Source organism: Perissodus microlepis, chromosome 7 (genome assembly GCF_051167445.1).
Source record: "Perissodus microlepis isolate ML-2025 ecotype Zambia chromosome 7, ASM5116744v1, whole genome shotgun sequence".
Lineage (NCBI taxonomy): Eukaryota > Metazoa > Chordata > Actinopteri > Cichliformes > Cichlidae > Perissodus > Perissodus microlepis.
Window position 1 is genome coordinate 21,294,850 of NC_140467.1, and position 576,716 is coordinate 21,871,565.

Genomic DNA, 576,716 nt, shown 5'->3' on the forward strand with positions numbered 1-576,716 from the left:
AATGCCAAATGGGATGAACAGGTTTGTGAGTGAAAAGGTGGTGGGGCAGAAAGAATGGAAGGAGGAGAATTCAATAAGCTTGGAAAAGGTTTCAAACTGTGATTCAAGTTGTGCTCTGATAAAAATCTGAAGATTTAGGGTGGAGGTGTTTTGTGTTATCCTGATGCGATACCAAATTTGCAGTCTGACAACAAATACAACAAAACCTTATAGTTCATACTTCCATACAAGTTTATCATAAAAATCCAATGAAACTACTTCATTGATTCATACAAAGTAGCACAATCAGCCAATTGAAATTAAACTCAAATAAAAAAAAAAAGAAAACCAAGATTAAATAAAACAGTAGAAACAAAAAGCATTCATTAACATGTTGCAAAACAAGAGGATCATCATCATCATCTTTTTCTACTACAATCTGACAAAAATATTTATCGGTTACAACTTGGCAGTCTTTTGTTCCACAAAAATACACAGAATAATGTTTAAAACTCGAGGGGCAAAAACACATTTACTTTTTTTTTTATGACCACACATGAGAAGAATACAGGAAGTAAATGCTGAAGTGGCAAGTAGAAAAGTCTGTTTTCTGATGTTCTGAAGGCAGAATTCCCCTCCCCTCCCAAAACAAAGCAAATAAAAATCCTCCGTACAAGTGAAAGTTAAAAAAAAAAAAAAAAAAAAGTTAAGTAGATGAAAAATAGTCCGTGGTGGTGTGGGAAAAAAATCCTGATGTGATGCAGTTCTATGAGCAATATGTACTCTGCGTTTGTGTGTCCGCCTCAGTAGATCCGGCCTCGGCTCCTGTTGCCTCTGCCTCCGAAACCTCTTCCTCGGCCTCCTCTGAAGCCACCACGCTGCTCTAGAGTGAAAAATGTCGAAAACAAGCAGGTTAGTGTCATATTGGACTTCAATCACGTTGTAAAAATGTCTTAACATGAGTGTGGCAATGATCTGATGGGGAGTTGTGTGTCACAAACACATTTAAAATGTGCAGTTTTTCTCCAGTAACCCATCCTTTTACCTAAATGAGATCCTGTTGCCCAACATTGATACGTAAACTGATATTTATTGTCAATGTACTATGAACTTATTTGTACAGTAGTGTAGGTATCTGTAGACAAAGGGCAGGATATTTGGTGGTGGAAATGTTCTGGCTTACATTAGACTGTAGTCAGAGCAGTACTAAGCACTGTCATTGAGCAGTCTTTGGCTACATGAACTTCAGATGCAGTATATCTTTTAACTGTATACTTTCTCCGAGTGGTAGTGTACAATCAATATCATGGGGCTACACAGTTTTGTTTTGGAGGAGTGTCTGGGTAAGTTGCATACTAGTAATTCTTCACTAGCCAAAGATGTCCACAAAATGACCCACATGTGAATTCCACTCAAGTTAAGGGTTCCAAGATTAACCCAGTCTGGGCAGTTATCCAAAGTTATACTGCAGATTCCAGATACAGAAAGGAAATTCTATTTGTTTCCTCTACTATAGCTGTCTGACATAAAATAAATAATGTCAACATGTGACACAACAGTGTAAAAACCCCAAAGTGCCACCAAACACTCACCATAGTTAAAGTTTCCAATGGAGGCGCTGTACTTGCCACTGGGAGGATTGTAGATCTGTCGTGCGTCCCTCCGGGACTGAGGAGAAATCTGTTTTTTTGTGCTGCCTCCTGATCCCATCTCCTCAGTTGATGGACGCTTAGGCCTAAAAACAAGAAGAAAGGTATATGAAGCTCCAATTCAGATTCCACACATCAAGCCTCACTGCTACATTACAAGTATTTCTAACATCTCTGACTAGAAGTAACATTAACAAGAAGGAGGAGCTGACTTACGCTACAGCCTCTGCCTTCTGTACAGGTTTCCAGGACAGAGTGACTGTGCTCTTGTATGATGGAGGGTTGTGGAAGAGATCCTGCAATGGAGAAAAAAAAAGAAAACAAACCCAACCAATTAGAAGACAGAACACAGCAATCAGCAAATTACATTTTATTCATTTGGTTTATTAACTGACCACAAAATATAAGCAACCTAGTGTGGTTTATTAAATTAGACAGGCTCACGCCTTACCTTGATGAGGACGTTGATGTTGTTTGTGATCTTGAGGGCCACCACTTTGATCTTGTTCTGATTACATAAACACAACTTAGTCAATGATACTTTACAGCAGGGCTGTTGAAAGAACAAAATTACCCTTTTCTGATCTGTCATTGATTGCTTAGTTAACTAGCTCCTAGTATATTAAACAATTACATGTCAGCTGACAGATGTTACCTCTTCAGTCTTTAGAGCATCTCCCGTCTTTCCTTGCAGTGCTACTCGCAGCTGTCTGATGTAAACTTGCAGGCCTCTGGCAAAATACTGTAACCTGTTGAACAGAAAGTACATTTAAATTAATAGTGACTCTATTAATTTAGTCAAAAGTGTGCTGATGATCTACGTCAAACACAACAGACTTGCTAAAATTCACACTTTGTGTAAACCATTTGATTTTATCAACAAACTGAGTTGATTCCTCACCTGATCTTGAAGTCTTTAAGGCGCTCAGCGTCCACTTTGTCAAGAAGGAAGTCTGGCAGCTTCTTGCCCAGCTGGTGGAAGCTGTACAGGAGACACTCTACATAGCTGAACTGTAGTTTGGGTTCCTCGCTTGCCGAATTTTCACCATTCTCCACTTCTTCTGGAGGCAGCGGCATGAACTCCTAAATAAACAAAAAGTATGAAAAATAATGAAAATATTATTTGGATTAGCGCAGCATTTGTCTGAGAAAGTTCAAACTTTCATGGTGACTTGAAATAAATGAATACAATATTAGACTGTTCCCCATTCAGACACTGGAAACATCTGTTAAAACAACAACTAATGATGCGTATGTATGTATCCATTGTTGCAGCTGAGATTTATACAGTGGTGAAATTCAGAAATGTTACTCAGTCTAAGAGAAGTGAGAATTTTAGGAAAAAAGCAAACACGGTATTGATTCAGACATGAAGCAGTGGTGGAAATTATGACACATGCGAACATAATGTGAACGCAACATTAGTGGGGCAAACATCCAAACATTTCAGTGAACAAAATCTAACACTAACATTTCAAACAAATGATGTGCCAGCATGTCAGTGTTTTCAGACAACTTTTTAATAAAAGGAGTTTATTTTTTATTGTTATTTAAGTACGTGGGAAGATCATTCCTTTTTTTATATTAAACTGGGTATTGAGAATGGTTTAATTCTATTGATATTGGTACTGACGACTACATTTTGGGGATCGTGTCGTCACTAAAACAGACCATATCCTTCTGAGAACCAAGGAGAAAAAAAAAAGAATTTTCCCACTTTTTTGTGATTTCCTTCCTCTTTGGAGCTTAAAGAGGCCACCCAAACACATGCGATATCAATGGAAAGCCCAGGATGTCCTCTATTTAGTACATCAGGACTAAGCAGGGTAGCTCAAATGAGTCAAAAGATACAGACCAAAAGCAAATGTCCAGAGGACATAACTGAATAGGCTGATTATCAGGAGGATATGGAACAATGTAATCATGGAAAAGGAAAGAGCAAAAACTGACTGACCAGCCTGCATAAATGTTAACATAAAACAAAAATTAAAAATAAATAAATAAATAAATAAATAAATAAATAAGAACAACGTTTCAGAATCTGAGCGATACTGGTGGACTTGGATGAATCTGGTGCATTTCCACGTATTCCTTATTCAGTCCAAGTAAAACAGGACAAGTCTTTCTTACCAGCAGCTTGGTAAACAGCATGTTGAGGTTGGCCTCCAGCTTTTCCATATCTCCACAGAACGGACTCATCTCAGCCAACAGCTTTAGCACCTACACAGAGACAGAGAGAGCTTAGCAGATCTCAGTGTAATATGCATCGCTAATGAGAAGCATTGTTACACGGTGCAGACTAATGACCCATTAGCAACATGCATTTGGCTAACACCCCTAACAGGTGGCTGTCATGCTGCCTTTGTTTACTACTACAACCACTCACCAAATGTCAAAAGTTATGAATCTTGACCTCACACCAGTCACCATATTTGTCATGCCAGTCATTGCTGGGCTGAGCTGAATAAATACAACCTAGAAAACTATACTTTGTGTGCACCGCTACTGACCAGCAGAATTTTGGGGGTAGAATTACAGGTTTTCCACCAGAAAAGTCTGAGAGGGTGTGATCTGAATGTGGTTGAGGAAGTTTGTTGTACTCAACATAGTGATATCAATTTGCGCTTGATAGGTGCTCTGTCATCTTTAGAGATCACTGAGAGAGGGACACCCAGCAGGTTGATTTCCTCTTACAAGATATAAATACTGACAATAAACAACTTTATCAATATTAAACTAATTTCACAACATCCACATACAACTACATAAGAGTGAGCGTGATACACTAACCAGTATTACACAACTCACTTCAGGATCACTCATTTACAGTTAAAGGTACTCACTTCCAACTGAATGTCCAACTCAGCCACAGGACTTGTCAGGGCGCTGAGGTTTGGCAGGACGTGTTCACAGAAGTAGGTTACAAAACGTGTGGAATGGACATTTTTCTACAAGAGACAAAAAAAAGAAAAACATGACTAATTATATAAAGTAACATAACTCAAAGTAAAAGTACATTTTAACTGAATAGACCAGTAAAACAAAAGCTTCTTATACGAGATGATTTGATTTTAACACCTGTGCTTTAAAGTGCATAAGTTGTACTTACAGAGAACAGTGGTAGGGCCTGGCGTGTGCACTGCAGCAGGCGGTCCACAGTGTCAGGGTCAGCTGGGTTGAGGGCCTGCTCCAGGAAAGCTTGCTCCACCACCAGCTCCACCAGCTGCTGCCTCCCATTTACAGTCTGCAGTACCCGTAGACCCGACACTACACGCATCAACAGCACAAACTCCTCTCCTGTCACATCCTCCATCACCTGCAGAGAAGAGAAACAACTGCTCAAAATGTTCATTTGTGACTTGTTGCAACAATTTTTTTCCCTACAGCCAACCAAAATTTGGTCAACAAAGATTTTTTTTGCAATGCTAAATGTATGGTCCAATACCTACTGGACAGCTATACATGCCAACGAAGGACTAGGGCTGGGCCATATCATACCGTTCACGGTAATACCGGTATAATGTTGGGCAACGATAAGAAAATGAAATATTGCGATAGAATATGGATAAAACGCGCATGAGCAGTGCCTTTGTTTTCATACGCACATGGCGGAAAAAGCATGGCGGCGATGGAGAATGAGAAGGGCGAAAGCGGATTGTTGAATGAAACTGATGAACCAGAATTGGTTTGTAAAAATGCTGCAACTTCAGTGGTGTGGAACTGGTTTAGCTTTCGTCCATCAGATACACGACAAAGCACTATTTTTGGTAGAGCATGTTAGCGGGCCGTCGTTATTACCGTGTTTTTTGGAAAATACGGCGCACTCAAAATCGGTCCTTTGATTTACATAAAAAACAGCTGCTTGTTTACGTGTTTACTCGCCCTTCTCTACGAAGGACCACTAAGGGTAGCTCAGTTTCGATGAAAGTAGCCAATAGGCAAGTGAGAGAGACTCACCTCTGCTTTTTAAGGTCATACCCAAAACAACTGCACTTAAATAGATTAAACAAGGGTTGAGGGATTCACATCGTCACAGGTTAGTCGATGTCAGTAATTAACAAAACAAAGACAAGATCATCAGGCACACCCAAAACAATCAGCACTCTATACACACCCCTAGTCTGGACAGCCATGTGTCTTCTCATGTAAATTACCCTTGTTACATTTAGGCACAGAGCAACTCACACCTAAACGATCACTCGTTAATCAGTTCTACACTATCTACAAACCTTCTTTGTTTCTGCAAAGACGTACTCCTCCACCTCCTTTGTCATGACATCCTCTGGCAGGGTCTTCAGTTTAGTTGACAGAAACTTGATGGCCCTTTCTCGCACTATATCCTCTCCCTGCAGGATCTGAGAGAAGAGTCCCCCAAGGGTTCCTGAATGACAAAAAAGAAAAATTAAAAAAATGTTGTGATATATATGGAGTGTCCTTTCTGAATAAACATTTAATACATGTGTTACAACATGATATTACGCACAAGTAAATAAGTAAATATATTCTCAGGTAAATGTTTGCACTCCAATATCCCAGGGTTATAAGCAGAAAAAAAGCTGGCAGGGTGAACAACGTCCATTTTAATAATTAAAACAGGCCTAGCTGCATTTCAGTTTTCCCCCAGGGGAAAGAGAAACTCACCCCTGGCATCCATTTTGAAGATAGAAATAAGTGCTGCATTCACTTGGTTAAACTCAGCCGTATCATCTGAAAGCATAAAAACGTCAATAAACATTAGCAGAGATAAACAATACTGGTGGGGTCTGAGTAGCTTTGTGAAATCTGAAAAATTGTTACCCGTCTGAAGAAGCTGAGTGAGAATATCTGCAACTCTGGGGATGTTGTCACCAGTTGCAAAGCGCGGGAGCTCTTTGATGGCCTGACGTCGGATCTGGTCAATGAAAAGTACACAGAAAAATAAATGAATAAAATAAAAATGAATATTGGGAACACATTCAGTCCCTGAAAGATCCCCAATATCAATCTGGAAACAGACAAATCAAAATTTGTAGCTACTGTTGGAGGTATTTAGATTCATGGCTACATATGTTAGTTAATACTCACCGAAACATCCTCATCTTCACAGAGATCTAGTTGGGCATTAATAGCTGCATCTGCAAGTTCAGGAAAGCTGCTGAAGAACTTGGGAATAAACTGTGCTGCCAGACGCTTCTCCTTGGGGCCACCCTTCACACCATCCACTATTACCTGGTAGGCATCTTTGTGCTGCAGAATGATGGCACATCACAGTCGTTACTTGGGACAATAAATATACCCCAAGGTTAAGTATAGATCGAGTTAAACTCTGGGGACATGGGGATTCGAGAAAAACTAAAGGTAAGAAATAAAGAAATAAAAATGGCATACATGTAGAAGGAGCACAGAATACTAGTTTTATGTCACTTTCTTTGTTGTTCTACCAACAAAAATCGGTTAACTAATTTTCAAAAGTCAATCTAATGATGGGCCTGGAAGAAAGAAAAAAAAAAAAAAAAAAAAAAAAAAAAAAATCACAAAAAGTGATTACAGTTCTGTAGTTTTCAGTTTATTTGCAAAATGGGTTTGCTTATTTTTTAAGTTTACCTCACTTTAGGAAATCTTTTCAGCTTATTATATGAATAGTTATTACAATGAAATCACTTTGTAAATAAATCTAGCTCACAGTCACAATAAACATATGCACCCCAGAAATATCCAACGTATTTTTTTAAGATGTCAAAATGTTTAATAACGCTTTTATTTAGCTTTTGTTAATTTCTAAAACCTGAGCTTTATCATGGTTTCTGTATATGACCAAAATGTCCACGTATAGGATAACATCCTAAATGAGATAGATCGCGGTGAAATTTGAATAAAACTATCGCCGCTTCCTATGTGTGGCCTAAGTGAAAAAAGTGTTTTGCGAGTGGACAAGTTTAAAACTTCATCTTGAAAATAATGAATGTAGTAGTAAACTTGGTTTGGCTTATGGAGCGCCACGGCGAAGCTATTAACATTAGCCCGGTCATTACTATAACTAGCTACAGTTAGCTTAGCACACACAAACAAATGTTATGTAAACCAGAAAAGTTATCAACGTTGAAAGTAAAAGAATACACTGCTGCAAGGCAACATGAATATGTTCAGTTTAAAACGTACAAGGTGATGTTTATTTACCTGACTGAGGTTGTCCTTGGCATCAGCAAGGATCCCGTAGCTACGATAGAGATCCTCAATTGTGACCGCCATCAGCGTGATTTCAAGTGACTGCTACTCACAGATAAGACCTCTGAAAAATCCACAAAGTAAAACCCGTCGCAGGTTGCTTTTGCTCCGCGCCGGACGACTGCGAAACAAACAACGCCGTAATGTGGAGAGCTACCTTGTCAGGAAACGGGACGGAAAGATGAAATTTCGAGAAGCCCGTGAATGAATACCCCCTACTGCCTGTCTTCTTCGCGCTACTCTCTGGCGTGCTGGCTAAAAAAGCTACGGAATACCGAGTGCAGCGCATGCGCGGGTTTGGCCAATCGCATAGCGTCAGCAGGCACGTGACACGAGTGTGCGCTAAATCGATGCGCAGTTAAACTACTCATGTCAATAAGTTGTGTGGTCTGTGGCCCTAAACTAAGCGTAAACAGATAATACATTAACTAATAAGTACGGGTAAAGTAATGCTATTTTTATTGGTATAATGCCCCTTATATATACATATTTTTTTGTTTTACACTGCTTGTATAGGCAGTGTAAACACGTTTATGTTTCTTTTAAAAAATATATTTCTAATCAGCCACACAAAAGTTCTAGTTGCACAAAAGGAAGGAGACATTGGTTTAAGGCTGAATGCCCATCGGTTTGTAGCATGTATTTGTATATGCCCACATGGCAAAGTTACAGGTCTTAATTTAGTCTTTGGAAATAAAGACCTAGATTCATAGAGCTTTCTTTGTCCATCCGTAGCTAGTTTTGTGGCATACTCAAGGTCAGGTCTGTTGACCAGTTGTTTCATTTCTCACTAATGTAATGATAAGAAAACACAGATCACAACAGAAAGTCAGTGCAAATAGTTTTATTGAACTAAACTGGTTGCAACAATTATGTACAAGCAATTATCCGGCAGGAAAGAAATGCAGTTTTATAAGAATCTGATTCCCGCTCCAAACTGGACCCCGTCACATATCCTGCAAAGACAATAAAGAATCATTGAAATGTAATTGAAAGACAATTATTAGCTTATTTCTGTTGCACATCATTACAACTGCAATGTAATACAGATTTTTTTTAAGTAATCCATTTCTTAATTTTCCCATAGCAATGTTCTGACACTGTTTCATACTTGCCAAACTTAGAGTAATAAGTTCTTTAGTGTCACATTTAAACAGATCTGTAATGTACAGTAAATTAATTAGTGACGTTAAAGAAACCACCACTATACTTAATTTGATTGCGGTCAGTTAGAATGTGTTGTTCTTTTCAGACTAAAATTCATCATTCATCATCTATTTACAGTGATTCTATTGGCCTAATATTTCTTTAAAGAAACCGTAAATAAGTCCCAATCAGCTTAGCTTAGACTAGCTGATAAAATTAGCATTACCTGTCTCCACTTTGGACTCCCATGGGAATGCAGTAATTCAGCTCAAGCCTGGCAATGTTCCCCAAGCGCAGCACAATGCCCAGTCCATATGACCAACGTATACATTCAGCCAGTTTCTTCAAATGTGCTTGTGGCCCCTCACCTGAACAAAAATGTACATATGAACCCAACCATATAGGCAAATGCATGTATTCATAATCTGAGCAATACTTGTCCTAACAACATAAAATCCTAATCCGTTCTTGGTAAAAATAAGCATAAGAGAGAGATAAGATAAGATAAACCTTTATTAGTCCCACACGTGGGGAAATTTGTTGCAGAAAGTGGACAGTGCAAAGTTACAGTAGCAAAAATTAAGAAAAACAATGGAATAGGATAGGATAATAAGAATAAGATACTATATACAATAGAATAAAACACTACGTTGTAAGAAGAACTACACATAGTGTTATTGCACATTAACCAAGTTCAAAGTGAGTTAAACTGAATTCACAAGTTCAGTCACAAATCTCAAGGTCTGACCAAGCCCTAGCATGATTAAGTAACAGGTGCTCATCTGTTTTAAAAGCTCACCATAGTTGAGGTTACAAAGGTTCCCGGCATTGAGGAAGAAGTGGGTTCGGAAGAGGTCACCAAAGCCTCCCATGCCTGGTCTGAAGGGTAGAGGGGTGTAGAGGTGGAGGCCTCCAGCCCAGTAGACTTCTCCCCCCAGGTAGTCACCTGCCATACCAGTAAAGCCAGCACATAACCTTTCAATTAATCATCAAACTTCATTCTGGTTACCAAGCAGCTTATCTGAGGTAATGCCTCACCTTCACTCTGTGGGCCCATACTGTACATACTGAAACCCCTGATACTGGTGGGGCCGCCAAGATAGAACCTAGAATATCAACAAAGTACAAAACACACAACAAATTTAAATTAAACTGAACTTTATATGTCTTTCGCTACAGCAATTGGAACAGGCTCCAGCCCACCCGCAACCCTGAACTGGATAAGTGGAAGAAAACGATTGATAGATGGTTTTAGGGATAAGACTAGACAGTTTAAATTTTTGAGCCACACCAGAGTCAGACAGTCATTAAGGGAGGCAGATAAATCTGCTTTGAATTAGTAGAAAAAGATCCTATTTGTAACTACAGACACCGCCCAAGTTTCCCATTATAAAAAGTGGTCTTTTAAAGATTTAAATGCTAACCATTATAGATGTTGGACAGCAACATCACTTTCAACAGCCTAATTTACAAAGCTCTAGGACCATCAAACCTCTGGTTAGTAATGCCAGTGTGCTGTGAGTTTTTACCTGTCTGCTATACTTGTCAGCTTATCACCAATGGGTAGAAGCAAACCACCCCACAATGAGGCAGAAAGGACCTGAGGGAAAATTCAGTGTTTAGTCAAGCTGAATCAGCAAAAAGAGGCCAGCTGTTAACAGGCCATTTTTTCATTACTTTATTATTGCACATCAATAATCATTAATCATATATAGTCAATGAATTGGCTAGTAAAGCTATCTAATCAGCATAACAGCCTTTTTAACAGGCTAATTTTAGGGAAGATTTTGTGGCAACTGACTGAAATGTAAAATGAAAAATCTCACTGAGTCCCAGAAGAGTGTTTTGTTGAGCTGGATCTCAAAGTCTTCCTTTAAGAAACTGGCATCTCCCCCAGTGTAACCAGCAAGTTCCTACACAACCACCAAACAAAATGTCAAACTTGTGTATGATAATAGTCACTAACTTTCTACATAGCATTTAAAATAGATCTAATTTAGTGGTGAACAACAAACCTGATGGATCTTCAACAGACCACCCTTCCTGGGAAGGATGGAGGAGTTTCTGGTGTCAATCACCATAGCATGCTGCAATTCAAAACATCATATTTGCAGGTTTATTTCCATGGAGCCTTTGAGAAAATTCAGGCTTTTTCCACTTTTCAAAATAAGCATTTAACTTCACTGTAACCTCACTGTAAAACAAATAAATTTTAATTTAAAAACAAAAAACAAACAGACAAATACCGAGAGTGAGGACTTCAGAGAATGGCCGCTCTCCTCCCGTATAGGAAAAGAGGCAGTGCGGGCCAGACAGCCAAGCTCTCTCCATACTCCTTCCCACTTCAGAGTTTGGCTGGTCTTCCACACAGGAAACTATGGGTATTGATAATCAGATGTCATTTAATAACTGTTGTTTGTATAGAATTCAATTCTGTATAACCACAGTCTATACATAAAAGATGGCCAATTTGATATCAGCGATTGATTAATGAAAACCCATTGTGAAAGCATTTTTAGTGTTGATTCCTGATTGTTTAGGAACTGGATGAAATGAACGATGGGTGGATCTGATTGAGAAACAAAAGAACAATGACGTCTGAAACGGTAACGACTGTCAATCACGCGATGACTGAGACACACCCTAAAGCAGTTAATAGGGGCTGTAATTTACAAAATGAAAGTCTTGTTGTTTAAAATAAAGACTTCAACCATGTGACTGAGCCTTTGAATTTATCAGGAAATTGTTTACCGAGTGAGCTAAATGGCCCTTTTTCCACTTCTACACAATCTAATCAAACTTCTTTTGGCAAGCAGAGGAGGCGCCTGCTGCTGGTGATCAGGTTTATGGCTCTTCAGAATTAGCTTGACTTTCCAGAGTTTCCAGAAGCTACATTCATTTTTTTATTAGTGCTGTCAATAGATTAAAAAAATTATCTAATTAATCTCACAATTTTCTGTAATTAATCGTGATTAATCGCAATTACTTGATTGATAGCTGTAATTACACTTTTTCAACTTTATATTTAAGCTTGTAACAGACATTTATGCAATATAATGAAGTCAATGGAGAATAAACACAAAGAATGTATGCTTACACTCAAAGAGAATTTTAATAGTTTTCTTTTAGCACAGGTTCTCTCCTGTGAAATACAACTTTTTAAAAAACCTACATACTAATAGGTAAGTATACACTAATATATATATATATATATATATATATATATATATATATTAGTGCTCTCAAACAATTAAAATTTTTAAGCGGATTCATCACAGGGTTACTGTGGATTAATTTTGATTAATGACAATTAAATATCATTCATTTCTAATCTATATTAATTGCAATTCATTTTGCATGAGCAAACAGACTCGGAAAAAAAGGTAAAATATATGCACTTAACATGTTTACTGAACATCTTGAACTTTCATGTTAAAAAAAACATTTATCCACTCTCTGTCTGTGTAACACTTGGGGAGGCACTTCAAGTCCTTGAAATGAGGAACCAAAGTGCGTGTTCTCAACGACATTAACAGGTCTGCAGTTTGTTGTAATTCACTTGGCAATTGTTTTAGTCAATATGTCCGAGGTAGACTTACTGAGCCCCCGATGCTCCGTGAGTTGTTTGTCGCAAGCTGGATGACGTGTTAGCCAAAGTCCTAGCAGCATCCCTGACTAGCGTATGCTTCGCGTCAATGTGATATTTTAAGCTGCAAGTGCTTCGGTGAAAAGAAAATTCCTTCTTGCACAATGTGATTGGTTCAGCTGCCCGTCACTACCAGATCTACTGCCCATTTGCGCGTGTGCGAACGTAACTACTTGGACAAACTGCTAGAAATGTGTGGACAGAAACATTTCAGGGATTTTGAGTCATTCTGCACTCCATACTCCAGATGCGTTAATAGCGTTAAAATTTTTTTATCGTGTTAATCGTGACGGCGGCTTAATCTACGTTAACACGTTAATTTTGACAGCACTATTTTTTATATATGTCTACATTTATAATATAGCAGTTTCCTTACAAGTAATAAAGAATAATGATTAAATAAAGGCCTATGAAATGCTAGGGACAACATATTATCCAAGATATATATACATTTATTTTAGATTATGCAAGAAAAGTCCAAACTATGTCTTTGGAGCAATATTGCAACTCAGAAATGAACTTTATGGCTCTTAAAACATTCTTATACTTTCTGGTATTTTTCTTAAACTCATCTAACTTAAAATATTACTCAAATGTGTTAATTCATCAAAACCATGTTCAAGAATGTTCCAGTTTAAATAGGTTTAGTTGTACAAAACAGAAATAGGCAGGTATTTACGCTCAGTTCTGCAGATATGCCTCGATCCGTCTCCCGCAGTGAACTCCATGGGAACTGACCTGTGACTTTGTAGACATTCAAAGTGATACTGAAAATGATATGAAAAGTGGAAAACATCAGTACAATAATGCTTTGCAATTACAAAATACACCCACTGAAAGTTACGGCAAAGAGTGCTCAAACATTTACCTACTTAATCCTCAATGCCAACAACAGCATAGTGAGGGTACTTACAGCAAGTAGAGAAACACGTATAACATTATGATTTAATACATTTTAAAATATTTCATTTTCTAGACTGAAAAAATGTAAATTCTACTGTTTAACTTGTTTCTACATTGATATTGGGTGACTCAATACAGGTAATGCCTATGTGCACATCATTTTCATGTCTTACTTGCGTTCAAAGTTTCCTGGTTGGGGTTTGAAGAAAGACAGACCGTATGATGTCTCTTTGGTACCATAGGAGAACTGGAATGTCAGTTTTTCTGCCCGACCCAATACATTGGGTAATTTTAGGCCTAGTACCTGAAATGAAGGAGAATCAACAAACTGATCAGCATTTCCCTAATATTTATAATATTCAAAATACACTGAACTAAACAGCTGCATTAACACACACAGAGAAAAATGTACAACACTGCATTACTTTCAGAGAGTGGAAGATGACATAAGCTCTTTTTGGCACTAACCATACTGCCTTCATTGTTTCCAACCATTGTGTTGTAGCTGCCTGTCATACGTCTCAGCTCTGTGACCTCGAAGGTCACATCAAGGCCATTAGGAAGAGCATCCTCCCCTGAAGAGAAAACAAATCAAAATATCTAACTGCTATACATTTACTCAGAAGCAATTACATCAATGCAGTACCAGTAAGGAAGTAGTAGAGTTCTTTCCAGTTACCCGGGTTTGTTTATAAACTTGTATAAACTGATGTGGAGTGTGTGTGAGCAAACTGCAGAAGTGCAACAATTTTTTTAAACAGCTTTTTCTGTTGTGTGTCAACATGGTAACCTGCATATTGTAGAGACATGCATTAGCACATTAACCAGCTCCTATAACTCATTTAAACCTTTAGCTGAATCTAGAGACCTGAACCTGAGATCAATGTTGTTTCACTTCATGGACTAAAGGTTTGCTAACTCTAGTTTCCACTTTAAATGTCAGTAGTCTTGGTATTCATATTCTGAATCCAGACAAGCGACAAGGTCAACTTTGGGCCACTGGATGTAAACTGTGAACGTTGCAGGGTGGTAAAACACTGTTTTCATGTTTGTTACTACACAAACATGAAAATGTATGTAGAATTAAAAGTATTTCTAGTTCTATACAAGTTAGTTGTGCCTTTTCCAATATGATCTGTAAATTTGTGTGTATATCTAGTAACAGCAGAAAATGAACATACAAAAACAGAGCTCTATTGCACAGATTTTGGGGACTAAGCTGTCTTTAACTTTGCTTTAAATATGATGAGATTATCTGTCCTAAGAATAAACTTATTTTGCATTTACAGAAAGGTGAAAACTGAAGGAAAAACATTGTAATTATGTAGTTATTATGCATTGGTTTTATTTCTCCAGCCCACTTGAGAGCAAATTGGCATGTATATGGCCCATGACCTAAAAGTGAGTTTGAATAATGTATTCAGCATGAACAATAAGATCAATTGTCTGCTATTAGTCAAAACTAACTTGTGTTTATACATTACTGTGACTCAGAAAATTGGCTGGCCATATTTTAAGACAACTGTATTCATAAATACAACATTTCAAAAAGGTTCAGTTACTTTTTCTTGCCACTATATCTCACATGAATAAGCCTGCAATTGGACAGTCATAACTTTTAGATTTATGTGTGGACAACAAGGAAGAGCATGTGAATAGCTGTCTATGGAGTAAATCTGTGGAATAGTATGGAGAAGAATTTGAACAGATGCACAAAATCTGTGTGTTAATCAGTTAAAAGAATATATTAAAAACACTTACAAAGAAGTATTTAGATGAGACAGGGTGTTAAATACTTAAACTCTACATTTTGATTGCAATGGTCAAAGTTTAGTGTCATAACTATTAACATTTAAAGCTTGTGTGCATGTATATATTACACTCTATAACAAAAAGAAATATGATGAGTTAAATAGAGATATGAATGAACAAGCATTTGCTTCCTCCTATGTCTTTTTGAGCAGGACATGGTCAACATTTTTCATCACATGAATAGGTTGGCTTTCTTCCATTTCTTCTTATACGTTTGAGATAAAGACTTCATTGTAATATGTCTGATATGTAATCATAACAAAGTCATTTTTGAAGACCACACAGTGACTGCCCGTACCTCGTGAGGTGTCGATAACAACTTCAACTTTTCTGAAGATCCCGAGACGCAGAAGCTTCTGTCGCGCTTCATGGGACTTTCGCATAACCTGCACAACAGTTTGAACCATGTGTTACAACTACTCACAACCATAAGCTGAACAGGAAACAATCATTTCACACATATTAATATGTACCTACATCAATCAAGTTCTTTGCCTGGAAAACATCTGAGATTTCATAAGTCAGCAGGTCCTCTTTGGTTCTTCCAAGCCCGTCTATATGCACTTGTTGAACCACAACCTGAAAAACAGAGAAGACAGACGCACAAAAAAATGGTAAAGATCCCAAAGAGAAAAAAATATACATTTATTTATATATTTGTATTTACATAAATGTTATTATTTAGATAAATTGGCTAATTGTAAAATATATATAAATAATACTAAATAATATTAAAACAATGATATTGTCAAGAAAACACCTTTTTTAAGAGTTATCAAGCAGAGTGTAATTATAGTGTAAAGATAGGTATTGCAATGTGACAGTGGTAATCAGAGTACGTCCCATTTACGATCTGGCACAGAATAAATCTTACATCTTTATTTTCAAGAACTTCTTGTTTCGGCTCTTGGTCCATCTCCGGAGCATCAATGTCGTCAGCTTGAACTCCTAACTCTGGCCCATGCATGGGCAGAGGGTCTAGGCTCTGCAGGACATAGTAAAATGGATATATTGGATAATTGGATATATAATCACTTCACAGAGTGTTTTACTGAACAAACAAAAATGACTGTGAATATGTGCATAGAATCTATTTTATTTTTACAGGGTGATTCAGGCTTGGGGCTCTATATACTGTTGGGGACATTGAGGTCAGGTCTGTGGAAATACTTCTAAAAGGTTAAGGTTTCATAACGGGAGTTACAATAATTTACTTCTTTTTTTTTTAAATTTTTGAAATTAAAAAACGTTCTCCATCATTTCCAAAATTCAGATGAAAAAAATCAAAACAACTATTTAAACTACTTACAACCAAAACTGTAAAAATTTTTTTTACAGTTTTGTTGTTGTTATTACTTATTAGAGCAAGTCAGTAAACTGCATCTATCTGGCCCTGGATGTGATCCCAACTTCCCAGTTCTGTCATTAGTAAAACTAAGTTTGATTTAGGGCTATACTTCATTTTCACAATACATTTCAACAAAAAATAACATTAAAAATAACATTAATGTAAGTATGTAGTTATATTTTTAACTACACAGTTCACATCTCAATAAACTGAGTATTGGGTAAACAGCATGTTTGTGTGGGGCACATTACCAATGCTTACAAGAAGTCTCAGTTTTAAAGATATGGTATCATCGATAAAACATGTGAGACACTGCCTGAATATGCGGGGGACAAGGGATAAAATTTTGTTGTGCAGTCCCACACAAACTGGGACACTTCGTTATCCTATTCACATATGACCCATTTATTAATAAACCCATACCCACAGCCCTGTACTAGATAAATACATAAACATAATAAGTACAGCAGTGGGGGAAAAAAACAACCCTCACTTAAGTTCATTAAGCACACCAAAGCCTTTCAAACTGCAGCAAAAGGAAAGACACCACTAGCATGCTATGAGTCTAAAACACACAGTTGGAATAGCTTCTTAGCATTTTACCGTGGTTAATAAAAAAATACAACTTGTGGCCTGAATGAATCCAGTCTCTGTACAGTGAGCTGAATGCCTGAGCCTTGTTTGTATCTTGTTGAATTACAGTGCAGAGGGCCTCTCACTCCAGCAGCCGCTCTGTCAGATAACTCACTTAAACACAGACACGGAGGTCAAAGTCCCAGCTCGCGCGTTTAGCGGAGTTTTGCTTACCCTGGCATGGACGGTACCCATGCTGAGCTCCGCAGGGCGCTGTCCCAGCAAAAACTGACGAAACTTTGAGACGAAAAAGATAAACTAATTTAACCTACAAGTCACCGGAGAAAGGCGAGGGTCCTCCGTATAAGGACGCGGACATGTCACTTCCTGACCACGCCTTCTACCAGTGCGCGTTCAAGACAACCACGATGGATAAAGGGAAAGCAGTCAAACTGCAATAAATACAGTCGTTATTCCACAAATACTGTTTTACTGCGGTTCTAGTGCTAGCAGAAGTACTAACAATCGTGAATATAATGTTAAACATGAACGTAGATGTGGATAATGACAGACAGAGGTCATTTCAACAGGCTGTATTGACTACAAACAAAGGCAAAAACAAACCATTAATGCTGTGCCTTTTTTGGTTTGAATTTATTGGTAGATAAAGATACACATTTTAACATTTCAAACTAAACAGTTCAAGGCTGGGCTGGGCAGTAGCTTCAACACTTCACAGCTGTACATAAGTTGCTGAGCACCTCTCCAGACCTTGTGTCCTGTAACAGAAAAATAAGTTAACAATCGCCCTCGCAAAACGCTGAGTATTAAAATTCTGGTAAACACTGTGTTTGTACCACTGCTAAGCTCTACTTACGCTTCTGTTTTGAACGTCTCATGGGATATCCGATCTTCATTTACACCATCGGGACATTCATTGATGTATTTTATGCCCATCATTGTCAAAGCTGTGGGGATGAATGGTTATTATTATTACAATAACATTTTGCTATATAAAGAATGAATACATTTGCTACATAATTTTGAGGTCTGTGAAGAGAAACAATAAGGGGAGGACGTTCAAACTCGTCACAGAAAGGCCCCAGACTAGATTTGAACCCAGTATCTTTAGGTTGTAAAGCAACAGTGCTTCATTGTTGATTCCTTCATTTTACGTCTCATTCAGCTCCATCCCAAGTATTTAAGGTGTCTCTTCCTGTCCCTGTAGTTCAGCACTCACCTTGTTTGTACTGGACAAAAGTGATGTATTGTTTATTATCAGGGTCCATAATCCTAAAGACTACATCCAGGTTAGAGTCATTGAACAGATTTGGCCCAATCACACCACTCTGTTGAGACAGCTTTAGCTGCTCCAGTTTTTCAATAAGAAACTCTCTGGGTTTCTCTGAAAAAATACACAAGAAACAATGTAAAACAAAACAATCATGGTGGACATATGGTGATGAAAATTAAAAGCAAAATGTTAGTAACATGTTAGAGTAACACAAAACAGATATTTCTCTCAAGAGAAAGAGCAGTTAACCAATGAATATTTTATCTAGCACAAAATAAGTCTGTAGTGCAACAAAGGCTATGTCTGCAATATTTTACAGCTGGATTTCAGTTCATTATAATCCCCTGCTCAAAAACTGTTCTGGGTAAACAAAAAGGTGTTTTAGTCCTTTAGTTTCCCAGTAAGTACATATGAGCTAACTTTCCAGCTTTTGCAGTAGCTTTTTGTTTTTAGCACAACCGGATGCAGTGTCTGTATAAGAAAAGACCAAATAAGCTCTAACCGGGTCTGTAAAAGAAGAGCATGCTAGTCAGGTTGTCCATAAGCTCGATGAGTTTGTGTTTCTCCAGATAAACAGCTGCGTCTTCCTCCCTCCGCGCCGCCATCTTTTCCCCTTTTGTTTGAACCTGTTGCTATGATACGCAGGTCGGGGTCAGGGCTGTGTCCAGGATGTTTTCACTGGGTTGGCACACCGAAACCATGAACAGGGAAGAAATGATCTGTCTATAAACTATCGAACCTACAGTTTAAAAATGTACGGCATGGAGTACAAAGCACGACATCTGCATCCATATAGCGGAGCAGAAGCAGAACGTAGCACAACACAGAAATACGTAAATAAAGTATGAAGTACTGTTTTTCAGTAAAGTACTTGAGTAAACGTACTAAGTTACATTCCTTCTGTCTTAGCCATATTCTTATCCAACAGTGCTGAGCAATGCAAGTACTGGTGACTGTGCTTTTGTTGTGACCACCAGGTTTTTACCACTTTGTAAAGTACTTTATTGTGAAGTTTGTTCTTGGAAAGTGCTACATAAATAAACCTTACTTGCTTATTAACAGGTCAGAAGAGAAGCAGGGCAATAATATTTGATGGGAAGCCATTTAAACAGCATTTATATAACTATCAACTGAACACGATTAATAAATGTGTAAAAGCTAGGCCCAAATTTCTCCTCTGGAAATTATAACACCATCTTGGCTTATGTGTAACCCTCTCAGTTATAATGTCAGTTTGTATTGATAGACAGGAGCTCCCTCAAACAATCAGTGTTGGGGTCTTATTACTTTACTCATGTACTCTTCGTAAAAAATAATTTGACACTCTACTTCTCTGTAGCACTTATCACTTGAAAGGCACTATTTCCATTGTTATTTAACCTTAACTTAAACCTTACGCCTGCCAACATGTAGGAGTTTAGACTTGTGATCTTAAAAAAAAGGACTGTCAAAAGCTATTTTGATGAAAAGCACTTCAAGCTTGAATACAACAAAAAATGTGATCAAATTAATGCATTGCATGCCACACTATACTAAGAACACTTCATATCCCCCTCCCTAGCCAATTACAGTCAACATTAAAAATCATAAGTCTCATGTTGTCATCCAATGAGTGGAACAACTCCCCCGCCCAAAAAAATATCTATTAAATTTTTTTGTTCCAAAAAAGGAAATTGTATGCATTTCAGTTTAAATCACTGTCATGTACCACAAAGTGCTGCCAAAATTCTTGTTTGATGTCTTTTTTTAATTTAAAACATTTTTATCTCCATGGTGGAGGCCATAAACTCTTTCATGACTCCAACTCCCGTTATATGTTTTCATGATTAAAACCTCAGAGTATTTTGCACTTCAACAATGCAAACACATTCAAGAAGGAAGAAGAAATGCAATAACAGCGGGGGGGGGAATAATCCGGATAAGATCCTTAAGATCCCTGATAGCCAATGGTATGGTACTTTATTCTTCTCCTGTTTGTCCCATTAGAAGAAAACACAGAAAATATTTATGTGCAGACATCCCACACATGACATAGTGGGGCTAGTGCTATCTGCTTCTTTCAGTGTCTGTCACACAGAGGATGTAGATCCACATCAGCCGGTATCTTGTTCAGATTTAACCTTCTTTAAGGCTTCTTCTCTGACTTTGTAGCCCTGCAGCTCCGTTCGAAGCTCACCAGGCTTTGGTGGGACATCTGGTATACTCTGAAAGAGAACAGCAAGCACGTTTAACTCAGCCTGACAGGTGAAAGCTCATTGGTTGGATGCATCTGTGAATAAACTGCTCACAAATTCCAACCACAATTTCCCTGCATAATATGTCAACTCTAACCAAAGAATCGGACATCAACATACTTCCAGCTGAAAAACAGTGACAGCAGCTTGAGGTGTCTGGGTTGGCAGTGATGCCATTTTTGATGTGATGCTCAGCAGAATGGCTGAGTTAATGGATTTTGAGTGACCACCACAACAGGTAGTAAACACAAACTTCTCTCACCCCAACCGGTCACAGCAGATGGCCGCCCCTCCCTGAGCCTGGTTCTGCCGGAGGTTTCTTCCTGTTAAAAGGGAGTTTTTCCTTCCCACTGTCGCCAAAGTGCTTGCTCATAGGGGGTCATATGATTGTTGGGTTTTTCTCTGTATCTATTATTGTACGATCTACTGTACAATATAAAGCGCCTTGAGGCGACTGTTGTTGTGATTTGGCGCTGTATAAATAAAATTGAATTGAATTGGAAATACGACCACAGTGCAGCATCACTATAGCGCATGTAAACGTCAGCTACACAAAAACATATTCGACTGTACACAGCAACACTACATCACTGGTGCCAAACTCATTTTGGTTTGTGGACCGCATAAAAGACAAATATGATCTTATGTGGGCTGGACCACTAAAACTAGATTACTGCCAAATTGTTCCACTTCATTTTGAACATGTAAATACATTTTAAAAATATTCACATTTAATAAACCACTGTAGATGAGTATACTGAGATGAATTTAAAAATAAGTGCTATTTCAACATTATCTTTTTTTCCCACGTTAAGGCAACATCAATACAATGAAAGGCTGCAGTCTGAAATCAAAGGAAACAATAAAGATGTACTTTCATATAGTATGGTGGGCCAATGGTAATGTCTTTGTCAGTAAGGAGGCTGTAAAACTGGTCATAACACTGCTCTACAAAAAATATTTTTTGTTTGCTACTTTAACTTCACAACGTCAGCCCTTTATCAATCCGATATAAGCTTACTGATCAGATTTCTGAGATACACGTCACTGACATTCTGAAACTTTTCAATATCAGTGTAATATAATAATAAAACATCTGGAATTTAAAGAACGTCCCACCAAAATTGTTTTAAAGATTATTTCTGTTAATTTCTTTTAATTAAATTCCAAATAAAAAGAAGTCGGTGTGCTCCAAAAAGGTTTAAGGCACTTGCTTATACGCTTGGACCGCACACCCGTCTCTCTCTGCAAGAACAAGCAGTTTATGCTCAGATTAAATTTTCACTGCTATTGGTTTTCTTTTACTTTGATATTTCTACAAAATCATTTCCCGTGTTCATTGCTGACATCATCAAGATTTCCAGATAAAAAGGAGAGATGAGAATGTAAAAAACTCTGTTAGCCTGCACAAATGCTTCCCATGCTGCTTACTCACTTTCTTTTTGAACTCATCGTCATGCACCAGTTCAGGGACTTCAGGACCAAAGAAAACAACTCCCTGAATTTTGGCTTCACTTTTCTGGTGACCAGAAAACCTAAATCTTGGCATCCTTGATGAAGGTCTCTGCATAGGATAGACTGAAGTCTTTGTTCGACCAGGCCAATGTTTGACAATGTTTTCCCATACTAGACAGTATAGTACAATCCTGGGTCGATTTGGCAAATAGAAGCTTCCAGTTTTGGCCTTTGTTTACTTTTGTTGATACCTAAGGCTTAATTTTGTCCCTCACCAGATCAGGCAGGTAGTATTGATGGACAGCCTGTGCTCCTGCAAACATGGCCAAAACACTGGCTCCTAACATCCGGATGTACCGAGCCCAAGACACCCCAGCTGGCATCTTCACAGACTGATCTGACTCAACCTGGAGGAAAAGATAAGTGACCAGGTTCAAAACACTGGTCAAAAACAGCACACAATATATGAAAAGATAGAAATTAGTATAGATAAACAATACATTTTCAGCTCTCCTTTTCAATCTGGTGCTAAAAATATAAGCATCCCCTTTTCTTCTTAAATAAAACTATAGCTGTCTACTAAAATTAGCACCACTGCCATTTAGTTGAACATGTTTAAAAACTCAATACAACACCGGGACGCTGTGCATGCAGCACTTTCAAAGTACTACCATGTAGCTAAAGTATCCCTTTTCATATTACAAATGTATGGCAGACTGCACATATTGTACAGATGCACTGTATATGAATAATTCACACATCCACAGCCGCTATCCATTCACAGGATGCTACTGATTAGCCATAAAACACGCTGTTTAAAAACATCCAAACACGGAGACTGTTAACACAGAACTACACTTTAAAACCTTACCTTAATTGTTCCCGTCACAAATAAGTAAATGTCCACAGTCTAAAGCTCATTCTTACTAGCTTAAAGTCAAGTGTCTGTCATTGAGGACCAGAAGCAGATCGTGACGTTTAGCTAACTACTGGAAATTCTTTGATAGAGAGTCCTCACTCTGTCTTTTTTTCCATGGACTCTTATTTCCTCTCAATTGTACGATAAATCCGCCTCTGATTTTATGGAGAAGTAATGAACTATCCGGAAATAAACCATCTTCGGTTGCAGTACTCTTCTACAGCATAAACTCGTATTGACACACGGCGATAAGTGCCGTCTGTCGCCGCTTAGCGGTAGCTTGCGTTATCTCGCAAAGTTTTAGTACAAGGCTCTATAATAAGTGTTATGTGTCAGATTTCACGAATACAGTTCTAAATGATCTGCAATGTTCTTTTTGTTTTCTATCGATTATATGACGTCACCGATGCATTTAAAATACTCGTCGAAATCCGATCCCTGCAGTACGCACAGTGACCACAAGGCGGCGGTAAGCATTTCAGCCAACCGGATCAAATCGAAATGTTGAGCGTTTAAATGGTCTTTGTTTTGGGAAGACTCCCAGTCCCTATTTCCTTATTTGAAAGCTAAAGAAATGTATGACAGGTATGTTACTTTACCCATTTACATTTATGTTTGTTAATATTAAATTGCGTTTTTAAAACAACTGTAGAACTTCGAAATCTCGTCAGTTTGCTGTTAGCTAAACCTTCCTGTAGCATCTGCCTTTGTGCCAACAAGCTACTGTGTGCGCTTTACCGCTTACATTTCTCATGTTTATCCATGAGTTTGGCAGCAGAATAAATGTTAATGTATTCAAATAAGTCAACAGTTAAGATGGAAGAAAACCAGTTTACTTCACTGACGGTTCCCTCGGATTATTTTCAGCAGTGGTGAGTTGGTGTTGGAGGTGGCAGGAGGTCTGGGGAAACTTGTCATGTTATCTCCTCGACTCGTTTTCATTTTCATGCATGATGGAGGAAAATAAATGTCATTTGACACTCGACATCATAGCCTACACATTTGTATACTTTATATTTAGGATTGTAGCAACTGATAAGTGTAATTGTGAAGGATAATTGACTACCGTAATCCATGATTCCTGATTAAAGGGAAGTAGGGGTAATTATGTAGGAATAATATGAAACAGAAATATTCTGGGTTTAAATTTAGGCATGCAAAAGAAAAACAATACTTGTACAATCTGAATATCTTGATATATTCTGTTATGTTTGTCTGACTAATTTAAAATATTTTTCTTACATTTTTAACATGCCAGTGCATTATCCAGCATTTATTACACCTTTGTTTGCTACAGGCCTTTTTTTAAACTGCACTTGTAAACTTTGTCACCTGTAGAGAGTCACGTCAGTTCACGCAAGGTTAAAATGAATAGTTTACATATTTGGCCTCTGTTTGTCTTTGTATCGTCATATTCTGCAAAAGTATCTTCATTCCATTCTGGTCAACCTTGTGATTATTGTAAAAATACACAATTAGAGGTGCAAAAAGGTTAGTTTTGTAGGTTGCATCATCAGAAATGGTCAGTAAACTAGATAAAAGCAATGAACAATAATTGGGGTGCCTGTTTTACATAGAAAACAGTAAATGAAATGCAGAAAATATGAACTAGTGGATGTCAGCGCATGTGTTTTTGCAAGTATTGTGTCCTGTGTTTAAGTTTTATTCACCCACTTCTCCACACACCACATTTTCCTGATGTACCTGGATCCTGTTTCATGTCCTTTTTTTTTTTCTTTTCTTTTTTTGCTTAACTTCTTCACGCCCTCATCTCTACTAGGTACCAGTCCAGCCAGCAGTACCCTGAGGTACAGCATGTGGCACCCTATCCCAGCATGGACCATTACACTGAAGGTCCCGTGGATGAGCCTGTCATGGCCGAGCTATCTGTTCACCGGGATCCAAATTTTTATCAGGAACCTTTTTACCCGAACTACCTTCCAGCCCCAAATCATTACCCGGAGCAGGTGTCTCAGCAGAACATCAGAGAGCACCAGCAGCACCCAGATCTTGCACTCCTGCACCACCCACGGCATCAACATACACAACACATACAGCATGCTCAACACACACAGCATACACAGCAGCACGGGCCAAGTATTCAGCACCAGCCTTCAGGTCCACCTAAAGGTAATGGAAGACGCTACAATCACAGTAGTTCTTCCCAAGAAGTTTCAGATCTGATGTATTTTAAATATGTGTGCTGCCATTTGTACAAAAAACTACTTTTGCCTTCTGTTTCCCATAGAATAATTTGGAGACATTTAACTACAGTTTAAAGGAATGAGCTGCATATGAACCAGACAAAAGACATCATAAAATACAAATCAAAATTCCTCAATAGGTTGTTCAATATACGTTCTCTGAGATCCTGTCGCCTGTATTTTAATTGTCTTTTTTTTTATTTGTTTGTTTTTGATTCAGTACTCAATAAATTCCTCTTCTTTCTTAGATGTGACACCAGTGAAGAAGAAGAGAGGTCGACCTCCGAAACAGCAAGCGGAGGATGGTGAGACACGTGAGGAGGACGATGAGGTTGAGGCTGCCAAAAAAGCCAAGAGGGCTCTCAACCGCTTCAACGGCATGTCAGTGGCTGAAGTTATGGCTAAAACACTGCCAGATGTGATTACCTACAATCTCGACATTTTGATAGTGAGTTATTTTGTATTTCCAGTTTTGTTCTCTGTGTTTTTGTTTTTTGTTCTAATTGTGATTTAGGTTTGTGACATGGCCAACTTGCAGTCTTTAGGTCTTTAATTATTTTGTGTCTCTCCTCAGATTGGAATTAATCCAGGCCTATTGTCAGCTTACAAAGGACATCATTACCCAAACCCAGGGAACCATTTCTGTACGTTTAAATTCGGTTTCATTACCGACTATAATAAATATGAGCCCACCCACTCTGGGTGCATTGTCACTATTGTTTTATAGCTAAGACTTGTTCTAAGAGACCTTAAAGGTGGCCAAGATGCCAATATGATGATGAAATGCAGCTGAATGTTGTAACTTGTCAGGTTTGAATGCAGGCAACAGAATACATCAAATTTTAAAGAGCTTTTCAAAGGTGAATATTGATGTTTAAAGAGTCAGCAAAACATTTATGCAACACTATTTCTGATTTATCCCCCATAGAGTATTAGGATTTGCTAGGTAGGTTTTTCAGAATAAGGGAGTGTCCTTGAAGTTTTTAGATGTATCCCCAAAAGTTGATTCTGGACGTTCATCTGGATGTTGCGTTTTCAGTGAAAGAGACGTTTTACCACTCATCTAGGTGACTTCTTCAGTCTCAGCTGACTGCAGGTTTCAACAATCTTATAAAAAGTACATTTGCATAATGACTGAAACTAGCACCACTGAATGAACAATGGGCTGGGAGGTTGGTTCCTTGATCATTAATATGCGAATTCTCATGACCACTGATCAACAACCATTGATCAAAGCTCAGTGATCAAAGACCAGTGATCAATGGTCATGAGTACCATTCACAAAGAGTTGGGGAATGGCTGCAATCACAGCATTGTAAATTGGCGAAAGATGTACCCTTAGGACCCCTCCTCGATTCAGAGATGGTCTTTCCCTTTTCACGTAAATGGCCTCCTTGACTCTGCGCTCAAACCAGCGTTCCTCCCTGTTCAGGATGTGTACATCCTCATCATTGAAAGAGCGTCCACTGGCCTGTAGGTGTAAATAGACTGCAGAGTCCTGGCCTGACGAGTTAGCTCTTCTGTGCTGTGCCATCCACTTGCCAGAGGTTGTTTGGTTTCCCTGATGTATAAATCCTGGCAATCCTCCTGGCACTTAACAGCGTACACTTTGTTACTCTGTTTGTGTCGGGGGACCCGATCCTTGGGGTGGACCAATTTTTGGCACAGCATGTTTTGGGGTTAAAAGCCACAGAAACTCGGTGTTTAGAAAAAATGCGTCTCAGCTGTTCCGATACTCCTGACACATACGAGATCACTACAGGTTTTTGCTTAGGCAGCGGTTGTCCTTCTCTCCTAGATCAGCTGGAGCTTTCTTTAGGTGCCTTCTCAGCTTTGACAAATGTCCAGCTGGGACAACCACATTTACTCAGGGCCTTCTTGATGTGATGTTCTTCTGCTTCCCTGGCCGCTGTGTCAGTGGGGATGGTGTTTGTTCTATGTTGCAGTGTCGTGATGACACCCAGTTTATGCTCCAGTGGATGATGAGAGTCAAACCTTAAATACTGATCCATGTGCGTAGGTTTACAGTACACATCAGCTTTTAGATGTCCCCCATTACTGATGGAAATAGAATAGAATAGAATTCAACTTTATTCTCATTGCACACGTCACAAGTACAAGGCAACGAAATGCAGTCTCACAGTCTAAGAAGAAAATTGCCACTTTTCATATCCTCCCTGGTGAATTTGATGTGTTGGTCCCCTGAATTAATGTGATCCGTGAATTGTGGTACGTCCTGAGATTTGATTTTCACCCAGGTGTCATCCACATATCTGAACCAATGACTTGGTGGTGTTCCAGGGTAGGATAGCAAAGCCCTCTTTTCCACTTCTTCCATGTACAAATTGGCCACGATGGGTGAAACTGGGGAGCCCATCGCACACCCATGTTTCTGCCAGTAGAACTGACCCTTGTATGTAAAATAGGTGGAATTAAGACAAAGTTCCAAAAGCAAACACACTTGGTCGATGCCGAGAGTGGTTTTGTTGCTGAGGTTGGGGGCATCCTGTAATCTCATACAGATTACATCCAACGCTTCCGTGACTGGGATGCACTTTCTCCCACTGAAAACGCTACGTCCAGATGAACAGAATCAACTTTTGCCGATTTACTTACCTTGATGATTGAGCATGCATCAAGACGTTTTTAGATGTAGTTACTTAGAAATATTAGCTATAAAATTTTCTGTTGCTTATTTCAACTTCAGGATGTAAAATATCAACATGGATCATTACTTTAAAATAAATATATTTTACTCTGGAACAGCATCTCACCTGAAGTAGCTCCATGCTTGTTCTGCAGGCTTATTGCCTTACAAAGTAGTGTTGATCAGCTATGATCATATGGTATAAAAACAAACAAACAAACAAAAACAAAAAAAAGTAGCAATGTCTGCTGATAACAGTTCTGTAAATTTAGAGCTTCTACAACTGGAACACATGATTAATCAGGAGGAAAAAAGCTGGTTTGAGTCCAGTGTTGTGCTAGACGGCCACTTGGTTGATTTTATACTCAGCTCCTCTTTTCTGTCCAGGGAAATGTCTGTTTCTGTCGGGTCTAACTGACCAGCAACTTAACTACATGCATGACCAGAGCCTGCCAGAGAAATACAGCATCGGCTTCACCAACATGGTAGAAAGGACCACACCTGGCAGCAAGGATCTCTCCAGGTAAAGTTAACTAAAGCGACTACAACTAAATGCAAAACAGACAGTTTGTAACTTAAAATAAAATTTGTCCTCTTTTTTTTTTTTTTTTTTTTTTTTGGTCCTAGTAAGGAGATCCGTGAAGGAGGCCGACAGTTACTTGAGAAGCTACAAAAATACAAGCCATTAATAGCAGCGTTTAATGGAAAAGGTAAAATGATGCAAACAATTTTCTTTTTTCCATTTTTGTTGAAGTGTTTTGATACTAGCACTAGCTGATTGAGTTTATTTTTTGAAGGTATTTTTGTGTAAATTTTACAGGTATTTATGAAATCTTCTGCAAAGAAACCTTTGGTGTGAAGGCCAAGAACCTTGAGTTTGGACTACAGCCGTACAAAATTCCTGAAACTGAAACGGTAGGTGGAAACAGGAAATGATTTCAACATAAATCTGCTCAGCTATACAAACAACAGTCTTCATAGCATTTGACGTTCTTTTCAGGTGTGCTACTTGATGCCGTCATCGAGCCCCCGCTGTGCTCAGTTTCCTCGTGCACAAGATAAGGTGCATTTTTACATCAAGCTGAAGGAACTGAGAGACCAGATGAAAGGCCTGGCACCGAGCCATGAGGTGGAAGAGACAGAGTACTCTTTTGACCTGCAGCTAGCTAAAGGTAGATATCACAGCTGCACAGTACAGCTGAAACATGAGGCATTAGATTGCTGTTCCGTCTTTATCTCAGTCAAATTCAGAAAGGGACCTGCTTAAAAAGATGTGCGTCTTTTCAATTTTCACAGATTTATTTGTCTTAAATAAATCATTAACTTGCTGCTGATGTTTTTGTTCTGCAGAGGATGCTAAAAGGATTGCAATCAAAGAGGAGCAGCTGGATCCAGAGTATGAAAGCTGTAGTGTGCTGCATGAAGAAACCAGGCACAGCAACAACTCCTCGAACTAAAAGAGATTCAGGGGAGGAGAAAAAACAAGCCTGCCTACTGGAGCACTCAGGTAGTGTAGTTATCATGTAGTCAGAAGTTGATGAAATGGGACAACTAAACAACTTTTATATAAAAATCTAAGGAGATTTTTATGTACTTCTTCTGGCACTTCCTTTCAGAAAAAGAAAAAAAATCCAAGTGTGAATTTTAGTAAAATAAAGGTTGGCACATTAGCATTAGTGAACTTTTGTTTGTTTCTTTTACCTAAAGAGAATAATACTCATACAGTGTAGTTTCCTTTCATGGTTTTACTCTGGAACCACATCACACCTGCAGTAGCTCTGTGCTCCATCAGTGGGGTCTGCCCCACAGCTTGAGAACCACTGGATTAAACAGTTTGGAGCAAATGACATAAAACACATGAAACTTGACAACTTGAGATTGTTTAATTTGTGTGTTTATTCAATCAAAAGTAGCTTACGTGTCCATCCATCCATTGGTTGTTTTTTTTTTTTTTCTGCTTATCCAATTTAGGGTTGGAAGGGGGCTGGAGTCTATCCCAGTCACAGCGAAAAAGGCGGGGTACACCTCGGACAGGTCGCCAGTAAATCACAGGGCTAGAGACAGACAAACTTTCATGCTCAAATTCCCACCTAGGGCCAAATAAGAGTTTTCTTTTAACCTAACCGTTGTCTGTGTTTGGACTGTGAAAGGAAGCTGGAGTACCATAAGAGAACCCAATGCGAGCATGGCGAAAACATGTAAACCCCACACATAAAGGCCCATCCACATTATATGCTCATCAGCTTATAATGATGTGTAACACCTCGGGACATTTGCTCAACAAATACCAGCTGACCTAGTAGCCTCACCAAGGATGAGAAGTAACACTGTGAGAGAAGAAGACCTCTGTTCCCCAGACATCATAGTGTCACGCACAAAACAGAAAAGCCCCCACAGCACTCAGACATGTGCATGTTTTTGGTGTTATTGTTTTTTTAAATACTATTTATTGAATTTTTATTAAACATGTTTCCAGTGACTTATTTTGTATTTTCATAGACTCGTATTTTTTTGATTTATTGACTGTATACTCTGAAATTTCTAATGTGTAAGTGCAGAGTTATTAAATCTGTAAATTAACGCTGGCGTGTTTCTATTCTCCGATTGTTTGAGTTATCATGAGAAGCTATAAATGTGTTATAACCTATAAGAAAAGAAACACAGTCAAGCATTCATAAAGACTGAATAATGCTTATTTTTGAGTTAAAACACATATTTTCAAAGCTTGATGAGAACAGGAGCATTTCATTATTTAGAGTTTCTCTCATGCTTATTGAAAGCCTTGAATGAAATACTTGCATCAAAATACCTGATTCATGATTTTGTGAGAATTATTTTGCACTGGTCTTTAAAAACACTTGAGTGTGAAAATGTTTAGGCTTCTAAAGGGAATAATGAATCTCATTTTGAAAAGCGGGATAGTCGCTGTTAATTTGCATACAAGTCTCCTAAAAACAAGGTCTTAGCAGGCTAGATTTACTGATTTTTGCATAACTCTTGCATCCAGCATGAATTTAATAATGGAGATAATTAATAACTAATAGTAAACAAGAAATGTATGTCAATGTAGTCTTTAAGCCTGTAAGATGTAATAAGATGCTGCAATAGTGGTAGCTGAGCTGTTACTACTTTATTGTTATGAATCATCTTATCATTTCTAATTAATTCTGTAAAAACAATGAAACTGTCCTCTTATTTTTCCTTGTTTTGTCATAGCTGTGGGACTGTTAGTTGTAAATAAAACATTTAAATACAGAAATGCTGCACCTAATTGCAAAATTAGGGACTGATGTCAACCAATAGACAGCAACCTCACGGAGTTTAAACCGAGCAGCTCATACCAATCCGAAAATAGGGGCGTGTCGTTTTCATTTCTAACGATTTATACCGTCAAATTTGCATTAAAAACACTATTCTCCGATATGCTTGTAAAAATAACATATCAAAAAATATTTTATGATGCAAAAATATTCAATAGGGCTATTTTTCCCTATTACAATAACGAACAGTTTTCCTATTCATCCCTACATCTTAGCCTTAAGATGTTCCGGTGTCAAAGTTGAGTAGCAGGATTGTCATGTCTTTGTTGCATCTGTTCCACCTCAAATGTTATGAATAGAAGTGTGTGAATATATGGAAAAATAATAACCATCTTACCTTAAAAGAAGTGTTTCATCAGTGCCCTCAACAGGTATGTTTTACGTGTAATAATATTAAGAAATTGTTTACAATTTCATGGGGAGAAGTCTTAGTGGAAGCGAAGCCATTCATCCATGCTAAGTTAACTGCCCGGCTAGCTGTTGGCTAACATTAGCTGTACTTGTGGCACGGCTACTGAATAGCATTAAATCTTAGCATTTATATTACCACAAACAGTCATCATTATCTGAATTGATAGCCACAAACGCGAACTTTTACCTCATTGCACCGTATTCTAAACCTGTTTTAAAACAGGAAATGTATAACCGTTTTAATTCATGTTAGCTTGTTAGTTAGCATAGCCATGGAAGGAAAGGGTAAACATTTTAGCAGGTGTATACTGTATGCTCTATTTAAAATATCCACTGTTATAAATACTAAATCTATTCGGCTATTAGTAATTTGACTTTACTTTAATGTATCACGGCCATTTAAGTTATCTTTTGTTGGTGTTTGTGTTTTGGTTTATGTCTTGTACAACTCCACAGCCTGACTAAAGTATGCTGTCACATGCGTTCAATTTCATGTACTGCCAAACTCTTATATGTTAAACCACATGTACATCACCTAGCTGTGTTTCTTCAACATCCGTATTGATTTATTTAATAAAGTCAAACCACCCAAAAGATGGAAGAAAAGCTGAATGGATCACTGCCTGTTGTATCTCCGGAGTACCTTCAACAGTGGTGAGTCTTCCTCCTCACCACAGTGTGGCCAGACTGGACCCAGATTATGTCAGCAGCCCTCTAACTGGCAAAGTGTGATACTATGAAATGAAAGCATGTGCACATAGTTGCCTGTTTGACATTTTGTTTTGTTTTTTACATCATTATTTTAACAATATGCCATTTGGGATCATGAACAATTGTTATAAAGGTGTATATTTTCTTTAATCAGAGCTCAGTGTTCTTATGATGTGATCTGATACGTGGAACACAATTGGGGGGAAAAATGTGGTTGTGTTTGATTTGCTAACCCAGAGATGTCAAAATCATTTCAGTTCATTTACAGGATTTTTTAATATTCAAGCTGTTGCTTTTCTTCAGGCACAAGAATCAAGAGGTTTTTGGGTTTGTTTGTTTTTTTGTTTTGTTTTTTGGGGGGGGAGTTTAAGAAAAAACCATAAGTTCAGTTGAATCGGACATATATATTAAATGTTTTGAAAAGAGTATAGAGTCAGGTGCCAGTTTTTCTGCTCTACCTACTATATTTAGAAGTAATTTAATTCACAGTAAACCTGCTTTATAGCAGAACCACTAAGGCTGTTGATGTTTTTGTTTAGTTTTAATTAGATTTAATCTGTTTGTGCTATACTAAATAGTTTATGAAGTTGCACTACTGTCAGAAATGCTTGAAATTAAACATGTGGGATCTTGTAATTAGTAGAGATGGACCGATCCGATATTAGGTATCGGTCAGATACTGACGTAAATTACTGGATCGGATATCGGAGAGAAATAAAAAATGTAATCCGATCCATTAAATATCAAAAAAAGCTCCTCACAAAACTTGCGACACGGTGTAACTCGGCTCATAACCGTAGCACGTCGGAGCAGTATGCATCACGTAATAGAGCGGCTATGTGTATTTGTAGCCTCACTACCAAACCGGCATTTCATCTCCGATGAAGTTATCCCAGAGAGAAGTAAAGCAAGTGTGTAAGTTCATCTCTGAATGTTTGTAAAGCATTCCCACGTTAAGCTTAACAACCGATATATGGAGCGACTGCCTCTTCTCTCTCCCTCCCTCTCCTGATGCTACTTCAATCGTGAAACTGATTAATGATCAGCTGATCGGCTTTTCTGTCACGAGTCCGTCTCTCTTCTTTGTTTTTGGCCCACTTCGCGCCAGAAAGAGGAAACCAGCGGCTGAACAACAGCAGCACGTTTAAGTTTGATAAGCTGTTGTTAGAATTTATTTAATATTACTTTCTACACCAGGATCCTTTTTTATGTAGCTGACGGCTGGTAACTGTGCAGGGGCGGATCTAGCAAAGTTTAGCCAGGGGGGCCGATAGGGCATTAACAGGGAAAAGGGGGCACAAAGACATACTTTTCTTTCTTACTCTCATTTAAAATGTCTAGCTTTTAATAAAAAATTATCCAAATCTTACACCCAAAGTTTTAATCTGATGTAAAATGTATAGAAGTCCATTACTGTATATAGTAACTGTTAAGTCTAATATACCCTAGTAAGCTATACTACTTTTTCCTTTGGGAAGATACCATCTGTGCAGTCTGCAATTCTGTTGAAGAAAGATGTTGAATCTATTTAATATTTCTTGAAAAATAATTTATTTCTGTGCATTTTTTTCCCACACTGTATCAAATTAAAGTTGATTACGTCGATTAAGCATCATGAGGTGGAGGGTGGGGGGTGGTTCCCTATTTTTTTTTGCTGGGAGTTTGCAACCCTATGAGTTAGGTTGCTTAATATTTCTGCTAAGTACTCTTTAAAATACCAGAATAGGGAGGATGGAGTAGGTTTAAGTTTATTTGATTGATCAGTGTTGCTGAACTATGAAATATTTTGTGGGCAGTGTATTTTTTACATACAGGTATAACAGAATAGCTTTAGTGTTGTTGTTTATTTAAACTTGAGTATGAACTTATACAAAATGCAGCAATATATTAAAAAAACAGTTTTATTGATTAAAAAACACACTATATCGGATTCATATCGGTATCGGCAGATATCCAAATTTATGATATCGGTATCGGACATAAAAAAGTGGTATCGTGCCATCTCTAGTAATTAGATGATTAAAATCAATGTGTTTGCTCTTTTATCACCACTCAGCTAAATACGAAAAGACCTAAACAAAAAGCACATAGTTTATGTAATCCAGCTAACATCTGTTTTAACTCCACAGTGCATCTCACACAGCTAACTTGATTGTTGTAAAAATACTTACCCATTTTGTGCTTTTGTTTTGTTTTTCTAAATTCCCTCCACCTCAGGGTTCGGTCTGCCCAGCAGTTTCAAGCTCTCCAGGCTCAATATTCAGACGTCATTCCTGAACATCAGTTTCACTATACAGAGCATCAAGCTGGAGAGCCAGCTATGGCAAACATGGTTAATCCGGAACCCATGAGGGATCAGCTGGAACCTACCAACTTGACAAAACGTACTTTGATATATTTATTGTGTTAACACCTAGTTATAAGATAGGATCAGGGTTTAAAATGGGCTGGAATGATATTCCTTCAGTTAATCGGTAATTTAGTCTGATAGGGGTCATCAAAACATTATGAGTTAAATTGCCTATCTGGGCACTAGGCCTTTATGTTTTGTTTTCTGCTGCATGATGTTCAGCAGGAGCAGGTAAATTGGCTGGAGCTACACCTAAGCATGATGTGCTCAGCTTTAAAGAGTTCCTTTTGCTCATAGACAGTGACAAGGGAAGTAAGTTTATTAACCAAAGCATGAATATTGTGTAGTCAGTAACTCAGTTGTGTAAAGTATGTATTGATAAGTTGGAGGAAGGAGGAAGCTTTGCTAGGGCAGCTGACCGCAGCCTGTTCACAAAGAAAAATCTACTGCGGGTTATAAACTTTTTCCCCTTGTTGCACTTTATCCTCAGTTTAGGATCTAATGTTAGTTTAGTGTGACAGTCTTACCATTATATATGGTGTTTTTTTTTAATATAATTTATTTGCTGTATATTAGGGCATGATGATATATAGAAATAGTCTGCCAAAACTGCAGTTTAACACCACACAAGAGCAAATGACTTCCAACAGTACTTACATCATGGTCTCTTATCTTTTTTTTATTTTTGTTTTCTCAATTCTTGTAGCTCCAGCTAAAAAGAGAGGCAGACCAGCTCAACCCAAGGAACCAGGGGCACCCACACCACCAAAAGTCCCAAAGGCACGAAAGCCACCAAAAGACCCAAATGCACCTAAAGCAAAACCAGGTCCAAAGCCCAAAAAGGCAGCTCAGGCTGATGGGAAACAGGAGAAGATTGATGAAACTTTCAAGAAGGTAAAGAGGAAAGTAGACCGCTTCAAGGGCATGTCAGAGGAGGAGGTCATGAAAAAGACTCTACCAGACCTGCTGGACTACAACCTAGACTATGTCATTGTAAGATTCACTTTTTAGTTGGATAATTATATATTATGTCTAGTTCACTGCTAGACCATAATGTGAACATAAGCTTGGCTAACCTCACCGGTTTGCTTTCAGATTGGTATCAATCCAGGTCTGATGGCAGCTTTCATTGGAAGATGGTTTCCAGGTCCTGGAAATCATTTCTGTAAGTTATGATACTGTAATTATTTTGAGTTGTCTTGTGGTAACATAAAAATGGATCTTAGGCTTCAGAAAGGTTATTGATTTGCTGACACAGTGGTGCAGATTTTTACCTTACAGAATAAAGCATGTCCTGGTCCTTTCTCTGTGAAGTTTGTAAATTCTCTTCCTGTATGGAATTCTTCTGGGTACACGGGTTCAATAAAATGTCCGTATTTATTAGCCTTTGGTGCTGAATCACCTGGTCACTTTTTGATTTCAGGGAAGTGTTTGTTTCTGTCTGGATTTACTGATGAGCAGCTCAACCACATGCATGACACCGTCCTACCTGTTAAGTATAAAATGGGCTTCACCAACATGGTGGCCAGGGCAACACCAGGGAGCAAAGATCTTACAAGGTATGTGACTGTAAAAGATTTCAGTCATCATATTAGAAAAAAAATATTTTATAGGTTTCATAAACCTTTTTCTTTCATTTCATCTCACCAGTAAAGAGTTGCGTGAAGGAGGCAAAATTCTTGTGGAGAAGCTGAAAAAATACAAGCCGCTTATTGCTGTGTTCAATGGAAAATGTAAGCCCACCTACTAACAAAAAGCAATAGTTGCCATAAAACAGTTTGCTTAAGTCAGTTAAGCTAATAGTTATCTTCTTTTGTCCACAGGCATCTATGAAATGTTCTGCAGAGAACTGTTTGGTAAAAAACCACAAAAACTCGAATTTGGTTTGCAGCCACACAAGATCCCCGACTGTGACGTGGTGAGAACTCAGTTTTCAGTCAGGTTTTTAAAGGTTTCTTCAGATATTGGTGGAAATGATACAGATACATGCTGTTCTTCAAGAATATTTAAGAAATATTTTCACCTGTTATTTGTATTTATTCAATAAATTTAATAGACAATGTTCAAAGTGTGAAAATAATATTAAGAATAAAATGTCAAAAATGTAGGATTTTTCTAGTATTTTGTTCATAAAGGCTTAAGTTTGTAATTATAGGAACTGACCCGAAATTGAATGTGCAAGTCTTTATATTTTGTGATAGAAGTGATATGATCAACATATTGATATCAGAGGAAATCAATATAGACAACTAGAAAATTAAGAACTGCAAGTGTGATACTTAAAAGTAACTGATACTTCATTCTGAAGACTTTACTTAAGAGTTTATTTCTTCTTTGCAGGCTTTGTTTCTGATGCCTTCATCCAGTGCTCGTTGCGCCCAATTCCCTCGTGCTCAGGACAAAGTCCACTTCTACATCAAACTGAGAGAACTCAGAGACCAACTGAAGGGTGTCCAAAGAAGCACAGAGATCCAAGAGGTCAACTACATGTTTGACCTTCAGCTGGCCAAGGGTAAGCATGACCAGGGCTGGGTGGGTGGGTGTGTGCATGCGTATGCGTGTTTGGGTTTTGTTTTGTTTTTTTCTTTTTAAAAAATGTGTAACTTGGCTGTCTAACCTGAATTTCACCACTAAGTACCTTTACAGCGGCTTTAATTAGAAATTTTAATTAAAATTCAATTTTTAAAAAGTAAAACTACTACGCTGTTATTTACCATAGATACTTTCCCTACTTTTAATATTGTAGAAATGCCTCAAAGCCACTAAAATTAGTGAAGTCATTAATTTAATATCCTGTCCATTTTATTAATTTTTTAAAGCATTTTGTTATTTCTTCCCCTTTTATATCAACAGAGGATGCCAAGAGGCTGGCAATAAAGGAAGAACAATACGACCCTGGTTATGAAGATGCCTATGGCGGAGCATATGTCGAGAGAGGACCTGAAGGAAGCCAAGCTGAAAGCCAGAGCAACGGTCACTGCACGTTTTCATCTGCTGAAAATACAGGTAAGTCGTTCAGATAGGGTGAGCCTGAGGGCGAGCTCGGATGCACCCAACATTCATCTACAGTCCTCGGCGCTTATGGTTCCTAGTTTCAGGTAGTTGTATTCTCCACCTGTTGAGACACTTGAGTTTGTATAATTTGCATAAATCTGTGTAGTTTGTATAAATTTGAGTTTTTATAAGTCCATCTGTTACTCAGATGTGAATGTAGCGTTATGTAATTGCACGGACATGTGTAATTTGTCTTAAAGTGATGGCACAATCCTGGCCAGGAGCTGGAGTAACCATGAGCATGAACTTTGCTACAGACATCATTCGTTCACATCTTACATGCATAGAAAAATGCTTCTGTTTCTGTGTTCTCCACCCCCAGAAGGAGCACAGGAGGCGACTGTATCACAAACAGCTGATGGCCAGCTCCCAGACGGACAGTGGATGACCCAGTCCTTTGCAGATCAGATTCCAGACATAGGCAGCGGACCAAAAGATGGTAGCATATGAGGAAAAGGGCTTGCCTGTGCTACACACAGAGACTTGAGCAAACTTAGCTCTTACCTCTTTTTTTGTCAGGTTTTAGAATTCCTTTTTAATTAGTGTCTGAGTGGAATATTAAAAAAAAAACATATAGTGGACTTTTTAGAAAATTTGCAGAATATATTTTCTGCACCTTTTTAATTCTTTGTGATCTTGTAAACATATACAGCATGATCGTCTTCACTGCAGTCTTTTTAAATATGTGAAATCAGGGACTTGACAGTAGCCTCTTTCAGACACAGTGCGTTCAACATCGATAGTGCTCTGTCCTGACATAAGTGATGGTAATGTTCCTCAGAGCTTTTTTCACACATACCATTATTCCAGAGAAATTTTTTTGACAACCACATGAATCATTATGCTGGCCTTTGGTTTAAGGCGCTTCAGCACCAGTTTTTATACTGTCTGTTTCTTAAAGTGATTCGTAAATATTACTAGGTTTGGCCCAATAAGATTGCCCTTCTGACTTTTAGAACAGAGTGACCAGGGGTGCCCATTGATAAGATGCTGTAAGATGAATACAAATTAATACTTGTCTGAAAGTGGCTAATGATGTGTGACTGTCTTTTTGAAGACTGTCACACATCATTTAAACCTTTGTTTTGCCTTTTTACTGTACTGTACTGCACTGCACTGCAATGCAGTAAATGAGAACTTTCACATCTGCTGTTTAAACAGCAGATAAGTTCCAGAAATTTTATTTTATAAACTTGACTGATCAGTGTGAGCTTGTGTGATCCTCTGTTTGCAGGGAGGACTTGGTTAGCATTAAAATGTTACATTCATGGTGCTATGAACTGATGAGATGCAAAGTGATGACTCGATGTCAGAGGTCCTGCAGAGGCATCATCTCACCAGCCTTTAAATGTGTTACGAAACATATAATGGGTTTTATTTTATTTTTATTTTGCTTTAGGAATTGTAGAATTATGTTATGTTTATGATTATATGGTTCACACGGAATGACTCATTTGTCCATTAAAATTTACTGATGATGCTTTTTCTATACTTTTGTTTTACCTTTGTTTCAATATCACATGGTAGCTATTGTTCAATCTTTGCGAAGAAAAAGGCTTTCTTTTTATTTTCCTGTTGTACATTACAATTAGACTCATGGTGTTGATAAGATGTCAACAAGTTCAGCAAATGCTGAAGTTTTTTTGTTTGTTTGTTTGTTTGTTTTCCTTTGTTGGTTTCCTTTAATCAATCTTTTTTCCACTTTCTTTATGGTTGATTACACGTCCCTTCCCTGGTGTGTTTAACATCACCTGGCCAGATGCAGTTCTAGTTGAGACTAGGGGCATAAGGTCCATGTTGCCATTGGTGTCCCAGCAGAGATTCATTTTAGAATTTGAGGTCATCTTTGATTTCAGAGTTTGTGTATTTATGTCTCGTCCTCTCTGATTCCTGCTGTCTGAACCAGATGACCTGCAGATGCAGTTATTCTCTTGAGATGCGCTGAAGAATATGAAGAGGAAAAAACTAAAAATCACACAAAGGATGAGCTTTTCATTAATGTTACCTCCTTATAATATTAGCAACAGATACAGTTTGTTGGAGTGACAAAGACACGGCATATGTAAAGAAAGCCAAAAATGAGATTTAATAATCCTAAGGTTAAATCAGTTTTTTTTAAAGAGGTAAAATTGTGAATTTTTATGTACACATACCTGTTGATGCTATCATTGCTAATACTCCATTTCTGCCTGTAGAAATCTGCAGACCACAGTAACAATCTGCAAAGTGCTGTACAGCTGAATGACACCATGCTGTCACAGTAAAACACAGAAAAAAAAGAAAGAAATTGAAGTACTAATTGCTGTTGTTAACCCAAGTTCATTCCAAAGCCCAGTAGAGAATAGGATATTAGGGAACTTTTAGATCAAACAGTTCACACTTTACCTTTTGGTAAAAAAGATGGTCAGCTCAACAGGTAAGATGAGGAAGGTAAGTAGATAGGTAAACAAATTCATTGTCAGGAAGTCCCTGTAATGCGGCCTCCAGCTGCTACTGTCATGACTATCCCTGCATGCCTCACATAGCACTAACACAGACACACAAAGGGTGGAAATTACATAAAATTATGTGTCATGCTACCTGTGAGAGACCTGGTGTGTGGTATAAATGACACTGTTCATTCATTTAAACCTCAATTTAATACATTTTACATAAAATGGGAAATTTAAATCACTAGTTTAAAATCTTAAGATTACATCATATTCTGCTGCTCAGTGGACAGACCTGGCAGTCTATAAATCCACCGAATAGATCAGAAAGACTGTTACAGCCTACCTTTTTACTGAAAGCAGAGAGGATTTTGTAAGTTGAAAGTTAATCTTTAATCTTTAGATTATTTATCTGATTAACAGTTAATGTAAAGAAATATTTTATGATTATTTAAATATGAGCTACATTAGATTCCTCTATCTTCTTACCTTGAAGAATACAGCAGTATCAAGATGGTGGATGCAAGTAATGCCCTCCTAATGTAATACTTTTTCAATTTGTTAGCATTAACATATAATCATTTAACTAAATGTCATTAACTGTCAGAAGTTAATCTTTGAAAAGGCTTTCAGGACCCCTTGTTTAGGTTTGTACACCACAACTGATGTTTTGTGAGTCAATGCAACCACCTCCACTGGGGTTTATCCAGGACCAATGGCCATGAAAGGCGAAGATAAAGATGATTGTTTTATGTTCATGCCAAATCATTACACTCTTCCTGTTCCAGTTCCGTGTCCTCTTTACCATTTGAACCAGCGCACTTACAAGGACAATTTTTTTTCAATTAAAATAAAGTCTTACAATAACTCTTTTGAAAAACTTCTGTATATCTGATGATCAGCTCGTCTCACTTGACCTCCTTACCTTTCTTGATAGCCACTGGGAGGTTCTCAATGACTCTGTGGTCCAGATGATTTTCCTTGTGACACTTCATCATCCTCTCTTCTGCACGACCCACTTCCTTCGTCTGCTCACAGCAAGGAGATTTGGCTTCTACCACTGCACTGCTGTGAATATTTTGTGCTGTAAGCAGATCTGAGACAGTTGGTTGATAACATGTTTTGATGTAACTTTATGGTGTAAACCAGAAATGCTAAAGAAAATGAAGGTGGAAAAATCTCACCTTTCTCTCTCAGGAAACAAAGAGCATCCATGTAGCCGTTGTGGCATATCTCAGCCAGCTTCTGCCTCACAAAAAAAAAAAACTGTTAAACATTACTGTACACTCTACTGCTTTAAAGTCGTGAGCTCTGAACATGAACCCACCTCAAGTCTGGGGGGGAGGAAGGATGTACAGACTCGATATACATTCCCTGTGTTGACCTGAATGCTGACGTTTCCATAGTGGACTTCAAAGAAATTGTATGACCCTTCTCTGGGGCAAATGTCACTCTCTCCTGAGAACGGGGCCATGGTGATGGTGTTTCTCTGCTCGGACAACGGCATCATGTTGCTCAGTGCTCCATCCACGTAGCGCTTAGAAGAAAGAAAAACTGATCAAAATTGATGGCAAGCTGAGATGACGAAGTAGATCTAGTGTGACAAAAACATGTCACGAACTGTCCTCGTATACAAAGCAGCCATAGCATTTATAAAGTAAAGGTGGATTACTACTCTCAAATAAAGATCACACGTATGCTGTGTGCTCTGTTTGTATGCTCAATCATAATTTTCAGTGTGCTTGCCTCTTTACCTGTGTGCTCTATACCACTTACCTTGTGTAAACCTTGAATAAGTTTAAAATTAACATGTGAGCAGAGGAAAAATTAAAAGCTTTGGCTGTAACAAAGCCTCCAGATATTGCGCCTTTTAGCCAAGAAAGCCATAGACTGTATAAGATGGCCATGCCCACCATAACATCACCAACCGATTAGTAAGGTTATGTTATGAAACTTGCTGAGACTGCTGAGATGGTTGTCTTCGCTCAACTGCAACAGGGCGTGATGAGAAAGGATTTGATATGATATATGAATGATATCCCGTTCCACTTCTATGATTCCTAAATTTACCTGCCTCTGAAATCTGGCAATAAAATGCTCCTGTAGCTTTGAAGCGGTTTTTCTTTCCCATTCTCTATGGTCTATGGCACAGAAATCTCTACTCATTTATTTCAATAATAAGACCAGTAAAAGCAAAGAAAGCATACAAAAAAAAGTTAAGCTCGACTGACCATGCCATGGTATGAAGGTGGAATGAAACCACAGTAAACAGGGAAAAAACAGCTGCACATGAGAACCTGCAAAGGTAAAGAGGTTAGATCACTAGAACAGAGAAGCCTAAAAGATCCCAACAATTTTTCTGTAAAGTCACCAATCTGATCAACCTGAATGAGCTCCTCTCTGCTGGCAAACTCGGACACCAAAACATTTTTCCCATCAGCTATTCGGGTGAGAGACACGCAGAGCCTTCCAGAAGCCCGGAGGTGGGCATCTTCTGGAAGCTTTTTCAGCAGGGAGTCCCTGACTGTCCGGAGCAGGCTGAAGGTCGGGTGGAAAACTCCAAAGGTGTGTTTTCTTGCCTCCTTCGCTGTGGTTAAAATATCAGCACACAACTGTTCTGAGGGAGAAAATGCAGCAGAACCAGATGTTCAGGCTAATGTAGAGAACCAGTGACATTATGATGTATCATTGCATTATCCACATGTCTGTTTTTTATTGCGCAGCAGTTGTTTTCCCTACAGTCCCCTCACTTGACCTTGAATTCTGTGCGACCTATGGAATTTGCTCTCACTGTTGTATCAGCTGTTTGTGTGTCAGGAACTTATGAAATACACCGCCTAGTGTCAGATACAACACCATGTGTTTTGAGATATGCCTGAACTTCATGAATGGACGGGTACTTCAAGTGCAAATGAAAAAAGGACAAAAATTTCATACAAAAATACAACGCATTGCAATAAACATGAATTATGTCACACAAAATGTTTTCATATATTCAACAAGGCATGTAGAAATAAAATAAACTTGCATATTTTTATTGGTCAATTTTGTGTTATATATGAGAATGATACCAAGAGTTACATTTTATTTATGAATTCCTCTTTAATTTCTCTTTAAGAAACAAACTGTTGAAGAGCTGGACAAACTGTAATCTGCAGTGTACATTAAATGTGACTCACCAATGGGAATGCCAACAGTGAGAGCTGCAGCCACGAGACACCCAGAGGAAGATCCACAAATTTTAGAAGCACCATGAACCAGCTGTGGAGCCCACTCCAGGATACAGCTCAAAGCTCCCACGTAGTAAATGCTCCTGAATCCACAGCCTGCAAAAGAGATGTTCCACTCCTCGACCCAGTTAAACATCTTACCTGGTTTCTCCATTGACTGTAAGATTAATTAAAACTCAGAACGATATCTATAATATTGTCATTTTGTCAGTCGTGTCTCAGAGTTCAGCTGGTGCATTTAGGAGCCTCCCAGGGTTGAATTGACCTGCGTTATCTGCACTACAGTCAGATGTAGGAGTGTTTTAGCTGGCTATGGTGTGGTATTGCACAACTTACTAGGCTCAAACTGTAATTTGGCCCGCTGTATGACATGTGATACAGTTTTCATTAGTTACACAACTCCGCACTGTGTACAAAAATATGGGAGGCACAAGTGGGAAAACGCCATGACCATTCTGACTGGTTAGTAGGTGTTTGTGAAGGGCTATAATTTATGAGATACAAAAAACCCCAAGAAACACGTGTGTGTTATATCATATTAGCAAATGAGCATTGTATTAGGTGAAATAAATAAACAAAGTGATTCTATTTATTTGCCCCAATGTTGAACTTAAATTGTGACTTTGTTCAAATCAAATATTTGGCTTATTTGTATTGTTTATATCTGAAAAATATTTATGTGGTTACAAGAGCTATAATAGATATTAAAAAAAGAAAACATCAAAATCCAAAATACCACGAGATACATATTTACTTTTACAGCTCCAGTAATACACCCCAGCTCACACACACACACACACCTTTCCATTTATTTACTTGACACTTGGACCTTACATCAAACTGGTTTGTTCATTTGTTTGTTAATGCTCAAAAGCTCCAATTTGAGCATTATGGCTGTGTGTGAGAAGAATGGATCCAAATGAAAGCCAAGTAAACATTAAATACTCATATGTAAGTAAAATATTAGGAGTTTATTGATAAAACACTTATACAGCTATGTAGTCACAAAGAGCCATACAAGTTTACAGAATAAACAAAATAAAAACTTGGAAGAATCACAATAGAAAATAGCAGGAATATATACATATGAAAGACAAGTTTGCAAATGCATTTTAAAGGAGTCCACAGAGTCAGGTATGTATAGTTGTAGTAGGAGACCATCTCAAGCCCTTAGTGCCAGTGTCTGAAAGGCTCTGTCCACTCTTAGTGTTCAGTGATGTGTGAGGAACAACTGACTGAGCCTGTGATCAAAGACAGCCAATAGCAGTGTGTTTAAGGAGAAGATGGGGTAAATAGACTACAGCCTCTCTATTTAGCGTAAATACAATACTTTTAAATTTAAAAAATGAGCAATGTGAGCTTGCTTACTAGAACATGGTAATCCGGCCATGCCATTTTGCATAGTTTGTAGGCAAGAAAGAGATGATTTAACTAAGCTTGTAAACAGGGCATTGAAGTAATCTAGGCATGATGACACAAATAAATGATTTTCTTTTTCATTATATCCTATTACAGTGGCAAAAAAGATTATTGTAAGTCATTATTTGTTTATTTATTTGTTTTCTTTGTTTAGCTGATGTTGCCAGCTGCTGCCAAAAAGATAATATGTCTTGCAGTTTCTCAGACTGGGCTACACACAATCACAGTTGTTTTTGCTTGTTATGGGTTTTTTTCTTGAGATTTCAAGTTTGTTTGGTTGAATTTCCCAGCCATCCCGTAACTCTGCCCAAACCCCAGCCTCTACCTGCACTTGGTTTTAGGGTGGTTTCATTAAACCCAGACGTGCCACTGCCAGTGGGTGGTATCAGAAGCATGTGAGCCAATGTACTGTGTGTGTTGCACGTAAAGGTACGGCTAGAGGCAGAAGTGGCTTCTGGGGTCACTGAGGAATTGTTTATATCTCCTTCTCCTTCACTGCACAGGTTCAGGCCTAACGGCAGGCTTTTAGATCTGCGCAGAGGTGGTTCACTGGAAAAACAAACATTGAAATTAATATGTGTGTGGAAAATCTTCTGAATCCACTGTCAGAACATCTCATGGCCATTGTTCCAAGAAATAAATCTAATGATAGATTTTTCAACAATTATCTTATCTAGATTTTAATCACGTTATCCAAATCTTTGGTTCAGGACATCTATAAAACTAAGGACTACATTTATCTCATTTGTACTTTGACATATGATATCATGTCTGCACCAGTGAAATCACATTACAACCTGCTCATTTATCAAGAGTGGACGAATGCACAGCATATCTTCATTTCACTGTCTACCTATCACTCTCCTCCTTGTTGTCCTTCAATGCTTGTTTGTATATGTCTCCAACCATGCTATAGAGCCAGCTCATGTCCCTCTGTAGATCTGGAATCCAGTAAACTAATCTGAAAGAAGCAATCAAAGAGAGAGAAACACATTAATCCATAATGGCTGTGAAAGGTCAAAGCACTTGGCACTTTGATGTAAAATTGGCATTATCACTAAAGGGGAAATAATCTGTATAAAATCCTACATTAAAGGTTAGACTGAAATATTGGTCCAGAATGGAAATCCCTTTTAAATTTTTACTTCTGCCAAAAATAACTGACAGTAAAAACTAAATAATGTTTGCCCGGTTTAGTAGTTGAGAATGAAAAATACATTTTTGGCATCAACAACAAAAGAACAGTTTTTGATTTTAAGATCACAGGGAAGAAAAGGGCTCAGTGTAAGCATAAATCATTTGAATGTGGTGGATCCAACATAAAGAATAGTAAGTAAGTACCTCTGGGATAGAGAGCTGACCAACTCAACAGGCAGAAAATAGGGGATCTGTATGTAAGAAGTCACTTTCTTTGGCAGGTACCCAGTCATGTAGGAGAACAGACCATCAGCAGTACGTGTCTCTCTGCAGGCCACGCATAGCACTGACACAAATACAATAAAAAACATATTTACTTTGACTGCATTAAAAAAAATGATTGCACTGGCTCAATGGTATATTATTTGTCTGCTGTATTTTCCCTGCTGATCTCATCACAGGCGAACTGTCCTTACCCCTTTGAATTTCAATCGGGAGATTTTCTACGAGGTGTGGATCCAACCACCAGTGATCTTCCCGAAGTGTGTTCAATCCATCCTGCTGTGCCTTCACGCTGGACTCCTTCACCACTTCACAGCAGACATATTTAAATGAATCGATCGCCAGATTTCTTATGGGACACTCACTGCTGATCAGATCTGTGATAAGCAAAGAAGTCCAATGTGATAAGGAGTAAAGAAAAACAAATCTGACAAATGCTTCTATGGAATGGTCTATTTTGTGTCTTTTGTTTTATTTTGAGTTGAATCTTTTGGAGCCAGTTTATTCTCATGAATATTTAGCCGCCATTACCAACGTCCTTACTGTTTTCTTGTAGGAAACGAAAAGCATCCCTGTAGCCATTGTGACAAATTTCAGCCATTGCCTGTAAAAATTCAAACTGATGAAAACTGATGAAAATAACAGAAATCTACACAAATCTACACAAATCTGTAACACACCTCAGGCTCTGGAGGGAAGAAGGTGCTGGTCACTCTGTAGAGGTTCTCTGAGTTGACCTGGATGCTGACATTGTTGAAGCGTACCTCAGGGAGGTTTAGTGTGCTTGCCCGGGGGCAGATATCACTCTTGCCAGCATATGGCGAGAACGTGATTGTCTGTTTCAGTTGACAACCGGGCAGGTTGTCAGTGACGGCACCGTCCACATAGTGCTGAGTGGAAAAGTAAGCTGTTTGTCATTAGGTATAATCTTGGTCCATGTCACAACCACATAGAACCAGATATTCCGATTATTTAATACTGAAAAAACTGTACACAGTTTCTGATGAAGGCTCAATCACTTTTAGCATATCTGTCATCCAGATAACATTTACTTTAACCTTAATTCAACTTGGTTTCACAAATCAGGATAAGACACAAGCAGAGTTTTGAGATGTCTCCATATGCTGCCAGCTGCACAGATAGAAACCAGAATACTGTTACACAACTAAGTGTAACTCTGTTTATGTGCTGTAATGTCAACTTGGTTGTCATTTCAACCTTTCTAATATACTTACCACTCCACGGTATCTGGGTGGAATGACACCACAGTAAAACGGGACGAAGCAGCTGCATATGAGGGCCTAGGAAAGGTCAGATATTATGTCACATTGGATGTAGAAACACAAACTCATCCATGCCAGAGAGGACAACAGAATTATTCCTCTACCTAGTTTCTCAAAAATTCTCTTCTACTTGTCCTGCCTTGTCTCTTGTCTTTCTGGTCAGCCTTTAACAGTACAGTAGGTACTTTGTTTAAGTTATTTAACAGAAGAAAATGTACTCATAAACAGAAATTAATTATTGTGTAAATACATCTTCCAGAAAATTGATGCGTTCTTGAACTTGAATTTATCCTTTAAAATCCTTTAAGAATAAATAAGAGCCATGTTGCTCTCCCATCTTGAATACAGTGGCTGAGACAGACGTCACTGATCCACCTAATAGATGCAGCTAGAGATCAAGCACATATAGGAGGGTCGGCCTGATGGTATCAGGCTTTCAATACCATCAGGCCGACCCTCCTGGGTGATAAGTTAGCAGCGATGCAGGTGGATGCTTCTCTGGTGTCCTGGATTGTTGATTACCTGACAGGAAGACCACAATATGTACGTCTCCCACAGTGTGTGTCTGACAAGGTGATCAGCAACACAGGGCACCACAGGGGACTGTCCTCTCCCCCCTTCCTCTTCACCCTCTACACCACAGACTTCAGCCACTGCACAGAGACCTGCCATCTTCAGAAGTTTTCTGATGACTCTGCGGTGGTTGGATGCATCAGCAGGGATGATGAGACAGAGTACCGGGCTGTGGTTGACTCCTTTGTCACGTGGTGTGAGCAGAATCATCTGCAGCTCAACGTGGCAAAGACCAAGGAACTGATCGTGGACTTCAGGAAGACCAGGAAACACTTGACCCCTGTTTCAATCCAGGGGGTCAGTGTTGACATTGTGGAGGACTATAAATACCTTGGAGTACACATTGACAATAAACTGGACTGGGCTAAAAACACCACAGCACTTTACAGGAAGAGCCAGAGTCGTCTCTATTTTTTGAGGTGACTGAGGTCCTTCAACATCTGCCAGAAAATGCTCAGGATTTTCTATGAGTCTGTTGTGGCCAGTGCGATCCTCTATGCTGTTGCATGCTGGGGGAGCAGGCTGAGGGTCGCAGATGCCAACAGACTTAATAAACTAATCCGTAAGGTCAGTAATGTTGTGGGGATGGAGCTGGACTCCCTCAAGGTGGTGTCGGAGAGGCGGATGCTGTCCAAGATAAAGACAATGTTGGATAACACCTCCCACCCACTCCATGACATGCTGGTCAGTCACAGGAGCTCGTTCAGTGAGAGACTGAGATTACCGAAAAGCACCACTGAACGACACAGGAAATCTTTCCTGCCTGTGGCCATCTCCCTGTACAACTCATCCACTTAACACACTGGTTACTGCTACAACTACACATGTTTCTTTTCCAGCTATTTATTTATGAGTGACTTATGTATGTATATATATATGTATATATTGTACTATTCTTAGTTAGCGTATTGTCTGTCTTGTCTTAATGTTGGTTTATAATGGAGCACTGTAACAAAAAATAATTTCCCCCAGGGATTAATAAAGTATTCTGATTCTGATTCTGATTCTGATGATATACCTTATGAGTATGTATATTGCCATCATGTCTTTCTCCTCCTCCACCACTGCTCTCTCCTCCCTCATTTCTACCTCAGCCGCTTTCTTCTCACCTCAGGCCTCATCTCCTGAACTGAAGTCAAGTTTCTATCACATGAAAACATGTATAAACATGCTTATTTATTCCTAGTTGCAGTTACTTATTGTCAGAAGATTAAATATGTGACCCTCCTGTCTGTGCACAGCTGACAATGAGTTGGCCAAACAACAACAATAGCTGGTTGTAAGCTGACATTATGCCAACTAATGTGAGGTTCGAGTATCCTAAAAATCACACTTTCCGTCTAATAAACAGTTTGATTACATTCTCACATCATATGAGAGTTTATTCATTGTTCAAGTCCAACTATGTTAGATCCACTTTAAAGAAAGTTTCATTAACAGCAGCTAACAGCAGCAAGCTGACTTCTGTAACAAAGTTTTATAGCTTCCTGCAGTGTAAATAGAAAACAGAAATTCAGGAAAGGAGTAATAAAACAGAGTTCGAGTGACTGCTATCTACTGACATCTAGTGTTGAGATTTTACACACTGTGCCTTTAAATCCATTTTAGCAATGAGGAAAACAGTGATAGCTGTATAATCAATAGTCATATCTGATCCTTTTTTTTTGTATACTTATAAAGTTGGGAATTCTGACAATAAATTGTATCTTGAACCTTGAAGAGTTTTGCTGGATGAAAATGGCTCCAAGCTGTAAAATATACCTGAATGAGCTCTTCTCTGCTGTCAAACTCTGACACTAGTACGTTCTTCACATCAGACACTCTGGTCAGGGACACGCTGAGCTTCCCAGAGGCTCGAACATGGGCATCTTCTGGTAGATGCTTCAGCAGAGTGTCCTGCACTCTCTGAAGCAGTTTGAAAGATGGATGCAAGGGTCCCAGTTTGTGCTTCCTAGCCTCTTTGGCTATTGACATCAAGTCGGCACAGCACTTCTCTGCATAAAGAAAAGTAACTCAATATCACATGCACTGGAATGGTTATTTGTTGTAAAAAAAAAAAAAGGAAAAAAAGTGTTTTTTGTTTAATTAATCTCTCAGGACTTCTTTTTCAAAGATGGCGCCGATGTGTATGGCAAGCCGTCCTCGTCCGCGTCTGTGCCTCTGCTTTTTACCTTCCCTACCCCTTTTACTGGACCTTGGCATAGTACTCCTTATTTTTTTTTTGTTTTATGCTCAGCAGGTGGTTGTGCACTAATAACCTACGACAGACAAACACTTCTAAATCTCAGATTCTCTTACTCACATCGCCCGGATCCATATTGGAACCAGGGTGACGGATATCCATATGCTCCTCTATCCTTGACGCTGTTGCACCTAGTAAATTGAAGCACCCTAGAACCTTTTCCCAATACTGGTTAAACGTCTGCCGCCGTGATGAGAGGAGGTGGAAAAAAGATAAACTCCAGGTATCCTATAAAAATCCTACGTGCCAGCCGCTCGAAATTTCAAACTGCTGCTAAAATGGCTAAAGTGGCTTTCTTATCAAAAATTATCCTGGCTCATGGTCACAACATTTGAACGCTATTTAAAATTTGTAATTCTGTGGTCAATCCCCGTCCTTATATGCCGCTGGTGTGCTCTCCGGCTCTTTGTGAACAATTTTTAATTCACTTCTTAGATAAAGTTTCTTCTCTTAAGTCCTCGCTCCCTTTAGTGTCGAGCCCTGTTTCTACTCCTGGTTGTTCATCAACCTTCCATCAGTTTGAGCCCGTGTCACTCCTTACTCTCAAGCGATTAGTTGAGCAACTGAAGAATACTAATCCTATATGTGATATCCTCCCATCTCGCATAGTCAAGGACTGCTTCAACGTAATTGGATCCAGTATTTTATCTTTAATGAATTCTTCTTTACTCTCTGGCTGTGTCCCGTCAGCTCTTAAACATGCTGTAGTCCAGCTGCAGTCTTAAAAAAAGAAACCTTGATTATAATGATTATGCGAATTACAGACCGATCTCTAAGCTCCTGTTCCTGTCTAAAATTCTCGAGAGGATAGTTCTTTCACAACTCCAGTCGTATTTGGATGCGAATGATATTATTGATAAATTCCAGCCTGCCTTTAAACCACGTCACAGCACTGAAACAGCTTTGCTTTGAGTCCTAAATGATCTTCTTCTAATTGCTGATACTGGACGCTCTGCGGTCCTAGTTCTATTGGATTTATCCTCGGCTTCTGACATGGTGGATCACAGCATCTTGTTAGCGAGGCTTGAGCATACTGTAGGCATTAGAGGTGTTGCCCTTGATTGGTTTAAATCATACCTCTTCAATAGGTCCTTCTCGGTCAACCTGGGCACCTGCTCTTCCTCCGCTGCACCTGTCTACTGTGGCGTGCCTCAAGGATCTGTGCTGGGCCCTATTCTATTCTCGCTATATATGCTCCCTATAGGCGCAATCTTTGAGAAATACAATATCGCTTATCATTGTTATGCTGACAGATCTACTTTGAACTTGCTGATGATCCTGCTCGGTCTCTGCACTGCTTTCAAGAGTGCATGTGTGAGGTCAAAGAGTGGCTCTTAGGAAACTCTCTTATCTTAAATGATAAGAAAACTGAAATCATGGTATTTGATAGCAATATTCTTCACAGACAATTTCGTGATGCCTTTGGTTCCCTTGCCAGCTCCCTCTCTGACACTGTTAGCAATTTGGGCGTGTTGCTGGATAGCTCTTTTAAATTTGATAAACAAGTGTCCGCTGTAGTTAGATCTAGTTTCTACCAACTGCGTGTCATTTCCAAGGCTAGGCATTATGTTCTGTATAAGGACCTGGAAAAGCTTATTCACGCCTTTGTGACCTCTAGGCTGGATTACTGCAACTCCCTTTATTTCGGTTTTCATTCTGCCCTTCTTCATAGACTGTAAACTGTTCAAAATGCAGCAGCACGCCTTCTGACCGGAACTGGGAGGTATACCTCTATTACCCCTGTTCTAGCTGACCTGCACTGGCTACCCATTAAATACCGCATCCAATTTAAACTACTGCTGCTTATTTTTAAAATTGTCAACAAGGCAGCCCCGAGCTACCTTATCGAGCTCCTTAGTTCGTACATTCCCGCTCGAGCACTGAGATCATCTACTCAGTTACTCCTGGTGCAGCCAAGATCTCGTCTGAAGTCTAGAGGTGACCGTGCAATTGCCTTGGCTGCCCCAGATTTATGGAATAACCTTCCTATTGCTATCCGCGCGTCTGATTCTATCCAATCATTTAAATCACGGTTAAAAACCCATTTATTTAACCTTGCCTTTCCTGCTAGTTAATGCCTGTATCTAATCCCTGGACTTCGTCTATTTTACCTTTTATACATTTTTTTAATGGCTTTGTCATTTTAACATGTTTTAGTTGATATGCATTTTATGCTATTCCTGTGTATTAGTGACACTGACCTGTTAGCATACTTGGTACTTTGTTATGGTCGTATAATATTTAATAATATTTAATTTTTATAATATTTTTGTCTTATTTTCTGTCTTTTATGTGAAGCACTTCGGCATACCGTTGGTTTTTAAATGTGCTCTATCAATAAAGTTGTATTGTATTGTATAATTTGCTTTTTTTTTTTTGTTTACTTTTTTTTCTTTCTACATCCACACTATAAATGATAACATTTTTATACAAATTGGGGAAGGTTTAACAGTAAATATTCTACAATTGGATAACTTAAAATCTTGAAAATAAAATAAATTAAAAACTCCAGATTTTTGTTTGAATTGGATGAAACTATCTTCTGATATTTTTCTTTTTGTGGTACACCTTGTCACATTTGGTCAATCCAGCATGAAAGCTGAATAAAAAGGGATTTTTTTTCATGCTTGTGGCTAAGAGTCTCAGGCAAAAAAAGAAGTCTTCATACTTTATTTTGCAGTATTGTAAAATTCAGCTACATTCATTCAAAAACTGTCACTAATTGCCTTTTTAATTTTTTTTTATTAATGAGTGATCAAATATGGGACTTTGCAGGAGCACTGACTTTTTTCATATTTTAACTAGCAAGTTATCACACATTTTAATGTCCGTCTCAAACTTCAGAACCTGGTTCATTGTGATGTTAAGAAACTTTGTACCAGCAGGAAAGATTTTAAGAATTGGCTGATTTGAGATAAAGTGACCTATTATGACTGTGTAACACATGAGTGATTCTGTATCTAGCTAAAGGAAAAATCTGAACCCTTGATCCTTGGGTCCACTTGGGCCTTAAGACATAAGGGTTGCTGTAAATGAATGCAAAGTTTTTCTGAATGATTACCTTTATCCTGTGATAAAACATTTATAGCTTAAACACACATAGTGATTAAACACATTTGTAGCAGTGTTTTCCAGGCTTGGAAAAGACCTCACCCTATTGGCTAGACAATTCCCTATCCAGAGGGTGTTAGGGGTCACTGAACGGTTAGATAAGTCTTAATGATGTGAATCCAATATCAAATAGACTCACCAGATTCAAAACATCACCAGATTTTAAAAAATAAATAAATAAAAAATACAGAACAAGATATTAGAAAAATCATAGCCAATAACTGTTACAGAGACACAGAGAGCCAAATCTTCAGTCACTGTACTAAAGTTGTTTTCCTTTCCCTTGTCACCAATCAGAGATACTGAGTAAGCTCACTAGGCTAATGTACTTTACTTTTCCTGTGTATGTGTTTTTCTTTAAATCAAATAAGATGCAGCAACACCAGAGGGGACTAGAACCATCTCTGGCAAAGTGCAGACAATCAAAGATGGGAGAGAGGAAAAACGTGAGAATTAAAACAATAACTTAGGGGTGCCAAAGTCATTTTTGTTCAAGGGCCAACATCTGCATATAAATTATTCTCTTTTTTAATAATATCAGACAAATACAAGTACATTGCATATCATTGCACATAGTTTCCCACAAATGTTTGTTTGTGCTCAGTTTTCCACCATCGGAACAGCAATACATTTTATCATAAAAAAAGTAATTTATGACTTAACTGCAGTTTTGCAAAGACTATATATATATTATGCTGATAGCGGCATTGCCTCTTTCTTCACTATTGTTATATCTGCCTATTAGATAATCAAAGTAGATACTATGTTTTGTCTACATAGTAGATAATCACATAAATGGAGGTTGTGAAGGTATAGAAGAAGCTAAAAACTCACCTAGGGGTATTCCCAAAGTAAGAACAGCAGCCGTCAAAGCCCCTGCAGAGGCTCCATAGATTTTAGAGGCGTCTTGTATGAACCGAGGGAACCGTTCAAGGATACAACTGGTGGCACCAACATAGTAAATCCCCATGAACCCGCATCCTGCAAAGGAGATGCTCCACTCTTTCTTCAAATCAAACATTTGAGATATTAATGTTCTGATCAACACGAGAAGGAAAATGTACGGCAGAAGCTAATTTTTTTTAGCTCAGTTATTGCCCGCTGCCACATTTACAACAACACACCTGAGGACATCCAAAGGTGAGAAGATGGTCCGCTATTGCACAATTTGGTATTATTAAGATAATTTTTCCTATTGGCTAGACAATGTCATGTGACCGAAAGCCTAGCTACTATAGGAGATACTAGTGGTGGACATTTGCGATTTATTTTTACTGTTCGCGTTCAGCTCAGGCTGTCTTTTAACCCGACGCTGTTTTTACTGAAGAAACTTTAGCTTTTTTTTTTTTTTTTTTTACAATGAACATCCCAGTTGTGGATTTCGGCGCCTACAGGCTGAGCGAGAAGGATGTCGCTGACGAGCAGTTGCAGAGTTTAAGCACAGAGTTGGAATCAGCATTTAGAGATGTTGGTTTTGCATTTCTGAGGAACACGGGGATTACTCAGGAGGAGGTGAGGTCAGTTAGATAGAATCAAATTATTATCGAGGAACTTACACTGGAATCCGTCTTTTTCTTCTGGTGTGTTTGGATAGGTGGACTGTGTTATGGACATATCCAAGAAATTCTTCCTGCAGCCAGATGAACTGAAGCAACCCTTCAGCAGGAAAAGTTTCGTGAACAACCCTAACCACGGTTGGGTGTCATTGGAGACGGAGAGGTAAGAAGCATACGTTTTATACTTTAATGTGTATCTGCGGAAGAGTTTAAATTCGGATAATTTCTTTATAGGTTGAATCCACGTCGACCTGGGGACCTGAAGGAGTCTTTCAACACTGCCTCCCTTCATCCTGATATAGTAATAACTCGGAGGCAAAAGCCTTGATTGTTTGTTTTCATCAATGTATTTATTTTATGATTAACCTTAAGAGTTTGGGCTCAGACACAACAACTGCATGGTGCCACAAGGTTATCAGTCAGGGGGTTAAAGTACAAGTTACTCAGTATCTGTTACTTTAGAGAAAGCTCTGTTAAGTTTGGAGAGGAATCAGGAAAGTAAATGTTGAACTCTGTGCAGTACTGTGAAAAACTATGTATACCCCTATTAAGAGGGAAGTAGCAGCAGGGGTGCTGCTTATTGAATACACTTGATTGCATCAAATGCACATAATTAGCTGATAATCAGCAAGTGTAACCAACTCTATATGAGCAGAGGTTTTGGCAGTTTGCTGATCTGGGGGAGACTTTCTCCAGAGGCAGTTCCATAATCTTAACACAATTACACAGTCATCCCTGGAATGGACATCCTACAAGTTCACTCCAAGGTCAGAGCATGCAGTTCTTAGTGAAATAAAGTTACATCTCCATAGGCCTCAGTTGGAAGTTAAATGTTAAAGTTCATGAAGTTCCAGTTAGGAAAAGACTGAACAAATATGGCTTCTTGTTCATAAGGGTTGCCAGCACAAAGACTCTTCTGTCCAAGACTCCTCAATCTCTTCTTTGGACAAACGTGAGCAAAGTGGAGATGTTTGGCTACAGTGTACAGCACCTTGTTTATCAGGGACCAAAAACAGCATATTAGCACATATACCTCATCCTAACTCTCAAGCACACTGGTGGACAGGTGATAAATTGGGCTTGTTTTGCAGCTACAGGATCTGGGCCCTTAGTCACTGGTTGGCCATGAACGCCTCTGCATGCCAAAGTATTTTAGAGTCAAATGTGAGGCCATCTGTCCAACAGGTATAGGTTGACCAGAATAGGGTCATGCAAAAGGACAAAGATCCCAGGTGATCTACAACTGAATGAATGAAAAAGAAGAGAATGAGAGTGTTGCAACGGCATGGTCAAAGTACAGACTTCAACCTGTTTGAAATTATGTGGTGGGACATTAACAGAACTGTGCATAAGCAAAACAACTACACACCTCGATGAACTGGAGCAACATTATAATGAAGAGTGTGAACAGTAACACAATCTGAAAGAGTGACACAGAAGGCAGTACTTTAAATATTACTACCACAGGTGGTCGTACAAGGTGCTGAAACATGGGTGGTTTTTCTCTGGACTCCAGAGTGTCCTTGTTTCTTGGATTTTGAAGTTAAAAGCCAAAATCCACATCAAGTCACTGACATGTCCTGCATCTTAATATCACAAAATTCCAGATAAACTTGTTCTTTTTACATATTTAATTTTTTGTTATTTGACAGCAAAACAAACATTAAAATAGTGACACAAACACACCCCATTGAGAGTAATACAAACAAGCCATCGGAATTGGAATCCGTTTTCAGCTGCTATGCACTTTTAATAGTACCAGCAAGGTTACAGACTCATTCTCTACATTAAATACACATTATAACAAAACAACACAAGCTGGTATAGTAAAGTCCAGGATACCAAAAATTTTGATGTATTGAACATTAAAGCATAAACCTATCCTATTATACCACTGAAACTATAAGTAGGTCAATGAGCATACTATGGGTACTTTAACATATCAATATCAGTATTATCATTAGACAGACTCTGATGTGGTTCTGTTGTTTTCTGTTGTAGAAATGGCCATCGTCAGGCAGTTTGAAAAGTTTTCAGGAGTTCCAGACATCCTTTTTTCTGCGCTGCAAAGAGCTGAGTCTTCGGTTGCTGAGGGTGATGGCCCACAGTCTGGGACTCAACCCAGAAGTCTTCTTGCGTGCACACCGTTTAATAGGAAGTATGTTTACCCCATACACTGTACCCAGTGTACAGTGGCATACGATCAGTTTTACTAAGTGTTCAAGCTACATGTCATGAGGGGCGGTCACTGATCCCAGATTGTATGGACCTTGTGAGAAGGTTTTATTCACACACACACACACACACACACACAAAAACTGGCAGTATCTAATTCTACAAAATTAGGGAGAATACTAATAAGGGCAAAATGTTCAACCAAGACATGTTAGCTTAATTTATGTACTATATATTGTATTCATTTAGTACTTTATATAGCTCTTCTCCTTAATTAAAAAATAACAAAAGTACAGCACAAAATAAAAGAAAAATGAATATAAATACAAGACACATGTAAATGTGAGTAACAAACAAGGGAAATGACTGAAAATCTAACAAAAATTAATCCTGGGAAAGACTTTTTTTTTCTTTTTTGTAAAGTGTAACCTCAAGGCAAACCAGATTACAGTTTTGGAGGATTGGTCCATAAATTGGTACAAACAAACAAGAGATACACTGCATTGACAACACTGCTGTGTCTCCTCTAGCTGACAAAAATGGCACTACGATGCGATCTCTCTACTACCCACCAGTGAATTGTGAGAAAGCAAAGGAGGGCCAGCTGCGATGTGGAGAGCATTCAGACTATGGCAGCATTACTCTGCTGTTCCAGAGCTCAGAAGGTCTACAGGTAAGGCCTTATATCCACCTGTACCACTGGGACACACAAGCACATAAGTTGCTTGGTAACATACTGAAAAAAGGTCTGATTAATTTACAAACTCACTTAAGCTGGAATTCCTGTGGTGTGCCACTTTAAACAGCTGTCATCACTGTTTCTTCAATTGTCAGTCATGTGTTTTGCTTAGTTAGTAACACATGTGTTAAAGTCAAGCAAAGCATCAAATAATCCTGTTATCCTCCTGACACTTTTTGACCGTCAGGTGCGTACACGCTCAGGTGAATTCATCCCTGTTCCCTGTATCCCCGGAGCCATCCTCATCAATATCGCTGACCTGATGCAGCGCTGGACGAGCGATCAGTTCGTCTCTGTGGTGAGTGAAGGGGATATTTCCGCCCCAAAGTTTTATGACAAGGTTATAAAAATGCACTGTAACTAGAAAAGTATATGCGACTACATATGTCAGATTGGGTCATTCATAGGAAATAAGAGAGGTTTCACCTACTTTAACTTTAGATATGTTTTTGTGACCCATGATCTTTTTTGAAGCCAACAGAGTTAAAATGCTTCCCAAAAAAGTTTTTGCATATGCCATGGCATTAGGATTATAGTTTAGTGTTGCTTGTTGTTTCTTAGCTCCACAGGGTTTTGCTGCCCCCTGTCGGAGACTCCAGCACACGGCAGTCTCTGGCTTACTTTGTCCAGCCAGATGACGAGGCTCTGATCACCTGCTGTGATGGCTCCAACAAATATCCGCCAGTTACAGCAGGCGCCTATCTCACTGAGCGATTCAATGAATCATATGGAAGAAGCTGAATTTGAACCCACCATTCTGACCATTTGATTAAGAAAGTTTTTTTGTTTGTTTTTTTAAATCATGTTCAGTGAGTTATTGTGAGAAGTATGATTATGTCACTTCAGATTCTACAGTAATTATAAAACTGAATGTTAACTTATGACTGTGTTCATAAGATGAGTTGAACTTGAGGTTTGTGATGAAAATAAGAGACAGAAACATTGTATCTGCAAGCTCATTCACCTTAATTTTAGACATTGAACCTTGTACATCATTTTCATGATTTTTTTTTTTCACAGGACATTGGTTGGACATTTAAGTACTTTTTTAAAAAGTCAAATAAACATAAACTGTTCGGCACATATACCAGGTTGCAGAGAGGTTGTTGTTTGAAAATAAAGTAACCAGTGTATTTTACTTTAACTCTTCAAAGTATTTTGTGTTCATCTTTGCTTTGCTATTAGTCTGTAGTGAAAAAAAATAAGTTGTTGTTTTTTACCTTGTGCTTCCTTCTGGAGTTTAATTCTGATTTTTACAAGGCAAATTTCAACCTACTGCATTCATTTCATTTACAGTGGTTCGAGAATAAATAAACACAAATTCACAGACACTCCTGAGCACTGACATCCAGGCAACTACTTCATAATCCATACAATTGTCACAATCACAAACACAATTATTAAAAATTATAACATTTAAATACATATTGTATATATTTAACTTCATCTCTTATTCTGCACTAATCTGATCCAGAGGTCACAACAGCTTGAAAAGACATTGAAGGAAACACTTTTTCTATAAAACTTCATTTCGGCTCTAATCTTACTTTTCTGGCATTTATTTTTTCCAAAATAATTCACAATTTACCATAAAAATAAATAATATTTTGAAAGGATTTCCTTAAGGAAAAAGTGGCAGTGAAACTACAGTGTGAACAAAACTAAACATTCAGTTATCAGGCCAGCTGCCCTCCCCATTTCACCCCAAAGAACTTCCAATAGAGAACAGAGTCCTTTTGTGATACAAGATTAAAAAAAAAACAACAAAAAAAAACAAAAACAAAAGGGTTGATTGTCCACATAGAAAACTGGAGCAGCTCCACATTTCCAGGCTGGCTCATTCAGTTGATTTAACCAGCAGAAGGAAGGGTATCATTGGCACTAAGAGATCTTTTTCCCCCCCTATGTGTTGCTGTGAGTTTTGAAAATTCTAAACGATAACCCAAAATTGAAATCATGAAAACACAAGCACACTTGCATGCTCACTCATATCGCACACAGGGTGGCGAGGCCTGCTAAGAATGTCCAGGCACGGGTACATCTTGCTGCTGGTGACCAGGCGGAGGTGGCTGACTGTTTCCTGGTACAACTGGTGCATGTTCACCTGCAGTTAGAGGAGCTGCAGGCTCTGTAACAAAGATTCATATGTGCATACAATCATGAGATGTATTTAAATGATTATTAGGATATGATAAAAAGCTTTTAATCTCGTCTTATTAAAAAGGATAACAATGCTTTTCCCTCACTGCATCTTTTTAAGTGTATTTTGATTGGGGATGCACAAGTAAATAACTGTTTTGGCTGTTCTGTGGATCTGGATGCAGGTTTTCGACTGGGTGGTTAATTTTCACTTGATTTTAAAAAATGTTAAAATGGAAGTAGAGTGCAATTAAGAGACCTTTAACATCATGTGATTTGTTGTTTCCAGCATTATTTATCATAAATTTCATACTCACGTTTTACATCAGCATTTAAGCTTTGGGATTTAACCCTTTCCATTTCTTCCATTGCCTGAGCAGCAAGAGAAGGACAAAAAAAATGTTAAGAGCATAAAAATGGTTTAAGACTTTGTTTGCTATTGCCTGCATGTTTCAGGTCTACAAGTCTCTAAAACAAGATTTAAGTGCAATTCAGCATGTTTCACACTGTAAGCCAGATTCTTACATCTGTAGAAAGGGTCAAGCAACTGTATAGAAAAATCCTATTTTCAGATTGTATTTCATCTGCTATGGATAGTTGACAGATAATTCACCTGTTTCAGCCCCAGCTTCTGAGCATCAAGTTCTTCCTGTTTTCTTTCAAGTTCCTCTCTCTCTTTCTGCAGCTCAGCCGACTTCTTGTTGATGTCATTCTCCTCATTGGCCAGTTGCTGTTCAAAATCTCTCAGCTCCTCTTCGGTGTACAATGGGTTCTGATCTAAAGTCTGCAGAGGGCACATAAATAAATGATGTGATAAGAAATCATATACATTTCTGATTTCATGATATAATATCAGCTGTTAAATCTCTTGGGGAGTTTAATGATTTGGAATCTCACCCTTTGTAGACAATTTCTGAAAACAGCTGTTTATTGTGTTGCACTTACGCGAGTCTAAGCTCATAGTTTCATAGCTCATATTGATGAATAATTGAATTGAATTTTAATACACTAACATAACATTGGGTTCACATTAATTTTTAATACTACTCTGTACACAAAAATGCCAGGAGGGAAGCCAAACCTTACTAGCTCTTACCTCCCATTCGTCTTTTTCATAGAACTCTTCCTTCTTTGTGGCTGCCATGAACTCGCTCAGTGATACAAGCCTGTCTTTATTGGTGTCCACCTGAATGTCAATACATGAAGCAATTTTGATCAAAAACTGTCATCGAGATAAATCACTCACCAGATACGTCCCAAAGGCCCTGACCTTTAGCTCCTTGCTAAAATAGCTACTCCACACACAGATGTTTAAATTCATTCATTAGATTTCAGGCAGCAATGCCACAAGTTTGTTATGAATTATACATTATGATTGTATTCTGACAACAGGGAATGCCTTCATAACATACTAATCAATACTTTAGAAATGCTAATAAACATGACAATGATCTGTACATTTTATAGTTTTGTGGTGGCTCACCTCGTTCATAACATGCTCTCTCATTCGCAGTCTCTCTTCCTCCATCTCAACCATGTCATCCTCTTCATTTTCTGGGTTGTAAACCTTCTCCAGCTTAATGAAATGCACAAATTTTACCTCAGAGACTTGTTAATTTGCAGATTACATTATCGCAGATTATGCAGAACCAGAGTTAGACATAAAACATATACCTCTTTAGTAAAGAGAGCTTCAAGCTCACTCTCATCAAAGAAGCCGTCTCCGTTGCTGTCTGCAACACAAAACAAACAACGGAAATCTGTGTCTGATTTTAACCATCCATAGTTTTGGCACACTAGCAAATAAGACAACATCTGAATGCTATATTCATTCTTTGCTCTTAAAGGACCTTCAGTGTATGGTCTATGGTTACCGTGCATTTTGAAGAAAGTTTTTGGATCAAAATCTTCTGGGTCTAAACCATCTGCCTCCTGCCACACCTCTTTTAGCTGGTCCTCACTGCCCTGCACACACAGAGGTACACATCAAGGTTTCTCCTTTTTCTTGTTTTGTATTTAGCACTATTTAGCATCTTTATTCTATGGCTTGCATATAAATCTAAATAGAATTGGCCCAACTAAATGAGTTAATTTTATCATTAAAAAAATCATTCATGTTTTCCAAATAATATCATTCAGCTTAAATGTCATTTGTTCCCCCGCATGGGCTATAATCTTAGCATTCGTAATGAACTGCTTTATAGCTGGCGTCTTACAGGGTGGTTGACTTTAGGGTGGCTGGCGTGTTTCTTCTTCATTTCCTCGTAGTGTTCCTCTTCCTTCTTGCGATCCTCCTCATTCAAGTTCTTCAGGCGTTGCCGTCGCTCATGCTCTTTCATCATCTCGTATTGCTTGAACTCATCATGGCGGTCCTTGTCAAAGTTCTCCAGGTCATTAGTCGCCTAGACGTAAAAACAAAAAGTTGGGAAGGGGAATTCACCTCTTAATTCTGCAGATTTATGCACCTCGTTGAAACAGATGGACTCTATTCAACATCCAGATGCCTGATCAGAGTTGTTCCATAGAGGATGAAGCAAACTGTTGAGCTGAATAATTACTAGCCATGTCACAGTCTTAGCATCACTCAGCATTGAATGCAGAGACAACCCAGGCAGATATAGCATGCTTTTTGTGTTTAGCTCATGCGGTGAAATTTATTCATCCATTTAGTGCTAGCATGCTTACTAGTGGATACTAGTGAGTGCTAACTGGGTATGAATAAACAGTACCTCTGACTTCCTAAACCTGAGAGCTGCAGTAACAATAAGTTGATTTATAAAAAAACATATTTGGACAAATGGTTTGATTGAAAAAGTATTCTGGTGTGTGTATCTAGAATCTAAAAGCCCTTTGTATTGGTAGGGCTTAATAACAGACAATGCCCCACAGTGGTGCAATGCTTAGCACTGCCACCTCACAGCATGAGGGCGTTTCTGTTTGAAGTTCTCCCGGTACCTCTTTGTTTACTATGTGTTAGCCAACAGACTGGCAACCTGTTCCAGGTGGACCCTATCGCTCTCCTTATGACAACTGTGGTATGCTTCAGCCCCTCAAAACCATGAATAAGTGGAAGAAAAGGGATGTATGGATATATGGATGGATGGATTTCTGATAGTGACTGTACCTTTTGCTGAGTACTATAAATACACTGTTGTCATAGTTCAAAATCTGGATCTGTGAATTTAAAATTATTATTTTGGCCTGATTTTATTAGAACCTCTGGGTGGCTCTTTATTCTAGAACCCTGCAAGGACTTGCTCAGCATAAAGTACATGAAAATGCTATGGTAATACAAAACAAAGCAAATGCTCATTTATCACCATTCTTTGCATTTCTCAAGCAGTGCCAAGGCAAAATAGTAGGTCAATGATTATAGAGCAAAGCTAAATGCTACAGAAAAGTAAAACTTATATAAAATATTTTTAGGATTTACATCTGCATGACTGGAAGCTTTGTTGTAAAACTACAGAGGCATGCAAACTCATTAAGCCGACCTCCCCATTACTATTCTTTTATACTCATTTCACACACAGGAAACATGTTGGTCTCGCAAAACTTACACATTCACCTCTAATGAGTCAGCACTCTCCAACAAAGGCAACAAAGCTGTGAATGCCTCCAACTTATTACATCTAAAATTTAAAAAAAAAGCCAGACCAGTTAAACATCCTTCACTGAAATTCCCTATACGCTATTCTAAGTATGGCAATATTTCTGCATGAGCAACTGTCATTATAAATGTGACTGTGCCATACCAGTGCAGAGAAACAGGGTCAGTATTAACCTTCAAGTAGCTGCGCTAATGACTAGGTGTATGTGTACCGATTTGATGAGACGGTCCAGGTCATCCACCTCGAAAGTGTGTGGATTCTTGTGGTTCAGGTGCTCAAACTGTTTCAGCAGGGCCTGGTGGTCCACTGTTTGGCCTGCAAGAAAAGGAATAATGATTAGATTTATTCAACTGTAAAACAAAGACGCTTGGTTTTTTGGAGTTGTGTCATGGTTATTCTTTTCCGCTGGGTTTTACAAACACATTTTGTACCAAAACTTAATACATTTATTCTAGAAAGCGTTAAAGGATTACATAAATATCAATGCATTTTTGTTTTTTAAGAAATTGACCTATGACTTCTATCTTTACTTCTTTTCTCTACCTACACTTGTGTTAATCTATTCTGTATGAACATTTATACAGCTTCCTCTATTAATGATCAAAATTTAAATTTGAACAATAATTTTCTTTCAAGAGTTAAGTTCTGCATTCAATGACACAACTAATGGACTGACTTAAACTGCAGAAGTTGTTGTGCAACTTTCTCAGTGACACGTCATTCCCCCCCCCCCCCCCCCCCCCCCCTTTCTTTAAGATACTTACCATTTCCTTCCTTGATGTCGTGTTTAGCTTTTATGAGCATTCGCAGCCTGTTCATCTCCTCCCTCTTTAGCTCATCCAGCTTGGTCCGAAAATTGTGCTGAACAAAGTTCAGCTCTTTGGAAAGTTTGCCTTGCTGCAAGCAGACAGTCAACATACCATAGTTCAATAAAAAATGTCCACGTCAACAACCAGCTTACAAAATATTGGGCTGTTTTTGCAAGTGTGCACCTTGATGTCATCCATATTGGCATTTTTGAGCTTTTCTCTAAAGTGGGGGTCCTTCTCAAGATACTCAATGACCTCCCTGAGGTAGCGGTCGTAGTGCAGCCCAGTGTCCTGAGAAATAGACCACATTTAGCTGGTCAATGCATAACATTATTCAGTCCAATTATGGGTATTTTTTCCCAGTCAATTAATTCTTCTAATGAACAGTTACACCTAATTTAACAGACACTGCTTTTGTTTGTTTTTCAATCAATCTTTAGCCAGTAAGCATTTCTGAAAGGTGTCTGAAACAGCTGACTTCATGTCTGGATCACCCTGAGCTTTATCTACTTAGCTGTAAGACCCCATTTTAATAGGATATCCCTTTATTTCACACTGCCCGTGTGACTCACAGCACTCTCGGGTGGACCCAGTTCCTCCTCTTTAGCCTTTTCTTTGGTCTTGTCCACACTGATAGGCACTGACTGGATACACAGCCACAAACTGAGCAGAACAAGGCCACAGCGGGCCAAGGCTTTACTCCTCACCATCTGGTCAGGCAAAGCATACATAAAATAGATAAGAAAAAAGATAGGAGTTAGTTTCAGGTTAGGTGAAGATCGTACATCTTTTAGAAAGCTCTGCAGTCAGAACAAAATGAGCACTTGCCGTATCTTTATAATATATATATATATATATATATATATAATTTTAAAAAGTGGTGCAAGTCAACACTTCAAATAGAGACAGAACACTGATAAGGTTATGCAAATAACTCTGAAAAGCAATTCCCATAAGAAAGGGCCCGTGCAGCACACGTGTTTGGTGGCTTACTTTAGAATATTTTCTTAGAGATTTCTAAGTTGAACGCTGTGAACCTGTTAGTCACAGTGAAAAAAATCAGACTGAGTGTGTAGTTTAAGGAACAGGTTGTTCAGTAGGGATCATGCAGTGAGGATGCCAGCTAATTCATTATCTACATGGATGTAGAAAATGCTCTAAACTAAGCCTCAGCAGACAGAGAGAACAGCGTTAGTAAACGTCACCTCGCGTGAAATAATACTTACTTGTAACGTGGAGCTTATTTTGCTCTCCTCTTTTTTTATTCTTCACCTGGCTTTCACGGTTTAGTGTTCCTCAAAGTGCCTGAGCTTCACCGGAGCTTGTTTACAGCGGTCATCTGTTAACCACCAATACAAGCCTCCCTTGACTACAACCTACATAAAAAGGTTGTGTTCACCATGGCAACGCACCGCCTCTGGCTTCTCTTATTGGCCTAAGAAAGTATACTTTCTTTCACAAAACAGTCGCGTTGAGAGGCGATTGGTCAATACACCTGTCACTCATAGTGTATCAACAACCGCCCCCCGTTGGCTTAAGGTGCGTTGAGCCAAACTGTACGTGGCGTTCGGTCAACCCCAGACGAGGGCGGAGTTAGTGTGCAACACTGGATAGAGCAACACTACTCATATTATAAAACTGTTTAACAATGATATTTAATACTAGCCCATAGTCCAGACGGCGTAGGGATACACAACATAAATGTTTTATTTCATCTTATATTTCATTTAGATATTCTAATTAAATATAGATTACACTTGGACATGCTGCAGACCAACATAGAGCTGAAAATACACTCGTTCGAAAACATAGCAGGAAGCCTTAAGCCTTAAGAATTAGTATTGTTATTAAAATGATGGCCAAAAAAGCAATGAGACTGCATAGAAAAACCCTTAAACGCCCTGCATTTAAATATTATATTAAGTCAACTATTATTTATTTATTTATTTATTTATTTATTTCAGCAAAAAGCTGGCAAGAAAAATGAGAGAGTGAGTTTAAGAAAGTCGAAATGGGTACTTATAATTAAGGTGTTCAGCAAAAAGAGAGGGGGCAAAAGCGAAGGAAAACTCTTATTGTGATTTGTATGTGAGGCTGAACAATAAGGAAGGAGAAAAGCACAGACTGAGAGAGAGGTTATAGTGATTAAGGATAGAGATGGAAATGTACTAATGAGTGAAGAGAGTGTGCTGAGAAGATGGAAGGATTACTGTGAGAAGGTGATGAATGAAGAAAATGAGAGGAAGTGCAGAGGATTAGTAAGGAGGAAATGAGGGGAGCTATGCAGAGGATGAAGAGTGGAAAGCCAGTTGCTCCAAATGACATACCTGTGAAGGGTCAAGGCTTTGGGGAGAGAGAGCAGTTTAAAATAATCTTAGAGTCGGAGAGGATGCTTGAGGAATGGAGAATAAGTATACTGGTAACAGTTTTCAAGAACAAGGGTGATGCGCAGAGCTGTAGTAACTACAGAGTGGTAGAGCTGCTGAGCCATGAAGCTATGGGGAACAGTTGTTGAAGCTAGGTTGAGAAGAAAGGTGATGATCAAAGAGCAGCCGGCTTCAAACCAAGAAAGAGAACCACAGTTGTTTGCTCTGAGAGTGTTGATAAAGAAGTCTAGGGAAGGTCAGAAGGAGTTTTACTGTTTCTTTGTGGATGCAGGGAAAGCATAGGTGCCAGGAGAGGAACTGTGGTACTGCATGAGGAAGTCAGCAGTAGCAAAGAAGTGGTGAGGGTGGTGCAGGGCATACATGAGGACAGCAGCACAGAGGTGAGGTGTGAGGTAGGAGTGACAGATGGGTTCAAGGTGGGGGTGGGGTTGCATCTGCTCAGAACTACTTCTTGTTTGTGATTGTAATGGACAGGCTGTCAGATGAGGTCAGGCAAGAGTTACCACAGACGATCATGTGTGCAGACGACATTGTGATCTCTAGTGATAGTAAGGAGCAAGTGAAAGAGAGTCTGGAGAGATGAATGTATGTACTGGAGAGATGAGACATGAAAGTCAGTAAAAGCTAGATATACCTGTGTAAATTAAAGAGAGACAGATGGAAAAGTGAAGCTGCAACAAAAGAGGTAGTGAAGGTGGACAAGTCTAAATAATAGTCTAAAGAGGGAAATACAAGAGGGAAACTGAAAGTTAACAAGATGGTAGTGGCACCTGCTATGATGTATGATTTGGAGATGGTGCCACTAGCAAAAAGAAAGGAAGACAAGCTGAAAGTAGAAGAGCAGAAAATGTTAAGAAAGGCCAAGATTAGAAATGAGTACATCAGAGGCACAGATTAGCTTGAGCAGTTTGAAGACAAAATCAATCAGTCATGGTTTGGACAGGTGCAGAGGAGGGTTAGTGGACATAGTGGGAAGGGATACTGAATATGGATCTGCCAAGCAAGGAGAAGTGGAAAGACCACACATAAGGTCACGGATGTAGTGAAGGAGGACATGCAGTGGGTCAGTGTTACAGAGGAGGATGCTATGGACAAGGTGAGTTGAAAGTAAATGATCTGTTGAATGATGATCCCTAAGAGGAGCAGCTAAAGTACTTCTACTACTACTGCTACTTTTACTAATAAAAAGTAGTAAGAGTAGATAATAATAATTTGAGTAAAGAGTGAATTGTAGTTCACAGTAAGAAATGACTTACTGGAACAGTAAAGTAAACCAAAACACGATTCTCCATTTAATATTCAAATGTATCTTGTAAAAATTAAATGCATTTTATGCATTAATCAAGTCTGAATTTATTTAGCATTTTCTTTAATCCTCACAGGGTGAAAAGCATACATACACCTCCACTAATATTTGGCTGTTAGCTAGCTACAGCTCGACCAGGCACTTTTGGTACCCATCAACAACCTTCTGGCAAAATTGGCAGTTCATTTAAATTGGTTGGTTTCCTGGCATGGATCCATGTCCTCAATTTTTCAACAGGTTGAATTTTAGGCTTTGGGAAGACTATTTCAAATGGTTAATGTTAGCCTACTTTATCAATGTTTACATGTCCAACTATCTAGCTGTTGATCTGAGGTAAAGATGAAGAATTTGGAGGTAGTTCTCCTCCTTCATTATTCCACCACTTTGTGCAATGTACCAGTACCACTACAACCAATTAAGACCCGTAGCATGATGCTTCCCCCACCATGCCTGACAACTGGTACAGTCTTTTAGGCTAGAATCTTCACTTGTGCTCCTCTAAACATATTTCTTGTCATCATAGCCAAATAGCTCATGCTTTGTCTTATTTGAACATAAAACTTTTCTTGAGAAAGCATTTGGGGTGTTCATGTGGCCAGCTAAAATTTTCATTTTAAAAGTAGGTGTTGATTTTGGAGCAGGGGCTTCTTTTTTGGTCAGCATCCGATTAGGAGGGTAATCCATCTTCATGGATATTGAAGATGGATCAGTGATGCTGTTTGGATAGTGATGCTGGTCTTCCAGCAGTTTCCAGTTCATGGCAGGCTTAACACTTGGTGGTTCCAGGGTTGAAACCTGAAAATCCTTACTAATTTCTATTCATTTATGGGTGATAGTTGGGTTTTCTTCCAGACCTTTGCAAAGTGATCGTGACATATCTGAATAACATGTACTTATGTCAGTGGCCTATGGTTACAGAAAGGCAAATGTACCAAAAGTTACCAAATAAACATTTATTCAAACCACTTCTTTAGGAAAAGAAGCAATAAAATGTTTAAACTGTTGATCTTCTCTACATAAAACACACTGGCCAAGGTGGTTAGTAAAACGAATGTGTTATGATGATAAATCACTGAAGCTCATTTCTCAGTGCTAGATGGGGAATCCCACTATTATCTGCCAAGAAGAGTGCTCAGATATCCAGCCAGAATTATGCCAGAAGCTTGTTGATAGCTACCAAAAGCACCTCATAAAAGTGGAACTCGCTAAGGGACATTAAACAAACATTAGTCAGGGAGTATATCCACATTCATATATACTCCACATTAACATTCTCTTTTTTCTATGCTTAAGTGCTTTCTATCTAACATTCGCATACATTTATACTCTGATAGATGCAGACTGGAGCAACCAGGAGTCAAACCCCCAACCTTCTGAATAGTGGAGAACTTGCTTTATCTCCTGAGCTTCAGCCATCCCATGCATTGAAACAATAAGAACACAGAATGAATTAATTAAATGTGTGCTTTATTTACTTGACTTTTACTGTATTAAATAAGAATTGCATTGAATTACACATAAAAAGGTATTAAAAATGTCTTTAAAAACAATTTGTTGGGTAACAATAGGCCAACAGGCCAGGATGTGAATTAACAGAAATCAGCAACAACAAACTTTTTCAAAGCTTGTGTTTTGCTCTGTTTGTTGTTTGTGTTCCTGCTATGCTCCTCTTTTGGCTCTTCATTTCCCTCATTTCCTAAGGAGCTACTAACTCCCTTAGTCTGGTTCTCATGGCACTCTTTTCCTGTCAAATGGTAGTTCTTTCTCTCCACCTTTGCCAAGCACTTGCTCATAGATTATCTGATTGTTGTCTCTCTTATACAATAAGACCTTAATCTTAAAACAGCTGTTATGAACTGAACTAAAAAAAAAATCTCAAGTGTTCATGCACCACAGAATATAACTTTCTTAAAGTGCATTGCTAAAGTATTGGGGCCAGGAGGTACAGTAGGTCATGTAATTATCGGAAGGCTGGCTGCTCCAGTCAGCATACCTAAGTATCTTTGGGCAGGATACTGAACCCCAAGTTGCTCCCAGCAGATGTCTTCATTAAAGTATGAGTCTTGGGTAGTAAGCACTTTGGTGTAGAAAATAGGTGCTTGTATGATTAAAGCAGGTTTTATAAAGCACTTTGAAGGCTCAAGCAGAGTAGAAAAGTTATATATAATAGTTATGATCCAATAACATAATGTATATGATTCTGCATAATGTATTTTTTACTTAGGAACTTTACAAATTCCAAAACTTTACTTAATTAAAGTATCTGAATACTTGTTTAACTTTGAAAAACAGCTTTTTAATGCAAAATAAATATCATTCTTAATCAGAACCAGATTTCAAGTACTATGTTTTTATTATGGTCTGGAGCATAACTGTGCAAATGTGAAAAACCTTTATAAACAGTTACTGGCCAGTACTGAGTTAGTTTGCAAGACAACTGTTATTATTTCCTAAAGGTCACTATTACCACAAGATAGATCGTATTTCGACATCTGGAAAATTGTACACAATGTTTTCTTTATTACTTTTCTAAACTCTTTTTGTTTCTGGTCAATTATTCTTATTTACTGTGCCCTCCCTGCCTTGTTCTTGGTCTCACACGTTCCAGTTCATTTAAAAGACCCCCAAAGCACCCCTCAGAAATGATAGAATTTCTATAAATAATAGAAATATGAAAACTTTTCGACACCGACCACTTTAGTCCACACAGTGGTGCTGTTGTCACAAAATGAAAACAAGACCCAGCCAGGCAGAAAAGCTACCCAACTGTGTCCAACCAAAAGTCCACTAACGACCTCAACAGGAACTGACGTTCCCTCTGTGCAAGTGGATGGAAAAATGCAGCTGCAGGAAAAATGGCTCCAAACGCCGCACCGCTAAAAGGTGAGGAATAAAGCTTTTTACAGCCCATGTCTGCCTGTAAAAGTTTGATCTTGTGGTTGACTGCAGTCAGCGGTTGTGTCTGAGTCGCGTTCGACCGTTTCCCGTTTGAGGAAATCAGCATTTCTTCATTACTGTGGGTACTTGGCAGGACCAGAGCAGTTGCCCGGTTACTTTTAAAATATTAAATCATTGTCTCTCACGGAACAGTCCTGTAAGTTGTCCTTGTATGGCTAAATTCAAATGTGTTTTATGTTTACTCTCAATTCCGTTATTTTTGGTTGTTGTGTTCGCGCATTTAGCAGGTTTAGCGGCTAACTTAGCATCCAGCACAGGCAAAAGTTATAGTTAAAAAAAACAACTAATAAAACAGCCATTAAAAGTATCAAGGAGTGGAGTTAAACCGAGCTAACCGGATGTTTGCAAGAGAAGTTTGTTATTATTGGTTAAAAGTCACTGTTCTCGTTTGTTTATCACAAGCTGGCTTTTATTTTAAGATGTGTACAATGGGAAACTACTAAATGTTCGTGATTTATTGACAGTACACATCATGTTGGTGTCAGGTGAGCATCAGCAGACGTGTTAGCTAGCTGTCAAAATAAGCTGTAAATAATATATGTGTGTTTGTTAACGCCAGAAATTGCTCGATATTGTTCTGTTAACGTACAGATCATGCTTTATCAAACGCGTCGTATTTACAATCTTTTTCTAAGTGTTACGTAATACTACATTTCTTGGCTAGCCACAGAGCTAAGCTTCTAACAACAGATCTAAGCTACAAACACAGGGGATGGGACCAGACTGTGTCTTCCTTGAAGTTATTCCCAAAAAGATGATTACGACAACACGATCTTAATAGTATCAGAAAAACTACTCAGCACTCTGGTCTTATAAGACGATTATCAATTGAGGGTCATACCTTCTTTGAACATATCATCAATTCAAACTGAATATGAACTGCTTGTGGAGCAGGGGCGCTTCCAGAATTTTTAAATAGGTGCTATAAAATAAATCGTTTAATATACAATGTATAAATCCTAATAGAAAGTTTAACTATGAAAATATACTCAAAGTACTCAATATTAAATCAATAATTATATTAAAAAGTATATATTAATGTATATACTACTTATAATATTATATAATGAGATCAAAATGGTTGGCTTTTTATATTTTTAAGTCTGCAAAATAGTAAGTAACTTAAGCTTTAAAATACATGGTATGATGTGCAAAGTACATTATTTGCACCCAAAGCATAGAGATGGCATAGAATAGAACTAGTTAGAAGTTTAACACCTGGTTATACAGCATAATCCTGTCAGCTTTTGTTTTAGTTTACAGGCTTGGATTCCTGCCTTGGCAATAAAGTGACTAGTACCGAAAACAGAAAATAAAAACTTGTTACTTATTTTACTATTTAAAAACAACTTGAACTTTGAACAGCTCCACAATGTGTTGCTTACTTCTGCACTTTTTCTTAGTTATTGGATGCGTAGACTGCCTGTCACTCATTAGGGCTGAACTCAAAGTGTGAGTTCAACCTCATCGTGCTATGTTGTGCAGCCAAATGTTGCTCAAAACAATACAACTTTTTTTAAAACTGATAAATGTGTATATCTCAGTATGTAAATCTACTTCCATGAAAACAAGCTAATAAACAATATAAATGCACATAATAGTGACAGGTAAAGCTTCTTAAAAGGTAAATTAAAATTAAGGAAGACAGTTAAAATCATGATTGAGGCTTTCTGAAATCACCGTTTCCAGAAGTTCTTACTGTGGATTTTTTTTGTCCATAAACCTTTTCACTTAAGCAATAATTTTTACTGGATGTGACTCAGCAAACTGATTCTCTTCTGAATAATTTAACAGTAGTGAAGTAATGCTCAGATGTTGAATTAAGGTTAAGCACATCCTGGTATCTGCCATCAGTTGCCACAGAGAGATGGCACAATTTGCAGTGCTTGACTTGGCTCTAGTTGTTTTTTTTTTTTCTTTCTTGGCTTCTTCTCTAGAATCTTTTTTTCCCCTTGTATGTTTAATGATAACGCACATTCCTATATTCCTATCTTAATTCAGCGTCTCCTGAATGCAGTCGTTGTTATAATTCTTATAGTGTAGCATCAGTGTAGTGTTGGATCATTCTAGTAAAAAGAAATTAGGTTAATCTATTCTTTATTTTCCTTAGTCTTTTCCCTATGTTGGGTTCATCGGCTCAGTCTGCGGTGCAAAACAGTTAAGTAAACCAGAATAGCATTTTTGAACATGCTTTCTCAGATTAAGCTAGTGTTTACATTCAGAATCAGGAAGTAGCTACTATTTAGTGATCAGTGCCCAGTGTGCTAGCAGTTAACAGGCTCAGACCTTTTTGATTTATGACTTCATAAACAAACACTAAGCTGCATTCTACACTCTTATTCAGTGCAAAATCAGTTATATCTAAATCGTCTGGCATGTCTGCAGGGAGTTATGACATCAATGGCAGCATGGACCAAAAGATTGTGACACTTTTCATGCATTTAATGTCTCTGAGCTGTTTTCTTGGTAACGTTGGCACCAACCTATCTAAGTCATTTGCTCAGTGACTGCAGCCACATTGTCACTGCGTGCTGGGGTTTGCACAGCTGAATAAGACAGTCTTGGGCCATGGTGCTAACATAATGCTAACAGATTCAGACAGAGCCAGAGGAAGCGAGAGAGAGAGAGAGCCATTGGGCTGTTTAGCATGCCAAATTCCTCAGCTGCACAATAGTGTTAGGCTAGACTGAGCTCCAGCACAGCCAGCCTTCTCCACCACAATGGGAGGGGAAGCTCAGGAGAGGTTGGTGACGCCTGGGGAGAGAAGGAACTCACTCAACCCCAGGGCTGTGATCGTTCGATGAATGGTTGCTTTGAGTAGGCGCTGTGTCATTTTGGAATCACAAAGCACTCTTTGCAGCAATGTTTTTCACATGTTATAGACGTGGGATACTCTTGGCCGTTTCCTGTTGTGGAAGGTTAGCCATAAATAGTTTGGATTTGGGGGGAAAAAGTAAAATGCAAATATTGTTTAGATTTTTGGTTATGATCATTTACAAATATTTGTAATGTACACCACATAGAAGTGTATAAAAATATGATTTCTGGCTATGAGTGAGTGAATCAGGTTCATTGTCAGTGTGACAGGCCTATGATGTAGCCCAGGCTAGTTATGTGACTTAATTGATGCCCCTAGCTTCAAAACACACATAAGTAATTATTGGCTCTGCGTATGTGAAACTAGGAGTTGATCAATACAAAAAAAGCATGGTGGGCACACAGTCTCCATTCTATGCAACTACTTGTGGCCCCTGGATATCTGTAGCTTAATGGGTAGGATTATTCAATAATTTTATAGGTTAATATTTCAATTCCTTCTTCCTTGCTTTGATTCTGTTTGACCTCATCCTGTTGTCATAAATAGCTTTTCTCTCTCTTTTTTCTTTTAGGTGTTTAAAACCTTGTTCCTCAACCCTTTGGGCCACGCTGACTTAAAAGCCATCATATTCATGGCACCTTCCACTTGACAGAATGGCCCAGATATCAAGTGGTAATGGGTTCAAGCTGGATGTCCCCCAGCCAAAGGGGGTTGTGGGTAAAGAGGAAGCCCTTCGTATGGAAGAAGAGGCTTTAGCAAAATTGCAAAGGGAGAAGAAACACACTCTTACAGCTACAGCCTCCTCATCTTCCTCTGGAGCAGCATCCTCATCTTCCTCTAAGCCAAAACCATCTAAATCTACCACTACTGTTCCTCAGCCTTCAACTTATACTAGTAGACCAGACAAGGACCTCATTGTTTTCCCAGAGACCAAGAAACAGGCAGAACAGGATACGTTCAGGGATATTGATGTTGAAAAACTGACCAATGAGGAACTCGAAAAGCTCCTACTTGATGAAAACTTTGGAGCTAACAGCTCCAAAGTGTCCCGCCCCTCGTCACTTCTGGGGTTTAACCTCAGTGCCTCCTATCCTGGAGGCCATGCTTGTAGCTCATCTCCTTTCCAGAGCAGCCAGTGGACATCTGCTCTGTCCAATCCATCTAGCTCTGGTGTGTCCACTCCCACCCTTCAGCCCACACCAATGTTCCCATCAGCTCCATTTCCCAAACCAGGAACATTTCAAAATGGATTCACTCCAGCCATGACGCCTTTCATGGCCTTGCCGACCATGGCTTTCACTCCCATCCAGCCTGCTGCTGCCATGGTCTTCCCACAGCCAACTGTAGACCCAGAGATGGCTAAGTTGTTTGACAAGATTGCTAGCACCTCAGAATACTTGAAGAATGGTAGATTGGCCAGCACTGATGTAAATTCCTCTCAAGCAGGTATAGCCTCTTTGGCACCAAACCCACCACCACAACAGCCGGCAGCTATGGAATCTTCTTCCATCAGCCGTTTTGAATGGCTGGATCTGGACCCACTTACAAAACGAAAGTCTGAGAATGAGGAAGCACCTCTGGAATCTGTAGATAGTTCACAGACTGTGTCAGGAGCTTCTGCGGGCGATCCCTGGGATGCAGTGCTTGAGACTAAAGGCAACAGTAGTAATAGTAGCAGCAGCCCCAAACTGGAAGGCAGAGTTTCTCACACAGGTCGGTCACAACATAGGCGGGCATCAACAGGAGCGCCCGTCGCTAGGAGTCACTCACTCAACATCCCCGAGACCTCGTCACAGCACAAAACAATCAATCAGGTGAGAACACAGTAAAATTGAAAAGTTTGAATTTTTAATTCACACTAATCATCTTTTTAGTGTTTACACAATTTTATAAAGGAGGAGAAATTTTTATCATTTTATGTCTCAACATTGGTTTAGTTGTTTGCCTGTTTAGTCAGGTCACCATCAATTAAATATCAGCAGTTATACTAAGCACTGCTACTCGTCACTTCCAACCATTTACCTTATCCAGACCTTATTTATCATCCACTGTTAGAGTGCTCACAGCATAATTGCAAACGTGCATTTTAGAATGAATGAGGGTATAAAACAAGTGGTCTTGAAACATTGGTGAGTGAGTGGGCTTAAATATTTTGTTTTAGAGCAGATGATAGCAGATTATCTTGTTCAACCAAAACACCCATGAACATGTTGCTTACAACTGCATCTATATTCCTTATTCATTCACAAGCAAAACATCCTCCTTACTTCTGCTCCCTGTAATTAAGTATTTCATTGTGGTTAGCTGCCCACCGTTTCACCTCACAATTTCCTCACAGCTCCATTTTCTGAATAATTTTGCCGTGCTGGATGGGAGTGATCTAATTTCTCAAAATGATTATTTAGATCATTCATTTGGGACAGCGCTGTGGGCAAGTGGCATGGGTTTTCTCAATTTTTTTTTTTTTTTTCGTTAAAACTGAACAACCATCTGTCATCATTTGGCTTTAGCTCTGAGTTGTGGTTGTGAGACAAGTATTTCTGTACAGAGTAGCATAGCCATACTGAGGCCTACTAGCAAAAATATACATGTGTCATTATATGTTCCTCTTTCTACTCTGAAACTCTCCTACTTTGAAATGAAAACGTTTAATCGGCAGTGCTTTTCAGACATACTGGAATATGAAAAGGTGCTATGGTATGTTTAGTTACTACTGTCTACAGCTGGTAAAAACGAGTAATGTAAATGCAGACAATACACCGATCCTTTTACTGAAATATTGCATTGCTTTACTCACAGTGGTCAAAACCACCTGCAAATCTTGATTCTTAAAAAAAAATATATTTATTTAGACAAAGCTCCCACTTCCTGGTCATTGTGTTTCAGTGTGTCAGTACCAAACAATGGGTCTTGGGTGCCTTTGTCACACCAGGATATATATAGAGTATCATAACCCCCCCCCCCTTTTTTTTTTTTTTTAAGGATTTCACACAAAATTTGGCATGGTTAAATGTTTTTTTAAGTGTGTACTTAGGACATACAGACATACCTTGCCTTTTATCAAAGGCAGCTTGTATACAGTTCATTCCACAGTTGATCTCTTTTTGCTCAGGAGGATAAAACGGTGGTTGCTTGCTTACTCTTGCATGTATATTAGGCCTAGGGTCAAGCATGTGGTGAGTCTACTGTGCCGTGTAACTTGAGCCTTTAAAGCTTAGCCTACTACAGATATGTCCCTCTACACTCTGTTTTTATCTGCTTCAATCTTGTCTGCTCTCTTTGTGTATGTGAGGCGATGATGATGTGTGTACTTGCTATCTCTCCTTGTTCAATCTGCTTGCTTGCTTGTTGGTGCCCGTGCTGTTATAAACAGGAACAAGTCTTCACAGATCCCCAGTGCCCTACAGCAGCAACAGAATGACCTAACAGATTGCCCTCTTGGCTTGCTATGCCAGCTCCACTCGTTTACACTCACTAGGGAGAACTGCTTAGCTACTGTGTTCTGAGCATGTAATGAAAACAAATTGGCTTACATTTCCCATCTTCCAGTTTTGTTTTGTTTTTTCATTTACTTTTTTTCTTTTTCTTTAAATGTATTTTGACACAGAAAGTGGCTAGCTAGCTTTTTTTTTTGACTCCTCCTTTATTCACAAGATAACACCACAGCAGGTGACTCTTGGTTTAGGTATTTGTGTCTTCTCACATGTCAGGTGAATGTATAAACCTCTTTATTATTGAGCCACCAATAAAGAAAGTAGCTAGAAGACAAACAGAAAACAGTGAGGCTATAGTCTGTAAGACATGAACAAGAACTTAGTAGTGAAACTAGACTTCAAACCACATTGTGCAGGAATTGCTAAACCATGTCTGAGACTGCACACTAGGGTGTGAATTTCCTCCACACCATGCATGCAAATCCTGTCTAAGACTTTTTCATTTTTTTTAAAGTTAGTAATAATATTTTTTAAGTCAGTGATGATAATAATGGGGGTTTATTTGTATAGCACTTATCAAACCAGTATCACAAAATGACAAAAATGCAGTACAAAGAATAAAAGGCAATAAAAATAATGTTACAAGATCAAAAACCCTATAAGAATAAAATATAGAAAGAATGCAAGAATTTTGCATTTCTTTTTAAATTATAAATGTTAATAACACCATACCTTATTAAAAAGAAACAAGTGGAACTATAACAATAAAATGCAGTCTGGATCAGTAGTAATAACTTTTTTTTTTATGATGTGATTTAAAAGTAACAAGTAAAATCTTAATACAAAAGCATACCTGGAGTCAGTGAAATTCATGTAACTTTTCTTTCTTCTTTCCTTTCTTACTTTATGTAAAAGTCTTACTGCTGCTTTTTGAACGTTTTGAGTATACAGCGGTCCCTCGTTTATCACGGTTCCAAAAATAGCCCGCAATAGGTGAAATCCGCAAAGTAGCCAGCTTTATTTTTTACAATTATTATAGGTATTTTAAGGCTGCAAAACCCCTCACTACACACTTTATACACTTTTCTCAGACAGGCATGAACATTTTCACACTTTTCTGTCTTCTTTAAATACTCTGGAAGTTCAAACTTTTGTAGAAAAATAAGTCCAGTATTATAGAATGAAACCAAAGATAGGTACCTTTGAAGGTGCAAAATGTTTCGTCGACATTGTTATGTTTGTTGGGGAGAAAACTTACAAACATACAGTACAGCACTTCAGAGTCACACTGCTAGCGATCGAAGATTTATGCAAGTTTGACAAGCTGAATGCATTCTGTACTGTATAGGAGACACGGTAGGCGTTTTATTGACAATGGTCTACAGCCAATCAGGATGCAGAACACAATGCACTGTAAAAAAAAAACAAAAAAAACCCGGAAAATTGCACCAAAAGAAGTCAGCAAAACAGCGAGGTTGTGAAAGGTGAACCGCGTTATAGCGAGGGACCACTGTAAACTCATTTTTTATTGGGAGTGGTTGACCTTGTTTATATTGTTCATTTGGACAACTGGATGCTAGATAACTTACCGACAAATGGACAATAATATGATGTAATGAACTTCCCATCAATAAGTATCTGTTATGACAGAAAACATCTACAGTAGAGCCCGTACACAGTACACATATTAAACACAGCCCTACCTCTAAAGCTTCAATAGCACAGCAACATATTTTGAAATATATGGTTTCACTTGCTTTGTGATTGTCGGTGCTCTGTTTTAATGTTGTTTATGAGCTGAATTTATACCAGCAAATGTCAGAAATCACAAGGCATTCCCAAGATTATTGTTTGGATGTCTTTAAGTTAGCCTGTGGTTGCCAGCCCTTGTTATATCTGGCAAGAATGTATTATAAGATGCGGTCGTGTGGGCAGATGGGGTGTAAGATGGAACAAATGTGCTTGAACTTGAAGACTTTGAGTCAGAATCAAGCGATCGGCTGTTGTGTCTGCCCGTTTCCTTTTCTACTACACTGCCCCTACCCTTTGTCTTGTGTTGTCTTCTGTCTTTCCTTTTTCATTCTGTCATTTTTATTTGTCTCTTGCTTGTTGTGTCCTTGCATTCTTTCAGTATGTTACTTCTTACTGGTGTCAATTTCATTCCTTTCAATTTCTTATAGTTTTCAGTCTGTTAAATAACTGATGGCTTACAGTGCTCAGCTATGATTTCTTAGTTTAGCTTTTTAGGATCAAATGTGTAAATTAATGGTAATCAGCAAAGTAAGTTCTCTTTCTTTAGAACAGGTGATACACCCTAAAGCATCAGTGTCTGTTCAGGCCTTGCATTTGCTTTTTGCAAAGGGGCCCTGAAATGCATCATTCTTCAAGGGTATTGAGGCCATATACATTTTCATTAGCTGTATGCATAAATTGTCTGAAATGAGGCTAACTCATAACTCTACAGAGAATTGAAAGATGTATGAAAGATTTGTTTTAAAAAATCATTAGCCTGTATGTTGCCTAAATAACTCATAGTTTTCAGTATTATAACTGATAATGAACAGTATGACTATTGTTAGTAGATAATATTAAATTTAGGGGAGTAGTGTTAAATTACACAAACACTTCTGGCCTTTCAGTGCAGGTTAGTTAAGCATGTGTGCGGCTGTTTGCTCATGCTCTTGTTATTAAAAAGACTTGCAGGGAGATTTTTATCTCCACTGGCCATTTTTATCTGAATGTGAGTTGTGAAAGAAGATCGCAATGCGTGGTGTGTATTGAAGCCTACACTGTACTTTTTTTTTCTCTTTTTGTTAAATCTATCACACAGACAAATCTTTTCTTCCCCCACATATCTAAAGGCTCACACAACCTATTTTACTTCTCTCACACCTCCACACTGCCACATTTTCTCTTATTATTGTCTAATTATACATTGTGAATAAGTGTAGTGAAGTGCTAAAGTGCATTTAAGACTTAATTTTCTTTTCCAACCAAATGCAGTATTAGAAGATGTTGCAGTGCTGGGATGTGACGTGCATTCCAGTTAAATATCTGAGTCACTGGGAAACAGCTGTCTGTCTTCTAACCTTTGAACTTCCTTACTGGTACAAAAGAAGAGTATTGTGGAAGAGTAATTAAGCAATTAGAAGGGAGATACTAATGCACACAATAATAATCCTGCTAACAGGTGTAAGAGAAATTAGGAAATGTTTTGGAGAAAGTCCTTTTTCCAGTTACGAATATGTCACAGTCTCTGCTTCATGAACACTTTGTTCATTAAGATACTGTTTGTTTGGGGTTTTTAAGCTAGGTGTTTCAGTTTATTACAGGAAGTATGACTTCGATAGACACTGGTCACTTCCTTATTGAAAGAAGAAGTAGATTTGTGTTCTCGAAGCCATTTGTTCCTCTGATGTAAAGCTCAGCATTTCTTGTTGAAACAGCCTCCAAATTGTTAAAGACTTTCTTGTATGTGAAGCTCAAACATTTTAGCTTAATGGAAGCTGCTTGTATACACAACCCATTAAAAGGAAGCAATATCCTATCAGTAATTGCTCGAACTCTGTGAAAGCCTCACTTACCCTTTCCTATGTTAATTTATATTGGAATATAAAACCTAGACAATACCAAGAACTAGAGAGTTTGGAATATTGGTGGCACTTGGTTTAAAGTATGTAAATATGTGTTTGTTTGCCAGAGGAATTATATCGTATCTCCCACAGCTCAGAGGATGGGATCTGTGTGCCACGTTACTCACTACCTTCCTCCTAGTTCCATCTTTAAAAACTTGGGTGTGGGTTTGCCAATTGATTTTCTTGGCATTGGCAAGAAAGTTTATCCTTAGATCTACACTTCAGGTAAATACCAGGAAGAGAGGTGAAGGGGTAAAATAGTGTTAAAGATATTTTTTTACACCTCACCTCAACTCAAACTCAGGGCAATAAGTCTTCTAGGAAGACAAACTTTCTGTGAGCATCTCTTGAGTGTATTTCCAGACAAGCACACCTGGGAGTCTAGAATGGTTTTCCATGTTTCAACATGTTGGCAGTAAGTCAGACTGTCTCTGTTTTTACACCTTGGCCTTTGCCGATGACTAATGTAGTTCTATTTTGCCCTCCATGTTGAATCACGGTCATTTGCAGGTTAAATATTAATTATTCAATATTTTTTCTATTCTGACACAATCTGAAGTTTGAATTGGCCAGCCTTTTTTTTGCTAAGCAGTTTCAAGTTACTCTGTAACTTCTCAAAACTTTATGGCTGGTCAGATATCCATATTTGCCAAATACTATTTGTGTGCAGGTTTCATGTTGACAGTCTAGGGTAATTCTCATTTGGCTTGCACATAGAGGTAAGGACTTATCTGGTGTCTAGATACACACTGTAACTCAATGCTGATGCTGGGCATGGAATTACTGCCAGCCACCAGCTGAAACTGTGCTTTGCTTTCCTGTACTGCCACTTTGTTCAGTTAGAAACAAGCATGAACAGACTGCATATGTAGTATACACGCACATGGTCCTTCATTCATGCACTTAAGAAATTAGCTTTTCCTTTCTTAGTTATTTATTGCTCATGGTTGAATGATAATATAATTTAATTTATTTATTTTTTATTTTATTTTGCTTGTGCTACATTTCAGCTCATTTCTGTATCGGATCAGCATGCCAAATTAAATTTTGAAGGGAAGGGCAAGTCCTACAGTCATTCCACAAATGAAAGTGTGAATAGTTGCTCTCAGCAGCTGGACAAAAAAGAAAAAAAAAAAATATGTGAGGGTTGCATCAATTGTGAAATTCTGGGCCAATACCACTCCAGTTGGACACTTAACACTCTCCTGGCTACTCTGTCAGAACTATCAAAATGCAGATCAGATTATTAGAAATGGCTAAACATATACAAATGTTAGGGATTTTTTTTGTTTTATTTTTTCCTGAGCCTTTTCACACTCTTTATGTTTGTCACTAAACATCTTTCAAATGCTAATATCTGTGGCACTTTGCTGCACAAAAACACGATGCCAGATTAGTATACGGAGTATGGCAAATGTTAGCAGTGCTAGCACAATCTGTTCTCTTTTCTGGTAGGTTAGCATCTGTTCAGGATGTGGTTATGTCATTTTAATGTGACACGGCCTCTAGACAGCTGACATACTTTTCTAAGTGCTGTAAGGCCGCACTATTCTGCAGAGGGTTTTGTCTGTCTTACTCTAAACATCACAATGGTGCAACAGGGGGCTGTCATTTGTTGCATATATCACACCTCAACTACACCACCTGGTTATATGTTAACCAGCGGTATCCCATTGGTGCTGGCTTTTATCACTGCATAACTTGGTAACCAGTTATTTCATCTGTCAACACTACACATCACATTTGTCGTTGACATGCTATGGTTTCTAATTGTCAGATCCATGCTAGTCTTTTTCTGTCTGTCCACCCTTGAGAATGAATTGTTCTAAAAGTGTTTCAGCATTTCACATGTTCATTGAACATTCAACCAGTGTGAAATCAATGTGGTACAGCACATAAATATGGGTCATCTTATTTGCCATTTGCCTGAATGCTAATATTAGTCAGCTAGGCCAGAAGTAGTCGGTACTGTTTATCAAGTTTATTTTTATCCTAAAAAAAAAAAAAAAAATTAGTAAATGTAAGTAAATGTTTGATTGTGACTCAAGGCAGACTTTCAAGTACTCTTTTCCTGAAGGCATTCGTCAACATCACCTAAACTACAAATTGTGACAGCGGAAAGGTGTGGATGTTGGAGGTAAAGCTGCTTTTTGACCGTCTGACAAGAACTTAGTTGAAGTGCTCTGATACATTTAGGCCATGTGTCTCGCATGCCTTAGATGGCTGCTCATCTTCAGAAATAACTCTGGTCAGTCACTGTCTTAATGTTGGTAAAACGTGGATAGATTCAAACCCTTAGGTCACAGTTGTCGAACTCCAGGCCTCGAGGGCCGGTGTCCTGCAGGTTTTAGATGCGTCCTTGATCCATCGCACCTGATTTAAATGGCTAAATTACCTTCTCAACATGTCTTGAAGTTCTCCAGAGGCCTGGTAATGAGCTAATCATTTGTTTCAGGTGTGCTGATCCAGGGTGAGATCTAAAACTTGCAGGACACCGGCCCTCGAGGCCTGGAGTTCGACACCCCTGCCTTAGGTGTTCTCTTTAAACAATTGCTGAGGAAGATATTACTGAAATTTTATGTCTTTCAGTGTTATTTAGTATGCCTGTGTTGTATAACTGTTGTATATAACCCCAGGAAAAACGACAGATAATTTTACATCTATGTCATTTTGATTAAGCAGGAGTCTTGTGTTTTATAATTGATGTGTCTCAGTCTGAAGCGGAATGTGGCCAACTAACTGATGCGTGACATCAAGGACAAACAAGCCTGTCTCCCCGAACTGAATCGAGCCAATAGGGACATTTTTCAGGATGGTTATATGGTTATATTTTCTACCTTTTCCAAACCTCTCAGCAGGTTTGGAAAGTTATGAGAAATAATTTGTGACAACTTTCAGTCTTTTTGTCTGTTAGCTGGAAGAAGTTCTCACCAAAGTTGGGTTTCAGAAAAAAACACATTCATGTAATTTTTCAGCCTTTGTGCACCAAAATAAAGATCTGTCCTGCAAGTCTGTAAAGTGGTAAGCTTGACAACAGTTAGTAGTGCCTTTCTGAGAGTGTTTGAGTGTTACCTGTGACCACATTTGTGACTTTATGATAGTTAGGCTATGTTGGCACCCCTCAAGCACAGGCAGACATCGCAGTAGCCCTTGTTTTTGAATGCAGTACTTTTTCTGTTCTTTGGCTTAGTTGGTCAATCCTTAACTATATCTTGTCATGAGTACATGTAAACAAATTGCCAGAAATAAAATAACATTACAAAGATGTCTTTTATCTTTTATTAAAAACACACACAATAAGAGGGATGAGAGAATGAGAAGGGCGTTGACTGAGAGGGAAAGCCAAAGAAAGCTCCCGAATTACGAATGGCTGATGAAGAGAGTAAAAGTGTAGGTGGGAAAATAACAACTGAACCAGTAGAAAAGAAAAAAGACTGCTTCTTTCAACTGCAGTGGTTAATGCAGTACTTGTGATTGCATTGTGATGAAAAGGGAATGCTTTGTGTGTTGTAGAAAACTCTCTAAACTAGAGACACATTACAATGAAACAAAGTATTGGATAACAGAGAATGTTGCTGTTAGAATTTCTCCGTCCATGAGTGTGCTAGGGAATGAGCAGGAAGGTTCTTTCAGACAGAGACACTAAATTGTAGTGCAGCATCTATGGTTATGCCATTCAGGTGGACTTCGAAGAAGTCATTATTCATGGTGTTCATGTACACAGCAGAGTATAATCCCAAATTCAGCAGAAGCTGGCTGTCATCTTGCTTGTACTTTGACTTTTCCTCTCTTTGAAAGCAACAGTGAAGGTCAGCAGTTTCAAAGGGAGTGGTCCACATAAGCTACTTAAGTGGCTAACACCGCAGATCACAACATTCTCTGTGGATACCATTGCTCCCCTGTACTATTGGATATATATCACTTTTCTAGTCACCAGTTAGCCTAAAATGACTGTCCTGGAATATGTGTGAGGAAGTCAGTTGCCAGAAAAATCCCATATGGGCACTTGAAAAACATAGAAATTATGCTCTGAAAAGTCTGACCTGATGAAGGTATTTGAACTTCTCGCTGTGAGACAACGCTGGTAACCAATGTTGTTGAAAATCTCCTTTTGAAGCTGGAGAAAACTCGACTTATCCCAGCTCCTTTTCAGCTGGCAAAAACAAACATGCCTTTCTTTTCTTTTTTTGTTCTTAAGACATTACCTATATTGTCAGCCATTGTTTATGGCGAAGGGTCATGGGATCCATGACCTTTTAATATTAAAGTTTTTTTCATTTTTATCTAGTATCCACTCACCATCAATGCATACATCATTCAAAACTAGGTTATGCAAATAAAGCTAGCATGCAAGGTTGAATAATACCATGCTGTACCAGAAGGAAAGGGTGTTTGACTAGTTTGTGTACTGGTGCGTTCATTGGAGAAATTTGGTAACACCAGTATACTTGTGGAAAATTTGGTCTTTAGTAAGAATCTGAGATGAAAGTAATTGTTCAAGACATGACTGACAGGTTTGATGTGACCAGTCCCACAGCATACTCTCTATGTCCCTTAAGGCCAGCCACCATGACGATCATAATCTGTTGTACTCTGACTGTAAAACCAGAAACACAATGTCATCACACATCACAGTAAACGGAGGCGGAGCATTAAAGATTAATCAGCTCGTGAAGCATACGAAGCCATTCCCATGACTCTGGACACCAGGATCTCTCAGTCTGGGTCTAACAAAATTGATCAACCAAAACAAAGACTGGCCTGTCTCACTGTACAGCCCGCTGTGTGTTTGTGTGTGTGACGTACTATGCCTATCAGCTCACACGACCTCATTGGATTATCTGCCCATGTTTGTTTTTGGTGCAGCAATCCTGCTCCAAACATAAACACTTCAAATATCCTCTACTGGTCTCATTCTTTGCTGGGTTTCTGAGGGTTACTTTGTTCCTTTCCTCGCATTTTCTTCCTTTTGCGATTTTGATCCTGTTTTTTGGGTTTATTTTGTTTTTTAGTTTCATTCTCTTTTTTTGTTTGATACCTTTCTCTCTCTCACTCTGTTTGTCCTGTATGTATTTATTGATTTTTTTTTTTTTTTTGTTTGCTGTTTAAATCTTTTTTCCCCCTTCGAACCGAGATTCCTTCATGTATGCGGAAAGTAAAACATATGAAAATGTGATCACTCAGTACTTTTCGGGTTACAGAATTGACCCTTATTTATTTATTTATTTAGTCAACCTTGATAATTATGTTTTGTTCAGACATACCATGTTGACAGATTTGCTACTATTCTCCAGTAGAGTAATGTGTAGATGATAATATTTAAGACAAAGTTTGACACCAAAAAAACTGCAGGGCAGAAACCCACTCTACTTCATCCCTGCAGGGATTTTTGGTCCCAAATTTTGGCCTTGGGTCCTCTACCCGAGACCTGGGAGTTTGATGGTCCTGCACAGTATCTTTACAGAGGTCTCAGAGGTTGTTCCTGGGATCTGTTGGAGGCACTTGCCTATCTTGGGAGTCACTGCACCGAGTGCTCCGATTACCACTGGGAGCACTGTTGCCTTCCCCCTCCACATCTTCTCGAGCTCTTCTCTAAGCCCTTCATACTTCTCCAACTTCTCGTGTTCCTTCTTCCTGATGTTGGTGTCATTCGGTATCGCTTCGCTCTATCACTACAGCCATCTTCCTCTGTTTGTAACCATCACCAATTTTCCGTCTGTATCTGGAAGTCCCACAGGATCTTAGCTGGGTCATTTTGGACCACCTTAGGGGGCGTATCCCATTTTGACCTCAGTCCTTCCAGGCCATATTCAGCACAGATGTCTCTGTATACTATGCCGGCCACTTGCATTCCATGTATGTCCTGCCAGCTAGCATCTTGCACCTTGCTGTTATGTGCAGGATTCTCTCAGGGGCAACTTTACACAGCCTGCACCTGGGGTCTTGCCGTGTGTGGTAGTAGCTTGTTCCTGTATTGCCATGATTAGTGCCTCTGTGCTGTCTTTCAGTCCAGCTTTGTCCAGCCACTGGTAGGATTTCTGGATGTCAGCTACCTCCTCTATCTGCCGGTGGTACATACCGTGCAGGGGCCTGTCCTTCCATGATGGTTCCTCCCCTTGCTCCTCTTCTTTCTTGGGTTTCTGCTGCCTGTATTCACTAAGCACATGGTCAGTTGTGACAATCTTCCTGATGTACTCCTGGATGTTTGTAGTCTCATCCTAGACAATGATTGTGATACTCACAAGTCCCCAACCCCTCTCTCCTTCCACTTAGTGTACAGCCTCAGGGTGCTGGATTTGGGGTGGAAACCCTCTGTGCATGGTCAGGAGCTTCCTTGTCTTGATGTCAGTGGTTTCCATCTCCTCCTTTGGCCAGCCTATTATCCCAGCAGCATACCTGATCACCGGCAGGGTGTAGGTGTTGGTGATCTTGTTCTTACCATTCAGCTGACTCCTCAGGACTTGCCTGACCCACTGCAGGTACTTGGTGGTTGCAGCTTGTCTAGCGGCCTCTTAGTGGTTCTCATTTGCATGTGGGATCCCCAGGTACTTGTAGCTGTCCTCAATGTTTGCAATGTTGCCTTCCGGTAGTGCAATCCAGTCAGTTCTGACTACGTTCCATCTCTTTGTTACCGTATGTTTGTTTGTTTGTTATTATTTTTGTTCATTTATATGTTCATTAATTTTTTTAATTTGCATTGTTTAATTATTCAGTCATTACACAAGTCTTGTGTGATGACTTCCATAAAACCCACAAGACTTGATCCAGGAGCAGCTCAAGAAAATCTGAAAAAAAAAAAAAAATTCCCATAAAAGGAATTGTGTGGGTTAAATTAGCAGGACATTACAAGCTGTAAAGAAAAAAGAAAAAAAAAGCTAATTGTCCAGTTTTATTGTCATCAAAACATAGAAGCTCAGCTCCATACTCCCCACCAAGCTCCTCAAAAAACTGGATTCAGAATTCCTCAGAAGTCTCTGAGGGGAGAACCAAACTCTTATTATGGTATTTAAGATATTTCTTTCATCCCTTTTCTTCCTTTCCCTTCCCACAGTCCTCAGACTTCTTTGGGAATGATGTCAGAGTCACAGATTTCCAACGCATGACTGAGCACTTTATTTAGACCGCCTAGAGCCTAGCACCGGAAGGGGCAGGACCCTTTCACTTCTCATTTCCTGTACCACAGGAAGTGCATTCCTCAGCTGCTGGCAGTCGAACCACAGTTAAGAGCACAGTGTAACTGTGAGTTCCCGGCACTGGGCCAGCCTCCAGGAATCTTGGAGTAACTCCCAGTGGGCTGTCTCAGGATTTGGGCTGTGAGTGACAGAGCTGGATCAAGACAAATTTAGAACTCTCACTTCTTAAAATAATTTTGAGATTAAAAAAGAAAAAAAATTGTGTGTAAGAAATATCCAGTTCAGCTGTTGTCATGTTTATTTTGACTTGAATCAAACTACTGCTTGACCATAGATTAAGAGGCAGCAGCATAAAATAGCTGGGAAACTATATAGGTGTCAAGCTTTTGCCATTGCTGACATGTTCATTCCCTGTAGGATTCATAGCTCTGAGCTGTCTTTAATCAAACTGCCCTTTCAATAGTCCACCACCAACAATCAACACAAATTACCGTGAAGACCTTTAGCATTGCTAAACCTTAGCACCTTTACACTGATATATGGAGATTTTAATTGAACGTACTAAAAGCGAATGCCACTGAAGCCATACCCCCGCTGCTTTATTTGTGCCCTGCTTGTGTTTTGAAATATGTAGGTAGGTTATTCATGTTTTATTCTAGTTCTCTGACTCTGTATCTACATGTTTGACTGTGCTCCTGTAGGAGAAGGGAAAAGGAAACGCTCTGGTAAAGAATGACGCCCTGGAAGAACAGGATGCACAGAACCTGGAGATCGTTGCCTTCTGTGAAGACATAGCATCGTAAGAACCCTCTGCTTGCCATTGCCTTTTTTATATGCTTAAATATAAACATGAAACAATTTATTAAACCGCTCACAAAGTCACGTTTCACATACCACAGGATCTTCACAAGTTGGAGCCATTAGTTCTACTGATAAGTTAAAACAGTGTAAATGATGGATGTAGGGAAATGTATGGATGTAGGGAGATGTTACTCGTTTGCAGTCTCAGTTCTTCGCCATATTGGTTTTCAGAGCAGAAGAATCACCATCTTTGGATGAAAGAGTGGAGTCACAAGTCAATAGTTAAGTTTAAGGGGAGTCCTTGTAGGCTACTGCTACCTTTGTCGAGACACCTGTACGTTGAAGGATCCATTCACCCTCCTCAGAGTTTTTATAAAGGAAACAATCCACAGTGGCCAAGGCTTCTTTTTTTTTGTTCCAGGCTATAAATAAACATTTTTAGTTAGGCATGTGGGATTCTGTCAATTTTAAGATAGTTTTAAGTGACATTTACACTAACTGCAGTTTTTTGCACTTGGATGTTGGTTTCATTTTTTTGATCCAAAGGCTGCCCCTTTAGTGCGGCCTGTAGGCAGTGAAGCACACAGCCACAGAAATTACTTTTAGTTGGTTGTGACTGCCTAAAAAGATGCTTTTACCAAATATAGAATTTCATGCATGCATTTGCTTAATTGCATGGTTTCAATTCTCTTCATTGCTTGAGGCTGTACAGAATTTCTCACTCCGGTAGTTATTTTGGGTGGAGTAAAGATGACGCTCTGCTTGGAGAATCCATTTTCATTGTGTTAATAAAGTCAACACCCACTGTCGTTTGCCCAATGACTTCCCTGCATGTTTGTGGGTCAACAAATGGTTTGCATGGATTCTGTTGAGAGAACATGGTGGGGGGGTGGGGGGGGCATTTTCATAACATTGTCGGTCAACATCAGACACTTACAGATGACTAATTTGAGGCCTTATGGAAGCTTCTTGGGACTGGAGAGTAATTGGTTTTCAGTGATTTTATAGGATCTTTTCCATGTGTGTAATCATAATGTGCTATTCAGATTTGCTCTCCTTTCTCCCCTCCATCCATTTTTCCTGTTACGCTGCCCATCCTGCATTTAGTAGTCTCATCCAAGCCAGCTGATTCATATGCTTGGCTTGCCTTGGCTTCCCCTAATGTATTTTCACTGGCCAAGTAGACCAAAATATGAACAGCAGAAAGTGCTGTACGTTTGTATTCTGATTTTTTTTTTCTTTATTAACATTTTTGTTCTCCCCCTACCAGCCTACGTTCCAAATTCTCTCATGATGACATTGCAACCAACCCTGGCTTCGTCCTTAGCCCTGTCATTACCCAGAGAAATGGTGGTGGTGATAATAGCTGTTCTGTCAAGGTTTCTATCGAAATCTCTGATTCTCAGCAGCCTGTAACCTTCACCTGTGACGGTAAGCATCTGAACAGAAATTGTCTGTTGTATGAGCCGTGTTTCAATCAGTTCTTTACAGGATGAAAGGACAGAATATGTGCTTGATACGTCACGTGATACAAATGCCACTATGAAGGAACCAAAGAGGTGTCAAGTTTGTTTTAGCTTATTTGCTGGATGCACCCCTATTTGATCTCAAACTGTTCTAAAATTGTTGCATAATAACCTGTTAAGAAGCCCAAAGAGTTTGCTGTTGGTGCAAAAGAACAAAAACAAAAAAACTACTGTCATAAATCCAATTTATACACTCGCACATCTCCTTACTGCAGGGGGTCCATAGGCAATGTCTTTGTTAGTCAGAAAGCTGAAAAACTGATGATGATTCTGTGAACCTGTGGTTCAGACTCTTCAGACAATCGCTTGATCCATTCTTAGCGACTTTCAAAACAGTGCTTCCTGGTGCAAAATGCCAAATTCCTGTACGGATGGGACACCACGTGAATCGGCTAAAAAGGAAACTTGTGCCTCTTTGCCTTTAAGAGCGAGCAGCTCCAATTTCAGATAAGAGAGCTCTGAAGGAGGAAACAACATTCACAGTTGCCAAACTCTTCGCACACACATTTTTCTTTTCATTTTTTTTCTGTCGTGGGAATTATATTATGTTCCTTTTCCACACAGATAAAAGTTTGTGCCCTCACCATTCAGTAGCCATGTTGGGCAAAAGGAAGTGGAGTTAGTTTTTGTTGTGTTTTTTTCCCTCCTCAAGGTCCTATTAAGGATTTTGGTTTAGTTCCCTGTTTATTTGGGGAGCTGTAATTGGCTAACCCCTCCTTATTCACATACAAATCTACAACCACTCTGACTGACATGTCTTTAAGGATCTGAAGCCAAACACACTGGAGGCTGTCAGGCAGTCCACTGCGCTCTTTTGTTGGACATGTTATTCCAACTGCGTGACCAAGTTCACCACTGTCTGGGTCCTTGAGGATCAGTGTGTCTGTGTGTGAGTGTATATCTAGATTATTTTGCATCTTACTGTCTGTGTCCATACCCGAAAAAAAAAACATGATGCTTGTTTCGTTTTAACACCAAACGTATTTTCTTAGACATAGACGTTCTCAGGCCTTAGTGTGTACATATATATTACTTATGACCTAGAACTTATGACATAGGCACCACTCTGAAAAGCCCAGTTCAAAATCAAAAAACCTATGAGAAATGTATTTAATACTTTTTTGCTTTTTGTAGGTTCCTGCTTCTTATCATAGTTTACATTGTCTTCCCAGTCACTTTCTAAATAGGGTTCTTTTGTCCATGAGTGATGTCTTTTTCATTAGTTCAACTCAAAGCTAACCCTAAATCTTTCTCAGTGTTGCTCTTCATTCACCCACTTTTTGGTCTTGTCCTTTTTTCAGAAACTACAAATTAAAAATGCCACATGAGAAATTTTTCCCATCTACTCTGCACCTTCTTGTCTCCATCTTTTTCAGTTTTTTCTTTTCTTCACACGTTCTATTTGATCTTCATCTTCTCTTATTTATCACCCAGTAGCTCATCTTCTTTTATCTGTTGTGGAAGCCTCAAAATTTTGTGACTTTGTTAGTGGTGCATCCACTTGCAGCTGATTTTCTTATTATAAATGAAAGTGTATTTTATTAAAAACAATGTTTGTGCCCTTCTGAAATCTTTGACTGTGCTCATATTGTAGAGAACAGACCGACAGAGAAATAACTGATTGTTGTAAAGTTTGGCTGTGAACTGCTGCTGCCTTCTCAGGGATTCCTTACATACTGTGGCTGAAGAGGGAAGATAGAAGAGAGTGAGAAGGGGAGGAAGCAATACATTTAAGAATTACAAAAGAGGATGGAGCAAAAAATGTGACAAGCTAAAGGGAGTAAAGAGATGATTTATAAAGGAGAGAAACCAAAGAATGATATTTATGAAGAAACTCTGTGCCAAAGGTACAGACTTCGCGTAAGAGAATGAGAATTGCTTGAAGTGAGAAGTAAATGTGTAGAGAATGACAGAAGTGAAATTCTAAGAGACCCGGGTTGTCGTCTGCTGCTGGGAGGGTGTTGGAGAGACGACAACACCATGTTTCTTAAATCTTTCACCTACAAAAAAAAACCTCTGTCAGAAAGAACTTTTAATAGGTAACGTCTAACTAAACTAAAATGCAGAAATCAAACTGGCTGTGGCTGGAATGGGAATTGGCACCTAGAAGTCTAAGCCCATAGTACTCAACCGGAAAAGGGTGGAGTACCCACTTGGAGAATAAGTTGCCAAGTGTAGTTTAAGTATCTCAGGGTCTTGTTCAAGAGGAAGGGAAGAAGGAGCAAGAGATTTACAGATCGATTGGTGCAGCATCTGCAGTAATGAGTGCGATGTACCGGTCTGCTGTGGTGAATTGATGCTATAGATGTACTCTTCAATCTGCATTCCCACCCTCACTTTTGGCCACGGCCCGTGGATAGTGACTGAAAGAATAAGAGCGTGGATACAAGCAACGGAAACTGGTTTCCTCTGAAAGCTGTCAGGGCTCTCCAGTTGAGGTTGTTTGGCCCTCTGCCTAGGATGCCTCCTAGGTCAGGTGTGTTAGGCATGTCCCACTGAAATGAGGCCCTGGGTTAGACCCAGGACACACTGGTGACATTACATTTCTCAGCTGGCTTGAGAATGCCATGGTGTTCGCCCCATAATAGCTACAGGAGGTGGCTGTGGAGATGGGCAGTCTGGAGGTCTTCTTAGGCTGCTGCCCCCATGGGACGGATGGATGGCCTGAAATTCTTAGTATCATAGAATCGCTAATACAGTATGCTTTAATTATCAACCTTAAACTCTTCCACTTTCTGTTATGTTTTAGCATGGTACTTTTCTTCTTATTGTGGTTTTCCCTTTGCCGTTGTGGGCCTCTTTTTCTTTTTCTTCTTCTTCTTTTTTTCCCCCTCTTTGATTCTCTCTGACAATTGGACTTGTTACAAAAATATAAATCTCTATTTCCTCTCTTCACACCTTTCCGATCTTTGCCTTGTAGATTTAACAAGTGTAGAGTGACTTCTGAGCCTCTTACTTGGATTCTACATAAAAGGGATTTGACATGCACTGTAACAAAAAGTAACTTTTGTTGGTCTCACTTTGTTTTCAGTTCTGTGTGCGTGCGTGCACGTGCACTAAATCAACCATTAATATTTTTGTTCAAGTGTGACTCCACCAACACCATTCCCCAGTCATGTGTGAAATGGTTAACAGTATGTGATTTCGGAATGTTCTCCTCTTGTAACTGGTGCCCTCAAATATGCCCGCTGGCAATTCCATTACCAGTTCAGAATACTTCCAAAAGGAGAGGTATAGTCTGTGTAATTGCATTGTTATAAAATGCTCTTGTAGCACATATATGACCACCATTGCCACACAGGCATTACAGTGCTTGCTTAAGCAGCAAGAAAAGCCTCACCATTCCTCCAAAGGGTGGAGGGTGGTGTGTTATTGCTTTAGGCAGGGGTGGTCCAGCTCTGTGTGTGTCAATATGAACTTCTTTTAAGTAACCTGAGCATGTGTGCTTAGTCCAACGTCTAGATGTTTCTGTGTGTGAAGAGTCTGTGTCTGTCTTTTTATCTGTCAGCCTGTGTTTATGTATATTCAGTGTGCTTAAAAACTCAGTTGAAGAAGGTAAACAGCAGAATAATCTGCTGTGTGTCAAGTTACGCTCTCCACCTAAGCTTCGCTTGGCCTGATACATCAGGTATCGTAGGACACGCAAATGCCTAGAATCCCCCTTACTTAATATCATTTCACAGCGTTCTGCGGTAATGCCTTTGATTCGAGAACTGGTTTGATTTGAAATATGAAACACGAGCTGTTCAGAACCCGGGAGGATGTGTTTTGTGGTTAGAAAGGAATTTTGATCACTATAAGATTTAGAGTTCAGTTCCCACACCTGCAAAAACAGCTTTTTAACAGCCTCAGAAACTTATTGTGGTCAAGTCTCACAAAAAAAGCAACATTGGAACTGGCTATTTACCTTTTAATCTTTCTAATTCAAATTAGTCTTTTTTTTGTTTGTCAGGTATTTAGTATGTTGTGGTAAATTGTTTTGAGAATGCTCCAAATGTATTTTTTAATGCTAACCCAGTAGGTCGTGTGCTCAGCTTTGTTCCATAATTACCTTTTCCTCTCCATCTGTTGATCTTTCCATCTTTTGCCTCTGCTCCACGTTTACCTCTCTTTCATGATTACCTTCTTCTCTTTTCTTCATTATTGTCTCTGGATAATTCTCATACCTTTTTTTTCTCCTTAAGTGAGTTCTCCAGTGGAGCTGTTGATCAGTCAGACTCTGTGCTGGGTCCATGATGACTTGGACAAGGTAGACTTCTCCAGCTACTTGCTCAAAGTCTGTGGCCGGGAGGAGGTGCTACAAAAGTGAGTATTTCTAATACACTGGCATGTGAGAAGCCACTTCTCCCAGGAGTTTCTAATAAGTTTATTTTCTCATCCATTTTTTTACTCTCTTTCTCAGTTTCTCTCTTTCATCTCTTTGTCTGTGAGTCTCCTATCTTGGCAACGTGTTTAATCTGTCATCATCAGTTGCTGGCTAAATTAATGCTGTGTTTGTTGCACGACCGTTTGCTGGAATAAAGCTTAATAATCTTGCACTGGCTACACTCAGAACTACAATACCATTTACTGTAAAATCATTATGTATGTAACCATCACTTTATACTTTTAAACATATGTTGTTTAAGTGCTTGTATTTTTATTATGGATTACATCTTTGAATTATTGGAATTTATAGTAAGCTAGCAAGGAAAACTTTTACTGTATTAGAAAAAATATGAGTCTGGTATCAACATGTGTTTTAAGACCTTTAAGGAGAACGGTAACTTGTTTTGACCAGCACCATATCCCACTTGATAATATGATCCTACAGAGTTTACCAAAAATACAGTTTTCAGAGTTTTCATCAAAAATGGATAAAAATATGTGAGGTACCAGTGCTTGTTTTTGTCACACAGACACAGTTTTGTTATTGAAACAGAGATTTGGATTCTTTAAATATAAAAGGAATCTTTTTTTTTTTTCCCCCTTTAGAATCTGACACTGCGAGTATAAAAATACTGATTTATTTATTTTGTTTTTAACAGAGCATACAAATGTTTTTTAGCCCTGAACATTAAATATGTCTATCTTCTGTAGTTAGGAAGTTATCATGGTTAAAAAATGCTGGAAAAAATAAGTGCAAAATTTCATCCCACCTCTGGGATGAAATTTTTCTTCGAGGGTCTGTAACTCTGTCACTGGCATTGATTGATTTTGTTTTCATTGAATGGCCCATTTGCTAAAAATAGGCACAAATATAAGCAAATATTATTTTGTCTTTTAGAGAAATGTATACACCATCAGTGGGTTAACCCCTTTCTGTTAAAACCTTCCTTTAAAATGTTTTCAACAACTGCTCTATAATATTAACATATAATTGTTTGTTTTTTCTTTTCTTTTTTGATTTAAACCCTTTTTATCTGTCACTACGTGCCACAGTAAACACAGCCTGGGCAGCCATGAGTACGTTCAGAACTGCAGGAAGTGGGAGAATGAGATCACATTACAACTGCTCTCTCACTCAACTATGAGAAGGGACTTGGCACGCACTGTGAGTTACTCTGTCATCCTATCATATGGGCTCCTTACCCACTCCTGAAAACCAACAACATGCAGCCTTCATATGGTAAAATCGTGTTTTGACTGATATACTTTTGGTTGATAGACTGTTGCTGTTTTCCTTCTTTTACTTAGGCAGAAGATGACAAGTCTACCATAGACTTAGAGAAGCACCTGGGCCTGGTGGAGAGGCCTTTTAAGGAGAATGTCACAAGGTCTGAGCATCCTACATTAGTTAGAAATGTCACAAACAACTTCAGAACAAGCAGACTTAGTATTCCATTTTCAGTTGATGATTAGTCCTATATTTTCACTCCTACTGTTATTTTACTTATTTTAAATCCTCTCTTGGCTCTTTCCAGAAAAGTTAGATGTGATTAAAAAATAATTGAAGCCAGCCTTAAAAAAAACCCCAGAAGAAACATAAACTCTACCTGATATTAATTTGGCTTTCTTTCAAAGTCTACTTCTCCTCTGGATGGCTTCTACTGCTGCTGCTATTTTTAGACTGCTCCCTGGGAGTCTCTTTCTCACCCCTTTTTTACTGTGCACTCTGCCATTCTGCACTCTGGTTCTCAAATGTATGCCAAGAGCAAATATACATTCATCAAATGGTGTTGAAAATTGAGTCCCCAGCTCTGAATGGAGCACTTTTCAGCAGCTTTCATTCAAAGAGAAGAAGGCAGCACTGTGTCGATATTGCCTATGTAATTTCCTGAGGTGTCTAAGGGAGAAGAACTATAGCACTTGTCAAACACGACTCATTGAAAACAAATATGATTTTTGTTTTGTTTTTTTCTTGTTTTTTTGCCACATAAGCACAGTTGTCCCGTCTTGCTCACCAGACTTGTATCCCTACTACTTCATCACGTTCCCCAAAATGGAAATTAAGTTGAAAGGTAATAGTTTTAAAACAATGGAGGGACACACAAGCAGAATGTTCACAGAGCGATCTAGAAATGGCAGCTGCACTAAAAGCAAAAGTCAGCAAGAAGATTGTCTGGATGGAGGGATTCGCCAAATTTAAATCACATGAGGTTCATCTGTTTTTGGAGGGGGATTTTTTGTGTCTTTTTCAATGTCTCTGATTCAAGAACTGTTTGATCACACCTAATATCTGTGTCTCTTCATGAAGACAAGGCCTGGCTGATTATTTGGAAGGCTATCACAATCAAGTCAACATCTGCCTACAGAATGAGGTACGTGGGATTAGAGAAAATATTGTTAAATGATTAGGATGGTAGTTTGTTTAAAAAAAAAAAAAAAATTCAAAGTTTAGTCTAATAAAAACTAATAGTGTCGTAAAATACCCCAAACATTGTTTTCAAATTCCCTGCCCGTTTTTGTGTCTGTTGAAATGCGTGTTAGTAAACCAGGTCATTCTTGGAAGGCAGTTTTCTAGAAAAATGTTTTTCAGCCATTGCTTGTTGTTGTGAGTTAATTGAATGCAGCCTGAATGGGGGAGTGAGACAATACAACCCTAAAACTGGCATGTTGCTGATGAGTGCTTCAAGATGTGTTTGAGCTACCTTCTCCAGAACGAAATAATGTTTACTAAATGATGCAATTTTAGCATGCAGAAGTTTGTTGCTGTACTAACCTGCTCTGTGTCTCTGTTTAGAGTACCCAGTATAAGACAGTGGATCGGCTGGTGCAGACTGTAAAGAACATGTGCTGTGCTTTAGATGAGGTGGAGACCCAAGCCATCACAGAGGCAGTCAAAAGACTAAGACACTCTGTCAATTTACCCAGGACACGCTCACCCATGGTTCGTTCTTCATATATACTTCACACACATGCTAGCTCATTCATACCATTGCTTAGTTTCATTTGCCTTTCTAAGACCAACATGGTTTCCTTTCTAGATGGGATTGACATCATCTGGCCAGTCATCAAATGGTAAGTTCTATAAATAATATACAGTGAGACTCAAACAGCTCAGCTCAAAGTTCTTTGTCACCCCTTACGATGAAACAGCTTTTGTTGAAAAGTGTTACAATTTTGGCAAATTATTTGCAGTCTAAGGAAAATGAAGTTAAAATCATGTACTGTGTTTGCTCTCCCATCTACAATACACTGCGACAGTGAGCTGTAGATGCATTGTTAATAACATATTGACCTAACATGGATCCACAGGTCTCACCAGTCCTGTGGAGGAAAGCATGGCGTTGCTAACACAGGCCATCTATGACCTGGCCAAGCTCTACCTGCGCTCCTTCTCCTCTCCATCCTCCTCCTTCCACTCCCCTCCATTGCCCCAGGTTACCGATGGAGACGCTGTGGAAGCGAGGAGAAGCAAAGAAGCTTCTGGCACCACAGACCACCTTCAGTTCACACTGTTTGCCTTGCACGGCATACCAGCCAACTGGGTCAGCAGGTAAGCAGTCAGTGGATGAATGCAGATCTGAATATAAACATACTGGGTGGGGTGATTATATTTATGCGGGACACCTATTAAATCTACATGTGTTGGGTGTTTGTAACAAACTAACTCCTGCTTGTTGATATAGTAGGTCACACTTTACAAAGTACAGATCTCTCATTTTCATCTGCATTTTCTTTGTTATAATCCAGTTGCTGGTCATTTGTGCATACAGCTGAAAACCACATGAAACCTGAAGTTGAAAGTTTGTTGCAACAAAACATTTTATTTTCTGCCAAACCTTATCAAGGCTGCTGTTTTGAACAACTTTATTCTTTCCTGTAGGATAATTAAAACTTTTAGGTAAGAACAAATGGATGAACAATCACCCACTTGCTTGGTATTATTAGTACCACCCACACTTCACCCAGTTTTACTTATGCAAGATAAGATCAAAGAAAGACAGAAGGTGGTGGAAAGCAGTTTGAAGTTATAATTGCTTCATTTTGCAGGCGCATGCAATGCTTACAAGAACAAAGAAGCGATAAAATCTCTTTTAGCAAATAGCAATATAAGATTCAACAAATGTGGTGTTATAGAGTAACAATTTGTTTAGCAGCTAGGAATGAGGAGCATATTTCATTGGTGCCAGAATAAGCAGTAGTCACTTAAACTGTACTGTCACAGAATGTCTTGTTTTCTTCTACTAAACAAATGGCACTGGTGTTGCTCCCCGTGTCTTATTTTTCCATGCCAGTGTCCAGTTTCAGTGCGTCTGGAACACAGTTGAACCGAATTTTCTGTTCCCAGCTCTGTCACGCATTGGTGAACAGCATCAGGGCATTTCTGACAAACCCCCTCCACGTTAGGATCTCTAAACATCTGAAAATAATTTGTATGCTCTTGTCAAAGAAAAAAGGAGCTGTAACCCTGACTGTAAGACGGGAAGAGTTTTTAATCTCTCATTTTGGATTGTTGCAGTGTGCCTTCAATAGTAATTTTCTGGTCATCCGTTTAGGCCTTTTATAAAGAGAGGGACTGTCTAATAACAGGCCTGTTTACTCTGGTTTGGCCTCTTCCAGCAGCTGTTTTAAGCCAGCACCAAACATTGCTGCAGTGACAGTTATTCCGAGGATCCTTCCAAAAATATTTATAGCAGAGGGACACAGTGATTCCAATATTTCTGGTCCCAGATTAGTGGCTAAGTATGTTTGTGTTGTGGTGTTATACCAGTGCTGCCTTACTGAAGCTGAGCGTTTGGCATTGTTGTTGCTAGCATGTCCTCCATCTGGAGTGTCAGTAGAAGCCAGCATATTGAGACACCACGGCTAGTGGTAGAGCTGCCAGCACAGATGGCTCTGAGCAGCAGATCAGGCTGATTGTAGTGAAAATACATTATCAGTTTGCTTTTATTTACATGTATATTTTATTTATTTAGTATACAACAGAATATGGTCTGCATCAGACTCAAGGTCATTACTGAAAACGCCAACTAGATTGTGCTGGAGACAGGACATGTGACATCCACTCGACACCTTCAATTTCAACCATTGCCGTTCAAATTTACATTCTCTCTGTTAGGTAGAAAAGACATGCTCTGGTGCACGTGTGGAAATCACTTTTTGAAAACAGATCTGTGTGAAAAATTAAATACTGGATGACTTTTTTTTTTTTTTTATGCATCAAAGATGCAGTATGTTGAAGATGCCGTTTATTTTTTTGCTGTTAGTTTATATCAAGAGAACGGAAGCCTTACTTAAATTAGAGTGTTGTATATAGTCACAGGCTCAGTCACAAAGGTGTGAGATGATTAGACCTTATCTCTGGTCTACTGGTGTGCAAGCATTGACAGCACTGTACTTGTCGATGGTTTTTTGGTTTTTGATAGTTTTTTCCAGATAGTTTTGCTCTATCCAAGCACAGGTACAACCGGCGCCAGTTTCAGGGCCTGGTATTTCATAGCTTGGCTTAATCATGGGTTTCTGGGACTCTTCGTTAGAATTAAGGCAGCAAGAATGTAATCATATATACCTGTTTTGTTTTGTTTTGTTTTGGGGTTTGTCCTTCTCCTCTTCTTTCTTCCCTGTCATAACAAACAATGTTTTCTAGAGCCTGATCTTAGCAAACCTCTGCTTGACACAAGTTGACACAGTGATAGTGGGTTGAATCTACGATATGAATATCACTGAGGTGCCTTTGAGAAAGTCTGGGAAAGGTTTTTAGTTTTTTTAGTTCTGTGTGAGCAGGTACTAAATATGTTCCTTGAATACATGCTCTTGTTGTAATTAAGGTAATCAGGCTGACTCGCATAACCTGTGATGGATGTTCATGGCTTAATAATAGCAGTATGTATATATGCACTACTGTCAGTATTTTTATCAGTAAACTTGTTGGAAGGTTCGAAGAAGTCGCCCCCCTGTCCCTACACACTTACATGTACCTTTGAAGAAGACAGCCTCATTTGTTCATATTTGTAAGGGTTTTTTTTAACTGTATACCTGTGATACAGTGCATTACTAAAAATAGGCAAACATTTTCAGTGTATTCTGGTCTTAAAAAAAGAAACAGATTAAATTAAGCTGCAACATAGCTTCACATAGGCTGAAATGATTTGTTATAGTTTTGTGTCTGCCTGTTTTCTTATAAAGCTATTTACAATTAAACAAACACACAAGTGAAGAGAAATATAAAATACAACTGCAACATTATCATCTGTCAGTATATGAGACTAATCAAGGTTTACACACTGTGAGGACACAACACAAGTAACATTTAAGTGTTGTCGTGAACAGTTTACCCATCTTCTGCATTTTGCTTGGGCCTTGTGCCTTCTTCCGCAGCCTGTTTGTGATGGATGGAAAGGGTTGCAGCCTCTCAGCGCAACCAAGTAATGCCGAGTGCCCCTCTGTTCCCATATGGACATATCTCAACTGTATTATTCTTAAATATACCTTTATTCTAGCAACATGCCATCAACAGACTACTAGAGTTCTACTAGATAGAACTCCGTGTTTTGCCCAATGTTTTCTGTGTTCAGTAGAACATGCAATTAGTTGTGGACAAATAACCACACATGTTTTCTGGGGTTGTTTCAGTTACGAGAAGTACTTCCTGGTGTGTTCCCTCACCCACAATGGCAAGAACTTGTTTAAACCAGTCCAGTCCAAGAGAGTGGGCACGTATAAGAGCTTCTTCTACCACATCAAATGGGATGAACTGTAAGTCTTTCCTTTTCAGTGTACTCAATTCACTTTCTTTCTCTGTTTTTTCAAACAATAATGTAATATTTGTATTGTCTGTCCATGCTGCTGACACTGCTTTTTGTCTGTCCAAGGATCAATTTCCCCATAGCAGTAGCTGTGCTCCCACTGGAGTCCATACTGAGCCTGGCTCTGTTTGGGGTGCTGAATCAGAATGCCAGTGGCTCCCCAGACTCAAACAAGCAAAGGAAAGCCCCAGAAGTGCTGGGCAAGGTCTCAATGCCACTCTTTGATTTCAGACGGTGAGGAAAGAAGAGCAGCCGGTAATGGCTGTACCTATGTTTTAATGTTTTTCACTTATTTTACCTAGTATGTTCATATTAGTTATCACACGTTCTGTATTATTACATGTTATTTTAATCACTAAAAGTAATCGATGAAAGTAAAGGAACTTTTACTTTTTTGAATCTCTAAAACAAAAAATATAAAAAAAAATTAGCAAGCCAGAAATTAACATTAAAGGATCATAAAACTTTATATTCTTGCCATTCTTCTTAGGATTGCTTGCTCTTGTTGTTTATTGCCGACTGTTTTTGCAGAGTGCTTGCGAGGGGCACCCGACTGTTGTGTCTGTGGACGTCTGCCCAGGGAGCGGCCGCTGCTGCCAGCTCTGCAGGCAGCCGCAAGAGGGTACCAACAGAAAGAATCGTACTGCAGGTTGGCAACAACATTAGTGCAGACTTCTTCCCAACTATCTTTTTTCTTTTCTTTTTAAGTTTCCATTTTTGATGTATTTTCTTTGTAGTGCAAATCATTACATCTTATTTATTTTATCTTTTTTTATCACAAATGTTCTTTGGAAACATGATTGCATATGATTGGTATTAGCACTGCTGTTCATGATGCTGAACTAAGTCATTTTACATCAAATACAAAGAACAGTGTGTTGGATTAACACATAGTACATCTGTAGTTGTTTACAACCAACTGGACACATTTTAAGTCAAACAGGATCATCACGTTTAGTAGAAAATCTGTTGCCGGCAATGACTGCCTAAAGTATTGGACCCCTAAACATCAACAGACACTTTGTAGCTTTCCTGGTGATTGCAGACATCTTCAGCTTTTGCTTGTTGAGAATATCTTTAAAAGACAAGTAGATACCGGTGTGCAAGTTCCTCTGCAGAAATATGTGAGGTTACTGTACACCTTGATTCAAAATTTCTTCCCGATTAAAAATTTAGTCCTATTAATAAACTGAGCCCTGCTCTGGTGTTTTTTTGTTACCTTCAGGTGAACTTCCCCAACTCACCAGTGGATGTTTTGTATGTTGGACCCAAAGAAGCCCCCAGCCCTGAGCCCCACACACTGGAGGAGCTGGACCCTGACCTCCGACGAAAACTGGAGAAAATTTGCAGCCGAGCTTCCAATTTTGGGTAGGAGATTATTCCCTGTGTTTTTCTAAAGTATAAGGGAAAGATTGTAATGCATAATTCAGAAGTATTTAACAGTTAATGTATCAGCATTTTGCGGTGTCAAATAAAAGCACTGATATCAGTTAAAACCACTAGAGAGCGAGTCTTGGAGTTACTCAGCCTGATGCACGTAACAGATGTTATTCAAGAGGCTCGAAGCAACTGCTGCATTTAATAACTTCTCAATTTTTGTAATTATTTTGTCTTCATATGTCCAAAATCCAACAAAACCCGATATTCTTTTTATTAATTTTTTTCCTTGTTTTTTTTTTTTCTTTTCATGCAAATGGATAAATGACTCTAAAGCTTATAAATAGGATGTGTAAGGCAGTCTTTGTAATAGAATTCACCTCATCAAATTTAATGTATACGCTTTCAAATTCTAATCGTTGCCCTTTTGATGCCAGTTTGGCTTGTACTAGACTTACAGCGCTTGGGGTTATGAGAGTTTAAAAAGATATGCACAGAAAGAGTATTTCTAGTTAAGTCTCCCATTAAGCCGGCAGCTTTTTGGCTTTCTTTCAGGCCACCCAAAATCCATTAGACTTAATAGATTTAAGAAGGGATTTTAAAAAGATGCTGCTGACTTTGCCAGCCACAGTTCCCAGTACATGCCTCTCTGTTGTCTGCTCCAGCGTGTCTGTGTTCATCCAGCTGCTACGGGCCCAGTTAAATGCTCTCTTATGCCTGCTGCCGGCCAAATCTCCTCTCCACGCTGCCAACATCCGCGAGACTCAACCAGCACTTTAACGCAGAGCTCTCTCTCACTGGGCTCTCACCGCCTGTTTGCTGTCCTGTCCATTCATTTCTGTAGCCTCTGTGGACACAGGGCTTGTGGAGCCACATCAGTGCTGATGTAGCGGGAGCTGTCTTTTTTGTGTGTGCAACACTCCTTTACTCCCTGAAGCAGGCAGTTTAATTGTTATTACTACTGGAAGGTCGGGGTCAGGTACAAGTTGGAGTTTTTTATTTGAGGGGTCGGGGGGGGGGGGAGTAATCTCCAGGATTTGGGTTTAAAGCAGAGCATCAAAAAGTGATTTAGTTGTCTTTCAGGGACTAGCAGTCGACCTTAGTGAAACATGCGACAGATATGTAACCATAAAAGGAGGAAGTTCTTCCAATTTGTGTTCAGTTTCCTGTTTAAACGTGCATTGCAACTATAGAGATTTTATTGCTCGCTTTGCATTATGTAGGATTCTGCTGAAAGGGCCCAGTCTCTGTTTTAAATATCACTTTTGAGTCTTTTTAATAATTTTGAGATTTCTGAGTTTTGAGATGTCATGACCAAATCAAAACTTTTGAGTTGAAGTCCTTCTTTTAATTTTATGTAAACAGCATTTAGACATATCTCCCCCCCCCCCTCCTTTGTCCCCAGGCTGAAGCGAGCAGACCACCAGCTGCTGTGGGACCATAGGCTCCACTGTCGGAGGGACCACCCCAGCAGCCTCCCTAAGGTACTGGCCAGTGCGCCCAGCTGGGACTGGGCCAGCATGGCTCATATTCACTCCCTGCTGCACCACTGGCCCACCCTGCCCCCCGTAACAGCGCTGGAGCTACTTGACTCAAAGTACGGTGTGAGCTCAGTACTTAGACACACACAGATTTTTACAAATACAGAAATTCCTTACTTATATAAAGGAGGATAGAATGTGTGCGTTGTCTCCCATCTCTCATTGTAATGTATGTTTGTGTAGGTTTGCAGATACTGAGGTGAGAAGCGTGGCTGTTAGTTGGATTGAGAAGAGCAGCGATGATCAGCTGGCTGACTACCTGCCACAGCTCGTACAGGTATAGCTATATGTACAAAGGTCTGCACTAAAATATGTGCTTTACATCCACTTTAAATCTATTTATTCCCTCTTTATTAAAATTCTTTTTCTCATGTGCTCAATCACAATTCCTTCAGTTAAAATTCAAAGTCTGTTTTTTGTTTCCTCATATGCCCACCAGGCAATAAAGTTTGAGTGTCACCTAAAAAACGCCCTCGTCATGTTCTTGCTGTCCAGAGCACAAGGCAACATAAACATAGCACACTACCTCTATTGGTAAGTGTACAGCAAAAAAATAAATAAAAATTACAATCCTAAAGGCTTTAAGAACATGTATATGAGAAATCATGTGATAGATGTGAAGAAAATGTATTTTAAAAAGTGGTCATCACCATATCTACAATGGTTGCAGGCTGCTAAAGGATGCTGTGCAAGATTCCACCTGGGGACAGCGCTATGAGCGGGTGCTGGGTGCCCTGCTGTGTCTGTGCGGAGCCAAGCTGAGGGCAGAGCTGGAGAAGCAGACTCACTTGGTCACGCTGCTGGGAGCCGTTGCTGAGAGGGTCCGACAGGCTGGTGGATCTACACGACAGGTTAGCATGTGCACATGTGTGTTCGTGCGTGTGTTAAAGGCCATGTAGAATGCCCTTTCTAAACGTGTATGTGTATTTACCTATCTGCATGTTTGCGTTTGTTAGGTTGCACTCCAGGAGGGCCTTGAAAACATTCAGAACTTCTTTCAGAGGAACAGCTGCCGACTGCCCCTCAGCCCCAGTCTGGTGGCAAAGGAGCTAAACATTAAGGTAACACACACAAACACAGTTAAATAATTATCTGAAACCATTAGCTGTACCTGAAGAAAAAGGATTGCGCTCTATGCATTAACTATGTGTTGTTTAAAATTGTATCCAGCTCAGCAGACCTTTTACACTATACTGACTATATCTGATGACAAAATTATCAAGTGTAGAGAATAAATACAATAATCGTTTAATGGAACCAACCACAGAGCAGGAATAGAAGAAAACCTCAGCTGAATTTTGCTGCTGTAAATGTTTCAGTTCAAACAATTGAGGAAATGAGCTTCTTAAGTTACAACTTCAACAAAATATAAAGCATGTGAACAAATATTCCCAAATATTACAGAGATGGTTATCATGGTTAATGAGATCCCCTAAATGATGTATTTATACTTCTGTAAATGCTGTACTCTTCTAAGTAAGAGGAGGATCACTGCTTGGCACAATGGGAATTGTGAGAGATGAGACACAAAGGATTACATTTGGTGACTCATGCTGCCTGCCTCCGTCTGCACATTTTAGCTTTCACAGAGCCAGCTATAAGTTAATTTGCAATTAAATATAAATTTATATTAAGTTTTACATCCATGGCTCTCAAAGTTTGGTCTTTGTTAACATTTTCTGTCCTCTTGAATGCAAAAAGGACAAAATGTACTACTGTGCACATTATGATTTGATGAAGAAGTCCTGAACCGGACTAATTGTAGCCACTCTCTTCCACCAACCACTGCACAATAAAGCTTTCTAGCACTGGTAAATGTATTAAGAAATGTTACAGCTACTTCTCTAATGGTATCAACTACAAACCAGGACAAAAATGACAGCTGCCAGTGTGAGCCCCCATCCTGTGAGCCTTAATCAAAACCTTGCTGTACCTTTTATATAGCTCGTATGATTTATGCAGGCATGATTTTTTGCAATTTAAAAAAATATATATATATAATTGTCTTTACATTATTCAAAGTCATTACTTTGTTTATCCTGCTGAAGTTACTGGATGATAACATTTCAGAAAATGCTAAATGTTCACAGGCTGTCTTTTCTGAGTAACATGCAGGTTTAAAAACATCCTCGAATAAATCAAAACCGTAGAGAAATCACTAATCACTAAATCACTTTGGGATGTGTCTCGGAAGACAACATAACAGTGTGATGTAATGCAGAGGATATTGCTGTTTGTGTGTAGGCCTGTTCCTTCTTCAACTCCAACGCTGTTCCCCTCAAACTGGCATTGGTCAACGCCGACCCCTTGGGAGAAGAGATCAATGTTATGTTCAAGGTAGTGTATGCGCAGACACACAATCACACACGCCCAATGTAAAATGCTGAAAATGAGTACACTGATCAGTAAGTCAAACAACGCCTGAGAACAGGTTCGAGTGTATCTTTCATGCATGTTTGCATGTTTTATGAGTGGAGCCCACAGTAGCACACAAACATGTTGTAACTGTTTACATAGTCTTGATCTGAACACTGCACCCCCTGGTGGCTGAAGTTTAAACCAACCAGTAATTGATAGATACAGTTTACTCAAACAACAAATGCAAAATGAAGTGGCTTAATAAAACAACAAATATTTCCATAAATAATGTATTTTAATAAAATTAAATATCTCAACAGAAAAAGAATAACAAAACAAATGACTTGATAATTAAAGTGCCTCAATAAAATAAAAATGGGTGAAAATAATATGTAATTATTCTTGTGTATAGTGTGCTTACTGTAAGAAACAGTGCAAGGTATTTAAATAAATACTATACTGAACTAAAAAGATGTAGTGCTAAGGATTCTCTGATTGACAAATTTTGTAAAGACTTATTGCACAGAGTAGAAAAGATTTCCTATGTGTGTATAAACTAGCTCTCTCTTGATCTACCTGCATGCATCAGGTCGGAGAAGACCTGAGGCAGGACATGCTGGCTCTGCAGATGATTCGCATCATGGACCGAATCTGGCTGCAGGAGGGTCTAGACCTCCGCATTGTAAATTTCAAATGCATCTCCACTGGCAAGGACAAAGGTAACAGACAAGCACATAAAGACACACTCCCGTCAGTCGGCTTTAAATATCCATTTACAAACCAAGCACACATGTGTACTAAAAATACTCCTACACCTTTTTGTCTGTTTAATCTGAAATTGCTCCTAGCATTAATAGAAAGCATTCCTGCCATGTAGCTAATTTGTTGAGTAAACCAATTGCCACATTTACAGTTAAATATACTATATGGCCAGTGTAGTGTTAATAAAAGATTTGCTGTTGTGTAGGTATGGTAGAGTTGGTGCCTTCTTCTGACACCCTCAGAAAGATCCAGGTGGAGTACGGCGTGACAGGATCCTTTAAGGACAAACCACTGGCAGAATGGCTTCGCAAGTACAACCCCGCTGAGGATGAGTATGAGAAGGTGATACATATTCTCATGAAATTTAAAGCACTTGTTAGTCTGTTTGACCTTTGACCCTTATAAATGTGAATCCTTAATCCAAACATGCAACCTTTTTTTTTTTTTTTTTCATTGCAGTACTCGCTTTATTTAGCCATGCTTAAAATACCCTTTTCTCCTCTCCTTTAGGCTTCGGAGAACTTCATCTACTCTTGTGCTGGATGCTGTGTTGCAACCTACGTGCTTGGCATCTGTGATCGCCATAATGATAATATCATGCTGCGCTCCACTGGTCACATGTTTCACATCGACTTTGGCAAATTCCTGGGCCATGCCCAGATGTTTGGCAGCTTCAAGAGGTGATGATCAAATCTCACATGTATCATGGATGCAAGTGTGAAATTGCTTGTCAGATAAAGTCTGCTTTGTCGCGCTATCAAGTTTTGAAGGTGTGCCGTAGTGATATGATTGATTTACAACCCTCGTAGTTCCCAGGGGACTCCCACAGCACACAGGTGTTTTTTGGTTGTTGTTTGTTTTGAGTGCCTTTAGAACCAATGTGTTAAGTTGTCACAAACAATTTAAAAAGTGTGATCTTCACTTTTATGGATAAAAGGTATGTCAAGCACCCAAGATGAGGTGAAAAAACAAAACAAATCCCGAAAAATTATATACCTACCCCACCGAAGACTTTGTGCATAGTAAAATATTAGAGTACATCCCTGTGCTCAAAGGCCCCACAATTCCTTTGTGGGTGACTGTATTTCAGGAGCAGAGGATAATGACTTTGAGCACAGTAAGATTAATGTGTGTTTTCAGTCATGACCTGATTCTTAACTGAGATTTTCACACAGTGTACAGGTTGGCTCTGTTACAACTACACTCTTCTATTTTTGGCCTTGGAACATTTTCTTGCTGAAATGTTTATACATTCATTTATTTATTTATTTATTCATACATACTCCTTTTTTAGTGTTTACGTGAGGGAGGATGTCAATTTAGGCCATGTTTTACCAGAGGTTTAAACAAGTGATGAAAAACTTTTTGCTCTTTTATGAGAAGCTGATGTCAAATCTTGTCTCCACCCTTTTTTCCCATCAGAGACCGAGCTCCGTTTGTTCTGACCTCTGACATGGCGTACGTCATTAACGGAGGCGAGCGGCCCACCAGCCGTTTCCAGCTGTTTGTGGACCTGTGTTGCCAAGCCTACAACCTCATCCGCAAGAACTCCGGGCTTTTCCTTAACTTGTTGTCACTGGTGAGAGAGAAAACAAAAAAAACAAACAAACCCGAGTACACACTTGTGCATAGTACATAGCACTCTAGCTGTTCATACACACATAGATGGTAAAACGAGTTTTGTTCTTGTACTTTTGTACTGCTGACTGTGTCATTTAACATCTTCATCTGTCCCTATTACTGGTATTGGCCTCCTTTTTGTCACCTTGTTTTCTTTTACACCTGCAAGAGCCAAAATAACAAGATATGCAAACCAAGAACATTCATAATAAATCAGCGCCTCTCTGTCCTAGAAATTTGTGTGCAATAAACTTAGAGGCTCTGCTTAAGTGAAAAGACCTCTGTTTATTGCATTTCTAAAGGAGACAGTCTTGGTGTCACTGAACTGAACTGAATTATACTGATTCTTTGCCTGACCTCGCTGATTATACATTGGACAAACAAAATAGTAGACACACCTGTCGGTGCAATTAAGCAGCACCAGTAAGCACATATTCCAAACTGAACACACAGCAGAGTTAGAAAGTTCTGAGTAATAAGTGGGCCAACATGCAGAAAACTACTTCAGATAACTCAAAAAAAGTCACCAAGTGGTATTCACCTCAAATATCAGGCATGTGTTTCTCTGTCTGTTGTAGATGATGTCATCAGGTCTCCCAGAGCTGACCGGCTCTCAAGATTTAAAGTATGTGTTTGATGCACTGCAGCCGCACAACACAGATGCTGAAGCCACCATCTTCTTTACCAGGTAAATGTATTAACATCTGTCTCCTCCAGTCCAAAAAACAAAACTAAAAACATTTTTGACATGTTTATTGTTTGTTTTTTTAGCACATTTTTGTTCAACTTTAATACTTTTCTCTGATTCATTCCACTGTACGTGGCAGGTTTTGTAGCCAGATATACTTTTGTGTACGGTTTAAGATGTCAGATACTAAAAGTCCACCAGGTGGCAGTACATGCTTAGGAGCAAAACAGGAATAGCTGCTATCTCACTATGCAACAACACAACAAAAGTACAACCAGAACAAGGCATGCTTGTTTTTTGAAAGACCAGTCAGACTGGATTAAAACTGGAAATGTGCTTTGAATGTTTATTTCTTCACATAGCCAAAGGTCAAGGGAGCATAGTTAAAAATTGTGTCTTTGGCATGTTAAATATTTTGTTTCATTTTCACCTGATCTAATGCAGATTTCCTCCCCTTATTTTCTAACTGTCCCAGGCTCATAGAGTCCAGTCTAGGAAGTGTGGCCACCAAGTTCAACTTCTTCATCCACAACCTTGCCCAGCTACGATTCTCTGGTCTGCCGGCCAATGACGAGCCAATCCTCTCTTTCTCCCCGAAGACATATACTCTGAAACAAGAGGGACGCATCGTCCACGCCTCCATCTTCTCCTTTCAGAAGAGATATAACCCAGACAAGCACTATGTGAGTACCAGTGAAGTCTCATTTTGTTTTCCATTTTCCTTTTTCGTCTCATACTGGATTTTGCCCAAACTATAAACTGGCTGTTTCTCCTCTCTGTGCAGATCTATGTGGTGAGACTCCTGAGGGAAGGTCAGAATGAGCCACAGTTTGTCTTCCGCACTTTTGACGAGTTTCAAGAGCTCCACAATAAACTGACTATCCTCTTCCCTCTCTGGAAGCTGCCAAGGTAGTTTTGTCACCACCCGCTCACTCCCTTATCATCCAACAATGTCATCAATCTAATTAAAACCTGTAAGATAGTGAACTGGCCAGTTAATTATCATGTTTTGGAGATGATGCAATCTTCGCTAACACTCCCAAAATGCCATCCTGCTGTAAGCCTAATAATGAATTGGTGTTTTGTTTTGTTTTTGTAATCAGTGTTGTGACTGCCGGTCTAAGTGTTACATCAGATTCTGTAAAGTAGATCAGCTAATCATACCTTGCTTCTCTTTTTCTCTAGTTTCCCCAGCAAAATGGTGCTTGGCCGAAGCCAAATTAAAGAAGTAGCAGCCAAGAGGAAGCTGGAGCTCAATAACTATGTCCACAACCTGATGAGAAGCTCCACAGAGGTTACCCAGGTATACGCACACACAAACAAACACATTCCGTTTACTGGAATGATAGTAATCAGGAATAGATTTTCAGTCTTTCTGGTCTTCTTCTAGTGTGACCTGATCTACACATTCTTTCATCCAATTGCGCGGGATGACAAGACAGAAGGTGTGGATGCCATGGCCAAGGCACCTGGTAAATACCATCACTTTTCATTTCCATTTACTGTTTGTCATTTTCTTGACACTGTTTGTGCTTTTGCTTTCATTACTGTGCTATCATTAAGCCATGTACTGTTTATAAATATTGACAAGTAATTTACCAGTTTGTCAAGTTACTCTGTTGAGTTTGTAGGCAAAAATATTTAATGGTTCATTGAATAAAAATTTAAAATGCATTTCTCACAAAAGATCAAAGGAACACTTTTTAATCCGTATACTATCAAGTCAGTTAAACCTCTGGGATATTGATCTGGTCAGGTAAGTATCCAAGGGGGTTGTTAATTTTGTTAAGAGCAAAGCAGCACAAACTTATTAACAACAGATGCACTAGATGAGCAAGGATGTGACAACCCACAAAACAGGAATGTTTTCACAGTTAGAGGCCACTGACATTTTTGCATCCTCATCTTTTCTGGGTTTTTTTTGTTTTGTTTTTTTTAACTAGTTTTGCATTTGGCTACGGTCACTGTCACTGCTGGTGATATGAGCCTATACCAGGACCCTAGAGATGTTTCACTAGTAGTCCAACTCCTATTGATGGCACATCAATACGTGCCACTGCCGGCAGGTTTGTTTTGTTTCCCAGCAAAGCCCTAAGAGTATGGTGGAGATTTGAGGAAAAAGGCAAGTGAGGAGAGCTAAACATGGCTGTAGAAGGTCCTTAACCCATCAGCACTGCTAGAGCTACATAATGACCTCCAGATCAACACTGGTGTGAATGTCTTTTACCATTCAGAAATAGACTTCATGACAGTGGTCTGAGGACCCAGGTCTGGGGTGGCGTATCCTTCGAGGGATGCAAAGAACTCTACAGGCTAGGCGGCAGCACACTGACTGCCTTTAGGTATTGGGATGAGATCTTTGGACCCGTTGTCAGAGCCTATGCTGGTGCAGTGGGTTCTGGGTTTCTCCTGGTGCACTACAATGCCTCGCTCATGTAGTGAGAATATGCAGGCAGTTCCTTGAGGTTGAAGAAATTGATACCACTGGCCCCCACGATCGATCCAATTCCAACATCTCTGTTCGGTCCATCCTACGCCATGATGCCCTGGTCCAGATCTGTATGGAGGTCACCCAGGACACCATCCATCTTCTCAATAGAACCATGCCCCGTTGTTGTCCAACATCTATAAAAGCACATGGGGGGCATACAAAACTAATAGGTGCGATTTTTGAGTTGCTGCAGTGAAGGTTTGGCAAGGTGGGCTAGCCTGCCACATCATTTTCACACATTTTTGGACTGTCTTTGGATTCAACCCTCTGTAGGTGTGACACATTACACATGATACATTATCCAGTTCATATTAGTATAGATAGCAGCATGATTGTTGAAGACCTTGTGTTAGCATGCTATTCCAGATTCATGAGAGTTATGTGTGGCGTGTGACTGTTGCAGAGCCTCCACTGAGTCCCACTTCTGGTCGGGTGGAAGGAGAAGTGAAGCTGTCAATCTCCTACAGGAATAGTACTCTATTCATCATGGTCATGCACATCAGAGACCTGGTAGGCTTCAAGAATTAAATATATATTTTAAAATATTGTTTTGATCAGTTCATGTCATTTCATTCTTTTTCTATTTCTCTCTGTTGTCATACAATTAATCCGTCTCTTTCCTGTCAGGTTTCTGAAGATGGAACAGATCCCAACCCGTATGTGAAGACTTACCTGCTTCCAGATCCACACAAGACTTCCAAACGCAAGACAAAGATCTCAAGGAAAACCAGGAATCCTACCTTCAATGAGATGGTTAGGAAATACTATAAGCTATATTTATTATCTAGTATGGCATTGTTAAGAACCATGATGTTAGACTATTTTGATATTTAGAGATTTATTTTTGATATGAAAATGTTCTACTGAGGTACTGAAATCCAAGAACTTCATGGTCAGCTGCCTAAAGACACTCACTTTGCTAACTTTTCCATTCTCTTCTTCCACAGCTGGTGTACAGTGGCTACAGCAAAGAAACTCTGGGCCTTCGGGAGCTGCAGCTGAGCGTGCTCAGTGCTGAGTCGCTGCGTGAGAACTACTTCCTGGGTGGCATTACGCTCAGGCTCAAAGACTTTGACCTCAGCAACGAGACGGTCAAGTGGTACAAACTAACGGCCGTTCCATACTTCTAACCCCTGCCCACCTCCCTCTGCCGAAGCAACAGTTCTGACTCTGCCTCTTCAAGCAAAAAACAAACAAAAAACAGCGCTGCATTCAAATCATATGGGAAATGCAACAGATGCTTACTTGAAAATGGTGGTCACCTCAGCTTTCAGTTCACTTCAGCACTACTCTTTCTTTTCCTTCTTTTCTTTTATGGATGAATTTCCTGCCATTCCGATCATTCAGTAATAATCAGCAATATTTTACTTTCAAATCTATTAAACCAAATTAACAATTTCTTCCACATGAATCGTGTTGTAATTAGTATTCTTAAGATTTCATAAGAAGAATACTTATGTTCTCATTGCTGACAAACATATACCACGAGCAACAACATTCTGCTGAATTTTACCATGAGGTTGCATGTAATTATGTTGCCGCGGAGGTTATTCCCATATGACGTGAATGTGTGAAAAACTCCTTCAGACGTGCCCTCAAAGGGCGATCGTTCGGGCTAATTCACAAATCTTCAAACGGGGGAGCCTGGTCTTCATTCTTCACCATTTCTTTTTTTTCTTCCCTCTACAGCTAATCAAGATTGTTTTTGTGACAAACAATCTCCTCCTTTTGTCTCAGTTTTCCTAAAGTGTAACAAAGAGCTGTAACGTTTTGTACATTTTGATATTAGAGGACCAAAACGGCTTACTTTCAGAAGAGTATATATAGGCTGACACATTTATTTTTTAAGTAATAGAAAAGGGGCTCGTTTTGACATTTTCCTTGTTTATTTTCTATATAGACAAATAGGAGGCATCAGGGTTTCCTGCTTTGTAGCAGATACCTCTGGCTTAGAGCAGAGCTCCAGGAAATCAACCATGACCTTAATATTCCCCAAAAATGTGCCAAAAGTAATGAAAAGGACAGTAAATCAAACCACACTTTCATCAAGGTGCCTTTGTTTGTGCTCACGCTCAACATGGCCTTATTACAGGATATATTTTATTAACAATGTGATGTCCTTATTAAAGAAAAATCTATATTCTATAAAGCTATATCAGTAGTTCTTCCACAGCAGGTCTAAGTGTGGGAGTGCAACCTTTTTTGTGACAGTGGAATGCCACTAAATGCACAATACTAGGTCTTTCACTCGTGGTATTACTTGACTGTTTTCACACAGCACACCTTAAAAGGGGAATTTGTATAATAAGCTTCAGAACATGCTTTTGTACATGCTCGGGTTGAAGATTATGATTGTTTGAAGACACTGATTGGTAGTCTGTTCGGTGCTTCCTTCAAGTGGTTCAAAACCACAAGTCAGGAACTGAGTTACTTCTGGAGTCTGGACCTGAGGCTGTTTCACCTTTGGGCAGCAATGCCACACTCACTCCTAGTGCCTAATACTGGTGTAACAATGCCATGAGTCACTGGATGGTAATAGCTGCCAGTGAAGTCCAGAACTGCCAGTGAAGTCAGGTTTTGTGACATTTAGTTGAGGGAATGCTTTGGCAAAACGACACAAATCAGATACTGAAAGGACAACTTTACCTTAAAACGTCTTCACAAAAAAGGGAACAGGAATTTGGAGCATGAGATTAGCTGCTTTCTTCTCTACTTGCCTAACTATGAATCTAAAGTTGTTGTTAATGTTTAATAAAGAAATTAAGATAAATGTTTCTAAAAAGTTTTTTAGAGATCCACAAGACAATGTCATGTTATGATTATTAGTGGCTTCATTTGTTCTTTTAGCAGCTGTACAAAGAAAGGAAGCATAGTTTGTATTAACATGGCCAGTTATTTATTCCTAATTGGTGACCTCTTGCCTGAATGGATCAGTGTGTACTGTAATCCTTCTTTCTTAAAGCAAATTAAATGTTTTTGGAACGTATGTGTCAAAATTGTGGTCTTTGTGTGAAATTTGTTTAAAGGTAGATTACACAAACTTGCTTACTGATTCTATTGTTACAATTTCTTTGCCTGCAAGTTAGGTACAGTACTGTGCAAATGTCTTGAGCTACCCCTAATTTCTTTTATATTTTGCTTCCAAGAGACCTTTCTATTATATATTTTTCTTTAATTGTTCTTGAACAATAATTCTTCAGGCTTCCTGAGTGGCTTTTTCAAGTTTTTATTTGGACGTTGCCTGCTCTTTCCCTCAATTTGAATCCAGTCTTTGTACCCAACCATCTTCTGAGAATGTTTTTGTTTAAGCTACTCTGACCTGTGAGTCATTCAAGCATAAAAATGGAAACCAGTATGGTATCTACATATTGAACAAGAACCAATTTTCCATTGTCTTATTTGCATGTATTTTGCTCACATTACTTCATTTGAATGTATGCAAATTGCCAAAGATCACTCAGTTTGACAGGCGTAAAATAGTATTTTTCCTCCAACAAGCTGATTCCTAAAGGACTATTAACCAGAAACTTGGCATATCTTGTCATGGTTATGGATACTTTGAGAAAACCTGGAAACGTGCAGATAAACATCTGTAAACGGTATTCTTTAAACTGAAAAAAAGGAGATAATCTAATAACTGATAAAGAATCTGGGGGGTACATCTGTTTTCTTGAGAAATAGTTTCAACGTAAGGGTTTACAGCTATTACTATTAAGAGAAATGAAGGAACAGTATTGCATATTACAAACTGCACTGAGAATCAGTGGCAAAAGATCTTTGTGTATTGAATCTAAATTCAAATGACTGGTTTAAGTCATTGTCATTATTTATGGAGAAGGTCAGAAAAGAGTTAAAACAGTGACCCATTTCTAAAACATTGTGGGGGCTTTCATCCACCGTGTAATACCAGCTGAAAATCATCTGATTGGCAACAGCATCATTTTCAACATAATAATGATCCCTAACACACTTCCAATCCATTGGTCATGGACTGGCATTCGCATTTCCACAGCACTCAGACTTCAATGTTATTGAAGCAGTGTGGGATCATCTTCACAGAGAACAGAACAAAAGGCAGTTAAATTCCAAAGGATGTGTCCTTCAAGAGGCCTGGAGTTATTTCTGAAGATATTTGAATTTACAAGAAAGCTTGCTCAAGAGTTCAGGCTGCCGTGAAGAATAAAGGTGATCAACAAATACTCTTTGAAATTGTATACTCTATTTCAGCCTTATATTCTGGATTCCCATGTGTGTTCCCTCGTTTCATTAAATTACTGCTCCCATTTCCCGTTTTATCGGGAGTCGATGAAGACCATTGCACAGTACTACATAACTACAGCTTGATGAGAAATACCTTCATTTCTGCAGATATGAAGAGAAGCTATTTTACGAAAAATTCGTATGTTGTGGTGGACCACTGTCTGTGTTTACCTCCACAATGTATACTGAGCTTGGTGTCCCACAAATTCCGCTCACATGTCAGCAGCCAGTTTCTTCAAGGTTTTGTTTGCATTGAGAAAAAAATGGCGCCAACTAAAGCGGTTTCAGTGTGACAAAAATTAGCGTCCTTTACAAGGTATCGTTGTTCAGCTATTGCAAACTCAAGTATTCAGTCGGACTGAAGAAGAATGAGGGAGATACTAAAAGCTGAGCTAGGGTAGTTTTGTTGACGTCAGGTAGCGTCAACAAAACTCCGGTCTACGTCATTGCGTCATTTCCGACGCAGGCGCAAAATACCATTTTCTGTCGCGTGTGCGGCCTCTCTTCCTCTACCGCCATCATGGGTCGCATGCACGCTCCCGGGTGAGCTCTCTTTTTGTCTTTTAAAGTTGGTATTTTCCTTCCGTAGACAGGTTTTGTTTCCAGGAGATAGCTTCTAAACATGTTGTGGCTGACTGGGGTAAAAAAATGAAATCTGGGATTCAACCTAAAAGTGAGAAATTGACTTACATGTACACAGTCAGTCGACATTCTCCGTTTGCTAGCTTGTGATAGCCAAGTTAGCACATTTGCGCATCGAAGCGATTTTAACTCCCTGAGTTGTACATCATGTTGCATATAAATGTATAACTTGCAAAGTTTAAGCCACGCGTGTTTCTTCTTACTGATAGCAAAGTTAATTTACTGTAAACTGATCATTTAGTTAAGATTCATGATCGGTAAGCCAGCACTAGTATGAAGCGAGCATAACCCGGCCTTTTTTCCCCGTTGCCTGTTGACTTGCCGATAGTTTTTGCGTTGTTCTGACCAAACTGTCAAGTTATCACTACTAACGGGATTTTGTTTCTCGCTTACAGAAAGGGCTTGTCCCAGTCAGCTCTGCCTTACAGGCGCAGTGTTCCCACTGTGAGTACACATTCATTATATTTCGCTAAAGCGAAGTGATTATTGCACATTTTTTTGAACACACGTCCTTTATTTTAATACCGTCCCCCATTTTTGTAGTGGCTGAAGCTCACATCTGATGATGTCAAAGAGCAGATCTTCAAGCTGGCCAAGAAGGGTCTGACTCCTTCTCAGATTGGTAAGTGCTACCATTCACTCATGTAGTTTTTCTTCCCTGCAACATGCAGATGTTGAGATTAATTACATGGCATGACTATAATAATTGAAGAGCACCACAGTTCAGTTCACAACTTTTGGCAGACTCAGATATTGCTGAGCAGTTTAAAAACGTTTGGCTGTACATTACTTGTGCTAGATGCCCTTCCAGATATTTGGCTGACCATGATGTTGATACCATTATACTTAATTTCTGCAGTAATTTTTAATTCAGAATTTCCTCATAATTGTAAATTTTGGGGTTGCTGTTATCATCTTCTTGTTGTTCTTTGTCCTCCGAGCTTCAGTGCAATGTAAACCAGATGTATTACACACCGTCTAGTCTCAAGTTTTTACACTAAGTCATTCTAAGCCATTATAATACAATAAGAAGTGTATGTTGTTTTTTCTGATATTTACAAATTAGGATAGATTGTCTGTATTGTGAGTAAAGACAAGATGGAGCAGGTATACATTTTCCTATTGACTGATAGCTACAGGCCTCAAGGCTCCACAGAAACTCATGTCAAATCAAAACGTTTGGAAAAGTCCTACAAAGATTATTGCCAACTTATCTTACAGTGCAAACAATCATTGAATAAAATGAGTTGTCATCAGTGACAAAAAAAATGTGATGCCATTCAGAGAAAACTTCAACTCTTTCTCTGTTTAGGAAAATTACATTAGCCAGATGCCACTTGTGTTACATAAATCCAGGAAACACAATTTATTCACTTTGAATTTTTTTTTAGTTTTGCTTTTGAATCAATATGCAGTCTCAATTTCTCTGGAATTTTTTTAAATCTGTTTTAAGACTGTTTTGGCAGATTTATGCAAAACTTCATTTGTTGGCAAAATCCCATGCCTGTTTCAGTTTTATCATGTCTTTAAACCTTTCTAGGTGTGATTCTGAGGGACTCCCACGGTGTTGCCCAAGTACGTTTTGTCACTGGCAACAAAATTCTGAGGATCCTCAAGTCCAAGGGTCTGGCCCCTGACCTGCCAGAGGATCTGTACCACCTCATCAAGAAGGCTGTGGCGGTCAGGAAGCACCTGGAGAGAAACAGAAAGGTACAGCAAAGCTAGGCCAATGACCTGGAACAAGATCCTATAGCATAACTTGGAAGATGAGTTTGTTTTCCATGTAAAATTAAAAATGTAATTTTGATGTTGTCATCAACAGTTTAAAGGATTTTTATTCTTTGGAATGCAAGAAATTTGAAATATAATGGGAATTGAATGCAACACGTTGTTGTTATATTTGCAGGACAAGGATGCCAAGTTCCGCCTGATTCTTATTGAGAGCAGGATCCACAGGCTGGCCCGTTACTACAAGACCAAGAGAGTACTGGCCCCCAACTGGAAGTAGTATGTATCTGTGATGCTTTTGAGATGCTTTTCTTCTTATTTGGATCGGAAAATTAAATTTTTGCAAGTCGGTTATTACAACACTAATTGTTTAACTGTATTGTAATGTAACACTAAGTGTATACATGGAAGTGCACAATTCATTGTCATGCTCCTCATTGTTTATTAGGAGTATTGATATTTCTGTTGTGCTAGAGAAAAACTGGAGGTAAATTAGCAGAGCAGCTACTTGGTGCAGTCTCTGCCAGTCCCCTTCACACAATGAAACTATTTGTGTACATGTGTGGTTTAGTGTGGATGGACACATTGATGTTCTAAAAAGACAACTTGGTCCTTTTTATTCAGCTATAGTTTTGTAGGTTTGCACATGTGGCGTTTTAAGCAGGTTATAATTTATGTGGCCAACATGAACTTAATTTTGAATATAAAGAAATAATTACAACAAAGTAAAAATCATGAGTGAGTAATAGGAAAGAGATGGTTATACGTTTCCCCTAAAAAAAAATATATATATATATATATATGAAGATTTAATGGGTTTTTGTTTTTAAGTCAAAAGTTTTTGTTTACTAATGTTTTTTCCCCTTTCTGTTTACAGTGAGTCCTCTACAGCTTCTGCTCTGGTGGCATAAATTCTACACTTTTGGATTAATAAAACAGTTTAAATTGGGAGTTGTTTGTTTGTCTTTTTGTGTGTTAAGATTTAGGGATGCACTTGAAATACAGGCCAAACACCGAATACAAAAAAGAATATATTTAAATGGACCGGTACTTTTACAGTGCTTTTCTACTCTGAGCGCTCAAAGCGCTTTACACAACTTGCCTCATTCACACAAGCAATGTTTTTTAATGCTCTTTCTACATAAGTGCTTTGTAACACACACACATTCATACTCTAGTTGATTCATGGAAGAGCAACTTGGGGTTAGAATCTTGCCCACTGATATTTAGCACACAGACAGGGGTCTAGCCACCAACCTTCCGAATAGTAGGTGACCTACTCTACCACCTAGGGGAAAACGAATGTAGCAATACATGCCCATTGAGAGCAGGGCCCTATAATACAGGGAAAGTTCAACATTTTCTGTAAATGTAATTTTTCCCCACAGTGGCTGTTTCTGTTTATTTAACGTAATATAAAGTGGAGTAGCTTTTCTTTAAGCAAAGGCCAAATTCCACCCTGGCTCAGACTGATTTCAGAGAAGTTATTTGGGTCTTTGCGCATTTTACTAACCAGTATGTCCTAATTTATTTGATTGTGGGGAATTTAAACTGAAGAAAGGAACACCGTAAGCACTACTTTTATTAGACTTTTATAAGTTCAGATGGCCACAAATTTTGAGACCTACCCGAAACACTGCCGACGTGCTCATGGTTGTGTTTGGGAAGGTAGGATCCCTTCAGGGTTGGCACAAAAAGTCAATATTTGGAAGGTAATCGTTACTAAGAAAATTACTTTTGAATTAGATACTCATCGCAATAGTATCTATACCAACAGTGCTGTTTTTGGGTCCTCTTTGAGATCATAGGTACTTCACAGGGTACCATTGAAAACAGGCAGGCATACAGCTCCTTCTAACTAGCAGCTGAATACATGAAGAGTAGTTTGCATTCACAGCATTTTATGAGGAATTTCAGGATCTATTTTTAAAGCTTGTGTCTTTAAACAAAAATGAAGTACTAAATAATCTAAGATGCAACTATATAATTTTAACTATTAAAATTTACCCAGCAGTTAGAGCAAAACAGTTGAAGTATTGAGGTTTCATTCTATTTGTGGCATCAGTGTGCAAAGCGTGATATGTGGAAGATACTAAAAGACTATTGATTCTAGAAGTGACATTGAATTTCCTCAGGCCATGTGTCAAGGCCTTCGCATGTATTTTTTAAGAATTACAAACAACATTTAGTTCATATTGGTTTATTCATCGTGACATAAGACAGTAAGTTGTATTTAAATTGCCTGTGTTAACGTGGTGTAGCAAAGACTGATGAAGCTATGCAATGGTAAGATGTCCGCCCATTGATCCCTCCATAATCCACATTGCTGCTCCTCTTATAACAGTGAAACTTGAACACAGTGATTACTTACTGGGCTTACATCCAGGTTGTGCCCAAGTTCAAAATCATATAGGGTTTTTTCAGGGTTGGGGGGTTCCCCTTATAGCAGGGGCTCCCAAAGTGTGAGGTGCAAATCTGCCGTTTGAAATTACAAGTATGTACAATTTCATATTTATATACATTCATTGATTTATATAAAAAGTGAATTAAAACTGCTAATAGGAGGATGTTACTTTAAGTTAAATTTACTTTTGTGTCCCATTGGCTAGTGGGTCACACATTGCTCTTATCACTTAGCATATGATTGGGTTGCTTTAGCAATTTATAACCAACAGCCTATGATGTTGATGTTTTTCTAATTAAATTCTCAAGGAAATGCATCACTTTATCTTGTATTTTGATCAAAGTGAAGATTTAAGATTCGGTGGGCCTCAGGGTTTTTTTTGTTTTTTTGATTTTTTTCAAGTGGACTGCAGTATTCTTTGGCAATGGCTGCTCTGAAGTATTGGCCATCCCAACAAGCAGACGATTCCCTATGACCAAGCACTTAGTGGGGCAATACTTGGGAGGAAAACCTCCCTTTTAACAGGAAGAAACCTCCGGTTTTGAAATATTAAGCTGTTGTAATCAGAATTAAATAAGTATTTGGTTTTACAGATTTAGTGTGTATAATTTAACCAAATTTGATCAAAATGGATAGGTAAGCAGAAGGAGCAGTAATTTTGCTGCTGAATTAACCTACCCAACCCCATTTGTGGTTTCAAACTGAATGTCGATCACTGGTCTCACTCAAAGAAGGGATGGAGAACCTCCACAGGTGTGATGCATTTGTTGACATCTAAGTATAACATCAGTTTAATTAGGCTCAGCCAGTAATAAATGCTGGGTTTTTGTGGTATTATCCTGTCTCATATTCAGTGTTCATCTGTTTGAAATTAGCGCTGCAGCTTTCTTCTATAAAATAATTATTACTCATACTATAGTCTAGGACATAGTCTGGTGGCTGGCTCTGAGTGTATATGATGAACATTAGGACATTGTAATCCATAGTGAAGCAGATGGGCTACACTAGCAAAGGTATCAACATTTCTAACTGCCCATAGACAAAATTTTAAAAGGAAGAATCCAAAAGAAAAACATCCTTCAAACATGTTATGAGTGTTGACATTGTATAGTTTGTCCACCAGACGGCATTCTGCAACTTTCCTTTTGAGAAAACATGTTTGGAATGCTGCAAGCACAACAAACAGCTAAGAGTGAAAGTGACGATAATACAACAAAATTCTTCAGATGTAACATGAAATTGTCTTGTTATGACGGCTCTGAATGCCCTTTTAGGTTGAGGGAGCAAATATCCCTAGAGTCTGAAATTATTCTAGTCATATTGTCTAGTGTGAGAACATTGTTACCTTTTCAGGCTTTTTACCCCAAATTGTACCTGGGGTCACATCATTTTCTTTACATATATTTAATCTTGAGGTTATATACTCTGCTAGTTGATTGTGCACCTCGGCCTGTACAGCTGACCCAGTGAGGAAAAATGAAAGGGAGGGGACAGTATCGCACGTCAGTCCGGTAAATCACAATCTCTCCACCACACAGTCCTCATTTATAAAGTGCTCTACAAACCCAAACATCATGGCTAACAGGTGGATTCTACTGTTTCAGTGCAGCAAGCCAGCAATGAACAATCACTTAGGGCTAAAGAAACAGAGTGAAAACATGTCCTTGTTTTATTTTTAACTCAAAAATCATTTCAAAAGTGATCCCCTTAGACTGCTTTTTAGTGCATCCAATAGCATAGCAACTATCTGGCATTTTGGCTAAGTTAAACTCGGAAGGTGGTCAAAGATTGGTTGTAAGGCAAAGGGCCACAATACTGTTTTTGCTCGCCAGGTGGGCGTGTCCCAGTAGCTCTGACATCACGTGTAAAGGGAAAATGGATTAGCAGCAACTAACCAACCTAGTACATTCTGTACTGTCACAAGATGGTGCTACACATTTCCTAGAAACTTCAAACAGAGCAATTATTTCTTAAATCCAGCTTAGAGACAGATTTAAATCTATGACCGATTTTTTGAAGGTGGGCTCCATAGTTTAATTGGCCTCAATACATGTAGTGTTTCATGTCCACTTTAAAACATGCTGTGAATAAAAGGATCAATCAGCGTGCGCTGCTTATTATAAACCTAACCTGCTCCCAACAGTTTTTATTTTTTCTTTTCTCAGCTGCAAACTCTGTGCTGAATAAGGGTTTGAGAGTAAAGATGATATATAACATACATAATTCAAACATAGGTTTAGTTTACATACACAATTTTATATGAAGTCAACAAGTACAGTGTAGGTGTTTTTCTTTTTAAATTAAATTAAATTATTGGAATATCGCTTGCTGCCAAGAGAAAGAAGAAATTGAGAACTAAATTTGTCTAAACATCTATATGTATATATGAAGCTCATCTGGGAAACTGTCTACTGTTACATATAATTTGCAGTGTCTAAATGTTCACAGATTAATTCCAAAGTTAACTCTTCTTCCATTTCAAAGGAGAGAAAAATGTGGGATAAATGACATAGAAAGTAAACTCTAGCAAAAATACATTTATTGAGTACATTGCCATTTATGCACTGATCTCCCTGCTTTGATATCTGCATTACATTATGCCAAACAATAGGCTTTTGTTTATGTACATGGGTTTGAAAAAGAAATTATTCAACCAAGAAAGTGTCACAAAAGGAAAGTTAAACTGCATTCGATGAATGACGTTCCCTCCTTCTTTCCCTGCAGAGGTCCAAGGGATCTTCTAGGAATGATGATGCTATTTTCTGGAGTATTGATTGGTCAATAGGCAGTGGATGTAAACACAAAACATAAAGAGCTAGCGCACTCCAGTGTTGCCTGTTTATAACAGCATGACAACTCTTTTGAGCACAACTGCTACTCATCAGATGTTTCTACTCTAAAACATAATTTGCGCCTAATGTTTCAATATTAATTCCAAAGTTAACTCTTTTTCCACTTCCCTGGGACAAAAGGTGGAATAAGTGAGAGTAAAATCTAACAAAAATACATTTCTTCTCTGCATCACTTTATGCTAACCAATAGGCTTTTGTTTTTATACATAGGTTTGTATAGGAAAACAACCAAAAAACGTGTCACGCAAGGAAAGTGAAAGTCCATTCATGAATGAAATGCTGCAATCTCTATACATTTTGTTTTTATCTCTGGGAAACTCTATAAGTTTTCGTTATTATCTAAATTCACTTTTAAACCCGGGTTTTCCGGGAAGCTGAGGAAATTACGGGCACTTTCTATGCGTCACACGTTACGTTACCTGTGGGAGGAGTTAGCAGACGAGTAGGGATCTAAGCGAATACAGTTACTCTGTCCAATCACGGTGCCGCGTGACGTCAGTATGTTTATATTAACGGGAGTGTTGCAACCTCGCGACATTCAACTCCTTCTACTACAACGACGAAAATACAGCTGAAGAACATGGAGAAAATACATGAGAACATTTGACGAAGGAGACCAAAAAATGGCACAGTCTTGCCGAAAAATGAAGCGACAAAACATCGACGCATATCTGTCACCGACGAATACGCGAAATCTCTTGGTTTTCGACGAGGAATACCAGAATACGTGAGGAGTTGTGTTCAACACAGTCGCCGAAACTCGAGAAGAAAGACGTGAAAATGGCTACGGTTGTTGGTTCCCAGACTAGCTCTGAGCGGACGGCGATGGAAAGGTTTGGCAGCGGAGGGATGGCTATTCTGCCGTGGACTAAACAGATGCTCACCGTGCTGTGGGAACAGCTTCGGTTGCTGGTTCAAGTCATTTACTACACTTTCCTGTCAGGTAAGAGTGAGACAAAATCAAAAGTTTTTTCCTTGCGTCTTACGCCCACTTTATAGCTGCTAAGGTTAACCTTTGGTGTGTTTACTGATGTTGGAAATTATAAGACCACTGTGTAGGTGTAAGATATGTTTAGTTTTTTTAATATAGTAACTGTCATTAAACGACATACCTTTTAGCAAACTTAATATTCTATGGGGCTGACACTATGCTGTGTTTTACTGTCTGAATAGTTCCTCGATTTTATTTTTGTAGATGGTATTTCTTTTCCAACTTCCGCAATGTTTACGTGCGTTTTCAGCATTCGAACATTGTTTAGCCACCACAGTAACATTTCCCGTAAAACACTTGAAGTACAACACACGGACTTGTATGTTACACTCCGTAAACCTTCTTTGAAATAATACGTAAAACTGCAATACAAACACAAACCTTGTCTTGGCGTCATAGCATGAATGGAATAATTATTTCTTCAGAAAATGTAACTTGATTACATTTTATTGTACTTAAAAGCTTTTTTTGTTTTCTTCTTCCAGTTTTCCAAATGTTCAGGTTTGAGGTTCACGTGAGAATCACAGACGAGACTGGTCAGCATATCCAGCACATGACCACAGCCACAAACCCAACAGAATCATTCCTCTTCACCTCTTTGTTTGAGGGAGACAACGGCGTCATGGTTGGTGGTTCAAATCCCCTCTCCAACTTCTGTGCAGACGTTGGTGACCCCTTTGCTGGGAAATCCACTGCTGAGGCCTTGCTGTCCAGTCTCCGTGCTGACGACCTGTGTTGCGGGCTTGTGGATGAGTTTGTGTCCAGAACAGCTGGCAACGAAGAGGGCATCTTTCTGGGACACCAATCTGGCTGGAAAATGGGCTTCCCTGGCGACTGGAACTTCTTTGTGTCGAGCGGCGAGGACTCGGGTTCAAACGACACCTGCCAAAAAAATAGTGAGGAAGACCTCAAATGGGATATTTCCAAGGAAAAAGTTTTCAAGCAGGACACATCAGAAGAAGATAGAAACTCTCACTGGAGCAGTGAGGAAGACCAGAACACAGTAGAATTTGAGAGTGACGAAAGTAAAGCACTTTGGGAATCTCTGTCAAAATCCAGTGATCCTTACAACCCTTTCTTTTTCTCCGCCTGCATTTCAACTAACACAGATATGGGCAAAAGAAAAAGTGAAGTAAAAGACTGTAGCGACACCGACCTCATGTCCGTAAGCAAGGCCAGTGAGGAAATGATGGGGTCTCAGGGCCTAAAGAACTGGGTCTGTCGCTCCGACAGCGAAAGCAGTTGGAGCAGTTGGGCCAGTTCGGATGGTTCGAGCCCTGACATTGACAAGGAGGAAAGTGAGAGGCTGTGGGACTTCTTCAGCAGTCCTGAAGACCCTTACAATCCCATGTGTTTCACTGCATGCACAATCAGCAGCACAGCTCCCCAAGTCACCATGTTATCTAATTGCGAAACCCCAAAATCTGACACAGACACAGAGGAGAAGGAGAGCACCATCCCCCCTTCATCCGAAGAGGATGAAGAATCACTGTGGAAATCTCTCTGCCTAAAGGATGACCCTTACCACCCTTTGAACTTCCAGGCACCCCTTCAGAGCTCTCCAAAACTAACACTCCTGCAAGACAATGATTCAGATATTCTTGATGTTCACCACACACCAAATTCATCCACAAAAGCAAAGAAATGGGCAAAAGCACCCCAGAAGCCTGTGCTGCCAGAGAGACAGACAAAGCATCACTCCCATCCAGAGACTATACTAGTGCCCTGGAAAAGATCTGGACAAACACCCACACCAACTTCAGAGACGAAAGAAAGCAAGGCTGACACCACCCAGAAGAAGGTAATTGTCTGATAATTTCTTCTTATTTTTTCACTTTTTCCACATGGAGATGTTAAAGGAACCCAAATACAAAAGTTTGGTGTATTTATTATTGTTTTTTAGCTGTGGGCTAAATATATTAAACCAAATGAGTGTGTAAACATATTGTCAGAAATCACACTCAGTTCATTGACCCAAACCAGGGGTAGGCAACTCAAGGCCTCGAGTGCCAGTGTCCTGTAGGTTTTAGATATCACCCTGTGTCAACGCACCTGAATCAAATGATTAGTTCATTCCCAGGCCTCTGGAGAACTTCAAGACATGTTGATTTGGTCATTTAGCCATTTGAATCAGCTGTGTTGGATCGAGGACACATCTAAAACCTGCAGGACACCGGCACTCGAGGCCTGGAGTTGCCCATCCCCGACCCAGACAAATATAGAAGAGGAGGTGATCTCACGTTTAAAGTTAGAATGTTAATATCATGAAGAGGAGGGCCTACTGCTGACTCATGTACTGCGTGTGTGTGAAACAGAGATAAAGATAACAGTTTATTCCTTCCTCCAGACTGAGTGTCTTAAGCCGAGTTGTTTGTTTTCGCTTAGCAACACTGGTCGTCATGACTAAGCCAGTCATGTGACACCAGCGAGTCAGGAGAGACTGACTTCCATGTGTATTGAGTTGCAGCAGTATTGCAAAGTTAGCACAAAGGTCTTATGATTAGACAAAGTCACGTCATATTAGAAAAATTAGTACTTGGAGTTGGAAAGAGTTGACTCAAACGTAGCTTTTTAGATATTTAGATCTGTGAAGGTTCTCAGTCATCCAGGTCATCGTAGTCAAAGGAGCTTGCAAAGAAAAGCGTCTGGACTTCTTACTTACTTAAAGAACTTAAACTTAAAGAAGTCCAGACGCTTTTCTTTGCAAGCTCCTTTGACTTAGATATTTAGAGTTTATGATCCCTAAATATGACTTAAACGTCATATGACTTCCAGTATTGTTCAATAAACTATAATATAATTCTTCTGAATTTCAGGTTCGATTTTCTCCTGTTGTCAAACTCCATGTCCTGCGGACCTGGCCGTTTGCGCGGCAGGCGTCTCGTAAAGGACACTGGGAAGAGATGGCACGAGACCGTGACCGCTTCCGGAGGCGAATTGATAAATTGGAGCAGGTCATTGGTCACTGTTTCACCCAGACCCACAGAGAGAACATGCGGGCCTACCTGGACAGTGCCTTGAAAAAAACAAAAGGGTCCTGAACACTGATTGTTTCATTTCCTTTTAGGATGAGAACTTGTGATTGGTTGCAATGCAACAGTGATTTTTGATTTAGGCCAATTAGAATTTTGATGTTAGGCCAACGTAAAATGTTTGGTGTCGAGTTGAACAACTTTGTACCTCAGAAGGTTTTATACATTGTGTAACTGTTGCACTGACTGACACTTTCTCATTTTAAGCTCAGCATTACTGTGTGGAATGTTGTTTTTGTATGCCTTATATAATGACCTAGTAATGTAACTTATTGGTGAAGTTTGCCATTTATTTTTACCTTTGTTTTCAGCAGTTTTTATGTGTGAAGAAACCACAGTCGTGACTCTAGAAAAAAGTAGAAAAGGATATCACAAAAAAAGAAGAGCTTTATATTGCAAAGTGTTTTGAGAAGTTTTGTTAAGCATGATGGATACGCGTCAGGTTCTGGTGCAATTCTTGTCTTACTGTCTTACAACTTTAGGATTTGATATTTAAGTTTTTGTCTTGTATTTTCTTATATTCCTGCACATAAATGGCAGCTTTTTAGTGCTGATTGTGAAGATGGGCGTTTATCTGATTGTATTTGCTGCATAACACTTTGTCCTCTGTGACTCACTCAGCTTGTCACAATAACATCGTGTAGCCAGACTGTCCCGAGCAAATTAATCATTAGGTGCTCTGAATCAATAAAATTTGTTACATTGTAACTTTTTTTTTTCTGTTTGGCTTTTTTCACAACCTGACAAATGATTGGACAAAAAAGAAATGAGTTCATGTGTGAGAAATTGGTGAAGTAAAGGTGGCCCTGAGGTCCCAGAAATTTGCAAACAACATAATGCTGAAAAATAAGTAAATCACTGGAAAAGTGATGAGATTCAAAGCGTGTATGACACAAACATGGTGTGGGGTTGTGTAAACATGCAGAGAAAGAAGAGTTTCTCTACATTCTGAAAAGAAAGTGTGGATATCAGCACCTCCAGCCTGACTCTGACCAAACTGGTTTAACCTTTTGACCCCATCTGGACACACCCAGTGTGGTCATCCGGGGTGTGAAATTTCCAACAAAGCATGTGCCTTTGTGGGACTTCAACCTCTGAAGAGATAAAGGTAAGTGCTTTTCTGATAAGGTGATTTACAGGTCAAAAGGGTTGCTTGGTAACTGGAGGTCTGCAAGACAATTTTATTGTATACAAGGTGATGAATTTGGCCTGCTCCCTATCTGAATATGAATATATATTTATATATATGTACATATTTTTTTTTTTTTTTTTATACTTATGTGTTTTCCCTTACATGTTACCACACACATGCACACAGGAGCTAATAATTTCCCACTGGGACGTGAGTCTCCGCGCAGAGTGGCTGCCGTAAGGCTGTCGTAAGACAAGGGTTAAAAACACAAAGTATGATGAAATGACTTTCCTGAGGGATGAAATCAATTAGCAGGTCTCCCCACCCCATCCCGTCCCCTCCCACATGTGCACACACCATGGTGCAAAGGTGAGCAATCACTGACATTGTTGCTGTGTCAACGCAGCGGTAAGCCTACTGCTGATCTCCCACCACCTCCTCCCCTTGCAGCATGTTGTGTATGTTATTCACCATCTGCTTCAGTCTTGCACCCACCCTTGAGTGGAGTTCATTATACTTTAATATCACTAACTTGGGTTATTTCATACATTTAACCGCACCAAAAATAGTTCAAGCCAGAACTTAATTTTAACTCAGTCTAAAAATCTGAAAAAGAGTATGAAATCAATTTATCAGAAATTCAAACAACCCAGACACACACACAGAGCTTTTATGGGAACAAGAACTCTGTACTGCTTGTGACGGCCTTTCATCTAAATATGATCTGCTATTAAATTTATTCTTTTAGCCCTAAAAACATGTGAAAGTCTTTTACACGATGTGCTCAGACCGTCCTTGCGTGTATGTTCTTTACAGACATCAAAACATGCTTGTTATTCAGAGTGCAAGGCTGTGGAATGAATTTTGTTAAGAGAGTACATTTTCTGGATGCTTTGCTTTTGTTCTCAGAGGCTGGCCTGATAACGTCGTCTGTAAGCTGAAAAACAAGTTTTCACATCTATGGGGTTTTCTTTTGTTTTTTTTGGTGTTTGCATGCAGGGTGGTGAAGGTGGGGGAGGTACATCTGTCCCTCTAATTTCCTTTAGCCTGCCTGTCTGATTTTACAGTCAGACATGACTTGACTGGCTTAACACTGAATAACCAACCAAGGATTCTATGCCCTGCTCAAGGGCACTACAAGAAGACAGACACTTATGAGGGCCAAATGAAGCTCATCACTTCACCATTCCGGGATGAATATAGCAGCTTCTCCTTCGTCGATCCCTTCCTTTCTTCCCATTTTCTTCTTTAACCCACTCCCCTTTCTTTGTATCTCTGTCTCCATCTTTCTCCTCCTCATCTGCTCCCAGTACCATTAGCTCAGTGGCCTAGGCGACCCCGTCTCCAGGCAACCGGCAGGAGTGGCGAGGCGCTGAAAGGATTGCAGGTGATTGCAGCAGTGGTGGAAGCAGCAGCAACAGCAGAGGCAGTGGGCTTTCAGTCAAACACACACACGCACATGTACACACACACACAAACATTCGGTTGCCCCCTCTTACTCGCCTGCCAGAGAAGGGTATCTCCTGGGTCACAATTAGCTGATGATGCAACCTACCAGCAGCTATTGTGTCTGACACCACCTCATACAGACAGAGTGCATGAAATGCAAAACGCAACAAGTCTGTTTGTCCTGCCCGTTACATGGATTACACGATCCAGGCTGTCTGTGTAATAAGATGAGGTGTTTGGTTAATCTATACTCTCTCTTTGAGACACATGTTCCCTTTTAAACTTGCTGTTTGTGATTCAAATTATTTCACAACCCTTTTGTTCAATATTGAAATTGAATGCGCCAGGGAGAATACTCTTTGTCTCACTCACCGATCAACAAAATCAACTAAAAGGTCCTTTCTGGGCCCTTCAACTGGCTCCAGAGAGAGCAACATAAGGAGTGGTTCACAACCAATTTAAGTGCATGGACGAAAACAGTAATAGAAGAAATGCTTACTGTTATTATCTTTCTCCCTATTATTTTCTCCCTAAGATCCACCTCCTTAAGTAAGTGGGAAGTATTGCATAGTCAGACATGAAGCTATGTGGTAAACAGTGATCCATGGCAGTATATAGCCCATTTATGTGGATTAGTGCGTCTGAACAACACCCAGACGATAGACAGATGGTTCAAGCTGGAGCTGAATTTAGATGTCGTGTTTAAATTTAACCACTAGGGGACATTGCCTTCTTCAACCGTCTTCTGGTACGTGACATAGCACACATAGACACCATGGTTACTAATTGATGACAGCAAGAAACGGCTACAAGATGTGCTGCAGACCCCTGTCACGTTTTTTAAGAGTCACGTGAATGCATCAGTTATTCATGTTATTTACATTCAAGGGCTCGCTGTTTAAAACCGACAACAGCATATTTATAACGTGACTTCTTGTTTTGTTTTTTTTATTAGCTTCCAGCCTTCTCTGAAAATAGTCAAAATAGTCTCTTTCCTGTAATGGCATGTATATTTGGTGCTTACTTCCGCAACTAGATGACCGTATCTGGACATCCAGTATGGTCATTAGTCATCTCTTTGAGACACAAGGCTATGTGGACACAAAGAAATGATGTAGGTCTGCTGCCCTCATGTGGTGAAGCTGGTAACATCACGGCAAAAGGGTTTTGTTGTTGATGTTGTTGTTGTTTTTTCTATGACTTGCTGTTGATTTAACTCAAAAGAGAACCCAGTGTTAGGCCAATGTTAGGCCTGAGTCTAAAATTAGATTAAGGTATCTGCAGAGTTTTAATCTGTTTGGACCTGCATACAAAAGGGAACAGCTGTTTGTGCAAGGCAAATAAACAGAAAGGCATGCACAGTTCACAACTTTTAAGGAACTAGACTCTGGCTTAATTTTTAACAGGAAATGAATGGGGCGAGAGAGAGAGAGAGAGAGAGAGAGAGAGAGGTAATGAAATGCAACAAAATTCCCTGCTGGATACAAAACAAGGAAGTTCATTTTTTTGGTCAAATATTCAATCCCCGTAGCACAAAATGACATTTACAATACTTTACTGCAATGCTTTAGGGTTTTGTTTTGTTTGTTTTTTTAAATTTTTATTATTATTATGATCATGATTTTTCCAACTTGCAAAACCAACTAATCCACTGGTGTTTGAGAAGGTGATGGTTACAGTAGTGACAGTAGTGCTCAGCATGATTTTTAGGCACTAAGACTGCATTAGTCTCTCTTATGTGTTCACCAGTTTTCAATGCTGTCAAAGGGAAAACAGAACTAATTACCCTTTAATCCAATCTAGTCTGGTTTTTGTGAGATCCTGCACTGACCCAGCTGATGGAAAGGCTTCTGATTGACCAGGATCACTAGAAGTGTTGTCTTATTAAAAAGGTGAACTCTTGTCCATAAAGCCTCACATTTAAGTATGTGATGTCTGTGAAGATTCTCAGTCATCCAGGTCATGGTAAACTAAGGAGCTTGGAGAGAAAAGTGACTTTAGTTTCTTGAAGATATTTCACCTCTCATCCGAAAAGCTCCTTCAGATCTAAGGGCAAATGGTAGAGCGTGTCACATTTTTAAGACCTATTGGGAGCATTCCTAAGAGGGTCGTGGACCCACTATTGATCATCTGCCTAATCACATGAGCCAAGGTGTGAAAACCAGTGTGGATCTCCATCAGCCAAGGTTTCAGGTGAGACCTTGCCCCACCCTATCATGTAACTTACTGATCCTTGAGGCGACTGCTGTTGTTATTTTATGCAGTATAAATTAAACTGAACTGAATTATTTTGATGTTTATCCTACAGCTAACTCAATCAATACAATTTTTTTCAGTAAAGGCCTTTAGAGATATATTAAAGTCATTGTTTTTTTACATTTATTCCAGGCTTTCCCAGTATCCTTTTATATCATGTGTATCATTACAGGGAGTGCAGAATTATTAGGCAAGTTGTATTTTTGAGGAATAATTTTATTATTGAACAACAACCATGTTCTCAATGAACCCAAAAAACTCATTAATATCAAAGCTGAATGTTTTTGGAAGTAGTTTTTAGTTTGTTTTCAGTTTTAGCTATTTTAGGGGGATATCTGTGTGTGCAGGTGACTATTACTGTGCATAATTATTAGGCAACTTAACAAAAAACAAATATATACCCATTTCAATCATTTATTTTTACCAGTGAAACCAATATAACATCTCCACATTCACAAATATACATTTCTGACATTCAAAAACAAAACAAAAACAAATCAGCGACCAATATAGCCACCTTTCTTTGCAAGGACACTCAAAAGCCTGCCATCCATGGATTCTGTCAGTGTTGTGATCTGTTCACCATCAACATTGCGTGCAGCAGCAACCACAGCCTCCCAGACACTGTTCAGAGAGGTGTACTGTTTTCCCTCCTTGTAAATCTCACATTTGATGATGGACCACAGGTTCTCAATGGGGTTCAGATCAGGTGAACAAGGAGGCCATGTCATTAGTTTTTCTTCTTTTATACCCTTTCTTGCCAGCCACGCTGTGGAGTACTTGGACGCGTGTGATGGAGCATTGTCCTGCATGAAAATCATGTTTTTCTTGAAGGATGCAGACTTCTTCCTGTACCACTGCTTGAAGAAGGTGTCTTCCAGAAACTGGCAGTAGGACTGGGAGTTGAGCTTGACTCCATCCTCAACCCGAAAAGGCCCCACAAGCTCATCTTTGATGATACCAGCCCAAACCAGTACTCCACCTCCACCTTGCTGGCGTCTGAGTCGGACTGGAGCTGGTGCCCTTTACCAATCCAGCCACGGGACCATCCATCTGGCCCATCAAGACTCACTCTCATTTCATCAGTCCATAAAACCTTAGAAAAATCAGTCTTGAGATATTTCTTGGCCCAGTCTTGACGTTTCAGCTTGTGTGTCTTGTTCAGTGGTGGTCGTCTTTCAGCCTTTCTTACCTTGGCCATGTCTCTGGGTATTGCACACCTTGTGCTTTTGGGCTCTCCAGTGATGTTGCAGCTCTGAAATATGGCCAAACTGGTGGCAAGTGGCATCTTGGCAGCTGCACGCTTGACTTTTCTCAGTTCATGGGCAGTTATTTTGCGCCTTGGTTTTTCCACACGCTTCTTGCGACCCTGTTGACTATTTTGAATGAAACGCTTGATTGTTCGATGATCACGCTTCAGAAGCTTTGCAATTTTGAGACTGCTGCATCCCTCTGCAAGATATCTCACTATTTTTGACTTTTCTGAGCCTGTCAAGTCCTTCTTTTGACCCATTTTGCCAAAGGAAAGGACGTTGCCTAATAATTATGCACACCTGATATAGGGTGTTGATGTCATTAGACCACACCCCTTCTCATTACAGCGATGCACATCACCTAATATGCTTAATTGGTAGTAGGCTTTCGAGCCTATACAGCTTGGAGTAAGACAACATGCATGAAGAGGATGATGTGGACAAAATACTCATTTGCCTAATAATTCTGTACTCCCTTGTATATGTCATGTATCAGTAATAACTAATGATACCTGTATTTTTGCCCTAACTTTGAAAGAGCTTTTCTTTATTAGAAAAACTAGTTGTGTGGGCAAATATGTGCTTTTATAATAATAACCAACATTTGGGATTAGGTCACGCCTGACTGTTATTGAATGCCACAATTGGGGCAACCTTACTGGGATCGTGCCATTGAAATGGTCGAGGCAGGGCAGGCAACCAGGCATGTTGCCTGCCCTGCAACATGTAGAGTCGCTTGAGTGACAGAGCTTCTCCTCCACAGACTCAGCAGCAACTCCAGGCAGCAGTGATTGAAGAGTGGGAGCCACCCCACTGGATGACATCCAGAGGTTAAGCCTGTCCATGGGGCATATTAGTGCAATGATCAATGCAGATGGGGGGCACTCTAATTAATGATTGTGTGTGTGTGTTTTATTGTAACCTGCAACGTACAGTGCATATGTTAATTGGGATTTTTTTTTTTTAGCTCTTTTTCCTTATAAAAAGGTAATGATAGTCTCTCCTGGTCATTGCCAGAATGGCTGTATTTACTGCCTGTCTGTCATGTGTTGTGCTGCTCATGAAGACTTTTTGACTCAGCTGTGCTGCCTTAAGATTCCTACATTTGAGCTCTGGATCTGACACACAAACACGCATACAGATGTAAAAGGAAGCTACATGCCAATATTTTCATGTAAATTAACTTATTTGTTTGTAGAATTTATATGACAATTTTTACACATTTTTGCATATCCTTTTAAATTCGGACATATGCTACAGGGAAAATGGATACTAGATCAGCTAAAAAAAGACAATTATGATAAGCTTAATATGCTTTCTGCTCTACAGCCAGCTTGAAGATGCCCTCTGAACTCCACCAGAGGGAGACAGAGTAACGCTGAAAATGTCCCAGATGGTCCGGTAGGCATCAGCAAGTCTTCTGAAGAAACTGACTGGATAATTTCTCATAACTCAAATGGAAATATGAGCAGCATAGTGGAGAGAATTCACACTTATAGTGAAATTGTTTCAGAAATATTGACCTTTTCACTTCAGGCAGATTTCTTTCTAAGGAGAAAACCTTTTTTGTCTTTTTTGACAGAGAAAGACAAATTTATAGGTTTTGACCACATTTAACAGCCTTGGTGAAGGGAACACATTTCATGAGTCATCGGGTGATGGTCATGATTTGCAGAAAGGTTAAAAAAAAACAAAACAAAACTAAAAAGTTAACTATGACTTATATAACACAGACAGCAAAGAAAGCACAATTAACTGTGATGATTATATGACTTTTTTCATTAAACTGACAGTAAACTTTGTATTTACATGTTTTCACTAATACTGCCAGAACATCCACATTTTCAGCAGCTGAACGCTGGAAAGACTGAAATTAACAGAACAGTGACTTTACTTTTTTTCTGTGTTGTTGGAGTCTAAAAGTTAAGCTCCAAATTTGGTTTTCCAGGTGATGTTTTTAACATTTAGGAAGTCCACACAGGATGGGTGAGGCTCTGCCAGGCCTGCGGGCTGTTCCACAAGTTACAAACCCTCGTATGGAGCAGAGCCATGCATTATTCAGCCCACATTTACATAAGACACAATAGTGAGAACGGTGCCAAAAAAGTGTACGGCTGAACTGTGTGTTTGTGTGTGTTTATCTGGCGTATCAAGAGTGCTTCTGAACATTCCCGTGAATCTCTTTGCCACCTGAGGTTTTTGCTGTTTTGCCAACAATTGTTGACGCAATCTAGACGAGGGCACAGACCCCAAGGCTCATCCTCGAATCCCTGAAAGCTTTGGTTCCCATTACAAGAAGAGAGAGCAAAGGAGGGAGCGGGCAGATAAAGGCTGATAGTTTCTGTGCACATTTATCTTTCTGTCTGAAAGCCCTGTTTACTGAGGACTTAAAGCTAAACCAGGTTCTCTGGCATTTTTGAAAAAACACAGGTTAGAGTGATCATGACTTACTTCAGAATTCCTTCACGGTGACGAATGATGTAATATGATGCTCAAACAATCACACAGTAATACTGTTATGTTCCTGTGATGGCATGCCTTTGTGTTGAGTCAGAAAGAAATCAGATAAGCGCTCAAGTGTTGATATTAGCGTTGCTATTTTGAACACATTAACCGAGTTTAGCAGTTTCACCAGAGTGAATGAGCAAGTTGAAGATTTAAAACAAAACTACAAAATAGTCCCAGAAGCACCAGAATAAGTGTCGGAGAAAGCTGGACAGGAAACAGATTCTCCACAAAACAATGCTCACTGTGCGACAAGGTGATCACTGGGCAAGCTATCTTTCAGGAGGGCCCTAGCAGCTTCAATATACCCTAAATATGTTTCCTCCTCCAGTCAAGGGTACTTTGCATCTGTTGTTACAACAATTTGAACTCTTGCGCTACCTTCAGGCAATTAGATACGGATAATTTTTAACATGGTGGAGATTGTGTTTTTCTGTTAGCATTTGCTGGCGTGCCTTCTGTCATTGCGTCTGTAAACACAACAGCACAAAAGGTTTTGAATGAATTTTGGTCCAACTTTGCAGGGGTTCAGAATGGGGTCATGTTAACAATCCATTAAAATTTGCCTCAGATCCACCAAGGTCTTCGAGGTCAACTTAATGATTTAGTAGTTGAAAATGAACAAAAAGCCTTAAAACTGAGCTGAGAAACTAATATTCTTACAATTGTTAACATATAGAAAGTATCACATAAAGATTTAAAATATCATGTCACATTTGACTTCTGACCTCTCCTTCAAGGTCAATAGATAAGTCAAAGTGATAATAATGCTATATAGAGCTATTCATAACTATGTTTCTTACTGCCATTGTTTGTATTGACTGCATATAGAGAATTACATACAGGCAGTGTTGGTCAAGTTACTTGAAAAAAGTAATCAGTAACTAATTACTGATTACTTCCCAAAAAAAGTAATCCCGTTACTTTACTGATTACTTATTTTCAAAATTAATTAATTACTTAGTTACTTTTTAAAAACATGATTTACAACCTGAATAGGTGATAAAGCGATAGATCTTTCAGCCCAATTCTACTTTTTCTGCATAATCCAAATCAAATTCAAATTCAAATTTTATTTGTCACGTACACAGTCATACACAGTACGATATGCAGTGAAATGCTTAGACAACTGCTCGTGACCTAAAGAAAAAAAGAAAAGGCTATGAATGAGAGAGGAAATAAATATGAAAATTAAAAAGTTTAACTAGGAAGGAATAAAATAAAATATATAAATTAAAGTTGAAAAATAAAATAACTGTACAACAAATACACAATACACAGTATAGAACTATATAAGAATGTATGAAGAAATATAAATATATATATATACAATAACAGCAGCTGTACAAGTATTAACTGGAAATGAAGAATATAATGACCAGTGTTGTGCAATCCACATTATTTAGTGTCTTGTGCAGTGCAAATATGCTTAAAGTGATTAAGTGATGAAGTGAAAAACAATGTCCAGAATGTCCAGTGTGTGTGTAAGAACTATATGTGTGGGTCAGTACTGTGTGGTGGTGTGATTGAGAGACCGTATCGCCTGCGGGAAGAAGCTCCTCCTCAGTCTCTCTGTGTTGGTCTTCAGGGAGCGGAATCGCTTTCCTGACCTCAACAGAGAGAACAGTCCGTTGTTGGGATGGCTGAGGTCCTTCACAATCTTCCTGGCCTTGGTCCAGCACCGCCTGCTGTAGATTGAGTGCAGGTCAGGGAGCTCGGAGCGGATGGTGCGCTCAGCTGACCGCACAACCCTCTGTAGAGCTCGTCTGTCCTGCATGGTGCTGTTCCCGAACCAGGTTAAGATGTTTCCCGTCAGGATGCTCTCTATGGTGCACGAATAAAAGTTCCTGAGCACCTTGGAGGGCAGTTGGAAGTCTCTCAAGCGTCTGAGGTGGTAGAGACGCTGACGGGCCTTTTTCACCACGGTGTTGATGTGACAGGACCACGACAGGTCCTGCGTGATGTGAACTCCGAGGTATTTGAAGCTGTCCACTCTCTCCACTGGGCACTCGTTGATGACGGGGGTCTGGTAGTTCCTCTCCTGCTTAGTGCTGAAGTCCACTATCAGCTCCTTTGTCTTACTGACGTTTAGAAGGAGGTTGTTCCTCTGGCACCAGTTCTCCAGATTCCTAATCTCCTTCAGGTAGGCCGTCTCGTTGTTATCAGAGATCAGGCCCACCACGACGGTGTTGTCAGCAAACTTGATGATGGTGGTGGAGCTGGTAGTGGCCACACAGTCATATGTGTACAGAGAGTACAGCAGGGGGCTCAGAACACACCCCTGGGGGGCTCCAGTGCTGAGAGTGGTGGAGGCTGAGATATGTCCGCTCATCCTTACTGCCTGTGGTCTGCCAGTTAGGAAGTTGGAGATCCACTGACACATAGATGAGCTGAGTCCCAGATGCTCCAGCTTGGTGGTGAGTGTGGAGGGAATTATGGTATTAATCCATCATACAAAATGTAATCAAATGGAAAAGTCTCTTTTTAAAACTTGTTTTATTAATTTTAAACTTTTAACTTTATGCATCAAGCAAAAATTTAATTATATGCAACATTCTCTGACTTGAAGAAATTAGTTTAGCATTTAAACCTATTTTCTGCACATTCCAGCACATAAAATATTTTTTTGTGTTTACACTCACTCTTTCAAATAAATGCAAGTGAAACACAGCAGAAAATAAATAAAATCAAAGACTAGTGGTCCTGTTGCTCTATTTTCACCTGTAAAGCAGGAGTGGGGTAGGCGGAGGAGGTTTACCCTGGTGCAGGTGTGCCGCAGCGGTCAGTTGAAGAATCCGCGAGTTTCTCTGTGAGTTTCCCATTACGTGGTAGCGCACTCGGTGCTTGCTTGGAAGTTTAGGGGTTTTTTTCGCTGTAAAAAGAAGTTTTCTTCCCACGCAGTGAACAGCGGACGCTAATGTTTTTGTCACTTTTTATGGAATCAAACTCAAAGTAAGGTCAGTACTTCCACGCTTTAAACGCTGCACGCTCATACTCTCTCCCGCACTCGATATATTATCCATTGTTGATCTGCACACAGCAGTTGTCACGAACGTCGCACTCGCTTACGTCACTGTCATGAGACATTCTCGCAAGAAAATCACGGTTTTAGTAACGCAGTAACGCAGCGTGCTTACGGGAAAGTAACGGTAATCTAATTACCGTTTTTGCAATAGTAATCCCTTACTTTACTCGTTACTCGCGTTACTGGTCATCTCTGCATACAGGTGTTCTAAATATCATTTTATTATGACTTTGTTATGTTCATTACAGTAATAATGGTTAAAACCATTTAAATACATTCAAACAGTTACAATACAAATATTTAAATACATGTACAATGTTCCTGAGGTTTTTTTATTTTGGAAAACATAAACCTTTGATCAAAAACGTTTTCCACTTAGCTTTCATGTAAACTTTTAAACAAAGTTTACCAAACTGTGAAATGAATGCTACACATGTATTATGCCCACATAAATCCACATGAAAAATAATTATAGTCGAAATCATGTCAGGTATATAAAAATGGGTTTCAACAGGGCAAACAACAACTGCTTGCACTTTGCACTTTTTTTTTTTACTGCACTAACATTTCTTAAATTATTTTTAAAAAGCTCAAAGAAAACAAAATGAATACAGAGAAAACACTGTGATATTTCCTTAAAGGTAAGTGAGCTGCCATGTCGGAGGTTTGTGCTCTCAGAGTGCTTCTTGATCATTTGTTATTCTAACTTTCCAAATGATCACGAAGACATTCGTGACCCTCAAAAAATGTCCTGTTTCCCCCAAAAATCTTGGGTTAAACTTAAAGTGACGACTCAGACCTCACAGATGAAACCTGAAATAAAGCCTCAAATACCAAAACGTACAAAACTGTCAAATTCAATTAATTTTTGCATCTGTTTGGTTCTTCTTTCAACCTGGAGACTGGATCTGTTATTATTTATTTCGCATTATTAAAAGCACTGAAGTTGACATTAAACTAAGGCTTTTCAGGCAATTACCAAGATACATTCTTCTGGGGAAACAGCTACACTTCTACACTGAAAAATCATTTACTGGCCTCAGTGAATTGCAACTACTCATGTTTAGATTTCTGTTGTTCAGCCTTCTGACAAAAACAGCCAGCAGCCGTCTGTAGGTGGCACAGCTGTCAAAATCCTGCAGCTGTTGCCTTCCTTACCTGCAGATGGCACACATCAAGAGTTTTACATCTCTAATGTAAAACTGCTGCTGCAGTTTCTCTTCTGGATTGGAACAGCGAGTCCTTCATTGAAAGTCAGCAGAGTGGCGTTTGCTTAGTGTGGTTCTTTGTTGTGTGTGTGTGTGTGTGTGTGTGTGTGTGTGTGTGTGTGTGTGTGTGTGTGTGTTTCGCTACTTTCACATTGATCTGTTTCTTGAGGCAGGTTTTATTGCTTGAGAATTTTGAAAACTATTCTTTACCCCACTGGCCTGCTATTTTCAGAGACAACTTTTTGATATGACAGATGCATCAAGAAAATAATTTCTAAAAAAAGAGATAGATAGATAAGTATTTATTGTCATTGTCAGAGAACAATGAAATTGCGTTTGGAGCTTCCGTACAACCCATAAATACAATAATAAAGAAAATAATAAATACCCCTTAAAACCCAAGTGTAAATATTTAACCCAGTGTGACTCCAGTGCAATAAGACAATCCTTAGCAACAACATGAGAACATGACAAGTAATGTTCATAAGAAATTCAGACAAAGACCTGAGAAACATGACAAAGTACAACAATGCAACCCATTCAATATTATTATTGTACTGTGAGATATGATGTCAGATATGATAGTTATCTATTTAAGAAAGAGGGGGGGGGACAGGAGGGGGAAAGAGAATAAAGATATGATGCACCAATGCAGACCAGTTCAGTGCTATTAAAGAGTTGGATATGGTTATTGTCCGTGAGAGGGGGGCAGAGAGTTCAGAAGCCTCACAGCCTGTGGATACTGTGAGACTGTTTCTTTAAGTGAGGTGGATGATTTTAGAGGTTCAAAAATTAAATATGAGTCATTTTATTCAAGCATACTTCCCATTTAAAATCTCCACAGATGGTCACTCATTTCAGTCTTTGAATTTCATGTGTATAAAAATATACTTTTCTATGTGAGGTATCGTCACAATTGTCAAAATTTGGTCCACAACAGTTCCGCTTCTTTGACACACATCTGCATTTTTGTTGCCTCGCTGGCAGCTCTGTGTACACACAGATCCACAGTGTTCCCATCCTGCATCCAGATCCGGGTGTCTTGTTTCTCTGTGTTTGCTTTCTTTGTTTTCTCTTGTGTCTTTCAGCGCTTCACACACTACTGGCGATAATGGATGTCCTGGTGACTGCTGCTTTTGTGCAGTATAAATAAAAGAAGGGGAGCAACAGGCACAGGCTGATAAACACCTCAGCTGGCTGCTGTCTGCTTTGTAAAAAAAACAACAAACAAACAAAAAAAAAAAAAACCCCACAGTATTCTCTAGTCAAACTGCATAAGATGAGACTACTTTTTTCACATAGTAGATATTTTCCTCCAGATGATAGCATAATGTTTGAATGGGCCAAAAACCAGTAGGAATTAAACTGCATTCTCTAGAATGCGTTGGAGTGGAGAAGCAACAAATTACAGTGAGTGAACACAAGATGACAAGGACAAGCACAGTAAAATAAAAATGTCAGCATGATGACAAAATGCTGCAATAAAATGCATGAAAGAAAATTCAAAATAATTGAGTCTCCCTAATCCAGGAAATGGAGTCATCAGGGAAGTGAGTGTGGCAGTCGGTGAGCAGATGTATCTTTTTATGTGTGTGTCACTGTGTATTAGACATTGTGTGCACTCATGTTAAAGAAGGATGCAGGAAGAGAAAGAAAGAGGAAGATTATGCAGGATCCAGGGCCTCCTTCTAGGTGGTTTATCAGTAAGGATATGCACAGATTCAACAGCAGTGTGCAAAATCATTGTACCGTGTAATCTGCATATTGACAGATGTTAAGCTGCAGTAATACATATTTTATATTTATAACTGAAAAACAAAATATTTCAAAGACCCAACAAAGAACTGGCATCTGATTCTATTTAGTGATGACAGTTAAACACTGACTGGGTTTCCATGAAAAACATTCCACTGGGATAATTATGTTGCTTTGTGTCTGCAATATGTGTAAAACAGAGAAATCACTTACTAACAGGTTCAGCAACAACTGTCAAGTGATGATAGGCGACTGTTGTTTTTACAGCTCGATGTACTACGCCCCCCAAGAGGAAAAAAAAAAGTTCATTATAACAACAACAGTTGCCTCAAGGTGCTTTATATTGTTAGGTAAAGATGCTACAATGATAAAGAACCCCCCCCCCCCCCCCCCCCGCAAGCACTTGGTGACAGTGGGAAGGAAAAACTCCCTATTAACACAAACAAACATCCAGCACAACAAGGCTTAAGGAGGGGTCATCCATCTGTCATGACTGGTTGGGGGCCGGTACCATGTTGCTGCAGTCATGCTAAATGGAGTTACCATGCTTATCATGCTTGTTTGATTGCATGTAAGTAGCTTTGCATGATTGAAAAATTCAAAACGAATGATTATTTATATGCTTCTGTGCGCTCACCCAGAAACTCCACCCATGTGTATAATGAAGAATATCCACTCTCAATGACATCATAAGACCTTAAGGAGAAAAAAAACTGTATGAAACCAAGGTTTAGGGCATTTTGAGTACATATTCGAGTACATATGCAGACCTCAAAAGCCATTTAAGCTCTACTTTTAAGCGTTTTGGGGCCATGTATATTGCTTCTAATGCATTTTTGTAAATTCAATCATTCATTTTAATAAGTGAAAGCTGACAGCTAGTATCACACAAACATTATTCGTATATTTAAAAAAAAAAAAAAAAGCCTTAAAGACAAAAACCTCTCAAATATTGAATTTTAGTGGGGCTGTGCCTTTTTTAATGTTCTGGTATGCAAATCTGCAGTATGTGTATACTGTAAGTTCAGGGTTAGGTGGGCCAGCACCTCAACACATACATATAGTGCTGCAGAGCTGTTAGCGTCAATTTCCTGACGTGTGAGCCTGTGATATCATGACTTGGCTGGAAAAGTCTCTCATTGTTTTTTTCATATGCGAGCACTTTATCTTTCCACACAAATACACTCTAAATGGTAGAAAAATCCCCTGGGATTTCAGTGGCTGAGGCTGTGCGTGCCGACCTCTACCTGCCCTTCAGCTCATTCTGCCTTGTCAGGAGTTTCTGTTGTTGATTTGGCGGTGCCTCCACAAAGCAAGTGCTGGCAACTGAAACCAGACAGGGGAGAGGGTACCAAACACATGTACTCGAAAATCCCCAGATGTGAAAAATGTACAAAATTAAACCAGCAGATTATTTGGCCATGCTTCCCTGCTGGAAACAAGTGTTGAAATTGGAAAATTGTTATAACTCGACAACAAAATCAAAATCAAAATGGAGTTTAACATGCTCTAGTGTTTGGAAATCAATGGAAAACATTTGTGTTTTTAGAATACGCTCCAGGGAGCGGTAAATGAAGACCACTGTGACAAATATCAACAAAGGCTTTGTGTTCTTCACACTGCCTTGTACCCTTTAGGAAATGACTGTTTTTGGTGAGAAGATTTCTCCTGACTGTGAACTTAACAACAGCTCACACGGAACGCTTTGTTTTGTTTTCTCCCAAATGTGGACTTCAAAATAACAGGTCTTCATGGAAAGTGTGTCAGAATGTTGCCATAAGCATGCCATCACATGTCTCATGGATGTGGAGTCACTTCGGAAAATGAAATTCCAGTGAGCTCAGAGTTCCTGATGAGTGACTCAGAACAACAGCGTCTGACAGCTGATGGAGGCTCGTATTTATCTTAATGAGCCACCGAGGAAAACCAACGATAACATGTTTGCTGCAAGTAAACATTACAGTCTCAAACTACAAGTCTAGACAGTCATCTTATTATGAAACATATTTTGAATCTTTATATAGTACTTTCTCTATGTACAGTACACACCACACTTGAAAGAATCATAGTTTGTAAGTTATTCTAAATTTTATTTGCCAATTTTCAACCAATAAATCATTAAGTTAACCTTGAAGTGCTCAGTGGATGCAAGGCAAATTTACAAAAAAATTAACATGACCCCACTCTACACCCCTACAAAGTTTGTTTAGAATCAATGTAAAACCTTTTCGAGCTTACAGACAGAAAGAGAAGAGAAGATAATAATAAATAAAAACTAAACCCATTTTGGGGGAGTTTAATTGGACATTTCTTTGGTAAATGGATGGTTCTTGGCAGCATTTTATACTTTATACAAGCGCTTTATACAACATGTCTCATTCACCCTTTCATACAAGCTCTTGTTTTCTACAATGAAACTGTATGGTAAGCTCAAAGAAACGTAAGCAAAGTTAAATATGTAAATGTAGACATAATCAAAGTCCCCCTCCCATGTTTCATGATAATACTAAACTTTATTTTTAAACCAAAGTTACAACGGCGTTTCACCTTATGAAACTAATTTGCAAAAATAGCAGCATTAAGGCTTAACTACAATGAAAAAGCCCTACTTAAAGACCGTGTAAAAAAGAAGAGGGCAACAAGTGTCTGACATGGCTGGGAATCAAGCTGTGTGCAGCATTTATAAAATCAAATCAGACCTTTCCTAGTTAAATCACCTACTTACTAAGTGGCAAATATTCAAAAGAGCCCACAATCAGCACATTTTTCATGCCCTCTGCCCATTACCTTCAGAAACAGCACTGGCAAAGCACCACTCTTGCTTTGCTGTTTTTTCACTGTGGAAGCCCGCTAGTGTGGTGCCTTTAAGTACTGGCTAAAATTTTGTAATCATGAAAACACTAGTAACACTGGTAACGGGTAACAGAAATGACCACAAATCTCTTCACCTTAATGACTTCTTGGGGTTTGTTATATCATAATAGCGTTCACTGAGGTCAGTGTACCAACTGACAACAATAGTTACATGAAGAAATTCTGTGGAATTCTGTGTTTACATTATATTCAATTTCTATGTGCTTTGTTAATATTCCTCCTACACGTACACTGGCAGAGTGTCAGGAGAAATTTGGGTTTCTGTATCGTCATAGAACCACCAAACCCATCATTGGTGGCTTCATACTTTTAAGGTTTGGGTGCAAACAGGAATACAGCAGTAAATCAGAATGAGATTGATTTGATTTCCAGTATCACCTTAATCATTCTCTCACCTATTAAAAGCATTTCTGTGTGCATACAGAGATTAAGGACAGTAATGAAGCATTTGTACTTCGTTACTTCCCACCTCTGCCTAGTGGTGGCTCAGGTTCACAGTATCAGTTTCTCAATGACAAGATCTCCACTCAGTTAAAAAAAAACCCAAAACATCTGCACACTAGGGATGTTCCTGGTAATTAATTTCTTAGTCGACTAAACAAGGGGGAAAAAAGCAGACTAACCAGCTAGTCTAAAACTAAGAAACACTCAAATATTAAGTTAAATTTGATAATTGTTTAATGAAAAATGTCAAAAACTGATAAGAAAATAGTTTTAAACCATTTATGACATTCTTCAATAATGAATCATGCCACTTGACTGCAGCACCTTGCATTGTGCATTATCAAGGTTACACGTCCAGACAGTGTAGAAGAAAAACACTTAAACTGAAGTTACATATGACACGAAAACATGTAACTATAACAGATGTTCACGTATTACTAAAACATGATTAATACGTTAACATCTGGAAAACAAATAAATTGCGACCCTAAGCTGTGGCGTGAATGACAACGGAACAATATTGGCTTTCAGTGAAGTAAGAAGCAACAACTTTTAGTCCATTATTTGCAGCATTCAATCGTTTGCCAGAGAAGCATTCTGAAACATTCGGATCCTTTTCAAAGTCACTGTATCCAGACTCCAGCATGTCTCAGAGAGAAGATCCAAAAAGACAAGCTGACCTCAGCTCTCTTCCCTGGGGTGAACAAGTAGCGCTTGGAAAAAATGCAGAATGAAAATCTCATGAACAGAGAGAAGATTATGTTCCTCATGGAAGAAAATGAGAGAAAGAGCGCTGAATTAAAAAAAACTGTCCGACCAACTTCAAGAAAAGGAAGGTATTATTGAGGAGAAACAATGGGATCTCCAAGACACAGACAAAAAGCTCCAGGAGCTCCAAGGAAAGCTTGATGAAGAAATCCTCCAAGAGAAGAAACAACAGAACATAAAACAGAGAGAGATGCAGTGTGAACTCCAAAACATGGAGAGAAAATACAGTGGGGTGCAGGTAAGCCTTGATAAAACCCTGCACAAAAATCAAGAGTTGCTTCAAGAGAAAACGCAACATGACATAAAACAGAAAGAAATGGACTGCAAGCTTGAAGACACGGAAGAAAAATACTCTAAATAACGCTTGATGAAACAAAATAAAGAGTTTCTTCAAGATAAAGAGCAATAGAATATAACACAGAAAGAAGAAAAACTTCCTCTTCTCCAGGACTTTGAGAGGAAAAATCAAAAAATACAAGAATTTTATAATAACATGAAGTACAAAGCAACTGAACTGGAAGAAGAAAAGGACAAACTGTAAAAACAATGCTCAGAGATGCAGAGTAAGAAATGCTGAGAAAAAACAGACAACTTGAGGAACTTTCTAACAACTTGAAGTCCCAAAACACAATAAACACAATTGGCTACATTTTACTTGTGTCAGATCAATGTCCCCATTCAACAATAATTCATCTTAAGTATGAAAACAAAAAATGCGTAATAGCTGAATGTGTGTGTGTGTGTGTGCATAATATGCATACTTTACTTGTTGGAATTGAATGAATTTGATTGCTAAACATGAAATCGACTGTTACAAGAAAATCATTTGAATTCACAATCCAGCGTGTAATCACTTCATGGCTTAAGTCATCTGCACGCTGCAGTAACAGAAAATATTGCATAGGCATGCTGGGTGGTAGGTGGAGAGCAGATCCAAAATGCAGGAACCCTCAGACAAAAGTAAACTCAAAGTGCAGCTTTATTAGGTAGAAACAGCAAGGCTAACAAAAACATTAGCTGAGCACACAACATGGAGGAGTACGGCAATGACATGATGAAGACAACAGGGAAACTGAGGACTTTAATGCACACATGAGGTAATTAGGAAGATGCAACACGGCTGGGCAAAACAAGACACAGGTGAACTAAGTCAGACAAAGCTGAACATAACACAAGCAGGACAAGAGACTATCAAAATAAAACAGGAAACTACCACTGAGAGTGCGACATACAGACATGACAAACACAAAGGGAGACAATAAACAGAGACATGACTGGGGAAACAGACAATGAATACAAAGAAAACAAACACTCAAAACCACTATGAGAAAACTAGAAGACTTCAAACATATTGTGCTCATATTGTGTTGGGCTAGCTATATGCTGAAGTACTGCTACCACGACCTGCAGTCGTTCCGATGTTGTGCAAAATAAATAAATAAATAAAAACACCGGCCTACTTTAACCCCTGACTATTCCACACCATTTTGGCTCTTTTATCTATTTTTATGTGACATTCCCTGGTGACTAATAGGTGAACAGGACTTCCTTTCCTGTGTTGCTGTTCAGACTCAGATCAGTTTGATGTTTAATGGCCTGCATTGACGAAATAATAACTTCCCTCAAATGACTTAAAGCAAAAGTAACAAGGCCATTTTCAAAATGTAAGAAGTAAAAGTACACAGTTGTCTCAAGTACTACTGAAGTAAAGTACAGAGACCTGAACACTCTACTTAAAGCACAGCACTTGAATGTATGGCTATTGAAGGGCAACAAATCAGGCTTTTTTTCTTTATAAACGTTTCCTGTGGAAAATGTATATTTTATACAGATTTATGGGACCATTTAGTAAAAGACACAAAGATGTCATTGCAAAGATGACTGATGGTTTCTGACTGGACTAAAAAGTCACAATTTTGAGCCCAGGCTGATTGCTTCTCATACAAGCTTGCAGCACATAAACAGAGCCACAGCCAGGACTATAGACATTAAGTCCAGATTGCTTTGGCAGAGTCTCAACACTCAAAGAAATGGACAAGAATAAACTGTGGTGGAAAATTCCTTTCACTGTAATGTTTTTTTTTTTCAATTAAATTTAGTCTAAAATCTGTTTAAACACTGGGTGATATGTTTTGTGACTGTAAATCTAAATGTGTGTCTATGTGAATACACAGACTGAAGTTAACAGGTTTAGAGGTAATGTTTGGGCATCTGGTCATAATAAATGAAAGGAATAAGCTATCAAATGACAATTCAGGGTTTAAAGCTTTTCTATCTTTGAATTAATTGGAGCTATGAGAGTAAAAGGAGACAAGACGGACTGCTGAGTCTGAAAAGCAAACAAAGATATGATTAAGCTTTGAGCTGCCATTTAAATTTAAATTTGTATAATAGGCAATAAAGTAATTGGTTAGAAAGTAACAACCATGAGATAAGAGATAACGAGAAATAACTTGTGTCAGCATAATGTGAAGGTGAGAAAGATTAACAGGGAGTAAGACTTAAAAAATGTGTTAGAGGAGTCTTTACTGAGGTGACAAAAGAGTACAAGGGCAAACTAGTTATAAGAAAAAAGAAGGCAAGAAGCGAGGCGGAGAAACTGAGAAAAACTAAAAAACAAACAAACCCTACAATCTTCACTATATATACACAAACTCAATACATATACATATAAGCCTGGATGCGTTCCATATATAATACTTCAGCTTCTGTCCGTTTTATATTCAGTTTTATTGCCCCTATATTGGTAATGTTCAAAACACCAATGCATAAAAAAATCGTTAAACCTGCTTTCCAGAAATTTTGGAGTTAATCTTCATCTGCTTAAAGCCCTGTGCTGTAACTGCCTGATCATGTTGATGCTCGGATGTACGGGCTTCCGATGAGTCCCTGAAGGCAGCGCTGGCCCTAGCAGTGATTATTGAGCTCCCGGGAGACTTCATGGAGAGGGAATGAGATGAAATAGGACTTGAAGTCGGATCATGGCGGCGCCTCTCGGGCGGGACACCTTACCTGAACACTGGTCTTACGGTGTCTGCGGGGACGGCAGGGTCTTCTTCATCAAGTGAGTGGGATAACAAGCGCTTTATCGCGCCGTCTCTCCCGGTTTAACGGGAGTTGGCGGGGTCTGCCCGGTGTTTTCTTCTCGGCGGTGTAACAGGTGTTTTTCCCTCCTCTCTCTGTCTGTGCTGCAGCGATGAGACACGGACCACTACCTGGCTCCATCCCCGCTCCGGTCAACCTGTAAACTCTGGACACATGATACGCTCAGGTAGCTAGCTAAGCTAGGTCTCCAGGGCAGTTTCACCTGTGCTTATTTCGCATTTTTGCTTATTTAACGGTGTTTGTCGCTGCTAACTTCACTATACGGTCCGGGCCCGACAAAGTTTCAAGTGTTACGAACAAGTCTGTTGTCTGGTTTTATTTTAGACCTGCCTTGCGGATGGGAGGAAGGTTTTACGGACGAAGGGGCCAGTTACTTCATAAAGTAAGTTCCTTACAGACCATATACTGCTGCCGTCTCTGTTACTGCTACCTGCGCGTTACTGGAAGTTGCCGTGCAGCTTAATATGGCTCCTGGCTCGAACTCCCTGCTACTAGCAGGAATAATTACCGCTGGGACAGTGTGGATTTAAATGGGGTGTGCCTGGGGCTAACCTGCTGAACCTCTAATGACCTCACTGCTTTCATTTGTGCTGTGTGTGAGAAGCGGCTATCAGGTGTTTGTCATGTTCTCGCGTTCTGCCTTTTGGTACAGACCCACACTCACGTGTGTTTGCGAGCTTTTACGAGAGTTAATTTGTCATATAGTGACAAGAGATGATCTCTTGTTAACTTCCTCATATCCCAGAAGTAGTTTGAATTTTTTTTTTTTGCATATTTTAGCTCCTGGATAACCTACAGAGTTTATTGTGTACTACAGGGCAGCAGATAGTTGTTTAGGCTGATAACCATGTAATAAAGAAATCCTGATGGACATGTGACCTCTTTCAAGATTACCAGTAAGCAGACTTGCAGCTTCTTAATACTAACCCTCTATGATCAGGTTCTACTAACCATTGTATAGATCTGTATGGTTTGGTTGTTGGGCTCACAATATACTATAGATGTGTTATAGAAGGTTTTCCACCATATATCTTTAACTTGAGATTTAAATGTAAAGGCATTTAAAATTGGCAGGTTAATGACTCTGGTAATTAGGTCAGTGTTTAATTGACTTGTTAAAGCTATGGGCCAGTGATAGGCTCTGCCCAAGATAAGTACTGTTGTTGTTGTTTGAATGCATTGTTTTGTAAATGCATTCATATCATATTAAAGTTGGATTATAAGTTTAACATAGTCAAATAAAAAGACTCCTACAAACAGCTGTAGGAAAGAAACACAACTTTCATTGCTTACGTAACAATTAAACCCTTCTGGCAGACTGACTCCTATGTAACACAAGCTGAAGACACACATGCATACCTACACCCATGACATAATCTGTATTATCAAGAATTTTACAGTGTAAATATTATACTATGGTTTGCAGGTAATCTTAGTAACCTGATTACTGACAATTGATTCTTAATCAGCGGTCTTTTAATAAGCTTTTCCGACCCTACAAATTAATTGTAGGGTCGGAAAAGCTTATTAAAAGTCAGATTATGTGAGAGTCAGGCCCCCTGCTGAGACACAGTCTGTAGTCTTCTCTCGGTATCCGCTGTTCACTGCAGTGTGAGGTATGGTTTCTTTCTTTCTTTTGAGTTTTTGCTGAAACTGCTTGAGTGAGATTAAAGTTTATTGTCATATGCTGACAATGCTGATAAATTGCACAGTAATACTGAAAGGTGTTTCTTAATCAATAAATGTGTGAATTATGGTGGGAGTGTGGATATAAACTCAGTGCATTAGCTGCTAAACATTATTTCTTTACTGTCCTGTGTAATTGTATCCTTATAGAAAAGTGCCAAAAATTGACTGCAGTGAAAACAACAATGAAACTGTTTTACAAAACCCCACAAAAGATGCTCACTGTTTTTTTTTTGTTTTTTTAGTTGATATCTGATAAGTGAAAAAGATGAATGTCTTGGGGCTGTGTTGTGTTCTGCCTCGTTATCCCTGATGCAGGAGCTTATCTCTGCATCTTCAGTGATGTATGAAATGAAAGCAAAATTCTCACTAGAAAAAAAAATGCTCTTTGACCGTCCTTTGTCCTCTCAGTGAGGTAAAACTTTAAGATGCAGTCATTTGGCGACTTTAAACTTTAAAAAGATCTTTTTATGAAAAAAAGAGTCATAAAAAGAGTTTGGAAATTCAGACCATATCTTTGTTGTAAAGACTCCAGATCGGTTGAGCAGAATAGTTTTGTGTGTATGGCAGTGTAATCCAGCAGACAGAGAAGGAAAAACACTTGTTTAGTGCCTGAACAGAAAAGTTTGGGACTTTGGTGGTATTGACTCGGAATTTCACTCTGGGTTTCATTCAAAACGTGAGACTTCAGATTGCAAATGTGAAGACACGCTGAGACCTACAAGGACTGGATAAATTGTCATGTAAAGGCTTTTTTTCCTACCAACTTTGAGAGGATTGAAAGTCAGGAGGGAATTCAATAAACAGCTGGAACTAGCTGGAATTTTAGCAGTAGACAGAGTTATTGTATGCACTGAGTTTGAGATTGCGTAATTTGAAGATAAAGTTAGAGAAGCAAGACAAAGATGGTTTGGACACGTGCAGAGGAGGGATAGTGCAAATATTGGCTATACGATGTGAAATATGGAGCTGTCATGCAGGAGGAAAAGAGGAAGACCACAGAGAAGATTCATGGATGGAGCAAAGGAGGACATGTAGAGGGTTGGTGCAAAAGCAAAACAATAAAAATGTTTTATTTATCCATCCAGCCATCCCTTTCCCTTCACTTATTCAATTCAGGGTCATGCGGGGTGCGAGCCTATCCCAGCTGCCATAAAGAGAGCAGGGGTAACCCTAAAGAGGTCTCCAGTCTGTTGAATGGCTAACCACCATTTATTACTGATTGTTTATATCTTTGGAAACCTAGTTAGCATTCATGTTTTTTTTCCTCTGTGTAGGTATTTACATAAGCTTCTGTAGGAAGGAAGGTTAGCACCTGTTAGAGTGCTCATGGGCCACTCAGTTGTTCAGTAATCAGTGTTTTTAAGGTCCTGAAATGTCCTTAAAACGCCCTCAGGCAGATTTAGTGCTTTACAGTTTCTCTGTGCTGAGAGAATTAAGTGGCATTGCAGATAACAGAGAGCAACGGTTGGTTATGTCGCACTTTATTCTTTTTTTTTTTTTTTTTTCCTTTTTTTTTTTTTTGCTTATGTTTAAATACTGTCTGCTTCATTGCAGATCACTATTTGTGGGGTAATTAAAAATCTTGTAAGCCGTGTCCGGGGATATACATTTTTTTCTGGGATTGTCTAAAAATAATCCTGAATGGGGATATTGAAAATACTTAAAATCTGCAGTTACTGTCTTTTTAAAAATATCTAGTCTAGTGTATGTTTTGGTTTTTAAATAAAACCTTTCATTTTTGCGACACTTCGCTTTAGCTTGGCATAGCGCTCAATCCGTGATGTAATTGGCCATCAAGCTGTTGGCACGCAGTTGCTATGTTTGAGATGCATATGGCTTCAAAGTATGTGGTGCAACCACCACCACCAAAGCCTTGATGCTTTGCGTCGTCTTGATTGTGATGCACCCTCGCATTGCGCCACATATTCTTCAGGAGCCATCTCTGTCTCAACAGTTCAGCAAAGCTCTCTGCGAGCCTGATGAAGATGCCACGTATAACTCACACTTGGGACGTGGGACTCATGTGGTCGCATGCTCTCCTGTGCACATATACATGTTCGCACTTGCATCTCTGAACTCTCTGAAATGAATGTGAGGAGTGGCTTCACTGGTCCGTCATCACAAAACAAAACAAAAAAAAATAGGAGGGTGTCTCTGGGCTTAGTGCGACTGTGCATTTGTAGAAATGCTAGTTCATTTTTCTGTTGTAGTGGGGATTTGTTGACCTGTTTGATGGTTAAAGACTGCATGATCTTTAGTGTCATTATACAGAGCACAATGAAATTGGGTTTGGATCAGAGATACAAAACAAAACAAAACAAAACAAAACAAAACAAAAAAAACCAATCCCCAAACTAAACATCAACCTAAAAGACAAAAATAGACTTAGCCAGTGTAAAGTGTCAAAGCTGGCAATATCTTAAGGAGTACGCATCCCTCTGATGTTTGATTCATTCAGACTGATGGCAACCTGTTGGCAGTCTATCTGTATTTGTCTATTAAACAGCAATTATTTGCAAACCTTTGACAAGTCGAACTCCAGCTATTTAGTTTCTGGACAGGTTCCAGAATGTTCTCCAGTCCAGCTTGGAATTGGATATAAATATATAAATTGTAGTACATACAGTCCTGTGAAAAAGTATTTGTTACATTGTTTCAGTTAAAACAAATTTTCTTTAGATAAAGATAACTCATAAAAATGAAAGAAAATACAATTTTAAACATACCTGGAAAAATATGCAAATACAAATGTGGATTAAAAAAACAACAACCAGATTTTAACTCTTGAAAACAAGAAGCCTCCTGCTTTGCTGAAAACTATGTGAACATGTATCTGTAATGTATTTTTTTTAAACTCATTATACCTCGATTGGGATTCAAAGTAGATACGATGCTTTCAGCTCTTTAGGTTAACCGCAGTAGAAATAGTAATTTATAGCATTACATGCACATCATTCTTCAGTGACGCTCAAGCGTTCAAGTGAAATAACAATAAGCACATTCCTGAGTCTTTGGGAGGGTCAAGCTTCAGGTATTTCAGGTATTCTTAAGATGATAGAGATACGTCTGGAACAGGAACAAACATTTTAGCTTGTTATTAATTCAGCATGGGGTTTTTTTCTGTTCAAAAAAATATCATCCATAAGCCAATTAAAACAAGGACACTCTTGACATCTAATATCCTTTCCACGTCAAAGCCATACTATTTATCTACAGGCCGAATTTATGTAACAGCCCCCCAGGACTCCACTGTTGGAGCCTCATCTGTCTGGAAAAATGCTTTTCATGTTTTTATTACTCGCAAAAAGGACGATGCAGCTCCCTCTGTGTATCTGTGCGGATTTTGTTTGGCCACTCCGTGACACTGCTAACAGCTTGTTTTTAAGAAAAACAGCTCAATTTTATTCCTTTCCCCATTACAGCACCTATTATTGATGTCCTGTTTTAAGGTGGACTGGATGTACTGACCAGTTGATTGAATCACATGTAATCTCAAGTCTGCTTGCAGATTTGTGGAGGTGAGGAAATGGGCAGGGTTTGAACATCTTTTTCCAGCTCTGTTCCTGCATTATTTAGATATTTCTGACAGTTTTAACCAAATGCAGTGCTATGAATTCTCTCTTTGGAGAGACTGCGTGAAAGTGTACTCTGTAACCTCTTATAAACCAGTTCTTTTTCATTCATTGTTGTCTATGTGCATAACCTGCGTCTAGCTTGGTGACTGGAGTCACAGTGTGAGCATAGTCACAGGTGAAAATGTTAAATTTTTTTTGTCACAGAGACACAAGAACGTGATCGTCTTCAACATATCTGTGCGGCTCCCAGAACTGTTGATGAGCTCACTGTAGACAACAATCAAGAGCCAGATCGTTTGTCTGCCCCTGGCTGTTTTCTTGGTTACTTCATTTCCGTCTGTCTCCAAACTCGGATACAGTTGTTCTTTGCCTGGACTTGCTTTAATAATCCTCTCTTATACTCTCCCCTGGACAAGGGGGATGTAAGTATAACTTGGGTTTGTTTGACGACTTCCTCTGCTGCAGACAAGACCCTCTCACGTAACCTCTCTTCGGAAGTTGTCCCGAGGCTGTTTGTTTAAGCATGTTTGAAATAGTTCCCTGGTTGTACCCCTGTTTTGTGATTTTTCGCCCTCGTAGCTATGTGCATGCACACAGACATGATGTCTGATTCTGTCTTCCCCCGAAGGGCCTACAAACAGATTTTCTTCCCCCTTATTCTGCAGCTACACCCAGCAGGGGGCTCCTGGTACAGGGAGGTGGGGAGCATTGCCAGTCAGGTCCAATAAGGGATAAAATTCTTGCAGGAAAGGCTGCATGACTATAGCTTCACTGGAGGGGATTGAAAGAAGGCAGGGGGGCAGTGAGGGAAACTGAAACCAATGCCATACACACACACAGTGAAACAAAGAAGTAAGTGAGCAGATCTGAGAGATGTCAGATTCCTGTTGGGTAGATCAGCTAGCCCAGTCCTGCAGGCTTCAGTCTTGTCTTTTGCCATTATCCTGGATTTTACTTTATCCGGAAGTAGCTTTTTTCCAACTTGTTAATGTTTTATGTGTTTTTTTTTCTATCAAACAAAAATACCAAATGTTTTAGGATTCTTAGATGTAAAGTTTGCAGTCATGGTTTAAAAAAAAAAAAAAGTTTTACTCATCGGTGCTTCATAATAAATCATGTGGTCCTTAGGAGCTCCTTAAATGACTTGAATCTAATTTTAGACATAGAACAAAACACAACAGGTTTTACCATTTCTTTCTTTATCTAGGAAGTACAAAGCTAAAATGCTGAAACAGTATGCGAAAAAACTAAGTATACCCATGATACCATAGCTTGTAGACCCATCTTCAGGAGCAATAATTGGAATGATTCTGTATAACTTTTAGTCTCACACATCATTTTGGAGGAACTGTGGCCCACTCTACGGAGTTGCTTCAGTTCATTCAGGTTTGCAAAATTAGATTCTGGGGTAAATTTGCTTGGAAATCCACCTTGGGAAGACTGGCAGCTGTGTTAAATGTTTCCTTGTTTGTGAATAATCTGACCATAGATTGATATTGTTTGGAAGTGGGCTTATAACACTTCCTACATTGATAGGAACCAACAATTCCTTCTCTAAGATCATTGCTTACCTCCTGGATACCTGATTGTTTCCTGATTGCTGCCAACACCTCTGCTTTTATAGGGGTAGGTACACTTTGTCAGTTATCGAGTACATTTGTATTAGCAGCACCTGGCTCCCACTTTCTCTCAATTCTCATGGAAGCAGTAAATGTGGACTTAGTTTTTCACATACTGCTTCTGCATCTTTGCTCAGTTTTGAAATAATGACCTGGTATAATATGTCATCTTGTTGTTGTTCATCTGAGATTGTATTTACTTAATTTCTAGACCTGCTAAGGACCAGACGATTTATTATCGTTATTTAGATATAACTATATTTTGATATGTAAAATCTGTAAAATCTGCTACAAATATAAACACTCGAGCTTTGCCTGAACGACCGTGACACTGACACTGAAAAACTAAGGATGCAGGTTGTGATGAGATGATGATCTTCAAAATTGTGTTTGGTTCCTCTGTCATTTGAATTCGGCGTGATTGGCGGGGTAAGCACAATGATAGTATCACGAAGCCGTGACAAAGAGGCTTATCTCAAAGCAGCTTACAATAATGTCGGGAGTATGGATGGCCTTGCAAGACTTAAACACTTTAAGGCTCCGAGTTACATTGGCTGTAGATAGCATCGGCACTGCTGCTGAGTAGTTTTTGTCCTGTAATGTTGACTTTGTTAAACCTTCAAACGGTTTGCTGAACAGGTATGCTTTTTTTTTTTTTTTTTTTTTTTTGTCAGCAGTGTGTGGGTTCCAGTTTTTATCAGTGTCACACATTCAGACCTTCAACCCACCCAGCATGACTGTAGTCTTGATGGAAAAAGGGAAAAGAGCATTTCCATTAAGAGAATACAGTGCTCCTACTCTCTCTCTGCATTGTAAAATAGCCTTGAATTATTATGTTTCAAACCTTGCAAACAATGAACAGGAAGCAATGACAAGATTAGTAATGAGTCACAGCAAAAAAGGTATTTTTGCCTGGAAAGATGGTGTATTATGGATGTAAGCTGGGTGATGTATTAACAAGTATTTTTCATTTCTCAGACCCTGGGTTTCTGATGAGTGCTTGCACCCTAGGTGAACACGAAGCTGAATGGACCTAAATATAGATGTTATGTACAGAGAAGGCTTTGCTGCATTAAATCTGAATCCACATGAAAGACCGTTTTGATGTGACTTGAAACGGGTAGTAATATACAGGAAAAGCATGTTTTTCCTCATTTTGATGGAAAATCTTTTTCGAGTTTTTAATAAAACTGAAGAACATAGGGCTGGTTTGTGCTCGCCATCTAGAGCCCTTTGTTCTTAAGTGAAAAAGAGGCTTTGTTTTGCTGTGGAGCCCTGGCTAAACCAAAGAATCAACAGTTCTCTGGCAGACAAATAAAGCCTGGAAGAGAAAGCTTTGACAACAGCAGATTTTTTTTTTTTTTTTTTTTGGTAATTTTATTGTTTTCATTGGTTGAGAGTGCTGAGCGATTTCTGCTTTTCTTCCTAGAACAGCAGGAAAGTTAAAGATTATTTCATGCAAATGTCAGCCCAAGGACAACATTTATATCTAATGTGGTCTTCACTGGCTTTTTTTTCCTGTTCTTAATAGCGTTCCCTATAGATATTTACTTCTAACACCTGCTTCTCTACAAAGGACTATTTCTTAACATGTGCCAGGATTATATTGGTTTTCTGACATGCTTTTGCCTCTCAGACTGTCATCTAACACACCTAATATAGACTTAATGTAAATTAGTAACTTCCCAAGGTGTCGAAAGGTAAATAATTCTCTCACCTGCTCTGGGCTTTAGCTTATTTGCTTCTAAATAGCTAAAAGCTGTAGAGGTCACAGTGTTTTTTCTTCTATTTGACTAGAACAATGCCAGTTTTATGTATATGACAGTTTTAAGCAGCACCTAGTTCATTTTGACCATGCTTTTTTTATGCATTAAAAAATCCCAAATCTCCCTGTGCAAGAATGTTGGCTCTGGAGTGGAGCAAATATTTGATGTTTGCTCGCCTCATAAGGTGGGAGAGATTTTTATAGGATGAGGATGTTTGTAGTGAATGACTTTGGAAACAAGACGAGTGCATTTTCATCAGAATTTAGAAGCCTTCCCATGAGATGGCATCTGCTCAGGCTGCTCCTATTACCTTTTCCTTTTCTTTCATGGTTTCCCCCAGGCTCTGCTTTTCACATACACGGTATCTTGATGTTTCAGTAGCTGATTTTGGTCAGTGTCTTACCTATTCTCTGTTTCTCTTACCTTCAGTTGCTGATCACCACTCTTTGTTATCAATGTGAGAATTGTGAAGAGTTATTTCAGTCCTGAAAGCCTTGCCAAGGGATCTAATACACTGCTTTTTGTCATGACTATAGTATAAAAAAGTAAATGTTCTGATAAGCAAGTCTTCACAGAAGTCCACCTGATGAAAATACTTTTCTGGTATTGTTGTACGAATTTTATATAAATTGGATGAGTCGAGCACTCATCCAGTCATCACTTATTCAGTATTGCTAATATTGCACCAGGTTTTGACAATTACGCCTCATTTCATTTTGGACATTTTTAGCTAATGCGCCCAAAAAAACCGATGAGCCATTCCCTTAAATTCTTCCTTCAACCAAGGTTTTAGGGACTGTGGGTGGAAAAATGCACCCATCTAAATAATGTTTCTCAAATGATTCCAATTTAGTTATTTGAAGTAATTTGGTAATGAAAGATTAAGTTAAAATAAAGACGTTTCTGATCAAAAAAAGTAAGATCAAAAAATGAGATATAAAACTTTGAACTGCAGATGGAGGTATCAATGAAAAGACGCAAGATGAGTCAGTGTTTATGTCTGACTCACTTTATTCATACTGAAAACCCACAGGGATTCAGACAGCATCTCCACTGGCTAATGATTTGAAAAAAAGCTCTCTGTGTGTTTGTGTGCTTAATCACATTCTTTCACTGGTTCGTAATACTGGAGAAACTCTTAACTCTGACCAACTTGAAAGGCTTCTTTGATCCTTTTAGACTCATTTTATACTTATTGCAACCTGCACTTTGATAAAAGTGTTTGCATGTCTTTGCACTCACAAAGCACTGTTTTCAAATGTCGGTGTTACAGGATGTTAAGTGTACATGACCTGCAAAGATGAGATTGGCATATTACTCTGTGCAACACTGAATAAAGACAATAGCACAACAAAATTTAACAGATATTTGTGACCTTTAATTTGCATGGTACACTTGTTTCTCTGCAGTTTCTTCTGGAATTACATTTTCACATTATGAATAAATTCCTTTGTATCAAACCATACCTAAAACTTATTTTAAATACCTTTTGTAAAAGGTTGTTATCTTATGTGTATGGATGAACATATATGAAAACTGATTTATTTCCTTTGTATCTAATGAGCTTTAAATCATGAGAATAGTACAGCATCTACAGAAAAGAGACGTGTGCTGCTTTATATAGAGATTAGAGGGATAACTGCCCAGCTCACTGTTTTTTACCCATTGGTTTTTAGTGTGGATTAAACAAGTGAAACCCAATATGTTAATTACTGGGCTTTAAATGTGGTAGTGATAGGCCCTCATCAAACTCACAGCATTTTAGATTTTTGCTCTTAACTATAATTTATGCGTTTCCTCAACCCATTGTTGTGTCAAACAGACTCCACAATCCACATACTGGCACTTTCTTCAAGGAGTAGTTTTCCTGACAGTGCACCTTCATTATTCTTAGGGGACTCTTCTCTTCTTTTCCTCTTGTTTTGTCTTTCTCTTTGGGAAAGACCTTAGTCTTTAGGGTCATTTCAGTATGCAAACGTGTGTGTGTGTGTGTGTGTGTGTGTGTGTGTGTGTGTGTGTGTGTGTGTGTGTGTGTGTGTGTGTGTGTGTGTGTGTGTGTGTGTGTGTGTGTGTTTTTTTTTTTTTTTTTGTTTTTTTTTTAAACACCATCTTTGGAGTTGGTCTGAAAATGTATCTCTTGAATATTTAACCTTGCCCTGAGGCTGTGGTATTAATCCACAGACTCTTACAGAGTATCTGAGTACAGCACTGATCTGGCAGGCTGATATGTGCTTTATTGTGACATTTAATGGGAATATGATGGATAAGATGTGAAAACAAAGCAGGATGACAAGCTGCACATAAAATTTCTGTGCAGCTTTTTGTGTGCTTTTCATTTCATACATATACTGACAAACAGAGAAAGGGGTCTGGTATTGGATAAACACCCAAAAAAGTTATTAAAATGGTTAAGAGGCTTACAGCCGTAAAATGATTATGTGCATGTGAACAATTTTAAAATGACTGCTCCAAATGGTCCTCCATTTTAAAAGGGATTGTGATCCAAAACATGACTACACATTATAATACTTTTGGTAATTGCAGATCTTCTCTGAACTCTTAATGACAAAGTGTCGAAACATAGCTGGTCCTATCAAAAAAAAGAAAAAAGTGTCATGTTGTGATCATTTACAAAGTCCAGAATGTTCTGAACACACTTGACTTTTGACTGGTGCCTTTTTCATTTGTCTTAATCAGTGTGTAGGGGTACAAAGTTCAAAATGAGTTTTTTTTTTTTTTTTTCTATTATGAAAAGGAAATACAAAAAAAGAATCATTTAAACATTCATAAACTCACATACCATCTATTGAAATGTCAGCCACGTCTGATTTCCTGCATGTTGAAAGATGAGAGCGCAGTTATGTCTGTCATTTCCCGCCACTGTACTCAACAGCTATTTTTCATATCAGAGAACATTAACCTCTTAACCTCTTGCTGCTTCCCCTTTTGCACAGACAATCTAAATTTTTATTTGAGCTTGAAAAATGAACTTTAATACTGTTAACAGTAGGGATGGGACTCCAGAACCGGTTCTTGTAGAAAACCGGTGTCTGGTAGTCTAGTTTGTTTGAATTGTTAGTCTGCCTGCGCATCGATCCAGCTTATTGGTTCTTGCGTTTGCGCTGCAGTCAGCTAATTTCAGTTGACGTGTCAGAGGAGGGAAATGGCGATGGAGTCTGTGGCATGGATATGGACGTTTATTTTTATTGCATAAAAGGATGAGATAAATGGTAAAGTGCAAATTGCATCCAGAAAACAAACTACTGCATTATTCTGGTAACACAGCTTCGGTTCCGTTTTAAAGTAACAACTCCAACAGTGATCACAACTAGGGCTGGGCTATATCATACCGTTCACGGTAATACCGGTGTAATTTTGGGCAACGATAGAAAAATGAAATATCGCGATAGAATATGGGTAAAACGCGCATGCGCAGTGCCTTTGTGTACATACGCACATGGCGGCGACGCAGAATGAGAAGGGCGAAAGTGGATCGTTAAATGAAACTGATGAACCAGAATTGGTTTGTAAAAATGCTGCAACTTCAGTGGTGTGGAACTGGTTTAGCTTTCGTCCGTCAGATATACAACAAAGCACTATTTTTGGTAGCGCATGCTAGTGGGCCGTCGTTATTACCGTGTTGTTTGGAAAATACGGTACACTTAAAATCAATCCTTTGATTTTTCTGAAAATCGACAGTGCCCCTTATAATCCCGTGTGCCTTATGTATGAATTCTGGTTGTGTTTACTGACCTCGAAGCGATTTTTGTGGTACACGGCGCTCGAAAATCTGTCAAATGTTTTAGTACGACTTTGCTAAGCTATGAACCTGCACTGCTTGATGGATTGTTGGAGCGTTACGGCTATATTAGGCAGACGCCTCGCGGAGTGATACGTACTGTGCTTCAACATAATATTACCATATTGTGTGTGTGTATAACCTCTTTTTAAGTTTTGTGGATATTATGCTGAGGATATGTCGGCCAATTTCCACTGGAAATGCCTTTTAGTTAAACTGTCAGCAAGGAATTTGCACTGTTACATTTTTATACAACTTTAATGCACATAAAAAACAGCTGCTTGTTTAAGTGAAAATGCATTGATGGGGTTTTTTGCACTAATAAAGTTGTGGAGTTGTAAAGTATTTTGTCTAGTGTCAATTATATTGTCAGTTATATCGTTATCGCAAATTTTCAGATGTATATCGTGATAAATATTTTTGGTCATATCGCCCTGCTCTAATCATAACAAACAGGGGAAATACCACAACAAACATGCCATCATGATCTTGGTTCGAGGGGTGGCTCAGTCTATGAAATCAACCATTCAATACCAATACCCTTAAACATACTATGCTTTGTCTTTGTATTCTAAATGAGACTGTAATTTATAGAATGAACAACAAGTTGTGCTAAAGTCAGTATTTTAGCAGTCAGTATAAAACTATATATTGAGGTCATATGTTAGTTTGTGTATAGATAATTTTCTATACACAATCTTTTTGCTGTCATACTTCGCTGGCTCTAAGAAGAATGCAGCATCAGGGCATCATTTTTCATGTCTGGAGGCTACACCCATCGTCTATACAAAGTATATGGTTTGCTTTGTATCAGGTTGCGTTATTTTAAAAAGCAACTTAAAAAGACAGGGTCTTTGATTTGGTTACTTTCCTTTGGCTGTGTAGTACATCAGCCTTGGCTATTTCTGTTACAGAGCTGCTTTACCAATAGTAGACTTCATGAAATAAATCCTTTGATTTTACACTACCTGAATTTTAAGATGTGCTAATTATTGTTTACATCAGTGAAGTGTTCTTGGGCCTGTGGCCTTGAATGATTGTTGGAACCTCTCCTAATCCCAGGATCTTCATAAATTGAAGTCACCTTGGCTTTGCGTAACATTGATTTTTCCCTTCTTTTCCCTTGTATTTTTTTTTCTGTATCCTTTGATTTTTTTTTCCCCATTTAATTTTTCTGTTTTGCCTGCTCCTGAAAATAGCAGGTGTGGAACACTAGCAAGCCACACTATGACAAACGATAGATAACGCAGTCATGGCAGTGAACAACAAGTCAACATGATCTCTCTTAGGCAGGTGATTCTAGGTGAGGAAACCAAAAAACAACAATAATTTTTATGTCTTGACTGTATTTGCTTCTCTTACACATGCGAGTAACTTCACTTATTTACTCACATGTGTATTGATTTGCACGGCAGTGATCCAAGTCAAGTCAAGTCAACTTTATTTGTCAATTCTGCCACATGTACAGGACATACAGAGAATAGAAATTTCGTTACTCTCAAACCCTAGATTAAAAAATGCAAATAAAATAATTAAAAATAAAAATTTAAATAAATACAATACAATTTTACATATAACAAGAAAGCTATGCAATATACAATATACAATATTCAAGTAAGGATAAATGACCATGAGTGTAAACCAGGCAGAGTAGTGCAAATAAGCAAATAGTGCAAATGGAGATTAGTAATATACGGTAAGAGATGGTATGACAACAAAGTCTTATGAGATACTGGCAGTCCAACGCTCCACAAAGTGACTGGTAACTGGTGCAGGCCAGTGAGTGAAGTCAGAGAGTGTGTGTGTGTGTGTGTGAGTGTGTGTGACAGAGTTCAGTGAGACCATGAAGGAGAAGAGGGGAGAGGAGGCAGAATCGGAAGGGAGTTAAGCTTCCTGACAGCCTGATGGATGAAGCTGTCCTTCAGTCTGCTGGTCCTGGCCTGGAGACTCCGCAGTCTCCTCCCTGACGGCAGCAGCTTGAAGAAGCTTTGCATCGGGTGCGTGGGATCAGCCGCTATGCAAAGGGCTTTTTTAGTGAGACGGGTGCTGTAAATGTCCTGGAGGGAAGGGAGAGAGACACCAATGATCCTCTCTGCAGCCCTCACTATGCGTTGGAGGGTTCTATGACAGGACGCATTGCAGGCTCCAAACCACACAGTGATGCAGCTCGACAGGATGCTCTCGATGGTGCCTCTGTAGAAAGTGTACATGATGGGGGCTGGTGCTCCTGCTCTTCTTAGTTTGCGGAGAAAGAAGAGACGCTGCTGTGATTTCTTGGCCAGTGCTGTGGTGTTGTGCGTCCAGGAGAGATCCTCTGTGATATGCACACCCAAGAACTTGGTGCTGCTCACTCTCTCCACAGACGCTCCGTCGATGGTCAGAGGAGCATGTTGGGTGTGCATTCTCCTGAAGTCCACGACAATCTCCTTCGTCTTCTCCACATTCAGAGAGAGATTGTTGTCAACACACCACGTGGCCAGGCGTCTCACCTCACTTCTGTAGTCGGTCTCATCCCTGTTGCTAATGAGACCCACCACCGTTGTGTCGTCCGCAAACTTGATGAAGAGGTTGGAGCTATATGATGGAGTGCAGTCATGGGTCAGCAGAGTGAAGAGGAGGGGGCTCAGCACACATCCCTGCGGGGCCCCCGTGTTTAAAATGATGGTGCTGGATGTATTACTGCCGACCCGTACTGCTTGAGGTCTTCCGGTGAGGAAATCCAACAGCCAGTTGCACAGTGAGATGTTGAGCCCCAGCTGGACCAGTTTTTGAGTGAGCTGTTGGGGGATTATAGTGTTAAATGCTGAACTGAAATCTATGAACAGCATTCGAACATATGAGTCTTTTTTTTCCAGGTGTGTGAGTGCTGAGTGGAGTGCAGTGGAGATGGCATCATCGGTTGAGCGGTTGGGCCGATACGCAAACTGGAAGGGATCCAGGGAGGGGGGCAGGACAGTCTTGATGTGTTGCATGACTAGTCGTTCGAAGCACTTCATCAGGATGGGAGTGAGTGCAACAGGACGGTAGTCATTAAAGCAGGAGGGAGATGACTTTTTTGGAACCGGAATGATTGTGGTGGCTTTAAAACATGTGGGGACGACAGCCTGGATGAGTGATATGTTGAAGATGTCTGTGAAGACATCAGTGAGTTCCACTGCACAGTCTCTCAGTACACGACCAGGAATGTTGTCAGGACCCGGAGCTTTACGTGCATTGATCCTGCTGAGGGATCTCCTCACGCTGTCCGGGGACAGAGTCATCACCTGGTCACCAGGAGGGGGTGGGGTCTTCTGTGCAGTGGTGCTGTTTTGGGCTTCAAAGCGAGCAAAGAAAGTATTCAGCTCGTTCAGCAGGGGGATAGTGCTATCACAGGTCTGTGGTGGGGGCTTGTAATCTGTGATGGTCTGAATGCCCCGCCACAGGCTCCGTGAGTCTCTGCTGTCTTTGAAGTGAAAGGCATTGTTGCTGTATAGAAATATTTTATTTATTTATTTATTTTTTGTCATAATTTAATAAACAATAATGTCCATTATCTTTGAGTAAATAAACCCAGTTAACTAGGAAAGGTATTTTTTGTTACAACACTAAAAAGGATGTTGTTGGGGTGTTTGTAGGAGGAAGGATGAGTTTGAAGGACAGACATGTATTTTAAGAAGTTTTGGAAGAGAGGGGAGTTGACTGCACAAAGAGTATTTTGTGGTTGTTTAACAGCTGTTTGGTGAATTGCTACAAATATGTAGCAATATATATAAATACATTGTGAGCTAAAATTTTGCACTCAATGGCATAGCAAAGCAGATCTATTGTCCATAAGAAGAAACGGCAAAAGATCCTCAGCTTTTAGAGTCTGAAAGTGGCAAATAAAGGACAAGAAAGATGTGTTGTTGTTTTTTTTTTTTTTAAAAAAAAGGCAGAATTCTAATACCTTGTACTCAACACAGACTAGAAAGAGTCTGTTTTTATTTTCTCTAAAGGTCTACAGAAGATTGTGCTATAATAAACTGATAAACTTCAGACATGGAAAAAATGCATGAAATGTAGAGCCTACAAATGGAAACATGGAGCCAAATCTTATTGCAACTGTTGAATTTCTCCGCATGACAAGCCCACACATCGCTGCAGCGTAGGACCGACTTGTCTCACTCTTTTCTACATGACTGTTGTCTATGAAGAAAAAGCAAAGCTCGGGACTGGAAAGTGTGGGGCGTCCATCTGTGTTCCTCACTGAGCAAACGAGGACAGACACAAAGGAGGGATTGAAGGCCTCAGATGGAAACAGTGAGAGAGAGTAACAACAAGATGCTTGATACAATGTTGTGGCCCTTAAAGTCTGGCTAGCTGTGGGAGACAGTAACACTTCTGTCAGAATAAGGAGGAGGGCAAAGTTGCCTGGGGCAGGCCACCAAAACATTTGCAATGTAGCCTGGAGAGAGAAATCATCTGACGCGTACTAGGGTGGTCAGAGATGGGGAGTGGACAGAGAGAGGACTGGTGACACTGGACAGGACAATAGGAGTAAGATGCTTACAGCTGACATGGTGGGAAGCAAATCAGGAACCCGTAGGAGATACCAGTAAGAGTTGAACCACCGAATCATTAAACAAAGAAGTGTTTTGCTGTTGAAGGATGGGTGCCTGCTGCAGTCGTGACCCCACACGGGAGATCGGTCAAGAGCTGGTTCCTATCAAACGTCACGCCGTCTGGCCAAGGGCAGCCAAGGTAGTCACTAACCTCGATGACCATGAATTCTCCACGTGGGATCTCACGTGTCACACAAGGTAAGCCTTTGTACATTATTGTTTCTCAACACACCAGAGTGAGGCACTGACCTCTGCAGAGGTGCTGTTACTGTGGTCCCATATTAAAGTTCTTTCTTGTGCCAGTTTTTGTTTTCTTTGCTATTCCTCAGGAACATGAAGTGCATTATAGCTCATTAACGTCTTTGTTTCTGGAAAACAACAGTTCCCTTCGGTACAGTATATCGCCCTGCTGGCACATAATGAAACACGTTGAGTGTGGTGGTGGTTGTCAGTTTTATGGGATTGTAATGTTATACAAGAGGCATAAAAGAAGGCACAGACGCACTGAGCAAGTTGTGGGTGTGTCTACTGGCAAGCTTTAATGTGGCTTCAAACTGACAAACAGCTGAAGATGCACACAATCCTGCATGAGTGTAGTCATAACGCACAAGTTGTTGCTGTGTCTGGCGTGACAGTGTTTTACTGTATGCACACAAACAGACAGATTGTCAGCTGAATGTTAACATAAGATTAATTCAGCTTAAGGTGTGTGAGAGCTTTAGTGGGATACTCAGTACTTTCCTTACTCTCAGTCAGCTGGTAGATCATAAAGAGGCAGGATTGGGTTGTGCCTTGGCACAAGGACAAGGCTGAGGAAACAAGGATGACACGGGAGGGTGATTTGTCCTAGAGATCATTGACTGTATCTTTATCAATCTCCCATTGTCTTTCACATACCTAAATCAAGACAGAACCTGTCACCAGTTTGGCAAAAAACCAAGGAGGGTGTTGGCTAAATCTGCTTCACTCTTTTCAATGGGAAAGAAATGCCTTCAGTTAGAAATGGAGTTGTGCTTTACAGCATAGCAGCTAGAAAAGAAGATATGAAAAGTAGATTCATGTAGATTTCTTTCTATTTAAACATGCTACGATGTATTCACTAGTCACAAGTCAAAATACAGATTTCTGAATTCAAGTCAAGTCAGCAGTAAATTGAGTAAATAATGTCCAGTGTAAACACTGGAGTGCCTATAGACATGCAAAAGAAAAATGAATGAATAAAATGAAACTGGGGTTTTAATTTAAAACTTTGAGGTTAGTGGAGAAGACATCACCCCATCTTTAAAGCTGGAACAAAATTCAACATTATAAGGTTCATCAAGTTATAGTTTAAGCCATCTGTGAAGTTTTCAAGCTGTTTTTTACATTTTAAATCCAGCTTGCAATACCATGAAACACAGAAACAAACGTCTTGTGTAGAAGAGGGAGAAAGTTGCCTCATTTTATCCTGGAGGCATTCAGAAGATGAACCTACCCACAGAAACCCAGAGCATAACCAACAAGAAGTGCACAAGACCGAATACTTGTATATGAAGGATTCATATAAGCTCTAGAAATGCTGTAAACCTACTGCCCTAACCATATGGTAATGGGGGCAACTCTTAAAATTGCCAAAAACAGATATACATGTGTAGACGTTTGAGAAAGTGGCCATAGTGATCACTTGATTTATGTTTGTTGTCTTAGTTGCTAGATTCAGGTCCTAATCAGATGATAATTTTGTAAATTATGGTCCAGTTTCAAGTAAATAGACAAAGCAGTGTATGGTTTAGAGGGTTATTACACTGCGACTGACAAATGGCCACAATGGAACCAGTGTATGACATTGTCCATATTTTATAGAAACAATATAGAAATATTTAGGGAAAACTCTTTATAGAACTACAAAAGTGCTTTACATCAGCTATCTGCCAGGCGCTGTTCTTTAATTCTCTGATTTCGTAGTTAAAATGTACAAATATGAATATGAAATATCCGTGCATATATGGAAATCAGCAGCACTGAGTGTATTATCAGTCAGCCACAGCTGACAGCACAGAACATGAGTGTTTCGTGTTTGACATTGGAAACACTTTGTTCTCTGTGTGTTTCTCCCTGCACTGGTAGTGGGAGTAGCTCTCTGGAGGCATTTAATGCTTTTAGCTTTAATGTCTGTTATGGGTGGAGAGCTGTTGCTTTTGTATCTGGAGATGTAGTCAATTATTCAGGAGGAGGATTTAGTTATTAAATGCTCTCTTAAGGTGACACATTTGATTATCACTAAAAACAACTAATAATGGGAAGGACTTGCTTTACTATTTCTCCCATTCTCCACACCTTTAAAAAAGGTCTCTGACTCACTCGCTGTATTAATATTGATCCAATCATGAGAGTAATGGCAAGTGGCTGCCACCAAGTTTCCCTGAAGAGTTTCGCCTGGTTAGATGTCAGATTTGTTTGTGCACCCACTCCAAGGACTGAACAAAGTCCCTTCTGTAGTCTGTTTCAAGGATGGGTGGTGGTAAGATCCTGTGGTAGATAAAGACTGAAGAGATTAAAGAGTAATAAAAAGATGACTCAACAGTTTAAAAAAAAGAAAAGACGGTTCAGAGTTTGCGGAATAATGGATGTGTTTCAGACTTACTTAAAAATTAATAGAGTACATAAATATTTTTATCCCGCTTTAAAAGGTTATCAATTTATCTTTTAGATATTTGTACCAGCTCTGTCTCGCTGTGGCTTTTTCAGTTATGATAGAAAGAAAAGTGCTGATGGTTTTGTTATTGCTAATGCTTGATGCTTTTTCCCTGACTGAAATATCTTAACAGCTGTCAGATGAATTGCCTTGAAATTTTATACAGGCATCAGATGTCTGAATGACATTCCCATTAGCCCCAATGTTTTCTTTCTTCTGTTTTTTTCTACAAATGCTAGCAAGCTAAAATACATCAATATGAAACCATTTTATAGCTATGTTTTTATGCCTCTGAGCCAGCAACAGCTGTACATAGAGGAAATATATTAGGTTGTCCTTCCATTTCTCATTAACATGATATCCAGGTTGCACACTGTAAATTTTACTTTTGAGTGTATATACATGTTTAACTTTCAACATTTTAATAGTAATCAGTAATAAATGCATAGGAAATATCAGAAAACTTTACATTAGCTGACTCGCAATCAACCATATAAGCCCAGGGCTCGCAAAATTTCAAAATCCCTGGTAGCCCTTCGGGCAGGGACTCTTCAGTTTTTGGTAGCCCAAAATAAATTTAAGTAGCCCGAATAAAAAAAGAGAGCAATTTTTTGATTGATGTTTTGTTTCCTGTTTTGTTTCCTTTACAATATTATACATTAAAGTATAATATTGTAACGGAAACAAAACATTAATCAAAAAATTGTTGAAACACAAATTACAACATTGTATAAAAATTACAATCATCAACTCAAATACTTGGTTCTAATTGAACAGAAATTTCTATGAACTTGTAAGAACTGTGTAGAACATGAATCAGCCTGTGTCAGATCCTGAATTTGAAATTTCCACTGAAGTCACGGGTAAGAGGCAAGTGGAACCAAGATCTAGGCCATTTGCTTTTTGAAGTTTGCAAAGACTGCTAAATTGTGCCAGTGGTAGTTCACTCTTTGCAACATAGTACGCTGCTCTAAACAGATTTTTCAGGTTTATTTTTAGTATGTTATTTGCAATTGGTGTTTGTTCTGGGAAAGATATTGCAGACTGAGCAATAATGCATTTCTTGCATTTCTCATGGGTTCTAATGGGGGTCTTTCTTAAAATTACTGGTCCCAGTAACAAAGGCGCTTGTCGACTCAGAAATCGAGGGAAAACCAACAACACACCCGGCAGAACATTATGTTATTTACACGGGTGCACATAAGTGGTCCACATGTGCGCATTTGCTGTCAAAATAAAAGACGCGCACCAGATAAGAAGTTGCAACGCGTGTTTGCGTCCTTATAAAATGCACTGTTTTTGTCCGCTAGAGTGGGATTTTCACGGCACATTCTGCACCACATCTCTGTGTGTTCATCATTTGTTTGAAGCCAGCTCACCTCCTGCAACTACTTTTCCGAGAATACGCGCTTCTTTTGTGGTTCGGACTCCTTCTGACATTTCTTTGGAGGTGGAGGAACACCAAAGTAATTGCTTAAAGGAGCTTCTTCGACATCTTTAAGAGTTCTAAACAAATGTCTGTCCTCCTCCAGAAAATCTTATGTACGCAAACACGCGTTGCAACTTCTTATCTTGTGCGCCTTTTTTTTATTTTGACAGCGAATGCACCTGCGGACCACTTATGTGCACCCCTGTTTATTATTTAGCTTGTCATATTGCAGCCACAGAAATTCTTTTGTCCATGAAACCATAAAGCTGCACTTTATTTTTTGCCTTATAGTCTGATTTGTCATAACTTTTCCGTTTTGTGGTAACCTTTTCTTTGGCTGTCACTTCTTCACCCTGACCTGTCTTATTTGGCTCAGCAGAACTAAAATATATATCCTGCTGCTTTTACACACGCACTCACTTAACGCTCAGCGATTCTCTGCGCGATCAACCTCTCACATGTTTAAGCTTGCTGCGGGAGATTTCACTTGTCATGTTTGCATAGTAAGCTAACGATTGATAAGACGATGTCAGAGGAATTGGTGCGCAAATTATCGTCACTCACCAATCAGTACTGTCGCTCTCTATACACAGTTCGCGCGATTGCAAAGTGAAAGCAAAAAAAACAAGCAAATTCTAACGAAATTTCCGAAAGAATGCAAAAGCATTGACATATATTTTCCCTTCCTACGATAGCCCGACGGGCAGGGCAGAGATAGATTTTGGTAGCCCGACTGGAAAAATCGCTAGCCCCGGGACGTCGGGCTAGCGATTTTGCGAGCCCTGAAGCCCTATAACTCTAGAACTGTATACCTCTTCTTTGTTAACTCCACGAAATCCAGTTCCCAAACGCACCCCTGAAAATGTATTGAATTTATTCCTGTCAAAAAAAAGTTCCTGTTTAGTAGTCACTCATCATTAATAACTTGAGTTAGAGTAAACATTATGATTTAACAAACTATGACAATTGGAAACCAACTTAATTAATATCAAAACAAATTTCAAGACACAGTCTTCAGATCCCCGTATCCATCCATTATTAGCTTCCTTGTGAAAGGGTAGCAGTCTCATGAATGCAGGCTTTTGCTTCTTTTGGTATGCCAAAAATCTGTGCTCTGTCTTTGTGGGTCTTTAGTAGTGTAGTAGGGATGAGAATGCTGCATGGCATTGAGCTTCCATCTGAGATTTGTGCTTTTTGTGCACTCCTGCCACCATGATGAGGTAGAAATATGCTGGTTGACCCCTGCAGATAATTTGTTTTTCCAGCTCTGGCTGCTCTTAACACAGCCACATCGTCTTTGTTTTTCAAAATCTTAATCCTTGTCCTTGGGGCTGCATTGGGCTCTTGTTTCTGTCCAAACAACTGGCTATTCATATTATAAAGTTATATTTTGTAAGACTCAGCAACTTCCAAGTCCTTTTTTAAAGAAGCTGAAATCTCAATTTTCTTACTCTGGCATGTCAACCAGCCTCTAGCACTTAGTTCTAATATTTCTATATTTCTATATATTTGATTGCAGACTCTTTATGCAAACTTTTGGACAATAAAAAGTCCTCATGGCTTGTGTGTCACAATCAGTAGAGGTGCTCTTACTATGGGCCACTTTATTCTCAGGCAGTATTTCTGCTCTGCATCTACTTTGACCCCGTACCTGAAAATATTTTGCAACTTTATAGATGAACTTTATGGCTTGAAAACCTCTATAATTAGCAACATTTAAGTATCTGTCTGCTTCTGTATGCTCTAAACTATTGACCTTCACAGTATGACTCTGTGACATTTCCAAACAATGGGAAGGCAATGACAGAAAGTTTAGCAAGTTGACAATTTACCCATTTCTTTTCTTTTTCTTTTTTAAGGCTTAGTTTAGCCTTTGTTCATGCATAACTCTCCACACTCGGTCTTACAAAATTGCATTTTGAATGCCTCATTTAAACCACCACCATATATTACACAGGTTCATTATAGCGAACACTGAGTGGTGGTTAAAAAAGAACACCTTATGCTAGATGTATTTTAATGAACAGAGAATAAAACAATTGTTTTAGATACCTTTGATTTGCCAACATATGGGTATACCTTTTTTATATAATATATAAAAAGTCCCCATCTAACCCCTGTGGGTGGTCTTTATCCTTCAAGCTTGGGTAGTCTTCCAGAGGCCTGGGAGCTTTTGAAACGGTGCCGGTGCTTAAACGGTGCTTAAAGAATGGAGAACACAAAATTGGTCCAAAAACCTCTCATGTTCAGCTGTTTTGTTTTTTTTTTTTGTAAAAAGATAACAATGTTAGCCTTTTCTGCAGCTATGGGGCATATATGGTATCATGCAGAAGGACTGCGCTCTTTTGGACAAAGATCTTGGATGTTGATTCTGTGATCTACTGGAACCACTGTTCTAGCTTGTGGGTCACCGAGAGCTCCGAATACCACTGGGGCAACTGTTGCCTTCATCCTCCACATCTTCTCCTCTCTCAGCCTTTGGTACTTCTCTAGCTTCTTGTATTCCTTCTTCCTGATGTTGATATCACTCGGTATAGCTACATCTATCACTGTGGCTGTCTTCCTCTGCTTGTCCATCACTACTATGTCTATCTCCAGTTTTTCTTTATCTGAAAGCCTCACAGGATCTTAGCTCGGTCATGTTCAACCACCCACCCATTTTGACCTCGGGACTTCTAGGCCATACTCGGCACACATGTTCCTGTATATTATGCCGGCCACTTGGTTATGGCGTTTTTGCACCTGGCTGTCATGTGCTGAATTGTCTCAGGAGCATCTTTCTGCAGCCTGCACCTGGGGTCTTGCCTCGAGTGTAGACCCCTGCCTCTATGGATCTCGTACTTACGGCTTGTTCCTGTGCTGCCATGATTAGTGCTGACTTTCAGTCCAGCTTTTTCCTGTCAGTGGTAGGATTTCTGGATGTCAGTCACTTCTTCTGTCTGCTGGTGGTACATACCACACATGGGCCTGGGTCCATGATGGTTCCTTCTTAATTCAGGTGATGTCCGAGCCAGTATGGCTTAAGCTATCTCTCTCTTGCTCATATCTAAGGTAGGCTTGGTTAACATGGGGAGGTCTATCCTAGAGACTCTTACTAGATACAGATACAGACAAGTTTAGAAGTTCCAAAGTTGTGTAGTAAACTGAACTTCAAAGATGACCTTGAATATCCCTTTGTGTCACCATTGTCAGTAATTTTTAAAAACATTTGTTTTATTATTATTAGTCCTTTATTTCTCCAGGTAAAACAATCATTGAGATTAAAAATCTCATTTCCAAGAGAGACCTGGCATCATGGCAGCAAAAGTCATGCCAGGTCTCTGTGATGGTCAGACAGTGAGCTTTTCTTCTACTCTTGGCACTAACTGGCTTTTACTTACAAGACTCTTTGAAGGCTAACTGAACTGCGTCACGTTTGGGTGAGGAGACTCAGTGAGGGACTAGTCATTACCATTTCAGTCAGAAGTCAAAGTGATTGAGTCCAGATCAAAAATTAGGATAAAGGACATAAAGTACATGCAATATGATATCTTCTGTGTTTGGAGGCAAAGTTAATAGGCTGCAATTTATATCAATTTTAAATGCGCCTATCTTAAGCAGATCCAATGCACTGTAGGGCATGATTTCCAGTTAGCACTGCAGAGTCAATATGCATTGTGAGAACTAATGAATCTTTATTTTTTATTTGTCTCTATTGCCCTACAGAAAAAATATTCAGCATGCAATCACTGAGAAGCAGCTGGAGGGATCCTAATTTAGAAAGCTTGATTTAAATGTCTATTCCTTGTTGTTTTTTTGTTTTGTTTTTTTCAGAAATAAAAGCAACCATTACATAAAATTTATAAATTGATTTGCATGTCAGTAAATGAAAGAAGTATTTGAGCCGCATGCAAAACATGACTTGGTATTTGGAGACTTTATTACTTTCTTAAGTGGAGAAACCCTTTTTGGGAAGTACGGCAGTAAGATGTTTCTTGTAGTTTGCAGGAGAGTGTGAGGGAGGGAGTTCGGCCGACTCATTTTTACAGAATTTTGTCCCTGAGGTCCTTTGACAGCTCTTTGGTCTTGCCCACGGTGGTGGAGAGGTTGGAATGGAAGAAATATACTTTGTGGACAGGTGCGCTTTATACACATTTCAAGTTGAAATTAGGAGTCTCTGTGATTGATTGGTTTGTTGGTTGTGTCAAATTCCAATCTGTGGGAGCAGGGATTCTGGCGGGTTGTAGGGGATAAGATTTTTATTTCATTAACGACATGCAAATCAATTCATAACTTTTATGTAATATGTTTTTTTCCTGGATTTTTGGTTGTTGTTCTGTCTCTGTCCATTAAAATGAGACTACCATAAAAATTAGAGACTGTTCATTTCTTTGTGAGCAAACATATACATTCAGCAGTGGATCTAATATAATTATTTCCCCACAGAAGTTCAATGGAGTAAGATTAATTTCTGTTTATGTAATATCACTAGAATTACAAGCTAAATTGCCTTGCCAGTATGACTGTAATCATTATGCAAGTCAAATGTTGGCAAAACAAAGTTTAGAAATATGTTCTGTGATGTAGTAGGTAGTGATAGTTATTTTTTTCTCCAAGATGAACTAATACTAGAGATGACAGAGGAGGGAAATAGGGGAAATTAAATTATTTAGGAAGCACAGGATGATGTGATGTGCTATAAGAGGTGATTGAAGATTCGTCCCTTGTTGTCACCTAAGGCATATAAATCTCTAGTTTCATTAGCTTCACTGTCACATTACAGCAAGCATAGTAAAGCTAGCAGAGGTGGGACATAACGAAGTACAGCTACTTTGTTATTGTACATATCTGTACAATAACAAAGTAGCTGTACTGGATCTTTTTTTTTTTAAAAAACACAGGTATCTGTACTTCTACTTCAGTAAAGAATGTCTGTACTTCCCCCCCTTCTGAAAACAATTAAAACTGATAATAAAGATTGAACTTGATTGATTGAACCAGGATCAGATGGATAAGCTCCATAACCCCCACTACTAGGGATGGGTATCGTTTAGGTTTTATCCGATACCGGTGCCAAACCGGTACTTTTGAAACGGTGCCGGTGCTTAAACGGTGCTCAAACCGGTGCTTAAAGAATGGAGAACACAAAATTGGTCCAGAAACCTCTCATGTTCAGCTGTTTTTTTTTGTAAAAAGATAACAATGTTAGCCTTTTCTGCAGCTATGGGGCATATATGGTATCATTCTTGGCTGGAAGCAGTGCTTAAACAATGGAAAAAACACAAACTTTGTCCAAAAACCTCTCATGTTTAACTGTTTTCCACTTTTTCTTTGGTCATTTTAGCCTTTTTGGCCAGGGTGAAGGGAGTATCTGCCATCAAACAAGAAGACAGCCGCATGTAGCTATGATGATGTTTGCTAGTTCACCTTACATGCATTAATGTAATAATGCGGTTAGCCTACTCAACGTAAATTACACACGAACAACATTAAGCTACTGACCCAGAGAAGAACAGCTGCTGCTGCCATCATCATCCGTCATCATTTCTGCTACGCTGGCAGGGCTAGGGGCCAGGACTCTAATCTTCGGGTTTTTGGGGGATGTTGCAAACTCCGGGTCCGATAACAGGCAACCCACCCGCAGTAGATGTGCACGGTGTGAGGTCTCGCAGCAAGCTATCAAATACGGCGCATTTCTCGGCTTTTAAAAAAAACGCTATGCGTCGCCAGGTGTTTCATCGGATTTGAGGTGTTACCTCCTTTGACAGTATCACAGTATCAGCTTAAAGCACTTGTTGCAGGCTGCTGAGTTTGCATATTTTGCTGTGAAGTACAGCCAGACTTTTGACCGCTTCGCCTTGGGCATTTTTAATCTGTAGCTCTGCTCTAAAAGAACGTACGTACCTGGACCCGCCTACTATCCTCGGAAACGTAAAATGATTGGCTAGAATCTAAAGTGTATCACAGCTCAGGAAAAAAAAAAAGCACCGAAATGTGCGCTGCTTTTCGGTCTGGTTACTACCGTTTATGACAGAACCGGTGCCATCATGGCACCGGATACCGGTACCCATCCCTACCCACTACCCTAAACTGGATAGGCGATTAAGAAAATGGATGGCTTTTTTTCATAAACTTGGTGCCCAGTTTTAACATAATGTGATAGAAACAGTACCACATTCTTTATGTGTGTTCAAAGGTGGTATGATCAGGTTTTTCTATGTCATCCATTGCATGCTAAATGTTATTATCAGCACCATACAATCTTTGAAATTTTCATATGAGGATCATTTTAGTGTTGTTATACTGAACTGATGGTGGATGTAGTCTGATGATAGTGATCTTATGATTAGCATTATATGCTGCCCAGTTAGTGGTCAGCACACAGATTATTTTCAGAGGAGAGAAAGAGGATCAAGACCTTTTTAAAGTTTTTGTACTGTGTTACTCAAGTGTATGTTTTGAAAAGCCTAAAAGAAAAGTGTTTTTTGGAATTGCAAGAAGGAATTGTACCAGCTTGTCTGTATAGCTGCAAAAACTGCTTGACATGGATATCTTTGAAGACTGAGAATGAGCTTATGTGCTTTGATCTACAAGGAAGGCAGTCATGCTGCTTCTTTCCTTTGTGTATTAAATTCTCACTGAATAAAGAGAAGGGTGTGGGTTTTTTTTTTTTTCTGTTTGAATCATGTACTTTATGTTGAAGTGGATAAGTATGACGCACATGAGACTGCTGTTGTGCCGGCAGCTTGCTATTGTCCATGTTTAATAACCTTTACCTTTTCACACACATTCTGTTTTTACATTTGCAAGAACATTAATACAAGCATTATGTAAATGTTATTACTAATATGATGCTTTCTGTATTGTCTTTCTCCGCATTACTGTATCAGAATCTCATTATTGTCAACATAATGTTACAATTTGTTTGTCATGCATGACATGCATATTTCTAGGCTTTTATATTGTGAGAATTTTAGAAGGTTTTAGTTCTGGCATTCAGAAATAACCCAGTAACACTGGATTATTAGGCTAATGGAATCAGACAAGCTTTAAAAATAGCTAAATAGTTGCTGCAGTAGACAGAAATGTGGAAGAGTCAAAAAGAAGCCAGTATTTGAAATTGGAGCCTCTCCTACAGCTGTCCCCTCGTTTTCTGTGCGTATCCCTTAAACCCATTTTACATCGTGGGCTAGATACAGCCCAGTTTGAGCTGAAGAGGGCCAGACCAGTGAAACTCCATGCGTAAAATGACAAGAAGTCATGATGGTTTATTGAGCCACGTTATTTTAGATTTTTTTTTTCTTGATTTATTAAACTATGTTGATGAATTTCGACACATCGACACTACATGAATTTGAAATATCAAATTGAACCTGCCACATCTGGAATAGCCTTTGGCTACAGTGAGCAGAAGACTAAACCAGAGCACCATTTAACTTTGAATCTCTTCCTGGTTTAACACCAAGTAGGGCTGGGCTATATCATACCGTTCACGGTAATACCGGTGTAATTTTGGGCAACGATAGGAAAATGAAATATCGCGATAGAATATGGGTAAAACGCGCATGCGCAGTGCCTATGTTTACATACGCACATGGCGGCGACGCAGAATAAGAAGGGCGAAAGCGGTTCGTTGAATGTAACGGATGAACCAGAATTGGTTTGTAAAAATGCTGCAACTTCAGTGGTGTGGCACTGATTTAGCTTTCGTCCGTCAGATACACAACAAAGCACTATTTATGGTAGAGCATGCTAGCGGGCCGTCGTTATTACCGTGTTGTTTGGAAAATACGGCACACTTAAAATCAATCCTTTAATTTTTCTGAAAATCGACAGTGCCCCTTATAATCCCGTGTGCCATATGTATGAATTCTGGTTGTGTTTACTGACCTCGAAACGATGTTATGTGGTACACGGCGCTCGAAAATCTGTCAAATGTTTTAGTACGACTTTGCTAAGCTACGAAGCCGCACCGCTTGATGGATTGTCGCAGCATTACGGCTATTGTAGGCAGGCGCCTCGCGGAGTGATACGTACTGTGCTTCAACATAATATTACCATATTGTGTGTGTATAACCTCTTTTTAAGTTTTGTGGATATTAAACATGGTTATGCTGAGGATATGTCGGCCAGTTTCCACTGGAAATGTCTTTTGGTTAAACTGTCAGCAAGGAATTTGCACTGTTACATTTTTATACAACTTTAATGCACATAAAAAACAGCTGCTTGTTTAAGTGAAAATGCATTGATGGGGTTTTTTGCACTAATAAAGTTGTGGAGTTGTAAAGTATTTTGTCTAGTGTCAATTATATTGTCAGTTATATCGTTATTGCAAATTTTCAGATGTATATCGTGATAAATATTTTTGGTCATATCACCCTGCTCTAACACCAAGTCTACTGATAAAGGCAAATCAATCACAAAGACATTTCAGATGATAAATCAAAAAAGAGGTAAATAAAGAGTGATCCTATGTGACTAGTGTGACATTGTATTAAATTGCTAAATATGTGACCACATGAGTTTCTGTTAATAGTACCGGCCAATGGACTGTGGTCTGCTGCAACTTTCGTCTTTTCAAACCAAGCATTTTAAGATTGACTCTTTAGAACAGCCAATAACAGTTGGTGTGTGTGTGTAAAATAAATATATATATATATATATATATATATATATATATATATTACACACACACACTTATAACAACTAATTGCAGTTGTATTGTTTCAAATACACTTATATAAGCACACATTTTATGGACCATTAATCTAGGTCCTATATTTTAGGTTGCTAAAATATTGTTACTGGCAAATATTCCAACTACTTGTTAATATTCTTCCACTGTAGGTAAAGCCAAGAGATGTGCTTTATACTGTGTAAACCTCTTGTTGTTCAGCACCAAAACATGCTGTACTAATCAGGTACACAGAGATCATTATATCCAGTACATTCAAGCATTTTGAAGAAATGTCTTTGCTTAGTCCTTGCTTATTTTAACTCTGGATCAGAACCTCAATTTCTTCTAATTGTAGTGTCAGATTACAGCTTGTGAGATCAAGAGATGCGAGGCTTCAAGGCATGATGAAAGTAAGGAATTCGGGGGAGGTGTATTAATAGTATGACTGTGTCTTCTGAGTGTGTATGTGACTAAAGATTGAAGAATCTGGATCAAAAGATCCCTGGGGGTATTGATACACTCACAGACACAGCAAAGTTATTGCATCATTCGAGCTCACAAAGCTTCTCCCAAGACAGTTGAGCACATCGTTCAGATATATGAACCAGATAGCAGTATACCCACTAGCAATTTATCCAGTTTTTATCGTTCCTAACAAGTCAGTCCAACCCTTGCATACACAACTGGGCATTAATACTCTTCTGTTTGTATGGAGAGAGTTTTTGCAATCTGCCTGTATTTCATCCAGACACGTGGAGCTGAGTCCCCATGAGTACTGGCCAGCGGTATGATTGATCTAGTCCCCCTGAGAAGGGTAATAGTCCCACCGGGCAGTATCTGAACACAGGTGAGGTGGAAAAAATGTAGAAGAGAAGAGAGATTGTGTCTTATTTCAGAATGAGAGCAAGCGTTTGCGTGGGAGAAAGTGCCGGAAAAAGGCCAAAATTAAACTTGCATTTGTTAACATTTTAAGACGGCAGTGGGAGTAATGGTTTAAATTTTGCAGGAGCTGCTGGTGAGGGGACAGTAGTGCAGGGATTATGAGTGCATATCTTGTTAGATGGACTATTTACTACAATTGTCTTTTTATATTTGCTGTTTCATGGGAATAGATTTGATTTTTCTATTTTTTTTTCGTGTGTGTGTGTGTGTGTGTGTGTGTGTGTGTGTGTGTGTGTGTGTAAAAATAAAGCATCATTTCTGAGGTGGAAATGTGCAGCGGTGTTGCATTTTAAAGGTAGAAAACTGAATCAAGGGTATTGACCACCAACTAAGTTTATTATGTTTGTGCTCCTGGGCAGTTTGCACTTAGAAAAAGATGAAAAGTGTGTAGCTGAGTGTTGTTTTTAAGAATTTTTCAGGAATATGGGCTCAGCTGTGACCTTGACAAGAGGCATAAAAAGGCGGAGGTGTTTTGGGAGATTGTGTGTGCGCGTGTGTGTGTGTGTGTGTGTGTGTGTATATGTGTTTTAAAGTAATAGAGGGGTTTTGGCTGTGAAAGCCAGATAAGCCAAACCACAGGCACAATCACGCTCCTGCCATCTCACCCACTGACATAATGATTCAACACAGCTGTCAAATGTCTGCCAGACAGCATCCTCTGTATGCGTGCTGTATGTGCATGCACTGCATTTCCTATAGACTTCTCTATTTGTCTATTTTTGTGAGGCATCAGTGTGTATTTATCCACACACGCGTATATGCACAAATGTGTACCGTAATGTCTTTTTTTTTTTATTTTTTTTTTTAAGTTTATCGTACATCTGTGCTGAAGATGTGCACCACCTTTCATGGTTGTCTGCGTTTGTGTGTGGGAGGAACAAAACCAGTCCACCTGCACCTTCAAACAAGAGGAAAAAACGGAGACGGAGGAGGACAGAGAAAAGGAAGGATCAGGGTCCCCTGTGTTTCCCTAGCTTGATTAGATTCTGCCAGAATTAAATTTTATGCTAAAAACAAACAGCAGGAGACAGCCTGGCCCACCCCCTCTGTTGTTTTCACTCTTCACAGTCCCTCCCTGCCCAGATCTTTTCTTCCCTCCCTCCCTCACTTCCGCTACTTTACCTCCTTCCAAAGCTTTGTTGCTTCTTCCTATCTGCATTCTCACTTCAGCAAAGAGACATGACATAACCAGCAAATTACTCCACAGATTACGTTGCTCCTTCAGGCTGTGTGAATAAATTTAAGGCTAAATGATGTCAGAGGTCACCATGCAGCAAATACTGTGTAACCTGTCACATTACTTGGCAAAATTTGCCAGATTTAGAGCAGTTTCCAGGCGTTAACACTGTTACTGAAGTTAAATGTCATCATATGAATTGCTTAGACATTGACCAGCATGAGTTTCGGTATCTACAAAAGCTGAATAGGTTTGTTTTTATTGATTTAAATTAATAAAATTCTTCTTAGACATATTAAATCATGCATTTTGATAGCACTGTAAAGTTGCTTTGTTTGTGATAAATGCTTATAACACAGGTGACTGAAAAACTTGTGGTTTTTCCCTGTAATTGGAAACTATTTCCTGCAACGTGAATCCCAAAAGTTTCTAAAACAGCTCATTATGCTGATGGATTGTTACAAAGGATAGTGACGCAACATGATAGTAAGATTCTTAAGGCAGGGTGTGAGATTCCATAAATGAATGACTATGGATGTGAAAACATGAATTTCATTACATAACAAACAGATTTCAGGTATTATTATCTGTTTATTATTAAGAGTTCATGTCATGCTTTTGCACCAGTTAACAACTTCTGTCATCAAATTATCAGGGCTTGAAGGGAGGGGTGAGAATGCCTGATTGAAAACAAATATTCACAAGGGTATCCTGTTGCTACGGTGTTTAGCTTTTAAGATCCACTACCTCACTTTACAAACTCTCTTTTCATATCAGATTACATGTCTGGACTTTGACCTGCAGTGAATGAAACTGCCTTTTTGCCAGCTACGCGCCTGTGTCACCAGCTTTTCCCTCGGTGCAGCCGAGTTGTCCTTGCACGAGGGTCGTGGCAGTGCTCTGCTTAGTAGGGCACTGGAGTAGTCCACCTCTCCGGGGAGACAGCACATCCCTGTTTAGCTCCACAGGGGTGACCTCTCACCCTCAGGCTTCATTTTCTGATTGGCTTGTTTGAGTCAGGTTGCGAGCTGCTGTGAATAACCTGCTGTGGACTACAACAGACCTCTGTGTCCACTTTTAACTCGCATATTTGTCTGGCTTCTCCTCCAGTTTGTACTCTCTGTATAATCTCACACCTTTTTTTTTTTTTTTTTTTTTTTTTTTTTTTTTTTTTTTTTTTTTTTTTTTTTTTGGTGCCTCAGTAGATTTTTTTTTTTTTTTTTTTTTTTTTTACTTTTTTTTTTAGATGGGATACATATAAATGCAACATTAATATCATGGCATTATAACAAGTAGTTTGTGGATCTATATAGCAATATATTAAAATGTGTAAAAATAACAATAGTTTTTTTAAATAGTGCCAGAAGAAACACAGAAGTTGTACACATTTTTGTTACCTCCTACCAAGTAGGAGAAAGTACTGTTTAAAAATTTGACCTCTGACCTAACCTTCAAAATCAATAAATTTCTCTGAAGGTCAAAGTGATATTAATGCTATATAAGGCTGTTTAAAGCTATGTTTCTTACTGCCTTTGCATGTATTTACAACATATAGGAATATAGGAAATCATATTTGGGGATTCTAAATATCACATTACAGTTTGCATCCAAAGATCATGCCACATTTGCCCTCTGACCTCACTTTTACGTTTCACATCTGCCATTCTTTCAACCAAAGAAACACGAAAGTTGGCCCCAGAAGGTGTTTTATCTTTACAGGATTTGTTGTTAGGAGAACGAGCTGTATATTATATAAGCTCAAGTTATTCATGTCCAGTTATCTAAAAATCGCACTACAAACCTTTTAAAGTATGTTTAAAAAGAAAAGCAGAGAAAATGAATATATGCAAAATACAATATTATTTCCTTAAAAGTAAATCCTGCACATAGAGTCAGCTGCCTTGTCAGAAGTGCTTCTTTTGGCCTGAGTTTTCAAATCCAGTGTACGGTACTTTATTGTAAGTATGCACATTGAAATTGACCATAATCACAATTCCCTGGCAAAGGCAGGGCGATAGGTGAAAGGTTTTTACATTTTACATTCAGGCTTTCACTTTTTTTTTTTTTTTTTTTGGCTTGTTTGTATGTGTACAGTGTCACGATCTCTCATTCTTCCCTCCCTTTAACATTTCCTCTTGTCCTTTCTTTCACACAGATTCTTTAGTTTCCTTTCTGTTCCTCGGCAGTGTGTATCCTGCCAGATGAACATGAGGCGGGAAAAGGAATGCAGCTCCGCTCTGTTTACCTCTTCCTCGCTCTCTCGCTCTCTCACTCATTATAGATTCACACACTCTCACTACGACATCTCCTCCTCTCTCTCTCTCTTGCGCTCCCTGTCTCTCTCTCTCTCTCCTTTTCTCTGTGAGTATGCTCAGTCATTCAGCTCTGTGCACTGCTGTTGTTTCGTGAGGCTGGAGAGCCGGTGGGAAGCCTGTGATTGGGGAAATAAGCACTTGTGTCTACGCCAGCTGCCTCCGAGACAAACTAGATACAGAGAAGGGACGCTGGTGCTGCGGATTTTAAGCCGCTCATATCAAGAAGAAATGGATTTGTGGCACGTGTGAACTTTGGAGAGGCATGTGTAAACGACATGAACTGCTCCCATTTGGCATCAGCGTCTGCTGGAAGAAGAGATGTCTCTGAAATCTGCTGCTTACCTTAACTGTCTCATGTCGATCTGCGCCCGAGAGGTCGAAAACTCTGGCGGTACGTTACTAATCATTGAGATGTAAGGTGGTGACACATGGTTTATCGCATGATTTAACAGGATACAACTCAGAAAGGTTAACCTCACAGACATCTGTTATACCTGATTACACCTGAGACGAGAGGGAAAATGACTGGCTAGAGGCAGGATTAAAGGAGTAACCTGTGATGTCAGACTCCACCTGGGGCAGTCGTTGTACATTCTGCTGAGTAGTTACAGCTTTGTCAAAGGAGGTTGGGGGCAGCAGGCGCAGACTTCATTTCCAGGTGTGTAAACCACACAGACCTGACTCACCTGACATCATCACATCCCTGTCTGGGGTCCCTTCTTTTACTGATTTTCCTCACCTCATCTTCTCAGTATTCTCAGCTATCAGACCTGCCAGCACCTCTCCTTCTCTCCCCATGGAGCCACTAAAATGACAAGAGAAGTGACACTAATTAATGTGACTCCCAGCAGCCTAAGTCTGATTCCACAGCACTAAAGTAGAAGTGGGAAAGAAAAAGCTTTGTGAACACTTGTGAACTGTCATCACGTGGAACAAGAGAAGCACCATGTGGAATCAGTCGGGATACTGCAATCACATACCTCATCCTGGATATCCTTTTTACCATGCACCATGCAGGTATGGTATCACTACCCTAATGTGTATGTTGGGTTGGCTTTTGCTATCTTTTGCTCTAAAATGGCAGTTTTATTGGTTTGAACTTACATCTTAAGTTTTCATTGTTTCTCATGTTTGGTGACCCCCAGGGTTCAGTGCTAGGCCCACTGTTTTAATACAGGGACTGGCTTTGGCCCAGTATGTTTAATGGTTTTGTGGTTTAATCCATCCTTGTGCAATGTTGATTAAGTCAAGCTGTAAGTGAGTTTATGATATTGTAAAGCAGTTTGTAGCCACACTGGTTTGTCTGGAATGTTGTTTTAAAAGAACAAAGAAACTGGTTCTGCCTGTGTGGACTAATAGAGGTTAGTTAGGCTTGTTGGTCAGTGTGACAGAAGCTGAAGTGGTATTTTCAAGCACTGAGCTATTCAAGGTTCCCAAGATCACTCTTAAAGTAAGGTTAATGTTAGAAGCACTGGTGTATTTAAACAATCAGTTTTGTGTGCCTCAAATTCACACAATGGTTATGTAAGATTGTGCTGTGTCTCTTTCCACGCTTCCTGGAGCAGGAATGAGATCATTACATTTATCACCAGGTTTCAGACGTGACCGACTCTCAAATGAACACCATCAGTCCCAATTCCCCGAGGGCAGAACAGATCCCCTACACCTCTTTTTCTGTCAGATACTGTAATAGTGTCTAACATCTGAAGGCTGCTGGAGCTCAACTACCAAAATACTGATTCTCCATGAGTCTGTAAGAATCTCTGTGATTGAACAGGATGAGAACATATTTTAAATATTAAATAAAATGATTAACATTGAATGTATAACATGTTCTTAGTTCTAGGTTAGTGTGTATCTGAGCAAGTGTACATGCACTATAAAAAGTTTGTGCTTGTGTAATTCTTACATCTTTATCTTTATTTATAATATACACATAGTGGATGTAAAATTGCCAGTGTTGGTTCACAAGCAGCAGGCGAGGTCTGCGTTGGGGGGCAGGGGGATTTAGCTGATGAGTGACTCATACCTCAGACCACTGGGCAGGTCAATGACCTGTCAGATCATCCAGCTCATGGCAAAGAGAGAGAGAAAGGGAGAGAGTACACGGGAATTCAGGAAATAGCCATGAGCTCCAAAAACAAACTAACCATCGCTATTCACTCCCACTCTGGTCTCTTATGGTAAAGTACTCTGAGTCACTCTCTGAGTGTTGCACCTGTAGCCTAATCACCTCATGTATTCAAGTTAAATTTGACATTTTTCTGCATAAATGCATTCCAGCATGCTTATAATGCCATACAAACAAACTGGATAGCTGCAGGAAATAAACTATTTACAGTTTTATTTCTCCCTCTTTTGCACTGATTACAAATCTGTGTCCGCCATCTTGGGTCATGTTTTCTATCTTCTCACTTATATTTAAGTTCTTCGTTTAGATTTCTAGTCCTCTGAGGGTTTATTTTGTACAGCTGAAAATGCCTGAAAACTGACCACTGAGTAAAATGATGAAATTCCTCTCAAAAGGAGATAAAAGGAGAAAATGCTTTTAAATTTAAAGTTAAGTTGTAAAGGGGGATATTTTACAGGTTAGGAGGAAGAGCACTGAATACAGGCTTGTTCTCCACAGAGGAAAAAGTGATACGGAGTGAATCATGCATTTTCACTCCCGTAAAATTATACAGCACAAACACGTATTTTTATGAGCTCCTCTACAATTGTCAAATGTTTGCTTTAGCAATTCAGAGTGCTTAAATGACATCTGCTAAACATAAGATAATACTAATGTATGAGTGAAATAGAAGAATTTATAATATGTTTGTTTTTGAAAAAAGATGCTTCAGTGAAAGTTTACTGTGCCCTTGCTTACACTGCTCTAGTTAATGATTCTCTCACCTGCCAACAGGCGAGCCATTGACTCTGTCAGACTACACCCCTTTCTGTTGCCTAATCCGGTGTGTTTACATTCAAATGACAAGGTGTTCATTTGGTGTTTGAGGAAGTCCTTAGCAACACTCTGTTGTTTGGTCCACTAATCCAGCATAAGCTAGCAACTTCAGTCAGCCATGGAGGCTTGAGGTGAGCGTGAAAGCTTATGACGACCTGTCTGTGTTTGCCTCAGAGTATTGATGTGTGTTTGTGCATTTCTATATGTGTGTGTGTGTGTGTGTGTTTTCTGCGGGTATATCATCTATGGGGGTAAAGTTCGATGCGTTAACCAGTTGTCATTTAAGTAACATCACATTTTGCAGCATTTACAGAAAGGGTTCTTTGGATAGAAGCAAAAAAACAACAGAGAAGCAAAGAACAATAGAGAAACAGTGCTGACGTGATAAAGGTCATGACACAGATTGTCGGTCACAAGTCTGTATGTGGTGAATTACCCAGACACAAGACTATATGCAGCCGTGGCCACTTAACCTGCATAGGAGGATTTTCTGTATACTTGTGCGCACGTGTCTATGTCTACAGCCCTGTAAGTCTCACAACGGCTCAGGGATATAAATGGATTTGGGCTGGTAGCCCAGCAGGGGGTGAATGGAGCAGATCATCTGAAAGCCTTTTCCTCAGTGCTACACACTTGCGCGCACACACACACACACACACACACACACACACGTAGACAAAGTGCTCTACCATACTTGCACTTACACGTGTATATACATACAGAGTCATTTCATAAAACAACTTCCAACAGCCCATAATTGACTTTGGTTTCATTCGAGAGTGACCCTCTAACCTCTCTCAAGTATTTAGAGAGCAAAGTCTGTGCGATTGTCTTTTAATCTTGAAACGTGGAATGAATATTGCGTATCATAAATGAATCTCAGCAAAAAGGCAATCTATTAAGGTGGTGCTAACCCCATCATCTTTAGTTTAGCTCATAAAAACATTGGCATGAAAGGATTCCTCGCTGGTAAAGGAATAAAAGCTTTACCAGCTTTTAGTGTTAAACTTTATCTGAAGTCAAAGCAGCAATAACTGTAGGGAGAGTTTGATGGGTAAAATAAGGAACAGATATAGCAGATATAACAGATATAACCACTGATAATATCAGAGAGAAGGGCAGCACGGTGGTTAGCACTGTTGCCGCACAGCAAGAAGGTCCTGAGCCGGGGTCTTTCTGTGTGGAGTTTGCATGTTCTCCCCGTGTTTGCGTGGGTTCCCTCCGGGTACTCCGGCTTCCTCCCACCGTCCAAAGACATGCAGCTTGTGGGGATAGGTTAATTGGATAATCCAAATTGCCACTAGGTGTGAATGTGCGAGTGAATGTGAGTGTGAATGGTTGTCTGTCCCTATGTGTTAGCCCTGCGACAGACTGGCGACCTGTCCAGGGTGTACCCCGCCTTTCGCCCTATGACAGCTGGGATAGGCTCCAGCGCCCCCCGCGACCCTGAAAAGGATAAGTGGAAGCGAATGGCTGGATGGAATATCACAGAGACTTGCTGGTTTCCTTACTGCTGTCTTAGGAGAAGTGGCCAGCCGTTCCAAGAAACCCAAGAGCATACAAATAAATAAACAAAAATAATATCCATCCATCATTATTTCCGTTTATGTGTTTCATTTCAGCGCTAATGCACTAATGTAGTCTCTTATGACTGTGTTTATTTCATAACCTAGGGGACCTTGGGTGACGCAGATGACACTTTATAGACACTTTCTAGACTAATTGAAATATTAAATGAATGTCCCTGATGATGCAGTGCTGCTAATATATGTAATAGTTTGGATTTCTGCCTCTTCACACTCACAGAAGATATAGAACTGCTCTATTCAACAGATGATTGTAGCGACGCAGTGTGACAAATAAAGTTGTCCTTAACTGGGCAAGAAAGGTGGCTCAGTTGTCACTCAAACTTTTGAGCACATAAAAGAAATTTCAGATAAGATGAACCTGAAAGCAGATTAAATGTGTACAAAAGTTGATTTATCATCCAGGCACACACACACAGACACACACACTTTTCTCTGGTACAGTATAGTACCATACTGACTGAGCCCCCACCCCCATCTGAGGATTCTCCAGGAGAATGTGTCATTCGTGTCTCTAGCTGTCCTCTCCTCCTGAGTCCTGACACACTGCTGTGGCTGGATGTTTGACGCGAATGACACTTTGACAAAATGAATTTCCCACAAGCCTCTCTCAGGGAGGATGCCCTTATGTCACAAAGTGTCGGGCTGTCACAACAGCAGACTGGGGTGGGACTGCACCAAAGAGGGAGAGAGAACTGTCATTGCTGTGGTTTCTTTGACACTGTGGTTTGATGATGTAGTAAAGGATCATGTGTTAACTGTTGATGCCAGCTATTTTTCACAACAAAGGCAAAAAACCACAGGAAAGTAATAATCCTGATTTCAAATGTACATAGGAAAACAAAAGTGACAGTCTGTCACCACCAGAATTCACCAAGATCTTACATGCCCTGCAGACAAGACGAAGATATCACTGTTTTTTTTTCTTTTGTATTGAAAAGAGCAAATAAGTTCTGTTTGTCTTTTATTTGACTCTCATCACAGGAACATCAGGATTATTTGAATCGACTCTAGGGCTGGGCGATATATCAAAAATTTATCGTTACCGAAATTTATGACTCTCATCGACGTCATTTTGCCCATGTCGGTAAATTCGGTATTTAAAAAAAAAAGAAAAGGCATGTGCAGGTTGGCGATGTTCATGTCCCTTTAAGACGCTGTGCTACGTTACAGACTTGACGGGGTGGAGTCACATGACTCTACTACCTGTAAGAAGACGAGACACGGGTGAACAAATGGAGGACGATTTAAATGTTGAAGCAGCAGCGACGGAGGTAGAGCTGGTGGAGGAGGAAGAGGAGACGCTTGTTAACAAAAAAAATGCATCATCAATCGTTTGGCAACATTTTGGATTCAACAAGGATGATATTGATCAAAAAATTGTTAAATGTAAACTCTGCAAAAAGACTGTTGCGTCAAGTCAAGGTAACACAACCAACCTCTTCCACCACCTGCAGCACAACCATGTGATTCAATTCGAAGACATAAAAAAAAGCTCAAAGCGAGAAGAGATTAGGAGGACCAGCAAAAACGTCTTCCTCCACCAGGCAGCGGTCAATAACCGAAGCATTTGCTAGTACTCAACTATATGAGCGAACTTCAAAAAGATGGCAAGAAATCACAAATGCTATAGGCTACCACATAGCAAAAGACATGGCTCCTATTGCTACAGTGGAACGCAACGGGTTCAGACACTTCATGAAAATAATTGACAAGAGATACGAACTCCCATCACGAAAATATTTTTCAAAAACTATCATTCCCTTTGCACAATCATTGTTTACTTTGTGAATAGCCAATGTGAAACATATTTATTATTAAACTATTGTGGCGAGCTCAGACAAGGAGGAGACGGAGGTATCGTTTGGTCTTGCTTCCGTGAGCTAGCCAGGGAGCACAGCCGTTTATTTACATTTGCAGAAGAACACTGCCACTAGCTAACTGCTCAGCGCGGCAACAACAACAACAACACAGGGCGCCCTCTGACCCCGGCAGGACACACCGTCGCAGCGAGAGGGCGTCACCTGTCACTATGGCAACATAAACAAAACATAACTGTACAAACAGAACCCCGAACAGCCCTGACCCACTACATAGCCCCCACCTAAGGGGTCAGTTGTCCCCGACGACCCCATTACCCCACACAAAGTCCTGCAAATGTCCAGGTGCCTTCTTTTGGCGCACCGGCCGGTCACGACCGGCGGGGGAAAAGTCACTTGGGTCAGAACATGGGGTGCCACCATCATCCCCTGCTCCGGCGTCTGCTGGAGCGAGCGGTCGGTACGGTGAGAGCCTGTCCCAGTGCAACACCACCATGCGCCCCGGGCCCGGCATGCGGATACAGTACACCACGTCTGTTAGCCCCTCCACGACCTCTGCCGGCCCTTGCCAGTGACTGCAGAGTTTGGGGGACACTCCTCTCTTGCGAACCGGGCAGTACACCCAAACCTTGTCGCCAGGCATGAAAACCCCCCCTCGGCACTTGGTGTCGTAGGCTCTGTTCTGTCGTACTCCGGCGCTGGCCTGGGCCTGGCGGGTGTAGCCATGAACCACCTGCAGCCGCTCCCTGAGCCTCCTGTAGTAGTCCATCTCTGGCCCACCATCAATCTCCGGCTCGGGGGGGGACCCGAACACCAGATCCACAGGCGTCCGGAGCTCCCGTCCAAACATCAGAGCGGCAGGTGTGCACTGGCTGGACTCCTGCACCGCAGTCCGATACGACCAAAGGACCAGGGGCAGATGTCGGTCCCAATCTCGCTGGTGGCGGCTGGTGAGAATGGCGAGCTGGGTGGCCAGCGTGCGGTTGAAGCGCTCAACCAAGCCATCGCTTTGTGGGTGGAGCGGTGTGGTTCTCGTCTTCTCCACCCCCAGTCGCCGGCAGATCTCCCCGAAGACCTTCGATTCAAAGTTACGCCCCTGGTCACTGTGGAGCTCAGCCGGGACCCCAAAACGGGTGAACATCTCCTCCACCAGCTTCTCGGCCGTCGTCGTTGCGCTCTGGTCCGGCACCGCGTAGGCCTCTGGCCACTTCGTGAAATAGTCCATAGCCACCAACACATACCGGTTCCCTGACTCGGTGACGGGGAAAGGCCCTAGGACGTCCACTCCCACTTTTTCCATTGGGGCCCCCACCAGGTACTGCTGAAGGGGGGCAGTGGAGCGTTGAGTTGGGCCCTTCTGTGCCGTGCAGGTGTCACAGCAGTGTACATGAAGTTCCACATCCCGTCGACAGCCAGGCCAGTAGAACCGTCCCCGGAGGCGGCGGAGAGTTTTGGCGTTCCCATAGTGTCCTGCCCCCACCGAGCCATGGACCAGCTCAAGCACCTGCGACCGCAGCGACCGAGGCACCAACAGCTGCAGGAGATCTCTGCCCTGACCGGGGGCCCGCCATCTCCGGTACAGGAGGCCGTCGTGGGTCTCCAGATTGTTGTGCTGGGAGTAGTAGGCCTTCACCTCGGGCTCCTGTCCCGACACCCCCGTCCAGGCGGGGCGTTGCGCCGTTGTCAATGGGAGCCACCCCCCTCCGCCGGCTGTGGCCTGAGCAGTAGCCACCCCCAGCACCTCCTGGGCCCGCTCTTCCTGTCGCAGGCAGTAGCGGCACTCGACGGCTACGCAGGGCCGTCTGGAGAGGGCATCAGCGTTGCCATGCTGTCGACCTGGCCGATGCTGGATCTCGAAGTCATAGCCCTGAAGGACCTCCAGCCAGCGGGCCACCTGCCCTTCTGGGTGTTTGAAGTTCAGGAGCCAAGTCAGAGATGCATGGTCAGTGCGCAGGAGGAACCGGCAGCCGTGCAGATATGGCTGGAAGTGCCGCACCGCTAGCACTACGGCCAGCAGCTCCCGCCGGGTCACGCAGTAGTTCCTCTCGGCTCGCCCCAAGGCACGACTGAAGTACGCCACCACCCGTTCTCCAGCCTCGTCCTGCTGGGAAAGGACCGCCCCGACCCCTACATTGCTAGCATCAGTGTCCACAATGAAAGGTTGCCGGGCGTCGGGGTAGGCCAGGACTGGGGCTCTGGTGAGGGCCTCCTTCAGCTGTTCAAAAGCCGCAGCACAGGCATCCCCCCAGCCAAACAGCTGTCCCTTGTCAGTCAGGCGGTGGAGGGGGCTGGCCATTGTCGTGAACCCTTTGATGAACCGACGGTAGTAGGAGGCTAGGCCCAGGAAGCTCCGCAGTTCTTGGACGTTCGAGGGAGTCGGCCAGTCCCGGACCGCAGCCACTTTTGCGGGGTCAGTGACGACACCTCGAGCGCTGATCACATGGCCCAAGAACGTGGTCTCTCTCGCCAACAGGCGGCATTTCGCGGGGTTGAGCCGCAGCCCAGCTCGTCGGATGGCACTCAAGACCTCGCTCAGGTGAGACAGTGCACTGTTGAAGTCGCCACCGTGCACCAACAGGTCATCCAGGTACACAACGCAGCAGCTACGAGGGATATCCACGAGCACCCTCTCCATCAGCCTCTCAAACGTCGCTGGCGCATTGCAGAGCCCAAATGGCATGACCCTGAACTGCCACAGCCCCTGTCCAATGGTGAATGCAGTCTTAGGCCTTGCGTCGGGGGCTAGCTCCACCTGCCAGTAACCGCTGCGTAGGTCGAGGGAGCTGAACCAACTGGAGCCGGTAACGTAATCTAGGGCCTCGTCGATCCGCGGCAGCGGGTACGAGTCCTTCTTGGTGACTGCATTGAGACGGCGAAAGTCCACGCAGAACCTCGGACTGCCATCCTTCTTCCCCACCAGAACCACGGGTGCCGCCCATGGGCTATTGGACGGCTTGATCACCCCAGCCGCAGCCATCTCACGGATCTTCTCTTCCGCTACCTGCCGTTTCGAGAGGGGCAGCCGGTGTGGGCGCAGACGGATGGGCTGAGCAGAGCCGGTGTCGATGGTGTGCTGGACCAGACTCGTCTGCCTGCAGTCTTTGTCACTGGCGGCAAAGATGTCCACATTCTCGTCCAGGAGGCACCTCAACCGCTGGCGCTGGTCGATGTTGAGGCCTACGCTGCTGCGCTGCCAAAGGTCATCAACAGCCTCGATGGTCTCGGTCGAAGGAGGTTTTTTCAGGCTGAGAGGCTGAGGCGAGTGGAGATGACCCGGAGCCACCGGCATCCGAAATCTGCTGAGCAGCAGCTGCCCGACGCCTGTCTCGTCTGGTCCCCGCTCCCTGCTTTTGGCCGCGCTGGAGAGCAAAAGTCTCTGCGCCAAGAGTGACAGCCAGCTTTGCGGTGTCGACGCAGGCCCCCCAGCGGCTCAGCAGATCCAGGCCAATGATGCACTGGTCTTGAATGTCGGCGAGCCAGAAGTCGTGCACCAGCTCTAGATCCTTCATTCGGATCCGCAACGGTTTCTTCCCCCGCATAACAGTTTTCTCCCCCGTCACTGTCATCAGCTGGGTGTCTGTGGGCAACCAACCCTTCACCAGTGGCCCGGATGTTTCAGGGAGCACGCCAGGTCGTATCAGGGAAATGGTAGACCCCGTGTCCACCAGGGCCTGGCATGGCTGGTCCTCAACACAGCAGCTCAGGTGGAGTCCCTTGAGGTGCCCAACTCGGCCCACCACTGTGCATCGTCCTTGGAGGGGGGCAGGAAGCTGGAGCGGTGGTCCCCGCGCTACACCGCTCCCTCCTCGTTTCCCTGAGGCTGCGTAGTTCCGGTCTTCGGGGCTGGTGCTGGGCAGTCACGCGCCACGTGGCCAGGCTCATCGCACCGGTAGCAGCGGTCGGTTGGTCGACGAGGACGCCTCCGGGGCACCGAGGGTTGCAGCTGGGACATCTCGGCGACCTCCCCCTCCCCGTCGCAGTCTGCGGCTCTGATTTGGGGGTAGTTTGGGGGGGGCACCTGCTGGTTAGGTCGCGAGGTGAGCACCAGCTCGGCCCTTTCAGCCTCAAGGAGCGCCTCACGGAGGGTCTGAGGCATGGCCAGGCGGACGTGTTGGCGTAGTCGCTCTGGGAAAAGTCCTCGCAGAAAAGCATGCAGGCTAAGCTCCTCACGGGCCGCTGCTGGAAACTCCGGGTAGCCACGACGAGCATACAGCAACACGTCTGCTGCAAAGGTGCCCAGGCTCTCCCCTGGTCGACGGCTCCGGTTGGTTAGCTGCTCTCTGCTCTGATCAGTGGAGTGCCGCTGCCCGAATCGCCTCTCGAGTGCCGCGGTGAGGGCCTGGAGCTCATGCTGCTCTGCCGGGGCTAGGTCAAGGAGTATCTGCAGTGCATCTCCCTCTAATGCTAGTGCTAGGTGTGTAGCAGTCTCCTCTTCGCTCCAGCCACTATGTCTGGCGGCTAGCCGCACTTGTGAGAGGTAGGGCCCTAACGGGGTTAGCCCGTTGTATTTCGGTACCTTAACTGGCGTGGTAGGCATAACTGCTCGCGGTTGGGGGCTCGGCGTGTGGGTCGACAGAGGTAGCCCATGAAGCATTGCCCTAGCATCTGTCGCGACGGGCCGCCGCCGCGGTGCGCTCGCACCATCGGGACCCGTCAGGGGACTTACATGGCCGCTCACATCCTCTCTCTTCCATCGCCAGTTTCCCAAGCGGGGAATGTTCTCCTCGACGGCTTGCTCCAGCCTCTGAATGTCTCTCTCCATTACGGCGAGGGTGAGCTATCCCACTTCTGACACCAATGTGGCGAGCTCAGACAAGGAGGAGACGGAGGTATCGTTTGATCTTGCTTCCGTGAGCTAGCCAGGGAGCACAGCCGTTTATTTACATTTGCAGAAGAACACTGCCGCTAGCTAACTGCTCGGCGCGGCAACAACAACAACAACACAGGGCGCCCTCTGACCCCGGCAGGACACACCGTCGCAGCGAGAGGGCGTCACCTGTCACTATGGCAACATAAACAAAACATAACTGTACAAACAGAACCCCGAACAGCCCTGACCCACTACACTATTTTGTTTACAAGGGATACACATTTTTTTAGAGAGCATGGTTACATATTGTATCCTACACTTTTTATTTTGTTCAGTTAATAAATCTTAACCACTAAAAGTACTTACTACTATTGTCTTCATTTATTTTCAGTGACATTTTACAGTCCTTTAAAGCGGTAATAATATAATTGCAATGAATAGGTCTAGGGGGAATAATATTATCAAAATAACTGGAGGAACTATGCTGCCTGCCACAGCCCCATCAAATGAAAAAAAAAAAAAACGTTTGTTTTTTTGGCACTTGGGGTGGTTATCGTCCATTTATCGTTATCGAGGTTAACTGCTCAATTTATCGTGATATTGATTTTAGGCCATATCGCCCAGCCCTAATCGACTCTGTTTGTTGTTTACAGATGCAGGGAGAACATGCATGGCATGGCTTCCTCCTATGTGCTTTGGGTTAATTGGTGATTTGAATTTGACTGTAGGTGTGAGTGTTAGCACAAATTATTGTCTGACTGTTGGCCCGTTCACAGACTGGCAGCCTGTCTAGAGTGTACCCCTGCCTTTTTCCCCATGACAACTAGCACAGTGTCTAGCTATCCAGCCAGTAGAAAAGAAACAATATCACTTTTTTTATTTTAATTTTTCTTCACTGCATATCACATTCTTGTTGGTAGGTAAAAAGCGTGCTTCTCATATTAACATATTAGCAACAACCCTTAACACACAGGCTTAATGCAAAACTCAGAAGTAAAAAGACATCACCATCACTTTTATTATGATAGTAATGTTTCTGAGCTAATTGACCAAATTAACTCTGCTCACTTGCAGTATATTCTGCTTTAGTCTGGATCAAAAATTGTGCATAATATTAAAACTGGCAGGGTAATTTCACATTCTTAGATGGAAACCTGTGTCCAAATGTCAAGCTGCTTATAATTCCTAATTTCTTCTTGTTTCAGCCTGCTTAATTCATGAGAGGCGGGAGTAAATGAGGGGACAAAAATAAGACTAAGTCTTATTATGTAGCAGGGACACAGAGAGTGCACTCAAGGTTTGATGGCTGAACCTGTTTGAGAAAGCGACGGATGGTGGGCTTTTGTACACTGCATTCATTCAGGTGTAGCTTGTGCTGTGAAAGGATCAGCTGTGAAGAGTATAGACAGTAGAGTTACAGTGAGATGGGTTTTGTGCAGCATCCTTTAAAATTTCTCCTAACATCTTGGTGGATATGGGTTTATTAGAGTCAGATGGTAATATACAGAGGAATGGACTCCAGCCCAAAGCACCTCTCAAAGGCCACTGACTTCAAAGGCTTCTTCTTTGTTGATTTTTCACTGGAGAAGAGCAAAGATGTTGACCACTTGATAGCGAAGAATGGGTTTAGCCCTGGCCTCCGAAGGTAGTATGACTTGTATGACTGAGCAACCTACGACCATCAGGGGTTTGTTCTTTTGTAAAGATGCATGGTAAATTAATCACACAGTTACAAAGGGAATACTGGTAAGATAATATTGCCTATGGGAAAAACTGGCAAATATTTATTAGTGGCACAAAGACGTATAAGAAGTAGACAGTTATAATAAATGATGAGATGCCTAATGTGGGCTTTGAATGTAATAAAAAGGCAGGTGCATTTCGCTTCAGACATTTTTGATTTATTTGATCCATTTAGCTGCTGCAGCTATTCTGTTGGATGTAATAGAAGTACAATAAAACATAAATATTTCATGAAGGAAAACTAACATCTTTGACAAATGCCATTTAACCTTTATTGCTCTGACTTTTTGTATTTACAGTGTGGACACAATAACAGCGCTGCTGTTGCTGTTGACTTCATGTCTGAGCATAACCTGAAACTTTTAGTAAGGCCATTAAATTGATGCGGAAAACGCATCGAGTTAATTTTCTCCACTATTAGAATACTGTTCGTGGATTCACGTTTTTCTGTTTGTTGTTCTTTTGTTTGTTTGGTAACTCAAGTGGAGAAGGCTAAGAATTAGTTGCACAGGACAGAGTGTATAATCTCTTTAGGTTTCAAACAGCAGTTTGAGCCCACACTTCCATTCCAGAGCTGATATGTAGGTTTTCACTACTAGCCTGCTCTCCATTCTCCATCTGTGTGTCACTGAAACCCTTTGAGCATGCCAGTCTCTCAGGTCTCACATGACTCCCCAGCTGGCTCAGTCCATGTGAGCAGCGTGGCTGTAATCCCACCTAATCTGAGACAGCTTTGTGTGTAATGAAAGAATCCACTGTAAATCCATGACGAGGTTGATTTGTGTGGGAAACATGCTAAAAGGTTACAGTTTATGTTTCATTTCGGACAGATTTAAAAACAAATTGTTTACTCAGATATGATTAATCTTTATATTTCTATATGATTTTAGCATCATGTTTGTGGTTGTATGGTAAGATCACTGGGCTCTCCATGAACTATGCTGATTGTGGATATACCACAGTTTTCACTTTTCTATTATATCCACCGCTATAAGAGTTGGCTTTGATAGAACAGATTATTATCAATCTAATGTATCTGTGTCAAGCAGAGAGTTAGAGTCATGAGTGCATTTCATTACCCCAAAAACACCCAGTGAGGTGCATATGTCTTGCAAAATAATTACTTTCAGTGGCACTTTGTGTGACTGTTTGAAGCCAAATATAGTGTGGCGTAAACGGCAGTGCAAGGCACTGAGTACAGTCTGTGGTGGAAGAAAACAGTTAAATAGGACAAATGGGAGAACCACAACACATTTCCTTTTCACGTTTTTTACTTCCCACATTGGCAAATCCAAACAAGAAGAAACTCTGTCTCACTAGAGTCTCAGTGGACTCAGCAAGGGAAGCGTAGGCTGGAGCAGAAGTGGAGTGATTCTGCTTAGTGGCAGTGGGTAGACTAGCTTTCTCTCTCCACCTAGTGATGAGACATAAAGTGCCATTGTATACCTGCGTTTTGCCAAGAGGTCCATGCTCTCAGTATGTCATCAGCAGTTGCTCTTAAAATTAGATATGGGCTATAGTGTATGTAGTAAATTAAAATGGCCACATGTGAAACTTGAGATTCAAAACCAGGGTCGACATTATTTTTAGGGCCTGAATTTCTCTGCTGTGCTGTGAAAGGTTTTTTTTTAGTTCACAGTGTTCCATTAATAAAGCTGGAATATAGCTGCAGAGCAGTGTACCTCTTGTGGAGGAAGATGTGTACTTAATGTGTTTTTAGATCTGGTCTTGTGTGAATAATCTGATTTGGATTGTAGAATGTAATCTACTGATTACAGTGTTAGTGGGTCTTGTTTTGTTTTTTTTAAAGACCATTTTTAACTTCTTCTTTGGTTTTCATTGACTCAAGATAACTGAACAATATTTTAAAAATTCAGGCCCGTTGTTCAATAACATGTTGGCAATAATTAATTCTTTCGGGGTGCATGCTAAAAAATAGCTGAAGTAGCAGAAATTTAGCTGTATTCTCTGCTAAGACAGGGCTTGATTTAGCCTTTGCCTGCTAATACATCATTGTCATTGCTAACCTAAGCACCACCTGCAGGCTCTGATAGTGTTGAATGGCTTGGGATTATTATCATTATACAGAGTTAACTTTGTGCTGCTGAAAGTGGCTAGGCCAGAGCTGCGGCCCCACATGTTAACTCTATACTCTAAGACTGTGTTGACATGTATTCGTTCTTGCTCAGAGATGCGGGTCTACCACTTTAAATAGCCTGGATTAACACAATATAGTACCTAAATTAAACGTGGGAGACCATGGCTTTTATTTAGTCCTGTTAAATGTCAGAGGGTCCTGTGATGTCAGATCTGGGAGCAATTTGGTATTACTGTGTGGCATTTCGAGGCATTATTTCAAGTGAATTAATCAAATGCACCTCAGTCGGCCTCAAGCCTACAACATTTGTGTGGGTGTGGTTTTGTCTGTCTCTGTGTAAGTGTGCAGTTTCTCTTTTATACCTTTTATGCCCCTCTACCACATTGTGTGTGTATCTTAAACTGTGAAATCTATGCATCTCTCCCCTTAATGATTTATAGGTTACCCGGGGAAACATGAACACTTTCAAAACCTCCCTTTCTTAAATAGATGTGAATGAGAAGCTCGCTGCATGTCTCCTGCTGTAAAATCTTAGAACTGGTCAGAAGCGTTATTTGTTCAACATGTTGCGGATATCACTTGCAGGGGTTAAAGTGGGATTTGACAGGTGGGTGTAGCATTGCGGCAGGAGGGGAAAATGGCTTGCCTCAGAATAACACCAAAATTGATTTGTTCTGTGAGCTCCTATGGACTTGTTTTCTCTGCGGCTGGGCAAAGTAACCAGCTTGACCTATGCTGCTACCATGGCTCTTTGTGGATTTGGTCAGCAGCAGTCTGCAGTATGTTAGCAGATGTTACATGGATTGTCACGCTGTCATAGTTGCTTTCCAGCCTCTACCTTTAGTAGTCTTGCAAGCTTAAATGAATCTCATCATTTAAGTTATTGGTAAATGAACTGGTTCTTATGCTTTTCTGTTCTGAATGTGCATTCAAAGTGCTTTATACAACATACCCCATTCATACATTCATAGAAGCACTTTTTTTCTGCATCTAAGTGCTTTCTAGCATTTGATGAATGCATTAGGAGCAACTCCGGGTTCAGTATTACCTAAAGATACTTTGGCATGCAGACTTGAACTACCAACCTTCCCGATTGGTTAGATGACCTGGTCTATCACTGAGCCACACACCTCCTTTTGTCAAAGATTTTACAAACCAGAGAGCATCTACTGCACTGCAGGTACAGATCGACTGTTGGTTTAAAAAAAAAATAAATCTATAATTAATGATTTTACTTATGGAAATGTCATTTGCAGAAGAGGCCTTACTCATCATCATCTCTCATCTTTGTCATTTTTCTTCCATCTTTTGTCTCCAAAAGTCATCTCACATTAACGTCAATAATGTACTTTCTTAGAAGAAAATAACCATGGGGTGACATTAAATATATGGAGTAAGAGTGAGTGAAAAGGTACGCCAGGCTACCGCATGCCAAATGTGAACTCATTTAATGTTATTGTGTATAATGTGCCTATCAGATTTATTTACTTGCAGCAGGATCGTTCCAGCGTACTTTAACCCTGGCTGTTTGGTGCAGCCACTTGGTACTTGACTCTACTAGATGAGGGTTGTTAAATGTACTAGATACTAAACCTCTGCAGCTGAGGCCAGCTCATGGGGCAAGGGGTGGAATTTAATTCTTGCACTCGATTAATATCGTAATGTTTACCTGATTTCGTTAATTGTGTGCCGCAGATGTGAAGGGAAAGCTGCGCACACACACAGTGGATGTTATTTCCCAGACCCTGAATGAAGACAATGATGAGAGGGAAAGAGGGTGATGAATGATTTAGTCGATTGTGATCCATAATTCTTGGACATAAGTGGAAGCATATCAGCTGTCATAACATTTGCCTGGTTCTTTATTCCTTTTTTGACATTTTTATGGTTTTTCTGTGCAATTTTATTTGTGAAAGGGGCTGATGGAAAGACGAGGGTAATAAGATACATCAGCTAACCGGGTTTGTTATAAGTGAAAGCTGGCAGTTACCAAAATAGTGTTTTAGTGCCATGCTTTACATCAGACACAATTTTGGAAAAACCTAAACTTAACTTGTTTGTTTTTGTTGTTGTTTTTTTTAATCTCAAAAAATGCATGAAATTATTATTTTGGATAGCTGTATTTAATAAAATCACAATGTAGCAGTACAACACATAAGTTATATGTGTTATAACTGAGAATACCAGAGTAATCTCAGTTGAAAAATAAAGGATGTTTGCCATATCTCAGTGCTCAAGAACACCAACAGTTAGCTGCATTTTGCGTGAGCCTTTACAGCGGTGTATTTCAATGGAAAATCCCCATTTTCTGTCTTCTCTCCGTGCAGCTGCAACTCCTTCTTGAAAATTACAGATATTTTATTTAGTTTTGGGCTAGTTAAATGTTTAAACCCTTGGCTGTTTTCTTTTGTTCTTACTTGGCCGTTTTGATTAAATCGAAACTTTCGCACACACTCACATTTTCACACACATCCAAAATCCCTTTGCCTCCCTTAGACAGACCCGTCAGGACCCTGTGAAGTGTTTTGAATGTGAATGTAGTGCAGAAATTTTGTCCATTAGCATGCCAGGCTGTCAGTCTCCACGTCGACTATCTTGCTATCCGGCTAAAAGCTGCTCTCCACTTTCAGAATTGGTGTTTTCTTGCAGTAAACACAAATCTCCTCTTTTTTCAAAATCCCACTGCTATATAGCAGTATTTATGCAATGCATCACAGTGGGGCCTTATTTGAAGCTAACGATGGGCTCGTCTCAATGTTGCCATAGCAACAAAATGTCCTGAAGCAGTCACTTAAGGGCTGGGGAGGGGTGGGGCTGGCCCTTCCTTGTGGGATTACCAGCAGCAAAAGAGTTGGATGCCACTCTGTCTGCTGTCTGTGATTGGTTGTGATGGACATCTCTATTAAAGCACAATTCACTCCCCACCATCACTACACCCTTCCAAATACAGCCACAATCAAGATAGAATGGCTCATCAGGGCTGAAGAATCTCAATCCTGCTACTTGATGGAGCTGCAATTAAGTGTTAGGGCCACTTTTATAACCTCTGTGGCCCTCTGGGGAGGCAGATGGTTGCTTCGTGTCATTCGGAATCAAAACATCTAGCTCGGTAGTGAAGAGGAAGTGAAGCAAAATGAAATTTGTACTATTCATGTCTTGTAAAAGCTGGATGTTAAAAAGTATATCAATCAATCAGAGCTGTGAGGGAGACTTAATAGACATGATTGTGTATGACATGATTGGCACTAATAAAAAAATGGCTGAAGAGCAGAAATAAAATTGTGTTTTTAAAATCGAGTTGACCAGATTGATGACGGAGAACGTAAAAGGGCATGAGGTACGTCATGGTTTTGAAGTTATGCATAGCTTTTTCCTGCCAAGGCAACCAGGTGCTCTATAAATAAACCTGTGCATGTGCTTTTGAGGGGCAAGAGGGTTGATTTCCACTGAATCAATGAAAATATGATCAAGTGAAAGTGAAGAGCCTTTCCTGGCTGACCCAGTGTAAGAGGTGGTGCTAAAACAGAGAGACAGACAGGCAAGCATTCACACTCAAATTTACACAAATTTAGAAATACCAGATAACCTAATGAGCATGTGTTTGGGTCAGAGCACCCGCAGGCACAGCAAGCACGTACAAATTCCACAGAAAGGCCAAGCAAGTTTAAACCCTGAACCTTCTTGTTGTTTGGAATATATACTATCCACTGCACCACCATAGCACCAAAATAATAACTTCATCATAAATTGAAATATCAAAACATGAATACATGCACACAATGCCTTAGTGTGTACAAACAAAAACCCCCAAACTGTTTTGGAATAGCTCTACAATGAAGATGCAGTTAGCCAGTGATTCCAGGCTTTCTTTGAGCTGCTGTCATGTTAACCACAAAGTTGATCTTGCCCTTAATATTAAAACATGTAAAGTGTCCAAATCTGTTAGTTGTAAGTGCCCAGTTCTAAAAGTATTCCTTAGACACTTCTTAACAAATATTAATATTTAGTTTACATTTTGTGTCTCTGTGGCAGTTCTCATTTTTCTTCTTTATGCTATTATAAATATTATATTCTCCATGTAAAATTGTTGATCTATTCAGTGTGTAATTTTAGTTTGTAAAAGTTAATGACACTAGCTTTTTGTGATGATCATCGGTGTGATGTTGTTCAGTTATTCATGCCGTCTTCTCTACAGTTGTTGTTGTTGTTGTCATTGGCATATTTGTATTCACCGGCTGAACCAGTCCTGCTGCGTTTAGTCACAGCCCTCATATTTGTTTGAACAGGGAAAGTCTCCCATGTCCACATGATGTCAGGACAGACAGGATAAGAGATGGTGGAATCAGATACTACAAACCAAAACCAAAGCAAATGTTACCCATCACTCTGCTGTTACATTGTCAAGGAGACTGACAATGTAACATCACAAACTCACCCTGGAGTGTAGGACTAGTACTGGTCCATCATTAGAAGTTATAAAATCATTTGTTTTGAGATAATCTATCACCTTTTATGAATTTGCTTTTATATTAGGATTAACATGAACATTATTTTGGACACAGAATTTTTCCTATAACTTGTTCAAATGAAAACGTGTTCGTCTTACACACAAGTTTGAGCTTAATTAAATTTTTGGATGCATTAAACTCTTCAACAAACCACTGAATCCCAAACCCACTGCAGCAGAGCCAATGTGTAGGAGTCCAAACAAAAGTAGAATTTGCCAACTGGGTTTAATAAAGTATTGCATTATATTATTAACCTTGTGTACTGCAGGCAGTTTTTTCTGGTGCTTTGAGGGTTGGAATAACTGCTTGCGTTATGGATTCGGCACCAGTGACACATTTTCCTTCCACTTTACCTCTTGATTTTGACCTTCGCCCACGTAGCACAGCTACAGCTGAAGAGCACCTAGTAGATGGGCCTTGTTTCCATGCTGATTATGTTCACTTGGCACTTGATGTCTGTCCTACGTTTGTTTCCTCTTACTGTGTGAGAACGAGAATTATAAAGTAAGTTGTGGCTTTATTGTCTATAAAACACAAAAAGAGTTTAGAGAATGCTTTACTCATGCAGCAGTCCATGTTTAATTATAAAATCCATGTAAGTCTTTTTTTTTTTTTTTTTTTTTTTTTTTTGCAACATATTTTTGCCCCCTAAATAGCCTCCTAAAATCCTCCCTTTCTCAAGCAGCTTTTCAATTAGCTTACAGTGAATCTTATTTGCTGTGATGGCACAAACTGGGGTATTGAGGCAAATTTTTAGTCGGTGCAGGCGCTTTTACAATGAGCATGAGCATTGTTCACTTTTCCACAAGCTCTTAGCAGTGACAGGGCTCAATTCCAGTGCCATTCCTGTTTATGCTAATGCATAATATTTTCATTATCTCTGCAATAAGACATTTAATAGGCACTCTGCTCCTCAGCCTGGTGAAAAGTGGCTATAATTAGTGAGTCAGGAGCAGAGGCAGGGGGCCAAAACGTCATAGCTGATTTGAATGTGGACAAGTGTCAAACAAGAAGTGATCTGTTTTGTGCAGTGCTGTCAGGAAATGTTCCTGCAGATGACCCAGATAATAACAGTGGCTTCATTCTCAAAGTATAATGAATGTTGAATTGATATACATGTACTAACAGCAGATGTCGTGACAGGATGCCCGCTGCACTTTTCTAGTCATTGTAGATGTCAACGTGCTGTCATTTATCCCGCTGAAGTTTTTCATCCACATTTTTGAATATGAAATGAGTGTGTTTTAATGTAAAACCTGATAACGAGAGGCCTTGCAGTGGCCTCAGTCCTTTTCACTGGCAGCTGAAATATCTGGACCAGCGTGTTGATGCCATTCCTGGATATCCTGAATACGGTCAGCTCCAGAAATGATCAAATATCTGTTTTTGATGTTTACTTAACCTTACTATGAACACCAGCTGCATGTCATGTGTTTTTCTACTAGAATAAAAAACAACAACTTACGTTTTAAGTAGGAATGTTCCTGGCGACTCATTTATTAGTCGACTAAATGAAGAGAAAATTAGCCTAACTGACTGTCTTGATGCATGTTCAGGTTCCGCTCAGCTGGACGTACCGTTTTCAGTGGGAGAAACATTTCATCACTCACCCATGTGACTTCTTCAGTCTCAGCTGAAGAAGCTGGCTCGATGGATGTGGACATCTCCACTGGTGGCATTCTTTTGGCTCTTTGGCTTACTTCTAATGTACAGTGCATACAGTTTCATAATATTATAGCTTCATTAATAGCTCAGTCCATAGAAAGATCAAGGATTTCTGCTCATCCCACAATCCTCACTGAACAAATGTCATATTTATTCCCAGTCCAGATAAAATAAGCTAAGAAACTGTTAAAATTCCACATACCTACATCTTCACTACTATAAGAAGGATAGATTGGCTCTTAAGTAGACAGTGTCTGGTTAATCATCAGAGGTTTAGAATTCTCCCAACGATTTCTCTTCCTTACTCTTTCAGTGTCATCTCTCCTCCTTTTATGTTTCTGGTATCTCAGCTGGCTTCTATGTCTGTGTGATAAACCCATATAATTTATGGATGTGCTAAGTGTGTTAGGATTAGCTGATAACTTAAAATTAGCACTCTCTACACTTGTCCAAATGTGGTCCTGGGAAAAACAAACAGACATGGTGGCTTTGACGCTTCAAAACAAGAAAATAAGACTTCATAAACCAGTGGATGACGTCGCAGTAGCTTTGCCAATCTTTGATATACTGGGCCAGCACTGCAAGATTGTGTGCAGTCACAGTAGTTCTCTAGCTGCATGTTACAAAGCTAAAAATGACTGTACTAACTAGGTGATGATAGGCAGAATCCAATGGGGAGTGCTAAAAACACCCAATTACTTTTTAATATGTGAAAAGTCAGATTATTCAGTAAAGTTGTCAGTCAACAAAATTTCTGCAGCAACAGATTTCATGGCAGTCCATCCATGTTGGCGTTTCTGACATTTCTCTGCAAACTGTAAATGTCAATCTGCTGGTTTTGCTGCAGGAAAATGTCTGCACTAAATGTCAATCCATGCAGCAGCTGTTGAGATATTTTAGTCTGGACTAAAGCGGTGGCTCAGTTGACAAGATTTAAGCAACAATGAATTTCACTACAACGTCAACAGATTTCTGGAACAAAACACCCGAGCACTCCAATGAATACACAAAATAACAACCAGTGAAACAGCTTTGACTGCACTGATATTTTACATCGTAGGCATATATTTCTGCAGTAGCCATCTGCAGCCATGTGGGAAGAATTCAACTGAATTATTACTTTTCATTGAAAGTAATGAAGGCTGCTTGCGCTAACCTTGTTCGCTGCAGATTGAAAGGTTTTTAAAAATAAATGCAGATCATTTTCGAGGCTGCTAGAGGGAAAATGGAAATATTTTCTGCATGTATTTATCAAAGCATTCAAGCTATCATTAAGTGTTATTTCTCTGCTAAGACTCTGCTGATGTTTTTAACTTGTCTAAAATATTCAACAGAGTGAGTTTAAATGTAATAAAATATTTTGGAGGAACTTAAAACAAACGCCAATTTAATTTAGGTACCAAAATAATGTTCGCATAGCAGCACTATAAACACACCTATCTCGCATCTAATGGCTCCAGGAGTCATTTTGTCAGCTTACGTTGTGTTAGAGTTGCATATGTGGAATAGCTGAAAGTTTTGCTGAGGTTCTTTTTCAGCAGCATTGTGAAATATTTACCTTGTGGGTAGAAAATGATGCATTGGTGAAGTGTTTATGTTGTGAGACAAGTGGTACAGGTACAGCTGTGAGAGTGGTTCAGGGGAGCCTGAGTGTTTTTCTGCCACTTTGACTGTGGATATTGTCAAGTTTAGAGATTTTAGGGAGGGATAATATTTTCTGACAGTGTTATTGGTAGTGAAGATGTTTGCTTCTGTTATAGATGTTCAATTTTAGGTCTAACTGAGGTTTTATGGAATATTTTATTTTGTGAATAAACAGTATGTTGAACTAACCAACATAATTGTTTATGACAAATTTCTTTTGAAGCTTAATAAATTTAACCCCCCCCCCCCCCAAAAAAAAAACAGGTCTAATTCCATTAATTATTACTTCAAATGTGATGTTTTGCTTGTTAGTTGTGTAAATACAGTCACGTTTTCTGACCATTTTACAAGCATTTTCCCCCCAACAACTTTGGGAGAACTACTATGTTCCAAAGTACCGCCGATGGCGGAATCAAGTAACAGTCAGACATTTTCAGAGCTTAAGCGTAAGATGACGATTTTGCTCATTTGTTTAGGCTTTCAGCTTTATGAAAGAAAAGTGAAATCATAAATCAAAATGTTTACTTCACACTTGGTCCGGACATACCCTTGAATCCACATTGCATGCTATGTAAGTAAAATTAACAAAAATATTGTAGAATAGGGTTGCAGCTATCAATTATTCAATTGATTAATCAATTAATTGAATAAAAAAAGATACTTCTGTTTTTTTTAATAATAAATATTCTAAATGGAAAAACAGAGGTCTGCTTAAATGAACTGCTTGTTTGTTTTTAAAAAAAATTGAAATGTTTTTTGTAGTTTAACTGTGTTCAGTATCTAAAAAGAAAAACTTATGTTATTTACATGCCATATTAAATCACATTCTTTTAAAAAAGGAAAACATGCAAAATTTAAAAAATAATCACAAAAACAGTAATATCAAATACATTAAGGTATACAACCTAAACTAATGCATAACATGAAATACTGTTTACTCTGTCTTCTTGGAAGGCTTGCTTACATTAGTAGGAGGCAAAAATAGACTTTTGGTAGTAATGAGGTGGATTTGGTGTCTGTTTATGTGTGTGTTTTTGTGCATGTATGTGTATTATATTTTATATTAACTGAATCTGCAAAATAATGTTACAAAAACCTTTAAATAACTATGGTCTTGTACACCCCATGCCCCTCTTTAGACTCAGTCCTGCTTGCTGTGGGTACTACTCTGATAAAAAGTTGGCCTTATGTAAAACTAATTTAACAGTTCATCTGCATACATATGATTTAATCTAAATTGTATATCTTTACTGTTGTAAAGATATACTGTTGTTACTCTTTACTGTTGTACTTTTGCTGTGTAAATAAACAGCTGTGAATGGGAGCAGCTATAAAGTTTGGCTTTCTTTACGTTGTAGATTGCTGAACAGGTGGTTTGATGAAGGACTCCTAACTTTTTCTATGGCAATTATAATAACAAGTGCTGTTGTTTTGGACACTAGAAAAATGTTTCTCTACCTGAGCTCGCCGTCTTAGTAACATCTCCGTGTCTTTACTGTTTGTGTATAGACAGACTCCGGACCCATATTAAAATACTACAGTTGTGGATTAAACTAAGCATTGAAGCAAAAACATTTGCATCAAGGATTTTTTTTAAATAATCAAGTTGTTCAAGTTACTTCATGAATCATTGAAGCTCTACTGCCAAATACCGAATACCTCTAAAGACATGAGCTAACTACCCTCCAGCTTAAAGCTTGCTTAAAGACTGGATTTAAAATTGTCAAGTTCCAACAACAGCACTGCTTAACAACAGATTTCATGTGGCTGTAAAACCAATTCAGATACTTCCTGTGTAGCTGTTTTGTAGTCAGGGCTGTAAACGAAGTGCTGGGCATATTTACATTTGGGTCTCGGCAGCAGGTTGTTCATGCCAGTAATGTCAGTGATGCTCACGTCTTCCTCACTTATTTTTTGGCACCATGTTGTCTTCAGTCTGCCAGCGCTGCTGAGCAACTGTGTTGGCTCTGCCAGTTTCACCTTATCCCTCTGTGGTGCTGGAGAAGTTCTTTATTTTACTGGGTCACGCTGAAACCAAAGACAGGAAAGCTGCCTGGCAACATAAAAGAGCTATGATATAATAAACAAAATGATGCTTTGTGCATCAGCTGAGGGAGTCTTGAAGTCATACACCAGGCTCTGCATATTTGTCCTGTCTGAAACTAAACAATGAGTGTGACAAAGATGGCTAGATGGATGAGACAAGAGGCAGGAAGTTAAAGCGTTGATGAGATAAAGGATTAGCTAGATTATGAAAGGTGCATCTCTAAGTAATAATCTCCGAATTTAAAGACTGAATAATGTAATAAATTATTCATTCAAAAATGAAAGAAAATCAGCATGGTACATCATAACCCCTGATATAGCAGCAATTTCATATAACTCAAAAGCTCACCAATGTAAATTATGCGTCCAACACATTTAAAAGATTAGCATTACAAGTACTGAAACACTTCTTGCTAGTCAGCCACATAGTCTGTCATGTGAAATAAGAGATTTGTAATAACCCCCATTAGAGTGATTTTCATGCCAGTGTGCACTCTGGTAACATTCAGCTCAGACTTGTGCATCAAGGATACGTCTGTGTTCACCAAACACACCGACGTAGACTTTAAAGTACCTTCATTTAATCAAACAAGAAGGCAATTCTGAATGCTTTTCAGCCTGAGTGGGAGTGAGAAATGGAGCAAAGGGGAAAGTGGGAGAGAGATGGACTGTGAGGAAATCAAATGAAAGAGGGTGTTTGTGATGTGTGCTGGATGTGTGGGTGGGTAGGTGGTAGTGGATGGCTGTGAAACCTGAACAAGAGAGGGTGGCAGCAGCATGAAGCTGAACCAAATGTGTCACTGCGTCATGCTCACCCGGCCAAGGAAGGAATTTACTGGCAGCACAGTGGCCTGCTAGGAATTCACCAGGGTGAGCCTGTGTGTGTGTGTGCGTGCGCATGTGAGCAGTGATTTTGTGTGTTTGTAGTGGATTGTGTTCCAGCTCTTTACCCCTTGACCATTTATAAGACCATGCTGGCACTCCCACCTCCTTCTGTCACGCAGGAAGAGTATGCAGCACATGCAGCATTCGCTCACATTCACATACTTGGATGGAACAAAATTAATGAAGCCAAACCTCGTCCACAGGTAAATAAGTAAAATCAAGTTTTGTTTTTTGTTTTTTTAAAAAAAGCAGTGTTAGATTTAGCATTTGCTGCTTTTCATAATATTTCTGCTGCTGTGGAAGTTTCTTCTTTTCATAGTTTTATTTTTGCTGTGCCAGTGGGAGAACAAGGTGGAAGTGGGGTCTAATGTTACAGCAGCAGCACAGAGCTGCTGGCAGAGCTGCTTGTTTCTACTGCCAGTCATCAGCAGAGCAGCACAAGGTGTCTCGTGGATGTTACGTGAACTGCTTCAACCAGAAGCTCTGATGATATAAGTTTATATCTCAGACTGTGGATCATTTGCTGATGGAGAGGGTAGTGGGCTCGTGAAACAATGTTGCGTTCAAGTGAAAACTATTGAAGTCATTTCAACATATTACTTTCTGTAGCTTAATTTTTTTTCATCGTTTATGATAGGTACAGTAGTCATCACATTACTTTCCCATAAAATTTGTATTTAAAACAGCTGTAACTCATTGTATTAGTTTGGATGAAATGTTTCAGTGTGGTATAGTACTACATAAAAACTTAAACTCATTAGCCAATTTGTGCTGATTAAGTCAAGCTGATGGAGATCGAGAGCTTTCGGTCATTAAGGTCAGTCTAGAGGATTTAACATTTGCATTTTCCTGTCAGTGAGCCTGTGGAAGAATTATTAATAGCTGCCTTTTTCTCTGGATCACAAAGAGTCTCACCTGATTTGGTTTCTGTAGCATGAAGCATTGTCAGCTTTGTCTGTCTACTGATCACCCTCACTGCTCTGAGTTTACGTAATTCCTCTGCCACCTGTATTGTCTTTGCCCTGTCTGCGCTTGCAGACATCGCTCGGCACAGACAGGCTGACAGGGGCCTGAGAATTGTTCGTGTAAGATGGGATTGCATGTAAAAAGCACCCCCAGTATGGGATTACCACCCTGCTGGACAACGCTGTCTCCCCTGGCTGTCTTTCTTTTCGTTTGTTCATTTATTTCATATGAATTAAACTTAAAGTTCAAGAATATCCCCTGTAGAAGGACACGATTTTACATTCGGGAACAGCATGAAATATTTCTGTTAATAATCTACTGACCAAAATGTTTTTTGTAAGGGGCGGGGGGTCTCTACTGGAGCAGATTTTGTTTCAAAGCAGGCAAATTTGGCTTTGGCTTTCTATGTGTAAAGCTGAATAGGGATTACATTTGCTGAAATGCAATTTGCACAATATTGATAAGGTCTAGAATGAATTTGATAAAAGAAAACATATATGGGGTCTTAAATTTGATACATGACTTCAATATTCTTTGACAGCCAAAATGGTGATTTATTCCCTTCTTTGATTTAAACAAACCAGTCAATAAATGTCAGTTTTCTTGTTTTTGAAAAATATTCCCATGTGACTGAGACTGGAAGGACATCGTTATCACAGACCTCTTTGGACTTGGATGTTTTGTGACCTACTTTTGTGCACTGGCCAAACCAGGACCCATTTTGCAGCTGTGGCGTTATGCAACTCAATTACGTTATGTTTAATTAAAGATCAGGCAGTGCACGAATGTGGCGTTCAGTTTTTTGGCAAAAGTGTGTTCATGCACGTTCCAATGTGTAAATGCATTTTTAAATATGTGAAATGAGTGTTGTTGGCTAATTTGTGTCCTCAATATGTTCAAAACCTTATTAGTGTGCGTTTGTATATGATATTACTTGTAGCTATCGGCAGGTCATACTTACAAAAATTACAGTAATCGCAATCAGCCAAGAAAATTGGTGAATTCTTATGATAACACACACACACACACACACACACACACACACACACACACAGGTGTGCGTGTTTAACATGCACATTGTGCACTGAATGGGGAATGACCTTGCTGTGTTTCCCCATATTGCACTGCCAACACTCCGACTAGCTCTCTCTTGCGGCACTTCAAACACATTTCATCTAGAAAATCCCTTTAAATAGATATGACCTTTGACTGAGAGAACACCTACTCGTGTACTCATCATTTTCAGAACACTCAGTCTGCTACATGTCTATTAAAACACAGGCACGGTGTGCAGCGGCAAATGATATATAAAAAATTGCTGCTATTTATCAGACATAAAAGTCAAGTCAATGCCAACAGCTTTGCTTTTTCAAACATCAATCAAGTCAAATGGAGGCGTGGCTTATTGATGATGCTGACAAATTTGATTACAGTTTCGTCAACAAAAAGAAATGCTGAAGCGCGTTAGGGTTTGAACTTGAGTAAATCATTGCTCAAGTAAATTTAACACAGCTCTTGAGACTCTTGAAGCTTTTTTCACATGGTTGCATCTTGGGCCGCCACGATTAGTCGACTAGTCACGATTACGTCGACTATCAAAAACGTCGACGACTAATTTAATAGTCGACGCGTCGTTTGAAGCTTTGTAAGATCCCAAAAGACGCAGGAATAAGTAGTAGGATTTAAGAGTGTAATAACGGACTGAAACAGAAGATGGCAGCACTGCATGTACAAGGATGCCAGCTGCCGTTAAACTACGAAGAAGAAGAAGTAGCTCTGTCCCAGAATTCATAGCGCAGCCCATCTCAGTTTCCAACAATGGTGGCAGCTACTTAGTTTTAATATTTCTCTTATTATTCTTTCTGGGTCACAAAATAAACATTTAACATATGTTCAGGTGAGAATGTAGCTGTGTAAACCTCAAATATGTGCTCAGTTTATCAAGACACCACATATTTTCAAAAGCGCTCCGACGTTTTCGGAGACGTCTGTTACCCACTAGCACGATAGCTAGCCGGGGGCAAGTCTCACTAGAGCCGGTGAGAACACCGGACTCCCTGCAAACTCCCGTTTTCAAACCCACCGTGGTCTTTCCCTACTCAGGTTAAACATGATATATAAATCACTTAGATAACTTAAAAATGATATTATTTGGCTTTTTTTAGTATTTTATTTGTTCCTGAGTAAATCGGTTTGGCTGAGATTAAAGTTATAGTTTTTACACAGCTGAATAAACTTCAAGCAGACAACTGATTATCAGAAGTGTGAGATGCTCGAGAATATACTCCGGTGTCCTGTTATATTTTAGATAGCAAGGAGTTTATTAAACTGCACCGAAACAATCTGCAGATTTCATTAAACTTTAATAAACTATCATCTTGTCTTTATTTTTAGTTAGCACATACCTTAAACACTTAAAGCTGTAAGCTAATGATAGTTATATAAGAGCAGATGCTGCTGGTGCAATAAGCTGTACGTTTTACGTCCAATGGATGCACAATCTGATTAGTCGACTAATCGCAAAATTAATCGGTGACTAGTCGACTATCAAAATAATCGTTTGTGGCAGCCCTAGTTGCATCTTGCATAAGCAATAGTTATGTTTTACAGACTGGTTTTGAATTAATAATGTGTCTTTTGACTGGTAATTGTGGCCAGATTCAAAGTAGTCACACACCTGAGAGCTGAGAACTGAGAGCATGACTCCCCCAGCTCAGGGGAGATGCTCGCAGATAAGAAGAATGCTCTACGCACCATCCCCATTACCAGTATCACTGGAATCAATAAGCAGCTGTGTCTACACACACACATGCTTGCACACACTTCACTGTCCTCAGAAGAATATACTGACGTAAACAACAAATAATTATTGTGCCCATTAAATGTGCACGTACAGAGAACTCAAATAACAAAAGAGAAATATTAGAGGCACCGCAGAAATCGGATAGTTTAATGATAATAAAATATCACTCCAGGTAATGCTGCTTTGGTCTGTCACCACTTAAAACCTTGTATTGTTCAATTAGTAATCATTTATCAATATTCAGTAACTAATATAATTTTTCAGCCAGTCTTGGCCTAATGTCCAAATAAGAGGAGTAAATGTCAAGAAAAAAAATGATTTGACTACAAAGACATCGACACAGTTTCACAGTTTAGCTCAGAGAGTATCACTTAGATACGTTTGGCAGGAAGACACAGAGGAATGAGTCAATATAAACTTTGATTAAACTTAAAAAGCTGTGAGAAAATATAATTTGTGATTATTACACCTGATTTGTGGAATGTTTTTCCTCTAACTATAAAATCTATAAAAGCTCAAAATAGCTGTTTGTGTCTGTTACATTTATAAAGAATCCTTCTTACTTCAGCAGTATTAATGTGAGTGTTTTATGATACATTCTCCATAAACTACTAAAATAATAATTTGTCGTATGTTTTTATAATTAACTGCTTAATTTCAGCACTACTTGTTATCCGTGCTGGAGAAAGAGCAGCGGAAAAGTGGTTGGAAATCCCGTGACACCCAAGTCATATGATATAGCAGGTGCGAAGTGTGCAGTCTCTTACTGAGGGGCATCATGTTTGGCATGTGTAATGGTGTGTTTGCATGAGAACTGCATTGTGCAAGTGCTGTAATGGACAGTCGAGTGTTTATGTAACCCTGGAGGTTTACCACCCGTCCTTCATAAATGCCATGTGGTCAGCGACTGGGGCAGAAAAGTCAAACACAGAGGCACTGAGTGTGTCAGCTGACAGCAGCTCAATGGGCAAGAATGTCTTGTAAGAAAAAAGGTTGTTTAATTCCCTAAAGCCTCACTTGGCTTGAACTGAGAAGCAAAATGTGCTTGAGCTGCAGTGGAGCTGCTCTGATAAATGAAAATCAATAAGGGCATAAATAGATAAATAAATGACAAAATTAAGGAAAAGAAAAGTGGTCTTTGAATTTGTGCCTTTTCTCTGATGACAAAGAAAAGAGCCATTTTCTCTGAACAGCTTCTTTGGGTTTCTGTGTTTGGTCAAAAATTACATTGCACAGACCCATTAGTGGGGTTTTTTTTTATGTTGCTTTAGATGTGTCAGCCTCATGTCACAAAACCCCAAATTAATGTCTGACAGTGATGACTGTAGTGTAGGGAGATATTTCAGCAGTTATTGGACACTTTGTCTCAATTATGACTGGAATACGATGAGCTGTTTTTTAAAGGCATAACTCTAGCTCTGTTTTGTCAACAGAAATTATGTTCTGATTTTAAAATGTGCATCTCAGAAGGTACAAAAGAGTAATGAAGTTAATGGTTTGACTGAGACATATGTTCCCTCCAATGCTCAAAAGTTTCCGCAAACAAAAACTGTCTCAAAATGTATATACAGTATTTCTATTTTTTTTATACATCTAAGTCTAATGGTGAGAGAAAGACCTTGTATTTATAGAGTATATGTTATCCTGTTGCAGATAGTCTGAGGAAGTCTTTAACACTATCATAGTTAAATGTATCAAATCTGACATCTTTCTGACATCTTGCGGGTGAATGGCACACCTTATATGGAAAGTTACAGGGACACTGTGAGCATTAATCGAGCTATTTTCATCTGTGGGTGTTGAGCTTTTTTAAGAGGTAGCTCTTTAATGATATGGTTGTTACATAAGACACTCATGGCTGGAGAGCTGCTATAGCAGGAGAAGGTGAGATTGTGCGTCCTTAGTTTGTTAATGTAGATAAAAGTTTATGGGACAACAGAAAATGTCTGTGTGCTTTTATCAGTTGAATATTATTAGTAAAGGATGATGGTATGCTTTTAGTGGATGCCCAGTTTTAAAGCAAAATAATGGGAGATCTAACAAAAATGAAGAACTCGGTGAAAATCTTAGTAGTGACTTTGATTTGATTCAAACCTCTCAAGCATGCTTATTCTTACCTGGCTACATTTCAAATCTTCTCACAAGGTTTTTTATTTAAGTGTAATGAGTTTATACTTGAACTCCCACTTTGTAAAATGTGATAATATACCACATTAGCACTTTGGATCCAGAAACTGCATATCTTTACACAAAACATACAGAAACAAGGACAATATCTTTAATGATAACTTTTAATAAGTTATGTAATTAAGAAGAAGTAAACCTTTATCCTTCTATATACATAGATAATCTTGTTTTTTAAAAATTGTATGTGACTGTATTTTGACAAAAGTATGGAGCCCCGCAAGGGACATGGGAGAAAAAAAATTACGATGAACTTTTGTGAGATCTCGCAAAACTAACTCGGGATCTCGCAAAACTTTTGCGAGATCTCGCAAAAGTTGAATTCCAACAATGGCGGCAGCTACTTAGTTGTAATATTACTCTTTCTGGGTCACAAAATAAACTTTTAAGATATTTTGAGGCGTGAATGTAGTTGTGTAAACGTCAAATATCTGCTCTGTTTACAAGACATCACATATTTGCAAAAGTGCTGCGACGTTTTCGGAGGTCTGACACCCACCATCTCGAAGCTAACGGGAGGCATCGTGCCTCGACCTCCCGGTCGGCTTCGAGCTGGCGGCCTCCGAAGAATGCGGCTAAAACTTTTGTGAGATCCCGAGTTTGTTTTGCGAGATCTCGCAAAAGTCCGTCTTAATTTTTTATTTTTTTTCTCCCGTGTCCCTTGCGGGGCTCCATACAAAAGAGTAGAGTGAGGGGGTTGTTATCACTTAATGCCAGTGCTGGCTGTTTAGCTTTGTTAGCAGTGTGCATCCATATTAGGTATGATGGATAGATGGTGTTAAACTGAGCTATGCATAACTTTTAAACAGTGAATTATAGAAATAGTAACCCTAGCTCCCCCTGTTGAGAACAAGGAAACTGGTTCTAGAGACCCAAAATGTTATTCCTATCTGTTTTGTATTACTTCTGCCAGTAATAAAGTTCTGGCAGTAATAAAGAGATCTTGCTTATATAAGGAACTGAAGTTTGAAGCACCTCCCTGCTAGCATTATTTTTTGAGTTCTGGAGGCTATTGCTTAGCATTGGTGAGTCACAGATGCTAGCTAATGATGGCTAATGTAGTAAACAAAACTGTAAAGTTAGCTGTCACTTAGGATTAGGATTTAACAAAATTAACCATTTACTACTAGAGTATCGATACTTATCTATAGCAAACAACTATAACACTAAGTATGAAGCACTATTTTTAATCTGTGAGGGTCACCAAAAATTTAAAAATAAACTTATAGGCCTCAGTTCGCATTAATTTCTCACGGATTTCCTGCTGACCATTGCTCCCACCGACACCCATACGAGAAGCTTCTCCTGAAGGGAAAACTGAAGCAGCTGCACGGACAAAACAAACTACACCTCATACGGGCTGCCTCAGAAATCTCATCTGTAGCTCCCATTAGATCTACATTAGATCTAATCATCTTTTCTGAAATGAGTGCTACGCGTTTTTAGTGCCAGAAGCAACAGAATACTACAAATACCTTTCACCTGCCGATATCACCCAGGCATAAAAATAAGCTTTGTACTTGTCAATAAATCTGTTGCACTCGTGTCCTGTAAGCTTCGATTGTTGATGCTCAAAAGGCATATTTCTGAATTGTAGCCTTTATGTTTAAAAACTCAGGTCTCTGTCAGGTCTCTCTTGGAAATTAGATTTTTAATCTCAATGACATTTTTTTACCTGGAAAAATGAAGAACTAATAATAATAATAAAACGGCTGTGTTAAGATTTCAAATTTTTTTATGTCAAATTGGTGTCTGTAAGACAACCACAACTCTATATGATATTAACTATTTACATTTCATGCCATTTTTGTGATATTTTGTTATTTAGGTCTACTAAAGCTCCCCATGACAAACATTGCAATGAGTGAAAGAGGAAAGGAAATACACAAAATACACTTAGCAGCAAAAGAACCCAGAGATGTCAGGTGCATTGCGAAAATGTCTTTCATTTTCAGTGTGAAAGGACATTATTAAAAGCTTGCTATATAAAGCTGTTAGCACTGGATTCAGCAGTTTTCGTTTACAGCTCAGGTCATCATTGCCTACGTTTTTCTGAAGTGACACTATCACACCTATTATATCTTGTACTATTTTGAACCTCGCTGCTGAATGAAATCACCGCCGCTGATAAACAGCCTCCAGGACACTTACACGCTGTTCTTCTTCATATTCTGTGAATAGTCCGACATGGCTTTATCAGTTTCCCCTGGAGAAGTGCTCCGAATCAGCTCGACCAAATCAGCTCCGAAGTAAACAAGCCTTTGTTTGTATGTGTGCAATCAATATATATAATCAAATTTACTTATCCATCCACTGAAAGGATTTGAGGTGACTGTGACCTCAGCATTCAAAAACACCTCTTGACCTTTTAATGGTGAGCTAAAACGAGAGTGTTAATAGATTTAGCACGCTGCATTTAATTTCATAAGATTGCTTTGAATTCTGCATGTACCTATTAGGTTTTGCACTTTTGTGCTAATGACATATAGTCCTACACCTCTCATCACTGCAAATAAAATCATTTTGTAAATCATGCATTTATAGTTTGGCAAATGTAAATTGCTTAAATGCACTGCTTTTACATAATGCTTTAAACCATTAATGATGTTAATGGTATATTTATCCCGTTAGCCCCGTTAATCTTGCAGCCATTATACTACAGATTTTTGTGAAATCCATTTACACAATTTGTCACAGCTCATGCATTTTCATACCTTTTCAGAAATTACCACCATGACCAAATCATGTTGACAGTTTTGTTTCATTATGATGAGAAAACCAAAAAAACGGATCTACTTCCTGCAGCCTGCAAAACATTGTCACTTGTGTCCCTCGGTAAACTCGGATGACACTCTGTTGTCGAATTTGTTGCCTGGAGAGAGTTTCAGGCATAACTTACACACTCACAGGCCTGTCAGAACAGTCTGTTTCTCTATACTCACCACAGCTGATCGATTAGCATTCCTTGCTGATCAGACAATTATTAATTCAGAGCTTCTCCCTGCAACACAGTAGACAAAAAAATGGATCCTAGTTATGGTAAAACTATGGTCATAGTTCCTTATCTATCTGCTATCTAGAGCACTGTCCCATCTTTTTGTCCCGTGGATGCATTTGTGTGGCACGATGACTAACCCCATCTTTGGATTAGGAGTAAAAGGTCTTTATGTTTTTAGCATATTAGTATGGATTTACTCTGTAGGTATTTTTTGTGGCCATGTGCATGTGTAAATGTTAGCAGGTCCTCTGTAGGCCACTGTAGAATGTAATTAATTGTGTTGAGGTGCTGTTCTCATTGCACTACATGCTATTGTTTTACACACACAAGGCCAAATTCCACGACACTATAGCAGACACAAAACTTAATCTTACCAGTTATGACTAGGTAGTGTATTTAATTCATTTGATTAGTGAAAGTATTTTTCAAACAGTACCTGTGCGTGGTGAAAAATGACTGCAATAACAGCATAAACTGTTACCTTACTTTTGGGAAACTTGGATCATTCTGTTAGTCTGAGTTAGAGTTTGAATAACTTTTCCTATTTTTTTTCAATTTTTCATTTCTGCAGAAAAACAACAACAACGACATCATGGCCAAATTTTTAAGCAGTATGAGTGAGAGCTGGCTGTAAAAAAACAAAATCAAAATAAACCAAAAAAACAACACCTTGGATGTGTTTCTTTTTTTAGCAATAGTAGATGCAGTGGTGGAAGTAATTCACATGACATAAAGGGAAACTGTAACAGCAGTCAATAGCCAAGGTGAGCTGAAGAGAAGCTGCTGCATTCAGATGTGAGAACTTTCTTTGTGTTAGTCTTGTAAGTGTTGTTCTGTGAGTCGATAATGACATTGTAGGTCCCTGTTAGGGAGCATGCTGCTGCCGTGTCATCTATTCCCCTGGGAAGCCTTATACTCCCGTAGGATTTGATCTTCCACTACATCAAGCAGGATTCTTTACAGCATGAGTTACTGGAGCTGCTGTGGAATGGAAAACTGTGCCATGTCCCACTGATTGTATTTGGAGAAGACTTTTGTACTTTACCCTGTCAGCTCCTTCATTGTTGTTTGATTTTGAAAATTGGACTTTTAATTACAACACTGCAACTTTTAACTTCTCTCACTGAGCTGTTCCTTTTTTTCTTGTCTTATTTTTAATAAATGTCATTTTATTAGCGGCATGGTGGTTAGCACTTTTGCCTCACAGCAAGAAGGTCCTGAGTTCAACTCCACCATCTGTGTAGGGTTTGCATGTTCTCCCTAGGTACTCCGACTTCCTCCCACAGTCTAAAGACATGCAGTTAGTGGGGTTATGTTAACTGGTAAATCTAAATTGCCCATAGGTGTAAATGTGAGTGTGGTTGTCTATATCTCTGTGTTAGCCCTGTGACAGACTGGTGACCTGTACAGGGTGTACCCCGACTCTCGCCCTATGGTAGCTGGAATAGACTCAAGGATCATCAAAAATACAAATAGAGGGCTGTGCCTTTATGATTATGTAATTATTAATTATTAATTTAATTATTAATAAATCTTCCCTTTTTTGCCAATTTATGAGGCATGAAACAATAAACTGATTATTAATTTGTTGCAATAGTTCCTGTGATTTATTTTCTGTCAGCTTACAAATTGATTAGTCATTGTGGGTCTAAATATATGTAGAGTAAGGCTTTCTGTCAGTGTTTTCTCAATGCAAAAAACATTCTGAAAAAGTGCCATCACACACATGTACGCACACAAACTCGCACAGGCTTTGATCGTCATGCCATCCTGTGTTGTTTACATAGTCGAATGCTTTTAGCCTCTAGCTGAGGGTTAGAAAGACTGAGTCTATAACTGATGGAGGCCCATGCCTGCCTGTGCTGTTTGACATTTGTGCTGAGCCCAACACTTTACTCCACACAGGCTGTACAGGATGGTTGGGTGGGGTGAGTGGGTGGGGATGGGTCCTGCATTCACCCGTCACATTCTACACTGAGCTTGGAAAGTCAGAGACGAACGCCTGTCAGGGTGGAGATGTTGGACAGAGCTGTTAAGTGTACTCCTCCGAGGAATTTTCGGCTTGTGTGGAAATTGTAAACAAAGTAGGGTGAAAATCCAGGATAATGCACTAACACGGTTTGTATTGCAGCCAAAGTTGCTAATTTTGTCTCCTCTCTCGTTTTCTCTCTTGTCCTTCTGTCACTTCAGTCACAACCAGAGGACCACCACATTTCGACATCCTGTGACTGGACAGATTTCCCCAGAGAACATGGATTTTATCCTGCAGTGAGTAACTAATGCGTGCATACACACACACGCACGCACACACACACACACACACGTAAAATAAATAAGTAATAATGGTTTAACTTATACTTCACGCTACATTTACTTGACCATTTACTTAGGTCCATAAACATTTGGACAGAGACTTTTTTTTCTAATTTTGGTTGTGTACATCACCATAATGAATTGTAAATGAAACAACTCGGATGCCATCGAAGTGCAGACTTTTAGTTTTAATTCAGTGAGCTGAACAAAAAGATTGCCTAAAAATGTGAGGAACTAAAGTATTTTTTTACACAATCCCTTCATTTCAGGCGCTCAAAGGTAATTGGACAAATTAAGTATCTGAAAATAAACTGTTAATTTCTAATACTTGGTTGTAAACCCTTTGCTGGCAATGACAGCCTGAAGTCTTGCCCTCATGGATATCACCAGATGCTGGGTTTCCTCCTTTTCAATGCTCTGCCAGCCTCTGCAACAGCTTTCAGTTGCTGTCTGTTTGTGGGCTTTTCTGTCCAAAGTCAAGGCTTCAACAAGTGAAATGCATGCTCAATTGGGTTAAGATCAGGTGACTGACTTGGCCATTCAAGAGTATTCCACTTCTTTGCTTTAGTAAACTCCCGGGTTCCTTTGGCTATATGTTTTGGGTCATTGTCCATCTGTATTATGAAACGCCACGCAATCAGTTTGACTGCATTTAGCTGAATTTGAGCAGACAGTATGTCTCCGTACACCTCAGAATTCATTCAGCTGCTTTCGTCCACTTGTTGTGGAGGGGTTTCTCTTCACCATGGAAATAATTCTGTGATCATCCACCACTGTGGTCTTCGGTGGTCGTGGACGAGTTCATCAGTGCTTTCTTTCTTTCTCGGGATGTACCAAACTGTAACTTTAGTTTCTATTAGAGTGTTTCTTCCTGACAGTGACTTTGGAAGCATCTTGGAAACCTGAATTGTATAAAAGTTAAGTTGGATATGCTTTCTTCTGAAGTGGGTAGATGACAAGCTCTTAGAAATCTACTGCTATGAACTTCTTTTATACAAAGGAATGAAAGTGTTAGTGGACTTGCCAAGGACAAGCAATTTTACTGAAGTGTTCCCACTATCTGTACAATAGCAAGAATGAGTAAAATATTTCTTTCTTCCTGTGTGAAATATTCTTTTAGCTCCAACTGTTTTCCTTGCTGAAAGTTAGATGAGCCTTTGAATATTAACTCAACCAGCACAAAAACTGTAGGCAGGGAGAGATGGATAACCCGGGTGAACCCAAAGATTTAAAAAAAATTGACTTGACAGATGCTGATCTGGAATCCATAAGCGAGTTGTAAGAGTTGTATTGATCTTATTGATCTCTTTACTAAAAGTCAATAAGCATATTTCTTAAAATACTAAATATAAATTTATATACAAACTCAACGGTGTTTCTATTTGAAGTTTCCTGGATTCTACAGTTCAACCCATGTGCATGATATAAAAGGGAAAATACAGTTTGTATTTTTTATTCAGAATATCTTTCACAGTTCTGATACCACAGGTAGCAATTTTACATGTTTTTATATTGAAGTATCAAATTAAATACACAGATATCACAGTATACATGATCAATTATCTGCTTTTAGGACATTAATGTATAGCTTTACGGTCTGTCAGTGGGTTTTCAGGTATGTCACTGGTGAACTGTCAGGGGCTGTTGATTACATCAGTTCTCTAGATATCTAAACAGTGCTATTTGTAACCATGTTTCATAACATCATGAGCGTTTCCCACAAATGACAGAAAAAGGTCAGCAAGTACAAGTAATATAGTCCCCAGCATTCCCACAACCATCAAAACGTAAGAGAAGACACTTATTTTGTAAAACCGATGATAAAACTGATTTAAAATGATATACTGCATAGATAAAGCTAGGCTATGATGCACAAAATAGAAATAAGATTTGGTGGAACTTGGAATTTGAAATGCCAAATATGTGCAAATATGTGTGCAATGAGGAGGGAGAGCCCAGTTTGATAGTCTTGTTCGCTGGGCTTTTTTTACCCTCTCGAGCCTGTTGCACTGCTCTGGCTGCCCTGTTGAACGTTATGCTTTTGGGTCAGTGCTGAGCGAGATGGATCATGTCATGTACAAACCTGAGATGAGCACAGCAACTACAGCTACCATAGCAGTACCCTGATTTCAATTTCAGGTTAAATATCCAAATATTAGATTATTACATCCCTGAATGCGTTCAGACTTTAAAAGCTCTGATTTGTGTGGGTCTCCCCGAAATAAAGAAGTCGCAGTGCCTACTCAAAACTGTTAAGGAGACATTTTGCATTGCACTCTAATGCCTTTTGTTTGGGGGCAGGACTCCCTGCCAATGAGTGAACCTGACACCAGACTTTCACCACAGAGCAGGGAAACTCTATGGTCTCTGTTACAAGAGACTAGATTTTCTTTTCCACAGCACAATTTGTACTGTATAGCTCAACAGGATAACCACATCATGGATTTATCTGTAAATAATCTGTAAATAAATATAGCTGGAATTTAATTATATTCTGCAGCCTATAGATAGTTTGTATTTATTTTTTAAAGATTAAATTATTTTTGCAGTAAAATAAACATTTTCAAGCCCCAAAAAATTAATAACAATATAACGCCACATCATTGATCCATCATACGAATCAAGGTGTTATTTGTGCATTTTAGGTGCTCTATAAGTGAAACGCCATGAACCTCCGTCGAGGGTATGGACACAGACAGTAACAGTATGTAAGGATGTGTCCCAAAAGTGTGTTTAAGAGCGTGAAAATGGTTTATAGGAGTGTGGGGCAGGTTTTTATGGCTTAAAATATATAAACACTGTTTTTATAATTTTTGCTATGTAACTTTGCACTGTCCACTTTCTGCTGTAATAAAACAAATTTCCCACGTGTGGGACTAATAAAGGTTATCGTATCTTAACATAATAAAATAAACATATGGTTTCTACTTAGTGGATTTTCACCTCTCTGGAATATGTCTGAAGGTTTTCAGTCATCCAAGTCATCGTAGTCTGAAGAGCTTGGAAAGAAAAGCGTCTGGACTTCTTTAAGTTGCCTGAAAACGTTTCACCTCTCATCTGAGAAGCTTCTTCAGTTCAGAACTAGAACTGAAGAAGCTTCTAGTTCTGAAACTAGAATTAATATAAAATTAATATAACAGTGTTAAAAATATTGATGCATTTTCTGATAGTGAGTGTAATGGAGACCAGGGGTTCCATTACCTTGTTGGCACTGTTAGTGATTAATTGATGGATTGGGAATTTAAAATAGTATAATAAAGAAAAACACATTAGTTCTTATGAATTCTTTATTAGGTTTATTTGACATATGATTAAAATGACAGCTTGTAAAGGTGAAGAGACAGGGGGACTGGCCATCCTACCTGTGTCAGAGAAGAGCCAAAGTTAGAGCTGCTTGTGAAATGAGAACTTATAAAGGTACTCACCTGTCCTGGTTGCTTCTTGCAGGATGTGGAGCAAAAGAGTGAAAGCGGCTCAATCACCTGCTTAAGAGCTCCTGGAGCAGACCAGTGTGCCAGGTTAAGGAGTTGGTTAAAGAGGGTTTTAATTTAGATAGTAATGGGTGAAGCTTATGTTATTGGTTTGTTTATAGTACGTGTTGGAAATATGTATATGTTTGTGATGTGCTTTAATGTTATTGTATGCTTGTTTGTGTGGAGGGTTATGTTTTCATGTTGATTAGTTAACCCCCATACTTGGGCTATTCCAGATGCTCACCTGAAAAGGTAGAGTATAAAAAGAAGCCATTTTATTTAGTTGGAGTGAGTGTTTTTGTGCTGTTAACATGTGCCTTCTTTAATAAAGTGCCAATCCATGGATGTATTTTACTCCAGTCTTGCGTCATATTATTGGACAGAACCTATGACCGCCGGCCAAAACTGACAGCGAGTAACATCTCTGTCAAAACTTTAAAATTCACATACACTGTATCCTCACAGCGGTGTCATTTACTGCGGTGCAGTTTTGCTTCCTGGTATTTAAGCGATATCTGTAATCCTTTAATTAGTATCTCTGGGTGTGTGGTGAATGCATTTGTGTGGCTCACCTATCTTGCTGTAGTGTTTTGTATATGTAATTTGCTCTCGGGCACTATGGATATTAATGCAGCTTAGACTGAATATGCATGTTTTTGCTGATTAGTATGTGTGGGCATGTACACACATCATGACAACTTATGAGTTATGGGTCTTGTTGTTGGTGAACATCAAAGCTGAAATCTGGTTCGTCAACAAAATCTCTGTAATTATGAAATACCTTTAAATACCAGATGGCATATCCAAGACAAAATGGCTCTTAAGAATAAAGCTGGAAGAGAATTTTGTGTGATTTTAAGTTAAAAACTCACAGCACAAGAGGGGGGATCATGAACCTCAGGCTTTCTTTGGGTGGGGGGTGTAAGGGACCTGAGATCAGTGCTTTGTATACTTTGGGCTTTTTTATCAAAAGCTGAATTCTTTACACAGTCTGGAACTTCAGCAGTTAAAAGGTAATATTTCTAACGTGACTAAATTAAACCCTGCTACAAATCTCTTCACAAAACATCCATCATCATTTAGACAATTACAGTCAGTGTTTTTCAAATTTCATACACTGGTTAACAGATTACCACCACTATTTGGCATTTTCTTTGCGAATTCTTTTTGCATAGGCGGATTTTTGTTTTTGTAACATTAATATGTCAATAATACTAAAATAGTGTTCATTCTAAAACCAAGATGTTAAGTTGAATTAGTTAAACATCGTCTCATGAAATACTTTAACTTTTTCTGCACACAAAAACCCTATTAAGGTACCTTTGCTACTGTTTGATTGGATTAATAGAAAAATCTACCTCATGTGCTTGGTTATTGGTTGCATTTTTGTTGAATTTTTTATTAGGTTTAATTCTTCCTAAATGCATCAGAGCCAAATCCAGTCACTGATTTGGTGAAGAACAATTAATAGAGATTTTGTGGCAGCTAATCTAATGAGAGAACACATTAAAATGTAATCAAGTTTCAGGGCACAAGCGCAATTTCTATCAGCCTATTTTCTTTCCATTTTTTCCCTTTCTGCCATCATCTCATTGGTTTCAATTTCCTGTTTCCTCTATTTCTGTGTCCCACCCAATCAATGTTTCTGTTATTTCACTTTCCGTTGTTCCCCATACATCCTGTCATAGCTTTTTGCTGAGAACTCTAGCTTCCCACCCGTTGGAGAGTCTGATTTACCTGGCTGCTAGAGAAGCAATATTGGTATGAGCAGTGCTTCCTTTTAGCACTGAAAGTGAAGTGAAGATTGCTTTTTGTTTTGCGTGGGCAAGAAGTGCTTTTCTGCCCACCTGACTTGTCTGGCATGGACCACACTGCAAAGCGCACTATAGCTCCATTCACCGATCCTTCCACTTGCCACTGTGGCTCCCTTCGCCATGTGATTTGCTTTCTCTTTGCACCACTTGCCCCATCTGTCTTGCTCACTTGTCTTTTCCTGTCCCTCCAATGCTACCCAACCCATTCCTATGCATCATCTCTCTCTCCTCTTCTCTTTCCTCCATACGTCCCAAATGATGAAGGACCTGGTTCCATATTTCCTCACCATGTTCTGGTGGATCTGTCTTATTAGCAGCTGTGTAGGCGTGAAGCAGGTCTGTACAAACCACTATGATAATGTGTCAGTCCAACCCACACACATTTTACCAATATGTGTGTGTATATGTGTCACTATGAAAACAGTAATTTTTCTACAAGGTTTTAAAGAGGGAGGCAGTAGAAATTAAATCGGTTTAGCTGCTAAACAGGAAATACTTCATAGTTCGGTGTAATCAGTGTATTAAAACAGCAAAGGAGGTTATTTGCTGTGCTTATTTAGGGCACAGCTGAGCAGCATCGATTGCCATCTTCATAATGGCTGTAAAGAAGAACCTTGAGGGTAATGTATTGAAGCATTCAAAGACCAATTAAACCTTAGTTGACTGAAGTCAATTCCAGAAAGGACAATAAAATAAAAGCAACTCATAAAGCAATTTATATCATGAAATTGTCCCTTTATTATTGTTGTTATTGTTTTTTGTTTGCATTCACATACATATTGTATTAGGAAATTTTAAACTAAGATATTCTTCAAATAGTCATGGAGCAGATTTTAAACTTGTAAAACATTTTTAAAAGTTTTGTCTTGTTACCTAAATGTTATTAGGTATCCAGGTTGGTTGATGAATCCAAAAATGTACTTTCCAAATTGGTTGACGTTGTTTTAAGGGGTGTATACACGGGAAGATACTAGTGTTGAGGTGGCCACAAAGGACCATGGAAAGAGTGAATTTGGAGACTTCTAGCAATGACCAGTGGGAAAATAAGTAATCAACACAAAGCGGGTGTGTACTCACTTTAATTGCTTTGAACGTTTGCAACGGATAAACAATGGGAACAAAGGATGTCTTTTATTCGGAATTTAAATATAGGTTTGTCACAATACTAGAATTTCAAGCTTGGTACTGACACCTGGGGGGGGGGGCTACCTTAAAGAATCTTAAAATCTATTTTAAGATTCACACTGTCATTGTAGTGTTACAGATGTACAGGACTGATAACGTTTTCGAACCACATTAACATTATCTATTTATTATTAGCCATAGCTGCTAGCTGCTACCTTAACGATAGCTTAACGGATGGCTAATGTGGCTCTCAAATAAATCACCTTAATTGTTTCCTTATTTCTGCAGGGTGTTGCCAAAGCAGATGGCAATTATCCTAGACTGCCACTAGGAGTACACTAGCTGTGGTCCCCTGAGGTTGTGATTATGTCTATTTGGTAACTGCTAATACTTAGGCGGCTAACATTAACATGTGTGTTGGCCAGGTTAACATTTGTGATAACTGTTTAACACTTCAGTGTTGCTGAAACAGCAGCTTTACTTGCCTTAAATGGTAAGTAAAGCTGCAGTGTTGTGAATATCACAAACTGTTAGTGAGGAGTAGGGCTGCCACAAACGATTATTTTGATAGTCGACTAGTCACCGATTATTTTTGCGATTAGTCGACTAATCAGATCATGAACGTAAAACGTACAGCTTATTGCACCAGCAGCATCTGCTCTTATATAACTATAATTAGCTTACAGCTTTAAGTGTTTCAGGTATGTGCTAACTAAAAATAAAGACAAGATGATAGTTTATTAAAGTTTAATGAAATCTGCAGATTGTTTTTAATAAACTCAGCCGTCTGCTCCTTGCTATCTAAAATATAACAGGACACCGGAGTAAATTCTCGAGCATCTCACACTTCTGATAATCAGTTGTCTGCTTGACGTTTATTCAGCTGTGTAAAAACCATAACTTTATTTCTCAGCCAAACCGATTTACTCAGGAACAAATAAAATACTAAAAAAAGGCCAAACAATAACATTTTTAAGTTATCTAAGTGACTTATATATGTTTAACCTGAGTAGCGAAAGATGGTGGTGGGTTTGAAAACGATTTCCCCGGCTAGCTATCGAGCTAGTGGGTAACAGACGTCTCCGAAAACGTCGGAGCGCTTTTGAAAATATGTGGTGTCTTGATAAACTGAGCAGATATTTGAGGTTTACACAGCTACATTCTCGCCTGAAAATATGTTAAACGTGTATTTTGTGACCCAGAAAGAATAATAAGAGTAATATTAAAACTAACTAGCTGCCGCCATTGTTGGAAACTGAGCTTGGCTGCGCTATGAGTTCTGGGACAGAGCTACTTCTTCTTCTTCGTAGTTTAACGGCAGCTGGCATCCTTGTACCTGCCATCTTCTGTTTCAGTCCGTTATTACACTCTTAAATCCTACTACTTATTCCTGCGTCTTTTGGGATCTTACAAAGCTTCAAACGACACGTCGACTATTAAATTAGTCTTCGACGATTTTAATGATCGACGTAATCGTGACTAGTCGACTAATCGTGGCAGCCCTAGTGAGGAGAGGGTCGGTGTGCTTGCTTGTCTGCAGCAGTGCTCTGTGAAGTCAATTGTTTGTGTTGATAGTGTTGCAAAGGAGTATCTGATCCAATAGTACTTTTTAGTCAATTAGAATCTGTAGCATTAGTGTCTTTTGGCACCCCTAATTAGCTTCGTACTTGACAGTTAGGGCTTTTTAAAGGTTCATTTTTGAACACACGTCATACGTATATTGATATGATTAAGATAATTACTGATGTATTGAGTTTAATATTAAGACATCTGTAGTTTTTTATGACCCAAACCACAGCTTTGCACTGAAATACATTTTTGAATGCAAATAAAAAAAAAAACACTATCTGTATACATAAATGAAAAGTATCCAAGATATCAGTAGTGACTGAATACTGGCCAATCTGCTATTAAGCATGTTCAGTATCACAAACACGGTCATTTCTTAACTCTCATATGAAATTATATTGTGTATATATAGATATATTTTGGTAATCTCCCCAGTTCTATTGTTAACTCAGTGGGGCCATTCCAAACCAATTTGAGCCATTTCCCTTTATGCCTTTCAGAATATTTGCAGTGCTGTTGTAGGACATATTTGCAAAACCCCCCCCCCCCCACACACACACACACACACACACACACACACACACACACACACACACACACACACACACACACACACACACACACACACACACACACACTAATATTTTTTACCATTAATAAGTTAGGCACTCAGATGGAGCAGAGGTAACCTTTAGGTTACAGCCACCATGTTGCTGCCTCAAGCTAGCACACTGCCTGTGGAATACACTGGAGCTCATATTACTGTGTATATCTGTCATCATCAGCTGCAGCTCCACCCACACCAGCCAGGCTTCTTTTTTTGGTTTGATGTCAACATGATCTGTGATGGCGGCATCAGCTCAGAGACCATCAAAGCAGAGTCAAAGCTCAACCTGAGAGTGATATTAGCAGCAGGGTGTGGTGCGTGCGTGTGTGTGTGTACAGAGGCTGGCGTCAGCGGGCCTGCTCACTAGGGGTTATCGTGGATTAAAGGGGCTAAAGTGTCAGGACTTTACAGGTTCCAGGAGTACCTTATCAGCTCTTATTTTGGCAGCAGGAGAGACAAAATAACTTCCCATGGCTGCTGCTGTCGAGGTCTCAGTATCTGAAGTGTGTCTAAGTCTATTTGCACCACATCTATCTGTCTGTCTTCTTGTTACTGGGTGTAAGGTCTTGGAATGCACTGAAATTTCTATCTCGGAAGCTAGTAGAACATTCAAGCTGTTTGCAGATAGACTGAAGAACTGTCAGTTTCAGTTTCCCTAACTTTGTTTTGTATTATTCTGGGATGCATGGTTAATCCCAAGACTTGCACAGCTTGTTGCATGGAATAAAATAAATCTCCTAACTCCTGTTTGTCATGCACAAGCATCAGTTGTAAGACCAGTTTTGGTCCCAAAAAATATTTTCTCATGAATTTTTATATTTCTTAATATATGCACGGTAGTGTTGTTGTTTTCTTCTGCGTAAATGTTATGAAATTTTGAACGCTCCTGATTTGTTAAAATGTGGGGAACCAAACATTTAAATGTAATTATCAAGCAGATTCTGAAAAAACAAGCTTGTTTTTACTAAATTAGAGCATGTACGCCAGATGAAAAAATGTCCCTCTACAAATGGAGATAAAAAAGAACTGCTGTCTCTTGGCATGTCTTTCTCATTGTCACACTTGCTTTTCTAAAACCTTTCTCCATGCCATGTAATTTCCCTCTGTCCCTCTCAGTGAATGTTTCCTGTTCTCGCTCTACTTAGACACATATTTTTGTGTCTTTGACCCATCCTCTGTGTATTGATCTTGGATTTGGTGATTAAAGTGAAGCTATGCCAGTAATGTGATGAGTGCTCACATGGTGCTTCGCTGAGGGCACAGCAACGTTTTGGTTGAGTGTTGCCATAGCAGCTTTGTGGAGCTGAAGCGGAAGGGAGCAGGGAGGCGGGCGGGCGGGGACATTGTAGATGAAATGTGTTGTTGGGCAAATCTCAGACCTGCATCAGTATTCAAAACATAATTGGTACATTTAAGCTTGATTAATTAAGCTGATTGCTTTTGTGAAAACCTTATAGACGATTCAAGGTTTCCTAAAATGGCACAATAAATTGACGTTCTTTCAGAAAAAAGATGCTCTTTTAATTCGTTTTAGAAATTGTGATGAGAATATTAATTTCATCTTTGAGCATAGTGAATGCTTTGCATCTCTAAACCAGTTTTGAACATTTTGAGCCTTAGAAGCACCAAGTGGTCACACAGAGTTTCAAAATAGCCTTCATATTATCTGACATGCTGTCAGTTCCTCTGATTATTATATATCATAAGAATGAGCCCTGTTATTTTATAGATTTTTTGTAACAGTGCCTCATCCTATACCTTGCTTTCGTCACCTTATTAGACATCTTCACACAAACCACAAATCGTCTTGCTGACTACAGTTAAGATCCAGCACATTTTTTTTCTTTTGGTTCCCAAGTGCCACTTCAGCTCTCTTTCAACCATGTTAGCACCAGGAAGCTTCTCCCCGACAGATGACTGAGGCCAGCTGAAGCTATGGTGCAAGACAGCTTTCACGATACTGTGTTCAGAAGGTTTTTTTCCTTTTTCTCTACATGGTAGGTTGCACTGGTGTTTAATTGCAGTTTGCTCCACACAGGAAAACGGTTCATTTCTTCCATCCCAGAATTTGTTTTTCTCTTTGCTGTCAGTCAGGGGCTTTGGATTTGTCATGCTCTCATAATTTCCAGAGTTTGGCAACTGTGGAAATGCACTTAGGTTCTCTTTAGCAGAACTTTTTAAGGACTTTTTAAGGTACATAATTATTAGTTGCCTGACAACAGAGTGTTAGGGAGCCACTTATTGAGCTCAAGATAGTATCACTCTATTCACAGTTATGATGTTTAACTAAATGAAGCATTTTGTGACTCCACCTCCATATTTTATCCCTATTTTAGGGTGGAAAATATATATTACCTAGTGTGAAGTGTTAGCTTTTCCTTGAGTAAGTACAGCAAACTTTGAACCTCAAACAGATTTTCCATTTCAAGCCAGTATTTAATAATATGAGAAAAAAAGGAGTGTCTAGTGTAAGGCAATTTAGTGCCATGAACATCAAAAAAGAACATCACATCGGACAATTTGTTAAGACAGAAATGCCAAGGAAACAAAATTCAAAGTAAAAAATGAATGTGCAGTGGAGACACGGGCTGTCCTTTCCAGCATCATTAGAAGAAAGCTTTTTGTCCTTACTGTTTATCCAGATGTGTGTGTTTTTTTAATTTTTTATTTTATAGGGATAGTTTGGTCTAACAATGTGGACATACAAAAAACAAACCAGAGAAAGACAGTGACTGAGTTTAATTGGGTAATTGATTGAAGTATTTCTGACTGCCTTGGTCTTCAGGATGCAAACTGAAGCATGAATGTATGATTGTGTTTAAATGTCAGCCGTCTCTGTGTGGGATGCCATTGCTTTTCATTTTCCCCATATTTCATTTCCTGCTTTTTGCATCTTATGTGTGAATGTGGGAGTTTGCAGTATCTTGCAGTAAAAAATGACTTTTTTCCTGTTTTTTCACGAGTGGTACAATTAAATTATAAAAAGTCATATGGTCAAATGTCAGTCTTTATGACAATTACCTTTCCTGTGTGATTAAATCTCCATTGTGACCTCTCTATCGGGCTCTCAACAAGTGGAGGGAAGGCGATTCTCTCAGCAGACGATAAATGTTCTCCAACACATATTTTAGTTTCAATGTCAACTCATGGCCTGTATTGCACAGTGAGATTAGTATGTGCTATTTCTAAGGTTGTGATTCATGTGCTGTCATGCTTTGACCATACAGTTTGCTCTTTAATACTCACTTTTAATAGGTACATCTGTTCAACTGCTCGTTAATGCGGATATCTATTTGGGCAATTACATGGCAGCAGCTCACTGCATTTCGGTATGTTGACAATGTAATGGCAACCTGCTGATGTTCAACCTAGCTTCAGAAGTGGGGGAAAGAAGGTGCCACTGATGCCAGAGGTGAGAGAACAATGGCCAGGCTGCTTCAATCTGCTAAGAAGACAACCAAGCTATGCAGAAGACCACAACCTGTCAGCTAAGAACATGAAACTGATGCTAAAGTTTCCATGGACTCACCAAAATTGGACAATTAAAGATTGGAGAATTGTTGTGTACCTGAGTCTTGATTTCTGTTGCAGCATTCACATGGTAAGGTGAGAAACTGGTGTAAACTACATGAAAGCATGGATCCATTTATCAACTGTTCAGGCTGCTCCTCGTGATGTGATTGTTTCGGGGATATTTCCTTGGCACACTTTGGGGCCAGTTGTGTACCAGCTGAGTATTGGTGAACCACCACAGCCTACTTCAAAATTGTTGGTGACCATGACCATCCCTTTAAGACCACATTATCTTCTGATGGCTGCCTCCATTATTATAATGGGCCATGTCACAAAGCTCAAATCATCTTAAACTGGTTGAGGAATGAGTTTATTATACTGGCCTGCACAGTCACCAGATCTTAAGCCAATAGAGCACATGTGGAATGTGGTGAAACTGGCAACAGGGTGATGCTATCATGTTAATATAGATCTCTGGGGGTGCATTTCCAGCATCATGTTGACTCTATGCCATAAGGAATTAAGGGAGTTCTGAAGGCAACATGGGATCCCACCATCTACTAGCAAAGTTCAGAAAGTAACCAGTGAGTCTGCCTTTTCTTCTTTTTCTTCTGTAGAATAATTTGTTCACATCAGAGAGAAAGAATTCCATGTATATTTCCACCAAGACCGTAGGGAAAATGTCATATTTCCTTCCACTGAAAGATTTCACAGAAGACAACACATCGTCCTTTCTCTGTTGAAGTCTCCTTTAAGTCGTCATTAGTGATAGCTAGTCCCTTATTTCCATGTTTGTTTTTTATTATTTTAATTACGAGCTGTGATTATGAGATTTATCCTTTGTTTCTAAACCTTCAGCTTTTGAAGTCACTTCAAAGAATCGTCTTGTGTAGATGAGTTGATTTCTCTGAAGGTATCACCCCATTAGGTTGCATCCCTTCACCACATCATTTTGGTTGTGAAACTTATTTGTCAGAAATTCTCTTGAGATTTAGTCTTCCGTTACAATCAATTTGTAGAATTACAGGACATGGGATTTGTCAAATTTGAAACCGAATCAGTGTGCTGTCTTGTTTGTCTCCGGTATGGTTCCAGTTTGAGAATATGGTATGCAAGCAAAAGAGAACCCATTAGCACTTTTTATTATGACCCCTTCAAACCCCTTGTGATGAGCAAACTAACTTCAAGTGTGAAATCACTGCCGTGCCTTTTACATTTTAAAAAGGCAACAAGTATTTTGAGATCAGGTAACAGGAATATGAAGCAAAAGCAATGCTGGATATTTGACTTGCAGTTTTTCTTCCTGCACTCATCAGTCATGAATCAGAGCTCGAATACTTCAGTGACGCTTTCTTCACAAATCACATTTTCTCCATGTTGGGTAGTCTAAACAACTTGATGCTCTAGTTGTACTCTTGACCTGATGCACTACTTTCTAAAACTGATGCTTGGTCTCGGGTCATTGCCCGAGATTCGGCACTTATCGCTAGAGATGATCCTCAACATTAAAGTTAAGTAAATTTGATGCCGAGGTTGACTTTTATTCTCTGCAGCAGTTGGAGGTCCATGGAGACAGATCATAGTCATCATCTTACATCATTGCAGACACACTAAGCAGATTTTGATGTATCAGAAGACTGTTTTAGCACTAGTCTGTGAAAGCAGGTAACAGTAGTAAGCTAAGGCACTTATTGTTTCTCATAGCCACCTCTAATAGCCACATTACAGTAAAATTGTAATGATTATAGTTATGTAACTTTCATTGCAGAGAAATATATAGTGTTGAAGTGCTTTAGCTTAACTTCATAAAAATGCAGTAAAAATAGTGGCCTAAAACTAAGATTTGGGTATTTGATTTACCACGTTATCACGATACCAAACCTTTTGATCCTCCAGTAAATAAAATTATGAATGAATCTAAGTGATTGTTGATATGCTAATAACATCATTGTTGTGATGTGATTTTATGTCCTTGATAATCATGCAGTGAACATATACTTTTGTGACAACTGAAGACTTATTTCAATAATCAAGTGGGGATGTTTAGTAATCTAACATAACCTTGAAGTCTTTACCCTGTGGTACAAGTGTTGTGCCAGAAAGAACACAAAGAAACATGTATTATTCTACATGAACAGAAATGTCCAGTGACAGATATTAATCTCGTGTCATAGAATAAAGTCACATTTAATAAGTCAGATATCAAAGGAAAATATTCATTTTCTTTCAATTCAGTTTCATTCATATAGTGCCAAATCACACCAACAGGTGCCTCAAGGCGCTTCATATTGTAAGGTAGAGACTCAACAATAATAAAGAGAGAACTCAAACAATCAAGCCACCACGTATGAGCAAGGATTTGGCAATAGTGGGAAAGAAAAACTCCCTTTTAACAGGAAGAAACCTGCAGGGGAACCAGGCTCAGGGAGGGGCAGCCATATGCTGCGACAGGCTGGGGTGATGGAAGGAAAACAGGACAAAAGACACACTGTGGAAGAGCAACTGAGATTAATATCTAATAATTAAACACAGAGTGATGTGTAAGCACATAGTAAGTGAAAAGGGTGAGTGAACACAAAACACTCATGGGAAGCAGCCTAAAAATATGAAATCATTACCAAAAATTAATAGTTCATAGTAAAACTGCTCCATGAACTACATTGATACTATACAATATCAGTATTGTACTGCACAGCACACTACGGCAGTGTGCCTTTTCATCTTGTTTACTCAAACTTTTTCCTCTTCTCTCTTTTTTTCTTAATCATTTCAGCTAGATTATTTTGGTTGCCTGAACCAATCAGTTAAACAGAAATGATCATACAATAGAATACAGTAAAATAGAATGTATTGCACTGCACCTCTACGAGCTGTGTTACATGTATAATAAGACGGAAAAGCCAGAGAGATTGTACTTCTGAGTTTCAGGTGCTCATTTCTGATCTTTGTGTTTTTTTCTATCTTCAGAGTAGTTAGCTATCGTGTTACTGTCTGTTGAGATGCCATGCTCCACGTTACTTCCTTCTTGAATCGTTGCATTTGACAGATAATTAATAAGTCATAATAACAGCTTGAATAAAAGCTACATGGTATTCAGTAGGCTGGAAAACCTATATCTTTCTTTATGACATCATTGTGGAAGCTGGTAATAATCTTAAATTACATGGTAGTCAATGTAAAAGAAACATGCTTTTTAAATGTGTGTTTATGAAAAAAAGAACTGAAAAAATATAAAATACTCAAGATGTATTAATAATTCAAATTCCAGCAGAAATAGACCTTGAGTTTCAGGTGCTCATTTCTGATCTTTGTGTTTTTTTTCTATCTTCAGAGTAGTACAGGTCACAGATGCTAAAATCTGTTCTTTATGACACAGAAAGGAAGTAAAGTTGTGCTCTAATTAGTCTGGTCTTTTATTTCATCTTACCATCTGGCTTTGCGTGTTTTCCAACCCTCCGCTGATCTTCCTTCTGTTTCAGAAAAACAGAATTAAATCTGACAAAATTTGACAATATCACTCTGAAGTATTATGTGTGATTTCAAAATACACACAGACACACACACACACACACGTTGTGAACCTGCAAGTATAAATAAACAAGAAAACTCTTGTTTAGATGCAAATATGATGGTTTAATTTTACTGCACAAAAATCAGTTCGTGCTTTTATCACGTGAGCTTTTCAATTCTGCCCAGTATTAGCTTTTAATTAAAGAACAGTGACTTCCCCACATGTTTTATAATTTCAGTTGCTTACAATTACTCCACTGAATACTTTTTTTTCTCACTTGAATTCAGATGAAAATGCAACTCATTTTTATTTTAGGGTTCGTGACCTTTAAAAAGTTTCCATGAAATTCTCTTGACAGGAGAATAAAAACAGATTCTGTGAACCCACCGACACAACATTCAAATCCATTATGCATATGTGGGAAAGAAATTTAGTGATGTTCAGAAACTGTTGGCAGTGTTGGTGTGTTACAGCTCAGCCTGTAATGTGGAGAGCAGAGCTGGGAGCGAGATCAGTGTTTTTATTGGGGAAAAAAAAGAAAAGTGAAATACAGAGAAGATGAGCACAACAGATAAAATATACTTTAGATAAACAACAAAAATAACGTATTATCAAAACCAATATTTGTTTCATTCTGGAAATATTTTCAAATCAGACATAATCAAAGCATTTTTTTCCTTTAATAAGTCTTTTACCAAGAGGGATGCTTCCAAGACACGAAAATGTGCTCAGAGGAATAAAACTATGGATTTATTTGAGAAAGATGGAGTCGGAAAGAAATTTAACACTTAGTAATTTTCTTGGATGAAAGAATGTATTATATTACCATTGTTCTCTCTTTTGAAACTAATCAGACAGATACAGACACTTACTGTGCCTGGTGTTATTCCACTGAATATAAAAAATACAGCACAGAAAGTCTCATCTGTCTCGCCACAAAAAGACAGCAGCAATAGCGATTGTGCCATCATGCAAATAGATACTCGGTGAAGACCACATGCAGGGAGGCTCATTTTGTTTCCTCAGTTGTTTGTGTGTACTCTGGTTTTAAAAGTATACACACACAAATGTTGGTAGCCTACAAGGTTACATGTGGAATATGTAAAATCGTAGACAAACAGCTGCGACTGAGGACAGCAGAAGGTCTGTAGGCAGTAAAAAGTGTCTGTAGCAGATCATTTAGAGGATAAATCTTTAAGGGGACTGCAGTGAGTCTTGAGTGACTGTAAAAATGATTTTAGAATTTGTATTGAGCACCACTTGGCTTCCCCAAAAATGTGAGGGAAGAGAGGGAATCTTTCTACAGGCAGGCACATAATTAGCTCTGTGGAACAATCACTGGTCCTCATAAATCACTTTAAAATCAGGAACATCTAAATATCAGAAGCAGTCACAACTCCAATTTGATGGACATTTAGCCTGATAACATGTTTGAGGCTCATATAAACAAATGTGGACGATAGGCACTCACAACATTTCTAATTCGTCAGTGCCTCAGGCTTCTAACAGGAACACAGTGAAGGTGATATGTCTAAAACTGCCAAAACATTCTTAGATTCAGTCATTTTAAAGCGTCCAAGGTTGCTTTAAAAATAGTTAAAGTACAAGTGTAAAGTACAAGTGAAATGAGATGGCCAAAAAACACACAAGCAAGCAAACAAACAAATAAATAAATAAAATGTATACATCAGGCTGCTTATCTAAAAAAACAAATAAGAACACGACTCCAGTAATTCCTGCTCTGGCTCTTCCTGAAGGTTCAGGTGAAATAAAAGAAAAAAGTAGCACGAAAAAAGACTGCAGACAAAGAGACGTTTTAAAATGCTATTATTGCAGGTTATTACATCTGTTTGCGATGGAGTCGGGTGGATATCACTGTGAGCTGTGTGATTAAATCAATCTACAACTCTTACAAGCAGAAGCTTGTGAAATAAGGTTTGAAAACCTGAACTCACAGCGGTTTCTGAACCATTTTTGCAGAGTTTTTCAAAGTCTGTAGATTGCTATGTTTTGTTTTGTTTTCCTGTTCTTCAAGGTAGAGTGTGCTTCCTGAAACCAAAGTGCTGTAATGTGAAAAAGACTTTACCAAACCCTGAGTACTTTGTTGTGTGTACTTTGAGTCTCATTCACAGCTGCCAAAGGATTATCCAGTTCTTGGCCGTCCGTTAGCTATCGTGTTACTGTCTGTTGAGATGCCATGCTCCACGTTACTTCCTTCTTGCACCGTTGCGTTTGACAGATAATTAATAAGCCATAATAACAGCTTGAATAAAAGCTACATGGTATTCAGTAGGCTGGAAAACCTATATCTTTCTTTATGACATCATTATGGAAGCTGGTAATAATCTTAAATTACATGGTAGTCAATGTAAAAGAAACATGCTTTTTAAATGTGTGTTTATGAAAAAAAGAACTGAAAAAATATAAAATACTCAAGATGTATTAATAATTCAAATTCCAGCATTCACTAACTTCCCTCGCATATTTTATAAATAGAAAAAGCTTAATGTCATTAACTTAATATTGTGTCATCCACAAATATCTGAAAATGTCAAAACAGTTTCAAAAACAAAAAAGATCCTGAACCGAAAAATTGTTCTTGGATATAAAACATCAGAACAATGAAAAAAAGTTTGCTATTTTTGTTTGATGTGACATAATAGTCCTCAGTCGCAAATTTGGGACTGCTGTGTCTGACATCCTTTTGGAATAAGGCGAGACAATAAGTAATGGTGCCAATTTACATTCAGTAAACAGTTACACAACCCAGTGCTTTGTGCACACTTTTCTGTTCTGTCTGCATTGCGAGTTTGGTAACCGCTTTCTCTTCTGAAAAGGTCATGTAAGGAAATAGGTCCTGGCTGACCTGAAGGTACAAAAGGAAAATGGATCTTGTGTGAACACGCACACACTGTGGAAGGAGTTTTATTCATTTCCCTCCAAGGTGTGTATGGTGAGAATAATGAAAAATTTAGGACGGTCTGTCTTCAGGTCATTGAGCTGCCTTCGTCAGATGTTTGGTGTTTTCTTTACACACACGCGCACACATGCATGCTCTCAATCTGTCACTGGCCTGTATGACAACCTGAAACAGTCCCCAAGCACACTTTTCCAGTTCACAGAATCCACCCTTGCCTCCTTAACGCGTTATGTGTTTTACATACTTGCATACTTGAGTCTTTCCAAAGCAGCTCTGATAGACTCCAAATCACACACTGGGAAAATCGGAACGTCAAGAATAGCAGGATGCCATAAGGCGTAAGACATCAGATTTAATTATTTTCCTCAACAAAAACCCTGCAGGTGCTCTTGAAACTGAACCTAATTTAGAGTCCCATATAAACACATTAATAACAATTATGTATTTATGTGCTCCATATTTTTTTATCCAGATCTTCTCTCTGCTCTTTGCAAATAGAATGTTTGAACCACAAGTGTGGGGTGCTTCCACTAATGATATCCCTCAAAATCTAAGAGTCGAAAAAAACAACTGGAAAACAGGCACTTTGGGCAGTCTCAATCCTGAGTTCAGGTGAACGAAACTCCAGCAACACTTTTAGTATAAACACGATGTTTATTTTCTCCCTAACAGTCTGCCTTATACGTCAGCCCATAATAGAAAAATGTGAGACAATGTACAGATGTCAGTGCTGCAGTAACAACTTGGGAATTATGTAACGGCTAAATCAGAGGTGTGGTTACACGTCACTACTTCTTCGAGTCCTCCCGGTTATGTATAGTGACGTTTTCTGTATGTGTGTGTGCGTGCAGGCCGCAGGGTACTCGAATGATGTCAAAACCTGCGGGTGAGCAGCTCTCCAGTACCACCGTCAGCGAAGCCTCCACTGCCATCACCTCTTCCACTGTGGACACGTCAGCCTCCAAGGTTAGTTTGTAGTTTCAGTATTTACCTGTATATATGTGTGTGTTTGTGTGTTAGTTCCACATTTGTCGCTTTCAAACATTGTCCTTTCTTGATTCGTTCTGGACTGGTTTTATGCTATTAAAGGGTGACCATCCAGGCTTTTTGGTCTTTGAATTTTGTCTCCTACATTTTTGTGAGGTAGTTAGAATATTTTCAAGCAGCAACAGAGAGGATTGACTTGTGAAATTTGCCGGTTCGAGCCCCGGCTTGGACAGTCTCGGTCGTTGTGTCCTTGGGCAAGACACTTCACCCGTTTGCCTACTGGTGGTGGTCAGAGGGCCTGGTGGCGCCAGTGTCTGGCAGCCTCGCCTCTGTCAGTGCGCCCCAGGGTGGCTGTGGCTACAATGTAGCTTGCCATCACCAGTGTGTGAATGTGTGTGTGAATGGGTGGATGACTGGATGTGTAAAGCGCTTTGGGGTCCTTAGGGACTAGTAAAGCGCTATACAAATACAGGCCATTTACCATTTTAACATCCACAGTCAGTTTTGTGTTAAATGCACTGCACTGAAAAGCCAAGTAGTACGTGAGCCATCAATAAAGCTCTGTTAGCTCTGTAATAAACCTACGATGTTCTCTGCAGCTTGTTAATGAAGAAAATCACTCCATTAATTCACCAGTGCAAAGGCTTAAAATGATCATTAACAAGAAAACGATGCTAATATCTGAATATACCAACAAACACAGGTACAACCACTGAACACAGTGAGGCATGACAAACAGACAGAGATGTCTTTTTAGTCTGTGGTACAGGAGAAATCCATTCTTTAGAATCAGTCAAGAGATGAGCGCTGGTTATCCATGGCTAGCCCCGAGAATGATCACAGCAGCCTGGGCTAGTGGGGGAAAAACATTATTTGTGGCCAGTGACTGACCTGATTAGCAGCAATTTTCAGCTGACTCACAGCAAAACGGAATGATGGATGAGGATGAGAAAATGGAAATTAAAAGCTTTTTGCAGCTGATCAAACTCTATTATGGCCATGCAGGGATATAGACCTGAGGTGTAGTTTGAAATGGAGGTAGAGGTTGTAGGTTTGCACCATGATTAAGTGCAAAGTTGTCTGCTGGTTAGCAAGATTAGGTATGTTTCTATGTAACATAGAAGTTGAATGCTAGAATTACACTTAATAAAACTGGATGCAAGGTGCAAAGATGCAAATGTGTTTTGTTCTCCTGTAAATGTGCATATTTAAACATTGAAGTCTATGGAGATGTAATATCAGCCTTCACAACCTTATTTTTATGCTAAAAATTGACTGTGTAGATTCAGACATTTGATTTAGTGAACTCAGTATTACAGTAGGCTTCATTGTGATTAGGATTACTCCTTTTGTAAGTTATTTATGGTATATAGTTGATTCCACATTCCTTCCAGTATATTGTATTACCACTATACTACATCAATGAAAAATAGATTTGATCTGTTTTCATATCCTCCCTCTTCCCCTTTTTCTTCTATTGGAGCTTATTTGGGGTTTTTCTTTTGGCAACATTTAAACTCCAGGTCTTCAGGTTAAATTTCTAGAATGCACACTAGTATTATTGCACAGTGATCGTATCTATGAAACAAAACTGAATTATGTTTGTAGTGGAGAAAGCACTTTTCTTTTGACTGTTTAACCTTGTTTTTTGGTCGTCCTTGGCTCAGGCAATTTGCTTGCAAAATTACAAAATACTTGAAGCAAATCAGCACAGACAGTGCTAATGAATTCCAATTTGAGCTTCCAAATGCAGATCTCATGCAGGATACATCCCTTGTCATCAGGTTTAGTACACCATAAAGATGTCCATGCCACTTTTTTCAGTATAAATCTTACACTTGGTTTATACTCACACATGTATGCAGCTCCACGGTGGCGTGAAATCTCATCCTGCCCTATCAACAGGTGCCTCGGGACCAAGATTGAACATGTGTCATCGTGTACGGTACAGAGATGACAGGATATCCATCACAACGCCCCATCACCATTCCCACACCCAGTGTTTTTCTGGTCTGCAGCTCTCCCAGGTGCTCTGGCTCATCACCCCTGCCACTAAGCAGCCAGGAAATGGCACAGGAGCCTTATTCTTAAAAGAAAAACTCTTAACAAAAGAATCTTTTTCTCAGAGGAAGAATGAGTCATTCCTACCCCCCTTGCTTTGCGCACAATCTTAAAATGAATCCGTATTTTGAGTAAGTCACATGTCTTCCGCCTCTGACAAAACATCAGAGAAGCAGTGAGACGTCCCACTTTCCCCATGAGCTGTGTCTCGCCGTTCTCCTGTAAGCACTTGTGTTCACTGGCTGCATATTTAGTGATGTTGTGTTCACAACTAACTTCTTTGGGATTTATCAAAGTCCGTGTCATTTAGACATTTCTGTTGGCTCCCAGTATCCTCTTATGAATTGTTTTGCCTTTATGTGCCTCATTAATTCGCTGCCTCACTTTTGAAAGTAACTCTGCTCTTCAGGTGCTTCTTTGAGCATTAAAACCAACACATAATAGAACAGAGAACGCTGCAGAGTAAAGAGCTGTTCTGTTACAGACTAAACACATATTTGAGTTCCTGCATTAAGGGGGAAACAACAAGAAAAAAGGAAAAAGTCAAAGTAATTGGTGGCATGACTGTAGTGTTAGCAACACTGATTGTCCTGATTGTAAAATAGATGTAAATTACTTTAGGTAATCTTTAGGTCTTTAGGTTTGACAGGAGAGTTTGGCAGTCACAGATCTGCTTCGACCAAAATGGTTGACTAATGTAGGATAGTTTAGAGGGCTATCACCTGGGAGACGTTGTTCAAATTCCATGTGAAGCTAAAAGTCAAGATGATTTATTTTTAGATGAATAGGCGTATGACAGCACTCATTGTGTGCAAGGGTCTTAGAACAGAGCTGCATTTTCCAGATTGAAGCTTAGTGCAATTTTAAGACTATATTTTTAATTTGGGTATAAAGAAAATTCTTGAAATTAGAAAAAATCATTTTATATCTTACTGTGATGGAAGTGCAGCTAACAGACCTGATGATTACATTGAGATGCAGGAAACACATTATGTCCTCTGAAGCCGAACTATATAGCTTTTGTCAAGCTAATATGTGACTCAAAGGTAAAATTTGTATTTTCATTATGTTTTAATTGCTGCCTAATTTATAAACACAGAGAGATTGGCAACAGATTGCAGGCAGTTTAAGTCAGGCTGTGCTGATGGCTCACAACTTCTCTGCAACGTGTCTCTTTTCAGTAGGGAACTCAACTCAGCTGCTGAAGTGTGCGTGTGCGTGTGTGTGTCAAAGATGTCTCAGTAACAAGAATCAAAATAAAATTGGACTTCATTTTGGTTCTTGCTTAAGTAGTTTATGCAGCTGCACTGCAGCCATGGTTAGAAGTATGAGCAGTCATTTTGGAGGCTCTGGAAATGATCGTGCACTATGAGTGTGAAGATGGTGCCTCATCCTCCTCAGAGGACTTGGAGGCTGACATAAAGGAGGCCTCAGACCAGCTCTGACTCATCTGAAGGTGAGAGTGGAGAGGAGATGGTTGAAGCAGTGACAGGATGAACTTCTCCATCTCCATATTTTGGTCTCCCACAAAGTCTGCAACGGAGCCACCAGCTATGCACTGCTGCTGATGGATGAAATCCTCCAGCAAATTGTGGCCATGACAGACATGCATGGGAAACACTTGGTGGCTTATGTGGACAAAGAGGAACTGCAGGCTTATATAGAGATGCTTATTTTGGACAGTGTTTACAGGTCAAAAAAATTAAAATTGATTAATTTTTTAAAGATCATCTAAGGGTTAAGTTAACCCGGCTTGACTCTTGTTTGTTATTCTTTACCACTGATTTGATTCATCGTACTGGTATTGCTCAGGCATCTTTCTAAAGGGAGGAGGAATCACAACCCATGTTTAATTACCTTACCCTCCCAGATATTTCTCATCTGGCTAGGGAATGGAGCCGGTAGCCCTCGGGTCTCAGAGGGGCGTCTCCTGGCATTTTGGTTGTCTGATTGTGTACCATTAAAATAGCAAATAGCTGGTTTGACTCTCAGTCACACACCTACAAGACAGAGTGCTACTGTGCAGCAGGGACCACAGTCTGTTCCACAAAATTACATTTGGCCTAAAAATAGACCACTGCATCGTACACACACACACACACACACACACACACACACACACACACACACACACACACACACACACACACGTAACAGAGAAAGAAATATCTCTGAAATACACACATAGTATATTTACAGATATGGGACTCTAGTGTGACAGGATTGGACTGTGTCATCCTCTGTCAACCAATCCTCTCACTAATTACTGAGTGCATTTGTTTTTGTTTTCCAGCTGCTGATGCCTCCCAGTGCTGCTCCCAGTCCATTCACACGCTTATGCAGCCGTCATGCCAAATCTTTTATTATACCAGCAGGGGAGGTGACAGGGTGTACATGTCTTACTTTATGTGTATGTGTATATGTGGTGCCGGGGGAACAGGCCTTCTTCTGAGGATTTGAGAGTAGAGGATGGTCTAATGAGATTTCTTGAATATTTGCACAGTGCACAAGTATGTTATCCAGCAGGCCGGCACAAACAAGAATAGCCAAAGAAACTCCAGCATCCAGTATTACTGTATTACTTACTTATTACACTTATTATAGGTCAGTGGGCTGAAATGGCACTGAATACTAACAAAATGTTAAATACGTCTAAGAACTGGCCTGTCAGGGTATTCCTTACATTAAAATCTACCTGCTTTCAAGGCATTTTTTCTTGCCGTTATCTGACATAATGATCTTCTGTCTTCTGTCAAAGTCCTTTCCTGTTTTAACAGTGTTCCCCTCACTTTTAAATACTGCACTACCCTCCAGCACCCCAAATCTGCAGAATTTAATGTGCTAGTGTCCTGTAATTACCACCTGCACTGCAGCGGCTGAGCCAAAGTTAAAATGTCTTAAGTCAGTACCTCTGTTATTACATATCCAAAATATTATTTCAGTTTATTTCAGGCATGCTTGATGTCTTCCAGTTAGTAAAACTTTTCTAAATATATGTAAATAAACAAAACAAGAATCAAGAAAAAAACAAAATCACACAGTGGAAACATGGAGGTCACCTGGGTCCACATCAAAAGTTTTGCCCATGGCCACCTAAATCTTATTAATCTGCCCCTGGTTTCACCCAGTGGAAGCTGGTATAAAATCTCCTTGGCTCTGAATGAGAATGACAGTTAATAGTAATATATTTACATAAATTAATTAAAAAGAATTTATGCAATAACCTTGGTTTAAAAAAACTTTAATATTGCACCTTCCAGTATTATAACCCAAAATGCAATATTACAGCTGCATAAGTTAGTTATGATATTCAAGGTCATCTTAACCTCCTAGGACCTGGCGTCCACATATGTGGACATCACATTTTGGGTTATTTAGCCCAAAATACTAAATTTTGCTCTACAAGGGCCTGATATCCACTTACGAGGACATTATGCTGCTACTGTTCTATCAAAATTTTAAACGAATATCCTCATATGTGGCTCTTATTTGTCTTAGAAACAAAAATAAGGTAAAAAAAAAAAAAAATCTGGTAATTCTTTGTTTTTACATTCATTGGGTCCCAGTCAGCCCAAATCTCAAAGAGGAATTAAAAATGCATGTCGTGGAAGAGTTTGGGTCTTAGGAGGTTAAAGTAAATGAGGATACAGAGGTTTTACCTTGTTTTAAGGAACTTTAATTTACTCTGGTCATTTTAAAAAAGAATCTTTGGATTTTCTTCCTAAGCCTTACAAAGATAATGCACATCGACACAGGCTTTTAATACTCCCAGTGTTCTTGCAGTTATTCCCTCACTTTTTTTGATGGTAGTCAGTCAGATTCAAAGGCCAGACTTTCCTGTGTCTGGCAGTTGAAATATTGACCTGCAGGTTACAAGCCCACGTGCCTAACCTTCTGCCTGCCAGTCTAAAGAGGCTTTGTCAATGTCAGACAAATGTCATAGCAAGAGTGACTGTCACAGAGATCTGGTGGAAAATTGTCTGTGCTCATATAATGGCTGTAATTATATCACAACTAGGGCAGAAAAAGAAGGGTAGCCGAAAAGAGAAAATCATGGTGTGGGTGAAAGTTTGTTCAGTGATATAAGTAAGATTGAATGGTCTGATGAGACACAGACAGCCTATTTCCAAATATAACCTACTGTAACACAGTAAACTGTCCCGCTTTTGCTTGCTGCCTTTTTGACCACAGTTGTGTTAAGGAGAAGAAATATGCCAAGGTGCCTTTAGTGCAGTCATATAGGTAATTAACCAAGCTAATTTAGCACAGTAGATGAATGGTACCGATGAGCTGCAGCAGCTAAGATACAGCCACTTAAAATGGCCACCTCATCAGCAACAGGGCCATGATGGATTCCTGGTTGAATCCTGACCGACTGCCGAATGATGGGTGATCGTATTGGTATCCCCCGTCTAGGATGCCTGGATGATGCAATCATGAATAGTAACGCCCCTACGCGGCATTTAAGAAAACCAGGAGTAATGGGAAAGCAGCGTGGAGATGCATTCATTTACAGGCTTGCTACACTATATATATGAGTTTGCATCAAATAAGGTACAGGTTGTGCACACCAAAAAAGCCAGACAGAAATTGATGCTTGCATTCTTGCTGACTTCAAAGCATGAAAAACATGATTTCATTGCACTGCTAATGTTCTTATATAAAATGCAAAATTGAAATTTAAATGCGCCCTAATTGGGGATGTGGCACTTTGTTGTGAACATTTCTGATGATTAATAAGGTCAGTGAAATGCTGCTGTAGGAGTGAACTCCACAGCTCAGGCACTGTGCTTAAAACTGTTGGTAATTCTCGCCATTTACGTTTTCCCAATAAATTAACAGTAATGGCTAATGATCACATTCAAGCTTGCTTACTCAAGTTGTCTGCTGCTAAACTTAGTCTGTGTCCAAAGAGCAGCTTTGAAACGCCTTCATAAAACCAGAGAGCAAAAAAACAAGCTAGGTGAAAGTCTGGGCGCTATTATGTAAAATCTAGAGAAATTATGGATCGCGCAAGACTTTTGCACAATATAAGATTTTAACGTAATCTAAAGAATAAATTAAAATATTAAGTTAACCCTCAGGTCAGTGGCTCAGAGTTTAATGGCCAGTGAACATTTTTACTGGCTTATGAAAAAAGCTTTTATTCTTATATTTTTAAATGTTAATTTAATTAACACAATATTGTATTTTTTTTTCACATTTACTTTGAAAAAATATTACAAAAGCCTTGAAATTAATGTGGTCATTGCCCCCTTTAGACTCACCCCTGTTTGCTGCAGTTATCGCTTCCTGTAAAATAGGCTGTCAGCCTTCAGCAAGTGGTTTTACACAGAGAAAAATCTGCAGTAAGGCTCCAGAAGTTGTATTAAAATATACCGATGAACTGTTAACTTAACGCATGTCACATAAAATCTCTCTATATTCTTTCTGTCTTTTACAGGGCTCCCGGTCCAGTGGCAAGGTGCACAGCTTTGGGAAGAGAGAGCAGTCCATCAAGAGGAATCCCAACGTCCCTGTGGTGGTCCGCGGATGGCTGTACAAACAGGTTGGGACACTCAAACGGAAACACCAATTGTAACTTACATACAGTCACATCAAGACTAATGTTGATAAAGTTTGAACTGGGTTTGCTTGATTTGCTTTTTTACGCCTGAATATGACAACTTTGTGATAGTTTAAGATTTAAAAATGAAAATAAATGTGAAAAGTGTACATAATAGTGTAAAAAGGTGTTTAGCACATTAGATAATACTTTTGTTCACTTATTCGGCAATTATTATTTTAAAGTAACCAAATACGTTTTATATAAAATGTCTTTCTTTTTTCTCTGAAATCTAAATTCAGCTATAGATATATAGCTTTTAACTTTTATGTCTATAAATATATAAAACATATAGCTTTTTGGCTAGTTTCTTAAACAGCCTGCAGACATTTAATGAAATACTGTCATGCTGAAAAAAGTTGCAATTAGCCTGATAATAGTAGTTATGGAGCAAATAATTGTCGTATACTTATATATAGGGATGGGTATCGTTTAGGTTTTATCCGATACCGGTGCCAAACCGGTACTTTTGAAACGGTGCCGGTGCTTAAACGGTGCTCAAACCGGTGCTTAAAGAATGGAGAACACACACTTTGTCCAAAAACCTCTCATGTTCAGCTGTTTTTTTGTAAAAAGATAACAATGTTAGCCTTTTCTGCAGCTATGGGGCATATATGGTATCACTCTTGGCTGGAAGCAGTGCTTAAACAATGGAAAAAACACAAACTTTATCCAAAAACCTCTCATGTTTAACTGCTTTCCACTTTTTCTTTGGTCATTTTAGCCTTTTTGGCCAGGGTGAAGGGAGTATCTGCCATCAAACAAGAAGACAGCCGCACGTAGCTATGATGATGTTTGCTAGTTCACCTTACATGCATTAATGTAATAACGTGGTTAGCTTACTCAACGTAAATTACACACGAACAACATTACGCTACTCACGCAGAGAAGACCGGCTGCTGCTGCCATCATCATCCGTCATCATTTCTGCTACACTGGCAGGGCTAGGGGCCAGGACTCTATTCTTCGGGTTTTTGGGGGATGTTGCTCCGGGTCCGATAACTGGCAACCCACCCGCAGTAGATGTGCACGGAGTGAGGTCTCGCAGCAAGCTATCGAATACGGCGCATTTCTCGGCTTTTAAAAAAAACGCTATGCGTCGCCAGGTGTTTCATCGGATTTGAGGTGTTACCTCCTTTGACAGTATCACAGTATCAGCTTAAAGCACTTGTTGCAGGCTGCTGAGTTTGCATATTTTGCTGTGAAGTACAGCCATACATTTGACCGGTCCTCCTTGGGCATTTTTAATCTGTAGCTCTGCTCTAAAAGAACGTACGTACCTGGACCCGCCTACTATCCTCGGAAACGTAAAATGATTGGCTAGAATCTAAAGTGTATCACAGCTCAGGAAAAAAAAGCACCGAAATAAAGCACCGAAATGTGCGCTGCTTTTCGGTCTGGTTACTACCGTTTATGTCAGAACCGGTGCCATCATGGCACCGGATACCGGTACCCATCCCTACTTATATACGTATAAGTATTTATGAGACTACTGGTACTGTGCTTTCTTTTAGTCAGCAATCCCTTAATCCAGCATGATTCTCTAACATTTCCTTCAGTAACCCAGTTTGATATTTTTCTTGATTTATTTCCTTTGCTTTGGCAATGTAGAACGCCTGCTGTTAATCACAGACAGCCTGTTACTAGAGACTACTTGTTTATTTGAAGTTATACTTAAAATATCTGTTGTTGGCATCATCCCACTGGGAGATTCTTGGACTCCATACAAGACAAACAGTGAGTGATGTTACTATGAAGCAATATTTTAATGACCACACAAAGAGGCATGCCCACACAGTCACACAGACAGTAGCACACTCGCAACTGTGCACACGATCTATTTACTGCAATTACATTATATTTTAATTAGAAAGAAACCCTTTAAAATGCTCTGGGGTGCATGAATGCACACAATTTGAATCCTATTTTGGTGCACATAAATATTAGCACATTGCTATAAATAATTATACACACTGATGCACAGATGTCCACTATCATGGCCAGACTGACATAATGCAGTTTATGGCTTTCATCCACTCACATGCTTGTATTATATGGTCGTAGCATCATACATCTTCAGCCACTGCTGTATCTGCTCAGCTCTTCAAATGGACCTATTTTCAGCCAAAGGACATAAAAGACAAAATGGGCAGTAAAGCACTCATGGCAGACTCAGTGAGCCAGCGAATGAGGACAAATGATCACTCCCTTCCCCCTCTGTCTTCTCTCTTTTCCTTTGCATGTACCCACCTTACTACTGTCCCTCACTTCCCCTTTCTGCATCCTTATTCCTCAGGCTCTTCCTTCCTTTCTCATTACCTCCTCTCTCTTCTTATTTAAGAGCTCTCTAGTCTTGCTTGTTATCTTCTCCAGTTAGTGGTACTTCTCGTCTTATTATTTATGCATTCTTCACTTAAACTCTTTACCTCTCTTTCTTTTTCAGGACAGCTCTGGGATGCGTCTTTGGAAGAGGAAATGGTTTGTCTTGGCTGATTTCTGTCTGTTTTACTACAAAGGTAAGTCTTTGTGGAATGTTAAGTGAAAGTAGTGTGGGATCTGAATGCCCTGTTGTGCCAATAATATTTGATTTGTCAAGAGAGCTACAGGTTCGTCTTGCTAGTCAATTTCTTTTTGTTTTATATTTGTTTTTTTTAATTATTATTCACATTAATATGTGTTTTGCATAACAATGCCAGAACTGACATTTATGAAGAAAGGAGAAGAGCAAGCCAAAAAATTCCATCCTATCCCAACCCGATGTACTTTGACACTGCACAGCCAGCCCAAGCAGGGTGTAAGAAGGAGCAGTTTAAATGAAAAGTTATAATCTGTTAATCCTCAAAAATTCCTTTTAAGACAAAATAATTGAAACATCATTAAAGGAAATCACACATCATAACTGGCATGCCTCTGCAGCCTTCATGAAGTAGCTTATCATTGATTCAGTAGCTCGCAGTGTCTCATCCAAACTTTGTAGAACTTGATGCAGATGAGAAAATGGCCATTGCATTAGGCTGTATTATACTCTGCATGTTTCTCTTTGGTATTGATTGAAAAATTAAATGCATAAAATGATACAATTCCGGTGAGGGGAGTTTATTATGAGAGGATGGAAAGATCCACAATCAATGCAAAAGGTTAAAGGACAAAGATCAAAGTAGACTATGACAGTTTTCGGTAAACTGCAGCTGACAAAGCAGCCAGAAATTCACTTTAGGTGAGCAGTAATCTCTATATCTGTTATGTGGTTCCAACCAGTGAACATGTACACACTGCTTACACCGATGCTCTACATCACACACACCATCACAATTGGTCTACCATTCCCTGCTTGTTGCTATCTATCTCTCCACACCATTTTTATCTCCGCGGTTGTAGCCAAACATTTGGGACACGCTCCTCTGCTTGCTCACCTCGACAGGAGGGTGAAATCAATTCTGTTGTTTTTGTTTTTTCCCTTTTTTCTGTCTTCTCGCTCAGTTCAAAGGTTTCTCCTCCCAACATGAGCACACTTGATCTCTCTCTTCAACACGACTTATCTCCTCCCTTCCCTACCCAAACAGTCAAATACGCCTTTGCTATCTTTGTTTTTTATTAGGACTTTTCTTGTTTTGATGATAAATGTCAGAGCTTTTACAGTAAGTTTTTTTTAATACCAACATTATATTTGCATAAAAATACTGAATCCTTAAAACAACATTACGCAATTAAATGCATATATAAATATGAATTAGCAGTTGCTGAAAATGATTCTCACATCTTTTCTTTGTCATTTTCTTTCTGGGTTTTGATCCGATGGTTATGGGAAAACAAGAATTTGAAAATGCCAAGCTGAGTTCTAGAAATTCAGATTATAATTAGAATAAAATAAAATATTAAAACTTCTCAGTATTTTTAACCCTTACCCATCTATGGAAGCTGACTTTACTTTAATAGACTTGTTGCTGCTTACATGAAAAGAAAAGAAAATAGTGGTATTTGTGGGAACGACCTATGAACAACTCTTACAAGACTGAAATGCACAATTTTATTCAGACCCATCTGAGAGTGCAGAAAATCCAGAATCAGTAAGTCTTATGTTTGCACCTGCATGGCCTTTGTCCTTCTTTAATATTGGAGTAAGCTGATGGCACTTGGGATGAAGGAGTGGCTGCAGCAAACTGAATCTAGTGATTGCACACCAGTCTCTGGAGGGCTTTGCTGTCACTAAAAATGTGCTCTCCAATAAAGTTCTCAGATTAGAGATGATTATTTAGTTGGTATTGTGCTTTTGCGTTTCCAGCAGTTTTATTGTGTGAGCTGCGTTTGCATTTTGTAAGTAGTCCTTCTTGGGAGCAATCTACACACACATGGTGCTGAGTGCTTCGAAATTTATGCACACTCACACACAAGATAATATTTGTACGCACTGTTTTCACAAATGACTGTGACTGTGTGCAGGGATCATTGATGAACGAGCCCCCTTTGTTTCTTCCTCTTTTTTTCCCCTCATATGTCTTCTGTGGTCTGTTTTCAGTCAAGTCAGTTTTATTTTTAAAGCCCAATATCGCATCTCAAATTTGCCTCAAGGGGCTGTACACTGTATGTCATACCCCGCAAAGTGTGTGAGACAGACGTGGCAGAGCAGATAAAAAGACCACTATCTTGCCCACCATTTAGGGAATGTCCCCTTCAAAGGTCCTTGAATTATTTTTAACCAATTACCCCTTTAGCTACAGCGCCGTCTTATCACCTCTCAGCCAAACCGCCCACATACGCAGGTGCTGCATGCACACGCACACATTTTCATGCTATTGCTAAATTTTACGATGTGGTAATCGTCGCACATAGAGACACTGTCCTTACCATACACATTCTAGCATGCTATTACAATATTCAGTGGAAAACAAATATGTGATGAATTTTTGTTTATAAAACACTGTGAAGTGTTTTGGGGGACTTTTTTTTCTTTGAAGGGTAAAAGTTGAAGGCCGTATTGCATCAGTGATGGTTCTTACAAAGGACAAATCTGTGTGTGTGTGTGTGCATGTGCTGACTGTGATCCCAACGTGTAAACTGGACGGGGCTGAGGACAGGCGGCCAGCTGCCAGCTGGAGCAGAGGAGCTTTAACTCTGTGACACTGGCATACCAGAGTGGTCATTTACTGTTTGGCATACACTGTGGTATGAGTGATGTCATACGAGTGCGTGTTTGTCAGTGTTGTGATACTGGTGGCTGGCAGTGAGGAAATTAGTGGGCTGATGAGTGATATTTATTCTGTCGCTCCTTCCTTTCCTCTATATCTCTTGCCTGTCTTTTTTTTCCCCCTCCACCTTACCCCGCTGACCTCCCCTCTCTCGTTCTTTTCTCTCTCTTTCTCGCTATATCTCCAGACAGCAGAGAGGAGTCAGTCCTGGGCAGTATTCCTCTGCCCAGCTATGTCATTTCACCAGTGGGACTCGAGGATCACATCAACCGCAAGTATGCCTTTAAGGTACGCCTCTTTTTGTTATACAGAGTATTTATCAGATTTTGATTGCTGTTTATCTTTTTTCTGTCTTATAGTTGCACTTTTTCTTGGTTAAAAACAAAACTTGGAATGATTCCCTCTGGGCGTTTCTCATATACTGATGTCCCGTTAGCCAATTAAACCACCAGAACGATCTGAACATTAAAATTTAAGGTGTGTCAGGAAGAGAAATTTATTAGACTATTTTTTCAGCTCCGCCGTGACAGTGTTAAACATGGCCACAAATTGAAAGAGGCATCATGTATAAGGTATTCCAGCTTTAGAAGACATAGATAATGGGTTTTATTCCCACAGGAGCCACTTGAGATAAAACAACCCCTGCTATTTAAAGCACTTTCCAAGAAGTGGTCTATATCATCACCGACAGCAGTTTGAAATAACAACACAAAAACTGCTTTACTGCAGAAGGCCTGTGTAACACCTGCTGTATGAAAACATACAACATAACTTTATAAACATATTTATTCATGTGTTTGTGATCTATGTGTGCAGACACTGTTTTTTGTCTGATTGTAAACTTCATAGCAGTAACACGTCTTTGGGTTGAAAACAGAAAGTCAGAGTTTAAATTTGTGTACAGTTAAAATGTTTATTAGATTTTAAATCATGACCTTCTCAAATTGAAATGAAATGAAAATGAAATGAAATACAATTCTGTCTCTTTCACAGACTGTTATCTTCCTACAGTAATAACCTGCTAGTGAAGCCACCACTCGGCTTCATTGTGCAGCACTTAACCAGCTGTTGTAGTAATGTCTATTACCACTGATTGTCTGTCTTTATTGAGACAGACAAGCATGTCTGGAATGGCATGAAGTTTTTCTGTTCCCCGAGGCAGAAGTTTCTGAGTTAAACCCAACATGTGTAAAATGAAGAGGCTGGATTACTGTACAGCACGCACTGTCCTATACTGCAGGAGGGATTTCATTGCACATTTGCAAGAAGATACAGTATATGCTCAGGGTTTTTATTTGCTTTTTGTGAACATGGTTAATTGAACTTTTGGTTTATTCTGGGAAGGAACATGTTTTCTTGGCTGTTAAAGACACATTCCTGTGACCAGAGATTAGCAAAAGATCCATAAATTGTTCTTTAGCGAGATATATTTTTAGTCTTTATGCACTGAAATATAGTCATTGAGGTGGCTAATGGTCCATTTTATAATTTGTAAACTGGACTGAAGTTAAGCACCTTCTAGTTGAATGTTGAATTGACAGCTGAATTGAATCCTACTAAATGTAATTTACACCCCCCCCCCCCAAAAAAAAAAATAAAAAATAAAAAATAGATAGATAAATAAAATTAAATAAATCATGCATGATTTAAATTTGGCAGATTTCGTCTTTCCTCTTTGAGTAAATCTGCATCTCTTCCGGTTTGGCTGCAGTATGAAGATACTCTGAAGGTTTTTTGTTTTATTTTGGCTTTTTTTACACGATGATCTTGAACTTGTGTGGAGATCAAACAGAATTTTCTCTGTCAAATGAATGAAACTGATGCAGCTCAAATGAAGGACCATTGCTTTGAAAAGAGTTGGAGACCAAACAGGAGGTTTTCTCTGGAAAGCACCACAATGTCCAAGCCCAGAGGCTGTGTATAAGCGCAGAATTTATCCCCTAGGGTCAGACTGTCAGTGCCGAGCTCTGCAAAGACCGAGGGAGGATATTTGCTGCTGAAATGATGCCACACACTGTTGTGCGCTGTTTCACAGCAGTGCCTAAAACCATGTGAGTTTTTTGGCTTTTTCAACACAGTCTTTGCTGACCACCTGCATCGTTTGCTAGATTTGGCTCCCTGCACCTGTGCCCCATTTCTCCAAAATAAAGTTGAAGTTAAATTTCATTTTGACAAAGTAGAGGAGCCTACATTGCAGATTTTCAAGCTCAGATGTTCAGAGCAGGACATCGCAGGAACAATCTAAAAATGGCATTTCTGGAAGCAGCGTTAGGCGCGCATGGAGATGAACTCGGAAACAAGACTGCGAAGTTTGAATCAACATTTTTGTTTTATTTTTTATTTTTTATTTAACGAATAGATCCATAAAACGTATGATTGCATTGCACATGCTAAAACTCAGACAGACTAGATGAGTAAAAAAGATGTATACAATACTTTATCCCAAAAGTTTACTGTACTGGAGTTTACTGTAGCACTGCAGCTTAAAAACATTAAAAACAACATAGCCTGATAAAAATAAATACAATATCACAAAACAAAATAGTCCCAAAATGTAAAAGGTTACACAAAAAGAAATCAATAAAAACAGAAAATGGAAACAAGAGAAGAGTTCAGTAGATCCAAACCTAAATATAATACACTGAGGAAAGATTTTCTGCATTTGTCCTTGTGATAGAAGAGCCCAAACAGATGTAAGACTAAGTGCTCCACTGCCCGTCCAGTAGGCAGTGGGCAGAACAAGTCGCTTGTTATTTATCCGAAGGCATTCACTGTAGTCAGTCGTTTTGGAGGAATCCAAACATACCGGTCTCACCTTAACCAACAGGTGCTGTAGTGGGGGGATAAACCCAGTAAAACCACATTTTACTGTAACTTTTTCTCCATCTTTACAATATTTTCTTGACAAACTGAATCAGTGCATGAGTTAGATGTTAAAAAGACATATCAGGAGCCATTTAGTCATTTTGTTTCTCTGCAATTTAAATTTTTTTAGACATGCCATAAGGTGTGAAAAAACAGTTTCTCGGGGACACTTGCTAATTGTAATGCACCGTTGCTCATTCTGACATTATTATCAGAATTTAGGATACTGTGGAACATATAATTTGCTTCCTCGTGACAGTTATTTCAGCAAACCTAGATTTTAGATGCCAAAGTGAATATTTTTTAATAAAACAGGCTCTTGTGTGTCTGTTGACATCAGTGATACCGTAACCATTTCACACTTTGCCTCTCAAACAGTGAAAGGTACAGAGTAATAATTATATAGTTAAATAATAATCAATAATAATATATTTAAAACCAAGAAGTCAGTAGTGAGCAAAAACAAAAAGCATATGAAGTACATTGCAGGGTTCTTAATCACCAGAAACGATTAAGATAGGTAGCTAATATGGATTTACATGAAAATGTGTTAAGTTTGTGGTTCAATGCTTTCTCGTGATTATTTTCTGGTTGCCTTGAAATAAAATATTACTTGATACTACTTACTTACAACTTACTGTCTAAAATGAACAAAAATATTGTCTTATATGTCGTCCTTTTAAAACACCTAATATCTGTCCTGATATAGGTTTGAGAACCTTCACAGACATGTCCTGATATTGGTCTTAAAACTCCCTTATCAGTTTGGCTCACAGATGAAATATTTTTACCATGATCTGGAAACCCTAAAGGAAGCGGTGAAGTTCTCTTGCTTTTTTATTTATTCATGATGTTTTCAGCAACCTTAAATCGGCTTATAATATTCTAGTGATGATTTCCAATAGTTCCTTGATGCAGTGATGTGGAAGTGCACCCCAGGTACAGTGTGACGTCACTCTGGCGTATATACAGTTATTCACCCTTTTGAAAACATTGAACTATGCACATAACTTGTTCTGGATGCTGATGAGGTTAAACCGACGCACTGATACTCAACCTGGTATTAAGTTGGTCTTTAGCACCACTGTCAGTATGTACGGTCATATGCAGAGTGCCCCACTTCATTAAACACTGCATGCATCACAACATCAAAACAACAACTTTAAAGCAAAAAGAAGACCGCTACCTTCCTGTGCTAGATAATGGTGGGTATTTGATTTGGACTACAGTTTTTGAACGGTGCATCTGCTGACTACTAAATCAACGTATACCCATTGGGACTGCACAAATTGTGCCTTCGGGTTCCCACGACAAGTTCCCACCCTACTTTCCCCTCCTTCCCCTATTCACTGAATGCTCTTCCCTCTCTTGTTCCCATTGGCTGGCTGCCTGACTGGGACTTCCCTCCCGCCCTGAGAGTGTCGCACCATCCAGTGACAGTCCTCCCATAAATAGGTACTCTATGCTCTCATGTTCTCTCACTTTGCCAGATGTAAGCCTTATATATCCATGTTGTCTGCCTTTGGTGTGGCCTTTTGATTCAGACTGGGCAGAATATACAGCAACCTTGTATATTCTTTTGATTTCTGATGCATGTCTTGGTAGTAACATCTTCTTTTGGCTGAAGTTGTTGTGTCTTTTTCATTTTTTTTCCATCAGTGTTCTCTTATTTAAATTCCCCTCTGTTGTTTTTCCTGTTTCACTTTTGCCTACTTCTTATCGCAGTGTGAATCTTTGTATTTGCCTTATCTGGTTTTGAGCTTATCATTCATCTTTGCGCCCTTCTTGCTTTCTGCCCCATCTGTTACATCGACTGTACCAGCATGCAATCTTTTTTGATGGCAAGGAGAAAAGCTTTATTTGGAAGTCATGTCACCTCAAGTTGCTGTTCCAGTGAGAAAAAGCGGAAAAAGTCATTTTAAAAAGCTGCAAGAAATCTCTTGCTTTAGATGCAGTTTATGTAACCTCTCAGTCACCTAAACGTTGCAATTTTTTCTCTCTTCTCTTTAAAACAGCTGCTGTTTAGGGAATCTTTAAAGTAAAGAATAATGTAATAATTTGGCATGCTGCTTGCAGAAACAGTGACATTTCGGAGCCACCACAAGTTCTTGTTTTTTCATTTGGATTTTTTCTTTGTGTAGATTCAATTTCTGCTGTAGCAAGTTTCGCAGAATGTGCCTTATCAGGAGCTTTGTGGTGCTCTGGCTGATGCTGAGGCTTATCTTTATGAGCACAATGACTCTCTAAATAGTGCCAGAGAGAGAGAGAGACAAAGAGAGAGTGCATGTGTGCGTGTTTTTGGGGGTTTTTTTTTTTTTTTGGTTTTTTTTTTTGTGGGGGGCTGTCCACAGGAATGGGGCAGGCACTATTGTAAGCTTATGTTAGTGCAAGTGGTAAGTGATATTTTCAAGCTGAAGGAGAGAGAAAACAGGAAGGGATAGGAAATGTTTCAAACTGGAAACTATAATAAAGAGAGGAAAGGAATGGATAAGATATGGAGAGGAAGGAAGTGATAGCAGCTATTGGTGGCTGTGAATTGGAAGCAGAAACAAGTAGTGAGAAAATGGTGCTCTATTTATTTAATTTTTTAAAAATTAATAAAGCACAATTGAACAACATAGTGAAGGAAATAAATTGCCAGAAACACCCTAAACTGAAACCAACTCTCACACAGACACAAGCAACAGAGAGAAAAAGAGGCTGAGCTGTGTATGAACTCGGTGTGTAGGCGTATCGGTCATGCGCTCAGTGCTGAATGACCCACTCAGCATTCCCGTTAAAGGCAGAGACTCCCAGTGTTAATTTAGACTGCTGGTGATGTGCGTTGCATTGTGTCATTATTTGTCATCAGTACTGATGTATCAATAAATGAGGAAAAATTTGAGGCTGGCGATTTGAGACGGGAGTTCTCTCTCCTTTTAAATGTGTACGGTCGGGTAGAAGTTGTGTGCAGAGGATGAACAAAATTAAGCCTTTTTAGTTTCTATCATTTATGTTAGAGGCTGAATTTGCTTTCTCCAACATACTGCCATACAAATGTGTGCCTAAACCTCTGGTCTGCATCTGTGCTCTCTGCATTCCTGCACGTGGCTAAACATCTGACTAGTAGCACAGTCCCCTCTCTCTCATCAAGCAGCCTGTCCCATTGTAGCTGTAAGAGGCCATCTGTCAGAGTGCTGACGGTGAGTGAACAGGCGTGTTTTGACAGCTGCTTCCCGAGGATGCTGTGTTGCTTTCATCAAGATATTTAGCATGTTCTTTGGACATATCTAGAGTTCACATTTATGATGAGTAGTTGTTAAGTAGTTTCCCTGACTGTTTCCTGGCCCCTGAAATGCCTTAACACATCTCCAGTCCTGACAGTGAAAGGCCAGCTGAGCCCTTCACAGTTTACATCTGTGGTTTTCTTCTGGGTAACATCATGGCAAACGTACATATTTTTTTAACCAAACACCGCAGCAAACAAGTGCAAAGTCATCTTCGAAACAAGCAAACATAATTTGAAATGTTATAAAAAGCTTGATAAAAGCAAAAACATTACTTGATTAAAATTTGTCTGGGCCACTTCCAGGACTCCTGCTAATTTTGGATCAATTTGTTAAAGTGTTGTTTAGACCACTTGCAGATACACATTTGCAGTTTCACCTTGGACATGAAACTTATGCAGAGAGAAAACATTGACTTCTGTGTTAAAGGGACTTTTACTTTTATGCCAAGAATATCAAACGTAGTTGGACCTGAGGCCCTGCTAAGGTAAGATCCAGAGGCCAGGGTAGAAGTGTGAACAGAAGCATGCTCTTTTTTTTTTCTCCCACCTTCCACCACTTCTTTGTTGAGTCGTGTGTAGTTACTGTAATGCCCTGAGGAATATGAAGGTTCACTACAAATCATCAAACCAAGTGTCCCGTCATACTGAAAAGGCAAAATCCTTTTGGCTGAACCAATACACTATATAGTTACTCTCCATAGTTGGCACCATGAGCCTCTCCACCCCTTTTGTTGAATAGAGGAAATCTAGCAGCCATTTCGGATTCATGAGTTCAAGTGGTCACAGCCACACTTCCAGGGAGCAATCTAAAAATAGTTGGAGCACTAGAAGCTGTGAAGAGACACACAATGACCTTAAAAGAAAAATATTTTCAATCTGGTGTGCTTTTTATTTTTTAATGAGTAGAGACATGAAAATTTTTTGATGGCACATTTTAAATGAATGATGTGACCTGTGGTGAAAGGGTGGCAGGATTGTTTTTGTAGTCTGCATCTTTTAATTGTTTCTTTACATATAGATCAGCTGTACTGAATACAAATGCTTGGATATAGCACATTTATATTGTTTTATACAGTTTACTGTTTTACACTATGGTCTGAGATGTTTGTACTAGTTACAAGGAGCTTACTAAAGATGAGCTAAGGTGGCCATTTAATTTTTTCTTTATTGGTTAATCTGATTATTTTTCCATTCGTTGATATACTATTTGGTCTCAGAAATGTCAGTGACATACAAAAACATTACCATTCAAAGAGTAATGGACAGTGTTGGGAAGGTTACTTTTAAAATGTATTCCATTACAGAATACAGAATACATGCCCCAAAATGTATTCTGTAACGTATTCCGTTACGTTACTCAATGACAGTAACGTATTCTGAATACTTTGGAATACTTAATATATTATCATGCTTTTTACAACAACGTGAATGTACTATTGCTGTGTGATTTATTACTATTACTGAAGGTCCGCGACTCCGAACTGTAGTAAAGGGACCTCTGACTAATACGGCGGGGTCCCTGTCGGCTCGTAGCCGAAAAATAGCTTTACTTTGTTGTGTGGGTCAACTTTTCTTGCGAGAGACAGAGAGAGGCGTTGAAAGACTGCTGCAACGGAACTTATTGTTTTCGGAGGAAAACACGAACACAGTGTACAGTCGAGTCTTAATAGCTTACTTACAGCTGGGCTCGTCAGGCTCTCTTCTTGGCTACAGTGGTTATTATTATATTTACATGCTTCCAGCTCCCGTTTTTGCTCGATGACAACTCGTACCTTTCCACTCCCCTTTTTCTCCCTCCTCGCGCTCACAGACCCATAACGTGTATGGCAGTCCATTCTCCCTGCAACACGGACTACACTGCCCATGATGCTACATTCTTTAGAGCTATGCTTGTAGCATTCTGCCTGTTAGCTTAGCACAACAACAACAACAACAACGAAAAGGCGCTCTCTCACCCAGGAAACACACAGTCGCAGAGAGAGAGAGAGAGAGCGTCGCCCTGTAACCATGGCAACCGTAACGCTGCTGCCTGGAACAACAGAACGTAGCTGTCAAACAAAACCCAAACAGTCCTGACCCGCGACAAAATGAAACAGGAAAGTACCGCAGTGTAATCCATTTATTTCAACAAAGTAACTGTATTCTGAATACCACCTTTTTAAACGGTAACTGTAACGGAATACAGTTACTCATATTTTGTATTTTAAATACGTAACGGCGGTACATGTATTCCGTTACTCCCCAACACTGGTAATGGATAATATTATTTTTTATTTTAGCTTTTGGAGACTTTTGAGTCTTGTTATGATAGGACAGGATAGCTGTCCTAGATGATCCAGTCTGGGGGAAATCATAGTATTTTTCGGACCATAAGGCGCACCAGATTATGAGGTGCACTGCTGATGAACGGGTCTGTTTTCATACATAAGGCGGACCAGATTATAAGGCGCATTAAGCGAAACAAAACAGTCAGATAAGTCAAACGTTACTCAACTCATTCTTCTTGCTTCCTCCACTTCCGTACCATTGATTCATTAATGTTGAATTCTCTTGCAGCTGCTCTATTCCAATGTTGTTGCAGTACTTTAATTAATAACCTCGTATCATGGATAGATTATCTCAGTTGTTCTCCTGACTGAAGTTTGGTCCGTTTACAGCATCCTGCCATGCGATTGCATTTGTCCCTAACCATCGGGAACCCTCAGGTTAACTTTTATTGAGTGGAAAAAAAGTTGGCGTTCATCCTCCAGCTTCAGTTTATGTTATGCTAACATAGCTGTGTCGCTAGCGATCACGTATCACATCATTATGTACCAGCTAGCCCAACTTCAATAACCCTACAAACGTCACTGCTGTTTAGTTTTCTGTCTTCATTTATGTTGGAAGTGATAGCAGAGCTGTACGGTTTAATCTTTTCAGAAATCTCTCAGTCAGAACATGCTATATCATGTTTAGGTGGAAGCTAACGAGCTAACTTCCTGCTAACTTCTAACTCCGTTAAATTTAATAAATCCTGTTTTCATGGATGCCTGGATATTAAACTTAATTGTTACACCTGGTAAAGCAGCAACACTGATCATTTTATTAAAGATGAAAGAATTTAGACAGTTTTTAACTCTCAGTGATGCCGCAGTGTTCGTTTGACTTTGGGACCTGAAACGGAATTTGAAACCTGATCACTCCGCAAGGCTCCTGACTACGGTAGCCTTACTGCTCCGACAATCCATCAAGCAGTGCGGCTTCATAGCTTGCCAAAGTCATACTAAAACATTTTTGACAGACTTTTGAGTGCCGTGTACAACATAAAATCAGTTCGAGGTCAGTAAGCACAACCAGAATTCATACATAAGGCACACCGAATTATAACGTGCGCGGTCGATTTTTAAAGGATTAATTAAAGGATTTTAAGTGCACTTTATAGTGCGGAAAATAGTACTTTTTTTTAGTTCTTGTCACAATGAGAAAAAGTCACCCACAAAATCATCTATCACATGTTTTACTTAATTGATCATCCCATATGTCAAAGGATAATATGTATTAGCTCAGCAACCATAATCTGTAACCTTCATGATGAGGCCATTATCAGCCTCTCACCTCCATACAGTCCAAATAAGGTTTCCTCAATGCGTAGCCCATCCATACCCCTCCCTTGTTTCCATCTGCCTAAAGCTCACAAAAGTGTTTGCTTAGCTGCCAGGTTATTGATTCCTGTGTGCATCAGGTGAGGGATGCAGTTACCTCCCCGGTCTTCAAATATGTAGCAGCATCAGGGTCAAGCCCACACTTTAGCATAGTGACTAGAATTATATTCCAAGTTATTTTTGTCGTGCTTTGCTGCAGCCGCCGAAATGAGCTTGTTTAAGCTGCAGTGCAGAGGGGAGGTGAGTTCACATGTTGTGTGTGTGCATGTGTGCGTCTGTTTGCCAGGGTTTATTTAGAGTTTATATTAACAGGGATATAACAGCAGGACTGACAGTCTGTTTTATTCATGAGCGTGTTAAGTGTGTACATTAAACAGCCGGCGTGGGAGCGATGCTTTGTGTGTTCCCGACTGTCACGCTGTAATACAAGAATGCAAGAATCATATTCATTTTATCACATTATAAACAGAGTAAGAAAATCTCTGAGAAATTCTGTGGATCCCACAACAACACACCGTACACACTGCTCTATCCTGCCTTCATTATTCAGACAGTGGATTGGGACAGGGAGGACTGGCTAATTACTTTAAATTAAAATGCATCTGTTGTTGAGTGGGTGCTCTCATTTGTCTTCCAGTCCCAACTACTGAAACACTGCAGGAAGGAAAAAAGGAAGGAAAGGGAAAAGTAGGACATTTATAGAGCTGTGCTCAATGGAGTGCAGCTCACTTAAAAGGAGCTCTAATAACCCCACATTTACACGGACATCTTTATTGAACATACTAAACACTTAGACTTCTTTAATTAAAAACTGCCTTACGGATACACTGTTCATTGAATTTAAGGCCGGTCTGCTTCTTTGATGCTATATTATCCCATTGCTGACGATTGCTGGCAAATTACAGTATCAGTGACATAATGTTTAGTTATTTAGCAAAAATATTCTCTGAGTGTGTATTATAGATGAATTATCAAACAGTACTTGGCTTAAGCATCTCCAGGCTTTCCTTGGGTTTCATAGTTCAGCAAAACTTTGGAATTTGGCAGGAGAGGCAGAGATGCTAACTTCCATTCTGATGGTATTCTCAGTAGACCTCAGTGCAGTGCAGCCAAGAACATGTTGATTTTTGAGTAAAGAAAAAAAAAATCATTTTTACTTTGACTAAAAAAAAAAAAAATCCTCCCTTTTATGCACTTACTGTGGTAGTGCTGGTATTACTGCTGTCTCCTCCTACACAAACAGAAAGACCTGCTGAACATAACTATTCTGCATGTGTTTTCTAGGGCGCAGTAAAGGGGAAATGTAGGCGATATCTGCAGACAAATTATTTAGAGATGCATTAAATGATTTTAGGGCAATTTGGGGAAGTGGAACAAGCTGAGATATCACCAAGTTTGGAGTTACTATAGTGTAGGTTGAGGCACGGAGCAGCACTCATGCTTACAGCTGTGCTTTTAGCTGCTTTTTTTTTTTTTTTTTTTTTTTTTTTTTTTTTTTAAAGAGGCCAATTATTCATTCACCTTTGGTTCTATTTCTGTCCTGTGTAATTTTTGAGAGAAATATCAAACTCTCTAGCTGTTAAATGCTCACCTACATTTGAACAACTGCAGACTTCATTGTTTGGTCTTTAGACTGAAGCTACATTAATCTAATCTAATAATTAAGTGAATGTGAACTAATATCCTTTTAAATTTTAAAGGTATATAAAGATATATTCATTTTAAATTTTTCAGTGCTAAATATAATAACTGAGTAGACAACTGCTTTTTCTTTGCAGACCACTGTGATTTATGGACCTGTCTTGTCAAGCACCTTATAAAAGCTGTTGTATTTTTACTGTTGTGGAAATGGAAGTAGGAAGAAAAAAAAAGGTTCAAATGGGGACAATTTCATGAAGAAAATTTGGGGTTAGGGATCTTTGCCCTGACACTAACTTTTTGTTTTTTTGTCTTCCATCATAGTACAGTATCTTTCCTCTCATTGCTTGAAGGTTGTGCCTTTGTGGGTTGTAACTGGCTGGCGTTATTGTCTCTGTATTTCTGCTGTGTGATTGCCTTCATTCGCTCTTTCTGTACTGGTCAGTGCTTATGTTGCCCTTGATGTTGTTTCTCTTGTTGGACAGCATGATATCACCCTGTCTCTCGGACTTGAAACCCATCTGGCGCTCTGTCTCTCAAGTAATGTCTGTGCCTCTCTGACCACTACTTGACCCAGCCTCCTTTCTCTTCCTACAGGCTAGCCACACTGGTATGCGCTCGTACATTTACAAGCAGACCTCTGTGATTGGCTCGCAGGCGGAGCACACTGGGATGCGAACCTATTACTTCAGTGCCGACACCCAAGAAGACATGAACACCTGGCTTAGGGCCATGAACCAGGCCACACTGATGCAGAACCACAGCGATGCAATGATCAGGTCATTATTAACATTATTCATCTCATTTTTTTTCTTTTCCTGTGTAACACAGCTGAATACAGTCCTATAGTTTAAATAGGAATGTTGTCATTCGCAATTTGAGACATGCTGTTTTTGCACTGTATCGTCTTATATCATACCTAAAGAGTCACAGAATAATTTAAAAAAATGTCCTGCTCCACTCTTGCTTCTCCAAAATATGATTGCAGTGAATTTGTTTGTAATATTAGTATCATTCAAAAAAATACATTCTGATTACTGATGTGGGTGCTTTTTTTTTTAACAAACAGCAGCTTCCTTCATGAATTATTAATATGTTTACGAGGGGCAGAGATCAAATCAGTCCATCATTCACAAGCAACCTCAGATACCCGCTGCTGGCACCTCTTTATTTTCATTATCTTGTTTTTTACTTTGGGGGCAGTCCCACAAGACTACACTAGTTGTTTGTGAATAACGGAAGGGAAACGTAGCTGAAGACAGCTTCCAGATGGGAATTTCTTTAACCTCTTTTTCACCCGTTTCCAGTGTTTTTAGAAGCTAAACTAAAAGTACTGTGACTGCATGCTTAAAGTACTTTTTAAAGGCTTTCATCTACAGTATGCAAAAAAAATTATTATCATTGCAAATGGATGGAATGCACATCTAGCAACACTATATTTAGCACAGTCCACAGTAATGAGGAGAAACCACTCACTGTAGTGCTAATTCATTCTGATATTTTTAGATGTGAGCCATTGACGGGGACAGTATCACCTGGGCTTGTCTGAACACCTCTTTAAAACTAAACTAACTATGATTTGGTGTGCCAGAGACTGGCCTATTTCTTCTGACTGAGCGCCTTTTTTTTTTTACATGGGATTTCATTAATGTGGTTGAAATAGAGATATGGTTACCAGGCTTTGAGTGTCATCTGTTTGCTTTGTGACTTCTTTGGTCTTTGCCTGCTCATAAAGCTAAGGATGCTGAGGAAAAGTTTCCCTTTCATGTGATAGTCACCATCTAGTACAAATTGAGTTCACTACAACAGAAAAGAAGATTAAAATGCTAGAACTTTGGCTTATAACGTGTACGGGGTATCCGTGAAATGAAATGAAACAGACTTGGTTGTTATTGAGGAGGAGCCACTGCAATCCTTCGAAAAGCCTGAGGAACAAAACTGCTATTCGAATTACAGATATTGTTAATTACATTGTTAAGGGTATAAGAGTGTAAAACGACAGCATTCATTGATTTTTGCCATCTCCACTCTCCACAGACCAGCTGATAAGTTGGAGAAGTTGTCGCAGCAGGCTGTCCCACAGACAAACCATGTAAGCCACCACAAGACCAAGACTTTCGATTCTGAGACAACAAGACAGATGATTCATGAGGTTCTCCTGGAGCCCATACACCGTGACGCAGAGGAACGTTGCAGCTTTCACAAAGACTCTCCTGCCACCATCATGTTGGATCCCCCCATAGGAAGCACTGGCCTAGAAATGGACACGCACACTTCCCTCCCATCTAATCCCGCACCCTCTGCCGTACCACAGCCAGATCACATTTCGGCTTCAGCGCCTGTGTCCAGGGTGCCGTCCCGTGCTCCGTCACGAGCCGCTTCGACTTTGCCCTCCAGCATTTGCACAAGAAATGGCCTGGTCTCCACACCCAGCCCCATACTGGAACCCAACGGCATCGCAGCAGGGACGTATCAAAGGGCCCCAGAGCCACCTGCTAATAACACACAAAAGCACGCTCAGAGGAGAAGTACCCTTGAGCAGGTGGAGCAGTGGGTCAAAGTACAGAAGGCTGAGTACAAAGGGTAGGTCATTGCAATATACAAAAATGTTTTTTTTTCTTTTCGAACAAAGTTACAAAGTGCTTCACAGAACAACATAGGAAACAAACAACAAATAAAAAATTTAAGAACAGATAAAAGTGAAACTTTATAAGGTATTGGAATGCTGGCAGCACAAGGAGATGAAAGTGAGAGATAAAGCCAATTTAAAAAAAAAAAACAAAAAAAACCCAGGTGAATTAGCAACAGATATGAAAAATTAAAGTACATTAAAAATTATCACTAGGAGAAGATGACAAAACAGTTATGAAGGTGAAAGTGGAGGCACAGAAAAAGCCTGCTTATGAAGAATATGTCTTTAAGAGGGATTTAAAAGATGATAGTGAGCTCCCCTTGAAACCGTCTCCTCAGATTGTTCCAAAGAGTGGGTGCCCTGATCGAAAAAGCCTGATTACCCTTGGTGCTCAGCCAAGGTTGTGTGATGGGCAGCAGAGCTTTAGGTAAGGGCTTAAGGCTATGACCAGGAGCATATGGTGTCAGAAGATCTGAAATGTACTTTGGTGTGAGCCCAGAGCGAACCGTAAAAATCAACACTAAATTCTCATAATTAAAACCTTAATTCTAAGATTAATGGGTAACCAATGAAGAGAAACTAAAACTGGAGTGACATGTTCTCTTTTTTTGGTTTAGTAAGAAGTCTGGCTGCATTTTGGAACAGCTATAAGTTGGTGTAGTCTTTGTAGCTTAAACGTGTAGAATAAATTGCAATAATCTAACAAAGAGGAGATAGAACCATGTATGACCATCTTTCCAATTGTTTTAGATGAAATCGAGCTGATCTTACGTCTCCTAATCTGCATAAAACAAGACTGGACAACTAAAATAACAAGCTTGTTTGACCTGAAGTCGTTGTTAAAAGTCACCCCAAGGTTTTTACAGTATTGGCCAAACTTTACAGATATAGAGCTCAGGTGTAAGGAGGCAGTGTGCCAGTAACATTTACTTCTGTATGTATAGTTGTCTGGCATCTGCATAGGAGATAAAACTCACACTATGCCTTCAAATGACGAACCTCAGGAGTAACGAATAAAGTATAAGTTTATATCAAATTAAGTGCTAATGATGTGTCAATGTTGCCTTTTTGCCCTTAGAAGTATCCTAATGTTTTCTTGCTGTTTCTACTTAACAGTGCCCCATCCAGAGAGAACACCCTCCCGCGTCGCACACCACCAACACAACACAAGTACACCTCCATGGACGCCTACCAAACCCTGCCAAAAACTCCTCGCCAAAGTCCCCCACCTGGCCGACTCGGCGAGTACAAGTACGCCCAGGACCGCCTGAGTCACTTCCGCCTGACCCCAGATCAGGGGGGTCCGGCGTCCAACACTGTCTGGCAACTGTATGAGTGGCAGCAGCGCCACCAGTACCGTCACGGCAGCCCTACCGCACCGCTTTACACCCCGGCCCCAGAGTATCCATTTGGCCCCCGCCCACCATCTACTGTGCCTCCCTCCTCTTCAGCACCTAGGTCAGAGGGCTCTCCTCGCTGTGTCTCAGTACCACCATCATCAGCAGACATACCTCCACCAGGCCCTCCTCCTGGCATCAGCCGAACCCTGTCCCCCGCACGGAGGCCACACACGCCGGCTGAGCGGGTGACAGTCAAGCCTGTGAGTGATATATCCGTGTTGAACATCCCCTTCACTGTTTCCCCTCGTAGGACCAAATCTCAGCTGTTTAAGGTAAGATAACCCAGCTACCATACTGTTCGTTATAGTGCTTCAGTGTTGTTATAGTTTTTAGGTTTCAGCTTTCATGTTTACAGTGCAGATTGTCCAGATTGTCATGCCTTATTCCAAAAAATAATTAAATTATTTTCTACATACAATACCCTAAAGTTTGCTTGATATTCTTGTAAAAAAATCTTTTGCCATGACACTCAAACATAAGCTTAGGTGCATTTTGTTTCGACTCATCATCAGTCAGATGTTTCTACAACTTGACTGGAGTCCACCTGTGATAAATTCAGTTGATTGGACATGATTAGGAAAACAATATAAGGTGCAATACTTAACAGTTAATGTCAGACCACAAACCAGCCCATGAAGTCCAAAGAATTGTCTGTAGACATCTGAGACAGGATTGTATCGAAGCACAGATGTGGGGAACATTACTGAAACATTTCTGCAGCATTGAAGGCTCAATGAGCACAGAGGCCTCCATCGTCTGTAATTGGAAGAAGTCTGGAACTACCAGTATTGTACTACCAGCCTGGCCAGTCTGAACGATCAAGGCAGAAAAGCTTAGACAGTGAAATAAACAAGAACCTGATGGTCACTCTGCAAAGCTTCAGTGTTGCTCTGTGGAGAAAAAAGAACCTTTCAGAACGGCAGCCATTTTTGCAGGACTCCGCAATCAGGCTTTTATGGCAGTGTGGCCAGACTGTAGCCACTCCTTAGTAAAAGCCACCTAACAGACTCTCAGACAATGAGAAACAAAATTTCTGGTGTGATGAAACAGAGATTGAACTCTATATCCTCAATACCAAGTATCGCATTGGGAGGAAATCGGGCCCAGCTTATCATAATAATCATCCCTAGAGTGAAGCATGGTGGTGGCAGCGTCATGATGTAAGGATGTTTTGATGTGGGAGAGTAGTCAGGATGAAATGCAGATAAATGATGAATGCAGCATTTCATAGAGGCGTCCTTGATGATGACCTGCTCCAGAGTGTGCTGGATCTGACTGGGGTGAAGGTTCATTTTCCAGCAGGACAATAAACCAAGCTAGCCAAGCCAAGATAACAAAGGAGTGTCTTAGAGAGCAGTCTGTGAATGTCCTTGAGTGGCCTAGCCAGAGCCCAGCCCTGGAGATATGTGAAAATGGCTGTGCACTTGACAAGAGAAACTGCCCAAAAATAGGTGTGTCAACTTTGTAGCATCACACTCAAAAAGACTTTAGGCTGTAATTGTGGCTGTAGTTTCCAGATACAGTATAATTAATGCATGAAAGAGAAAAGATAACATTAATAACGTCCAGGTTCCTGTAGGCAAAGTGGTGATACTGTGCACAGAGAAGTGTCCACACACACTGTGAAAATTACAGGCAGTTTTAATCAACGGAATGAGATTAAAACTTTACATAACGGGGGAAGAAGCACCGTTTTTTGGCATCATAATTACATTTTAGGCAGTTAGCTTACACTCTCTGAATCATCTTATGATGCCCAAATCCCCAGATGCACAAGATTTAATCACATAATAATAATACAAGAAAATGGGGGAAAAAAAAGAGAAGTATTCCAAAGAAATGTTGTGATGTACGAGGGTTATGTTCTGTAATGATAGCTTGTGTAGATGTTCTTGATTAGGATGACAGTACACAAACTACTGTCACAGATTCTGTTGCAGATATTGATAAATGTATTTCATCTAATTCTTACTTCCAAGATTGCACCATTGTCTGATTTCCCCCCTGTTAAATGCAATATCAGTTAGTTTTGTATTCAGAAAAGTGTTAGTCATTCTGAACATCGTAGGCACATGTTGGAACTTGCCTCATTGTATCCTCGCTCACTATTCTCACCCAAGCAGACGTATACATTATACATTGTTGACAACACATTTTCTCACTTATTCAAAGCATGTAAATAAACATCTGCCCATTTGTGTGTGAGTACACCACTTTTAATATGGAGAGAAAAATGATGGATAATTACATCCACACACATTTTGCCCTGAGATTTAATAAGATGTTAAGATGTTAAGATCCCATCAAACATTGCATCTTCTAAAACAAGACTTGTGGCATGCTGCATTCACTCGTTCTAGAAAATAGTGTCTAGAGTAAGACTGGATTGAATCTGTAATAAATATTTAATATGAATGAAGTCTAATATGAAATTTTAATCTTACTTCTTCAAACAGTCTGCATGAATGCGTTGTCTGTGTGTTATAGGCTGCTACTGTTGAGAGACGATCAATGCCTCCGTCCGGCTACATCACTCACACAGTCAGTGCACCCAGCCTTCATGGCAAAACGGTAAGTTTCTCAAATAAACATATGAAATGTGAATGTGAATGTGAATTTTAAAGGTTGTATAAACTTGTTGTTTATACATAGCTTTTCCATCTCAATAAGTCAGTGACTCGGGGAATATTTCTCTGCTATGAGTGAATTTTGATTGCTATAAACCAGTCATTAATAAGTCTTTTTTTGTTGTTGTTCTTGACCAGTTGGCAGTAGCCTATGTTGTTGTCCTCCTGCCTTTTGTTTCAGCACCATTCATCCTCCTTATTTTAGCTGCAAATTAGCCATTGACTAAACAATTTGCCAATTAGTTGTGTGAAGTGACCTATAGTATTTAAAGAAGAGCAGTCTGAGCGAAGCTTTTGTGGTTAGTATTAAGATTTGCTAGATTGAATCTCTTGTGATGCATGTGACAGCCCGAGGAGCTCACTCTGCTCCTTATTCAGCTGCGTCGCCATCAGGCCAAGATGGCTTCCGCACGTCAGCAAACGTTAGCCCAGCTCCAGCGGCTCAATGGTCCCAAAGATCCTTTCCAACACAACCACCTCTTCAGTGCTACCACCACTAGCACCAGTCCCCTCCTCAGCACCGGCCCCTCTCCCGTGTCCCATGTTGGACACATGGGCCTCTCGGCATCACTTGGCCCTTGCAACACCCAGGTGGGGGCTAATGCGGCACGCCTGCCTGTCTGCCCCTCATTTTACCAGGGACTCATAGAGGTTGCCACTAAAAATTGTGCAGGGCTGCATTAGTCTTAAATCATAAATACCATTTCAGTTTTATAGCTTATTTTATACACATAACTCTTTAATTTGTTCCTAATGTAATGCATTATTAGCATTTTCTGGCTCAATATTTATGCACATTATTTATACCACTGTGGAAGGTAGGGTTAGTCAGTTTGTCTGTGGGAGGAAGCTGAGGTATCCAGAGAGAACCTGCACAGGTACAAAAAGGTTCTGGGTTTGAAATTCAAATCCAGAACTGCTTTTTTGTGTGTGCTAGGAGTCAGACCACAGTGTTGCCCTGTAGAAAACAATCCTAATTAAGATAAGTGGTTACAGTACTGGTTTACAAAAACAAAAATATTGTGTGTGATTTCTTTGGTCAGTGTAAAGTCTCTTTTAGAGTGTTGAAAACCTTTGATCTTTAACAAGATTTTGTGAAAATAACCTTTTGATTTTGCATTCAAATTTCTGTAAGTAATCTTAGTCACCAGTTCATCCTGGCATTTTCTCTTGAGACACCACAAGGTCAGGTGGTAATTTTCAGAAAATCTGTTTTTAAAGTGCCTATGGGTTTCTATTATGTAACTTCAAGTGAAGTTCTCTATAGTGAAAGCAGCTGCATTTCTCCAATCCTAAGTAATTTTTGTAACCCTCCTCGTCCTGCGATCATGCAACACCAAGTCTGGAGTGAGTGTGCTTTTCACACTAGAAACCCAAAAACATTAATACACAGTTTATACAGTATCGCATCAGCTTATAGTCTCAAACACGGCATCTTCTCAAGGGTATTATACTGCCTAAAAATACTTTTATTGAACTGAGGCTTTCAGTGTTCACCGATACTGATATCGCCTACTTCCATTCACGTCTAAACAGTCTTTATACTGTATTGAAAAGTTACCAACTGTAAAAACATATAAAATCTGAAATGGTGATCAAGAAAACTCAGATGATGAATGAAGCCCAACCAAACGACTCAATAAGATCCTAGTATCCTTATATTAGTGGCAACTTCTACTTTAAAGTTCCTTTGCTTAGCATCGAGAACCATCTGCCTCTTGTCCATGTGCTGTTCTTGGCTGGTCAGTTTCCATGTCGTGCTTCTACTGATACTGTTCATGGCATGTTGTGTTGCTCTCTTTTCGACGTCCACAAAGCCATCCCATGCTTTAGCAAACTGGCAACCTGTGGATGTGTTGTTCAGCTTGGTCCTCTGATGCGTGAGTCTTATTTTCGGCTGTATAGAAGTTTGCTTCTTCTACTTCTTTCTTCTATTTTACTTTTGAGTGACACGTACGGGCTGAATTCAAAGTTGAATTCAACAATATCTCAAGATCTTCTACTTCTTCTAAGAGATCTGGTTTCTGCTCGTCCTGTGATGCAACTTCTCTGATCATGAAATAAATGAACACATTTTTACTGTGTGTCTCAGTGTATTGTGGTGCATGTGTGCGTAGACATATAACAGCAAGTCACACACATCATATTTGATACCAAAATCTCCCGGGATTCAAAATTAATAGTTTCTGTTGCTTCTATAAATTGATGTTTCAGTGGATTGTTTAGTTCCTGTTGGCACAAATCGGTAATCCAAGCTCGCATATTTGTCATCTTCTAGGCTGATGACACCTATATGCAGCTGAAGAAGGACTTGGAGTATCTGGACCTAAAGGTGAGAAGTTGCTATTTTAGCTATTTTAATGAATCTTTTCCTTTACTTTAAGTGTTTTTTTTCCTTCAGCTGCGCCTTTCTGATTTGAAATGTCTCTAGTGTAATCTAACACGCGTGGTGATTCTTACTGACAGCCACTTCCTTCACCCTTGTTGATCTGTTGAGCGGAGACAGCTACAAATGTTGTAGCTACAAAAGGAGATGTTCAAGCATCTGTGTGGGACCAAACATCCCTAAATCCTTGCAGTGATCTTCTAACTCTTTGAGTGGTTTTAGAAGCATCTCACAAAAGCAGCCGCCATTTTGTGATTGCGGCTCTGTGTCTTTGTGATTTTTGACTCCCAGATCAGAGCTCTAGAGCCCCTGATCCTCGCAGTTCACAGTTTACTACTGCACTGCACTGCTGGGCCTCTCAGGCCTCTAATGAACGTAAGCTCTGTGTATGCGCGCATGTATGTCCAATATGTGCACTATATTAAAAGATGTGGAGCTGTGTGTAGTATGGCTGTGTTTGTGGGTGTGATTCCTGCTCGTGCATGTTTTCTTAGTGTTCAGAGGGACACAAGCTCAGTAGTCTGTGTGTATGGGGTGTGTGTATGTTTAGACGTTTAGAGAGTGTGTGTTCTAGAAAGACCATCCCATTGCCTACAGCACTGCATCTACAGCTTGAACTGAATATGATGTCTTCTGTCCATGTTCACACAACCCCCTCCCACCATGTGGCGATGTTGATGGCGCTGTTAAATAATGGGCATGGGATGGCTCGGCAGTGCATGTGTTGTGGCTGTGGCTGTGGCCCGGTGGTTGAAAAGCCAGCTGCTTCTACCATCGTCTCTGAAACGCTGCACCTCCTTGACAATGATGCAAGGCTCTACTGTGTCTTGTTTATTTATTTGTTTGTTTTATTTAAAAAAAGGGAACACACTCCTAAAATAAAATGAGCAAAACAAAAAAACGTCTAAACATGAATAAAAAAGAGCTGTCATCAGTGACTTTTAGTGTTAAACATGGTGCACATGTGCTATATTCTGAGATTTGTAAAGCTAGCGAGCGTAACGCCAGTAAACTTCACAGTGGGCACCTGAAATTCGCTCCACGGCGCATTCTTCAAAGATCTGTTTTTTCACGAAAAAAAAAAAAAACAGCAAGTGGAAACCGATAAGTCATTTTGTGCAGAGCTTCAAAGTCTCCATAGCCATTGTGTTGTTCATGGCAAGAGCTGATTTTGTGTGGCAAAAGTCTCGTACTGTTATGTACACAAGGCTTAGGGAATGTGTCATAGATAGCCTGTCGCAGCCCATAATAGTTTGTAGCCGGTCTCTGTGTTTTGCATTTCCCTTACTTCAGCACAGATGTACCATGGAGTCGTACACTTTTTTACCACAACACTAATATCTTAAAATATTAATTTTGGAATTTCCAGGTAGCTGGAAATCAGGCACTGAAGGAGTCAGGAAAACCTGTCAAGGTTGCAGAAAGTGATGTGGATGTAAGTACGAGCTTGTTGACTGCACTAGAAAAAAAACATAAACAAAGATACACTTTAGACTCTGTGATGAGGTTGTGTTTGGTAATATTCAGTTGTTACTTTGATGTCTCGAGAACCTTTTAACCAATCGGTGAAAAGCGTGTTGGTTATGAAAATGTTTGTTTCAAAGAATTTGTTGACATTTCAGGATGCTGTAGGGTTTTTTTGTTATATGTTTCTATTACAAACTGCATTTACCTGAATGAACAAAGATATACATATGTTCAAGGACTTTTCTATTTGATGCATATTCAGAATATTCATAAACAGGTTTAATGTTTTTATGTAATAGGTGAAACAGTCAAACACTCATTCGCTGCCTTTCAGCCAAGAGAACACTTAATTCTAGTTTCTTCTGACTGTTGTGGTTCAGTTGGGAGAAAAGCGAGGGCAATTTAGGCAAAACAAAATATGGATCCTGTGAAAAAAGTGTGGGTGGACACTTAGATTTAAGGAGAAAAAAATCTTGCGGAGAATGTTAATAGTTAAAAGCTTTGAGTCTTTCAGTCTTATAATTTCCTGCAGCTTTTCAAACTGTCTTTGTTTTCTCTTATGAAAGTATTTCTCACAATTTGCTTCTCACACACTGTTTATTTAAAATTTATGAGCATGTTGTCTGCAATGAATATTTGAGGAGCTCCAACAACAACATCGCCATGGAGACAACTTGTAGATTAATAATTTATTCAGTGGAATATAAAAACCAGTGTAAAAGAAAAAACAATATATACAGAGAGGTACTTTGTTCACATTAAGATTTTAACTTTGAACCTTTTTACATGCATGATGTGTTGCTGTTTTAAAGCAGGATGATGAAGTGATCCCACCTTTGCTTTCAGTTCAATCAGAGATTAATTAACAAGGCTCTGAGAGTCTGACACTGTAATTAAACATGTCAGGTGGGTTGCACCCACTTTGTTTAATTGCTTCACTCACAGTAATTTTAAGTACACCAAAACGAGACAGCGGAGTTGTAGGGCTGCAAATCTCAAGTGTGCTAAACCCGTATGCATTAAAATGGACGTACGTATACACAAGTATGTGTGCCCTCATGTTACTATAATGCTCACACATGCTTACGCTCAGAGACGTTTTCATTCACTGCACCTACACAAACAAGAGGAAGTTGTAAATTAAGCAAATGGGCCACTTAATTACCAGAGGTCAAGACGCACATACACGCACACACTTTGGTGAGCACTTGAGGCATTTTATCTGTGAGTGTACAAAGGACCCCCCTTCCATTCCTTTCCCTGCCCACTCGACTCTTTGTCTCCATCTGCAGGTGAAGTTGAGTCGGTTATGTGAACAGGACAACATACTAAAGGATCTGGAGGCGAGGATCAGCTCCCTGAAGGACGACAAGGTACACAGTAGTAGTTAGAAAGACTTTAAGCCAGCCATGCCAGGACATTCTACCCGCTGTAGTCAGTCAGATGAGTCAGCCTGATTCTGGCTTATCAGTCTGAATGGAAAGTGTTACAAAATTCTAGGAAATATTACATAAAGTGCCCCATACTGTGATTAGTTGAAATATATTTGAGTTTAATAGCTTAAAGCAGCTGTCAAAGTATGTGGCAGCACACATCAGAGTCAAAACAAGTTTCCTGCTAAATGTAACCTTCACTGTCATAATTAGGAAAGTCGACTGAAGTAGAGACAGACGCTTTATTTACCTCAGCTTTTACTGTTACAACCCCACATGAAAGTACACATTCCTCATCAGATTCTGAATACAACAAAGTGTTAGTTGCAAAATAATGTAGGTACCGTAAGGCGTGCAGTTAAAGTCTGACCATATACAGCTCAGGATCTACTTTAATGAAAGTCAGTCGGTATCTCATGGCAGCGCAGCTCTGTGGAAACATGCTGCCCCCTGGAGGTATTTTAAAATAGTCATCTGCTGAATAGTAAGTGTCCATTTATAGAACAGCATTCTACAAACAAGCCAGGGGTCGGTTGCTCTCTGTTCATCTCATGCTGATCTCAACCTTGTCTCTTCAGGACAAGCTGGAGAGTGTATTAGATTTGTCCCATCAGCAGATGGAGCAGTACCAGGAACAACCAGCTCATGCCCACAAAATCGCCTACCAGCAGAGGCTGCTGCAGGAAGATCTGGTGACGATCAGGGCGCAAATATCCCGCGTTTCCACGGTATCTATGACTGAGTGTTATTGTATAAACACTCATTTCACAGTCCACACATAATTCTACAAATGCATTTGTTTCAATGCTTGCAGCTGCTTGTTATTATGTGCCATATGGTTAACAGTGTGCCTCTAATACACTTTGTGTGTGTATACAAACTGTGTGTATACAAACTGTGTGTATACAACTTAACAGGAAAAAGCTCATGGCCTTTATATCTTACATGATACCGTGTAGATTAATTATTTATTTATTCATCATGTTATAATGTGCTCCATTATTGACTTATGGGTTTTTGGTTTGTATTGTTTTTTTTATGTGGGGAGGCTGAAATGGGCATGTGGGGATGGATGACTGCAGATCAAACCTCCCTACAGGCACAAATAAGAGAACCTGAACCTGTTTACCGTGGGACTATGTATTAAGTCTTTCTGCATGTGTGTGTTTGTTTAATGCAGGAGATGGCACATGCCTGGGAGGAGTACAGCAGGCTTGAGAATTCAGTAGAGCAGTTGAGGCTAGCACTGCAGGCACAGATGAACCACAGCTCCACCTCTCAGGTAAAACGTGTTACTGCATGTTAGAGCGGAGCCAATCTAGTTCTGGATTTTCAGTTAAAACAGGCATTTACTCATAGCCTGGATTTTATATGGCGCTTCTTTGTTTTTGAAGACTATTTTTATTTTTATTTATTTATTTTTTTGTATTTTGTCATCACTATATTGCTCGAGTGCAGACTCTCACACTCGGAATAAAATAGAAACATTGCATCAGCAATTTTAGAATTGCAGCAACTTTTACATAGTGTGTGTCCCTCTGTGTAAAAATAGTTTAATAATATGCTCAAACATAAGTGAACAACTGAAGAGCAAGCAGTTTCATAGCCGGGCCTGTTTAATAGTCTTTCTTTTTAGTATTAATCAATAGGTCAGTTGTGGTCTAGAGAATTGTTGATGCAAGTAGAAGAGGGCATCATTCGCCTGAAAAATCATCAGTTGGTAAATTCTTAGAAGGGAATGCACAGACAACACAACACCACCAAAAGACCTGCACAATCAAATAGAGAGCTAAAGTGGAAGACAGTAGAACATTTTCCTTGGTAATAAAAAAAATAAGCCCTTTACTAGATGTAGCCAAGTATGAAAAGCCCTTGAGGAGATGCATATATGTACTAGAGATGGACCGATCCGATATTACGTATCGGTATCGGTCCGATACTGACCTAAATTACTGGATCGGATATTGGAGAGAAATAAAAAATGTAATCCGATCCATTAAATATCAAAAAAGCACCTCACAAAACTTGCAACATGGCGTAACTCGGCTCATAACCTTAGCACGTCGGAGCAGTATGCATCACGGGATATAGCGGCTGTGGCGTGCGAGACCTGTCGACGGTCTGGTTGAGCATTTGGAGCCTCGCTACAAAACCGGCATTTCATCTCCGATGAAGTTATCCCAGAGAGAAGTAAAGCAAGTGTGTAAGTTCATCTCTGAATGTTTGTAAAGCATTCCCGCGTTAAGCTTAACAACAGATATATGGAGTGACCGCCTCTCTCTCTCTCTCTCTCTCTCCTGCTGCTACTTCAATCATGAAACTGATCAATGATCAGCTGATCGGCTTTTCTGTCGCGAGTCCGTTTCTCTTGTTTGTTTTTGGCCCACTTCGCGCCAGAAAGAGGAAACCAGCGGCTGAACAACAGCAGCACGTTTAACCTTGATAATCTGTTGTTAGAATTTATTCAATATTACTTTGTACACCACGATCCTTTTCTACGTAGCTGACGGCTGGTAACTGTGCAGTGGCGGATCTAGCAAAGTTTAGCCAGGGGGGACCGATAGGACATTAACAGGGAAAAGGGGGCACAAAGACATACATTTCTTTCTTATTCTCATTTAAAATGTCTAGCTTTTAATAATTAATTATCTGAATCTTACACCCAAAGTTTTAATCTGATGTAAAATGTATAGAAGTCCATTACTGTATATAGTAACTGTTAAGTCTAATATACCCTAGTAAGCTATACTACTTTTTCCTTTGGGAAGATACCATCTGTGCAGTCTGTAATTCTGTTGAAGAAAAATGTTGAATTTATTTAATTATTCTTGAAAAATAATTGATTTCTGTGTATTTTTTTTCACACTGCATCAAATTAAAGTTGATTACGTTGATTAAGCATCATGAGGTGGAGGGTGGGGGGTGGTTCCCTATTTTTTTTTTTTTTTTTTGCTGGGAGTTTGCAACCCTATTAGTTAGGTTGGTAACTCTTTAAAATACCAGAATAGGGAGGATGGAGAAGGTTTAAGTTTATTAGATTGATCAGTGTTGCTGAACTATGAAATATTTTGGGTGCAGTGTATTTTTTACATACAGGGATAACAGAATAGCTTTAGTGTTGTTGTTTTTTTTAAACTTGAGTTTGAACTTATACAAAATGCAGCAAGATATTTAAAAAAAAAACAGTTTTATTTATTAATAAACACACTATATCGGATTCATATCTGTATCGGCCGATATCCAAATTTATGATATCGGTGGTGGTATCATGCCATCTCTAATATGTACACATGTCATATGTATGAGCAAGAAACTTTCAAGAACAGAAATATGCCCTTTTATTTTTCTTTGAAGTGCTGGGGCACCGGTTCAACATTTACTGGTTTTAGACATTTATACAGCTAAAACTACAAGAAGTAGCTCATCTCATTCGTTTATTTTCCAGTCCAGTGCAAATTAGAAGGAAAACATCCCAACAATAACCTAACTACAGTTACAGGCCCGATTTTGTAAATGAAGATGAGGCCAAAATGAAACCACATCAAATATGAGGTGAACTGAGTCAGATTCCTTCTGCTGATTTTGTCTTTATGTTGTTATACAGCAAGAGAAAGCTGAGATGAAGCGTGAGCTGTGGAGGATTGAAGATGTGATGGCCGGACTGAGTGCCAGCAAAGCCAACTACAAGATTACCATCGACTCTGTCCAGAACCCAGGTAGAGAGCCCAAAACCAGAGCACTCAGTGCAGGGACTGGTAATGATAACCAGATAGGAAGAGAGTCGTTAAGATCCAATAAAGGCCTTGATCTCAACACACCTTGTAGGTGTATAGCTAAAAATGGCCACATGGTCTGATATTTAGTATTTTATATTCTGTGCATATTGTGCTGTAATTACTATTACAGTGAGTCTGACTATGTCACTGACTTTCATTCCCTGTTCTTCTGCTTTCCAGTCAAACTTGGATTGAAACTGTATTTCTCTTACTCCTTCTCTCAGTGTAAATGAATAAGAATGTCTTCCTGTGCCTGGGTGTAAACCTCAGTGTAAAACGTCTTATATTTAAAATCTAAATTCTGATTTCTCTGCATTCACACATCCCACCAGAGAGGAAATTAGTGCCTTCAGTGTCAGAACCAGCAGTGCCTTCTCCCAGTGCAGAGATTCAGCCTCCTCCTCGCAGCTCCATCCCAAACATCCACTCTTATACTTTGCCTCACAGCACTGTGCCAAAGTGGGTGAGTGCCACAGCTCTGCTGGTAAAAACGTCAGAGTCAGCTGAAAGTTAACTTTCACGAAGTTGCTGGATTTAGTCTATTTTACAAATGAAATGTTATCAGCAAAATAACGGTGCTTTCTTGTCCTCGTTGTTGCACAGGCAGAGGACAGTGCCCCACCCAGGCCACCACTGCCTCGCCAGTACGACTATGAGGATATACCTCCTGTGGTTCCGCCCCTCCCCAAAGAGGCCTCAGTTATCCGCCACACATCGGTGCGTGGGCTGAAGCGCCAGTCAGATGAGAGGAAGAGGGACAGAGAAAGTGGGCAATATGTTGTCAATGGAGACTATAAGGTACGCCGCCATTTACTCCCTGTTGTTGTGTTAATTCTCTGTGTGTATTTTCTCTACAGGTTAGGTCAGTTAAATATCTCATTTTATATTGTTCGCTGCAGCCAAAGAAGTCTATCCAGTCCAACTTCCTGTTTAATCTTTTCTGGTTTCAGACTGACTTGCGTTCATACCTGAGTGAACCAGAGCTGCCAGGAGTAAACCACCACAACATTGGGTCTGACACTGACTATCAGTATTTCTCAAGTAAAGGTATCTGAAAAGTAATGTGTAAATGATATATGGTATCTGACTGGAAAAGGTTTCCTGTTGAACTTGATTACACAATTTTAAAGCAGCCAGTGATTTCCCATCAGCATTGTGTAGTCTAGTTACAGTATATTTTAAATACCATAAAAAGTCCTGGCTACATACATATTTAAAAATACAGAATAGAGTTGTGTTATGATGGGATGGAGATGTAAAAGATGGAGGTGTAATCATAAAAAGATTCAAAGAGGAAGTGTGTAGTGGAAAATACTTATTTTAATAAGAAGCTAAGATGAAGTCTCTTTAGACTTGAGTATTCATCAGTTAAAATTTGAAACATGCTCTTATTAAATGGTACATGGACTGGTACTTACACAGGGCTTTTCTACTCTGACTACTCAAAGCTGCTTATCTCGCTAATAAGCCTTCCTTTAGTTATAGAATTGTCATCATTTGGAGGCTGATGTTTGACAGTGGATGATTATCTGGAATTTAATTAACATTTTTAAAATCTAAAATGTAACATTTTTTAAAATAAAGAATCTGATTTTGTAAACAGTTTTTACATTTGGCAATTACATGAAGGCATCTTTTAATGTTGATTCTTTTTATAACACCTGACCCCTCAGACAGCACAACATTCAGCGCAACATTTGTATATTAATTCAAGTCCATATTCCTAGTACATATTCCATAAGAGATTTCAATGTTTTCATTAAATTAATTTACTGCTCTTGTTATTTTCTTGGTCTGTCAGGCTCCTCCTCTCGACAGAACCAGTCCAACTCATCTCATCTCATCTCATCCTACGTCACCCTAAGGAGAGGACTTGGGAGCTCTGCAGCAAAGGTGAGTAAAGACAATAAACTGTACAAACTCAGGGTTTGTCTGTTTTTAAAAGCCTGTTTTTTTTTGTGAGTCCTGTTTTAATCTTATGTTCAATTACGTGTTTGTTTTTAATATGATATGTTTGAAAACTGACACCACTGAAAAATCTCTCACTACAACTTTCTCCCAGTTTTGTCACTCGGTTTGTGGACCATCTGTGTGAGCAGTAGAAACAGATTTTTTGCATCTGTATCCAGGCAAATAGATTTTTCTTTTGCATTTACTACTTCTGCTATTTTACTGTTCTGTTTGGTTTTGTGTCCATTTTGTTTTCTGCCACTTTTGATCTGTCTTATTGGCTGAGTCCAGATCTTCGAATGTGTCCAGTCTAACTGATATATTTGGCAGTGTGGATGAAAAAAAGCTTTCTTGATTAGGTCCAGTTAGCACCGTGTGAGGACTAATGATTAGCCAGTCAATGATTCTGGTGGGATAGAAACCACTGTAAAGCTGTAAGATGGATATTTTAAAGAGCCAGTGTTTGCTTTCTTTCAGCAGCTGTCAGCCATGGCTACAGTTTTTACTTTGCTCTACTTCACTCTTACAATCTCAATAAAAAGCAGCATGTTGGCATGGCTATGCATCTAATTGGCTTCATAGTAAGGTGGATAGTTGATCTCTAATGATTGGTTAGGGTGGAACTGTATCCTCTCCCAGGTGGAAACTGTTAGAGTGGACATGTGGTCTGAGTGAAGATAGAAACTGGGATTTAAGGTTGAGAATTCAGACTTCTTCTCTTATAGCACAAACCAAATATTCCCATGTCATACCAAAGCTTTCCTTGTTCTGTTTTTCCCTGCCTTTACTCACTAGGAAAGACCTAAGAGTGCCTTGGAGTGTCTGTCATCAACTTCCGAAGTCCTGCAGCCCTCGAGCAGCCAGGCCAGAGGCCGAATGACTGCGGAGGAGCAGCTGGAACGAATGAAGCGCCACCAGAAAGCGTTAGTTCGGGAGCGCAAGAGGAACCTCAGCCAGGGCGAGCGTTCCAGCACGGGCCTGTCTGCCTCCAGCGTCACCGCCCAACGCTCATCGTCCTCCTCAAGGCTGCCCTCGAGCACCTCTGACCCTCCAGCCTCCGTACGTTACTCCCAACCCCACCGCAGCAGCAGCAGGCACAGGGAGCACCACCTCCACCACCAGAGCTGCTATGCCACGCTCCCACCCCCAGCCACATAATATACTAGTGGAAATGCTAACACACTAGCACTGCCTGCCTTGTGTAACCACTAGCCACTGATGGTAGCCAAAAACACTAACAAGCTAAAGGGCGGGACTGACTACAGCTGGCTAGCTAGCGTGGATAATACTTTAAGAAGAGTTGGAGAGAAAAGGAGCGCAGGGGATTGTGGGTAATGCTTGGCTAGTTTCAGACCAGAAAAAAAGATGCCCTGTCTATTTTATTTTATTATTTAAAGGTTCAGGTGAAAGTGAACTTTATTTCCACTGCTCCCTGGTGGGACCTCACTGACACAGTTCTGAATGTAAATCCATTGAGAAGAGGAGTGAGCTGAAGGCATCAATCTGCCTTCCTGTCTCAGTTTTAGTCACCACAAAGTAGAGAAAAGAATCCATTTATGTACATCTACATACTGTGTACTTGTACACTTTTATTTATTTACTGAGTGATATTTTCAGTATACAGCTGTACAGTTATATTTTGTAGAGATTTGGTATTTAGAGCATATAAAAGAGTGAGGGAAAATGTCCGAAAAAGAAAATATACATTTTCAGGTTGATGAAATGAAGACAGATGCAATGCTACAAGAAAAATCATGATCCCACCTCCCTGCTTTCTTTTCTTCAATCAAAATCCAAGTGCCTTGTTATGTTGACGATCTTTTTTGCCTTTGTCCTAAATGTACCTCCTTAATCAGCATTTTAGCTAATCATGGTGTGTTTACAGCATGCGTCCCCACTTCAGAATCATAGATTATGTGCAATAGCAGAGTTTAGTCAGGAAGTTGTGGGGACAGTGCTGGTTTTTATCCCTAAAGGAAAACTTTGACATTTGACACTTAGAGTAAATCTAGCTTACAGCTAGCTGTGCCCCTTGGTCTCAGTGAAGAATACCGTAGATGCTAATGTGCTTGGATGGAAAAAAAATATTGAAGCTTAAAATGTCAAAGTCTTCCAGTAAGGTTACATGACACACGATAACTGCCGTACTGGTGTTATGATAGCAGACTAACCAAATGTTTAACCACACGGCTGTGAGAGCTGCCTGTAAATCAACTACATTTCCCATAAACCCTTGAAATCAAATTTTCCTATAACAGTAAGCAATACATAGCTTGTCACCTTCTGCTAATCAGTTTCACCCATTTCAGTGCACATGATGATGATGATAATGATATCGATAACAATAATGATAATGCCAGAGTATATTTTATTTTTATGTACTTCACCAGCATTAGACATGTTTATTTATACATCATTTTTTAACTACATAATTACTTTTTAGCTTTTGACTGTGTTTCATAATTACACTGACATATTTAATGTTGGAAAAGAAAGATGGCCTGTTTTGTTTTTTTATAGAGCATAATAATACATGACAGGATAAAGCAACTGGGCTGAAATGCAATAAAAAAATATGTGTGTGTGAACAAAAAGTGGACAACTTTGTCACAGGAGATCTGTGGGAAAATTAAAAATTTTTAGTGATCTGAGGCATTAATGTCCTTAAGAGAGAGAAAAAAAAAAGAAATTTGTCAGATTTACAAAGATGTATTAAAGAGAAAATCATCAATCATTTTTACTCCGTGTATTGTTGACACATTTCCTGCTAACATTTGAAATAAATAACCCCTGTTATTGTTGTTCTAGTTATGTTCCTTCGAATGGCACAGCTGTCCACTCCTTGTTTTCAGTCAGATATTCACCCCGAAAGCTCTTCTGCCATATTGTCTTTATCTTTTCACACCTACATAAAGCCTATCAGATCAAAGTGTGGAGTAGTAACACGAGGATGCTCAGTTGGAGAGTAGAAATATAGTAGAGAACTAAAAGAAGTGAATTGCTAATCGCCACCTAATTCTGTGTAATCGAGAAGCAATGCACAACTCTTTCCCCTTTTCTTTTCTATCATGTAGAGATTTGCACTTGACAATAAAGAGTTTCTTGCTTCTGAATCTGTTCTTTGCTGTGTTCTTCCTAATCCGGTGGGGGTTTGAGGAATCTGTGCCTGCATGGTCTTCTCTTTTTATCTCTGTCCTTCTGTGTGCGGTTGATTCTCCTGAGCACAACAAGGCATGGGATGCAGTGTTTCTCAGAGCATGTGAAAGCACCAGCAGCTCAGACCCTGCTGCAGGCTACTGGAGTGGGAAGGATGCATGCATGGCTTTGATGCTCCTTGGATGATTACTCTCAAGTACCTCTCACCACACACACACACACACACACAGAAAGATGAAAGGGCAGATCCAGAAACACATACGAATCATTTGGCTGTCTTGTAGTTGCTTGTGGTTACAATACTAAGAACAGTCTTTTCAAATTCTTGGGTGAACTTGCTGTAATTACTCCTGGTTACACGAGTGATGTGTTTATGTTTGCCTCTCTGTCTGAACCACAGCTTAATGCAGTAACATTACACATGCACACAGGTAGAGTTTCTTTGTGTAGTCAGCCTAATTATTTTTTTGTGGAACCAGTACTTTTAGCAGTGTTGCTTAAAAACACATTTCAGTGACCCAGATATTTAATGTATTGTTAATTAATTTATACATTTTTGTAATTTTAAAAATTTTAATCTGTCAAGTTACTTTTTTACTAATGCCTTCATCTCTGAAAAAAACCATTACAGCCTAAAAGAACTTCTAATATGTACAACAGCTGATGCTTTAACTTTAATCTTGCAGTTACTGCAGGAAATCTGACCTGGAATCATTATTTATAAACACTGTGTACATCAGATTTGGCTAATCTGTCATTCTGATAATAATGGTGTTAATATTTAACATGCAAGACTGTTCCTTAACTTAACTAAATGATTCAAGATTCTATTAATGATAAGAATAGGGTCCCCCCCCCCCCCCCCCCACAGTGTGGTAAGCTTTTAATTCTGACTCATCCCCCTTGCAGGTGTTTGACTGGCAGGAGGAGCGACCTGTGGCAGAAGGTCAAAGCGATGAAGGGTGGAATCCAGTCAAAGAGAGGGGCAGGATCCAGTCAGATGAGTGGGTGACCGTAACAGCTACACGGATAAGAGAGGTGGATGTGGAACCTCTCGACTATGACCTGGATATCAGCCGAGAGGTACACACACATGTGACTTCAGTTAGAAGCAGCTCAGTGAGAAAGTCGCAGCATCACTAATACAGAGGTTTCTTCCTGTCAAAGAGTTTGAGGCTTGGTCCTGAAAGTACCCTGACATGATTTTTGCTGTGATTTGGTGTTTAATGAAAGAAAAATTCATTTGAAATAAAAATCTCTACCTTTCAAACCACAGACCAATGTGTGTGACTAACTGTTTGCCCAACATGCAGCTGTCCAAACCAGAAAAAGTTCTCATCCCTGAGCGCTACATTGAGTCTGACACCGATGAGCCTCTTAGTCCAGAGGAGCTGGAGGAACGTGCCCGTCGGGCTGAGCGAATCAAGACCCTGCTGGCCAAATCCAGGTAGATGGTGCTCATAACGAAGTTATACCAGTTGAAGGAATTTAGGGGTAAAGATGTAGTTTTTTTGCACTTGGATATATACCAGGTGGGAGGTAAGGCCTTAGTGGTAATACATCAGATACATTAACACTTGTTTGTGTGTGTGCGCCTGTCATTCTGTCTGTAAATATGGTAGAAGGAAAGGTTCAGTGTAGTTAGGAGTGCTTGTTATTAATAATCCCACAATCATTATACTTATTTAAAAGGGAAATTAAGTACTGTAAATGTACCAAATATCTCCTGTGTGCTTTCTGAATAATTTCCATAACTGTTTTCATGGTCGATAGGTCCATAAAGCTTCTTAGTTCAAGTGTGCTGTTCAAATCAACGCTATATAGTCAGTCCCGTTTGTGTCCTTTTATGCAGTGTCCAGAACATACAGCCGTCTGCACCGCTGGACTTCACTGAGCTGGATTCAGCTCTGCAGCAGCAGGAGAGGATCATGAATGTGTCCCAGATGCTGGCTTCAGAGGCCTCGCGCAAGAGCAAGCTTGTTGCAGGTTAGTTAGACAAACATCCACAGCAAAGTTTTTCTCGACAGCACTTCTGAGCCTTCATTAACACATTTTAAATACCTTAACTTTTACTAGAAGCGCAAGTCATGCCTAAAATGAGACCACTGCAAAGTAAAGGCCAACCAGAAAGTCCTTGCTTTGCCGAACTATCCAATGAACCTCAGTTATCAAATGTGAACCTGATAACAATTCTCACAGAAAGTACAAAACAAAATCCTTTTTCTCGAGTCTCTCATCTGATTTCGTTTGTGGCTGCCACTGTAGTTGCCTATGGTTACAATCAATTCTTGTTTTACTCATGGTTTAGTGGTAGTGGTAGACTTTTAGCAGGAAAAATCTTAGATCAACATCTCAGTCTGGCAAAGTGTGATTTTTTTTTTCCATTGTGTGTCCTGGTGTGTAGGGACTGAAAGACTGGAGAGCTGGTGAGCATATCTGGTCCGGGTACACCTGCCCTGATCTCCAGTTCATGTTGTGTGAATTTATTGCGTCTGTTGTGTGTATGTCTGAGTATATGTTGTTTTGTCAGGGTAAGGAATGTGCACAGATTGGTGACAAAAGTTCTTGGGTTTTTAAAAAAAATCTTTTTCTCTCCATTTAATACATTTTCCCTAGAACATCTGTGGACAGTCCTGGTTTCTTTATTTCCGGGTGATATTCTATCCAAAGAGCCCCAGGAAGCAGGTTTCACACTGATATATTTGACTTCTATAATAAAATGTGTCTACTAACCAAAATAAAATGACCCATTTTGAGCCTAAAAAAAGCCACCGTAGCCCCAATGAACTCAAAGCTTGGATTTCCCTTTAACACAGTGAGAGCTCAGTGACAGCTGCTGACAAAACATGGCTCATAATTTATAAGTTATTCATATTTTATTGTAAATTTCTTGGCTGAATCCTCCTTTTAACTTTGACCTCTGCTGGAGTGAAGGGAAGCAAGCAGTTCATGTGAAATTCAAGGGAAATTTTTCCAGAAGACCAATTCGTTGTTCAGTTGGAGCTCATCTCTAGTCAAAATCCGACTTTGTGAAACCTGCCAGATATTCCCCATTGGGAGTCATTTCGAATGAAGTGGAGATGCTGCTTTGGTGAAACCATTGTGGCCTTTCTGATTCCAGTGGTGTTTTGGTACAGGTGGGCTGTTGATATTTAAAAGCAGTTGATTGAACTGTTTGACCTGCATCAAACAGTTTTATCAAATGATGTCTTTTGTTTGGTTTTATGTTCAAAGTAATGCTGATAGGCACCTGATTCAGGGCTCCTCCACGTATGCATAAACTGTTTACAAGGGACATATTTTTTGAGGGTAAAATAATCCTACATCTTGTTTGCTGGAAATATGTTTGTATTCTGCACAGAATAATCTGCTGTGTAGACCTTAGGATAGTCCTGTGGCCTACTGCACTGGGACATTGGAGACTTTGAGTCGTGAGGGTTGCTGGGTGGGTCCTCTGTGGATTGAGCATATTCAGGTGCCTCCCACTGACACTCAGATTGGGATTTAGGAAGTGTTGATGTTGGGTCAGCGCCTTTGGTTGTTTTGTGTAATCTTTGAAATGTTCCTGAACAGTTTTGTGGATTTATCACTGTTAAAATCTGTCAGTGTTTATATATATATATATATGTATATGTGTGTGTTGTGGTAATGAAATATGAGTGCAGTAAAATCTACTTTTTTTTTCTTTCCTCCAGCAAGAGCTACTGCAGACCACTGATCCACAGGAACGACCGGTGCAACAAAACTGAGTCTTTGTGAAAGGAGCTTGAACTGGAAGGATCTAATCATTGGAAGTGGACTAATTTACATATAACAAATGCCTTTTTTTTTAATGATTGAGGACTAAACACATTTTTTCAAGAGTTTTTCATTCATATTTCTGAAGTGGTATCAGGTTTTCTTGCTTCTGCAATTACACTGCACATTTAAGTAATTATTTTTAACACAAGTTAGTTGCTTTTTTAAACTCTACATTTACTTATCTGTACTGTTGACATGAAATTAAGTTTTAGCTGGATTTCATTTCAGCTGGATTTCAGTTTTAAATTGCAGCGAGATCACTTTGACCATTATTTATTGCAGCGTTTAGCTTCATGGGCTTCGTATACTTTCCCAGCACTGTCACTTGATGATCCAGAACCCGTCAGTCATCACAAAAGCATTAAAAAATAATACAGTTTAACACATTAAAAGAAGTTATTACAAAAATAAATATTAAGATTGAAAATGTTTACTTGTCTTTGTTTTCATTTTTAAAAAATATTATTTTCTGGATATATATTCATCAACTTAAGTTGAATAAAGCATATTACAGAATACATATAAACATAATCGAATTTATTTTCCAACAATATTAAGCCTTCGTGGCAGATGGGCGCCCCTCGCTGAGCCTGGTTCTGCTGGAGGTTTCTTCCTGTTAATAGGGAGTTTTTCCTTCCCACTGTTGCCAAATGCTTGCTCATAGGGTGTCATATGATTGTTGTGGTTTTCTCTGTATTACTATAGCGTCTTTACCTTACAAAATTAAGGCTTTGGCGTGTAGTTCTGATTTTACACTATACAGGGAGTGCAGAATTATTAGGCAAGTTGTATTTTTGAGGAATAATTTTATTATTGAACAACAACCATGTTCTCAATGAACCCAAAAAACTCATTAATATCAAAGCTGAATGTTTCTGGAAGTAGTTTTTAGTTTGTTTTTAGTTTTAGCTATTTTAGGGGGATATCTGTGTGTGCAGGTGACTATTACTGTGCATAATTATTAGGCAACTTAACAAAAAACAAATATATACCCATTCCAATTATTTATTTTTACCAGTGAAACCAATATAACATCTCCACATTCACAAATATACATTTCTGACATTCAAAAACAAAATAAAAACAAATCAGCGAACCAATATAGCCACCTGTCTTTGCAAGGACACTCAAAAGCCTGCCATCCATGGATTCTGTCAGTGTTGTGATCTGTTCACCATCAACATTGCGTGCAGCAGCAACCACAGCCTCCCAGACACTGTTCAGAGAGGTGTACTGTTTTCCCTCCTTGTAAATCTCACATTTGATGATGGACCACAGGTTCTTAATGGGGTTCAGATCAGGTGAACAAGGAGGCCATGTCATTAGTTTTTCTTCTTTTATACCCTTTCTTGCCAGCCACGCTGTGGAGTACTTGGACGCGTGTGATGGAGCATTGTCCTGCATGAAAATCATGTTTTTCCTGAAGGATGCAGACTTCTTCCTGTACCACTGCTTGAAGAAGGTGTCTTCCAGAAACTGGCAGTAGGACTGGGAGTTGAGCTTGACTCCATCCTCAACCCGAAAAGGCCCCACAAGCTCATCTTTGATGATACCAGCCCAAACCAGTACTCCACCTCCACCTTGCTGGCGTCTGAGTCGGACTGGAGCTCTCTGCCCTTTACCAATCCAGCCACGGGCCCATCCATCTGGCCCATCAAGACTCACTCTCATTTCATCAGTCCATAAAACCTTAGAAAAACCAGTCTTGAGATATTTCTTGGCCCAGTCTTGACGTTTCAGCTTGTGTGTCTTGTTCAGTGGTGGTCGTCTTTCAGCCTTTCTTACCTTGGCCATGTCTCTGAGTATTGCACACCTTGTGCTTTTGGGCACTCCAGTGATGTTGCAGCTCTGAAATATGGCCAAACTGGTGGCAAGTGGCATCTTGGCAGCTGCACGCTTGACTTTTCTCAGTTCATGGGCAGTTATTTTGCACCTTGGTTTTTCCACACTCTTCTTGCGACCCTGTTGACTATTTTGAATGAAACGCTTGATTGTTCGATGATCACGCTTCAGAAGCTTTGCAATTTTGAGACTGCTGCATCCCTCTGCAAGATATCTCACTATTTTTGACTTTTCTGAGCCTGTCAAGTCCTTCTTTTGACCCATTTTGCCAAAGGAAAGGACGTTGCCTAATAATTATGCACACCTGATATAGGGTGTTGATGTCATTAGACCACACCCCTTCTCATTACAGAGATGCGCATCACCTAATATGCTTAATTGGTAGTAGGCTTTCGAGCCTATACAGCTTGGAGTAAGACAACATGCATGAAGAGGATGATGTGGACAAAATACTCATTTGCCTAATAATTCTGCACTCCCTGTATAAATAAAATTGAATTGCTTGGTGAATAGTGCAGTAGACCAGAACTCTAAGACCAGACAAGCCAACCTGAGCACTGCCTGGATTGACTAAAAGAAAGCTTACAACTCACTACCCCACACATGGATCCTGGAGTGCTTGGCACTGTAAAAGGCTAATAGTATGCCGATAACATTCATCAGGAACTTGCTGGGACAGTGGGAGACCAACTCCAAGGCAATCACAGAAGTTACTATGAAGTGCAGAATACACCGAGGTGATGCACTGTCCCTACTGTTCTGCACAGGTCTCAACCCCTGAAGCTAGCTCGTCACTAAAAGTGGATATGGATATAGATTCAGAAGTGGAAGGACCATCAGACACTTTCTGTACATGGATGACATCGAGCTGCATTCCAGGGAGACATAAACTCACTGATCTATATCACCAGCTTCTACAGTGAGGACATCAGAATCTAATTTGGACTGAATAAGTGTAGACAAATTGTTGCAAAGGGAGGGAAGGTAATGCGGAATGAATGCATGCTAGAAGGGAGTATACCAGATATACGGGACAGCTACAAGTACCTGAGTATCCCACAGGCCAACAGGAATTATAATGAAGATGCATGAAGGTCAGCCACAGCCACATATAACCAGAAGGTAAGTCAGTTGCTGGGAATCCAGCTCAATGGTAGGAACAAGATCCAAACCATCTGTGCAGCCCTACCAGTCATCAGATACTAGCTGGAATAATAAGCTGGCCACATGACGAGATGGATGCCACTGATGCCAAGATATGAAAACTCCCGACAATGCACAGAACTCCAGCACCCTGAGGCTCTAACAGCAACAGAAGGAGGGAATATGTGGTGAGTGTCAGAGTCACAATACAAGATGAAACGGAGCATCTACGAATACATCAGAAAGATGAGCTGCAGACAGATGGTGATAAGGAACAAGAGGAGGAACTCTTGTGGAAGCCTAGCCCTGCATGGAATGTACCATCGACAGACAGAGGAAGTGGGTGACATCGAGAAATGCTACCGGTGGCTAATAATTTATTTAAATGTAAATAAACTTAGCTCAAAAGTAAGGGGGGTTGTGCCCATGAAATATTTTCCAAATCTTCTCAGCCAAACTATTTATTCTGCTATTGACTCTTTTGGTGGGATGACTAAAGTCTGAAGCAACAAGACATATTGGTTTGTGGTTGACTGAATATGTAAAATGACTCTACTGGTAATCTTTTAATCTGAATTTTTTTTTTTCCTGAAGTAGTCTTTCCTCTGTGGATCCTTAAATCCTGGTACCTCATACAACACAGTCACCTAGAATGCAATTTGCAGTTGTGGGACTGGTGGTAATCCAGATGTGCACAGAGCAACAGGTTCCCCTCCAACAGATTTGTCAGAAGAACATCCACCAAAACTTGCTCTGAAATACGAGACCAGACAGTCCCCACTCATCCAGGCCATCAAATATCAGCACAAGTTTATTTGCCAAAATCTGAAATTCTTGTTTGTTTTGAGGAAGCTATAAGGAGTTGGATATCCTGGTTAACCCGCCCCTCCACCCATGCAAGAGCAAACTTTTACACAGAGAGCTTTTGCAATGCCTGCAAGTAAATATGTTTTCACCATCACATTTGTTCATCTTATGTCATCACTCTCCTTGATGCAGCCTCAATATGCCCGTCCTCGTGTTCACTGTTAACCGTTTCACCAACTGCATGTGTGATGTACAGCTTGGTATACACTTTGTTAGAAATAGAGACCAGCTTTAACCTGATAGTCTTTGCTGTTTGGAGTCTACTTTAGCTGAGACTGGGTGAGAGGCACAGTACATTCTAGATAAATTTCCAGTTATGAGTCATCAATGAGTGGAAATTTTGACCTCTTGGTGGCAAAACTGCAAGAATCTCCTGTATCACCAGTGTATTTCCCTTGGGACTAACATTTTCCACCATCCAATTGGTTATTATCTATAACTGAATAATTACCGTGGCATGAATTGAAGAAACACCCCGGTTAAGGTTTCATTAAAGGGCATTTACAGTTATAAGACTGTGCCTGAAAATCACAGGAACCATGAAGATTTATTCATACAGAACAATGAGAAGGTATCTATATCATCCGACATGTTTCTCTATTTCATTTGGAAGAAACCATCACAAGATGGGTACACTGGTCCCTTTATGAAGAATGTGATTAGCAAGGATACTCAGGCAGCCTATGCTGTTTTAAAGATGCTCAGTTGGTGCCAAGGAGCCCCGGAGTGCCAAGTCAATATTTCCAACACCATCACCCTGAACCACTGACACAAGGAAAGATGGATCCATACATCCATGCAGTGTGTGCTGAATTCTGACTCTACCATCCAGATCTCGCAACAGAAAGCAAGATTCATCCAGAAATCCTCCTTCTGTCGTCCAACTTTGGTGAGCCCGTGCTAGAATGTAGCCTGTGTTTCCTGTTGTTAGCTGACACAGTGTGGTCTGCTGCTGCTGTAGCCCATCTGCTTCAAGGGAGGGTTTGACATTTACCTCCAGAGATGCTCTACTGCATCCAGCACAAAACGTTATCGTAATAACTCTGCATTAGGACACAAGCCTGCACGTGGGCCTGAAAATCACAACCAGTATTTTCTACACCATTCTCTTCACTGATTTTGCGGACTTCTTTGCGATCCACTCCGACACCAGATTTCTTCACTTTTTAGTCACATTGTGACTTTTCATTATTCCATAATAGATCAACCAAATCTGAAAAGAATGAAAATTTAAATCTTTACCCAAAATGGAAATTTTAAAGTTTTCTCAAATGAATTATTGGAAAACAAATACTTACTTCTGTTACTTTGTGACAGACATTATGTGGTGCAGTTTTGCTGTTCAAGCTTTAATACTGACAAAACTGTTGATAGAAAAAAAAAATCGTGCTGAAGAGAGACAATATTTTGGTTTTACATTGAGACACTTAAAGTGAGTGTAAAATTGACTTGGCTGCAGTTTTGAACAGAATGTTCAGTCCTATAAATCTCATATTCCACCACGGTTTTAACTGAAAATGATTTTTATTGGTTTTCAAGAAAGCACAAAATTCTCCATTTGTATACCAATCAAAACTAATGCCAGGTAATCCTGTTTCATTCAGCACAATTCATGGCAAATGCAGTGACTGTTAAAATGTCCAAACGAAATAAAAACTTGATCATGTGGTACTGCCACTCCGCCTGCAGACTTCATTCTTTGACGACATGCACACCAGAGTGTAGTCTAACGATTGGCTCTATGATGGATGACGGCCTACCGTTCAACATTTAACACCAAAACTTACAAACGTAATATTACAAAAACTAATTCCTCCCTGCCGGTCTCATCAGCATTACGAGGATTTCACAAAAGCTGCTTTGTAGTCATGTTTCAGTTCCTCGTTCCTACTGTCCGGGCTGGTTTCAGACTCCTCTGAAGTTTTTTCTTCCGGCTCAGGATCGCTGCCTTTGTCCTGAGCTTCTGTGGGCTCTTTCTCACTGGTGGACTTCTCTGGCTCAGCTTCTTTTGTCTGTCCATCCACTGGTGGTGAAGGGATCAACTCTGGCTGGGTTTCAGACTGAGGATAAGAGAGCCAAAAGATGATTTACTTATAATTAGTATTAGTATGATATTACTTCTGTTCACATGGAAGCAGGTTGCCTGGTAACAGAATATCCTAAAAGTCCAGAGTGTAAACAGATGTGCCTGCAATTTGGCAGATATTTCTGCCAAATTGTTTTGTCACAAATTATTATCAGCAATGCAATATGGATGCAAAATATGGTTTCCCAATTAAAATGGAGAGTTGTAGTTCAAAAACTTTAAATACAATTTAGGAATGTAAACATTTACATGAAAAGAAATACAGAGTTACCTCCAAATCTGTCAAATCTTAAAGTCTAAAGTATTTAAAGTATTACAATTTGGATGCTCGGTATCTTCATCAAGCTGCAGTTTTAAACCAAACATGAATGACAAATCATTTGATTTCATGTCCCTTAAAAATGATTTGAGTCATCCAAAGCATTGCCTGTTTTGTCATCTGAGATTCAGAAGAATAGCAAACTAACCAGTTTGAAAACTGAGACAAGATGCTTCTGATATGCAGCTGTATTGTATTTTAACACAGCTTACTACACCAGTCATCCACATCATAATAACCACTGACTACTGACGTGAATAACACTGAGCATCTCCTTCGAGTGCAAATTAGGGCTGGGACTCATTGGGTATTGGCACTGAAGTAATAACAGTAACATACTAACTGCATCCCTCTGTGGCTCTAAGGTTGGTTTCAATACGTTTTTATGCTTAGACAGTGAAAAAAAAGATATGTAGATTTTACAGGATGCGCACATAATAAATTAAAGGATTTAGCATAACATCCAGTTATAATTAAAAGTAAGTGTTCCTGGATCTACTGCACCTTTGTTTTCTGCATTTTTTTCTATATAGTCTAGCATGGATGACCCCTCACCTCACTGAAACCCAGACCACAATGTCTCCGGTTGCGTCCTGACAACTTCCCATCCATTCCCTGCTGGTACTGCAGCTCCAGCTGCTCATTGATCTTCTGATCTTCCTGACCTGCAGAGGAGACACCAGTCACAGCAGGCACAACCAGCCAGTACAGCTCTATCCAAGAATGGATAGACCTGTGCGGCGGATGTGTGGTAGCAAAGCCGATTTAATTGTTTTGGGCATAAGGATGACACAGCATGTGTGAGAGGTGCAGGATGACAGTTTGCGAAAGCAGAGCAAATACCACATTTTCCAAAAACTAAATAACAAGCTTACCACTGCGGAAGTGAGATGTTGACTTGTGGTCACCAATGACAAGACGCCCAGTGTGTTCTTTCTGTAAAACAGCAACAGTCCCACTTTACCTTAACTGTCACAACTTCAGGCAGTGAAGCATGAAGTAACAGGGCCTATTTTTACTTTGCCTGTGAGTCTCCAATAAAATGAATCAAAACACAAACAAACCTTGCCCGCGCCCATCAGCCGTAAAAACTTTTGTTTCCTCTCATCGCTTCCCAAATCAGCAGAGGCCCACTGTGTACCCCCATCCTGCAAAGGCAAACACTCATCATGTTGATGTTCAAACAAGAGCATCAAGAGCCAGACTGAATCAAAAACATGATTCTGATATCATTACCTCTAAAAAAAAAAGAAAAGAAAAGAAAAGAAAAAAATAAAGATTATTTTGAAACAGTCATAAATGTTTCTGATCAGCAGGGCTAGACTTCCCTTTTTCTGATCACACCTCAACTCACCTGTTTGTTTGTTTTTTGTTCATTAATTATGAGTTAAGTTGTGCATTATCTGCAATCCTGCTTTCAGTCCTGTTTTCATTAGTTTAGTTTATTAGCATGACGCCTGAAGCATTTTCCTGTTTGTTGCAATTTAAGCCACTTTTCAAGAAAAGATGCAAAGCATTTGATGGCTGAAGGTTGTTACTCATAGACAATAAACATGGCCTTATATCACTACAGCGTCATTATTTTGGGATTTTGCAGCCTTTTTATAAAATGCTCTTGCTGCACCACTGAGGTTTCTGTGAACCTAAACTCATCTCTGTTCACTCAGACATTTCTGTAAGACGCTTTGTACCAGTGAAAGGGGAAATTCTAATGTTTCATTCTTTTTATTTTATATTCTATTATCGTCTCGTCTTTTGCATGTTTCATCTTTTAAAATTTATTTTTTGTAAGGGATTTATTCTGTAAAACAGCGCAATATGAAACAAACAATGCATGTGTTATTTATCAATAATAGTAATTAAAATCAGGTTCAAATAGTGGTGATTTACACGTATCTCCATCGACAGCAATAAATGTGTCATAACTTCTTTTTTTTATATATATATGCACAAAATGATAATTACCCAACACTTACACCACAGTGACTTTAATATCTAAATAAAATACATAAGTAAATATCTGCTTACATTCGGGCCAAAACAAAGAGAAAACATAGTAAATATTATATCGTAGTTCATGTAATATAGTTTTGAGTCATCCTAAAAAGGGGAATGAGTTCAATAAACTTTCCTATTCTAACAATCACGCTCTGAATCCCAACGTTAGCAAACCTGCTACAGCGACGCTAGCCGTTCCCTGGTGGTTCGTAGCTCTCGCCCAGGGCTAGTTTCGTTTTTAAGCGTTTTACTCACTTGACTGGGAGACGCCGATCGTTTTGTTCCATGCCTGTCCTCTGGAGAGCTCATTGTGAACGAAAACTTTAGAAAAATATCGACAAAATATCATGCCACCTAGCAAAAGCTAGCAGGCTATGTCAACAATCCTGCTATCCCCACTTCCTGTGCAGTCTTCTTCGTTTGTGTTGCTGCTGGTTGTGTCGACTCTGTGCCGCCACACTGCGGAGAGTTCTCCTCACAACAAAAACTCGTCATCAAATCTACTTAGCGGTTATTTCATGCTCTCTCTCTCTCTCTCTCTCTCTCTCTGTGTGTGTTTAGATATAAACTTAGCACAAAAAGTGAGGCATTGTTGTAACAATGCTTCTTGACAATAAATCTTATACTCCTGAAAAGCCTGTTTATCCCCCCCTTAAATGGTGCTATCACCTCTGTCAATTGTCATACACATTCACAACAGTCAGCCACTTCCTCCTCATGTTGGTCACCAGCTTGGTCACACTGCTGTGGTGTGGCATCCCATTCTTCAACTAGCATTTGTCACAAGTCAGCCAATGTGCTTGGTCACTCTGGAATAAACAGCACACCCAAACTGCTCCCACGAGTGTTCAGTAGGGTTGAGGTCAGGACTGTAGGCAGGTCATTCCATCTTCTTCACTCCCAAACTCTGGGGGTAGCCTCTGGTAAACCCCGCTCTTTGGGGACAAGTATTGTCATCTTGGAGGATAGCATTTGGCCCAATACTGCAGAGACTATATCTTTGCAGTATTGGGCCAAATGATTGCCTCTGGTTGCAGAATCTAATCTCAATGCATTGAGATTGCCTCCTGTTATGACAAGCTTAGTTTTTCAAGTGAGGGAGATGACGCCCTACACCATCATACTGCCTCCATCAAAAGTTGTTATGAGCCTTGACCTGTAGAAGACTTCCTGCGGTTCCTAAGTGCTCACAGATTGAGGGAACAGTCTTTTTGTCATGTCATTTTCTTGGGATGCCCACTCGATGGCCTGTTTCTGTCATCCCTGCTTACATGGAACTTGTCCTTTAATCTGGAGATGGTACTAGGGCTCCCCCCCCCCCAGAAGTTGGCCTATGGCAAGGTTTTCAGGGGCACAACCCACCTACTCAACTCTGCTGCTCAACCCACAAATGCAGTGGAAATAAACAGGCTTTCCAACTGTATTTGATTATTTAATGCCAAGGAACATTGAAATAATAATAATAATAATAATAATAATAATAATAATAATAATAATTTTAAAAAAATCCGCTCAACATAAAGTTTTTGTTGTATTATAATTACATTTGGACAAGCTGGACTTACCTCTGAAGTCAGAAATTAAATAAACATTCAAAAACTGGAACAATTTTTTTCTATTCATCAATGAAAGTAAATACCTGTATTTTGCGATCTTAACAATAAATAAAAACCCCAAAGTGTTCTGCTATTTTTCTGCTTTTTGAAATTTCGAACTTTGAAATTTCATGGACTACAACAGCAATAGTTATATTTTAACATTAAACATATCGTTTTGATTAAAGGGCATACTATTGGATTAACTATCCACTAACATAAAAAAAAACCTATTTTGGTAATTACCAATGCTGTTAGTTTTAGGCCAGATATAAAATAAAGCTCACACTGAGTGATTTCTAACATATTTGTGTTTTTTATCCGATTAGTCATTTCCCTTGGAATCTCGTTAAACTAAAGCTTGAAAGATATTTTTATACCGTCACATATTTATATGTAGCTGTTTTCAAAGCCGCCTTTGTGGGGGCACGTTTGGTTTAAAATTAAGTTTAGGATGACCTTCACTAAACCCGCCAAAAGGTGGCGCGAGAGTAAATATTATGAAGACCCAGCCCAGAGGCGCTCACACCTCTGACAGGACCTCACACTTCATTTTTGCGAAGGACAATCAACGAGGTATTAAACGGGAAACTCGTTCATGTAAATGGGCTTAAAACGCTGCATCCACCAATCTCATCTCCTTCATGTATTAATTTACATCAAATATTTTTTTTCTTTAGGAAAATGAAGAATAGGCCGGATCCTGATTTACAGATCTCTTTTATTATTTAAAAAAACAAAACAACTAAACAAAAAACAAACACACAAGAGAGAAGTATTAATATGCACAATTTGATGTTCAAATTGATTTTATATATAATATATAAAATAATGTATACATTGATTTTGAAAATATTATATATGTTCATGTTATTGCCAAACAGAGTAAAAAAACTTTCATTGGTATTTATTTACTAAAATGTCCCCCATCCCATTTTTTGATCAATATATTTTTTCAATCCATATAAAACAAGCAGCTTAGCCTAATCACTGCGTGAGTTTTAGTTCTGGGTGATTTCTGATACAAAAAAGGAAAAAGAAAGTTTGCAAGGGGAATAAAATCACGGAGGAATCAAAGAAATCAAAACGCAATTTTATTCCTTTTTTAATCGCGCGGGTGATCGTGAGGTGACCGGCAGCCTGGTGCGAGCATGCACACACGTGCGCTCAAAGGCTGCACACACACACTGAGAGGAAAGGCTGGGACACGGGTGACAAGAAAAGTCAGGGGGAAAAAGTACCTGTACAGGAGTGAACAAGAAAAATATAGAATGGTTTGCGTTTCATCAAACATAAACAAAGAAAGTGACACAGGCGGACAGAGACGGATAAATAGCCGAGGGAGAGAGAGGAAAGGAGAGAGAGAGCCAGAGGGAGAGAGAGGAGGGGTTATCCAGCCTCTGCCTCTTCACCCGACAGTGCCCCGCACTCTCACTTAAGCCGCCACACAGCGCCGGCCGGGAAATAACCTGAAATACTTTTGATTTAAAAAAAATCCTCCGGGTGACCTCCGGTGTGACTCAGCGCAACTTCTGACGACGACGCCGAAGTGTCCCGGTGTACTTTCTGATCCTCGGCGGAGCGCAAACACGGAGTTACCAAAGTCCGCGACAGGCTCCAGCGATGGTGACTTTACGCACGGGATTTGGAAGCTGTTTGCACTGACTCCTGTTCTCGCCGCCGAAAACTCTGTCAGCGTCGCTCCCCCCGAAGAGTCGTCAAGTTTGCAAGAAGCACACAGCGCATGACGAACGACTGAATCCAGGTAAGACCCGTCCTGCTGCATCTGCGTGGAGGCGCCGGGACGGTCAGCCCGCGCCACCACCTGGGCTGCTCGTTTTAAAAAGTCCGTGCGCACTCCGCTTATTTCTTCTCCACAACAAACCACGATGACAGCCGCAGACCCGGGCTGCAGGACTGTGCTTAAACCCCACAGCAGGGCTGTGATTGGACCGCATCACCTGAAAAAGTAACTCCGGGCAATTCTTTTAGAAAAGTTTGGAGCTGTAGAGCTTATAGGGAAAAAGTTCCGTAGTCATTTTTATTTGTCATAAATGACTCAGATTTAGATCCAGTCACAGAATTAGATTGCAATAGGTTTGTAATTAAGTGATAGTAAGCTTTGTCAGGAGCTCGCCGTCTGCTACAGTTGTTTTCACACTCTTTGTATTATGATAATACTGCAAATCGTTTTCACCTGTAATTATATTTATAACAGCCACGGTAAAACCGCGTGCTTGTGAGGAGAGCCTAAATGGAACATACATATTTAGATATTATATAAAATTAACAATAAAGAAAAAAAATCTTTAAAAAATACAAAAACACACATTTTCCAATATTTTTCAGCGCATTTCCACCTTCTTCCTTTAGTTTGTGTAATCCAGATTCAAGGTTATTTCCAGACATAAAGGATGCAATCGTGCAAGAAAAGCAGGCTAAACTTCACCCTCCACTACATCCCTGTCACGCACCATTAACAGAAACGGATTAGCGGTTCTGTAGCACCAGAAAATTGTTCTATAGGCTTAGAGCTCATTAAAAGACATTTAGAAAGAGGTCGAGAGTTCAAAAACTTTGCATAAAAGTTTTTGAGCTCATTATCTTGAGTGATAATTCTCAAGAGCCCCAAACTTGAACTTGAAAGCAGCATTTTCAGAGCACTTCACAGAAATAAAGCCGCTCTTAAAGTCAGCTCATCGCTCAGGTCGGCTGGAGGATGCGGGCTGCTGCAGTTTCAGCATTTTCCTCTCCGGCCACAGCGGTGGCCCTCTCGTCTGTCAACGCGAACGCGTCGGGTACTACTGCCGGACCTCTGTGGTCCTCGTGCGCGTTCACGGGTTCGCCGCACATCCACAGTGTACAGTTCCGTCCGTGGCCGAGACTGTGGTGGTGCCCCTGCGTTTCCCCACTCGCTCTGGAATACAACCGATAGAAAAACAGACCACAGAGGCGAGAAACCCCGTCCTCAGGGCCTGAGCTGTTCCGGGGTCACGCAGACTGATCCTAGAAAAACCCGTGAGCCATAAATGAAAATAGACCCGCAGCACCAACACACAGATCCACCGAGACAATACAACCGGACAGGACAGCGTCCCGGGACGGCCCACGAGATAAGAAGTTAGTCCGTAAGTCTCCTTCCACCCCCTTCATCTTTTTCTTTACGCGGCTTTTTGCGTTTTTTCCTTTCGTACAGTGCATCTGAACTTTCTGGGAGAACACGAGTTTCAGTTTCACCTGACACTCGGACAGAGTGACGACGCCGGTTATGTGTGAAGTTAATTGCGTGGGTGCATGAACTTGAGCCACGCGGAGAGGGGGCAAGTTTCTTATTCAGAGCGGGGAGAGAGACCCGCTTCTCGGGCAGATCAGCGTGGGACCTTGTGTACCGTGTGAAAGCTTTTGGCCCCGAGTTCACGGTGGGGATGTGACAGAGGGTACAGGAGGACAAGGCGCACGACAACGGCGGGCACCGACTGATAAAGTCACTTCAGGGTGTTCCCCGTATTTAGAGACACGCTACACCTCCGAGATAAGCCTCTGCTGGCCGGCAGATAAGGAGCTTTCAGAGAGAGAGAGAGAGAGAGAGAGAGATCGATCACACGCGTGACAGAACGAGTTTAAAAACCACTGGAGAAGGAAGCCAAGTGTCCGGCTAACGGTTTTACTCATTCCGAAATAGCTGAAACCACTTTTTCATCGCTTGTTGTTACGGGAGTTGTAGTAATAACGCGCGATTTCCCACTATCTGCTGTAATTGTTAATTGTTTCACCCCTTCTTCTTTTTGTTTTTGTTTGCTCATCAAATCACTCCTCTATTCACGCTTAGAATCGCCCCAGCTTGACAGATCCTCAGGTTGCCAGTTTGGGCCTGCCCACGCGCAATAATGACAATTTCCAACAGGTTGTTTAATTGTTTGGACTTTGGCAGAACTATTTATACCCCCCCCCCCCCACGCACACACACACACACACACACACACACACACACACACACGACACACACCGCCACCAGCCCTCCTCCTTAACTCTCTCGTAAGTGAGAGTGTCTGTCTGAAAAACAATCCGAGGAAGGGGGGGTCCGCTGGAGTCGATCTCCTGTGGTATTTTGTTTTGAGCAGGTGGTGCGAGTTGAAGTTCCCTCATAAGGTAAAGTGGCATTAGAGGGTCCAAATGGCAGACTTATATATAGGCTGCCAATTCAGCACATTGTTCAGGACTGCATGGCTGCGCTTTCTCCGCTGTCTGACGGAAGACCTGCGGCTTTTTTTTTCTCCTCCCCCTCTTCCTCTGTGGGGATCAGCATTGACAACAGGCGGACAAGCGTGAACACAGCGGCCGGTCACTGTGTGGACCGGCCGCTGAACAATGTGAAATGTCCATCGGATCTCGAGCAAGTGGGAAATAATCGTCCCCCGCCTTATAAAATATATAAAAAAAAAACAATTTGATTTAGTCTGTATAATATTTTTACAGATTTAAAATATAAAACAAATGTTTTCATTCCGTCCTTGTTTTTTCACAGCTATTTTTAAAAATTTAGTTCTATTTTAATTACATCACACCATCATTTGATGTGGACAGTCACATTTTCTGATTACATCTTCCTCTGTTCACTTCATCGGCATGCTCCTTGTTTTAGCTGTGATTCAAAAATCATCACATGACATTTATTTCCAACTGAATCCTGAAATGTTTGAAAATTTCAGGTTTCACTTCTTTTTATTTGTCTCACTGTGAAGCGTTGAAAAATGGGCTTACTTAGAAATCCAGCATTAATTTGATGTGCCACATATACCTCTCTTCTTCTTTTTTTTAGGATGCTGGGAGGCCTTTTTCCTGTGGTGTGATTCAGAGACTCTTTTGTGGCAGACAGAGGGCACAGTCGGAGGGGCAAAAGATTAAGAGATGTTACAGCTGTTAGAAAAAAGAGGGACAGAATAGAGTCAGAATTTCGGCACCAATCAGACACTCGCTGCAGAAGAGACCCAATTGTGATTTTTAGAATCTACTATAAGTTAACTCTCTTTGGCATTACTGTTGTTTTAGTTGCATATTGAGCTTAACATCTATCTAACATCTGACCGCACTGTAGCAGATCTGAACGTTTCCATATGTTGTTTTTTTGGAGGATGTCAGTCACCTTCATCGGAGACCCATCTCTTCACAATTTTAAGCCTGTGGCCAATCTGGAGAGTCCTAATTATTTGTTTTCAGGCTCTTTGAAAAAGACACCAGCCCCCAAATTGGACATGTGTTGTACAAACACAAATTAAACATTTAGCCGTAAGTATTTCTCCCTGAGTCCTAAGTGCATATTAGTCAGCCTATACTTATCTCTGGCCCAACGGCACACCCAAATTGCAGTGTTGCTGCTGAAAAAGAAAGGTTGGGGCCCCAGAGAATGAGCGCTTGAAACATGCTGGCAGATGCCCATAAGTTTCCCAACCAAAGTGGAAGCTTAGGTGTGTTTGTGCGCACAGTGCATGTATGTGTATGCTTGTTTAGTGCACTTTCACATCTTTTGTGTTTTTTGCGCTTGTCCAGAAAGAAATCAGACAAATGTGTGACTAATTGTTCTCACGCGTATTTTCACTGATTACATTGTGTTTTTGCACATGAGCGTGCACCACGGCAGTGTGTGTGTTCTTGTGGCACAGTTAGGTGTGTATCCTATAAAAGGATTTTCGGTGTGTTTTATGGTGCGTCCTTGTCATGAATTTCTATATTTATAACAAGGCTTTCTGCCCGCACGCATGTACGTGCCTTCATTGCGAGTGTGTGAATGTGGGCCTGACTGGATGGACATCCTGCTCTATGGATTTGTCCCCATGTTTCCACCATGATATAACCCTGGAAATAGCTTCTTAATTTTTCCCCTGAGCAGAGAATAACGGGGTGCCATTTTCATTCTTCTCTCTCCTCCCTTTCGGTGGTCTCGGGGTAACCTTTTCTTTCTGCCGGTGAATCTCCAGCACCTGCTCCCAGCCTTCCAATTTTAAAAGCTCAAAATAAGAGCTTACCTGACACATACACTTCTTAATGACAATCTCCTCCATGCAAGCACACAAGACACACTCTCTCGTCCATGTCACATTTTTGCATACAGTATGTAGTCTTTGCTCGGCATTATGGCATCTTCTCAGATTCACTGCGTCTCTTATTTTGGGGTTTCTTGATGCACAGAGGAGCTCAAGCTTTCTCCATCTTCATCAGCTGTTTTCTGCCTGTTCTTTCTTTATGCATCATGTGGCCAACCTTTGATGTCTGCAACATTAACATTAGCTCTTGAATACATGCAAAGGATAGAGAAAGATTTCTAAATATGTGGTTTACACGAGCGCTTTGACAAATGGTTGTTGCACTGTTAACACGGACACAGACTAGGCCTTCTGCCTGAAGAGGAAAACTTCTAAAAGGTGGCTTCAATCCACCTTAAACCTCTTACTGTTTTTTTTTAAACAAAAGCTCTTTTTAATCATATGATATGAATTCGTAAAACAAAAAACATTTGTAATTTTTTTGGTTCATTTTGAGATTTGAATGACTTGGCAGTGGAAATGGCAGCATCGTTCTTGCTGCTCTCTTGCTTTTTCTCGTGTGGAAAAACTTACCATCACTGCTGACACGAAACAGAGAGCTGCCTTTTCTCCACGCTGCAAAAAGTCATTTTTGGAAATGTAAGAACTAAATTATTGAGGCAACATAAATCACCAAGAAAATCCAGCCTATGGTATATGCAGTGCAGGGTGGTATTTTACTTTAATGCTGAGACACTTTGTGCCCAGTTAAGGTATGTTTATGCATCCTTAGATGAAGCAGCTGTCATTCTGATTCCCCTGTGGAGACATATGTGTGAAAAAAAAAGTGGGATTTTATTTACTTTGCATTGTAGTCATGTTGCAAATTACTAATTAAATTGTGGCATCTGAAACAACCAACTAACATTTTTACATTTACGTGATGACTACGATGTTAGGTAGTGAAAAGTGACTTGATGATGTTTTCATTAGGACAAAAAAGGGAAGAAAAGCACATGAACTTAAATTTGTTTCCCAGAATTATGTTATTTATTTTGTGAAAAAAAATCAACACAATTACATTACAAATCAGTAAATGCAAAAACCCAAAGGAGCAGAAAAAAACAAAAAATTAAAAAAACAGGAAGATATAGCATTTGATTTCTTTTATATTCTGTAATGTTGCAGCAGAAGAGATTCGTCTCAGTAGTTTTTCAGTGTTGCTTATGTAAAACCCATCACTGTAACTTTATTGTTTCTTAAAACAGGCTGACTCATTGTGAAAAAGACATGGCTGTTTTTTTTCCTGAAGTTGACCAACCCTCTAAACTTCAGCACACGCTGGTGCCAGAAGTAAATGTCAAAAACAAAGAGTACATCGGGATAAGTTAGATGATTGTGGTTAGCCTTTATTTTTGGTCAGGCCTATCTGATCGCCGGCTTTTTGACTTTCTAATAAGGCTAGAGGGCTACCAGGTGACTGACACAAGTGCTCTAGTGGCTCTTTATCTGTCAGTCAGCAGTCGTGGCCTTGGACTGTAGCAGCAGAGGCAGCAGATGCTTTGGCAATTACACTCCTGATGATTTTACAGAAGAAGGAAATCACACAGAGAAGCACGTTTTTCAATTCCAGGAGGTTTTTAAGTCCTTCCTGATCCATCGGCTTTGCTTTTGCATTCCCACTTTCTCTTTCAGCCTTTCAGTCTTCCTCTTTCTCTCCTTTCCTTTTGGGTTACATTGAACACTCCAAACTAAAGGTATCTGAAGTGGCTGGCAGTAAAGATGATCAGCCATGACCCAGAGATTGGAACTTTTGTGTTAAAAATGTAAAGAAAAAGAACTTACTTTCTTCTTTCTGTAAACCAAAAACACTGTCATACCAAAAAAAAACCCTCTGGCGCTCTACTTTGTCATGACATGAGTCGTATGATTGGTGGGAAACAGAGTCTTTGCTATTGTCTACACTAGGGCCATGGTAATTGTGTTGGTGTTTGTTATACTTGTTGTGATGGTGATATAAAAGTTCTGCAGATTGAAGTTGTGCAGTGCACAACTGATACTCTTATGTTTGTCCTGTTATTTTTTTGTGTTTGCAAGAATTAAATGCCCTGTGTGGAAGATACAAACCCTCAGATGTTAATTTATCTGTGGTTCATTTTTATAATTTAACAGTAAAGCTGATCAAGAAAGATTTCAACGTTAATGATTAGTACTGGCTCACATCTTAAAAAAAGCAGTGAGTCTTGGGTGGATTGTACTGTTGTAGGACTGAATAAAGGCGAGTGTCACTGGCAAACATCTCCTGTGTAGTTTATGCTGCTTCAAAATCAGAAGGGTGGGGTTTCATATGTAATTACTAATTATCTCTAATAACAATTGCTGGAAAGTTTTATCAAGCCAATGAAAGTGTTTGAATATCTGTTTACGCTTACACTTTTGTGTAATTAACAGCAAAGCTTGCTGTTTGTGGATTGTCATGCAACATAGGCCCCACCCCTCTGGCACACCCAACAGGTTAAAACAAACAAAAGAATTTATTTGCACTACCTTTTGATGAAACTCTGCTGTTGATGTTGCACAAATCGTTCCCAGGTGCTCTGTATTTATTTGCTTTCTTTCTTTCTTTCTTTCTTTCTTTTTTTTTAAAAAAAAAATCTGCTGATTTTTAATACAAATTGCTTCCAGGGCCACTTTAATACAACACGGCAAGTTTCATATTGAACTTGCTTTGCAAGTCTGTCTGTCCAAGGATGGGGGAAAAAAAGAAATGTGTTGAAGTGTTTGTGGCAAGAGGAAAGTCCTCTTGTGCTGTCCATGAACCTTTCTGAGAGCATTTTGATGAACAGCTGAAAGTGGCAAATGATGCTCATACTGACAAAATAGAACCACACGCTACTGTGCATGTGTACTTTGGCTATAGGACAGTGCCCCACACACATTCATACTCAAACGCACATATGCATCCTTGGGCATACAACGCGTTTATCAAAACATTCAGGGAGTGCTGTCACAACTTCATTGCTCTATTTGGCTCAGACCTTAAGCAAAGAATTTACTTTAGTTCAATACTTTGAAGTTGAATTTACTTTAGTGTAAAAAACTAATTACAAACTATAATAATAAAACAAATAAACTGGAAACAAATTTACATAGTAATTAGGTCTATTTTGAAGAAATAGAGACATGGATAGGAAAAAGGTCTGTAGGATAGACAGTGTAAAATATGGATGTAGCCACTGTGACACGAAAGTTTGAGATGAATATTTTTTTTGTCTTTTGGAGTTTTGAAACCAATTGTGACAAGCAGGGGGGTGGGACAGTTGAAATCCATGCTCACTGGCTAACGTTCAGTGAACTGGATAATCCTCGTTTCTGACACTTAGAATGACCAGAATTGAAGTTTTATCCATATGACCCAAAGCTTTATCCATCTTTTATATCATCTATGGTTTGTAGCCTGTTTTGTAAACACGTATCATGATCTGATTGGATAAAGAAATGGACAAGAAAAACTTGCACAAGTTCTTTTTAAAATAACTGGGTTATTTCCATAATGGAGAAAGTGTAAAAACTGTCCAAACTGAAGCAACAGAAGCTCAGATGTGTTGAGCTTAAGTTGATGATTTGGGTCAAGTTTGAAAAATAAGGGAAACTACGTTTCCCACAGAAGTGTATCCTTATTAAACCCTTTTTAACTTTCACGACAACTGATGTAAAGATCGCACAGTGTCCCTTTAAATGTTCACTTATATTTGAGGTCATTTGTATTCTGACCATAGTTATGGTTTATGTTGCACATTCGTTTTTTGTTTCATATTTTTTAAAAAAAGATAATTTACGGCACAACACAGTAAATTCCACTGAGATGTCATTTCCGTGCATACGTGGTCACGAGTTATTAAATGTGAAATCTGAATCTACATTTTTGGTGACTCCGGGTCTGATCTGTTCCACTCTGCTCGTAATTTGCCCTCGGTGCTGTTCACGCTGATTAACAACAGAACTCCTTTTTGAAAATTACTGTCAGTTATAGTTTCACTCTTAACAGCATATATCACAGTTTCCTTGGAAGCCAGTTGGGACGTGCCTTTTCAGGAATCTGTAGTTTTTTGCTGCATAGCCAGTGTCACTCTATTTTCCCTCTCCTGGCCACACGACCTGAGAGAGATTAATAACCTCTTTAAAGTTAAAGAACAAAAAAAAAAAAGAAGAAGAAAGAAACAGCTGCAAACAAACCCAGGGAGGCTGGATTCTGGGTTCATGTTTACATTGCTTTTATGATTTGGTCCTTTCCTGCTCCTCCCATCTGCAGAAGCGTCACGCTGTTCTAAATGCAGGCTGGGTAACCTCCACTTTTACCACTAGTAGTGGTTTGGAGTAATGGGGCGTGGAAGCAGGGTTCGGGGTGCGAGGCCTCTGAAATGATCCTGTGGTAAAGTAGTGAGGGCCAGGATGACATGGTCCCACCCGCTGAGCCCAGGACCGAATCCAATTGGTCATCAGCCAGCTTGTCTACACAGGGCGTTGCCATGGTTTCTGAGCCATAAAGAAGTCTTTAATCGAGCCGTTGTCATCATAGGATGGTGGTGACCACTTGGGCTCAAAGTGGAGAGATATAGGCAGCAGTAAAGAAAAAAAGAGAGAAAACAAGATATCAGCTGTGAGGCTCAGAATAGAAAAGGCAGAGCCCTGTCTTCATAACATACACACATAAGGATCATCCTTTTTTAATGTGTGTATTTATTAACGACATGCTCCTGACAAGCTCTGCTGGCTCATGCCTGTTTGTATATGGCATGCTATGTTCTGTACATACTGTTGGATTAGCAGAAATGGGGTGTGTGGTGTTCAGCGATGACGAGATGCAGAGGAGTGGCGCTGGCTCGGGTATCAAGCTGACCGAGCTCAGACATCAGGTTTCCTCCACTCGGGCCAACGCATTTTAGATGGCTGGATGGACAGCAGTATCACCTGCTGACATTTACGCTGGACGGTTTCACACACAAGAATACACAAGATATGGTGACTGGTGTTAGCAGCGCTGTGTGTGTTTACTCTGCTGTGAGCCATCAGGGTCTTCAGGAGTTGATACCACCTGTTGATGGTATCTAACATGAATGGCACATTTTGAGAGGAACTTAAATTAAATGATTAAACATGGCAAAGAAGCGCTCAGGGCAGCCGCACTGGCTCACAAGCCGGTGTGTGACAAAATGAAATGGCCTTTTGCCTCAGTCCTTCAAGTTGATGGTGCCTGCCACTGCAAGAGGGAAACATGCTGCCTCAGCAAGCTGTTTAGTATCATTCTGGAGGAGCTAACGCTGTTTCTCCCTGTTAAATATGGGAAACATACATAGACGGGCCTGTGATGTCACTTGTTATTGCTGGAGGGCCACTGTAGGAAAAATCTCATTTGCCTTTGTTGAGCACTGTAGTGAAAAGGAGCTTATGTTGTAAAGATGTTACTGTAGCTGCTGCGCCGCCCGCCACGTCTGTGTGTGTGTGTGTGCGCATGCCTGTGTCTTTAGCTGTCTCTGCACTACATTGTGCATCTAATGTTTGTTTTTCCTCACATTTGTGCAACTTTGACCAGACAATGGTTCCTGTACCTGTTTGTTTATGGCCCAAACAAAAGAAGTTAAGAGGCGGCCCTTTGTGCAGGAGATTTATGCATGACATTGTAATTTTCATACATGTTTCCTCTGCCTGCCCCCTCTTTGATTTTTCATGTGCTTTGTGAACATGCTTCACCAATCTTTGTGCCAGAGAATAAGATCTAACTTAGGGACGGTGACGATGGAGTGAGTCATGCCGCTGAGAGAATGAAATATTCAGCAAAATCTTATGGAACATAACGGTTACATGTTGGGATAATGATTTGTCAGAGGTCGCATCAAGTTGCTAAAGTTCCACCTCTAAAGTTCGTTGTGATGCCCACAAGATGTTCCTGGGACAGTGCAACCCAAATGCAAACGTGTGCACGTGTGTTAACCCGTGATTATTTTTTTTAGGCTGAAAAGGAAATTTTAAGTCTAAGAGAGGTAAACTGAAAGGTCAAAAAAATTTACAGAACTGTGGAGAAATAAAGTAATAAATGTTGACATCATGGTTTAGAATTCTATAAAATAAAATGTGTGCATGAAAAAAGAAAAAAGAAAGAAACATTTTACCACAAAGTAGCACTCAGGAGCAGTGTGAGATGGTGTTTTTTTTTTGTTCTGGTGATGAGATAAACCGTATGTTTGAAGCGGACGTATGGAGAAAAGACAACTGGAATAAAACGGTTGATATTTATTGCCACCGCAGTTATTCCCGTTGTTTTTTCTACCAATCCTGACGACCACCTCCTCCATCTCAACAAGTCTCCCCTCACATTCAGCTTCTTCGTGTTTTACGGAGCAGCAGATTTGTGTGCTGTCCTCTAAATCATTTCCCTCTCTAGCAGATTGCTCCCCACTGGAATATTGGCCTGACAGCCCTTTCCCCCCCCCCTCCTTCTACTTCCCCAGTGGACTCATTTACATTTATGCACGCAGCAATTAATTACAGACTGGCGCTGGCCTTGTAAATTAGAGGGAGCTGAGGTCGCCCTCATTAATTGCCCCTGACAGTTAAAGCCTTGTTTGGGTCGTGACAAGGTTGACTTTAGGCCGGGACACTGGAAGCTTTGCAAAGACTGGCGTGTCTTCATGCATCTGATATCATTTTGGGGTAAATTAACATGTTTCTTGATGACTATGTTATTGTGTGCTAGTTTTTTTTCTCTTCTCTTGGACACAGAAGCATTTTGCAGTCTCTGTGTTCTTGGCATCCAGAGGTCACCATTCCATTCTTTGTGTTTTGTCTTCAGAGTAATGCCTTGTGTATTCTGGGGGTCTTTCATCCAAATGCTTGCGTATGGGAGTTTTCAATAGGCCCAGGAGTCAAGCAGGCAACTTCTCACGGTTTTGGCCTTTTCATGCGAAGACGCTCCAACTTCTTCCAGCTCCTTCCTTCACAAGGCCCTCCTTTCTTCTCTGTCACGCAGCGATGTGTTTGTGCATACCTCACCAGCTCGACAAAAGAAGGGAGAGATCCTATTCACTTTTGCCTTTGACATTCACCTCTTGTTTTTACAATCTTTCCAAGGCGCGCTGTTTGCACAGTGGAACAGGCTTTGTCTTGAAGAAGCGGGACAATGGTGAGCACCATAATGTAATCTCCTAAGGGTGGTGAGCAGAGGGGTGAGGTTTAGACAAATGTGCTGGCGCTTGCCCCTACCGTCCTCTGTCTCCCTCCCACCTTTAACTTTAGCAATACTTCATGTTAACAGCGACTTGGGAGAGAAATGTTGTCACTTAAGCTTCTGTAATGTTCGCCCAGGTATTCCGTGAAGGGAACACAAAGGCTTTTCACTCATGCAAACATCCCCTTCCCTTGTTGCACCTTTAAAAAAAAAAATGTAAAAAAAATTCTGTTGCAGTTTGGCCACCCACGTGCAAGACTTCAATCCTTTCTTCTCCTGCTGACATAATAAGGAAACATTATCCATTCCTCGACCTAACTAAGTGTTTTAGCAGTCTAAAGCCGGCCGCAGAAGAGCTGCTGGATGCAAATGTCAACCTCCAAAAGTCAAAGTCCTGTGCTTTGGGGTTTTTAAAAAAAAAAAAAAAAAAAAAAAAAAAAAATCTATCTATCTATCTATCTATCTATCTATCTATCTATCTATCTATACATATTCACTTTATTGCTTGAATATCTAGGTGTGTATAGTTTAGCAAAAGGCAGGAATAGCAGCACATTGTTTTGCTTTAGGGCTTGTTGTACAAGCTACGTTGTTTCATTTAGAATGTCACGCTTCAAGGACAGAGTAAAGAAAGCAGCAGTATTCTTAAAAATTGAAATTCATAGAACAAATAATTTGTGTAAAAGTTTTTTTGTCAAACTAATATTTGTAAACTGTGATGAATGAATCATACAACCTCAGAAGCACTGTCTATATGTCTGTCACAGTTTCATAGTGCACAGATTTAAAGTTCAGTGCTAATAGTTGCACACAGCAGGTTTCCCTTCTTACGGACCCGGAGTGAAAATACTAAAAAAATAATCTCTGAAACATTACAAGGCCTGGATGACATGGCCAGAAAGGCAGTGTGCGCTATAAGCTCATCATTTATGGGTCAAGTGAACCTCATTTTGGTTTAATTGCCCATATGATTAGCTGGAACCATGCACTGTTTCCTACGGTGCAGACATGGAAGTGGCAGCACAGAGCCTCATGCAGCGCCACGCTCATTGAGAGCGCTTCCGCCTAATAGAGTTCCATTGTTCTTTCTCCAGTGTGTCCACGATTGCACAAGTGGCATTGACAGCTGCAACAAGACAACATTTGGGACTGCGCATATTTTGTTGCGTGAATGCGTGCATTCATTGTGCAGGTGCTGGCCTCGCTGTGAACATAACACAGGGTATCTTCGTGCACGGTATTGCTCACCTCTTTTTCTTAAAAAACAGTTCCCTAATGCAATGATGTCACAGCTTTGGTTTTTGTCTTTTGTCTCAGGCCTTTTGTTTTGCTGCTTTCAGTATCTATTCCAAATATCAGACACTTTTTCACCCCTGCAGCTGGCTCAACTGTAGGGTGACATGTGCCATTTTACAGCTGTTGGACAGTGGGCCAAAAAGGTAGCTGTTACTTCCTGCAGTTGTCAGGAGAAGCCTGGAATGGCTCTATAGCTTGGATCTCCTATGTCAGGTCCTCCCTGAGATGAGGATCTGACAAAGTGGTGAAGAGCAGCAACTGAGCATGAGTGTGCAAGCAGCGAAGAACTGGGTAAATAATTCCTGCATTAATTTACTTCAGATGACTAGCTCTCTTTTTGTTCTTTTATATTTCAGGCTCTACAGTACACACATTTATAGCAGATCTGTTGGGTATAAGCACTGTTTACACTTTGCATATGCACATGTGGACATGTGCAGAAATCCTGCAGAAAACACGCACACCAGCATAAGCGAGTGGGTCCTTGCACACAGGATTTTTGCTGAGTCTGTGTATGTTTTGCGGCAGTGCTCCTCTACTGGACAGCCAGCTGTCTCTCCGATTACCCAGCATCCTCCAGGTGTCAGATCTGCCATCTGCAGATGAGTGGCAGGGTGTGTGGACGGAGGAATGACGGGGGAAAAGAGGGAGAGGGGGGGTTAAAAAGAAAGAGAGGAAACAGAATAACTGGTTCTGCAGACATCTGGAACGTGTTCAGACGGGTCAGCGAGAGCTGCGGAGTGTGAACGCTGCTCAGGGGAATCCAACTCGCAGTCACTTGATTGAGAAAGTGGCTTTTTGAGTCAATGACTGCTCAAGGCAAAGACAGAGAGACACACAAAGAGAGTTGCATCTTACAGAAATGTTTGCAGGGATGTTTCACCAAAATGTGTTTTTACCCATTATTTGTTATCGATTTTATTATCAGAACTTCTTTGATTTTCTCCGTTCAGAATAAGATTCAGATTTAATTGTGCCCTGAGAGAAAAATGCTTCTACGAGAGAATCATTTGGGTGATTAAAGACATGAATAAAAGATCATATAAGTCCAGTGTTTGCTTTTTTCTTCGTTGTTCTCAATTAGGCTCAAATGGTAGAATCAAAGGGGTGTTTGTATGGCCCCCTTTGTAGCACTTAGATGCTGTGTTTGGGTGACTTGATGATGAGCGGCATCAGAAATATGCTGCTTTGGTGTGTTTAATTGCTTTGTCTGTCTCTGTCTGCACAGACTCTCTCTTTAAGAGCCTCCTTATCCTGGTCAGTTCTTTCTTTCATAAATTAATGACCTTCCTCTCTTAATTATGACTATCTCTCTCTCATCCTGGGGCTCCCTCAGAGTGATGACTCACTCCATCCTGATCACAGTACCTTCAAAGTGTTGTCATTATTTGTTATTATCCGGTTTAGCAAATGACTGCTTGTGGTTTGCACTTGTGTGTGTGTGTGTGTGTGTGAGTGAGGCTATAATGAGGCTGACCCCCGGTTAGCTTTGGGAGTGAGAGTGGTTTATTTTAGGAATGGTGAGCTCTCCACCTGATGAGAGACTTCTTTTCCGTGCTCTCGCTGGAATCAGCTTTTAAAAGAAAATATCAGACATCACTAACCACATTAAGACAGATTTCAGCCAATTTCTTCTTCTTTTTTTTTAAACTTCAAAGCTGCGTACAAGAATCATGTTGTTTGTCATTTGTTGGGCTTTGCGTGGCTCAGTGTGCGCCGCTGTTTGTGCAGGGGAAAGTGCTGCGAAAGAAATACACTGATCCTCTGTTGGGTCTGCCGTGGACTTGATACAGGAGCTCTGTTCTGTCATGAACATCCGCTACAGAGAGCTCCCAGGTGGGGTGAGAGTGTTCACTGTGCTCCAAGAACAGATCCCAATTCAAATTTTCATAGTTTGTCAAACCATTGCTGGCGTGATGCAAAAAATTTTGCACTGAAAAATATTTCCTGATTTGCATGGCAAGGCTGTCGCCCCGGAGGGTCACATAAAATGTCAGTTTTCATCTCATCATAGATGTTATCTGACAAAATATTCCTTGTTTTTGTCTATTTTGCTCTATTCTAGGTGATGTTCATGAATTTTAAAGTGCACCCTTAAGTGTGAAGAGGGTGTTGGAGCTGAAGCCTCTTATTTCTGTACGTTTTCCTCATCCACTGACATGACAAGTACTTTCTTGCACTGTATCACCGCCAGCTTCTTTGTGATTTTGTGCCACTGCTTGGCACCTCGGATAACAGCTTCAGTAACAAGGCAGATGATAAGCTGTTGCAGAGAAAACACTATTGTTTTGGCAGAGCAGCACAGAGCGGCTCTTGCTGGTGTTTGAACATGCCAGGTTTTGCACCAGTGGTTGTGTTACCTGAGTTGCGCGCGTGTGTGTGTGAATGCTAGCCCATGTTAACAAAACTGTATCCAGCTATTTGCTTGTCAGCCACCTCTCACTCCTCCGTTGCTACAGACAGACTGCTTTTGATTTTGTTTCACAGCAAATGCAGACCTCCACTTCTGGTAGTGTTCTGCTCTGTGTGCCCTCAATTGCCGCTTTCACTTGGGTGAAGAAAGGGGTCTTTTAAAGGCTCCCACAGGCATCACTCCAGGAACCTCTCGCTGCTGGGACCTACAGTGTGCCTTTTAATGGACTTTCTCTCTGTGAGCAATAAAGATTATATCTGGAGTCAAATAGTGCTGCAGGTAACACTAGCCTAAATTAATCGGGTGAAGTCGCTGGGGCTGATCTCAGTGGTTTCAGCAGAGACATATGAAATGTACAGATGGCAGAGGTTGAAGAAAAGAGTGATCTGACCATCTGGCTAATCCTCCTGTTTAAGAATACCTATTAAGGCCCTGTCTAGTGCCCCTTGTGTCACTGGTAGGTCAGATCATCTTTTATTACAAACTAGAACTGCGGTTTGCTACCTGGGTATGGGACCAGTGCAAGAGGTCACAAGATAAATAAGCCAGGTTACAGATGGAAAGAAAGATAAAGAGAGAAGAAAGTGGTTAAGAAGATGGATGGATTGATTACTGAGTGTACTTACCCCTTCATCCCTCTGAAGTATGAGTAAAAATCTAAGAAAGCACCACTTTGGTTAAACTAAAAAGAATGATCAACTAGAGCAATTTAGGGAGCAATATTGTGGCTCTGTGGAATCCTTTCACAGATTTTTTTTTTTTTTATCATAGATAAAAGTGCTGAAGTAAGGAACTGTATAAAGATTGGGAAAAAAAACCCAGGTGACTTAGGCTCGCTTATAATTCTATCAAACATCCTTAATTTCATCAGCTGATTTGCAAACTCAAAATCAAATTATTGTGTCTTTTAACATGCAATTGCTTTTCAAATCCAATAACATAATGGTAAGATGACAAGTGGACCCTCATAACAAAATCACAGTCTTTATTGGGTACCAATCCTGTCGTGACAGCGATGATTTATGGCATCTTTGTTTCACAGGACTTTGGAAGGAAGAGGATGTTGTGTGCTTGAGTTACAAAAATTGAAGCCTTAACTTGCTATAAATATCCAGCGAGTGATCAGAAGAGCAGTTATGTGTCTGTGGCGTCACTGGGCAGTGCTCCAAATGTGAAACAGGATAATGTCGATTATCACGTGTTCACATTTAGTGTGTGGAAAACTACATTTTTCTTCTTCCTTTTTTCAGTGAATCCAAAATGTTTAAATGCTCCATGAGGGAATTAGGATCAGAGATTATATACCCATAAACTGACACACCATGTCCACGGCACGGGATTTCAAACTGTAGGCAATATTAGTGTTGTCTTCTGAAAATCTCAATCAGAGCTGTAATGAGCAGTAAGGAAGACCACTTTATGCAGAATGATAGCGCTGTGTTCAGAGCTCTGTTGTTACACATAGCTGCTGTAATAGAAGTCATTTGCAAAGAGTTAGACAAGTTACCAGACAGCAAGCAGCTGTTGGGATGATTCGTAGTAAACAAATGAGCTAATAAGCTAATGAACCCACTGAGGTTACCTGTTTGGCCTCCCCCAGGAAAATGTCCTTATCTGCTCCACGACATTTGACTTTAGCTTTGTGTGAGAACTCAGCTGCATTACTGCTAATGGGCAGCATCTAACAACATTTAGTGTTGCTTAGTTAACATTACGCAGTTAACCTCATGTTAATTTAATATGTTAATATGTTAGCAGAACTCTGTTGTGTCCTCTTCAAGTTGAACAATTAGTTTACTGTTCTGATTTATCCACACATATGACTTTTCTGTGGTGGACAGGATACCTTAAAAGGACATTTTCAGGGATGGGAAAAGAGAAGTGAACTTCTAGAGTACATATGCGTGAGTGTTATGTATGTTGTTGTTTCCTATATGTGTTTGTGCTTGCATGTGCGTTGGTGTTTTGCACACTCATGCCTCATCAACATCCCATCAGAGGCCCATCTGGTTTTCTTTGAAGAGGCTCGTGGAGCTGCAGCAGCCCTGGCTTTAAGGCAGGGCCAAGCCAGCAGCAGTTCCTCCCCACTTACACATAAGTCCATGGTGCAAGGCCCTCTGCCAGTAACATTATAGACCGACCCTTGTGGCTACTTCCCAAACCACCCAAGCTCATACCCCACTTTCTCTCTTCTATTGCCCTTGAAATGGGGCCTGCTCTAAATATTATCTCCCCCTGTGCTTTATCCCTCCGTTTATCCCTAAGTCTGCAGAGAGAAGAAAGGAGCCGTGGGGCTTAGTCACTTTTTCCCTTCTCTTCTCCTCTCTCCAAAACCACAGGCAGCGGCAGCGGCTTCCTGGAGATGAGCGCTTTTGTCTGTTGTGTGACCGCTGTGGCTTTAGGCAGATCCTCCTCTGATGAGGTAATGCGCAAGCTGGATGATCAGGCAGAGGGAGAAAGCAGGGAGGTGTAGGAGAGGGACCTCAGTTTGGATCTATATTTTAACCTTTGATTTATCGAGCTGGTTCTTACATCCACATCCTGCTTCACATGGAAGGCTGTTGACTTTAATCCCTGGATCAGAGACACAGTTGGCAAAGTTGAACTGCAGACTACTGATGAGTGGCGAGTGTCTGTGAAAAAAGGTTTAGCACACGGGAATATTTCTTGCATTTCCTCTGCTATTGGCTCCATTAGTAATCAGTAACTCTTTATCATTTTGGGAGTTTGTTTCCGGAGTTGCAGCAAAAAATATTCATAAATATTTGTTGCTGCAAAAGTTACAAAATCATTTTGCATCGATATACAGAAACATTTCAGTATTTGCAGATATCCAGATCTTGTCTTGAACTGTTGTGAAATGAAGCAACACTTTCATTATTCCCATTATTCACTTTGTGTTTCAGCTGCTACTTAAGAATTTCTTCATAGATTCAAAAATGTGTCAAAGGTTTTGTGTGATTTTTATGTGCAAATTTCCACTAAAAAAAAAAAAAAAATACTGGACAGGAACCTGCTCATGGTTATTTGTATATGTGGACTGTAAGTGTTTCCAATGCGTGTTTGCCCATTTTATCTTTTTTTTTGGTAACTGCTGCTACACTCAGACCTCGGGCCTCCTGTTAAGGAGTGCCGGCAAACTCACTGACATTAAGAATGATTGGTTCCTGTTTTACCTGCCATGGGTCATGGAGGTCTGAGGCCAGGGTCAGCCTCTCTGTTGTGGTTTGTGCTACAGGAGATGTCACCGGGTCCTTAGATCACAGTGATCCAGCGTATTATTCTCTCCAGACAATATGCTTCTATACCTCTTTGCATTCTTGAACATGCCGTAGCTGGAATGAGGTTTTTTTCTTCAGCTGTTTGGTTTCCTTCAACACTTCATTAAAAACAGTGGGTTTTAAATACCTTGTGTTTGAATGTTGTGTTGACTGTGTAGGTGGAAAGAAGGAAGGTCAAAAAGCAAACAGCACATCCGCAACAATGGCTCTCCTGCAGTGCAAGCACTTGCTGTTAAAAGACTTGTCTCAGCTTTATATTTACGATCAAAATTTAAGCAACCATGAATACAGTTCACTGCAGCATCACACAACAGCATAGCAGCCTCATAATTACAGTATTCTCATTAAAGTAAAATCCTGCATCTCATTTGAAAGCTGCCATCAGCTAAAATTAACTTGCCCTAATGGCTGCTGATTGCATTCCTGCAGTGGCCAACCCCCTCCTCCAAATTTAGTGATCTGATCATTTAAGTACATGCTAGCATAATTGAGGTCTCTCCCTTGATTAGATTTGCGCCAGCTTTTAACAAAGCCTGCTCGAACTTAATCCAATGACCCCCATTGTAGCAGGAGAGGATGGATGACATCGCTCCTGGTTAGCGTCAACATCAACCGTGCCGTCGAGCAATTAGAGGCCACGCTGATAAAGTAGCTGGACGACTACAGCTAATGATACAAATATTCTCAAAGCTCGTGAGACAACAAGCTGAAAACTGAGCCACGTATCATAATCCATTCATCTGACTTTATACACAGAAAGTTTTCAGAAAGGACTTTGAAATGAGAATTTAGGTTCAAGGAATCACTTTGGTTTTACAAATAACAAGCTTGTTATTCATATTATATTAGGCATGCAGTAGTAAGACAGTGCCTTTCACTGTAATAAAAGAGTCCTTGGAGTAAATTTGAATGTTTATTTAGTACCAAACAAAGGCTTACACTGACTGGAGCTGTCAGAGTCAAGCAGTGTCAGTGGTTTAAGTAATGTCTCTGAGTTTTACCCAGCTACACAACATTCTTGTGTTGCAGGCCTGACCCACTGGGACTGAAACAAGCAGTTCAGCAGGGCATAGATGCGCTGTCTTTGGCTACTTCTTCTGATGACACCTGCTTGCCCATAATCACAGTTAGAGACTAAACCTCCTGCTGACCTGTGGCTGTGTGTCACACGTTAAATCCTCTAATCTTCTCCTTTGTTCTCTGTCACCCTCGATTAGTTATGTAGCAAGAGTCAGCGAGAAGAAAGTATGTGCTGAGTTTCCAAGTACATGCCTGTGCTCAGATTAGTAACCTTTAAATGCTGCATGCATTTATGAGTCTTAGGAGCTTAACGTTGGTGTTGAAAAACAATTTTTTTTAAACCAAAGGGGCTCAATATACACAGGTTCCATCTAACGTTGTAAACTTGATGGTGAGAAATTATGACTGGCTGATGTTACAGGTTTTTTTTATATTTTGAAAACAACAATAATAATTAGCATTTTAATCATGAAAAAAGTTAGAAACTGACACAACCAAAATGCTACAAATGCTACATAAAATTAAAGCCTTCATGAGTGACTCCATCACACACATTCACCCGACACAGAATCGTAGCTGATGTTTAGCTTTATTTTATCCTGCATGTCCGACTGATCTTATGATATAAGCGTCTTTTTAAGTACTGTGAGGGTTTTGAGGGAATCAAGACTTTGTTTATTGCTTCTTCCCATCTATTCTGTGTCTGTAAACCCTCTTCTATTCTTAACAATAGGATTTCACTATAAGTAGGTCTGAACAAGTTGAAGCTCACCTGTTCAAGCTGTAACTAATCAAAGGACTATCTTGGTCTATAAGGTGACACGGGATGAGCAGGCATGCTGGTATGTAAGGAGGAAGAAGAAATAACACAAGCAATTTTTGGATAGCAGCCCAAGTTTGTGAAAGGCTGTTTTCGAAATCAAAAGTTGCTTGATTAGCAGTTTCAGGATGTTTTTGCAATGCTTTTCTGATGTACTTTACTAAGTTTAGGCATCCAGTACAGGCAGACGAAGCATAGCAGGCCGGAACATTTAAATTGAAATAACTCAGAGTATGTACACCACCTTATCGAGGTTTGTGTTTTCAGGCAATTGACAAAAGCTGACACACAATGCGATAATTTACGGGGGTAACAATGCTGTATTATGTATACCAGAGACACTTAAGACTGAAGTAACTGGGAAATGAATGCTGGCCAAATTTATGTGCTTGTGTTTAAGAGGGCGAGCAGCTCTAAAGCATGTTTGTTAAAGCCTTTGGATAAGGCTCCAAAATGCTTGGCTCCTTTTCAAATGCCGGTTTGCTTGCTGATAATAGAGACAGATTTTGATGCTGCTGCCAGTTTGTTGTTATATAAAAAAGATACACGCTCAGATATGCAGAAAAAAAGCGTGCCACACAGGCGTCGCTGAAGAAAAATACACAAATCCAAATGATTCATCGCCTGGATGCTATTAATTTAACCTATGGAGTCTTACTCAATAATTAATGTCTATTGGCATATGACCCTATATGCCATACAGTAAACAGCATGTCTCATAACTATGTATGAGATCTTTAGTTAGCTAATATATGGCTGAAAGGCTCAGAGACAAGCCCTGGGTCTTAATAAATCAGCCATATCTAATGAACCCCCTAATTGTGATTTACAGCCTGCATGCCCAGTGCTGTGATGGAGAGTAAAACAGCTGTACAGAGAGAGAGCAAGCGTACAGAGGACGAGAATCATCCAGTGGCACCAGGCAGAAAAGAAACTCTGCCGTATTAAAAACATTGCTCCCTTCCAGCAACTGTGAAATTCTTGTGCGGGTCCCGTGAGACCTTTGTCCAGATATGTTACTTAATGCGATAAAAATCAAGCAGCTGGACGAGTAACCGTCGCACTCAAGTCCAACCACGAACTGAGAGCAAACAGAGAGGGATATTTACACACTCGCATAAAGCGCTCCACCCAATCCAAGTTCTTTTTGTAAATTATTTTGATTCATTGCCCGTGGTTATTTTGCTTTCCAGTGGAAGACGTGCTATAGCTCCTTCTTCTTCTCTGTGTCTTACTGCTATACTTGCCTTTTCCTGTCCATTCCAAACTAACTGAAAACACGCCTCGTGTTGCTTGTGTGCCAGAATGTTCATATCATCCACTAGTCAGATAAACAAATGTAAGATGGATTTCATTATATTATGCACAATCGATAGACTGTCCATGGCTGACATCAGTCTTTCTGGAACGACCAACTCCACCTTAGTATTAAATATTTGCCCTGTTTCAGGGACTTAAGTCATTGTGAACATCGACTGCTGTGATTGGCTAGATTAACAACCTAGTTTGAAGTTAGGCCTTGTGCACCATGAACAATGTATATTCTCTGCAAGGTAGGACAATGGATACTTTGTGTGGTTTAAAGAGGCTCTGATCTTGGAGCACGCACGCACACCTCTCGACACCCAAGGCTGTGGCTGTGTATAGTTTTATATGTGTTTTTACATTCTTCATATTCCAGACAAAAAAATGCACTGTGACCTATTCTGGTTTTTACTGCCTGTTTTCTTCTAAACCAGCTACAGGGCTGTCTCTTCAGTATTTCATTTCTCTCTGCTACAGTATACAAGTGTTTATTGGCTCATCCAAGGTATCAAATATTAACTATTACTTCATGCATAACTGTCATTTAAATAATTTCCCCCACACACACAATACACACATTGAAATATATATTTATATATATGTATCACCAATAATTTCCCTTCTTGACCTCTACAGTTACTGTTAAGTTTTGAATGTTCAATTTAACCATGAGGTTTTGCATATGTAGACAAAGTAGCCTTTCTTATGAAAAAACAGATGGCAAGCAAGTTTGAAAATGAATTTAGTAATTAAAAAAGTACATTTGAAAAATTTGCTTTTTTAAAATTTCCCTTTTAATTTAAAAAGTGTTAATGTAAATAACTGAGGAAATGTTTTTTTGTTATTGCTGCTTTTTATTGTAAAATAAGCCACATTGTAAATTCAGTGTAAAAATGACACAATTGGACAAAGAAAAAAAAAGGAATGAAACATTTAAAATATTCAAAAAGCAGCACTGAAAACTTCCCTGCTGGTAACTTCAGGGTTAATGTGAGGGAACACAAATACACATAGAACAGACATCTGCAACAATGTTGCTGTAAAGGATGAGGAAGACACACAATGTATGCTTTAATCGGAAAGATAATTTCATAATATTAACTTCACTTTAGGGAAATGTAAAGATTTTATATTCTTGGATTTGCAGTTTCGGCTACATGCATCTATAAGCATCTGATACATTAAAAATGCAATCACATTCCCACCATCTTTACTCCTTGCATGTTGCGTACATGTTAGCCACTATCAAAATGAATTGAAGCAAAGCCCCATGTTCTTAGCAAAGATGACTTGGTAGGGCCATCTGTACACATTATGCATTTAAAATGGTTAATAATTGAATAAAACTATGTTTTTATTGACTGACTGAAAGTAGCATGCGCCTGAATAATGCATTCATTTCATGCTAACAAATCGTCAAAGCTCTTTCTCAGATAGGGAACAAAGCTTATTGTCAGCGGATAGAGTGGCAACTGGGATTACAATGGGGACATGCAGTGAAACGACTTGTCAGTCCTAATCTAGGATTAGCAGGCTTTCGCGCCTCCCGGGTGCTCTAAAAGCCACCTGTTTGGACACTCCTGCAGATGATGTGACACACTAGAGCTGCTTGTTTGATTCTAATTCTTTTGTTTGCATCAAAGTTTTAAAGGATTTTGGTTTTCCATTACAATGGCACGATCTAAGCATTTAAAGCATTGGAAGCATTTAAAAAAATACTATCGCTGAAAATCTGCTTAAACGGAATTTGTCACTAATTGAGATCGTACGGTCCTTTTTCAGAGCATTGTATCTGGGTATTAGCGCTGATTATGTCTTTAAACCCTTGTGTTCAAAGTTGCTATAAACATTTACTGTTTTTTAGGATTGCTGTGTCTTTTTTTCCTAACGAAGAGCATTTTTCAGCGTGTTTTTTCGGCACGTCATATCAGTGATGCGTTTCTGAGACCTGAATTCTTCTGGACCATTATATCCTCTTAAGTCAACAATTTATGAATTATAACTTTGAACAGGGTAAGCCAATGCAGTAAATTAGGACTGAAGAACACTGAACATGTCTGAGCGTGTCTGATGATTGTTCTCAAATTTAGCGAGACCCTCGAGTCCTAAAATTACTTATTAAAGTTTTTTTCTGCTGCTTGCCTCTGGGCTAATGTGATCACTCATGTGTGAGGGCAGCTGTTGTATCGCCACAAGCTTCTGTGATAACTTTGTACTGCCGCTGTCACTCTGAAATATACTTTTGAAACTTAATCCTCTGGAAAAGGAACCCAATTTGATTGGTTAATCTCCTTGATGTATTTGATTTAGTAAATATATTTGCATTCTTCTGAGATATTTTAACCGCACCCAGTTGCATCTGTGCAGAGTGAAACACTTCAATATTGACTCAGTTCTTAAGGATGAGTTCAAGTACAGTTAATGTCTTTCTTCCTGAAAAAGAAGGACTTTATGGTTTTGTCTTTATTCTTAAGATAATTGGATTCACCCTTCTTTACAGCTACTCAGTGACTATACGGGAGGTCAAAGCACAGCAAGGCTTAAAACTTGTGCAACAAGCTTATTTGTGCATCACAGTGGAGTTATGTTCATTCCCAAAGGGGTCAAAGGTTTCCGGTGCCTTCCAGAGGTCAAAGGTAATTGGTAGCTTCAATTAGTGCCATCAGCTCTCACAGATATATACTGTAGCATAATACCTCACATATGGTGTTTGTCATATGGCAAGCTGTGTGTGCTTTAAGCTGATACAAATCAAAGGTGTAAAGAGGTCAGCAGAAAGCGAGATCATAGACGAGCACATGCTGGTGTAGACATTTAAATGAACGAGCAGAACAGAAACAAATGTGTGTTGGTTTTCAAGGGTCCTCAAGTAATTGCCATTATAATGTAAGCCTTGTTTCCATCCGACTATAAAATATTTCAATACCTGATAGGTTTGCTCGTTTATGAATGTTCAGTTTTATTAAAAGTTACATAATACTCAGACTCATAGTTTTGATTCAACTTTTGGATGTGGCCTTATATTTATAATGCATTTGCATATGCATGCATATATTCACAAGAAATTACACCTTTGAGCACGATTAGCAATTAAAAACATACTTTACTTTGTATTCCTCACTTTGTGCTTCATTAAACAGTCTGTTTCTTAATAGTTTTTGGAAGCTTCCAACTTATACAGATACCTTGTACTTCTATAATCCTTCAGTATTTGTTACTATAAATTTTTAGGTATAATTACGTCCGCTGTTTGACTTTGTCTGTTAATGCGACATATTATGAGGCATACCTTAGAACAGAAAATATTCACACTGACCAGGGCTTCTAACTACTGTGAGCGAGGGGCTGCAGACAAACAGTCCCTTTGAGCCACTGAGTGTTGACTTTGGTTTTCAATGGTCTCTTCATTGGTTTACGCTGTATCGTTGCCATGAAGTAGATAAATGCATATGTGTACTGTATTTGTGTTACCTAGGGGTGTGTTCACATGCCAGGAAAAATAAAAAGCACAAGGGAGAGTGTTGGTCACTAAGGCCACTTCTGGATTTCTGGGGGTCTGCGGTTTTAGTCCGGCATCATCGAGGTACAGAGGCTGAACACACAGCCCCAGAGCATAATGAAGTGTGTTTACGCCCACTTGACAAACGATGCATTCATAATTTGGTAACCGTTCCACCGTTGGCTTTGATTAAGATTTTTACATCAGCAGGACTAATGGAGACATCAAACCCTGTGTTTGCTCCAGGTGTCCGTATGATGACAGATGAAATCCTTAAACTGCATTTTTTTCATGCTGGGGAGTATAAAAATATTTTCTTTCCACATTCTCATAAAGTAGGAAGGATTTATTGTTTTATTTTTTTGTTTTGTAAATTGATACTTGGAAACATTTTTTTAACATTACATTACATGGTTAAAATTTTATATCATTAACATGATTTTAAAATATAAACATATTGCACCTGATATGGCATGTTAATGCTAATTAAATGATAGAAATCCACCAAATCTTCTTTTTCTGTCTTTGTTTTACTAATTTTCAGTGGCTCATCTGACCGACTGAACATTTTATAGTTCTGATCTCACTGTGTGGAACCATATTACTGAAGGTAAAAACTACAAACTCCACCTTATAACCAATCAGCAGTTAATAAGGCTGTCTCTCATGTAGAGAAATATGTTTGTTTGATCTATTTCCAGACGTGATAGAAATAAAATGTTTTCTATGTAAGTTAGTTGGGCAGCATTATCCCCTGTGCCTGTGTGGGTTTTCCCTGTGTTCTTTGTGTTCATTTGTGAAAGTGTGGAAATTCTGTGTTGACACTGTTAAAAAAACATTTATAACATTGCCTCCAAACTATTGCATATCTGGTATGTAAACTGTATACCAACATCTTCACCACTTGTGTTACACCAAGTTGTTAAACCAATTATATGAAAAAACAGGCAACATGTTGTGTCTGTTGCAGACAAAAATTGACGTCATCTGCCCTCACAGAGGCAAATGGCATTGTTTAAATAAAGTTTGAAATTTAAAAAAGCTTTCTTTCAACTATTAGATTATATTCTTACAGTTTAGAATCACACCAGTCTGTTAAATAAGAGCTAAACTTGTACTTTGTACCTTGCCTAAATGCTTCTTCTACCCTTCCCCTCTGAGTGCCTTGTGGTTGTAAATATTTTCTGACGTGGTAAATACACAGAGCCGCTCAGTGTAACATACTCGCACAATAAGTTCTATTTACCTGAGATTTGTGGAAGGATTTGGCTGTGATGGCTGATTGATGCAGACACTGCTGGGACCCAACAGTCATGCACAGCATCCGCCCACTGTATACCTTCTTTCATTGTTTCACCTAAGTCATGAAAAGGTCAGAGAATACCTGCCTTTGCGTGTGATACGAAACTACAGCAGTGAAATAGAACAGCTACTTGTTGGCTGCACAGCTACAGAGCTGCCTCTGTAAGTGAAATCCAATGATCTGGAGTTTCAGAAAACAAAACTGCTTTTCTTGCTATTAAGCCAGTGATGAAATTGGCTGGTTTGGGGGGGGGGGGTAACTGCTGCTGCTATTGAACTTTTCTATTTTGGGCAAAAGACCCATGATGAGAAATCTCTGGGAGAAAACAGGGCAGCATGTGTGTGTTCACATTCCACATGTCTGACCTATGACAGTGCCCTCTGTTTGCAGCGCTCTGCGATGATCTAATGAGAGTCCAGACAGACATAAGATTTAGGAGTTGGGGGAGCTGCTCTCATCAAGTCCAGTTCTCCCTCTTTTTCTTTATTTATCCATTGAAAGAAACCACATTACCCATTCACACCTGTGAATTCTCAATAAACTTCATTGATGGTCACTAAACAATTCCTTACGTTTTCAACAAAGCGAACGAACAAAATCAAGTATGTTTGGATATTGTTTGTTGTTCATGAATTTTAAGAAATATTTCTGGTTCATATCAGCTCATTTTATATTACATCTACTTTTAATTTCATTATGAGAATGTTCTATTGGAAAGCCAATGCAGAATTTCATGTTGCCGTATGACAGATCAAAGACACTGGAACTTAAGAAAACATCGGTGTGGCGGGGCGTGGCCTGCGGTGCAGGTGCGTCCGCCTCCTCTGCACGGCACCGCAGGCCACGCCCCGCCACAATCGGAAAATGGGAAAAAACGCTGCACAAGTGCACAAAAACCTCACGAAATACGACCTAAGTATTTCTGGAGAGACAAAAATGTGACGAAAAAGTTGCAGAAATGACAAACTAACAGTAAACGGCTGATAAAAAACATGTATCTACAGTCTTATACGAAACACACATTACTGATATGCTTTAGTTTCTGTCCCATTAACGTCTCCTCCAAAACACTTCTGCTGTGTTTTGTGAGGCTTTGTTGTGTTCTTGTATTTATTGTTGTAAACACCAGTCATAATGTACAACTTTTGAGAAACTTGAAATGCATGGCTTCTACAGTTTTCCATGCATAATGGAGAACTTTTAATGACAGTGGCAGTGTGGTTTAATGCTCCAATAAAATGCTAAACATCATGGCTAAACTAGCCCACTGCTCTGCTCTTAGCATCAAGCACTTTTTTCTGCAAACGTCTCCCTGCGTTACTTTGTTGAGTTTAAAAGTGGCATATAATGTGTAGACATGCAAAATGGTATTGTGAGAATGCCATTGATAATGTCATCTTTCTTGCAGAGAAAGACTCAGAGAAGGGCCTCAGTGTTCCATTTAAAATCTTCGGTTCGGTCTCTTTCACCTATTTTCTTGTTGGGCCTGTCCAAAAGACAAACAATTCCAAGAAAGTCCTTATTTTCTTTCTCCTGATTTTTTTCTCCCTTTCTTCTTATTCTCTGTCTCTTTGGTATTTCCCACTTCCTTAGTTCTGTAAAGCTGGGACGGCTGGAGATTTTACACCCAATTGGTCGAGTTGGGGGCCTTTGTCGGAGCCCTTCTCCAGCTCCACAAGTGGCAGAAGGGACCTGGGTTCTGAATGGCGCTTTGTGTACTGTTTTTCTAAGAGGGGGCCCTCTCTCCCGCTCTCATCTGTCACAGGTCCCTCTCCGTCCACGCTCCACAATGCCTGATTGTTTCTGCCAAGTCGCCAGGTTCCAGGCCAGATCTGAACAACGCTTTCTTGCCAAATACCGACCCTGGTTTTCGTTTTTCTTCCACACACAAAGGGATTCTAAGTTACTGTCCACGTTTTAGAAGGAGACTTAGATAGCTGTCCACCACCAGCACTTTATTTGCTGAGTGCGTTTGAGAGCTAAAGGTTGTAAAAATTTCCATCGACAGCAAAGGAAAGAAAGGACCATAAACCAAAAAGGAAAAATTGCTGGGCATACATTTATTGTGATTACTAAAGACAGTAGGTGAAAAACGTGCATATTACATAGATTTAATAATGATGCTATTAACAGCTTGTTGGATTCCTGGAGTCACATTAAAAAACAAAAACAACAACCAAAGCAAGCAAGGAAAACAAAGCAGAAAAACTATAAATGCACGCGGATGAAAAATTAAGACTTCTCATTCAACAGTGCATGCTCTGTTCAGTTATCAAACAGACAATCTAACCAGTATCACTTTCCAAGAAACATCTTAGACAGGAGAACCGTTTCCAGGGGAAAGTCTTGATGTTTTTCTAGATATCTGACAATATGAAAAGGCTTTGGGAGAGCCTCGGAGTGATGCATGTGAAAATGAATTTGTTTTTCAGGTACTGGTGTAACATTACCATCACATTAGTGTTTCCTGAGGCGGCCTGGGCATAGGAAGACTTTCTTTTTTGTCCGTCTCACTGGGGGAAGGTTGTTTCTTTTCAGCCATAATAACTCAGTTTCTGCCTGCATGTCAGGCGACATTTTGTTAATGAGTCGTGTCGAGACCCAAAAAAAAAGCGTCTTCTTTAAATTAGGACACATAAATGTGCAGTTTCATATTTTTTGAGAATCTCAGACGACTATGACCATACAGCTCAAAGACAACAAGGATTGGTTATTAGTTATAGAGCATAATTGATTTTTAACATATACTATCATGTCCAGCTGTCTAACATGCCAAAAAAATACACCTAACTCACTAAGTCTCTTATTGTCTTTAGAAAACAGTGACACAAAGAAAATGATCACGTTTTTCTTTTATTCTGGCTTCATTATTCAACACTTTTCTTTCACTGTGATGTTTTTTTTGCAAATATAAAAATGTGTTCATAGTTTCATAGTGTAGCTTTAGAAGGTAATGTAAAAAATGTAAAAAATCTGCCACATTTCTATCATGCACTAAAGTAATCAGCATTTTTTTTTGGTATAGCATGCTACTCTGTCTAATGATCAGGTCATGAAATACACCGTTTTCTTGCTCTAATCACAAAAGACCTGCTTGCCGTGCTTACCAATAAACCCCTGTACTGTTGCATGGAGAAACCCAATCACTGGCAGTTAAGAGTCTGGGCATTCCTGGCCATATGAGACACCAGTTCCAAGAAACTAAGTCTTAAGCTCCCTCATAAACACAGCACCAGCAATATTGTCAGCTAAATATAGGCTGTCTTCTGTATTCTCCCTCCCCAGTTGCCCATCGCTCTCTCATCGCTCCAGTTTGGATAACCTGAGTTGATCGTGGATTATGGTTTGCTGTTTGTTGGTTGTCTGGGCTCTTACACTCATATCGCTGTGTAAAACAACGAAGGCCTGAGAAATTCAAACCCCGCACTATTCTACTAAATTTAAATCTGGCTGTGAATGGATGGCACTGCTGGCCAGTTGTAAAAATGAATAAAAACCTGTACTTTGAAACTTGGATGATTTGTAAAGAAGGCTCATCAGACTTACTTAAAATTGGGTTTGAAAGCTTGAAAAAAAAAAAAATCATTTGGATTAACCTACATGCATCAAATAAACTGCATTTCATTACTGCAGTAAAAACTGCAATAATAAGGTTCAGTAAAGTAAAAAGTAACAAGAAAAAGGGAACATAAATGAGAACAGGTATAGAATTTCTCAGTAAAATTAGTTACATTGTATTTCTGATGGTTTTCAGTCTATAGGACTATCATGGACTATTGATGGTTGTTAACGTTTTCAGGTTTCACTTTTCACAGCATGCCACTATCCACCCTCCTCTAATTTTTCCTGCATCGCAGAGTTGGTGGAAGCTGCGTTCCACCAGAGGTAGTAGGAGACAACATGCACTGAACATTACGACCCTCGCATTCACTGAGCAAATCACTCAGCTATACTGTACACACAAATGGACGCACAACAGTTCTCAAATAATCAGTCTGGACCTGCGCTGGAACTGAGCTTCCCATTCCTGTCCTCTCCATCCTTTTTCCGGTCTTTGCATTTTTATTTTTTATTTTTTTGCTCCCTCGATTCATTTCACTCTTTATTAACTGCTTCTATCTATTAAATACTTTTTCATCTTCTTCTCCCTCCTCATGCATTCAGACTGCACCCCCGCTCCGCCCTTTCAGACATTTGACTGAGGGTCAGATGTAACACTTAAGCGCACCCAGGAGGCTGCGTATATCAGAGAGACAGCCTGCTTTGACTTACTGAGCAGCCGATGCTGAAGTAGTAATCAGTTTTTCACTGAAGCTGTGCGTATGCATTTGCGTGCATGTGTGTGGAAGGGTGGGTGGCACCGGCTATAGTAATCACAGCAAAAGCAGCTCAGAGCAGGCTGATCCATCAGTTGTCACCTAACAGTTTAGCTTAGATTTGTGTTTATTAATGTAGAATTGTTTATGTATTTAGTGTATTTGCGTTTGTGTGTACTCGTATATATGTTGAGGACAAGTGAGCCCGTGTTTAGATTAGACCTCCTTTCGTCTAAGCCCATAGGAAGGCAGGGTTTAGCTGTGGTCAGCAAATGTCCTCACAAGTACAGTCAAATGGAAGGAAATCATTACAGAAAATGATGCATTAGCCTGGCGACTCAGTCTGAGACTAATATTAGAAAAAAGTGAGATTTTTCCACTTAAACTCGGCAGCCTATAGCGTCTGCTTTTGTAACAGCTCCGAGGTGATGAGAGGCCTTGATGCTGCATAATAGATTAATAGATTATCCCCACGAGAGTGGATTTGTGTGTGTTTGCACGCTTGATGTACATTCAGGATGAAAACATGTGAGTCGCGCTGCATGAGTGCCCGAGTAAATACCAAAAATATGATATGTACTTTAAATTGTTTGTGTGTGACTAAACCATAATTACATGTTTCACATTCATGTCTCTGCATTTAAATAAAGTTGTGGCTTTGAATTATCGATTCAAATGCATGGTTGTGAAATCATCCAACAGTGTTTTGTGGCTTTTTTTGTGCAGTCAGTGGTGGAAAAAAATAAAATCTAAAATTATTTAACACACTAAAAGTAGAAAACTGCATTTTTGGCACAGTTTGATACTGATGATACTGCTAATTTACACTAACTAACCTCCAGCACTTAAGAAGAGTCCAATCGTGATAATATTGTTATGAAAAGAATGTCTGTCAAAACAAAATGTAACAAAACACTTTGTGTCTTTTGTTTTGGAGCATTGCTCTATTTTCCCGTGCTGGTGTGTCATTGTTTGCAGTTTTCCACAGAAAATGCATCACGGTTTCCAGGAAGGTTTTGGCTTTAGTCTGGCTGGTGACAAATATCTTTTAGTCTTTATCGTTGTGAGAACAGCAGCACTAGTCGGCAGATGTTCATGTGTCACTTCAGTGAGCATCCATCCTGGTAGACATAACTGTAGTTCATAAACCAAAGTTAAACCCTTAATTTTTTTTCCTTCCCAGAATGATGTCTTCCATGCGAGCAACGCCTCCCTTTCATCCACCGCCCGAGGAAGCAGAAGTGATTGGTCAGGACAGTGCAGGCTGGGTTGGTGATGAGCACGACGGCCCAAAGGAGACGGTGTCGCCTTCCTTGCATGACCAGTCCCACCCAGATGAACTGCAGCCAATCAGAGAGAAACCAACAGACGCTGAGTGGGAGAGTGTCAGTCCTGCTGTGATGGTGAGAAGTGAATTAGGCCAAGAGCTTAGAAACTGAATATTACTATAACTCAGATTCACACAAATGTGTGTGTGTGCACAGAGTACACACTCGGGGCTCACAAATCATAAAACACCTGTGAGAATATATGCAGGAATACATAGGGTGTGCAAATTCTCATGCATAATGATATTTTTGCACTATTGAGTGAGCACAAGGTGTAGTGGACACACACACACACAGACACGCATGCATGCACCGGTAGTTCTTTCTGACCTGTGTGCTACAGGCAGTGCTGTAGGCAGCCCAGTGAGGGATCTCGTTTAGAGAGTTATACCCCTGGCCTCCTCTCATCTCCACAGCCTGCTTTGGTGTGTGTGTTTGTATGTGTGTTTGAGTGTGTCTGTTAAGGTGTTAGTTACTTGGCTTCAGGTTCTGTGGGTCCCTAATGGACAAAATGTGTTTGGCTTCACCCTCTGAGGAAAGGGGAAAGTTTCCTTTGGTATCATTGTTGTGGTAGAGTTGAATATTTTGGTGAAAAATGTCCCATTTTTTTAAAATTACTTGTGTTACTGAAGCATGATTATGGCTCTTTAGATTTTGAAAATTGTTACTCAGTTATACTGACCCATGCCCAGTGCATAATAAGAGCTGTAAATGCAGTAATTCATTAATAACAATATTCAAAAACTTGACTCAGTATCAGACTTCAAAGTTGCCTGAAGGCAAAATTTTTCATGAATATTTGAATTTTCACTCCATATTTTTTCCTTTTTTCTCTCTATTTTTTATCTCCAACTTACACACTCACATGTGTAACCATTGTCCCTCATGGACCAGCACAGGACACTGGTGAGAACCTATAATGAAATAATCTTTTCAAGTGTTCAGAAAGAGGACAGGTAGTGCTAGGTCAGAAAGTAACAAAGTGCAATGTTTCAAACTGTAAAAAGTCATAAGGTAAAGCTGCAATACTGCCCAAAACAGCCACTGACCAGTGAAACATGGGAGGTCCCCGTGCTGTGGACAGAGAAGGGTAAACGACTCTTCTTCGCTTCATTGCTTCACCAGCCTCCAACAGTGAGGGTCAACTTAAAACAAAACTTTGTGATTCAAGTTTCTGATCTGAGAATCAAACATTACAGCTTGCACCACCCTGCTTGTATAACTCTTGAGCAGACCTGGAAAAAAAAGCCAACACACCTGAACAATCCGTGAGTGACACACTATCTCGTAATCCTCATTACAGAGGCATCTTCCGCTTAAAGACAAAGTGCACAACAGAGCCTCCTGGAGCCATTTCAAGGGCATCTTAAGATCCCGCTGTTAGCCAAAGCCCCTTGTCTTTGAAACATAAGCCTCCTAAAGTTCTTGGAGATCCCCCCACTCTGTAAGGGGAGGAGAAAGTATCCAGAAATAACCCCAGTGTTAGAGCACCTGTGCTAAAGTGTCGGATGTTGTGTGGGACAATGTGGTCATCCTGAAGGGCTTATCTTTAGATAATTATAGACTCCTTGTGCCTCTTGCTTAACTCATAACCCTGCAGAGCAGACAACAGTGGGACACACACGCTGGGGTCATGCACCATAAACGACAAAAACCCATCAGATATAACGTTAGCTCAGCACTCAGTCACCTCCGACTTATTATCAGTAAACAGCAGAGAGAGCACCCGGAGGGTGTCCATATTGTTGCTGGGGACTTCAATAAGGCATGTTTGAAATCTGTGCTCTCCAAATTCCACCAAAATGTTAAGTGTCCTACCAGGGGGGACAGTACACTGGACCATGTGTACAGTAATATCAAGCATGGCTACAGAGTGACAGCCTAGGACAGTCTGACCACCTCTTTCTGCTCCGCACCCCTGCCTACATCCCCCTCAGGAAATAAACTCCTCCAAGCACCCAGGTCATTAAAACATTGCCAGATGATGCTCTTCTCCAGCTACGGGACTGTTTTGATCTGGTCCATGGTCAATCTTAGACCAGCAGGACCTAGAGACCTTCACTCAGTCTGTCCCTTTCTACATTAAGTGCTATGTAGAGAATGTGACACTGGACAGGAGGGACATCAAACAGGCCAAGAAGGCCTACAGGAGGAGGATAGAGGGCTTCCTCCAAGTGTGGAGAGGCATCCATGCCCTCACCAACTACAAAGGCCAGAGCCCCCAACCCCCTGACAGCAGCCTCAAATTTGCAAAGGAGCTCAGCACCTTTGCTCAGTTTGAGGCCACCCCTTCCTCGCACCCCCTGTGCTCCACGAAGGATGCCATCACCATCACCCTTCACAGAGCACTGAGCTATCTGGAGAACAGGAAGAGCTAGATGAGGATACTCTTTGTGGACTACAGTTATGTGTTCAACACCATAATACCAGACATCCTCACTACCAAACTGGACCACCTAAAGGTCCCCCCTGCATACATATGACTGTACACCAACCTACCCAACCAGCATCAAGTATGTCGATGAAACCACAATGGTAAAGTAGGCCCAACAGTGGCTGCGCTTCCTCTGTGTCCTGAGGAAGAATAACCTGGACCAGAAGCTGCTGCTGGCCTTCTACCGCTCTTCAGTGGAGCGTGTGCTCTCCTACTGGTGCTGGGTATGCAGGGGCCACTACTAAGAACAGGAAGCCTTCTCAGAGGGTAATCAACACCACCCAAAAAAATAATTGGCTGTCCTCTGCCACCCCTGGAGGCCATCGCCAGCTCCTCCTGTCTCAGGAAAACCAGGGTCCTGCACCCTGCCCACGACCTCTTTGACCCGCTGCCCTCTGGTCGGCACCTCAATTCAATCAGGTCCCACATTTCCAGACTCACAAACAGCTTCTTCCCCTGAAACCATTCGGACTGTCAATAAACACTATCCCCCTCACACCCCACCCCTGCCCACCCCATCACTCAGGCCACTCACACATGAACTGTATGCTCAGACCAACTCTTTTTTTTGCACTGCTTCCAAGCACATTGTTCTCCAATGTGTGCTTTTCTCTTGTGTTTATATATTTCTCCTGATTATTATTTATTCCTGGTGACTTACTTTTTATGTTTTATTCCTGCACATTTGATGTCCAGCACCCACCATGTTATTGTACATGTACAATTACAATAAAGATTTATTCTATTCTATTCTATTCTATTCTATTCTATTCTATTCTATTCTATTCATTATCAAAAGGTCTGATTTTTGTCACCTTGACCAAAACAGGAATTAATTCCTATTCTAAAGAGAGGTATATAAAAATCATATGCATCACCCGAGATGTCTGTGTATGACTGTAGGGTTAAACCTCGACGTGTAATTAATGAATATATTATGAATCTATTAAAGACACAAATCAAGGTTTTTCTCAGACTACTATAACACTTTACTGGCTTTAAATTATTCCACAAATCCACTTCCACCAGCACCAGATTGCATGTCTCTGCGGTCATGCTGCCCCTTACGTGTAAGCACCCTCAACTGAAAAAAACACTTGCCAGGCTTGGCCTTCTCACAGTGTGTCTCAGTGGATTATACACACGTGACCCTGGCAGTATAAAGATATGTAATGGAGTATCACCATGTTGTTTTTGATGACAGATAGATCAAGTACTGTGCTTGTCATGTTCTGTCAGTTGCAAAATGCAATCCTAAGTCTGATATTTGGCATGTAGCACCAGCTGACCCGTGCCCAGGCAAAGCGCAGTAGAGCAAATAAAGTACAGGCTCACTCCCAAATAGTACTACAGGGATACATTAAAGAGCTTTGGGATGCATTTGTCTGAGCTGTGTTAAAAATAAACTGTTGCATGAATTGAAATGCTCTCTCACAGATATGGAGTACTTAATTACTTTCTATGGCTCGTGGGTTTGAACTCTCATTTTCTATTTCTTCCAAGGACAATGAAAGCAGTAAAGGTGGCTCAGTCTACTCTTACCGGACTACCTCTACCTCTCCAACCAAGCCAGAGGACTGTCCAAGGGATCGCGGGGAGCCTGTGATTGGCCTCGCCTTTGGGACGCCAGAGCGCCGCAAAGGGAGCCTGGCAGACGTGGTGGACACACTGAAACAGAAGAAGCTCGTGGAGCTGACCAAGACAGAGCAAGACGGTAAGAAAAAGGTCTTCAGTGTATATGTGTGTTTATGTGCGTGTGTATGTTTTATCACCAGTGGACCTGAATCTTTACATTTCAGCCTAGCCTTTTATTCGAAGCTGCAGGCTGTGGAGTAACACTGCTCTTCCACTTATAAACATTCAGTTTAGCTAACTTGAAGATAACTTTATACATCTAAGAAACAGCGCTGCTTTGGGTGGGTTTTTTGGTTTCACCTGAAGGACTTTGGGGGAGTTTTAGTAGCTTAAATGAGTTAGAGAAATGGTCTAAACACATAGTGGAACATTTTTTTATTTATTTCAAACAAATTTTCCATATTGTCCATTTTCTAGTCCTACAATTGGTGAACTGTTTGTCTTCCATTAATATAGATTTTAAAACTTTAGCAAAGGTCCTCATTTGTTGCAGGGTTAAGAGCTATCTAGATGAGTGAATATATCACAGTGATACATTAACACACTGCAGGACTGCATCTTCATTCTAGCTTTTCACAGAAGTGGTGCAGTTTTTACTCAGTTTCCCTTCCACATAAAGCAACAACAACCTTTGCTCACCATTTTGTTCTCTTTTTTTCTGAAAACTTCCTCTCCAGAAGATCTTTGAACGTCTAAAATTACAACTGACAGATCCCTCACTCGTTAGATCACAGTATCAATCAGTGAAAACACAGGTTTCCCTTTCTCCGCTGCTCCTCTGATCTACACCTCCAACGCGGGAAAGGGTTGGAGTCTCCCAGCGTGCCTCAGCTTGCCCTTTTCCTCCCCAAAGCAAACCAGATCTAAAATCATCTAACACCCCTCTTTACTATTATGTGCACATAGTAATCGCGATAATATCAGAGGAGTGCTTGATCTCTCTCATTTAGAGGTTTCACTTTGTTATTGATACAGTAAAATGGGCCAGAATTGGATGGCCTGAGGCGTTATACAGTCCACGGTGTCTTAAGCTCCAAGACAGGAAGCTTTGCCTCTCATATTCAGCAGGGAAACTGGTTTAAAAGAAAAACAAACACACACACACACACACACACACACACACACACACACACACACACACACACACACACACACACACACACACACACACATCTGTGAGTTTGTGTTTTCAAAAGTGTTGTGACACCTTCCTTTCAAATCAAAGAGGACATAAGTGGATAAAAATGCTAGGTGCCCACCTTTAAATATGGCTCTTTTTAATTTCAGAACCACATGTATACTTCTGATCAACAATACCCGACCTTGCTTACTGTACAATGACGTTGGCCATTTTTAATTCGTTTTGAAGTTTTCTAAACTTATTTTCCTGTTTACTGCGTGTAGTGATTGTGCAGCAACACAACAGACTGAAGTAATCACTTTCAGTAAACATAGGTCTTCATTGAGTTTGCTTAGGTTCCCTTTTTTTCCTCTTAATTACTTTTCATATCCCTTGTATGAGAGGAATATGAGCATGGTGTGCCGCATTCTAAAGCCGATATTCTTGATATTGTGATCAAGTGGCTCTTGGCCCCTCTTGAAGTGTTTTTGTATGTTTAATTGCAACCTCTTCCACCCCTTTTCAGCTTAGAGAAATATAACAATATTAAAAAAAAGTGAAGTCTGTTTGATCTGATATTAGTAGTATACAAAGAGACCTTTTACTACAGATGAGTGATTCAGGGCGACAGCTAATAATAGCATGATTAAATGATAAATTATTTAGAATGTTTTTTAGTTAGCAATAAATGAAATGGTGATTAATTGACAATAATTGGTTTGGAAACTATCTTGTAAAGGTGAAACTGCTGCTTTTTAAACTTTATACATGGTTGTTTACTACTGTGCAGATCATCTGTAAAAACATTGGGATGACTAGTATCATGATGAAAGGCATGTCTAAAATGATGTTTAAAGTATGCAGTTGGTGTGATGAAACTTACAAGACGGATCCTGGAGCTCACAGTCCACTTCCTGTTCATGAACTGTGTAGCTTTGTTACTCGTTTGCTTTCTCTCAGTGTTTGGGTTGGTTTAAACACCAGGACTGCTGACGTACATTTACAAGATCAGGATCTGAGTTAGTCTTGCTTTCACAACAATAGTCTTGCATGTTGAAAAATGAAACTCCCAGTGTGTTAAAATGTGAAAAACAAAATGGGTCCTGGCCAAGTGTCCATATGTGATGAGATGATGTAATAGGTGATAAGAGCACCATTGTGTGTATCTCTGATAGACCAGGCACTTCAACAAAACAGCAGTATGGACTTTTTGATGTTGCGACTGAGGACAAGTTTACTGATTGGTAAAAAAACCCAAAAACTTTATCACAAAACAAAAATAACATTTCCTCATCATTAAGAAATACATATTGCGGTTTAGTGTAATTATTTCTACCTCTATGATGCAATTCCATCCATTCGTCCATCATTTTCCTAACTACTTATTCAGTTCAGGGTTGTGGGGCAGCTGGATCTCTCATATGGCGAGGAGAAGGATACATCCTGGGCAGGTCAGCAGCATCATCACAGGGTCATGATGCGATGCATAATATACTGTTGATAAATTCAATACTTTATGCTCCATGAAATATGACAAAGAAATGTAATTATTTATGATTATTAAACATTGCTAATAATTATATCATTGTTTGTAACATAAAAAGGCTAGTTTAATTAACATCATCAACAATGATGGTTAACTATGGAAGCAATGCTTATGCTAAAAGATACAGTAATACTAGTAACAGTAAGAATAGCAGTGATGTTTCAAAATGACTTTGATATTAAGCATCTCGTTCTTTGCTAATTATCCGCAGTACTAGCACTGATCATGCTGCACACACTTACACAAAAACAAACAAGGTAAACATGTGCAGTATAACCAGGCACACTGAATCATACAGGGCTTGCTTGAATAGTAATTGTGTTTCAGGGCCTTGTAATCATTCATGCGAATTGCTGTGATCCTTGTAGAAGCATTGTAAAAATGTCTTTCATCCAGCGCTTTGGTAATGCTTAGCTGCGGAGACTGACGGGTACTTCTGCTTTTTTTTTCTTAATGAATTTAGTCAAAAATGAGGTGATTGATAGAGGCTGAATGCTTCATCGAGTGAGCTTTCAAACCTGATGAGCAATAACGCTCCACATCCTTTTTCTTTTTTTCCCCTCATTTGTTAATTTGCTTGAATACTGCCTCCTATTTTAATTGCCTCTTTCTCTTCTCTAGTTGATTATTGTCTTTTTCCATTTATCTTTTCAGTTCATCTTCTTTCTATCCTTCAACTCCTGGAGCCTTTCAAATCGCTTCTAGCACATTTTTTAAAAATCCTTTTGCAACAGGCAACCTTGCTCACATCCTAAAATAAATCTTTGTTTGTGTTACTGGTGAGGATAAGGATTCCAAATGCATAAGCTGTCTGATTTGTTTGTTCTGTTAAAAGAATGTAAAGCAGAAAGGAGTGCAAGGCCATTGTGGTGAATAGACCTATATACTGAGGTCTTGTGTGGAGTAGATCAGAGATAATTTTTTGCGTTATTGTATAATTCAAATATTCAGGAATTCTGCATTTGAGCCAAGTCTTTTTTTTCCTGGCTCTTTAGTCGCGCGTGTTAACTTTGACTCACACTTAAAATGGAGTTTGTTCAGAATGCTCTTACGGCACCAGCAGATTCGATCATCGCCACTCAAATGGGAAGCACATTAAGCTCTGAACAATACTGCCCCTCACCTTGTCCTCTGCCTCCTGCTGCTAAGGGCTCAGTCAGCTGAGCTCTCCCAAGTTAGATTGGCTGTGTGATCAAATGGAACAGACCCTATCCAACCACCGAGCACTCACTTAGCCTAACGTGGCTGACCCCTATGCACTGTGGCCTGGAGCTAAAGTGTGGATGATGTCGCTGTTAGCCCTCGTGCTGCGCTTACCCCCTGTCGGCACGCTGTTAGCAGTCTGCTTCTCAGAGGTGCCCTAAGTGCCTGTGACAGCTCTACTGAATAGACATGGCCTCGCTTTGCTATGCGTGACTTTATTTATTTATTTATTTATTTATATCTTCACACAAAGACAGCCTCAGCTTTTAAAAGCTTTATCAAGAAGTCTTTAAGACTGTGTCAGGTAGCAGTATTTCCACACAGCTAAGTTGCTGAAAATGCATCATTTTCAACTAGACTCTCACAACATGGGAGCCAAGAGGGTGAAGGTCTGGTGTTTTCTGGAGAATTTTGTATTTATGCTGAATTGTGTCTGTCTTATGTGAAGATTTAGCTACAAAAGCTTTCTGCATACAAAAGGGTTTCTCTATACCGTTAGAGCACTTATTAGACTAGTAGGCTGGTTGCTGAATAAAATGTTCAAGGCCAGGGTGACGGAAGATCAGAATTAAACAAACAAATAGAAAAAAGCAGGTCCTAGATTTGTTGTTGAATGGAAATACTCCATCCTCAGTCGCTTTGCAGCTAAAAATAAGAGATGGAGAGGTTGGGAAATAAAAGCTTGGAATAAACAATTACGGTAATAACCCAGACAATTCTCTGTCTCTGAACACTGATATATCCTTTCTTCTTAGCCATCTTTAATCTGAATTCACCTCATCTCCTTGAGGCCTCTTTACAAAAAGGGAAACAACACTCAGAAGTGGACACATTTAATTGAATGCCAAACCCAGCCATTCTGGGCTACTGCCTGGCGGACATTAAACCCATTCAAGTGTGCAATCAAGCTCCCTTCGTTTTGATGAGTGAATTATGATTATCTGTATTGTCATGCCTCCCGGGGGCTGACCTGCAGTGTTGGAGTCTGGCATGGGGAAAGTGCCCTGGTGCCAACTTAGTCAGCCATCTAAATGTGCCTACTGCAGCTTTGGTGCCTGGCAAACACTTAACATCACTCTAATCCCTGCTTACACTTGAGCCTGTATGAATTACTGTACAATCCATGTCTTTCATTTGCAAATGAGATCAGGTCCAATTACGGCAACACTGCACTACTCCGGAGCGGTTACAAAACAGACACCTGTGTGACTAATTTATTACCCAACCCGAACTGGAGTTGAATTTAGCAACAAAAGATTCAATTCAATTCAGTTGTATTTATATAGTGCCAAATGACAACAGCAGTCGCCTCAAGGTGCTTTATATTGTAAGGTAAAGACCCTATAATAATACAGAGACAAGTCCAACAATCAAATGACCCCCGATGAGCAAGAACGTGGCAACAGTGGGAAGGAAAAACTCCCTTTTAACAGGAAGAAATCTCTGGCAGAACCAGGTTCAGGGAGGGGCGGCCATCTGCTGTGAAAATGCATTTAACATGCTCCATTAGGGCAGCATGTCCATACTATATTTGCATCCATCCAGTTTAACAAAGAAAAACACCAGATGTAGCCAATACCTCAAGGTACACATTTAGCTTTCATGTAAACTCTGAGCCTGTTTGGTACTGACTGGTGGTGCAGTTTCAGATTTGCCACTAACTGCCCCTCACATCATATGGAAATGGGCAAAAGCATAACATCCAAACTAACATTAGTGGTAAGATGATGATGCATTTCTACGATCCAACAAATCTGTCTTTCTTTTTGTGAGTCACTGTGACTGCCTCCATTGATTTATTTCTGTGGAGCCGGAACTTCCTCGAGTCTTTTTTTCTGGTTCGTTGTCCTGTTTCGGCTTTGAATGTGTTATATGACTTGCTTCATCAGAGAGTACATTTGTGCATGCACTCGTCTCTCTCCGGTTTGAAATGACAGCAGCGTAATGGGAAAAATGTGATGTCACAGAGTGCACCAATCAAAGCTTTGCACTATCAGTCAAATTATGAATAAACCGCAACCACACATTCCTGATAAAGCAGGACAGCTGTGGTTTTTACGTGTTAAACTTCTAAAAATGACAGCAAATTGGATAAAGAACTCAGTGTTGCTAATTTCATGTGAAAAACTGGTTTAAACCCAAGTTTACAGAAGGGCTTAAAACCTTTTACACAAAAATAAATAGTCAAAGCCACTGTATGTTAATTAGACATAGTACAAACAGCAAACTCTGACCTACATGCAAAGTGTAATCAGTACACAAAAAAACATTACTTTATCTTCCACGCATACACAGTGACATCAACATTTGCAGCTCTTTTGAATCTGCACTTTTATTAGCCTTGTTCTGTGTGCTTAAGCCTATGTTGTCCATTTTGGAGGTGTCTGCACTATGTCTTGTGCTGAGGCCAGTCCAGAGCTGGACACTCAATCACCAATATAATGGCATCCCCAGCTGGAAGAGGAGGTCAGAGCAAGGTCAAACCTTCACTTAACCCCGTTTTTCTGTGACAATAGAAACATTCTGCTTTGGTTCTTTCTGACTGCTGAAAGATGTTTCAACATCTCTGTTGTTACAGCTACTCGAACTGTGCAGCACGCACTCCTCCACCCGAGGGAGAGTGTGCGCTCTGACTATTGGGCATTTTGGGAGTGCTATAATGTTCAATAAAACATTCCCTCTGAGATTTCACTTGTAACTATAATGAATGAATCTTTGATCTTATTAGCAGTTTAGGCGCTACCCTTGCTCGTCAGCAATACTGTGTGAAGGTTAAATACTCTGTATGTTCTGTCAGCTAAGCTGCAGAAGAAGCAATGGTGACTGAACTTTGAGCATGAGCCCTGTGAGCCAGTGCCCCATGTGCCTGATCTGTGTGTGTGTGTGTGTGTGTGTGTGTGTGTGTGTGTGTGTTTGTGTGTGAAGGCTTATGGATTCATACACTCAGGTGGAAGTAGTGATGACAGCTTAACAAGCAAGCTGGGCTGGCCCTGAGAGTTAAGCTTATTAGCTAATTAACAAAGCCTTGGCTCTGGCACCATGTTTGCCTTCCTCTATGGGATTGGCAGCTTGAGATGTGATTGTGTGCAGGTAGAAGCTTTGTTTGTGCATATGTGCATGTAGCTCAGCTTTCCACACCAATAAACATCTCATCTGAACTCGCCATATTATAGCCAATGGCCAGCATTTGTGAAAAGGCTAGATTTGATTGAAAATTCAGTAAACGTCATTCTTTAATCTTAAACTTGATCTCCTTTTACATATCGCTGTGTTTCCTGGTCAGTACTTCCTTGTTTCTGGCAACAGGCTGACTCCCCCTGGACTTCTTGTGGTTGGGTTAAATCTATTCGTCTGTAATTGATAGGGATCTCTTTACTAATGATCAGGCACAGCCTGTGAGTCTTGAGTGCAAATACAGTCAGTGGGATATGCCCAGTAGCCCTCTCCTGCTCACTTTGGCTGTAGGCCAGCCAACATATGGTATGAGCGCATGCAATGTGGTTTGTCGGAACAGTTTTGAACGTTGTCCAAAGAATCAGGTTAAATTGCAATTTTCTCAAGTCCTCCTTTTTTACTAGGATTTCAGCAAAGTGCCAATTTGATCCTGATAATTTGGTGAAGGCCAGCATGATATAACCGTAATGGAAAAAAATACCGACTGTGTCACAGCCAAGATAAATTCTGCTTGAGGCCTGTGGAGCATGTTTGACGTGGCTTCTCAAAGATGTGGACTTTAATGCACTGCGTTACAAACTGCGATGGAAATTGTTTGTCTTGACTAAACCGTCACACACACGGCATTAATATGCGGGATACTGCGTTTCCAGTCTGATTTGTATTTGAATGCTATTTTCCTCTTAAACAAAAATGATCTAATCTATTAATTTCGCTCGTTTATAACACAGTTTTTGGAGAAAAGTTAGTGGTAATCACTTGTTGTTTTCACTAAATACTCATGTGATTTGCAGGACTAATTTTTGGTAGATAATCAGACCGACTTTAAAAAAAAATTTAATTTCAATTTCTGTAATTTTCCTTAGAATGAATTCATATTCTGAACTCTGCGCTCTGCTTTAAACTACAGACATATTAGACATTTTCCAAAGAACATTTATGGAAAAGGAATTCAAACAAGGCTGACTATGAAATTAAATGTTTTTAATTATTTTAATGCAGAGGGATTCATCACTCTTAGAAACCAGCCGCTATTTTCACAGCAAATTTTTGTGGCAGTGTCAACCCTGAATGTGTGTTAAAACTGCGTGCTGATAGTACCTCTTAAGAGGTATGTCTGATCATTTCTCCTGTCGTTGATGTTTTGAGGAGCAGCTGCATTACATGCATATGCAGTCCTTACCCCCCCTTTTTTTTACTGTTTTTGTGATGCGAGAGTATCTGCTTGGGCAGGTGGGTATGGTTTGGAGTTCTGACGGCTCTGTTGGATTCACTTGCCTTTTCTTCTCTTTGGTTTGCTGTGAAATAAATGAGGACGTAGCCCAGACTCAGTGTCAGCTCCCGGAGCCCCCTCTCCCTCCACCAAAACCACAGGCCCCACCCAAACCAGCTCCCGTGGGGGCCCGACCCAAAACAGCACTTCTATTGTGCCTGAACAACACATATTTCTGTGTGTATACATTTGTTCATGTCCGTGTGTGTGTGTGCTAGCAGGGATAAGATTTCATATATTAAATCTGAAGTGGAGCCAGAAGCTTGGGCCTTGAACTGATCTTTTGGGACTGTGTGTTTGACAAAGAAGCAATTTTGTTGCCTGGATATAAGTGCCCTCATTTTCAAATTTCTTTTATTTATTTAAAAAAATACAGATCTAAATTTCTTGTTAACCAAAGTCCTATTAAGTGTGGTCAAGCCCAGCTATTTTGTTTATAACTCATTCTTTTTCTTTCTTTTAGCCGCAGAACTTGATGTTACAAACTTTTCAGTCAGTGCAGTTTAAATTAAAGCAGGTCAGATTTATTTAAATGTACAAAATTGTGTAGTTAAATCCAAAGCTGTGGCGTATGTGGTGGTTTTTAAACACTTGCCAGCGAGACCTGCTTAATTATTCTCCATCACTCAGATAAAGAGTGGAGATAAATAAATAAAGTGTATTTTATTACTTTTTAAAATAACTGAAAGTTAAATAATAAAATCATCCACAAGTAAGATGTGACATCTGTCCAAGTCTTTTCCAAAAGTGGCTAAGCTCTACCACCTTTACTTTTATCTTCAAATCCTGCTGTCACATCAGTGTGCAGCAGGCTGTAGAAAGCAGTACCTTTGCTTCGAGGACAAATTTTCACCTTGTTGTTTCCTCACGGTCAGGCGGCAGCGGCTGTTGATATCAGTGTAGTAATTCAGAGCAGGCCTGACCTCTCTGACTGCACCGCCGGGATCAACAGCTGGGTTTTTCTAGTATTAAAGTCACACCTTCAGTAGAAACACTATCCTTTATCTAATTCAGTGCCCGGTTTCAGCCCACAGTCTTCAGCAGTACGCCCCTCTTATATCATATAAAGTGCTTTACACTGCTGGGGGGAGTAGTTTATGAGTATTTTTAGCATGTGACTCAAAGCCCCACCCGAGCAATGTTGGAAGCTGACGTTGTCTAAGCTGCAGGTAAAGTAAATGAATAAAAACTTTGTTGTTAGCTGTCAAAGGACAAATTTCATACCAATTAAATGCCAAGTAGATTTACGACACATTACTAAAGTGGTGTCTTCAGGTGGCCTCTTAAATTTTGCGTTGCAATCGATGTTTTATTTAGACTGCAGCTTAGTCAGCTGATTTGTTCATACAAGATCTGCTTCATACCATATGAATTTGTAGACATAAAGGGGTCTAGGTAATCTACAGGCTCTTGCAACATCACAGGTTTACACCAGACAGGGAGCAAAATGCATTTCTTGATGATGACGTAGGGTAATAAAAATTCTTTAGCATGAGTTTTGACACTCGCTGGATGTGGAGTGTCAAATAAATTTTTCAGTTTCTATGGTTGTTTCTAAATACTGAATTTAGGTCTCTCAATTGTGAATTTTCATTTTCACAGTGTTCTGACATTTGATAGACAAGCTGGTAAAAGCAATAAGCAAGCAATTTAAATGATATCCGCAATATATGCGGTTCCTCCTACAAGTGGCCCTCTGCAAGCATATTGCTGGACGGCAAAAGAATGCGTGTGTGTGTCTGTGTTTTTGAAGGAGGGTGATGTATGTGAAGAGGGTTGCACAGGGCTACTTGCAGACCCCCCCCCCCCCCCCCCGGTCAGGATCAATGGCTGCTTTCTCAGGCCATGTTCTTTGACAAGAGAGTCCGGGTGTCATCTGACAGATGAAAATAGTGTGTGTGAAATGGACACCGTGCTAACACGCAGCCAGGCTAACCACGCTGCAGTTTAATGGTTTTACAACACTGAGCGAGAAGTGCTAGGTCATTGAACATGTGTGTGTGTGTGTACATGCGTCTGTTATCTACGCGCCCCCCTCTGTGCAATTAAATGTCTCAGCAGTGTACTGGCATTCTTTAATCAGTGTGTGTGGTGTGGATGTATGTTTGAGCGCTTCAGTGTTCTCATATCAGTGTGTGTATGCTTGCGTTTGTGTGTTTTTGCGTATATGTGGGTGTGTGTGTGTCTCTTTCCTCCTCCTGGCTAGCCCGTCTCCTCGTGTTTGGACATATGTTGAGTTTTATTTCACTCAGACATCAATCCTGCTGGCCAGCTGTTAGGACAGCTGCTCTCTCTGTGCCTCTCCTGCTCTGTTTCTCTCTTTTACTCTATCATTCGCTCCGTCTTGCGCTCGAGCTCTCTGTTTCTCTTGGTCTGCCTCTCACTCTGGTTTTTTCTTCAACATTAATGCTTCTTTAACATCAAAATGTTATGCTTTTTTTTCTCTTTGCTTCTTCTAAACAGTATTTTTTTTAAATTTTGTGTCTCTTCAAATTCTTTCTTTCTTTCTTTCTTGTCCTCTCTCTCTGATCCTGTGGGGTCTGCAGTTGAAGTCATAGCACTGGCATAAATTTGGAAGTGCAAAGTGTAGCTGTCAGCTTCCATTTGCACACATTCAGTAGTGAAGTGAAGACACAAAATGTTTTTTTTTCTTTTTCTTTTTTTAACTGTGGGTGTGTTACACAAACACCAGGCACCGGTAAGAACACTGGATTTTGTTATTTTTTACATTAAGTAATTTTTCAGATTAATGCTTTTTTTTCTCTTTACATTGGCCTTAGACTGGACACTCCTGGGCTCCGAGTTCCCGAGCTCTCTCACTAAGCATAATGTGTTTGTTTGAGAGACTGAAAGAGACGATGTATGTGGACAATTTAAAGGAGCTTTTTTTAAGCTTTCACACTAAAATCTGCTCAGCGTGAGCGAACTAAACTTTCAAAAAAGATGTATTTCCTAAACATATTTGTTAGAAAACAAACTTCATTGGAATATGTTGCACACCTGTTGTAAGCATGTTTAAGATAAATATTGCACTAATGAAGGATTTGGCAGGATAGATTATTCCACGGCTTCATACTGAGCTCTCTTGTTAGAAAACCATGAATCACAAAGGTAAAGTTTAGTAAAAGTGGTGGTTTTTCCGACACAGCCATTCTTCTAGGTTGAGAGAAATAGCTCTCTACTCCTATTCATACGTATCTGTTACTTACCAACATTTTGCTGAAAAGTTCATTTCATGAGCAACTTTTAAAAACAAGTAGGCTAAAAGAAAGAGTGAGAAGAGAGTGACACAGTCATATAGTAGAAGCCTGTGGCACACTGTGTATTTCTTGGCAGTCGCTCTTTTGGACTGTTGATGCTTGCCTGCCACATACCCACACATACACTAAGTAAAACACACACAGCAAAGCACACAGTAAGTTGCCTGTGGCTCATGTAAAACACCCAAAACATTGTCTCTTGGCAGGTTGGCGTGGGGACAGGTGATAAAAGTGTGTTTACCCTAAACACTCGCCAGCTTGCTAGCTGCCTCAGCGCTGATTTACTACGACTCCGTCTCTTCAGCCGCTTCTTCTCCTCATCGCCTTCCTTCTGGCTCGCTTTCACTTGATCTTATCGCTCATTCAGCCTACCTGTCTGTCTCTTCTCCATACTTGTTCCTGCTTGTGACAAAGTCTTTTTTGAAAATATTTTTTATTTTACAACAAATAAAAAGGGAATTTCCAGATTTGGAATGTCTGAAGTGTTTTGATTTGGGAGAATAAGTTTTTATTACTTCCAGCATGGAGGTTATGTTTTTGGTAGTGTTTGTGTGTCGTTCTGTCTGTAAACACAGTAGCTCGAAAAGTTTTGAATGAATTCTGGTTAAACTGTGTAGGGGTGTAGAGCGGGGTCATGTTAACGGTCCATTAAAATTTGACTAACATATATTGAGGTCTTCAAGTTCAACTCAAGAAGGATTTATTGGTCAAAAATTGAAAAAAAGACGTATAACTTGTGCTTGTACTTACAAGTGTTTTTTGACCTTTGACCTCTCTGTCATGGACAATAGACTAACCTGAAGGTGAAAGGGATAATGTTGGCATGGGATACTTTTTGAGTATAGTTGATTAATAGTATAATGTAATGTTATGTACATTACACTAACAGTTTATAACAACTTAAATACGTTTTATTTTTGGGGTGGCGGTTAATATAAACTTGTGCTCTTTTTTCACTCTATATTTATTACTAAACATTTAAAGCAGTTTTGCTAACAGTGACATACATGGTGCACATGTATTATATCCACATAAATAATAATAATAACAAATATTTGTACTTAAAATTAGAAGCCTGCATGCTGCACTTTTACCATACAACAGACGTCTTAAAGTATGTTTGTTTAAAGAACAAAGAAAATAAAAGAATGTATGCAAAATCCAATACCGTTAAACCCTTAAAAGTAAATACCTCCCAGAGAGTGAGCTGACTTGCTGGAGGTATGCGCTCTCGGAGTGCTTCTAGCATCAAGAACACATCAGCAACTATTTGATATTGTTTACAAAGTTTTTCCTTATTCTTACTTTTTCTATGTCATCCTTCCCATTTGTTTTTACCCACTTCAGTTTATAATTCTTCCAAATTGCTGAAACAGTCATCTTCATCATTCCCTCCTCAACATTGTCTCCGCCTGCCCTACTTTCCACCTTTCCCCTTCGTTCTTTTAATGTAACCTTACTTCCCTCACCAACGAAACATCCACCCGCTCCCTTGTCTTTTTAACCCATCCAATTTCCGTATTATCCTTCGTTTGATAAAGAGGCCTGTTTCTGGACAGCAAGGAATTTTTATCCACCCACCAATCTAAACAGCACTTGAACCCTGACTCAGTTGCTGTGACGGATAAAGAGCCATCTAGGGTAAAACATCTCCCTCCATCCTCTCTCATCCCTCTCTTCTTGTCCTCTTCCTCGTCCCCTCTTTCTTCGTACCACACCGCCCTCATCCCCCCACAGTCTCCTCATCTGATCTGTTTATCAGTACGAGGAGTGTAAATTGTGCAATAGAGTACACATACAGTTGACTTATGCAGATGTGTCTTGGAGTTATAGGTTGTATTTTCTTCACTAAGTGCTCTCATAAATTGGGTTCCTTGATATTGTTTGATACAAGGCACACTGCACAAGTGCACATTGGCGTCTTCAGGTCTTGTGATTAGAAGAAAAGCCCCTCATCCTGCCTCTGTCCCACAGCCTTCCTCCTTTACCAGCCATAAATATCACCCCTTGAACCAAATGTACACACATACTTATCTTGTGGAGCCACTTGTACAGTAAATCTGCGGGAAAAAAAATCAGGTGGATTCCATTGTCCGGAGGGGTTGGAAGCTATGTTCATTACATTACTTTACTTCAATGTGGTCCGCCTGCCTGGAAATACCCGCTGTTTATTGCCTAATTTGGGAAATCACCACAAGAAATTTCTGTCATTTTTAAATTGTTTCTTTGTTCTGTATATATCTGCCACCCTACGTCGGTGCCATTGCCCCCCACCCCCCTCTTTGTTTACATTGAACCCATGTGACGAGGACGGCTGCATCAGCTTATTTACAACAATCATAATCCGACTGTAAACATGCAAGGTTTTAATGGACCTAATAAGGAAGCTGTGCTCGGCTGGTGGACGGCATCTCATGACCGCACAATGGGCCCATACGCACAAACTAAACATTAAGCCATTCACAATAGACCATGTGCCCTTATGAATGCCTATCGCGCCTTTTGTCAGGATAAAGGCACCACAAATAAGCTATTGTCTGACTTAACCATTCTAAATCAGGCAATCCCTTAGGGGCATGTTTTCCACACTGCACCCAAGAATGTCTCCTTTTTTTGTACGAGTGTGTGTGTGCGCTTTTTGATGTCCTTGGTGACTGAGGCCTCCTCATGGGTCCGTGCATGACCATGACACCATCTATGACACACCTGCCGGCAGATAAACAAGAGTGTATACACAAATGAAGGACCTTAAAGATTTGTGTCGTAACGTGTGCAGAAATTGGACATACAGAGTAAGTAATGCAGTTGCTGTATTTCTGAATGTAGTGCTTATGCTTAAAGGTATAATCCTTAAGATTTCAGGCTTTTCTGGTGTCACCTTTGGTTTGTGGTGGTGACTGAAACAGAAGAACAACTCGTATTTATGTGTTTCTAGCACACGCTGGAAAAATTTGCTACACTGAGGGCTGAGAGCTGTCAGCAGTGTTTTCTGACAAAGTCATCTTCTGAATATTACAAAAGTTGTGTTTGCACTGGGTTTCATGCTCTCCCATCCTCACAGGTACCCTTTAAACAGAGGATGATATAGCAACTATATTTTTGCCTCCATTTGGAAACAAATACTGACAATGTGCACACTTTATTGTTTCTTCATTCGCAGGTCGCACACACAGACAGAGGCACACAAACAATCCCGCTTGCACATGTGCAGATATCTGTCTCTACCAAGTTTGTCTCTCTACTGTTTGCCTGGTGAAGAATTGAAAAGTTCCCATTGTTTAAGTAAAGTTCACAGCAGGACTCCAGTTGAACAAATGGGACCTTATGAATCTTATGAGACCACGTGTCTCTGATGTCTATTATCCTGAGGCTATGAGACACATTGTGAGAAAAAAACAGACAACCATCTCTAAACAATGCAGACATTCTCATTTGGTCAGCTGCTGCATTTTTTTTATTTTTATTTTTTTTTAGATAAAGTAGGAGGAAATTGTTTTTTTCTTCTCCTTGATGGGAAATGTACTCATTCTTAATTTTTTTTCTTGTGTCTTGTCCTTTTCATACTTTTTATTATCATCACTCAATTTTCTCCTCTTTCTACTACTTCCCCAGTTTTATGTTTATGGGCGACAGTCAGGCCACCTGTGAGACCTCAGCATTAGTATCTGAACAGGTGGACTGTTGTAAAATGCATATTTCATTTTAAATATGATGCTATTGTCTGAAAGTTACAAATTGAAACAGACTTGATAAAAGGAAACTAATTGTTTTGTTTGTTTGTTTGTTTTTGTAGAACCCTCTTGCATGGAAAGACTCCTCTCTAAAGACTGGAAGGAGCGTGTGGATCGCTTGAACGCCACTGAACTCTTGGGGGAGGTTAAAGGTAAGAGTGAGAAAGATAGCAGCTACTACTATATCTACATTCTCTTTCAGGGAGATGCTAAGTGTATGCTGATAAATACTGTTCCTGCTTTAACTGTGCCCTTTGCCACAGTTGGCAAAACAAGAGAAAGACAGCAAGCGTGTTCCCCCCCCCCCACAATAAGTAGTGCCTTTTTCAAAACCTGCAGCATCTGCGGAATCTCTCATTTTTCTTTTTGGTTCACCCAAATATGAAGAGTGTTATAACTAAAAGCTAATGGTACATGCGCATAAAAGACACTGTTGTGCAACGCTAAATTCAAGGGTAAGAAACGGTTAGATACGCTGCAATTCTCTGCTCTGTGTGTATACTTGCTGCATGTTTCTGCATATGAAAGCAGCACAGTAAACGGTAGCCAGGCTTACCTGTCGAGCAGTGAGGGTGGCACTAAGTACTCCAAATTGTACCTTTGATTAAAGGGTGTGTATGAGAGGAGAGGTTGCACATGGTCCTATATTTTTTTAGTCCACATCAGCAAATAGCATTTACGAAGGCATAAATCACCAAGACCAATGAATTCTCGACCTGCTCTGGTGTTCAGAAGTGAAAATAGCAGCATATATATATGTATATATATATATATGCGCATCTTATCATTTTGCTTTAGAACTGCAATATAATATGCAATTTAGAATTAATAAAGCTATAAGATCATGTATAGGTGATCGGTGTGAATAGCAATTCTTTACACATTAAATACTATAAGTAAAATATGAAATTACAAGTATTACCTCTCTTGACATCACTGTATATCACACACTTCTGACACAGGATTTTGGGGGCTGACACCTAAACAGGTTTTTAGGGAGTAAAAACAGAAAGGTTACATGTTGGCTAAAAGTCAATGAAGAAACCACCCTCTGCCCGTCTGTGGTGCTGCTCTACCACTTGTGATGCAGACAGCGCTTATTAAAAGGAATGAAGTCAAAGCCACTTAGAAAAATAGTGCTTGTTCTCAACGCTGAAATGCAGATCCGATATTATTGATGGTTTTCTACTTTTACAATTATCTTCCCCGGCATGTTTTACATCTCCTGACTTTGTAAAGTTCATGCATATTTTGAGCTGTCGTAAGAAGGAGGCCTGTAATATATTAGAGCCGTGTGGAGCCTCAATTGCAGGCAGTGAGGCTGACTGGTTAGTACAACAAGTAATAGAACAATAAAAAACAATGAGAGTCTTTACTCTGAATTTACAGAACTGTGTAGTTTTTGTGTGTGTGTGTGTGTGTGTGTGTGTGTGACCGCGTCTGACTAAATTACTCACACGTAAGACGAAAAATTGCTTTCTTAAATTTCTAAAATGTGCTTATGGTAGTTAAATAATAAAAATAGAATGAGGTAGAAAAACAAATGACTTTTAAAAACTGATATATTAAGACAGGGAAATGCTTTCTGTCTCGAGGGCTACAGCATTTTCTGTTTGTGTGCCGTAACACAAGTTGTTAACGGCAGAGCAGTCGAGCTGCCTTCAGTGAGAGGAACCGTTTGTGATCGTCTCCGGCTGAAATGGCAAGTATTTCCTCTGTGGAAAGTGGAAAAAGGGGACTACAGAGAACCTTCTTCAGCAGAACAGCGCAGACATTGACTTTTATTGTAGGACACATATCAGACGCTTTTTCTCTGTCGTCATACTGACTACCTCCATCTACACAAGCACCCTACTTATTCAGATAAAATAAACACCCTTAATCACCCTTTGCATAGTAATAATTTAGCATAGGTTACACAACTCATTGAGAGTGCTCTTGTGTCAGATAAGTGCAGGGATACAGTACAGTTATTCAAACTAGAAGAAACAAGTAAGATGAAATTCAAGTAAGAGTGAAGTGAAGGTAATTTCCATCAGTAGAAATGATCTTTACCTTTGGATTCTTTCTGTTTTCACTGCGAAATATTAAAATGAGACATTCAATTCATTCACAGTGTAGTTGCTATAGTGTGGCACATTTTTTACATGAAGACAAAAACAGCTGTCCTCTTTGATTGCTTAAAATGAGAAATTATAAGAAGAAGCCAAAAGTCGTGCTCTGCTTCCCTCAAATGCTTTTATCTTTCTTATATAAAAAGGTGGTTAATTGAAAGTTACATACGCACTCTTGTCTGCACAGATTTTCCAATTTTTTTTAATCTCAAACCAAAGTCCAAGTCCAAGGCCAATCAGCATTTAGCGATTCTTTTCACCTTTCTTAATCAACCTTTTTATAAATATTTGTTACTTACTTTTTTATTGGTATTACTATCAGTCCCATTGTTGCCATATCAAATAGGTTCAGGTCATTGTGTGAGGAGACACACAGGATAGAAAACTTAAATTAGGAATAAAAAATGAATAAATCAGTTCATTTTAATTAAATTTAAACATTTTTGACAGCTACAAAAGGTACAAAAAAGTATTTTCAAGGGCACGTTCCTGCTCAGATTTAAGCCTCTCATGCTCCACTTGTTTTGATGTGCTTTGCAGATTTAGTGCCTGTCACATGTGTCTTAATCTATTAAACGTACCACTTTTACTGGTAAAGGATATGCAGAAGCATCTCGGCCTCTTTGAAAGTGACTATATTTCTGCATGAAAAGCAGCATTCAGATGGAATTTTTTTATGACACAGAGGAGGAAATATTATTATTAAGATAAAGATGTATGCAAATATTCTAATTGTCTAATACTGCATGAACTAGCAGAACGTTAGCTGACATATTTTTTTTTCATTTGCTTTAAATGATATCCACCTGGAGTCATGACAGCATTATTACACTTTTGATGATTAGGCAAAGTTTCTTGTAACTTGAACAGTTAAATAGCATTTAACTGATCATTCAGTAGCCTCAATTAAAGTGCTTGTGTGTTCCTCAATAAACTTACTCTTTTTTAAAAGCACAGTGCTTTATATCACTACTTTACACCTATTTGATAGATTTGGATTAAACTTTTTTCTTTTTTTAGTTTGTTTGTTGGAGCGGACACAACATACAAATACGTTTTCCTGGGGAAGAAAGACACTAGCGTGCAATCTATTGTCATGATATTGATGGCCAACAGTAATACCATCCAATAAAGGTTAACAGTTTACAGGATGCTCTATGTTTGAAAAATACAAGTTAATCTTATAATGACAAATAAAAGCTTTATGGATCTGTGTTTCATGCGATTCAGTTTTGGTGAGTTTTAAAAGTTATTTCTGTCATTTCTGTGATAGAAACCCTCCTTTACCATCTCTTTAAATATTTGATAGCACTTCAGTGGAGACAAGACAAGAGTATGCTTGTCTAATCCACAAAGTTGGACTCAATTCTTATGTGTTAGTTGAAGACACCAATAAATATAGCATGTACCAGCACGCACGCACACAAATGATCACACAAACACGGCACACAGATGTCTCTGTTCATCCAGCTGTGTCCTCACTAAAGAAAATACTCTCGCTGAATTCAAGCGTTTTATTTCTCGATGGTTGAAAAGAAGCCTGGTCTGGCTGACCTAAATACGCAAACACAACTGTTGCTCTGTGTCTCCTCACACAGCGACCTGGACCTATTTGTTCAGTCGCAGTTATTTTTAGGGTAAAAAAAGCCCATTGACCTCCTTTTATTTACTGGAATGTTCATTACTGGTCAGGTATGGCTTCAGTTTGCCTGTGTACAATACATTTATGTTTATGTGTGAGTAAATACTTTTTAGCTACACTACACCATGTCTCACAGCAAAACAACTGGAAATGTGCCCAGGATTAATATATAAACACTATGAAGCTCTAGAAGGAGGTGCGTGACATTTCGTCTAATTATTTGCTCTTAGTTGCTCTTCATTACCGTGTCCTGATATCCTCCTTAATAATATTCTAGCACTAAGCTTTAAATACTACTCTTCTCCACTCTCTTATTCTTCTTCCTATCACAAAAAAATGTTGTTTTAGTCACAGAGGGCAGCAGTTCAATGGTATTTTGCCCCATTTACAACCTATAGCTTTGCTTTTAATTAGTTTTTAATAGAAAAAGAGAAAAAAGATGAACGGATCAAGCAGAGCTGTGCAATTCTGTTAGATGATGCTAGCGAATCTTGTGCAACTCTGAAAAATTATAAAACTGTAACGATTTATTTTGAAGGATTTTTAAAAAAAAGATTTTCTCCTGTAATTGTCGTTGCTTTGAATACAGCAGTTATGATTTACACTATTATCAAAACATGATCAATTAAAATGAGAAGAAGGATTTTATTTCTTTTATATATTCTTAACCTTCATGAGACTACACTACAACAAATTAAGAAGATGCTGGCTAGAAAATAACTGCAATGGAAAAAGAATAAAACCTGGACACCTCTCAGCTCAGCAGTGTCACCAAAGTTTCAGATGATGAATTAGCTGTTTGCAATGGGGATATGTATGTGGACATTTTCATCTTTCTTTCTTTTCCAGCTTTACCTCGTCTCTATTTTTTGACATTTGGGTATTCTTAGGATTCCTGGTTTTGACATTTCCATGTTTTTTTTTCCTGCAAAGTCAGAGAGCTCATATTAACAGATGGATGGAAAGTGTCTGATTCTACTGTCAGATGCATGAGCAGGCACATCTGGCAGCAATAATCACACTCAAATTCAGCAGTCAGTTAAATAAGGCATCTTTCTCACATTGCAATTTTGTTCTTTTTTTTTTTATATATATATATATTTTCATATGCAACCATCTGTCTGAAGAAGCGAGCTGTTTGTCTACAATAAACCTTAAAATTTGGCAGACTGGATGTGAGATCTTTACACGCCGTTGGCTTGCAGAGAGCACGAGCATGTCTCTGGACAACATGGAGTGACTGTGTTTGTCTTGGGGTCAAGAGTCAGAGTGTTTGTTGTGGTGTAAGTTTGAGGAGACTGTTTAGTCTTGTAGAGAGCAACGTTGGGAGTCTGGCACATAGATCCCGTGGTAAAACATGATGGTTTGGCAGAAGCTCAGCACAGTCAGAGACATCAATATGTTAGTCAGAGGTGTGAGCCTGTGAGTGGGTGATGGTTTGTGTGTATTTTTATGTGTGGCTTTTGTGTTCAAATGTGTTTGTTGGTGCATTTGTGTGTTTAAAAAAAAGTGGCCTGAGACATAACTGTGTCATATGGTTTGGGGATTCACAGACAGCCGTTATGTTACTGAATATATAATAATAAAAGAAAGAATTTTATTCAGCTGAATAGTTATTTGGGCATGTTCTGATGTAGCAGTGCCTTCATATTTATTGTGATGTAATGAAACATCATATGATAATCAGATGAAATCTTGAAGCTTGGGATGCGATTCCAGTGAATGAAAACATCACGTAAGCGATTAACAGACACCTCATACAGAAGTAAGAGAGTTCTGGTTCATCAACACATCATCCCAATCATCTAAACATAGTGAGAAAACAGTTAATGGCTTTCTGTTTTGGCTGGGCCCCTCGGCAGGTGTCAGGAATAATCCTGACGGATGGAAAACGGAAACATCTGAGATGATTATCGGTGCCAGAAGTGTTGGAGGAACGCAAGGCGTTGCGTGTGGAATGCACAACCCATAATCCACATGAATCATGGAGCTGTAATCGCAGTTGTTGCTGTTACACAATAAGCTGTACTTGACTGTAAAGAATGCCAGGGAATAGGAAGGAATCTGTGTTAAGCGTGTAAGTTTGAAGACATGACAAGATTATAAAGTACCTATCAGTGTTGCCAGACTGAATCGCCAGAGATTCTTGGTGAAGGGTGAAAAGGGAAAAATAAACTTTAAAGAAAGGTGGAGAAAAGTGGTGATAACAACAAAAATGATGTGAGGAATGAGATAAAGAGAGGAAAAAAAGTCGGGGATCTGATGAGAAAAGAGGGGAGGAGAATAAGAATTAGGAAGCTGGCGAGTAAGGAGCAGGATGCAACAAGAGAGTTGGAAAAAGAGAAGAGGGGATAAAAGGAGGGTGGAGCTGATGATAGGAGGAGGTTTGATAACGTAAGAGGAGAAGATAGAAAAAAAAGGTGGGAAAAGAAAACAATGAAAAGAAACAAGAGGAAAATGATGAGTGGCGAGAATACACCATAGGGAGGATCAGGACTTGGAAGCGGAGTAACTGATGGGAAGGTCTTTTGGGGGAAACCCGAAAAGAAAATAGAAAAAATAGACAGAATGAAAGCATGAAGAAAAGAGACAAGAAGAGGAGAATGTTGCCTTTGATACAGGGGTGCTGAGGGGTAATTTCTCTGTGTGTGTGTGTGTGTGCGCGTGTGTGTGTTGGGGGGCACTCTGTGGTACAATAGGGGCCTGACAGGACTACAATGAAGACTGTTAGTATGCAGGTAGTGTTGGGGCCACCCTGCAATATCCCTACATGGCCCCAGGGCAAGACCTTACACACACACACACACACACACACACACACACACACACACACACACACACACACACACACACACACACACACACACACAAGAGCAAGAACTTCTAAACAAGATATAAACAAGATATACTTCAGTGTGGTTGTGCTTTAGTTTACGCTTCAAATTTGCCTGCTTTTTCCTAATTAAATCTTCAAGAAGTCTGTCTCTTCCATAAAACAAATTCCTGGAGATGGTTTAAGCACTCTTTGTTCTTGTGGCAACTCCCAACAAATAGAGCCCAACCAACTAAAGACAAATTGTATGTACCCATCCTTTTTTCTATTAATGTCACCCCAAAGATGTTATTAATGGGATGTCTGAGAGGCATTGTTTTGTGTTGCTCCTTGAGAAACTCTTGCTAGTTTTTGAGGTACTGTGAAAGACTGGGAACCACATGAGAGCTTGGTGTCATGAGCAGTAGGTTAAAAGTAGAGTTGAAAGTCAGACAAACTTTGAAGTGGAGGACAGGGTGTTCCAAAGTTTGGAAAAAGGTTTAAAATATGCCAGCAGTTATAAAGAAACTTATACTTATGTAAAAAAAAAGAAAAAAAAAAAGAAGCAGTTATAGCATCCGATATACTGGTTAACAGACAGTAGGTCAGTTGATCAATGTGATTTTTTTTTACATAACTTATCGGGATTTTGAAAATAAAACACATGAGGAAATGCCAGTGAAAAATTAAAAGTGGATTTCGTTTGCTTCATTCGTGTGGTTCTAAGATAAGAGTTCAAATCATCAGTTTCTTTTGTTTAAAAAAAGATCTGAGGAATGTGGAAAACAAAAAGCATTCTCATTGGAGTAGGCCCAAAAAACCTCCCATGAGTATCAAACTCATAAACCCGACAAAGAGCTGTAACAGCTACTTATTTTAAAAAGGTTAAATCAAAGTAATTTAATTGTTCTCAGGAGCAGATGCTAAGTGGTGGCATGCAGTGACAAGACAGAAGATAATAAGTAGTAAGATGTAACTGCAAGCCTGCTAATTTGCAGGAGTTTTAGGAATGAGAGTTTGTAAAGGGCTTGTGTTAGCCAAACAACGGCTGAGTGATTGAGGGTAGGCTATGCTTTAGTTTGGACATTTTGTATAAATGAAAAATGTTCAAGGTGCTTTCAGCCAGAGAAGAAAACTTCTTTTCAGTCATGGCTCTTTGGTTAACACTACATGAAACATTGTCATGACCTTCATGAGCTGTTTTGTACTCGTTAAATTTCCCCCCAGTCTTTTTTATATTAACTGATCACTTGAGATTTTGTATTAATTTTTCTGCCTCAGCTGAGCAGGATCTGAACACCTCTTATGAACATCCAGCCAGTTTGCAGTGTTATCAACTTTGAATTGCTACTCTTGCTAATTTCCTGCCCAGGTACGCCAGAGTCGCTGGAAGAGAAGGAGCGCCAGCTTTCCACCATGATCGGTCAGCTGATCAGCCTGAGGGAGCAGCTTCTTGCCGCCCATGATGAGCAAAAAAAGATGGCCGCCTCGCAGCTGGAGAAGCAGAGACAACAGATGGAGCTGGCCAGGCAGCAGCAGGAGCAGGTAGGGAGGGTCCTTGGATGTGTTGGATTTGGGGCTGTACAATGAGATGTAGTTGGGTAAAAAGAAAGAAGAAAAAGACATTAATGTTAATAGTGTACATGTGTTGGTCTATGTGCAGGATAATGAATGGGGTTTGGTGATATGAATCACACATAGTTCATTCTTGTATGTTTATGCAGGGGTGCATCTAGAAGGGGGGTGGGGGTGGAGTTTCACCAGGGCCCCAGAACCCTTACTCAAGTACTCTAATGTACTTAAGTATTTCCACATACTTAATGCACTTTGTAGTAAGCAATATATAATTAATTAAAATGATCCACAGCTGGAACATTAAAGAGATGCGCCTGCCCCCCTCGTGCCACCCCATTTTTAAAAAAAATATTGGAAACGGCCCTGGTTGTGCGTACATCATATTTAGAAGCAAACTAATGACTAAATGAAAACTATCAATCAATAAATAAAGACATACATAAATAAATACAAAATTGAGTATATGATTGGCAGGGCTTTAAACTGTCAACAGTTCAATTTTAATATTCTGTAATTCCTTTTTTTTTTTTAAATTTCTTTCAGGTATTATATTATTTTATTCATTCAACTAAATACTGAAATTTGAGGTTATCATTATTAAAAAATAACAGAAAATTAGTCCAACAGGGCGAACAGCACATCTAAATGAATACAAATGTTAAACTTTACCAGGTTACATTAACCCATAGCAACTATTGGATACACTCAAATTACAGAGGTTAGAAAGCCAACAGGACTTAACACAAAGCATTGTCTTCTTGTGAATGCCTTCCTCTTAAACTGTTTGATCTATTGAATGTGAAGGTCCTAAACCTATGAAAGTGTACAATATCCGACACAAAACCCCCTGATATTTAATAATTTTCCAGTAATAAGTTAGTAATTTTTTGCTGTAATTCCTCGAATTCCAAAGCTTTTCTTTTTTCCAAAGCCACATTGTAAAAATGTTATCATAACTGACATAATGGCCACAAAGGAGACCCAACTTGTAAAGGAAAAACAAAATGTCCCTAACAAAACGCGCGTAAGTGTATCTGTATGTCTTTTGACTGCACCTTCAAAAGTTGTAACAAAAGCGTCTCTTAGGGTGCCAGATGGCGATTTCAAAAAAAACGAAAACATTGTGTGACAGAGAAAGAAAGCGAGAGCCTACGCAGAGAAGTGTTTAGGTGAGCTGCTCTTTGTTTTCAATGTTTGCCGACACGTTACTGTAGGTTGGCATATGACAGGCTCTGTTTGGACAAGTCCACACCTCCCATCACAACACATTCCACCTTTCACAGCTTTACAAAGGAAACAAGCAAAGTGGAGAGCACGAAGAGAAAGACAGATTCCAATATCAGCCAGTCATTTGGCTGTTGAGACTTGATAGGATAATGCCCTACAGACAAACCCGAGAAATCTGCCTTTAATGAAATATGACATGTGTGCAAATGGGGCGCCGCCTCCCATTCAGCAGCCTGTAATTACATTTCGGAATAAATATACTAAATGACTTCTCAAGGAAAAAAAAAGACGGGCAGCTGTTTTACTTTTCTGGTTCAGAATGGGCGGGATCACGTCGAGGACGTACTGTCCCTTTTAGGACTTTAACCTCTCACGAGTGGCCGCTCCCAGATGTCAATCACTAGATGATGCTTGGCCTTTTAACATCTGACATTGAATGTTTTTCATTAGAGAATTTTACATCAAAACAACAACAGAGAAAATTATCACCCCTCCTGTTTATGTGTGTGTGTGTGTGTGTGTGTGGGAGGGGGGAGGCTTCCACAGGCACATTGGGTGTTGTTGGCTGATGTAGTAAACATGCCAATCTCACAGATTCAGTGTCAGTTAAGAGAATTGTTCATAAACCTTCTGCACTGCTAATTGCTTGGATTGGATGCAACATCCATCACACCAGCCGAGGCTTTTTAGAGATAATAATCTGAGGTCAAACTGACACATAACTCAGAGTCTCTCTACCTGTTTTTGATTTACTGTACTGCATTTGAGACATGATTGACCTCACTGAGAGTTTTCAAGAGCAAATCACTTTGTCTGCCACCTGTCGAGGACAGATACATCCTCGTCATCATCTTGAGTACCAGATGACAATTTTGCCTTTTAGTATTGTAAGGCACTTACCTTAAAATGTAAAATGGCACGAGAAGACGGTGTAAATCGACATGATATAACATAAAAGGGAAGAGATTTGGATTCATTTTTCATCATCACCATCGTGAACCTTGTATTTTTTATTTTTTACTTCCATGACTTCTTAGAGCAACATACCATTTCTGACAAGCCATTTATGGACATTTTCCTGTATTGCTTTTCTTTTATTCCCAATTAAAACACACACACACACACACACACACACACACACACACACACACACACACACACACACACACACACACACACACACACACACCCTGTATGCATACTGTTTGTTCTTTAATATTTTAGAAACATGAACACGGTACAGAAATACAGATTATCCTTCTTCTCTTATCATCATTTTCACTCTTCCGCTCTGTGTGTGTGTGTGTGTGTGTGTGTGTGTGTGTGTGTGTGTGTGTGCAGATTGCCAGACAGCAGCAGCAGCTGTTGCAGCAGCAGCACAAGATAAACATTCTTCAGCAACAGATCCAGGTTAGTAGCCAAACACACTTTAAACATCTACGTATATACAACCAGACACACACACTTCCTTTTTTCAGTCTTGACCTTTCTTTGCGTTTACTCCTCCTGCCCTCTGCAGATCCTCTTGTTTTGTTTCTTGTCCATCTCTGTGAGGATGCCAAGAACTTCTTATCTTTTGTCCTTTGTGCAGATGATCTAATTATTGTCTGTCCAAGCAGTTCCGTGATCATCTTATCATGTGTAATTGGAAAGCGGAAATAATACAAGAGGTTATGGCCTTTACTTTTGTGCTCTGCCTGCTGTTAAGAAAGCAACACCAAAAGCCTTCAGATACACACATAAAACACACAGTGGTGACTCAGTGATTGCCCTGGTTATAGCTGGATCATTCACTGTTGCATTGATTACTCAGCAATTGATACCCAAAGGTGCTCAAGGCTTATCCTCTTCCTCTTTTCTCTTTCTCTGCAGCATTTCCTGATAACTGTAATGTTTTTTAACCATTAAGCACATAAATGGATAAACATCTGTGGAGCGTGTACAGAAACCTGCAGGGAGATGCGTGAACTCACTTTTCTGGCTTCTGCTTCTTTTTCAGTTTTTCAGTTTTCTCCTTCTCCTCTTATTCCTACATCTGTTTCAGTGAGCCATCTGATGCACTGAGATTTGTGAAGTGTTCACTGTTTACCTACATACCCACCAAGAAATTACCACCAGCTGTGCACCAAATGCTGATCAATTTGCTCAGCATGGCTGACTGTCACATGGGAATTTAACAGGTTTATTTCTTTTAAGTGGTTGGCTCACAATCTGAATCCTCTGCCATCCATCCATCCCGTACTACTTTTGACCCCCCGTTGGTCCCAAGCTTTGGATCTCCCTACTCTCCTGAGGTGTGATATAGTTAATGAGGGCTTACTTTCCCCCCTGCTCGTCTTCTTCTTCATCTTTTTATTATGAGGCCTCACCCTTGGATCTTAATAAAGCTCGGATTGGACTTCATTAGCCCTCTTAGCCCCAAGGGAGAGCGAGACCATAAAAAACAGCTCCTACTCTGATCCTGTTCAACACTGTGAAGCATGGATACTGTGTCATGTTTGGTTTTTTTTAGAATGAAGAGATATGCAGAAGATGGCTCTTGAGAGCAGAGTGTTATCATGTGGAGCTTTGCAACCATCTGTTGTAAAGGGCATAATGTGTATTTCACTTTTATTTTCTTTGTTGAATTGAATTTGAAAAGGCCAGAATTACTGCAGTCTGCTGTTTCATAAATATACAAAAATGAATGCAACAAAAAAACATTTGTTTTCACTGAGAAAAATGTGCTGCATCTTATTGTTATTTAAGTTATCTTTAAGGCAATAGCATTTGTCAGCAAACAAACCAAGCGCAGTAAGCAGCACATGGTGCATCTACTGTACAGAGAGTTAGAATTATTATGGCTAAGCTCCAGGGTTTAGTCACTGGGGTATGGGCTGTTTACGCTGTGTCGGATGTGTGTTGGCCTTAAACACACAGGCGGCGGTGCACTGGTCTGTTTCCACTTATCAAATCCAGACCTGAGCTCCTCTCAGGCCAATACTCTGAGGAGCTGACCAAATGCTACTGTTTCAGCTGAAAGAATAGGGCTCAGTGTGGTAAAACCACTTTTTAGAAGTGCCAGTTGTTGTTCATATCTTAATTTGAAACACTAGATGCCGTCCAGATGGAAAAAATAAGGAACCTAAACAAAGTTTCTGCTAGAAAAGTGCAAAAGTTGAAACTGCATGGGGTTTACTTTCAGACAGCTCATGCTATCTATTGCTTCATCCAACCAACCATCGGTCATTAATTAGCATTTATTTTTTGGACGCCTAATAGATTCTGAAAGTTTTATAGATCAGCGCTGACTTGTGAAAAACTGTGACTTATGTGTATCTGGTTTCTAAATGGAAGACAATGAAAAGTCAGTGGGAGCTGTTTTCCACTGCTTTTTTTTCCCTCTTCCATTTCTGCAACTTGTTGTTGCTTCTCTGGCTTCTGTTCCAGGATGGTGTCAGTGTGTTTGTCAGCTAGTGTGGTGGGGGAGCATAGTTCAAAGTGACCCAGGTTTCCTGTCATGTGGTTTTAAATGGTGTGGAGGGCCAGCGGGGGATGTCCACGGGTTAAAGAAACGTTTCCGAAGGCCCCATTCTGATATGGTTGCACACGCCGAGTCATGTACATATACACAAGTATGAAGAAATATGTTACACAGCAGATGTTATTAGATAAAATGCTTGCACGTGCATAACAACTCACACATGGTACTTATGCAATAACAATATTATAGCCATTTGATATCAAATTATCTACATTAGGACATACACAGTCAAACATACATACATGTGCACATACACACATGTGCAAAAACTCACACACGCACACACACTCACATGTGCGCGTGCTCACACCAACACACAAACAGTGGTGGCGGGCTCTTTGTGTGCCGTGGGCAGAGTGGCCCAGCCCAGCCTGGTGGCTGACAGGCATGTGTCTTTGTTAAGTCGGTTCCTATAATGGCTCTCATATGTGGCCCATTTCCTTCAGGCCCACAAAGGCACAGGCCCTAACTGCACCGCCTGGGCCCTAGCTAACGGGCTAATTAATGACTGCAAAGCCGCACTCCTCCTCCTCCTCCTCCCTCTCTCTCTGTTCTTCATTTATAACTCTTGTCTCCTCCTTCGCCTCCCCTCCTCCTCCTTTTCTTTCTTTGAGATCTTGTCTCCGAGTGTTGCTTTCTTATTGTTTTTGCTTCATATTTTCAACTCTGTTCTATCCTGTGCCGTGATTTCTGTGTGCTGCCCTCTGCTGAAATGTGGCTTCTATTTACACAGTGATGAACTACAAGCTACGATATGGTTTTGATCGCCGTTCATAATTTAGGATTTTGACACAGTACTGGCAGTCTGTGACAGCTAAATAAGTTTCAGATGTAATTATTTATGCATCACAATAGATTTGTCTTCCCCTCTCTACATTCATCACTGCTGCTCTTAATCACCTAAAGCTTTTCCCTTGTCGATAAAGTGCTGATGTAAGGTGAGATCGCAAATAGCTGGGGTGTTAAACCTGCCTTAACACAAACAGGCACAAACACAATAATCCACACACTCACACACATGCATAAGAACTAATGGAGCAAGGAAATGGCTTAGATAGACAGGCAGCTCCTACATCAGCAAATACAGCTTCAGACACAATGACTCGGAAAGCCATGGAAAGCCCATAACGTCGATTGGACTCACCAGCTATGGAAAATGCCTAATTCCCGATTTTACAGTGGCCCTCCCTCCAATCTATTAACCTGTGTGTTCACCTAAATAAAATTCCTATAAGCAGCATACAGTAATTCTGTGTCCTTTAATTATAGTGTGTTTTCATTATGCTCACGTGGGTGTAACAAGATAGTGAAAGAAAAAAAAATCTGCTCTCGTGGTGATTTTGGCTTGGAGGCCAAACTGTGTTAGCCCCGCTTCTGCATTTATCACGTGATGCACCCTGCCTCAAAAAGGCAGTTTATGGACAGCTTTAAAACTGTTGTGTATACCCTAACTTTTTTAAGCATGCACAACAACCAGGTGGTAATGAAAAGACCTTGGGAAACTCTATCATGCGGTGGCCCTGAGAGGCCAGACGGACTGCAACTTAAGAAAACACCAGCAATAAGAAAAAGGCTGCAAAAGCACACAAAACACAATGGAAATAGGAAAAAACAAAACAGAAATAGAAAAATGAAAACAGAAATGCGAAAACACAGATTTCCATAAGCACAAGGGAAGTGTTTCTGGGGAGACAATAACCCGACGGACCAGTTGCAGGAACCCAAAACATGGTAGGTGTGTTTTATCATGATTCATATGATACTGATGACGGATTTTTATGCTAATAGTTAGGTTAACACACTTACCGCTCATCTTTTCTTTCCTCACAAAACCGATAGACCCTCCACTTCTTTTAAGTGTCTCCCAGCGCAATTCTTAGCATATTTTGGTTCCTGCAACTGGTCCGTCGGGTTATTGTCTCCCCAGAAACACTTCCCTTGTGCTTTTGGAAATCTGTTTTTTCCTATTTCTGTTGTCGTTTTTTCCTATTTGGGTTGTGTTTTGTGTGCTTTTGCAGCGTTTTTCTTATTGCTGGTGTTTTCTTAAATTGCAGTCCGTTTGGCCTCTCAGGGCCACCGTAGGTCTTAGCTACTGATCAGCTTTCATTTTAAGGAGTGATGCACCACGTTGTGATCTGATATTTGGTCCTTTGTAATACACCATTAGCTCCTCAAGTATCTATAGCTAACAAATCAACAACAAAATTGCTACTTTTCGTAATATATAAATCATAATATATAATCTTAACTTGAGTTTGTATATAAACTGGATAATCCAAATGAAGCACAACATTGTCCAAAACCAGCTATAGCCACTGATGAGCTTCACACTTGGTTAGCTCTCAGTTATGTTAGTGAAACTTTTGTTACACTAAATCATTTGATTAAAACTGCATTCATTATAAATCTGGATTTTTAAAGTCCAGCCTTTACCCCCACAGTTATCTGTCCTATACGACACAGAAGTGAATTAGCCAGAACCACAGTGTGACACTGTTAGTTGGCTGAAAACGGAACTATTAGAAATATTCGACATAGTCACTAACTACTTGCTTTCATAGTAAATATACCTATAACCTATTCAGCTGGTGCAACACGTTCAGATGTTACAGGAAAATTAGGTTAGGAGCTTGTCCATGAGAAGACCGGCAAGCTTGGAATATATAGTAGTGCCCAGAATTAGACCCAAGTCTGGTTAGGGTGCTTTCACTTTACTGTGGTCCTGCTCTCTGAAGGGAGCTGTGTGCTGATTTGAGGTCCGTCACAACTGTTTCCACATTCTAAATCAAACTCAAAAACTTTCCTATTCTTCGAGGCCTATGGTTTACTGTGTGCGTGTGTGTGTGTGTACATGTGCTGTAGCACTTGCTTCTTGTAGAGTTTGTTATATGTGTGGTTATGTGTTTCAACGAGTATTTTTTTCCCAGTTTTTTTATAGTTTTATTCTCTATGTAAGCTATTTTGCATCTCTAAACCCATATTTGCTGGCTGTAACTGTAAGTGTTGTCTTTCTTTAAGCGTGCCTTTTTGATAAGTCGATCCTCTTTTAATTTAATTTGTAGGCAGTTGTTGGCAGTGCTGGAATAGCAGCTTTTGTTGCAGGAAATTTCCCCAAATGATGCCAAAAATTACAGTAATTGCAGTAACCTGCAGTTATTGTATTATGCAGTAACATCAGTGTGCAATTTTCTACACATTAGGCCTGTTTTGGGAATGCACCGGACAGTGGTGGAAATATTTTTGCAATATTTATAAGATAAGATTAAATATTGTAAATATAAATACTAGAACGGTAGTGAGATGATGTGCAGTATGTTAAACCTAAGTTTAAAAATAACAATAAAAACATATTGATCTATTTGGCTCTCCCTTGTTCATTTTAAAGTTGACTCAAAGAGCAACATCACCAAAATCTTCAGGGCTTAATGTTTTTCAGTTGGTTACATACTTTACATGCATACTTTGCAGCGGTGGATGATGCTGTGAATGTCAAGTTTAGTGTCGCACTGGTTCAAATCCACTTGTGCATACCTGCTGCAATCAGGCAACTATGTTTCTTTGTCTTCTCTGTTTCTCAAACAGATCAGCGTACAGACAGACCACATACGTACTCATTGCCCCCTAACCTTGCTGCCCTTACACAGGAGGACCATTAATTCTGTGTGTGTCTGCGTGTGTACACATGTTCCTTGTTGCCTAGGTGTGTATGTCGATGTGTCTGGTGGGCAGTTAGAGGAAGGGGACCTTGTGTTTTCTTAGTGGCTGAGCAGAGGGGGGCCCCTGCAGCACCACCTTCCCCAGTCCATTCATCCAACCTCCCCCCCTCCCCTTGGTAAAAGGAGATCTTTGTGTGTTTGCGCTAGTGAAGCAGCCCCAGTCAGTCCCAGTGTTCCCAGAGGAATACAATGAATGGGGGCATTTTGTCCCACTCTATAACCTACACCCCCCAACTTCACTATTTTTCTTCTTTTTTTAGCCATTCGGACACACAGACTTGTTTTTCTTCTCTCTTCATTCTCTTTTGTCCGTGTCACAAGACGTCGGCCCTCTTGTCTGCCTGCATGTGTTTATAGGAATGCCTCAAAAGTACACTGACCTACAAGTGTGTTTGCTTGTGTGTGTGATGACTTCCTCCTGAGATATCAGGCTTTTTATCTGTGTGACCTATCAGTGCTGTCAGAGGAGCTGCTCAGGTGGCACTTGTAGCTCCACACATACCAGACCAAGCATGCAAGTTGGTGGCTCATGCTCTGTTTTGGCAGAGCTATGTGTGGAGACACACACATTTGAGCATTTTTATCTTTATTATACAGTGTAGTGGTGAAGATAGACAGGACAGTGATGAGAGAAGGGGAAGACACACAGAAAAGGGCCACGGATCAGACTTGAACCAGGGCTGCTGCACTACGGCTCTGTTCCATGTAGTTGTCTGAAGTGGTGCGCAGAAGCCTGCTCTTAAACCAATTATATACTTTTAAACCAACTGGTGATTCTAAATTGACCGTAGGTGAAAATGTGAGTGCAAATTGTTGCCTGTCTGTCTGTGTTAGCCCTGCGACAGACTGGTGACCGGTCCGCAGTCTAGCTTGCATCTTTTCCTGTGGCACCTGAGATAGGCTCCAGTCGCCCATGTGGCTCTGAATTGGATAAGGGGAAGAGGATGGATGGAATGGACAAATCAGTGCATTTCTATTTGGTTTACTCAATAGCCCAAAGCCAGTTGATATCCAATTAACAATGATTAAACAGAGTTTTGAACAAAAGTAGAAAATTCTCATGAATTCTGAGAAGCCATTTCTTTTTTTCTGAATGCAAAATGCTCTTCAGCATTAATCAGGTATATAAAAAAAAAAATCAGTCCATGTACTTCCTGTTGATCAATTAATCGCCTCAGCAAACACAGTAAGTTCAGAAATAATTCCTTCCTTCTCTCTCTTTCCTTCTCTCTCTATTTAATTATGCTCTTTGAACCTTTCTACCTCAAGCCTTTCAATCCATCCACACACTAACCACGAACAGCGCATAAGACGGTCATCTTATTCAACTAATTCAGCAAGGCAATCCCGCTGCACATATGCACAGTAATCATGCAACATGCTGCTTGTGTATGCTTGAGCTCCAGCGATGAACCTTCCCTGGGAGGTCAGTGGGAGGGGAGAGGGCAGCGTTGTCAATGAATTGGTAGTAAAGGAGACGAATGGAGGTAGATGGCATTGAAGTGAGGAGGGAAATGGAAGGAGGAGGGAAGTGTCTAAAAACATTTATCTGAAAGCGTAACATAGTCACAAAAGAAAAGTTGAAAACAGAGATAAAGCCAGAATAATGAAGAGCAGACATGAAATGACAAGAAGTTTTGAGATTTTTTTCACTCACAAGTTGATTAATTGAGGAATCAAACACAGAGAAGAAAATATAGTAATATTAATAGTAAAGTTAGTTATTATCAGACATTTATTTGATTGACTTTGATTTTTGACCTCCCTAATATGGACTTTTTGGCTCTTTGACATTGCCTTCTTTTTTTTCTTTCTCTTTTTCAAGGGTTTTTGTTTTTATTTTTATTTTTCAAACTTGAAACATTAGTTATCCAGTAACTTCTAGAGCTCTATTAATGATATAAAACGACAAATTATAATTCTTAATAAGCCATTTGAACAAACAATCCTTGGGGGCATTTTTTTAAGAAAAAGAAGAGGCAACCAGAGGGAAAAAAATGCAAAAAGAGAAAAGACTGCGATAAAGGGAAGAGATAGAAGGAAAGAAAGTGGGGTCGTCCGGTGGTTTAACACAGTCAGCCCTAATAGATTCCCGCAGGCTCATCTTTGATTTGTTTCTTTTCAGTTCAAGCCCTTGGCGTCTTGACTTAGTCGAACCCACAGATTTTAAGAGCCTTTCAAGCTGACATGAAAGGCAGCTGTTAACCTCTCTCTTGTTTTAAAGGCCTTTTCTTGGCATCTTTACACTTGTCTCTTAAGAGTATACGTCTTAATTTGTTGTTTGGCTTCTGTTCTTCAACTCGATGCATCAGTTGATCATGTCATTGCCTGTATTGTTTTTCCCTTCTCCCTGTCTTCCCGTTCCTTTCATCCTGATCTTTATCGTTCCTCACTTTAACCTTCCTTTGTGATTTCTCATTTTAAACCATTCTTTCTTTCTCTCTGCTGACTTTCTGTTTTATTTTATTGCTTTTGTTTCTACCTCTTTACCTTGTTTATTTGCGATTTTCTCGTTTCTCATCTGCCTTTTTTATCATTGCTCATGATTTTTATTCTTCTTTAAAAATCTTTGAGTTTTTTGGTAAATCTTGGAGCTTTTTTTTGCTGTTGTTGTCTGTGAATCTGTGTCTGTGAGTCAGTATTATTTAATGGATACAGCAGTTGGCAGATATCTCTCATCTCTTGTCTCTCTCTCCCAGGTCCAGGGTCATATGCCTCCTCTGATGATACCAGTGTTTCCTCACGACCAGCGGTCTCTGGCTGCAGCTGCCGCAGCACAGCAAGGCTTCCTTTTCCCACCAGGCATGTCCTATAAGCCAGGTATAACCCCACCCCCACCACACACACACACACACACACACACACACACACACACACACAGTGGAATCCCAGTCTATGTTAATGAAATGTGTCAGGTGAGGAAGGTTCTGAAAATTAGCGCAGAGATCCAGTGTATTGCAACATGGAATTTCACGCTTTCCCTCTCTGTCTCTTTCTCCCAAGAGTTTTCACCTTTTGCACACCAACCCAACAATATAGAGATAAGGGCGACGCACTCAGAAAAATCACGTACGTTGCACTTAAATAAGGGCATGCATACTGCATGTTTCGGCAGACCGTAAGGATTTTGCACAAACAGGCTCAAGAAAAAACACTTAAAGTCACCCACAGAAAGAAATGCACCGCACTTCATTGGATTGTCTGCACCACCTGCTTTCATCAAGTCTTTTGCACATTCCTTTCTTGCAAACATCCCTCCAGGTGCTTGCCTGACACAGTACAGCACTGACCCGTCATACGAATATTACTCCTACTGCATGAGCATTCACTCCCGTGAGGCCGCAAAGAGAGGAAGAAATGAAAAAAGGGATTAAAAAGCTATTATTGTATACTCTCCTTTGACATTGGTCTGTTTTCAACAAAGGCTTGGACATGGAAAGCCTTTTAAGGACAAACAGTAGGGGTTATACACATACTCATATATGAATTTATGAGTGCATCACAATGAGGAAGCTCTGGACTTGAACTCTGCTCGCTCTGGTCTCAAGCACTCGAGTGTGCCGACAGTAAGCGTTAATAACCTTTGAATAAAATTTCTGTGACCCTTCATGTTTCATTTGGCATGAATAAAAACATGAGAAGAGTAAGGAAGGAGACAAAGAGCGAGACAGAGCGAAAGAGACAGAGAGGCCTGACTGAAGGTAAAGAGCAGGTTAGTTCTTGTGCAGTACACCCCCCACGACCTCGCTCTACAATATGTGTTGTTTTGGTTATTCAACAGGTGAGAATTACCCAATGCAGTTCATTCCATCTGCAATGGCAGCTGCAGCAGCGTCTGGACTCAGCCCGTTACAACTACAGGTAAGACACAAACAAATTTATCAAAACAAACAAGCAAAAATGTGTGTGTGTGATTTAATACTACTTGGAATATAGAGAGATATTTTTCCTCTAAATTAAAACTGTGTAAAACACGTGAGTAATGGCTTACCAGAACAAAATGATCACATACTTGAAACAAGACCAGAAACAGGCTGTCTGACAATGAAGTGATGAAAAGTGAGGGTGTGGAAGTTGGTGGGTGTGACTGTTTTTCTGTAAGATATGCTTCATTTTCACCTGGATTCAGTTAATAATAGTATTATTATGTGAAACCTCCCGCACACTTGGCGATGACTCAAACATCTTATTGCCTTTGTTGTCAAAGGTTTGACTTTACGTGACATGACCTGATTAAAATGTGTTGTCCAACTTGTGCTGTATACTTTTTCATAGTGCCACTAATAATTCTTTTAATTCAGTCACTGAACAGAGTCTGTGTCTATTCTTTAAGTGAATGCGTTAAAAATCAGTTAAACAACTGCAGCAGAAGTGTGACGTCTGGAAAAAAAGACAAAGAAAAAAAGGGTGACTATTTGTTCGCCATTTAGGGGAACATACCAGAGTGCTGACTGACAGGTACATAAAAGCAGCAGCTGAGATGAAAGTAGTTTAGATGAATCTATTTGCTGTTATTTAGGATGGGTTAGAAATGGGGCTGGTGGCATTCAGATGGTTTTTTGAGTGAAATATGTAAATCATTTACGCACTTTTGATGTGTATTGAATGACCCTCTGCCTTGTTTATGTGTGTTTCCTCTTTTACCCCAGGAGAGGGTCTAGTGAGAAGGAATAAAGAACAGAAAGAAAAACACCAAAAGTTTAAGATAAATTTAAAAAAGACTCCAAATGAGAAAAAAATATAACATGACATGTTGATTAAAATAAAAATTTTTTAATACTTCCCATCAATTGCGGTCTTAGAGAACACAGCAGTCTATTAATCTATATCTAGCTTGAAGTCTTTTCTGTTTTGAACGTCATGAGTAAGAAGCCAAGGCTATTGTGCAACTTGTTGAGTGTCTGGTAGACCTAACCTTGGAAGAGCCTCTGGCAAAAGCTACAATATAGAAAAGAACTAGATGCTTTGCATGTGAAGTGATAACTTCACGTACAATGGCTGCATAGTTAAATAAGCAGACAGAAGGTCTACTGTTATCAAAAGAACTGAGAGAAAGAGAGAAATGCCACACTTGGAGGTGTCCTCTGTGCACCTTGTAGGTCCTGACCTTAAAAAAAAATGAAGCAAACGAATTACCTGCAATCACAGTAATTTGTCTGCTGCCATTATTTGTTTTCTGATTTTGCTTTTTCATGAACCTAACCATTATTCCCACCTTTTTTATTCTCTAAAATATTCGCAACTACCTCAAAAAAATTCCATACAAGCTCAAATCATTATTCTAAAAGAACTTGAAATACAAACAGAAGCTGGAACAGAAGCTTTCTTCATACTTTTAATAGAGTTACTGTACATTTGATTTTTTTTGTCAACAAAGCAACGTGACACATTGGTTGAAGATGATGCTCCATAGGTTGCCAAAATGCTAGCCCTCTTATCCGCTGTTTGTCAGCTGTGTCAGACAAAAGCTGTTATGATGAATCACAGAGGAATTCCAACCCAACAGCACAACACCTGGCCCACACAATTCATCAAATATTTTATTGCTTGACACATGTGCTTTGAGAATAGCACTTATCCATAATGGTTATCACAGAGCACATTTCCAGGGGATGGGGCAAATCAGTGAAATAAACGCGAAGAAAACCTCGACTCCCTAAAGATGCTTTGGAATTTCACAACATAACATCACACATCATCAACACTTCCTGCTTTACCTACCGTCAGCTGAAAAAACAAAAGCCCTCACGAGCTTTTTCACTGACAAACAATACTGCTTCATCATGTCAGTTGTTACCATAGCGTGCCTTTTGGATATAACAAGAATCCTTATCTCAGTTTATTCAATTTGTATTGTGGTTTTCGCTTATCGAGGCCCTCATTAGCCGCTATTGACTTAGCAAAGCGCCGTGCTGCGCTGAGGGGATCGGAGCCTCCTGGCTCCACTCCTGGCTTTGAAATTATCAAAAGAGCTGTACGGTGAGTGAGAGGTAAGAGGATGAGTGATGTCAGAGACGCAAACTCATTCACGTTTAGACACTGCCTGAGACACAGAGAATAAGAGGCAGAGAGAGCAACCTGAATGAAAGAGGAAGTTTCTCATCAAGGCATCGGTTGAAAACAAGTCAGAGACTGCCAAGAAAAAAAGCAAAAAAGCAGCGAGACTGAGGAAGTATTTAGGCTGGGAAAAAACAATTATTTGAGGGATTTTTTTAGGAGGTGGAGTGCTGGTTTCCAGCATATTTGAATATTGTTTTGACAATAATGTCAAAAGAAATCCTGATGATGAGATTTAATAATGGTACTTGTCCTGTTAGTTAGTCCATTTGCATCAATAAAATGTTTAAGGTGCACCTTTTGTGACACGGGGCAGTAACGTGGGCTGCAGAATGTACAAAAAGACCTGCGTAGTGTTATGATATCAGTTAGTATTTTTACAAGACCTGGGTGTATTTGCAGTATTAGCGTTCAGTATATAAGCTGCAGCTTTCTGATGCTCTTCCCAACATTGCAGCATATTGCTTTCAATATTTCAATATGCAGTGAACATATGATCATCCAGCAGTGACAGCTGACACATTTTGTTGCTCATCTGTCCTGTTGTGATCGATCCGTATTTGCATTTGAGCAGCTGTTACTGCTACCATCACCTATGATGATGATGATGATGATGATGCATACATAAAAAATCTGTATGGATATAAAAATATGAATCTATCTTTGGTTACAGTAGTTACTTTTACTGTTTCACATCACATCAATTTTACATTTGCTGTAAGATTGATGTGATGTCTTGACAGGCCACAAACTGAGGCCTTACCCATTCTATTAATTTTAGATAGTCTCAGTAAAGTTACAGGAGTGACGTAGCAACCAGAGACTATACAAACCGAATGGCACTTCTCTACAATGGCTACAGATAACTACTGGCACAGCGAAGTGAGCGGGACCACAGATAAACTTTTCTCAACTTGCAGGCGAGCGACTGAAGCGACCACCACTGAAAATGCAGGATACCACTAATTAACATGTGACCTTGTAGTAAATACATTAGAGGGTTACCTGGGTAGCCAGATACCAGCTGTCAGGTTTAAAGTACTGCACGACAGGCAAATCAGTTCTAGTCTGGATGCAGCTTTAACTGTGAAAAAGGGAAACTGTGCATTATCGTGTTAGCACTATAAACAGACAATTATATTGTATTTGTTCTGTGTTATCAACCTCCTCTGCTACATACTGTAGTCGAAACACACCAGCTGGCATCAAACATTTGTAATGCCAAATCAATGCTCAGTTCAGGATAGACAGATGTTGTAGTCAGACTGCTCCAGATGTTTCAAAGTTGAACCCTGTAGCCCTCATTCAAACAGCTGGCTGGCACTGAAGGTCAGAAAGAATAATTTCACACAGGAAAAGTCACCATCAGAAAGTGCCGTCTGAAAAGTTTTATATTGTTTATCTATACACCTTTATAAATCATCTAAATCTGCATTAATAAGCTGTCTGGTAAAGGCTGTTAAGCAAGCCTTGACCCATCATGAACTGACCTACCAATTCTGATAGCACAAATGTTCCACTATTGGCGTGGGAACTTGATCCATCCAATTGTTTCCAGAGCATTGCAATAGACCCTTCACAACAGTAGATTTCTGCTGAAGAAAGGCCCTCTTTGTGTGCCGCTAATGCGAGGGAAATACAGTTGCTTAGCAGACATTCTTGCTGAAATCATAAGACATCTCTCACTTTGTGTCTCCATGCTTAGTGAGTGTTAGGCACGGACACAAAGGTGAGGAAACTTAATGTGGCCCCTGGTAATGATTTCTGCCCGACTGCCAACACACTGTACATAAAGCGTGAATGACCTTCTCTGTCATACACCGAGAAACATGTTTGATACAGACTGATAAAAGCGAGAACCAGTCTCTCTTTCCATCTGTTTCACCATCTTTTTAACACAAAAGTGCAATATTTAGAGTCTGCCCTCTGTCCGGGCCGACTCAGTGACAGTCAATGCAGTTCATGAACCCCCCCCCCCCCTAAACGAACCTGCTGAAAAAAAGACAAAACCTCATTTGTTTTTTGCACTCCTGAGATCAATAGCAGCTGGACACTAAAAGAGGCCAGCTGAAGGGAGTCTCCACCTAGCCCTAATGGGACAGAGCAGTCTGAGCATGGAGGAGGCTGCTGGTGGACTATGATCTGATAGTCCAAACAGAGGTGCAGACACCCACAACATCATCACCTTCTCTTTGTTTTCTAAAGAATTACAGTGATGTAGCCCCCCCCTCCAAAAAAAGAGAAAGCAAAAATGCTAATAATCACGTGTGTCAAAAATGACAGACTAATTATTTGGATTTTAGTCAAATGGGCACTGATATCCAAAGAGTCAAATAGTCTGGACAGCTGAGACACACTTCGAGGCCCTCTTTGTCAATTTGCAATTTAGGAAATTGCAGCATTGTCTTCCCTCGGGAGTTGGCTGAATGGCAGGAACTCTGGTTGGTGTTGTTTACGCTGCAGATTGGTTTCCCCAGTACACAATCAATCTCTGAGTGTCTTGAAGAAGCAGAGAAAAAAAATTAGGTAAAAGCTCTTATTGTCAGTCTGTTGTTTGTTCAACAGTTCCCTCCTCATATTTGTAACCGTTGACAGAATCGCTGCTCGCAGCACAAAAGCTGTGGGTGTGTTTGCGGAAAAAAAAAGCACTGCGTGTGTGTGTTTGTGCAGACATGGGTGTGAGATCCTAACTGTGTGTTTTACCTCAAGGACTCATGTGTCTGCCCCAGCCCCTGCTCCCCTTAGAGCTGTAAGAATATCAGGCATCACCAGAAGTAACTCTGTGGTTGGCTTGATTGACGCGAGAGGCCTCACCACCAGTCATTCAAGGCACATTCTTACAGGGATCTCATATCGCCAGGGGTTGGACCGAGCACTCCCGGTACCTTCCAAGGAAAATAAGCGGCGTGACATCAGGGCTTTGTTTCAGCGGCGAGGCCCCTTCTGTTTGTGTTTAATATCGCTCTGAGAGAAGTGGAGAGAGGGCCAGCCAATTTCTCTGGCCCCAACTGCTGAGCCTGGCGCTTTGGCGGTGAAGCGACGGTGGTCTCGTGTGTCTGCGGTGCAAAACTCTGTCCTTCTCTCTCTTTCTCCATTGTGCTTTCTTTACTTTGGATCTCTGGTCCCGGGAGGCTTTGCAGTTTTGACTGAAGGGAAATCAGATCTCACAACACTGGGGGTCATTTAGGCTGAGGGGGCAGAAGGTAAAAACAGAGAAAGAAAGGGGAAAAAAACAGAGCTGGAGATGGGGTTGAAAGATATGAGAAATGATTTCTGGACCTAAACTAAGAGTCAGAAGACAAGTGGAGAGAGTCAAAGGGAGATCAAAAGAAAGCGGGACAAAATAAAGACAGAACTGTAGATGGAGGGAGGAGTACAGATGAGGTGAGAGTAATGAAAAATGAGAGGAGAGCAAAAAAGAGGAAAAAAGTCAGAAAGAAAAGAGGGAATCTACTGAAGGCCAGCCACGTCTGGGTGGTTTTCCTGAGGACAGGCTCTTTGATACTACAGCACTCACACTCCAATGCATTTAGACAGGGGCTGACAGTGGTTTCAGGCAGTGGTTTGTCTGGCCAGTTAGCTTTGATTTAGAAGACCCTGGACTGTGGGCTGAGTATTTGACTCTTTGATTTTTGCTAAGTACCTTGGATGAAAAGTCAGTTCTCCTTTTTTCCCCTTTGTCATTTAATGTTTTCATCCAACACTAAAGGCTTTTACTTTGAGGGTTTTCTTTTTTATTTCTCTGCTATTTTCAAGGATTTTTTCAACTGAAACACTGGTCCAAGGTGTAAACTATGAACACCTGCTTAAATCTGATTAGCCACTGTCGTCTTGCTTTGGATTAAAGTAAGTAAAGAAATTGCCGGAAGCATTAATGCAAGAACAAACCAGAGGTGACAAGATTAGTTAGAGACCCATGAAGCAGTTCCTAATATAATATTCCTAATCTAATTTTACATTATTTGACTTATACCATTTAAAATTATTCCTCTGTTAAGAAAGCCAAGACTAAGCATTAAAACATCAGGACAATACCAACCTTTTATTACAAGTAATACTGAAGCAAGGCTATTAAACCTAACTTCAGAATAGGTACCATTTGTTTCCTACTCAAAAGCTCAAAGATGCTGATCTATGTGCAAGCTGCTCCAAGCATCTGTTGAAAAAATAACTGTTAGAAAAGTTCTGTAGATAATCTAGCATAAAAAAATAATTTGCTGGAATCCCTCCTTGATAAATAATACCTCAAACAAATCTTACATTTGTGTGGGATGCTCTTGTCAACTTCAGATGTAGATGTGTGTGTGTGGGTGTGTGTGCCTGTTTCCATCTAACTACAGTGTGTCTTTGGCTCAAAGGATGCAGCCAGTACCAGGGAAAGGATAAACCAAAATAAATAAATAAATAAAATTGACAGGATCAAGGGTGTGCGTGTGTGTGTGTGTGCGCGCGCCTGTGTGTGTGTGTGCATGAAAAAGAAAAGAGGAGAGAGAATGAAAGAGGAAAGCCACTGACTAGCTGCTGGCGCGCGATGTTAATAGCCTGTCGGTTTTGCTGGTTTCTTCCCTTTTTTTGCAGCAGCTGTATGCCGCCCAGCTGGCAAGCATGCAGATCTCACCAGGAGCCAAGATGGCTCCCCTCCCACAAGCTCCCAACTCCTCCAGTCCTCTTTCTCCCTCCACCCTCAAGAGCGAGAAGCGAGCATCCAGCCCTGTCTCTCAGATTAAGGTAGGTACTTTGTTCAAATGTTGTTAAATGAGTGCGCCCTGCCAAGAGAATAGAGCCAGTCTAGATGTACCGAGAGCTTCTTGTGTGTTCTCTTGATGATGTTATATTTAAATGTGTGTAAATGGCTTTGCTGACTTTTGCTACAATAGTGAATTAGACTTTTCATGTTATGGGTATGTGCAGGGAAATATGGTGATAAATTCGGAGACAACATAATAGAAGAAGTAAAAAGTGGGCTCCAAATGTTGTAATAATAATGTTGATGGTCACTACAAGTAAAAGTGAAAGATGGAAATATGGAATTTGTTGAAACAATGAGCTGTGCATTGGCCCCTGTGTTCTTCACTGTCAATTAGAAACAGCTTATTTAAATGTCACAGGCTGATGCACACACAAACACATGCGCACTCACAAGCTGACACTGGCGCTGGCTGCTGTTTGGCAGCGTACGCCTGATCTTTACTCGGTGACGAGGCAGTAATGGAAGCCATGTGTGTGTGTGGGGCACAGCTGCAACCGGCGTCACAATAGACCGGCGTCGGAGCTCACCGCACTCAAACAGTAGTGCCGTGCCCTCCAAACTCCTCATCCTCCACAGTAAACCCCACGCATACTCATCCCACCCTCAGCACGCCACCCGCATCCCAACTTATCCCCTTTCCCCACGCGAAAGCTCGTTCTGTGCTCCTTCCCTTCTCAAAACTTCCTCAGCTGCGGCTCAACTCCAAATTAGAGCCACGTTCATTAAATGTTTTCTGCCAACACAACAGCCGCAGTCAGACTGTGCTGGCGTGCTGAAGTTTACTTTATGCTACTATTTTTCCTTTTCCAAGAATTCTTTATGTGGATTAGTGTGGTCATGAAGATCTGATCAGAAATAAGACATCACACAAACAAATGTACCATTGTTTATATGCAGTAAGGAGGCTTAAAGAGCTGATCGGTCGAATTCATTTATTAAAGGCCAAAAACTTAAGGATCACCAAAGGCTCTCCAAGTAACACTGCAGAACATCAGCAGGTTTGCTCAGCTTTATATCAGCTTCTAACGCTTACTTTACAGCCTTTTTATTAACCCTAATTTAGTAATTTAGCTCCTGTTGAAAGGACTTTGTGTAAATGGATGCTGCACCTGTTTCATTAACAGGAGGAAGGATCCACACAGCCACTGAACCTCTCAGCTAGACCCAAGACAGCTGAACCTCTTCGCTCCCCGACATCCCCAACACAGAGTCTGTTCTCTGGAAACAAGACCAGCCCCACAGGCATGGGCAAAGGCCGCATCCCCAGCCCAATTCCCAGCATGGGCCGGAACACCTCCCTGGGTAGGTAACAACACCACGGGCTAGCTGGGGTGGGCCACCCAGTCTACTAGCACTGCTACATTTCATTAACACTATCCTTACACTCATCTACAATTACAATGACACAGAGTAAATGCTGCAAAGAAAAAACACTGAGGCGAAACACTGATGTACTTTTGCTCATGGATTCTCTTTCACACACAAACCAACACTAATATGCATTTGTGCACGCTCACATCTGCAGTGTACATCCGCCCAAAGCAAACACGTCGAGCAAAAAAAAAAACCTTGCCTTCAACTTAGCCGGAAAAACAAAAACATCACCCACCCAAACACCTCCCACTCCCACAGCCACCCACAGACAAACCAAGAAGCGTCGCATGTGCCTGATAGGCTGCAGACACCTAAACCCCATGAGGAGACCTGTGTATGTGTGTGTGTTTTGTGTGTGTGTTTGTATTTTACAGGAGTCCAAAGCCCTGTATTTAGCCCCAATGAAAACCCTGGCAGCGGAAGCAGTGAAACCCAGCACACGTTATTTGGTTTTTAAGAGCTTCCTCACATCATTGTCTGCCCGCGCTAGACCTTTTATGCCCCTACCTCTGCTATCTGTTATTAAGGCCAATCTAAAGCCTCTCATTATATCCCCCCAGAAAACAATTTCACCAGCTTGTCTGGAGTGGCTTTGAGGACGCGACGCTTGTGTTCCTGCAAAGTTATTTTTTGCCCATTTTAACGGCCACCCAAGCATACAGTGCTTCCTACTTGTCTGCTAATTAAATGAGGAGGGCGATGGAAACTTTGCATCCTTTTATTTATTTATTTCCCCTTATTCTTCAAATGTGCATCGGCTTCAAAAGTGTGAAGCGTGGTGCTTAAACAAGGGGGAGGAGGCTCAGTCATGTTTTGACACAAATGGCCTGGAACAAAACTTGAACAACATTTGGAGCTGAAATAAGATTGGAAATCTCATGTTTATACAGTTGAAATGTTATTTAATGGGAGTTTGTATTCAGCCTTTCTGAACGTTTGACTATAAGGACTTACACTTTCTATTCTAGTATCAGTAGAATCTTACGAAGTAAAGTAAAAGCACTAAACTGAGTTCTAAAAAGTTTGGAGTCTGGTTTGTTCAAATAGAAATTTGTAGCACTGGGTAATAGCACAGATCAAGTATGAGCGCACTATATGGACAAAAGTCTTGGGTCACACCTCTTAATCTTTGAATTCAGGTCTTTTCAGTCCTATTTCCACAGGTGTATAAAGTCAAGCTCCTAGCCACATGTGGTAATGTGTGTAAGATGCCACCATTGCAACAAGCCAGTTTGTGAATTTTTTTAAGTCCTAGATACTCGACGATCAACTATAAGTGGTATGATTGCAAAGTGCTAGTGTTTAGGAACCACAGTAACTCAGCCACAAAGTGGCAGACCACGTAAAATTACAGATCTGGGTTTTTGGGTCCCTGTTCAATAACTGCAGAGCTCCAAACCTCCTCTGACATTAATGTCAGCACAAAATCTGTGAGCTGGGAACTTCACGGCATGGATTTCCATGACTGAGCAGCTCTTGTTGGCAATTTGTAGGTAGGCCAGTACATTTGTACGTATGGTATATTCATAAAAGTTATCTGTTTATTTATGTATGCTTGATTGCAAATCCCTTTCCCTACACAAAGTGTCAAAAAAGGACATAACCTTTTCTTTTCAGTGGTTATTCACATCAGAGCCAGAATAGTATTAAATGTGTGCAATTCATTTTTATGCTACCCGAACATGTCCCCGATGCTGTATTGCCAGTCAAAGTGACATACGACTGTCTCTCGTCTGTTCTCCACCTGCAGACATATTGTCCAGTCTCAACTCCACAGCACTGTTTGGGGACCAGGATGCAGTGATGAAGGCCATCCAAGAGGCCAGGAGCATGAGGGAGCAGATCCAGAGGGAGCAGCTCCACCAACAGCAGCAGCAGCCAGGACACCAGAGTCTGGAAGCAAAGCTATCTGCCCTCAGCAGCATGAACCTGAACAACGGCAACAAGGTTAGAAGGACATGCAGGTCACATCTGGATGCATAATAGGATGCACACACACGTTTTACTGATAAGGTCTGAAAGAGTTACATGAACTGAATGCAGTTTCATAGCAATTACTTTTCTTCTAAAGAAGGAATTTTGGCTCTGATCCTAAAACACTGTCGAATAAATAATATAAAGATTTGCTAAATAACTAAATAAACTTTTCAGTTCTTTTTCAATACTCAATACTTTTGGCTACAATTCCAGTCATACCTTTTCAGATTTTGAGGTTATAAAATCAGCACTGTTAATTCAACACAAATATAAATTAAAAAAAACAAAAACAAAAAAAACAAAGTGGTCTTTGGCTAATGCAATAAATGAAGCAAACAAAATAGGAATCCAGAGTACAAACAAACTGGAAACAAGGACCGCACAGAAACCACAAGCAGCATAACTACAAGCATCAACAAATGATTTAGCAGAGACAAAGAGGAAGATGGGACTCCATCTCTCTGACATCCTCTTCTGTCACACCAACTCTCATTACCTCCTTCATGAATTCATGAATCTTCTCTGTGGTCTTCCTCTTTCCTCCTGTATGACCGCTCCATATTCAACATCCTTTGTCCAATATACCCACGATCCCTTGTCTACACATGTTGAAACAATCTCAGCCTTGCCTCTCTAACTTTATCTTCCAACCTGAATTGTCCCTCTGATTTACTCATTTCTAAATCCTTTCCATCCTGTTCAGTCCCAGTGAAAATCTTAGGATCTTAAGCCTCCTGCTTGGCCTCGTGGCTTTTTGTCAGTGCCACTGTCTCCAAATCGTACATCATAGCAGGCCTCACTACCATCTTTTAAATCTTACTTGTCACTCTTGCTGCTATCCTTCTTTCACAAATCACCCCTGACAGTCGTCTCCGCCCACTCCACCCTGCCTGGGTGGTTGACCTCAGGTATTTAAACTCATCTACCTTCACTATCTGCACTCCTTGCATAATCACCTTATCACTTTGTGTTTCTCCATTTCATTCATTAATATATTCTGTTTCGCTTCTAATGACTTTCAGTCCTCTCCTCTTCTAAGGCTCTTCCACCTGCTCCCTATTCTCACTACAGATCACACTATCATCTGCAAACATCATATTCCACCCTTCCACCCCTTACATCATCTGTCAAGTACACTTCTTCTCTATTTCCAAGGCATCTTCTGACTCTTCAAGATTGTGTTAAGCTGGGTGCTGTTTTAACTCAGTTGGATGAGCAGGTGACCATATGCTGGATGCCTGAGACTGACCGGCCCGGGTTCGAATCTGACCTGCAGCCCTTTGCCGCATGTCTTTCCCTCCTCTTTCCTGTCAGTCTTCACTGTATCTGTCCAAAAGGGCCAACTAAGTATATTTAAAAGATTGTGTTGAGCAGTCTGGTTAAAAATTCCTTCCATTTCTTGATTTCCAAAGTAATCCTGCAAACTACCATCCAACGGTGTCTAGCTACATTCTACCCTGCCAACACATTGCATTCTGCTATCTCTTGCATCTCTTCTGCATAGCATGTTGTCCCACCTGTGTGCACATTCCTCCACTCTTGTAATGCTCTGCCCTCTTCTCGATATACATGTTCACCAGAGCCACTTCCATTCCATTGGTTAAATCCACTGCCAGCTATCCTTACACCTCCTGCTTTTCCTTGTCTCTCACTGCCTTCCCCCTTTTCTCTTTCTTTGTCTTGGGCCAGCAGCAGCAGTTTCCTCTGGCACCCTGTTGGCGACCAGCACTTGAGGCGCTTGTTGTTAACCAGGCCCTGACCGATCCAGTATGGAAATCTCATTCTTAATCATCTGCATGTTTGATTTGGCAAAGATTTTACGCCGGATCTCCTGCCTGACACAACCCTCACCATGTATCCGGGCTTAGGACCAGCCCTAGGAATACATTGGCTTAGAATTAAAATAGGACTCAAAAACTCTACAACATCATAAACTAAAATTCAAAAATGATTAGAAAAAGGGCAATTTGTGAGTTAATTTATGTTCAAATACAATTAAAGCTTAGTAGTCTTGTTAAATCATATTGGAAGAATCTAGGAGTTATTTTCCTAGAACAGTGACTCTGGGGTCAAATACTGTTTGCTAACTATGCAGAACACGTGAACAACATACTGATACCTTGCCACCAATGGAGATTACTAACAATGCACATAACATCACTCATGGTGCAACACGAACAGACAAACTTTTAAATTTGTTGTATTTTTTCATTCACTAAAAGATGTGAATCTGTCTTCATAAACTGCCAGCAACAGCCTGAAGGACAAGGTGGTAAGGAGAGAGGGAACTGGACAATATTTTTTTTATTGCTCCCTACTAGCTATTAGGATCCATTAAGTATTCTCTTCTGCTCCTTAACACAAACTTGAAAACACAGACACACACCTCTGTGGGTCTACAAACTCTTTGCTCCTGTGTCACATTTTCTCTACTATTTCATTGGCTCAGAGTTCAAGGTTTCTTCTCAGCTCGTACATGAGTCTGAAGAATATTCATGGATGATATTTGGTGTCATTTGGCTCGGGCTGCAGCTCTTGAGAACTTCTTTTCTCTCCTCTCATCTCCACGGCCACCCAGAAGCCAACAGCTTTGAAGAGGGAGCAGCTGGGCCAATGACAAGTGATGGTTTTGGCGTGTTAGTGTGCCTGCCTTGACTGAGTGGGTGTTTTTTTTAAGAGAAGAGATGATTAGTGTGTATGTGTAAGTGTGTGCGTTCATGCGTGCGTGTATATGTGTGTTTAATGGAGTTCAGCTCTCCACTTGCCCTGGAGGGGCGATCCCGGCCTCAGGGTTTTAGCCCAATTAAAGGCCCTTTCTCAGGGAATTCCCCTGTCCACACTCACCTCTTGCCCAGCTTATGTCTTTCCCTTGGGCGAAAGGAGACAGGGTCTTTGTACCAAGATCCAGGGGGAATTTCATATTCCAAAACATCTTCAATCGGCCTGATCAACCAATCATAAATTCTGAGGATCAAACATTAAGTAAAATACGGAACATGATTAGACCAATTCTGCTGTGCAATTGATCCCATGTTGCTTACAAGGAGAACGAGGAGGAGCAGAACTCATTAATATTTTAGGGGGGGAGACTTTGAACCCACCAACCCCAAGTAGGTCATGATTGGTGCACTCCAAGGATAGGTTGTTTTGATTCTTTTTTTTCTTTTTGGACTTGTTTGCCTTGCATCTTCAGGAAGAAAACATTCAAAATCTGGCAAAATATATCTCCGCTTTACTTATCCTCAGTCCCAAGTTGTTGTTTTTTTATAAGTCATTATACTAGTAAACACTGAGAAACTCATAAATATAAATTAGACAACAGCCTATACTGATAAATTGTTTATTAAGATTTAATATGAGTTGCCTGCTGTAGGTCCAGCGAAATAAACCACCAGTGTTCTGAAATAAGTTTATGCTTTTAACTTTTTTGTTTTTGCACAAATTTCACTTTGAAGCACTCAACAGATTGAGGTGAGTGCGCTGCAAGGAGAACCCTCCGTGTTTCTAAAGCGCTATATTTTCCAACTTTAGAAGAACAAAACCAAAGCAATGCAGTAATTTGGTTTATAGCTGCATGCCTCCTAATAAAAAGCTCACTTGGAAACTCTCAAAGTAATTGTTTCCGGTTCGAGGACGACAGCAAGCCTCGCTGTTTGTTGTCAGTTTGTTATTCGTTACCTAACAACAGGAGCTCAAAGACTCTTTCTCTTTGCTTTGAATGCATCATTTTTTTCATTGGGACGTAACATTTTTTTCGTCTGTGTGTGTGCTTTTTTTTCTCCTGAAGTGCTCAAAAGCTTCGCTCTGTCTTAAACAATTCATGGATGGAACTTGCTGGATACTGAAAGTGTGACTCAACCGTTCCACCTCAGGAGGCAGCGAGACCAGCTCTTTTTCTTTACCTTGGATTTGTTGGTAGTTTTCAGTTCAATGGATAAATTTGTTACTCAAATCCTCCCCTTCGAAACTTTGAAGCGCTTCCCAAATCTTTTTTGTTTTATGACACTGTACTAACACAACATATTCAGCTTCCTTGGAGGGAATGAGGCATATGCTGTGAATGGTATCTCAGTGTAATGTTGAATGTTGAGCTATTTATTGCCTGCACTGATTCCACTCAAAAGGGAGTCGCGGTGACGTCTAAGTGTGTGTGTTGTGTCTGTATTTCACTTTTTGTTTGTGTATTTTTGTCCCACAGTATTCATTTCAAACATAAGCGACACAGACATTTTGCTATGAGCTGAAAGTGATCCTAGACTCCTTTTTGTGTGCGTGTGTGTGTGTGTGCGTGCATGCGTGTCCTGGCTCTGCACTGGCCTTGGCCATGTTAATGTCATTATAGCTGGTGTACAGACGAGAGGCCTGGCCAGTTAGTGGCATTGTTGAGTATCACCTTACGCTTACGTTGCTTCCAGCTGGCCTGCGGCTGCCAGAGCTCACTGAAATAGCCACTGTGTATAACCATGTGTGTGTGTGCGCGTGTGTTTGTGTGTGTGTGTGAGACGCTTAAGACTTAAATATATATATATTTTTTTTCATTAGAATAGGCACAAAACATGCCGTTAAGAAAAACAGTAATAGATTAGCAAATTATTTAGCCTACATATTACATGATGAACCCCCAAATCATGTATCTGTCTCTTTGCAATATGTAGGAAAACATGTAGAAGCTCTACACAGTTACATTAGTTACAGTATTGCTCAGTTGGCTTAAAAAAACCCTCAGAGTAACGTTCACAAGATACACAGTACAAAAAACACACTGAATTCTGAGCAGTTCCTTTTCTATGTTTCCAATGGAGGTGAAGGAAATGGTAAATGTACAGGTCACATCAAGAAGAAGCACAAATAGCCTTTTTACTCTGTTTGGATGATGCTGTGGAGAGATAATGATGTAAATAATGTGGACACATGAACTCTTCTAGTGTCTCTGGTGCTAGTATAATTTAACTGCTACATTGGCTGATGGGCTAAGGGGCATCAGTCTGTGCTGTACTCCAACAGAGTCATATGCTGTAAGATGATCTTTGAGCAGTTATGCAAAGGTGGGCTTGGAGACTGGACAATCTAGAATATCCAGTACTCAAAAATAAATATACACACATTTCAGTGAACAAAAACAACATCAGTCAAATTGAGTTTCATTCATTTCTAGCATGCTAATTTGAAAATACTTTATATCAATCATACACTCTTTATGCATATTTTTCTACAAATGGTTCAGAACCCTTTAACTTATTGCACACATTCCTCGTAGGTTTGGACACTTTCACATAGCATTTATACAGTTTTGAAATGGACCAGAAATCTAAATTTTGGAGACTATAATTTAACAGTATCCCATTATAGAAGAATACCCTTTGTCTACACAAAGTTAAAGTTGGTCAGCATGCTTTCTGTCATTGAATAAGTCTGGAAGAAAGAAAAAGAGAGGAGAGAAATGGTTGTATAGAAGTTTATATTGGCTCCGCTGTTGGTTAGTTTGGTCTTTGAAGGAAGTGAGCCTGTGAAACCAGAAGCTTAGATGGTTCCAAGTTTTGATTAAACGTCGACATAATCTTGGTGCAATTATAGTCTGAGTGATATACATTATAATAAATACTATAAAGCTGAGTGTCTACTTCTTTTGGGGGTTGAAGGCTCAAGTTGTAGAGGTCTGGCGGAGTGGTGTTAAGGGCTATGAATAGGAGGCATGGTTGAAAAAAACAGAACAGGGGGCTGACTGACAGCTCTATCGGCATGGAGAAGGAAAGAGAGGAAGAAAGATGAAGAAAATTGGAGTAGAGAGGAAACCCCAGGAGGGGGGTTGGTGGGCGGTGGGGAGGGTTACTGAGGAGTTTGCCAAACTTGATTGGTCCGGGAGGAGACAGTAAACGGTTGCGGGTCAGCTGGAGGCAGGCCATCCTGGCAGCAGGCGAGTTGTAACTGTGGTAATGAGCTCAATACGGTATGGATTAAAAAATAAAATGTTTGGAGTGTTACCTTAGCAACAGTGAAGGGACGCGAGGAGTCGGATGCCAAGAAGAGAACAGACCAAGCAGAACAAAAAGAGTCGGGTGTCTCTTAAATTTAGAAGCATACATCCAGCAGCAACACTTTGAGAGACCAGCAAAAGCAAACGTGCGTTAAAAGTACTGTGGCAGCACTAATGTGATTTGTTTTTAAGGTAGTTGTTTGCACAGCTTTAATGTTTAAAAGTGATTGTTGCCTATTTTCTGCTATTTTTTTTTTTCAGTTTAATTCTACAAAGTACAAATGGAGTCCAATTAAAGAGAGGGGGAAAGAAAGTCTGTAATATTGCTCCAAAAGGCAGTAGTCCAGTTTGAAACCAGCAGGTACACAGGCCAAACCTATTTCAATCTTGACTAAACAAAGGAAAGACAGCTCCTTATTGCATTTGCCACAAGAACTTTTAAGAAGACCAAAAGTAGACCAACCACAGGGAATATTTGCAAATTGTGACCCAGATCTGCTGTTAATCTGTAGTTTGGATCATTCTGCCTCTATTGATGCTGTCCCACTCCATTTTCCAAATCCCTGACTCTATTCTGCATTACTTTTCCATTTGGTCTCATCTAATCACCGGGAACATTTCAAACATCTTCACTTCGATTGCAGAGGAATTATGTACTGTAGGACATTGGCCTTCAAATAACAGAAAGTCAAACTGTGACTCATTTTGACTTTTGGGCTCACAGGATGGCTCTCAGGGGACTTGAGATCTTATTCTTGTCTCTGCACTCGTTTTCCATCTCCGCCTTTCTATTTTTCTCTGACTCTCTCTCTATCTCCGTCCTTCCCTCCTTCTTTCTTTTCTTTAGTCCTTTGTTAGGCGGTTGCTTCCTGCGGTGAGCATGGCACTGCCCAGGCACATGTTCTGTGGTAGGCCTGATTACAGCCCTGCTGTAGTGCTGACATTGGCCCGCACTGACTCTTGTCTATAAACACACACACACATGCACACGCACACATACACACGGCCCCTAAGTTCCACCACTGCTGCCAGCGGCTACCGCGGCATGACTTCACCCGGCAACCATTCCTTGCGTCAAACAAAATGCCTCTGTCACCAGAAAAAGGAGGAGAACTGAGAGGGAGGAAGGGAGGGAGGGAAGGAGGAGAAGAGGAGGAGTGTGGATGTATGGTAGCTGTGCGGAGCGTACCATGTTTTCCACTGCAGTTTGAGAGCGTGGTGGGGTAATTTTAGCTGTAAGACTCCAAGGCAAGCTGCTTGTAGGAGTTTTTTGTCTTAGAGGTGGTGACAGATGAGGAGCGTATGATAACGGAAGGTGGGCAAGTCACTGAGGATAAGTGCAGCCTTCGAGGTGTTCTGCCTTGCCTATTAGTTTATTACATGAATTAAACCTCATCATCACTTATTTCGTTCAGGTTCCATTAAAAAAAGTAAAGCTAAAAGTGCTGGACGTTTCCTTTATGCTAGCTGAACCCAGCAATTAATTTTACTGTCATTACCATCAAAGCCATCGATGGCTGCCCAATTCAAAAGATGGCAGGAAACTTGATCTAGTGGTTAAATCAGGGGTCGGCAACCTTTCTGATGACGAGTGCCATTTAAAATTTCCTCAGAAGTCACTGTGCCATATGACTGCATTAGCAATAAATTTAATAACTCTCTATATTAACGGTTACACACTATATAGAACCACTTTATAGAATTATATTTGTTCACAGATGTTGGCAGCTATCAGTGAATAGTTATCAGCTATTTTGAAACAAACAGAAAAAAAAAAGACACTTTTTATCCATAACAAGAACTCCATAACAGCAAATGAATTGTACAGCAGAAAATGCAAATGCTATTTATGGTCTCCTCAATGATACGAAACAATGATAAGAAAAATAAACTGGGCCAATATGGCATGTTTGATAATACACATGTTAATCTGATCTCTGGTCTCCCACTCAGAGACACAGGTCTCCGAGTGTCCAGCATTCAGATGGCTACCTGAGGACACTCATGTGAGAGAAAATCTGCTCACACAGATATGTAGAACCAGATACTGTCAATAAGGCCTCTGCAATGTTCTGACGACAGTTAAATTTGTCAGGTAGTGATGTCCAGCAGGTGAAAATGCAAGCTCTATGAACACGCACAGCTGTGGATTACAGCTGCTTCGATGTCACATTAACTGGCATTAACTCAGCCAGTTAATGCGAGACAAATCTAGCTGTTCATTAAAGCTTTCTGGTTTGATCAGAAAAGAAAACATTGGTCCATACACCTGAAAGTCCTGAAAACGCATTGTGAATTCTGTCTCGAGTCTACAGATGTATCCGTGTATTTCCGTGGTGCTGATGCTGTGCTGAGCGGAAAGCTCCTGAAGCTTCTGAAGTGTTGGAATGTGGAAAGCTAACAACGTCCCTCTCACCGATAGGCTAAGTCATTTTTAGCCAATTACAAGTTGAATCTGGTACTCTGGGTTGTTAGCTAAGATACCATCATTAAGAAGCGGCACAACTAATGTGTCTATGTGAGCTAATTTGCAATGTGCACCGCTGGCGCGGCCATTTATTTTTTAATGCACCTTCTCAGATTGTCGTGCCCAGGGCTGGACTGGGACAAAAAATCGGCCCAGGCATTTTGACTAGAGACCGGCCCACCAGGTATTAAAGCCATAAAGCCTTTGAATGAAAACAAATGCTGTTGTGACAGTGATGTACAGTCTTGTCGGTATATGTATGATTTCTATACATTTTATGTCAGATAAAAACTTTGGTTGTAAGCTTCAGATAATTATTTAATAAAAGCGAGACATTTTAAATGAGAATAAGACAGTATTTCTTTGTGCCCCCCTCTCCCTGTTAATGCCCTACCTGGCCCCCTGGCAAAACTTTGCTAGACCCGCCCCTGCACAGTTACCAGCTATCAGCTACATTAAAAAAAAGGATCCTGGTGTTATTTGTCTCTCAGAAACAGTTCATCACTTCCCTTCAACTCATTCATGTCACCTAAAAGGTAAACCTGTTTCTCCATCACCTGTTCAGATCTGATGATTCAGTAAGGACATCTCCTGGTTTCATCTTCATGTTTCCCTCTCACCAGATATCCAAACCGATATCATGACCAGCAGCTTTTACAGCTGTGGCTCCAGCAAACATCAGCTGATACTAGAAAGTAATATTAAATTAATTCTAACAACAGCTGATCAAGCTTAAACGTGCTGCTGTTGTTTAGCGCGACATCCGCTGGTTTCCTCTTTCTGGCGCAAAGTGGGCGATAAACAAACAAGAGAGAAAAGCCGATCAGCTGATCATTGATCAGTTTCATGATTGAAGTAGCAACAGGAGAGGGAGGGGAGAGAATGAAAGAAGAAGAGGCAGCTGTGCAGCGTAACGACAGAATAACTCCAGCTTTGTGTCTCTTTCCATTCTAGCTGAAGTCCGGGACAAACTGTCCCTTTTCACCTCAACACGAAACGCGTAAAATTTTCTCTGAATACGACACGATTCCTTCTTTTTAGGGGACGGTTGGCAACTCTACTAACTAACCTTATGAATAAAATAAAGTTCACTATCAGTAACATCAAAGCACCCACCCAGCAGTATATAAACTCCATCATGCTAGCTAGCACGCAGTACGAGTTATTGTCACTGACTGTAAAAAGTCAGCATAACGAAAATAAACTTCCTCCTAAACTTGGTTTATATCTGACCCGGACAGACTGCAGGTCTTAACTTCTTACCTGAAGTTCAGTTCACCTGACACTCGGCGGCTGCCTCGGGGCTCTCCTCCTGCCTCCCCTTTCTCTCATCCACCTGCTGGCCTCCACCACTTGCTAATGTTACTGAATCTGTGGAAGCTCCGCCACAGCCACCACCAAACAACTGAGTTATTTTTACACACCGGCCAGCATTTGGCCAATCCACCACCTTTCATTGTTTATACCGTTACAAAAAACAACAACAACAACAAAAAATCATCGGCCCATAAAAACGAAAAATCACCACCAGCCCACCGAGCAAATGCTCGGTATGCCCGATGGCCAGTCCAGCTATGGTCGTGCCATCAGTTAACCCTGGCATGCATGCCTAGGGTTGCCGACCCCTGGGTTAAATAATAATAACTGAATGCAGAGTAAAGATTTGCAGCTTTTAAAGTATTCCTCAGACTTCAGCAGTTCTGCATTTTTTTTCTACTGTAGGAGCGGCTGCACTATGAGACACTGAGCCAGCACCTGGGGAAGCTCGGAGAGGATGCTGGGAAGATGGTCCATCGAGTCATTGACCTGACAAGACCAGAAGATTTAGATGGTACGTTCCTCTGTCTCTTACCCCATTGCCACTCTTTTACCTACATTTCTGACTACTGGCATGCAAAATGGCATGTTTTTTTTTTTTTTTTTTTTTTCAAAAATAGAGTGCGAGTCACATCCTGTTCAGATAAAACTGATACCAGTGACAGTAACTCACATGGTTAAATTTAGAAGAGGCCCTACCTCTGTGGGCCTTCCTACTAAGACTAATACTCAATAAGTCATCTACCAGAAAGCTCACAAATGCAGGTATTCAGAAAATACAAATATTTATTTTGGACGTCAGGACACTACGGTGAACATTCTGCTCACTTGAAAATGTCAAATATCAATATTACTGCAAGTGTAGGAAAAGAGGATGAATTGTCTTCATGTTTTTCACTAGTTTTTGTGACCCGGTCCTAGTATGCAAACCAAAAATGGGCAGTAAGTTTTCTGTAGCAAATGGTCACAGAGATAATTATGAATAGGTCACAAGAGCTGATTTTTACGTACTATGAATTAAATGTAGTCATTAAACGCGCTCTTTTAAAGTACTTCCTTGTAATGTTGTCTTTCCGATTTTTTTCAAGCCCACCTGTTTGTCATAAAGCAATTCTGTTTACAGGCACCAAGGAGTGCTCATCGTGGTTTAGTTTAGAGTCAGAGGAGTAAACACAGGAGCTTAAGCACTGAGATAATATCACGAGGAAGCAAACTAAGCATAATGTGCAAAGTTCACATGTGTTTGTGTGTAGGAATGATATGAAGGACACTATGCCCACAATACTCCACCAAACCTTTGCTACGCTTTCCAAGAAGACAGAAAAGTGCCTCAGTCAAAGAAGCAGGCACCTTGTTATACACTGCATTTGAAGTGTGAAAGTATGAACAGCTAACTCGTTAATGGTGAACATACAGCAAAAGTGATCTCTTTTTTTTTAGGGAGTAACATCGCAGAGGCACGGGTGTTCAGAGAGGCACGAGGCAGGAACAACAGCGAGCCCCACATTAAGAGGCCCATGAACGCCTTCATGGTGTGGGCCAAAGATGAGAGGAGGAAGATCCTGCAGACCTTCCCCGACATGCACAACTCCAACATCAGCAAGATCCTTGGTGAGATTTTGCGGGTTTATGTTTGATGAGTGAGAAAGCTAAACCTCAATGTTGTGGCGATATGTTGTTCTGGTGTTGTAAGGGTGAAGTACTTTTGCTTTCCTTTAAATTTTGTACAAAAGAATACGCCAGTGTTTGCTTTAATTTTTATTTTCTTTTTCTAAGTGACTGTAAAGTGACACGGCAGATTTGTTTAAGGTCAGCTTGTCTGCTCATTAGGTTACCCTACCGCTATATGCAGTTCACAGGGTTTCTTACCGTCAAGTGGGTACTATAAGAATGACTAGTGTGTTTTTCAGCCTGGAACACTCCATACACAGAGCTCCACTGTGTCAGCCTGACTAGTGTGATGGATGCATTCAGTTAAAATACCTCCTCAACACAGATATCCATTCACATGATGCTGAGCATAACGGTTGTTCCTGAAATGTTCTTAAGACTTCTACCATACAATGCAGAGTTCAAGTGAGCTTGAGGCTTGCTGAATGCCGTAAATGCTACTTCTGAGAATTGTGAATGAATTGCTTTTTCTAAGGTGGATCTGTGTTATTGACTCAGGTCTCTGAAAGGGGTCCTATAAATGGATGTTTTGTGCTCTTAACATGCATCCTGAATTTAGACGATTAATCTTTTTGCTTTCAAAAGTGCTTTTTTTTTTTCTTTGTTTTTGTTATTACAGTGGAAACATATTACAGGGGAAAATCATTTGATTAAGTACATTGCCTAATCGCGCGCTCCTGCTGGATTTTTATTAGGGTTCAGTGACAAGACGAGAAGGAAAAGTGGAATTATGAGTGTGTATATGACTGTATGTATACAATGCATCCATCTCTAAAATAATAACACAGCTGGACTTAAGGGAGTAGGTGGGTGGCAAGTTTAAAAAAAAGAAAGAAAAACGTTTCTGTGTTTCCTGTGTCACAAAAGTACAAGAAGAGTTTGTGATAAACCTTGATAAACAGAAGAGCAAGGAAGAGTGTGTATAATCAGCTGTCAAAGTGCTTCACAGATGTGCTGCGTTCCCGCAGTAATGGCCCTGTTCACTTGCTCAGAAGGTCCTCTTACTGAGGAAAACAAGCCATACACAATGTATCATTCTTCCTGAGTGAAGCAGAGTGTAATCCACTCCTGGTTTTAAACAGCCTTCTAGGCTAAACACTCAATGGAGCCTGCTCACAGGAAGGCATCCAACCTCGGGAAGAAACCAGAATTGTCAAAGCGGTGCTTCTTTTGTGTGACTGAATAATGTAGCTGTGATAGTATGTTTGCTTTGCAGGAATTTTATGAAAAACTTTGATTCACCACACACTGAAACTATTTTGAAAAAACTCACTGAAACCATGTTAGTCACTCACTAAAATTTGGTAATGTACAGATATTTAAATTCAGTCACCCTCTTAACTAGTAACACTAAAATATTTAAATATAACCTAAGTTAAAGTGTCAATTGCTTTTTAAATTTTTTTTCGCTCTAGGCTCTCGCTGGAAAGCCATGACAAACCAGGAAAAGCAGCCATATTACGAGGAGCAGGCCCGCTTAAGCAAGATTCACTTGGAGAAATATCCCAACTACAAGTACAAGCCACGGCCCAAGAGAACCTGCATCATTGATGGCAAGAAGCTACGCATCGGGGAGTACAAGCAGATGATGCGTTCACGACGTCAGGAAATGAGGCAGTTCTTTGTGGGGTGAGTACAAAGCTAAAAAAGTGAGTGATCGCACGAGTTTGAAGGAAAGCTGCAGCGTGTCGGCGAGTTACGTGGTTTTAGAACTGAATTTCAAATTAGTTTTTTTCTTCATGGAAGGACCTTCAGACGGCAGTACTGTGTAATTGTGATTTAAATTCCAGAAATACTTAAACATGTCAAAAGTAAACCTTCTCTCACTGAAGAGAGTTTCTTCTTTCTGAGTGACTGGTATGAGTCGAGGTGGTGAAAAGGTTTCTAGCATTGTTGGCACCCTCAGGGTCATGCAGCATTCAGTGCTGCTCAGAGGAGAGCTGTGTGGATCACACTTTATTTTATGGAGCACTAGTAAGATGTAACAAACCATATTTTGAGAGACATTTAATAAAACAGCACACAAATGCACTCGTACTCTAATTAAACGATGTGTGAATTATGGCTTGACTAGGAAATGCAATTAGTGTCATTTGATCCAAAATATATTAGACAGCATTATACCAAATTATGGTGAACTAAGATTTTATAACAGTGATAGTATAATTTGACATAACTTTGCTTTATAACAGTGTGATTTGATGCTTATTTGAAGAAAATTGCCCTGTAAACTGAAGTTAAACCACATAATTTAACATGGTGGTGTTTCTCATAGACTGATCGTTGTTTGAAGCCCTGTGGACTTTGTCGGTGGTACTTCTTCAGTCCTATAATCCCAAATAGGATAAGCCATGTCATGTCACTATTTAGCTTGGCCTCGTGACGTAATACTGGGCCATTATTTGGACAGGAATGCTGGCATGGTTGCAGGGTTATTTCACACTGTTACATCTTCATTACAGTGTATATTATGACCAGAGATGGGCAGTAACGCGTTACTTGTAACGCGTTACTGTAATCTGATTACTTTTTTCAAGTAACGAGTAAAGGGATTACTATTGCAAAAACGGTAATTAGATTACCTTTACTTTCCCGTAGAAACGCTGCATTACTGCGTTACTAAAACCGTGATTTTTTTGCGAGAATGTCTCATGACAGTGACGTAAGCAAGTGCGACGTTCGTGACAACAGCTGTCTGCAGATCAACAATGGATCATATATCGAGTGCGAAGAGAGTATGAGCGTGCAGCGTTTAAAGCGTGGAAGTACTGACCTTACTTTGAGTTTGATTCCATAAAAAGTGACAAAAACATTAGTGTCCGTTGTGCGTGGGAAGAAAACTTCTTTTTACACCGAAAAAAAACCCTAAACAAGCTCCGAGTGCGCTACGACGTAATGGGAAATTCACAGAGAAACTCGCGGATTCTTCCACTGACCGCTGCGCCACACCTGCACCAGAGCACACCTCCGCCTACCCCACTCCTGCTTTACAGGTGAAAATAGAGCAACAGGACCGCTAGTCTTTGATTTTATTTACTTTCTGCTGTGTTTTACTTGCATCTATTTGAAAGACTGAGTATAAACACAAAAAATATTTTATTTTATGTGCTGGAATGTGCAGAAAATAGGTTTAAATGTTAAACTAATTTCTTCAAGTCAGAGAATGGTGCATATAATTTAATTTTTACTTGATGCATAAAGTTAAAAGATTAAAACGGATAAAACAAGTTTAAAAAAAAGAGACTTTTCCATTTGATTACATTTTGTATGATGGATTATGCAGAAAAAGTAGAATTGGGTTGACAGATCTATCGCTTTATTACCTATTCAGGTTGTAAATCGTGTTTTTAAAAAGTAACTAAGTAATTAATTACTTTTGAAAATAAGTAATCAGTAAAGTAACGGGATTACTTTTTTGGGGAAGTAATCAGTAATTAGTTACTGATTACTTTTTTCAAGTAACTTGACCAACACTGATTATGACTGATTAAAACTGAGAGATTAAAAGTTTAAAGTGGTCCATTTGCATCAAGAACCACAAGGCATTGACGATATTAAGCTTTGGATAACAGACAGTCTTTGTGTCTCACTCTAGATGGATTTGAGTCATTTACAATGGACCTGTGGCCTTCGATAAAGTCGTCTCTCAATCCAGCAGACATCTCTCCCCAAATATGTCCAAGTAAAAAGGAAAAAAAAGATAATTTATCATTTTGTAATTTTATCTATCTTCTTTGAGTTTATTTGATTGTATAGAAATATATTAAAACCAACTTTGCATTTCACGAGAGGTCTTTTTTTCCTCCTTAATATGTCTCAGTTTGAATAGAAAAGAATTCTTAGCCGCGTCCATTTGTTTAACGTTAGTGGAGTGATCATCAAGGTTTATGGGCCCTTTATGAAAGGTTGGGAACCTCTTGTGGTTCTATCTGCTAAAGCTCTTAAACATTTGCTGAAGAGCTTGATATATTTTTTTCAACTGCAGCCGGTGCAGCAAGGGGAAAAACAGTGGCATTGTCTTAATGGGAACCAGTCATGGATGTGTTTAAAGCCATCACAGTGGCCTATGAGTGAGATGGATTTACCAGAGGCCACAGCTTTGAATAGGAGCGATTTTTAATAGCTTGTCATTTATTAAATTAGGACAATGCTGGGCGCTTGCGGGCAGTGAAATTGGACACAGACAGACACAGTGGAATATGAAATGTAAGCACATGCTCGAGAGGGAATGAGCGCAAGGCACACGTCACAGGATGAATGCCACATTTACTGTGTGTGGTCAAGTACGCTAAGCAGGAAAGCTTAGATTCTCCAGGCCTGGGTTTTCAATTGTTGCTAAATCAAACATCTACAGGAGCCAGTACACAACTAGTTTCTGGCACATTCCAGATTGCTAAACCAGTGTTATTTTAAAATGCTTAATGTGAAAATAAGTCTGTCAGAGCACACGGCAGCAATTGTTTCAGGAGACAGAGGAGAGAAAACTGTTAGGTGAAAAAGGTGACAGTAATTTTCCCACTTTATGCGGTTCATTTGAGGAGCCTGAGGGGCCAGTTTGAATGATGTGCATTTACCCCCATTCCATCTACAATGCTAATGCTGCTGTGATATGGCAGGTAGAGCTCTATGTTAGGACATGCTCAGCCAGATGAAAAGCGTTGTGGTTGAACTTAAATGGCTTAAGAATAAATGTTTTGTTCACAGATGTTGTTCAAAGGCTAACGAATCAGTGTCTGATCTGTCTAGCTTGTACCAAAACACAACTGTGCAAAGGTCTTGAGCCATCCCGTTTCTTTATGCTTTGCAGGGAAAATGGAGAAATAGGTTCAGAAATATATTCGTATGAGCAAACATGCATGCATACAGATGAGCCTTTGTCTAAAATGCTTAACAGATACATATCCCAAGTTCTGTGTCAGGCCTTTGGCTGATTTTTTTCCCCATTTCTTAAATCTTTCAGACTTGCAGATACTGCCCATCTGCTGCCTGTTTTTGTTCTTCACTTGTCCATTTTATTTTTAAAGAGCATACTGTGGAGTATATCGTTACTTTGGGAATCACCTTATTGGTACAAAAATACTATTTTATGCCAGTCTAACAAATTGTGTGTTTTTAAAAGCTGGTTCTTTCCTAAGTTTTTGTTCTGAACACTGAGTTAGGTCAGTTTTTATTGGTTTAAGGATTCATTGCCATATTTGACCTCCCAGAAGAATACAAATGGATCTCTATCAGTCAGCTAGAAGTTTTATCATTTACAAGTAGTCCTTCTTGTGATGTTCAGCAGCTCGGGGACGTAGTGTCTTTTCTTTAACTTTAACTAATCATTCATTACGAAGTGACAATCATTTCTAACATTCTTCAATGTTGTAATTTTTGGATCATGCTTGCTGAGACTTAAATGAATAAATAAAAAAAAATTTATTGAACTAATCTCCCCTTCAAGGTCATCTCCTTGTGCACCTTTCGACTGCGTCCAGCATTGCTGCTAGACTTAAATCACACTGTAAAAGTTACAAAGCTTTTCGATCATTTTATGTTGTGTAAATAATATAATTCTTCCTTATCTTCTTTCCTTCATACTCAGGCCTCAGCCACCCATTTCTCTGGGCAACAGTCCTGGAAGTGTAGGAGTTTACCCGGGTGCCATAAGTATGGCAACAGCAGCTACACCATCCCCACATCTGACCTCAGACTGCTCCAGCAACTCGGCCAGTCCTGATCCTGCCATCCCCGTCATTCAGAGCACGTACGGTGTAAAGTCTGAGCCTGGCAGTGGAGGAGGCAGCAATGGCAGTGTGATCGGAGCCTTGGATCTGCCCAGCGACCCCAATAATGGAGACAATGACATGGACATGTATGAGGACTTTGAGGATGAGCCCAAGTCAGACTATAGCAGCGACCACGAGACACATGAGGCTGTCAGTGCCAACTGAGTAAGCTCAGGGTGTCAGATGTAAAAAAAGAAAAAAAGAGAACAACTCCCATTATAGTCAGAGACATTTCTTAAAAAGACATTTTATTACTGAGACCTTCAGTTTAACTTTTCAGGACATGTTGCGTCATGCACTGAGCATGCCCCAACAGGATTTCAAATCAGCTCAGACATGCTCAGAAAGTTCTGGGATAGTATCTTTGATGGACGCCCATTTGAAGAAATGGAAAAACGAAGGAATAGGAAAAACGTGACCCAAGAACACAGTCTGATCAATCTTCAGATGTCCAGCTGACAGTGAACTTCAGTTTCCTCTACTTTGACAATCTTAACAGGAGCGAGAAAAAAAAGAGTTAGACAACAGAGGATGAGAGAGAATGGGACAAAGAACAAACGAGCGACGAACACATTGCTGTGTAGTTTGTAAAAGGGCATGCATGGATTTCGAAGAATTAGGAATCGGTCTTCAACAGCTATTTGGTCTTAAATGTTTAAGGAGTGATTTAGTTTTCATTGTTATGTATTTACTTTTTGTCTTTTTTTTCCTTTTTGCTTTTTTGTTCTATAGACTTTTTTTCTGACAGGTCACTGCCTGTACAAACTCTAGACTGTCGGAACTTGAAATTTGGAAAGTTTTTAATATAAATCCTAGCTCTTGTAACCTTATAGTCTTACTTTTGTTTCTTACGATTTCTTTGCTACACACTTTTTTTTCTGACAAACTGCTTACCTTACATTATTGTTTCTTTTTTTTAAATATCCCAGCTCAGGTATGATGTGCCAGCTTGTGAATGTGTTATTTGTTTTGTTTGTTTTCATACAAAAAGAGTGGTAGGACTTTTCAGACTGTCAATGAAATAAAGGGAGCAAATTCCCTTACATTATTATTATTATTATTATTATTATTATTATTATTATTAAATAAGTAAGTAAGTACCCATAAATTGTACAGATTTTCTTCAGATGTGCCAAACATTCACATTCACTTGGGATGTTGTAGTCTTAATTTCCAATGCTGCAAAAGTCTTATACAATCAATTTTTTCTATTTGATGAAGTGGGTTCCTACTCATCAACTGCTGGCTCCCCTCCTGGCCCAAACACAAACAGTGCTCAGGGAGGTTATTTTTTCATCACACTTGCTTAGTCACACACACACACAGAATGTCATTCTCTGGCAGACCCTATGGCTCTGAGACGTAGTTAGAAGAGCAGCATCGAAGGCGCCTATTCCTTTATTCCACTGCACTAGTGCTTCCATAAACCACACTGCCCAATGTTCTTTGAGGCCAAATGCATTAAGTGCAGTGCAGTATTAGAAATGTTTCTGTCCCTTTAAATCAGGCTAAAGGTAAAGGTAGCCTTTAGCTTAATTTCACTTTAGGAATCCCCCTAGTCTTAAAAGTGAACCTTTGAATCTGTTCATTCAGTTGGAATAGGAAGATGAAGGTGCACCCCTGGATGACCCTACTGTAGGATAAGAAATTGTAATATCATAAATCCCTTCACTGTATTGTGTGTAGCATTGGTACAAAAATGTAACAAATATTACTTCTTTCATTAGCTTGTTAATTTTTAAATGTCTTCTTAGCATTATGTTGGAAATATATGCCAAACTTGTGTTTTAAAAAATTATTTATATAGTTACAAAGAAAATGGGTTTAATAGGTCCGCTGTTTCAAAAGGGTACCTTTTTTTCTACACTGCATTTGTATTTTGAACATGAGCAAATTATTAAGAGAACATTAGCGAAGGGGAAAGGTGCTTAACCAGTCTGCCTCTCAGTAACCACCGCCCCAGTCAGAGCACACAAGTTTTTCCACTCATCTGAAGCGAGATGTTTCTCTATTGTCTCGATGCAGCACAGCAGTCAGCAGTCTCTGTTTTACTCAAATGTCTCTGCAGACAAATCTTAGTTTTACTCTTTTCAAAGCATTCTCTGAAATTTTTAATGTTTCCATTCTTAAAACGTGTGACCTCGGGTGGTTTCTGGGTGCTCTGTTCAGCTGCTTCGGTCATCTTGATCCCAAATTTCTCTTCACGACCATATCTGGCGGTTTTTACTTGGAAAATGCTTCACAAGCTGGGACTGAACACTGATTTTGCTTGTGTTACATAAAAAAAAGCCTCGTGCATAGACATTTCTGTTAGTCTCATACACATCCTAAGCACTGGATATGAATCTGTTTTTTTGTTTGTTTTTGTTTTTTAGTATTGACTAATGTGAAGTTGTTGTTTGATTTTTAAACATGATATATTAGTCAGTTAAAAGTCACATTTTTGAAGCCTGGTACATGCGAGGCACCAGTAAATTGCCATTTCTTTGGAAGCATTTCATTTATTTAAGCAGATCTTGTTGCCGCAGCTCTAGTATCACCTGAAGGGGTCTCATCGCCTCTGATCTCTTTGGAAAGGTAACCTCATGCTCTTGTCAGTTGTGACCCGCAGAGGAAGAACATAGCATTTCCTGGTCACACACATTTTTTTTTTTTTTTGTGATGAGTATTGTATTTGAAATCCAATTGTGCGTTTTAACATTTCATTGTATTTATTAGCCAGCTTTGGCTCTAAAAAGTGTCAGTACAACTTGGTGAGAAAGACAATCAAAAAATATATATAAATAAAAAAAAGTAAAGACTTGAGATTTTTGCTTTTATTTTTTTCATGTATTTAGTTTTGGGGGGGGGAAATATTTTGAATGCTTTGTAAAATTGTTCATTTGCAGAAAACCCCCCACCAACATATTGTGTTCTGTGTATGAAAGCGATGCGCACAACTTTACAGGTAGTGCTGCATGAATTTTTATTTCCATTGCTCTAAATAGTACCCTTACTTTCCAGGGATCTAATAATTTCCAACACAAGGCTGTCTGTTTCCAAAGTTGAGCTATTCCACTCGCTCTTTATATTTTGGTGGCCCATTACGGTAAATGTGGCCTATTGTTCCATTGTGCGTGTGTGTGTGAGGTAACGCCACACATTCTGACTGTGCTGTGGTGTATACGGCACGGCGCCGGTGCTCGCTGCAGCCAATCCCAGCATTTCAGAGAGAGAAACAGAGAGCTTAGCCATATGCAGCCACATCATAAATCTAATTGTAATTCCCAAATCAACTGTAGCGTCACCCAGCGAGGGGCGCCGGCAAGTTTGTCACACACTCCTTTGTGAGCATGTGTGTGTGTGTGTGTGCTATGCTATAGCGTTTAGTTGGGAGGGGTGTTTGAAATCATACTTGCACTGTTGCCATGCTAAGCTTTTTAAACGAGTCATCATAACTTACATTTCCTTTTTCCTTTCTTCAAGATGAACATTTAGTTGTTTTCAAGTTGACAGGTTTTTTTTTTGGGCGTATGTGCACAGTTGGTGTGAGCATAAGCGAAGCTTTCAGCACCTCAACAAAGGTTAGTGTAGCTTGTTACAGCACAGTTATAATTTCAAGTACATTCCTGCAGTAATGTATACAAACTTATTTATCCGTTAACATTTCATCCCTGAAGGAAAATGATGTAATCCTCTGTTTCCATTAACTTTTCCCAGTTGTTGTAGCTACTGGTAGCTAAATGCACAACTAGCAACAGTGGGTTGCAGTGATATATTTTTTATGGTCATTTACACAAACTGTGTCATCCATAAAAGGATCAGGTGTACTATATCAATCAAAGAACTTTATGGACATAATTAAAATGACTTGACAGCCACACACCAAAAGAAAACTAAATGTTTTGCAGTAAAGCTCTACACCTTGGCTAATAACGTTGGCAACCGTTTCTTTCATATAAGGCAGAAATGTACTTATTAGTAAACTTAAAGTGTGTGATTATAGACTTTGAATTTACCTTTCTTTTCTCATAGGTTTCGTGTGTGGGGGATGATGAGACATATTGAGATGCTTTCTTCATGGAAACCTGGTCTTGCTTGGGCCCTCTAGGCAAATTCACTTTTTGAGTTTTAAAAACCGTCTTGAAGACTAGAAAGAACCACATCCTTTCTTTTTCCCCTCTCCCCACCAATTGGGCATTTAGATCAAGAGAATTATAAATTGTTATTACAAAGGAGGAGGCTCCCTTCAGACGTGTTGGAGAGGCTCTTTCAATGAGGCATCAAAGCCAGCCCGTTTATGATCATTGAGGCTCCACAACTCATTAAAGCACAGAGAATGGTCATGGTGCTGCAGCACACTACATCCTCTTTGAGCTTATGATGCTTAATCATTGAAATGCTTTTGATTTAAAGGAGACTAATTGACCCTTTCACTCCTGTCGAGTTGATCATGTTTCACAACGGGTGCCACTTGTGTGATGTATCAGGTAAAAAGTCGTCTAGAAGTCTACGTATGATTTAGAGGTTGTTTTTTCCTAACTGTTCTTTTAACTACATTGTGAAATTAGGCAGCAGCGTTTTCCCTGCAAAAACTTTCCTCATGGACTACAAGTATTTGTAGCAACTCGGTATATTTCCACTGCACTTTTTGGCAAAAAGAGGACGCCCCCCCAAGAAAAATTCCTTGTCAGGGGGAAAGTTGTTTTCTCTGAAAGTTCAGGTGCACTCGGGTTTGGTTTGCAGCCATGAACATTTCCGAGTCGAGTATTTTATCTCTCTCATGTTATTTCTCTGCTGTAGCTTGTAAAAAGCTGTTGAAGTGTTTAGATTTAAGAAGCTCCTTTCTTTAAATAACTCAAGAATAGCATAAAAAAAAAATTACAATCAACAAGAGCACAGCTTGAATCTTCTCCGTGCTCACTGTTTTTGTGATATTGCCTGGCTTTTGATCTCCTGCATTTCCGCCACCTAATGCAGCGCAGTGGTGTAGTTAGTTGTATGGTCACGTGAATATGATATCTAAAACAAGCCTTTGCTTTTGCATACACCAGAGGTTTTATTTTCCCAACTGAAAAACAATACAAAACAAAAACAGTTTAAAGTTTTTTTTGTTTTTTGTTTTTAATCTCTTAATAAAGTTAAATATTTCTGGGTATCTGGGGCAGAAACACGGCTTCCTCCCCTAAATTTGACACAAATGAAAGTTTATAGTCTATATATGTTTGCACTTTTCCGTTACATTTAAATTATTTCCACATGCACAAAACACACAAATTCCACACTTTTTCAGACATCTGCTGTCTTGTAGGTCTTGATGGAAAACCACAGACTGTATAAAGAAGATGGTCATACCCTTCATGAGATTATCTCTTTTTGAAGCTTATCATGGTCAGCTATGGTTCTTCACTGAGAAACTGAGGTATAGTTACTCATCAAACCCAATGCCTTGTGTTATACTTCTTTTGGATCCTAATTGGGGCCCTAATATACAAATGGACATAAGGCGGTATTTAACAACACTTCAAATGAGCAACTGAGCTGATAAACTAACTGGGAAAGTGGAAGTCATAGATGAAGGAGCAATAAGATTTTCATACTTTTCTCACATTACTCTTTAAAACATAACTTTTTGTGAACAAGGGAGCTGCAACCTAATTGATTAAATAATGAGGGTTTCTAAACGCTAAGAGACATCTTTTCGAGTTAGCCTGTTAGCACACAGTTTGCAAACTGGTAGAAAAAATAAAAGAACAGCTGGGGTTGATGGAAATGTCCTTAGTTTTGAACTTGCTATACTGAATAGTTGGTGACGTGGCTCATGTGTTTTGAAAAAAACAGGAGAAGGTTTGACTTCCTTTGTGAATTTAGAAATGGAACTGAGAAAGTGACAGCACTCTATATAATATAGGAACAAAAAGCATGCATTGTGCATTGTATGTAACATGTATAACAAGTGAATTTATAGTAAAACCTTCCCTTGAGTATATTGTTGCTAATGTAAGTTGATTACAATTGCAAACTGGGTACTTATTAGAATTCCAAGGGTCAACAGCCTTGTCAGTCCTTTAACAATAACTAAAAAGCTAAATGCAATGTCTGAATAAAAGAGAATCATACAAAAAAGCCCTTTGAAAGGAATTGCTTTCACAGGTTTTTTTTTTCCTGGTTTCTATGTCTTTGAAACATTGCATAAAGGCATATACTTCTTTTTTTAATGCAATTAAAAGTGAAAGAAAAAATCTACAGCACTTTTTCAGGAAAATAGGCAATGGACAAAAGGCCAATTTTTTTTCTTTTTGATCCAAAGTCCTTGGGTCTTTTTAAGTGCATTAGTCCGCTAATTAAATATTATATGTTTAACGAAAAATGCCAGCATGAAGGCAGCTGGATTGTTTGACTCAAAGACACGGCTGCAGCCTTGATGAGTGGAACTGTGCGCGACCATGAGGAGGTAAAGAACGCCATTGTAGCTAGTCCTCCCCTCATTTGACCCGCCATAATCCTTTCTACTGATTTTACAATCACATTCCCTTTTGTGCTCCCTTCACAGATAAAGACAGTAGAAGCAGTTATAGAGTGGAAGGACTCATTGACATTTCTGAGCATGTCACATGTACTTTGTAAAGACCAATGTGTTTGATTGTGAGTACACACAAACATATCATTTACCAATCAAAACTGTTTGAAGGACAAGTTACCAACCATTTATCCTACAAGGAACCAACATTGGAAAAGAAAAGTCTTATGGATATATCTCTCACTTAACATAACATTTCCAGTTATTATAGTCATATTTTAAATCTCTTCCATTGTAGATTCCATATTTGCCTCCTGCTTTTGATTTTCTCACTCAGTCTCAAGAGTTTTGACCCCTCAACCTTTTTTTGTTCTCTGCTGCAAAGCTTTTCATCTCAAGCGTTTATATGCGTATACTGGCCAATGCCTGTTGCGTTACATTTAGGCCCAATGCCATCATTCAATACTGCAGGATGTACTCTTCTTTTTATGTAATAATGCACATTACAAGGGTGTGGAAGCTGGGGTGGTGTACAGACCAACTTTAATACAGGAGTTTGGTATCACTTAGCTTCACAGTTTCACGATTTTATCAATCATATTGTGATGTCTCTCTCAAACCTTCTGTGTCTGGAGAGAATACATACAGCAGGTATCACAGTAGCTTCATCTGTTTCTACACTGCTTACAGGTCACTCACTTTTTGGGTACCTTGAAACTAAATAACATGTAAGACCACAGAGCCAAAGCATAAAAACCAGCCTTGACTTACCTAAGCCTAACTATTCCCTAATGATATTTTATGTGCCATAACTTCAAGCTATCTCTACCCTCAAGTTATTCCGCAGATGCTGTTACAGAATCCAAGCAATGACATTACAAATGTTAGAAAACAAAATAGTCTGAGGTTCTGGTGAATCATCCAAATGCAGACATTCTACTCTAGAGTTGCCTTTAAGTGCTTAGAAAAATCGATAATTCCATGACATCTAAGCTGCTCCATCCACTGAAGATACAGTGATAGGATCAAAAACTTCAGAACAGCCATTAAATGGAGTTTGTGGTGAAACTGTTTTGACAATTGTGAAAATACTGTGGCAGTGGGAGATATATCACAAGGCCATAAGCACTTGGTGAACATTTGAGAAAAATAAACTGTGGTTTTGGTAGAATACTGAAAAAGTATTTGCTGATTTTAAGAATCAGACAGTTGTACTAATGAGCTATGGAGCCTCTGCCATCCACCCTGCCTTAGCCTAAACAAGTATTCACAACATAATTACATCACTCTGCTCAGTTTTGCTGTTGTTACTCAACAAAGGTAATGTGTTACACATAACCAATTACTTTTCTTAAAAGTAATCAGTATGTTATTTCATTTCACAGAATGACTTTAACATCCTAGGTTATTTTTGCTACTTTTGTATTAGCGTGCTGTCTGTGCAGAAGGCTACAAAGAGCTGAAGTTGTCTTATTAGCATGTAACTATTTCTGTTCTTGCGAGTTCTTGCACGCTCTACTTAGGCTGTATTCTCACTAAACCAATATTTTTAGTAGTGAGGAAAAATCCGCTGCTTTATGCTGCACATAAGAAGCATCTTCCTGATATTGGCCAGAGTTATTGTTTTAATGGCCGTTACTCAGTTTTCTACTACAATTGAAGTTCTATTTCATGTGATCATAAACATGTGGTACAACACTGAATTACATTACCTATATGAACAATCAGTGTAGCACTTTTGATCAATACCAGATTCTTTTAAACAGTGAAATAAAGAAACCTTTCATTTGAAAAGCTCTTACAGTTACAAAGTTGAATCTGGATCACACTGCTCATTTCTGTCTCTTTATATCATTATGTTCTGTTATTTATATACTTTGGAAGAATAAAAATGTGAGCGATCTGCCTCATAATTACAGTTTAAGTGCACTTAAATGCATGATAGAACGTATTTTTACAATAATATGTCCTCAGCTAGTAGCTTTAGTGTACCTGTTAACACCTCTTATTTATTTTCAAATATATTGTTGTAGGGTCTATACTTTACAATATAAAGCACCTTGAGGCGAGTGTTGTTCTGATTTGGAGCTATATAAGTGCATTTGAATTGAGCCGAAAAGCAAACAGCAAAGTATTTCAATCAAATTCCCTGATGTTGGTCAATCATAACCATTTCATTGTTTATGTATATACATGGCACATGACATTTAAATCTAAGTAAAAGGGTGAATGGTTAGTTATTCCTACAAGTCTCTATGACAAAAAAAGCAATAATTACAGCTGTGCCTGTTATGCTATGACAATTTTAAATTGCTTATTTACAGATTTGCCCTAGTGTGTGCTCCCTTAATCTGCTTTTTGTTTAGTAAACCATTATACATTACATTGTTTTTTTAACATCCTGTGAGACATAATCAAGGAGATTACACCAAGATCATACAATGTTTGTGGGCCTAAATTTTGATGAATATTTTTAAAAAACAGATCACTACTAGGAGTTAAAGTACATTTCTACCTCATTAAATGAACAGAGTAAGTAAAATCCACTTGTTAAAGCACTGATATCAGTCAGCATTGCATTTTGGTTCATGTACATACCGTGCAACTCCTGATTCGGTTTTGCCTGTCTTCACACAGTGACAGCTTCAATAATGTTGGTCAACACAAAAGATTTTCTCTTAAATTTTCATTTTATGGCAACATTAACAAACACCCTGTAAGTCACACATGATATTTTTATAGCAAGTCATTCTGAAAGAGAAACATTAAAATAATGCCCTTGGTACAGTAAATAAGTTGAAATGAAAGCTTGTTTTCCACCAGAACTGTGGTACACACTGAATAAGCCTGCAAATAACTCTCTTATGTGTTTTATGATCAAGCTCAATTTTTGTGGCTTTATGTGACTCGGCTGAATGTGGGAACAATTAATTCATTTCTGGCACGAGCCTCTTCTCAATTTGCCAAATAGGCTTATCGGCATACTGACTGTGGTAAAACAAATATTTTAAAAATCACAGTGATAGCAAAACATATTAACTCACACTATACAGCCTGAAATAACAAACTATGGGGAGCACTTTTATAAGGTTATTCTATGCTTTTCCATTTCCACCATCTGACATATGGTCCACATCACTGTTTGACACAAGAAACACATAATTGTTCTGCAAAAGTAGAGGGATTAATTAGTTCACTGCCAGTCCAAAGTATTCCTCTTTTTTCTCAAAATAGAAGTTCAGTCGTGCAGTGGCATATCTGATAAAACAGCAGGAGACAGAAAACACATGATTAGATAACAGAATCTTATACACTATACAAAAACTAAATGGGCCTTAAAGACTGTACAGCTGTACATTGATCTGTTGGCTGGAAAGTCACATTGCCCAAGGGTGGCATGTGTCAACCTTAGATCAAATGTGCTCAGGCAAGTATGTCAAATAACTGAGACTGTCTTGTCCGTTTCTATATATGACGAGTCAAGCATATATGACTCATGGCAAATTTTGTCTTAAGATCACTCTTTACCGTAACTGTACGTTTTACTTAAGTAACTTATGAAGTGGTGTTTCACAAAAAATAAATTTAAATCTAGTCTCACCACTTGTAATGGTTTACATGAGAAGAAAAATGTACCCATTTGTACAGTGCTTTAATATTACACACAGTACTTTCCAATTACAGACACACCCATGAAACATCAGGGACAATTTTGAATTTATATTGACAAACTGGGAGTGAAAAGACTCGTCGTACTATTGACAATACCCATCATGGCATCATGGAAACTTTGTGTATACCTGTGAGCCACTGGCTTTGACAGAAAAACAGCATCTAAAAGGTGTCTGAATGGCTACAATTCCACAATTCAATTCAACAACACAGAGTTTTATTTGACCCTACTTGCCTGTAGTAAACATATAATATTTATAATATTATTAACATTCTTTGGTTGAAGCCTCTTTGACATATTGGCAACTTACAAACTGTTTAATCACTTGAAACATACTTGTAATGTCAAAATATTCACGTCTTTTCAGGCTCCGTTTTTATATGAGAATAATAGAAATTAGTACCTAAAATTATTATTCAAGATGCATTGTATATGTCCAGAGGTGGCAAAACTACAGACATTTTCCACGTATTTATATAAATGTGTAATATAATTATTATATAATTATTACATTTATATAATATATGATATATTAAATATAATATTCTAATGCAGATTATAATAAATACAATTATATACTAAATATAATTATAGATTCTTTTAAAAAAATTATCTGGTAAAAGCTGAATAACTGATTCAACTTCTTACTAAACTGAAAAAGTACAGTCCGTGAAATGTGCTCCAAACATAAAAGTAAAAAGTACATGACAATACAAACAGTATTTACAAGCCTTTGCTAAATACTTTGTATTGAAGTCTTTTTGAGTTTGATGCTACAAGCTTGGCAGAACCTCTGAAACTCCATCAGGTTGAATGGGTTGCATCAGTGAACACCCATTTTCATATTTTTTCAGCATTGGGTTCAAGTCTGGGCTCTGGCTAGGTAACTCGAGGGCATTTGCCGAGTGGTCCTGAGGTCACACACTTGTTATCATGGCAGTGTGCTTAGGGTCATTGTCCTGTTGGAAGATAAACTTTCACCCCTGCCACAGGTCTAAAGCACTGTGGACCAGGTCATCATCAAATGTACAGACACATCTTTGATGATATATATATTTATCTTTCCCTTGACCCTGACTAGACAGTGTCCCTGTTGGCATTCAGGACAAAGAGTCCAATATTTGTTTCTTATTCTGATGAATATCTCAAACATCTGTTATGTAGAACAGAAAAGAGGAAGTTCTAATTGTGGTTACCTACATTGTAAATGGCAGGTTCTGCCTCTACATTTAAACAGAAAAATGAATATAATCAGGGGTTAAAGTGGGATTCAGCAGGAGTGGGGATCCTGAGATTAGTTGGGCTGAGTGAATCTAGTCAGCATCATCAGACTAAGCTGTCTTTGATATCTGCTACTCCTTATGTAACCTAACATTGACCATGAACATGGCAGCCAACTGCATTAGTCCATCTCTTGAGACCTCTCCACAGCACTGCAAACTAACCTGTTTGGCCTGCCTAGCATGTTCACTGAACCTTTGAATAACAGACAGTTATTCAAACATTTTACAATTTGTGTTGTAAAAAGTTTCACAGTGTGAAAAAACATAACTTGAAATGATGTACAGCTCAGATATTAACTTTTAAATTTCCAGTTTATCAGGTTTCACTGACTTAGCTTTAATAGAAATCTGTCTTCTACTCTCTTGTCCTGTCTTTGTCAGTCTTGTCTTTCTCCATCTCTGACTTAACTTCTCACATTCTTTTCTCTCCCAGTGAAATACAGCAGCTGCACCTTTAGCTAGCAGACATGCTCTGTGACAAATTGCATGATATTAGCTCAGCTGAAATTAGCTGACACTTTACTCACTTTATGCTCACTTTATGCTCATTTCTCTTCTATAGTCTAGCTAGAAGCTGTAGTGATCACATCTACATTGAAGATGCTGTTCTCCATCATTTGAAAATATATGAGTAAAAAGTAGAGGTATTTCTGTTAAATTGTAGGGAGTAAAACTCAAAAGTAGGTAAAGTACACATACCTAGAAGTTCTACAGAAGTCCAAAAACAAAGTAGTTGTACTTTGTTGCTTCCCTCCTCTGTATATATCTGTGGCCATAATGTATCTTTCACTGTTCGCTACAGGCTGCTCTTTCTGTCTGGTTTATAGGTGGGTACTGTGTTTTTGTTTGTCAATCTTGCATAACAATAGCATCAAGACTCTCAAATGAAGCAATGAGTCTGAAAGCTGTGCCAAAGCTTCAGCGCATCTCAGAACTTAACGGCAAGAGAAGTGGTTTTGTGTTTGTTCAAACCATATTATTGAACGCCTCAATAAATCTGATGTCTGAGTACGCTGTTGCCCTTGGCCATTATACTATACCCTTTGAAATAAAGTGAAGTTTCAAAAGCACAGAAAATGGAGGCACAGAGAGGAGCTTGTCCTTTAATCAGTGCTTTCACTGAACTCCTCAATGCCAAATCAGTTTTCAAGCGCTTGTGTTGTGAGACAAAACGATAATTTAGTCACATGCCTTTTAGTTATTCTTTCCCACCTGCATCTCTGGGTAAAGCTACACTCTAATTATTGTGTCAAAGCCTGGCTTTTTTTGTCTGCTTTTGTTCATCATTTTCTCCTTTCTTTTAGTTTTTGCTTTGCTGAAGGCTGACCTTTAGATTTACCAGTACATGTTTGATAGAGATAGGTGGTACACTGTGTGTATAACCTTTGCCACTGCAAAAAAAGAAAAAAATAAAAAGAAAGAAAAAAGTTCATAATAAAATTTTGGGGAGTAGAAATCATTGGTGGAGGCCAGCAGACACTTTTCACTTCGCTCGCTGTGGTTTGGCGAGCCTCAACAGGCGTTTTCTCTGGACAGACTTAATTTCAAGCAAGTCATGTGCTACAGTTGATAACTGACACTTCTTTCATTTACTCAGACAGCAAAATGAAGCCTCCCTTATCCTTACTGGTCCAGAAAACTAAAGTGTTTGCTCATCATTTTCATTTTCATATTTTCATAATGACCCACTAGAATCAGATTCTGCTGACTGCTACAATAGCATGTATACAGGAGGTGGGGAAGTAGAGCTGTTGTACAGCTATGAACAAGTTGCTTTCCACACAAATATGGATGCTGTATAAATTGTGAATTGACTCAGAACATGACTTTCATATATTATATGATGAAATACAGCTAATTTAGAATTAGCAGTTAACATGCTCCCTGTGGGGTGGCACCACTAAACCCTGCTGCCCAGTGTTTGTTAATGACTAGATTATGTTTTGGATGCCAGCAAAACAAATGCTGGAACATGCTCAAGTTGTAACGTGGGCATGTTCATCACTACTTTTAGCAAAGCTGTTGGAAACCCACGAGACATGTAGTTTCGATAACCTAATGTTTCCCCCATTCGTACTTGATGTTTCATATGACACAAAAAGTTTTCAGTGGGTAACAGGTAACTGCACAGCACTCAGACCTCTTTACTACAGAGCCATGCTGCTGTAATTCGTGAATGTGGTTTGACATTGTCTTGCTGAGATAAGCAAGGTTTTCTTCGGGGGGGGGGGGGGGATTCCCATTCATTTCCTATAGCAGTCCTGAACTTGTTTTTTGTAAAAAGGATTGGGAAACAAATCCAATCAATGTCGGCCTTGTTTTTTTCTCTGCTATGTCCACTGTATGCACTGCTCTTCTTTGAATGCACTCATTCCACTGCATGTGCGTAAATGAAAATTGTGTGAATCTGAAAAATCCGGCGGGTTCAGACATATAGACTGACAGAATACTTAAACAGTAATTGCTCACTTATTGAATCGCTTACCATTCCTATACAAAACATTCCTCAATAAAGAATTCCAGGCAGCAGTTTCTTGTTTTTTCCCCAACAAAATTCAGTAAAGAAAAAGCAACTTAATAAAAAATCAGTGTTATTCTTCAGTTTAGTACAGAGTTTGATAGATTCCTACCAAGTAATGTAAAAAGTCAAAATAACTTCACTATCAGCTAATTTAACACGCACACACCTCAACCCCACCCTGTAGTTTCTTCTATTAATGTAATTGCCTATTACACCCTCCCTCCTATAAGAACAGCAAGCTTCACAGACAATCCCATTTATCCCTATTTTTATTAAGGGTGACACCTAAGACTAGCATACTTAATGTTTATCTTCATCAGAAATGAATGGAGGCTTTTTTATATTTAGCAAGAGTAGGGGAAAATGATCTCCTGCCAATGCAGGTATTCCATTTCACAATGTACTTTTGTGCACAATTCCCTCAATTTTGTAGTCAAGCTATTCCAAACAGTGGGCCTCCTCCTTGTTCATTTCCTTATAATAATGTCTTTGTCAAATAACAGCTCGCCTTGCCAGCACGTCCACAAATCTAGACTGCTGACTTGCAGACACTTTCAACACATGAAAAAAACCATATAAGAAAAGTAAATATGGATGGTAAAAGGAGGGCGGGTTTGCGTTCCCCTTGTGGCTCCCTATTGTCACATCTACATCTGGCTCTGGTTAGAGCACAAGGCCTGGGTGACGCCTGTCACTCGTTGGGAAGTTATTGGAGATTTGGCTCAGGGGGATAGCAGTGGGAGAAATTACACACACACAACACAGACAAGTATGCACACCCATGCAACAACTCAAGGTTTAAATAGTTTCTTATCTTTTTCTTCTTGAAGAGCAAAACTCATTTGCATGTATTGTACAAAAATTGCACAATTACTGATGTTGCCTGTTGTATGTATGTCTGCACTAAGCCAAAGGTTACCTATGTCTGAATGTAATAATATTGTCACTTTAACAGATCGATGAAGCCAGCGATGTTATGTATCTCTTGCCTGAAAGGGAGGCTTAAGTGCATGAATGTGTCTTGCATGACAGGGATGGGCGTGGGGCAGAGGTTAGCTAGATAGTAGCCTCCCGCTTTTAAACATTAGACTTGGTTCTCCATTGTTGTTGTTGCTCTCAGAGCTCATTTCAGTTTAACCCTCCAGTTAAAGAAAGGTAATCCAACCCTCACCATCCACTTTAGGACAACCTCAGCCGGTAGCTTAAAGGAGTAGACGTTCAGCAGGCACATGTGGCCCAGCCAGGGATGAGAGATGTATATGTAAGGCAGGAACGACGGCACTGGAACAATAGTGCCTCTGTGCCTCAGCACCCCTCTGGATCACATTTCCTCCAAGGTCCAGATTGAAATGAGGTGGGGGCCCTGTCGCTGATCTTGCAAGCGAGTAGAAAAAGCCACACAGAGGGGAGGGTGCCGTGTGTCAATAGTGATTAGGATCATGATCACAACTGTTGTGGGTGTGGGGCATGCAGAAAAAGGAGAAAGGCAGAAAAAAAGTGGGGGTTGAGGGAAACATTTTGCCTTCCTGAACTGTCTGAGTGCTGCTGCTGGTGAGGAATGTCTCCTGGACTTGTTTAAGATAACTAGTCCTCAATGGTGATCACTGTTAAAAATAAAAGACGTTAGTTTTGATCTCCTTTGAAAGTCTTTGTGAAAACCGAGGCTTTCATCTTATGATGTTGCAGTTTATCAGTGAAGAAAAGCAGAGAATTTCATGTGTAAATATTTTGTCTGTGACATGAAGAGTAGAAGAAGTGTGTTTGTCTCGCCTGTTTTTTATGCCAGATTTTAAATACACAAAGACTTGAAGCATTGGGGGGAGAATGAAACCGTTTTTTGTTTTTTTTTGCAGTTTGTCTGCCAACAAATTCTTTGTCATTCCTTTCTAATAAAGATCCTGCTTGTCTAAACATTGCACTAATATACCGAGAGCCTAAATTCAATGTCCTATAAATATTTTTCTTTTTCAGAGTATTTCAAGTGATGGATGATGACATTTACAGCTGAAAAAAAACTGCAGAGAAGTAATAATTCTTATTTGCGGTTACATGGGTTCCTTTATTAAACATTTACTGAGAGCGTTTTAATGTGAAGGTGTCACTTAACATAATTAGAACATCAATTTAAATACTAATGAACTCAACATGTTTTTGATGGATGGGACATCTCACCCAGGACATTTTAGGAAACTTGAGCATTGTTTATGCAGAGTGACACTTTGAGTTGTGGGAGTTTTAAATGTCTTTGTCAGACGTTGGACAAACCTTTGGAAGTCAAAGTCAATCGAGGAGAAACGTGATTGCAGGATGGCCCAAAGACCCCAGAGGAAGCTGGATGCCTGGTGGAAGTAAAAAAATAAAATAAAATTTAAGTTTCAAAAAGCGTAACACTGATTCATATTTGTGTCTGAGCTGATTTGGAGCTACTTTTCAGGTATTTTACAAAACTGTAGAATTTAAATTGATTTTGCAGGGAGCTAGTATATAAAAAATAAAGATTGAATACTGAAAAAAAGAAGAACATTACAATATCATAGGAAAATGGAAAAATAACTGAAGGATTGTACTGTTTAACAAAATACAGTTATATGTTGTACTGCCTACCTGTGGTATTAAAGATCACACAGTCAGTACAATATTAGACTCTGTCATCAAAGGAATGACAACATGACAGCATTATGTGACCACAATGAGATTCTCAAACGCCCTTTTGAAACAACGAAGTTTCAAAAGCATAATTCTTTGCCTCCTACACAGAGGCCACAGTGAGGTCAAATGTTATGCCTTGCTCAGGAACACTTCAGCAGGGATAATGTGTGCTCGCAGAGACAATGAACCGAAGGAATCTCTTTGAATGACAGGCTCATTAAGAACACACAGCCAGTCCCAGGAGAAGTGTAAAACTGTGCATTGTGTTTGCAGTGCAGAATCGCAGGTGCTGTATTTTTATGCTCTTGCAACATTCCCCTTTGCCATAGCGCACAACTGTGAAAACACACTTCAGTGACCTCCGGTTGTCATGTTGTAACTGCTCCCAGAACTGCTGCTGCTGCTCCCGCTGCATGCCAGTTGCGCGCTGCTTAGTCAGAATGACAAACCTCTGTATTGAATGGTTCCCTCCTTAATGGTTTTGCTCACTTAGTCTTGCAGACCTCCATACCTCCATAAATTTCTGTTGTTCTCCACCCTTATTGTAAATCTTCATGGTAAGGCCACTAATAGCAAGTCTTAATAAGATCCAGAAGGGCCTCTGTTCTGTGGCCCAGTGATATAATCACATTTTTATTTGATAATCAAATAAAGGGTGGAATGAAATACTTGAAGAGCAATGTGCGGTTTCCCTTGGCTTTTCTCCTTCTCCCTGGCAGATTTTCATCTCTAATCTCTGTCCTTAGTTGGAGATGGAGATTGAGCATGTTTCCATTATGATTAATAACTGCTCTCCATTAAGAAAGCATTAATCTAACACTAAGCAGAGACTATCGGTGACAGGGAGCCATTGAGAAAAACGGAGATGATAAATGTGTGGGAAGAGTGACATCATCAAGCCACAGGCTACAGCTTCAGCATCATGGGGGATCCCTGCGGAGGAGAGGACGGATTGTAAGGACCCCACTGCGTCTTGGCACAGTTTGCCAAGGATTAAGATGGGAAGGAGGCAGCTCCACGCCGCAGAGCTCTGGCAACTGGCCAGGCCTCCTCGATGCCACACAGTACAGGATGGCTTCCCTCAGTTCCTACAGTGTCACTTTTTGTCTATATTATAAACTACGGAGCATGGTATTATATTAACATACTTTTATTTCACAAATGTACCAAGTGATACTAAGGAGATACAAACCGATAAACTTGTACTTAATTGATTTCATTAAAAGCAGATGTAATCAATTTATTTAATCGTGATGCAGGTATTTGTAAATATTTTTAAGCAGAAACATATCAGTATTCTGCCCCGTATGCTTCATTTTGACACACAGCTTGTCAAAGCGAGTTGAGCTGGAAACTTGGCTTGTTAAGCGTCAGTGATCAATTTCTCCTACTACCCTCAAGAGTCCGCCTCGGTTTGTTGCAGAAAATCTGATTTCAATCAACGTGATATTATCACTTCTATCACTCAGTTTCAGGCTATATTCTACCCCTTATACACATGCACGCATTTCCCTTTCGGTTTTTTTGGCTGAAGCACAAGTTATTTTAAAAAGTAATATGCCTTCTCATCAATTCTGTGCTATTTCAAGAGACATTTACACCACCCCAAAATTGGTTGGACAATTCTGCATATTGTGTTGAGCTATGAAAGCACTTTTAGACAGATAGTCCAGCACCACTTGAGACACCAAAGAATGAAAATTGTGGTCATAAGAAAAATAATTTTGGCTGCTGTGTTTCATTTTTCCCTGCGGTAGTTTCTAATCAACTCAGATGGAGTCCATCAAAGTTTGAACAGTGGTGGGTCAGCTGTGGATGGTTTGGTTTTCTTTGGGTTGGGGGGGCGAGCTGGAAAAGTAAATTGTTAAAATATGATGGTGAGATGTTGCCACCCCGCCATTCCAGAGCTCTGCACACATATGGATGTTGTTGAAATGCATACGCTAATCTCATAATATTGAGATATTCGAGTCCCTCCAAGAGCAAAACCTAAGAAAAGGAAATAACTGTTGAGAGATTTGTCACTTTCCAAAGTCTTTCCAAAGAGCTGAGGCACTACATAATGATATATTTCAACAAAGTCAGTGGGAGCAGACACTTACAAGAGAGAATTTGCAGACTTGAATGTAGAGCTGCATAACTTCTGCCTCCGTGACTGTGACCTCACGTCCAGTGCTGTGCTTGTAACTCTCCAGATAGGCCGTCAGCCAGTCCCTCTGCAGCTCCCAGCTCGGGTAGAGGTCGTAGTTAACATCATTCACACCTGAAATGCGACACATATACGTGCACATTAGTGGAACTACCGTCGGTGCTAAAATTCAACACAATGCCTAAAATAACTGTTTGTTTTGAAGACGTGCCAGTGAACTATATCTACTTTGAGTGGAGCAACAGCTCTTTGGTCAACACTTGTCAGACCCACTCAGGCAGTGAGAAACGTTTGCTCCAAATGGACAAGTTATAAGAAAGCAGCATAGAAACTGGGTGACAACATGCTGACAACAATATGGTGAAATTTAGTGGATAACATGTTATCCACTAAATTTCAGAGAAAGTATTGTGCTTTTTGCTGCACTGCATTTATTAGACAAGTCTACTTTAAATTAAAAAATAAAATTTTGTGAAATATAAAAATATAAAATGTAATAAAATGTTGTGAAGTGTAAATAAGCACCCTGGCAATTAGACACATCTGTTGACTTCTACATACATCAGCAATAGTATAACATCTGGGTTACATTGTACAGATAATAGTGAAACGCTTTATTTAAGCTAGACTGGTTTTTCATGTTGCCCGTGTAAAAGCTTCCCTACATAAACAATTATGTTCAAATGTCTGCAAGACAGTTGTATCATTCAAGACCATGCCATCGGCTAATTTTCAAATTTTGTTTGAGGTATAATCAGGATAAAAAAAAGAACACAATAAAAAGTTGTAATATTTGTTTCTTTGAATAAAAGGTGCAGTAGCTTTCATTCCAGCATGTGATTCGTGTGGAGAATGTCTGCCCCTTCCAGTCGGCCCCTTCTTGCATAAGACTATCAGACATAACTTCAGCTACTGTCATTGGGAATTGTGGATAATTTGCAAGCTACGACTTGAAAGCTGAATAATCTAAAACGACTGCATTGATGATTGTTCGGACAGTCCTTGTTGTGGTTTGCTCTTACACAGCTGGTCCATCAAAGCCACTTTTATCACTGTGCAGAATACATACTGAATGCAGCAATTTTTCTGAGCAGTGTCACAAGAAGGAGATCGTTTCACGGCACATTATATCATAACATGATGTAGTCAGAGAAAACACAACGTTGAAAATATCACATCCTGTATTTACAATATTTACTGCAGTCATATATTCCACATTAAGGAATCTTATATGTCCTGGCTGTGAAAAAGATTTGGAGGTAAATTGATGCTATTTTGAAAGACCCACCGGCAAATTCGTTGAAGTGATTGCCGATATCGAAGGCCTGGTAGTTATAATCGGCGTACTCGTAGTCAATGAATTTCACCATTCCTGATGGATGTAGGGGGAAAAAAAGCAACAGCAGTTACTAGGACAACATGATAAACACATGTGTTTTTATGGAAAGTACAGGAACCTTGTGAGAGTCAAAGGAACAGGGAGTCTCTTTTGCTGAACATTACCCTGGGCAATTTTGTTTTTTTAAATGTTTAAAAAATTTATGACAGAATAACTTCAAATAAGGTAAGATATTAAATAAGGGACAATGCATTTTCAGTAATGTGAATATTGCCACACATTCATCTATTTTAGCATTAGCTTCAGAAGCACTGCCACTCTTCAGCTAGAATTAAGTTAGTTTAGCATTAGGCCTTCTTTTGTTTGTTACTGCTTTCAGGTTGATGAAATTCTAAAAACCAAAGAATTTTCCTCACCCTCTTTTTCGTTGTAGATGATGTTGTTTGTCAGGAGGTCGTTGTGGCAGAGGACAGTTGGCGAGTCAATCTGAGAGAGGTGTCTCTTCAGTGACTCCATTTCCTGTGACAAAGTCTTAAAGCTGGGCACCTTTTGTAGATCTGCAGAACTGCAAGAGGTAAAACGTTCAAATTATTTATTTTTTATGATGGAAAAGGGCTCTTTTTTCCCCATGAATGAGTGATGTCTTTAACTCGCAGCTGCACCTGGCAGGTAGGTAAAGAAGCATAGTAAGTTGAACAGCCAAAGTCATAAATGCTGTGTGATGTTTAACACCAAAGACTGTAAAAAAGAACTTTGGCATTTAGTTTTAATCACTGAAGCTGAAAAATACATTGATTTCCATTTAGAAGTACAACCCTCCTAATTTAGCTGATGTCTAATTGGGTAAAAATGCTCACGGTCTGACAATAACAAACTTTTATTCAACTCACTTTAGCACATGTCCTTGTACACTCTGCCACTGGGATAGTCTAGCATGGGAGGAGTCTTTCTTCTTAAAAAATGCAATCGAGTGAAAATCAGAGAAAAGACATGCTTAGCTATTATATGAGATGTTTTAAGTGCTTTGTCTGCCTTTATAAAGGGCTACTGTTATTCATTTTTTTGTTAGAGCTAAGTCAATGGTTCTCTAGTGTTTTAGGTTTACTCATTTGCTTGATAAGCAAATGAGCCCCAGTTTAACACTGGGAGGAGACGCAAAATTAACTTGGGGTTGTATCAAGAAGGACATCCGGTTTATAAAAATAAATCTGCCTTATCAAACATGAAGAAAGCATGCATCGAGCTAGGTTAAGTAGTGATTCTAAATTGACCATAGGTGTGAATATGAGTGCGAATGGTTGCCTGTTTCTATGTGTTAGCACTGCAACAGGCTGGCGTCCAGGCTGCAACCTTGCATCTCACCCCACGATGGCTCTTGCAGGCCTGACTTAAATAGCGGAAGAAAATGGATAGATGGATGTTGTCTATGGGATTGTTTTTTCCCAATGAAAATCTGAACTAAACTTGTATAAGAGTCTTCCGTACACTTGGTAAGAGGAGCAAGAGAGTTTGAGACAAGAAAGTAGAACTTGTTTGTAAACTGACACGGTTCAGCAAGCCTCGCTGAGAGGTCACATGCCTTGTTTTCACTCTCTTGATTATTCAATCTATCAAAGACGGCACTAATGTCCTTGGACGTCAGTGCAAAATGCACCTGGAAGAAATGCTGTGCAAGCATCCGTCTCCTAATTAATTTTTGTGTTTCCTTTCCAGTCCCCACGACTGCCACGGCAAGAGGGTACTTTAAACAGTGTAATTTAAACACTACCTATTTATTCGAAAAGGGAACAAACAGATGCTCCGGTATTATACACACTTGGAGACATAATTTAGTGAGGCCTGCAAGGAACGCACAATAAAAGCAGAGGAGGATGAGCCTTGTTTATAGTGTTTATAGCCGTGGCACAGAGGCTCTGCTGTCTACATGTCCTCCACTACACAACAAGTCACTTTGTATGTTATCTTCTCTGCTCTGTTCAGTCAGTCTTGCTTCCCTCTGAGATAAATACATGGATTGAATAAAAAGAGATAAGCAAGTATTGCACATGCAGTATTTTAAAATACCAACTTCCTGGTTACAAGATCTTTGATAAAATAACTAAGATTTATTTTACTTTATTTTCAAGCATCAGTGTACAAATGATTAACATTTTAACACCAAACTGCCTTTTTAAAAAAAAAAAATATAGGCCCAGAATAGAGCGCTCGATTCACAGCTACTTGCCGGTGACAGCTTTATTTAAAATCGACCCCCTCTGACATGCATAATTTATCTATCTCCTCTCTAATATGAAATAAAACATGCAGTTGAATGGTGAATCACCCTGATTCCTTTTCAACCAACCCATTCCTTTAACCTAACAACTCGACGTTCACATAGGAACCCACGATTACTTGGAATCAAAAGCTAAATGAAAGACTTACATTGACTTTAAATGGAAACCTGTCGTCTTGCCATCAGATCTTTTCCTCTCTCTTTTCTGTCCTTTTCATGAAAAACAGTGCGTCAAGTACATTCGCCTCCTGCTCCCTGTCAAGTCTCTGTAAGGTAATTAGTGGAATTTCCTCCTCTGGCGCTTCATTATCAATGTGCCTTATTTACATATGATTTCAAACACCAGCCGAGCACTGCAGATTTTTTTTTTATTTTTCGTCTTTTTTTCACCACCACTCTTTCCCTTTTTTGCAGTTTTATGCAATTTGTAAGAGTGCAAACGGGAGACATAGCAGGGGGGCTTTGGAAGAAAAAGAGGTTGCACTCTTGCTTTCCATTGCCTTTCTTTCTTTTCTCTCCCAGCTCTGACTTCTACTGTGCTCCCTCTCTCTGAACCTTGCAGCTGCTGCAGCCTCTTTTGCGCTCCCCCTTCCCTCGTCTCTTTCGCTTCTCCTTCTGTCGATCTGTCTCTCTCCCCCTCTCTCCCTCTGCACAGCGGGTGGCTTGAGAGCTGAAGACCTCCTCTGCAGGTGCAGCCTCTTCCTGCTCTCTCTCTTTCTCTGCCTTTCTTTTGCCATTTCCTCTGAATATCACATTCATATCAGCACTCATACAGTCTCAAGTACAAAAGTTTCTCTGATGCTTGTTTAAAACCTGTTTTTTTTGGTCTTTTCTTTTTCTGTCTCTGTGCCATGTTTTGCACGCAGTTTTCACACTCAAGAGACCAGTTAACGTGCAAACACACACACACACACACAGAGAAGACATTAGGTAAGATTAAAATAACCCAATTTCTAATTTCTAGTATTGACACCTCAGAGTCATTTGTAGTGTTTCTTCCATTATATTCTCATAGCTTTCCCACATTGTTATGATACATTTCCTAAATACTGATCATTTCCAGGTTATTTTAAATTGCTCTGTATCTACTTGAGCGCGAGCTGCACAGGGCTGTCAAGTCTCAAAAATGTTTCACAATATAGCACCATCTATTGGGCCTTGAAATGTGGTGCAGTCTCCTATTGTATATTGTAGAGTGATCCACATTCAGACATGCATTCACTGCTTTTAGTGGGTAAAATGAAAGAGCTCACAATGTTCTCAGTGTTCTCTTTAAAACTGAAGTTTAGCAGGATATGCATGCAACTTTAGCAAAAGTGAACTTGTTTTGCTGTGTGGAGCTGCGGGACTTAAATAGTAGGTTAATACTCCTCTGTGGCCTTAATTTTCAGTAGCAGAGAACCCATCCATGCATAATTTGGTGTCTTGTGTTAACACATTTTTGTTATCTGTGCAGTGTGTTATAAAATAAATAAATACATTTCAGCTTGTCCGAGGTAGTTTATCACAATTTAGATTGTCATATTAGCTTAGCTAATATGACAGCTAGCTAGCTAGCTAGCTAGCTAGCAAAAAAAAAAAAACCAGACCCCCAAATTAAGTTTTTTAATTACGGAGATTTTCTCTTATATCCCTATGAGACCATGTTAAAAGTACCTCTTATCATAAAAGGCCCTCTGCTTCCAAGCCTCTACTTTATGGATGACTCATTCAGTTCCTACCTGCCTTGCACGCTAAAAGAAAAGTGACTAGAAACCTTGGGGCCTTCCAGCTTCTGTTTGCATGGACTTCCGACCCCTTTGCTGCAAACACAAATAAGGTTCAGCGTTTGACCGATAAGGGAGAGCCAAGAGTCTGTTTCTCTGTAGTGTCTTTCCCTGTAACCCGGCTTACCTCTCACCCCTTCACCCATGAGAGCTCTCAGTGTCAATGAGGCCACTCCCCCGCCTCATCTCTCTGACCAATGACAGCTCACAGTGATGGCTTCCATACATGTAAGGAGGGGTAAATGCCTGTTGCCCGTTAAGCCAGGCAAGATTTGGATGGACAAGAGCATTTTAGGCTGGTTTGAGCAATGTGAGAAAATGATAAGACATCAGTGAAAGAGCTGCTGCCTAAAAGATAAAACAGTTGAAAATGAAGCTGGTTTCTATCAAAGAGGACAGCACAATTAAACATCGGGGTGCCCTCCTGTCTCAAAGTCATCAGGTATTTTGTTTTTTAAACATTGTATTTTCAGTATAGTAGATAATTGACAGCCTCTCTCTCTCTCCCTCACACACACACACACACACACACACACACACACACACACACACATTAGTCTGAAACCTTCCTGACAGGATGACTGACTAATCACTAAGCCCCACCCCCATAGTCACTGTTGTTACAGCTGTCAAGCTCTCAGCCCTTGTACTTTATACAGTTTATTATTATGATTACAGCAGTAGATTAATCCCCGTCAGATATTGTTGTAATAGTGGATGTCACATAAGCAACTAATTAAACTAACCAAGTCATCTCTGATTTACACCTCTCTTGATTTTTTTACAAGAAATATAGAATTGCATATTAACGGTCCATTTAGTGCTGGACACATCATGCCATGCTACATTTCTTAGCCTAACTAATAACTGTTAATGACATTTTGGTGACCTCAAGTAGTTGTGTGCATAATGTCACTAATAATGTCCATATGGGAATGATACCTGTTGTCACCTGATGCCAAAGGACTGCTTGAGCTTATCTGTGAGATCTGATGTCATTTGGGGATTTTTCGTTTTCTCTAGCATCACAACAATACTTTGAATGACCCCAACAGGTGATCAACAGCCAAGCAGTTCTCCAAGCATATTTCTTTGGCAAAACAAAAAGTGTAGTTAGTGTTTTTTCTAGCAAAGCTACCGCCCATATGTTATTGCGTAGTGCAAATCTTCCTGTCTTTTTCCAGTGCAGCTGCTTAATGGGTCAATCACAAGTTGATGTACTGTAAATATTATGCATTATATATTGTATTGTGCTCTGTGGCTATCATGACTTGTACCTGCCTATGTACCACTGCCCAGCTGGACTGCTGCTGACACTGCTCTGCACTAGTTTGAGGAAATGAGACATTTTTGTCCACAGCACAGGTTTGACTGGCCGACCGGATTTTGGCTGGATCGAATGGATTTTCCCCATCTCTGCGGCGATCAATCTGCAGAGAGAAAACATTTTCTCAGATGAGCCTGGCTGACGCTGTTATTGCACAAACAATCATTATCAGAGCAGAAACACAACTCCCTCTACATTTAGTGCTCTTATCTTGTTCTTCTTTTCAAAAAATGGACCTTGTTGTGGTTATGACCTTTTGACCATTTGAGCGCTCATTCTCAAGGCATCTTAATGGTGACATAAAGTTTTCTGGGTATCCCCCACACAGGGTATCAGGCAGAGCAAGTTGATTGATGTCTATTGTGGCCCTGGATGTGAAACCTTGGCTGGCTATGTTGAGTTCTACTGTCCCGAGTTGTGAATAATGATGACAGGTTGTTATCATGGGAATGATGAATGTAATGGGGGCATGAACAAACATCATTGCTCAACATGAAACATGACTCAAATTATTAATTAGAAACTCCCACATTGGCACAAATTAAATGAACTGTTTGGTTTGCATGTACACACCTGAACTCAAAAAATGATGATGATGTACAATGATGACTTCAAATGAATTTCAATTAAAAATAAAAAAGAAATTGAGTTACAAGTTTTCTGAAATTTATGATATGATGTGCAAATGATGTCCTATAAATAAATATTCACTTTCTCAGAAAGAAAAGTTAAAGTTGCATAAAATAATGTAAAAAAAATGTGCATACTACATTTAATTCAGGAGATTTAGGAAATCTCTATTTATCACTCCACAAGTGCTGCCCAGAAATGTGTTGTTGGATTTTTTTTGTTTGTTTTTTGTGCTAAATGTTGTCTTGATGCATGTTTAATCATCCAATTAAGTTAATCAAAAAAAGTTGATTCTGTTCATCTGGACGTGGCATTCACTGATGATAGACTCCACTTGTGCTAAATGTTATACAAATCAGGCTCCAGATTATTAACAGTGAAGTTTTGTGGATGTAAGTGCTGCTGAAGTTCAGACTGCTGTTTTTTTTTGTTTGTTTTTTGTTTGTTTTTTTTGGCGTGTTTATTGAACCTTCTAACAAAATAATAATTTAAAAAAATAATATTATTTGCAGATTTTACTTTGGATTTCTGTCATATATGCCACATCTGCCATTTTTTTGTTATTTATTGTCTCAAAATCTAGTATGCAAAGTATCATATTTGATACACTTAGCTTTAAAGGGATAACAAATATCAACATTGATTATTTACAGTGGATAATTTTGAAAACCTTTTTGTACTAGTTTGAGAAAAAGATTTGAAAAGAACACGTTGAGGCAAAAAAAAGCCAAAAATCTTCTATTCATATAAACTAATAAATAAACAAATAAACCTCCTGCCCTTACGCTTTGATATTAAATAATTACAAACCTACACAGTAGTTATACTCAGGATATGAACTTTGCATACCAGACAATAATCAGAATTGTCATTATTTTCTTTCATGTTTCTTAAATTAGGGCAGGTTTATTGTCAACTTGAATATACAGATTGTAAAGTTGTGAAATAATTTAGCTAATTTTTGCTATTTTAATGTATTCACATACATTAAAATAGCAAAGAAATTCTCACAATTATATAAATTTAATTAGATGATGTTTATCTATATGTGTGTGTGTGTGTGTATGTGTGAAATGCGAACGCTGTTATTGCAGAGACCTGTAGATAGACGGCTGCCGAAGCAGTTTATCATCCAGCACAGTTCCTCTTACAAACTCGTAGCAGATGCCATTCTGGAAGCTGCAGTAAATTTCAGGACCACATCTGTGTGCGTGGAGGATCTGAAACATCTCCACCTCATGGTCCCTGTTCACGTAGAGCTCTGTCATTTTGCCATATAGTCGCACCAAGACACAACCAGGCTCCAGGAGAGAGCCCACGTAGCAGCCAATAAGCTGGTTGGTGATGCCTTCTGTGAATGTCTGGAATGAAAGGAAACCCAAAGGGCCATGAGCATGAAAAATGCAGTTTTGGACAGATAGTATACAGCAAATGAAACATTTTGCTATACCATATTTTAGCATTCTGTATTGTCAAAAGAGCCCATAAAACCCAGGATGCTGGTTATCATAATTATACCCGCACAAAAAATCCTACTGTAAAAAAAAAAAGATAATAACATTTCACTACCATCTGTCAATAAAGCAGGCAGTCATATAATTATTCTGTAACTATAACTTTAATTGGTTACTTTCCTTAAAACATTTATAACAATCTTGGAAAATCATACTATTCTACATTAATTACAGCAGGCAGGTAAATAGCAGGCAACTCGCAGACCCCAGTTTGGTTTCAGGATTCTGGATCACATTTTCAGTACCATATCGATTTACAGGCCACTAATTTACCACTGTTATAGCTCATTTAAAAATTTCACTAACCTTCCATTAAATGCACATTATTGGAGAAAAAGGAAAAATAAAACCACAGAAACAGAGCAAATTCACATCAGTACACTCAAAAAGAAACTAGAGAAAATACCTGTGTAATACAAAATTTAGAATGCATGTGGAAATCCCCTGCGACGTTAGCGTGTTGCCACATGAATACTTGCATTTTCAAATAGGTTACTTAAGTAGCAGCTTTTTGTTAAAATAATTTTATCATAGAATACAAGTTTAGACAACCAACAGGTAGCAGCTAGATGAGACATATAAGTCAAAGAATAATTTTGCAGAAGTCTTTTATGGGTAATTTTTCAGACGCTTATTTGCAATATAATTCATGCTGGGTTCTGAATTAATCTGTATCATGAGCATCTACTGTAAAAGGACCCTGTGTCAAAGTTTTCAGTTTCTGTTTAGTTTTTTGTTTCAGCTTGTTCTTGTCTTTGAGTAGAAGAGTATCTTAGAAAATATCATAAAGATTCATAAAATCTTGCTGATCAACTACAGGTTTATTGGTTGGTCTTTGCTATTTTGTCTATACAGTGAACATGGCACATGTACTGTATGTTGTTGAGAAATGTATATATTTACTGTATTACAGATATTGTCACGGTCCTGTTTTTTTTAAATTCATGTGAGTTTTTTTAATGTTTGAGTTAAGGCCTTTGTTTTCCCAAGAGTTTTGATTGTTATCTGATAGGTTGAGTTTTGAATGATTATTATTATTATTATTATTATATACTGAGTCTTAATGAGACTTTGATTTCTATTCTACATGATACCAGAAATGGCCAGCACTGCGGTATGGTGATTATCCCTATTGCCTCACAGCAATAAGGTCCTGAGTTCATCTGGCCAGATGGTGGATTTGAACTCAGTACCTTGAGATCTGGAGTTTGAAATCCTCCCGGAGTTTGTCTGGGTTCATTCAAGCTTCCTCCCACAGTCCAAAGACTTGAAGTTAGTGGGGTTAGGTAAAATGGTGATTCTAAAGTGTGTTTGGATTTTCCCAGTACAAAGTTTCTGTGTTGTGTTCTGATTTGTTTATTAATGTGGAATATTGGTTACCATTTTATCCAATGTAAAAAAAAAAAAACATTTGATATGGAAAGATTTGGCACTCCTTTTAATGTACTTTATGGAAAAACAAATATGAAATCATTTTGAAATTAAACTGGTATGCATACATCTTTGTTGTGTAGAGTCAATGCAACAACAGGTAGATGAATACATAGTTACAGACACAGCTGTAGAAAGTATGGTGACATTGAAAATCCCACTTCTGGAACAGCTTCTATTCCTCAGTATGTGTACACAACAACACCGCAGAGACCACTGTCTGCAAAGACTTTTTCTGACATTTGTTGTCATTCTGTGGTTTCTCAGTCTCTCAATTTCTGTCAAAGTCCCCAAGGCACTTTCTGAGCATCAGATGGGACCTGCACACAACACATTTTTTCATCTAAATGAAAAATGAACAAACATGCCCACCTTGACATCTGACCCAGTATTTATATGGATGCAGGGCTGGTTTCATTAAATTATTTCTGCCTCTGTATCTTACATTTTCTTTTTGTGCTGAATTTTTACAATTTATTAATTGTCATTTGAAAATCCACCAAAATGTATCAAAAACACACAAGATAAATATGCATGCTTTGATCTGCACTTCTTTTTGACATGAAATTTGCGTTCACTTTAACATGTTTGTTTGTTGGAACTTTTGTAGAATTTTAAAGGGATGCCTTTAAAATTCTACAAATGTTCTCTTGTTCCATCTTTGAAACAAATTTTAATCACACTGTCTACAAAAAATATGATGTAAATCATTCAATGTGTATTTATCAGCCTTTATCTTGTTCTGTTAGTTTGTTATAAAATAGAAATGATGAAGTTTTTTGGAATCATGGAATCATCAATAAAACCCAAAACAATGACTGTCATTTGAAAGGAATGCTATGTATACTGGGTTAAAGCTCAATGTAACAGCAGAACTTGTCTATCTATCCATTCCTTGCTGAACACAATACACCATTAAAGGAGCCGCTGCAGTGCGAGAGCTGAAGAGAAACATCTACTCTTGTGTACATTACTGGACCTGGTGAGGATTGAGAGGTCATCCATCCAATGTTGGGTCACCTAACAAACATAAACCCTATTTCTCTGAAATATTGGACCTTGTGTTTGCACATGGGACCAGAATGGGATTATCCTGTTGTGAATAGACCCTCTGACAGCCCTACTAAAAGAAATTTCCTAAAAGTCTACTTTTGTTGTCTAGTTACCTTGGGTTTTTTTTTTCCATTTTGATGTGTGAAATGTGTCTTTCTACAGTTTACAGTACAGTGGAATATGGAGCCCAACCAAAACACGACAAAACTTTATTACTATGTGTGAATTTAATTTCGATACTGCATTTATACTGCAGTCTTTATTTTTTTTTTTTTCATTCATCTGTCCATTTTCTTAACCTGTTCAGTTTTGGGCCATGGGGTTTCAGAAGTCGATCTCAGCTGTTGTAGGGTGAAGGACAGGGTACATGCCGGTCATGCCATTTTATCAAACAGTTAGACAGACACTGATATTAACCAATTTAGAATCTCCAATTAACCCAACATGTATGTCTTTGGGCTGTGTATTTTCGAATCCTGTCCTGTCCAGGTCACTCCCGAATGGGATGAAAATCTTTGGATCTTCAATTCTACCACCTCCACCTCTGCCTCCTGTCTTTCTGCCAAAATATACATCAGAGAAGGCCTCACTACTGTCTAGTAAATCTACCTTTTCACTCTTGCTGCTATCCTTCTCTCACAAAAAAACCCTGACACTTGTCTCCACCCACCCCCTCCTGCCTTTACTCTCTTCTCTACCTCACTGTCTGTTGCTTTGGGGGGGATTGACCCCAAATATTTAAACTCATCTACCTTCAATATCTGTGCTCCTTGCAGCTTCACCTTCCCACTTGACTCCATCTTATTCACACACATGTATTCTGTCTTGCGTCTACTCACTTTCATACCAGCACTGCTCCAGGTTCTCTTCCACCTGCTCCCTATTCTTATAAGATGTGTCAAGTTTTGCCATATACAGGCAATACATTTAGATATAAATCATAGTTTATGCATTCACTTTAACACATGAATACAGGTTAAACAGTCATGTGAAATTCAAAAGCTTTCCCAGGGCTATTAAACTACTATAAAAGCAGATATGTTTTCATTTTGTTGGTCTGGTGTATTTAGAAGTACAGTGGAACCCCGACTTACAAATAGCTAGTTTCACGAAAAATTCAAGTTACGAAGGCACTGAACGGCAATATTTTTGCCCGTGTTATGGCAAAATGCCCGAGTAACGAAATCCGCTGGCTCTGATTGGCTAAGCCTACAATGTCCACAATGCCTTCCAAATCATGTGACAACCCCTTGGCTTCCATACTTGCGCTTCGCTGTTCCACTTGAACAACGTATTGTTGTTCTAGTTAGCAATTAGCCTATAGCCTATCGTTCAGCATCGCCTCAGTCAAAACGCGCGATGGGTGCTTCGACTTACGAAAATTTTCGACTTACAAAAGACCCTCGGGAACTAATTAATTTCGTAAGTTGGGGTTCCACTGTATGTTAATGCAATGCCACAATCTTCCCAGGAGTGGATTTCCCAGCCAATTCATCCCAAGGTCAGACCATGCAACGCCCTGAGAAACTTTACAAAAAACAAAAGCTACATCTCAGATGTTGCAAGCCCCAGTCAGCATGTTACATTTGAAAGTTCATGAGAGTAAGATTAGAAATACAAATGAAAATGTGTGAATTTCATGCTTTCTTACAAATGATAGTCAGTCTTTGGTAATCCATACATTTAGAGATACAAACATTCACTTGCCTTCATTTGAATGTCTTGTGCCTTCCAGTTGGGACGAAGTCTGCTCAAAAGAGCCAGGATTCCTCTAGAAGGTTGGTGTTCATCTATATAGATGTCCACATGGAGAAGCTGTTTTCCAGCACAAACAAGTCCACTGTCCATTTTCACCAATGTAAACTGATTATACTTTGAAAACCGATAAGGATTAAAGTAGTAAATATGAGTTTGTGTCTAGACTTGGGCCAGTTTTAGACAGTGTTAGAGAGTGTTAGCAGAGTCAAAGTTAAATCTAAACCATCAAAAAGAAAAAGAAAAAAAAGGGTGAAAAAGCAAAAGAAAGCAAAAAGAAAAAAAATTGATGTCCACGCAAATTTCTTGATGATTATGATGTAAAACTATCGAGTCAAGAGCAGTCACTGGTATTTGCCAGTCACTGAAGCTGTCTACTTACGTGTCCAGTTATTCAGCACTTTATCAGGGTCCAATGTTCCTGTGGGCATCTTCCTCCCTTCTGCTGCAGTTTACATATTAACCACAGGTAGCTCCTGCTCTGCAGTATGCATTTGTTAAACACACGTCAATAAACCAAAGGCACGTTTTTAAATATCAAATTCAGATTGATCAAATAAGGCTCGAATAAGATTTACTGTAACATGTAAGATGTAAAATAACCACTGCATGTAAAACTGTAAAAAACACTTGAATTGAAAACTTTTAAAACATTTTTTATTTGTGACATTTCTGTCCAAATTAAGCCCAGCATATACCAAATTTAGCTCTGCTTGCAGCCAGTTTCAGCACAACTTTTGATAACCAACCTGTTTTAACATTAAAATTGAACACACAGTAAACATGGTTGCAAAATTTCCCCTGCACAATTATTTTATTGAGCTCCATACAAGCTAAGAAATAGCCAAATGCCCAAGAATAGGCAAATAATATTGCATTTGATTGTCTAAATACTTTGCAGATGTAGTACTTTTAGTTCATGTGCACCAGCAAAGACTTTAAAAGGGTTGGCTCTATTGTCTGACTGAGGTAATCATGCAATCTAGACAAGCTATGTTAAATTTCATACAATTAGTCCATTCAAACATGACCTCTCATGCTAGCTCAATGCCATGGAACATTTCAGTATGATCACTCTGTAAACACAAAATGAATTTAATAAACATTGGAGCAGCGTGTTTTCAGTCTGTTAAATTATTTAGATGTTGGGCCAATGTTTACCATTTAGCATCATTACAGTAATTGCCTAGAAGTCACGAATGTGGTGATCATCTTGAACCGAATACTTTGCAGCTTTTAGATACAAATGAAATTCGCTTGCCATCAAAGCACATCTCATCATCAAAGATGTTATGTATTGAAAGAGAGATGAGTGACTTGATTAAAAATGTAAGGCTCAGGCTGTAGAACAGAGTAGTAGAGCCGGTGTTTCTTTTACTGGCTGTACCTCTCAAACGCAGTACAAATATGCTTTTTTTTTAACGTCACAAAAAAGGTGACGTGAGTAATAACCCATACAGATACAATTATGACATTTTGTAGAAAAGTTTCTTTGACTATGTGTCTAGCTTCATTATCTTGCTGTTCCTCGCCATTAAGCCTTGATAACTAATTATTTATGAAAGATTCAAAAAAGAATCGGGAGTTGAAATCTTTTGACATCTTGGCATCATAAACAGTTTCACTTAAGCGATTAAAGCAATAGAACCACAGACTACTTTTTAAAATCTGGAAATAAGCAGAAGGTGAACAGTAAAACCGACTGTCACTAAAACTGTGAAAAAAACATAACCAATAATTTGTCAGCCTTTTGACTTTTATTTACATTAGATTCATTTTGTGAAAACAAACAAAAAAGGTACACAAAAAACTCCCTGTTAGCAGCATTTAGAATTAACAACAATACAAAAACAAGGATTACAAAGAGCTGATCATGAAAATGAAAGGGACAGCTTTTCTTGCTGATCAGATTATTCATAACTGCTAATTTCAGAATATTATGTAGTTATATATGAAAAATAATGAGTGCTTTAAGTTAATTGATAAAAATGATATGCTAAATTGCTAATGCTAAGAAGGTGTATGCTTGCTATATTTCCCATCTTGGCTAGGCTAACATGGCTACATTTGCTAATTAGCTTTACATACAAAGTACAGCTGAGGAAAGCTGAGGAAAGCATGAATGCTGCGAATATTAGCTCAATCCATGGCGTTATTGTGGGGGGGCACTGAAAAAGACATCTTCTCAGACACAATCACTATTATCTTTATTTTGGATTTTAAAAAATTGAATATAACAGAATAACAATGGTATGCTGGCCTCAGCTTCTTTTCAAGTTCCTATCTTAGATGTTTCATCTTCCTTAAGAACTTCGTTGACTGGTATTTATGTGTCTCTAGTATATCCCAACTGAAAGGATCTGTACAATAAGAGGGATTTGTTCTTGAAACTTCTCCATGTTACTGTTTTTTGTTTTTTTTACAGTGTTTCAATCAGTAGCATGACAAATGTGATGAATACCAAACATCTTATTAACGTTAAGACCTGTAATTAAAGGAGAAGGAAGTGATTGTCATGTTGCATCAAAGTAATATAAAGAATTAGCAGAAAAAATGCATAACCAAGAAAACTTGGTACACATTTGTAAAAATTTTACACAAACCTGGACCCATGCTTTATGTGTGTCCTACACATGGTAATCACGGGCATGCTTTTACAGTGTGGAGAATATGTTTTGATTTTTATACATACCAAAAAATTTATTAACATTGATCAAAATGACTTATTGTGATAGGGGAAAAAATCTTATTTAAGTGTTCAAGAGAAGTTGATTTTAAGATGAACTTAATAGGGAAAATCATCATAGTGTAGTAAACATTTTTAACATACTGGATTGCAAATAGGCAACAAATGCTTTATAAATGTATAAATTGTGTTTTTGTTGAATGTGGTAAAATATTATAAAGTTAAAAAAGCATGCAAATATCTTGTATATGTAATATTTTTGTACTACAGCTGGAACACAAGTTTTGGTTGTCCCTCTGCAGTAACGCTGGCAGTTAGCATTAATAATATCTTGCAGAGTACAGGGATTTTTTTTCTTGTTGAAATAATGTTTACTCTGTTTTTTCTATTTTCCTTTGTTAAAATTTTCCCAAACATACCACAACATGTGCATGAGATTGCACTGTATTTAGTAATACTACACACTGTCTACTGAAAATAAAATGTAGATGAATAAAACAAATGAAACATGTAAATATCATTATATTACTATATCTGCATTTCAGATGTCTCCAATATTAGAAAAAAAGGTGTGTTTGTTTCTTCCACCAAGAGCACATATCAGTACATGTGTGCATCAGAGCACTTCACCAGCCATCTTAATATTTTCAAATGAATTGTCAAGCGCAGCACAAGACTTCGCGCAACACTAAATGTATCGTCTCCTTTCTTCCCTGGGCTTCTTCAGGTCAGAGAAAATTCTCTTTTATTACAAGGCAAACAGTTGTTGGTTTCCTTTATCAAACAGCTCTTTGGAGAGAAAGAGAGAGAGAGCGTTGTGCAGATATTTAACCTTTTTATATAGTCTTACAATTGGGGCTCTCAAGGCCTTTCATTTGTGAAGATCCTGTGGAAAAATCAGGGAGCTTGGACTCATTTCACTACCGGTACAGTATATTTATATTTCAGCTCCAATCAAAGCTAGCCAATATGCCATCACTATGTATTTTCCCCTCTGAGCCCTGCCTCCCCACTATAATTTCCACCGACATTTTGTGTGCAAATGCAGTAATAGACACATTTATCACATCAAAAGAGATTCAATTTTCTTTTCAATCATCCACCGGTATGAATAGCGCCACATCCTCTGTGGCCAACAATGAAGGGCCATTACCGTGAGCCAAAGGATGGCTTCGCCTTCTCTATGCATTCAAGGGGAAAAGTGTGTCAAACTGTTTTCCAACGCCAACATTTGTTCTAGGCAAATGGAGACAGCTTTCAGACAGGTTAGTATCCAATTTTATTGTCAGACAAATGTCATTTTTGTTTGGGGCCATGGTAATCACTGGGCTCAGACACCGGTGTTCCTCTGCGGTAAAGCCGGCAGTTAGTCCATTTAATACTCTAACTCTCATGTCAGTAGCAGATTGCCAAGTCCAGACATGACACCCGCTGTCTCTTCATTATGTGAAGAGGGTGACATGCAGAATTCATGCCTCAGTCCTCAGGGGGAGGAGGGTGATGGGCTAATTGCCTAAGACATTGTTGACTTTGCAAGTGCAGTTAATTGTTGTCAAATCTTGCTGACAAATCAGAGATGTCGACGGGACACTTTATGTTAAGTTTTCTTTGCAGTAGCATGTATATATGCAGGAGAGTTGCGCTTGCAGACATACATAAATTTGTTGATTTTTACTGCCGTACTTTGGACCTTCTCTAAATGTTGCTGCAGTTTTGTGAAGTTAAAAATCACCACTGCTGTCAGCACCGCATAATAGGTGCTGCAGCTTTTTTATAGTTTTGGGGAGTTTTGCCTTTAAATCACTAATACTGCATAGTTTCCATTTTGAAGATGAAACTTTAATTTTAGGTTAGTTTACTGACCACATCCTAATCTATTCAGGAACACATCATGCATTCACAGTATCAGACTCTGTCCAGGGGAGAATAATAAAGTCCCGTCTTAGTTTCATTTCCTGATATATTTGAGTGAAAATGTCCTTCTTGATTTTACTCATTGTTTTTTAACCTTCAAAAATAGTCCAGACAGCACACAAAAATAAGGTTTGCTATTCTCACACTTTCTATATTTCTGTAAATAAATACAGAAATCGATTTGGAAGTTGTGTCAAAGGTTGCTTGTGTGTTTTGGTCAACAGCTGGATAGCTAATAGATTGCTTTGTTATTTAAGGACTATACAAGTCTGACCACTACTCTACTGAAACTATTCTATTTAATGTATTTCATGTGCTGTCTTCAGAAGCATTACTTTTGCCTTAATTTGACCAAATAAGTGCATCCACACTCCGTCCCTTTTCACAGAAAGTGTCTCTGCTGTATTTTCTGTCATCTCCTGCCATACCTTATACACGCTCCATCGTTGCCAAACCACCCAAGCCGCAGCTGATGAGGTCATTCATGCAGCTAGTACCGGTCCCTGAAAGCTTTGCTTAATCTGATATCATTGGCAGCAAGATACTTAACCAGCTCCATTTCTGGCCACACTATTTTGGGGTGCTCACCATCCAACAATGCTGTCTTGTCTCAGCCTTCGTGGATCCTTAGATCTACTCGTAAAGCTAAATTATTCTCAGTTTATACCTTTGAAGTCTGTAGAAAGCTTGTTCTTGTGATGCCATTTCCAAAGAGCTGTATGGTGGTTGGTTTATTGAGCGTGGTGGAATGGCATAAGCAATATAGAAAAAGAGAAGGAGCCACCAAAACACGTCAGCGCATGAGGCAAAGATAGCCCATTTACTTTTATGTTGAGTAGAGTGTGTTCTAGTTGTGGTCTGGCTACTGAATTATGTTGGAAGTGGAGGAAATGAACAATCCATCTTTGGATTTCGACTAAAGCAAACTGAAAAAAGTCATGTTATTGACACAGAAAATAAATAATGCAGTGTAAGAATGCTATGCAATAATTTATTAAACATAATTTGTTTCACAACCCAAAATGAGCAACAGCAGCTGTGAATAATATTTAAGATTAACCCATGTATCCGGCCACACATCTTCACATTCTGTCTTTCTCCATTAAATATGTATTACTTGGGCTTGGGCCTCTGACCTTGGCTCAGGAAAAAGCTTGCATCATTTCATGTTGAAATAAAAAGAGAGACTGCCCGCAAATCTAGCATGTTAATTACACATTCACTTTCATCTGTTAGAAAATCACACAGATCTGTCCTTAATGTGGCTGTTGGGTTTCTTTTGATGGAGGGGGAAAGTACTGTACTGTATTAAAAAATAAATAAAATAAGATAACATCTGTCAGGAGCCCCGTATTATTAATATCCACTTGTTCTTACCTGTTTTGATGCAAGCGCTGTTCTTGTTTAATTGAGAAGACATCTGAAACGGGAGGAGGGCATGGGGTGGGGAGGATATATAACGAGCTTCATGAATGATGAATGGTTAATGATCTATATCTATTTCAATCTTTAACAAAAAATATACAAAAAAGCAGCATCTTTAAGGGACACACTCAGACACACGCAGTAACTCTCACTTCTTGTGTTTATTCATTTTTTGGCTTTCAGAAATTCTCCAGACAGCATGATGAAAGTGGGGATTTTATTTTTGGATTGGTGCATTGGCACATACAGTATCTCTTAAAGGAAAGGTTAGCCAGTTTCAAAAGAGGCTATTACAATTTCCTTTGTCAGGATGCAGGAGGAAGGTTAGGCTTGTTATCCACATCCCCCCACATCTGTGTGTTAATAAATTCTATTCTTAAAAAATAAAAATCCACAATTTCATTGTACATGTACAATGACAAAGGGTTATTCTACTCTGTTCTAAAGTGCAGTCTACCCAAATAGCATTGTCACTACCTTGTTGGTGCCATCTTTCAATTCTCTGATGTCAAAAGCAATTTTTTTTTTTTTGCTGCAACAAACAAAATTAAGTTGCATGAGTGCATTTTAAAGGGAAAGGGAGAGAAAAACAGAAAATAAAAGCATTAGAGATCTGAAGGGTGTAAGATAGAGATAACATGAGATATTATAAGAAGATAGAAGATAGATGGGCTGCTCTGCTGGAAGGACGTTATACTTCTATGAATTGAACTGAAGCCCCAGCCATCATTTTGCCATCCTATCACTTTAAAAAAAAAATCACGAAACTACACACAACAATATAATAAAGCTATGACGTCTATAATAACAGCAAGAACAAGAAACTAACCACAAATTGTGTGCATTTACCTTTTTTATTGTAAATGTACCTAAGCTTCTAGCCAGAGCAACCCACATATATGTAGCCAGTATGACAGATGGACCTAAATGACTTCACCCACTGGTTTTAGGCAATTTGATGCCTCAAAGTTACTGTTTTGGCTACAAATATGTTAGTTTTTGAAGCCAGATATAATATTTGGTCAAGAAGGTGAAGACATTAGCCAGTGCTAGCAAGCCTGGTTAGCAAGCTAGGTGTACTGCACAAACACATGCTAGCTAAATAGTACTAAGTAACAGCCAAACAAAACACACAATTTCACCAATCAAGACTTTCAGCATAGGCTGTACCACAAAACAAAGTGTATTTTTATTGTGTATCAGCTAATTTGATAAAAATGTCACAAAAGCACAAAGATCCATTTCAGTGAGTTCAGTTAACAATTTAACATGGTTAAATTACTTTGTCTTGTTTTAATCTATTCTCTTTTATTTTATTTTATTTACCTTGGTGTTACCTATGCTTAGAGGTCTGTTGGCTGCTGCTTTAATCATAATAAAGTGAGCAAAGAGGCGGGCTTTGGAATGCAGCACACCTAAACACAGGAAGTGGAAATCCACAGACACACACACAGACACTGAGCTGGATTTGGTTCATGACACAGGAAATTTTATTAATGTAGCACATTTCAATACATAAAAAAGAAGACATAAAAAACAATTAAAGGTTCAATGGTAAGCTAAAGTAGCTGTAAGACTTACTGTAGATTTTTTTTTCTCTGTAGTTAGTTAATATGTTAATATTTAATTTCCCTTACATGTACATTTTTCATCAGCTACTGTACCATTTAGTTTAAACTTTGTTTTGTTTTGTTGAGGTTCCAGAATTTCTTATTTGACTTTTTGGTTTTTGGATTTTTTTGAAGGTGTAAATTTTGTTTTGGAAACTTGCCTCTTCCTTACCTCTGAGGATGTTCTAGTCTTTCTTTTTAAGGCTGTTCACTTGTGTAATGGTCAAAACCCTATTTTGTCTGAAAACCTGTCTCTTAGAAACTGACCTGTCCTGCAATGCAGTAGAATAAATGTAATATAGGAGTGGGTTAATCATTAAATTCTTAATATACTATTATTGTGTCAATATTCACAGTCTAACAAATCCAACAGCTCAGTTTTATACAGTACACCTGTATAAACCAACAGTCACACATGACCAGATGTCCCCTCCAAGAGGTCATACTCAATCAACAAACCATTCTTAATTTTTAACCAGAAGCGTCATTTTAGGGGGACAGGATGTTAAAGTAGATAAGGCAAAGTTTACTTTTCTGTTTGTGGAAAAGTTTCAGGAATCAGCTGGCAGCTGTCTAACTTGGCACGCTGTCATCTAATTATGTTTTTAATTGGAAAACGTTGATTTAAAGCACATCAAAAAGCAATTCAAATGACTACCAAAATCTAAATAAAGTAAATTTAAAAAGCTATTGTAGCTTATTTGTTTATATAAACTTTGTTAGCATAGCTACCATAGTTTTTATGGAAGTTAAAAAAAAAAAATCTTGTTCTTGAAAATATAAATACCCAAGAGAAGAAGAGCGCCTGCTGCCAGTCTAAAGCAGTGTCAAACAAACTCTGCCTTGTTAGACATATAAAAACTAAAGACGATGGATTCTGAGGCTGTTACATGATATGCTCCGTCATAACTGTGGACACAGACAGTTACACAAACGCGGCCCGGCGGTTTGCTACTGTCTGCAGTTATGGGCAGCGATACAGAAAAAACAAATACAGTTCTGTTGCCTGGTCGTCTGTAGGAGAAACAATCTCTCCACAAATTCTCAGAGGTGTTGGATAGAAAGAGGACAGAAGGATCTCCTGTGTGGGTGTGTGTATATTGGGGTGTGTGGGTTTGGGTGGAATGGAAGACCTAAGTGGAGAGAGCGTGCTGTGGTGGCTTGTAAATGCTGAATGGAGCTCACAGGACCAAAGAGAGGAACGCATGTACTTATATTTGTTCATGTACTTATATGTATTTCTAATGTTGTGGGGGCATTAGTCTGTTTGCAGGGAGACATTGTTGAGATTCAACTACATTCAGTTCTAGGTAACATAGATCGTGGATTCTAGGTCAGTTAGCTTTAGGGTTCCAGCCAATGAATGTAAGTGGGTGTAGTAATCATTTGCTGAAGCACAGCTGAGTGTATTAAAAACTGTAAGGGTGACATCAGGTTTCTGTGTTTTTTTAAAGACAGAATGAAAAAAAAATCAATAATCAAAGTATGTTTCATGTGTGTGCGTATAACCAGGAACATGCAGCTACTGTATTTGAATGTCCCTACTAATCTGCATCTATGCAGTGTGTAAATGAAATACTTTGTAAAGTTTGAGAGTTAAGACATAGAGTGATAAAGTATATATTTAGGCTGCTTCTCAGGATTAAGGATAAGTTTTCTCAGATATGACCCCTTATCATGCTACAGTTTTGAAAGGCGGGTCTCTGATGTTTTTTTTTGTCATTAAAGATTTCATTTCAAGTATGTGGCAAGAACCAGTAAACATACATGGAAAAAAGAACTCAGACTTGTAAGTGTTTTGGGGGATAGAAAATGCACTCAGCAGTTTTATTCGGCCTCAAAAGTGTTTGAGCAGCACCAATGGGGGTGGAAAGCAGCACATTTAATCAGGCTACTTTGTAACTTAAGAAATAATAACAAAATAAGGGTTTCTGTTCCATGCTTCCTCCAGAATTACAGTAAATGGCTCCAAGTCTGATTAGGAAACAGTTTGAAACAAACTTTTAATCACTCGTGAAAATCATACTGTAATCGTGGACAAAGCATATTTCACACCCATGTTGATCTAAGAAGGAGTCTGATGAGCAAAAATGCAGTTATGACGTTACACTGACTAAGTCACTAGAAACTTAGAAGAGCATACTATCAGAGAGAGGACTACTCAAGTCATGGAAACGGGCAGTTAGTGAGTTGAGTGTTTTTTTCACATACAGTGCAACAACAGCACTGCTGTACTCTGACGTCACTGGCTGCTTCACAATAACAGTGTACTGGACAGCAAACATTGCTGTAACAGTGTTTGCTGTCCAGTCCATGCTGCCTGTACAGAGATTCATGGGGTCAGGAGGAACAAGGCTTCCACTATGTAAGCCAAACTTGAGACCATGGTGTACATATGTACAAATGTTTATCTCAAAAGTTATTTCACTTCTTATATCTGCTTGGGACTGATGATCAGTAACAACCATTGATTGGAATCAATCTGTGTTTGTGTCTCTCTCGCAAACCAAAGGCACATTTTCTCCAGAGAGATGGTACACCGCTAATTAGTCATTTCAGTCAGAGTAAAACTAGAAACAGACTTTTTCTCAACTTTATGGCAAATGTGTTTCACCACTCACATACTTGTAAGTATGAAAATATAGAGTTGTATGTTCCTCCAGTGAATAGCCCTATATTCTTTTTAACTTAAACATACTGCCATGAGAAAGAAAAGACTTATATCGACTTTATTTTTTTTCTTTCAAATGACAAAAAAAAAAAAGCAAAAAACAAAACAAGTTTTCCTCTGTGTGCAGAGAATTCAGTTCTGAATTCAATTCTGTGTCGCAATACACCTCATGCCTATTTAAGTCCTCGGTTCAGGTTGTGTCAGTTCCTTGTCCCCCTGTCAAGTTGTCACGTCTCCTTCCTTATGTTATATGTGCTCCTTAGTCTGTATTTGTATTTCAGTAGCCCTCTCCAGCTTAGTTCTGCTCTTTATTTTGTTCTGTCAACCTTCAACCTACAATAAAGCAGCTGTCCGTTAAGTCAGTCTGCCAAGTCCTGCATTTTGGGCCCTCTCTCTGCCTGTCACACACCTAACATGACACATAGTCTGAGACCAACACAGAAACTGTTTTATGAAAAAATGTTACACTATAGTAGTTTGTAAAACTGCAATTTAAACAACTGAGTCAACTTGCACTTTGCTGTCAGCAGTTAACATTAGCTCTATTTCTCAGGTGCTTGCAATAAGAATTGCTCACTGATGTATGTGTGTATATATATATATATATATATATATATATATATATATATATATATATGTGTGTGTGTGTGTGTGTGTGTGTGTGTGTGTGTGTGTGTGTATGTATATATATATACATGAATTTAATAAAATTAATAGCTTCAATGAGGGTCCTCTTGAGTTTGGAGGTACAAACATGTTTGCTCATACATTATGTGTTTGCACACACGATGTTCAAGGCAGTTTCTCTCTGCTGGAGTTTCTCCAGTCCCTGAAGACCAGTGCTGTCTTTCTTTCATTCTCTCTCTTCCTCTCTCTCTCTCTCTCTCTCTCTCTCACACACACACACACACACACACACACACACACACACACACACGCACACACACACAGATTCACTCAAATGCATAAATACAGACTTAATAAAAACACCCTTTGAAACTAGACTGTAGCTGCTCAAATTTTAATCACCACATTTCATTAATTCATTCCTTTTTCCAGAAGCATGCTGGTCTCCATCCAGTGATTTTGGTGAAAGAAAAAGATTCAAAATGTTAATTTTCTTCTGATGAAAATTAATCACCTTTGTTTATTTTTTACTTTTACTGTGGAAAATAAGTTACAGCACTGAATATGCTGAACATTTTATCAAGGCCACAGGTCTTAAGAAAAAAAAAGGAGCTTTTTGAGCCTTGGCTTGGTGTATTTATTTGAGAGTCAGTTATGACCCACACAGGGACCTCCTGCTGTCCCACCTGGCATGCACAAATTAAGGCACACTCAGGCAACAACTGAACAAAAACACAGTGATCCACCAATCATTTTGTAGAACACAAAAGAAAAAAAGGGGTTTGTTTCACCTTGAAGGCCGGTGAAAAAAAAAGTTTGCTTGACAGTACATGCTGCCTCATGTTCTTTGATTCTTGCTATTGCACCTAAGAAGCCTCTTTTGTTTCATTTAGCTGAATTTTGAATGGTTTCTTGGTTTCTTTTTTAGTGAAAGTTTCTTTCACTAGAAAATACTACATCAAAAGTGGTCGGCGAGTGGAAAGTTCTCTTTGTCCTATTAAGCGGCAAAAAAATAGGGAAAAACTACCATGTGTTTTACATGGGATGGATTTTTTTTCTAAAACTCGACTGAAGCTTTTGAGCAACTCAACTGAAGCAATTCTGTTCAAAATTTCCTAGGTGTAGCCAAGTGGCAGAAGGCTTCTGCTTTCACTCTGGGTTGGAACTGTGGGGGATACTTAAACTTGAGTTCAAGTATCTCAGGGTCTTGTTCACGAGTGAATTTATAGCATTTTTTTGTTGTTTAGAAACATCAGACGCAGCTCATCAACTCTTAATGTTTACTTCAATTTTTTTGTTGTGCATTTTTTGGGTCAAATTTTTCACAAAATTTCAACGCTTTAGGTGTATATATACATTCGACGACACATTTGCATCCAAAAAATTTGGAATTTCATAGTTTTTTTGCAACAGGTTTGAAGTCTAAAGGCTTTTAGTCTTTTCTTCTTTAGATTCTATTTAAACTATTATGAAAAGTTCAGAATTTGACAGAGCTGTCATTTTGCCCCTATGTTTAGGATTGCAAATCCTGGTGTATGTCCCCTCACCCCCAAACAGTTGTGGTAGATGGCTGTCCCTCTTAGAGCCTGGTTCTGCTGGAGGTTTATTCCTGTTAAAAGGGAGTTTTTCTTTACTACTGTCACCAATTGCTTGCCCATAGGGGATCTTCTGTTGGGCTTTTCTCTACGTTATTGTAGGGTCTTTACCATGCATACTAAGGCACCTTAAGGTAACATTTGTTGTGATTTGATGCTACATAAATTAAATGGAATTGAACTGGACTGAATTAAAATGTATATTAGGGATCACTCAGATTTTATTTAAATACATTTTTTCTGATGGGACTCTGCCTCCCAAAGTACCCCTAAAAAAAGCAACCATGATTCATCACTGTAAAGACTGATTAATGGATTACTGTGAAATTAATAACGTGCAGATCCAAGTGTTTGCTCATGTAAAACTCTTAAATTCATAATCACAAAACCAACAAAAACAGACGCTGACATACAAAATGTTTTTAGTGGTGAATTACCTTCTGACAAAGTACTTATAACAAAAAGAAAGAGAAGAAAATGCCATTTGCCCACGCGTGATTTGTTTTTATTGCATAACATTTATTCTTGCATTCATTCTGCAGTTTCAAGACACAGAAGAAAATTATGAAAGGGAGCTTCTGCACTGCACACATTCTTGGACATTTTTAAGGCATTAAGCTTTTACCCTCCACTGCCTTTGGCCAAAAGTTGCAACCACAAGTGCAGATATTAATTACTCTCAGCGTTGTGGTTGTATTTTAGCAATTAAAATCCCACTGGGTCCTCAAAGGAGGCCAACTGGGGAGTTATCAGTAAACAGGAATATTACTCTTTAATTGGCTGTCCAACAGTGATGGCACTTAATTCATAATTAGTCGTTATACTCTGAGGTCTATATGTGCTGCAAGATGATACTAATGTGGGATCGTGTGTGTCTCTGTGTGCGTGTATCGTTGCAGAAATGTTAGCAGTGCATTGACTGAGATAAATAAACAGATACTAATGGTTTTTGTTGATTTAGGTTTTTCTAATGAGCTCATTCAACCAAAGGAATGGTGTAAAACTAGTCTGAAAGTACAAGTCTCTCAACGGCAGCTTGTTTTACTCTGGAAGAGTCATGGAAAGAATATAGAACTAAAGCTAAAAGTCTGTTGCTGCTGGAAAATTGCAAGTGATGTGAAATTACGTCTCTTGAGTTTTAAAAAAAAAGGTGAATACAGTATCTGTGCTGTCAACAGCAATAACTTAATGTTCACAACATTTTATTGAGACACTTAGTAAAACATTTGGGAAAAGGAAGCCTGTGTAAACCAGACAGCAAATGTGACCACAATTAGAAACACTACGGGTCGATCTGCTGAAAGTGCAAATACATTTTTTTCTTTCATTGATGCAGCAGAACACTATGCAAATAACACGCCCTAATAAAGCTGCTAAAAGTACACTTCTAGAGTTACTTTCAGCTGCTCTCTTATTCCTACGATGTGTCCTAAGATGGAGGTTGCACTAAAAACTCATTTTAGTTTTTACACCATTTGCCCTTCCTAAAGCAACCCTAAAGGGATTTTTGTCTCTGCCCAGGACTGAGCCACTGATCTTTTTCTTTACAGGTAAACTGAGCCAAGCATGTTAGTTGGGAAATAGAGATGCAGTGTAGTTGCTGCTCTTGTGCTGTCAATTTTATTATTTCCAAAGCCTTATTAAAAAGCACCTACTGCTATAGTAATCTTACAATTATTTTAAAAAATACATGGCATTTCATGTTAAAGATGGAGACTTTGGGTCTTAGATAGCCTAAGATACAGTTTGTCTAACAATAGAAACAAGATTTTACATTTCTTTATATGCATCTTGAAAATATGCAGACTTGCATCATTTTAATCCCTTGACCAAAAGAAATTATCTACAAAGTTTGGACACATTATTTCTTCCTAATTTGTGAGTTTTGGAGAAGTGAAGTTCTATCAACTTCTGAAAGTATTTTTTTAAAGAAGGAGAAATTTCAATCATTGTTGGCTGAAATAAAAAGAGGAAGACAGAGAAAAGGTTTTCCAAGCAAAAGATGTGACACATAAAATATTCAGGTCTCACGGGAGCCAGAGAGAAGTGTCTTCTTGCATTAGAAGTCCTCTGATCCTTTTCCTTCCCCAAATGCCAGGTATATATACCTATAGTTTGGGAAAGTGTTTAGCATAGTACAAGTGGGGGTACAAATATTTCTATTCCCATTTTTGATGAAGATAGAGATGGATGGTTTGCTGATTTTTTATTAGTTAATTACCCCCTTAAAAATGTTCAAATTGCTACTGAAAGAAAACAAAAGAATGGCAACAACATACACAGACTACTGAAGATGATGTAGAGGGAGGAAAGTGAAGGTTCAAGAGCTAAGAAACTGAGAAAAACTCTACAAGCTACAATACTTGGTCTCATGATCATGGTCAAACCAAAACAATATCAAAAGAACCTGTGTTTTTTAGGCCGTCTGCTTAGTCCTCCTCTTTATTGATACATATTTCATCAGGTTTCAACAAAGCGAGGCAGGAGCATATTCTATCACAAAAGCCTGTGAACACAGTCCCACGTGTATGCTGGACAACACACATGCGCACACACAAAGCAACTCAATTGTCTCAGTGCTGAGTTGGAGTGTTACAAGTCCAGGCTCAGCATTAGTGCCCTTAGGTGAAAAAGAAGCTACAGTGAAAGCAAGAAGACCCTCAATTGTCTCTCCAAGGAGAGGAAGGCTTATGAAAAAAGCTGAGTTTTTTTTTTATCAAAGGGATGGCAATACAAAGGACACATTTTGCAGATCGACACTCAGACATCTTTTTTCCTATTACTTGGTGTATTTCCCAATCATTAGTGAAAATTTAATGTCAAACTCTTCAATAATAGGGAGGTGTTAGGTCCTTTTTAATGCTATTGTAAATGAATGAATTCTCAAACTTTTGATGACAAGTTTTTCCAACTTGGGAAAAATTCTCTCTCAGAGAGAGACAGCGTCACACACTGTTAGAGGTCTGCCTCACCACCACATATTTCAAATACAACGAAGGTTTCTACAGGCAAAAACATGGCTGCCACCTATTGTAGCCAACCTTTACATGGTGGAAGTGGAAATGAAGGCTCTTGGCTCTTTTAAAGGGAGAGTACCCAGCCACTGGTACAGATATGTAGACAACACCTGGGTCAAAATCAAAACACAAGAAGTGGAATCCTCCACTGCGCACATTAACGCTGTGGATAAAAACATCAAGTTCACCAGGGAAGACACAAAGGATAACTGCTTGCCTTTCCTGGACTGCGCCAATGTGCATTGAAGAGAATGGGAACCTCAACATTGAAGTTTACCGGAAGCCACTACCTCCTCTTTGACTCCCATCACCCTCTGGAACACAAACTTGGAGTAATCACCGGGCAGAGAATGTTCCCTCTAAGCCTGAAGGGAAAAAGAAGGAACACACACATGTAAAGGAAGCGCTTAATACATGCGGTTATCCTAATTGGGCTTTCATCAAGTCAGCAAAGATGCACAGAAAAGAAGATCAGACACCAGCGAGGGAGGATAAGAAAGACAAACGCAACAACATTGTGATCCCCTATGTAGCCAGTGTATCAGAAAAACTCAGGAGAGTCTTCTCCAAGCACGACATCCCAGTGTACTTCAGACCCAGCAACACACTCAGACAGAAACTGGTTCATCCCAAAGACAAAACTTTTAAACACAAACTTAACAATGTGGTGTATGCTGTACAGTGCAGCGAGGAATGCCCAGACCTCTACATTGGAGAGACCAAACAGCCACTTCACAAGCGCATGGCACAACACAGAAGAGCCACCTCCACAGGACAAGACTCAGCAGTCCATCTGCATCTAAAGGACAAAGGTCACTCTTTCGTGGATGCCAATGTTCACATTTGGACAGAGAGGACAGATGGTTTGAAAGAGGAGTGAAAGAAGCCATTTATGTCCACTGTGAGCGACCATCTTTGAACAGAGGCGGTAGTTTACGACACCAACTGTCTGCCATCTATAATCCAGTGCTGAGATCCCTTCCCAGACGCCTTAACGCCCACTCACCTCCTGGGCCATCTGACCTCAGGAAATCACATGATAGGGTGGGGCCAGGTTTCACAATGAGCTCACCCAAAACCTTGGCTGATTGTGACCTACACCCATTTTCACACCTTGGCTCATGTGATTAGGTAGAGGATCATTAGGGGGTCCATTGTCCCTCTCGGTGGGTTACTCCCACAGGGCTTAAATCTGGGACTCTCCACCATTTGACCTTAGAACTGAAGAAGCTTCTCAGATGAGAGGTGAAATGTCTTCAAGCAACTTAAAGAAGTCCAGACGCTTTTCTTTCCAAGCTCCTTAGACTCTCTCTCAGAGAACTCGGTGGTGCACCGAGGACCAATAGGTAAATCTTTGGATCCACCATCTCTTAGTCTCGTCACTTTGATGTTTCCCTGTGAGCCTCATTCAAAAGCTTTTCACATATCTGGTGTTTTGTTTTTTTGCCTATTTAGCAACAATAGGCAGTACTGTAGTAAAATAGTACTGACACGTCCCTTTTAATTAATTGGCTACATTGTTAGCAGTTACTTACTTAGCCAAGCAGTGTGATAGATTTCTTTCAGGTACATTTGTGTGGTCTGGTGCGTAAAAGTCTAATATTTACCTTCTTTCAGATCTGCATTTGCTCTCTACCAACTACAGGGGAAATATCTGGTTTGCTAAATAGTCCACAAAGTTTGCGAGCTATCTGTTGTGTTGAGCTGCAGTTCGTTGCTGAGCAGGCGGCGTTAGTGCTTACAGACTTTTGAATGAAAACACCTTGGAACATAATACACTGGATAAACACCTTAAATCCAGGGGTGACATTTGTCTGTAGGTTCTTTAGAAAAGCTTTTATTATTGTTATAAATATATTTATTAGACCTTTAAGATTTAAATACACAGTAAACCGTGTCTTCAATAATAGGCTATTAACCAGACATTTGTTTGTATTTATTGTTTAGTGATTTCATTTTCTATAATGATAAATATTATAAATACAGAGCACTCTTAACAGCCCTAAAATTCACAAAATCTTGCTCTTGACCTCAGTAAAATGTGATGAAAAGACAGACTGTGGTGCTTCACAACTCTGCTGTTCTGAGCTACTGGGTTAAAACATTTCTCTCTTTCTGTGTGGTATATACTCTTGTGCTACCATGTACTGTCATAGCACATAACAGGCGCTGACCAAAGACAATTTATTTCTTTGTAACAAAACAGAAGATTTTACAGCATTCAATAAGCGACAGCATTCAAAAATACCAAAATGACCTTCATTAAGGCGCTGGCTAAAGCATCTTTTTGGCGTCTTTTAACTAAGACACAATGAAGATAGGAGAATTGGGTTCCTTTTCATTGCCTGTCTGGGAGCTTTGAAAGATAAATTAACCAATGACTGTTAGCGGTTAACCCTTTTCTTAATTAATTAATGAACTTTTTTTTTTTCTCTCTGTTAGTTACATGTGTAATTATCACCATAATCCTCAATTAACAATGACCTTGCATTCACTGAGTTGATCAAAAACTCCTCTGTCTGACAGCTCCAGCTTGGTCAAGATTGGCTCATGTAACAGGACAATGATGCCAAGCGCTGCAACAAATCAGCAACAGGATGGCTCAGAAAGGAATGGCTCAAGGCCTTGCAGTGACCCAAAGTCCAGACCTCGACCCAAATTAAATACTGTGGGAGGGACCTTAAGCAAGCTGTGTATAAACAAATGCCTATAGACCAAAACTCCTCCACAATGATTTGACAGACCGATAAGGTCATTTTTCAGTCATCCTTTAAGTTATTGCTGCTAGAGTTGTTTCCTATTAAACTAAGCTATTAAATTACGGGCTGCTGAGTTTACTTAGAAAAACTTTCTTTTTCACATGACTGTAACAAAAGCAAACAAAAACATACACGACAGTGGTAACAATTTACTTACTTAGTTATTTTAAAAAATGGCTGCTCACTGAAAAAGTTTATTATTTTAAGAAGATGAGGAAAAAATAAACCAAAACTAAATCTCAGTTCTTAAATGATAGACATTTCAGATTGACAGTTTTCTCTGAAACCTTTTATAGAGTCAAAACGCTTCAGAAACAATGTAAAAAAATTACACAGTGGTCAAATTTAAAGCATTTCATTGCATTTTTTTTCAAAATGTTTCATCTACTTATACAAATACTTACTGTTATGATTACTGAAATAATGAAATTCTCTGTGGAATAACATGAAATAATGACCCACTTTTTCCTAAAACAACATACATGTTTGTTGCATTTAATCTGAAAACTGAGTTGCACTATGCAATACATTTATACACATTTACTAATATGTGTCCTCTGCATCTATTCAGCTATTTCCTATTAACTGAACGAGAAATTTAGACTCAAACAAAGCTGTAGTCATGAAACAGATACACTCCTTCAGAACACGCACGGTTTTGTACTGACAATGAGAGTTCTTCACTCTCAGTGATTTGGTGTGCAGGGGATCATACAAAGCTCTCCTCCATGTTGGAACACAGCAGGAAAGAGTCAACTAGACGTGGTTTGATCAGCTGCTGGTGGTCGGCTGCCTCGATGCTGTCTGGACAGCCTGCTGCCAGCCTCCTCAAAGCAGCCTGAAGACACAGACATGCACAGTAAGCGTGTTAGCAAACACACGTACAACACAGACATTCATGTTATCATATCTCATCATTGTGCTGCACATATACAGTAAATATGCAATCATGCATACAGGCAACTGCACATGAATAATACGGCTTGACAACCAAAAAGAAACTTGTGCATCCTTATCCTTATCCTTAGGTTATCAGCAAGAAACTGTAATGAAAATACCAAATTCAATCCTATAACCTTTACTGGGCCAGAAGTTCTTTAAAATCACCCTGTTTTTTGTTTTTCCCAGTGTCTCGCTTTATTTGAAGAGCGTACAAGTTTTACACATGATGCCTCTAATCCATTCAGCCACGAGAGCCTCCAACATTTATGTTGAAAATTACAAATGAACTATGAAAGCTCGGCGTCTTTTGAAGGTAAAACTTCAACATCTACAAACACGCTACTTAACCCTTGGCTAAAAGGATAAGATGGAATCGCATTAATCTGAATAGACTGAGTGTGGTTACAGTAAAGAAGAAGGCATTTCTCAGCGCAGCGAGGCAGCCCAATTAAACTCCTGACCATTATGTGCTTCAAATCCCCTCATCAGCCCCAAGATCTGGTCTCAATAATTATGGTCAGAATGATAGAATGATAATGTATGAGCAGAGATATTATTCATGATATGTACATATTTAAACACGCAGCGTCTGAAATGGTGCTTTCTCAGCGTGGCTTGGAGAGGATAAGGTTGATATATTTTCCGCTTTTTAAAAATTGCCTTTTAAATGTAATTAAATAGGACAATATTAGGAGCACTGATTGTGGGCCTGTGGTGTAATGCGCTTACTTTTACCGCTGAAAACGTATAGTATATTAGGAGTCAAATTTAAATAGGCAGTTTGTGAGTTTGAATGATGTATTTGTATTCAGTACACAGAATAATTTACACATATGTAAAGGTTTGTATGTGCACACACATATAAAAACACACGGTTTACACCTACCAGGCAAGCCACCAGCACAGAGTCACTGTTATTTCTCTCAGTAGGGGAGCGACACAGCTCAATAAGGCGAGGAACAGCTAAAGACAACAGAGGAACATTTCAGTTAGCAGCTTGTCCAACTCTTTGATGTCAAACAGAACAACTGTAGCTGTGTGTTGTAGACTTCTGGGTAAAAGTCTTTTTTAGCATTCTGTGATCAATAAATTGAATACCACCCCTTTAAAAAAGAAGAGAGATTCTGTCGCTCTGTCACTTCTGATACAGACTATGAAACATGTAACTTTTTCAAATTCAGATTAAAGGATTCAGAAAAATCAGCTATGCAGAATAACATATGTACAACCAATACTCTTAAATTATTTCCCTCTGGTCTATCAGACATTTTTTAAAGAGTATTGATTATGAGGATTTGATATCCAACTAATATCTTTATGTGGCCAAAATCATTTTTACTTATGTCAGTCAAAACCAGCTGATCATCTGATTACGGTAGTGGCTTTACGTTGCAATATAAACCTCTCTGAGGCAACTGTTGTGAATTGGCGCAATGTAAAATAGATTTTATTGAATTGGATAAATGCATATGTCTGTATTAAGATTGTTGCATAAATATACAAAACAAAACAAAAAACAGACATTTTTTTTTAAAAAAAAAGCTACAAAACTGATACAACGGAAACAAAATACTTTCCATTTTCCTACTGTCTGTCTGTGACCCTCTAGTGGCCACCGACAGACTTACAGCACTTATGTGTGCGTGTGTGTCTGTTTTATATATTAGTTTACTTATGCCAGATGTGTGGATTGGACGTGTGTGTCTTTTGGAACATTTAACAATTTTTTTTATTAAATACACATATCACCTTGTACAAAATGCATTTCATTTACTTTTTTTGTACATTTTGTACAATGCGATATTTAATAAGTAAGATCATTGTTAAGTGTTCCAAAAGACACAAAGGCTCACTACCTTTAAGCTGGATAGCTGTTTGGGCCACATCAGGGTCTCTGCTCAGTCGGGCCAGTGTGACGGCGGCTTTCTGCTGGACACGCTCACAGGCAGCGCCCTCTGATGGACTGGAAGAGGATGGTTTTTCTCCCAGCAACAGTAGCAGTCTTTCTATACCTTGAATATATAATATTCAGCACAGATTAGCCAGGCAGGAAAATAACACATAGGAACCAGCAAAATGTAAAATGTAATATAAGAGCAGGAACAAAACAACACATTTAGAGAGACTTGAGAGTTTCCAGACAAAAAGTTACACAAGAGTCAAGGTTTCAAGTGAAAAAGAAAGAAGCAAAACTTTCTACACATGCCTGTGAGAAAGGATATAGAAAAGGTGCAATTAGAAACAGTTAGTATAATAAAGAAAAAAATTACTGAAGGCAGTCAGTCAGCCCTTCAGCCAGTTATTGTTAAATAATATTTCAAAATTATTCTGAAAAATAAGTTATAAGGCTAACACCCTAAGGGCAACGCTATAATTCAAAGGCCAAAACTCATAAAGTGACATTGAGAGATAATAAATCAAAATCATTTTAGCTGCTTAATATATGATAAAAATGTTTTGTAACAAAAACAATCAGATTTTTTTTTTCACTGAGGTGCTCGTATGAAAAATTAAATCAAACTGGCCTTAATGAGCAGAAAAACAGACTGAAACTGCCAACATTCAATAGTGTGAGACTGAGACAGTGACTCAGACACATTCTAAAAGCACACGTATCTGTCTATCTCACTCTTTTATAGTGTAAGAAGTACAGAGCCAGTGGAATACGTTAAACAGAAAAAGGAAAAGAGTTTGAAAAAATACAAATGGGAATGATGAAAGGATTACAAAATGATACAAAACACATATTATCTCTATGTAACTCTATTTAACAAATAATACCTCTTTATTAAAAAAAAAATATATTTTTATGTTCAATGTCTGATGTTTTCAGCTCTTCTAAGCTAGTTCACAGAAATTAAAGTGATGCTGCCCTCCTGAGGAATAAAAAAGAATTACACTGAAGCGTCTCACTTTTACTTTCATCTAGTCAGCAGTTTGGTAGTTTCCACTACCATTAATTTAATTTAAAGTTTTATATTCATTTTGGAGGTGTAGTGGAGTATTAAGTTTAAAGGAGTTCCTAATATTTGAAGCCTTTTAGGTACAAGAGGTGGGCGAAACAAATGTGTAGGAATGCTCCAGTCCTGTACAACAACACTACCCACCAATATAAATTATCACCTTTCTGAAAACATTAGCAAAAACTGAAAATGTAGAGGCTTCATTAAAGGAGAGTTTATTTCAGAGCTGCTGTAATAGAGTGCATTAGATTTTACAGGTGTACCTAATGAAGAGGCCTGTGAGTGTATTACCTTCATTAAACTGCAGTGTAGCCAGGAAAAAATCCCAAATATGGGTAAAAAGGAATGAAAAGCCATAGTTAGAAAACAGACTACCTTGTTCTTGCAGGACTTCAGATGCGCATTGCTCTAAGACAGACAGGTTTGCCAAGATTGTCACCACCTACGATTTAAACAAAAACAAAATGATTAAAAGTCTGGCAAAGAACTATAGTTGAGAGCATTGCTTAAAAACAGGTTGATTTTTGCATTATTGTTAGTAATAGTGTAATTATACAGTATGTTTGCTTTTATGTGACACTTAGGGTAAGAAAAACATTGCATACATGTGTGTCAATGTGAGAGTGAATGAATAGTGGCATTGTAAAGCGCTTTGGGTGCCTTGAAAAGCGCTATATAAATCCAATCCATTATTATTATTATTATTATTATTATTATTATTATTATTATGTGACACTTAGGGTAAGAAAAACATTGCATACATGGAAACGTGTACCTGGTCTTTGGAGTAGGGTGTGTCAACTCTCTGGCGGTCTTTGCAGGCCTGAAGTAAGATGTGGATGGCATTAAGCTGCAGGAGGATCTCACAGGCCATGCTGTCGAAGAAGGTGATATTGGCCAAGGCAGCCGACGCCAGGAGGAACACTTCACCACAGGATGCGGTCTCACACAACTCTGAGAGAAAAAAAAAAACGTAACGTACCAAACTGCAGGGGTATTATTAATACACCGTAACATCCAAAATGCAAGTAAAGCAAACCACAAAATATACGACTGATCCCCTCTCTTTCGTTTGTTTAGAGTTTTATAGAGGTTTAAAAGAAATTCAGTAAGGTAGTAAAGTTTAGCCTCGTGCTAAAACAATCACGTACTCATAATTTTCTATGAAATCAAAACAACTTTTTCCTCCTATAAATCAGTGGTCAGGGTGAGATCATCACCACTGCGTCCACTCACTGATGAGCGCTGTGACAATATCGTGCATGCTCTCCAGGAAGCTGGCGAGGTGCTGAGTGGATGTGTGGTGAGGCGAAGTGATCTGAGCTACAACAGCTGCCGCTTCAGCTCTGGCTGCCTCCACGCTGCTGTCATCAGTCAAGATGTCTGCCAGGCACAGGATCCCGTCCACCTATTAGACATACAGCAGGGACTGTTTTACTGCTGCAGTGGAAACACGCGGTCATATTCTTTTCATACTCACTTATTTGTCTTATTTCTTTTATTCCAAAATTGCACAGAAATATAGCTGCTCGGCGAATGGGGAAACTATGTACATGTACTTTATTTCACTGTGAGACAAGAGGTTTTAACTGATGGCTTATCGTCACATGATATACAGTGGCCTGCGTCATCTTTGGTCTCACACGTTAGCACGTTAACGTTGATCGTAAACAGCTTAGACTAACAAAATGTAAAGGATATGAATTGCGTTGTCATTTCATTACTAATATTTCATTAAAGGTTCTATTTATTAGAATTTGTTTCAGGATCAGGCACTGGCAAAACAACACAGATGCAAGGAAAACTCAAACATGTTGAATCCTCAATGTGGTTCTTAAAACCCATTTCTGATTCCTAAGCTGAACAGCTTCAACTAACAACACATTTGCAGTGGCTGTCCAGACGGACAGTGACGTTTCCATGGTATCAGCTTGACTAAAGCCAGCACCTCTCCCCATAAAGCCATCAATATTTTAAAAACACCACTTCCTTTTAATGGCCAACTACTAGAGTTAATGTGCCGCTGAGAAACTTGTATATCTGACTGGCATCAACCCAGAGCGTGTGCATCATCGGTGAGGAAGTAAGGGAGGAACTCAGAGTTATAGGAGAGAAGGAAGTACTCATCCCTATAAACAAAACTTTTCTTGTGGGCATGAGGTCATGTATTGATTTAATGTATGCTCTAATGAATTTGTGTTTGCTTATTTGTTTGTACGTGGCTGTAAGACTGTAGAGGAACAAGGAAATAAAGAGGTAGGACAGGTTTCTATCCACTTGGGGGCAGTGTTGATCAGTTCATGCAAACATTGCTACTGATGTTAGTGGCTACTCCGCAAATCTCTGCAGTAGTTTTGATCAAATTTTTCATATCTGTAAGCGTTGAAAGTCAGAGGATACTGTGAAAAAAGTCAGAACTACAAGTTAAAAGTTTTAATCATACTTGAATTTATGCACAGGAAAACTGCAGTATTCTAGACATCAGCTACTTTAGAGTTTGCAGTCATTTTTCAATCATAGCTTTTGTTGCCATTTATGATTAAAAAAAATTTGCTCGCCGTCACTCCTGAAAACAGTTTACACAAGTTTGCAGACGCATATCTCGAGTGGAGCACTCAGCCAGCCACACCTGTCAGTCATATCTGCTGACGAGCATCAACGCACCAAGCTTCACAGGGCAATTCCCTATTTTTGTCTCTGTGGACGTCAGCAGCACTGTGCCAGCGCGACCCACTGACGTGGAACAATCTACTCTCTACACCTCCGTTCATCGACTGCTCCCCTGTCCCCTCTTCCCTAACTCCTCCTCCTTGCTAAAATAGGATGATCCCCAGCTCCTCATCTATCAGACCAGAGGATGTGTCTCATTTATCATCAGGATCAATGACAAATAACTTTCCTTCTTTACTAGGAATATTAAAATAAATAGTTTAAGACACCTGCTCACAGTTTGAAGTGTTTCTGTGGTAGATCCCTGCTGTGACTGAGATCACGGAAAGGACATACTGTAGAACAGAGAGAATTTCATAAGGTCTTGGTGCTGCAATAGCCAACTTCGCACAGAAGCGAAAGCTGCACTTCAGTACCATGACACTTCTGTCTGCATGGAATTTCTGGAGTGTGCTAAATCTCCTGGTACAACCCTACACACTGAAAAAAAAGATTCTTTACCATCAATAAAGATGAAGGAATACTTTCGAGTAAAATGCAACTGAAATAAAAGTGTTATTTATTGAAATAATGTATCACTAAGGAAATATGCTTGGTATAAATAAATGTATACCAATCAAGTAAATTTCATTTTACCAAATTCCAAGACTTTAACACTTTAGAATGTAATGTAAAAGAATTACATGGAACATTTACATGTAATCAGATTAGTTAAAGTCAGCATTTTGGGCATAAAATATTTTTCGAGTGTGGCCACTGCTTATTGAACTCTTATTTGAAATTTTACGAGTGTGGGTTGAAACCTTCACTTTCAGTCAGTTAAATATCGCACTGACCCATGCTCTCTGCCCACAATGCAAAGCTGTTCCTTTTCTTTGCTCATTGAGCATATCTTTTCTGAATCAATAACCAACCTTGCCTTTCCTGAATTCACCTGGAAATGTTATGATTACATAATGATCCGGTTGGGGATAAAACTAAGAAGTATAGCCACCAGTGAGCACTGCAGGTGCGTTATGGGCCCCCTTTATTTGATCCTTCAACGGTGACAGTTGTGTTTCTCAAGCCTGAGCGAATCGCCAGTGAGCGGTTGGTAGCGTAGACTTGCCTGACAGCTTTTCCCCCTGGAAGAGGCTGCTAATCTGGGGCGGACTTTGGTTCCCATTAAAGAGTTTTCATGCACGGATGATTCATGCTGTCCCAGCTGCTCTATATGTGAACAGACACCATTGTGGCATCATTATTCACTGCAATCAGGTTATATTTGTCTTTCTGTAAATGCTCGTCCCACACAGGTGCGTCTGTTGTTTATTTTGGTTGAATTCTCCATAGAGAATGAACAAGGACGAACAAAGATGGATGTATCGTTAGTCTTTCCTCTGCCTGTCTCACATTATTTCCTACACACACACACGCGCGCACACACACGCACATTCATGAGTTATATTTTGGTGTATTCACTATATAATTTTTCCAGAAGAGCAAAACATGTACCTTGCTTACGCACCTCCCTCACCTACGCAATATAACATTTCCTCAGCTTTAAATTACACAGCAGTGTTTAATAGTAGGTCCTCGGCTCTGAGGTAACTGGACCTAGTGAGCTCATTCATGAAAATTTAATCAAGTAAATAAGAAAAGTGCGCAGCTCAGCTACTGTTGTTGAAAGTTTACTCCCTAAAAATACAGTCAGTTGTTCAGGAGTCAGAAATGGACTTGTGAAGAATGAAAAGCTGCCACATGAATATCAATTATTTACTGTGAGACACAATGCTGTTGCTGTTAAATTTGGAACTGACTGACAGCTTCCACATTTCATTTTGCAACTGAGAGCAGCCGAATGTAGAAACCAGCAGCAGTATGTTTATACTCTTTACCTGAGGTGAGTCTCACATGGCCCAGCAGTAATGAGCAACATTTTGGAATGTAATTTTAATTACTGCTTAAACACTAGCACCATCAGCAATGACACCACCTCATGTGTCTTGCATGAAGCATTAACTAATATATATATATATATATATATATATATATATATATATATATATATATATATATATATATATATATATATATATATATATCTAACCTTGCAGTCATATCTTACTGCTGACTTACAACTTTAGCCAAACATCATCTGGCTGGACTGGAGCTACTCATGGTTTTTACTGGATTTATTTTATTGACTTACTTTTACTCCAGACTGATGTAATCTCTCATTCCCCTTATATCTTAAATACGTGCGTGTACCCATTTTTGTTTATTACTTGAAAGTCTGGAAATAGTGCCTCATGCATGTGAGGTACATGTGTTATTCTTCCCCACTTTATTTGATTTGTTCCATCTAACCACAAACTAATGACAAATTTCCTTTGGGGCCACCTTTACTTATTCACAGTTTATCTGTAAATCGCTGCACACCCTTATACACATACATGTGTACCTGAGTGTGTAAGGCGGAGAATTTTACCTTGTCCAGTTGGTTAATGCCTTCCTCCACACAGCAGATGGAGGCCACTGTTCTTAAAGCGTGTGCGTAGAGATCTCTGAAGCGGTCCTGTCTGCAGATCTTAAACAGGGCTACCACAGCTCCTTCCTGTAGGAAAAGAAAACGTGTTATTTTAATATTTAAGTCTAAGGACAAAGTGCATGCTTGTATGTGCACTCATGTTATTCAGTGCCACATTCAGGTCCCACAATAGCATCATCTGTTCGGTGAGTCTTGAGCAGGGTCATTGTACAAAAGAACTTTAAAAATGTAATAAATTTATGAAACCAATGTTTCACAAATGCTTTGTGAAAGCTGCAAAACAACAATAGCAATATAAACAATAAAAACTGTTTATCTAGACTCATGTGAGACTGTATGATCATTATGATTATTAATCATTATCATCCATCCATCCATTCTCTTCCACTTATCCAGTTCAGGGTTGGGGGGCTGAAGCCTATCCCAGCTGTCTTAAGGCGAAAGGCAGGGTAGAGCATGGACAGGTTGGCAGTCTGACACAAGGCTTAATCATTATCACTTGGTTTATTTCTGCTAAGTGTAAATGCAGAAGCTGTTCACATGACGGCTGGTATAAACTTTATATTTCAACAAGACAATCCTAATTCAGTTGATTCAAAACAAGGACCTTCTTGCCGTGAGGCAACAGTCCTTTTTTTGCTTAAAGTCTATCCTGAGTTTCTACATTTGTCAGTGGGACACTTTACTATTTTTCAAAGCATTAGTGAATGTGGGACAAAAATTGGTAAAACATTCAGAGTCCAACTTGCAACTTTCACAGGCCTGACATTAGATTGCTCAACGCCAAATTATTCAGGATGCATTATTGTCAGCTCTTGCCTTGAAGCACACATTACTGTGCAAAACAATGGATCAAATTACTTCTTGCTAGACTGTGTTATGAGAGCCAACTATCCCTACACATTTAAGCCAATAGCAGCATACTGGTTTTAAAGAGTCCAAGAGACCCGGAATGACCGATAGACTTGGCCAGCTTCATTCAGTGAGCCTGCCAACCACAGAACCTATCAAATAGCTCACACAATCTATCATGTCAGGTTAAAACAGCCAAAATATATATATTTCATGAATAGAAAACACTGAGAAGGGGGAAAAAAGATGATTTGCTAGCCATAATAACTGCATTTTCTGTTGCGTATGCTTGGTGTAAACAAACAAAAACAGATCCTCCTGTATTGGCTGCATATCCACTTTAAAGCACCCCTTTGACAAAAAACACTTGCAGGTATTGAATTCTATTCACTGTGCAGATAGCTAGAATTACCTGGAGGAAGATGAAGCCTGTAACTACCACCATTATCCTAATAAGGCAATTATACTGGGCTGGCATGTCTCATATGCTGCTAAGGCCATGCTGCCAGGGCTTGGAGTGGTTAATCATCCTGCCCTCCAGCCTGACCGCTACTTCCCCGCTTGCTGCCTACGCTGTATCGGACCACCATACCTGGAAGAACTACCAATACTGATGGACAGTTTTCAGTAAACCCTCTAAAACACTGAGAGGCTTACATGCTGATTCCAAATGCCTGGGTGGTGCTGGAGAGACTGTTGATCCTGTTACTTCACTCTGATGCAAATCTCACTTAAAGTTGATGTTCAAAACGAGTCTGTGGCACCGAGCATTAGTTCTTTGGTTTAAATTATTTAAAGCTAGCTTTATTATTATTTTTTTAAACATTTAGTGTCCAGAAGTATTTAACCAACCGAATTATGTCTTCAGTGACATTTTGTATTTATACACATATTTCACTCAAGGCCATTGCAGTCAAAAAATATGATTTAATCTGCAGTCATTTATATTTGGCAGTATGGTCCAGGAACTTCCTCCATTTCTATTTGCACACAAAGCCTTAGGATGGAAGAGCAATATCAAGACTCCCAGTGCCACAGCCAGCATCAGAAATACATTTTATTAAGTATAAGTATTAAGGGTTTTTTTTCCATATTATCGTGTACAATATAAAGCACCTTGAGGTGACTGTTGTGTGTTGGATTTGCTGCTATATAAATAAAACTGAACTCAGTTGAAGTCGGATGCAGCTTGGAAAGGAGGAGCTGGGGTGCAGGTGGGTTGCAAAGCGACTTACAGAGACAGCAGCAACTGTAGTTAAACTAAATCCGGTTCGATATCGTGCCCTTTATGACATTTTCCCATAGGATGTGTGCCATTGGCTGACACCAAGATCAGCTGTTAAGAGATGCTGTAAATGCACCGTTTGTTTAAGCTTCAGATATATTTAAACTGTATCTCCTGCATCATCTTCCCAAAATATAATCTACCTTAAATTAACTGAATGTAATATGTGTATTGTTGGCAGCAGGTTTAATAAAACTGAAAACTATATTGCTTCAGTTTTTTAATACTAGCACCTACTAACAAAAAGACACAAAACTGTTGTTTCAAGCAAAGTACCATAACTGGATGAAGATTCATAGATCTTCTGTGATCTTTCTTAATATACTGTAAAGAATAAATAAATAAATAAATAAATAGAAATGGCTCAGAGGAACAGACTACAGAGATTTGTTCAGACAATCTTCACTCTCTAGTGGAAGCACCTTTCTATTATTTCATCCCCACAGACTTTTCTTTTACAGATTATTAGACTTGTTGGCTTGTTTCTTTTCTCTGACAAACAACTTGCACTTGTTGCTTCCACTGACTTCATCCCCATCTCTTAAATTAAGCCCACAGAACACATTTGTTCTCACACTCACGCATTTTGGTTCTTGTTGCAATAACACCAAGTGAAACTTGACTACTCACTGGAAAATGCTTCTTTATCTGCGTGTTTGCATGTATAACCCTACACGGTGTATAATCGGTTTCCATCTTATAACTTCCTGAGTCGTGCTCTCTGGGCTTGTTTCGCTTGTTAACACCAAACATGCAACTACAGGCAGTTTTCAGCAGGGTTTGTAAAAAAAAAAAAAAGAAAAGAAGAAGAAGAAAGAAAGAAAGAAAGAAAGAAACTTTGTGCTTTAAGGGATGAGAAAGATGAAAATGAAGGGAGACTGGCAGGTGTCTTTCATCTGATCCTAAAAGGGGTGTCAAATTAGAGAGCTTCATGGGATCTACAGTATTTCTAAGCCCCCTTTCTACCCACAGAGCTTTGATGACACACTGGCTCTCACCAGGCCTGAGTTATTGCCATTTCATGTTCTACACGCTACAGCTATCAGAGCAAGGACACACATATGACAAGTCTGCCAACATGGACAAATTTAGATTTGAGATCTATCATGACAGTAGGTAAACACTGAGGACACAAACTCGCTTGCACATTATGACACAGTCACTCTCCAGCATTCCAGCTGCTATTTGATTTATGGTGTGGCACATGGCTCAGTATTAAAGCTGACATGAAACACCACATTTATAATGGCTAACTTACACCATGGAGTCTAATACAGCGCACCTGACTCAAACAGGTTCTCCTCCGTACAGTCCTCATTTGTAAAGTGCTCTAGAAACCCAAACATTACAGCAAACAGGTGGATTTTCCAGTTTGAGTGCAGCTAGTAAAGAATGAAAAACGTGTTGCTTTAAAGACAGAAAGTAAAAGTGGACGGTATATCCTCTTCTTTTTTTTCTTTTTTTTATCATAAAAGCCATTGTTGTAGCCACAGGCAATACAAAACTGACCTCTTTAGGCTTCTTTTCAGTTTTAATTGCCTTGTTTTCCACTGAGTTATCGGTCCTATCAGTTAGCTAACATAAACTAATGTAAGTCCATCCGGTCTTTAAGTCTGACGTCATTAGCCGTTTCCGGGTCCAAACTCTGCTTCAGGTCCCAAAGTCAAACAAATACTGCGGCATCACTGAGAGTTACAAACTGATTCAATTTTTTCATCTTTAATAAAATGACAATTGACAATTGTGATCCATGAAAACAGAATTTATTAAATTTAACAGAGTTAGAAGTTAGCAGGAAGTTAGCTCGCTAGTTTCCACCTAAGCATGATATAGCATGTTCTGACTGAGAGATTTCTGAAAAAATTAAAACGTACAGCTCTGCTATCACGTCCAACATAAATGAAGACAGAAAACTAAACAGCAGTGATGTTTGTAGGGTTACTGAAGTTGGACTAGCTGGTATATAATGATGTGCTACGTGATGGCTAGCAAGACAGCTATGTTATCATAACGTAAACACATTGAAGCTGGAGGATGAACGCTAACTTTTTTCCACTCAATAAAAGTTAATATCTTTGCATGGGAGGATGGTGTAAACGGACCAAGTTAGGAGAACAACTGAGATAATCCATCCACAATATAAGGTTAGTCATTAATATACTGCTGCATGGGCTGGGCTGTAGTTACATCGTAAGGTTTTAAAAACTGAGCTTTAAAATGAATAGTGGTAATAAAAACCGAGAGAGGCCAACAATTATCACTGCCTTTTTTAGGGGCTTGTTCAGATTAAATAGAACAAGATACAAAGCATTAAAGCGTGTTAAAAACACAACAGACTTATTAAACGCAGAGTAGTTTGGACCTGGAAGCAGGGTTCATATGTCATCACTTAAAGACCAGTGGCAAACCAACCAAACAACCTAGTGATGTCACGTTCTATACTGGCACAAGATGGTGCTTTAAATGCTCTAAAAACGTTAACTTTAAACACTTCTTGAATCCAGCTTTGCAGACACTGCTAAATCCGTGACAACTGCTCTTTCTGCCTGGCTGCTGAATGTTGTTACTGTATTGGTTGATGTGTTTTATTCCTAAGACATGCAGAAAATATAAATATAAAAAATGTAAATGACTATAAAAAGGTAGGCACGTATAACTATGGTTCATCTCTAAAACACCGAAGAAAAGAAAATAGTTTGAATTTGATGGATTAAAGAATAAATGATGCTTTTAGATGAATATGGTGGGCATTTATTTTGTTTGTTTTGTCATTTTGAGTGGGTCATGAGCTAAAGGCAGGCATGAATAGTGTTCAGCGATAATTTGTATGATTTGTTCTGATCTGTTTGGTATGACAGATGTGTGCAGTCAGCCGTCCCAAATCAGCCTTGATGGCGTGAATACTCAGGGTCTGATAAGCTGTCAATTACAGAGAAGTGCTTTGGAAAAACATCACCTACAAGGGTTTGAAATCACAAGAGAGAAAAAAAATACTTAATATGTTCTGAAATAATGGCTTATTAAAATCAGGGCATGAGAGTTGATAGACTTGACAATATTTTGTTGACACATATTTTTTAATATTTTCAATTTAAATCATTTGTGCAGCGCTTTTTAAAAAACCCTCCTCACGTGTAGGTTCAATAAAATATCTGCAAGTTGAGGAAACGCACAGTTTTAATACATGTGATTTACTTACTGTACTGAACACTGTACATTTTATTTACAGCTTCTATAATCAACTTAAAATATTACAATTGATCAAATGACTTTCTGTGTGTCAAAGGAGTAACTCATAGTGAAAAACCCACAGTGATTTACTGGTTGGCTGTGCTGACCCTGTAGGTTCAGCACTTTACGTACTGGTACTTATAAAGTGTTTTTTTTTTAACTCTAACTGCACTCAAAGCACTTTTGACTACAAATGACATTCGCCCAGTCACACGTTCATGCAGGCGCTTTTTCTGTACCTAAGTGCTTTGTCTAATATTTGCACACACACTCACGCTCCGATGGACACATCAGAGGCAACTCGGGTTCATTGTCTTGCCCAAGGATACTTCAACATGCAGACTGGATCCACCAACCTTCTGATTATTAGATGGCCTGCTCTAAGTCCTGAGCCACAACCGCTCCCACTGTGTAGTCAAGTCATTTGTGTAATCATGGGTTGGGTCACAGGACCTGCATTAAAGGCTAGACTCCACCCCTGCACCACATGGATTACATCAGATTTTACAACCCGATTATTTACTTTATATTATGTGTGATGTGATGATTCCACGACAAATCTTAGAGTACGACACTTGACATAACAACAACAACCATCAACAACCAACAACTAAGCAAAAGCAGCAAATCTTTACTCTTGTTGTCATGCAAATTACAAGTTATCATTATCACACTATTTCCTCTTTTAAGGTACCTCACTGCCTCAAGCTGTATGATAGCTACAATGATTTTTAACATCATGGGAGTCCACCCATCTGATTTTTTAACCTTTTTATCTAACACTAAAATCAGCCCATCAACAAAGACACTGGCATAGAGATGGAGAGGGTGGAAATATCAGGTCCCCACCCAGACATTTAAATGGCTAATTGCTGTTATTCAGTGCGTGAGTGAAGTCAGCAGCAGTGGAAAATTTGTAATGAGCAAAATGTTCAAATATGAGCTGATGTTATGCATCAAAGGGGTGTGTGAGAAAGTGTAATAGACAGATAGCTGAAAGCTAATTATTTGCTATGGTGGGTTTCAGGATTCCTCTGAGATGGTTCGTCCAGCTCTGCTACACACCAAGTTAAGAACATAGACTGTATTTAAAGGATGGATGTAGCCACTGTGACATCATCCTTTGGTTTGTAAAGCCCAGTTTTGAAGCCTTGAGATTGGTGTTTGGAGGGGAGTGGAGTGCTAAGTTATTATCTAATGATCACAAAGCTTAATTAGCAAATTGCATAAATAGACTACATGCGATCAAATATGTGCCATACTGCAAAAATAACATACTGAAAAATAATACTGGGTCCTGGAGCACTGAAACAGGAGCAAAGACTTCCTTGACAGGCTGTTGGTATAATTAAGCAGTATGCCACATATTCAGATAATTTATGTGGAGGTGAAGTGAAGATGACCTGTAACCTGTCACTTAAGGCGACCTCATCTTTAAACTAGATATAAATGGTTGAAAATGTACCCTTATATGATTGCTATGAAGCCTTTGTTAGCTTTTAAGAGTACCACACTGTAAACATTAATTTGTTTCTGCAAAGCTCAACGATATCCATGGGGACTGACTTGCTTTGCAGAAACAGCCTCATTTTTACATGGTTTTACTTTCTTAGCCCTGGAGCTTGCTACTTGGTTAAAAAAGCGAGAGTGGATTAAAAGGTAAAGACACCTGAGCAACCTGAATGTGTAATCAATACTTACAGCTAATGAGAGCTGACAGTATTGATCTTACAATTTGGCTGCAAAGAGCGTGTATGTGTGTGTGTGTATGAGTGGGCCAGGAAGTGTCTTATCAAAAGCATCCTGAAAGCGGTCAGCTAACTAATGGCCAATACAGGCTTGCTGTCCAGTCTGTCTTTTCTTATCTCACAGTGAAATAGCTTTATAGAGGCATGTATAATAAGATAGCTGGCAATCCCAGGTCTGCTGGTTAGAATGACAAACATCGGTATAGGTGGACTTTCCACAGGAGTGAATAAAAGGAAGCAAGGTCCCAGTTGTAAAGTGAATCTGCTCTCTAAATGTAGTAAGAAGGATAGCATAGAGTCTATTTTTATGTCCCGAGTACCTTGGCAATGATGCTGCAGAGCTGAGGTCCATCCTGGGTTAGGGACAGCAGGTTGCTAATGGCACTACCAATGGTATGAAGGCTGTCCGATGATTCAATCTGCTTGATCAGAACCTGCAAGGAAATTGACATCTTTATCATTTTATCCACAACTCAACACATTTCAAATCATCACTTTTGACGACATGATGCAAAAATCTGTTTTATAGTGGCTCATGTTATGGTGTCAGCTGTGTCATCTTATTTCAATGCAACCACTACACAAACGTGACAGGCATTTCTAAGTCTATTTCTATATGTGTGCAACAATCAAGGGACAATTTCTCTCCTTCTTATCTGACCCACACATGGAGTGTAACTATATATATATATATACATATATATATGTGTGTGTGCTTGGATCCAAAATATTACTATACACAGTATCTGCTTTAACAGCATCACAGTCAGTGTTGCTTAAAGTGGGACAGAGAACAATAGACTGCATTTATAGGATTGACTGATTGGCTGATTGACATAATATTACTGGCAACTTTTCGTGTTGCCCCTAACTCTCTGTCTAGAAAAAAAAGAACTAAGAGTAGCCAGCAGTATCTGCAGGACTGTTCACCATGATTAAAGGCACTTGTTGCAATTACCCGCCGCAAAATTTAAATGATAGCCTTGACCACCAGGTGGAAGCATTTTACCAGTAGGTAGGTATGTGTAGGTACTTTAATTACAATTTCTTTCCATTTATATTTTAAATTGTCTGGAAGTATGAGCCTGTTAGTTCTCTTTAATTCTTTTATTTATACAAAAATGATTTATCTATATGACACTAAAGATGATCTATTAATCAGGGGGCTATTTAGGGTTTTGTTTTGATTTGGTTCTTTTCCTCTCAGCCTACTCTTAGGTGGAGATGGGCAGGTTCTGCTGTGGGACTCCACGCTTCAGCGAACACACCTTTTAGGATTCACTCATTTCCAGCCAGTACTTAAGGACCAGCTCAAGCTCACATTCTTCTCCAGATTGTTGTTGAAAGTAGCCGTGGTGATCAGGCTCCTCGCTCCTCGTCACAAACTATGTATGTTCCTTGTGGAAATCTTGGTCTTCCCCATCGCCAAAACTCTCTTCTTTCTTTTGATCACTCCATAACAACAAACTTTGCTAAATTCAACCCTGAGACTGTTTGGCTCTTACCACTGATTACAACACTCTTATAAATTAGGCAAAGCAACACCTCAACCTATCAGCAAAATTATAAACACATGACACTGCAGAGCACACAATGGAATATGCGCAAATACAGAAACTACATACCCGGATCTCATTGGCTAAAGCCATGTCAATCATGTTGCTGAACGAGTCACTGACATCTGTAAGGATCTCATGGATGGCCTCCCTCATGGATTTCAGGAAGAATTCATCGTCAGTGTGAAGGCACCTGAGGGTGCAAATCAAATGTTTGATTTAGAAAAACAAAGTATTTGTTTGGGAGTTTTTTTAAATTACTGCATATTAATGTTGTAGATTTTACCTCTCTGTAATATTAGTCAGCTCCATACACTTTTCCAGCAAAGACTTCTCATACTACAACAAAACATGCACATTTAAGTGGTCAGACCTCCACAGTTCTAAACATAAATGGCCTGTCAGTGGGGTATAACTGCAGGTATTTGTGGATAACAGATAAGCAAATAATGTTCAGTAATGTAAGCTCAGCTTATGTCAAACAGCTCCAGTTAAAAAGAAACATTGTTCAGTTTTTTTCATTATTCCATTAAAAATGGGCACATTTTTATGTATGCAAACCTAATTTTCAAAGTCAACCATCACCTTCTGCATCTCCGGTGGCGTGTTTCGAGCTGCACTGTACTCATGTACCAGTGAGCGAACATGGCAGTTTGCCCGTACAGCCGTGCTGTGGACCCTCTGCCAGCGTCCCTTCTCCAGCCGCTGAAACATCTTTCCTAGCTCTGTGCTGACCACCAAAGCTCGGCGAAGGAGCGTCTGCAGGTTGTTTCTAGCCACGTGGTCCCCTGCACCAACCCCAGAGCCCACAATCAGCTCTCCCTGCTGAGAGTCCTCCTCTACCCCGATGGGTTTGGCCTGGAGGACACACATGCACTCTACTTCCGTCATGTGACGGAGGTCTTCCATCCAGCGCTGGACCGAGTCAACCTGAAGAGACTGCGCACGGGTACTGTGGGTGAAACAAACAGAATAATAGATTAAAAAATGTAATCTAATGTAAAAGTCTGAGTGTGAACAGGACTTTTTCTTAAACCAGAGGCAAAAGAAGTAAGAGCAGGGATGTAGATTTAACACAATTTCAAGGAATCCCCTGTTTTCCCCATGTTTACATGCTGTATGTTCTGTTAGTGATACAACAGCGTTATTCAGCTTGTTGTGTATATCTGGTCCATTGCAAACAAAATGAAGGAAGATGGCACAGACCATTTTTCTATTGCCATCTATTGATTGCGGTATGCAAAGAAAACTTCTTTCCCTCCTTCTTGTTTGCTCAGACTAAATCGACAGAAACTGGCTCTTTGGTTTCTCATTATTAATTAGAATATCGAATACATATTGCTAAACAAACACTGCTACATACATGAAATGAATGTGCACTGGTTACTATGTACTGAGGGCAGTGTCATGCTAGAGAGAACATCATTAATGCTGACTGTCCTGCCTGCTATTCTGTAGCTTAAGCACATTTACATGAAAAAAGTCTGATCATCTTTGCCTCCTCCACAAGAAATAACATGGGTAATCAGTGGAAAATTAAGGAAATTCAAATTGGTTGTTAGGAAGCTTACTTGTCTGTGCCACCCTTGTCATCTCTATATAATTTTCCTGTTGTTTTTTCCTTTTTTCTTTGGAAAAAGTACATGATATATCATTAATTTCTTATGCCAAAACAAACACTGCTAATCCCTCACACAAACATCAGTTGTCTTTATCCCATCATGGCCGGTGTATCTGCTCTGATGCAGGCTACTCATTATTGGATAAAAGAGAGGACAGTGTTTGAGTCAAAGATGGAACCTGCTCACTTCAATACTGACCACCTGGCTTGTGAGTCAGAAAATGATCTAGCTAACAAACACAAACTGTACAGCACCACTGGACATGGGTTGGAGCTCTTGCTCCTGTTGGCAAATCTTGCTGCAATAAATATAAGGTGAGCTGATGTAAGGTGATAGCTTAAATTTTAGTTAGCTAAAACTGACCTCCAGCAAAGAGTTTTTGTTTTGTTTTTTTGGTAGTACTTGCATGTGTGTATTTCATTCTTTGTGAAACATGACAGATTGAAAACTTTTGAAGAATTCCTTGCTCATAGGGGGTGATTGTTGAGTTTTTCTCTGTATGTATTAGGGTCTACCTTACAATATAAAGCGCCTTTAGGCGACTGTTGTTGTGATTTGGCGCTATATTAAAAAAAAAAAAAAAAACGGAATTGGAATGAATTAATTGGAAATAAATTTTAAAAAAACATGAAAAATAATGATGCTCAAAATTATGTTAAGTATATTAAAATGGGTTTCAACAGAGCAAATAACTTACATATGTAAGTACGTAAGTATGTTTAAAAAGAAAAATCTAACCCAAAATTACAAAATTTCTTAAGGAACCAGCGAGCCTCGACACATCAATTGGGAACCATCCATATACCATATAGGTTATACATGTAAACTCCAGTATCATGATAATCAGTCACTGGAGACTACAGTATTCAGTTCTAAAATACCCAAATCAATAACGTGTTGTCAAGGTCAGTTATTCACAGATGATAGCCATCTTCTGTCTTCATTAGTCTAATCCCTCGTTTCCCCTCAGGATTGTGATGGCTTTAAGAAGCAGCTTTACTGAGCAAACACTCTCCCCACTTCAATCTCTCCCAGCAATGACCCTAATGAAGGGAGGCTTAAGGGGGCAATCCAGAGGCCAGCATCCCGCGAGGCAAAGCTCCCCGAAAGAGGATGGGTCGATGGCTACAACAGCCACCTTTGCTTTGAGGGAACACAGAGGAAAGGGTCTGAAGATGAATATTTTCCTCTTGGCTCTCGGGCACTGCAGTTTGAAATGGCAACTGGCGACACATGTTGGGATATTGCACTGGTATTGAGTATTGGCTGATATCATCTGAATGAAGCACTGCTGTGTTTACATTTAGAACAAAGATTTGTCATTGAACAGCAGCAGCCATCATTATTAAGTGACGTCTTCGAGCTATGCAATGACCTTTATATTTTAGCAATAGCCGGTTACACAAGAATAAATCATTAGCAAGCCACAAATCTAATTATAGCTAATCTGATATTAAACATGATTGGAGGGCAGATGTGTACTAGGGAATGGAACAGCAGATTTATATCACATTTATTTAAATTTTGAGTCGGCTACGAAAGACAAAGCATGTATGTTCTGATAAATACACATTCAGTGAGTCATCTGCCAACTGGGGATGGGGAACATCGCGGCGAAAGATGTAAAATGTGCAGGCTGTAGAGAGAGGCAGCTCAGTGGTTCGAAACTCTGAAGCAGAGATAAATCTCATTCATTGTAAGAGAATGGAGATGTAATTAACTATAAATTTAAACTGGAATAAGTAACTGCACAGAATAGTAAGCATTAATATGCCGCTTACTCTGCTAAGTGGGGTAAAAAGCTTCAGAGTGATCATCAGATGAGATATGAGTTTTAGTTTAACTCTACCTAGGCAATTAAAGATATTAATATCTTTAAAATACTACTGAATCCTGTTTCCTGTTTTTTTTTTCTGCTTATCTGAAAGCCTCTTAAAAACCACTCTAGTTCTTGAAAGGTCCATTGTTGGAGATTTGTCACGCAGCGGTGAATAACACAGTGATTCAACCTAAGTGGCAGATTAGTCACAAAGCTAAAGGTTTGATAATTATTAATTCTTTTTTGGGGGGGAGGTTTATTGGATGACAAAGAAACATAAAAAAAAAAGCCTAATGGTAAAATGTGAACATTTGAAACTGTTTCCAGAAACTCCTGGTTTCTATCAGTCCAAAAATGTCATTTTAAAACCATTTGCTCGGTTATATCATAGCATCACACCAGGATGAACCCATCTGGATTTACACAACCAATAAAGCCCCGAAACACTCCCGTCATCATATGTTTAAAAAAAAAAAAGCAGATAATAATAGGTTTGTTTTCCAAAGGAGGGGAAGCGGTGCACTTCAGCTTGCAGGGCATGACAAATATTTACATGTGGGGCCAAAAGAGGGTCAGGCGACAGCAGCTCTATTATCCCAGACAGGATGTCTCTGCAGTGATGAAGCATCAGTACTTCTCATCTGCTGGCAGCTGGCTGGCAGAAAACTGAGCAATGGCGGCAACGAAAGAGACAGGAGCTAGTTAAAAGGAGATAGCTGCGTTTTTGTTACACGATTCTGCTGTTGTCAGTTTTTCATTTTAGTGTTCATTCTGTGTGATGAGGTAGGCGGGAGATGGGCTACTGTCCGATGGTGCTAATTCCATTTTTCAACCTATGCATCTTTAAGGATAGAAAAACACGCAGTATCAACAGGTTCCGCTGTTTAAAAAACGGTAAACTTGGAGAATGCATAATCTGTTTTTAAAAAATATAAAGTGTAGTTGGTAAAAAAAAAAAAAAAGAGCGGGACGATCTCTGAATGTTAAGATGAGTAGCCGAGCTTCATCAAAAAAAGGGCGAATCCTCTATAGATTTGTGAAGGAGTTCGGGCTGGTGTGCTGAGCTGGTGCGCCACAGTGAACTCACTCTTCCTGTAACACATCAGGTGAGAATTATAACCGGAGCTTTTAGATTATTCCCTCTTAAACTTTTAATGTATTTGAGGCAGTTCTGCTGCATGAGTCACTGTCAGGCTGCTGCTGTCTGTTGAGCCCCTAAATGATCTATCCCTTAGCTCCACTGCAGATCTATGAAACAGAGAAGTTTGTTACCGCAGAGTCAGTTTGCGAGTGTGTGTTCTTGTGCTTTTCTTATTTGAAGAGTTATGTTGGCTTTAGGTTAAGATAAGGGTAAGAGTTGGGCTATGCTCAGTCACAAACAGTCTGTTTGATGTTTTCTCACAGGGAAATCGTCATGGATGTTCCAAACTGCCATGCTCAAAGGCGAATGAAAAGCCAGCCGCCGTGGTACTCGGTTGTTGAAATAAAAAGCGACAGAAACAGAAAGTTAGAGACAAAAAAAATATCAAACCCCACATATCCACTTCACATGAAAGTGAGTGTGAATGTCATAGTGTTGGTTTTGAAAAGTGGGGTTGTGTTGAGGCAAGAAGATGCATTATGTATGTACTGTTTTTTAGGAAGGTTTTTTGCATGTTTTTGTTTTAAAGGCACTTTTTTTTTCTCTCCATGCAAACGCGATGCCAGTGATAAAGGCTGCCATCTTTTTCTGATCATCTGCACGATAACTTTATAAAAATAAAACAAACAAACTGCATAGTTTACAGGCTTGCTTGCTAGACATCAAGGATACTTCTCAACAAGTTGAAAATTATATGAATATTTGACCTATATTAGCAGCCTCATAGCCAATTTTCATTGTACATCGACCTAAACTAGAAGAACTGCTTTACAGCAGTGTCACACACCATTAACTATTGATTACACGCCAGAGTTAATTATAGGAAAAGCTAGGTCTTTATCGTCATGAATAGAGACCTAGCTTCTTCTAGCTTGTCATTCTATTGACACCATGGCATTTGCAAGGAAACCAAACAGGAAGTTTACTGAAGAAGCTAAGAAGACAAAAGAAAAGTGAATAAGCAAGAAGTCAGGTAAGAGCAAATCTTGCACCAGCAAGATTTTTCAAACCAAAGATGGCAAGACACAAGCTGAGTCAATCTTCCTGCTGACAGCAGTTAACACAATACAGTGGGTGTTCACAGTAGGGGGCACCCAGAAGCAAAAATATCAGTTTCATAGTGTTGCCCAAACTATATTAGCCTTTGAAAGTTGAGTTCTGGTGGCAAACTTTTATGCCAAATTCTCATACAAAGGTCAGTGCCTATACAACTTTAGTCAAAGCAGCTGCCAATCACATATGCCATAACATGTCAAAACATTTAAAATACCCTCACTCTGTGCGCTCTACCATCCCAGCAGAAGGAATGTTCTGCTGACAGCTTCGCTTTGCTGAGGTACATCATTACCCACCACAGTGAAAAATGACAAAAGCATCACTTACACGTATGGACTCTCGCCTCATTAGAGGCTGTGAGTCATTTTGTTTGAGGCTAAAAATAGCCATGTCCACATGAAAGCACTTTGTAAACTTTAAACTCTTTGCACCCAGTCTGTGGGTCTTTCACTTGCATCTTGTAGATGGTTACACTAAAAGATAATATAAATGTGCTCCAAATCACAGAGAGTCACAATTCCCACCCTCAATGCTGTATCAGTTCACAGAGAGCTTGCTAGTTAGTGAGAAGCAGACGGGCAGGTGTGAACTCAAGCATGGGAGCACCTGTTGTCACTCAAGTATAGCAGTTATTGTACAGCAGGAGCTAATTTGTTCTTCAGGGCTGGAAGCCTATTAAAAGGCTTTTTCCACATATCGCTAGAGGCTTCAAGTGATTCAGGTACTATGTACAACACTTCACAGATCATGACCGCAGGTTGAGTAATGTCTGCTTCTCTTTGCTTGATGAATGGTCTTCCTACACGTAGAGTAACCCTGCTGTCAGATGCAAAAGGATCCCACACAGATGTTTTGAATTAAAGGGTAGATGTCCTCTGTGGCTCAGGAACATTTAAAGGCAGTGTATTACATCAACATGTCTTAAAATAAAGACAAATAAGTCTCCTCTGCTTTTACGGGTAAAATCACAAGACACTGAATGAAGCTATACGAACACACAAACAGACACTGACAACTGATTAGTCAAATTACAAAACTGGCATCTCCATTTCCTTTGATGTGTCATTCATCTTTCGAATACGTTTCCAAGTAAAAATGCTATGAAAGCCCTGGTTCCAGGCCGTGACTTCTCGTGGTGTCGGAATAAAAATAAAAACAAAGTTCCAATTGCAAGTTGGCAATATCAACTTAACTTTGTGAGTTTGTTTAATTTGTACTGTTGTATTAGAGGGTAACTAATAGTTGCTGTTCATATAGTGACCTAATTAGAAACGTTAGCACTTACCAACAACCACAGTTATAACCTTACTTATACCAGGCTATATTTGCTAGCTGTAACTAGCAAGTTGTTAGCTAGCAGCTAACACAAAGCTCAGTATAAGTTATGATTGTGTTCTTTGAACTTTTATTTAATGTAATAAATGCTCATACAAAAATCTTTACTCACTTTGTATCATCCTCAGAAGCTGCTTTACTTGCCAAAATCAGCTTTTTGTGTCTTAGACTTCTCCAAAAAATCTTCTAAAACAAAATAATTTGTACCTGATAACACACAGACTGCTTTCTCTATAAAAATAAAAATAAAAATAAATCATGTTATGAATTTACACTCTCATGGTACAAGGAGGAATTTAGGATTAACCAACATCTGGAACTGTCCATTAACTCCAGGCAGTATTCCTGGCATCCTCAGTGTTTCTTGCTTGGAAAATAAACAGCAACATGTGTTGGTTTGTGTCATTATGTCTGTCTGGGATCTGACTGCATTCAGTTCAGATTATTCGCTGCATATTCTTCTGATATGGTAGTCATTTAAGACAGTATAAGCAGGAAGGAGGTCTTCACTGTCGTCCAGTGTTTGGGGTGCATGGATATCACAATCTGATGACTGATGTAATGGAACTAAATGGAAATCTTTCTTAAATACCACAACAGAACCACAGTCCAACTAGGCAGAGGGAATGGAAATGTGGGCAGAGTGAGCTGTTAGATTTTGAGGACCCAGCCATTGTGGCTTTGGCTTCAGCTGAAGGAGGAAACAAGGACACTCTTGTCCCAAACAGAATTAAATATGGAGGCATATAATCAAGTAGGATGTTAATGCATTCCTCTTTAGCTCAGAAACCAGAATATTGCTTAATGGAATCATCTTTTACACAGAAACAGCTTCACTGAAACACGGGGAGGTTTCTATATAATATAGTTTCACTGTGGCAAGAGGTGACAGATGAGCAAAGAAAATGGTTAAGGCATCTGGCTAATGGCACATTTAAATGTACAAGTCACGCCTTGATTTTCTGGGTGAAGGTGGAGCATGTGCTCCTCCTGAAGTAGCACATGGAAAGGGGATATTGTAGCCTCTGACTGGTACAGCTGAATCCTGGCTAGAGAAGCAGACATCTGACTCCCAGATGCTTCAGACAGCCTCTTATGTGTAGCCAAGACTAGATTCTCCTAAGACAAAAAACACAGCCCGTTTTTTCTCTTTTCTTTTCTCTCTCTTTGTCTCAGCCGGCTTCTAACCTCAAATTTAATTATCTCAGGCTTCTTAGCACGCCGTGTTAAATGCGCACAACGCATACAAATACAGACATATGTAAAATGCATTAGAATATGATCCATCTCTTTCTCTGTCTCAAACCATCTCCAGTCCATTCATCTTACACTTTGGTTTGCTTCCTCATTTTTCTTAGTCTCACACACACTTTCCCCCACATTACTAAAGCCACACTTTTTGACAGCTTTTCCAATTTTCCTAAGTGAGCGGCCACAACTCACTTTAGAAATATACACACACAGACAAATATAAAGAGACAGACACTTGGCTAACCTGTTTGCAGTGTAATGACTCGCCAACCACTTTCAGACTGCGCCCCGAGGCTTTGAATGTGCAGACAAGCCGATCTGGGAAAAGGTTCTGCTGTGGAGATGTTTGTTAGCTGAGTTCATGTACGTGTCCCATCTGTGTTTGCAATTTATTTTAATGCAGTTCAGCCACTTGGCTCGTTTCATCAGCTGATTTACTGACTGTTAGTGCACCGTGCGCAGCACAAATCCAATTTATATTTGAGTCTGTACATGAGACACAGACAGAGATAAGTATGAGACCGTTTTGTCCTTTATTTATGTGCGTGTGTGTGTGCCTATGGCGTGTGAGTTCCCCTGATTTGATATCCAAGTGCATTCACTGCGCATCTTCTGAGACGCTTTGCGAACATTAGTAAACACCGAACTGTCAGAAGATATATATTCAAATTTATTTTCAGTGACTGAAATATTCTAAACCACAGATGCTGACAAAGCAGCTTCTGTAATTGTTAAAAGAAAGAAGGATCAGCATGTGTGACTGTCAGTTGACTGTGAGACAAAACTGTGTGGGATAAGAGCTGATTTGCATTTGAGACCAAAAAGTGGTGTGTTTTTTTTTTTTTTGGGGGGGGGGGGGAGTCAAGAACAGCAGTTTACTTAGAGTTTCATAGTCGTAAAGGTTTGAAAACCTTGATTTTTCTTTGGAGTTCAGTTAATAAAACATGAAAAAAGAGAAGACGCTAAAAAAAACCTGACAGTTGCCAATTTTACATTTAAAAAGACCAAATCTCCAGCTGAACGCTGTGTTGTTGGCGTCTCAACAGTGAGAAGTGATCAGCTGAGAACAGCTAGTGGGTTTGTGCTCCCTGTCAGCTCAGTTTCTCACTGCTTGTTACATGTGTCTCTTTTAGCATCTTGGCCACATGTGTCTTACAGATTGTTCAGGATTTTAGATTTTGAGCTCTGGCTTTTTGCGTTTATCAGTAAAGTTTGTAAAGTTTATTTTTTATGTAGCCTCAGTATTATGGATGGGCAGGAAATCTGAACCCATCCAGACATGGGATTGCATCGTTGGGAAGGTTTTTGACCTTTGCATAACCTGTAATTGAGTACCTCAAATATATTGATCTGGGATCTTCACTGAGGTGCAAATATTAGTATGATCAAACATCAAGTGGAAGATATATCCTAAGGCAGATATGAAGGCTTAGTTCAGCAACTCAGGGGTCTGATATAACAACAACAACAATAATAATAATAATAATGTCACCAAACATCTCCTCATGCATTCATCTACTGGGAATGACAAATGACACAACTGCAACCTGTCACTACTGCAAACCTTAATCCCTGCTTCCATGAGAGGTGGCACGCATCTCTCACACCACCTCCATTACACTGCATTACCCGCAGAAGATAGGGGGCCAAAGTATGCTGCTTTTTTGGAGGTTCCATTTGCAGATGAAACAGGAGGGTAGTTTCTTGCTATCAGGTTGGTGTTTAGCTGTGTTTTTGTGCACGAAGGTGAACAGTGCTCTCCACATCTTCACCAGTGGCCGCAATATTAACATGAGTAGTCCTGAGAGACAATAAACTACTGCATATGATTGCTAATAACAAACCATATGCTTGGGAAATTGTTCTCTCTGATCTCTGGAAATTGTTTAGTGGAACTATCACATTGTCAAAGTTCCTTTAATTTGACTTTTTTTCTGCAATGATCTTTAAACAGCTGGTCCAGATAACATACAGAATTCAAGGCCTGCATTGAACACTGAGGTCATTTCCGCTTCTCATATAACATCCGCTGTCTTGTATAATCAGTCATTTGAACGATATGTTCACATTGGTGGTGTAGCCTACAAACCGTGTTATTAATATTATTATTCATTGAACATTTGGTCAGTTAAAGAGATGCATTGTATTTTTAAGTAGCAATAACAAAAAGAAAACAGCATAACAAAAAGAAAAGAATGTCCTTCTTACAACTTATTTTCCCAATATTCACATTTTTCCACATTTTATTTTTTGCTTTCAGCATGAAATTGGGAGAAAAAGTTAAAACCACCCAAGGAAGCACAGCTAATATTGATGAGTGTATTTTTTATTCTTATTAAGACAAAGAAGTGACACATGGAGTGGGTATATTACTGGTGTCATTGTAGCCTTTGTTCAAAGTCCAAACATCAGTGCCTAACCTGCATAAACCAAGTGTATCTGTGCTTTCAACGCCCAGACCTGTTGTTAGCACATATGAGAACATTACTTGTTAAAACATGAGGTACAGACCCAAAGTGTGCACACTGGGTTGTTACTTGCCTCATTGGAGATGAAGAGAGTGAGCTGCTCTGTCTGGAGCTGCTCTGAGGACTTGCCATCCTGCCTGAGGCCATCTTACTTCAGCTCAGCACCTGAAATACAGCATGTGCACTGTAAACACCAAGTGATGAATGAATATGAATTTGGACGTCTGCCTTTATCAATATGTCCCGTGTTGGGGAGTAACGGAATACATGTTCTGCCGTTATGTATTTAAAATACAAAATATGAGTAACTGTATTCTGTTACAGTTACTGTTTAAAAAGATGGTAATTAGAATACAGTTTGTTGAAATAAATGGATACACAGCAGTCTTTTCCTGTTTCATATGTTAGGCTATCCCCTCTCTAATTTTGGTAATTACACGCATTGCCGGAAACCCCAAAAAAACATGCAATAAGAGGCTCTAATGTAAGTATCCTATTAATGTTGGTGGCATCGCTTACACAATGGACCCGAGGCCAGCGCAGCAGAGACAGCAGTACACGGGCAGGAATGCATTTTTTACTTGGAAATTCCGACACCACTTCACATTTAAAGGGAGAAATCTGTGCAAACTGTTTGCCAGCAAAACAGACTCCAAAAGACTTGGACCTAAAGAAATATCTGGAAGTAAGTTCTTTTTAAAAAACTAACGTTAGCCTACTGCAACTACCTTGTTTTACTTGTGGTAGCTACCTGGGTTATGTGCCACTTCAGTATCTTCGATGTACTATTGCTATGTGATTTATGACTATCAATGAAGGCTACTCGCCACCGAGCTAGCATTGCTAGATGGCCTTAGCTGAGGTTATTTCATAGACTGCAGACTGTTAGGCTTGATAGCATTAACAACCTGCTAGCTGCAAATGATAATGTGCAATTCTGAAAGCAGTCTATGAACTAACCTCTGCTAACGCCAGTTTAACAATGTTAGCTCGGTGGCGAGTAGCCTTCAGTAATAGTAACAATTCTCACAGCAATAGTACATTCATGCAGTTGTAAAAAGCATTACGATATATTAAGTTATCCAAAGTACTCAGAATATGTTACTCACATTGAGTAACTTAACAGAATACGCTACAAACTACATTTTGGGGCATTTATTCTGTAATCTGTAGTGAAATACATTTTAAAAGTAACCTTTCCAATACTGAATATGTCACCATCAAATTGAATATCAAGTTTAATCAAATGTAGCACTGGAAATGGAAACTTCCTTTGCACCACTACACAACATCTTTCAACACACACACTGTAAATATGCTATCACATGATGACACACACGTTACATCCCCCTAGCTGTACTGCTGACCACCGCACTGTCATCCACTACAGTAGCTCCTTATTGATCTACCTCTAAGCTTTCTATTCTTGTCCCCCTCCCCAAGTAATTCAATTATCAATAAACCTCACTGTTTTAAATAGCTTCAAGCTGATGGTGTGCCATGGAATAATATTTCTTATCTTCTAATCTGTTGGCTGGCTGCCAGCCAGTGACTCTCTTCCCTTCTTTGAGCCCGAGCAAGTGGGCTTAAGTGCCCGGAACTTTATTCTGCTGTTTTATTGATGTATCCCATTTAGATTAGTCCATTTTCAATCGGGAGAAGCCACAGATGCCCTCCCGCCTGAACCACACTCTAATCCTTTTAGTTAATGATATCCTGCAGTTGTGTGGTTACAAATTTCGTGTTTACTGCGGAGATATAATTAGCAGGTAGTTACAATGTGAGACGAGCTCTCTCACGCACACAAATACACAACTACCCCGTGTTGTGAGTTGTGGAGCAGATTTCAACTGTTTTGCTCTGCCTTTTGTTAAATGCTTACAGAGAGCGACGGGATCGATAGACATAAGCTTACAATAAAGTAATTGAGGCTAGAGGGATGTACGATGCACGTGAAGCGTCGCTTATTGAATCCCACGTCAACCTGCTTCATGAGGGCTGCACTGCCACAATTACAGAATATCTGCTGCTTTTAGTCGGGTTTGAAGATCGAGCGGCTGCACATTAACGGGGTCACCAACTCTGTTTGACTGTTTGCTTCTGTTGCTTCGAAAACTGAGAAATATTTGATTACCGTTGAGTACTTTTTCTTTTTTGGGTGTCAGTAACCTAGTCAGATAAAGAGATAGGCAGACGGATGAATGGGTGGAGGGATAGGCTTGTAATACAGACACAAAGCAAAAGTAGAGGAAAAAAACCCACACAAAGAGTAAGATGCAGGAGAGGGTTGGGGTGGGGAGTATTTTAACTGCAGTCTTGGCATGGCTCCTCTAGGCCCATTTTCAGAGAAAGCATCACAGTGAATCAGAAATTATACCAATACTGTGCCAGGACCATGGAAATCTACTGACAGTAAGCACCCTGTGCTGGGGAAAAGCCCACATCTATTACACTTGGTGCAGTGAGTCATGAAAGTAGAATATCATAGAATGAGTGCTGATATAATTGAACCGTTGGACTATTACAATAGAGGTGTAGATGAATTTTATTGACCCTATAATTGAGCACAGGGTCATAGCCATTAAGTCACAGTTCCAGCAAATTCCATTACATGTGCTTGCGGCTTGTTACAGTGCTCTTCAGTGGATTACCCTACAAATGGAGATGAGTTGTCCAATCAAGCAATTGTCCTGAGCAATTGGAGTGTGCCGCTAAGTGCTGTGTTAAGGACCATTGCACTGAAAGTCATTGCTGTCTGCTGTGAGTGCCCACTGGCTGTTTTTAGACAATCTCCCTTTCAGCCTTGTGGACTGATGTCATTTTGTTATTAGCAGTTCCCTGTTAATTTACATAATCTTGTAATAAACGCTAGAAATTTACAGTGAGGTGAAAAAAAACATTGGCTCCTTTGTTTTTGCTTATTTGTCAGACTTCACAGTCATCATCAAACACATTTGAATGATAGACAAAGATAACCTGAATAGATATAATATGCTGTTTTTAAATGATGATTTCATGATTAATTGTTTTTTGTGTTTGTCTGAGCTATTCAGCGGTGAAGTTGCTGTGTGTTTTGGATTCCAAAGCAAAGCAGTTCCCGACCATCACACCTCCACCACTATGTTTGACTGTTGGTATGATGTTGTTTTGATGAAATGCTGTGTTAATTTTACAGGACTCAGACATTTCAAAAGGTGGACTGAGAGCGATGAGATATGGACTAATCTAAATGGGATCAATAAAACTTTCCGTGTACTGTCTAGTTTTGGCGATCATCAAGCCTCTGTGTTCTTTGTTGTCAGCAGTGGTTTTTACTTTGGAACTCTCTCATGGATGCCATTTTGGTCCAGTCTCTTTTTCATTTTTCATTTTATGAACACCGACTATAACTGAGGTAAGTTAGACCTGAAGTTCTTTAGATTTTGTCCTGGGTTCTTTTATGAACTCCTGGATGTCTCTCCAGGTTTTCTCCATTTGTGGATAATGGCTCTCACTGTGGTTCGCTAGAGCTATAAAATGGCTTTTCTGGACTGACTGATGTTGGTGACTTTGTTTCTTATTTGTTCTTGAGTGTAAATCAGAGAATGATGTGTTGCTTTTTGAGATCTTTTAACCTACTTCACTTTGTCAAACACGCTCTCTTTAGGCAATTTCTTTATTGAACAGGTCTGGTAGTAATCAGGCCTGGTTGTAGCTAATAAAATTGAACTCGGGTTTCCCACAAATGTGTTTAGTCACAATTAATTCATGATTTTACAAAGGGAATAATTACTTTTTCACATAGCGGCAGGTCAGGTTGCATAGTCGTTTCCTCTTAATAAATAAAAATGATTATTTAAAAACTGCATTTTGTATTTACACCAAATTTATCTTTGTTAAATGTCTTTTTTGAAAATAAAATAAATAAGATTTATATCTCTGTGCTGCATTGTGCACAGATGCTGCAAGTGCTACAGAAACTTGAGTTCTGTGAGCAGATGGTCAGGTTTGACTGTATCCTGGCTAATTTTTTCTTGCTAGGGTGGACATTTCTTTTCATGTCTGAGCTGAAACCTGAGTGGCCCAACAGGTTTCCCCATTCAGCTGCAGTTTTAGGTAAGCCAAACAAAGGACAGCTCTGTCTCAGCCTCATGTCACATGCCGGGTAAAATAACAACCACTTAGTGACTTGTGCGTGTCAGAGAATTCACTAGGGTGTGCCTTTCAGATTTACTGCAGCATTCGTATTTATTCTTTGCATGTGTGGGAATTTAGAGGACTTTTAAATGTGGTTTGTGCTTGTGTGCATGTTTCTGTCACTTGCAGTTTTCCAGTCCTGTATCTATTTCAAGTTAATGTCATGCCAAATCTGTACTAGCGAATGCAATCTTGATTCTTTGTTACTGGCACACTGGAGCCGTTATAAATTCTGTTTGTGAATATAAAACCAGTTAAAAGGGACAAAAGTAATTTTCCAAAGTGTAAAGACTTGCAACCTGAGTTTCAAAGTCAGTACTGGTTCCTCCCATTTGTCTAGACCAGGGGTGCCCAATCCTAGTCCTCGAGAGCTACTGTCCTGCAGTTTTTAGATGCATCCCTAATGGTTTGATTACCTCTTCAGCATGCCATCAAGTTTGGCAAAGGCCTGATAACAAGCCATTCATTTGATTCAGGTGTGTCAAAACAAGGATGCATCTAAAACCTGCAGTCGAGGACTGGGATTGGACACCCCTCGTCTAGACCAATGTAATGTAATTGTTTGATAGTTGCTGACCTAGGTAGGAAGAACAAAAACCCCCCCCTATCAACCATGCCTTTTTCTTTCGTAGCCCCTGTGCTATTTCAGTTTGTGTGCAGGAAAATGGTGGAGCACTTAAAACCTTTGAGGAGTGGGGATACAGACGTCAGTTTTACTTTTAAAAGGATAAGAGCGTGATGGTAAAGCGCAAACTTGACCCAGGACAGAAAATAAAACTGAAGCTCTTTGCACAAACACACAACGCTAGCAAAGAATCCAAGGTGGTGTTGGGAGCTGAGGGTTTGCTGACACCAGACCAGTCAGAGCAGTGTTAATTTCTACAACCAATAATTTCCCAAACTACTTTTTATTTGGATGAAAGCAAAATGATAACTAAATGAAAAAAAGATAAATGATAACTACATGGACAATGAAATGTACTGACACTAAAAATGGAAGAAAAAAAAATATTTATTAGTTCTGATTGATCCAGTCAAAGCTAATCACCTTGTGGAGCAGTACAACTAGCTCCTACCCTCATTTCTCATGGATACTCGATAAAATGCCAACGCTTAGGAGGAAGAGAAGAGTAGCCATACAGATACATTTACCATATGATGTCAGGAAAATGAAGTGCTTTGTAAACCGTTATATGTACTTGTTTCTAAAGCCAAGTCACTGTGGTGATCACGTTCATGTCTCTTTGGGTTGGTTGTCAACTTGACTGTGTGTTGTCAGTTTTGTGTTCATACGTGAACGTTAAAAGAAATATCATCCGTGTGCCCTCACTCGGATTAGGGATATGTGTCCGTGTTCAGATCATGTTACTGACTGACGTGAAAGTAATGTAACGTATTGCATTACTTTTAAGAACAGCAATGCTGCGTAGTTTATTTTTTAAAACTACAGCTATGAACATGTTTTTTGACTCAGATGAACTCAGCATATGTGCAGAGTAATATATCACTGTATACCAACTTCTCCCTGTGTGCTCTCTATAACTTCTACATCACTGACTAAAAATACATTTCCAGTCTTTCTAGAATATACTGTGGTAAAGCAGAATGCCTGTTGCCAGATTCTTGGTAAAACCACTAAATGAATACAAAAACTGCTCTGCAGAAAACAAAATACCACAGCACTGCGGTTTAGCATCGGTGTTGTGCCAACAACAATGAATTTCTGTTCGACGCAAATACAAGAAACTGAACTCTGAGGAGAAACAGAAGAAACGAGCAAAGCCACTCACCATTTTGAGAGGCCAAGATCAGCTTGACTCAATGTGATTGTGTTCAGGACAAACTGAGTCATGCTGCGTAATCCAAATTTCAAATAATGTCCATGATGTTTCAGGGATCCGTCATTGTGCAGCCTGTTCCTTATGGCTTGGCTTTATTTTGAAATTGCCAATGATTAAACACTCTGGCTTCTTCTCCCACTGCTCTCTGAAACTCACAGACTGAAGAAAGCATATAATATGTGAGTTTCTTTTGGACGCTGGTCTTTAAATACAGTGGACATGCTCTGTATCAGCAAGTCAGCCATGCCGTCCTGCTCACGTCCTATCATTGAGCTGAAGACTGGGTTCACAGGAGGAGACAGCGGTTACAGTCTCACCACAGAGCTGTCATGTGGAGAAGAAAACTGAGCAGGATGGGTACTGTATGAGTGGCTGGGTGGGAACAAACTGGAAGCTGGCTGTGCTCAGCCATGGGCCCAGCATTCCTATCCCACACACACTGGGCAGGCTTAAAGTGGACCTTGTTTTTAGACAGAGAGAAATCCATAAAGGGTGACGGAGAAGGTCTGATGCAAACTAAGCATTTGGTGAGTTAGCAAGTATATTGCAAAGTTTAACTACATTAGACTATTTTGTTATCAATAATTAAATATTTACTAATGTATATATGTATATTGTTGTATTTTCTTTTTACACATATTTTAAATCTTACAGTAAGATTTAAGCTTCATTAAGAAACCCCCCACCTCATTATCCATGTAGTGATAATGCCGTGCTCAAACTCTTGAGCTAATCAGACAGAGATTTATGCCAGAATAATCTGGCTGCAGTTGACTTAAACTGATCCGACAGAGTAGAGTAAAACTTTTTGGAACAATTATGGAGCTAGAGAACAGCAATAGCTTGTTTAACACAACTGGAACTGTATGTTTGTATACCGAAAATGGTGCCGATTGCTTCAGTCATGACTTCCTGTGCTGCTCTGTTCTGTGAAAATGATCTTTGCAAACTGGAATCACAACAGTCACAAAACCATAATTTGACAGGATTTCACAGCTCATAAATTGCAAATTATTCTCCAGTTTGTCCTCTTTGGGGTAAAGTATGTAAGAAAACTTGTATATTTGTTTTGCACAGCATTCTATAAATAATGATTATTAGTATTACTATTGTTTCTTTTACATGAAGCAGATTTTGAAACTGCATACTTTACTCTCCAGACGCAACCCTCTTGTCCGCTATCTCAGTCTGAGTCTAAATGCAGGGCATTCCACAGATAACATTAGCATGACATAGCCGCCTATTTTTAATGTGGATTCTGTAAAAATCCACATGTGAAGCATGTTCTTCTGGGACAGCGTGGGAAACCTTAGCAATGCTGAAATTTTTCATGTCCAACTTAAAAATAAAAATACACCAAACTGTGCACATTACCAAATTTGCATTCAACATGTTAATGGCCAAAGTAATATTAGTTGAATTAACTTTTCCAGCTCTCTTGTGATAAAGGAAAGTTTGTTCTCACGGTCTCATGTTTATTAGTCTTTATATACTCCTATATTTTTATTTATGTCACTGTTATTTCTGCTGTTGCTCTGTCTGGTTAGATTTAAGTAGGAATACATTCATAGATCATCTTTTTTGAGCCGTAACTCACAATTAACTAACTGAAAAAAAGGGCACATCTTGCACTTGCCAGTCAAAATGTGGAACAAGGGATAAAAATGCTGTTCAGTCACACATACAGAGGGACACCTGGTCACGCTATTCATAAGTGATCCATAAAGTCCAGCTTTGGTCTTTACCTTGAAGGATTTATTTTTGTGAAAGCCTGAGTGATTCTAGTGGTATGCTTACACTGAGCTTTGTGTGTGTGTGTTCCATCTCGTAGGGATTTGTTTATTTGGTTTGACTTGTTATGATGTGAGGTGTCATTTGAATTGCACCAAGAGAAGAAAAATTGACTTTATCTCTTTTCTAAAGTTAACTGGATGCCAGATTTTAAGATCTATTCATTGTACAAGCAACTTTAGAGCTTTTCTGTTTATGAGTACTTGATTTACTTATGTGATTTTACCTTACCAAAATAAACTAGGATTTCCACTGTCATTAATATCAAGTAGACAAAACTTTAATCCATCCCCTTTGATATCATCCCGCATCATTCACTACAAAGCTTCCACTGACACCTGAGAGTTGTTTAGCACAATGAGCATTAAAGCCATTCCTTGACAGTGCTAACTGCGGGTAAGAGATCTGAATGACCTTCTCAGCAAGCATTCTGGCCTAAAGCCCAACCTTGTTGCGACCATTCCTCCATTCAGCACTGTTCAAAGAAAAGCTCACAGCCAGAACCAAGAGGAATGTCTCTTCTGAAACATACAGAGATGGATGACAAACCAAAGTCCTACATTTACCACCGTGGAAACATTTTGTGTTTAGAAGCCGTAGCGTTTCGAAATTGCAAACACAGCAAGAGTGGTCACTTGGAGGCAACTTCCTAGCAATAATGTGGGAGTAATGTGTCATGAGATAAATCTGATATTAACAGATTTTTCTAATCATTTTGTTCTCGGCCAGCAATGAGAATATGTGTAGGTCTTACACTGCTAACTGCTGCAGATTAGCTATATGTTTACCAATTAGCTCCAGTCTCTGTTCTAACTTTGATTAGCTGCTAGTGTACAGAGGGATCTTAGAGCTTTTTTTTCTGAAAAAGATTTGTATTGCTGTGCATAAAACATATAAACAACAAGCAGAAACTGTATACAGCTCTATGAACTCAAAGAGAGCTGCAGGTTTTTCTGATCTTTGACTTCACTGGAAAAGCAGCTGCACCATCTTTAGGCACTGTCGTCCCCGTACTCTGTCAACATGAAACGGCTTTACTGATTTCACCATCAGTCAAATCTCACGCAGAGGGAGGCACGTTTGAAAGCTTCAGCAGCTACCGCATCTAACTCCATGACCCCCAACAACTGTGTTCTTGGCATGTAACAACACATGCAACACACAGCATCGGTGTGGGACGGCTAGCAGAGAAATTTGCCTTTAAAGACACAAGACCCCATTCTGCAGCAGAGCTATTGTTGCTGTGCTAATGATAGAAAAACAGTGTCAACATCCTGACATGTTTCAGGGGACGGTGACAGGGCTTCATGAGCGTCACAAGTTTGAGTGTGACACACCGTGATGTCAGAAATAAATGTGTAGGAGGACAGAGAGGAAGCACCGTTCCACTTTCCATATATTTTTATAACAAAAAGTGGCTATTCAGTGTGAAGAGTGAAGAGAGTTGAGAAAGTGGTGGGGATGGTGAAAAATGGGTGATAGGTTGTGGGCAATACAGGTGCTGCCACAGAGCTGTAAAAACACTTCTGCTACAAACCTCCTCACCAAAGAGAGTTTGTCTGATTCAATACTTCTCTAATCAGACAAACTCAAATTATTCAGACGTGATGTACTGACACTGTTTTGAACTTGTATGTGATTTGCTTCATTAAATTTCACCAAAGTGAACACAACATATTTTGTCATAGTGGTTTCATCTTTGGACAGTGCAACTGCATTTAGCATTAAGGTAATCAACTAATCAAATGACTGTAGGAATAAACAAGCCTATGTACTAATACAACATGCTAACAAGAAGTCAATAGGAGTTATCTTTAAGGTTTCCAACAGTTAACTGGGTATGTTAAGCAGATTCTTTCTAACTGATATGTAAAGAAAAGATGGGAGAATTAGAAGCAATAGAAAGGTTACATAGCAGACATATAAACTGCAGTTCCACTACTGATAGTTACACATAATACAAGTATTAGAAAGTTGACACCAATTGGAAGGTGTTAGAGTGTCATTCAAGTCTTTGTAACTTAAAAATCCGTTTTGGAGCAGGAACGATTGGGATATCGTTTAGCGTCTGTCACCAGCCTCTACAGACAAGATCAGTTTAGATAGCATGTGATATTCTCCCTCAACGGCGTACCTTGACAGGAGAACCACAGTTTTGCTCCATTGTACTTCCGTCACTCATACTGTACCCAGACCCGGAAAAAAGAGTTTTCTTACTTTTTTAAGAAACTATCAGTTGAGCAAAAAACTTAAAGGATATTCAGAAAAGAAGTGGAAAAATCCTTTTGTATTATTTGCAGAGAACAGTGTGGCTCTTTCCCACTTAAACCTCAGTTACCATTAAAGCTATTGTTAGCAGTTGATATAGTAAAAACATTCCATAAAAAGTAAACTGGAAATTAGGTCAATTTTTTTGTCTAGTAAATCATAATTATCCTCTGTGTCTGCATACATGAGTATGAGATATGAAAACTTCCTTCCCCAAGGACATTCTTCTAACTGGAATAATGTGAAGATGCCCTTGTAAGGCCAAAAAAGGAACAGTATGTTTAGGCCTGAGGTCATTCTTTCCTTTGGCATAATATTATGGAAGTTAAATTTGCTGCCCTCCTGATGTTTCTAGGCAACCGTGTGGCTTATGGAGAATTCAGATGGGGTCAAGTTGCACACGCACATTTGCACAGACCTGTAGCCAGAGTTGTGGTCTAAGATCAGCCATCCCATTAGATGTCATGCTAATAAATGTAGACAGATGACAGAGACTGATGGCTCCTACACGTCACAGCAGCAGTAATCACAGCAGCTTCCTCAGGCACCAAAGGAGCTATTTGCCTCCCAAAAAGATTACATTCAGCTGGATAAATAACTACACTGCTTCACCACAAGTCTGCTAAAGTGAACACACCATCTTCTTGGTCGGACACTTTATGGTAAGCTATAAAAGTACCCATAATTCTCATTTTCAGAGGGGAAAAAAGATGACAGCAGCACCATACCTCCCGAGAGATGAAATGGCCTCAAGATCATGCCAAGAGAAATATCCAAATGCATTTTAAGCTTCCCAGTTCCATTGACAGCTAGTCGAAGAAATAACAAGGGGGAATCAGCCGGAGAAAAGCCAACATCCAGAGCTAACAAAAGGCTTTAGAGTAGAGCTCAGCAGCTCTGGGAGCAGCTCCAACAGGCCAGAGACTGGAACTGGATCCCTGGTCAGGCTGGTTCAGTAAAGAGGATCGTGTGGGTACCTGACACCGGAGCAGTGACGGCCAGCAAAACATCAGGAGCTTCTTAATAATGAATGAGCAAAGCCTGTAGAGAGGCACCACACTCACATACACAGCACATGGCTAATAGAGAGTCACACTGAGATAATTGATGACAGACTTACAGCGTGGTCAGGTAAAAGCAGGGTATATGACTATAATCAGTCGAAGTAACTTGACACATGTTACTAACAAAGTAGCCTGTCATAACTTGGCAGCAGCCACTTTACGCAGAAAGGAGCACAAATGTGTCTATAAGATAAGTTTAACCACAAGAGAAACTTACACACCTCTCTACTTAGTTTTAGTGCATAATAAAAAAAAAAAAAATGACAAAAGCGGGAGAAAGGAAAACTGGAAGATCACTCAGTTACAGGCCAGTGTGGTGTTCAAAATAACAAGATTGATGGGTGTTGTCATGTATGACTTAACCCCAACCACACCCACCTCAGAAACAACCTTTGATTGGCTGAGATGCATTTCTTGTGGCAAAGGAGAGGGGAAAACCGAATCAGAGCTGCAGACTGCTTCAAGAAACAAAAGTGGAAACCTGTTTTTTTTTTCAGTGAAACATCAGCTGAGTCACCTCAGAGCCAAGAAGACTGACAAACACTGAGGTTAAAGGCAGGAGACAGAAGTGAATCCATTTGAAAAGTGTGGTCAGACTGGCTGGGTCCTGAAAACCCAGATTAAGTGGGCACAGAACACCTAACCAGAACTAAAACCCAAAAGCAACATCAAGTGGAACCACATTGTCATTAGATATGTGCCTTTTGTTTTTATAAAACAAAACTTGGCAGCAGTTAACTCGATTAACTTGCGGAGAACTGCATACCTTAACATCATCAGTGCTATGCTGCTCACTCAGTGAAGCTATAAATCTGATGTACACAGTGCAAGACAGCAAGGCCACCAACTCAGGACATGCTAGTTTTTACATCCTGGTCATAACTTTCTTATTTGTCACTGGCTTGGAAAATCCCTGTAGTAACGAGTACACCTTCTGGGTTTCACCACGCTTTTACAACTCCTAGTGATTCTATGATTTTATTCAAATATGCTTTGAATGTACCTCTTTCCTCTTAAGTGTGTCTTTAACTATTGCTATGGCTTAACTGTATTCAGCCACGTCTTTTAAGGAGAAGTTCAGAACTTTAGCATCTGACTTAAAAAAATCCTATAGTACTATAATATGTAGCCCTAATCCTGGTAATCCTGGTAATTCTCTCACCTTTCCTGTTCAGCCTTTACACTTCAGACTTCTGTTATAATTCGGACGATTGCCATATACAGAAGTTCTCAGATGATACAGCCATCATTGGATGCGTATCAGACGGGAATGATCAGGAATACAGGGGGGTCATCAGTGACTTTGTTGGCTGGTGTGAGACCAACGTACTCCAAATCAACGCCGGCAAGACAAAGGAGATGATCATAGACTTCAGGAGGAAGTCACCCCCTACAACACCGGTGAACATCCAAGGGAAAGACATTGAGATAGTGGACTCTTATAAGTACCTGGGTGTTCACCTCAACAATAAACTGGACTGGACTACAAATACAGACGTCCTGTATAAGAAGGGCCAGAGTCGACTCCACCTGCTGAGGAGACTGAGGTCCTTCGGAGTCTGCAGGACTCTGTTAAGGACATTCTATGACACTGTGGTAGCATCTGCCCTTTTCTATGCAGTGGCCTGCTGGGGGAGTGGATGCACGGACAGGGACAGGAGCAGGATTGACAAACTGGTGCGGAGGTCTAGCTCCGTGCTGGGATGTCCCCTGGAGTCTGTGGAGGTGGTTGGTGAGGGGAGGATGTTAGTAAAGCTGACATCCATCATGAACAACCCACATCACCCACTGGATGAGTATGTGAGTGGGCTGAGCAGCTCCTTTAGTCAGAGACTGAAGCACCCTCGCTGCAGGAAGGAGCGCTTTCGCAGATCATTCATCCCAACAGCAGTTAGACTCTATAACTCCTCAATCACGATGTCATAAGTCACTGGACACTGTGAACATCCACGGTCACCACTTCATGCATAATGGACCTTCCATGACCTTCCAAGCTATATAGTTTATGTCTTCCATATTTCCAACTATATCCATAATCACATACTGTGTATGCTACCATTGTATATAGTGTATTATCTTACTTTTTTTCATTGATTGTACTTATTTGTATTTTTGTATTTCCTTCATATATCTGTACCTGAGCTGAGGTGACGCAAAAATTTCCCCGTTGTGGGATCAATAAAGTCTTATCTCATCTTATCTTATCTTATCTTATCTTAATATCACATAAAATTGCCGTAGCTTCCACTCAGCGCAGTCTCCTTAAGAATTACATCCAACTCGGGTGCTGCAGTTCTACAGAATCTACTACCTCCTACATACAGGGTGTGTAGGTCAGAGTATTGGTATGTCCAGCTTTTATGGGTTATCTCCCATCACGGGTATGCAGTTAACTGAACAAATTTTCATCAGGATTAGGAACCATAGCACTGTAACACAGAGTCTGCTATCATGAGAGTGAATTGTATTTAAATTATGGAAAATTCCTACTTTCAGCTCTTTGTTGCCTGAGACAGTGCCAGTAATTCCATTCTCATAGACCTCCTCAAGCATGTTGTCAGCATTCATGGGAGGACGTTTCATTCTTTCCACTACTTCCAGAGATAGATCATCAGTGCCAGAGATGCCAACAGAATCACACAAGGCTGGAACCACTTTTACTTCAACTTATTTATTGTAGATTGTACTATTTTTATTCTTTGCCCTGCTGCTGTTTATATTTCCTTGTGGGAAATATAAAGTATCTATCTATCTATCTATCTATCTATCTATCTATCTATCTATCTATCTATCTATCTATCTATCTATCTATCTATCTATCTATCTATCTATCTATCTATCTATCTATCTATCTATCTCCTTGTGAGTGTATGTTTTTTTCCCAACATCTTTACCATATGCTTTTTACACAGCAGATATTTGTGAAAGAAGAAGCGCTTAATGTTAGCGTCTGGCATACAAAAAATGAAATTGAACATAACCTGGTGGTTTTCTGCCAAATAATCCTTAACCATCCATTTCTGATTAACTATCAACACAGCAACTCAAAGAGTGTGCATGTGGAACCGTGAGGGTTCACTGAACTCTCAGCTGCCTTTGTGGAGCCACTCAAACTCAGCACGAGATCTCAGTAAAGCCACAAGCCGAAGGAGAAAACTCTATAAAATAATAAGTGAACAAGTTACCATGGGGGTGAGGCAGTTTAAAGAAAAAAAATATACAGGTGCATCGAGCTACAGATTTTAAGACCAACAAAATCCCTGAAAATCAGCTGCCACGTTTGACTTCTGACATGTGGCCAAAACATTCCTTTGAAGCAGATTCCCAACCACAGCAAGAGCTTTCAAGCCTCAGCATCATTTCCTAGTCTCCTGCTATCAATCACAAACAAAGTGACCTCATGGCAGTTATGTCACACAGCTCCTTCAGTTAGATGGAGTGCCGTGGAAATGGCATTGGACCAGTTATGACTTTGCATTACATGTCAGGGAGACCACGCGGCTGCAAGAACGTATGAGTGAAGCACACTGTATGAAAAATTTATCATCACCTGTCAGCTCAGCTATCTCCACCCACAGCCACCTGCAATGTAAATTCATGCCCTATATATCCAGTGCCCAGACCATAAATAAACCAGTGAAAGGAAGGCTGAGTTACACACCTTATTTGGGCATGTGAGTGATGTGATATTAGGGACCACACGCAAAATGGCTGAGAAAAAGAATAGACACATGAATGGGAGTAGGGCTGCAATAGCAGTAATTCCATGCTACTCAAGGCTACAGATGTTTGACATTATGAGGTGGGAGTAAATTAGGTGGGCTGGGTCCATGTGTGGGTTTAGGGAGAAAGGAAGAGAAGACTAGGAATCCTGGGTGGAGGATAGGTCTGCTGCCCAGACCTAAGCAAAGGAACACAAGAACCACTTCAGGGTAGGGTGGAACTTTTCAAGACTGTTTTTCCTCTAACTGTTATTCCGCTGCTGCATTAAAAGTGCAGGGTGAACGACACAAGTGGTCATGTTGATAAGTAAATATCGGCTGCAAAAATCTCAAGGTATGCAGGAAAAGCTCCATGTGTACCCACCGTGCACACATGTGGCACCTCTAAAAGACATTTCAGTGCTGTTTTTTGTACTTTGGGCATGAAAAGTAAACACGCAGCAGTTTTATGCAGTTTTCTGCATAATTAGAGCTGAAAAACAGTTAGAGCTGCTAACTCTCATTTAAGATATAAAGAATATTCTCATGCTTTAAAAAAGTGTGATTTTAAAATGAGATATGCATCATTTAGAAAGGTGTAACACCACCACTGGTAGAACTGTTGTGGACTTTTAACCTCACCCTCTTTTTTCTTTCTTTTTTTCTTTTTTGGACATAATAATGGCCTTTCTTTCAAAATTCGAATCTGAAAGCTGCTGAGTGTCTGTCTCCGTTGTATAAATCAGTGCAAGCCACAAGCTGACAAAAGCAGAGTGGGTGAAGAGGTTATCTAAACAGAAAATGACACTGCTAGACCGAAGGAGTAGCAAGCTGTCAAGACTCCCCAAGGTTTTCCCAAACACCACCAAGGCTTGTTCACAAAGAGGAGTGAGCGGTAACCTTTCTGAATCCTACAACAAACACGGACGTACTGAAGCCTCCACTTCCTTTCATGATCTCCCCAGTGGGCCAAAACAGTGGGCCAGAGAGCAGATATAGCACATGTCAATTGAACTAAAGACAGAAAAAGCAGCCTAAAGCTCAGCAAGCCATGACCTTCCTCCAATTAGTAGATGGAGATGAGGGGAGAAAAACGGACGGAGCAAAGAAAAAGAGGTTAACTCAAGGGAAGCTTCAGACTGATGCTCTAATTCAACCAGTCTCATATTGATTTATCTCTCAGTCTTGGGCCCCCATGTGTCTGCCATATTGGGCCCACCTACACAAAAATTTATACCTGCACTCTTCTAATTGAGTCCATACTTTGAAGAGAGGGTCTCCACTGAGTCATGAACATTGTTGCAGTGATGTGTCAACAGTTAGCATTACCCACAATAAAGTAGCGTCAAAGAGGTACATGTGCCACATGTGGATTTTCAACAGCACAAAGTCAGTGACAATGGTGTGGGTTCAAAATTGTTACAAATTTTCATACTTATTGCAGAAGTTGCATAAAATGTGCAAAATATGTAGAATCTCAAGAAGTGATTTCTGTGTTTAAATTAAATACTGAAGTTTTGCAGAGAATTTCTTCCTGTCTACTTTTTTTTAACAGTTTTCACTGACGAAGCCGAGATAGACACAAAAGGAGCTCCTTGCTAGGATGCACTAACATGCTATTAGTGCATTTCGTCAGAATAGTCTGTTTTGCTAGTGATGTATGAATGGCTCTACCTAGCTAAGAAGCAAAGCAAATTCTGTTTTTCGTGCTTTTCCAACTTTACTACCAGAACTCACTATTGTTGTCCCTCCTGAGTTCCAACATCCAACTTCCGAGGTAACTGGAAAGCGGCATATACCACATTATCGGTGTTGCCAGAAATGTAGTACTGCAATTATCACAATTTACAGATATCTTTCTTTCTCCATGGTCGAACGCTGACTCTGAACAAAGTAGTCACTCTGTCATGTTCGATTTATACATTACATTTCAGTAATTTAGCTTAGCTTGAGACAATCTACTATGAGAAATATCTTCATATCTCCACTTTCCACCCCATTCCTGGAGCTTATATTCTTCCTCCTGCTCCTGCTGCCTGAGCAGCTGTCACCCAGCTGCTCCAGAGACATCAACCTTTTTTCCCACAAAGTTATAGTCTTCTGCAAAATGCAGTATTGTCATAATTCTTCCTGCTTTCCTCCTTTGTTCCATTTATTTTCATAAATATCAGCAAAAAATTGTAGCAATTCCCAATAACTCTATTCCTTAATAGTGTGAGCCATAGTTTCTGCAAAGTATACATTAAAATGTGTTTTATAAGAACAAGCATTAGCCATCCAGATGCTATCTAACAGACGGTTCATTATGTTTTCCTATTAACTGAAGAACAGTATGAATGAATTTAAAATATGAGCCAAAAAATACAAGACTGTTGCAAACAATGAATTGTACTACTTCTGTTTTCTCTGAAGAAAACCCTGAGCTCCTGAGCCATGAGTGAGAAAGCAGTCCTGGCTCTATGAGAAATAGCTTCTGGGGAAGCACCAGACTAGTGGGAGGAGAACAAAAATGACCGGTTCTTGACACCGGCAAGGCCACACAGAAGCATGAATGAGGGTCTGGAAAATGGAAATAAATTACAAAGAAAGAAACTAGTTTATCCAGAGGAAAGAAGCTGATCGTAGAGAATGACTGGACCAAGTCCACTTTCAGGCATGTAATATAGTCTTGAAAGAGAATGACTTTGTTGTCAGCAACTTTAAGGAGCCTTTAATTATAGGAGCAAATATACTGAAAGGGTTTGATAGTTTTTGATAGATGAAAGAAGTTCTCATGTTCAGTATAAAACCACTTCAGCATCACAGACACGGTTCTGACTGCATAATGCTTTGGCAATGAGCTCTCAAAAGCCAGACTTCCGTGGAGTCAAGTGCAGCTTCATGATTCCAGATTTAGTAGCAGCCACACCCTCAGTGACAGTAACTGTTCATCGAGAGTGGCACTCTTTTAATGTGACAGGACAATGTGTGGGTGAGACCATAGAGAGACAAGATTTTTTACAGCGGAAACCCTGATGTTCCACACCCGAAAACCTAATTAAACAGCGTGGCAGCACAGTGAGGGCCACACCTGGATGCGCGGTTCATGCTGACCACAACACGCCCTCCTAAGCTGTTCATCAGACAGGCAAGAGGAGAATGCATGGCAGATTTATCCCTAAGCAACCATGTACTGTATTATTAGAAGAAGTACTAAACAGATATTTAAGGGAAACAGCAGTCATAACCTGTGATCTGAGAATAAACGTTTGATAATGTTCTGCTTAAATATAAAATGAGGAAGAGGAAGGTCTGAGCTCTGTTTAGACTGCTGCCTCTCCGGATAGTTACATTTTACATGTAAAAATGGCTGTCAACTAAATTAATATAATTAAATTCATCTCCAGTAAGAGAATTTATGTGGCCCAAACCACAGGAAAGAATTGTTGCACATTTTGTCTACTTGTATTTAGATACTTTAAGTACACAATGTACACCAAGCACTTATTTAATTTAACATGGGGGGGAATGATGCTACTAGCTAGCTAGTGAGACCTGGAATTGCCATGTTTCTGAAAACTGATTAGCAATCTCTTCCTTTCTGTTACAATTAGATTGGCAACCAACTTTTTGACTTTTTTCATTTAGGTACTTGTGCACTGCAGTAGAGTACTTATTAGCATCAGCGCACTTAAGCTTAGCAATGAAAATGAGGTGGGAGCCAAGCTAGTCATAAACATTAGCTAAAAAAGACACGTGCTTAGTATGTTCATCAGGCTGTAACCTGATGAGAACTTCTTTCATTCTGTTAAATTTAAATATGAGTTTATAGTTTTTCAGTGCTTTTTCTTAATGCTTCACATTGATCCTTAACATCGTGACAGCCCTAACGAACACATTGGGTTATAGCCTACATTAACGAAGTTGAAATCATTCTTTAAAATGAATAATCATGTAGCTGTCTCAGTCTATAGTCTGTGGATAAGAACTTATTGAAAAATCTGCACCTCAGCTTTAACTTCATATTAATGTTTACTCTCCAATGACAAACAGCTTAGGTTCGATCATCATCCACAAATACTGCTGGCCTATTTTCAGGTGAATAGTCAACTTACAGATCATGGTTTATAACACTGGGTGTTTATCGTTTGCTGGAAAAAGTTTGGAGCATAAATTAAGAGTGCACCACTACAACACTGCATTATTATAATGTTTTGAATCTACAAGATTCACCGTTAGGTCCTGTGTGCTGTTGTTTTTCACATAATTACACAGTCCATGAAATGCTTCTGATTCAGATTGAATGTTGCTGGTCAGTGGTCTTTTTTTCTCCTCGTATATTTCCACTGAGAACACAGGTAACATCTCCTAAAGTGGATATGGTGAATAGACCAGCGTGGTGATAGACCACACTGTTCGCCTATAAACTCTCAGGGTTTATATGAAAAAACATGACACATCTCTCATGTAGTCACTAATTGCCTTTGTCATGCATACACACATTGCCCAAAACCACATCACAAACAGACAGAAGCCTGTAGTAAAGGCATGTGTCCTCATCATTACCACCGGCCTCACTGTAATCTTTGTTGTTTTGCAGAGTCTGAGCTTCCATCATTCCCACACGAACCAGGTCAGCCTATTCCAAACAGTTATAGCAGAAAGTTGGAGTTGAACACGGTGGAGTTTAACTCCAACGTGACTCAAACACAAACACAGCTATGATGATGGTTTTAACTGTTATTTGAAAGCGAGGAGTTGTTTTTCTTAGGTTATGTTGATGATTCATTCGGTAGCGCCTGTATGAAGGCTGATTCAGCAAAAAAAGTTCTATCCTGTAGATTCTTTTCATGACTTTAAGTAGCACTATTCAATAATCTGATGTTAAAACTGAAGAAAAGTGCAGAATTTAGCAGCTAAAGCTATCAGGTTGGTAGAGACCAAAACAGAGCAAAACGGGAGCAAACACTGGACTTACCAAAATTCCAAGAACATTAATTTTAAGTTCCAAGGTGGTGAAAAACCTACAGCAGGAAGCACATATGCTGACGACTTGTGAGTATTATGTATTGATCATTAATATCTCTATTCAAAAGTATTTACAGTTTTGTAGAATTTCTAGAGCTCTAAACTTAATTTTGTGTCTGCCACTTTGAGCTTGGTTGCTTTTCACGTCTCCTGTGTTTATGAGATTTAAATAATTCACATCCCTAATGAGTTTCCAGCTGCACCTTGCTCAACACGGCAACAGCATCGCCAACTGGAAAAGTCTGTGAGCGCTTGGAAAAAAACAGATGATCTGCCACAGATGCCCTGCATTCTCTTTTAAGTTTTGTATTTGAATGCTTCACAGCTAAGCCATGCAAGCCAAAGTTTTCCAAAGTTTAAAGGCTCAAAGTTCCTTGACAGAAGCCTTTCACTATTCCCAGAATTTGAGATCAGACTGAACTCTTGGCAAAACTTACCCATTCTCTTTGTCAGCAACTGAAAGCTTTAAGCGTGTCCAGTCGGGTTCATAGTTACAGCTCGTAGTACTTCTCAGCACACTCTCCGTGTGTGTCTTCGCTTTCATTCACGCTGACTTAGTCTCTGTCTTCCTTCTCGGTGCCCAGCTGGACCAACCGCCACTGAAGCCTGCTGCAGTAAGACTGCTCAGAGTGTAAACGTGACTGGCCTTAAAGGTTTTTCTTGAGGAGAACAAACCCACATCCCACTGTCAGTCAAGCAGCTGAGCATAGTTTCAGCTGGGCTGCCATCCAAACAGACATGAAACTAGTCTATTTTGGTCTGCCATATGAGCAGTGGTGCTTTTCAGAGACAGGAGGTGGGGATGCAGGAGGGGGATTCTGTGGTGGAGCATGTAATTGCAGAGTGACCAGTTATGGTGGGATGTAATTGCAGACCTCATCAGATATAGCGAAACTGCCAACAAGACAAGGTAAAGGACTTTAAAATAAGGCTCTTGGAAAAAAAAGAAGAGAGAAACACAACAGACCACATAAATAAATGAGGAGCTGGGTTCCAGATGTGGCAGCACAGGGAGGGAGGGGAGGAGAAGTACAAGGGGGAGAAAGAAAGCACGCCAGTTGAAGGAACTGCCATTGCAGCAGAAAGAAATCTTATTTCTGACAGAGTGAAAGGGTGTTTACCTTCTCAGGAACAGTCGCACAAGACGGAATGGGGGGATTGGGGAAGGTGAAAGGATGTTGGGCCCACCCTTATGTTGTTTCTGGACCTTTACCATGAGTACTCATGGGTGTCTGGTTTCACGTCAGCCTTGGAAATGACTACCTTATGGAAAAACTCGGGGCTTTAAAAATGAGGAAGGAAAATGAAAATATAAACGGCGGTCGGCTGGTTCCCATTACAACCGAGACTCAGCTGGTCTGGGTTGCTGCCGCTAGTGTTGCTGCGTACTCTTGAGTGAATAATTATTATGTGACTTTATGAAGCGGGTCCCACTACACACGCACTCCCATGCACACAACACAGGCCTGTTATACTTTAGGGTGTTGATAAATATTAGCTTTAGTTGAAATCTGAACATAAACGCCTTATTTCCTCCGAAATCTTACCTCATTTCCTGGCAAAACCAACAGGAGAGTCAAAAGCAGACTGAGAGTCACATTGCGATGTGTGAAGGTAATCCTCAGCCAGACACAGTTTAATAGTTTGTAAATATAGTCAAAATCACATCAGAGCCATTATTTTAAACTTCCTTAATTTTTTCTGTAATATGTGCCTAATGATTTAAATATTTCTAAGTGATTACTGTTGATGTTATGATGCTATTGCTACATAAGTGCAGGAAATCACATTAATATATATAAAAAGACAACAATGATCATACTAAAAAAAAGAATTCAATGTGACAAAAATTAAACAGTAAGTTAGGAAATATTTAGCTTGGCATCAAGTATACTGATGCATAAGTTGCTGTATTTTTTGATGATGAAGAAGGATTACTGTAAATGTCATAAACAGGATCTCAAACACGCGTCCATTTGCTTTGAGAGTGAATATATGTGAATTTCTAGTCCTGGACAGCTTTTATTGAGTTTGTTGAGTTTAAATGATTCGCCAAAGACGGCTTTGTTTGTTTATTGGATTTTTGAGTAGATACGTCCGTTATAATATTTCTGGAACAAGCAGTTTACATGCTTCACCAAATACTACAGGTAAACTGTTGAAAATGTCTCATTGTATGTCTTATTTGGTGAACACTGTGGATATAGATTAAAACAATATCAAGAAAATGAGCTCGCAAAGAGCGCAAACCTCTATCAAGGCAGCTCACTCTCTTGGCGTTAAGTGATGACGTGACGAATCCTACTTCCGGGCCTAAAGTAGTCTGCGTTTAATATGGCTTTTGTGTTGTTAACATGTTTAATATTATGTATTTTCTTCTATTTAATCTCAAAAAGCTCCTAAAACAGTCAGTGATCACTGTTGACCTTCCTCGGCTTTTATTACCGCTAATCATTTATTTAAGCTCAGTTTTTAAAACCTTAGGATGTAACTACAGCCCAGCCCATGCAGCAGTATATGAATGACTAACCTCGTATTGTGGATGGATTATCTCAGTTGTTCTCCTGGCTGAAGTTTGGTCCTTTTACAGCATCCTGCCATGCGATTACATTTGTTCCTGACCACCGAGAACACTCACGTTAACTTTTATCGAGTGGAAAAAAGTTAGCTTGTTTATATTATGCGAACATAGCTGTGTCGCTAGCGGTCACGTAGCACATCATTATATACCAGCTAGCCAAACTTCAGTAACCCTACAAACATCACTGCTGTTTAGTTTTCTGTCTTCATTTATGTTGGAAGTGATAACAGGGCTGTACGTTTTAATTTGTTTCCAAAACCCCGCAGTCGGGACATGCTATATTGTATTTAGATAGAAGCTAGCGAGCTAACTTCCTGCTAACTTCTAACTCTGTTAAATGTCATAAATTCCGTTTTCATGGAAGCCTGGATGTTAAACTCAATTGTTACACCTGGTAGAGCAGAACGCTGATCATTTTATTAAAGATGAAAGACTTTAGACAGTTTTTCAACTCTCAGTAATGCCATAGTGATCGTTTGATATATGGACCTGCAGCGGAGTTTAGGCCCAGGCACGGCTAGTGACCTCAGACTTAACGACCGGATACTTTTCACAGAACAGTGTTGTATTTTCTTTATATTTGTTTTCTTTGTTCTTTTTAAATATTGAGAAGTTTGTGATGCAGTCAGAAAATGTGTGTCTTTTGTTATTTGCCTTGTTGAAACCCATTTTAAAATACTTCACATAATTTTGAGTACAATTTCTTTTGTTTTGTTATTATTTCACTAGCTGGGACCACATCCTTGGTAACGATGGGCGATGACAGATGAGGAAGTGTGAACTGGTGCTGCGGTTTGGGTAAGGCCTCGAAGGGGACTGGCGACGGCTCCCGGGCCAGGCAGGAAGAGAGGAGAGGAGAGGGAAAATGGGGGGGACGGGTCGGGCATGAAAATGAGAACAGCAGGTATTGGTGAAGGGGGGCCTGAGGCCGGAGGGGGCATGAAGGAGGAGTGGTCCCGCTCCTGAAATTCAGATGATATCTCCACTTATGTGGGAGAGGTCAAAGGTCAAATGTAATATGATTTTTTAAAAATTCTTATACAGTACTTTCCATATGTTGACAGTACACGGGAATCATAGTTTCTAATTTCTAAGACTTTTTGTCAATTTTTTGACCGATAAATCATCAAGCTGACCTCAAAGACCTTGGTTCGATGTAAGGCAAATTATGATGAATTGTTAACATGACCCCACTCTGCACTCTCACTCTGCACCCGTACTTAGTTTTCATTCAAAACTTTTTAAGATATCATGTTTACAGAGAGAATCCTACCAAAAACCTCACCTCCTTGGCGGAGGAAATATAGTTCTGCCAGGCAGCTACATTTTTCTGGTGGCTTGTATGTGCTGACAAAGTTTTATTAAACATTGTTAAGAAATAACAAGGATTAAAAGATACGTTGAAATATGACTCATTTTCCACAAATTTCAAACTATTCCAATAAATCGTTCTAGGGAAGCATCGTCCAAAACCCCAGGTTTTGAAATTGGATTGTGGTGTAGATTTCTGGGAACTGGACGAGCAGTGCATCTTCTCTTTGGAGTAGAGGGCCAAATGATTGGTTTTCTTATATGAACTGTCTAATTTCCAATTGCAAGGGCCCCATTAAAAAGCAGCTGCATACCATTATGACTGTTATTCCCATTGGCATAGTGAGATTGTGAGATTATTGCTGAGAAAAAAGCCCCAAAACCAAACCAAACCCACAAATCAACCCTCAACCTGTCACCATCCCTCAATTATCAGAATCTAGGGTTTATTCTTTTCCTTATCTGTCATGCAGGAAAAGTGTCCATGTGGATTCCAGCATGGATTCAACTTTAGCAGCGATTTCCTCAGGCATATAAGCAGACAGATACTGAGAGCAAGAGAGAATAAGTGGAAAGACTGTAAAAACAACTGACAGACGAGGGTTTGAAGGCTCGAGAAGGAATGAAGCACAAATCTCCTTTTCTGTTTATACTCCCATAGCATAAGTTCACATATTAGTCAGACATATCCTGTCATCGAGGAAATAATAAGTCATCCAGTTGAGCGGCTAGAATCAAGACCAAACATTTATTTCTCTAAATGTCTGCAGCACTGATCTAGCGTGTCTGATGTTGATCGGTTGCCATTTTTCCACGTGGATTCAATGTAATTCATAGAAACTAAATACGATGTTTGACAAAAGTACATTTGCTTCCATGGTACTGACAACTCTTGCGTGCACGATGCACTCAGATATCTTGCATTTGCTCTGGTGCACACTTGGCATTCATCCGTGCAGCCAAATAGGATCAACCATATCCTGTTTTTCACTTTCACCCTTATTGAACGGGCTCATTATCCCCTCAGTTTCCCGACTTGCAATCCCGTATTTGCTATCCAAAACTGAGGGGCCTTTATTTATCCCTCCTTCAAGTATTTTGTTTTTAGTTCTCTGTCTGTGATTTTGCTTGGAAAGCCTTCACATCAAATGGTTTGAAACTACTGGCAGTACACTCAAAGCGTGCTATTCCTGGGAAAATACAACATAAAATGGTAATAATGTATTTGTATGATATTTATCTTTTCCAGTTTGTGCAATTAATGTGATTAAATATTTGATTTCCTGTTACATAATTTTCCAAATACAGCTAGAGTCTCTTTTTAGTTGCTTACTAATGATGTGCACTTTTCTTTGAGCCTTTTATTTATGTATTTCTTGAGTTTGTACTCTTCTCAGTCTTACAAATGACCACTCGAGAATTAAATAATCTTTGATTTACTCTTGGATTATATGTTTCTCTTCATCATAGACCTACATGAGCATTCAGCAGTTTTTTTTTTTTATCTTCGTAACAAAACAAGCAGGAGTTCAAACACAAAACCCATACAATCATTTTATTACTTGTGCCTTTTCATTTTGCTTTTCACTCTTTTTTAGGTTCAGATATTCTTCCTCATTTGTTTAATTGTTTGGGAAAATGAAAGAGAAAATAGCTTATGACTATGACTATTTCAGTGTTTCCATCATTTGAGGCAGATCTGTGAGACTCACTGAAACTTTGGTAATTATGTTGCCATCTATTGGAGTTCTGCTGCAAAAACAAGTGAGCCCCAAAATGTTCAATCACGCAGCCATTAATGTTTCACAATTAAAAACAAACCTTGTGCGCAAAGGTGCAAGTGAATCTCTTACATGCTGTTTATGGCCAAGCCTTCCTTGTAAAAAAAAAAAAAAGACTTGGCTTTTGTGTGCTGAAATAAGTGGTGAACATTTCCTTCACAGAAGCTAAAGAACAACTCTGACTGCAGGTTTGGCTGCATTTTATTAAGCAATTCCCCATGCACTGTTTTTTTTTTCTTGTATCAACATGTATTGTAACATATCCATGCCACTGCGGTGTCATCAGAAATATTTCCAATGAAACTGATGTGTTCACACATTCAGCTGTGCAACAGGAGTGTGTATGACTGTGCATTCCATTTTTTCCCCAATACTTTGCCAAATTATAAACGTGTGCTACATGTTTTCACGACGTGATTGTGCATTCGTCAGTGGGAAATAGTGTTAGATTTCTAATCAGCGACTTACAAAGAGCTCTCTGCCTGTGAGATTCCATCATTCGTAATTTGTGGACAGTATTTTTCAGTATTAATAATACAAATATAAACTTCTCCTTATATAATCAACTTCACAGTCACTCAGCGTCCTTCTACACTTGCTTAAAAACCTTTGAAGAACAACACAAGTACCCCATACCCGAGTGTATCTAAAATACATTTTAATCTTGCTGAAACTTGTTTTCACAATATTGTTTACAATATTAATTGGTCTTCATTTTCTGCATCCTCGCTCGGGTCTTCTTTATTGTCTCTAAACAGAAACTGTACAATCATGTTCATGTAAATTGTTCTACATCAAGGCACAAGACAACAGCCGTTGTGGGGGGGGCCTTGGGTATGCTGATCTTTAATGGCGTCCCTCTGGCACACAGGAAAAAAGGATACCCTCGGGAGGGAAGGGAATTATAAGCAATGTAGAAGTATGTATCTTAAATCGGGAGGTGAGGGAGTGGGGAGTGGGTCTGGGGTTGGGTTGGCATGGAAGAAATGTGCTCTGACGAGGTGATAAGCGGAAAAGAATAAAGTGATACCACTGCTGCTTTCATTTTATTTTCCAATGATACGGAAATATAAAAAAGAGGAATGATTAGGACTTTTTTTTCTTTCTTCAGGAGTTCATTTGTTCATGTACATAAAGTAAAGTGCCTTTTTTTTTCTTTTTTTTTTTTTTCTTATTTGCCAAAAGCAAAAGGCTTCACTAACAGGATGAAAATTAGGAGATGTCCCGTGGGGTCTTTTTTTTTTTTCCCTGTTCCTGGAGGAATGTGAAAGAGTGGATAAAGGGCCAGTTCAGTGTTAATTTTCTGGTCAATTTTGTTTTTCTTGATTTATCTTCTCAGGTTATTTCTGATGTTTTCTCGTCAGGTTCTCAACCCCTGAAAGACAGAAATGAACGAGACAGAAAAAAGAAAAAGGATGTAAATTTAAGCTGGCTGTTTGCGTCCGCGTGTAAGTTGGACAGTCGGAAATTTTTATCAATTTGTGAAATCAAAAAAAAAAATGTTGTTGTAAGTCTGAAATTCTTGAAACCAAAGAAAATCTATAAAGAAAGTCAGGATTGAAAAGGTGTTATTTACCATTTCCCAGATGGGAACGCTCACATCTGGATGCTTCTCCTCCGCCTGCCGAAAGCCTTGGCGCCGACATTGGTGGGGACGAAGTTGCTGTTACCCATTCCCCCCGACCGGCTGAGGAAGTCCGCCAGACGGTGAGTCACGCAGGTTGCCGTGTTGCAGCCTCGCTTCTGTGCTGTAACGCTGCTTCAGGAGAACAGAAAGGGGCTTAACAAAAAGATTGGGCCACTGCCATCCATACAATAATGTAAGACACAGCTATACACATTAACGCTAACATCAAAGAACTGAAAATACATCAAGTTTGGATTTACAGCTTAAAAACAGAATGCATCTGAGTGTTTGTCTTACCTTTGGACTCGGTGACAGCTTCAGACAAAATTTTAAAGGCTCTAAAACTCTTATTTAGGCCCATCATTTAAAATGGCCATTGACTGTCTGCATAGGTGGCTACATGTTTGTTTTAGAGTCCCTAAGAATGAAAATGACCTAAGCCTTCCTGGTAGAAAAATACGTTTATTGAACAACAAACATGGTGTCGCATGAGTGGATCATTTATTAACGTTTAGATTAAGTGATCGCTCTCAACTCTTGAGTTTCAGGGGCTTTGAAATGCCATCAAATTACTCCACATACAGTACACAGAGATGGATGTATGAATTGGCTCCTGAATTACACTTGTGAAAATCGTCTGAGATTACAGGGACAAATCATTCTCTGCCAAAAGAAATATGGGGGGGGGGGAAGAACTGAAAAACTGCAGTTCAAAGTCATAATCTTCATGTCAATCAAGCAGGTAATATCAGCATGCACGCCCCATTCCAGAAAGAAACTGGGATGAGGAGAGGAAGATGACAGAAGAGAAGGACGGGGGAAAGAATGACAAAGGAAGAGGAGATGCGGGAAAAGTAAAAGCGGGTTTAAGGGTGGATAAGGAGGAAGGGGTTTAGATGCTTTCAAACGTCTCGCCGTAGCTTGCATAGCTGTCGCTCTCAGGCGCACTGCGCTTCTTGCCGGGCGTTCCTGCTCCCACGTTCGTGCGAGGGAAAGTCTGCAACTTGTGCAGCTCCTGAGACAGTTTACCCAACACACAGGTGCTGAGGTTGGAGCAGCGCTTGGTTAAGGGCCTGTCCATGCTGTCGAGGAGGGGACACACAAAACACATGCATAGAACAGGCTCATAGATACCGGGAAAACATGCGCTCTGTATCGCTTAAGCTTTTTTTTTTCTCTTTCCATTCACACATCATTTCACTCACATGCATTTCTTTCTCATGCCATTGCAGGTATAAACAAAGTAAAAACATCCCAGGTCCTTACAGCATCATGCCACTCCCCCTGCCCTTCCCAACATTCAAAAACTTGTCATCCATCCCCTCATGCATCAGAACCTCCACCCCCACCCCAGTCAGCCTTTTACCCATAGAACAAACATATACCAGTTGCTTCCCACTGTCATGCAGCTCCACTTAATTGACATCATGCACACTTATTTGTTTTGTTAAGCATACAATGTTCACATGCCCGGCAGGCTGGTTCAAAATAGTAGTCTATCCACGCAAGTCAAAATCAAACGCATCCATGCGGGGGCAGGCTCATGACAGAGAATCGGGTTTCGTTTTTTGGGCTTTTTTTGGAGTCACATGTTAAAACTAAGATGTTATTCTTTGATCTGCCGAGAAGTACATACCTCCTGGCCTGACTGAACCCAAGTGGGGAACTAAAGAAATGTATTTCCAGCACATTAAAGTAAAAATAGGATTTGTTTCCTAAAAAATAGTTTTTTTTAATTTTACCTTTTTATTTAGTCCAAAACCAGTTTCACTTTCCAGTTTCTCATTAGTCAAATCCTTGGCTGGTGGTTTCTGTGCAGGGTGGAAATGTTAAACTAATTTTCAAAGGTTAAACTAAATAAGATTCATCTGTACCTGTTTCCCTCAGTTGCCTGCTGCTCCAGCTCCTCCGCCATCATCTGCACAAACTCCTTCACAATGGCGTTGAGTAACCTTCGCGCTTCGTAGTCCGTGAGCGTGACTCGGTCTGACATGGACTCTAAACCCGGTCTGTGGTTAGAAGTGGAGTGGGGGGGGAGGTTTAGGGGTCAGAGTGGTTGAGGGGAGGGAAACGGCAATGAGATCAGCATTAATGGAAATGCTCCGCTAGGGTTACACCTGCAGTGAAAAAGGAGGGGTGGTGGGTTGAGTGGGGATGTTGGGGTGGGGTAAGGGACTGGGGGGGGCTGGGGGGGTAACAGAGACGTCACCACCTCCGAGAGGAATGACGTCTGAGTCGGAGGGCCCCTGGCCAAAGCTGGGGGAAACAATCTGCAGAAAGTGCCCCTTGTGAGAAAGAAGCTGATGTATAACCAGCTTTAGATTTATTACAAAATCAATAGCTTCATGGGAAAGGGGGGGCAGGAGGGGGAACTTGAGTGGGGACTCAAATTAATATATATATATCTATCTCTCTCTATATATATAGAGAAAGATATATAGAAAGATATATGCATATATAGAGATAAAAAAAACTGAATTACATTTGTTGTGTTTCCTGTGCTTTTAATTTAAGTACAACTTTATCCACTTATATTGGAAGTATTACAAGCAATACATATATTTAAATAATATATGTATTTCATTTAAAGCTACCATAGATTAAGACTAACCAGAACAACTACAATGTTCTTTTCTGCATACACACATTTATATGTTGTTACTATGGCGTTACTATACAACTTTCACATCTTCCTCTATTTCTCCTGTTTAATAAAAAACATTTTATGTTTAAGTAAAAAAAAAAAAAAAAAAATTAAACCTGCAGAGTCCAAGTTCCAAGATACTGTTTTTGCATAAACCCTGCCCATCTTTTCTACTGGTTGTTTGTGGTACTTCTGTTGAGTTGCAGAGAAAAAGCAACTTAACAGTGAGAAGTGTAAAAGGCAATTTCCGTGTGTCTCACCTGGCAGGCGCGGCTTGTGAGCAGTACATCTGGCAAATGACCAGGGCGTAGGCAACGAGGAAAGCAGAGATCTTCAACATAACCATGGTCCCCTACACAGCAAGAAAAAAACAAAACAAAACTCCACATCAGCTTCTCGTGCTTCCATTCACACTCACACACCACTGATACAAGAGCTCAAATCCCCTAAAAGTATAGCTACAAACCAGCATGCAACTAGAAACTGCCCTTGTCTAGTCTTCTTGTGTTGTCAGGAAGAAGGTGCAAAAAGTGTCATTCCCTGTGAGACGAGCTTTAGTTCGCCTTACATCTGAGCTTACTGCTCTCAGCTCTTGTCCCCTGCTGAACAATGCTCCCCCAGCTCACACGCGCCTTCAAAACGGACCATTCCTCCAAAATATCCAGCTGAGAGCAAAGAACAGGTAGTTCTCTCATGTCGTATGCTGCTGCTCCTGGTGTGTGCCATGCCAGTGTGGAGTGTATGCATGCATGTGTGTATGTGTGTGTGTGTGTGTGTGTGAGTGTGTGTAATGGTAGGAAGGGGTCCTACATTGTGCGATGTATGTATCACTTGCTAATGCTGGAAGAGGAGAAGTGAAGGGGGGGGGGGACTCCATGCTTGCCAGCTCCCTTGGGGACCAGTGCATTAGTGTAATGAGCTGCCAGCTCTCTCTCACTCACTCACACACACACACAACCCTGATTTCTCCTGCCCATTTTCCTCTGTCACTTGCTCTTCTTTACTTAAGCTTCTTCTCATTTTCGAGTGCCTGCCTTCTCATTCACGCTTTCCTTCTGTTGAAGCAGCACACTGGACCTTCACAAAATGAGCAGGGGTAAACTGGTGGCCACACTCCATTCCCATAACCACCACTGTCACATCACCGTGTCACATAATGACTCTGGCTGCACATTGCATCTGACCCACACACACACACACATGCCACCACCCTATAAGTAACAATTTCAGTCTAGTTGTAAAACTTCTAACACAACATCAAAAGTTGTCACTTACCTTCAGCGATAATCACCCAGCAAAATAAAAAATAAATATATATCTCTATGAAGCTCTATGCAAACCACAATAAAGTTGACTTTCTCTCAACTTAGTGAACAACTCTTGATTCTGTTGCGTGCAGTGCCAACGCACCAGCCTATATACCCCACCACTTGGATTTGTGCATTGACTGTGTAGGTGTTTAATTATCTGATGCCAGCCAATCGCATTGCTCTGATGCTAAAGCGAGCCAATGGGATTCCTCCTCTCAGTCCTGGCTCACTAATAAGAGATATGGCTTTGCGTGTACGTCATTCCTCAGTCACTAAGTGCTCCATTCACAAAATCCACCAGTCATTTGGACCATTTGCTATCCCCAATTTGCATTGATGTCATTAATTAAATAGGAGGCAAAGCAAACTGGTGTCCGTGGAGAAGCATCACCAGCAATAAATATTTTAAGAACTTTCAAAAAAATGTTACAATTCATGTTATATCCCAAATGCCAAATCAATAAGCCCCCCCACATTCCCCCACAACTCCACCCAACCGTGTAAGCACTTGCAGGCGGGGCCATCTGCTGGGGATGGATGTATACTACAGTGACGCACTCTTAGGTTCTTCATTCATAACGCTGCTCAGATAACACCAGCTTCAGCACTACACCCAGCCCAGTGTAGACTATCTACAGTCAGCTTATGTAATCGAATCATCTTCTTATTGATTTGATTTGAGGCCATATCATCTTCTTCGCTAGAACTTATAGAGTCATGGCACTTTGCATATCAAAGTTTCTGTTTAAGTACTTTCAGTCTACAAACCAACTGTGCAATTGTTATCTTATCCAATTCAATCTGTTATCAGTATGATTCACTTAAAACATGGTCCCACTCTCACAAAAGCTTCTGCTTGTGCTCTGTTTGCAGTACAACTCGAGCTAAGTATGACAACTTCCCTTCCCACAACAGTGAAACATCAAAGTGTATTGAGTTAATAAAAGTGATACCACAGCCACTTAATGATCGCTGCTGCCCGGGCCTCCTCCCACACACTGAGCAAACGAGTTGTCCTCTGTAAAGACCAAATCGATGACAGACTCCGACAAGAGCCGTTTCTCAAAAGCAATTACACAACTGTTTGCCGTGGACCATCCTCTCAATTCCCTTCCTTTTCATTAGTGCACAGGCTGTGTGTTTTTGTGTGTTGTGTTCACTCCTATTTTACTGCGCGTACCAAAACCTTTTTTATTTATGTGTCTGTTTGAAATGAATGCATATCTGTCTGTGTGCACTCACAAGCACTGCATAGTGGACAAAATGAATGGGCGTCCAGTAGGGGTGTGTGTGTGTGTGTGTAAGATTATCTGTCGGACTAAAGAAGGGGAGGGTTTGTCTCTCCATGTCTGCGTCATAGAGGAACCCCATTAGGCAGGATGAGCCTTTTAGTGCTATTGAGCCACAAGACTCAGCCATGTCAGACGTTAAATCAGAGCTGAATAGACAGCTGCCTGGTCTCAAGCCACATCCGTGCACCTGCATTGCTACCTGCATAACTCATGCGGTGATGGAAGAATACTGGGAGTCAGCAGGCAGTCTCAGATCAGCGTCACTTATTTTACCTTCCTTTGAGTGTTTATTTCTGATGTACACTGGGTCACGGAAAAGTTTAAATGAGTTGCTATTGAGGTGAGTAAAAACAAAATCTTTAACCATCCCTTAGTAAGACTGCTTCTGACCCCACCACCACCCCCACCCCGAACTATACACATATTTCAACTGCTGCTTTTAAAGGGAGCCACGTAAAATGGAGCATTATAACATTCATGGAGCTAGAATTTGTTGCAAGATAAATGAATTTTCCCACATGCCCCGCAAATGCACAGACATTAAAAGAATGCTCCAAATGGACTCAGGGAGGACTAGAAAAAGGATTGTCTGAGGTGTCCACAGGTGTAGGACAGAACGGGTCTACAAGGGAGTATAATCACAGCCTTACTTTAGTTATTTAATGCTTTTGGATAACTGAGGAGCTTAAATATGTCAATAAACATATGAGTGTGTGAAAGTGTGCATAGAAAACACACACACACAGAGTGAGAGAGAGAGAGAGAGAGAACAAATGATTAGGAAAAAATCTGTTTATTAAGATGATTATTTGTCCACTGTAAGCACTTGTGTGTTTGTACGTCTCTCTGCCCTTTAGAAATGGACTCGACAAAGAGAGCATGGAGCAGCTGTGTCATGGTTAAAAATAAAGGTTTTTATAGGTGCCCTTTTTTAGTTTTCACCTGACATCATATGGTTTAAACACTCAGTGGCCACTTTGTTAAGTACATCTGTTTAACTGCTACTGACAACAACTGTCTTTATTCAAGTAGACATGGTCAAGATTGCCTGATGTTCAAATTGTGCTTGGAATGGAAATAAATGTAAAGTACTTTTTTTTTTTTGAAAATATTTTTATTGAAAAAAGAAAACAACAGTACTTGCAGTTACCGAAGTAAATAAACTTATATATATATATATATATATATATATATATATATGGAAAAAAAACAAGGCCCCCCACCCCCCCAGTCCCACACAGATCAACACAACCATCAAACATATTAGAGGAATATAACAGTAACAGAAGTACATTTAAACAGGCAATACCTCTAGACTAGCAAAATAAGAGATAAAGGGTTGCCACTTGTGAAAAAATTTGGCTGTGCAACCTCTCAACGTATATTTAATTTTTTCAAGTTTAAAAAAAAACATGACATCTTTAAGCCACCGGGAAATAGTAGGATACTTAACAGACTTCCAATGCAACAATATTAGACGTCTCGCTAATAGGGATGTGAAGGCTATAATATCCTTTTGTGTGGAATCAAGTGTAAGTGAGCGAACAGGAATCCCAAATACAGCAATCAGAGGACAAGGATGAAGAGTTACCCCAAGAACAGTTGACATAATAGCAAAATACCCTGTCCAGAAACCTTGTAGCTCAGGACACAGAAAAAACATGTGGCTAAGGTGACAAGGAGAACCATGGCATTTATCACATTTATTTTCCACTTCTGGATACAATTCAGAAAGTCTAGACTTAGAGAAATGCACCCTGTGTATGACCTTAAATTGAATAAGTCCAAGACGAGCACAGGAGGTGGAAGATCGTACCCTCGCTATAGCCTGTTCCCAAGACTCCTCATGTATTCAAATTCCTAGTTCTCCTTCCCATGTACACTTAAGCTTAACATTAGAGTGGTTACTAAAAGACAGAATAGCATCATAGAGTTTCGAAATGGTTCCTCTGAAATGTAAAGTACTTTGAATGTAATGAGCTATTTATCAGAAATTCACATACTGATGATCTGCTGAGAATTTCCCACACAACCATCTCTAGTGTTTATAGAGCAGGGTCAGATTTAGCTGCAAAGTGTGATGGTTGCTTGAGGAACCAAATGCAGACTGCAGCAGACGAAGGTGAAGCTGAGTGTTTATTGCTGAGCTGATGAAAGCATTTAAGTCCAAAGTCAGAAAGAAATAACTGGAAAACATTAGTGAGAGCACAACTACATGGGGCAACTAGACAAAGGACAGGAGGAGACTTAGACACAAGAAGTAATAAGGGAAGAGGAGATAAAAAATACTATCAAAATAAAACATGAAGTAATTACACATAGATACAAGGCTTATATACAACTTTGAGGAAAAAAACAAGACATGGGGGGATTCTAGGTTCAAACTTTTAGAGGGGCTCATTTTCACTTTTTCAAACCTCATTTCACATTACAGTGTTGCCTTCAAAAGAAGCTTAATTAGTCGGATGACCTATTGCAATGTCTAAGAATAATTCAGGATGAATAATCACAGATTTCAATATGATGAACTAGTTTTAGAGTGGACACTTAAGTTATCAATGATCAAAGGCTCACTCATGCTGACCACAACTTTCTTAAGTAAGTTAACCAATGATTTGCAGCAAAGCAGATAAGAGGAGAAACATGCACAGTATTGTTTCAGTGTCTTAACGACCCAGAGGCCATTCACACAGACATCAAGTGCTTAAAGTAGCATTATTCAGTACAGAAACTATAAAATCACCATGCTACTTCATGCACCTTGACAAGAAGCAAACTGGAAATAAAGTTGCTTTCAAATTAAGGTTTTTGGAATTCATACAAAACCCTCTGATTAATGTACAAAGTCAGCACAGAGCATCATGTACCCCAGCTCCAAGAGTAGATAGTGTGATAGTGATAGATACCGTACAATATAAAGTGCCTTGAGGTGACTGTTGTTGTGATTTGGCGCTATATAAATAAAATTTATTTGAAATTAATTGAATTGAATTAGATAGATTTTCTGTCACATGAATGTAGTGGCAAGCATGTTGAAGCCATGCTTAGTGATATGAATCCTGTAAAATACCACTATTCATATGAATGGATATGTTCTAGAATGCCCAAGTTTGCTACTGTAAAGCACACAAAACATGTAAAATTGCTCTTCTACAACCTCTCTGTCCTCCTTCTCTCCCTCCAGGCTTTTTATTTCTTCTTTGCACTGACAATCACACACAAATATATTGTATTCAACTAGAAAATAACAAAAAGATAATCATATAATAATTATTATGAGAGCAGGTTAAGAGTTTCACATTTCATAACAGTATAACACACTGCTTAGTTATGTGAAATCAATGAATGTGGAAATAAAAACAGAAGCTACGTCGACTTTATAATTTTTTATTGACTTTTTGCTCCTTGGTCTCTCCCTTTCTCTCCCTCTCTCTCCTCCTCTCTCAGTGTTTGTGCTGTCACCCAAAAATGAAACGTAACAGTGAAAGAGAATTTACAACTCAATAAAAGGCATAAACGGATCCATATCAATTTACTGCAATATACAGCTGCTGGCCATTGACATGTACTGCCTACTGACTTACTTTCGCCTGGAACTGGAGTTGTACTGTAAACATACAATGAATCCTAATTTGCCCAGAATAGGAATAGAAATCGTAACCAAACTAAAATTATAAAATAAGTCGGCTGATTGGCTGATCACAAGCAACATAACACTAGACTAATAGCTCTAACAGCTACAATGAGCTAATTAGGTCTGGTGATCTAGCTTACTTTAACTTTTTTATGCTCTTTAGAGAACAAATAAAAATAAGGAGACACTTTGTAAGTCACAGCAGCATCCCTGTATGATCAGAACAGTTTACATTTCAGGTAAAGTGTGTTTTAAATCTGCACTACTCATTTGTGTCATGAAATTACATCTTCATCTTTCTGCCACAGCAATGCAAACCTGATATATTAATGATGAGCCACTCTGTTGATGCAGTGCTCTATTTGAGTGCACTGTAACATCATGACATCAAGAACAGTGGGGATTAAAACCTTTATCATTATAACCTGTAACATCTTCAATAGACAAGTTGGGAAAATACAGTATTTGAAGACAATGTGGAAAAAAAATACAAAAATGCATTATTATTATAGTTATTTTAGGAAGGTTATGGGTTACCCTGAAATCTAGGGGTGCTTGAACACCCTCTAAAATTTCTACAGTAAACTTAGGTGTGAATGAAACTATACCAAATAACCCTGAAGCAGAATACTAATGGAAATAATCATTTAGGAAAAACAAATAACTGAGACTCAAAATTGTAAAAAGCTACTAATCAAAACAAATGGGCATTAAACAATAAGCAAGAATTCAACAGTTCACAGCTGAAAACCCTGGCTCCAAACCTCAGGACCACGACAGGTCTCTGGGCAAAAATGCCTTGTTAATGTCAGAGGTCCTCCGACCTCTGACATTAACAAGGCCAGATTGCTTTAAGCTGTTAAGAGGGGAATGTTAACTCAAACAACCACTCATTACAACCAAGGCATGCAGAAGAACTTGAAGGCACAACACAAACCTCATGGCAGATGGGCTACAAGACTGCACCAGCTGCCACCCGGTCAGCAGGACAGAACAGGGAACTGAGGCTACAGTTTAAACAGACTCACCAAAATGAAATAAATGAGAATTGGAAAAGACACGGGCTGGTCTGCTGCAATATTTGAATGGTAGGGACAGAATTTGGTATAAACAACATGACGGCTTGGATTGATCCGGCTAAATATCAACGGTTCAGGTTGGTGGTCAAAAAATGGCATGTGATAAAGCTCAGATCATGTCAAACTGGTTTCTTGGACATGATACTGAGTTCACCGTACTCAAATAGCCTTCGGGTCCAGCAGTTCTCAATCCCACGGAGCACCTTTGGGAGGTGGTGGAAGGAGAGTCACATCATGGATGTGCAGCAAACAAATCTGCAGCAATTGTGCGATGCCATTATATTAATACAAACCAAAATCTCAGATAAATGTTTCGTAATCGATGACAGGCAAAGATTCAACTTGTCCCACAAAGAATTAAAGCACTTCTGAAAACAAAAGGGAATTCAACCCAATACTAACAAGGTGTTCCTAATAAAGTGAGCAGTAGGTGAATGTCACGTGAGCAAATACAGACAGACACACAAACACACACACACGTCTTTGGAGGCCAAACATCCAGTGAATCCTCTGCGTGCACTCGGCATGCTTACGTACACGTGCTCATGTTTTTTAGCATTGGTTTTCCTTCTGGGTCATCTGTATCACACTTCACCCGGGGGAGCTTTCAGCACAGACCATCCTGTCCCTTTAAAGTTTCCCTTCAAATCTTGAAAAACTTTGAAGCACTGAGTCAATACAGTAACCTTTGAAGAACCCTCAGCTTAGATCAACACACTCACCCTAGTGTAAGTTATCACTGGGAACACAACTGCTCCTGAGGTAATGTTAGATGTTGCCAAACGTGCTACATTTACACACAGAGAAATGAATGGTGTTATTGCTGAACATGTGAGGCTCCCCGTAATGTCTCAGTGTAACTTTGAGTTAGTTAAAAGTGTGATGTAGAGGTGTTCGGTTTGCTGCACACTAATAAAACACAGCATGAATTTAAATACCCACAAGAGACATGTGTAGAACTTTTTGCTGGATATATCGTGATTTTGTATCTGACTGGGCAAAGCACCTATTTCCCGTCTACAACTGCCTCCCATGACGGTTGTGTAGAACGTTTTTTTTTTTTTCAAAAAGGGTGATTTTGTGAAATCTGAAAATGTTGAAATTTCCCAAAATCTGGAGATAAGTGGTTTTGACTGGGGTTGTACTTTACCTGTCAGCAGATGATGTATAAGTGTCCCTACAGCTGCAGTAGCTAGTCAGTTAAATTAATCATTCTAGTTATAGTTTAAACAGTGCTCTCATCTAACTATATAGTAAGTACTCTTAATGCAGCTCATAGTAAATTGGACAAAAGCCACGAAGCTCATATTTTGGGCTGTGAAAACTAAGCAATTTAACTATGTTTCCTTGGGGTTGATTGTGATTACTTTTTTGCATTTCATAACCTTAATTATATTAACTGAAAATAAACAAGTTTATTGAAACTGAAAACAGAAATTGTTGCCATATTTAAAAATTCAAATGGGAAATGCTCTTATTGTGTTGGTATTTTCTGTTCTTAGATACTCACCTACCAAACAGCCTTAATTATTATAAGTTGAGCTGAGTTGAGTTGAGAGTTGAGAAATACTTTTATTTGTCAGTTGCAGTTCCCCGCAACTGAGATGACAGACCTTGCCGACCGTACATACAATACACAGACATCACATTGGGGAGGGCTAAGTAGCAAAAAGGAAAAACAATGAAATGTGTAACACATAAGGGCAGTTCAGGAGAAAAAAACAAATTTCTGTTCATAATGATCCCCAAAAGGGAGTCAGCATGAGGAGAAAACAAAAACTCACACAGTAAGACTAAAGCATAAAGTCTATGACATCTTTTTTAGTTTTCAGTTTTCTCCATCCATCGTGTTACTTGGAGATGCCACAAATTTCCTGTAACAGAGCCATATTTACACTGTGATGGCTGCAAATCCCTACTTTTTCCCTCCTTTAGACGCAGATTTTTCTTTCAGTCCGTGTACTGCATATGCCTCTCCCAGGACTGTAACACTGTACCTGTTCACTAGAGCCATGCACTGAGTTTTCTCCAGTAACCTGCAGGGCTAAAGATGAAGCAAGGTGCTCAAAAGCCTTCTTGAGGATGACTCTAAAACCAAGTCAGTCTCCATAGATCCCACTTTAGAGTAAATATATGGGGATTCTGAAAACATGTGCACAGTCTGATATAAAACTCCTTCCCAACAGGTTTTTAATGGGATATTATGATATATTAGTTGCTAGTTTTCTCTGTTGCTCAATATAGAAATTTGCCTACTGCCAACCACTAGTATCAGTATAAACTAACTATTTTCAGGCCTTTTCGGGTTTATTTCCATTACTGCTTGGTGTCCTTATTTTACAACTCTGGATGCCAGCAGGCTGACCCACATTATGCCTCCAAGCTTTGCTCTGGCTCAGAACATAGCTACTACATAAACCAAATAAACATCATTCCGTGGTTTTAAAATGACCAATCAAATAAAGAATGATGTCATGCTCCCGTAATGGAATATCAAGGTGGCCAGCAGTTGCCTCGATACTCCATTATGAGGCTAAACCGCAAGACATTGTGTTTGTTCAAGGGGCACAGCTCTCTGCTGACAGCTGTTGCTCCTGCTGTCTCCACCTACACAAAACAATTAGGGTGAACTTAGCTTGATATTGGATATTGGATCTTCACCGGATATTTGTTTTTTCACTTTCAATAACTTAACTAAAGCAAACAATTCAAACTAGAGTAATGATTGCATCTTGTTTCTTAGAAAAGAGAGAACAATTTACAACCACTGGTTTCAATACTTAAAGTGCCGTCCACGAATAAATGGAAGCACACTGGTTCACACCAGTTCTCTGGAGCTTGATGAAGGACATTCTGGGAAAAGGAGGAAATAACTACATAGCCAATGGATACAGATGACTGACTTTTTAATACTCTTGAGGATGCTTTCTCTTGTCGCCCAGCAATTATTCTGCATCACGCTTGAGCATATTGTCAGTCACTGAAGGCTATTATTACATTTTAACGTTGCTACAACATCTCAAAGTTAAAAAATATCCTGAAGTCCTAATGTCACTTTCATTACTTATAAGTTGGTAGTATCATTTATGTTGTACACAGGTCAGATTAAAATTCTTTTTATTAATTGCATTTCTGTTGTGATATTTCTGAACAGAATCCATGTCAAAAGTTGTTTCTGAAGGTGCATTATTTTATTGCATAGCCATGAAAAGTTTAAACTTGCTGTGCGTACATCTGACTAATATGAGAACAGCATATGAATACAGACAGGTTCATATATAATGCTTTTCTACTCTATTTGAGCACTCAAAGCACTTTATACAACAGGCATCTTTCACTCAAGTACTTCTTTCCAGCTTCCAAGTGCTTTCTATCAAACACTCACACTCCAGCTACTTAGTGCAATTGAAGTTCAGTGTTTTGCCCAAGTACCGTTTGTCAGAGTGGAGCAACCAGGGAATGAACCACCAACACTTGGATTAGTACATGACCTGCGCCCTCTCTCCTCCTTAACAGGTGTACCAATCTCAACTCAAACTTTGCACCAACACCATCACACATACAGAGATTATTAAAATTAACGTTTTCAGAAAAGACTTATTATAAATCCCAATTCATTGGATTTTTTTGGTCATTATTGCCCTGCCAATAAGATTTTACGTTCTCCATTTGTATTTGTTTCATGTTCAATGTGTTGCCTGTACATAACTTTACTGTCACCAACATTTGTTTTCCTGGTGGGGTTTTGTTTGAGTCACCACTCAATATGGAATGAAGAAAGTGCAGCAGACTAGTCACTTGAAATGTACATTCAGTTTCTTAGGAGACCGTTAAATCACTCTCCAACAAAAAAATAAAAAATAAAAAGATCTAGAGGTAAGAGACTAAATGTGAAATTTCTCTATTAACTGTGCCACCATTAGACACAACAAAAACACAAGGATCATGTCAAGGATATGAGAAAGATCAAAGCAACGATATTTCCCATTTTCAATATTTACCTTTTATTTTTACATCCAACGTTTGCAAATTACCTGACATTAGTGGACAATTACCATTGCACAAAAGCTAGACACTGATGCAGACATCAAGGACATGCCATAATATACTGATAGAGAATGTCCACATCTACACCTATGGCACTACAGCATATAAATGTGAGGAGTGATCTGCATTCATTTATAACTAAATAACTTCTAATTATAGACAAACTCAATTTGACTAATCATTCATAGTCACATCTATGATAATGGCTTAAGTAACGTGTTCCACCTAAGGAGATGGGACTGATATTATAGGTTGCAGACTGTGATATAGTGAGCACACTAGGTTACTTTGGGTTATTGCTGTTGTTACTTTCTTGGCTAATGTAAACCTGAAACATGTGGAGTTATGGATTTGACTATACATGGAGAAAATGAAGATAAACTGGGACTGTTTGTAGAAATGCCAAAACCAGCAATAACCACCTTTAAGTTGTCTGATGGCTTTTAACTAGAGGGAGGAGAATGCCTCAGTTTTGTAGCATGTAAATTAGTGCTTGCTTGGATACTTAAAGCAATCACATTGTTATTATTGATTAATCTTATTAATTTTAAAACCAATCATTATTTCAAAAAATGTCTGAAATTTTTAAAAACACCTGGTCATCACTTTGCCTTTTTTTATTCACTCAATAAATGTAGAAAAAATAAAGAAGATGATCTTTGTGTCAAAAACTAACAACTTCAACGTTCCCTCTTATCAGGACCTCGAACTAATGATCATAACATTCACTCATTTAGTCATACTGCCTGAAATGACCCTACGATAAGTGTTCCAGAAGTACATATTAGGTTAGGTGGGGGCGTGGGTAGTGGCACAATTCCTCCTACTTTCAACCAGGAAACTGTAATTCAAGTTATGTCTGTAACCATTTCAAAGTGTTACTCATGGTTGTATAAGGATTACTTGAGTATTGCTAGCTTAAAGCAAGATGTAAACATGGGGTACGTTAACTGCATAAGGACAAACATCCTATGGGTACAGTCTCAAACAGGCATAATTGGTAACCAAGAAGAAGGTTTAAGAAGACTCCAAAAAGTCTTAGGGGTGTTTCTTTGAGATCAATAGTTTTGCTGACGCACAGAAAAAGACTGATCTTCTACAAGGACCTTTGGTAGCTCCGTAAAAAACAAAAAAACAAAACAAAAAAATACAAGTTAACAAGAGCCAACTTAACAAGCTGTGAATATAACCAGTATTCCAATGTCATACTTCTCCAAGTACAGAAACTATAAATAATCATTAAAAGGATGGAGTGTTGATTGGGTCAAAGCTGGGTGATATGATCTATACAGCACTGCTCACCGTTGGGCACATCCCAGTCAGTTAAGGGCAGGTCCATCCAGATAAATCACTTCCTGGGGAGAAAGAAAGACGAAACAGCACTTAAGTCATTATCCAACTGCAGCCTCCTGTAATGGCTCTCAATCGCCAAATCTAATCAGTGGCTTGCCACCACAAAGAAAGCTCGCCACCTGATTAAATGAGAGTTCAAATGAAGGAACTGGTGTCACTTTGTGGTTTTACATCAGGACGAACAGGGATGGTGTTTAAACACCTGGGGCGAAGTGTCCATCAGGATTAACAAGAACGGTCTTTAGTAAAGGATGTGTACCTTCTAGCAGGTGTTAACACTCCCAGAGCACGCTGTCTTGTTTGTTCAACCGGAAGAACAAGAGTGACTGAGCAGAAGGTCGTGCTAGTACTCTGGGATAGGTCATCAGTAAAAGAAACATGTTAAATGTCAAGGATGCGAGCAGGGCAGCCGACGTTTCCAGGCGTTTGCTTTTGTTCGTCCCCAAGACATTAAGGAGATTACATTCAATTGTTAAAACCTCAAAGCATCAATCAGGGGCCTTTTGCATTGCAGCGTAGGAGGGATGTTGGCACTCTGACTGACTCACTGTCTGAACCCCCTGGGCTTGCTTGTATCTACTCCACATTCATTCAAGAAAAAGAAGCAAATAAGAAAAAGAGACCTCTCAGCAATCAATAGCTAGACACTTACAAATGCTGTGGACGTATAAAACAACACTGAGGAGACTTTGTGCTTCCGAAAAGTGCCTGTTGTGGCTCCTATTTATCATGATTACACAAGAATGAATGAAGTGACTTGACTTGTAGAAATATGGTAGCAAGGATTTGAGTTGTGTGAAGATTTTGCTTGCCAGCCAGACTATATAAAACATTAGGATTCTTTTTCCCAGACATGGATTAAGCCTAGTCTAGGCTTTTTTCCCCCCAGTGGAGATCTTGATTTAATTATTATTTTAGTCATTTAATAATTTATTTCATGCATGGGCTTACGCACATGCAGCTTAGCTTTGGTTTGGATTCATTCATTTCTGGGACTTTCTAGATGAAGACTGGAGGCAGCACTGGGCCAATCAATAGTATTGTGGAAAGTCTAATAAGGCGGTTAGATGAGAGCACTGTTTAAACCTCACCTATGCTGAAGCGATTAAATGATTTGTAGTTTAGCAAATCCTTTTCCGTCTAAAACCACAGAATTTCAACCAGAAAGATCAGGTGCTGTGGAAACATTGAAGTGATGAAGGACCAGCAGTCATCTTGTAATCCCTTTTGCCAGAAACTATATATAGAATCGAGCTAAATTTAAAACCTAGTTGACACACTTGATATAACTGGTAAACAATCAGGGCGGCTACCAGTCACCTATACTTATTAAAGCAGAGCACAATTGTGCCCTTTTAACTTATCGATACCAATGAGATCTTGTGTAGTGCAACCATTATAGCTGCTTGAATACTCTGTATCTTAGGAAAGAGCAGAGTGACTCAGGCTGGTACCCTGTCGAAAGCTGGGCAGAGGCAAGCAGTTCCTCTGAAGTATCTTAAGGAAACTTGGCTCTCATCTTTGGAGTCATTTCAGATTCAATCACACTTGATCAACTTGGACTGCATCCCGTGGTATTTATAGAAAGTTAAACGTTATGCGGTTATAAAGCCTGGCCGAAACCCAAGAATCTGCCATCGTTTCTGCCTCTGCAGCAAAGCTGAGAGTTGGAAATTTCCGGCTTTTAGTGTGGCTCAGAGATGCTTAAATTACAATGAAACTGAGGAAGAAAATCTTCATGAAGACTAAACATAATATACATTTAAAATGTGCTATTCTTTTGCAAGTTCAACTTGTATATCATTTCCAGGAAAGGTCTAAGCTATTACCTCTGTCTTGAATGTTTCTTTTGCCTGTTTTGCATTATCTTTTTGATTTTTTTTTTTCAGCCTCTTCTTCCATTACCACTTTTCTTTCTCTCACTGAGTTAGCGTGTGCATTCTGTAGTCATCATCCCTTTAAAAAACTTGCTCTCATTTCCAGAGAAAAATACTGCAATTGTGGACCATTAAATTCCCGATCCACGAACTTGATCTTTCGCTTGTTATGTCACTCTTGTTGAGTTAAAAGAGTCTACCAGTTAATGGTTCAGTCGGCCTGGCAATGAAATTAATATAGTGTGTTCAGCCCTTGCATTTTTTTCCCTCTGCCACCAGAAATGGGACAGTTTTTCCAATCAGTCAAATGCAGTTAAAAGCACCCTTCACTCGTAAAAGCCATTATTGTGACATGATGGATCCTGAAGCACAAGAGGCCATTAAGGGAGTTTAATGAATAGATTAGTAAGAGCAGCCAGGTGTCTCTAGAACAACACTTGATCACATGCCCACCGAAGTTCAAATTGTGGCATTGCCAGCTGGTGTGTGTATGAATACAAAATCTGATTTTTTTTTTTTTTAGAAAAACTGTGATTTTTTTTTATTACAGCCTATTAAAATCTGGCACAGAAAGGCTTCACTGAAGATATAAACTACTGCTTAAAGATTTGGGATCATCCAGTAAATGTCATATTTTTGATCAAAGCTACTACTGCTTTCATTCACCAAATGAGTTGCAAAGTGAATAGTGAATATATCCAAGACATTGACAAGGTTGTAAGTAAGGATTTTATTTTTATCTGTCATCCTGTCAATTTGTTGAACTAATCTAAAAAAAACTTTCCCTGATGCTCAATCAAGCGCTTTTCATAAGTTGGATTAGCTTGATGGGCCTTTCTCATCACAGCCAATCCTACAACAGCTCTGTGGGGTTTTGGTAACTGTGCTGGCCATTTCACTGTAGACAAAAAGCTGCTTGCTTCTTTTCTCAGTGGTTATTGTATAGTTTGGAGCTGAGATTTGGGTCATTTTACAAAGGTCAGAGGAAATTAGCTCCATGGGATATGGCATTGTAAAATCAAGTGACTTCCTTGCTCAAGATCCCATTTCTCATGTCAACGTAACCTCAAACCGTCACATGTCTCTAACATGCTTTACAGGTGGAAGTGACTCATCCTCCTCCAAGTTTTTATGAGTCATTCATCTCACAAATGACCCCAAACCCTAGAACTTGGGTTAATTTGTCCACAATATAAACCTTTAAAGACTGAACCATGAAATAATTGCCAGAAATCTGCATATCAAAGTTTAATTTTGTATGTTATGTTTATTTATTTATTTATTTTTAATTTTGGTTTTTTTTTTTTTTGCAATTTATTGCTTAAAAATGTATCGCACAATTTATTTATTTTTGGCTGGGGATCATACTGATGATCACAAAACTCCTGTTTGAAATACGATACACTTGGTTTTATTTATTATAATTTAAATTTTAGGTCCCAAACCAATGCTCAAGACTCGAGCAAAAAAAAAAGAATTCTTATAAAAGCAGAAGAATTTTTAGCTGTACTAACAGCTTTATGATTGTCTAATGATCAGTTTTAACATGATAAACCTGCATTAAGTAACAGAATACAGCATGAACTCCTGTTGAACAATTCATTTGTAATTAGAAAATTTGATTTCTAGATTTTGAAAAATATCCTTTCAAGTCTTGGCACGTGGGGAAAAAATATTCTAACTATGATATTTCAAACATTACTTTTTTCTTCATTTTCTCTAAAACGGTCCTGCAGTTTTCTCCAAAACACTGAGTATAGGGTAAGGGTAGTTGCTTTATATCTATCTATCTATCTATCTATCTATCTATCTATCTATCTATCTATCTATCTATCTATCTATCTATCTATCTATCTATCTATATCTATATATATATATGTATGTATATATGTATACATTTTACTATTTGTTTACTTATAATATTCCCTTTGAATAGTAACAAATGTCTCTTTTTCTAAAAACATGAGCTTATTTCTAAGTGACCTTCTGAGTGGTCTTGTATAAATATGTCTAGACTTTAGTGGCTATTTCATTGGATTTCCAAAACAGGCAAGTCTAAAAGTCAAAAAGCATAAATATCAAACTGAGGTAACCTTTCCCTGTGACCCGGAATTCCTCTGCATCTAGCTTCCTTCATATCTGGGAGTATTGATTGGCACGTCCCGCCGTCCTAATTTAACATCATGCTTTCTTCGCTGTAACCATACAACCATTACGTAATGCCAGGATTAATTCCAGCATCCGAGCTGATGACATGATCAAATACCAATGGTTCTCGAAGCACAGTTGATGCCTTTTTAGAGCAGCCTGTAATAACTTAAACTAGACCCACGTGCCCACGCTAAACCAGAAGCTCTGACAGAAATTCCATGATAAGCGCACAAATGTCACATCACATGAAATTTAAAGCTGGTGGATATTTCAATTAGTTTGACAGAACGATCTGATGGCTTGCCGTCTTCAGTTGTCGGTTACATTGCACATTATTTCTCTAACTCCACACTCTATTATTGTTGCGTAACAACCCATTCTTATTGACACCACCATCATTACTGATCACCATTACTTTCAATGATAAAGACATATTGCATTCTTTTAGACCAGTGAAAAGGAAAATATATTTAGCAGCGTACCTCTATGTTTCTTTTCTTGCCTGTTTTTTAATATTTTTTGTCACATCTGTGTTGCTTTTCATAGTTGACATAGAGCAAACCTGCACCAAGGCAGTCCACACTCTGCGCAGTATTTACTTTTAAGGGAATAGCTTTGTATTTTCCAAAAAGTTGATTCTTCAGTGTTGTGTTTTGAGTTCTTTTTTAATCTACTTTATCATTTTTTTAGTGCAGTAAAAACAACTGCAAAATGCAAGCTTTTTTTTTTAAATTAAATTTTATTTAAAAGCAAGCTCCTCAACAGAGGTAATAATTAATTAAATTTACGAGACTGTGTAAAAATTCAAGTTTTGGATAAGCCTATCTGAGGAAAGTGTGAGCATTATACCAGTTTGTCCTTACTCTGTTTAAAATGAAATAAAATATATTTTAAATGGTAATAAGAACCCCAAAGTTAGGTCGCATGTGATAGCTACTTTAGAAACCCTCCCCACTGGAGTATTATTTTGCTTTAGTGGTACATATGGGATAAATATATATTTAATAATCATTAATCATTTATTGCCACATAATTTGCACCTTCTGGGGCCCCTCGGTTTACAATCTGGAAGTACGTTTCTTAATGAGTAGTGGATATAATTTAATCATTTAACAAAGGCTGAGCAAATAACAAGGAACAGGAAGACATGCGTGACGCCAGCGTGAAACACTGCACTGAACTTTACATGAGTCAGAAATCAGACTGTTGTATCACACAGCAGAGTGGCTTTCATGTCAAGCCTTCGTCTACAGTGAAGTACATCATTGTCTTGATAAAATCTGATCACTTGTGACAACAAAATGAAAAGTGTGACTCATTGTAAAGCTGAGTTGAAGGCTCATCCCAACTTCCTCCTGTTCATACTAATATCAAATTATGTGTCATCAGGAAAAAAGACTGACAGCCTGTGCAATTCAGATTAGATTTCAACTGATTGATATCAGCTTTCTTTTTCGTTTTATCCGCTTTCAAAAATAATTTGTGCATATGAAATAAATCAGCGTTGAGTTAATCTACACAAGACAATGTTCTCATCTCCAAAAGTGACTGCTCACATTGCTTTTATTCCAAAGCTGGAGTGCTAGATGAGCAAATGCAATTAATGCTTAAATGTTTTCTGGAGAGCCAAAAGCAATGATTGGATGTCTCCGTTTTGTAGGCTTGGCATCATCAGATGTTTCCGCTTTGACACTGACACGAGGTGACAAATGAACAAATGGTTCTGCTGTGTTCATTTTCAAGTTAACTCAGATGCTGTCATCATCAAAAGTCCAACATCTTTACAGTAAATGACTCAGATATGTAACGTGATGACGAGAGACAGCAATGAGAGCAAATCTTATAATTCTGCATACATGACCAACAATTTCTGTAACGTTTCATTTTTGGTTCAGTTAAATCAAAAGTTAGACTGAAATCCAAAGAGAAAGCATTAAGTTAGAGGGTGGCAATCAAGAGTTTATAGAGTCTGATCCAAAGCTGACTATTTTGGATCAGTCCGAGTTCTTCAAGTTTAGCTTCATATAACAGAGAAGCCTTTTTAAGTATCCATGGACTATGCTCAATTGAACCATACGGCTGGTAGCCCGGTTGCCTTGTGGGTAAAGTTGAGACCATGGCTTTGACAAGTACGACGAAAAGGTAGTAAGATTATTTGGAACTAACTTTTAAACTGCAATCAGCTGTGTGCTACCAGGATTCATGACGTATCCATACTGCAAGATGGGTGGGTTCTGAAGTTTTACAAGCATTCATCGCCATCACTTGTACTCATGAAATAGCAGGGTTCCTGTCTCATCTGTAAATGAAAATTCAAAAATCCAAGCACAACCAGCAGGCACTGTGGAAGTATTAAGAGCAAAACCTCATTTTGCTCAGTATCATGTTTTTGAGAGCCACAAACAATTAATCCAGATCTGCATCTATCTACTCTATCATGCTATAATAATATGATCATTTATCCCACAATCACAAACATTTATACATTTAACAGTTCAAGTGAGCACCACTTTAAACCTCAAAACCAACCTTAAAATTGTATTCACCCTGCACACTTTTGTTAGCGTTTAGTGTGGATATGCTACGGTCGTTCAGTTTGTGTATTCTATGCTTGGTATGCTACGAATTTTAACAGTCAGCACAAAAAAAAAATCTATACAGTAATTTTCAGATGGTGCAGATGATTATTTAATAGAGTCGAAATAAGCAACTGTAAAAATGATTAAAGTCTAGAAAATAGCAGAGCAGACACAAAAATGTGGGGATGAAAAGACAAAGTTCTGGTTAATGTACCTTCATTAAAATACTAGTATTATATGTGCTTAGTATAATGTAATTGTAATATATATATGGACATAAATTTAAAACATTTAGATTGGCCAGAGTTAACCTAGCCTCACTGTATACGTAATTTATTTTACATAAATATATTTGGAAAGATTAGATGATAACAGTTCATGTAAGTATCTCATGTCACTGTGTAACAGAAGCTCAGCATCACATTGACGGCATTTCTTGATAATTATTGTTTGTTGAGCTAACACTAAAAAGAAGACCTGTTTATAGTGCAGCGGTTTGCTTGGCCAGTACTTTTTTAATACTGTTTAGTTTAGTATTTTAACACGAGATACTGGCTTATTTCTTCAACCTCCCAAGACCGAAACTCTTTCGTGGAATGTATTTTTATTTTCTCTTTGCTATTTGGCTTTATAGCGTTCGATAGAAACTGAGTAATGATGTGCAAAACTCTTTAATTGCTGTCTGAACAGAGCAGCATTTTTCCTGAATACAAAAACAAAATGAGAAACAACAATTGTGCCACTTTGAGCAATATGGCTCATTGGAAAGCCATTTGAAAGAGCAAAATTTAGTATTGTCGTCTAGACAACCAAAAATGTGACGTCGCCGTATGTGGACACCAGGTCCTGGGAGGTTAAGGGAGCTTCAATTAGCTGAGCTACATTTTTTGGCAGTTTTACTTTAGTGGTTAATTTTTCAGTCCTGGAGTCTTTGAGTCTTGATTGAGAGAGCTTCAGTACACAGCAGCATGTCAAATTGTTTCATTAGTTACAAGATAAATTTATTTTTATTGCAATCAATTTTTTCTCTAAGCCTAAAAAGCATGTTTCCCAGGCACCTCTTTAAACAAAACTACTTACACCTCTCATTATCAATTTCTTTTTTAAAGTTTTTTAACCTGTCATCTTATACCTCCAACATCTATGAACATTAACACATTAGCATCCTAGTTTGGTCTATTCCCATAAAGGAAGTTTATGAGTTGCTGCCCATTTGTCTGCATATCTGTCTGTCTCCCATGTACCAAGAGAATTTTAACTTCCAGAAACAAAACCCTGCTCAGTTTTAGAAAAGATCTGGGAAAGCATGTGGATCCTGCGCATTTACTTTACAATCCATTTATACAAGTAGTTTGTAGACAGACATGCAAGGCAACAATTATAGGGGCTCCCTATCCCCAAGGAAATCTCTTTAAGGGGGATGTCTTTCTGGTAATCCATCAAATATCCGTAAAGCTATTTCTCTTAAAACAAAAGTTTCTGACCAGCAGACTGATCGCCTTAACAAAAATCAAAAGAAACACAAGTTTGATGGAAATTCAATAGTCATCACAAAAAGCCTGTGTTTCTATGCTACACTGTAACCAGCATAATCTAAAGCCTAATGTTACAGACATGTCTAGGTTTCTAAGTTAACTGTACAATCACTGAACAGGGTTTAGAAGAGGCAGGTGCAAGTACATCAACTCCTAAAATTAAACAACTGGCTAGACCACTCTGTGGCACTGTTTATATTTTATCATGGTGTAGACTACTTTTAAACAATAAACTCTTTATAAGAAGTTTTAAAATGTCTAATTGGTGAGCTGCTCAGACACAATCAGAACATTAAAATGATGGATTCTGGTACTTGAGGACTGGTGTGGGTGCATTTCCTGGCATTAAAACAATAAAAAAAGATGAATAGGAAAATCCTAATCACTGTATCCGTAATAGCAGAAATCAGCTTCTTCCAAGACTGCATTTCCTTCTTACAATGAGGAGTATTAATTACTATTTGAATTAAGCCAGTATATGTTTATGTAAGCCATACTGGCATCATGTTGCAATCTTGTCTGTATCCTCATTATATTTTTTTTCTGTGTGTGTTTCATGTTGGTCCCCTGTATGTTCTCACTATTTGGTTGTGTCTGCCTGGGTGAGGCGTACCGCTCCTGCTCTGACTGCAATTCACTCTGCTCACCAGAGGCTTGTCACTAGCAGTGACACTGGCTCCACTTTCAGACAGATTGTCCCGTCTGTGCCACTAAAAATCTTTTTTTTTTTTTCATTTGCAGTTGGTTAAGATGAAGGCGGACTTAAAAATGACTAGTAATAACTCGCTCCACTGGGTAAAATTCACACCTATATATATTGTGTGGTCAGTTACATGCTGTTAATTTTGCAAACGTAGCAATATCTTTTGTCTGCTATGAAACATGATAAGCTTGTGTAGTAAGTGGACTTAAGAAGGGATATGACTGAGATATGAATGTAAATCAGGGCTAGACTTTTTCCAGGTCCAAAGAGTACTGGGATTCAAAACTGCTTACAAGGTCCTTTTTTTATAACTGTTGGATTTTGTGCCTTATGTGTTTCTATTTTTACTTTTCTTATATGTTCCTCTCTCTGACTTTGTGTTTCTCAGTTGTTGTTTATGTGGTTACTTTCTTTTTTATTTTGAATTTTTGTGTGTGTGTCTTGTGGATTTTACTTCCTGTTTTTGTTCATTTTCACCCTTTTGTAATTGTCTCTCATCCTCTTTCACCTGTGTCTTGTTGCCAGTCACCACTGTATAAATATAGTTTTGTCTTCATCAGGGAATGTGTTTTTTTCTCTTTTCCTAAAATGAAAAAGCTTTTACCTTGATAGCAGGTTAATTTTGCCCTGTTGGAGGTTTTAGATGTACGGTAATCCTTGCTGGCACTACTATTGGATCTTCATGTTTCTTAGATTCCTGGCTAACCACAAGTGTCTTTGTAGTTTTGTGTGTGTGTGTGTGTGTGTGTGTGTGTGTGTGTGTGTGTGTGTGTGTGTGTGTGTGTGTGTGTGTGTGTGTGTGTGTGTGCGTGCGTGTGTGTGTGTGTGTGTGTGCCCACCCTATACACCTAAGAACAGATAGTGCTCCGCAGCATGCTGGTCACGACTCTCTCCACCCAGCTTTTCAGCTCCACCTCAGCCACCAGTCTGCTCATCCTCTATTCAACAGTCATGTTCCATCTTTCAAACCCTCGCACTATTCTCCTAAATCTACGCTAAACTGAGTTGAACCTTTGCTAATCTGAATCGAGTCCGAAAATAGCTCAGCATGACATCAGGTGGCTTATAGCAAACCTGCCACTGTCATATTTATTATTATATTAGAAACACACGATGTGTGGCTTTACTTCATCACGTCTATTCTTAGGCACATAGAGTGAGCAAAGAGTCAGTCTGTGTAACTGCTGATATTATTAAGTGCCCATAACGTACAGCTTTTTTTTTAGCCAGAAAAAAAGGTCTTCAGCCGTTTGCCACTGAAATGCTGCATAAGTGCTTTCGTCAACACCAGGAAACTGACAGCACTGAGAAGGATCTCTGCAAGACTCCCTCCTCACCTCTTCTCACACACACATGCTCTACTGGAACTCTTAAAGCCTATGACGACATGCAGATGAGAGCCATAAAACTTATCAGCAGGATAGGCTGCTGTGGCTTTTCTCTGCTCTGTGGCTGCAGACCCCTGACCTGTCTTGTCATTGGATAGCTGCCAGCTTAATGCAACATTGGCAGAGCTGCCACCTTTCCTACCAGTTAGTCCATCCATTTTCCGAGCTAAAACACATCGCTGACCTATTTTTAGCAGCACAGGTTGGGAATTTGCGGAATTTTGCACCAGTCAGGATAGAAATTATTACTATATATTATGTTTATGTGTTTTATTATACGTTATAGAAGTAATGTAAAATCCTCGGTGTGTCCTGCCAACAAAAGAAAAGACACAACATAGTTTAAAAAAATCACTGAGTGCTAAAGTGATGATATAAATAGAGATAAACAGTGTTCTGGTAATTAACCATCATTAAAAATATCTATCTAGATAGATTTTCATTTTTTGTATGCCAGACGCTAACATTAAGCGCTTCTTCTTTCACAAATATCTGCTGTGTAAAAAGCATATGGTAAAGATGTTGGGAAAAAAACATACACTCACAAGGAGATAGATAGATAGATAGATAGATAGATAGATAGATAGATAGATAGATAGATAGATAGATAGATAGATAGATAGATAGATAGATAGATAGATAGATAGATAGATAGATAGATAGATAGATATACATGAATGAGTAGAAGAATGGGTGTGCTTACACTTACCACCATGTGTGGGTCCACAGTGTGGCTTGGACCCATCACACAGTGACTCAGGCTGCTCTCCATTTGAAAAATTAAATGGGAGGGGGGGGGGGCACTTGGCAAAATAAAATGAGGCCCCCAGGAAAAAAAGAAAAAAACATGCTGAGCTAAGCACAGCTCCTACAGTCTCAATCACAAAGGAGGAGGTTGGCGCACTGATGTAATGGCTGCCGCCATGCTGCTGCTGCCTTGGCAGGGGAGGAGAGCTCGTCAGCACAGTCCTACTAATTCAAACCCCCACCCCCACTCCCCACCCACCCCCATTCTGGATCAAGGGTACATCAGATATCATTAACAGAGAGAAAGAGAAAGAAAAAAATGGGGGAACGGTGGCCAAGAATACAGCGAGACACAGGGTATTGGACATGAGAGAGGATGAGGCGTTCAGTGGGCATTTCTCTGGCTGGAGAGACACACATCATGGAAAGTGATAGAATCCCTGAGGGAAGAAAAGATGTCCATGAGAGTTTCTGGAGTTGTGTAGAATGCATGTGTATCACTGTGTCTATGCTAAACCCCACAAACCTGTCAGCATCTGTCCACCTGTAGAACTGCTGCACAACTCTGTGATATACATTTGAAAAAAGGGAAAAAGCTATTGAAAGCACTGCTTTTCTCCCATATCTCCTATAGGATTGGATTTTAATAAGTTAAAAAAAAAATGCTTGAAAAGCTCATGAAATGAGTTAAGAAAAGAGAAAAGTAAAACCATTCCTGCAAAGCTAAGTTGTGGTAGATGTTTTTTTTTTTTAATTTAAGATAATCCTGTAAATCCTTGTCCAATGACCTAATGATGCTCCCACATAAAACAGGATAATTTTTTCATTTTCTTTTCTTTGACCTTCATGGGCTGTTAGGCTTTAAGGCACAAGAACTATTTGGTTAACGGTTAACTTTTAGGAAAAAAACTGGCGTTTATGTATTTTCTAGTCAGGATGCTGAGCTCCACTGCAGCTAAAGGTGACAACGCTTGTGAACGCTTTACATACGCTTTATATACCCTCACCTAAATTTTAAACAATATTTTCTGTCTCGCTGCTTTTGGGGCGAAAGACAGTCTCGAATCTTTTTTCTCGTGAATTAGCCATAATCTTTTTCTTTATTGGAAAGCAGCTGAAGTGGTGACATATATAACTTTTAAACTAACAATCAGTAATAAAAGTTAACTAACTAAATTAATTAATTAACTAAACTTTAACAGATATTTATACTGTTAAAAAACATGGTCTCAGAATCCTCAGTTTCCTTTGGCTTCAAACTCTGACCCATGTGCCGTACCAGTGAGATGGGTCTCAGTTGTAATTTGGCAATTTGTAATTTAATCTAGACCATTTAACCAAGTAGTCCTGGTGCCTAAACCTTAAAAACAACTAGAGAAACTGAAATTGAACAGATAAAAAAAAAAAAAAAAAAACAGGACAGAAATGTTAAACACTCCTGTGAATTATGCCACTTCATCTGCCTGCTTGCACATGGTTAAACATTGTGTGGCTGATTATGCTATGCAGTAAATATTATTAATTATAACTTTATTCCTTATTAACAGTAATGAACTATTAACTTGAGCCTAATAACTATCAATACCGTTCACTCATGATAGCTGTTACAAAGTATTTCCATTTTGGAAAATGGGCGATTTGTGTTTTACAGCAAAACAACACAAAGTATGAAATACCCTCAGAGAAAAAGCCCAATACAAACAGTGGATCCGTGAGGATTTCTCTGAACACCACATTTATTGATCAGCAATTTCTGGCGTTTACCCGTCTAATGGAACAAAAGCTGGGACTGTTTCTGTGGTGCTCAACAGAAAGCACACAGGATACAACCTCATTACCTGTTACCAGTACACCACAGCAAAAGGACATTTTACTGGGCTCTAATAAGCAGTAGCAAAATGATTATATCATTACAGTTGTTTTTCTTTTGTTTTGTTTTAAAGATATGCCATCCTAGGGATATACAATTCAAAAATGGTGTGAGTGCCATTTTTTCAACTTCTAGCTGCTAAAATAGTGCTGAAAATTATGTTCATTCACGTGTTTAAAGGATTAAAGGGGAATCCTGCTAGTTTTAAGAATTTTCCTTAAAGTACTCCAGTCTTTTCTGAACATGGTGGTGCTTCTGTAAAGACAGAAATCAACAAGAAAGGTACTGAGCTGGGGAGTAGCATCAGCAACTTCATCATAGATAATAAATAGGCTGCTGACTTAGTCAAACTGGGACTTGTCACATAAAATGTGTATTCTAGGACAGTGTAGTGGATATATAATCTGCTTTACTTTCTACTTTGGTTTAGTCCTGTTTATTATTGTCTGTAAGGAAAGACAGTTCATGCACTGCAGATGAAAAGTCATGGGTTATTATGGTTTCAGGAAACAGACAGGTATTGACTGAAGTGCTCTGTGACACAGAAATAATATATGTGAATAATTGAGATGGATGGCCTTCACTAACACATGGACTTCTTCTGTCTTTGTAAAAAAAAATATTTTCAATGTTCACAAATGTTGCATTACTACCTGTACTGTTTTGACCTTATGGTAAATAGTAAATGGAATCACACACATCTGGGAAAACTATGAATGTAGGCAAAAACAACAACAACAACAACAACAACAAAACCCCTTCAAATCTAGCTGGTAAGGGGTTTTCATCATTAAATTTATTGTGCCTTTAGCGAAGAAAAAGAAACGAAAGTAAAGATATCAAACAAGCACCGACTATTATGTCTATAGGACAATTTTATATTTTCTTTTGGATTTTATGGAGAAACAAGTCTGCGACAGCAGTAAGACAGCGTCCCCCTCGGTTTCTTCTTCTAATTTACTGCTGCCGCCTAGTGTTCATGCTCACTCACTGCAACCAAGAGCTCGCTCCGTAGAAAAGAATATAGAAAGACGGTTTTCGTTAGTAAACAAATGCACACTCCAAGATGGTTAACAGATCAGTTCGCACAGATCAGTTCATTCCAAAAAGAGCTCTTGTGTTTTTTGTTTTCACAGTTTCAGTTTCTGCTTTCAGTTCACTTTTTCCTATCCAAATGGGTTCTCTTTTCACGACCCTTCTTATTATTTAAGTTAAAAAAAACAAAAAAACATTGCAATTGATTAGTTTTAGATTTATCTTAACAAATTAAAACGGTTGTTGTATTTTGTCTTATTTGATTTTATAATATTTGCATTTGTAGAGGCAAGTTTTAAAATACACTTCTATTTTATTAATTTTGTTTTTTAGATATTTTGTGAGTGTTCCGGGGGGGTTGTCGGGTAATTTATATTTTGCACTTATTATTTTTGTTATTGTGCTTGCTGGTTTTTTGTTTTTGTTTTTTTGTTTTTTGTTTTTTAATAAGATATTGGACTGGTTTGTTTTGGGGGGGGTTATGTCACCAACCAAAAGTTCACTCAGTGATCACTGATTTGAAATCGGGGTTCTGTTGGTTTCCCTGACGTCCTGTCAGGAAAATAAATCAAGTGAGGATCACTGCGCAGGCGGCGGGGACGAGGCACTTTCTTAAGCAGAGATGGTGCGTATGAATTAAATGTATAATTTTTTGGTCAGTTTCATATTATACATCAGATCCAAAGACTGAATAAATGATACGGTATATTTTTACGTATAATATTTACTCAAGAAATCCTGAAAGCGGGTCCACTTACTCCCACAATGCTAACGTTAGCTGGCTAACTTTTGACTGCACTGTGAGTAAGCAAAACACTGCACTGCTAGCGTTAGCCGCACAGTGTTCAAAGAAACAGCCATCGTGTGACTTATACTCGGCGTAGTCTGCCTAAGTAAATATTCATTTAGCTCCTATTAAATGTTGTTAAAACATGATGAGTTAAATATTTGTTAGATGAATCAAGAATTGGAAGGCTAACGCTCAGCAGCTAGGCTGAGTTAGCATCATTGAAACTAGCGATGGAAGTAGAACGTCTTACTTTCGTTTTCCCTTAATCCACTTCACCGGCCTTTAGGCTTTAAAAGCTAGAAAAAGAGAAATAATTATTTTGTGCAGAAATGTATCACTGCGAAGGTTGTGATGGTTCCGCAAGTCTCCTATAGTAAATGTTAGTGATGTTCTGTAAAGGTTACTTAGCTAATGACAGTTAGCCGTCATTAAATTCTAACTGGTCAAACTATTGTATGATGGGAGCGTTGCAGTGCGACATGGTGTATGAACATGACTGCATAGCAATTGCAAATCATTCTTGTCCCCACACGTTAATAATAATAATTTAAAAAAACGACAGATAAAGATACAGATACAAAAACACAGTGAAATACACAAAATCCAACGTTTTAATTGTGACGCTGATGAGGCGATAAAAGCAGAAATCCCCATAACCTTTTTTTAACCTGCTCTTCGTGTCTGTTGTTATTTGGCTTGACGGACAATTGAAATCCATTTAGTATTTTATGATTGCCATTTACCATGTTCCCAGTATTTATGCTGCTGTCTGGTCTTAATCCAGTATTAAAGTCAGTTTGGTGTTTTGTGTTTCGAGCCAGTAAAGAGATGCGTGTTTATAAATAATTTAATCACGGTGGTAATTTAAAACCTGGCTCTGGAAAAGTCCAACCTGCAGACAGTCTCGTTTGTAGTTGCCGTCTTCAGTCCTTGAGAAACAGTAGCTTACCAAGAAAACTGCTGATAATGCAAGACAACTATGTAAGTTCAGCTCCTGTGTGTGATGTTTTAATACTAGTTTTTTAAGTGACTGCTTGGTTTTTGTTTTTATTTTAGTTCCGCAACCAGTACGACAACGATGTGACTGTATGGAGCCCACAGGTAAGTCATGTCTTTCACTGACTAAGTGCATCATTGACACTTGGTAGCATGATGAGTGAAATAAGCCTGTCCATCTGTGAACAGGGGCGTATTCATCAAATTGAGTATGCCATGGAGGCTGTGAAACAAGGGTCTGCAACTGTAGGGCTGAAATCCAGAACGCATGCTGTCCTGGTGGCGCTAAAGGTACAGTCATGCAGTGTTTGGTGGTGATCTTACCACATTGCAGTTTCTTTTATGCCTTGGATAAATGCCAGAAAATTGGTCACTATACAGGCGTTGTTCCTGATGCAGAAAAACAAGTCTGTAGGATTTTATTTGTTTAACACACTATCACCAAGTATCTACACAATTATACTTCTTTCCTGAATATTTTGTGGGTCAGTAGTATGTTTCTGAGTGTCTCTAAACATATTAAAAGGATTTAATTTGTGTCATCCTGCCTACTTGTCTTATTTATAGAAAAGGGGAGGAAAAAAGCCCGTTTCTTATAATAGGAAGTATATTAAAGTATATTAAAGTCCAACAGCCAAGAAAATCTGCAGCAGGTTATTGGTGTCAAAGCACAATAACTGAAAATGCACAATTGATGTGTCATGTTTCTCTTGCAGAGAGCCCAGTCTGAACTGGCGGCCCACCAGAAGAAGATCCTCCATGTCGACAACCACATTGGTATCTCCATTGCTGGACTGACTGCTGATGCCAGGCTGCTCTGGTAGGTAACAGTGACACTGATGGTGCAGAGTAAGTCGCTCGTGATTATAGTACATAATATTCTTAAATACAATTCCTACACCTTCTCTCCCACAGTAACTTCATGCGTCAGGAGTGCTTGGACTCCAGATTTGTCTTCGACAGGCCCCTCCCAACGTCACGTCTTGTCGCTCTTGTTGGCAGCAGTATCCTCTCTACTGTTATCAATCATACTAATATATGTTATAGCATGTTTTTCCTGTGTGAGTGAGAGAAACTAGACTGTTTTCTGGTTGTCTTCATGCAAGGATTAAAAGAAAAAAAGTGAATCGTACGATTCTTGACTTAAACTGCAGAAACCCAAATCCCAACACAGAGATATGGAAGAAGGCCCTACGGCGTTGGACTCCTTATTGCTGGTTATGATGTGAGTTTGTTTCACGCCTGCTGTTTGTTAAATATCTGCCTGGATTTATGCATGTATAGCTTTATCTGGAACTGAAAGACTATAAAGGTGTCAGTAGTCAGTGCAGTTGATATTTATTTGTTTTGTGTCAAACAGGACATGGGACCTCACATCTTCCAGACCTGCCCGTCAGCAAACTACTTTGACTGTAAAGCCATGTCCATCGGAGCGCGCTCCCAGTCTGCACGCACCTACCTGGAGAGATGCATGGATAAATTCTCCGACTGTAAGATCCAGTTTTTAATTTTTAACCTTTTCACAAGCATTTACATTTAAAGCAGTTTAAACAGCAAATGAATGCTTATCCTGTTGTATTGTTAAATAACTAATGTAATTTGGCCATGAGCATCTTGAGGCATTTTGGGACATGTTGAAATATTTTAGTCATCAATGCAGTTTTACAATATAAACGTGGATAGTCACACTGATATGTTGGTTTTGTTGTCAGGTATCCTGAATGAACTGGTCCAGCATGGCCTCCGTGCTCTCAGAGAAACCCTCCCTACTGAGCAGGACCTCACTACCAAGGTACCCCAGCTCCCTCCACACCCACCTGATACGTCACCACCTTACACACTCAGCTAGCACAAGTCTTGACTTAATTGAGACACGAGCTTGTGCAGCACAGAGGCAGTTTCTCAGCACTGTGCCCTTTTTCTTTCAGAATGTTTCCATCGGCATTGTTGGGAAAGACATGGAGTTCACCATTTATGACGATGACGATGTTGCCCCATTCCTGGAAGGGCTAGAGGAGAGGCCACAAAGAAAGGTACTGCAAAGGTTTATCCAGTCCAGCTCCGGAGAAACATTTCCATGTCACTCCATTATAGTATACTATCTAAAATAAAACTGAAAAAAATAATTGTGTTTCAGGTTGCCCAGCCCACAGATGAACCTGCTCCTGCAGAGGCCTCTGATGAGCCAATGGAGCACTGAGGCAGCACGCCAAACAGTGATCTGCTTCCCATAGATCCCAGACAACCACGTGACACTTAATGCAAGTCAAGAGAAATATTTAGAGGGGGGAAGATGTTGTGATGTGCCACTTGCTAAACTGTTAATCAAAAATATTCTCTGCTAACATCAAACAATGTGATGTTGCTTTTGTATGGTTAAATTGTACCATGATACAAGTAATAAACTCATTTTTGTTTTTGAATGCTGCTTCTGCTGCTCTCCATATTATTAGCTGACTCACGGCGAGTGTCGATACTTCGATTAACATTGCAGGCATCACCGAAGAGTCTGACTCAGTGCCATAAAGTAGATACTATAAAACTAAACGGCATAATTCGACGACCAGAATATACAGGAAAGTGTGTGTGAAACATCTTCACAACATGTTAATCACTGACGTGCATTCTCAGGTGCTTTTACTCACAGTAGGTTTGTTTAGAAGACACTTCTTCATATTAAACACTGAGGAGAAGAGGACTCGGCTAACTCCTGTCTAATTAAAAACTTGAGTTTTGTTCCTTAAATTAAGAATAGTGTCATTTATTGCATTTGCTCACACAAAGGAATCCAAAAGCACAGTAGGAAAACTGTCAAACAAAATTTAAAATGACTGCAGTTTTAATGGTAGTGTTTCATTGCTGACAAAAGTGAGAAGAGGCACAAACATCCCAATATTGTGCACTAGGTATTAAGACAATTTGCATTCCCATTTGGGGTCTGATTCAGTCTTACTTGCTCTTGTTTTTTGTTTTTCTTTAATTTTACATATACTTCATCTTCCAGTACCAGATAAAATAACATTAGGTCCCCTTGGAGGAACAGAAACTGATGCCTTCTGACCTTCGTGACAGATCTAACAAACGGTTTTGTGTGCATACTGCCCACCTTTTCAGCACATCACCAGAAATCCTGGAAGCACATTATGAATTCATGCATGCAGACGGGTAATACTGTATTAGATAATGAGGGTTTTATAAACCTTTCAGCCACTGGATCAAGCTGACATTACTGATATAAAATATGCCCTGTTCACATCTTTTCTCATGTATTCACTTAAAGTTAAGCAAGGCTGGAGAAACTGTCATGCTATCACCAGCTTTCATGTTACTTCCAATCTGATGAGAACAGACTAAAAACCCCATCTGCCCTCACAAACCAGACCCCGGCTCAAGTTGACTGTATCTGAATCGCGTTGGTCAGTTTGTGTCTTTCTTTGCTCTCCTCCTCTTGTTTCTCCGTCTGACCAAGCTGCAGGCCGTTTCCGAGTCCACTGGTTGCGCCAGGTCCTTAATCTTCTCCTGCTCCAATACGGATGTCATTCTCAGCGTGAGCTCCAGCTCTTTCAGGACTCCAACCAGTTCCTCCTCTGGGACACCCAGATCAATCTGACCCAGTTGCTTTCTGTGTTCGTGCATGTCCTCCTCCTCAGTTTTCCCTAAATCGCTCTCTAACCCTACATCGTCTCTACTTGCTGCTGTCAGATCAGATTCTCTCGCAGCTCTTTTGCTCAGATCTTCTGCTTCCTCTACCACGTCTCCACCTGTGACGTCTGCAGGGAGGTTTTCGAGCAGGTCGGCCCCGTCGCCTTCTGTTCTCTCTGCCTCTGTCTGTGGACTCTGGTGGTGCTCCTTACAACAGCAGTGGGAATGTTCCCAGTATGGATGAGGCTCTTCTGGATAATCTGTGGAAAGTTTTCAGAAATGCATCCCCTCATTACTGATCGCTATTGTTTTGAAATGTGTGTCTGTTTGACTGTTAATGTGGATCAAAAATACAGCAGTTAGCACAGGATAATCTCTATCTGTCTACCTTGCCTTCAGTATTGCAGCTTTACTTTGTAACTGAAATTTAGGTAAAAACTTAATTTTAAGCAAAGTAAAAAACTATTTAGTAAAATCATATGAAATCCTATGAAACATTTTCCGACATACAGGGAATCGCTGGCTTCACTTCATCCCTGTGCAGTGTAAAGTTAGTTGCTGAAAGAGAGACTTTACTGACAGAAAGGCAAATAATTATAAGCAGTGCCTTGTTGCTTGGGAGAACTTTGAAAAAAACTTGGAAATCACACAAAAGTCTGGTCTGAATTTGTTCTTTTTGTGCATAAACCACAACCTTAAGCAACTGTTTTCATTGTTGCAGAACTCTCCAAGGGTGTGTTAAATGGACAGTTAATTTGATGCTCTGGTCAATAAAGAATCTAAAATCAAAGAAATAAAGGAGCAATTAGCAACTTCTTCACATGCAAATGCATCGAAATGATTTACTGAAATTCCACTTTCAAGTGTATTAAAATAAACTAAGGACAGACTATTAGGTGGAAGTCATCGCTCCAGTCCTTCACCCTGACTCACATATTGTTGGGGTCAGATATACATCAATATGATTTGAATGCTAATCAAAGCAAAAAAAGATCAAAATGTTTTAATTACTTTACGCCATTGTTTTAAATACTCTCTGCTGTCTGCAGCACATGCGGCCGAAAAGTGAAAAACAACCACTGATTCATTTTGTATGTTTGCATTAAGTTATAAAGACAAACTGCTGATATTTAGAGTCTGGAGTTTCTCACTCTAAAAATCGTCAGCCCTATAACTCCAGTATCAGTCTGGCTTTTGTCCACACACACACACACACACACACACACAGCAGTGGGTCTCCTGACTTCACTTCAGTCATTTTTTTTTTGGATTTAATGGGACTGCAGCTGGAGTTAAACACTGACCAGAAACCAGAGAACTGAGTATGAAAACAAAAAAGTAATTCAGAACCACAGCACAGGAAATGGATATATCAAAGTGCAGAAAGTTCTGAAGAAGAAATAAACCAGCAAGGACTTAAAACCAAACACAGATCGCTCGTGTTCTGGCTGGATCATTTTATTCTTTACTTTGGTAAAAACTGCCTTTTGCTTGCTGACCAAAAATAATCATCATGATAGGAGGTGCAATCACAGCGTTCTGTGACTGCCTAAAAAAATATTCATTTTTATAAGTGGATGATTTCCCCTTTATAGGCAGTCTCCTTAGGACAGTGCTGCACTCCACTAAACACAACTTTCAGAAAGAGAGCGAGAGAGCCAAAAGTGGCTATGCTTAGATGTGGTAAGAATAGCACTTCATCGCTGTATATGAAATGCAATCAACAGCCTGGCTGATGACAGAAAAATCCCTTAAACTGAAAGAATCTTAAAACAGCACCAGCTAAGAGAGCGCAGCTGTGTAAGTATCACAGTTTATACTTGAAAAGCAAAACTACAGAGGCCGACCTGTGAATTCGGCAAAAACACAAAGACAAGCCAAAAAGGATGTGGAGGAAGTAATCGACAGCAAATGAACCTGTACCCAAGTGATGAACAGTTACAAGTGTGAAATCAAAGAGGATCACTTTCTTTTACAGCTGGAACAGAAAGAATTCAGTTAATGAAACACATTCAAAGGAAACAAGGAGAGAGCGAAGATGATGAAGTCACTTTTTTTCTTTCCTAAAAATCTGATAAGAAAACATTTTCCTGTGGGTAAAATATAATCTTTTACCTTTCCACTCATCCTGGGGCTTCTTCTCTGGAGCCATTCCCTCCACCAGCTGACCCTCCTGCATCATCTGTGTTATCTCCGTCAACTGCTGAAGGAGGCTCTCCTCCTGGTCTGCCATCACGCCCTTCACCCTGCACACAGGAAAACAGAAAAGTTTAAGCTTTGAATGAATATATTTAAAAGCCAGCTCTCTGAACATGCAGCAATGAGAGAAGTAAACACAGGAGAAAGGCACCAGCACAGGCCCGTCTTAAGTTTACCACTGAACATCCAAAGGTTTCAGAGAGGCTTGGGAGGGAGAGCTGTGGTCAGATGAGCCCAAAATCGAGCTCTTTGGCATCAACTCGACACGCTGGGTTTGGAGGAAGAAAAATGCTGAGTATGACCCTCCACTGTCAAGCATGGAGGTGGAAATATTATGTTTTGGGGCTGTTTTTCTGCTAAAGGTACAAAACGACTTCCGTGCGCCGAGGGGCCAATAAGTAAACAAGAAACATCTTACTCCTGTGCTTGCCAACATGGGATTCTCCACAAAGTACTGGGTTGTGTCTTGCTTGGTGATCAACTTCTCATGTCGCTCTGTAAAAGGCGTGCAGTCACCTGTTAGGACTGTGGTGGGCGTTGGAAACAATCTTCTCCATCACCAGCTCTGTCTCCCTCAGCTTCTCCTGCAGCTGGGCCAGCTGGAAATCAGCTGGAGGGCCAAGAAAGGACAAAGTCAGGAGAAAGGGTTGCGGTACGTTTAAATTATGCAGACAATATAGATCAATGCACTGACGCACAGGCAGTCAGAATCATTTGAACAATGTACAGTTGTATTATTTTCTTTTTTTACAACCTTGGGGTTTTTCCTATTGGGTTAATAACCAAACCAAAGATAAACACAAATGGTTTCTGAGAGCGAGTGACTTAATGCATGTAAACAGCTTTAATAATGACTGAAATGCTCCCTTGATGTTGATACTGCAAACCAAAAAAGGGGAAATTGTGTTTCTTCAACTTTATTACCACTACATAAAATGACAATGATCATTATACGCGCTCTTCAGACAATAATGAGCACAACAGTGATAATATGTGGCTCCTGCAGCGCTTCCATCAGAAAATAACATTAGATTAATTTAGCAGCTTAGTTACAAAAGCAAAAACGATGGGAAAGTGATTAAAAGTTGCTAAATGAGAGTGTGTAAAACTTACTGATCTTTCTCTTGAGGTTCTCTGAGCGTGATGCAGGGAACCTCCCCTCTGCTGGCTTGCTGCTCCCTTTAGACGTGATCTAGCAGAGAGAGAATCAGGATTAAAACTCTTAAAGAAACAACACAGCAAATCCCACAACCCCACAGGGAAGTGTGTGTTTGACTTCATGCTTTATAACAAACAACATAAGTCCTTTGCAGAAAAAACTGTGAACACTTTTCACTTCTTTATGGTTTCATTTTTACTTGACATTAAAATACTTTGACTTGTGCAATTTAGTGTAAATGATGAGAGATGTTTAATTACAGCTGCTACATGAAAGCTAGTTTTTACTTCAGTAAAGAGCTTTTAGGTACATCTCATGCTGTTTCTTCTCGCCAGCTGCTAGTACTTCACCTTAAAGAGGATGTAGAGGATGTAGAGCAAGATCCCGAAGCCATACACAGGGATGATCTGTCCTGCCAGGTTGGATTTGCCTCCAGCTCCCGCCCCTGTTCCTGCTCCCTTGCCTCTGCCTATGGCCTCTGTGTTGTGGGCCCTGGAGGCTCCGGACCCCGCGGCTCTCTGACCTCTGCTCTCCGGAGCCGTCTGACGGTGCAACATTGGAGGGAACCGTCCTGAGCCTGCAGTGAGGAGCCAAATGGGAGTCAGTGCCACAGAAATAATCTTACTGTTGAAAGGCATTTTATTGTCTGATTTTTTTAAGTAATGCATTTTTTATTTGACTAGCACAGCGCTCACTGAATAAATAAGTCAGGCTTTGCGTAAAGAGCTAGGCTTCATCTAATGTCTGTGCAGGTGTGCCAACAGAGTCATATTTTGTTTTCCAAATATAACCCCTTTAAATACAAAGCAGTTCGTATATTATACACGTATAACGGTAGATAGTGTCATGTGTGTGTTTGGCGCCCTCTCCAGGGAGGAAAATGCTACTACAACTAAAGTGATGCATAAATGATGCAGAACATATTTTGGATTGAAATACTACCAAAAGAAATAGTATAATACAATTTAAAAATCTAATAAATTAAGATACTCATCCATATATATATATATATATATATATATATATAAAATAAACCACATGAACCGCAGAGGCAACCTGACCAGTAAAGAAAAGCCGTGAAATGCGACGTACCCTCCGGCCGCTCGGCAGCATCCTTCCTCCCCCGGGATAACAGCATTTTAGGAAGCAGCAACGCGACGCACAGCACGAGGCACGTCGCGAGGGTCACCTTCTGAAAGGTTGACATCGCCATACCGACAGGTGAGCAGTCACCTCCCTCACAGAAATAACGACGATATTGTGTCAGATTTGCGGAGAGGGCGCAGACGAAGACTGGAGTGTTGTGAACTTCCTTGTTGGCTGGAGGAGCGGAAGTGCTCGGGAGTTGTAGTTACATAGTTTCGCCGTTGGGTGGCGCCAAATGATCGTATGAGTGTTTTTAATGTCCCTGGCTGGTAATGGAAATATTTTGTATGTGAGTGTGTACCACTTTATAATGAGCTTTATCACGAGCTGGCCATAACGGTTCATTTCAGACACAGGGGGCACTCCTTACACTGCCATTCATGAAAACATCATAGCGCTTCTAATAAAAGCACCATTATATCGAATGAATATCTGTTCATCATCACATCAAGTCATAGATTCCTGTGTCTAAAAATAATAACTATTATTATTATTATTATTTTATTTGTTATTTTTTAATTGGAAACTGACTGGGCTAATCTAATAGAAAGTGGAAGCTTGTCCCACAGCATTGAAGATAAAAACAGTGATAGGATGGTCCTCATTAGTTTTAAGAAAAATGTGCCAGTACTTTGATTTCAGGAGGATTTGTCCACACTAAGGGGTTAAAAGTAGTGAGATGGAAAGTGTGCCTATACCATACAGAGATTACAAAGTATATCGGGGTTTTGTTTTTGTTTTTTTTGGATTGGATTTTGGATCAAATGGGAAGCCAGTGAAAGTGTTTCATAGGGCCTAGCACTTGCATTTTTTTCCTCCTTCAGTAATAAAATACTTACATACAATTCTAAATTATTATCCTGAAAAACTAAATATGACCCCCACAGTAAAACTTCAGCTTTCATGTAACTGATATTATACCTAAAAAGAAGCAGCCGCAGTTGTAAATATGATGTTTTCCAAAAGGTTGACACTATTTTATGTACTGCGTCGTCCCACTCACACATACCTTTTTTTGTCTCCTTGGTCTCTCCCTGCTTTTCTGCTCCTTAAAGATGCAGTAGGCAGAAATTTAGAAAGTGTATTTGTTAGAGGTATCCCATGGTAAAAACCTAACTAAGTGAATCCTAAAGTTCCCTGCTAAATCAACTGCACCATGCATGCGGACTAACCCTTAACATGGACTTGGTAGAGAGCAGGTGTACAGAAGGCTTTAAATGTTTTTATCTCTGAAAACAGGGACTGTTTCTGGCCTTAAATGTTGCCGTAAGAGCAGTAAGAGTGAAGTTGTGGGGCAGGCCACTGAACAGTAAATGTTTTTTCTAAATCTGAGTTCAACCCTTGGACATAAGAGAGTGATTTTTTCCCCAATTTCTGTCTGATATGAGCGGGATGCTCAGATTTTACTGAAGCAGAAAAATGCTGTGCACACGTTTTATGCCGTCTTGGAAAATGAACCATTTGCATATTCATCGTCTGAAGGAAGCACATTTGATTTTGTATTCGATTTTTTTTACGAGACAAGTTATTACTTTTGTACATTTGAAGGGAATATTTAGACTGTTAATTCCCTCTGGTGACATGTCTTTTCCCACCCATTACTGGCAATCTCAGTACATACAAAAAAACAAAAAACCATGAGCACACAAAGTGAAATTCAAATCCAGTTTAATTAGTCAAGAAAACAACAGCTTGCGAGCAGAATGAGAACAAAACTAGAGTGGGCTCGAAGTCCCATTCGAGGCTTCAGAGAGGAGAGGCGGGGAGATGGAGCTGGTACTCCTCAGTTGCTGAACAGAGCCAAACAATCTTTGCTAAAGTTTCCGTTTGTTTCGGGGCTTCCTTCGAGCCAGCTGGGTGGGGTTCACCACAAAAGACACTTCAGTGACTGCCAGAGCGATCTGACAATCAGAGGGAACTTTGTATTTTTCTTTGATGGATGACTTGGTTGGTGCTATGTGTGGCCTGGCTGACTTCTTTCCATCCATCTAGTGTTTCACATTTGGTGAAGTAGACTATGAATTATTTGCAAACACTAGTTCACTCTTTTTCTGTTCACCGTCCACATTAGGTCCTCTGGAAAATATCTTCTGATAGTTTCACTACCCCGTTTTCACTCCCCAGTCAATCTCAAGTCCATCTGATCAGAACTGTCAGCTTTAAGGGAAATAGTCACGCAGCTCTGGAATAAAGAGTTCGAAGTTGGGCTGCTGGAAATGTGTTCAATCAATGTTTTTTTTTCTTTTTTTTTTCTTTTTTTTCCATACAGTTCAGTCTGAAACAAGAAGCTGATGAGGTGTGCGCTGCTGTGAGTTTCATAGTCCAGCTGGCTCACAGTGGTCCTTTCTCTGATCTGCCGAGAGAGATGGAAAACATCAAATATGTCAGAGTGAGGTCTGGGGGCTTCACAAGAAACAATATCATCAGCTTTATGTATCCAGTAACTGCAGTGTAATAGCAAAACAATGGTTTTGTATTATGAACAATACACTGTGGGCTACAAGGGTACTTTCAACAGGTAAAAACATGCTAAATACATCATTTATTTCATGCTCAGCTCTCATAATGCACACAAATATGAAAGTTTAACAAAGCTGTTGCTGCCGATGATAGTTTTGGCCTCATAAGCGTTTAATTTTCTCTTTTATTTATTACAGTGTCGTCCTACCTGTTTGATTTGCCTGTATTAGTTTTCTTGTCTTCTGTGTTTCCACTTCCTGTTTTATTTTGGTAATTGCTTTTCTTGTGGCTTCACTTCATCTTTCTTTTCCATCCTTTGCGTCTGTTTTCCCTGCCCTTGTTATCTTTCACCTGTCTTTGACTGTTCAGCCTGCCCTTTTCCTGTTTTGTTTCCCTGCTGCTTTTAAGACTTCTAAGATCTCAAAGAAACGATTCATCAGTTAAAATCTTGCACCTCTTTACTTGAACCCATTCACACCAAACTATTCAAATCAGTATGTCATTGTTTTACAAATCCTTTAGTAAATATCAGCAGCAGCTCTCTGCAGACCTGCACTTTCCATATTTCTCACAAATGTGCTGTAATCACACTGCCGCTCAAGAAAAATGACTTAGTAATTGGTAATTCATAATTACAGACCTATTTCTAATCTTTCTTTCCTCAGCAGAATATTTGAAAACACACTTTGCAAACAACTAAATGGAGAATTCAACTTGAAGTCTTTGTGATAAGTGCCAATCAGGATTTAGATCCACAGAAATGGTCACGCTAAAGTCATCAGTGAGCTGAAGCTCAACAGGGATTCACAGAGTTTCAGTTCCAACATAGAATTTCCTTTTAAATCCTACTATTAGTTCACACAGGTCTCAATGGTCTGTCCCCCTGGTACAGCTCTCACTTGTTCACTGTTTACAACCCAGTCAGACCTCTCAGGTCATCAGGTGGAGAACTTTTAAATGTTCCTAGAATCACATCAAAGTATTCTGAAGATGCTTCCAGTTGTTGTTCTGTTCTTTGGAACAAGCTGCCTGCTGACCTGAGATTAATTGCCTCTATGCATTCAAATTAAAAAATAGACTCATTTTATTTTGCCACTTTCTCTCCCTTAAGGCTTTTTAAACCTACACAGGTTTTTATGCTTTTATCTTCAATTCAATTCAATTCATATCACAATAGTCAATTTTATATTATACAGTAAAGACCCCACAATAATACAGAGAAAACCTCAACAACCAGATGTCCCCCCTATGAATAAGCACTTGGTGACAGTGGGAAGGAAAAACTCCCTTTTAACAGGAAGACACCTCCTAGAAAATTGGATAAGCGGTCACACGAAGTAGGCTATTAACTCATTAAATTAGCCAAGGGTTTCCCTTGGATGCTCACGTGAAAGAGTTTATCTTATAATTATGGATAAGTGCACTGGCAACAAAGTAGCTAATTTTACAAATTGTGAGAAAAATATGAAGAGGTTGTATTGATAATGCTGACTGTCTCATACTACTGTCAATAACATGAGTGGTACGAGAGGAAAAGCAGTGTACAGCAGTCTAGCTTTAAAAGTGCTGTTTGGATGTGTGTTTGCACTTTAAGCATTTTGGTCACCGAGACTAGAAAAGAAAAACTATTATTAATGATCAGTCTATTTGAAACCAAGAAAGAAAAGTGGAAAGACGGTGAAGTTAACAGAGTTGTTAACATCACAACTCTATCATTAAAACATTAAAACACAGGAGAATCTGATGGATTATAAATGAGTATTTTAGGTGTTTTAGGATCATCTATTCATGAAAAAAAATTAAATTTGTTTGTTGCCAACTTGAAAAGATAAGAATTTATATTTCTTACTGATCAACAGGGAAACACGAAGACATTAGAGACTAATGAAAACCTCCTTCTATCTGTGCTCAGAGGTCAGAGGGATCCTCCAGGAATAGTGATGCTGTGATTGTTTTGTAGGCAGGGATTTCATAGCTGCTGATCTGTAATCTAGAACGTGACCTCAGTCCCAGTACCCACCCAGTACCCTATTAAGAAGTGAACTTTTTAGTGCAGATAACCGAGGGTTACCCAGATAAGATGAAATCCTGCTTTGTATTAAAGGCCTCTGATGGTCAGAGATCAGTGCACAGTTTTTTCCATAGCCATAAACAAAAACATGCTGCAGTTCTACGATGAATGCAATCCTTTATTTGCTCACAGAAGCCTTAAGTTTGTGTTTTTACATAAAATTTGTATTTCAAATAATGTTCTGAGCAATGTGTGCTGTTCAGTAACTATAACAACAACTGCACTGCATTGAAAGCAACTCACAGAAATGTAACCTAAACACTTTAACACTTGTTTTAAAAAACTCAGGAGCATAATTAATATTTAATTCTCCCAATTGGAGTGTAGATGAATTTACCTGCTCTCTATACTTTATTTACTTCTGCTTTACTTTCACCAAAGGTTGTTTTCTCACTATAAAGCACAATTTTATTTCCAAGTTTGTGTTCAGTGGAACACAAACATGTTTTTATCTTTATTATTTTTCGCAATAAAATGTTCTTTGTAGTGTTTTTTTTATTATTATTTTTATGCTTTTTTTAATCTACATGTTAACCAGCTGCTTGAAGGTGGAAAAACATACATGTGCAGTCGTCCAGTGGTCACATTCATGAAAACTCAAAAAGGAAAAAGAAAAAAAAAACATCCTACATCAACAAAGCTACTTGGATCTCGAGAGAGCATTTATAAAGAGTTACAACCTTACGAAGCCAAAAAGCTTTCACTGTATCCATTTTATCAAAATTACAGGGTTGGGGCCACATATCTAAAGTAGACTCCCATTTTAGAGAGCTCCAAGCAAAACATGCAGCATATGACAAACATCTGTCTGCATTTGTAATAAAGTTACCTCATTTTTAACCTGAGTTAACAATATACTTGCCTAAAACCTTGAATACTCTGGTGTTTATGTCCCTGAATACATAAAGATGTTTCTTTTTTGAAAACAAATGATATCTGCAAGATTTTTCAACATTAACTGGAAGATCAGAAATCATTCACAAGTAACTCTCAGCTTCCAGTGTCCAATCGTGCAGGGCGATGGTGTGTATTTTACTGCTGTAGTAGTACAATTAGTATCATAATGATATGTTGGGCCGCTGGTGGCTTTTGGGAATGTTTCTGACCTTGAAAACTTCATATTTGTGGATTGCCTGCTTTCAGCTTTCCTCAAACCCTTTGCACTCATAGCCCAACACCGCTCACACGCCCATCTAGGGGCTTACAAAAGGCAGAGCCCAGGATGTAGTTCCACAGGATTTATGTGACTACAGTTAACAACTTTATAAAGAGTTCTACAGATAAGGACAGAATTATTATGATTATTCTCTGGCAGCACGGTGTTTAGAACTGTTGCCTCACAGCAAGAAGATCTTGACTTGACCCCACCATCTGGCCGGAGTCTTTCTGTGTGGAGTTTGCATGCGTTCCCCGTGTTTGTATGGGTTCTTTCCGGGTACTCTGGCTTCCTCACACAGTCCAAAGACATGTTAGGTTAATTGGTGATTCTAAATTGCCCATAGGTGTAGATGTGGGTGCGAAGACTGACAACCTGTACAGTGTGTGCCCCGCCTCTCGTCCTATTGTAGCTGGGATAGGCTTCAGTCCCCCCACGACTAGAACCAGAACAGCAGTGATGGGTCATTTTGTCATGTATGTAAAGCTTAAATTCTCTCTAATAACAAGCAAGAATACACGAGTTTAAGTGGAGTTACAGGGTTGCAGTGCAGAGAACATCTTCAACCACAATGAATATGTTGTCCCATTGTAACGCTCCCATTATTACAGCACTGGACAGTATATCTGACAGTGGGGAAGAAATGCTTCCAATGTTGGAAGCTTTATCCAGCGTTTTAATGGCTGGAATAAACATTTTTGCTTTGCTTAAGACCCTTGAGCCTTGCTTAGCACATTGCAAAGTACACACTGTACTAATTAATTCTGTGTGAATCACAAAAAGTGATCTGGAAGCACATATTTCTTTAAGCACAGCGCACTCCCTTAGTTTTACTACTGATAAATTTCATAAAAGCAAACATATTAATCTTCCTAAAGTAGCCAAGAAGATATCCTTTAGGGACCAATATCAAGCAGAGAATTATTAATCAGTTACTTCAAAGAAAAAGCCGTACTCAGAACCACACTAAAGCTTTACATGCCTATACTGATTTATACTTTGATATAGTGGATAGTCAGTGTCCAAAAAGTTGATTCTGTTCATCTGGACGTAGCGTTTTGTGGGAGAAACGTTTCGTCACTCATCCAAGTGGCTTCTTCAGTCTCAGCTGACTGCAGGTTTCCCCAATCTTATAAACAGTACATTTGCATAATGACTGAAACCAGCCCACTGAAGGAACAATGGGCTGGGAGGTCAGTTTCTTAATCTTAATTATGCAAATTCTCATGACCATTGATCAACAACCACTGACCAAAACCCACTGATCAATGGCCATGAGTACCATTCACAGACAGTTGGGGAATGGCTGCAATCACAGCATTGTAAGATGGCGAAAGATGATCTTTCCCACTTCACATAAGATTAAGGAACTGACCTCCCAGCCCATTGTTCCTTCAGTGGGCTGGTTTCAGTCATTATGCAAATGTACTGTTTATAAGATTGGGGAAACCTGCAGTCAGCTGAGACTGAAGAAGCCACTTGGATGAGTGACGAAACGTTTCTCCCACAAAACGCTACGTCCAGATGAACAGAATCAACTTTTTGGAGATTTACTTCCCTGGATGATTGAGCACGCATCAAGATGGATAGTCAGTGATTTAGCTTCAGCTGTTATAGGAATATATTGGCAATGAGTCATCAGACCCAAAGGTAAATCCAAAAGTTTATATAAAAAATTTTGCTTTATCCTTAAAATTAAATCTCTAACCTTTTGACCGAAGTTAGCTAAAGCACTATGTGGGCCAGAATGTTTGCAAATAATCTTGAAAGGAAATTCTGAAATTTCACACAATTACAATTTTTCTGAACGGAAATACACGGAAGAAATGTATTACTGCAAAGATACCGGCCTCCCTATGTCAGATGTTACACTGACATATTCACACAGTAGATAAGTATTAAGTATTACTGCAGCCAGAGATGTTGATCATAAGGATTCTTGATTGAGCCATCTATAAAGCCAAGTAACATGCATGCATAGCAAATTTAAATATTGGGGTTGAAAATCATTTTTTGAGGCAAACACACCAAAGGGTTGAAATTTAGGTTTGTTTCAAATCACATTTGACTGTTGCTTCACTACAAGATGTTAACAGCTGAAATAAAATTTACGGCTCTCCCACCATTCATTTAGATAGGACAGGTGCTACCAAAGCTGGTTTCACACATGAATTTCAGACCATTTTTTTCAGACCCGCTTCAGTCTGCATGCCAGGTTGAATGAGACATATAGTACAAAGCACTTTGAGTGTTCAAGTAGAGTAGAAAAGCCCTATACACCAATCAGGCATAACATTATGACCACAGACAGGTGAAGTGAATAGCACTGAGTATCTCTCCATCATGGCACCAGTTAGTGGGCGGGATATATATTAGAGAGCAAGTGAACATTTTCTCCTCAAAGCTGATGTGTTAGAAGCAGGAAAAATGGGCAAGAGTAACAATTTGAGCAAGTTAGACAAGCTTCAGATTGTGATGGCTATGTGACTGGTTCAGAGCATCTCCAAAACTGCAGCTCTTGTGGGCTGTTCTCAGCCTGTAGTGGTCAGTATCTATCAAAAGTGGTCCAAGGAAGAAACAGTGGTAAACTAGCAACAGGGACATGGGAGGCCAAAGTACACTGATACATAGGAGGATTGAAGGCTGCACGTGTGGCTCAAACTGCTGAAAAGGTTAATGCTGCTGGTAGAAAGGTGTCAGAATACACAGTGCATCACATCACCCTGTCCTCCACTGAAAGCACTAACAATGGGCACCTGAGTATAAAAACTGGATCACAAAGCAACATCACGTGGATGCTGGTGTCCATGTGCATCTGTGGGACGTGCTGGACAAACAAGTCTGCTTGCAACTTACAGGACTTAAAGGCTCTGTGCTAACGTCATGGTGCCAGATACCACAGCACACGTTTACGGCCTTGACGGGTCCAGCACAACATTAAGCAGGTGGTCATAACGTTATGCCCGATCAGTGCATAAGAAGCAATCCATTTACTATTTACTATTTAAATCAGCACAATCTAACCACACAAAGACTTAATATGGGGAGGCTTGCATGTTTAAGTGAGGTTAAAGTGTAGTCCAAATTTTCACATGTCTGTTAAGTACTGGAAAAGTTCAGGTCTAAAATGCAGATGGCTTAAGATGCCTGTCAAGTGGTAAAACCTTGTGCAAAGTCTGTAAAATATTCAGTCTGATTAATATGTGGCTAAGAGATTCCCACGTTTATGCCTGAATGTCACATAATGTGGAAAACACACTAAACTTTTCTCTGCAGGAATTTTAAATTCGCAACGTCTTGTTAGGGACTCTCGTGTCTGCATGTGGACATATTTGGGATGATCCTGGGCGCTCACTTGTATACCTTCCTATTATTTAAGTGCATGGTTTAGTTCAAACTGTCAGACCGTGTGTCTGGAACTGTAATTCACCGTCATCAGAATATTACCTCTTACTGAGGCTGCCTCTCGGTGCTGCCATTAAGATGGCCCCCCTCATAGTCCAGCTGGCACAGGATCATGTTGTTCTTGAGGAAAAACTTGTCTCCCACGCAAAATCTGCAGAGAGAAATCAAAATATGGAACTGGGTCTTGGTTCTTGCTACAGCCGAAGTGAATGATGAGGTCCCAGAGGAGCATTTCATGCATATTTTCAGCATACATCTGTAGCTATGATGCTTAGAAATTTAATCTTGCATGACTGCTGCCTGATTAACTATCTGAGTGATATACAAAGTCTTTAACCCCTTGAAGTTTTTCAAGTGAAGGGGATTTCATTGCATTCTGATTACGGTGCACTGCTAATATGCTCTTAATGACCAGTGAGCTCACCAGTACATCTCCGAGATAAGTCAACTGAATTTGATCTCCCTGGCTAATTGCTACCCTAATCTTACCTCTGGCGGCAGAGCTGACAGGCAAAGCAGTCTAAATGGTAGACGTTGTCTCTGGCTCTCATCACCATCTCAAAGGCAGGGATCAGCTTACTGCAGGCTGCACAGTTCCCCGTCACCCCAAAGAGCCTGCAGAGGGAGAGAGGGCAACAAGCAGGCCTGTAATCTGGACAAACACAGATACATTTCAGCCAGGAGCTGCAGAAGGAAAAAAAAAACACTGAACTAGAGGACAAAAGGTAGCCTGTGTGTCCCAGAGAGCATCACAGATGATGCTCGAGCACCGTTTGCAAATAATCACTTCAATTACTGATTTATAGCGGTGAACCGCACTGCGTTTCCTGATTATTGATGGCTGTTTCCACTCCCCCTCATGCAGTGCCCACATTATATACATATAAGTGCAGCCAAGTGTGAAAAACCATTCAAATCGCGCCTCTAGTAGTAATTATGAGGAGATGATAGTATGAGCTTCTCATAATAAGATCTGGAGCTGTGTCATTAAGCTATGGCTGCAACTAACCATTAAGTTTATTATCAACCAATCTGCAGACTCGACAGTCACAAAGCTGGAATGTGAGCGAAAGGCAAGAAAAGCTTGGATTTCTGCAGAAAACGTTTCATGTTTTTACTTGTCAAATGGCATGCATGATTAATTGTTTCAGCTTTGTTGCCAAAATTAGTCCAGACACCCCATGTGGACAGATAATGAGAAAACCACAGGGTTTGTAATGCATCACACAAACTCCAGTAAGTCAGTTAAAATCAGTTTTAGCTATATCACAACAAATAATCACCTCAAAGCTCTTTATATTGCATAGTAAAAATTGCATGAAAACCCCAACAGTCACACAACCCCCTATTAGCAGCAATTGGTGATAGTGGGAAGGAAAAACTCTTTTATTCGGAAGACACCTCCAGCATCCGGGTTGGACAGATATCTGCTGTGATCAGTTAAGGGTGAGAGGACAGAGGAGTCATTGTTAGTTATTCAGAGTATTAGCAATACACTGAATACCTCTTAGCCTATGATATGTTCTTTCTCCATTTCCACCATTTATTTACAATAGTTTAGCATTAAAGGTTCATTTTTAAAATCTGGTTAGCTCATCAACAGCTGATTATACTATAAAATGTCTCCAACAACGTCTGATATGTTCTGACATTACAGTTTTTCTCTTAAATGTTTTTCATTTGGTAAATGTCCCATAAATTCAGAACCTAAACTATGTCCCTAACCCTACATAGGTCGCCAACAATCTGAGGCATGTTAAGACGTTAGAGGTATAGCACTACAGTTAGCAAGCCTGGAAAAAAGTCAGGACACTCCATTGTTTTAACAGTGTTGCTCTGCCAACACTGCGTGAAGGTAGGGTTACAACTTTCCATCTATTCTCTTCAAACATCTGTTATTTCTGCACTAATCTTTTTTCTTCACATATGTGAGCGTTCAGAATATCAAATGTGAGAGTTTTCATAAACTGGATATGAGCTCTATCACTAATGCATTACTGCTTATAGAGAGCAGCAAAATAGAGATTAACTGATATGAAAATGTCACGATTTATATGAAATGTCAGTTGCTTTAAGAAGAAAGTCAATTTATTACTCTCTTCTGAAACCCCAAATTTATCTGGCAACTTTTGAACCTTGTCCTCAGACCACCTGAGAACAAACTGTGTTGCTATAAATGCTTTGTGCTGGCCAGCTGCAGATGGCCTCACCGCTCATTCACCTCTAACAGAATGACCAAATAACTCCCCAAGAGCCCGGCACGCACGAAGACAAGTGGCTGCCGCTGATTTCCATATTCCATTAGAGGCCAAATAGAAAAAGGGGGCTTTGGAGGAACCCTTATGGAAAAAGGTCATCCATGTAATAAGGGAGAAAAGCACTGAGCAGCCCTGGATTACAAATGGAAAACGTCATCAAATGAGTGACCAACGTGAGAACAAAAGTGAGACCTAATTAACAGAATGTTCTGATCTAACGAGCTCGAGTCAGGCACCTGGTGGGTTTTTTTTCTGCTCCTTAACGAGGCTACGAAGCTCAATGCTAATTCTCTACAAATGGTCCAATTAAAAGAAATCACATGGTTTTAATCCCACTCTTCAAAGGCCTTTGGTCTGCACCCTTGCAATGATGAGGAAAACAGGAGGCAATCTAGCCAATTTAACTGTCAAAAGGGGTTTTGGTCTCTTAAGTGCAGTGCAGCTAATGAGCGACTTAGCTCCAACCAAATCCAGCTGGATTGTACATGAGACTAACACATGAGTTCAGCAATGTGGCTGCGATATCAGGAGTTCTCTTGCTGACCTGACACCAGATATCATTATTTCTAGGCAAGAAAAATCAGAGGCATATAACTCTCAGTGGAGCCCGTTGACACAGACAAGGTTTGTTTAGAAAAGGTTGATGGTTTTAAAAAGGCTAAGGTAGAAATCTATTTAAACCCCAAGTACATTGAAACATACTTACCTGTATAGTCATCCTGGACCAAATCATAGTCACAAAAGGTGCAGAATAACTTCAGATATTGTACAGATGGCCGTGCACCGTAATCATGAGGTGGCCAAACCCTAAAGGATATCCTGCTTTATAGTCAGTTTTACTCTAATTGGGGCAAGAACTTGGTAAATTAATAACATGGGAACATAAAGGGAACTTAAGGCAAGCGTATCAAACCATGAACTCACTAGGAAAATTTTTATTGAGCGAAAAAATTAAGCAGTGTCATGTCTTGATGCATGCTTAATCATCCATGTAAGTTAATCCCAAAAAGTTCATTCTGTTCATCTGGATGTAGTTATTTCAGTCCAGATGAACACCTGCTTTGGCTTCATTTTTCAGACCTGCAGTCTGTGGTGCTGCTCCTTGATGAAACTATCCACTTTGTATGAGTTTATAAAATCATTAGTTATTATTATTCTTTGATTCTCTTTTTCTCTTCTCTTTTGTCCTCTCTCCCTCCCCTCACCCCTGCCCAGTCACAGCAGATGGCCGACCCTCCCTGAGCTGGTTCTGCCAGAGGTTTCTTCCTGTTAAAAGGGAGTTTTCCTTTCCCACTGTCGCCAAGTGCTTACTCATAGGGAGTTGTCTGATTGTTGAGGTTTTCTCTCTATTATTGAAGGGTCTTTAACTTATAACAAAAATTGATTTGTTTGTGATTTGGCACAATCTAAATAAAAGTGTATTGAAATTGAAAAGCATCAACTGTTCATTCTACTGAAGTACCAACACAAACTTGATAAAACTTCATATCCACAGCATAATCACAGCTAATATCACCCTTTAAAGACTGATGTCTCCAGCTACATGTCTTCTTAGGACAAAATTAACCATTAGCAAAGCCCATGTTAAGAACTATAAGAGACAACGGAAACATTCACAAAGTGCAAGCTTCACTGTTCTGCCTTTTCTTTCTTATGCTGCATACAAGATGCTTATGTCTGTGCAAGTTTACTGCAGACAGCTGATGTTCTTATTTGTGCTCTTGAACCCATAAACCTCAAAACTAGTCCATGTTTGGATAATGTAACCGTTAACCAGTCACCCTGCAGGATAAACCCTTTCACAAGGAAAAACAAGCGAGTATTTTTCCACAAGACTGTAACGCAGAGTCAAAATATGGTGACTCAAAACATTCCCTCTCAAGCACACCACATCCAAACACTGTCAAATGATGCTTGGACAGATTTAATTTATTTACTGACGTGTTGGCGATTGTGGACACTTGATTACCTGTGAGGGCCACTTGCTTCACTTTGATATCGTAGTACCATTCTCTAAGAAAAACGCTCACATTTCACATATGGGAGCCGTACCTCAGGTAGTCTCTGCGGCAAAGGATGAGGTTGGCCCGGGTGTAGAGTGTGGAGCCCAGCCGGCCCAAGCGGCAGTCACAGCAGGCACACTTCAGACAGTCCTCATGCCAGTATCTGTCTAACGCCTGAAGCATGAAGCGGTCCCGTATCTTCCCATTACAGCCGGCGCAGCCCCTCGGCTTTTCTCTGGACTGGAGGGACACAAGAGACACACCTGGCAGGAAAAAGGCCAAGAAACAGACAGACACAGAGACAGACACAGAGACAGACATAGAGACCGACAGAGGAGATTCAGTGTTAGTTTTCTGTCAGGAATGAGACACAAAGAGTGAATGTCAATAAGGGCTTTTTCTGCAATCTATTTTTTTAATTGTTGCACATTAACAATATAATAGAGTATAATAGAGCAAGCATATACACACACACACACACACACACACATATATATATATATATATATATATATATATATATATATATACTTCATTAGGGAAGTCTGTGGGACATTTATCTCTATTTCTAGTTTTATAACATTGTAGGAGATGTGTTGTTTCCGTTTATAGATATAAGTAGCCTGAAGCATGTTATTGGTTTAAAGCCTTTATGATTCTGTCAACATCATCAAAATCGACCTGATGTGGTAAAATAGTTGCTTGGGGTTGCATTGTGTTGCACAGGTGTGCCCATTAAAGTGGAAGTACTGAGTACCAGTTTAAGCAAGGGAACGTGTACTCACTCTCCTCCTTGTCCAGCACCATCCTTTAGGTAAACGGCAATAATCCAACAGTGGGAGAAATACCAGCCTTTACTCTCCTGCGTGGAAGAGCGGTAACAAACACAGAGGCCTGGACGCGCTGTTTGAACCTAGAGTCGCTCAAACTTCAGCTCCGCTCTTCATAGTCCCCGAAGAGAGAGCCGAGAGAAACAGCCGCGGAGTCGCTCTCTTTTCCCTCGCGCGTAAAAATAGCCTGTGGATGGATGAAAACAGCTTCTCGGAGTATCACCTTGCCCTGCAGTAGAGATGTCCCCAAATCAACAGTGGCTTAGCATTATCTTGGCTGATGTCAGTGCGTAAGTATTTCTCTATCTGCACAGGCTGCGGCTGTTCCCCTCAAATGAGCCCTTCTGCACACAACGAGCCTCCCCCCTCCTCTCTCTCTCTCTTTCTCTCTCTCTCTCCCCTCTCTCTGTCTCTCTCTCTCACTGCAAAAAAACTCCCAGAGTCAAATGTTTTTTTTAACGCTGCGTGCTAATTATATAAAGTCATTATGTTCAGATCTGATAGTAACCGCCCCCTCCCTCTCCAAATCAATTATTCAATACACAGTCACACACCAGGACAGCCCGGGCCTGAGGTGTTTTAAAATGAGCTTATTCAACTCCAAGGACACCAATTATCTCCAGGGCGCCCTGTAGTCAAAGCTGTGGCTTTTCAGCACGACAGAAACAGAGCCTTTTTGTGCGCGAACGTGCACAGGCGCGCGCCTGTTCAACGTGTTCATCCTTTATTAATGTACTTACGATATTTTTTAAAGGTAATAGATTAGCTCGGGCTAAGACTATACTGTATTACAGATACCATGAAAGGTATCTGTAATACAGTTTTCACAACGAAATAGCCACACAGGTGATTAAATCTCCAGATGCCATAATCAGGAAATACTTAAAAAGATACCCTAATGCGTTGACTCCGGGTTTCGAAATGAATACATCATTTTAGATGGCCTTGAACAGGGAAATGTGGAATAAAAACATGATTAAACTGCTAAAAGTCCAACATCATTTCTTCTGGAGATTTTTAGTAATGCTTTAGAGATTGTAGGTTAGTGGGGGCGATGCCAATATCGATCACATAAAAAAGCTTGTCTATACCTTCAGTCTTCCATGAATATGACAGGAAATTGAAACCTATAAAAGAGCAATAAAGTAGCTGAAAGCTTCATAATAGAGCAATTACATACAGCAAGACCTTGTGGGAAAATTAAGAAGTTAATAGAACACCACAAAAAGCATAGACCATGCCAGAAAAGTAATGATCATACTTTGGGTCCCCGTGAGACTATGATCAGCATGTATGATATAAAAACATTAAAACAAAGGTGTGTCTACTAAAGAGTTTAGGGCTTGAGTAGGCTCACCTAAAGCTACATGCTGATTTTTTAAGGAAATCTAAGCTCTATAAAGTAGCTAAAACTGACAATGAAATTGGTAGTGCAGCCCAATGTTGAAATATTAAGCAAAAACCATAAAAATTTACATCAGCTAAAGGTCACAATGACCTAATTGGCAAACCTATTACCACAGGTTGTTAATAGGTGATAAGCAGTGGTTCTCAAACTGGTGGGGGATAGAGCCGCTGCATGCAGACAAATGCTCTGTGGCGCATACATATGACACACATGGTAACATTAATGAAATAAAGTGCTCAGATCCTATCCAGGCTATCATACTAATGTATCAATGCATTTGTCAGCAGACTGGCTGCTATAACCTTCTGACTCCTCGAGTATAATAGTGATATCGTAAGCAAGGAGTCATTAAAAATGAAGAGAATATGTTGGGGCCAAATGCTGTTAATTAAATGCACTTGATTAACTTAGCTGATGTTTTGGCAGTTTGCTGGACTGTAGTATTCAGGTGTGTGAACACAATGAGAAGGAAGAAAGACATCAGCAATTGCTTAACCGACAGTGTTGCTGCCAGTCTGCAAAGGGTTATAAAGCCATTTGCAAATAATCTCAAGTCCATCGTTCTATAGTGAGAAAGATTATTCGGAACTGGAAAACACTTGATATAGGTGTCAATTTTCCCAGGATTGGACATCCCATCAATTTCACGCCAAGATCAGACCATGCAATGTTAAGTGAAACTGCAAAAACCCAAGAGCCACATCTCACTGTACAGACCTCAGTTAGCATGTTAAATGTTAAAATGACACTACAATTAGAAAAAGACTGAATAAATATGGCTTGTTTTGGAAGGGTTGTCAGGGGGAAAGCCTTGTCTAGCTTATGTTTGCAAAGTTCTCAACAAGACTTCTTGTAAGAGGAGACCAAAATGAAGATATTAATTGATGCACAGCATGAAAACCAACCACAGGATATCAACACAAACACCTCATACTGACTGTTAAGTACATTGGTGGAGAGAAGATGATGTGGGCTTTTTCATAGCCACAGGACCTTGGCACTCAGTCACTGAGTTGGCCATGAACTCCTCTGTATACCAAAGCCTTGTGAAGTCAAATGTGAGGCCATCTGTCTGACAGCTAAAGATAGGCCAAAATTGGGGCATGCAAAAGGACAGTGATTCCAAGCACAGCAGCAACTCTACAACAGAATAGTGGGAAAAGAAAAACAATCAAGGTGTTGCAATGGCCCAGTCAAAGTCCAGACCTCAACCTAATTGAAAGCTGTTGGGGACCTTAAGAGAGCTGTGCACAAACAAATGCTCACAAACCTGAATGAACTGAAGAAATGTTGTAAAGAAGATTGGGCAAAAATTCTTCCACAACGATGTGAAAGACTGAAAAGGTCATACAGAAAATTATTACTTCAAGTTGCAGCTGCTAAAGGTGTCTCTGCAAGCCACTGAATCATGGGGTTGACTCAGTTTTTCACAGGACAGCGTAGAGTCCTGTGAAAACTGGTTTTAAATGACTTTACAACATGAGAAAGAATCTTAAAACGAAGGTGTTTGATAAAGAACTGATTGATTTATGTGTGATACTATAGTATTGAAAGAGATGTCATATTGTGAATCGGTTATAGGACAATAAACTCAATGTAGTCATGAATCATACTGCAGGCATTTGAAGAAAACACATTTTTAAAGCCATTTAAGAACATCACTAAGAACAACAAATTCGTTTTGGATAGTCCTGCAACTTCCTCTGGCATAATGCACAGTCTTGATTAATACTATAAGATGATATGATACTTTAATTATGCTGTAGAGCATTTATATGTCTTTGCACCCTCAGTAATAGACTGATAATATTACCTCCTTATAAAAACATGTTATATAAGTTATTTAAGGTAAATAATTTAATCTTTAAGACATTTTGCCATTTGTAGTTATAGGAATTCTTGCTATGGAACCATCTAAAATAGCTTTATCATAAGCCTCCTGCATTCAATTTTCTCCTTATATAAATGCAAAAGATGAATTGTGAATAGCCTTGAAAGCCAATTTTTAAGTCCCAGACCTGCTGTAAGTCACTATATTGAAATTTTATGAATAGAAATGCAGTAGGGTATGGGAAGGTCATTATTTAAAGTTAATATTGAACATTTGGACATAGTCCCTGTAGACAGATTATTGGAAAAATGTAGTGATTTTCAAAGGGGTTATCAAGGCTGGTACACATCCAAATCCACAAACAACACTGCAGCCTGCTTCCAAATAGATCATCCGGCCCTAAATCCTCCTCATTAGAAGCTGTGGCATCAACAACTGTTCTAACATGGCCCCTGGATCAGGTCACACTAATTAACCAGCACCATCGACCGACTATTCCTCATTATCCACCCTCTCATCTGATCGCATATAGGCCATCAAGACAGCTAACGATCAGCAGACTAATTAATCAGCTGATGTGGTGCAAGTGAAGCTCAAGGTTCCCTCTTCATTTGCGAGACACATGGGAGCTAATTAGTTCAATTATTAATGCATCTAATTAAATAGTTTCTCTGGGTAATCACGGTTACAGTCTCGCCCTCCATCAGTTCCTGTAATAAATGGTTCTGCGATGTGTTAGACCTCTTTTGTCCTTTATTTTGACATACACTAACTCCAGTGCAATGCCTGGCCCTTACTAAACATTACAGGCTATTCACAGGCCCGGACCCCATTAGGCTAATTGCACTAAAAGCAGTCTGTGGCTGACATTAAAGGTGAGCTGTGGTTAGGGCTCTAATTAGCAGTCTGTGAAAATAGGAAGTCTTTTGGCCATCTGCTACAGCTTGCCATCCTGCCTTCAGCGTGAAAAGGGCAGATACAAATTTAGGTAATGCTTTTTTTTTTAGGAGGGCTGTTTTCATATATAATGCCATGAGGGGCCACTGCAGGGAGCACAGTTTTTAAAAGTAAAAGCCGAATTTAGAGAAGGGAATACCAGGAAGCTGCTGCATTTTGTGGGATGCTGTATATAGTTCAGTATGTGAAACCACAGGCTGTGTTTTCGTTTCAGATTTAAAGGAAGAAAAACAAGGGTTATTTAGGCTTGGGGCTAATTTTCAAACATCTACTGTGCTGTGAAGGTATTTTTTTTATGTGTAACTTTATCGGATGTTTAAACAAAATCTAAAAGAACCAACCTGTGTACACAAATCATAGACGTTTCTCTTTATAGAAGCAAAAGCTTTTCCAGTCACTGAATGAAAAGCTACCCTTTGGTCCAAAATGAACTACAGAAATTTCTACATTATATTTATTTTGCAGCAGGGTGGTTTAGTGGTCAGCATTTAGCCTCACAGCAAAAGGCTCCCGGGCTACACCTGCAAAGCTAGTACCATTTCCACCAGCAAAATTTGCATGCTAATAAAATGCTAAACTAAAAATGTGACAGTGTTAAATGTAAATTTGGTTGTTGCGCAGATGTTAAGCAGCTAGAATCAGCATTTAAAGAGTAATAGTAACGTAACAAAAAGCTGTGGAAGTGTTGTTCAAAATAAACTTTCATGACAAATAGAATAATTAAAATCAAATATTTATTTAATGCTAGCAGAACTAATTAACAATACACATACCACATTTTTTTGTTTTGCTTTTGTTTTGCTTTTCTTTCTTTACAGAGCTTGTAAAGAGAGCTTTGCACTCACATCCACATGCTGTAGCTGTGTGCTGTCACCAGGGGGCGGTGTCAGAAATCTTGAAAAAAGCCGTCTTTGATCAGCTTTTATGTTTGTGCTGTTGTTGGTCCTTTAGCTTAGCTCCAACAACAGAAAATAGTCATATTCAAGCCTACTGCCTAACCAGTCAGCATTCTACCCAGACCCAGTGCTTTCACCATTGGGCTAACTGCTCTGCAGTTGGTGGGTTTTTTTCTTTGTTTTGTTTTTAACAACTCTATGCTAGCAGGGTGGCCTGGCAGTGCAGTGGTTAGCACTCTTTAACACCTTCTTTCATTACACCAAGAAGGTCCTGGGTTTGAGTCAAGCAGCTGGTGAGGCCTTTCATGTTCTCCCCGTTGCCTGTGAGCGTGAATGATTATCTTTCTCTGTGTTCCAGATAGGCTCCAGCCTTCCCATGATACTGAATGCATGCATGCTGTTTAGGTTACCCAAAATCCTTCACTCCTGGTAGCATACACAATTGTGGTACCTTGAATTCCACTTAAGTATGTGAAAATGGCAAGATGAATTTCTTGAAAACTGGACGATAACACTAACATTTTTATATTTCTTACACAAAGCAAAGTGCTTTACCAGACAGGCTTGTCTGATTGTAACAGAGCTGCACCTGGACTCCCAAGAGGTTAGATTTCTGAGAGTAAGCTTGTTTGTTCTGATTCCTTGGCTGAGTTGGATGGGAAAATCTGCCAAAGAAAATCAGATTTTAGGACATAAAGTGCTTTTAAACAAAGCAAGTAAATCTCACAAACTCATCCAGAAAGTTCTGTGACTGCTGCATTCAGGTCATCTCAGGATCAAATGCAGAAATCACAAATATATATGTGTTTATTGTCATATTGTGAATAAAGGACCGACCAATTCAGAGATGTGTAATCAGGTTTAATTTGTGTTGATTAAGAGAAAACCTATTTTTGGAGACCAAATAAATATTTTTAATATCACACTGTTACAAAATTAAATAAATATCACCATACTATATGCTGATAACAGGTTTTTGCTGTGCCTGAGCAGAATCCGAGTAACACTGATCCATCCTAGGAAATTTAAGATGTCATCTTGTACCTGACAATTTGGGTCTTTTTAACAGTCAACATTTAAGGCTGTTTGGTATAGAGATTGGTCTAGTAGTGAGAGAAGCATCAAAAGTTTTAAGGTTTTAGATTTCAACAGAACAGTGAAATTCTCTCTGTGAGTTAGGGGAGATGCACTGCCTCAAATGAGGGAGTTCAAGTATTTCTTATTTATGAGTCATAGGAAAACAGAGCATTAGTTGGACTGGTGCAACGTCAGCAGTGTCAGACTGCTGTGGTGAAGAGAATGGAGCAGAAAGACAAAGCTTTTGATGTGCCAGTCCATCAGCGTTCCAACCCTCACCTGTGCTCATGAGACATGGGAAATGACAGAAAGAGTGTGGTAGTTCAGGCATCCGATTGGAAACCTTTGAGGTTTTCTTGGTCTGTCCCATTGCACACTTACTAGAGTGACTGTGTATCTCTTGTTCCCTCGGAACACTTCAGTATGTCTCTCAAAAGAAACTGCAAAGTGTTGCTGGAAAGAACAACATATAGAATACCCTGCTTAGCCTGCTGCCACTGCAACACAACTTTAGATAACCAAAAGATAATAGATGGATGGATAAATGGATGGATGTTTAGTGAGGTCCCATTGTAATGCTTTTTTGATCTGAGCGCAAGCAGAGTACTTTATCCATCACTACCTTCCTGGTGAGAAACTTAGGAACTTCACATCCTCATACATACTTCTCAATCACAAGGTAGGGAAAAAAGATACCCTTCATGATTGTTCTCTTTGACTCTGTTGAGACTGTAACATGATGAGCATTATGCAGTATTTAATAACACTTAAAAGTGGCCACTGAAACGATGCATTTACTGAGGTCAGACAACACAGATCCTTGTGGTTTTTTCCCCATAGACTTCTGTGAAACCAAACTTCTTTGTAAAACCAGAGGATTTGCTCTCCATTAGAGGGAATGCAGGTTAAAGGCAACTCACCATTGACTTGGGCAGTGTATATCAAAGTCAGCAAAAAGACAATGTATATAAAAGCATGTGTTTGGATCCATGTGTGGCAATGGAGAAGAATATGGTGTTTATTTAATAGCTTATTTTTAATAGTGATATTGTTGAAAAAGGACTATCTATAGTACACCGAGCATAAAAGATTTGCCTCAAAGCAAAAAGTGAATATCAACTTTAAAAAGTGTTTTTTAGATTCTTGTCTCAACAATTCAAGAGCAATGAGGGCATTTGACTCACTTTTTCTACATATTTTTCAGCAGATGGCGTTTCATCCTGCCCAGGGGTAAACAACATTTTTGACACTTTACTGTGCATATTAATCACAAGAAATTAAAAGTAGAACTGACATTCTGTTTTTTAGAAAAGCCGTTAAAGTTAGGATGATATGTTTAGAGGACACTCTCACCTCATTAAAAAGGTCAGGTAGTTTTCCGAATATTTATTTTAAAAGTTGATATTTAATATAGTACTCTTTTTTTTCTTACATCCGCTATAACATCAAAAACAGATGCAGAGAATCAGGGGAACCACAAAATGAGAGCACCATCAGTCCATATTTTCAAGTATCATAACCCAAAAGAAATGCCACAGTGATATTACAGTGCTGTGAAAAAGTATTTGCCTCCTGTCTGCTTTCACATCTTTTGCATATTTGTCACATTTACATATTTCAGACCATCAAACAAATTTTAATATTAGACAAAGATAACCCGAGTAAATGCAAAATGAAGTTTTTAAATGATGATTTCATTGCTTAATGGAAAAAGCAATCAAAGCACTGATCAGTCACTGACTCTGCAGACTCAAGTTTTGCTTTGAAGAAACAGCTGGAACATTTCAAGTACTTGCTCATGGTGCTATACAGTCATTTCCACCCGATGAATCCAAGGTCCACTACTGACGATGTGTCCCAAATCTTAATATGATCATCTAGATCAGATCTCTAATCCCCCCCAAAATTGGCAGATTAGCTTGGGTAAAAGACCGAAAGTTGAGGCGCACAACGATGTGTGCTGCTGGTAAAGTTTCTGGTCTGCCTTTCCTCATAACAGCCATCCCTCAAGATTCTCGGCATTTAAAGCAATGCATTATCAGGGACTACAACATCTAGTCCTTTTACTGAACCATGAGTGGTATAAAGAAGGAATGGTGAGAAGAGTGCGTCAGCAAGCTCAGAAAAATGCTGGACTGATGAAACTTCACCAGAGAGGTTAAAAGATTTCCTGAATTCTGCCTTCTGACATTCTTCACCTACTCTGATAGTCTCACTTCATACTCCACCTGGGTCTGCCAGCGCTGGACCTCTGTCTGCCTCTCAGTCCAATGCCTCCCTAGAGACAATAGTTTTTACTCCTGAGCTTCTCCTCATCTTGAAAGGGTCTTTGTCACAAGCAGGCAAGTAGCAAGCACCTCCCTCCTGACAACCTCCCGACAACCAGTTCGCCTTCCAGTAGGGATTCACTTTCACTGTTGAGCACCACTGCGTCTTCCAGAAGAATCTCTTAGTCCTGCTCCATCTTCTAATCGAACCTCATAACCCTCAAATCTGTTCTTCTCTGTGTTTTGCCCCAGTCTACATCCATGACCTGTTTTTGTTTTCCAACACCTAAGATCAATTTGTAGAGTTTTTCTCTTCTGTTCCCTTTCTGCCACTCCATCAGTCTTGTCTTTCTTTTTTGTCTTTCACGTGACAAACAATCAAAATTAGTGGTGGTAGTGTGATGGCTGTTTTACTATTTCAGGAAATGGGAAACTTGCTATATTTGATGGAACCACGAATTCTGCACTACCAGAAAATCCTGAAAGGGAATGTCCATCCATCAGGGCCCTGTGTCTCAAGCACACTTGGGTTATGCAGCGGGACAATAATCCGAAACACACCAACAAGTCCACCTCTGAATGACTCAAAAAAACAAAAATAAATTGGAAGTTTCTGAGTGGCCAAGTCAAAGTCCAGATTGAAATCCAATTGAAACACTTAATCTTAAACAGGCCGTTTATGCTCAAAGTCTTCCAGTATGGTTCAATTAAAGCACTTCTGCAAAGAAGAGTGGGCCAGATTTTCTCCACAGCAACGTGAAAGACTGGCAGTAATCGGCCTGGGTGTGGCTAGTGAAATTAAACTCAGCTCCTACCAAAGTCATTTAAAAACTCTACCTAATTTTGTTTAATATTAGAATTTGTTTGATGATATGAGACATGTAAGTGTGACAAATATGCAAAGAAGAAGAAGAAGAAGAAAAAGAAGGAATCAGGAAGGGGACAAATGCTTTTTCACCACACTGTCCATTTCAAATAACTTCAAAGCCAGCACTGAATAGCTCCTTTTCCATGGCTTATATGTTGGAAAGAATTTTTCCCACTTTCAGAAGTGTTTGGGCAGCGTTCCTCTGCTACAGATGCAGCCTGTCACACTTGAAGGGTATCTCTTTGATCTGCGAGTCTAAAACTTGACAAGAAAACTTCAACAACAGTTGTACAAACACAAACCTTTCCAGTTTTGCTTTGGAAAAGCTGTAACACAATGTATTTGCGTATGTCTCTTTACATATGTCTGTTCTCTATTTGAGTAAACCAGGAATCTAAAGCTGCCCTGTCCAGCTGCAAAATGCTTTAATATATTTAAATATAGTAAAAAAAAAAAAAAAGAAAAAAGTAGCCTAAACACATATAATCTAGTTACATTGCCTTAAAGGCAGAGTAGAATATCTATATTTTGGAAGGATAACAAGATTAAAAGATCTTGATATAGTATCTTGGTATCAAATCCACTGTTCCAGTATTAATACCATCCATTTATTACAGTAAATATGAGGAATTTTTCAAATGAGTAGACTCAAGCCCAAACTCTTGGGTCTACTCAGGAGTTTGGGTCTCAGTAGAGCCTTCTGAAATGGAAATGTGCAAATAATTAACTGTACTTTCCAGCGGTGCCAGCACAACAACAAATCTTGGTCCAAAGCATGAGTGAGATACAGACATTAACATTAGCTACATCTGTGTTTGTCAAATCAAATGTCCAATGTGAGAAAAGCTTGTTATCATTGGCACTAAAGTCACTTATTCTAGCAACACTAGCTCAGCTGCATCTGTGTGTCTGCGTATCATGTGTTGTGCAATTTGAGGCTGTAATACAAAAGATGTCATCTCATTCAGCTGCAGGCTTGTCTCCTGAAGTCTGAATTAAAATAATAAAACACACACAAAAAAAAAAATCCCCTCTCGCCCCTGCGGGCGGTCTATCCTTCAAGCTCAGGTCCTCTACCAGAGGCCTGGGAGCCTGAGGGTCCTGCACTAGCTGTTCCAAGGACTGCCAAGATCAAGGACCAAGATCTTGGATGTTGTTCCTGGGATCTCCTGGAGCCACTCGCCTAGCTTGGGAGTCACTGCCCTAGTGCTCCACTACGACCACTGTTACCTTCACCCTCCACAACTTCTCAAGCTCTTCTCTGAGCCTTTGGTACTTCTCCAGCTTCTCGTGTTCCTTCTTCCTGATGTTGCTGTCATTCGGTATCAATACGTCTATCATTATAGCCGTCTTCCTCTGCTTGTATAGCACTACGTTGTCTGGTTGGTTAGCCACCACCATTTTGTCCGTCTGTATCTGGAAGTCCCACAGGATCATGGTCATTCTTGACCACCCTAGGGGGGATCTCCCATTTTGACCATGGGACTTCCAGCAATACTCAACCCAGATGTTTCTGTATACTATGCCAGCCACTTGGTTATGGCGTTCCATGTATGCCCTTCCTGCTAGCATCTTGCACCCTGCTGTTATGTGCTGGATTGTCTCAGGGGCATCTTTACACAGCCTGCACCTGGGGTCTTGCCTGGTGTGGTAGACCCCAGGATCTATGGATCTTGTGCTCAGAGCTTGTTCCTGTGCTGCCATGATCAGTGCCTCTGTGCTGTTTTTCAGTCCGGCTTTGTCCAGCCACTGGTAGGATTTCTGGATGTCAGCCACCTCCTCTATCTGCCAGTGGTACATACCGAGCAGGGGCCTATTCTTCCATGATGGTTCCTCCTCTTTCTTGGGTTTTTGCTGCCTGAGTTATTCACTGAGCATGCGGTCGGTTGGAGCCATCTTCCTGATGTATTCATGGATGTTTGTTGTCTCATCCTGGACTGTGGTTCTGACACTCACCAGTCCCCGGCCTCCTTCCTTCCGCTTAGCGTACAGTCTCAGGGTGCTGGACTTCAGGTGAAACCCTCCATGCATGGTCAGGAGCTTCCTAGTCTTGATGTCAGTGGCTTCTATCTCCTCCTTTGGCCAGCTTATTATCCCAGCAGGGTACGTGGTCATGGGCAGGGAGTAGGTGTTGATAGCCCGGATCTTATTCTTACCGTTCAGCTGACTTGCCTGACCCTCTGCAGGTACTTGGTGGTTGCAGCCTTTCTAGCAACCTCTTAATGGTTCCCATTTGTCTGTGGGATCCCCAGGTACTTGTAGCTGTCCACTATGTCTGCATTGTTGCCTTCTGGTAGTTTGATACCCTCAGTTCTGACTAGCTTCCCTCTCTTTGTTACCATCCGACTACACTTCTCCAGCCCGAACAACATTCCGATGTCATTGCTGTATATACTGGTGGTGTGGAGCAAGTCAATGTCTCGTTCACTCTTGGCATACAGCTTGATGTCATCCATGTAGAGGAGGTGGCTGACAACTGCTCCATTCTGTAGTCGGTATCCGTAGCCAGTCTTGTCAATGATCTCACTGAGGGGGTTCAGGCCTATGCAGAACAGCATTGGGGACAGAGCATCTCCTTGGTAGATCCTGCACTTGATGGTGACTTAAGCTATTGGCATGAATTTGGCCTCTAGTGTCATATGCCACATTCCCATTGAGTTCCTGATGAAGGCTCTTAGGGTCCTGTTGATCTTGTATAGATCTACGTATTCTAGAATCCAGGTGTGGGGCATCGAGTCATAGGCCTTCTTGTAATCAATCCGGGCAGTGCACTATATATATACATATATATGTATTGTATTTGCATATACACCTACGCAGACTTACTCATACATAGCATACATAAAATTGCATGTTTTGCTGTCTATAAAGATCTTTGTTTAAGGCAATACAACCAGTGGTTTTTTGTATTATTATTCACTGTAGTGTAATTTTACATGGAAGGTCTGATCGAGCTGACACAAAGAGTCAGAGGCTATTTGATACTGAAGTAATATCAAATATCTCATTAGATTTAGCTTATTTTGCATCATTAGCACAGGCAGATATGAACATCTTGCATAGCAGTATTTAGTGCACAGACAGCAGGACATCATTTTTAGTGTAAGAGGAGACAGCAGGATACCTTAATAAACCATTAACACCTCAGATGATGTGAAAAGGATTTCATTATTCTGTCCTTGATGCATAAAAAATGTCACATTCATTCATATTATCTATCCATACATTAAAGATATGAAAATAGGAGACTCATTTCAACAAAGCTAACCTTAAATGTTTGTATCTTTATTCTCTCAGATAGGAGATGTCTCGTTTTAGATACAAGCTCTTCACACATTCATCAAGCAATCACTGTGTGCACTCATTCAGCCTGACACACAGTGCACAGTACATGGCAAAAAAAAAGAAAAAAAAATTGTCCTTGAGTCCTGCTCAATCAACTTAAATTCTTGTTTTCATAAACATCTTAAGAGAAAACATGTCTGAATAAAGATAACTAGCTTTACTCCTAAAAAAAATATCAGCCTACCACATCAATATGCATTTTAATTGTTTTTTAAAGAACAGTCTGACAAAACATTTTCACTTCTATTTATTTCTGTAGCCAATTATTCCAGCCAGATAGTTTGGTGGTGAGAGGTGAGTGAAGTACCACCTGTTTCTGTTCTAATGTGGATCTGTTTCCTTGGAGGTTCAAATCTTTGGAAGACAGCCAATCCCCTGTCACTCTGACTAAGCTGTCAGTTTTTAGATTGGAGTGGGGATGTGCTCACCAGCTGTGAGATTAAGGGGAACTGATCGATGGCCTTTCTGATTGGCTCTTGGGGTGTCCCAGCAGCATCCAATCCCCTTGGTTCGGATGGTTGTCCACGGCCGAGCCAAAAGCAATTCTTCCTCCGCACAGGGGCCAAATAAGATCACTGACCTGAAGCTTCGAGGCCACGCTTGGAGGTTCTGTCTCCATTTGTCTGCGCTCCTCATTTCTCTGGAAAAAAAAGAGAAAAAAATGAGACAGTCGGAAGAGGAGAGGGGAGAGAGATGAAAAGATTGAATAAAATTTGAATTTGTATGAAAGGCATGTTGCACCTTCGCACATTTACACTTTATTTTTGCTCAATCTGCATTTTTCTGACACCTTTGTTGTTATTAAGCTCTAATGTCCACTGTGTTCTGCACTGCTCTCTCCAGAAATTACCTGTCAGTCAAACTCAGGTGGGAGGCACTGTGATGTGTTTTTCCTCAGATTTGCTTCGAGTCTCTGTAGGTGGGGCTGTTTTCGTTTTCTCTTCTGTTCCGCCACATCGAGAGCTGTTTCTGCCTACCACTGCTTTTTTTTATTCAAAACAAACAGCTTTAGCTGCTGCTCGAAATGTAAAATTCATGACTTCCTGTGCGTCAAATGATTTCTTTTTCTTTCTTTTTTTTAGGAAGGGGGTGGGGGGGAGGGCAGTCTTTCTTGGGCGTAAAAGAATGCCTGTGGGTATCTAAGAGTATAAACGTGTCGGGAAATATCCTCACAATGGAGCGAAATGATATTTGATGAGGGAAAATGTTCACTGATCCCAAACAGCTGTATCAAAAAGACTCGTGCAGAGACATGGCTTTCATTTGCCTCCTTTGTTGCAATGATGGACACTGTGAGGAGGCTGCACTGCTTTCTGTTTGTTCTTCACCAAATATCCTCTGCTTGGATGTGGTGAGGCAAAAGGTTACCGAGCAATCAGAGGAAACTATTTGTTCAGAAACTTCAAACTTCAACTCTGAAACGCTAACAGATGTAATCTTCATCTTTCTGTGCTTTAGCCCTGATTTTACTTGGCTGAGCTGATGATGGGTATTTAAAATATAGCTCTAATAAGTAGTGTGAGTTTTCTTGGCCTGGCACGGATTGTAAAGTAAATAAATACCTTTTTATTTTTATTATTTATTTTTATTTAGATTATTTCTTGAAGTAAGTAAGATTCATTTATGGGAAAATTCCACATGGGTGGCTTCAAAGCCACGTGTTACACAGGGGCATTATTACCCAAATTCTCCAGCATTATTCACCTCTCCATCGCTGACGCAGATCTACAGGTCAGTGTATTTATCGCTCTCTTTGTCATCATTTTCCATCCTTTTGTGAACATTTTGCATCACTCTTTTGTCCAATTGCATCCCTTGGTAAAGGTTTTTTTTTTCTATATCTCTATTTATTTATTTTTTCAGCTTGTCTTGTGTCTCCAGATCCCTTGTTTTGCATCACTCAGCAGATGTTTTGCTTCTCTTTGTGGTCTTTGCATATAATGCTGACTCACATCTCAGCATTTCATTTGAAAGTTGCGACCATCACAAAGGCCTGTTCTTTGTCTCCTCTGGAAGAAATCATTTTTCTATTCTGAGATAACTGAATACTGACCTGCTCTCTGAAATCTGGAGAAATAAGGATTAAAAGACAAAGTAATGGTCAAACTAATTATCCTGTCTAGTTTCAGGATAACAATGTGGTGTTATCTCAAGAAAGGCTAATTTTAGACAAAGTTCTGTACAGCAACGTTCAGCTTGTTTTAGTTGTTTTTACGAAGGGCCAAAATGAGAAGAAGGAATGTCAGAAGAACAAAAACAATCCAAACCTCTGAGGTGCATTTAGAAGAAAACAGCTGAAAAAAGCAGAGTTTGAAATGTTCCTTTCCTCTGGGTTTGTAATCATTCAACTGACTTCATAACAAGAAATGTTAACAGTGTCCTCTTTGAGAGGCTCTGACAAGGAAATCAAAGGCAAATTCCTTACATAACATTAATTGGCAAATGAAGTAGTTTCTAATTTATATTTTTCAAGTATTACAGATACCACTGTATCTCATCTCTACCTCTTATTTAGTGGTACACACTTGTACCTGGGTACCATTCATGTATTATCTGGGTAATTGCATCACAAATCAAAGTAGCAAAAACATCTGGAGTTAGATTGTATTTGTTTTCGTACATCTTTGAATAGCTCAGGGTCATAGCATACACATTCTTACTCATATGTGGTACTTAAAGACACGAGCAATCAAAATGAGTCAGTCAGAAAGAAAAACACCTATAAGTGAATGCAGATTTTCCCTCACATGTTGAAAACAATTTGAGACAGCACAAATTACATCTAACAAAGTCTATTTATATTGGTTTTCCTTAAATTTGCCACTCACCTTCATCTGAGACCTGCTTTCTGCTTTGGTCTCTTCCTAAGTTTTAGCAGTAAAACATCAGAGTGGAACACTAAGGGGAATACAGCTATTATTTATGGCATCTACATGTGTATTTCCTCCCTTAACAATTTTTTAAAAAAAGGAAATTTCTGCTGTAAAAAGTAAATAAATAAATAAACTATCGATCTGGTTTGTGTGCAAATTTGTCGCCTCCCCTGGGCAAGAAATTATTATTATTTTTTTTATTTATTTTTTTTTTTTTCCTGTCCCGTTTGGCTCTTTTGCCATCAGAATTATTGTCTAAAGGAGAAGAAAGATGCCCAGCGGACTTACTTTACCAAATGGACCATCCCAGCCTTGCCGTAATGGTCTATTTGATTCACCTTTTGTTGTTTATTTTATTTTATATTCACTTGCTAAATACGGGACAGACTTGACTGGGGAAAAGAGAGGGGAGAAAGAAAGAGGGAAAGAAAAACAGCGGGGAAGAGGGACAGGAATAAAGGGCAAAAAACAAAAACCAACAAAATAAACAGACAGAAAAATACATATATCAATCACCTGGATCACCTGTTGAGAAAGAAAAAAGAGAAAACAAGCAGAAGAAAAAAAAGAGCAACATAATAAACAACATCACGATGATCTATGGGAATATAACAGTAAATACTAAATATTAAACATTATTGTGCAGCACGTAAGATCGACAGCGCACAGTGTGCTTTGAGGTAGGAGCCAAAAAGGGTGTAGTTTGTGTGTGTGTGAGCACCCGTGTGTACACCTGTGAGCATGAGCGCGCTTGTATTTAAAAGGTTCCTTCATGTAATGATCTGCAGAAAATTATTAAACTCAAGGCCAGATCGTCATCGTGATCTGTGCTGCCATCTAGTGGAAACGTGAGGGAGCGTTGCTTTGTTTAAGAGGCTAAAATTCAGCATAACAATGGAGCTTCTCCCCTCACTGCTCTGCCTCTAGTCTTTCTATTTTTAGCACAGGAAATTCTTTTTTTTTTTACTAAAGGCTTTAGAGTAATGCCCTCTCTCATGGACATCTAATTAAAATTAAGCTGAAAGCGAAACAGCAGTCCCCGTGAAGAGCTAAAACAGCCATCAATGTTTAACTTTAATTTCCTCTGGAATAACCAGTGTTTT

At 39.6% G+C, this 576,716-nt stretch overlaps 23 protein-coding genes and 1 non-coding gene across 58 annotated transcripts in view; 10 read left to right on the top strand and 14 right to left on the bottom strand.

The window, feature by feature from the left end:
• Window positions 1-213: 213 nt before the first annotated feature.
• api5 (apoptosis inhibitor 5) lies at window positions 214-8,114 on the bottom strand. The gene is made up of 14 exons (XM_084934108.1): window positions 7,785-8,114; window positions 6,693-6,854; window positions 6,426-6,519; window positions 6,270-6,335; window positions 5,858-6,009; window positions 4,738-4,944; window positions 4,472-4,576; window positions 3,759-3,848; window positions 2,530-2,711; window positions 2,284-2,377; window positions 2,080-2,136; window positions 1,845-1,924; window positions 1,572-1,714; window positions 214-862 (listed from the first exon to the last, which is right to left on the bottom strand). Exons 1-14 carry the CDS (start codon window positions 7,854-7,856, stop codon window positions 783-785), a joined length of 1,584 nt encoding a protein of 527 aa, XP_084790234.1. The 5' UTR covers window positions 7,857-8,114; the 3' UTR covers window positions 214-782.
• Window positions 8,115-8,659: 545 nt separating this feature from the next.
• samm50 (SAMM50 sorting and assembly machinery component) lies at window positions 8,660-17,637 on the bottom strand. 2 transcript variants are annotated; one of them, XM_084934110.1, is made up of 15 exons: window positions 17,495-17,637; window positions 16,214-16,324; window positions 15,817-15,918; window positions 15,638-15,725; window positions 13,996-14,102; window positions 13,701-13,831; window positions 13,304-13,391; window positions 11,225-11,353; window positions 10,994-11,065; window positions 10,805-10,891; window positions 10,508-10,578; window positions 10,015-10,084; window positions 9,778-9,931; window positions 9,205-9,346; window positions 8,660-8,788 (listed from the first exon to the last, which is right to left on the bottom strand). In XM_084934110.1, the coding sequence occupies exons 1-15, from the start codon at window positions 17,513-17,515 to the stop codon at window positions 8,743-8,745; spliced, it is 1,419 nt and encodes a 472-aa protein (XP_084790236.1). In that variant the 5' UTR covers window positions 17,516-17,637; the 3' UTR covers window positions 8,660-8,742. The 2 variants fall into 2 exon arrangements, with proteins under 2 accessions (XP_084790236.1, XP_084790237.1); XM_084934111.1 differs by having other exon boundaries at window positions 9,778-9,924; window positions 10,017-10,084; window positions 17,495-17,635.
• Window positions 17,638-17,888: 251 nt separating this feature from the next.
• efcab10 (EF-hand calcium binding domain 10) lies at window positions 17,889-20,184 on the bottom strand. The gene is made up of 4 exons (XM_084934112.1): window positions 19,057-20,184; window positions 18,501-18,665; window positions 18,138-18,228; window positions 17,889-18,039 (listed from the first exon to the last, which is right to left on the bottom strand). The coding sequence occupies exons 1-4, from the start codon at window positions 19,157-19,159 to the stop codon at window positions 17,994-17,996; spliced, it is 405 nt and encodes a 134-aa protein (XP_084790238.1). The 5' UTR covers window positions 19,160-20,184; the 3' UTR covers window positions 17,889-17,993.
• A 96-nt stretch (window positions 20,185-20,280) lies between these two features.
• uqcc6 (ubiquinol-cytochrome c reductase complex assembly factor 6) lies at window positions 20,281-23,259 on the bottom strand. Of its 2 annotated transcripts, none has more exons than XM_084934114.1 (3): window positions 23,115-23,259; window positions 22,519-22,684; window positions 20,281-20,758 (listed from the first exon to the last, which is right to left on the bottom strand). In XM_084934114.1, exons 2-3 carry the CDS (start codon window positions 22,624-22,626, stop codon window positions 20,648-20,650), a joined length of 219 nt encoding a protein of 72 aa, XP_084790240.1. In that variant the 5' UTR covers window positions 22,627-22,684; window positions 23,115-23,259; the 3' UTR covers window positions 20,281-20,647. The 2 variants fall into 2 exon arrangements, with proteins under 2 accessions (XP_084790240.1, XP_084790239.1); XM_084934113.1 differs by having other exon boundaries at window positions 22,519-22,650; window positions 23,115-23,252.
• Window positions 23,260-23,616: 357 nt separating this feature from the next.
• tdg.2 (thymine DNA glycosylase, tandem duplicate 2) lies at window positions 23,617-30,593 on the top strand. 4 transcript variants are annotated; one of them, XR_014800713.1, is made up of 10 exons: window positions 23,617-24,034; window positions 24,943-25,292; window positions 25,615-25,814; window positions 25,941-26,010; window positions 28,401-28,536; window positions 28,641-28,723; window positions 28,834-28,928; window positions 29,014-29,185; window positions 29,364-29,520; window positions 29,985-30,593. XR_014800713.1 is itself a non-coding variant. In XM_084934121.1 (10 exons), exons 2-10 carry the CDS (start codon window positions 23,979-23,981, stop codon window positions 29,468-29,470), a joined length of 1,269 nt encoding a protein of 422 aa, XP_084790247.1. In that variant the 5' UTR covers window positions 23,617-23,747; window positions 23,967-23,978; the 3' UTR covers window positions 29,471-30,593. The 4 variants fall into 4 exon arrangements, 3 of the variants coding, with proteins under 3 accessions (XP_084790247.1, XP_084790246.1, XP_084790248.1); XM_084934121.1 differs by having other exon boundaries at window positions 23,617-23,747; window positions 23,967-24,034; window positions 29,364-30,593; XM_084934120.1 differs by having other exon boundaries at window positions 29,364-30,593.
• Window positions 30,594-31,551: 958 nt separating this feature from the next.
• On the top strand, window positions 31,552-39,350 carry LOC146383027 (G/T mismatch-specific thymine DNA glycosylase-like). Of its 2 annotated transcripts, XM_084934118.1 has the most exons (11): window positions 31,552-31,704; window positions 32,324-32,398; window positions 34,673-34,839; window positions 35,512-35,798; window positions 35,901-35,970; window positions 36,229-36,364; window positions 36,456-36,538; window positions 36,629-36,723; window positions 37,146-37,317; window positions 37,659-37,811; window positions 38,182-39,350. In XM_084934118.1, exons 2-11 carry the CDS (start codon window positions 32,340-32,342, stop codon window positions 38,307-38,309), a joined length of 1,350 nt encoding a protein of 449 aa, XP_084790244.1. In that variant the 5' UTR covers window positions 31,552-31,704; window positions 32,324-32,339; the 3' UTR covers window positions 38,310-39,350. The 2 variants fall into 2 exon arrangements, with proteins under 2 accessions (XP_084790244.1, XP_084790245.1); XM_084934119.1 differs by lacking the exon at window positions 32,324-32,398.
• An 83-nt stretch (window positions 39,351-39,433) lies between these two features.
• On the bottom strand, window positions 39,434-43,788 carry LOC146383028 (patatin-like phospholipase domain-containing protein 2). Of its 3 annotated transcripts, XM_084934117.1 has the most exons (9): window positions 43,468-43,788; window positions 42,673-42,905; window positions 42,520-42,585; window positions 41,616-41,825; window positions 41,473-41,533; window positions 41,214-41,384; window positions 40,245-40,386; window positions 40,013-40,111; window positions 39,434-39,800 (listed from the first exon to the last, which is right to left on the bottom strand). In XM_084934117.1, the coding sequence occupies exons 1-9, from the start codon at window positions 43,670-43,672 to the stop codon at window positions 39,542-39,544; spliced, it is 1,446 nt and encodes a 481-aa protein (XP_084790243.1). In that variant the 5' UTR covers window positions 43,673-43,788; the 3' UTR covers window positions 39,434-39,541. The 3 variants fall into 3 exon arrangements, with proteins under 3 accessions (XP_084790243.1, XP_084790242.1, XP_084790241.1); XM_084934116.1 differs by having other exon boundaries at window positions 41,214-41,372; window positions 42,520-42,905; XM_084934115.1 differs by having other exon boundaries at window positions 42,520-42,905.
• An 806-nt stretch (window positions 43,789-44,594) lies between these two features.
• On the bottom strand, window positions 44,595-54,607 carry LOC146383029 (patatin-like phospholipase domain-containing protein 2). Its single transcript, XM_084932539.1, has 9 exons — window positions 54,400-54,607; window positions 49,974-50,206; window positions 47,592-47,657; window positions 47,037-47,246; window positions 46,900-46,960; window positions 46,551-46,733; window positions 46,279-46,420; window positions 45,791-45,898; window positions 44,595-45,486 (listed from the first exon to the last, which is right to left on the bottom strand). The coding sequence occupies exons 1-9, from the start codon at window positions 54,584-54,586 to the stop codon at window positions 45,201-45,203; spliced, it is 1,476 nt and encodes a 491-aa protein (XP_084788665.1). The 5' UTR covers window positions 54,587-54,607; the 3' UTR covers window positions 44,595-45,200.
• A 201-nt stretch (window positions 54,608-54,808) lies between these two features.
• Window positions 54,809-58,894, top strand: LOC146383030 (uncharacterized). Its single transcript, XM_084934124.1, has 7 exons — window positions 54,809-55,077; window positions 55,160-55,284; window positions 55,356-55,422; window positions 57,123-57,279; window positions 57,827-57,969; window positions 58,223-58,333; window positions 58,597-58,894. The coding sequence occupies exons 1-7, from the start codon at window positions 54,925-54,927 to the stop codon at window positions 58,774-58,776; spliced, it is 936 nt and encodes a 311-aa protein (XP_084790250.1). The 5' UTR covers window positions 54,809-54,924; the 3' UTR covers window positions 58,777-58,894.
• A 90-nt stretch (window positions 58,895-58,984) lies between these two features.
• On the bottom strand, window positions 58,985-65,970 carry nucb2b (nucleobindin 2b). Its single transcript, XM_084934123.1, has 13 exons — window positions 65,821-65,970; window positions 65,167-65,304; window positions 64,778-64,885; window positions 64,550-64,682; window positions 63,997-64,100; window positions 62,391-62,576; window positions 62,049-62,139; window positions 61,849-61,907; window positions 61,658-61,750; window positions 61,271-61,360; window positions 60,788-60,958; window positions 60,492-60,546; window positions 58,985-60,163 (listed from the first exon to the last, which is right to left on the bottom strand). Exons 2-13 carry the CDS (start codon window positions 65,302-65,304, stop codon window positions 60,051-60,053), a joined length of 1,341 nt encoding a protein of 446 aa, XP_084790249.1. The 5' UTR covers window positions 65,821-65,970; the 3' UTR covers window positions 58,985-60,050.
• A 5,090-nt stretch (window positions 65,971-71,060) lies between these two features.
• On the top strand, window positions 71,061-115,586 carry pik3c2a (phosphatidylinositol-4-phosphate 3-kinase, catalytic subunit type 2 alpha). Of its 2 annotated transcripts, none has more exons than XM_084934125.1 (33): window positions 71,061-71,170; window positions 74,635-75,877; window positions 88,967-89,064; window positions 90,337-90,497; window positions 94,777-94,897; window positions 96,014-96,125; window positions 96,269-96,348; window positions 97,269-97,332; window positions 97,755-97,901; window positions 97,999-98,032; window positions 98,270-98,510; window positions 101,591-101,713; window positions 101,830-101,997; window positions 102,295-102,412; window positions 102,989-103,131; window positions 104,546-104,737; window positions 104,865-104,958; window positions 105,121-105,215; window positions 105,352-105,532; window positions 105,638-105,742; window positions 106,926-107,018; window positions 107,629-107,758; window positions 108,007-108,143; window positions 108,312-108,481; window positions 109,224-109,380; window positions 110,000-110,109; window positions 110,585-110,792; window positions 110,894-111,018; window positions 111,295-111,412; window positions 111,500-111,581; window positions 113,004-113,110; window positions 113,228-113,353; window positions 113,548-115,586. In XM_084934125.1, the coding sequence occupies exons 2-33, from the start codon at window positions 74,717-74,719 to the stop codon at window positions 113,728-113,730; spliced, it is 5,184 nt and encodes a 1,727-aa protein (XP_084790251.1). In that variant the 5' UTR covers window positions 71,061-71,170; window positions 74,635-74,716; the 3' UTR covers window positions 113,731-115,586. The 2 variants fall into 2 exon arrangements, with proteins under 2 accessions (XP_084790251.1, XP_084790252.1); XM_084934126.1 differs by lacking the exon at window positions 71,061-71,170 and adding an exon at window positions 71,226-71,381.
• A 1,757-nt stretch (window positions 115,587-117,343) lies between these two features.
• Window positions 117,344-120,181, top strand: rps13 (ribosomal protein S13). The gene is made up of 6 exons (XM_084934128.1): window positions 117,344-117,403; window positions 117,898-117,946; window positions 118,046-118,124; window positions 119,043-119,212; window positions 119,409-119,509; window positions 120,108-120,181. The coding sequence occupies exons 1-6, from the start codon at window positions 117,381-117,383 to the stop codon at window positions 120,139-120,141; spliced, it is 456 nt and encodes a 151-aa protein (XP_084790254.1). The 5' UTR covers window positions 117,344-117,380; the 3' UTR covers window positions 120,142-120,181.
• On the top strand, window positions 119,641-119,773 carry LOC146383034 (small nucleolar RNA SNORA19). The gene has a single exon (XR_014800948.1). It is a non-coding gene; the product is annotated as a small nucleolar RNA SNORA19 (small nucleolar RNA).
• Window positions 120,182-125,003: 4,822 nt separating the features above from the next.
• LOC146383035 (uncharacterized) lies at window positions 125,004-129,217 on the top strand. The gene is made up of 3 exons (XM_084934127.1): window positions 125,004-125,429; window positions 125,963-127,278; window positions 128,294-129,217. The coding sequence occupies exons 1-3, from the start codon at window positions 125,267-125,269 to the stop codon at window positions 128,516-128,518; spliced, it is 1,704 nt and encodes a 567-aa protein (XP_084790253.1). The 5' UTR covers window positions 125,004-125,266; the 3' UTR covers window positions 128,519-129,217.
• A 20,856-nt stretch (window positions 129,218-150,073) lies between these two features.
• Window positions 150,074-290,362, top strand: LOC146383036 (pleckstrin homology domain-containing family A member 7-like). Of its 17 annotated transcripts, none has more exons than XM_084934130.1 (30): window positions 150,074-150,242; window positions 150,373-150,449; window positions 150,608-150,665; window positions 221,398-221,475; window positions 240,904-241,018; window positions 248,544-248,648; window positions 251,149-251,221; window positions 254,079-254,179; window positions 265,901-266,082; window positions 267,341-267,886; window positions 269,052-269,607; window positions 271,823-271,906; window positions 272,311-272,553; window positions 274,241-274,294; window positions 274,640-274,723; window positions 275,718-275,783; window positions 277,108-277,188; window positions 277,827-277,976; window positions 278,429-278,530; window positions 280,853-280,964; window positions 281,357-281,487; window positions 281,628-281,822; window positions 281,975-282,071; window positions 282,826-282,917; window positions 283,770-284,033; window positions 287,040-287,213; window positions 287,444-287,577; window positions 287,983-288,116; window positions 288,535-288,556; window positions 289,826-290,362. In XM_084934130.1, the coding sequence occupies exons 1-30, from the start codon at window positions 150,160-150,162 to the stop codon at window positions 289,887-289,889; spliced, it is 4,257 nt and encodes a 1,418-aa protein (XP_084790256.1). In that variant the 5' UTR covers window positions 150,074-150,159; the 3' UTR covers window positions 289,890-290,362. The 17 variants fall into 17 exon arrangements, with proteins under 17 accessions (XP_084790256.1, XP_084790257.1, XP_084790259.1 ...); XM_084934131.1 differs by having other exon boundaries at window positions 150,130-150,242; window positions 272,341-272,553; XM_084934133.1 differs by having other exon boundaries at window positions 150,130-150,242; window positions 265,961-266,082.
• Window positions 290,363-295,288: 4,926 nt separating this feature from the next.
• On the bottom strand, window positions 295,289-298,632 carry c7h11orf58 (chromosome 7 C11orf58 homolog). The gene is made up of 5 exons (XM_084934148.1): window positions 298,442-298,632; window positions 297,253-297,336; window positions 297,064-297,124; window positions 296,744-296,853; window positions 295,289-295,843 (listed from the first exon to the last, which is right to left on the bottom strand). Exons 1-5 carry the CDS (start codon window positions 298,493-298,495, stop codon window positions 295,619-295,621), a joined length of 534 nt encoding a protein of 177 aa, XP_084790274.1. The 5' UTR covers window positions 298,496-298,632; the 3' UTR covers window positions 295,289-295,618.
• A 2,389-nt stretch (window positions 298,633-301,021) lies between these two features.
• LOC146383038 (transcription factor SOX-6-like) lies at window positions 301,022-403,752 on the top strand. Of its 3 annotated transcripts, none has more exons than XM_084934151.1 (15): window positions 301,022-301,546; window positions 333,463-333,682; window positions 337,545-337,755; window positions 353,046-353,135; window positions 360,924-361,096; window positions 363,695-363,763; window positions 372,292-372,412; window positions 373,374-373,453; window positions 380,231-380,377; window positions 381,524-381,701; window positions 383,524-383,720; window positions 393,914-394,022; window positions 394,949-395,119; window positions 396,595-396,808; window positions 400,764-403,752. In XM_084934151.1, exons 2-15 carry the CDS (start codon window positions 333,464-333,466, stop codon window positions 401,110-401,112), a joined length of 2,328 nt encoding a protein of 775 aa, XP_084790277.1. In that variant the 5' UTR covers window positions 301,022-301,546; window position 333,463; the 3' UTR covers window positions 401,113-403,752. The 3 variants fall into 3 exon arrangements, with proteins under 3 accessions (XP_084790277.1, XP_084790275.1, XP_084790276.1); XM_084934149.1 differs by having other exon boundaries at window positions 301,023-301,546; window positions 380,228-380,377; XM_084934150.1 differs by lacking the exon at window positions 301,022-301,546 and adding an exon at window positions 301,628-302,909 and having other exon boundaries at window positions 380,228-380,377.
• LOC146383039 (ethanolamine kinase 1) lies at window positions 403,516-433,211 on the bottom strand. 3 transcript variants are annotated; one of them, XM_084934154.1, is made up of 8 exons: window positions 432,764-433,209; window positions 428,157-428,419; window positions 426,379-426,531; window positions 421,477-421,625; window positions 421,010-421,093; window positions 419,675-419,835; window positions 417,189-417,262; window positions 403,516-410,704 (listed from the first exon to the last, which is right to left on the bottom strand). In XM_084934154.1, exons 1-8 carry the CDS (start codon window positions 432,902-432,904, stop codon window positions 410,635-410,637), a joined length of 1,095 nt encoding a protein of 364 aa, XP_084790280.1. In that variant the 5' UTR covers window positions 432,905-433,209; the 3' UTR covers window positions 403,516-410,634. The 3 variants fall into 3 exon arrangements, with proteins under 3 accessions (XP_084790280.1, XP_084790279.1, XP_084790278.1); XM_084934153.1 differs by having other exon boundaries at window positions 403,516-417,262; window positions 432,764-433,210; XM_084934152.1 differs by lacking the exons at window positions 403,516-410,704; window positions 417,189-417,262 and adding an exon at window positions 417,269-419,561 and having other exon boundaries at window positions 432,764-433,211.
• A 15,809-nt stretch (window positions 433,212-449,020) lies between these two features.
• On the bottom strand, window positions 449,021-500,204 carry insc (INSC spindle orientation adaptor protein). Of its 3 annotated transcripts, none has more exons than XM_084934155.1 (13): window positions 499,870-500,204; window positions 479,658-479,749; window positions 469,478-469,844; window positions 469,179-469,231; window positions 468,962-469,085; window positions 467,657-467,770; window positions 460,161-460,286; window positions 456,257-456,428; window positions 455,796-455,974; window positions 455,396-455,462; window positions 453,914-454,069; window positions 452,944-453,020; window positions 449,021-451,953 (listed from the first exon to the last, which is right to left on the bottom strand). In XM_084934155.1, the coding sequence occupies exons 2-13, from the start codon at window positions 479,729-479,731 to the stop codon at window positions 451,825-451,827; spliced, it is 1,638 nt and encodes a 545-aa protein (XP_084790281.1). In that variant the 5' UTR covers window positions 479,732-479,749; window positions 499,870-500,204; the 3' UTR covers window positions 449,021-451,824. The 3 variants fall into 3 exon arrangements, with proteins under 3 accessions (XP_084790281.1, XP_084790283.1, XP_084790282.1); XM_084934157.1 differs by lacking the exon at window positions 499,870-500,204 and adding an exon at window positions 490,389-490,890; XM_084934156.1 differs by lacking the exon at window positions 499,870-500,204 and adding an exon at window positions 485,551-486,177.
• Window positions 500,205-505,746: 5,542 nt separating this feature from the next.
• On the bottom strand, window positions 505,747-510,794 carry LOC146383041 (calcitonin gene-related peptide 1-like). 4 transcript variants are annotated; one of them, XM_084934161.1, is made up of 5 exons: window positions 510,652-510,790; window positions 509,637-509,728; window positions 508,607-508,741; window positions 506,682-506,864; window positions 505,747-506,480 (listed from the first exon to the last, which is right to left on the bottom strand). In XM_084934161.1, the coding sequence occupies exons 2-4, from the start codon at window positions 509,720-509,722 to the stop codon at window positions 506,702-506,704; spliced, it is 384 nt and encodes a 127-aa protein (XP_084790287.1). In that variant the 5' UTR covers window positions 509,723-509,728; window positions 510,652-510,790; the 3' UTR covers window positions 505,747-506,480; window positions 506,682-506,701. The 4 variants fall into 4 exon arrangements, with proteins under 4 accessions (XP_084790287.1, XP_084790288.1, XP_084790285.1 ...); XM_084934162.1 differs by having other exon boundaries at window positions 506,682-506,861; window positions 510,652-510,789; XM_084934159.1 differs by lacking the exons at window positions 505,747-506,480; window positions 506,682-506,864 and adding an exon at window positions 507,175-507,814 and having other exon boundaries at window positions 510,652-510,794.
• Window positions 510,795-536,498: 25,704 nt separating this feature from the next.
• psma1 (proteasome 20S subunit alpha 1) lies at window positions 536,499-540,185 on the top strand. The gene is made up of 10 exons (XM_084934164.1): window positions 536,499-536,601; window positions 537,823-537,867; window positions 537,952-538,053; window positions 538,479-538,582; window positions 538,678-538,766; window positions 538,917-538,987; window positions 539,123-539,252; window positions 539,475-539,554; window positions 539,691-539,795; window positions 539,900-540,185. Exons 1-10 carry the CDS (start codon window positions 536,599-536,601, stop codon window positions 539,960-539,962), a joined length of 792 nt encoding a protein of 263 aa, XP_084790290.1. The 5' UTR covers window positions 536,499-536,598; the 3' UTR covers window positions 539,963-540,185.
• Window positions 540,186-540,507: 322 nt separating this feature from the next.
• On the bottom strand, window positions 540,508-546,099 carry ric3b (RIC3 acetylcholine receptor chaperone b). Its single transcript, XM_084934163.1, has 6 exons — window positions 545,855-546,099; window positions 545,113-545,339; window positions 544,717-544,795; window positions 544,120-544,213; window positions 543,520-543,650; window positions 540,508-541,664 (listed from the first exon to the last, which is right to left on the bottom strand). Exons 1-6 carry the CDS (start codon window positions 545,973-545,975, stop codon window positions 541,180-541,182), a joined length of 1,137 nt encoding a protein of 378 aa, XP_084790289.1. The 5' UTR covers window positions 545,976-546,099; the 3' UTR covers window positions 540,508-541,179.
• A 1,460-nt stretch (window positions 546,100-547,559) lies between these two features.
• LOC146383044 (rhombotin-1-like) lies at window positions 547,560-560,513 on the bottom strand. Its single transcript, XM_084934165.1, has 5 exons — window positions 560,047-560,513; window positions 559,311-559,524; window positions 555,490-555,615; window positions 555,043-555,151; window positions 547,560-548,261 (listed from the first exon to the last, which is right to left on the bottom strand). The coding sequence occupies exons 1-4, from the start codon at window positions 560,066-560,068 to the stop codon at window positions 555,046-555,048; spliced, it is 468 nt and encodes a 155-aa protein (XP_084790291.1). The 5' UTR covers window positions 560,069-560,513; the 3' UTR covers window positions 547,560-548,261; window positions 555,043-555,045.
• Window positions 560,514-575,330: 14,817 nt separating this feature from the next.
• Window positions 575,331-576,716, bottom strand: part of rerglb (RERG/RAS-like b) — a 10,629-nt gene continuing 9,243 nt past the window's right edge. The window contains exon 5 of the mRNA XM_084934166.1: window positions 575,331-576,716. This exon is cut by the window's right edge and continues 2,437 nt beyond it. The gene's annotated coding sequence lies outside the window, so the exon portion shown is untranslated.

Bases quoted from the DNA above. Each gene is read 5' to 3' on its own strand.
- api5 (XM_084934108.1), bottom strand. From the start codon at position 7,856: ATGGCGGTCACAATTGAGGATCTCTATCGTAGCTACGGGATCCTTGCT. The intron at 6,520-6,692 runs GTGAGTATTAAC...TTCATTGACCAG, and splicing joins GTGAAGATGAGGATGTTTCG to ATCCGACGTCAGGCCATCAA. The intron at 2,137-2,283 runs GTAACATCTGTC...TTATGTAATCAG, and splicing joins ATGCTCTAAAGACTGAAGAG to AACAAGATCAAAGTGGTGGC.
- samm50 (XM_084934110.1), bottom strand. From the start codon at position 17,515: ATGGGTACCGTCCATGCCAGG. The intron at 11,066-11,224 runs GTATTTGTCTGT...TTTGAATTGCAG, and splicing joins CTCTGAAGTCCTCACTCTCG to CATGCTATGGTGATTGACAC. The intron at 9,932-10,014 runs GAGGCATTACCT...GGCTTTACTGGT, and splicing joins TGGGCCCACAGAGTGAAGGT to ATGGCAGGTGACTACCTGGG.
- efcab10 (XM_084934112.1), bottom strand. From the start codon at position 19,159: ATGGCGGCGCGGAGGGAGGAAGACGCAGCTGTTTATCTGGAGAAACAC. The intron at 18,229-18,500 runs GTGAGTGCTGAA...TCATCCCCACAG, and splicing joins TTTTGTCCAGTACAAACAAG to CTTTGACAATGATGGGCATA. The intron at 18,040-18,137 runs GTAAGTAGAGCT...TTTCTGTTACAG, and splicing joins GAGACGTTCAAAACAGAAGC to GACACAAGGTCTGGAGAGGT.
- uqcc6 (XM_084934114.1), bottom strand. From the start codon at position 22,626: ATGCCAGCTGGGGTGTCTTGGGCTCGGTACATCCGGATGTTAGGAGCC. The intron at 20,759-22,518 runs GTGAGGGACAAA...GTTCTCTTTCAG, and splicing joins AATACTACCTGCCTGATCTG to AGTATACCAGATGTCCCACC.
- tdg.2 (XM_084934120.1), top strand. From the start codon at position 23,946: ATGTTAATGTATTCAAATAAGTCAACAGTTAAGATGGAAGAAAACCAG. The intron at 24,035-24,942 runs GTGAGTTGGTGT...CATCTCTACTAG, and splicing joins TCGGATTATTTTCAGCAGTG to GTACCAGTCCAGCCAGCAGT. The intron at 28,537-28,640 runs GTAAAGTTAACT...TTTTGGTCCTAG, and splicing joins GGCAGCAAGGATCTCTCCAG to TAAGGAGATCCGTGAAGGAG.
- LOC146383027 (XM_084934118.1), top strand. From the start codon at position 32,340: ATGGAAGAAAAGCTGAATGGATCACTGCCTGTTGTATCTCCGGAGTAC. The intron at 34,840-35,511 runs GTACTTTGATAT...CAATTCTTGTAG, and splicing joins ACCTACCAACTTGACAAAAC to CTCCAGCTAAAAAGAGAGGC. The intron at 36,724-37,145 runs GTGAGAACTCAG...TCTTCTTTGCAG, and splicing joins AGATCCCCGACTGTGACGTG to GCTTTGTTTCTGATGCCTTC.
- LOC146383028 (XM_084934115.1), bottom strand. From the start codon at position 43,672: ATGGAGAAACCAGGTAAGATGTTTAACTGGGTCGAGGAGTGGAACATC. The intron at 41,534-41,615 runs GTGGGTTCATGT...TTTGTGAGGCAG, and splicing joins TCCTCCCCCCCAGACTTGAG to AAGCTGGCTGAGATATGCCA. The intron at 40,387-41,213 runs GTAAGGAGGTCA...TGTCTGTGTTAG, and splicing joins CCCAGTGGCTATCAAGAAAG to TGCTATGTGAGGCATGCAGG.
- LOC146383029 (XM_084932539.1), bottom strand. From the start codon at position 54,586: ATGTTTGATTTGAAGAAAGAGTGGAGCATCTCCTTTGCAGGATGCGGG. The intron at 50,207-54,399 runs GTGAGTTTTTAG...TTCTTTATGCAG, and splicing joins TACTTTGGGAATACCCCTAG to AGAAGTGCTGTGCCGACTTG. The intron at 45,487-45,790 runs GTAGACAGTGAA...TTGTTTTTCCAG, and splicing joins AACAAGGAGGAGAGTGATAG to TGAACCACCTCTGCGCAGAT.
- LOC146383030 (XM_084934124.1), top strand. From the start codon at position 54,925: ATGAACATCCCAGTTGTGGATTTCGGCGCCTACAGGCTGAGCGAGAAG. The intron at 57,280-57,826 runs GTATGTTTACCC...TGTCTCCTCTAG, and splicing joins TGCACACCGTTTAATAGGAA to CTGACAAAAATGGCACTACG. The intron at 58,334-58,596 runs GTGAGTGAAGGG...GTTGTTTCTTAG, and splicing joins GCGATCAGTTCGTCTCTGTG to CTCCACAGGGTTTTGCTGCC.
- nucb2b (XM_084934123.1), bottom strand. From the start codon at position 65,304: ATGGTGAGGAGTAAAGCCTTGGCCCGCTGTGGCCTTGTTCTGCTCAGT. The intron at 64,683-64,777 runs GTGCACACTTGC...GTCTGCTTGCAG, and splicing joins CCAATATGGATGACATCAAG to CAAGGCAAACTTTCCAAAGA. The intron at 62,577-63,996 runs GTACACATACAC...TTTTACGTCTAG, and splicing joins TGGACCGTCTCATCAAATCG to GCGACTAATGACCTGGAGAA.
- pik3c2a (XM_084934125.1), top strand. From the start codon at position 74,717: ATGGCCCAGATATCAAGTGGTAATGGGTTCAAGCTGGATGTCCCCCAG. The intron at 111,019-111,294 runs GTAGTTTTGTCA...CTTTTTCTCTAG, and splicing joins CCTCTCTGGAAGCTGCCAAG to TTTCCCCAGCAAAATGGTGC. The intron at 111,582-113,003 runs GTAAATACCATC...TGACTGTTGCAG, and splicing joins TGCCATGGCCAAGGCACCTG to AGCCTCCACTGAGTCCCACT.
- rps13 (XM_084934128.1), top strand. From the start codon at position 117,381: ATGGGTCGCATGCACGCTCCCGG. The intron at 117,947-118,045 runs GTGAGTACACAT...CCATTTTTGTAG, and splicing joins ACAGGCGCAGTGTTCCCACT to TGGCTGAAGCTCACATCTGA. The intron at 119,510-120,107 runs GTATGTATCTGT...TTCTGTTTACAG, and splicing joins CTGGCCCCCAACTGGAAGTA to TGAGTCCTCTACAGCTTCTG.
- LOC146383035 (XM_084934127.1), top strand. From the start codon at position 125,267: ATGGCTACGGTTGTTGGTTCCCAGACTAGCTCTGAGCGGACGGCGATG. The intron at 125,430-125,962 runs GTAAGAGTGAGA...TTCTTCTTCCAG, and splicing joins TTACTACACTTTCCTGTCAG to TTTTCCAAATGTTCAGGTTT. The intron at 127,279-128,293 runs GTAATTGTCTGA...TCTGAATTTCAG, and splicing joins CTGACACCACCCAGAAGAAG to GTTCGATTTTCTCCTGTTGT.
- LOC146383036 (XM_084934130.1), top strand. From the start codon at position 150,160: ATGGCGGCGCCTCTCGGGCGGGACACCTTACCTGAACACTGGTCTTAC. The intron at 248,649-251,148 runs GTTGGGACACTC...TTTCTTTTTCAG, and splicing joins GCGGATGGCTGTACAAACAG to GACAGCTCTGGGATGCGTCT. The intron at 267,887-269,051 runs GTAGGTCATTGC...TCTACTTAACAG, and splicing joins CAGAAGGCTGAGTACAAAGG to TGCCCCATCCAGAGAGAACA.
- c7h11orf58 (XM_084934148.1), bottom strand. From the start codon at position 298,495: ATGAGCTCTCCAGAGGACAGGCATGGAACAAAACGATCGGCGTCTCCC. The intron at 297,125-297,252 runs GTTTGTTTGTGT...GCTGTTTTACAG, and splicing joins GGCTGATGGGCGCGGGCAAG to AAAGAACACACTGGGCGTCT. The intron at 296,854-297,063 runs GTAAGCTTGTTA...TCTCCTCTGCAG, and splicing joins AACATCTCACTTCCGCAGTG to GTCAGGAAGATCAGAAGATC.
- LOC146383038 (XM_084934149.1), top strand. From the start codon at position 333,464: ATGATGTCTTCCATGCGAGCAACGCCTCCCTTTCATCCACCGCCCGAG. The intron at 372,413-373,373 runs GTATAACCCCAC...GTTATTCAACAG, and splicing joins AGGCATGTCCTATAAGCCAG to GTGAGAATTACCCAATGCAG. The intron at 394,023-394,948 runs GTACGTTCCTCT...CTTTTTTTTTAG, and splicing joins AAGACCAGAAGATTTAGATG to GGAGTAACATCGCAGAGGCA.
- LOC146383039 (XM_084934152.1), bottom strand. From the start codon at position 432,904: ATGGACAGTGGACTTGTTTGTGCTGGAAAACAGCTTCTCCATGTGGAC. The intron at 421,626-426,378 runs GTACAAGTCATG...TACCTCTTGCAG, and splicing joins GGGCAGTGGTACATAGGCAG to TTCTGCAGATCTACAAAAGG. The intron at 421,094-421,476 runs GTGAGGAAAATT...TACATCCATCAG, and splicing joins CATCTACAACGAAAAAGAGG to GAATGGTGAAATTCATTGAC.
- insc (XM_084934155.1), bottom strand. From the start codon at position 479,731: ATGGCCTCAGGCAGGATGGCAAGTCCTCAGAGCAGCTCCAGACAGAGC. The intron at 469,845-479,657 runs GCAAGTAACAAC...TTTCACCCACAG, and splicing joins CTCTCTTCATCTCCAATGAG to TACCCGTGCGCAGTCTCTTC. The intron at 460,287-467,656 runs GTACTCGGGACA...CTTTTCCTACAG, and splicing joins TCTGCAGCATCATTGCCAAG to GAAGGAGCTGTGGTAGCCCT.
- LOC146383041 (XM_084934159.1), bottom strand. From the start codon at position 509,722: ATGGTTATGTTGAAGATCTCTGCTTTCCTCGTTGCCTACGCCCTGGTC. The intron at 508,742-509,636 runs GTGAGACACACG...TTCTAACCACAG, and splicing joins TCACAAGCCGCGCCTGCCAG to ACCGGGTTTAGAGTCCATGT. The intron at 507,815-508,606 runs GTACAGATGAAT...CCTCCTCGACAG, and splicing joins CAGGCAACTGAGGGAAACAG to CATGGACAGGCCCTTAACCA.
- psma1 (XM_084934164.1), top strand. The intron at 538,767-538,916 runs GTATCCTCTCTA...CTTAAACTGCAG, and splicing joins TGTCGCTCTTGTTGGCAGCA to AAACCCAAATCCCAACACAG. The intron at 539,555-539,690 runs GTACCCCAGCTC...TTTTTCTTTCAG, and splicing joins AGCAGGACCTCACTACCAAG to AATGTTTCCATCGGCATTGT.
- ric3b (XM_084934163.1), bottom strand. From the start codon at position 545,975: ATGGCGATGTCAACCTTTCAGAAGGTGACCCTCGCGACGTGCCTCGTG. The intron at 544,796-545,112 runs GTGAAGTACTAG...TCTCTCTGCTAG, and splicing joins TCCTCTACATCCTCTTTAAG to ATCACGTCTAAAGGGAGCAG. The intron at 544,214-544,716 runs GTAAGTTTTACA...TTGGCCCTCCAG, and splicing joins GAACCTCAAGAGAAAGATCA to CTGATTTCCAGCTGGCCCAG.
- LOC146383044 (XM_084934165.1), bottom strand. From the start codon at position 560,068: ATGGTGCTGGACAAGGAGGAGA. The intron at 559,525-560,046 runs GTGAGTACACGT...TTTTCCTGCCAG, and splicing joins GGTGCTGGACAAGGAGGAGA to GTGTGTCTCTTGTGTCCCTC. The intron at 555,616-559,310 runs GTACGGCTCCCA...CTCCCTCTGCAG, and splicing joins TGCCGCAGAGACTACCTGAG to GCTCTTTGGGGTGACGGGGA.